The sequence below is a fragment of the Loxodonta africana genome, chromosome 6 (assembly GCF_030014295.1).
Source record: "Loxodonta africana isolate mLoxAfr1 chromosome 6, mLoxAfr1.hap2, whole genome shotgun sequence".
Classification (NCBI taxonomy): domain Eukaryota; kingdom Metazoa; phylum Chordata; class Mammalia; order Proboscidea; family Elephantidae; genus Loxodonta; species Loxodonta africana.
The window spans coordinates 85,288,202-85,819,047 of NC_087347.1; the positions used below are offsets into that span (position 1 = coordinate 85,288,202).

The 530,846-nt window shown below is 37.0% G+C and overlaps 1 protein-coding gene, 1 long non-coding RNA gene and 1 pseudogene across 2 annotated transcripts; 2 read left to right on the plus strand and 1 right to left on the minus strand.

Annotated features, from left to right (window-relative positions):
- The first annotated feature begins 1,274 nt into the window (after positions 1–1,274).
- Positions 1,275–23,836, plus strand: LOC111749445 (uncharacterized). Its single transcript, XR_002784583.2, has 3 exons — positions 1,275–3,059; positions 11,070–11,178; positions 23,488–23,836. It is a non-coding gene; the product is annotated as an uncharacterized LOC111749445 (long non-coding RNA).
- On the minus strand, positions 7,737–243,054 carry SLC4A10 (solute carrier family 4 member 10). The gene is made up of 25 exons (XM_023542892.2): positions 242,974–243,054; positions 197,707–197,788; positions 175,810–175,956; positions 133,249–133,387; positions 122,220–122,380; positions 110,315–110,503; positions 100,449–100,540; positions 99,386–99,475; positions 94,530–94,687; positions 91,078–91,165; positions 81,207–81,353; positions 78,021–78,121; positions 74,209–74,383; positions 73,544–73,677; positions 72,894–73,139; positions 44,225–44,330; positions 35,484–35,645; positions 33,685–33,798; positions 32,805–32,966; positions 25,785–26,036; positions 24,843–24,911; positions 19,840–20,013; positions 18,966–19,088; positions 10,481–10,548; positions 7,737–7,903 (listed from the first exon to the last, which is right to left on the minus strand). Exons 1-25 carry the CDS (start codon positions 243,052–243,054, stop codon positions 7,774–7,776), a joined length of 3,390 nt encoding a protein of 1,129 aa, XP_023398660.2. The 3' UTR covers positions 7,737–7,773.
- A 19,782-nt stretch (positions 243,055–262,836) lies between these two features.
- Positions 262,837–263,822, plus strand: LOC100663778 (GTP-binding protein 10-like; annotated as a pseudogene).
- Positions 263,823–530,846: the final 267,024 nt, after the last annotated feature.

The following is a 530,846-nucleotide window of genomic DNA, read 5'->3' on the forward strand; positions in this document are numbered from 1 at the left end:
CAGAAATACAGAATTTCATTGGAAATGATTGCTTATATTCAAATAGGTGATCACGTGAAGCTTTTAATTCACTATGATCATTTTTAACAGAACAGCTTTTATTAAAACACTAGGGGGCTGCTTTGGGGACTGACTGGCATGTACAGCTAGTCTAAATCATATAACAATGAAAACGCTTCCAATGTAGTATCTGTATTATAAAATACACAAAGGCAACGTATTTGGAATGGAAAGTTTCTCTATTTTACCTTGGCATTTATAAATACAATCTTTATTAATGCAAATTGTTCTTCCCCTATTTTTTAGGCTTATGTTTCATAAAAAAATGACTCCTGAAAAGATTGTGAGGGGAATATTTCAGAAGGTATCAAAATGTTGAATCAAATGGAGGCTTTCCTTCCCCCTCCCCACCCCTTTTTAGCTTAATCACAAGAAGATTTTTTTTTTTTTTCACTTATGGTGTGCACTACACTCAGAGTAGTAATTAATTATATGGAAAAGCCACATGGCCTTGAATTATTGTAAAATTGGACATTGAAGAGTTATAAGATTGATGATCACTGGTCATTCTTAGGAACCAAGAGCACTATGAGATTTAGTCTTTATTAACTTCACATTTATCTAAAATGAAATATACATTTTTAGTAATGCTCAGAAATTCTTAACTTTCCTTTTCCATATATGAGCTTAGTAAAGATGGATTACTTCATATGGACTGAAATAGCTATAGAACCTTCTCAAACAGAAGCCAAAATTTTCATTTAAAAGATTATTTTTCCACAACATGCATTTAATTAAAAAGTGGAACAAGGCTTTGCAGAAAAAAAAAAAAATCACAATTGGAGAGCTGTCAGTCTAACATTAGAACATGACTCAGAACCAGCATGAAGCAGTACATGGTCATTAGCAGCAGAGTAACTTACAGGAGTGGAATTTCATGTACAATGATCGATCACCGTGTGTGTTCCATGGATATGTATATAATAAGTTTCTTTGGAAAACATTTGTTGTTGATGGGAGAGAAATTTAACAGCAAATTCTTGATAAAGGTTTGTATTGAAAATCCCACAAAACTGTTACAAAGTTTTTCTAAAGCATTTCGTACAAGCCTAGTATTTGATCACGTAACCAAACTTGAATTTTAAGCAAATACTACTTGACTTTTTGCATTAGCATCTTTGATTCTTTTTAACAAGTTGTGAATAGGTTTCTATATATTTTTTCAAATGACTTTAAGTTTTAGTTACATATAAATTCTTAGGTATTAAATGCATCATATTAAATCAAGGAAATGCATAAATACAATTATTAAAAAAAGCTTTCAAACTAACTTTTTTGATCTGGGACTTTTGAAATAAGTCACTAATGCTAAGCTATAAAAAATAAAAAGAAGTAAGACTACCTTTCAAAATTCTTCTGAATGAAATTATCAGGCATTTTCAGGTCACTAAAGTAGGAAAATACAAACTAGGTAAATATGACTTATCTTTTCAAGAAAGCTGTTGCTCTCGTGAAACCGATGATGAGAATCCAGTGTTTGCAAATGTCGAGCACAGAGCAAGGAAGACAAAGGTCCTTACATTAGCTATGCATATGCTCCCAAGGGTGTCTCACTGCTCAGAAGTTTAAACACAGAAATGAAACAAGTATCGCACTACTTACAGTATGAAGGTGGATTTGAGATGGGAGACAGAATTTACAATATATGATCAAAGCAGTTTTATTAATAATTAATTGTGGCACTCTTCTCATATATTTTAAAAAATAAATTGAAGATCAAGTCATAGACAAGTCTCCCTGTCAACACCTTTCCCTGAGTCAGCTTTCTTCTCTTTTCGGCTTTCATTGCTATGGAGGAAAAAGGAGAAATTCATTACTGCAACCCTGCATGGCAACTGTGAGATCTGCTTGCTCAGACACCAAACCTATCAACCCCCAAACACCACCAGAGCCCTTAGGCGTTGCTCTCTCATGCTGCGGAGCAGAGATCGGCAGCAACAATTAAAATCCTCTGCACTCAGTAGGATAGAAACCAAGAACTGCAGAGAGGGGGAAATTCAAAAAACAGAAACAAAAGAAACAAAAAACAGACGTTTTTTGAACGGTTCCAAAAGCATGCAAGATTAGTACCACGGTCCTCATTTGGGCAAATGAATCACTGATGATTGTTGAAAATGCTAGTCATGCCCCCATCTGAAGACAGCACCAACACTAGTAAACGACACAAACAAGACGTCACAGTAGGCATTTCTGGGCTCTGCTGCAAGTGGCTCATTTTTATGCATGCACAGATCCTGATCTTTGAGGGGGATTGTGTCTTGGACTCCACTGGTCTAGAGGAGGGATTCACATTGCACACTGCACTCCAGACACCGGTACTTCTCTTCACAGATAAACGCTTACCCTGTATATCAGGGGAACAGTGTTTCATCTCAGTCTTTCCAGAATAAACTCATTTCAAAGTGGCTTCCGTTTTTTCTCACTCCCCAGTTAAATTCACCAACAGGACACTTGGCACTGTGGCTGTATCATTTTTATCTATTTTCCCCCCAATATTCTTCCAATTTACATTTTTCCTATTCTCATGCTAGCAGTGTTCGTGAAAAATTCAGATAATGTGCTCAAATGCATGGACCTCACATCGAATGTAAGCTTTCAGAGGGGCAGGATTGCTGGCTTCCCAGGTACTTCCAGCCCGTGGCAAAGTCCCTACATCCTCTGCCTCTCTGGGCCCCTCCCTGCCTCTGACAGGAAAGGCAACCAACAGTCAACCTGTGAGGCCCTGCACTGGAAGAACCCCCGCATTGTTACCGTTAACTTCGGCTTTAAATGTAAATTTATGAAATAACGGATGGTGGGGAAACCCTTGGTTTCATAACTTTTCCAAGTAATAAAGTGACAGTTAAAAACCACTTTTTTGTATGGGCCTCCTGTGCAGCTGATTCCTCAGTGGTCAATAACTTAGACACATTCTAAGAGTGTGCTTTTTAAATTGTTTTTCCTCTGATTCAAGCTAGAAACAGCCCTTCTCAGTTGTCACCACCACCCGGCACCATCAGGTAAGAAGTGCCGGAGCTTCTGCCATCTGTGGCACGCTGCCAGCGCTGAGAGCTGGTGTGAGCGAGTGTCTATGGCACCCGGGTTTATGCCTGCCACACTTCTCAGCACATACTACTCACAGGTCAGAGCAAAGCCACTTTTTTCCCTTTTCTTTTCTCCTTCCATGAGAAGAGATGACAGTGTGCACATGATGTGTTGAGAGCCTTAACTCTGTATTTTTAACTCCTCTATCTGCATGACTCACTTTCTTCTACTTAAAGTTCCTTTCATATGACAAGTGACGGCTACTCTGCTTTCCAAATTAACTTTTCCTTGGACTCTACCTGGCTCCCAGTCTCTTCTGCCAAACAAAGCCAATGAAAGAGGGCAGCCTGGTGTACTGGAGGACCCCTGGGCTTGGTGTTAGAAAATCTGGGTTTAGTTCCCAGAAGCTAAGAATGAGTTGGATGTCCTTGGACTAGTTATTTAATCTTTGGACTTGGTTTTCCCATCTGTAAAATTAGGTTTGGACTTGATGGCCTCTAGGTTCTCTTCTAGTTTGAATTTCCGAACTCTGAAGTCTCTATTCCCAGTTCCAGTGAGTTCTACCTTTTGAAAGATAGAATAACAGATCCTTATATTTAAGACTATCTGGAGGAGACTGTGGGGGCAGTGACAAACTTGTGTCTACATGTGCACAATTCCTATGTGTATAATACTTTGGGGCATAGGAAGTGCCCCATAACCTTTTGATAAATCAGTGAATTCCCAATGGCTTCATCCACAGACGTGCTTCCTCCTGATGCCTTGTTTTGGTCATACTGGTTGTTTGGTTACAAAATAACAACTGGTTAAATGTCCAGGTATTTCTTCTCATGCTTTAAAACCAGTGGATTTGGTATCAGATTAGATTTCAGCAAACTAGAAAACAGAAATTTTATAACCAGCTCAAGATTGCTGTGAAAAATATTAACAACTCATATCTTCTTACTATAGCTATTAACCTATTTCTTGTTACATTCATGTTTCTGGATGCCTATCAAATCTAAACTCTCATTATAACAAACACACACTGCATATCCACTTTGTGCCATTGTAATAAACATGTATTGCATATCTAATATTATGTGCCAGGTGCTCTGCAAGGATAGGGATACAAGATGAATAAGACAGTACTTCAGTCCTTCAGGAGTTAAAAATTTAAATATAAGAAGTCATATTTCATGAAAGGGCAAAAAGTACTTGGGTACTTCCAAGCTGCTAAGTGATTTACGATGCTTACTTTTCAGTGGCAACGAAATGGTTGTTATCAGCAACATCGACCAGGAAGTCTTAGGTAATCAGACAAAAGAAGAATCCAGGATAAGAGAGGGACAGAGACAGAAGGGTGAGGAGGGTGGCCTCAGAGCCTAGTATCTGCCACCAAGGCAAAACTAAGTGCTGCTTTTCTTAGCAACATAGCAGTTGCTCACCTATTCTGATGCACTGTAATTTTTTCTTTTCTGGCTGTATGATAATCTTTATCCTTTGTGAATTTTTTTTTTTATAATTTATTTTATTTTTTGTTGTTGTTAAGAATGTACTCTGCAGACCATACACCAATTCAACAATTTCTACACGTAAAATTCAGCGACATTGATTATATTCAAGTTGTGCAACCATTCTCACCCTCCTTTTCTGGATTGTTCCTTCCCATTAACATAAACTCACTGCCCTATAGGGTCGCTATGAGTTGGAATTGACTCGATGGCACTGGATTTGGTTTTTGGTTTTCCCTAGGTTTTTAATGAGACCTATTTCTACCAATCTACTCAGTAAATTACAAGAGAAGCTTATCACTTATACTTCTAGCACTGTTAAACTAGGATCAAAATTAGACATCCTACAGAAGTGGCGGAATTTGTGTTTAGTTCTTAGATCCTCCTTTTTCTTACATTAGACAAAATATTTTTCACAAAGAAAAGTGAATGAAATAGTTGAGAAAATACAGCTACTATTCTAAACTTCACTAAGAAACGGTAGCTAGGCTTCTCTGATAGGCACATATGGCTTGTAGCGAAGGGTGGTAGGGTGGAGAACAGCCAGGTGGGTGTCAAAGGCTGCATGGAAGCCAGCTAAGTTCTCAGTAGACACAGACCCTGGTAACCTGGTCTTTAGGCCTTTTCGCCCAACAGCTACTCCAACACATACTAAGTTTTCACAGTTCCTGGTCAACATCCATGTCATATTTTAGTGCCCTCAACAGATACCAAGAGAAAGCAGTGGCTTTGGAAGGTAATCATTGTTATCAGTATTGGTAGCTTTAGGATTCTAGGAGCTACACCCTTTCTGTCAGTTACCAGTTATGAGGATGAAAGACATTAACTACTTAGAGATATTTTTTCACGTGGAAAGCTACAGATTTTATCACATTGCTAGGTAAAGAAAGCTGGGTAAACTTTCACTCCAGCAATATTTTGGACCTCACATCAGTGAGAACATATGTTCAAACAAGAAACAAATGGTTATATCAAAAGATAAAAGATAGTCTGTTTAAAATTGGACTTGCTTAAAGTAGCCTACATTGTTCACTAGAATCAATGTATCGTCTGAAGACTAAATATGTATTTTTTAATCTAGACACATATTTTTAAAATAACTAGGTTTTTCTCATGAAAGCCATCATTTGGCATTATTATTTCATTTGGGGATTATCTAAAATATCATATCATAAAAACTTTTGCTTGAACCAAAGAAAAACTATGAGTCTATATAGTACAGGAAACAAGCAATCTACAAGTCTGATTGCCTCAATTCTCTACATATTTGCCTTGGCCAGCATTTTATTTTGAGCCCACAAACCTGCATTTCACATTTTCGAATATCAGAAAGCCATATTTTTAATGTGAAAGGGTCCACAAGCACATATTTCAGTGGGCTTGAGAAATCACCCATCTCATAATGCTCTGATTTTCTTCCAAGAGCTCTAACAAAACACAGAATTACTGCGAGGATGATTCTATCCAACTGTAACAGGGAACTTTGAGAAAGGACATAAAGTATATTTTAGCACAAAATGTTATTTCTGCTTGAACCAAGCAAGGAAATACATGAAGATTTTAAAGCTCTGTTTAAAGAAAGCAAATATTAACCAAAAGACTTTAAGACAGTCTATTGAGTCATATATATTAATCTCCTTTGGAGTAAGTGTTAGACGTAGTTGAGAGAAAGAAAGAGACAAAGAGAAAGAGAGAGAAGAAAGGCTGAAAGAGACAGAAATAGAGAGAATAGGGGCTAATCCCTAGCTTCTGAAGTGAATATTCTCTATACATTCACTGTTGGACTTGTTTATGCTGTTTGGGACAGAGATGACACTGAAGCAGCATGCTATTTTGGGGTGACAAAAACATGCTCTAGTCTAATGTAGCCTCTTTCTCTGGCCTCTGTTTCCAAGTATTTCCCATAAAGCCAGACAAAGCTTGCAGGTTTGGATGCATGACGGTGCATAAATGGAAGCTCCCAGCTTTGCAATGTCTTGATTTAAGGAATGAACTTTCTTTTTCCAATCTAGAAATTTGATGCCATTACCAAATACAGTTTTGCAGGATTTATTGATTTATGCATGATTCATTTGTATAAATCTTGTAGGGAAAAAAGTTTACTCAAATTTCAAACTCTTATAGAGTTGAGTAGTTACAGGAAAACCATAAACACTCAGAGTGATACAGGATCTGAGTCCAGGGCTCTCCATACTTTTTGCCTCCCCAAAACACACACAGAGGACATAGTCTGACCAGGTTTCTAGAGGACACCATTTAACAGAAGGAAATGCAACCAAGGAACAGATTTGAGGGAGAGGCTCTTACCTTTGGGGAATCAGCTTCTAGAGTGATTAGGAAGGGGAGCTTATGAAAAAAATGTAATATAAAAATTAAGTAGAAAATGTTAATTTAAGGTTATGAAAATAAAGGAACTTGATAATTACAGTACACACTGTCCCAAATCCCTCAATCACTCTCTAACATGAAGAGATTTTAGCACAACACAGGAAATCCTTTTTCTGCAGATCAGCACTGAAGAAGATTGGATGGTTTAAACGCTTATTTATAAATTCTGGAAATCCCATGATGACTCTTGATGTTTAAAGATAAACTCCTCCCCCAGCATGCTTTTAAAATATCATTTGCAAGTACAAGAGTTGTTTGTATCTTTATATACAAAGAGATAAGAATGGATAGAACTTTTTTGAGTTAAGCTTTTGGGTAAGGGGTGAGGATAGATTTTCAAGGGGTTGGAATAGGGGATCAGAAACTTACTATTTTTTTTTTTCAGAAACTTATTAAAGATAAAATCACCAATGTATGTGCCATATGAGTTTTAAAAAAAGATGGGGTTCTGGAGGGTTGCGAAATATGGTTGGACTTCTAGGAGAATTCTGGGCCAAGGGTGATGCAGGAATACAATAAAACTGTACTGTAAAAGAATAGGCCAAAATGAATGTCCAAAATGTCACCCACTGGGGACTTATTTAGAGCACCATTTCCCCTCCACCATAATAGTTTGGAATGAGCTCCCAATTTGAAAGGGGGATATTGAAAAAACATTTAAACATTTGTGATAAATACAATTTCCACCCACTTTAAAAAAGAATCGTCTGAAAGACTAGATCTAAATTTGATGGAAACCAGTATTTATTCTTTTGCTGAAGGTTTCATGTCATAAATATGATTGGTATTAGCATACAATCTCATTATTTTAAAATTCAAACCTTTTAGAAGGAAAGCTTGACTCCTTATCTTTTGAATTATCGGCAGTAATCAGAAGATTTCTCCACAAAGCAGTCTTTGACATTTCGTCAGAAATATTGATCACAGATGGATCATCTCTAGATAGTTTACCCAAAATGAAATAATAAACATTAAATAAGTAACAGCAGTTATCCCATAATAGAAACTAAATATATACCTTTGTAGAGTATTTTTATAATTAAAAATTGAGAAATATTAAATAGTTCTCTCAACTATAAAAAAAAAAACTCTGAAAAGTAAAAATCTAAAAGAAAGATTCTAGTTGTATGAAAACTGATTTGGCCACAACTTTCACAATTTATTTCAAATTAAAGAGATCAGTTTCTGCATGGTGATTGCTTAGCCGGTTGCCCCTCACACACGCAGCACAGCAGTCTTTTAAAACTCAGATGGGATCACATCACTACTCTGCTCAGAAGGCTGCAGTGGTTCCCAGGACTGAGAATAAAAGCCGAGGTCCTTACAAAAGCCTATGAGTCTCTAGTGCTCTGATGTGATCCTCACCCTCTGACCTCATCTCCTGCTGCTTGCACCCTGCTCACTCCTCTCCAGCCACAGTGGCCTTGGCTGTTCTGGAACATGGCAAGCTTGCTGTTGCCTCAAAGCCTTAGTCCTTGCTCTTCCTTCTGCCAGAATGCTCCCTGCCATGGTACAATCTGTCTCAAATGTCTCCTTCTCATAGAGGCCTTCTCTGACTACTCTATTTAAAACTGCAGTTTCAATCCCCATCCTGGTACTCCTGTCCTGGTGCTCCTGTCCTGGTACTCCTATCCTGTCCCTCTTTTTTGCTTTTATTGCACTTTTCACCATGCAAAAAAACATACTATATATTTTATGTGTTTAGTTTCTGCCCCTCCCACCCCAATTCCACTAGAATATAAGCTTCATGAGGACAGAGGTTCTTGACTAGTGTGTTCACTGGTATTCCCTCAAGACCTAGAACAGAGCCAGGCACTTAGTACCCAGTCAATAAATATTTCTTGAATAAATGAATACAGACTGTGCTTTAGACAAAAGTCTTTCTAAATGGCTGGGGAACCAGCAATATCAGGTGCTTTCTTTCTTTTTTTTTTTTATACTTTAAAATGGCACCAATTACAGGTGGCATTCAGGATACTCCAAAACATCCCCTGGCTAGAAATACAGCCAAATGTCAGCAACAATAAATCAGAGCCCAAGTCAAAGAAAGTGTCAGTGGGTGAGTAAACAGCATCCTTTTCACGACATGGAGGAAAAAAGATTTGCTGGGAAAAAAATCATGGTGTACAGAGACCCTAGGCTGACCCCATTGGTGACTGTCCACAACACAGCAACAAATTCAACCTTTAAGAGGGACACGTAAGGGTTCTGAGAAAAGCTTTGGGTCTCCCATGTTCCCCTCATTTGCCCTGTCTGGAACTGTGTTCTTCAATTCTGCTAATCCTTCCAGCCCTTGGTCTGCCTAGAAAAGTAGTTTCCTGGAAACTGAGATCAACGAATTTCCCAAAGAGTGTCATGTGGGATATTAAGTTTTTCATGATGTTTGTGACAAAGAGTCCTGTGAGCAAATTTAATTTTTTTTTAATTGCAGGATGACTTAGATTTTTTAGTAAGCCAATGTGCATTGTGACTTTCTAAACTGGAATGTTGTATGGAACATTTTCCAAACTTATTTAATCACAAAACTCTTTTGAGAGTCTCATTGGTACCACATGAGACTAGTTTTCTACAGAATACATTTGGGAATATGCTGGGTTCAACTAAACAACCAATAGGATTTTAAAATTTAAATATTATAATAAATAAATAAAATGTACTAACCCTAAGTGGTAGATAATTATAACAACAACAAAAAAAATTTCTTAGGGATACAATTTTAAAGTCAGGACCTGAAGATCCTCTTCTATTTTGATATTTTAATGTTATGAAAAATTCACTCCTCAGAGAAAGCTCTTTCCCACTTTTTATTGGCATGGCCTTAAATTATCCTTGAGCACTTTGAGATCATAAATTGGGTACTAGCTGGTGCATAAAACAGAATTCAATACTTGTACAAGAAAAAATATTGAAATTAAACCATAAAGATGTAATTTTTGGTCAAATACTTGGAAAAGTTTTATTTTAACTTATAGGAGTTTGCTTTCTTTTGCTATGTCTTTGTGCACAAAGAAGATAAGCATATTTTTGAGAGTTACATCAATATTTCCTAAAATGGCTGGTATGGCTGAATTCTGCAACTCAGGAATCAGACTGTCTCTTTGGATGTGCCTTTCCTTGAGCAAATTCCCAGAGTTAAAACATTGACCTGTGATCAGTTTAGTAAATACCTAGCTCATTTATCTCAGAAGTGAATCTTGGCCTGTCTTCATGGAGCGGTCTACTTTCTGAGGGTATGAAAGGGAGATTTCATATGTATTATGAAATGAGAAGAAAAAGCTTTGGTTCACAGCTCCCTGCCCTGCCTTCATTTTACCCAGCTTGGCAATAGTCATACAGATATTAGTGACCAAACTTAGTACTTAGACCTTGGTAATCTAATTCCTACTCTCGGTTCTTTCTGCTCTATCACAACTTCAACAAATCTCTACAGGAACCCACACAGTAGCAAATTCCTAAACAGAGTACATAACAAGTGCCATTACTCAAAGCAGTGTGCTTTTAAATTTACGTTTTACCTATAGTGCCCTTCCAACGGGAGCTGTACTGTGCCCTCATCTTCCATTGCGAGCATACTTTGTTCTTCCTGGAAAGACAAATGTAAAGGATAAATAATGAACCTGATCAGTCCTCATTTTACAGTAAAGGAGAAACAGATTAATGTTTCATTATCTCATTAACCTCGGGACCTTACACTTTGTTTGCATTTATTAATGTTAGCACAGGTCCTTTCAATAAAGCATCAGCTACCAAGAACATGAGTAATTAACGAGAGACTCATACCACAAAGTAATTTAAATGCTAACAACAATCTCCTTCATGTCACTCAACGTAAAACATCGTTAATTTCTAAGCAGATTAAAAAAAACTTAATCTAAGATTTATAAGGACAAAAGTATGAGTCACATCATTATTACAAAGTCGAAATTACATTCCCAGGATGCTGTACTAGAAGGGTATGAGGGCTGTGTTTAGGCTAGTGGTTCTCAAACTTAGTTTACATCAGAATCACCTGGAGGGCTTGTTAAAACACAGATTGCTCAGCCTCACCCCCAGAGTTTCCAGTTCAATATTACATAGGACACAATAATTTGCATTTCTAACAAGTTTCCAGGTGATGTAGATTCTGTTGATCTGAAAGCCACACTTTGAGAACAACTGCTCAAGAGGTTTGGAGTGAAATAGAAGCTGTCTTCCTGTATGGATCAAAACACAGGTGAGCCTGCATGGGGTAGGAGATGGAATAGTTGACTCCACTTTGACGCATCTTAGACTTTTGTTTTATGGTTCAGATTTCTTCCTACAATGACAATATTCCACCCTTCCTCAAAGGGTGGAAATTATTCAGATATTCATTTCTTTATATATAACATTTTTAAATTATACCTTTTGGATGAAAATAATCCTATGGCTACCATACTAAAACGTTCTGGTTTAACTTTTTTCAAACCCCCCAAAAAGAAATTTTGTTACCTGTAATTAGAGCTCCTATTGAATGAATTTATTTTAAAATGGGTCACTGCTCAAGTTCAGAGAACTATTTAGGGCCATTTAAAAATGTTAGAATTATTAGCTCTAACTTTAGAAATGGAATTTAAAGATATATAAAGATGAAGAACTACCTGACCTCCTTCCCAAATGGAAAGCAAAATGTAATTCCTTGCTTAGCTGTCCATTCAAGGGTAAGCCTTATATACAATATCTTTTCTGTCCAACTCAGAATAAAATGTCAAGAGGCAGACAGACATTTTTAATAGAGTTAAACCAAAGCAACTGAAGGGAATAACAGTGCCTTCAATGGTTAGGTTACCTTGTAGCCAAAGACCAAAGCTCAAGATTCAATCTACCAGGAAAAAAAAAAAAAAATGAGACCAATGCTTGGTGAACAATTTTGTTTTTTCCTCAGATGATTTTCCACTTTTCTCTCAAATTGCTTTCAATAATTATTTTGCACTCCGTGGCTTGTTAGCATGTGTGGGCTTTACACTAGTCATAATTCTATCCAAACAAAAACTCATCACCTCTAAAGATAGCATTTCCAAGCCATGCTTATCTGAAGAAAAGGGTGGCAGAGCAGCCGCTGCCTTTAGTGCCAGAAGGAAAGCTGGGTGGGCCCCAGAGCGCGGGGATGGACGGCCTGCTGCAGCCCAGGCAGCACTGTGAGGAAGCCAAAAACTGAGGCTTTCTGGGGAGGAGCAGAGTCAAATCAGGCACGAGTGGTCACGACGAGCACGACCTAGTTTATCTCAATCACATAGGAAAAGAGAGATCGTGAGAACATAAAGCTAACCTGTATCCACTACTTTATAAGTCAGAAGCACCTTAAAATGAGTTCCACTGAGCATTTCACTTACAGAGTCCCTCAAAAGTATGCTGAGTTCTACGGCTCGGTGAATATGTTGTAGGGATGGTGATTGACGTTTACCCAAGGACATCTGAGGGGCTCTGACAATTAGACCAGAGGGATATCATGCTGCGATTGAAGTGCCATTGTATAATAAAGATATTCAAAACATTTTTCAGATACTAAATACATGAAGGACAGCTACTGCTAACAAAAGGCAGGAAACTTGAGGCTTGGAAAAACCAATCTACTTAAACAAAAAAGCAAAAACCCAATTTTGATTCCTACTCAGCACCCAAATATTTACTGAGCATGTACTATGTGCTAGGTATACAAAGAATAATCCAGAAACTATTCACTGATTCATTCAATAAGTATGTATGAACATGATCTACCTGATAGGTGGCCTGCTAGGAACTGGAGATACAAGAAAAGATGGATATAAACCCTACCCTTAGAGGCTAAGAAGATCACCGTGGAGGGTAGGTGGGGTGGGGGGGGAAGTACAGGAACAGAGGAGGAAGTGGTATCTGAGCCAGTCTTATTTGATCAGTTTGGACGTAGAAAGGAAGAAATTCTGATGGGAAGAAACAATGTGGATAGAATAAATAAGATGTGGCTGTATGACAATGAACAACTAGCCTGTCTGGAGCCCAGGGACTGTGCTAAGCACAAGTGGAAAATAAAATTGAAGTCAAACTGTGGTCTGTTTTGATAAATAGGATGTTATATATCAAATTACATCATGAATTAGAATTGTGTTCTGTGATAGCATAAAGAATACAATTCAGATATCATGATACCTAAAAAATGCTATATCCTTGTAACTAGCTTTAGTGAACTAGGTATCATCTGTTACTATATTCATTTTTCAGGCAAAGTCTGTATCTAAATAGGAGCTCCCCCAAAAGCTCAAAGTATAAACAACAACAACAGAGAGTCAGTGTTCACAAAGCTACTTACAGAATTAGAGAAAATATTCACCAATTTTAGAATTCATAGAAGCATAAGAAATGCAAAGGACCTCAGAATTCCAGTTCAGCTCTTTTATATTACCAAAAAAGAAAATGAGGCCTGCAAATATAAGAAGCATCTCACCATCCCCTTCCCTAACTGCTAATAGAATTAAAAAAAAAAAAAAAAACACTGCTCTCAAGTCAGAGTAGAACTGTCCCATAGGATTTCCAAGGCTGTAGTCTTTACAGAAGCAGACTGCCACATCTTTCTCCCATGGAGTGGCTGGTGGGTTCAAACCCCCGATCTTTCAGTTCGTAGTCAAGCATTTAAACACTGCCCCGAGGGCTTCTCTAGCAATAGAATAGATAGTGCTATAAACACACATACCACTTGGCAGTTGAGTTGATTCCAACTCATGGCAACCCTATGTGTGTCAGAATAAAACTGCTCCATAGGGTTTTCAAGACTGTGACCTTTTGGAATCAGAACACCGGGCTTATCTTCCATGGTACCTCTGAGTGGGTTTGAACTGCCAACTTTTCAGACAGTATTTGAGAGCTTAACTGTTTGTGCCACCCCCCAAAAATTATATATATATAAGTAATTTGAAGACCATAAAATGTTTTATTGTATTTTTATGATTTCCAACAGAAGAGATAATACATTAAACTACTGTCTCAATAAAATTTGAAAAATAGGGGCCCATTTAAAATCCATATAAATAGATAATGCAACATATATTTTTCCCCTGGATATTTGATTCAGTATCTCTAAGTGACTTATCTAAATTATTATAAAATACACAAATCCTGATATAGTAACCTCAGATTTAGAATATTAAATTCTAGAGATATAGATCCTGTGATTTTAGGGAAGATCTTATCCCAAATTTTACCATTTTTTTTTTTTTATCAGAGTCACCTAGAGGTCTTGTTAAAACATAGATTGCTGAGCCCCACTCCTAGATTTTGATTCAGTGGGTTCGAGGTGGGACCTAAGAATATGAATTTCTAACAAGTTGCCAGGTGTTGGCTAACACAGCAGAGGTCCTGGGACCACAGTTGGAGAACCACTGCTCTAGGAAGGAGAATACGCTTGCCCCACCATAAGATTCAATTGCAAGGGACATTTTGCCTGTGTAATAATAAAGCCATGCTTCCCAAAAACACAACCAAGTGTGATCATTCTTAGCAGTAAGACAGTCTCTGTTATCTTTTAATTGCACTTCCTTTTAGACTGCTTTTGTGTTTTTTTAGCCTTTCTCATGATTGTGCTTTGTACAAGATCACAAAGTCCTACGTGTTTCCTTTTTGTTTTCTCCTATAGTGTATGTTTAGAGCGAACCCCCAGTAAAGCAAGAGGTGTCAATATCATGATTACTTCCACAGAGCTGAATTTCTAGAATTTATCTAACATTCTCGCCTGTCCATGAGCAAATGTTTTGCTGGAGTTTTCTGTTTTAACAGTAGCCCTTTTGTTAAATGTGTACAGTGTCCTAGAGAATATTTAAGTAGGAAGGAAGGCGTGTTGGTACTCTGAACACATTTGGACATCCAGAATTTGATTCTTCGGTCTTCTCTTTACACAGAGCAATGTGCAAAATGCCAGGGTTCCAATATTCATTTCTACCCTGATTATAATCCTTTCTTCCTAAAAACTGAAACATATGCATATGCATATGCATGAAGTACATGAAAATTTGGAACAGAAGCTCTGCGACCTTGGACTGGCCTGTGTAGCTATTTATTCTGCTTAGTGCATTATTGAATTTTAAGGTCAAACTAATGTTTTCTCAATGCCATAAGACCAGAAGTGGGTTACTGATCGAGAAACCCTGGAGGATAAAGGTACAAGATTGTAACTATCATCAAAAGGATGAGAGGTGAGCCTAGTTTAAATTCAAGTCTCAGGGAGCTGAGACATTTCTGCTATTTACCATCTTGCCAGATCACGATCAAAGTTACTCAATTAATTTGAGCAATTCCAGAAATGCAACATTTCTGGAGAACTTGTCTGTTTATAACCATAATGCACAATACCCTGGAAGACTGGGCGTTGGTATAAGATGCTCCAGTAAGATCACATCTTTCACTGGAATCTGTAAGCCTCAAGAGGATGGAATACTGAGATCTGGGGACCAAGCAGAAAAATCAACCACTGATTGAAGTTTTAGCTTAAACCTTCTTAAATCTTCCTATTCTCTGTACTAATCATACGCTTTTAATACTAATTCCAAGCTAGAATGTCAGCATTTTAAAACTTCTTTTCCTTTCTCCAGTCACTGGATGGAGAACTATCTTTCTTTGCACTGCCCAGAAATATATTTTAATGTTTGAAGTATGGATTATTTCTTCACCGTATTACTGGCTCACTTTTTTCTTTCCATGTACTGAGGATCACATGAAAGTGTCATCATATCAATCTATTTGAAGTTTTAAGGCTCTGTAAACCTGCCTGGTTTTATTGTAAGGCATTTTCCCTCACTTTTTCTCAAACACAGGTCTGGGGGATACAGCTGTAAATTTGCCCCCAATTAATCTTTAAACTAGTTTTGTATCCTTTCAGAAAATTTGAGTTCTAGGAAATTTAATGATACTCAGTTACTTCTAAAATCTTCATCGCCATAATCAGAAAACACTTCAACAGCCATTGGAATAAAATGGGTAGACAATGTAAAAAAGGTGAGAAGTTCATTAAGTAGAGTCTCTGTCTATCCAAGATAAACTCCAAAATGGACATATGCATACAGAAAAGCACCATACATACAGTTACGGGAGTGGTTCTAGGCAATGGAAATAGCAAATTCTAATAAACTTAGATTATCATCAAACTTGTTCTTTCCTATTTCATAGACAAATAAAGGGAGAATGTGAAATTGTCTTTGAATGATAGAAGAGAAGGATCTTAAATACATTGTTTTTCATTTTACAAAGTTCTAACGGTAAGAATGTTCTGTAGGATGGGTATGGCCTAAGAGAATGCTTATGGAAGGAATGATTATATGGCTGGGGTTGTTGCTAGCTTATTCCAACAGACAGACTAAAGACGTGATGGAAAATCAAAACAGGAAAATAAAAACTACAAGTTACTGCTTTAGTATGCTTAATAGCAGTATAATTATCAGAAAGACTGGGAGAATCATGGTCAATAAGTTTCGTATTCAAACTTGTCTTCCTTAGAATTTAAATTTTCTTGGAAATTGTTTTCAGCCTGAATGATTTTAATTACTTTAAGTACGGATCATTTAAGTCTTTAGAATGCCTGTACTCTGGCCTCCATCTTATTTGAATTTACTTTGTGCCAAATTCTGTCATATTTCTCTCAATAGTGTCTGAGGATGAAAAGAAACACTTGCTAAAACTGTTGTTGTTTAGGTGCCATGGAGTTGCTTCTGATTCATAGTGACCCTGTGTACAACAGAACAAAGCACTGCCCAGTCCAGTACCATTCCCACAATCATTGCTGTGATTGAGCCTATTGTTGCAGCCACTGTGTCAGTCCATCTCGTTGACGGTCCTCTTTTTGCTGACCCTCTACTTTATCAAGCATGATGTCCTTCTCCAGGGACTGGTCCCTCCTCGTAACATGTCTGAAATATGTGAGATGAAGTCTTGCCATCCTTGCTTCTAAGGAGCATTCTGGCTGTACTTCTTCCAAGACAGATTTGTTCATTCTTCTGGCAGTCCATGGTATGGTCAATATTCTTGACCAACACCATAATTCAAAGGCATCAATTCTTCTTCGGTCTTCCTTATTCATTGTCCAGTTTTCGCATGCATATAAGGCGATTGAAAACACCATGCCTTGGGTCAGGTGCACCTTAGTCCTTAAAGTGACATCTTTGCTTTTTAACATTTTAAAGAGGTCTTGCAGAAGATTTGCCCAAAGAAATACGTCGTTTGATTTCTTGACTGCTGCTTACATGGGCATTGATTTGGGGACTATCAAAATATTTCAAAGCCTTATTTTTAAAATATCTCAAATACTTATATCATTTCTATATCAAGCTTGTAGCTCTGGTGGCACAGTGATTAAATGCTACAGTTGCTAACCAAAAGGTCAGCAGTTTGAATTCACCATCTGCTCCTTGGAAACCCTCTGGGGCCGTTCTACTCTGTCCTATAGGATCGCTATGAGTCGGAAGTGACTCTACAGCATCTAACAACAACAATATATCAAGCTTAGAAAAAGTAACTAACGACAGTATTATACTATGGTGTTTTAAATTTACTTTAATATTAATAGAAACATGATTCTAAGCATGCCTTCTTCATCGTTTGGAAAATTGAACTATTCAGATGGAATTAAGATACATCATCATGATAGATGTAAATGTAAGAATCCATTGTCCATGATGGTATACCATGAAGACATGAAGGATTGGTAGAATTAGAGAAGCCATATTTCCAGAGAAGCCCAGCTGGTGCAGTGGTTAATAGCTCGGCTGCTAACCGAAAGTTCTGCAGTTCGTGTCCACCAGCTGCTCCTTGGAAATCCTATGGAACAGTTCTACTCTGTCCTATAGAGTCACTATGAGTCAGAATTGACTGGAAAGGAATGGGCTTGGTTTCAGTTTTTATATTTGGAGAAATATCTGAGCAGAAACCTCATTGGACCTTGTGGCTTAATCTGCACTCACTAGAAGACTGAGCAAAGTCTAATACCCCTGAAAATGTCTGCAAATGAATCTCCCAAGGAAGAGAAGAATATATCCTTGAATTGGGAAATATTCTGTAAATAGGAAACTAAATATATTTGCTGACCACCTTGTAGAAGAAGAAAAAATGGAAAGGATGATGTACAATTCCACCCAAATACTTTCTTTTAACTTCATTTTTATTCACATTGAAGTTTTTGTTTTTGTTTTTATTTTTACACTCTATTGGATCAATTGTTCTGCTAAATGTATTGGTTAAATTTTTTCATTTATAGTCTATGTAGTTTTTATATACTTGAGAAATGTTTTTGATTACTAGCCTTAAAAACAGACCCAAACTTACATATGAACTTTAATAATGTCGTAAAATTTAAAGCAAATTGTTTTAACATATGAAACAAAAAAAAAACAAATTAGAAGTCCATAAAAGTAATTAAGTCCCCAAAGTTTCTCAAGTAACATTTACTCATTAATCACTTTGAAAGCAACTTAGAGCAATATTTCTTCCTCTGAACCATTTCATCTATTTTAAGAATAACTAATTTTTATTAGAATCTTTTTATTAAAACCTTTCCCATAGAAAAATGCCAACAATAATATCTCCTTTTTTCTTTTCACATATTCAACCAAAATGCAGTCATTATATGACCATAAATTTGGAAATAGTTAAACATCAGTATGTTTCTATCATCCACAGGGCACATATGAAAAAAATCAAACCCTAATGACATAGGCAAATACTTCATTATCTGTTGAATAAGCAGAAAAAGAAACCTTAAAATTCAAAGGGTAATTAAGTACAAATATTTGCATATTTTATCAGACTTTGATTTCCTCATGTAAGATCTTCACTCCCTGTCTCTGTTAAAATCCCAAGTTTCTGATTTTAAACATTAAACTCCCAAACTAGTTAATCTGTGATTGTTAGTAATCACTAACTCTTTGAAGAAAAAATGCAATAATTTTGTTTTGCAAAAAGCCATTACTGTGCAAGTGTCCTTTTTTTTTTTTTTTTTTAAGAATAAGATGGTGATTTTTCTCTTACTTCTTTTTCAGCATCTTCTAACTTCTTTTTCTTACTCTCAGGCATTAAATCATCCAACCAGCTGAGTTCCCGCTTGGTAAATAACAAGTCCATCAGTTTTCTTACAAATACCAGAGCTAACACCTGAAGCAAATAATAAAAGAGTTTAAAACAGAGGAAAAAATAGAAATTGGAGATATAGGGATTTTTTTTTTTTTTTTGGCAGAGGGGAGTGTGGGGGGCTAACCCATTTAGATTAGGGCTGTGATTAAAGCAAAGATTAAAGATGTATGTGCATAGAGCATAGCTAAAAGACTTTTGCTATTCTCATTTTCTTTTCTCATCGCCTCCTTATAATCAAGGCTATGATTTTACCTATTACAGGAGTCATTTGAAGAAGCTTAAAAAAAAAAAACTGTAAAATGCATTTGAATATTCCTTACAACATGCAGTTAATATTTTGTTATTTTAAATGAACATTAGCCCATTCTTACCTATGCTGATGTATTTAATTATTCATAGTCTTTCAAATTAACTGTACTTATGAAGTATTTGAAATGAAACATTTAATAAAATTAATTTTAAAAATCACCCTAACTTTTCAGATTTGTTAGTATATCTTTAATATTAAATTTTGAAAGTTTACACTTTTCCATCCAACTTCAATTAATTTACACTACTACTAATATTTAGAATTCTAGAGCAATAAAACTAATATGCATCACTGAAATTCATAGAAAATCTCAAACCCTATCTTACTAGTTTTAGTTGCCAAAATTTGTATCAAGTTTCCAATAATTGTTCAGAATGACTCTATCGTTCCAATTTCAGTTCACACGTTTCCAAAAAGAATAGAAAATCACAAGAGAAAAGAGTTAACTTAGAAGTTTCATACCATCATGGGAAAGACGATAGCAGCTCTTGAAACTTTTATTATCCACAAAAGTCCCAGGCAACTCATCTGAATAATTGTGAAGAGATGGACTTTTCGAAGAGGTACATGCCTCAGGTATATAAAATCTGGTTGATGTTTTGCAGGCATCCAAAAGAGCCTTATTCTATCAAACAACTGCAAGATAAATAGACTAAATTACCTTTCAGAATAAACAATGAAAGCAGGAAAATTTTTAGGTTCACATGACACATGTGAATCACACTTCAGTTGACATCTGGGTATTAGGACAATGGGATTATTATGCTTACACTCCGAAATACTATGATTTCAATTTAATAATACCCCACATTTTCTTGAATATGGAGACAGGTTGTAATCTAGAAGAGTTTAAAAATTATGAAATCTACTGCTAATGGAGAGTCCTGAGAGATAAAAAGTAATGATCCTCCTCTTTTTGTCACTTCATGTGGTCTTCCTTTATCTGCCCATTAAGTATCAGGGCTTCTGGACTTCCATTCTATATCTTCTCTCCAGGAATAACTCATCCACACCCATGGCTTCAACTTCCACAGACCTAGATTTCTACCTCAGGTTTCCATCTCTGGGGTTCTAGGCCTAGAATCAGCTGCTGCGTAGGGTGTTTTGACCTCCTTATTTTGACTTTGCTGTTTTGACCTTGCCACCTGACTTTTGCTTTTTTCACTTCCAACAGTTTTTGGTGCTGTCTTTACAAATACAAGCATCTTAACCATAAGAATTTAACCTAGATGAATTTTTTTAAAAGAGTATTTTCCAGAGCAAACTTTGTTAAATCAATTTAATTTCTTGATCAATGACTGTACAGTCAAACCATTTACATATTTTTCAATTATATTTTATTAAAATTATTTTCATGTGGATCCATGATGTTTCTGTTTGAATTTTACCATAAAGATAGTTCAATTATTCTTAGATGATATAATATTATTGTTACAGCTTTGGCTTTGAGGACATTTTTATCTCTCAAACCAAATTTTATAGATTAAATTCAGATTTTATAAACCAAAATTTCACCAGAAGCTTTAATTCTTCTATTACATATTAGTTACTAAAATTTGTACTGCATGGTAGTTTCATTTTATGTGGATCATTTCATTTAATTTTTTTTAGGCCAATTTTTATAATTTTCAATGTTTCTAACATAAAGCAATTATTTAGACAATGATGATTTAAATAACTGTCAGTTCTATTTCATGCTATTTCTAGAGTAATATCAATTATGCATTTTTAAAAGAGTAATATTAGATTTTATTTCTTAGATAATCTATGAGAAAATTATGAGCAATTTTCATCAAATATTTCAAAATATTCTATAACAGAGGAGTCAAAATGTTAGGGTCAAAACATCCTGTTTTACCAAAATCTGCTTGTATGTATACACTAGGAATCTCAAACTCAGATTATCATAAACCCATCTTTTCTTCTCTGTTCCCTGTCTTAGGACATGGTATGGCCTTTATTCACTCATCATCTAAACAAGAATCATACACATGTTAATTCATTCCCTCATTCATGTATTTATTCATATGTATTCATACATTCTAAAAACATTAATTGAAAACCTCCCATGCAGAGTTGTTGTTGTGTGCCCTCAAGTTGATTTCGACTAATAGAAACCCTATAGGACAGAGCAGAACTCCCCCATAGGGTTTCCCATAGGGTTTCCAAGACTGTAGTCTTTACAGAAGCAGATTGTCAGGGCATAAATTGTCATTGGTTAACCTCTCTCCAGACAACACACATATATGTTATTAAGTCTTCTCATTTCTATCTCCTAAATATCTCACAATTAGAAGTCATTGAACAAAGAAATAAATAAACCAAACTTGGTGCAGGGTAGAAGTAGGACTTCGGGGAAAAAATAAAATTTCCTGGCTTACAACTGAATATTTCAGTTTCTATAGAACTGATTTTTTTCCCAGCCACCATCTCTCCATTTGTGGAGCTATGTCATTGCATAAGTGTACTTCAGTGTGTGGGTGCTTCAATTGTTGTTGTTTAAATGGCACATTTGCTTTACTTTAGATTCCCGAAGTGTTGGAATGAATATAGATGTGGTTATATATCTGAATAAGGAAACAGCGTTCGTGAGAACATTGTGATCTGTTTTTTTTTTTTCCTGCCATACTTCACAGTAAGAAGCCTAGATAATAAGCTTTTTTTTTAATATTTCCAAACAACCAGGTAACATACAGATTCCTTCAACACAGAGGGTTACAAATTAACGTGTTCCTTGAACTGTTGATATTCAACACATTTAGTTATTACTACTCAAGTAATAACAGCCATGAGAAACGTATTCTGAGTTTTACACTATGACTTTTATCTTGTCCTGATATCAACATCCCATTTCCCTCATCCAATTAGCCACAATTCCAAATAGGAATTTCAGCTGCTTGCCTTCATTTTTACTAACTGATTTCTCAATGAGAGACCCTGTTTCTCAATGTGTGATCCTGTTTGCCGTTTCATTTGTTACTATTTAAAACTCATTATACTTATCTCATGGGTCTTTGATAATGTTTTCCTCAATTTTCATTTGAAAGATTCACACCCCAAATAATTCCAAAACTTGACATTTTTGTTCAATTCTAAACCTCATGGGTATAAAATTATGTGAGTGGAATTAGGGAGAGAAATCTGTTGAGATCTATCAAAATGATATTACTTTGTTTCTTAAACTTCTGCTGCTGTATTTATGTGAGCCTGGGGCCTAATAATAAATACTTTTCACTTAGAGATGAAATTAATAGTTGTGGAACTTTTGCCAATGGCAAAAAAACAAAAACTCCAGCAAAACAGAAATCTCTTCAGCATTCTTCCTTATTTGCCCTACCAACCCACTTTTATGAAAATATACTTTCATACCTGTAATTTTAAATGAGCAAATTAAATATGATTTAAGTAAAATTTAAACATGTAACACCTTTAAGCATCTTCCTCTCCCAAGCTAATTTTACCCAATGTCAGGACGAATAGTTATCCTATTAGTTTGGGTGTTCAGTAACCTTACGATGACTTCATATTGCAGTTTTGCCTCATCCAGCATTGTCCTAAAGCCTGAGCTCTTTCTCTTCTCCCAAACTCAGAAGCTGGTTAGTCATTTATTCAGGAAAAGAGGTCCCGTGCTGCCTGACCCTTAGTCAGTTGACTTTTATATATTTTTAAATAGCAATGAGTTTAGCTGTGGCATAAAAAAGCTGTGATTTATAATTTCCTTCTAGTCAACAAAAAACAAACTATACAATAAATAAGCCTCAAAATTAGTCTCCTACTCAAGACAGTTTAAGCTTTTTTACTAAATAATGTTAATTTATAAAATAAGATTATTCCAAGGCAAATTTAAGTAGATAGTATCTAAGAAATAAGCAGTAAGGATTTACCATCAGCCTCTATAAAAAATTTTTTTTTCTATAAAAATTTAGAACATACTTGTGGTGGTTTTAAAATGTGTCCAAAAATTCTTTGATATTCCCTCCCTTTGAATTCAAGGTGAACTTAGTGACTCATTCCTAACATTTAAAAAAAAGTACAGGTGATGGTGTGTGACTTTGGAGACTAGTTTGAAAGGCCTTGTGACTTTATCCTCTCTCTCTCTCTCTTCCTCAGATTACTCACTCTGGGGGAAGTTTGTTGCCATGTTGTAAGGATACTCAAATACCATACGGAGAAATCCCTGTAGCGAAAAAATCCCAAGGCTTCATACCAACAGCCATAGAGAAGCTGAGGTTTCCTGTCCGTAGCCATGGGAGTGTGCCATCTTTGAAGTAGATCTTCCAGACCCAGTCAAGCCTTCAGATGACTGCAGCCCCCATAGACATCCTGATGCCAACTACATGAGACAACTTGAGCTAGAACCACCTGACTAAGCTGTTCTCAAACTCGTGACTGACAGAAACTGTGATATAATAAATGTTTCTTGTTTTAAGCCATTAAGTTTTGGAGAAATTTCTTATGCGGCTATAGAAAACTAATATAACACCTATATCTATTTAACCTACACTTATTTAAACAATGCCATTAGGCTTCTCTTACACTTTGAAACTGCTTTACCCTATGGTTTTGTTTTTAATTTTATAAATAATTCTATAAGTATAATTGTAATAATAATAGAAAATAAACATTAAAAAAATTACCCAGAGTCTTATTAACATATTGTTTCCTTATCTCCACCTTCTCTTCTAATCTAGCCCATACTCATAGCTTCATAAAACTTGGAAGGTACAACTTGTTTTCCTACTTTTTCACTTTATATTATGTCATAAGCATTTTTACCACGTTACTTTTTTTTTTTTATTGTACTTTAGATTAAGGTTTGCATAGCAAATTACTTTCTCATTAAACAATACATATACTGTTTTGTGACATTGGTTGCCAATGCCATGTCAAGTCAACACTCTCCCCTTCTCAGTGTTGGGTTCTCCATTACCAGCTTTCCTGTCCCCTTCTGCCTTCTCAGCCTTGGCCCTGGGCTGGTGTGCCCATATTACCAGTTACTTCTATTGTCATAATTATCAACTTTTAGGGAATATACCATAATTACTGCTGTTGGATAAGTGGGTTGTTTCCAATATTTTGATAGTATATATTACAATGAACATTTTTGTGCCTAAAGCTTTCTCATTCTCATGGATAAATGTCCATAAACATAATAACAGTATCAAAGATAATTATTTGAATATATTTTTAAGTGTACTGCTATTTCTAACAGGGCAGTAAAAATCCAAGTCTCATATAGCTTTAATATAATTATGGTAAACAAAACCCTACAATTATGAATCCTTGTGGCTAGAGTGCACCCTGTCTCAGCCTTCTTTAACTTTTATAAATCTGACCATTAAATTTAATTGTGGTCTGAAAGCTGCTCCCCTCAGATGATGTCATTTTCTTAGCTGTCACATGACTTAACTTCTATAGACCTTAAGATACACCATCACAGATGTGCCTGTATTACTGTAATTTACCTGGATTCCCTTTAGAGATGAAGCACCCATATAGAGAAACACTCCATATAGCACTGGCATGGGGATAAACTGTAAAAGAACGATTAGAGAAAAGGCACAAATTATTTTCACATATAATGTTATCATGTAATTTTCACTTACCAAAATAAAAACAGAAACCAAAATAATATATTTTAGAGTCAGTAATAAAGCAGAGCCAAAAGACCTGAGTTCAAATCCCAGCTCTAGCACGTTTTAGACATGTAAGCTTAGGTAAATTACTTAAACACTCTGTGTCTTAGCTTCCCAGTCTCTAAAAAGGGATGATAATAGGGTTGTTATGAGTATTAAATAGGTCAAAACTTATTTTAAAGAACACTCAATACATAATAAACAATAAATATTAACTATTACATAACAAAAATAATTACTCTTCAATGTTCTTTAAAATGAGTTCAATTATTTGAAGGGCGAAAAAGTGAGTGTATGTGATAATGTTGTCCATGTAAACTGAACAGGTGACCATGGATATGACTGTTCTCATCTCTGCACCTTTGTCTTACACTATTAACATTAATTCCAGATACGTCTGTCACTGACAAGAAAATAGGAACTTTACTTTGTGTAAGACTGCAGTGAATTCAGATCACAAGTCTGTCAGAAATAATGAATGACTTTTTCCCGCAGTTTGATCACCGATTCAAAATTATGGTAATAATTTATACATATAAATTTTACTTTGTCAGGCCAAATTTTTATATATTTAAAGATGGTAAAATATAGGCCATATCTCCCCTCCTTAGGTTAAAAAGAATTACATAAACATGGTTAAAAAAAAAATCACTTTCATCATGTGCCACACAATTTATTTGTTAATTTATTGCTTAGATTAAAATGAAATTCCTTAAACAATGATAAATATATACCACCTTCTCCCAAGTTCATGAAGGCAAATTTCATTACCTTTAGAATACTGGTCATAAAAACCGATGAACCCATAAGAACAAAAATCATGAGCCCAGTAACCCTTTGCTCCCGAATGCCAAGAAATTTGGGTTGTTCTCCTGGAGCTGAACATTCCGATTCCAGTTTTAGGCTGTTGACATGAGTGATGGAGAGGACAGTGGCAGCCACAAACCATGGCAGGCCCATGATGGAGCACACACCAAGCATGACAGCCACCATTAATAAATCCAGATGGTACCCACAACCTTTCTGTTAAAAAAAGAAAGAAAAGAGGATTCTCAGAGGACCTGAATTTAGTATAGAGACTAATGACACCACTACCATGGAGCAGTAAGGATAGAAAAGAGATACCATCTTGAGTCTTACACAACTGGTTCTAAAATGAAACAAGTTAAAGGCAAAGAGGTAATAGTCTCAAAATATATAATCCACTTAAAAGTTGCAAAGACAGATGTTGCTACTGCAGTTACATTACATTGCTGTTGTTAGGTGCCATCAAGTCAGTTCTGACCCATAACAACCCTGTAGGACAGAGTAGGCCTGCCTCATAGGGTTCAAAGGAACGGGTGGTAGATTTGAATTGCCATCCTTTTGGTTGGTAGCTGAATTTATAGTCCACTTAAAAGTTGCAAAGACAGATGTTGTTATTGAATCATAAAAAAAACCCACTGCCATAGTAACTATTAAACACTTCAATAGGTTTAATGTATTTCTGAGTTAAAGTTGTATTTGTTTTCATTCTATTTCCATTACATAGGTAAAGTCTTCATCAAATAGTTACTTGTCATGGTTTCCTTAAATGGGCAACTTAATTCACAGCTGATTCATTCATTCATGCAAAAAATATTTAATGTTTTAAAAATATGATCCAAACGTAAAGAATGGGAGCCTGAATTACAGGAAGTAGACAAGATAATGTTTTCAGAAGTAATCATTTCCTGTCTAAAGTTAGAAAGCTAGCTTTGAAAAGTACAAATATACACTAAAAACCAAAAAATACCATTTCTCTCTGATTGTGTTGTGTAACAACGAAGCATCCTGACTCAACGCAAATCAAAGAAAATAAAGCACTTCTGGCAATTCCACTAATTAATCAGCACCCTTCCTCTTGCCTTTCATTTAAATGTCTTTAAAAACTTTGTAACCAAATTAGTAGCTGATATGCATGGCACCCAAAGGGAAGTATCCCTTTGTCAGAGAGAGAACTCTGTACCTTTTAACATATTTTTGTAGATTTTTTTTCTCAAATAAAGACAGAACCAGAGCTTTTATTCTCACATTCATCCATGAATCACGGGAAATGGACATATGGGAGGAAAAAGGAGCATAGCAACAGGTGATGCTACACCAGACCCCACTAAAACCAACATGCAGCAAGGCAAGAGGCCAGCCAAGAGGACCATCTGATACCCAGATGCCACTGCTGAAAAAATTCATTTCAGAGCTTGGCAGCAATTTCCTGCATCTGTCAAGTTAACCACATAAAAGACTATAGATTGACATGAAGAACCAGGCTGACAAAGAGGGCAAAAAAGAACATATCAAATGCCATAATCATCAAGGGAATGTGTTGCCAAATGAATGTTGCAAATGCATTCATTTACTCAAGTGATCTGAGATTGTATTGCTGTTTATTAAAAATGATGTCAAAAGAAGCCTGAACTGTCTACAGAAACATGTAGAAAAACCCATAGTTATATTTTAACAGAAACTTTTTTTTCTGTAAGATAATCTTTCTTTTCATTCTTGGATATTGTGCTTAAAAGAAAAACAGATATTTTTAATGTTTTTCAAAGGGATTCACTTAGTCTATACCTACCCTACTTCCCTAGGGAAGAAATAAAAAATGCTGGAGAGAATATGAATGTATATTTATATTTTCATCTACATCTATATATGTTATATACGACACTTGCCATTCTCAAATCTTTTAATTTGCGGCTTTTATCACTCTTGAGACTCCCAAAGGTCATAAGGTACAGTAAGTTTTGCTAGTTTCGAATTCTTTCATTCTGAGTCTGGGGTGTAGAAGTAATTCACTTAGCTAGTGAATTTAGATATTTTCATTTTCTCTTCACTTCCACATCAAGTTGCCATGAATTGGAATCTATGGCAACTAACAAGAACAACAGTAGTACCAGAACTATTAACTGATTTTATTTCAGGGAATGAGTTTCATGCTAATAATTTTTTTTTTTTGTCATTTAATGATTACTACTACAAAAAAAATTATTATCATTTTTTTTACTACATACACAATGAAGCTTTGTTGAGTGCAGCTTTGTTGAGTGCAGATCCTGTTGAGTGCAGCTCAACAAAGCTTCATTGTGTATGTAGTAAAAAAAACGATAATAATTTTTTTTGTAGTAGTAATCATTAAATGACAAAAAAAAAAAAATTATTAGCATGAAACTCATTCCCTGAAATAAAATCAGTTAATAGTTCTGGTACTACTGTTGTTCTTGTTAGTTGCCATAGATTCCAATTCATGGCAACTTGATGTGGAAGTGAAGAGAAAATGAAAATATCTAAAATATAAGTTTAGCAGAAATAACGAAATCGGGGCATTCTGAGATGACTTGGATATATGATGTGGACTTAGATACATGATGTAGAGTCTACCAGATGCTTGGTACAGAAACCAGAAAACATGATTCATCAAACCATTTCAGGGAATGCTCCAAACAAGGCAAAAATGGTTTTCAAGCAAAGAAAAAATAATTAGTAAAAGCTAAAAATGTGGTTAACTTGTGGTCTGGGGATATGTTCCAGAAACATGTATCTCATGGTGAAAATGTGGTTCAAGTTAAAGCGAGGAGACTTTACAAACATTTCAGTGAAGCAATAGGAACAAATGGAACAAACTGTTCCTCTGAGTAAAGAATGTTCTGAGAAGGTAATTTTTTGTTGTTGTTATTGTTGCTGTTAACAGGAAAACTAGCATCAGTAGACCACACTATCCTGAAGATTATAGAAGGCAAGAGTCAGAGGACAAAAACATGTGTTCAGCATAGATAAAATATGTCTTTAGTGGAAGGAACTTGCTTTAAAAACACACATATCTAAGGAGGAAGATGGAGTGTTAAGATTCATAGGGGCCAAGAACAGTGGCATCACTAGAGTTGGTATCACCCAGTGCAGTAACTCATGGTGTCACCCCTCCACGCTAATTACCACAATATTGTAGCTAAAACCCCAGAAAATTTGACAAAATCAGCAACTATAAAAACACCAGCAGCAACAAAAACAATAGCACATGCTTGTCACAGCTGCAGACAAAACCAAGTGATTTGAATCATCATTGTAACTGGGTAATAAAGATGGCTCTGACCAGAGCACCTGAAAAGGTTCAAAAAAGTAAATTAGCATAGAGTTTTAGTCTTGTAGGTATATTGATACACAAGCAGGGCTTATGAAAAACAAATATTTTTACTATAAATAACTACAGGAATATTTTTATAAAAAAAAATAAATTTCTGCCAAAGCACTGCAGAAAAATTTTATAGATGGTCCTTTTGGTGTTACCCCTCTGACAGTGTCACCTAGTGTGATCCACAACCCCTGCACCCTGCTAGATGCCACTGGTCAAGAACAGAAGGATTCTTCCACTTTGCAGCAATATAGTTTACGATTAAGCCAGGAGTCTGTGAGTGGTGCAAACAGTTAACATGCTCGGGTGCTAATGGAAAGGTTAGAGGTTCAAGTACACCCAGAGTGGACCTGGAGATCCACTTGCAGAAAATCAGCCACTGAAAACCCTTTGGAGCACAGTTTACCCTGACACACATGGGCTCGCCATGAGTCAGAGGCAACTTGACAGCAACTGGTGTTTTTGGTTTCTGAGTAAGCCATATTTAATCTATTGTTTACTAAACCCCAGGGAGTTAAGGGGCAAAAATATGAAACTTTTGACTACATAGTGATTTATTTGTATAATAAAAAAAGTTAAATAAGTAGTCTCAAGTTATTTTTTTTTATTGTTGTAAATAACACATTTGCCAGTTCAACTTTTCTTCAGGTATATTTCAAGTTATTTTTAATGACAAAAATATCAAATGGCTTAGTTCTGCATTTAATTCTATAAATATAAGTACTTGAAAGGATCACTTAAAGAATGCTTTATTATATTTTAGTTACACATAAAGGGATAAACATAGTATATTTGTTCATTTGGAGCTCTGGTGACGCAGTGGTTAAGAGCTCAGCTGTTAACCAAAAGGTCAGCTGTTAACCAAAAGGTAGATTTGAACTAATCTACCAGCTGCTCCCTGGAAACCCTATGTGGCATTCTACTCTGTCCTATAGGGTCACTATGAGTCAGAATTGACCTGACAGCGAGTTTGGTTTTTGGTCCATTTGAACAAATTTAGAAATGTGTCCTTTGGAAGGGCTGTGAATTTCAAAGGCCTGCTGTAGGCTCATGAAGAACAAGGAGCAAATGCTATGTGATTTATAAGGTTGAAAGATCTGGAAAGAACACAGAAACAGAATGGCCAAAAATGTAGTGACACTCTCAGCAAATCTTCACTTACTTACAGGTTATAGTACTTTTTTTTTTTTTATTTTGTTATTGTTGTTGGGAATATACACAGCAAAACATATTACCAATTCAACAGTTTCTATATGTGCAATTTAGTGACACTGATTACATTCTTTGATTTGTGAAACCATTCTCATCCTACTTTTCTGAGTTGTTCTTCTCCCATTAACATAAACTCACTGCCCCCTAAGTTTCCTACCTAATCTTTTGAGCTGCTGTTGTCAATTTGATCCTATATATAGATAGTTCTTAAAAAAACAAAATGCTCAAGGCAGACATTTTTTACTAGTTAAGCTAAACTATTGTTTGGTTTTAGGAAGACTTCAGGGGACATTTTTGGTTTAAGGTTTAAAGATTATCTCAGGACAATAGTTTCAGGGGTTAATGCACTCTCCATGGCTCTAGGAAGTCTGGAGTTCACGAGACTTTGAAATTCTGTTCTGCATTTTTCCCCTTTAGATCAGGATTCTTCCCTGGAATCTTAGATCAAAATGCTTAGACATGGTGGCCGGACACCATCCAGTTCTTCTGATCTCATGGCAAAGGAGGCAGTTGTTCATGGAGGCAATTAGCCCACATTTCATATCTTCCTCCTATTCCTGACTCTCTTTCTTCCTCTGTTGCTCCCGGTGAACAGGGACCAATTATTGCGCCTTAGATTGCCACTTGTAAGCTGTCAAGACCCCAGGCACTACACAATGAACTAGGAGGTAGAACAGAAGCACTGAATACATTATTAGGCCAGTTAACTGGGATGTCCCATGAAATCACGACCCTAAACCTCCAAGCCAAGGAACCAAATCCCATGAGGTGTTTGGTTACATATAAGCAGCCTCAGCAGGTACTCTTTTTTTTTTTTGGTGGTAAATATGTCTATCACAGCTTCTGCCAGTTCAACTTTTTACAGGTGTACAACTTACTGACAGCAATTAAAATAGGTCAGCTGTGCAATCCTACCCTTAATCAATGTGATTTTTCCATCACCTTTAACTAGACTCTTTTAATATGATTCCATTAATAATCAGAAAATATAAAAAAAAAAAAATTTTTTTTTCGAGTCAGTTTAACAGATAGCCTTTATACAGACCAATTTTTTCAATAAAATCAGTGGGATTTCTGCCTAATTTACAGGCTAAAAAAATTCCTTTGAACAGTAAACAATGATTATAAGGCTTACTTTCTTCATAAAACAGGAGACATTTTAAAAACATGTATCGAGAGCTAGTTGTTAAACATTTACTAGTATACCACTGACCTAGTTCCTAAGACATCATGAGATGTTATAGTAAAATACACCTTGACTTTATGAGATATTATCATAAAATATATCTTTATTAATTAAAAATGTATTTGGCAAAAGCCACAGTGAATTGAATGAACTTTAAAAAAAAAAGGTTTTGGTCCACTAATTTACTGTCTTGAGAAAAAATGAAGACTGCCCCTAGTTTTAAGATAGACACACACCCAAAATATACACAAAATCCCTTCTTAGTAAGATTTGTTACAAATAATAATGCTTTCTTAAATTTATGTCATTAGTATATTCCATCAGATAATTTAATCAGATTTTTTTTAACCTTCCTAATGCACGTATAAAATCCTGTAAGGTGTGATTTCTATTGCTCTATTCATTTTTTCCTAGAGTTCAAGGGGTATGTGAAGATAGCTGGCAATTCTCCCATGGCACCACAACAAAACAAGATAGTGTATATTCTTTTTCTACAAGGTTTGATCTAGCTTATTCTTAACTATTCAATAATTTTATTGATTTTATTTAACATATCCTTGAAAGTGATAGTGCTCACATTACATATCTCAGACAAATTGCATAGCAGTGAACAACTGATTATTCATAGTTGTAAAATGGCAGGGTCAGAATATAAAATATATCCTTATTTAGTTACCACATTTTGTAAAAAAAAAAAAAAAAAAAAGGCAGTGAAATGTGCAATAAAATTCAGTAAAGATGTCACTTACAAACTCTAACATTTATGGCTGGGCCTCATTGTTACAGGCAATGTAAACTGAAGAATAATTGAAGAAAATGAGAAACATCTTAAGAAGTTATTTGTTCCAATAGTGAAGGCAACTTAACAGGTATACTTAGAATCAAATGAATAGAGGAATCCCAGATCTAAGAAAAGTTTTGAAGAGTGTACGTCATAAGAATATATTGTCATTTCACTAAAATATGTTAAACATGGTAAAGAAAGTTAGAATTTTGGCAATGTTTGTTTACTTTAGGCCCTAAAGGTAAGGTCTCAGCCTTTAGAGTTCAGTTGAGATCTACAAACAAATAATTTTTAAGCTCATTGTAAGAAAGTACCTTGAGTAGACAATAGAAATTATGAACCTGAAAATATTATTTTAATATTTCACTGTATGAATGAATACAGAATACAGGCAAAGTCGAATGAATATGAATTGGTATCAGGTAAATCAGAATGGTTTACATGAAAATAGATGTTAAAATATACCTTTAGTTTATGTTCTTTTCTGTTGATGATGACAGCTGTAATCTGTTGGTCCATAAAAATTAGAATAGTGCACAGCAAAGCTGGAATAATAGCAGCTATTACTGTCCACCATGGATTTGGACCTAACGGTGTCACAAACCAGCCACGATCATCTCTTGTGGGCTGTTAAAAAACAAATGTACGTTAATTATTAGCTGAATTAATGAATACCTAATTAAATTAAATCTTATGGAAACTATAAGAAAGTCCTAATTATAAACTAATATGCTGAGTGGGCTATACTGTATTTCATAATAATAACTAATACAAAGCATTTATAAGGTACCAGGCACCATTCTAAGTCATTTAAATATTTTAAACTCATTTTATCTTTACTATATCCTAAAGAAGGTGATACAGATAAGAAAATGAAGTTGGAAAAGGATAAGTAACAGGCCCAATGTCACATACCTTGTTACTAACATGGTCAGAATTGTATTCTAAACCTATTTATATCTGTATTTCAAGCCCTATCCACCATGTAATTCTGTCCCGTTATAAAATGAATCAACATAATACATTTCCCTTGGTTTCAAAGTGCTTCCTTATCTTTCAGGAACATTGTATACAGATATTCCAACTGGAAAAGCTGACAGAAAAATTTTTCTAGCATTCTCTAGGTTTCTATTTCTTTGATTCTTATTTTTTTTTAATGTTAGTTCAAAATTTTAGTCATGCTGTAGACATTTTATTTACTGCTTTGTTGATCTGTATTCTTTACATTTTCAATAAGATCTCTCTAGGTCTAATCTTCATTTAGATGGTGTCACAGACATTTACAGAAGATTAGACCTAGACAGGTAGGCAGTTGGACGAGTAATAGATGCTATGATAACTTCACCTTGAAGACACTCGGCACTTGCAGTTTGGGAGATGGAATCCCAATGGCATAGTCAATTAAAACCATACACAGAATTGTAAGAAAGACAGCAAAGTCACTCACTATCGATCGAACCTAGAAATAATGAAAACATTTGTCACTCAAAGGAGCTATAAATAGTGATGAATACTCACGAACATAATCTAGAGTCACACTTTATAAACACTTTCTGATGTAATATCATAATATTATTTTTTTATGCATACTGTAATATTACCATTAGCTCTGTCAGAAGCTAAATATATATTTATATATCTATGTCATTAAGACCGATACACACTCAACCTTTCCAGGATTAAGCATTACTAAAGAGTTACAATGGTGATTGTATTGTTTTAAGTATTTGTTTAGAACCTAAGTGTATTATGAACCCAAGACTGTGAAACTTTAGAGCACAGAACAATGTTGCATGGTCAGAACTTGGCTGAATTTTAGGACTCTTTTTCACATATTTATTTATTTTTGTAGCTGGTGTGCAGTTTATTGGCTACAAAACAGACGTCAGCATACCATGTCCATTGCCGGCGAGTCAATTCCAACTCATAGCATCCCTATAGGTCAGAGTAGAAGTGCCCCATAGGGTTTCCAATGAGCCTGCTGGTGGATTCGAACTGCCAACCTTTTGGTTAGCAGCCGTAACTCTTAATCACTACGCCACCAGGGTTTCCAAAACAAATGTACAACAACGAAAATCAGAAGACGGTCACATAGTTAATATGATAAACCCAAAGCACCATAAAATTATTTATGTTAAAGAAACACAAAGTTTTAGTTTATCTGGGATGTAAGTATGGCAGCAGAGAATATGCATAACAGAGTGGGCAAACTTAAAAGTTATTCTAGGTAAGGCAGTTTTTAAAGCCATTTCTCATTTACAATGCTATCTTTGAGCAAATATCCTTACACAATTATCAACAAGATCTGGTTTCTCTTAAGATGCTTTTGTGACACACGCACAAACACACACCAAATGCTCACAATTAGTGTTTCAATTTCTAAAAAAAAAAAAAAAAATTGTATTAATCAAATTAAGCATTCAGCCAAAGACATGAATCTTCCACCTTAGTCAGGGAAGGAGAGGAAAAAAATAAAAGCCCTCTGTGGTGGAAACAACTCCTGAAACATTTTCCCAGAGTGAAATTTTAATTAAAATCTTTAGACTCATCCCTAAAGAGCTGGTTATCATTCTTTTTTTCTTTGCTCCCCACTGAATGCAACTTTATAGGTGTTACTTTGCAGTGCTAAACGTTGAACTGAGCTGCTTTTCTGTTTATTATCCTTTTCAAATATGCAGAGGCAAAAGGGATGGGTTAGGGGAAGGACTGACACTAAAAACGAAGAAGGAGAATAGCATACCAGTGGGTCCTGCAGGGGCTTTCCCAATTAGTGAGTATGAGAGTGGTGTCTATGAGGTATCTGTCAGGCTGGAATACTACCCAGTCGCACTGTCCGCTGGGCAAGAGAGCGGCAGTCAGGAACAGCATGTGCTCTCCGTTTCCAAAACGTAAATGGGAAACTGAGAGTTCACTTTTGGGATTTGTAGTTAAGGGGAAAGCCTGGAGGGTGTGTGTGCTTTACATTTGTTTCCTAAAATGCTTACTCTTCACCTCCCTCACCCCATCCCACCTCAAACCCAAAAACTTTTTAGTGGGTCCTTTTATCACATCAATTGCTCTTTCTTTTGTCGTAAAACACGTATGACTCCATAACCTGCTTTATGTTATTTTACAATCTGACCAGGAAAATTATAGTCTAAGTACCTTTGTTGGAAAATATCGGCTGGTTTTGAACTGCTTCAGAGTGGCTGACATGGTAACTGTGGAAAAGAACAGGATCACTGACCAAAATAGAACATCTGGGACATATGGGTGTTCATGGCCACAGGCTCGTCCAACATACTCTCCGTGGAGTGATTTGCATTCCTGCAACAGGAAGTAAAAGAAATGGGTTATTAAGAAAAAACATGGAACCCATTTCCTTCAGAAAACTAACATCTTAAGATCAACTGCAGTTGAGACAGTGAAGCTTTTCATCTATGTCTCTCATAAATGCTTTAATAGACATGACATTTTTTGTTTTTATTTGGATGGGTAGTCAGAAAAGTAAAAGATATATATTATGTAAAATTTAGACATGAACCACTTTGTAAATTTTTACCATTTTCAAATTCAATTCAAGTATAAGTCTATAAAATAAATTCCTTTACCTTTCAGTGTATATTTAACCTAATATCTCTAAGTTTCTGACACTAGATTTATTGAAAATATGATACACTTGATAGTGAGTGATTACTAGGGCTAGATGCTATGTGAAGCCCTTTAATTCATTATTTCAATTAACTTTCACATTAACCCTATAAAATTGGTTGATGTTACTATTTTTATTTCATGTCTGAGGAAGTAGAGTGTAGAGAGGTTAAGTAATTTGCTATCGTCTCACTGCTGCTGGGGGGAGCAGAGCTGCGGTGGGAATATCAATGCGTATTAAAGAAGAACAATGGTTTTGTAGAATTATCTAGTCTGAAAGCTACAGAAAACTGGGATGCATAATTACAGAAACAAAATTTTGAGTTAAAGACGGGGCTCTTGAATTTAGGTTGAAGAACAAATGAGAAAGTGTTACTACATGAGCAAGGCAACACTCACACTTACTCTGACTTCGCCATGATTTTTTTTTTTTTTTTCTTCTTTTCTGGTACTGTATTTCTAAAAGTCCTTGAAAGACCATACCTAATTACTGCCTTAGCCATAAGGTGGCAGCAAAGTCAAAAAAATTTTCTTTCTCCAAGAAAAACTGAGAGCTTTTTAAACATTAAGTATTTTGAAAGGAAAAAAAAATTTTTTTTTCTTTTAAACTCATTTTAGTTTCTCTTATTTTATTTAGAAAAAATTAGATTCCAAAAGAATTCAATTTTTATTTCAAAAAGGAAAAGAATGGTTTAAATGATTCAGTGACCTCATTAGCCCTTGAGGTTCTCTGGCCCTGAACAGAAATTGAATTGGGCCACGGTATAGAGAGATCTTAGAGGAAAATATGGACAGGTGGATTGATTGTTAAAATAGAGGCCACACAATGAATCCAACCTCAGGCCCCAGACCCCTTGAAGAGCAGAAAATAAATTACTTCAAAAGATTCTATAGTAAATCAAAAATAACCCCATTATCATCAGAAAACAAACAAATAACCAGCAAAATCTACTTGGGTCAGCTATCCTAAGCCCAGAACTCCTGGGAAATAATGTTAGACACCTTACAATTGTCTGAAAGAATTCTGACCCCTTTTTTAATCTAACTGCTGGCTAAAGTGGAATTCCAATTATCCATGCTAAGTTAATACAGAGTACAATAACTCAGCTAATTAAAAAAGAAAAAAAAAACTCAGAAACATTCACCAGGTCTTAACTATAGGTTTAAGTTTCTTTCTCTCAAAACTCTAAAAATAAAGTAGCAAAAATGAGTCCTTTGCATTTTTCAGTTTCTTCTCCTCCCCTGTCCAGAGATGCTACTAGTGCAATTACTCAACAATGTAATAGGTAAACAGAATGGCTAAATACAAAGAAGAGATAAAAGTCTACGATAAACATATTACCTATAGATTTGTGACCATCTTTTTTTCAGTATAAAAGTCTTTTAAATATTCTTTAGGCTTGGCTAGGTCTTGCTCTCAATTCTTAAAAATATAGATGCCATTTAAAGGATCATTTAACTGTCATAACCTATAATAAATTGCCTGTAGCTTGCCTAGTTACTTTAATTCAAAGCAAATAAGAAAATAACATTTTTATTTTTTCTTCCTTTTGAGGGTACAGTATACTAACTTAAAAAGAAAAATGAAAAGTTTTGACTTACTAAATTCTACATTTTCAGGTTTATCCTACTTTATACTGTACTAATTGTATCCTCCAATACACACTCGCTCACATACACACAACAGTAGCAAGTCCTGAGATTTGGAAGTGAAACTAAATCCAAATACTGGCCTCTTATTTTGAGTCTAACATACGGTTTCACTTACAATGGGTACACAAAAATTCTTGTTGACAAGTTGATTTCTACTAAATATTATTCCAACAAGGTCTAAGTTTCAACAATTTTATAAGTTGGCAAAAATTAAGTTTCATAAAAAACTTAAATAACCTTGGCATTAATCTTCTCCTTATATAGAAGCTAAATATGTAATTCAGGCACTGAAATAATTCTTAACCCATTGCTAGTTAATTGCTTGTGAATATTTTAAACATTGCCACATTGCCTAAGAATTCCTTATAATGGCTGATTTTGAGATATTTCTAAAAACATATCTAAAATAGAAACCTAAGTATTCTACCTTACCATAAAAGGTTTGCATTAAGTATTAAATTTGTGAGGTAGCACCACTTTTCAAAGAAATCACTAAATATTACTGTACACTTACTATGCATATAGCAGTTTGGGAGAATCAAAGAGAGCTAAAGTTCTTTGCCCTTGCTGAGTTAACAAGGTAAAAATTATAATTCATGAGATATGAAACAATTCAACAAAACAATACAGGACCTGCCAAATAAATAATACATAAAATACATGTTTTATGACTGTTTTTACACAACTAGTATAATACCCATTAGCACAGTGCTTTATTTAGAAAAATATGTTTGATAATACTGATGATTATACTGAGAAAAAAAACAGCATAACATTAAGATGAAAAATTTTAGTGGTTTTCATTGATATAAAAATTACAAGATTTTTTTATTATGTAACATTTTCTTGGTGATAAAGGCTATTTCTGGTCAAGATTAGCAATTATCCATTGCAAAAACTGCTTTTAACTAATGAAAAATAATATGCAAATTTCTGCCAGAACGTTCACACCTAGTATAGAACTTAAAAAAAAAAAAAAATACAGTGCTAGATTTGCTTTGATTGCAAAATATTATTCACTATACTCTGCTTGACCCCAAAACTTACAGTATCTAAAATTAACTCATGGCTAGCTAGATGAATTTCACTGTGGTCTGTCTCTTAAAAAAAACTCTTAGACGGTCGTTATTCAGGTTTTGCTATACATAGAATAAATATTATTACTCAGCATTAAATTACTCGGAACATATAAAGTACAGAGTATATTAGCATGGTCATATATGACTATATGAAGAAAAACATGGCATCAGGATTGGTTGAAGACTCATTAACAACCTGCAAAATATGCAGATGACACAACATTGCTTGTTGAGAGTAAAGAGGACTTGAAGCACTTACTGATAAAGATCAAAGACTACAGCCTTCAGTATGGATTACACTTCAACATAAAGAAAACAAAAATCCTCACAACTCGACCAATAAACAACATCATGATCAACAGAGAAAATATTGAAGTTGTCAAGGATTTCATTTTACTTGGATCCATAATCAACGCCCATGGAAGCAGCAATCAAGAAATCAACGGACACATTGCATTGGGTAAATCTGCTGCAAAAGACCTCTTTGAGGAGCTGAAAAGCAAAAATGTCACTTTAAGGACTAAAGGTACACCTGACCCAAGACATGGTGTTTTCAATCGCTTCATATGCATGTGAAGGCAGGACAATGAATAAGGAAGACTGAAGAAGAATTGATGCCTTTGGATTATGGTGCTGGAGAAGAATATCTAATATACCACAGACTGCCAGAAGAATGAACAAGTCCATCTTGGAAGAAGTACAGCTAGAATGCTTCTTAGAAGTGAAGATTGTGAGACTTTTCTCACCTACTTTGGGCATGTTATCAGGAGGGACCAGTCCTTGGAGAAGGACAGCATGCTTAGTAAAAGTAGAGGGTCAGCAGAAAAAGAGGAAGACCCTCAACAAAATGGATTGACACAGTGGTTGCCACAATGGTCTCAAGCATAGCACCAATTGTGATGATGGAGCAGGACCAGGCAGTGTTTGGTTCTGTTGTACAAAGGATTGCTATGAGTCAGAATTGACTCAACAGCACCTAACAACAACAACATTAGCATGTTAAATAATTTAGAGTTTGGATTATTTGAGTCTGGAGTGAAGAGGACTTTTAAAGCGAGGGACATAAGCCAGGGGCTCTTTTTATTCATTATTGTTATAATATATATAGCCTAACATTTGCCAATTTAACATTTTACATGTGTATGATTCAGTGGCACCAATCGTATTAATCATGCTGTGCAACCATCACCAATATATGTTACCAGATTTTTCATCACCATAAACAGAAACTCAATGTTTCCTGAACAGTGACTCACCATTTCACTTTCCCTCCCACCTCTGGTATCCACTAATAAACTTTGGTTTCTATACATTGCCTATTCTAGGTTATTTCACTTAAGTGAGATCATATAATATTTATCCTTTTGTGATTGACTTACTTTGTTCAGCATGTTTTCAAGGTTCACCCCTGTTGTAGCATGTATCAGGAGCAAAGGGCTCTTTTGACATAACATCTTTAAAGTTTAGAAAAAGGCAATATAGATGGAGACCCACAACTAAATGGATCTACCATTATGCCATGTTTAACTTTTTAATAACCATAGCATAATTTCTTGTTCAACTCATCATTTCTTCTACTGGTCAATTTAAATGGCTCTCTGAGAGGAAGCAGACTGGAAATATTATTTTTCTAGGGGAAAATAAATGGAACAGAAGAAATGGTAACTATAACAGAAGAAAACAATGAAAGTAAGTGAAGACTCATCCTAGAGAAAATGCTTAAAGTTAAGAATAAAGGTGGTAAAATGTAAGTCAAGACAGAATTTTAAACAGATGGTGTCTCAGTTATCTAGTGCTGCTATAACAGAAAAACCACAAGTGGGTGGCTTTAACAAACAGAAATTTATTTTCTCACAGTTTAGGATGCTAGAAGTCTGAATTCAGGGTGCTGGCTTTAGCAGAAGGCTTTCTCTTTCTTGGCTCTGGAGTAAGGTCCTTGCCTTTTTGAGCTCCTACTCCTGGGCAATCTTTGTGTGGTTTGGCATTTCTCTTCCCACATCTCTGCTTCTTTTGCTTGTTTGCTTAATCTCTTTTACATCTCAAAAGAGATTAACTCAAGATACACTCTAATCCTGCCTCATTAACATAATAAGTATAAAGCTAATCCTTATTGACATAACCTATGCCAATGTTAATCCTGCCTCATTAACACAACAAACGCAACTCATTTCCAAGTGGGATTATAACCACAGGCAGAAGTTAGGATTTACAACACATATTTTGGGGGCACACAATTCAATCTATAGCATTCCACCCTTTGGCCTCCAAAAACTTATGTCCTTGTCACATGTAAAACACATTCACCACATCACCCAAAACTTGTCTTTGAGTCAATTTCGAGTCATAGTGACTCCAGGACAGAGGAGAACTGCCCCATGGGTCTTCCAAGGAGCAGCTGGGTGAATTCAAACTGGTGACCTTTGGGTTAACAGCTGAGCTCTTAACCACTGTGCCACCAGGGCTCTCACCACACCATATCATCCCAAAAGTCTTAAATCAACTCCAAGTCCAAAATCTCATACTCTGAATCATCTAAATCAAATATGGGTGAGACTTTAGACAATTTCATCCTGGGGCAAACTTCTCTTCATCTGTGAACCTGTGAAATCTTGACTACAAGTTATCTGTTTGCAAAGTCCAATGGCAGAATAGGTACAAGGTAGACATTACAAATGGGAGAAACTGGAGGGAAAGAAGGAATAACAGGCATCAAGCAAGTCCAAAACCCAGCAGAACAAATAACATTACCTCTCAAGGCTTGAAAACAATCTTCTCTTCTCTGAGGCCATCTAGGCTATGGCTCTGCCCTCCAGACTCTTGGTGTTGGTCACACCCTCTAGATTCTGGGTGGAACCCCATTGGCCCTGGGCTTCAGCTCTGCCTTCCAGGCCCACTGGGATGGCAACTCTGCTCCCTTGACTTTGGGCGGCCCCATTGTCCTAGTCCATCTGAATAGCAGCCCCACTCCCTTGGTCCTGGTAGGCTCTGTTTTTCTGGCCCTTGGGCATGGCAGTCCCACCCCCTCAGCTTTAAGATGCAGCCCATACCCCTGGCATACCTTAAACGGCAGCCTCACACTCCAGAATTGAGTTGGCAAAGATCGGACTCTCTGAAACCTAGGAGGCTGTGGTCCCACCTTTTGAGATTCAGGAGATTGTGGCCCCACTGTTTGAAACTGAGAAGGCCCTGCTTCCTTTGCTCCTTCTAACAGCTCTGCTGATCTCGAAACTGCTCCAGGGATGGTTCTTTTCTTTTCTTGGAGGACAATAGATATAGCTCCTTTGGCCTGTTTACTGTCTAAAATTCCAAGAGGCAGACAGCTTTGTTTCCTTTGTTCTTTCTCTGTCCCCTTCAGTCTAAGCTGATGGGTTTTCTGCTGTGGTAGTTGGTTAGATCCATCAGTCACAGGCTTAATCTCTTTAACAAAAGGTTGTGTAGCCACATGCTTGGGGAAAATTGTATTACACGTGTTCTTAGTTTATATAGCAGAATTTTCCAAATCTTTAAGCTCTGTTTCCATTTTGCACAGTTTATTTTTAAGTCCATCTCTCTCCTCTTGGATTTTACTATAAGCAACAAGGAGAAACCACACAGTCCCTTTAAGATCTTGGTTAGAAATCTCATCAGCCAGATAGCCTAGTTCATCACTTACAAGTTCTACCTTCCACCAAATATTTGAACATAATTCAATCGAGTTCTTGACCACTGCATAAAAAGCATCACCCTTCCTCCATTGTCCAATCACACATTATTTTCTTTTAAAGTCTCACCAGAAGCACACTTAATGTCCACATTTCTAGCAACATTCTGTTGCTTGTGCTGTGTGTATTCTCTAAGACGATAGAGACTTTCTGTAAAGCTCTCCTCATTTCCTTCTGAGCCCTCATCAGAATCTCCTTTGACGTCCATAATTCTATTAAGAGTCTCTTCAAGGCAATATAGGCTTTTACTATTAGGTACCTTAAAGCTTTTCCAGCCTCTACCCATTATCCAATTCCAAAACCACTCCTACATTTTAGGTGTCTCTACTCGGTAGCAATTTTTTTTAGTTATCTAGCGCTGCTATAACAGAAATACCACAAGTGGATGCCTTTAACAAACAGAAAATTATTTTCTCACGATTTAGGAGGCTGCAAGTCCAAATTCAGGGTGCCAGCTTTAGGGGAAGACTTTCTTTCTCTCGGCTCTGAGTTTCTGCTCCAGAGAGATCGTCATGTGGCTTGGCATCTCTCTTCCCACATCTCTTCTTCTTTTGCTTGCTTGTTCAATCTCTTTGATATCTCAAAAGGGATTGATTCAAGATACACCCTAATCCTGCCTCATTAACATAACAAATACAACCCATTCACAAATGGGATTATAACGAAAGGCAAAGGTTAGGATTTATAGTACATATTTTGAGGGGCCACAAGTCAATCTATACCAGAGGACAAATAATTTGATTTTGATTCTGAAAGAAAACAAATTTAATGGGAAAACTGAGAAAATAGACAATAGGTCAAATGCTATCACAAGAATCATATTTAGAGTTTTATAATATCTGTATGATCCATGTTCCACTAGCTGGTCTACTTACTAAAATATAAAATTTTCGTATTTGATAAAATAAACTAGAATTCATGTAATCTTGTGTTGATGGTTGCACTGGAATTTAAGTTTATACAGACAGGTAAAGTGCCAGAAGCTTTGGATTATAGTATTTGTAACTGGGACGAGAAAAAAATAAATGAAGAATATTTCCATTTTAATATTTGTTAACAGGAGGACACATTTAGATTTTCAAATTAAATATTTGATTGAACAGAAGAAAATGATGCTAATACAGAGGTACACAAACATTATAATAGATTAAGAAAAATTGAGAAGCGTGTCCACGGGAAAAATAAAAATCACAAAGTAAAGAAAAGCCAAAAGAAATTAAATAAAGGCATAGGATTTAACTGTGATAAATAGAAAATATATTTCCATCCCCCTTCTTGAGTGGAAGATAAGAAAAAAAAATGGAAGTAAGAAAGCCCTTGCTGAGAGAGCTGCCAGAATTTTGTTAAGAAAAATGACTTCTGCTCCTTCCAAAGGCTTTATTATTTACACTAAAATATTAACAAACATCCCCTCCCCCTCAGCATATTCTGAACAGCTGGAACATTATTACAGAGCAAAGTAAAAGTGTTACGAGTTCGTTACACGGAAGGCAGATTTAATTCTGCCATATGGTTTCATTTAGGTCAACACCACTCTTATTTAATGTACTTTCTGTTCATCTCAGTTCTATTATTCTGTGTATGTATGCTTTTGGAGTAAAACAGGCCTACTGACTATTAGAAAAACTTGAACTTAATAATGAAAGGAAACGTCAGCTTCTGGATGAACGTCTGATACTGCTCAAATTAAAATTAAAGCAAAACTCTCACTTTTATAATAATATGCATTCAAAAAATTCATCTTAGTGGCAATAATGCAAAATGTCAACAAAAGCCCTTAATAAGACTCAAGACATGACTAATCTTTCAATGTTTCACTTACCGACACAGTTAAATTCTCCCAAATTATTTCAGAGGCAGATATATTGGAGTCCCTCCACGCCTTCAATGTATCATTGCTGGGATTATGGGGTTCTACACAGTTACACCTGAAAACGCAAAATAGTGCCTTTTGTGAAATAAGTAGCTTTCTGTTACTGTACCTAAAACAAATGAGTAATGGGTCCTTCTTTCCCAGGCAGAGCTTTTTTCCATCTGAGGGACAAGTAGTTAGGTCATCCTAAACTACTCCAGCACAGGCTATTTCCATAAAGCAGGATAGACATACTGCTAGGATTCTAGACCACACTACATTGTTTACTAGAATGAGGTCATTCCCTACCAGTCTCAGTCACAGAAATTATTTAAAAGTAGTACACAGGTCTTTTGGAACCTTTCAAAACTTGAACATCTTATAGACTTTACAACTACCATTTGCCCCTAAATTATAAGTGGAAAAATTATAAATATCCAAATATATTAGTATAATTTACCTAATTAATATTGTACGACCATATCAATTATTTAATCTGAAAGAGTTAACTCATTCTAAAGAGAATTTATAACCTTTTTTTTATATAATTCAAAATTAAAGCTAGGTTAAAAGGAGAATCCTAGCCATCTCAAGATATACTATGTGCTGAGTGATAGTCCTATTAAAAATAAAAAATCAATATACCGTGCAAATCCAAGCTGACTGCTGGATGTGGGCAGGAACAGATAGAAGAAAGAGTTGGACATAGCGGCATTATTATGCTATAGAAAACATGGTCTGTGATCTCACATTATTATAACTTCATAATTCAGTGACGAGAAGATGACATAAACAAAGATAACCAACAAATTAATGCCTTAGAAGTTAGTTTCAATTTATGAATGATTTCCTTTCCAAAAGCCCATTTGTAAACCTTCTATTTGCCATTCAGAAAGTATTTTTTTTACAAAAGCACTTTAAAAATGGTGGTGGGGCTCCTGGACTAACCCACATACGCTGCATAACTTGAAAGTTAGACTAACTTTAGTTAGTGATATTATTAGAACTGTAGAATCTAACTGCCTTTTCTAACATTATTTCTATAGGAAAATACCTTACAGTTTATACTGGATAAATACCTCTGCCTAAGCAACAGTCTCTCTACTCTTTTCTACATCAAGAATTTAATCTATTTCTCTTTCCCACCACTCATTCCTTTTTCAAAGAGTTAAAAAAAATGTCTACTATTGCAAGAAACTCTCCTAGACTTGAGCAGTAAGGACAGGCATGGTTCCCACTCACACTAAAGTAGGTAAGAAGATTCACCCTCTGGGCTCACTTAGGGCTGGACCTCTACGAGAGTAGAGGGTTCCAACGGGAAAGTTGGTGGCAAGGGTTCTAAGGGAATGTGACATGCAAGCAGTGGCTCTTATGGGCAGATTCAGTGATCTCCATTGTAGCAGAAGGAGGAGCTCCAGCAAAGGGAAAACAAAGACATCAGAGATGCAGCGGTAGACATTCACTAATACAGGTTGCTCAAAGCTATGGGTTGATTGTACATGGTCATAGAACACAGGCTTTGCGTCAGACAACTCTGTTTTGTACAGGCTGTGTGACCATGAACAAATTATTTAACCATTCTAAATCTTGGTTTCCTCATACGTAAAATGGGGATAAAAGTGTTTACCAATAAAGCAATTGTGAAGCATAAATAATATAATGTATATTATGTAAATAGAGCCCAGGTGGTGCAGCGGTTAAGCACTCAGCTGCTAACTGAAAGGTTGGTAGTTCGCACCCACCAGCCGCTTTGTGGGAAAAAGATGTGGCAGTTTGTTTCCGTAAAGATTACAGCCGTGGAAACTCTATGGATCAACTCTACTTGTCCCATTGGGTTGCTATGAGTCAGAATGAACTCAATGGCAATGGATTTGTTTGGTTTATATATGTAAAGTACAAGATACATAATTCAATATGTATGAATATAATTATATATGAGTTTATCATACTTAAGGTAAAGAAAAATAAAAAATGTTCATACTTCACAGATTTCAGAAAGTTATTGTGTTTTTTTTTGCATGCATCCTTAATTAGGAAGCAACTTGATAAGTAGAAAGGAAGGTATGCGACAAAGGAAAGAATGGTTCCAACCTACGGAAGAAGTAAAAGAATGATTGTGAGGACAACTGTATGGCAGAGCTCAAGAATGGATCAGAAACAGTATAGTCTCCATGAGAGAGATCGCCAGGAAAAAAGAAAGAGTCAGTAGAAGGGTATGATTAAAGGTTAGTAAAAGCTTGAGGGCATTCCAACATAGAAGACAAACGGGAAAAGGTACTCATCAATTCCAGGGAGAATAAATATCTACATAAGGAAGGCATGACCCAAAAAAGAAAGAAAACTAAAACATGGCATGATTTGGAGCAGTCCATGAACTGTTCAGAAGAATTCATTTGAACATGATGTTAAGAAGGTTGTGTTTGTTTATTATGTTTGAATTATCTTCTTAGCTGTTGCTCTAAAGTTTACTATGTACATGTTAACATCAGAATCTACTTTAGATTCACACTAACTTAATTCCAGTGAGATATAAAAAATGTTATACCTATACGGGTATCCTCTGCTTTTTGGAAATACGCTTTGTGCCGCTTCACTTTTACAAAAGACCTACATTTGTACCTGTTTTTGACAACCAAAAGAAATCTGAAGAGGATTTTCACTTTTATGAAAAAAGGTGAAAAACAGAAATAGCTTTCAGCGTTTGTTTTGCAGAGAACCATTAAAGAGGCAGTGCACACCCCAAGCAGCAAAAGTGGAGTTGCCAAGCTCCTTCCCTGGGAACTAAGCATCTCAGCTTTTACTATATGTTAGTATTATTTTAGGTTTTATATGTTATTTGGTCGGTTACATTTTGCATTTGGGAACATTCAAAAATTTTTCCCATATAAATTAATGGTAATTGCTCCTTTGCTGTATGCCATTTCAGCTTAGGAAATGTTTCATAGGAATGCTCCATTTTCAGATAATGGGGGAAACCTTTAGAGCTATTCACTCTTCCCCCTTTTGGTGCTATTATAGTAATATATGTTACAACTATATATGTTACAAACCCAACAATATATTGCTATAATTATTACTTTATATAATTTTATATCTCTTAAAAAAGCTGAGAAAAAAGGAGACCAAGACTTATAATTACACAATTACTTTTACTGGTGCTTTTTGTTTTTTTATGTGCATTCGATTACTGTCTGAGGGAATTTTGCCTGAAGAACTTCCTTTAATTTTTCTTGTATAGTATGTCTGCTACCAACAAATTCTCTCAGTTTTTCATAGTCTGGGGATGTTATTTTACCTTCTTTTTGTTGTTGTTGTAAAAAATACAGTTAACATAATATTTTCCAGTTCAATTTTTGTTGTACAATTAAGTGAAACCAATTACATAGTTCATGTTGTGCAATTATCACCAATATCTTTTGCCATATTTTCCAGCCCAATAACCAAAAACTTAATGCTAGCTAGAAAGGTAGTTTTGCTGGATATAAAATTCTTTTTCATACAACTGCCTTCTGGCTCCATTGTTTCTAATGAGAAGTCAGCTGTTAATCTTTTGGGGGCTTGCTTTTACATTATGAGTCATTTTTCTCATGCTGCTTTCAGGTTTTCTCTTTCAACATTTTTACCATGATGTGTCTGTGTACATGTATCTCTTTGTATTTATCTGACATGGCATTTGTTAAGTTTCTGGGATGTGTAGATTAATGTTTTTCATCAAATTTGGGTTTTTTTCAGCCATTATTTCTTTGCATATTTTTTGTGCTCCTTTGCCTCCCTCCTCTCCACCTGAAACCCTGATTGAGCATATGTTTGTATGCTTAATGGTGTCCCATGTTTCTATAGACTATTCATTTTTCTTCATTTTTTTTTTCCTCTGTTCTTTGGGTTGCATGATCTCTATTGATCTATCTTTAAGTTTGTTGATTCTCTCTTCTGCAAGTCCAAATCTACTGTTGACCCACTCTAGTGAATTGTTCCCTTCAGTTATTGTACTTTTCAAATCCAACATTTTCATTTGGTTCTTTTTATAATTTTTTATCTCTTTATTGATATCTCTATTTGATGACACATTGTCCACGAAACCAACCTTTACTTTTTTTTTTAATACTGATCTCTTTTAGTTCTTCCAACGTATTTATAATAACTGCTTTGAACATGAAATTTCTGCTAAATCTGACATCTGAGCCCTCACATGGGTGGTTTACGTTGTCTTTTTTCCTGTGTATGGATTACACTTTCCTGTTTCTTTGTCTCATAGTGTCTCACATCTTTGATAATATATTGTAGCAACTCTGGGTACTGATCTCCCCCTCTCTCTCTTCCAGGGCCTGTTGTTTGCTTGTTTATTGGTTTAGCAACTTGGCTTTATTAGTATAGTGAAGTCTATTTTGCCTACAACATAAAACCTCTAATGTCGCTCCTCAGAGGGCACAGCTTTGGGCATGTGCAGAGTCATCCTGGAATGACACTGATTTTAGCAGGTCTCTCTTTGGACTGTCTCTTTTCCTGATATCTCTGTTAAGATGTCTGCTATGTTGGTATCATACCCAGCTGTTAAGCTGTTAGGCTCCAATAATTGTTGGCTGATTGTTCTATTGTTTTTGATAATGCCCTGGGCATAAATTGTTCTGTAGTGTGATCCAATTAAGTTTGGGATCCTTTGCAGGGATAGATTTTGAGGTCAGTATTTGAGGTTTGTTCTCACCCCAGGAGGGTGAGAGTCTTACCATCTCTTTCTCTAGTTCTCTCTAGTAAACTAGTTGACCTATGGTATACCTTGTCTCTATCATGAAGCTATCAGCCTCCTCTTAATTGCCACTAAAACCTCCATTATTTTAAAGAGCAGGTACATTCTGTTTTAAATGAAGCTAGATCCTTTGGAGAGAACTTCAGAGCTCCCCATGAACAAAATCTCTGAGCCATGGCTCTAGAGCTGGGAGCAGGAACAGTGGTGTGCTTCTCTCTGATTGACACCCCTGCTTTATGTGTAGGGAGCTGGGCAAGGGTGGTGTCATGGATTGAATTATGTCCCCCAAAAATGTGTGTATCAATTTGGCCGGGCCATGATTCCCAGTATTGTGTGATTTTCCTATATGTTATAAATCCTGCCTCTATAATGTTAATGAGGGAGGATGGGTGGCAGTTGCGTTAGTGAGGCAGGACTCAATCTACAAGACTGGATTATGTCTTGAGGCAACCTCTTGAGATATAAAAGAGAGAAGTGAGCAGAGAGACAGGGGAACCTCATACCACCAAGAAAGCAGTGCTGGGAGCAGAGCATGTCCTTTGGACCTGGGGTTCTTGTGTGGAGAAGCTCCTAGTCTGAGGGAAGATTGATGAGAAGGCCCACAGAGAGAGAAAGCCTTCCCCTGGAACGGAATTTGGACTTGTAGGCTACTAGACTGTGAGAAAATAAATTTCCACTTGTGGTATTTCTATTATAGCAGCACTAGGTGACTAAGACAGATGACAGCCTCTAGTCTTCTTGACAATCAGAGCTCAAGTATTCTCAGTATTCTGAGTGGGGGCTGGGTGGAAGAAGGGAGCCCCAACCACTCAGGTGCACCGTCTTGAAATTTAGCTTCTGCAACATATCCCTGGGCAAAAGATGAGAAATGCTGGAAGCCTGTCTCTCCTAGAAACATGTAGTTGCCCTCAATTTGGAGCTATGGTAAGAGAAAACCCTGTGTTCTTGGACACACCCACCCAGAGTGAAGTTTCTGTCATGCTGAGCTGAAAGAGAATGAGGGAGGAAGTAAGTCATAGTTCAAATGCCACAGACTCTCACTGTTCTTACCAAGCGTTAGTAGATTTTCTTGAATAAATATTTATTTGTTGTATGCCATTAAGATAATTTCCAGAGATTGTCCATTATTGCTTTTTAAAATAATTTTCACCAGTATTGTTTTATCAGGAAGAGGGTCCACAGAGCTCCTCACACCACCATTCCAGAAGTCTATCCTTAGAACATTGGTTTCTGAATGGCATAGGGATCATGATACTGGAACCATGGAGAAGCAAATGCAATCATTGCATACTATTTGACTCTAGAGTGAACAATGATATTTATATAGCTATAATTATGTACAAGTTTTTAAAATGACTTTTGGTTTTTAGAATCTACCTATAAGCAAAATTTTAACACTTAATGATGGTTACAGAATAGAAGATATGTATGATTCTACAATAGTAGAAGGAAGAACAGAGAGTTAGAGAGAAAGGTGAGAAAGTTATTAATATCTTCTTACAAGGTAAAGAGTAAAGAGAACCATATACAGCTGAAGGAAGAATAAATGGAGGTTTATATGTGTTATTTGTGGTTATTTATTTATTTATGGTTACAGAGGTTAGAGAGATGATGGAATTTAGAATTTGATAATTATGTTGGAAAGGAAGACTACAATGAAAAGGAAGGTTGGGGATGGGAATAACAAATGAGCTAAATCCATATTTATTAGACCAAAAAGTAAATCAGTCACACTTAACAATACTAAAATAAGAAATAGTATTATAAGCATATTATTTACTATTATTCTAAACAAAAAATCTTTGCTAAAAATGTTTGCCTTTGAGTGAATTGGTGCTTTTAATTCTAATCTTTGTATAATACATTTTTTCAGGATATGTATAGATTATTTTGATAACAATAAAATGTACTTTAAAACTTGGTTTTCCTTGTGACAATTCTGATTTTACTTTCTCATATCAGTATGTACAAATTATCTCAAAGTTCCTCATATCTAGCTCTTTTTTTTTTTTTTTTCTAAAAAAAACAACAAACAAAAGGTTGGTAATCATGGGGAAACCATTCCAGTATTTCTCATGTTCTGCTAACTTAGAATCATATACTTAGCATATTTGGCTTACCTTCAACAGTAAACAGCAACTTATAATCAACTAAAGTTCAAAAAATGATCATCTTTGGCAATATCTGTCTCTAGCAGCTTTTTTTTAATACTTTATATTTTGTTGTTGTTGTTGAGAATATACACACCAAACACATATACCAATTCAACAGTTTCTGCACGTACAGTTTAGTGACATTGATTACATTCTTCAGTTTATGCAACCATTCTTGCCCTCCTTTTCTGAGTTGTTCCTTCTCGATTGACATAAACTCACTGAATCCTAAGATTCCTTTCTAATTTTTCAAGTTGCTGTTGTCAGTTTGTTCTCATATAGGTAGATCTTAAAAGAGCATAATGCTCAAATCAGACTTTCTTTACTAGTGAAACTATGGTTTGGTTTTAAGAAGACTTCAGCGGATATTTTGGTTTAAGGTTCAAAGGTTATCTTGGGGTAATAGTTTCAGAGGTTCATCCAGCCTCTAGGGCTCCAGAAAGTCTAGATTCCATGATCATTTGAAATTCTATTCTGCATTTTTCCCCTTTTGATCAGGATTCTTCTACAGAACCTTTGACCAAAATGTTCAATAATAGTAGATGGGCACCGTCCAGTCCTTCCAGTCTCATGGCAAAGGAGGCAGTTGTTCATAGAGCTAGCAGCTTTTAAAACTGGTTATTTCCCAATATAATTTTCACTATAGTTCAAGATTTACCTTGTCTGTGACCAGGGAACATGCAAAACTTGCTTTTTGGTTATTAGCTCAGGGTATCCATCCTGTATAGATTCTGACATTAACAATACTAAAGTAGTAATAGTTATCATTTCTTTTGGCATCTTAAAAATGCTGTACAAGGTTCTATTCAGAGACATCACTAAAACAATGTTAGAGTCAGCATTTACCTGAACATGTAATTATTTTTTCACTTCAGTTTACAAAAACTATCTCTTTTATTTTTCCATATAGAATAAATACTACAAAAATGGAATCTTAAAAAATATTTTTTTAAATCATTTTATAAGATTAATTACTTATGGATGTTAAATCCGTGATGATTTTGTGGTTGTCAGACAGTTTTATACCACTTCAAATCCATCAGCCCCACCTCTTACTCCAGCCTTTACTGCAATGACTAGTTCTGCATAGGCGTCAATCAGTCTTATGCAGGTGCAACCCCTCGGTGTCTTGCTTCAACCTGCACCGTTTATCTCTTGCTTGTTGCCACTCAACTCTTGGAGGATAGGAGCTAATGAATATATGTTTCCCCCTTTAATCCCCAGGGCAAACAGCTGTGAGCTGCATTTCATAAGCTTTCTTAAAGATCTCATCAAATTAAACATCAGTCACCTGCACTGATGGCAACCTGGATAATATACAGTGAAAACTGTGAGAGCCAGAACTGAATGGTACTGCCTTGTTTTTCCGCGTCTCACAAGTTTTCCACCTTTTACAGGGTTCAGGCTTACCACTTTTCTATCAGTCTCTACTAGTGGAAAAAATTTGAATTTTCCTTCTCTGACAAGTTTCTGCCTTACACTGATTCCGGTTTTCGTAGGTTTTACATAATTTATTATTGGTTTTGTTTTCTTTCCTACATCTCTTTCCCTGTGTTCATTCCTGCTTCTTATGATCAATTAACCTTCAAATAAGCTTCTGTCTTGGGCTATGCTTTCAGGGGAACTCAGGTTACAGTATATTTTGTGTATATTTGGCAACACAGAGAAAGTGATCTATTGAAAACTTAGTCATCAAAGCATTGTGCACGATCCTTAATTAACTCACTGAAAAGTGAATGCTGTGTGTAAGACACCATGCTAGGTGTGGTTCTGAATAAGATAGACATGATCCTGGGGCTTTTCTTTAAGTATAAGAGAGAAACATTAAGAGCCAATTTGTACAATTACCTCTGTGAAATGTACTACAAAGAAGTATAGGCTGCTAAGAGGGTAGATAGAACGGAACCACATCTTGAGTCTGGGAGATCAAGGGAAACTTGAAGAAAATGAGACTTAAACTGAGAGCTAAAGGATATAGAGAATTTAGTAAGCCACAGTGTGAGAATGGCGGGGGTAATGGGACTAGAGAAAGCAAATCATAGGTGCCAAAGGCCTGAGGCATGAAGTACACATGCGCAGAAAGGTCAGTGTGGCTGTAGCAGAGGGGGTGAGGGAAGAGATGGGAGATGAGACTGTGAGATAGGCAGGTCCCAGATTGTGCTGAGCCTTGCAGGCCTTAGTAAGTATTCTGAATGTCAGAATAAGAACACTAGGAAGGCTTTGAAGGATCCCAGGTTGGGCTCCAGGGACAAATGCTTATAGGAATATCCTTTTCATACTCAATGAAGATACCCAGGCCCTGGTTTACGGACTAAGAATTAATAGTAGAGCACCTGGTAGCATATCGGTAGTCTGAAATAAGACAACTATTTATTGAAAAGGTAGAAGCTAAATATAGGCGTTAGTCTTGGATTTTCCTGCATATGAAGGTTAGAGACTGCACCTATGGTATCCCCCAAAACACTATCAATTGTGTCTTGTCCTGAATATCTTGCTCCAATTTTAGAGTTTTGCCAGTACTGGGTGAAAAAGTAAGAATCACAGGCCTTCAAAAAACCTGCCAACCTTTGTCCATAAGCCAGTTCGCTAATAAGGGGTAGTATTTTCCATTGACAGAGAAATTTCCCCAAATTGACCTGTTATTTTGCTTCAAGGAAAAAAAAAAAAAAAAAAAAGCTCAACCTATAGTAATTTGAGAAACATTTTCATTTTCAGAAAATTTGATAAAATTTGATAAAAGTAAATTTATTAATGATAAAAGGTAATTAAAATGCAAAAATAGAAAAAAAATGTATTCTTCCAGGAGAAACATAATAGAAAGAATTAGCATTATGGTAGTTCAATCAAATGGAGCTGTGGTGGCACAGTGGTTAAGACTTTGGCTGCTAACCAAAAGGTCAGCCATTTGAACCACCAACCACTCCCCGGGAACCCTATGGGGCAGTTCTACTCTGTCTTATAGGGTCACTATGACTTGGAACTGACTCAACGGCAACGGGTTTTATACATCAAATATGGTTCTGTAAATATATATGTGGTTGTGTGTATATACACACGTGTGTATTTACACACACATACGCATACTATACACATACATCACAGAATTTTACTTGAAAAGGAAGTTGGTTAAAAAAAATTAATTAGGTCTTTGATCCTATTTTTATTACTACCAAAGGTCATATCGATGGAGATTTGGGGTTATTCAATTTGCATATTTTAGCAAAATTGCCAATTAAGCCAGCTCTTCTCATTTATCTTACCCACTCAAGAAACAAAAACAAAGCAAACTGCTTGTTCTGACTCATTTGAGTAATAGGCATAAGTAATAAGACATAACAGATTCTAAAATAAATTCTTGAAAGCTCCACGTCATGCCTTTACTCTCATCTACACTAGGAAAAATTATTCCTTGTTTGAGAAGAAAATATAGTCACTGCTTAAAGATTAAAGTACTAACACATCTACATTTCATAGCTAGGAAAAACTAGGTGTTTGATAACTTATCCAAGGCCATACTGCCAGAATTAGATTTGAACCCATGTCTTTTTTATCCTAAAACCCCCTTCTCTTTCAGCTATAATATGTTGCCTCTAGATGTTACTCAAGAAGCCTTGGTGGTGCAAAGGTTAAATGCTCAGCTGCTAACCAAAAGGTTGGGGGTTTGAACCTATCCAGCACCTCCACAGGAGAAAGGCCGGGCCATCTGCTTCTGTAAAGATTACAGCCAAGAAAATCCTATGGGACAGTTTTACTCTGTCACATGGGGTTGCTATGAGTCAAAAATCAACTCAATGGCACCTGACAACAATAAGAAGAAGAAAGATGTCACTCTAAGGAGCCCTGGTGGTGCAAAGGTTAAGCTCTTGGCAGTAAACCAAAAGGTTGGCAGTTTGAACCCATCCAGCAGTTTCACAGGAGAAAGGCTTGGTGATCTGCTCCTGTAAAGATTACAGACTAGAAAATTCTATGGGACAGTTCTACCCTGTCGCATGAGTCATTACGTGTCAAAAATCAACTCAGTGGCACCTAACAACAACAAAAAGAAAGATGTCACTCTAAAGGAGCCCTGGTGGCACAGAATTTAAGTTCTTGGGTGCTGACTGAAATGTTGGTGGTCTGAGCCCATCCAGCGGCTCCACAGGAGAAAGACACGGTGATTTGCTCCTGTAAAGTCTACAGCCTAGAAAACCCTATGAGGCAGTTCTACTCTATCACATGTAGTCGCAATGAGCAGAAATTGACTTGATCGCACCGAACAAAAACACCAGATGTCACTCAATGCCATTTCTATCATCATAGCTAAAAGGGCAGAATGGGCAGAGATGGCTCCAGACCAAATTAAGTAGTTTAAGTTTCACTGTGTGGTTCTTCCTAGCTTCGCCTTTCAGTGTCCCTCTCCATTAATATATTTCCCAAAACACCCTGCAGTCCTGCCCTCCTCTCATGAAAACTATACCATCATACCTGTCCTCCATCCAACTGTCCAGATTCTTACCTCCCATAAAAAAAAAAAAAAAAAAAAAACATCAAAACCTAGCCACCAGGGTGATTTCGCTTCCTTCATATACCCTTCCCTCTGGGCAGTCATAGCTGCTTTCCAAAGAGATTATACTGTGAGTACAATAGAATAAATATGTTATCCCATTCCTGGTAACTTGTTTACATTTTAATAGTGGCTTTGAAAGTATTAAGAGAAATTTGGGGATAAAAATGGCAAGCTTATAGGAGAGGCATTTTTTGGAGAAACTTCAGTCATGTATGCCTCCTTGTTAGGCTTATCTCTAGCTAACAGCATTGCTCATCAATAAATCCAAGTGAAAATAATACGTTTTTGTCTAAAATAGTTATTTCGTACATCACAGAGATTATGTATAGCCAAGCAAATTATTGTTCTTTCCTTCGTCTGTATCTCTGATATTTGGAATCTTAGCAGATAATTCTCAAAGTCCTCATGCTTGTACTGGAAGTTTGGGGGAAATCTCTCTACCAACCCATAGTGGCTCAGAGAAAGTCTCTGGCTCTTGAAATTTTACATTCTTAAACCTCTAAAGCAGATATTATAAATCAATCAATCAGGAAAAAAGAAAAAGAAGAGTGATCTAACTTTCCTGTTTTGCCTCCATACTGATGAATTTAGTCCAAAGAATTCCAACCCAAAACTACAAAAAAAAAAAAAAAGAAGAGAGTGAGAGAAGGAAAGAGGAGAGGAGAGGAGTGGAGAAGAGGGGAAAAAAGACAGAAGAGAGGAGAAGGCGGAAGAAAACATAGAAACAGCCCTGTGAGGAGGTGGATTATGAGTTTGAAAAAAAAATCAAGTACAGAATATAGTTGAGGGCTTAGAATTCTGGACTCTCGAACCAGATTTCCTACACTCATTCAGATCTAAATCCAATCCCTTAGCTGAGCAACCTTGGACAAGTTACTTGAAGCATTCTATGTTTCAGTAAAATGGTGACCATGATAATAATCAATTTGACAGCTTTATTATGACAGTAAAATGTGTTAATATAGATGAAAGCACCTAGAACAGTATGTAGCATGTAAACACTATTAAGGTGTTAAATATCATCGATATACTTATTACCATTGTTACTACCACAAGCTCATGGACTGGAAAGTGGAAGAATGGGCAGTATGTGCGCTTCTCTACATTTTTTAAATTCCAATATAAAATGCCAATAATTTGAATTTGTGGTGCTTGGTTGTTTAGCTTAAAATACATGCTTTAACAGACACATCCTCTACTACTCTTCACTGCCCAAAGAGTGTGCTGTAAGCCATCTTGTTTATATAAATGGCTACGGAGTGATTAGATAAACATTATAATTAAATGCCCTCATCCAGAAGTCTTTGCTTTTGTTTCAAGGCCTAATGGAGGTGATCAGTCTCTCTTATACAAGAAGGGCCTCTGGCTGTCTTCTGGAAAACATAATTTGGTAGAAATTCCTCCAACATTACCACTAATTTTGGTCCCTGGGTCACAGATGCTCTCTTTTTGCCTTTGTGGTTATTAATAGTACCTTCCTGGGTACACTGAACAGTAATGTTTTCTGATTCACCTTTTTCAAGCCTCTTTATTGACTAAATTAGCCCCCAGAGTGCTGTGTAGCAAGTTAGATATTAATAAAAGACAAAATCAGAGAATCATAATCTAGCTGTAGAAGCCAAACATGTCTTTTATGCCTATTCTTTTTCTATTTCAAAAAGTATTTTGAATTATAAAAATAATATAACCACACTGAAGAACATTTATAAAATAGAAAAGAAAAAGTAATATCTCATAGTCTTTCCACCACAACTATTATAATTTTTTGGTATACTTCTTTCAATAATTTTTCTTATGCATATTTCTACATAGTTTTATAAGCAATGTTTTTAATTTTTTTAATATAGCAGTATAATGTAAACATTTTCTATGTTGCTACATTACCCTTTATAACCGTTAGTTTTAATGAATGGAATATAGCTTGTACACTCATTCTTTTGTTATTAAACATTTAATTTGTTTCTATTAAGATGACTAAGTAATATAATGACAAACTTTTATAAATACGTCTACTTGAATATTTTGTATTTTATTCTTAGAACAGGTGTTCTAAGTACTTATACTTTTCTCTATCATGTAAACTTACAGCTATACCATATTATGAGAAAAAGTAGCTTTTAAAAACTACGCAACATAAAACACTACTACCACTAACACTAAAAACATAAATACTCTCTTCATTAAATTCTTCCATAAAGTTTTCCTCTTGTGAATTTCATCTCCATATCATCACCTTGGCCTCTAGATATACAGCTTTGGAAGTATTCCACATTCTCATGGAACCCTGTACCTTTACATGATAGCACTTAAATCCAAAATACCCAAACCCAGTGCCATTGAGTTGATTCCAACTCATAGTGACCCTCTAGGACAGAGTAGAACTGCCCCAAGGAATTTCCAAGGAGCTCCTGGTGGATTCGAACTGCCGACCCTTTGGTTAGCAGCCGTAGCACTTAACCACTAAGCCACCAGAGTTTCCAGCACTTAAGTAAACTGTAATTAAATACTTACTTGTGTAATATTTAATGTCTAATTCTCTCAATAGATAATAAGCTCCATTAGGGCAGTGGCCCTGTCTATGCTGTAATTTTTGTACCTATGTACCTGTCACATATCAAGCAGTCTTGCTCATTCATTCATTGATTTAAAAATTTAAAATTATTTTTTACAGAGTACTGTGCTAAGTTTTTTCAGGGACACATCGAAATATAAGACAGTCCCTGTCTTTAGGGAGTTATAATAATAATAACCCTTTACTACTATGTTTTTACTATGTTTACTGTGTAGTAGGAGAAAGTTCATAGGCTTTAGAACCAAAGGAACTTGGGTTTTAACCCCATTTGCCATGCATTGGCTATGTGATATTGGGAGAATTATTTAATTTGTTGGAGCCTCAGATTGATCATATAAATAAATCATACAAAAGAGGGCTCCAACAAGTTAAATAATTCTCCCAATATCACATAGTCAATGCATGGCAAATGAGGTTATTTGGGGTTTAAATGAAGCCATGTATGCAAAGTTTTTGTTATACCTCCTAGAAATTAGAAGGCACCCTTGTTGAACTTTTGTATAAAGCCTTGCCAATTTTTGCTGCCTTTTTCCCCCCCAGATTGCTGGCTCTCTTCCACTTACCATTGTCTCAGACAATAGGATTTAAACATTCCACGTCTAGGCCATTGCTCCTTGCTCCGCTTCCTGTGATCACCTTCTAATCTCATCACATAATTCTTCCCAGGGCCTTGTCATTATCCCCAAGTAAAGTAAACTCAAGTGACAGGTAAAACGGAGCTGGAGGGATAAGGTAGGGTTTATTTTTCCTGTGAATGAGACCCAGCTCCTCAGGGTAGTTTGTCACTTCTTCTCCTGGGCCATTATACATACAACTAAACCAAGAAAAACAACGAACAAACAAAAAAACCAAACCCATTGTTGTTGAGTCAATTTGACTCATAGTGACCCTATAGGACAGAGTAGAACCACCCCACAGGGTTTCCAAGCAGTGACTGGTGGATTCAAACTACTGTCCTTTTGGTTAGCAGCATAGCTCTTAACCACTAAGTCACCAGGGCTCCGTACATACAACTAGTAAGGTATAATACTTATTTTACCACATAGCAATTACTTGACTCTGTGCTGTCTCTAGTATCCCCCCTCATTTACTGACTTAGCAAATATTATTGAGCAGCCAGGATGTATGCCTGATAATCACTGAGCTCCTTAAGAGCAGGAAACATATCATATTCATTGTCATACTATCAATGAAGGTCATCAGAAGCTATCAGCAGAGTGACATGATCTGATCAGGGTTTTAAATGAATACTTGTGGATGCTTTGAAGAGAACAATCTATGGAAGTTGTTGTTGTTGTTAGGTGTGGTGGAGTCAGTTCTGACTCATAGCAACCCTATGTACAACAAAATGAAACACTGCCCCGTCCTGCACCATCCTCACAATCGTTATGCTTGAGTCCATTGTTGCAGCCACAGTGTCAGCCCAACTCATTGAGGGTCTTTCCATTTTTCATTGATGCTCTGCTTTATCAAGCATGATGTCCTTCTCCAGGGACTGAGCCCTCCTGATAACATGTTCAAAGTATGCATGATGTAGTCTAGCCATCCTTGCTTCTAGGGAGCATTCTGGTAGTACTTCTTCCAAGACAGGTTTTTTCATTCTTTTCACAGTCCATGGTATATTCAATATTCTTCACCAACACCACAATTTAAAGGCATCAATTCTTCTTCGATCTTCCTTATTCACTGTCCAGCTTTCGTATGCATATGACGCGATTGAAAACACCACATCTTAGTCCTTAATGTGATACTTAAGTGCTTTTTGACACTTCAAAGAGTTTTTTTGCAGCAGATATGCCCAATGCAATGCGTCATTTGATTTCTTGACTGCTACTTCCATGGGTGTTGATTGTGGATCCAAGTAGAAGATTTCAAAGGGTGGCTCAAGAAGACAAAGTAAAGTATTATAATGATATGTGCAAAGGCCTGGCCTGGAGTTAGAAAATCAAAAGGGAAGAACACGCGGCATCTGTGGAAGAGCAAGTGTAAAATCAGGGACACCAGTTAGAAGGCAATCGTAATAATCTAGACAAGAGACTATAGAAGCAGAGGTAGGAGTGAGAACTGTTTGAATCCTTTATGTGGTTTGAAGATAGAGTCAATAGAATTTTCTGGGAAATTTGGAAGTGTAAAAGAGAGAGAAGTCAAGAATAAATTCATGGTTTTCAGTATGAACAGGTGAAAAGATGAAATTGTCATTAATTGAGAAAGAAAAATACTTGTGCACATTTGCTCTTACAACTTCAAACATAAATAGGACTAAACTATAAGCATTTGTCCAAGTGATGTGATTTCAGCATAGGTAGAAACATCCCTGCTAGCTCTTAAAAATTTGCTTTAACCAGACTTAATGGTCTGACTGAGACTAGAAGGACCCTGGTGGTCATGGCCTCCAGACCTTCTGTTGGCCCAGGACAGGAACCATTCCCAAAGCCAACTCTTCAGACAGGGATTGGACTGGACATTGGGTCGGAGAGGGATGCTGGTGAGGAGTGAGCTTCTTGGATCAGGTGGACACTTGAGACTATGTCGGCATCTCCTCCCTGGAGGGGAGATGAGAGGGTAGAGGGGGTTAGAAGTCGGTGAAATGGACACGAAAAGAGAGAGTGGAGGGAGACAGTGGGTTGTCTCATTAGGAGGAGAGCAATTCGGAGTATGTAGCAAGGTGTATGTAAGTTTTTGTGTGAGAGACTGACTTGATTTGTAAACTTGTACTTAAAGCACAATAAAAATTAAAAAAAAAATTTTTTGCTTTAATGATTGAAAATTCTACCATGGGTGCTTCATTCTTTTAGGTATTAAAATGCAAAAAAAAAAAAAAAAAAAATGGAAGAAATAAAATTAGATTCCTACTAACCACCCCATGAGTCAAAATCCACTCGACAGCAACAGTGTTTCTGGTTTTTGCTAACCATCCTGGGTGGCACAAATGGTCAAGCACTGTACTACTAGCCGAAAGGTTGGCAGTTTGAACACATCCAGAGGTACCTCAAAAGACAGACCTGGTAATCTGCTTCCAAAAGGTCACAGCCTTGAAAATTCTGTGCACACGGGGTTGCCATGAGTCTGAATCTACTCAACGACAACTAACAACAACAACAACTAACCATCTTGAAAGCAAATTCTCATAGACCATAAAGGTATCTGTGAAATGAAAGAATGGGCGATATAGTAGGGTGAGTGGAAACAGCAGAACTGGCCTGGACACAAAGCTCATTGAGACAGGCAATGAATAGCCACCTATAAAACATATTTTATGACCTTTCACATAAAATTTGAACAGTCTGGTAGACAAAGTACTTGTAAATATAGTTTGATGAGTGATACATATACTGTTTTTCCTGCAACTAAAAGTTATGTCCATCAAATGTTTTTACAAAGTAAATGTCTTTCTTTTCCAGAGTTGTATGTGTACTTTCTCACTTGAAGTGTTCTTGTTTCTTAAATAATAAATACAATATGTATAAGCGGAACACCTTAACATTTTCAAGAATTGAATTTATAAATAGAAAAATATGCTAATCTAATTGCGTATGGTTAGTTCTATGAGTATCTAGTAAGAATAGTCCTCAAAGTAATTAATATATTAATTTTCATAGTTAAATGGGTCTGTTTCATCCTCTAGGACAAATTATTAATAATATCTCTAGGCATTCATTTAGCATGACTAATACTACAAACGATCCAGCCCTGATGGCGCAGTGGTAAAGAGCTTGGCTGCTAACCAAAAGGTCAGCAGTTCAAATCCACCAGCCACTCCTTTGAAACCCTATGGGACAATTCTACTTTGCTCTGTGGGGTCGCTATGAGTTGGAGTTGACTCAATAGCAATGCGTTTGTTTGGTTTTTGGTTTTAATACAACAAAAAGGTAGCCCTGGTGGCACAGTGGTTAAGTGTTCAGCTGCTAGCAGAAAGGTCAGCAGTTTGAGCCCACCAGCCACTCTGTGGGAGAAAGATGTGGCAGTCTGCTTCCATAAAGGTAACAGTCTAGGAAACCCTATGGGGCAGTTCTATTCTGCCCTATAGGGTCACCATGAGTTGGAATCCACTCGAGGGCATATAACCACAATAATACTACAAAAATTATGCAGCTGTGTCACTTAAAACATCCAACAAGGTAGAGATGAATGAATAATCTATCAATATTTTCCATAAATAGGAACAATTTGCTCAAACTTCCCAGTAGGAATGGCAGAAACTGTGAGTAAAGCCATCAAATCATATACAAAGTGCCAATACTGGTTTTACATTGATCACATCAAGAATCCATAACAAGGTGTCCAACAGGTGAGATAAAGTTGAGCAGTAAAAGAGATCACACTATTTAATAGAAAAACAAACATTATACTGAGAAAAGTGGGTTCTACTCTTCACTTGCTATTGATTTAATTATATGATATATCATTGGTGGAAACCCTGGTGGCATAGTGGTTAAGTGCTATGGCTGCTAACCAAAGGGTCGGCAGTTCGAATCCACCAGGCGCTCCTTGGAAACTCTATGGGGCAGTTCTACCCTGTCCTATAGGGTCGCTATGAGTCGGAATCGACTTGACTGCACTGGGTTTGTTTTTTTTGGTTTTGGTATATCATTGGTAAGTCATAAGTCATAAACTTGTTTTATAAAACAAATCATTCTTATCTACTCTACAGGAATTCAATGAATGTAAAGTGAAATCTTCAGGTCTTTGAAAGAAAAAGTGCCAGATTCCACAGAGTTAAAATTTTAGTGAGGTCGTAACTGATGTTGTAGAAATTGAAATTGCTAGATATTTACTAGAGCAATGGTTCACATCTTATAGCTTATCTATTTTTATTTGCTTTGTTAAGAACATCTACATACTTTTATTATTCATTATATTTGTCATTTACAATGGGTTTTTTAAAATAATATTTTATTGTGTTTTTGTTGAAAGTTTACACACCAAGTTAGGTTCACATTTGACAATTTTCGCACAAATTGTTCAGTGACATTAGTTACATTTTTCACAATGCGTCAACATTCTCTTTAATTGTGTTTTGCTTGTACCATGCCCAGTACTCTAGTTTCCCTGCTCCATTACCTTCTCATCTTTGCTTTACAGTAATTGTTGACCTTTTGGTCTCATACAGATTTTTTTTAGTAGAGCACTGTTCTTATGCATGATATCATTTATTTTGTGTGCCACTCTATTATTTTGCTAAAAGATGATCTCAGGGGATAGTTCTGGTTCATATAATGGGTTCATACAATGAGTTTTAGTGACATAAAAATCCAGTGGAATTTTTGGAAGAACATTTTATAATGAATACTTGATAAACAAAAACTGTGTTGCCTTTAAGTTTCTTATGGTTCCCTCTCATGGTATGTGTATCAGAAACAGTGTGTTAAAGCTATTTTAAAGTCCCTTCAGTTGGAAGAAATATTAAGAAGCTGTATTACATCCCAGATTGTGGAAAAATTATGCCCAATATGTCTCAGAAATGAAAAGGTGAGGAGTACTATGTTTTCAATTACACATGCAGATCATATATAAATATATATACACATACATACACATATATCTTGCCTATATACACATATGTGTATAAAATATATATATATATATATTTTTTATACACATATGTATGTCTATATATCTTGCATGAAAGATTCACTCAAGCATGATCAGTATTCCCTAAGTAGGATTCTAGTACTGTTGGCACCTTATTTAAGAATTAAGCCTCAAGTGCTATCTCTAGGAGCTGACGTTATCTCTTGCTAAGTTCTTATATCCTCTTTATGCAAGTAAAGCTATTCATATATCTTTTATTTATTTTTTATTGTGGTAAGTATATAGACAACAGAGCTTGCCCTTTCTACAATGTTCCCAGGTACAGTTCAGTGACATTAATTAAATTCATCATGTTATTTAACCATCACCATTAACCATTCCCAAATTTTTCCATCACCTTTAAGAGAAGCTCAGTGTCCCCTCAGCATTGTGTCTTCCTTTATCTCCATGTACTTTTATTACTTTTAATTTGACCAATACAATCCATTATGCCGATTAACAAGCCAGTAATTTCTCTGGTGATAATCTATTTCTGACATTCAGTAAGGACTGAGATATGACTAACACATGGGTTTGTGGTAGCTGCTTCAGGAGTGCATCTCTCTGCTTTAATGTTAGTTGACCCCTCCAGAAGTGTGAACTCCTGATTATAATATGAGCTGCCCATGGTTGTAAGTTAACCTAACTTATACCTATTACCACAATGTCCAGGCTGAGGCATTTTGATGTAAATTAAGTCATCATTATATTTCATTCTAAATATTTCAGAATATACCTTTAAATCTATGTCAGTTTAGCACAAGAAGTGAAATGGGGTAAGCACTTCAAAGATTGGGAATTTTCTGAGAACAGGCATCACATCTAACCAAGGTGAGGTATTGTGTCCTTAAAATACCGTCACATGATTTGTGGCCATTCAATGCACCTTTAAGGAAGAAGCCATCAATTTCTGCTTAGCACTTTCCCCTCAATATTGGATGCCCATGGAAATTGTTGTCTTTTCATAGCTATTTGACAAGAAAGTGTGAAAGAGAATTCTATTTCAGGTCTTCAAAACTATACTCAAGATGAAGAGTGAGCTAATTAAATCAGGTGGACACTGGAGAGTGTGTTGGCAACTCTTGACTGGAGCGGGGATGGGAAGACAGAGAGAGAGGGAAGCTGGCAAAATTGTCACGAAACGAGAGACTGTAAGGGCTGACTCAATAGGGGGAGAGCAAGTGGGAGAAGGGAGTAAGATGTATGTAAACTTACATGTGACAGACTGATTGGAATGGTAAATGTTCACTTGAAGCTTAATAAAAATTAATTAAAAAAAAAAAAACTATAGTCAAATAAATGGAGAACAGTAGCTGAAAGTGGATCTGAGGAGTAGGAAAGACTTAACAAAATGAAACTGCTATCTACTAACCCCTTAGGCTTTCCGGAGGCAGAAAGATTAAGAGACACTAATCTTGTTCAGGGAAACGCTCATAATCCATTAGAAACAGTGAAAATAAAACAGGTACATAATCAACTATTACACTGAAGACTATTGCTATTGGGGACAAGACTTTATCATTAAAATAATAATTTGGTTCAAAAGTAAAAAAGAGAAAACAAGGATAACAAGTGCTTGGATTAAGAACCAAGAATGAGGTGGGTTGTTAGAAGTCCATTTATTGAATAATCACTTACTGAGTGCCTATTATTATATTTATTTGATTCTAAGGTACTAGATGATCCATTCCTTTAATACCAGCTTTTTGATGGGGGAAAAATCTATGTTAAATGTGTATACCAACTGTAAGAAGCATTTTCGGAAATGCAGAAATACGAACAAATGTATACTTTGCTAGGTATGTTGGGTACAAAAGTGTGCCTAATAATCATGGACCTACCATTAGTTCTACCATTATGGAGATTAACCTAGTGGAGGTACACAAACATTGTCCAAAAAAACACAAAATAAATATAAATATAAACATATATATATGTTTACAAAATCATATTGCAAGCAATGCTGGCTAAATTAAGTCAATTGTGTATGTAGTAAAAATTCTGATTTAAAAATAGTTGAAACACGAGGGTTTATCTAAACCTGAGTTTTATTCTTTATTTTTGATGAGTGAATGCTCCAAGGTCCATGAACTATGTATGATAACTTCTCTTTCATTTTCTTTTCTCCCAGGTCTCTGATCAACTTTTGCAGGTCTGCTGTAGGTTGCAGTCCTGTCTCTCTCTTCGTTCTTTCAGAAGATTTCTCTACTTTGCTGGCACCCTGTGTAAATTTTCACTCAGAACTAGTTTTGATTTCAGATTTGTACATCTTTATCCCACATTAAGATTCTCATAATGTATAAAGTTTATTCAAAACATTGAGTTGAAATCTTTAAGAGTAATGTTAAAGATCATGTAAGATTGGTCAGATGATGTCAATTATTTTGCAACATGTTCAGTTAATCAATATGCATTAAGGTATCACTTACTATGTCTAGAGTACTATGTTAGGACTCGGGGATAACATTGTTTTCTACTTTAAAAGAAGGTTTACATCTAGTTTGAGGAGACGACAAAGGGGGTGTTCTTCTATGAGTATAATGTTAGTGAAAAAATAGCATTTATTCAGAACAAATTACTCTTCTGGGTTGTACAGAGGAATGGGTGTTGGAGAAAACCAACAAAGAGATGAAAAGCAAAAAGGAAAACAACAAAACACTTTCACAGCCTTGTTGTAAGATAACTTCTTCAAACAGCTTGGTAATTGTTGGATTTTATTTAACTCTTGTTGTTGTTAGGTGCCATCGAGTCAATTCCTACTCATAGCGACCGAGTAGAACTATCCTGTAGGGTTTTCTAGGCTGTAATCTTTACAAGAGTATATTATCAAGTCTTTGTTCCAGAGCCTCTGGGTGAGTTCAAACTGTCAACCTTTTGGTTAGCAGCTGAGTTCTTAAGCTTTTGTGCCACCAGGGCTCCTTTATTCAACTCTAGTCTGCTAATATATGGACCACTGAGGGCACAGTGGTTAAGAGCTATGGCTGCTAACGAAAAAAGTTGGCAGTTCGAATTCTCCAGCCGCTCCTTGGAAACATTATGGAGGAGTTCTACTCTGTCCTATAGGGTCACTGTGAGTCAGAATCGACTCAATGCCAATGGATTTTTTGTCTGCTAATATATTGGAAACCAGGCTGATGTTCAGACCTTACTCTCTGCTTTGACCTCAACAACTTCAAAGGGTTAATCAACCCCAATCTTTCTTGAGCTAGTCTTCTTTGAGAACTTTGTATAATCACTATATATTGAAGGAACATTTCATCTTAACATGCAGAATGCTTTATTCTATTTTTGCAGTTTCTTAAAATCAAAGTAACTGAGAAAGAATTATCCTCACAAACTCATTACTTATTGCTAACTTGACATATTCAGTTTGATCGTCTGGTGTAATGAATATATTCTCAAAGCTAAATTGATTATCTTGACACTTGCTCTTGGCACAATACAAAGAAAGTTTCTAACTTCAAATATAAGGTCTACATATTACATTATAGGGTTCAAAAGCTAGAGGATCTAAGATGTGTCTTAAAAAAATCAAAGACATTCTGTTATTTAGTTGGTGAAACTATGAATTTAAGGCAATCTGAATACAGGAGGCCCAAATATAAAGAATATCTGAAATGTAGATTACAAATATGATGCCTTTCCCCAGTATCTTACACTTGAACAAAATAGGTGGCAGTATAGGCATATTCAGTTTGCAAAGATGGCAATCTCAGATATACAATGTTCTATTTATAACATTTTCTAGGAATTTTTCTCTTTAAACTTCAGTGAATGCATGTGGCCAGCAGCAGCTGAACTGGAAAACTTTAGGTGGGCATTATCATAATGACATCGAGAAACTGCTTAGAGTGAAAAGGTCACAATAGCAAAAACAAGAAAGCAACTGTCACGTGGACTCCATGAAACAGAGTAATTTAAGTTTGAGATTATACAATACATTAAAATAGCTGTTATTGTTGGTAATAACTGCTATTTACTTTCTTTAATGCACATGGCTAAATGCACATTGATATACGCATTTTATGCATAGCAAAAACATTGGTTTTGTTTCTTCAAAGACCAAGTAATAACAGTACCTGATCAGATGCACACATGAAATGTGCGTGGCACTGGAAGCCTGGGAATCACGGTATAAAAACAGAGGTGAAAAACCATTGTAGTGACGGTCTCTGGTCAGTACCATATTCCCCAGGGAGACTCTTACTCTGTTTCTGTTACACCCATTTCTGATGCCACACTGCTGTAAAACCTCGCTGCCCGTTAGGATGAGCCAGTCTTTCCATTCCTTCTACATCCCTAACTTTGGTTGAGACAGGCATTCAGCCAATAGAACACAGTGATCAGCACGTGATTGTGCTCAGCCATCAAATAATTAGGCTTTGGATACACAGAGATCAAAGCAATTACACTTGTGGGTATCACTTTTTCAAAAGCAGAGATCTAAGCATGAAGAAAGTCAGGACCTGTGCTGCTCTCTTCGTGCTCACCATGAAACGCAGGAATCACAGGCACATAAAGCTATTTTTGCTCTCAAATTATCCTCTCAACATTTGTCTGAGAACAGCTGTTCCTTTAATTAACCCACTGTTTGTCTTGATCTCATCACTTTCTGACTCTGGGGACACTGCAATCCCATGTTTATCCACTCTCTCTCCATCATCACCAATCTCTCTCTGTCCCCTGGCTCTATGTTCTCATTTTCAAACATGCATGGCTCTTTTCTAACACAGATTACCCTCCTTTGATCCCATTCCCCTCTCCAGCAGCCATTCTATTTTTTCACCTCTTTGACATACTTTCTCCAACTCCTTACCACCTATGTCTTCATAATTTTTTTCTTTTAAATTGGCTTCTAGTCCTGCCTTCCCTCCCCGAGCAAGCCATTTCTTAATATTAACAATTATCTATTTTTAAATCCTTTTCCTTATTCTGTTTGCTCTCTATAACGTTTTCCTCTCTAAAGAGTTTGTAATACATTTTTGTCCCTTGCCTTCTACTTCTGATGCCTCTTTCTCAGGTTTTATCTATTGGTTGCATTTCTTTATTCTTCTACCTTCAAACTGTGAACATTATGCAGAGTTCAGTTACTGTTCCTCTGATCTTTTTTCCTACATAGACTAAGGATTTTTAAGCTGCGATCCTCAATCTGAGATGCCTAAGGAACTGTTACTTAGGGTCAGGAATCAGCTGGAACAGTGGGCTTAAGTGCTTTCCTGCCATTTCTAAAAGAATAATTCTGGTTTTACCTGTTTTATACCATTTCTTTTGGAGAGCTTATTTGTGTTTACCAGCGTAAAGAAAATTACATCAGAGGCATAAAAACTAGGTTTAATTTTTTGTTTCACCACTAACTATATGAACCACAAATCTGGGTTAGATGCTCTTCTGATATGGTACAATAGCACTCTGTACCTAGCACCCTAGTACAGTGCCTGGCATGTAGCAGGTTCGAAAATCCAAATACCAGTGATGGTTATGTGTCCCAGCAAGGATATCCAGTGATACTGCTCTCTTTTCAAGTAAAGATAATGGGAGAAGGCATGTATTAATACTATCTCTCATTCTGATCAAACTGCTTTTCCCACCTGCACACTTCCTAAGTGACCCTGACACCCACACTCATGCCCTTCTTATTCCTTGTGATGGTTAAGATTGTGCGTTAACTTGGTTGGGTCATGATTCTCAGTGTTTATATGTGATCACCCCCATAATGGGATCTGCTGTGAGTACCATCAGTTGAAAGGGAGTTTCCTTGGGCACATAGCCTGCATCTGAATATAAGTGAACGTTCTGGGTTTTGCCTGCTCTGGATCCTGCAGCTGGCTTCTGCTCTCCAACCTGCCAATCTTGGGTTTGCCAGCACCTGCAGCTACATGAATCAGGAGAAGCCTTTTAGTCTTGCCTGCTGATTTTGGGATTTGCTGATCTTCACAGCCTATGAGCAAGAGCCCTTTTCTCCAAAAGGCTGATCTTGGGTTCACCAGCCCCTGTGGCTACGTGAATCAGGAGAAGCCTCTATCCTGATCCACGGACTTGGGATGTTCCAGCTTCTACAATTGTGTGAGCTGTTTCCTTGATATAAATCTTTATGTATACATATATTTATATGCTTTACTGGTTTTGCTTCTTTACAGAACCCAGCCTCTGCCTGTAGTTAATGAGGCAAGATTAGACTATGTTAAAGAGGATTAGGGTAGGATGTAACACCCTGGCTCAGGTTACATCCCTGATCCAATGTAAAGGGAGTTTCCCCGAGGTATGGCCTATACCACCTTTTATCTTATAAGAGATAAAAGGAAAGAGAAGGGAGCAGAGAGTGAGGACTTCATACCACCAAGAAGGCAATGCCAGGAGCAGAGCATATCCTTTGGACTCAGGGTTCTGATGTAGAGAAGCTCCTAGTCCAGGGGAAGATTGATGACAAGGACCTTCCTCCAGAGCTGACAGAGAGAAAGACCTCCCCTGGAGCTGACACCCTGAATTTGGACTTCTATCCTAAAATGTAGAAGTAGTTTTGAAACTGTGAATGGATAGAGGACTTAGAAGGAAGTGAGGAGAACAATTAGCACCTGAGAAGGCACAGATGATGAGAAGCAGCAGCAGAGAACCAGCAGCAGCAAAGAACCAGCAGCAGCAGAACCAGGAGACCAGCACCAGACCGCTGGAGCCAACCCAATGAGCAAGACAGCTGAGTGCCTTCTGGCTAAAGTTTACTCGAAGAGTGGGGTGCCTCCAGGCACTTATCGGTGGAGCTACAGAGCCTTGTAACACTTGCCCCAACAGGGCAGGTCCAGGCATGAGGTCTGGGGGGCCGAGAAACCAAGGAACCAGGAAGCAGAAGCTGAAGAGACAAGGAACACAGGAAGCAGAGTTGCCTCAGTCTCAAAAGGTATGGCTATGATCTCTGAGGTTTCAAAGGGTGGAGCCATGACCTCTGGTGTTTCTAAGGATGGAGTCACTACTCAGATGGACTAGGAGAATGGGGCCACCCAAAGCTGATGAAGCACAGTTGCTGTCCCAGTAGGCCTAGAAAGTGGAGCTGAAGCCCAGGGCCAAGGGGCCTCCACTCAGAATGGGGAGAGTGTGTCCAATACCTAGAGTGTGAAGGGCAGGGCCATTGTGTAAATGGTCTCAGAGAACAGAGGATTATTTTCAAAGCCTTGGGGGCTAATGTAATGTGTTCTGCTAACTTGCTTGGTGCCTGTTATCCCTTCTTTCCTTCCAATTTCTCTCATTTTTAATGGAAATGTCTAGCTTGTGCCTGTTCCACCATTGTGCTTTGGAAGCAGATACCTTGTATTCTGGATTTCACAGACGAAGAGGAATTTTTGGATTTTGGACTTAAAGTTGAATTAAGACTTTTGCTCTGATATAGTGGAGTGAGTGTGTTTTACATGTGACAAGGACAGAATTTGGGGGGTCAAAGGGTGGAATATCATGGATTGAACTGTCTCCCCAAAAAATATTAGTATCAATTTGGTTAGGCCATGATTCCCAGTTTATATGGTTGTCTACCATTTTGTCATCTGATGTGGTTTCCCTATGTGTTGTAAATCCTATCCCTATGATGTTAATGAGATGGATTAGTGGCAGTTATGTTGATGAGATCTACAAGATTAGATTGTGTCTTAAGATAATCTCTTTTGAGATATAAAAGACAGAAGGGAGCAGAGAGACAGTGGGACCTCATACCACTAAGAAAGCAGCACTGGGAGCAAAGCATATCCTTTAGACCTGAGGTTTCTGCGCTGAGATGCTCCCAGACCAAGGGAAGACTGACCACAAGAACTTTCCTCTAGAGCCAACAGAGAAAGCCTTCCCCTGGAGCTGAAACCCTGAATTTGGACTTCTAGCCTACTAGACTGTAAGAGAATAAACTTCTGTTTGTTAAAGTCATCCACTTGTGGTATTTCTGTTATAGCAGCACTAGATAACTAAGACAATCCTGTTCACAACACCCTCACTATTTGCTTTTATTGGGAAAGCTATTTTGTATTTCCACTTTGATTGTTCTTGTCCAAAAATAGGAAAGCTCTGTTTAAAACTGTCTCTAAAGACCAAGAAAATTTAAAAAATCAAAGTACTAAAAGCTATGTTATTTTCAACATTATAGCATTTAAACATTCTTCACAAAATGATAACATAGCATTATTTTGGTTTAATTTCAACAACTTCAACGTCTTCTAATAGTAAATAAGGATACCAAATCTCCAAAGGGCTTAAGGCCCTATCTCAGCAATTTAAAGAAAGAACGTTGGTAGCTGATGCAGCAGTTATAACTGATCCTTAAAGGACATATTACTTCAAATATTTGCTGTATAAGAATCTATACATAAATGCAACAAACAAGTCTTAAAATTAAATCAAAGGAAAGAGTCATTTAATGGCCACAGATACGCCACAGACACAGTCTTAGAGAAATTCCAAATTGCTGGCATACCAAATCTAGACAGAGCAAGTAGTCAATCTCATCTTTAATCCTAAACTTTAATATCACCTTCAACAGGTAATATCTGAGTACCTCTATCATAAAGGTCATAACTTCTAAAAGCAAAATTAAATTGCAATTCAGTGATTTTTTAATTCATATTTTCAAACATCAAAATAGTGTAATTTAGACCCAATGAGTTTCTTTTACCTCATTGTTCTAAATCTGAAAACTTTAATTTCTACCACTAAATTTCTTTGGATTAGTTGTAAATTGAAAAGGCCCTACTGGAAAACCAAAATAATCAAACTTTTGCAAGACAAAATTTCTGTATAGTAAAATTGACCTTGGTTCACTATCTACTTCTTTTAGGGAATACTTAGAAAACTGAACTTCAGAAAGGTATTCTTGGCAGAGATGCTATAATGAGAACTCAAGTATCACATGAGTGGCTGATTAGATGACTTTTAAAATTCTGTTCAACTCTGAGAGTCCGCGATTTAGGTCATGAATCAATTTAAGGCACTCTTTATCTGCTGAGTAAGTTCCTCATATTTCCTACAACAATAGCCATATTTATAAAAAGAAAAGCCCAACAGCCAACAGGGGAAATGGTACTTACGAGTATTGTGTCAGCAGTTCCAAGTCATTATGCATGTTGATTGGATACACTTCACTGAGTTCAAACAACTTCTCCAGGGCTTCATAAATGAAAATGATGCAAATAAGAGAAGCAAAAGCTTCTTCAGTAAACCGGGTGATATAGCAGACAAGGGAGCTTGCATCAGTGGCCACAAGTATGATACACAGGGTGGCAGTCCAAAGTCCAATACTAGCCCTTAAAGATAGGTATGACAACCCATACTCTCTATGAGGAGGACAAGGAAAGAACAGATGAAAAAATGTCATTTAAGAGCCTGCCACTATTTTAAGTAAATGGAAATAAACCTAATTCAGGAAGTAGAAGTGAAAAAACTTCATATCCCATGAGTCACTAAACTCAAGACTTTGTCTAAAGGAAACATCTAAGGGGAAAAAAATCAAAAGGAGTTTCTCAGTGCCTAGAACCGAATACCATTTTTTATAAATATTATATAACAACATGCAGAAATTTTTTACTTTTTCTCTATTTCCATGGAGAGAAAAATGTCAAGCTGAATCAAATCAGCCACCTCCTCCTCTCCCAGCAGTCTTCCAAAGGCCATGTCAGAAGAATGTAAACACAGTAGAGAAATAGAAAGGGGCTAAGGGCCAAGAGTATATAACACTTACTTGCAAAACTTAAACAAAATCTTTTCAAACACCAAAACTGGTCCTGTACTGCCTAATATGGTAAGAGGCTGTCCACCAAAGAGAGAATAGGCTATCCCGGTCATGGAAGCTCCGAAGAGAGATTCGATTGCACTCTGTGTAGAGATATAAACGGTTCCATTACCTAAGCTGTACAGGCAGCCGTTATAACTAGGGAGAAAATGTTTAATATGTACGAATATATGCTTTCCCCTTCACCATGAAAAGCCTAGCAATCTTTAGGGGTAGGAAGATGAGAGAAGGAGCGAGCAATAGGCAGAAAATTAATGGTAGTAAATGAGGGCGTGTCCTCTCCACCTTCCTTCTCGTACTTCTCTGTTGCCTTATTAAAAGTTTAAATAGATTCAGGATAAGTATCTGGACAGAAGCGTGGCCTGGATACATGTGAAATAGCTGGGAATGAGATCAGAACCCTGTGTAATACTCAAAGCAATTTGTTCTGAGATATTCTGCTCCTAGGTTACCAGTTTCACTAGCTATCCAGGAAATTCATATGAAGTTTATCTGACAGACCATACATCGAATTTCTCCTCAAAAAGGAGTCCAAAATTAAATGCTAACTTATCTAACTATGAATCTCAAAAAGTGCTTAAGTTTCAAAGTTCAGAGAAAAGCACAATACATACTATACGACCTTCAGTTGCTTCTCCCAGCAGTCCTCCAAACGTGATGACGGGAGACATACACGCACAGTAGAGAAATAGAAAAGACGCTAAACACTGCAGGCTGAAAGCATCTCTGAAGTCACTCCAGAAGTATGGAGCTTTTCTTTTGATATCTAAAATAAGTCCCCCAAAAATCCTAAGACAGGGGGAAAAACACAATAGTAAAGCTCAAATATAAAAAGCACACAAATCAAAAAGCTCATTCGCTGTGTTGCCAGGTCACAGAGTATGTTTTCCATCAGAAGAGAGTCATATTAACCTGCTACACTGTATTATGACCTACAGCAACAGCTTTGCACCATGTGTTACCTCAGTTCCTAACAAAATATTGTATCGATAACCAAAAAGGCCCAGGTTCTCTCAAACAAGGCTCAGAGCTCTTCCTCAATCAAAATTCAAATAATGAGATTCAAGGATTACTTGACTCTCTGTGACACTTCTGTATCAGCCTATTCCTCCAAAACTCAGGCCTACCACTCTCAACTTTTGGCAGGGTTTTCTAATTGTTTACATTCCATTTAGCATTGCAAAAAGGGAGGGAGGGAAGGTAAACTGGCTTTTGTACACTGCAATAGTGAAGATCACCCTAGAGAGAAAAAGCAGTGTTTTAACCATGGTTCCTACTCTCTCTGCCAGAAAACTTTCTCACCAGATACTGTTCCAGGCAGATATCTTAAATGGCTTTGTAGGTGACGGCAATATTTAGTATAGAGAGATAGGTTCCAGAGTCTTTTTCATTTTTAGGGTACTAAGACGGGACCTGGTGACGTAGTGGTTAAGAGCTATGTCTGCTAACCAAAAGGTCGGCAGTTCGAATTCACCAGACGCTCCTTGGAAACTCTATGGGGTAGCTCTACTCTGTGCTATAGGTTCACTATGAGTCGGAATTGACTCAATGGCAGCTAGTTTTTAAGAGGGGGCCTTATAATAACCTAGATAAATGTAATTTTGATCCGCTATCCCCTAAATATTTCCCAATGTCTATCATTCATAAGACAATAACGGCCTTACCAAGCCCAAACCAAATGCATTGCCATCGAGTTGATTCTGACCCAAAGCAACCCTGTAAGAACACAGTAGAACTGCCTCATCGTGTTTCCAAGGCTGTAAATCCTTATGGAAGTAGACTGCTACATCTGTCTCCAATGGAGAGGTTGGTGGGTTCAAACCACCGACCTTTCAGCTAGCAGCTGAGTGCTTCAACCACTGTGCCACCAGGGCTCCTTAATAATGGCCTTAAATACCAAAAAACCCACTGCCGTCGATTCTGACTCATAGGGACCCTATAGGACAGAGTAGAACTGCCCCATAGAGTTTCCAAGGAGCGCCTGGCAGATTTGAACTGCCAACCTTTTGGTTAGCAGCCGTAGCACTTAACCTCTAAGCCACCAGGGTTTCCAATAATGGCCTTACTTGGTATAAATTCATTTACTCCAAACATAACCAAAAAACCACACAGAAACATTTGAAAGAGGATTGTTTGGGGGGCAAATTATTAAATTGTGAAATGCTGCTTAAAATTTGAAGTCTAAAAATTTTCTATTAGGAACAAGAGCTTTAAAAAAACAGGTATTCTCATTCTTTGAACATTTAATAATAATATGCAAGCTTAACACTTGACTACTGGAAGTTCTTTGTGTTCGTGGAATAAAGACGCTATACTGAAATGAATAAGGCTATGATTAAGTTCCTACATGAAGGTTACTGCCAATAGGAATATACTTGGATTATATGAAAATATTAAACTTTTGTTATTTTAATCATTTGGAAGTCTTAGAATCATATCAAAAATGATTGTTTCCTTGAGAAAGAAATTTTGGTAGGCCTTGAAAATGTACATATTCAGAATAACTGAAATTTTTGCCTATAATTTGCCTGACCTAACCTAAACGTGGAAACCCTGGTGGCATAGTGGTTAAGTGCTACAGGTGCTAACCAAAGGGTTGGCAGTTCAAATCCACGAAGCACTCCTTGGAAATTCTATGAGGCAGTTCTACTCTGCCCTATAGGGTTGCTATGAGTCGGAATTGACTCGACGGCACTGGGTTTGGTTTTGGTTAACCTAGACATAACAGTAACATATAAGTATCTTACTATGATGTGAGTGATCAAATCACTATGTTTTCCTAGCGGTTGCTTCCCTGGGATGTGTAGTAGGAGAGGGTTGAAAAGAATGAAATTTTAATTGAAAAAAAAAGGACATTTAAAATGCAGAGAGGCTTGAAGAGAACCTGTAAAATTCACATACACACAAAGATTATCTTAGGTTCCTATACCTATTTTGTTTTCAAAAAATGCATATTTTTTTTATTTGGGGGATCATTTCTGAATGACTTCTTAACTTGTCAAAGTCACAATTCAAAAGAGTTAATCTGTTAGTTTATTTATCCATTCATTTTTCTTTATACCCCACCTAATCCCAAAAACAATTAGAGATGGTTATTAACTATTAATTTGTAATTAACATTTACAGTTTTGATAACACTATTAGACCACTGCTTTCTAATTAATTACTTATTAGAACATACATCAGTTTAGATAGCTGTTGACTGCGTAATAACTGTGCTTTTAGCAGCAAGAATCTAAATCCAGAAGTGGGAGTTCATTACAGGGAACAGTTTAAGAGCAGCCCAGATGTACACCAGCAACTCCAGGAGAGCAGATGAGTAATGGACACTTCAGGTCATGTCAGCCAGAAAATCTGTGGAAGAACTCTGGAGAAATGAAGAGGCTGGACATTGTGACCTGAGAGGATTTAGGAAGCAGTAAGAAAAAGTGAACTTCACAAAAAATCCAAGCTATGTGGCGTAGTTAACACCTCAGAAGGAAAGAGAGATAGAGAGAGAAACCACCCAAAATAAAAAAGGCAGCATTTGAAAATATGAAAGCAAACAATGAGTAACAAAGCTTCCAGTGGAGGGAAAAGGATATAATTATTTGTACCATCTCAGATTAGGTATGGAGCCTGAGGAAGACATTAAAGGACATTTCCTCAGGGACAAAGCATAGATAAGGAAAGAACATAGGAGAATTAAAATGCACAGAGTTGTCAGGAACTGGAAAGTCAGCTTAGAGGACACAATGCAAGCGGGATGGAAAACAGCCTTGTGGGGAGGGGAGCACCAATCTGCAATGCCTTTGCAATTGCCTTCAATTATAATGGAGGCTGTACACACATATTCCCTGAAGAGAGACCCACCCAAGAGTTTCTGATTTTCTGCTTACACATTGCTTGTAGAGAGACAAGCTGTCAAAAAAACATAAAGAACCATTTTAAGAAATAAATCGAAGCTTTCATCTCTTCGAAGACGTGTGATTAGAAAAATAAATCATAAAGCTCTTCCAAATTACAGCTGTATTAACAAAAAATACCATTATATACATTCCTACTTGTATTTAATGACATAGAATCTACAAGGCTGAGTTCTTGCTATTTATGTTTATTTCCATCTTGAATTTGAAGCTTTCAACTGGCTTTTTTAGAAGAGTCAGCAGACAGTTTCCTTATTCATTCTAAAATCTGTGAGTATATTTTACACAAAGCAAAATGAAAGACTAGGTAAGATAAAATGGAATGGTGAATCCACAAATCTGGTTTAACAATAATGACAATCATTAGCAACTCCAGAGCAATCAAATTATTGGCATTTTCACTCTCAAAGTGTAGATATTGAAAATACAAAATAAATTAGATTTCAAAACATCAATTGCTTATGGATAAGAACTGTATGTCATTTGTTCTGTAAAGTCCCTTAAAAGTATTTTTTACAAACCTTCCTGTTCGCTGGAGTTCAGGTCCACTGTGTCCTCCATGGGGCTCTGCTTCCCCATGAGCTGCTGTCCCATTTGGAACAGCAGGAATCTTCCTCTTCTCCTGTGGGAAGTTTTTAAAATTTCAAGGGCTAAGTGGTAAATAACAAAATCAACTTCTTCTCCTTAAGGCAATATGCCCAGTGGCTAATTTTTACTTATTTGTTCCATCACCTCTGAGAAGTCAGTTAGCTTTCTAAAGCGTCACTTCCTTTCTCCATTTACCTGAGGTAATAACAGTACCTGTCTCCTAGTATGGTTGAGAACTAAATTATTAAATTAACTAATATTTATTGAGTGCCTAGTGTGTGCCATTCATTGTTATAGATGTTGGAAATAAAAGTTAAGCAAAAAAGGCATTCTATTAGTGAGACAGACAATAAACTTATAATGTCAGGTAGAGACAGGAGCCACGAAGAAAGACAAAGAAAGGCAACGGGACAGAGAGAGAACATGTTGGAGGTAAGGTGGGGTGAGAAGGTGTCAGTTACGGTGGCGTTATAGTTTAACTGTTTTAAGATTGGAGACTTAAAAGCATGTTGTCTGCTAATAAAGATGACATAATACAGAACAAAAGGACTGATGACAGGCATGAAGAGGTAAGATCTGGTGTACAAGTAGAAGGTGACTTCAGATCACCAATAGTAATAGATAGGAAGGCAGAGTATATGAGTGTAGATGCTAGCAGGTAGGTAGATGTGGAAGTTTCCTTCTGATCATTTCACATTTCTCAGGGGAAGTAGGGAGCAAGTCAACATCTGAGAGTGACAGTCAGGAAGGATATACTGAAGGTTTGAGAGAAAAGGTGTGACATAGTCATCTAGAGAGAATCAATGGACTAACTAAGAAGTATGATTACCCAGCAGAAAAGGCCCACTTGAGGTATGTGATCATGAATTTAAGTGAGACAAGTTAGTGTGGTTATATGTTTTCCTTCAGCCACATTCAGTCGCATCAATGGATGTTCAGAGTGAAGAGTTGAATTTACACAGGGTTGTGGTTTTGACGGAGCTCTGGTGGCGCTCAGTAGTTTGAATCTACCAGCTGCTCCTTAGAAACCCTATAGGGCAGTTCTACTCTGTCCTATCCCCTTGGAAACCCTATGGGGTAGTTCTACTGTATCTTATAAGGTCACTATGAGTCATAATTGACATGAAGGCAATACGATTTTTGGTTTGGTGGTTTTGACAAGCAAATATGTGGCATGAAAGAGGGGCAAAGAAGTTGAGGCTGTAAACAAGTTGTGAACATAACATACACAAAGTTCTTAAATGAATACTTTCAGGGTTTTCCCTTTTGAGGCAACAGATTATTCTCTTAAAGGAAAATAATTTAAGATGTTGTGTTTTATACACTCAGAAGACTAAAAACCATAGAAATTATCCCACGGAGAAAAATATTTTTTGAATGAATATGGGGTCACGGTGCTTCATATATTTAAATTCATTTTATTCCATCTAATAAAAGAAAACAGTTTTATAATATATATTATTCAATTACAGCATACATCTTTTAAAATATTAATATTGTAAGGAAGCATAGAGCTTATCTGTAATTCAAACTCATTATAAAGAGCTGTGCTGTCTAATATAGTAGCTACTACATGTTGTCTAAATTTAAATTTTTTAATTTATCCTATTAAGTAAAATTAAAAATTCAGTTGCTTAGTTGCAGTAGCCACATTTCAAGTGCTCAATAGTGGCTTGGCTTATTGGACAGCACAGACTTCAATTTTAATGTTTGAGGAACTAATTGGTATTTACAGTAACTTTTAAAGTTTCACTCTCAATGTATTAATATTTCTACTGAATTTCTCTAAAAACCATTTATTAATGATTTTCTTTCTTCTTATTATTTTGTGTAGGATTATATTACCTTTTCTAATATCCTAAGTACAAAGATGTATTCCCATTGCCATTGAGTTGATTCCAACTCATAGCAACCCCATAGGACAGAGTAGAACTGCCCCATACGGTTTCCAAGAAGTGACTGGTGCATTCAAACTGCCGACCTTTTTGTTAGCAGGCGAGCTCTTAACCATTGTGCCACCAGGGCTACACAAAGATCTACACAAGTACAGAAATGAGACAATCTACAACTTTTAAAATATTTTCTTAAGCAACTGCTTTCATTTTAGTAGTAGATCAACTGAAAATATGTGACTAGTTATAGAATCACGAAGTGATAATTGTTGAGAAAAGGAAAGAAAATACTCTTGAATAATTATGAGATGACTTCAAAGTGTATTTTCTTTAAATTGATCATGGAATGGAGATGGCCTTTTTAAGTATTTACGGTTGAGTGAGTGGTGCATTTGTTCATTTGCCACTCTAGCTAACCAGAAAAACTTCTAAGCCCAATGCTCAGTCCACTAAACCTCCTGTCACTTCAACTGGGAAAGTAGAGTCAGACCAGGCTAGACTCCACAGGGGCAAGTGCCAAAGGCAAAGCTGAATAAATGACAACAGAAGGGCTGTGGGGACAGAATCAGTAGGACTAGTGGTGTCGATATGAACTGTGGGTTGATAAACATTTGGCCACCACTTTCACAAAAGTCATGCCTACCACAAGAATACGACCCCAAACAATAGCAACAGTCTTTATTTCTATCTTTCTGGAATGTGTGATTGGTACAATACACACTGGATTTTTATAGGCAGAATCTTCACTATTTTTTTAATTGTATATCCACACAAAGGTAACACAAATGTAAGAATTATGATTAAAAATTCTTTCCAATCATAAATGTGATTGGCAGTAAATGATGGCTTGCCAATTCAAAGTTCTGTAGTGTGTCACACAATGTGATAGGAGGACAGTAATGAGCTTTTTCTCGAGCCATATTTTACATTTTTATTAAAATTTAAAATTTCCTCCAGTATATCTTTTTAAGTTGGGTCTAAAATTCTTTCCAGGGACATATAACTGTTTGATTACCATTGATTTAAATAGTTTATAGTCAAAATGCCAAATTGCTCAGTGAGGTGTGCTGGATAGGATCAATGAAGGTCATAAATTCAGGCCCCTGCTTTCTGAAAGTTATAATTTAAATCATTTGAATTTTTTTGGTGAGTTATACTATTTTAAGATGCATATTTAAAAGAGAACAAGAAAATGGAATTTTTAAGAGTGTTTTCAAATATACACACCTGAGAAGGAACATTTTTTGGAGGCTCTATTCGAATGCTTGGGTCCCATTCTCCAGGAGGGAGAACAGTAACCTGATCTAGAAATTCATCAATTCCTGATACCAAGTCATTCCGATCTTTAGCTTTGTAAGCGACATCATGAAATACCTGTAGAAGGAAAAGAAACAGTATTTATACATAAAATGAAATTATAAAATTCTTATGTGTTCAGTGTTTTCATTTCCCAGTTTTCTCATGTAAGATTATTATAACAATTTGAGGAAATAGGCAGCTCTGACCCTAAAGAAGTTTGTGATACAAAATATTATAACTTTAGTTTATTCTATGAATCCACACAGATATGTGTTTTTCTCAGGATACTAGAATGAATGTTGAAATTCTGAAGCAAGAAGTAAAAGGAAGGAAGAGGAGGATGAAAAGAACCTCATGAAGCTACAATTCATGATTCAAACTAGGCAAAGGTTATTTTTTTATAGGTAAATCAACCACTTCGGAGAAAGCACTTGCTTAAGCATAGACAAGAAATTTATAAAATATATTTGAAATTTTAGCAATATTTAACCCTGAAATACATGAACTAATCAAAAGATTAATTTTGTTTCCATTTTGGAAATAATGCTATAAATTGGTATTTTCTGGATATATATCATATCTGAACACATGCAGAAAGTATATTTTCATTCAAAGCATGAGTTACATTTTAAACCTACACACACACACACTAACACTCACACAAACACACTGTGATAGTCATTGGAGCTGCTGACAGACACTTCAGACCCCCTTCTGGCCACATGGTAAGATTGTACTTCCTCGCCATCTTTGAAATTGGGTGTGGCCTACTAAGTGTACATATCACTTCCAAATGAAAGTTACAAGAGCTGGTATGTGACTTATCATGTTACCTTTTGTCTGCCTAGATGGAGATACTATCAGCCTCGGTGCCTAAGTAACTCTAATGACCAGAGCCCTGCTGCCAGCTAGTGATAGACAAACAACACGATAGAAATAAACCCTGGTTGTTTTAAGCCACTTAGATTTTAGTTGGTTATTCCTCCCACATAAACTAACCTCTCCTGACCAACATACATAGAAGTGATACACCTAATATTAAAGTGGTAAAAGTAAAAATAAGGATAAACAGGAAAAAGTAATTTACACTAAACATAATATAAACATTTCTGATGCTTTTTGTATTCCACATTATATGAAATGAGACAGAGAGATATTTGAGGTCAGGGACTTACGTATTATTCTTTATGCTGGCCTATATTACAATATTACAGTGACCAAATTTTCCAGGAAGTGTCTGCTTTCAAATATCTGGTCCCACTTTTAGGCCATTTCTTTCAGTTTCTGGTCTGATACGCAGTCTAAACTGCTGGGGAAGTGATAATAATGATTTTAAGACTTTTTCTTGACCTTCCAACTAAGAACATTTCACAAAAGGTCATTGGTGTGATGAATATAGTCTTTGCTTAAAGACATCAAAAATATAGTAATAGTACAGTTGCATTTTGAGAAAGAAAATTTTAAAATATTGAAAACACAGATGTCCCTGCTTCAAGCTTAGATTTTATGGTCCAGAAAACTTTCTTCCAAAGATCTTTACCTGGCCATGAGACCTAATCTGAACATTTAATAATTACAAATGTCCTTAAACACTAATCGATGTTCAGTTATTCTTCTCCTGCTAGTAGCAACTTTTTTTTTACTCTTTCTTGTTTTTATATCAGTTAATTAAAAAATTTCATTAAGAGATCACATGATTATATAGCTTGTTTTAGGTAGAGGAATGTCTAAATTCATCCAGGACAGCTGATTTTTTATTATTTTAAAGCTCCTCAAAGATACAGACCCCACAATTTTTAAATTATAAACAGCATTTACTATTGTTTTCCTATAGCAACTTCCCCAATAAATTAATTAGCCATTGCCTTAAATAGCTCTCCTCCTTTCTCTTTGCCTAGCTAACCCAAATTCTGATTTCAATGTAAATTTGATTTTCTCAGAGAGGCTTCCCTAACTCCTTCTCAAGTAATATTAGAAAAATCTTAAACAAGGTTAGTTAATAATTTCCTAACATCTTGTTCTTCCTCATGATAGCTTTTGCTATAATTACATTAATTATTATAATTAATAGTTAATTGTACAATTCGTTGTTCGATGTGTTTTCCCCGCTAAAACATTCATTCATTCAATAAATATTTAATGAATTATTTAGGTCCTAGGAATACAGCAGTGAACAAAACTAACAAAAATCCGTAACTTCACGGAGCTTATACAGTGGCAGAATGAGATAGAAAACAAGCAAAATTAATGGAGTATATGTTCTGTTGGATGGTGGAAAGTGCTACGGAGAAAAATAAAGCAGGAAAGGAAAAGAGGAGTACAACTAGAGGATGCTGGAATTTTAAATAGAGTGATTAGAAAAAAAGGTGATCCGATAGAATGCAGATTATTGAATAATATCTTTAATATCATATTCAAGTAAAATTATGCTGAGATCATTCAAAAATGGCTTCAACCAGAAAAACTAGACAGTGTCCAGCTGCCACCAATGACTGCCCTGACAGGGAACACAACAGAGAGTCCCGGAGAGAGCAGGAGAAAAATATAGAGCAGAACACAAATTCACATAAAAAGACCAGACTGAATGGTCTGACAGACTGGAGGAACCCCTGAAACTATGGCCCCCTGACACACTGTTAACCCAGAACTGAAACCATTCCCCAAGCACACTCTTCAGACAAAGATTACATAGGCCTATAAAATAAGAAATAATACACGTGAGGAATGTGCTTCTTAGTTCAATCAGGTACATGAGACCAAACAGGCAGCTCCGGTCCAAAAGCAGGATGAGAAAACAGGAAGTGACGGGAACTGGTCAAAAGGGCACAGGGAACCTGGTTGGGGGATGGGGGGGCCAAGGTGGAAGAGTGTGCTGTCACATTTTGGGGTTTTGCAACTAATTCATAAAACAATGTGTGTATAAATTTTTGCATGAGAAATTAACTTGAGCTGTAAACGTTCACTTAAAGCACAATTAAAAAGTAAAAAAGGTTGCAGTAGTACATTGACAGGGAACTGCCAGAAATTCAGCCCAGATTCAGAAGAGAACATGGAAACAGGGATATCATTGCTGATGTCAGATGGATCTTGTCTGAAAGCAGAGAACACCAGAAAGATAATTTACCTGTGTTTTATTGACTATTCAAAGGCATTCAACTGTGTGGATCAGAACAAATTATGGATAACATTGCAAAGAATGGGAATTCTAGAACACTTAATTGTGCTCATGCAGAATCTATACATAGACCAAGAGGCAGTTGTTTGAACAGACCAAGGGGATACTGCATGGTTTAAAATCAGGAAAGGTATACAACAGGGTTGTATCTTTTCACCATACCTATTCAATCTGTATGTTGAGCAAATACTCTGAGACGCTAGATTGCATCATCAGGATTGGAGGACGACTCATTAACAACCTGACATATGCGGATGACACAACCTTGCTTGCTGAAAGCAATGAGGACTTGAAGCACTTACTGATAAAGACCAAAGACTACAGTCTTCAATATGGATTACACCTTAACATAAAGAAACTAAAAGTCCTCATAACTGGACCAATAAGCTATATCATGATTAATGGAGAAAAGACTGAAGTTGTCAAGGATTTCATTTTGCTTGGATCCACAATCAAGACCCATGGAAGCAGCAGTCAAGAAATCAAAGGACACATTGCATTGGGCAAATCTGCAGCAAAAGAATTCTTTAAAGTTTTAAAAAGCAAAGATGTCACCTTGAGGACTAAGGTGTGCCTGACCCAAGCCGTGGTATTTCCACTAGCCTCAAATGCATGTGAAAGCCAGAAAATGAATAAGGAAGACTGAAGAAGAATTGATGCCTTTGAATTACAGTGTTGGCGAAGAGTATTAAATACACCATGGACTGCCAGAAGAATGAACAAATCTGCCTTGAAAGAAGTATAGCCAGAATGCTCCTTGGAAGCGAGAATGGTGAGACTTTGTCTCACATACTTTGGACATGTTATCAGGAGGAACCAGTTCCTGGAGAAGGACATCATGCTTGGTAAAGTAGACAGTCATTAAAAAAGAGGAAGACCCTCAACAAGATGGATTTACAGTGGCTATATGGGTTCAAACATAGCAACAACTGTGACAATGGTGCAGGACAGGGCAGTGTTTTGTTACATTGTACATGAGGTCACCATGAGTTGGAACCATCTCAATAGCACCTAACAAAAACAACACATTCTGTTGGATGGTGCAAAGTGCTATAGAGAAAAATAAAGCAGGAAAGGGAAATAGGAGTATGACTGGGGGGTATTGTGATTTTAAATAGAATGATTAGAAAAAGCATTAATGAAGTGAGATTTCCACAAAGGCCTGAAGGAGACAAGGAGGCAAGCCATGCAGATATCAGGAGCAAGAGATTTCCAGGCAGAGGGAATAGCCAATATAGAGATCCTCAGGAGAGAGCTTGCATGGCATGTTTGAGAAGCAGCAAGGAGGCCAATTTCTAGAAAGGAGAGAGCAAGAGGGAGAGTAACAAGAGATGATGTCTAAGAGTTATGGTGGAGAAGGCAGAAGGACATCATGTAGGGCTTTACAGGCCATCATAAGAACTTTGACTTTACTCTGAATGGGATGGGAAGCCATTAGAGGGTTTTTACCAGAGGAATAGTTAATGTAATTGTTGGGTTGAGAATGGAGTGAAAGGGGACAAGGACAAAAAGAACAACTAGGAGGCTGTTACAATAATAGAATAATAATGGTGACACGCAGGGATGGATTACTCAAAAAGCAAGGTAGGCCCAGGCTTACTTGTGCTTGCTTACTAATCACCCATGTGTACTACAAATTAGTAAATAAACAAAATTAAGCCTGTACGTACCTTGCTTATTGATTAATACATCTCTTGTGACATCTAAAAAGTGATAACGTGAAAATAGTACAGAAGATGAGAAGTAATAAGAATCTGCATATATTCTGAAACTAGAGCCAAGAAAATACTGACAGATTCAATTTGGATTGTGAAAGAAATAGAAGAGTCAAGGACGACTACAGGGTTTTTCCATTAGGCTAATGACCATGTCTTTAATTTCTACCACTTTATCTCCAACATATACCAAAACCAAAGCAAACCCATTGCCATAGAGTCAATTCCGGCTCATAGCGACCCTACAGGACATAGTAGAACTGCCCCATAGAGTTTCCAAGGAGCGCCTGGTAGATTCGAACTGCTGACCTTTTGATTAGCAGCCGTAGCTGTCAACCACTACGCCCACCAGGGTTCCCTCTCCAACATATAGGAGGAGGCACTAAATATACATCCACCACAATAACAACATGAAATTGAAATAAGTACTATTAGTATCATTTACTAAAAAGTGCTATTAGTTTACAGATGAGGAAACTGAGGCAGAGAGAGTGATCTTTGATTAGCAAAACCTCAAGTGGCTATCAGATGTAAAGGCAAATTATATATGGAGGAGCTCAATGAATACCTGTAGATAAAGTACCAAGAAAAGTGACAAATTCACAGTTGAAAATTCCAAGTATTCTGGAAACAAAGTAGTATATGAGAACCAATTAAGACAACGAACAGGAGAAAAATGTCAATGAACATTTCGGTTATTGACATTAGAAAATATAGAACACAAAGTAATTATTTTAAAAATGAGCTTTAAAAATATCAGCAGAAAACAAGAGATCAGAAAGCATAACCAAGCAGATATGAAAAACAACTATTTATAACTCCTAGAAATAAAAATGTATATAACTAATTATAACTGATTAGGAGCCTCAGTGGTGCAGTGATTCAGCACTCAGCTGCTAACCAAAAGGGCAGCAGTTCGAATCCACTAGACGCTCCTTGGGGCAGTTCTACTCTGTCTTATCGGGTTGCTATGAGTAGGAATCGACTGGACATTAACTTTTTTTTATATAACTGATTAAAAAGTAGATTAGACAGAATTGAAAAGACGATTAGAGAATCGGAAGACAGACTAAAGAAAATTTGCAGAATGCAGTCCCCAGACACTAAGAAAAGGAAAATATGAAAGATTGGTTAAGAAACATGGAGGGCAAAGTGATAGGTCTAATGCACCTTTAACCAAAATTCTAAAAGAAAATAAAAAAGAGAATGGAGAAGAGGCTATATTTGAAGAAATAATGGTTGAAATTTTTTCCAGGATTATTAAAAGACACCAATCCTCAATAAAAAGTTCAACAGATTCTAAGCAGGATAAACAAAAAGAAAGCTACATATAGACATAAAAAAAAAAATTTTTTTTTATGTCTATAGCATTTTTTTTTAGCATAGTAAAACTACAGATCAAACACAAAGTGAAGATTTTAAAAACAACCAAACAAAAACATTACCCACAAAAAAATAGCAATTAGAACCAGAGTTGACTTTGTAGTGACAAGAAAATAGTGAAAATAATTAGAATTAAAAAGAAATAAACAGATTGACTATACATAAAATGCAAAAAAATACAATTTTTTGGAATTACATTTGTCATATTCTAAAAGAATATCTAAAAATTATTTGCACATATCCACTAGAACAATCAGAAAATATAATGTAAAAAAAGAGATAGTATTTATTGCTGTAACAAAAACATAATATATTTGGTGGGATGATATAACCTGTAACCAAACCTGTTACCATCGAGTCAATTCCGACTCATAGTGACCCTATAGGACAGAGCAGAACTGCTCCATAGAGTTTTCAAGGAGCGGCTGGTGAATTCGAACTGCCAACCTTTTGGTTAACAGCCAAACTCATAACCACTGTGCTACCAGGGCTCCATATATGATCTATATGTATTAAATACATGTATATAAATATGCGTAGCTGAGAGATTCATGATAGTTCTTCCTCATTCTAGTGCTGGTTGGCAGCACTTACCAAAAATGATACCCCCTTCAATGATAAAATTATAAAACTTCTCGCTTTCACGTCCCATTTCCAATTAGCCAGCAGAATCTAAACACCATTTAAAGTGCTAGATAGAACAAAGGATTTTAATATAACAGAGTACGAAAAGTTAATTTATATGGTTTCAGATTCTACTTTACAGCTAACTTTTAGAAACTATCACATGACGAGTTTTGCTATCAAGGAATAATATCTACAATTACCTGAAAAAGCTATTAAAATACTCTTTTTAACTACATATCTGAATCGCAACAGACTGAACGCAGAAGCAGATCTTCTATTCAGTCAGGCATTAAAGAGATTTGTAAAAATATGAGACAATGCCACTCTTCTCACTGTTTTGGAGTTTTTTTGTTTTTGTTTTCATAAAACAATGTTACTTCTGTTAATTTATGAAATGTCATTCATGTTAATATATGTAGTGAATTTATTATTACTTTTAAATGAATTAATAAATACATTTAATTTCTATTATGGTAAATATCATTATATATTTTGCCTATATAAACAAAAGATCTTTGGGGTAGTCAATAATTTTTGAGAACATAAAGGAGTCCATATATTTGAAGGAGTGCCAATAAGCCCAATCAGATGATTTTTCTCTGGTAATGCTCAACAGAAATGGAGAAAATAGATTATTAGATTGATTCAGAGTAGAGTATTGGTAGGATAGTTGGCATACTCAGTCATTAGTTGATTTAAAAAAAAAAAAACAAACATTTATTGAACCCTGATTTAGGCCCAGGCACTATGTTAAATCTGAAGATAAAAAGGAAAAGACGGGCTACCTACAAGGAGTTCCCAGTACAGGGGGGAAATAGGCAAATAGAACTCAGTTCAACAGATATTGATCTGAGCACCTGGCAAGTGATTTTTCCAGGGCACAAAAATAAATACAATGTGGTAACTGCTCTCATAGAATTTACAGTTTGATAATACAATTCGATTCACCATGTTCTTAATCAAAGTAAACTCTATGAATCTACATATTAAATTTTGTTTTTAAAGCATAGTTAACTATTCAATAGCCGTCAAAGCCATTAGATAAATGGATCAACTATTCCTCCTATGCTTTGAACAATAACAATAACAATAAAAACTTCAATTTTAAAAAGTATTTATACACTCTTCAATGTTCAATCAATGCCCTAACATTTCCCATCTTTTAAATCAGCTTTCTGGTTGGGTTTCTGTTTCTTTATCTCACTGCCCACCAAGAGTTACAAGTTGCCCTAAAACTAAGTTCTAAACTTTCAAGTCTAAAGAATTCATGTTTGAGTCTTCACATGGCTGATGCTTGTTGTCAAAGTAGGTAGTTCTCATCTAATTAAGGAAATTGATGGAAGTCCCTTCTCTGCTTTCTTCAGAAATTTAAAATTTGTAAGCAATGACTGTTTTTCTGTTGTTCTGTGCTCATTTCATTAGTCAGAAGGACCTGGTAACTGGAATTTTTCTGTTGAAAAAAAATCTTGACTCCCAACTGAGAAAGGGGAGGATAGGAGAGATACTTTGAATTGTAAGCACCTCCCATAACATTATGTGCCTTCCTCACATTTTAGCATACTCCCTGCCCCACAGACGTCTTAATGTAATGTCCTGATGTCTAAGATGAGGAAATATTTTGTATCTAACATATGATGTAAAAATAAACACAAACATGCACGAAAATAGTGACAATACATAATTTATGGACCACAAATCACAGTTTTGGTTATTTTGTGATACGAAAAATGGCAAAGTATTAATCAATACGGAGACACTAAAAGCAAAGATACTATTAGTGCCTTCCTACAGAGAGCTCTATTAGATCTGCTTTTGGTCCTCAAAAAAGAAAAATCAACGAGCCCTTTTTTCACTCTAGTCTCTTCTCCCAAATTTCCTAAATATAATGAGTTACATTTTTGAAAACTGTTGGAAAATGTTTTTCTTCTAGCTTTTTGTTTCCATGTATATCAATAATTAATTCAACAAAAAACAAAATTTGAACAGATATAATAGAAGAATTTATAATGTAGGATTCCAAATACAAATATATACTTTCAGATTTCATAAACCAAGGAAAACAGAAAAATACTCATTGGCTAATTTTTTTTGTGCAGAGTTTTCAAGTATCACAGCCATGTATTTCAGTAAATACATTAGTAAACTAGATTCCAGAAAATACACAATGCCATTTGTTCATTTACTACAGAATTTTGAATTAATGTCTCTTTTGTGGTTTTTTTGCGGTCAAAAAAGTTAAATGATGCTAATTTTCACTTTCTTATTTTTATGATCTTTGGTTTTTGAAACATATACTTCTTTGAGAAGCTGATGAAAGCTTACCCAGCCCACTCCCTGAAAATCCACACAGACACTTTTTACATAGAACAATTTGTGTCCTATACCAAGGAGAAGACAGACCACCTGACATCATCCATAATTCCTCCAATGGTCCAATGACTCCCAGGTTAAAAACATCTACATTCAGGCAGTTGTAAAGAAAGTTAATAGATGTTACCTAGCACTTTGATGTCATGTATACTATTCAGATAGACTACAATTGTTTTTTCTTTAGACCTTAAAATCATTTTCCCCAAAATAAGCTTTGCAATGATATTAATAGTGGTGCTCACTTTGGCGGTACACATGCTGAAAGCGGAATGTTAAAATATGTATTTTAAATGTCACTAAATAACAAGGTTTCTTTAGAATATGTGGTTTTAAAATATTATATTCATATGTGTGAATTGATAACCTCTTTGAAATGAATTTTTCCAAGGGAAATTTTATAGTGGAAACATGGGAAAATGGGATTCGATCAGTGAAATCTGATCCACACAAAATTATCATGAATACAGGAACTCTAAAAACCAGGTGCAGCTAGTGGGGAAAAATGTTCCCAATGAACTTCAATAAATACCTCATCTGTCATTAGGGTTGCAATTGATCTGCCAATCTCATGGTACTGTTGACCCTTTCCCAGGGGTCCCAGAAGAATGAACAAAAATCTGTAATTAAGAAGGAAAAAAAAAATAAATGTTTCAAGGCAGAAAATAAAAATAATTTTAGTAGTACAGAATCACTCATCTCAAATGAATTACTGAAGATCGGGGATTCTAGTGTGAAATACTTCCATAGTTTATTACTATTTTGAAATATTTTACAATGACTGATTCTCATCTGTTAAGATCCTTGAACAATGGGAATGAGTGGCTACTTTGCACAATAGGAATCTCAGTGTTTCCCCATTTTGTTACCCTGTAGAGCCTACACACAGTTGTTGGGAATTTCAGAGATTTTGTGATCTTTAGAAGGGAAAAGTGGTGGGGGTGGGGGTGGGGGGAAGAAGTAAAGCCTAATTAAACTCTTCTGAATAGAAAGGAAAGGAATTCACAAACATGCAAAATGAAGAATTAGTTGGAAGAGGGAAAAAAGCTAATACAGTAGTACAAATAGATGGAGAAAATGTGGTTGCATAAACAGTAGGAATATATGCAATTTATGTTAAATAGAAAAATTGTTGTCAGGAATCAAAGATTAGTTAGGCAGGAAAAATGGGGAGTTAATGATCTATTAATTCCAATGCTAGAGCAGAAAAAATATCAGCTGCATTGTAATACTCCATCAAATTAGGTTGAAAGTCTGGCTAACTCATTGTCACAAGTGGAACTTTTAAAGAAATCAATGTGTGGCCTAACTTTGGAGGTCTAGTAACTGTCCTGTCTCTGAAAGGGCCACTGCTTCAGGGAAACTGTGAAAATTAAAGAATACCCTATATCCTACAAGATAATTCTATGGTGGTAATTTCTTAAACAGTGTATGCTATTAAAAAATTATGGCTTTATAAGGTGGGCTGAAAGAAGTGCTATAATTCTACCCTTCATTTAGTTGTAAACTTTAGAGATTATACATGTTTTTACAGGGTCTAAATTATTCATTTTTTTATGTCAGTTTTAACTGAATACAAGTCAATTTCTACTATCCAGAAGTGTCCACCATACATTAAAAACAGAAATAATTGAATGGGGTACAGATGCTTTATCAACTATAATTCTATTATGAAATTTTCATTCCATGGGCTATTTACAAAGCCCTAAAATATTATTTTCTGATATTTTTACTATGTGTTGCCATTATATTCACGGTCTTCCCTTTTGTCCTCCTAAGAAAGTATAATTAGGAAACCCGAATGGCTTTCTTTATTCTATTTGTCTAACTAATCTTTTTCCATTTTTCACCTTTCCTAACTAACTAGTCTTTTGAATCTCTCCTCATAAAGTGGCTTTATAGTGCCTCTCATTTTTTCTCCATTGTTCTCTCACATATTTTGCTATACCAGTATGAAATGAGGTCACCTAAACCTGATAGTTTTCAAAGTGAAAAGTATATAACCCCAATATGGCTTTTCTTTACTCCTGGGAATTTTCCTTTTTTCTCCTTTGAAATATAGGAACTTGTCATAAATAGCTGTCACTCAGAGTTCACCAGGCATCTTCCCAAACGATAGAAAGAAATGCACTGCTTAGAAGACTGTAAAGAACTCTGCTAAAATAATACCTCTAAACTTAGTAAAAAGGGGCCCCACTGGCTCAGTGCTAAAATGCTGGGTTGCTAACCAAGAGGTCAGCATTTCAAACCCATCAGCCTCTCCACAGGAGAAATATGTGGCAGCCTCCTTCCGTAAATATTACAGCCTTGGAAACCCTATAGGGTAGTTCTACTCTGTCCTATAGGGTCACTATGAGTTGGAATCAACTCGACTGCAATGGGTTCGTACACTTAATAAATTTGACATCTTAAATCTGAATCCCAGATTCCCAGCAACTTTGGATTGGATAGAGGTTGTGGATAGAAAACAACAGCCTTAATCATACAGTCAGATGCTACTTTAAACTGCTTAGTTCATACTTCTTTTTAAATTTGGTATGTATCAGAATTCTCAATAGCCCTCAAACAGGATAGACAGAAGCTTCTTTCTATAATGTGAATGGTGATCAGGTTCCTGCTCAAACCACAGAGTCCAGCATAGGACTAAACACTGAATTCCATTCCAGTCAGCTGAACTTTTACAAAATGAGGTCTCTCCTGCCTTCATTATTTCATATTTTTGGACTATTTTATTCATAACCAAAGCAGGGAGTGATGTAACCTGCTGTATCTAAGTTAATGCCAATAGCCCATAAGAAAAAAAAAAAAACTGGTTGCCATGGAGTTGATTCCGACTCATAGCGACCCTATAAGACAGAGTACAACTGCCCCATATGGTATCCAAGGAGCGCCTGGTGGATTTGAACTGCCAACCTTTGGGTTAGCAAGCAGCCTTAGCTCTTAACCACTATGCCACCAGGGTTGCCAATAGCCCATAGAGGAAACATATTCCACAAATCTAGTTGCCACGCCACCTGAATTTTTCATTTTAATGTGGCTAAGTCATTTGGTATTTGGAAGAGGATGTATACTGATAGCACCTGAGACAGTTGCCGCATTGAACAAAGGGCACCGGTCATATAGGAAATAGGGCACTAGACAGATATGCTTGGTGTGACTAATGAGATCAGAGTGCAAGGCTGTATGTATATAGGAATGATATTTGATGATCAGAAAAGGGAAGAAAACGAGGGTCCCAGAGGGAATTGCTAGGGGCCTAAAGTGCCGAAGTCAATACCAGGCTTGTTGCTGTTGAATCAATTCCAACACATAGCAGTCCCATAGGATACAGTAGAACTGCCCCATAGGGTTTCCAAGGAGCACCTGGTGGATTCAAACTGTCAGCCTTTTGGTTAGCAGGCGAGCTTTTAACCACTGCACTCCACTTAAGTCTGTATTCATTTTTTGCCCCAGAGTTTTGCCCATAAAAAAAAAAGGGATAAATGATAAACAATATTATTCCTAAATTATTAGATTTTGTGTATAGTGAAATGAAAAACAAGTTCAGCTAACCAAATCAAATTTGTACTTTTGACACAGATTCAACCACAGTGCCATGATGTAACTATCAGTGACTACCAAAACCCCATGAATGGGAGGTGGTCTGTGCCCACAGCACATCTGATAGGGCAGGGGCTAGCTTAACGACAGCACTTAAGGTCTACTGATCCAAGCATACGACAACCCTTGAAAACTTTGATCTTTTTCAGTTTGACCACATCCATATATACACAGGATCCTCTCTTTAGCACACAATCTAATACAATCTTTGAAAAAAGCCTAACATTTTATCACTTTTTCCCTTCTTTCACAACAAGAAGAAACAATAGTTTTATGGATTATGCATTATTTTCTAGACAAAACTCTAACGAGGAAATTCTATTTGATTCTTTTTTCAAAAAAACAGTTGAAGAAAAATGTAAAAGATACTCTTACAATTTTTACCTGGTTGGGATTGGGACTTCAGCCAGCCCTTGAAGCAATACAGCTGGAGACAACCTGACAAATGCAACTACAGTTCGATCCAAAAACTCTAGTTCCCCAACTAGGATGTTCGAAGCTTCAGCGCCTGGAGGAATCTTTTTCATAAAATGTAGATCAACCTGAGAGCATCACAAAGTAAAATAAGATAAATCAAAACTGAGATAATTTTTAAATCATATTCTCTAGCACAGTGCTTCGCATATGGTAATCCATCAATGATGTAGTTTAAATAAATACCCATGGTTATTATTTTTAAAGAAATCTTCAGCATGAGCAAACTTAAAATTTTAGGGGAGAAAAAATGTATACACTCAATTAAATAAATAAACTTTAACCATAATTTAATTTGCATTTGCCTACAGATTTACATATAATTTTACACTACCTTACATTTATTTTTGTACACATTACCATTAATATTCAAAATATGTCAATTACAAAAGAAATATAATCAAGTTTCTTCTTACAGTATGCATTATGACTTTAGCCTTCATATTTATTCTAGTTGTTCTGTATTCTTCACATTCTATACTTGATCTGACAATTCTTCAATTTTAGTTTTTCAGCAGAGAATTTTTAAAAAATTGGCAGATTAGAGAAAACAAGAATAAAATTATTAACATTTGGAGTTGTTAAAAAGCCACAATTGAATTTGACATGAGATGTCTATGATTCAAATGAATGCACACAAAAGAAAAGCAATCATAAACAAGAAGAAATGCTAAGTAAACAGTAAAAGGCAAGGTCTGAAAAATGGATGTAAAAGATCTGTATGAATAAATATCAATTTTTATGCACAGGGCCTCAGTGGAAATCAAGCAGTGACTTTAAAATCAACTTACAAAGCCTACCTCCTTTTTAAATTTATTTGAGTTGCTTTTTATGGAAATCTGTTTGTAGGGGGAATGAAAGTTTATCTGCTCTAGTAATTGGTTTTATGTCCCATGTTAATGAGATGGGGGCCAAACATCAAAGTGGAAATACCCAAGAAAGAAGGAAGAGTTCTGTCAAACATGGATAAGGCAGAGATTTTTTAGGCCACCTAGTTCTTTTGCAGGCTTAATGATTTGAGGACATTTTTTCGAAAAGTTAAAAATGAAACCGTTTAAAACTCTTTGGAGGAGTCCTTTAGAGAGTCCATAGCTACATTGTAGTGACTAGATTAAATATGTTGCTTTCTGAAACCAAGATCTCATTACTGCTGTTTGGAAGGTTTATAACTACTTAATTTTTTCTGTAAATAGTAAGGGCTTCAGTATAAGAAGTAAATATTTGATCACACAAGTAATCTGCAGTATTGCTTTGAAAATATCAAATAGATATTTAAAGGAAAAGAAACATTATTTAATGGAGCAAAACTGCCTTTAACAAGAAATACATGACAAATATTAGAAATTACAAAGTTTTTAACCTATAAATATAAATTGAAAATAATTCATAAAGTATACATACAGGATATTATATAATATATACTTTTGTAGAATCTAACATATTAATTTACAGATGCAAAAGGTTAAATTTCATGGGATTTATTATGGTGTTTTTGCATTTAGTCTTCTAGCTAAGAGAATATATACATTACAGAATGCTTTAAATTAGTAATGTTTTACTGTAATGCATAAATTCCCAAGAAGAGATTAAGAGATTTTCCATGCACTATTAGGCCTTGTGGAAACCCTGGTGGCATAGTGGTTAAAAGCTATGTCTGCTAACCAAAAAATCAGAGTTCAAATCCACCAGGCACTCCTTGGAAACTCTATGGGGTAGTTCTACTCTGTCCTATAGGGCTGCCAGGAGTTGGAATTGACTTGATGGCAATGGGTTTGATTTTTTTTTTTTAACTAGGCCTTCTGAGAAAAAAATAAATCTTTGTATGTCCTTATGAGCCTAAAAGAGTAAATAATTCAGTTTTTTCCTCCAATGGAAAGAATAATCATAAAATGTTAATACATTGGAACAAAATTTAAAATGAGAAAATAGCTTTTTAAGCAAATCTGTAATTAGCAATTTGAGTTATTTTAATAGTAATTGTTATAACTTCAAAGAAAATTTTAAGTTTCACCTGGAAAACTTTCTCCAAACTCATGTATTACTTGGAAGTTACCATAGTCTTAACTAGTGCAGATACCAATTTTGGAAATAACTGCTCTAAGATGTAATTTAATTAAATAAAGGATTATATAGTATGCTAAAATAATTTAATTTTATAAAAGGAAATACATGATCCTATATATATTGACAGCAATGGTATATATTGTTCTATTATATAATACCTAATACATCACAGATATCAGCTATTCAGGAAAAAAACCATTGAAATATACAGAATTCAATTTCTAAATTAACAAATTTATCTTTTGACTCTAGTATATAATATAAATCTGAGATAGCCATTTTATTTATTATATTACATTATTCCTGGGTTATCCATGTATTTGGGGTAACATATTATCTGATTATATTATTATATTTTATATGCAATTATATGTTACAGCATGCCTGCAATAGCCCTATAATTCTACATTTGTGTTAATATACAATTAATAAAGAACCTTGATTGACAATCTAACTACCTTTTAATATAACAACAACAACAAAAAAAACACATTTAAGGACAATTTAGTCTTGTATAAAACTACAATTCTCTAAGACAACTCTGATGATGTAGGTTGAATTACATTCCTAAAACAATCCTCAAGTGGGCTGAAACACTTGGAACGGACATAAAGTTTCTGGTCCTCTGAACAGGACCTTGAAGTAATCAAACCATATATAATCTAGATCTGGATTTACACTCATGCTTCTAGTCTCTCCATATCCAACCTTAATGCTAAGAGGGAAAAGGTGTTTTATTCTGAGAATTTGGTACTTAAGCTATTGGTGAGGAGTATTTACATCTCTAGATAAAAAGATTATCAGAAGAACATGATGGAACTGGAAGTGTCTGGGCAAGCTACATACTGAGATGTGGTGAAGAAAATTCAGATGGAACTTTAGAAGAAAGTTTCAGTCTTAAGAGCATTCCAGAAATAAGAGAAAGTTAACAGGAAGTCTTAGGGGAGAAACAACTTTTGACACTAACATGGCCTTCAGCATCTCTCTGAATCTCTGTGGGATTCAGCTTTCTCACCTATTAAATGAGAAGAAGCCTAATGTTCCTAGAGTTTAGGATTCTATAATCTAACTCTTTGTAATATGTTTCACACACTTAAGATAAATGGAGAAGAAAGTTCTTTCTACAAATACTAAAATAGCCATCTTCTATATGCCTGTTTATAAAACAAAAAGCATATAGTGTTTTGACACATCTGCTTTTTAAATGCATTACCGAAAGCTAAAAACCGACAATTTAGATTATATTCTAAAATACTTCTGAAATTAACAAGTCTGATGGGCCTACCCCTTGGAAGGGTAAAAATATGCAGATAGAATGTAGACAGAACATAGGATCAACTTGCATGAAATAAACACCTTTTTTAAATTTTTTGATAACATCTCAAAGTTCTACTGGAGTTTTGAATCTACATGCTAAGACTTAAAATGTTTAAATAGAGAAAATAACCTGGAGACAAGTTGTGCTTTGATAAATTTACTATCAAACTGAAATCATGAGGCTAAAATATCTTAATTCATGTACCTGCAAAATCTGGCACTAAATTTGTTTCCATGGTGATTGTTCATGACTACCCTTCTCAATGCCCTACTCCTTTGCCCTCCCAGGTTAGAAAACAAGAAATATTAATTTTTTCTTTTTAATTCCAAAATTAAATGCCCAAATTATTTTAAATCTCACAGGATTCATTCAGCAAATACATCCCAGCATTGTTCAAGGCATTAGACACCCAGTGGAAACAAAAACATATTAAATTCTGCTCTAGTATTTATTTTGGATGCTGCTACTTCCACTAATATGAAAAATAACACTAATAATAACCACCCTTTATTGAGCACGTATAATATACCCAGCACCCTGCCAGGTTCTCACTACATATTATCTTGCTTAATTTTTATAACAAATCTGTGAATAGGTATTATTATTCTCATTTTACAAATGAGAAAACTGAAGTTTAGAGAATTTATCCAAGATCAGAGAGCTTATACATGCTTTTTGAGTTAGAATTCAAGGCCTCATGCTTTTTCTCAAAAGTCATGTTCTTCCCCATGTGCTATGCTAGAGATAAGAGACTGAGAAATACAGATGGCTCGCATGGCCAGAGAGCTCTAGAAGTTTAAATTGTCTGTGAAAAGACAGAACGGGTCAGTGAACAGAAATGCAATAGAAAAAAAAAAAGGTAAAGGAAATGAAGTCTATTTTTTACTCTCCTGTAGTTCTCATTGTTTTGGAGGACCTGAAGATAAGACTGTCTCCAGTTGGCAATTTTCATTTTCTTTCAAATGTGATGAAATGTTTTGGAAGTCTGCAAAGACAGGTCTCACAACTATAAGCAAAATGATATGGCAGTAAAAAGTTCAGTGTCAAAGGATGACCTACGTAGTGTATTATCATTGTTTCTGAGAATTTAAAAATGCTCTTGTTATACTGTTAATGCCTGCATTAATAAGTAAGCAGCTTCTTATGTCATTGCTTTTAAGATATTATTTTGAGCTAAGAATATCAGAAATTAAAATGTATGGCAGTTGGAGACAAAAATCTTATTCCAACTTACAGATGAATGAGGATGTAATGCTTTACGAAGATTTTTGGGGGGTGGCAGATGGAAGACATTTGAACTGGCTTTAACATCTGAATCACACGCCTCCATACAGTGAAATGAGCTTTGAACCACTGTAGAAACAGAGCCCGAGTATGCCCTCACCTCTCTCTCTTGCTGGTGTGGAGGTCCTTTCTCATGCCTTTGTTTCATCCCACATGGACTAGTATGCCCCTTTTGTTGGCCTCCCAGTCCCTGCACGCATAATTAACAGACTTAAGCCAGTACACTATGCTCCCGCAGAGACTCCGCCAGGCACCAGAGGGGAGAGCATGCACAGAACTAGACCTAGGTCATTCAGGCATTGGCTGAGGGATTCTGAAACAGCACCAAGGAGCTGACCACTATTAATCTTTTCAGAACTTGGATTTAGGATACTTCCTCTACAGCTTCCTCCCATTCCCACCTCCTCCCAAGGTTACGATTATTGCCAGTGCTAAAAACTTTATTAATATATCTCTCTCAGTTACTAATGTTTCAGCCACTCAGATAAAGAGAAGTTGTTTTCTGTCAATGTTGAAACTCCTCTTTCCTCTTTCATGACGCCTACAATGACATATACACAATGTCAGGAATTTGCTGATCAAAATCACACAGTTTTAATAGACTTATTATTTTCTAACAGAATACACTCAAGAAAATGGTTTCATCTTAAATTGTCTCCAATTAGATGCATACTTCAACACAGTCAGTCCTTATTATGTTTTTATTCAAAACTCAGCTCAGTCGTAGTATGTTCTCCAAGTGCTTCTTTACACGAATGCCTTTCTCTGAATTGCAACGACAGCAGAGCTTTATATGATTTGCTTTTCCAAAAACACAGGAAATGTGATTTTGGAAAAAAAAAATGGCAAAAGTTTTTAAACAATGAAATTAAACTTCGTTAAATTGCCTGTAAAATCCAGTTATTCTTTCTTACTGGAGGTGATGCATTATACCAAGTGGCTGAAACCTGAAAACTATGCATAAAACTTAAACATTTGGTTTTCTGAATAAGCAAAACTTCACATGTAGACTTAAATGCCAACATTATCTATAAAAATATTAAGCTTTAGCTAAGAAAAAAAAAATAGGCATGCAAAAATTGTGTCCACACCTCTTAAAAAATGGGTAGTAATTTCTAATAGCAATTCAACAGCTTACTTAGATGGGAGGTAAAAAAGCTTACCTTGCTAAAATCAACAGTGCTGTTTTCTCTGCTCACATCATTTTTATTTTCAACACAGGCTGGAGCAGACTGAGGAGAAACAACCTGACCTGCTAAAAGAGATTATCATTACAGAATACAAACAATTACTTACATAATTCTAGACATATTGAGGGAAATATAAATTTCTGTTAAACTAAACTAACATGTTTCTTAACGAGTTTATGATGTAAGCATGAAGGGTCAATATAAATAGATTCATATCAGTGCAAAAATTCTTACTGATCAGTTACAGATAGAAATGGGAGAGTTCAGTCAAGAAAATTTAAACCAATTTTCTGGATTAAAACTCAGACTACAATGTTATTCTCTACTAAAAAAGATCATCTAAAAGAAATAAATAAATCTAATCATAGTTTTGAAACACCATTGATTTCTAAATTTCAACCAAAGTTAATGATGTATTTTTAAAAAAGAGATGACAGAAACCTATTAAGATTTAAGCTCAGACTAAAGAATTTAAAATGTAAAGGTTTAAAAAAAGGATGGATATTTATTCTGGAAGTTTACAGTATATTTCTATCTTCTACTGTAACTAAAAAACAAACCTGTAAGAAAAATTCTTTGAAAATAGCTTTTAGAGATGGTTCAAAGAGTCCCTGAGTGGCTCAAATGATTAAACACTTGACTGTTAATCTAAAAGTTGGAGCTTCAAACCCACCTAGAGGCACCTCGGAAGTAAGCCTTGGCGATCTCTTTCTAAAAGCCCACAGCCTTGAAAACACCTATGGAACAGTTCTACAGCAACCACCACCAACAACAACATATGGGAGATTCAGAGTCTCTGGGTGGCACAACTGGTTAAGTGCTCCACTGTTAACTGATAGGTCAGCAGTTCAAGTCCACCCAGAGGTGCCTGGCAAGAAAGGATCTACTTTTGAAAAATTAGCCATTGAAAATCCTACAGAGCCACAGTTCTATTCTGACACACATGGTGTCACCATAAGTCAGAATCGACTCCACAGAAACTTTTTTTTTTTTTTAATTTGAGTGGTTCAGTTAGAAATACCTCTGTCTCACGCAATGCAAACACTGTGAATGATTTTATGCCTGTCGTTATTCAATAAGATAAACATACTGATATGGGTCTGTATGAGAAAAGATGAATAAACTTGAATTGTATTAGTTTTCTATTAACAATAATAAGCAACATAATTATTTTGTAGTCTTTTCTCCATTATAGAGAGGATAATGATATTAGTTAAGTGGACAGTACAGTTATGAATGGGACAACAGCTAGTAAAGGCTAATGAAATTCCATCATTCACTAAATTTGAAACATTTTTGCAATCACAAGTCATCTGCAATCTGTCTGTATTTAGCAAATAACTGATAAAAATTAACAGGGTTTACTTAATTTCGTGTGTATACCTCTTCGTCCCTAACCTCTTCTCATCCTCACTTGTTATTTTTGCTGGGAAATGAGCTGCTAACTGACAACCTAATTTTGAAGTCTCAACAGTATTCATGATCATAACTCAGTGGCTCCAACGTTCTGCTCTTGATTCCCATCAGTCTAGGCAGAGAGAAGAGGGTGTTACTCTCTCTGCCTAGCTCTTCTCCCTACCTAAGTCCCAACTTCGAAGTTCACCTTTAGTCTTATCTCCAACTACTGGCCATCTGGACATCTCTAAACTTTTATCATAGAAGCAAATAAAACATTTCCTTTGAATTCTTTATAGAAAACCCACTCATTCTTTGCTACCTAGAAATGACCACCTATGATTAATAATACTAATTATTTATTTTCAGATATAACTATAATTTTGATTCTTAGACTAACAGTTCTCTCAAATAGGGATCATATATGAATAGGTACAATTTTTCATGATTTAAAATTTTTCTATTGCTAGAAAGTAAGAGGCTTAAGACTCCTTCAGAACTTAAATATTTGTCTTTTTTAACTAGGCAAAGTAAACGAATACATTTGGTGGAGATAAAAATGAAATGACTTTTTACAGCTAATTCACCTCAAACCATGCACAAAATTTCTTACTTTAGCATATTCCAGGGAAATATACAAACTTCACAGAAATGTCAGACTTAAGCTGCATAAATTACTTTCATTCTCCCATTTCTAACTGCATGTGCGGCTATGACTGTGAACTGTTCATTAGCAGCCATTCAATTTACCATTCTCAAAATAATAACTGTAATTAAAAAAAAAACCTTTTACATAATGCATTTGTGCTACTAACAGATGTCTTCAATCACCAGTTTCACATCATTTCTCCATATTTCCATGAGTTAGAACAGTAGATATATTTAAACCTAAATTTACTGAATGTTCTGTAAAACTGAGTGATGAAATTCCAGGCATGGAAAAATTAAATAAGTATATATCTGCTTTTTTACAATAATTTATTTCATGTGGTATAAAACAACATGGAAGAACAAATATTTAATTCCATCAGCAAACACACAAAAAAGAGAGTCAACCCAATGCAAAATCATCAACTCTGAATATATTCAACTGGATGGAAAATATGCTGTAACTTGAAATTTTAAGTAATTGAATAGCTTATGTTTTCATTTATATACTTTAAGCAGAACATTTCATAAATTACTTTCAGCTCTTGCAATACATTTAAGACATTAGCACTTGTATTTCCTCTTATGAATATTAATATATTTTGATATTTATTATTCTATGCTACTCTTATTTTAAGATTATGAAAATTTATAAAGTATTACATCACAAAGTTGATAATCAGGAAGGGATCTGGGTATTTTTATGAATATTTTAAGTGATATTGATAATGACCTCACTAAGATGGTTTAACTAGTAAGAGACATTCTAGATGACAACAAATTCCTGGTTAGTTCTAGATTGTAGATATATGCATGGTATATATGTTAATGCTGGGGGAAAAAAGGATGAAAACTACGAGCCTGTGATACGGTAATATAAACCACAAATTTAGAATCTTTTATATTCCTGAGATAGGAGTTAAGTATTAGCAGTATATATTAGTAGTTAAATGTATTTAGTCACAGCAAAAAGTCCTATAAAGTTTGGAAAGCATTCCAAATCTTGATATTATTTCTAAAATATACACTAATTTGTTAAAATGAAACAATGCATATTAAATGTGTATATCTCCAAGGTAGTATCTGAAAACTTGACAAAACAGAGAAAAATGATAGGTATTAATATTTAAAAATTAACAAGTGTGGCTTAGGTTATTCAAAAAACAAAATGTTTTTGTGTGCTGTCCAGTCGATTTCTGGCTCATAGGAGCCCTGGTGGCACAATGAACCCACCAGCAGCCCCATGGGAGAAAAGACCTGGCAGCCTGTTTCTGTAAACATTAAAAAAAAACAGGCTAGAAAACCCTTGGGGAAGTTCTACTCTGTCCTATAAGGTCATTATGAATGAAAAAAAGTAAGAAGCCTTTAAATAAAACTTGAAATTTTATGTGCTATGTCTATAAAGCTAAAATCCACATATGGATTATAATCCATACAACTACTGGAAACCTCATAAATTAATTTTTCAGGTCTGTTATCAGTTATAATCTTTATCTGTTAAAAGACTGATTAGTTTATTCCAATTATTAATGCCTTTAAGAAGAAGATGATGGGCTTGGATTTCACAATGAATTCCATTAACTTAAATATGCAGTACTGCATAAGAAAAGTCAATAAATTTGAGTTTTGAAAAGGCATCCCTTATTTTCTAGCTGATGTCTAGTCTAAAGCAGTAGAAGTCCACTGAATAATAATTTTTAGGTACAGGACTTTACTTTCAGATAAAAGTGAATATGTTTCCTAATAGAACAACAAAGAATTTTTCCCTCCAAGACAAAAGAGTGTAAAGGTAGGATTTAGCACTCACGTATATGTGTGGAAAATTTATAGAGGCTAATTCTTTATGGTAATTTTTCTAATCACTATGCCACAATGCTTGCAAACAGAAATGCTTTTTGTCTGTTTCTTTATATAACCTTCACTTTGCCCACTAATCATTGTCCATATCAATATTTCCTGTAAGTGAATGTCATTGCAATATTTAATACATCTGTTATTACAATATCTAAATAATTTAGAGGCATGAAGATGACTACTCACAAACTGGCAAAAAAGAATTAAAAGCTTTATGTTAACTCAGTAACATTATTACACTCAGGGTAATTATTCAAAAACTGATGAAAAGTTGGTATTAATTGGTAAGTGTCCATGACTATTAAATGTAAATGTTTGAGAAACTTAACATCATCCTCTATTTCCCACATACATTTTATTCTCTGGCCTGTTAAATTCAGAGTTCTTCATCCTAAATCCGAAATTCTAATATTTATTATCCATCTTACCAATTAAACTACACATTATTCAGTATTTGTAGTAATGCCTATTTGAATTAATTTTCTTTGAGACATGAACTCATTTTTCCTCTAGATAACCAGTAGGGATCATATATCAATCAGGTAAAAGGTTACTATAGACCACACATGTTTCTAGGACAAATCACGAAAGAAATTCGAGCAACTACTAACTAGAAAAAGGAAGCTTTGCTTTTTTGTTTGTTACACCATAAAATTTTCAGTAAATACATCATGAGACTGGCAAAGTCACTTCCTTCTTCACAAAGTTGGGAGGAGGAATCTGAGATTATATCAAATATACTATTCCATGACTTTAAGTAATTAAAAGTCTTTAAAAAGCTATCATTAAAGCATCTCATTATTCAAACCAAATGTAAATGTGTCCTCAAAAAAAAAAAATCTGCTGTGTTAATTTAAGTTTCTACCTATAGTTCTCTTTTTAAAATTAAATTATTTACATAAACATCATAAAACAACAGCTTTTTAATTTCTATTTGGCCAAATTTAAAACAATAAGAGAATAATATATTGCTTAAAGCATCAATATTTGATACTGCTTAACCCATTGAAAATAGTATGTGTTAGAAGGAAACTGGGATGAAGACATGGAGGTACATTACTATTAACCTGGAGACCAAACTGGTTTACACTACCTCAGAAACCTTCAACGCATTTAGGGTACCCAAAGGGTAGGAGATGAGGGAGGTACAGAGATGAGATGAGCCTGTTAGAGACAGACACAAGACAGAGCAAAATAAAGAAATATAAAGATGAATGACAAAGTTACATACATGTGTAACAATACATTTATTCATGGGAATAGAAAACATGAAGAAAGAAAGACTAAATATTCAGAAAATGTTGATAAGGTGAGCTACACTTCAAAAACATGCAAAGTATTTACATAATTAACTTGAAGAAAAGTTAGTATGCCTGAAAATACTTAATGTAATAGAAGAAATAACAAACTTAAACACATCATACCAGAAATATTTTTGCCATTAAGATCTAGTCTGACATAGAAAAGCTTGACACTCAAAAACTCAATAACAATACAACCTCTGAATAGGCCCATCGGTTGGGTCAACAATGTCATCTTGATTTTTTTGGACAAGTGAAAAATACTGTCTTCATAAAAAAATGTTTAATTCTGTCTTCTACATGAATCTTTTAATATGTTTTCTCTCCAGTGATTCTGAGAACTATTATTCTCACTATTTTTTTCTTCAGAGGTAAAACATTATAAGAGATAACGTTTTAAATTTTGACATCTTATTTATGAGACCACTGTGTTTAAAAACAAGAATGTGTATAAATACGTGAACAAATAAAAACATTGTCCATCTGAAAATAAAAAGTATAGCATTTATAGAAGTCATTATGAAGCAACAAGACTGATTTCCAAATCTTTAAATAAAAATCATTCACAATACATATGTGTACATTGCTTTAAGAGCTGGAATTTACCCAGACTTAAAATATCAACTCATATCCCGTCCCTCCAAATCTAAACGTTTTCCAGTAACTTATGGCTTTGAACAGAGTCAGAGACCTTCTACTCCGTAAATCCCTTTGAAATTATAAATAAAAAATACACCTGGGAAGTATTCAGGTTAGGAGGGAGTAAAGATATGTGGAGTAAAAGGGTCAAAGTTAGAAATTACTAGTAAAGAAGGACAGAGTGGAGTGAAGACACCCTGTACCTAAGGAAATTAAGAGCACTAAGTTATTTTTAAAAAGATATTTTATAATAGATTTATAATCCAAATGTCTAAAATATAATTGAATGCATAACCTAAATGATAAATGCATATATGGGTATATTTTGATTTCTAGATCATTTAACATAAAGGACTTGTTTTTAATCTTAGAAAAGCTTTCTAGTTTCAAAGGAATGATCAGGATATTATTGAAATATTTACTGTGAATACTTTCCATCCGTATCCTTTCCAGAGTCTTAATGTCAAAGTAGATATTATTTTTCTATTATTTTTACTGTTGTTTTGCCAAATGTAACTGTCACTTTTTATTGAAACATCAGAATCAGGCATTTAATTCTCACAGTTTTGATGCTTAATGAAAAGTGAAAGTTAAACACAGCATGGTGGCATTAAAAATGCATGGTGAACCCATAGCATCCTGCATCTCAGCTCTGAAGAGAATGTGTAGAACACCAAGAAGAAAAAAATATGTATACGACAAGTAAAGTAAGTGTATTTGGAGGTGAGATTGACAAATTATCACAAATCACTAAAACGGTATAAACAGAAGAGTGCAGACTTGGACTTGGGGAGGAGAGGAGCAAGTAAACACACCGTTTTGTTAATCTAATCTATAAAACAAGGAAGAGCCACACCTGAAATACAGTATCTGAATGTTTAACCCTTGGGAGAACTACAAAGGTAGCATGCTCAAGTAAATTAAAGAAGTAGAAATCTTACTATACATGACTCTTTTAGACTTTTTTTATAAGCATCAGTTCATTTTTAAAGAATTTCAATTGCTTTCCCTCCAAAGTAAAAGCACATTAAACAAGAAGAGGGAATTCATTTCTATCTCTGTGCTTGGGAAGGAAAATGTGTTATGTTTTAAAGTTTCTAGAAAATCTTCACTCTATTCAATGCCTATTCTATAATCTCAAAAGACAAAAGTCAATCTTTTTCCATGAAATGTTCTTCTGAGGATATTTTTTAATTCTAACAATGCTATTTTTACTCTTTTGGATGTTTTGAAACCCTTTTGTATCTCTCCATAGTACTGCACAGAAAATTTTATCTCTATTGCACATTTTAAAACAGAATGTCAAATCTACATTTATGGCTATGAATTTCTATTTGTTTACCTAGAGTTTGTCAGTTTTTAGAGTTTGTAAGTAGATTGAGAACCTTAGTAATAAAGGTCCTTCACACTTTTTTCACTTCTGGGTAGGAGATTTATTTCTAAATTGGTAAAATCTATACATATTTTCAGAATTCTCAACACATATAATTATGCAAAGTGTGCGAGGAAGCAAAACAGAGTCACAAGGAGGTGTTATAAGCCTGGGCTTAGAAAACCATTTTTGACAGCATACTCTACAACAATACTTAATTGGGTATATGAATCTTATTAGAAATATTTCCAAGTTATTATTACCCTAACATTTGCCTCAAAAAGATTTATATGTGTTCAGATAAAGGCTGATTGTACAGATGGTGACAGAATCAGTCAGAATCTAGTTTTCAGAAAAACTGAGCAGTTGCCTGATTAAGGCAAATAGGCTCTCAGAGGACCTTGTATTTATATGAATCTATATGTAGACTCTTTTAGACTTTTTTATAAGCATCAGTTCATTTTTAAAGAATTTCAATTGCTTTCCCTCCAAAGTAAAAGCACATTAAATAGGAAGAGGGAATTCATTTCTATCTCTATGCTTGGGAAGGAAAATGTGTTATGTTTTAAAGTTTCTAGAAAATCTTCACTCCTTTCAATCCGTATTCTATAATCTTAAAAGACAAAAGTCAATCTTTTTTTTTTTTTTTTTATGTAGACTTGTAATTCATGGCTATAATTCTATCACCTCATCTTGTGCTTAACAGAAGTTTATAGCAGTAACAAACAATATCTAGGACTACATAAAATTACAAAAAATGTTTGATTGAGTAAGTTAGTACCATATTTCCCCAAAAAAACAAAATATTATAAACTTGTTTGTGTAGTAAACAGTATCCCCAATGAAACTGGGGGTATAAATGATAACTAATTCTCAATCCAAGATCCTTCGCTCTGAATAAACATATATCCTTCCTACAGACATATATTTTATTGTCTGATTTCCAGGAAAAGTGATGAAATAGCAAACATTTAGAAATACGCTTACATTAATAGCTACTTCAAAAGTATATTTTAATAAGTTTTTTGCAACCTTGTAGACATAAGCCTGTTTCCAAAATTAGTAAATACATGTGTCTGTTTTCTTATCATTGCCATATCAAATAAATAAATACTAGCATCTAAGCATAAAAAAGCACTACGATTATAAGGTCTCTCAGAAAATAGAAGCTTCAAGTTGTCATTTTTATGTATCATATTTTTAATGCAAATTGGAATTTAGAATATGAATATATTTTAAAGATATGATGTGATTCAAAGCAAGTTAGACATCCTCAAAATGTTTAGTGCAAGTCTACAAATACAAATTGGTATATATCATAAAGTAATCTTAACACTTTTAGTGAACCTTATACTAGGCGCTCTTCTATCTAACAACAATGGCTTGCATTGAGGCTTTGCAAGGACTTTAAAAATCAAATGAGTATTTCAAAAATCTTTTTTTCCATTAAGAACTTGTTCTATATTCTGAGAAAAAGTATACCTAATTATCTTTATCTAGTTATTAAAGCATTTCTTCTATATGTTTGTGTGTATTGGTTCAGAGGTCTGAAAATTGGTAGTAATTCCCAAATAAAGCAAATCTGCAGCAAATTCATTTTCACACATTTGTATTTAAGGCATCTGTGAAGCTTTTGAAAATGGGAATGAAATGATATAACCTATGCTATGTTGTCAATACATGTGCTTGAGGCCAGTGGTGAAAATCAGAGTCTTTCTAGTAAAGTATCAGAAAAGACTTTCCATTAATTTTTATCTTTTTGAACTGAGAACTTTTATAGCTGATGGAAAGTTTAACAAATTCATACCATCTTCATGGTAACTTTGTCTTCCTGGGTGGGACTAATGAAAAGGATGGGTGTCAGCACATTTCTAAGCACCTCCCTTAGAGTGAATTGTGAAGGGCCAAATGGATACAAGAAAAGAATGAAAAATACAGGAAGGATAAAAACAATTTGAGCACCAACCATAGGGAGTAAGTCATGACTGCTAGAAAACCATGGTGGTCTTCTGCATTGGCAGGTGAAAATGGTGAGTGGGGTGGCTCCATGGATGCTTAAGATGTCGCACTGCAAAAAGCAATGGGCCCATGTACTGGAATTTAGGCTTAATGTACGTAAGGCCAGAAGAAATGCACTGGCTAAGCTTTTTGAGTTATTATCACTAATGGAGTTATCTGACTATGAACAACATGAAACCAGTATCTTTTCCCTACAAAAACTAAATGGTGATTCTTATTCATTTTAGCCCAAGTACAATCAATGACACAAATGAAATAATTGCATTGTATTCTCAAGCTATGGAAAGAGACTAGGACCTTGTTTTGGATGCAATAGATGATGAGCTATGTTTGCTGAATTTGAATCTGTAAGTTCTTAGTAGTTATAAGTTCCTTTTGCATTCTTTCAGGAGCCTTTCAGGAAACTTAAATTCATTGTTAAATTTTCTACAATTTGATGTTTAGAAATAAAACTATATATGCATTTTTTATGCATATAAAATAAGCAATTCCACTACAAAAATCAGAATTTCAATAAATTATTTTCAAATAATGTTTTAAAGAATTGAGAAGCACAATCATATTTGAGTGACCTATAATGGACATAAAGAGCACAGTAAAGAAACATTTACCATTTTTATCCATGGAGTTCGGTTCTGACTGTTTCTTGCCGATATCAGCAAATGAACGAACAATGGGAATTCTGTTGGTGAGTTTTTTCTGATTCTGGTGGTGATGCTGTTTCATCAGTGCTTCATGGACTCTGTGGCGTACATCTTCGTTGAGCTGACCCGAGCTAACTTGTTGGTCAAGGACCATATCTGAAAAGGGAAGACAAGAAGAAGATAAACACACCTTTCCTGCCATATGTGTGCAGGCAGTGAACCACTGAGTCCAAATATGCTTAAATAATATTCATATGCCTAAATAACATTATTCATCTGAAAACTGGAATGAATTCCTTTAAAGTCTTCAAGTGCGGTCTTACAAGCAGAAATTTATCTTCCTTTGAAGAAATATTACACAAGTAAGAGTTGGACAAATTCTCATTGCAAACCATTCAACTTCAAATATGTAATGATCTTATGAAGTATTATTTTTCAGATGGACATAGTTCTATCAAGAAAAAAGTGCTTTATATTCTTCATTATTCATAGTAATGGGAGAGAACAGAGATAGGGATAATATCAAAATAATGAATGTTTGAAATTGGAAAGTGGTTTTACACTTATAGTTTTATATGATTTTCTCCCCCATTTTCTAGTAGAGACTAATTTCCTCACGTCCTCTTCAAATTAATAGAAGTTCACCTGAAAATCTGACGCAAGCAGAGCTAGGCAGCTCTCTGGTTCCCTGAATTTGGAAAGTAAACAATTCTTTTACATTAATATAAAGTCAGCCCTTTCTGAAACCTCCCTTGAAAACATACTTAGATTAAAAAGGTCCTCTATAACTGAAAACCAAAGAATAAAAGGTAAGATTTTAGAAGGCTAAGGTAAAGTAGATTGATATTTACCATATATAATGTCAGAGATGCCAATAAAATAAGTAGACGAGTTAAGACATTTTAAATTTCTTATGAAGATTTGCCTTGATAAAGTCAGTGTAATTAATCTGTTTCGAGATTATGAAATATTAACTCTATTTGGTTTTTCAAGACACTGATTCTTTAGGTCAAGCTGATCACAATGAACGTATATTTCTTCCATTTCTGTATTTAGTACACTGAAAGTTTCAAAATTAACAGACTGCTCCCTTATAAACAATGTTTTCCTACAGTGTAAAAGGGAAATGAGTTTGGGAGATAGTATTGGGTCTACATTCTACTGTGTGGCCTTGTAAAGCTGAATAACCTCACTATCCTTGTTTATAAAATGGAAATAGTAATATCTATCTCATACGTTGTTGCCAGGAGTAATGACATAAGACACCTGACACACTGATGGAAATATTGAGGCCCTCAGTAAATGTTTCTGAATACTAAGATTTTCTTTGAAATTTCCATTAAATATGTTATTGGTCCCTGGTTTGAAACTTGTGGCTTATTTTATAATAGAATAACAAGTGGAGGCAAAGCTGGGCTTATCAATAACGGAAAAACCATATCAAACTAGCTAAAGTGATCAATTTTACTGGCACACATAGCAGAAAGACCAAAGTTAAGGCTGGTTCTAAATTCATTTCTCTGTGATTCTCAGCTTCCCCCTCCACCATGTGTAATTTTTAAACTCAGGCTGATATTCCCTATGGTCATAAGGTGGCAACAGCAGCAACCAGGAAATATATATTTTTATTCATATTCAGTAAGAAATAGATATTTTTGTGTGACTTTTACTTAAAAAGTTCTCTTTTCCCCTGCCCAGAAAAAATTCTCCAAAGTCCAACTGACATAGCCCCACCCATTCTGAAACAATCACTGACATAGCCCTGCCCATCCTTCCTCTGACTGGCTGAGTCTAATCAGGCCTTTCACCCCTGGGGTCAATTTTCTGTCAGAGGTAGGCAAACTTTCTCTGTAAAGGGTCAGATAATAAATATTTTAGGCTTTGTAGGCCATATGGTCTTTGTCAAAACTACTCAACTGCACCTTTGTAGCATGAAAGCAGCCACAGAAAACATGTACAAAAATTAGCTTGGCTGTGTTCCAATAAAACTTTATTTATAGACACTGAAACTTGAATTCCATATAATTTTCACATGACACAAATTAATTAATATTTTTTCCAACCATTTAAAAATGTAAAAACTATTTGTAGCTCACAAACCCTTCAAAAACAGGCAGAGAGCCATATTTAGGCCACAGGGTGTAGTTTGCTGACCTCTCCTCTATTACTTTGCTTTTTACTATGGGAGGCATGAAGGTTTGGAAATTAGGCAAAATGTCTACTATAATCACCTCCAAAGTCCCTTCCAATCCCAAAAATGTATGATTTTTTAGAATGATATTTAAATCTATATGTCAGTTAATGGGGATTAGTAGTTATAATACCCCTGGATTAATCTGAGTTAAAGGAAATGGTAAATTGTCAGTATATGTGACATTACACTGAAACCTTACTAAAAAAGATGGGAAAAATACATAAAATATGCATTACATACTTTGTAATGAATGTTATGAAGTAGGTTATTAAAATACCAGTATTAAGGCAGTTTTATCTATAAACCACAACATGCATCCCTAGTTCAGTGTTCTAATCACAATCCAAGTTAATCATAATAAACCATGGCAAATGATCTTAATTTCTACCAAAGCACAATCTTTTCAGGTTTGACCACTATGAAACCCATAGTCAATAGCTTAACAGTTTCTCAGAGAAAAAGTCTTTATTTGAAATAGTTATATGAGAAAAAGTAAATAAGAAAAAAAAAAAACTCATCTCTTCATCAGTCACACAGAAATATCAAACTCCCCAGTCCTCTTAAGTAGGACTGTGCCAAATAGTATCCTAATGAACTAGAAAAGTTCATCACCTTGCTAAGAACATAACTTACACTAGAGTGACATTTAAGTACCAAAGGAAATCTGGTTCACTAATCACATTGTTCTCTTCCTCACTATAATGTATATTAATATGAACCTTGGAAAGTAGGAAAGGATAATGGACCATAATGGCTTTGGGGGCAGAGTCAAGTCCTACAATCTCAGCAGGCTGTGATGCCTAAATAATACAATCTAGCCTGTCAAAGAACAAAGCCAAAATGTGGATCATATGAGAAGAAACAAGAAGAAAAAGAAAAAAAAAAAAGGATAAATGCATCACACTCCTCTAACACTAAGTAGGCTGTAGAAAAGATGGTTAAGCGCTGGGCTGCTAACCAAAAGGTCGGCAGTTCAAATCCACCAGCCGCTCTGTGGGAGAAAGATGTGGCAGTCTGCTTCCATAAGGATTTACAGCCTAGGAAACCCTATGGGGCAGCTGTACTCTGCCCTACAGGGTCTCTATGAGTCAGAATCGATTCAACTGTGATAGGTATTTGTGTAAAAAATACCTCAGAAAATGAAAGATTATCTTCTTCCTAATCATGTAATTATTTTATCATGATCAATCCATCTTGACTACTGAATGAAAATCCCTAGAGGCTCTGAGATTTCGAAGATTCTATACAAATCTCTGTTTCTTTACAGATTACCATGTAAATGATGTGAAAACCCATTGTCTTTATTTTAAGAGACGCTTGGGGGGGAGGAGTGTGGACTATGAGGAGTCTAAATTCTGTACTTTGATTACCAGCACTAACAGGAGTGCGTGTGTACTAAAAATGTAAACGGCCAAAAGAATACTTTCTTTCCAGGCCAAGGATTGTAAAAATGTAGGCCTGTTAAAAAATATATATGGCTATTTTCATATCGCCAAATCAGCAGGTTATATTCAGTGGAACGAACTGAGTTTTTCCTTCAATAAAAGATTTTAAATAACAAAGCTTGTTTTAATGAGTGCAGAGCCACAGAACTAACTTTGGTTTGGTTTTAATTTCTTCTAACTCTTACTGACAGAATTAGGTTAAAGTATAAACACTGCAGAGAGGATGTTTTTATAATTAATCTTCATAATGCTGAACTTCAAAGAGATTAACATAGACTAAAATTGCCTGGAATTTATATGAATATAATTAAGAAGCATTTTTAATGCAATTGATCTCTGTATCAGAATGAATTGTAGTAAGAAAATGTATATGGAGTATTCTGGGTTTGAAAAGACTAATATTTCGAAGGAAAAAGTTTAAATTTATTCTGAGTTCCCTAAAACATTGGGAAATAGATACACTTTGAATTAACTTTATCCAAAAGAAAATTCTACTTTAGTTAACACTAGAAATTCTTGATAGCCCTTCTAGATACAAGTGGGATTTCTGCTACTAAGTCCATGAAAATTTCCTGAATTATCTAACAGTCTGTTAAAAGCATATCAGAACATTGATATAAAAATCCCTGATTATTCTAAAACAAAACCTGAGTCATATCCCTTTAGTAATAAATGTCTATAAAACATTAATACTACAGAACCTGTGTATTCTCTAAATACCAGGATTCAGAGTCCTTAAAGATAAACCGTTAGATCTAGCTTTTGGAAAAGTGAAACTAATGACTGCCTGACATATAGAAAAATAATGATAAATCGGAGGTTAAAAAAAAAGAGTTCCAAGTCTCATTGTTAATCACTATGGTCACAAATTATCATGAAATAAAAGAAAACAAAATTTAGATCTGTCTCTGCAAAGGTCACCTTTGCTATGTTGCTTTCTCTTTACCTGTTTCTAAAACGGGGAGAGAGCCTCATTCCTACCTAATAAGGTTTCTGTGAAAATAAAATATACTAATGGGCATGAAAATACTTTGTAAAATTAAAAATGCAAAGCACACTTATTTATTACACACTTGTACTACTGCAAAATCATCATTAAGTAAAAAAGCAAAAGTAATAGGTGAAAAATAAAATAATTATGAGCTATAGGGAGAAAATGTTTTAATGAGATTTCATTGAGGACAGAAATTAATATTTTTGGACCAAATAAGTCAAATTACAACTACTCAATGAGAGAGAATTCTTCTCATTAATGATTAAAAAAGAATCTAAGGTAATAATCACAAGCACAAGTATTTGTAATCATATTTTTCCACATGATTTTAGTTCTAAGCTGCTGTGTATTCTTTTTTTTTTTAAATTGTACTTCAGATGAAGATTTACAGACCAAATTAGTTTCTCTTTAAACAACTGATAAACACATTGTTTTGTGATATTGGTTGCCAACACCACGACATGTCAACACTCTCCCCTTCTCAACCTTCGGTTCCTTGTTACGAGCTTTCCTGTCTTCTCCTGTCTTCTTGTCCTTGCCCCTGGACTGGTGTGCCCATTTAGTCTGGTTTTGTTTTATGGACCTGTTTAATCTTTGGATGAAGGGTGAACCTCAGGAGTGACATCAGTACTGAGTTAAAAGAGTGTCCAGAGGCCTTATTCTCTAGTCTCTGTCAGACCAATAAGTTTGCTCTTCTTTTGTGAGTTAGGATTTTGTTCTACATTTTTCTTCAGCTCTCTCCGGGACTATCTATTGTGATCCCCATCAGAGCAGTCAGTGGTGGTAGCCAGGTGCCATCTAGTTGTGCTGGACTCAATCTGGTAGAAGCTGTGGTAGTATGGTCTATTAGACCTTTGGACTAATCTTTCCCTTATGTCTTTGGTTTTCTTCATTCTCCCTTGCATCAGATGGGGTAGGACCAATGGAGTATCTTAGACAGCTGCTTGCAAGCTTTTAAGACCCCAGATGCTACTCACCAAAGTAGGATGTAGAACACTTTCTTTATGAACTATATAATGCCAATTGAGCTAGATGTCCCCTAAGACCATGGTCCCCAGCCCTCAGCCCAGTACTTCAGTCCTTCAGAGAGTTTGGATGTGTCTATGAAGTTTCCATGACCTTGCCTTGCTCAAGGTGTGCTGGCCTCCCCCAGCATTGTATACTGTCCTTAACCTTCACCAAAGTTACCACTTATCTACTGACTGCTGGTATATTCTGAATGGCATTTTACAGATTGTATGACAGGGAAAATGGGACATTCAAGTTGGGCTACTTCAGAATCAGAGTGTTACAGACTAATTAGAAGAGCAGAAAAGAATACCAACAGCTATTTGGATAATTCACTTCACTGAACTACCTTCATTCGTAAGGATAGACTTAGAGAATGTAATTTGCTTGGAAATTTTGGTTTAACGCAGCTAACAACTTTCACATATTCTACAAAATTGGGCTTGGGAAAGCAGAGCGAAGTTAGGGAAAGGAAGCATAATTTTAGAGAATAAAACTGAGCTAAGGTGATAAAATGAACAAGACTGTTAGTCAAATTACTGGGAGAAAATTTCCTGTTAGGAACAACTTCTTTAAAAAAGCATTAGAAGTTACATGATATGAGAAAGTTAAAGCCTGGAAAAACTATGAACAGTATTTCTTGAGGTTAATTTTGCCAGGATAAGGAATTTGACAGCTTCATTATATATTGTTCTTATTGTTGTTGTTAGGTGCCATCAAGTTGGTTCCAACTGATAGTGACCCTATGGACAACAGAAAGAAACACTGCCAAGTCCTCCACCTTCCAAATAATCATTGTTATGTTGAGGCCATTGTTGCAGCCTCTGTGTCAATCCATCTCATTGAGGGTCTTCCTCTTTCTCTCTGACCGTCTACTTTACCAAGCATGAGTCTTTCTCCAGGGAATGGTCCCTCCTGATAGCATGCCCAAAGTATGTGATATGAAGTCTCACAGTCCTCACTTCCAAGGAGAGCTCTAGTTGTATTCTTCCCAGACAGACTTGTTCATTCTTCTGGCAGTCCATGGTATATTCAATATTCTTTGCAGTCATCATAATTCAAAGTCATCAATTTTTCTTTGGTCTTCCATATTCATTGTCCAGGTTTCATATGCATATGAGATGAATGAAAATACCATGGCTTGGGTCAGGTACACCTTAGTCCTCAAAGTGACATCTTTGCTTTTGAACACTTTAAAGAGATCTTTTGCAGATTTGCCCAATGCAATACGTTGTTTGATTTCCTGACCACTGCTTCCATGGGTGTTGACTGTGGATCCAAGTAAAATGAAATCCTTGGCAATGTCATTCTTATCTCCATTTACCGTGATGTTGCCTATTCATCCAGTTGTGGGAATTTTTGTCTTCCTTATGTTGAGGTGTAATTCATACCAAAGGCTATATTCTTTGATGTTCACCAGTAAGTGCTTTAAGTCCTCTTATCTTTCAGCAAGCAAGGTTGTGTCATCTGCATATAACAGGTTGTTATTCTTCCACCAGTCTTGATGTCACATTCTTCTTCATATAGTCTAACTTCTCAGATTATTTGCTCAGCATACAGATTGAATAAGTATGGTGAAAGAATACAACCCTGATGCATACCCTTCTTGATTTTAAACCACGCAGTATCTCCTTACTCTGTTCTAACAACTAGCTCTTGATCTATGTACAGGTTCCTCATGAGTACAATTAAGTGTTCTGGAATTCCCATTCTTCATAATGTTATCCATAATTTGTTATGATCCACACAGTTGAATGCCTTTGCATAGTCAATAAAACACAGGTAAACATCCTTCTGGTATTCTCTGCTTTCAGTTAGGATCCATCTGACAGCAATGATATCCCTCGTTCCACATCCTCTTTTGAACCAGGCTTGAATTTCTGGCAGTTCCCTGTCCATGTACTGCTGCAAATGCTTTTGAATGATCTTCAGCAAAATTTTACTTGTGTGTGATATTAATGATATTGTTTGATAATTTCTGCATTCTGTTGGAGCACCTTTCTTTGAAATGGACACAAATATGGATCTTTTCTAGTTGGTTGGCCAGGGAGCTGTTCTCCAAATTTCTTGGCATAGACAAGTGAGCGCCTCCAGAGCCTCATTCCTTTGTTGAAACATCTCAATTGGTATTCCCTTAATTCCTGTAGTCTTGTTTTTTAACAATGCCTTCAGTGTAGCTTCGACTTCTTCCTTTCAGTACCATCAGTTCTTGACCATGTGCTACCTTCTGAAATGGGTGAATGTCGACCAATTCTTTTTGGTGCAGTGATCCTGTGTATTTGTTTCATCTGCTTTTGATTCTTCCTATGTCATTCAATATTCTGCCCTTAGAATCCTTCCAAATTGCAAATGGAGGCTGTAATTTTTTCTTCAGTTCAGCCTAAGAAATGCTTAGCGTATTCTTCTCTTTTGCTTTTCTAACTCCAAGTCTTTGTACTTCATTATATTTTACTTTGTCTTCTTGAGCTGCTCTTTGAAACCTTCTGTTCAGCTCTCTTCATCATTTCTTCCATTTGCTTTAGCAACTCAATGTTCAAGGGCAAGTTTCAGAGTCTCTTCTGACATCCACTTTGGTCTTTTCTTTTTCCCTGTCTTTTAAATGACCTTTTGCATTCTTCATGTATCGTATCTTCCACAACTCGTCTGGTCTTTGGTCATTAGTGTTCAATGAGTCAAATTTAAATTCTAAATTCAGGTGGGATATACTCAAGGTCATATTTTGGCTCTCGTGGACTTGTTTTAATTTTCTTCTGCTTCAGCTTGAACTCGTATATGAGCAGTTGAAGGTCTCTTCCACAGTCGGCCTCTGGCCTTGCTCTGACTGATGATACTGAAGTTTTCCACTGTCTCTTTTCACAGATGTTTCGATTTGATTCCTGTGTTTTACATCTGGTGAGGTCCACATGTAAAGTTGCAGTTCATCTTGTTGAAAAAGGTATTTTCAAAGAATAAGTCACTGTCTTAAAAAATTCTATCATGGGATGTCTGGTGCTGCTTCTATCACCAAATCCATATTTTCTAACTACTGATCCTTCTTCTTTTCCAACTTTTGCACTCCAATCACCAGTAATTACCAACACTTCTTCATTGCATGTTTGATCAATTTCAGACTGTAGAAGTTGGTAAAAATCCTCAATTTCCTTATCTTTATCATTAGTGGTTGGTGCATAAATTGAATAATAGTCATATTAACTGGTCTTCCTTGTAGGCATATGGATATTATCCTATCACTGACAGTGTTGTACTTCAGGATAGATGGTGAAATGTTCTTTTTGATAATGAACATGATGCCATTCCTCTTCAATCTGTCATTCCTGGCATAGTAAAAAAATATAGTAGGCTATATGATTTCTGATTCAAAATGGCCAATACCAATCCATTTCAGGTCACTAATGCCTAGGATATCAATCTTTATGTGTTCCATTTCATTTTTGACAACCTTCAGTTTTCCTAAATTCATACTTTGTACATTCCATATTCTGATTATTAGTGGATGTTTGCAGCTGTTTCTTATCATTTTGAGTTATGCCACATCAGCAAATGAAGGTCCCGAAAGCTTGGCTCCATCCACGTCATTAAGTTCCACTCCAATTTGAGGAGGCACCTCTTCCCCAGTCATATTTTGAGCGCCTTCCAACCCGAGGGGCTCATCTTCCAGCACTATGTCAGTGCTCTGCTGCTGTTCATAAGGTTTTCACTGGCCAATTATTTCAGAAGTATACTGCCAGGTCCTTCTTCCTAGCCTGTCTAGTCTGGAAACTCCACTGAAACCTGTTCACCAAGGGTGACCCTGCTGGTATTTGAAATACCAGTGGCAAAGCTTCCAGTATCACAGCAACATGCAAGCCACCATAGTATGACAAACTGACAGACACGTGGTAGTCATTATACATAGCCAATTCAAAACTCTTTTGGATTGACCAGTTTTCAAAGGTAATGCCATCACTGAGTTAAGCAGCAGAAATAAACTCCTTATTTTGGGCCAGACATTTAACCTGTTGGATATCAGTTTCTTCATTTATGAAGTAGGGATAATAATTATAATACCAAGCCCCAAAAGTATCAAAAAGTGAAAAGCTTCCTAAACTGCAAAATTCTATGAAAATTTCAGCTATTTCATTCCTAACTAGAATACAAAAGTGTTTATTAGATATTAGCAAAAGCCTACAACATAAACCTAAGAAATTGAGCTGGAGGGCTACTATTCCATCATTCTCATGAGGTTTGTTGATTTCTAATTTAGCCATTTTCTCTAAATCTTGGTTTAGGGTGAACTATTATTGTACCCTATGTCCTTCTGAAAATTATATTGTACTTTATACAGTCTCTTTTTATACAGTCTTTTAGGCTTAGTTGTATATTTTAAAGGATAACCTCTGTAAAAGTGTATGAAACTCAGGGGAGAAAGGCTCATCTTTCTTTACTTTTTGTTTAATATTGTGAGTCGAAATATTTTCTATACTTACTTTTCACATATATTGCAATGTATGCCTACCTACCACCACCCTTAATAGGATAAATAATTTTTTAATTCATCAAACTGTCATTAAAACTTGGGTGACATCTACCTCCAGTTCTTTTTTTCTTCATATAGTAGTTGCAGAGTGATAGAAGGAACACTGGGCTTACCGTCAGAGGATCTAAGAAAAATTCTGGGCTATGACATTTTTAGTTTCTGTTTTCTCATCAAAAAATGGGAATGTCATCTACTTCACGTGGCTGCTCTGAAGATAACTCCATACATTATTTTTCTAATAATGTTCTATGTTATCCTAATTTCTCTGAATCTTTCAAATTTTCTTTGTAAGAATAAAGCTACAAATTTCATCACTGGCAGAACCTTAAAACACACACGTGGGGTTTTGGGTTAGTTGGTTTTTCCATCTCTAAAATATAATTAAGTTATTGAAGTATCCCTTAAGTCCTTGAATCCTATACTTCTCTCAATAAATTTCATATGTAATTGCTTTTATTTTTTCCAAACTAATAATTTTAAAAACTGCCTGAGTCCTTTTTTGTTTTTGTTTTTATTTTAAAAACGTCCATCAATAGTTTTATTTATGCTCTTTCAAAGTGCATTCCTGTGAGTTTGTTTTTGTTTTGTATTTTTTTTTTTTTTACCAAAATGTGCTTGTCATACAGACCAAAAGATACAAGAGTTCTTTGACTCTATTTCTTGATATTGTTAATATACCATAAGTAATATTCCATAGTTCTTGGTGTTTGGTAAATACAATTCCTGGTGTTACATAGCTATAACAGAATTCTAATCCAAATCATTCATTCCAGGGGCTAATAACCCAACCCAGTACTGTGGAGTCGATTCCGACTCATAGCGACCCTATAGCAGCCCTATAGCGATCCTATAGGACAGAGCAGAACTGCCCCATAGAGTTTCCGAGGAGCACCTGGCAGATTCGAACTGCCGACCCTTTGGTTAGCAGCTTTAGCACTTAACCACTACGCCACCAGGGTTTCCCAGAAGCTAATAATAGTATTAAATTACAAAACTAATCTCACTGCATCACTAGGCTTCCTCTGGAATTCAGGAATTTTGATTCAGTTTTAAAAATGGCCATGCCTTCCTATGTCCATTTAAACCAACATTTTTCCTGTTTACTGAATTTTTTTTTCATTTGGTTATTTCACGCGTTTCAATATTGAAAGTCATTCTCTAGATTTAAGTGTTTTGTTTTATTTTGTTTTCCTTTAATTATCTAATGGTGACCATCTAACTAATTACGACAGCGAAAAACAAGAAATACTGAATGGGAATCAGGGTCTATAGAAATTCCAGTTTTATTCTAGACCTGCCACTAAACAGCTAGGCCATATTTCTCTGAGATTCTGCTTCCTTTTATCTAAAATTGAGGGCTAGGCAAAATTACTTTTAAGGCCCCATAAGGTCATCCTGTTTGGTAAAGTAGGGGGTCAGCAAAAAATGATGGAAACCCTCAATGAGATTAATTAACAAAATAGCTACAATAATGGGCTCAAACATATCAAAGACCATGGAGATGGCACTGGACCAGGCAGTGTTTTGTTCTGTGATATTTAAGGTCGTCATGAGTCAGAGTGGTCTTGATAGCAACTAACAACAACAACAACACAGGACAGCGATCATGAGAATTCATTTTTCAAAGTTCACACACGTATAGAATTATAAGTAAAAGAGAGTACTCATAAAAGTTGTCATAACCGTAAAAGAGACTGAGTGAAAAAAAGATATACCTGCAATTTCTTCTAAAGTGTTCGCATGCATGTCCAACAGCACAGTTCCATTCAGAATACAACTTCTCAACTCAAACAAGCTATGCAATGAAAGAGTTGCTACATAAGGCTTACTCCACCTTTCTCCTCCGTCTTCTACATCTTCTTCAAACTTCAACCACCTATGCAAAGAAATATTATTGTCAGCACATTGAATATCATTATATTATAGATGAATGATTATTTACCACAATCATAAAAAGTAGAAATAGAAAGATAATCATATTGCTTCTTGGTTTCATGGGTTTTGGAAGTATGTAAAAGCTAGCCCAAGCCACTTGGTCTACTTTATTTTAATTCCATTTAATGAGCATTGTTTTTGTAATCAAAAGATACATTGAAAACAAAGCGAAACTCATATGTCATTTCTGTTAAGTTTTCTAGCTCTGAAAGAAACATTTGAATATAAAAGTTTAATCAGTGGTCACTGTAAAGCTGTTGTATAACGAATAGAGTATATTTTTTCATGGAAATACAATGATAACTGAAATAGATACAAGAGAAAATGAAAGAATACTCATTTTTCTTTGGTCAGACATCTTAAACCAGAATATTTCAGCTTCTTGATGATTGCCCTGTTGAATTTTTAGGAAGGCTAGTATAATTTGGGGATATTTGATAGGGAAAAATCCTTACTAGGCCTGTTTGGATGAAATCTAGTGATCGTGGTCACTTCCTAGTAACTGAATATATGAGAACTGAACTTATCCCCTATTCCCTGGGAGCTTCTGCCAGGGATGGAGTATAGGAGAAGAAACTTGATACCATGGTGCTAAGTGAGAGACCACTGCCTTGTAGGAAAGAAATGAATAGTAAGCATGAGTTGGAATTGACTTGACAGCAACTAACAACAACAGCACCCAGTTTTGCTTCTGAACAAGATCAGTGGAAGGGATAGAAAGAAGCCAATGATTTGGCTGCTCTGGCACTAGCCACTCAATCTCTTCTCCCTTTAGGTACTTGCTCTCAATTCTCAATAAAGGACCAATTTAATTTCACCATTTCTAATGAACCTTAGCCTAAATTGACTTTCTCACCCCTTCTATCCCTATGATATCCTTCACTCCTTCTCCCCTTAGCCATTTTTAACCCTAGCTTCCTCTGTCTTTGCAATATCACTCAAATTCCCTATATGGCTATATTATTCTTTTTATGTAATCAAATGACCCAACTCCACCAGAGGACAAAGATGTGGGAGTAATTAGTTAGGGAATCAGGTGGATCAGCCAAAAATAACTAACTAAAAAGGTTAATTGGAATGATTAACGTGCCAAAACCCAAACTCATTGCTGTCCAGTCGATTCCAACTCATACCAACCCTATACAATGAAGTAGAATAGAACTTCCCCCATAGGGTTCCAAAGGCTTCATGGAAGCGGACTGCTACATCTTTTTTCCATGGAGCACCTGGTGGGTTCAAACCGCCAACTTTTCAGTTAGCAGCTGAATGATTAACCACTGTGCCACCAGGGCTCCTTGATTGATGTACGGAGTGGAAAAATAGATCAAGAAGGCTATGGCTCTGTCCCCAGTGTCAGGAAGTGAAAAGGAAACCAGTAGTTTACAGAAAGGGAAGAATAGCTGTGCTTATCATAACTTTATAGAACACATAGGGGTTAAAAAAAACTTACATTTAAGCCCCAAATCACTGATGGTATTTCTTCAGTTCTGGAGATTGTACAGGACATTTTTGTCTACACAGTTACAGTTAGGAATTTTGCATATTGGTGATTCTTAAAGTTTTTCAGCCCTTAACAGGTTCATAACACCTCACAAATCATGTGATGGTCAATAGTGGTGTTCATCAACTGCAATTGGTTCTCTACTTCTTCTAGTAAAGAGTAGGATATCACTAGCTGGCCCCCTTTTAATTGGATGAGGCTTTGTAACTAGTTCTGGCCAATTAGTTGTGAGCAGAGATTACATGCTTCGCTTTCAGGTTAGAGTATTTAATTGTAGGGATTAGAACCTCTGGAGCTCTCCTTTTCCATGGCATAGCAACCAGCAATGTTTAGGATAGAGGCTGTTCCATCAGCTAGGGCTCCTGAGTAACTACAATGAACAGATAAGCAGAGAGCCTCTGTTGACCCATTTACCATGAGCCATAAATAAACCATTGTGGTTTTAAGCCACTGAGATCGCAGGGTGTTTATTATAGCATAATTTAGCCTATACCAACCAATACAGATCGCCATTTTAGCTATTCATACCAAAATAAAAATCCTAGTTAGAATTAATGGTGAGAGTGAATATGATTTTGATAAATATAATAAATCAATATTTCTTACCAGAAATAAAAGTAAGGCCATAGTCACATTATAAACATCAATATCACAAAAGATCAACTTCTTGGTGGACATTGGGAGGTTAAGATAGTATTGTGGAAAGTGTCTTGAATTGGTTAGGACTAAAAAGAGATCTAGGTTTTTGTCCCTACTCTAGCTACAAATAGTCATGTGACCAAGGGAAATTCTTTCAATTTCTCTGGGCTGCAGTTTTCTTATCTGTAAAATTTGACACATTAAATAGCTTACTCAAGGTCACCTATCCAGTGACCTTGTCAAACCTGGATTGAACTCCAAGTCTTTTTTGCTTTTCTCCAGAGTTTGTACCCATTTTCCACCATATTACAATCACTTCATTTGAATTTATGTTCCCTTTCTGTTCTAATATCTTATGCTAATGTCTGTAGTGGAAATAATCAATTCAGTGTTTCGTTTTCTTCCTGGTCTGGAACAATGTCAAGTTGAAAAATGTTCTTTGTTCTCTCCCTCTCTCTTTAAGTGATCCGTATTTGTTTTCTTCATTATCTCCTGTGCTGGACAAAAATGTGTGTTTTTCCTCTGTCAGTAAGATTCAAACTTTGTAGTTTGTGGAATGGACTGTAATGCAACTTTCTACAAACAAAGTGGCACCAAGGGAGTGGATACAACTTTTATTTCCTATCACCTTGTATACTTTTGACATAGAATGTAGTTTTCAGACAAAAAGAGCAAAAGAAAGGGAGACTGTAATAGCACTTATGCTGATTGCTATTTTGACTAAAGAACCTTGTTAGATTTGAAATCTAGTTTCCAGTCCAAAGGGTGGTAAAGAATACTTACGATTATGAAAGGCTGAACAGTGTTTGGGGGAATACAGATTTCTCTCTCTGTGTGAAAAATGTCCTTGATTAAGGTTGCTGGAGCTACAGTACTCTCTGTCATCCCTATACATAAAATTGCTTCTAAAAATGTTGTCCAAAATTTTAGTCAGTTAAAAAATACTGAAAACGGTGTGTGTACATTACTAAAAAAAAAAAATCATATTGTCTCTTAATTACTTAAGTGTAACTCTGTGAACTGGTCAATGCAATAATATTGTTTGCAAGTTGTAATAACTATAATAATATATTCATTTTAAATATTATTTTATATAATATAAGTATATATATGTTTACATTATAAATATACATTTTAAATGCATTCATTTTAAAATTTAAATTTTTTTCAACTATATAAAATGATCAAACTTTCCTAAATGGAGATTTATAATTAAATGTTCCTCCCAAATATTAGTGAAGATGATTAAATAAGTGACAAAGCATCTACATTATTTTATCTTGGCTTTTTGAAATAAACATCAAAATTATTTAAAACTCTTAAGAAGAGAATGTGTGCATGCGTGTGTGTATGTGTGTGTGTGTGTGTGTGTAGTTCCATGCATTTTTATCCCACTTATAGATTCATGAGACCAACACCACGATCAAAATACAGAACAGTTCATCACCGCAAAGGAACTCCCTCATGCTACACCTTTATATTCCCACCCTCCACACTGTCTGTTCCTACGCCCTCATGATCACTAATCTGTTCTCCAGCACAGTAGTTTTGCCATATTCAATCTGCTTCCATAATATGGATATAGCAGAGTTTGTTTAACCATTCACCCCACTGAAGGACATTTGGGTTGTCTAAAGGCTTTTGCTATTTCGAATAAAGTGTCTATGAAAATCCATGTAGAAGTTTTGGTATTAACATAAGCTTTCATTGATCTGGGATACAAAAATGCCCAAGAATGTGTTTGCTGTGTTGTATAGAACATGCATGTTTAGTTTTATAAGAAATTGCCAAACGGTTTTTCGGAGTGGTTCTACCATTTTACATTCCTGGGTATTAGCAATCCATGAGAGATCAAGTTTCTCCACATCCTTGCTCAAAAACTAAACCCCCTTGCTAGCATTTATTATGATCAGTTTTTTAAGCTATCCTTTTAGCAGTGATATCTCATGGTGGTATTAATTTGCATTTCCTAATGATTAATGGGTTGAACATCTCTTCGAGTATTTGTTTGCCCTATGTATCTCTTTTTTGGTGAAAAGTCTGTTCATGTCTTTTGTCCATTTTTCAAATTTGTTTCTTTTCATACTATTGAGCTTTAAGAGTTTATTATATATTCTATATATATGACTTTTGTCTGACATATAAAAATCAAAAACCAAACCCATTGCCATCAAGTCCATTCCATCTCATAGTAGCCCTATAGGACAGAGTAGAACTGCCCCACAGAGTTTTCAAGGAGCAGCTGATAGATTTGAACTGCCAACCTTTTGATTAGCAGTAAAGCTCCTAACCACTGTGCTACCAGGGTTCCTTGTTTGATACACAGTTTGCAAATATTTCCATCACATAGCCCAATATATCAACATTTTGTTTTATGAATTGTGCTTTCGGTGTCACGCCTAAAACCTTACCTCATAGCCCTAGGTCCCAAAGATTTTTATCCTATGCTTTCTTCCAAAGGTTTCATAGCTTTTTGTTTCACATTTATTTTCATGAGTCATCTTGAATTAATTTTTATATACACTGTGAGGTTTACATCAAGTTTCATTTTATCACCTATGGATGTTCAACTTTTTCCAGCACATTTATTGAAAATATTATCCTTCCTTCATTGCATAGTTTTTTCCCCTTTGTCAAAAATCAGCTGGTCTATTTCTGGATCCTCTATTCTGTTCCATTGATCTATATGTGTATCTGAAAAGACATTTTAAAAGCAAGGGGATTGCTTTCTTTAGAAGGAAAAATCCTTCCTTTAGAATAATGCCTTTTAAACTGGGGGCCTGGTTCCCTTAGAAAAAAAGTGTGGAGTCTCTGAGAGTTCCAAGCAGTTTGGTAGTTAAGATGGGCAAATATATGCTATATGCATAGATGGTTTGCTATAGCCATAGGTTTTATAAGTATTACAAAAGGACAAAGAATGTATTTTCCATAAAAAGGAATCCATAAATTACAAAAATCAATTTACTAAGAACATTAAACACCTCAAGATTCAGTGCTTTATGCCAGCTCCAGAATGATGCCAAAGCTTTAAGAGAGATTGAAATGAATTTTTTAAAGAGACTATATTAAAAAATAATATATATATACACATAAATATGTAAGTATATATCTCTTTCCTTTTTTTTTTTTTCATTCCATTTCATACTTCAAAGACAGAAATTAACAGGTCTGGGAACACACCAAATTTTGTTTCAAGATTTTTAGTCACTGAAAATACTGTCAGTTGCAAGATGCCTGATTGCAGTTAACAACCTGAAGGGTTGCAATTTGTTCCAGTTTTCAAATAAACTCAGCTAACATTTATTTGAATAGCAAATCAAAGCAAACAAGAATTTCAAAGTCATGAGAGAGATGTGATGGACGATGAAAAATAAATAAATAAATAAAAATTGTAGGCCAATCGTATGACATTTTGTATGGGGAGACGGATTTAAGCTCTTCAGTATGTCTGGATCTGTTTTTACCCATGATCAGCGCATTGCAATCTCTTTATACAAAACAACACCATAACATGGGTGTTTCATCAATTCCTTGAGGATTAGGTTGATGATAAACTCTTATACAATACACATATTATTAGAAATAGATGTTTCCCATAAAACTTAACTCCTTTTGTTCACTCTATTTCCATTATTTCAGGTTAACTTTTCTAAGAATATTTAATCTCTGATTCTACCCAAACAGAAAGTAATTTCTAGCCTTGGGGAAAGAGAAGAATGTTCGAAGAAAAAACACTCTCTTTTGAGGCATTTTTGGGTAGAGGCAGTGATACGGAGGATGGGGAGAGGGAGCATACTGTGGGTGGGAGCTGGAGAAAAGCATATATAGTCATGGAGTGCCTATCATCAATTTTACAGGGAAATGAAATATATCTAAGCCTAGAGTCTATGCACATTATCTATTCTTAATCGATGTTATCGTCACACCCCACATTCTACTGAAAAATCTCGATCACTGGAACATTACTAATTTTGAATATCAAATGCCTTCCCAGTAGCAATAAAATTGCTTTGATGTAATAATCCTTTTCCACACTACCATGTAGGTACCAGAACCTAACTGCTACCCTTGCTTCATCTCTTCTGAGTTCATTTGTGGAAAGCACTTTTAAAAGGCAACCACAGTGAATCAACCATGTTGTTTCCACAACTGCACAGCTGTGTTATCTTTACGCACATTTCTATTAATAACACTATATGTTATTTATAAGCAGGACATTGTAATTATGTTGATTTCATTAGTCTTGTCATCTGCCTTCTTTTAGGGTTTTTAAAAGTGAACAGCTGGTTTTCACAAAAATTTATTAAATTATCATGATTCAAAAATTTAGCTTAAAATCTAAAACTTTACTTCAGTTTTACTTGGCAATGACAGTGGACATGAATTATTCAAGATGTGATATGTGACAGGTGCAATGTGCTGATAAAATATCCTTTTCATTTCCACACTTACAGTAGAAAATTGTTAATCCCACCTGAATACTAACAAAAGAAAGAAATGCTTCAGATGGTTATGCTAATGAGTTTATTAGATTTAGATTGCATTTGAAAAATCAGGAGGAGTCATGAATTAGTTAAAATTAGCTTTTTTAGATGAACAAGGGTAGCCAGAGCAAAATTACTTCTGCCACTGTAAAACTTACTACATTTCTAAGTCCTTAATAAATACGTTCTTTTCTTCCCCAAAGCATTGTCTTTCAGCCAAAATTTATCTGTCCTCCTCTTCAATGTCTGTTACCATTTTGATTGCTCATCAGATGTCTCTCTGAACCTCAAAGAGCTGCGCAATGCAAAAGGTTTCAGAAGCGTGGCTAAGAACACATGTCCTATCTAATAACATTAGAGAAAGCTACTAATTAACTAGATCATCTCTTTTATTCTTTATAAATAACCAGCAATACATTTTGGTGGTTTGAGATAAACATATAGCTCACATTGCTCAAATCAATCTACTAGAGCATTATAAAATCCTACTTGCTCACCTGTGACAGGGTGAAGAGGACTAAAGTCCAGTATTGCTTCTGTTGGAAACCCGGGTGGTGTAGTGCTTAAGAGTTACGGCTGCTAATCAAAAGGTCAGCAGTTCAAATCCACCAGATGCTCCTTGGGAACTCTAGGGGCAGTTCTACCCTGTCCTATAGGGTTGTTATGAATCGGAATCAACTTGACAGCAACAGGTTTTATTGCGTCTGCTACTTTCTCACTATGGGCAGTTCTACTCTGGCCTATAGGGTCGCTATGAGTCGGAATCGAATTGACGGCATTGGGTTTTTTACCTCCTCACTTTATAAGAGTGGACAAGTTACACAAGGAAGTTACTAGCTGAAAGTAACAGGTCACTGATTTGGAAGATGAAAAATCACCAACCATTTTAAGAATAAGAAAGTTACTCATGCCAAAATGTATAGTCCAATCTTACTTCTTAGCTCTTTTGTGTATGAGAGTAAAAAAAGGAACCAAAGGGAAGTGCTTCCAAAAACTGCTTCTTACCAAAAAATGAAGGGACCCTAACTAGAGCAGATCTGTCTAGTACCTAACTAACCAGACCTGTCTAGCACCATAACCACAGAACTTCTTTCAAGTCATCCAGGAAAAATATGTTTCTTGTTTCTATGCTTCTAGCCTTAAACAGGGGGATGTACACTTCAACTTTTTTATCAACAACTCCTTAATTATAAAAGAGCAAAACTGCATTACTAATTTGTAAAGATTATCATATGTTGTTTTTCTTTCTCCTAATAAAGATAAGCACATATGCTGTGATTTTAAATGCCCCCAAGTACTTAGTTTTCAATGCAGTTAGAAGAAAAAAATAAGACAGAGGGTTTTACCAGGTTAAAAAAAATTATTTTAAATTGAGTTCCATATATACAAAATCTTGCCATAGAAAGCAAGTATCATGGGGAAAACTGATAAATTTATATAAATTTTCCATAAAACAGCAATTGGCATACAATAACATACCACCAAATTAAGGTATTCAAAAAGGAAAATAAAGAAAATTATGATTTGACGCAAAACATATAAAAGAAATAAACAAGTATTTCACAGGAAAAGAGGTAAAAACATGAAAAGATGCTCAACCTCACTAATAAAGACATGCAAATTAAAACAATGAGATTTTTTTTTCATCTGTCAACTTAGCAAAAATTTTTAAAGGTTGGTGGCAAGTGTTTGGGGGACATAAGCACTCTCACATTGTTGGTGGAAATGTCAATTACCAAAACATTTTATGAAAGCAATTTTGTAATATATATCAAAGTAAAAAAAAAAAAAAATCTGTTCTCTTTGATACATAAATTCCACTGTTAGAAATTCACCTTGCATAAATAATGTGAACCATACATGTGTAAATGATCATTGTAGCAATGTTTACAGCAAAAAGTCAAACAACCTAAATGTCTATTAAGACTGGCTAAACAAAAGAAAGTTCATTCATATAATTGAATGCAATGTAGTAATTTGAAAGGTTGAATAAATCTGTATTGCTGATGAGGAAAATACCCCAAATATATTATGAAGTAAAAAAAAATTAAGTTGTGAACACTGTATATTAAATAATCCCTAGGGTGTAAATAAAAAAGAATGTACACTTACATGCAGATCTAAACTTTAAAGTTTTTCTGGAAAGATGCACAAGAAACTCTTTACGTTGGTCATTTTAAAGAGAGGGGCTGTAAATAAGGGTGCAGAGATATTTTTGATTTTTTATCTTTTCATATTTCTTGAATTTTAACTATTGGCAGTTAGTAGTTTTAATATTTAAGTTTATAATGATAATAGCCATTTTGTTTTTTTCTATTTTCTTTTAATTAAAGGAGAGCTGTAAAAACCACTAAGAATATATCAAATAAGAATTAACTGGCCCAGTATTATTCATAATATTTATTTTCATGATTGAACATTTAGTTCCATACTAAGTCTGGGTAGATAGAGTTATGGCAACTATTAAATGCAACCATAAATTTAACATAATCCAGGGAGTACTACAACCTGAAGGCCACTAACAGATATGTCAAAAAAGAATTTCCTAACAATTAGAGCTCTCCAACCATGGAATGGATAAACCCATTGCCTTTGAGTTGATTCCAAATCACAGAAACATTATAGGACAGAGTAGAACTGCCCCATAGGGTTTCCAAGGCTGTAATCTTTATGGAAGCAGACTGCCACATCTTCCTCCTGTGGAGCGGCTGATAGGTTCAAACCACTGACCTTTTGGTTAGCAGCTGAGCACTTAACCACTGTGCCACCAGGGCTTCTAGATGGAAAGGATAGCCTAAGAAAACAGTCAAACCTGGGTCAATGCTCCTTCTGCCTGGAATACAACCCCCTATCCCCACATCTATGTCTAGCTAAATCCTAATCAGGAGTCCTTGGGTGGTACAGACAGTTAACATGCTTGGCTGCTAACCAAAAGGCGGGAGGTGCTAGTCGACATAGAGGTGCCTGAGGAGAAACACCTGAAGATATACTTCTTGAAAAATCAGCCATCGAAAACAGTATGGAGCAGTTCTACTCTGACATACATGGGTTGGATATGAGTCAGAAAAAACTTGACAGCACCTGGTTAAGTCATACTCAAACCTCCAAGAGTTAGCGCAGGGATCGTCTCCTCCAGGGAGACTACCCAGATCCCCTCCCCTTCACCCATGTGGTTTAGATCCTTGCTACTCAAAGTGTGATCATCAAACTAAAAATATTGACACGACACTACATAGGTGCTTGTTAGAAATGCAGAATCTCAGGCCCTATTCCCAAGGCCTACTGAATCTGCATTTTAAGAAGACCCCAGGTGATTCATATTTACATTAAAATTTTGTAAGCAATGGGGAAATGATGTGTGTCCACAGTTCCTAGTGAACACCTGCACCATAGCACTCCCACAACATTGTCTACTCATCCAAATCCTCCATTAGGCTGTTTATCTAAAGGTAGGATCTAAGATTTTTTGTTTCGTTCTATATCCATTGCACCTGGCACATGATAGTACTCCATAAGTGTCTGTTAAATAAATGAGCAAGTGAGCAAAAAATGAATAAAGAGTAAACCCAAAATTTAGTTCATTTTTATAGCAATTCATCAATCAGTCAGAATCAACTCAACATCCCCTACCAACTTAGTAATATAGAAATATCAATTAAAAATGAGAAATAAAAGTAATTAAAGATTATTTTGAAAACCCACCATGTTTAAGTATATACATACCTTAGAAACATATTAGGAAATATTTTTACCCTCATTGAAAAAAAAAAAAAAACAGTACATGAAATTCAGGACCGTACCTCAGGCCTGTTTTTGGTGTTTGTCCTTTCTTTATAAAATCTTACGCTCAAGTTATATACAGCATTACTAGTTTGGACATCGGCCAGCAGCCAAAAAGATGGAAATAAATTACTTTTAAATTTCTATTGTTTTGCTGATGACACACAAATTATGTTACTGTTTATCTTTAAGACTGCAGCTGTTGCTGGCTCTGTGTCACTGTTTACTATAATTACTGCCTTCAGATTTCATTCTGACCCACATCCCATTATAGGATATGCCCAGACCAGATGAGCTACTTCAGAAATCAGCAGCTCTCATAGATGTTTAAAGTGTTGCATTAGGAATCTGTAAGTAGGAGGAAAATTCTTTCAGTATACCTTAACTCAGACAAACAATTCTCACCTGGCTGTTTCTCGCCACTCAGCATCCTCGCCTTCACGCCAGCAAATCTCATCCAGTTCTGTGAAAAGATCATGAGGAATGTGTTCCTCATCATCATCTTCAGTTCCAAGAATAAACTGTACCCGCTGAGATGGGGTGTCTGTGGCAAACCAGAGACGTGAACACACATTACCATAACTTCAAGCTTAAAATGCTCCAATCACCACCTTCAATACCACCCCTAAACTCACACCTTCCCTGATCCCCACAGCAACATTCACCCAAAGTAGGCTCAGGAAATTAAAGCTAAATTTAGCATTACATTCAGTCTAGCATTGTTTAGGAGCCTAAGCTTGTAAAAGGTGAATATGTAACGTGTATATATTATAAATAAATAAATATGATGATTGTTTTGGATTACTTGTGTCACTCATCATGGAAACTATTTCTACTTCTCACACACACATACACACATTTTCTCTCATCGTGTGTGCTATCTTTTCTGTATTACAGTCAGAAGAGTATGATAAAATTCACTTATACCAAAACCAGGCTGAATACAATTTTATTTTCTTATCATTTTATTATATTTAATTTTAAATTAACATAAATTGACTTTTCTGTGGTATACAGTTCTATAAATTTTGACATATGTATAAATTTGTGTAACCACCACCACAATCAGGAAACAGAACAGTTCCATCACCAAAAAAAAAAAAAAAACCCTTTTGTGAAGTCATACCCTCATGCAGACCTTAACCCCCAGGAACCACTGATAACAGTCTTCTTGTCGTAGTTTTGCCTTTTCCAGAATGTCATATAAATGAAAATATATGGTATATAACCTTTGATACTGACTTTATTCACTTAGCATAATGCCTTTGAGATTTGAAGGTTTATCTGTGTTATTACTGGTACCAATAATTCATTACTTTTATTGCTGAGTTATATTCCATTGTAGGAATGCACCACGGTTGGCCCATCTATTCACCTATCAAAGGACATTTGGGGTTTTTCCAATTATTGGCAATTATGAATAGAGCTGCTATAAGTGTTCTTATACTGGTTTTTGTGTGAACATAAATTTTCACTTCTCTCAGGTAAGTACCTAGACGCGGGATTACTAGGTTATATATTAAAAAAATAAACCAAATCCATTACCCTCAAGTCGATTCCAGTTCATGACAACACCCTGTGTTAGAGTATAGCTGTCCCACAGGGTTTTCTTGCCTGTAACCTTTACAGAAGCAGATTACCAGGCCTTTCTTCCTTGGTGTTGCTGGGTGGGTTCGAATAACCAACCTTTAGGTTAGTAGTCAATCGCAAACTGTCTGCGTCACACAGGGACCTAGGTAATATGTACGTTTAACTTGAAAAAAAATCTGCCACATTGTTTTTGAGAGTGAATTTACTATTTTGCATCTCTGGAAGCAATGTATGAGAGTTGCTGTTGCTCTGCATCCTCGTCAGCACTTGGCAGTATCAGTTATTTTTAGCCAATCTCCGTGGTGATATCTCATTGTGGTGTTAATTTGCATTTCCCTAATGACTATTGTTGAACATTTTTCATGTGTTTTTTTGCCATCCATACATTTTCTTCGGTGAGGTGTCTATTGAAATAATTTGCCCATTTTTACTTGGGTTTTTCTTACTGTTGAGTTTTGAGAGTCTTTATGTATTTTAGATACAAGTTTTGTTGTTGTTATTGAACATTTGACTTGCAAATATTTTCTCTTCTCCCAGTCTATATCTTGTCTTTACATTCTTTTAATAGTGTCTTTCATTGAGCAAAAGTCTTTAGTTTTGATTAAGTTCAATTTTTTTGTTACAGATTATGCTTTTGGAGTCATATTTAAGAACTCTTTGTCTAACCCCAGGTAACATAGATTTTCTTATATGGGTTTCTTCTAAAAGTTTAATGGGTTTATATTTTACATCTTGATCTATGATCTATTTTGAGCTAATTTGGTATAAGGCATAAAGTTTGGTTTGAGGTTCATTTTTTTCTCATATAGATGTCCAATTGCTCCAACACCATGTGTTGAAAAAAACTATACTTTCTCCATTAAATCGTCTTTTCACCATTTTTGAAAATCAATTAGCCGTATATGCTCGGACTCTATTTTTCTGGGTTCTCTAGTCTTTTCCGTTGATCTATCCCTTTGCCAATACCACACTCCTTTGATTCTTATACAAAAAAAAAAATGCCATCAAGTCAATTCTGATTCATGGTGACCCCATGTATTGCAGAGTGGAACTGTGCTCATAAGGTTTTCAAGGCTGTGACCTCTCAGAAGCAGGTTTACCAGGCCTGTCTTCCAAGGTGCCTCTGCATGGGTTCAAACCACCAACTTTTGGTTAATAGTCAAATATTTAATCAATTGGACCACCCAGGGACTCCTTTGATTTCTACAGCTTCATGAAGATACATACAGTGTTCCTGGATTCAGAGATTCATTATATGTAAGATACCAAATTGATCTAAAGAGCTAATGTAATTACAATCAAAATCTCAGCAGGATTTTTTGCACCGATAAATTGATCCTAAAATTTACATGAAAAGCAAAAGAAGTAGATTAGCCAAGCAGTTTTGAAAAAAGCCAGGCTTTACAGTAATTCTTAAAATCCAATAGTATGAGTCCTCCTATATTGTTCTTTTTCTGAATACGGTGGAGTGACAAAATGTATCTGGTCAATATGTCAACTTGGGTATTTTTTAAATCCTTCTAAAGGGGAAATAAACTTGCTCAAATTTTTCAAGGTCTTAGTCTGTAAAATATGATTAATTAAAAAAAAATCCTATTTGCTTGAGCGAAGCAGCTAGAAGTTCACAGCAACTAAAATCAATAGGAAAAGTACCTTGGTCTATTAGGCTAAATATAACATAGGCATTGAATGAAAAGGGATGGGAAGATAAAGAAAAGATATGTTTTCTTTAATATTCAAGACTGCCATTGTGTAAGAAAGAGTATTAGGTCCCGAACTGTATTGAAAAAGAAAGCGAAAAAATCTTCAAATATATCAGATAAGAGTAGATGTAGTAATTCAAATTTGGGAGGTGTGGTGGATTTCTTTTGTGCGTGGCCTTTCTAGCCATGGTCTTGTAACTTCCACCCAGGCAACTGGGTGGGACTGTGTGATAGGCTAAATGTGGCCTACCAAGGGGATTGGTCAGTTAAGGGAGCCAATTCCAGAGCAGAGAGGAAGATCCTACCACCACCAAGGTAGAACAACTAGGAGTGGAGCGTGTGTCCTTTGAACCCGGGATCCCTGTGCTGAGAAGCTCCTTGAAACAAGAAACAGAGAAAGAGAGAGAGAGCAAGCTGTAACCCTGAAGATGGTGAGAAGTGGTGGCAGGAGACCCAGCAGCAGGAGACAACACTGTGGGCTTCCCAGAACACAGAGAAAGCTGAGTGCCTTTGGGGAGAGACCTAGGGCCAGGCAGAGGCGTGCCTGCTAGCATGGCTCGGAAGAGGCTGTCCTGAGGAAAGAACTGTATCCTGAATGTTCGTGAGCCTGAATTGTAACTATTACTTCCCTGACAAACCTCATAATCATGAGTATGGTCTTTTAGTTCTGCATGGCCATTGCAATGAACTATTGAACCCGGCAGAGAAGTAGAGAGTGCTATGTGAGGGACGGTTGGTGTCAGAATTAGTAAAAATGGTGGGAAGAGGAGGCTTGCGTGGCCTCCGCCTCACGGGAATCAGCCTTGGGCTGTTGATCTTGGTTCTCCTTTCACCTTGTGAAGTTAGAGGAGGTCAGACACTGCCCCCATGCCATTTTTTTTTTTAATTAATTTTTATTAAGCTTCAAGTGAACATTTACCATTCCAATCAGTCTGTCACATGTAGGTTTACATACATCTTACTCCCTTCTCCCACTTGCTCTCCCCCTATTGAGTCAGCCCTTTCAGTCTCTTGTTTCGTGCCAATTTTGCCAGCTTCCCTCTCTCTCTATCTTCCCATCCCCCCTCCAGTCAAGAGCTGCCAACACACTCTCCAGTGTCCACCTGATTTAATTAGCTCACTCTTCATCAGCATCTCTCTCCCCCCCACTGACCAGTCCTTTTCATGCCTGATGATTTGTCTTCGGGGATGGTTCCTCTCCTGTGCCATCAGAAGTTCTGGGGAGCATTGTCCCTGGGATTCCTCTAGTCGCAGTCATACCATCAGGTATGGTCTTTCTATGAGAATCTGGGGTCCGCATCCCACTGGTCTCCCGCTCCCTCTGGAGTTGTCTGCTGTGCTCCCTGACAGGGCAGACATCGATCGCGGCCAGGCACCAACCAGCTCTTCTGGTCTCAGGATAATGTAGGTCTCTGGTTCATGTGGCCCTTTCTGTCTCTTGGGTTCTTAGTTGTCGTGTGACCTTGGTGTTCTTCCTTTGCCTTTGCTCCAGGTGGGTTCAGACCAATTGATGTATCTTAGATGGCCGCTTGTTGGCATTTAGGACCCCAGGCGCCACAATTCAAAGTGGGATGCAGAATGTTTTCATAATAGAATTATTTTGCCCATTGACTTAGAAGTCCCCTCAAACCAAGTTCCCCAGACCCCAGCCCCTGCTCCGCTGACCTTTGAAGGTTTCATTTTATCCCGGAAACTTCTTTGCTTTTAGTCCAGTCCAATTAGGCTGACCTTCCTTGTATTGAGTGTTGTCTTTCCCTTCACCCAAAGCAGTTCTTATCTACTGATTGATCAATATCAATAAAAAGCCCTCTCCCTCCCTCCCTCCCCCCTTTGTAACCACAAAAGTATGTGTTCTTCTCAGTTTTTTCTATTTCTCAAGATCTTATAATAGTGGTCTTATACAATATTTGTCCCTTTGCCTCTGACTCATTTCACTCTGCATAATGCCTTCCAGATTCCTCCATGTTATGAAATGTTTCAGAGATTCGTCACTGTTCTTTATCGATGCGTAGTATTCCATTGTGTGAATATACCACAATTTATTTACCCATTCATCCGTTGACGGACATCTTGGTTGCTTCCAGCTTTTTGCTATTGTAAACAGAGCTGCAATAAACATGGGTGTGCATAGATCTGTTTGTGTGAAGGCTCTTGTATCTCTAGGGTATATTCCGAGGAGTGGGATTTCTGGGTTGTATGGTAGTTCTATTTCTAACTGTTTAAGATAACGCCAGATGGATTTCCAAAGTGGTTGTACCATTTTACAATCCCACCAGCAGTGTATGAGAGTTCCAATCTCTCCGCAGCCTCTCCAACATTTATTATTTTGTGTTTTTTGGATTAATGCCAGTCTAGTTGGTGTGAGATGGAATCTCATCGTAGTTTTAATTTGCATTTCTCTAATGGCTCATGATCGAGAGCATTTTCTCATGTATCTATTGGCTGCCTGAATATCTTCTTTAGTGAAATGTGTGTTCATATCCTTTGCCCACTTCTTGATTGGGTTGTTTGTCTTTTTGTGGTTGAGTTTTGACAGAATCATGTAGATTTTAGAGATCAGGCGCTGGTCTGAGATGTCATAGCTGAATATTCTTTCCCAGTCTGTAGGTGGTCTTTTTACTCTTTTGGTGAAGCCTTTAGATGAGCATAGGTGTTTGATTTTTAGGAGCTCCCAGTTATCTGGTTTCTGTTCATCATTTTTGGTAATGTTTTGTATTCTGTTTATGCCCTGTATTAGGGCTCCTAGGGTTGTCCCTATTTTTTCTTCCATGATCTTTATCGTTTTAGTCTTTATGTTTAGGTCTTTGATCCACTTGGAGTTAGTTTTTGTGCATGGTGTGAGGTATGGGTCCTGTTTCATTCTTTGGCAAATGGATATCTAGTTATGCCAGCACCATTTGTTAAAAAGACTATCATTTCCCCAATTGACTGACACTGGTCCTTTGTCAAATATCAGCTGCTCATATGTGGATGGATTTATATCTGGGTTCTCAATTCTGTTCCACTGGTCTATGTGCCTGTTGTTGTACCAGTACCAGGCTGTTTTGACTGCTGTAGCTGTATAATAGGTTCTGAAATCAGGTAGAGTGAGGCCTCCCACTTTCTTCTTCTTTTTCAGTAATGCTTTGCTTATCCGGGGGTTCTTTCCCTTCCATATGAAATTAGTGATTTGTTTCTCTATCCCCTTAAAATATGACATTGGTATTTGGATTGGAAGTGCGTTATATGTATAGATGGCTTTTGGTAGAATAGACATTTTTACTATGTTAAGTCTTCCTATCCATGAGCAGGGTATGTTTTTCCACTTAAGTATGTCCTTTTGAATTTCTTGTAGCAGAGTTTTATAGTTTTCTTTGTATAGGTCTTTTACATCCTTGGTAAGATTTATTCCTAAGTATTTTATCTTCTTGGGGGTTACTGTGAATGGTATTGATTTGGTTATTTCCTCTTCGGTGTTCTTTTTGTTGATGTAGAGGAATCCAAGTGATTTTTGTATGTTTATTTTATAACCTGAGACTCTGCCAAACTCTTCTATTAGTTTCAGTAGTTTTCTGGAGGATTCCTTAGGGTTTTCCATGTATACGATCATGTCATCTGCAAATAGTGATAGCTTTACTTCCTCCTTGCCAATCTGGATACCCTTTATTTCTTTGTCTAGCATAATTGCCCTGGCTAGGACTTCAAGTACGATGTTGAATAAGAGCAGTGATAAAGGGCATCCTTGTCTGGTTCCCGTTCTCAAGGGAAATGCTTTCAGGTTCTCTCCATTTAGAGTGATATTGGCTGTTGGCTTTGCATAGATACCCTTTATTATGTTGAGGAATTTTCCTTCAATTCCTATTTTGGTAAGAGTTTTTATCATAAATGGGTGTTGGACTTTGTCAAATGCCTTTTCTGCATCAATTGATAAGATCATGTGGTTTTTGTCTTTTCTTTTATTTATGTGATGGATTACATTAATGGTTTTTCTGATATTAAACCAGCCTTGCATACCTGGTATGAATCCCACTTGATCAGGGTGAATTATTTTTTTGATGTGTTGTTGGATTCTATTGGCTAGAATTTTGTTGAGGATTTTTGCATCTATGTTCATGAGGGATATAGGTCTAAAATTTTCTTTTTTTGTAATGTCTTTACCTGGTTTTGGTATCAGGGAGATGGTAGCTTCATAGAATGAGTTGGGTAGTATTCTGTCTTTTTCTGTGCTTTGAAATACCTTCAGTAGTAATGGTGTTAAGTCTTCTCTGAAGGTTGGGTAGAACTCTGCAGTGAAGCCGTCTGGGCCAGGACTTTTTTTTGTTGGAAGTTTTTTGATTACCGTTTCAATCTCTTTTTTTGTTATGGGTCTATTCAGTTGTTCTACTTCTGAATGTGTTAGTTTAGGTAGGTAGTATTTTTCCAAGAATTTATCCATTTCTTCTAGGTTTTCAAATTTGTTAGAGTACAATTTTACGTAGTAATCTGAAATGATTCTTTTAATTTCATTTGGCTCTGTTGTGATGTGGTCCTTCTCATTTCTTATTCGGGTTATTTGTTTCCTTTCCTGTTTTTCTTCAGTCAGTCTAGCCAATGGTTTATCAATTTTGTTAATTTTTTCAAAGAACCAGCTTTTGGCTTTGTTAATTCTTTCAATTGTTTTTCTGTTCTCTAATTCATTTAGTTCCGCTCTAATTTTTATTATTTGTTTTCTTCTGGTGCCTGATGGGTTCTTTTGTTGCTCTCTTTCTATTTGTTCAAGTTGTTGGGACAGTTCTCTGATTTTGGCTCTTTCTTCTTTTTGTATGTGTGCATTTATCGATATAAATTGGCCTCTGAGCACTGCTTTTGCTGTGTCCCAGAGGTTTTGATAGGAAGTATTTTCATTCTCGTTGCATTCTATGAATTTCCTTATTCCCTCCTTGATGTCTTCTATAACCCAGTCTTTTTTCAGGAGGGTATTGTTTAGTTTCCAAGTATTTGATTTCTTTTCCCTAGTTTTTCTGTTATTGATCTCTAGCTTCATTGCCTTGTGGTCTGAGAAGATGCTTTGTTATATTTCGATGTTTTGGATTCTGCAAAGGTTTGTTTTATGACCTAATATGTGGTCTATCCTAGAGAATGTTCCATGTGCACTAGAAAAGAAAGTATATTTTGCAGCAGTTGGGTGGAGAGTTCTATATAAGTCAATGAGGTCAAGTTGGTTGATTGTTGTAAGTAGGTCTTCCGTGTCTCTATTGAGCTTCTTACTGGATGTCCTGTCCTTCTCCGAAAGTGGTGTGTTGAAGTCTCCTACTATAAATGTGGAGGTGTCTATCTCACTTTTCAATTCTGTTAAAATTTGATTTATGTATCTTGCAGCCCTGTCATTGGGTGCATAAATATTTAATATGGTTATGTCTTCCTGATCAATTGTCCCTTTTATCATTATATAGTGTCCTTCTTTATCCTTTGTGGTGGATTTAAGTCTAAAGTCTATTTTGTCAGAAATTAATATTGCTACTCCTCTTCTTTTTTGCTTATTATTTGCTTGATATATTTTTTTCCATCCTTTGAGTTTTAGTTTGTTTGTGTCCCTAAGTCTAATGTGTGTCTCTTGTAGGCAGCATATAGATGGCTCGTGTTTCTTTATCCAGACCGTGACTCTCTGTCTCTTTATTGGTGCATTTAGTCCATTTACATTCAGCGTAATTATAGATAAATAAGTTTTTAGTGCTGTCATTTTGATGCCTTTTCATGTGCGTTGTTGGTCATTTCATTTTTCCACATGCTTTTTTGTGCTGAGACGTTTTTCTTAGTAGCTTGTGAGATCCTCATTTTCATAATGGTTAACTTTATGTTTGTTGAGTCGTTACTTTTTTTGGCTTTTTTCTTGAGTTATGGAATTGATACTCCTTTTTGTGGTTACCTTATTATTTACCCCTATTTTTCTAAATAAAAACCTAACTTGTATCGTTCTATATCGCCTTGTATCACTCTCCATCTGGCAGTTCAATGCCTCATATATTTAGTCCCTCTTTTTGATTATTGTGATTGTGTATCTACTGATTTCCATGATTTCCTGTTATGTGTATTATTTTGTTTATTTATTTATTTTTTAGAATTAATCTTAATTTGTTTGTTTTTGTGCTTTCTTTATTTGAGTTGCGTTGATATCAGGACATTCTGTTTTGTGACCTTGTATTGTGCTGGTACCTGATATTATTGGTCATCCGGCCAAACAATCTCCTTTAGCATTTCTTGCAGTCTTGGTTTAGTTTTTGCAAATTCTCTAAACTTGTGTTTATCTGTAAATATCTTAATTTCTCCTTCATATTTCAGAGAGAGTTTTGCTGGATATATGATCCTTGGTTGGCAGTTTTTCTCCTTCAGTGCTCTGTATACGTCGTCCCATTCCCTTCTTGCCTGCATGGTTTCTGCTGAGTAGTCTGAACTTATTCTTATTGATTCTCCCTTGAAGGAAACCTTTCTTTTCTCCCTGGCTGCTTTTAAAATTTTCTGTTTGTCTTTGGTTTTGGCAAGTTTGATGATAATATGTCTTGGTGTTTTTCTTTTTGGATCAATCTTAAATGGGGTTCGATGAGCATCTTGGATAGATATCCTTTCGTCTTTCATGATGTCAGGGAAGTTTTCTGTCAGGAGTTCTTCAACTATTTTCTCTGTGTTTTCTGTCCCCCCTCCCTGTTCTGGGATTCCAATCACTCGCAAGTTATCCTTCTTGAGAGAGTCCCACATGATTCTTAGGGTTTCTTCTTTTTTTTTTTAATTCTTTTATCTGATTTTTTTTCAGCTATGTTGGTGTTGATTCCCTGGTCCTCCAGAAGTCCCAGGCTACATTCTAATTGCTTGAGTCTGCTCCTCTGACTTTCTATTGCATTGTCTAATTCTGTAATTTTATTGTTAATCTTTTGGATTTCTACATGCTGTCTCTCTATGGATTCTTGCAACTTATTAATTTTTCCACTATGTTCTTGAATAATCTTTTTGAGTTCTTCAACAGTTTTATCAGTGTGTTCCTTGGCTTTTTCTGCATTTACCCTAATTTCATTTGTGATATCTTTAAGCATTCTGTAAATTAGTTTTTTATATTCTGTATCTGATAATTCCAGGATTGTATCTTCATTTGGGAAAGATTTTGATTCTTTTGTTTGGGGGGTTGGAGAAGCTGTCATGGTCTGTTTCTTTATGTGGTTTGATATGGACTGCTGTCTCCAAGCCATCACTGGGAAAGTAGATTTTCCAGGTAATCCGCTAAAAAAAAATGCCGTCAGATCCCTATCTGAATTCTCCCTCTGGCTCAGGGTATTCGGATGTTAATGGAGCCCCCTGGGGACGGTGGGGGAGGGATCAGAGAGCTAGGAGTGTAGCACCACAGAATATAGAGCTGATCCGCACGTTCACGGTCCGCCCCTGTCCGCCAAAATCCCGCGGGACGGCTCCCCAGCTGGGACGCTACTCTCCCCGCTCTGAGACCAGTCACTTCCTCCCGGGGACTTCTCCCTCCGGTGCGCCGCACCACTCGTGCGAACTGGGTGGGCGTCTCCTGCACGAACGGGTGGGCCCGCCCCCGGGGTCTATGCAGGGGAATATAATTGGACCCCGCACTCACGCCCCGCCCATGCGTGCCCAAATCCCAGTGGGACAGCTCCCCGGCTGGGACGCTGCTCTCCCGGCTCCAAGACCAGTCACTTCCTCCCGGGGACTTCTCCTTCCAGTGCGCCGCGCCGCATGCGCGAACTGGGTGGGTGTCCCCCGCACGAATGTGTGGGCCCCGCCCCGGGGTCACTTTAGGGAAATATAGCTGATCCCCCTGCTCGTGCCACGCCCGCTTCCCGCCAAACTCCCGGCGGGACGGCTCCCCGGCTGGGACGCTGCTCTCCCCGCTCCAAGATCAGTCACTGCCTCCCGGGTGCTTCTCCCTCCGGCTGCGCCGCTACGCCGCCCGCGCCAACCAGCTAGACTCCCTCCCGGGATGGGTTCGGGGGGGTAGGGCTGCGCCCCTTGTCTGTGCCGTCTGCCCCCCTGGGCTCTGCCCCAGATCGGGCTCCGAAGGTCACCTGCCTGGTACGCTGGCTCCTAGTTCTGAAAACGGTCGCTGTCTGCCCGTATTTGTTCGTTTTCCATCTCTAAGTCTGTGTTTGTTGTTCAGAGTTCGTAGATTGTTATGTATGTGATCGATTCACTTGTTTTTTTGAGTCTTTGTTGCAAGAGGGATCCGCAGTAGCGTCCACCTAGTCCGCCATCTTGGCCCCGCCTCCCCCCCATGCCATTTTTACAGGAAGAAATATTCTTCACTTACCTCAAGAAAACTATTCTAGGTTTTTGTTGTTGTTTCGTTTTGTTTTGGTATAAGGTGTGAGGTTTAGTTTGAGGTTCACTGTGTTCTTATAATATGCATTCCTTGAGAGTAGAAACTTGCAGAGCACTTAACACACTTATGCCAATGTTTAATGCATATGTTACATATAGAAAACAAGCAAAATATCCTCAAATAACATCTTTTGAAAAATGAAAAACAAATCACTAATTATTATTCAAGTAGAGTGAAATCACTGTAGATAGTACAGAAAACAAAGTGGCATAATTTATACAAATTAGAAGCTCATTTCCAGTGATCTTGACTAGGGTCCATGACAACTTTGCTGTCTTATTAGCCAATCAAAAGAGTCCTGTGCTGGGCATTGGATTAAAAGGCAGAAAACAAAGAAACTGCAGTTAAAAAAAAAAAAAAAAGAAAAGGTGAGCTTGATTTCTTATTTGATGTATTGCATAAATAACGCAGCAGCTTAAAAAATTGCATACTCCAGTCTTCAGCCTAGTTGTATTTTAATCACTTGGTCACTTCATTAATTGTTAATACTAAGTGCCTATTTTAGTTTATTTAAACACTAAAGCATGGTTAACCCGTTGCCATCAAGGGATTCTGACTCAGCGATCCTATACCATCTGAACCACTGTGCCAAAAGCATGATTACTAAAACCAAACTAAACCTGTTGCTGTCGAATGGATTCCGACTTATAGCAACCCTATAGAACAGAGTAAATCTACCCTATAGGGTTTCCAAGGAGTGGCTGGTGGATTCAAACTGCTGGCCTTTTGGTTAACAGCCTAGCAGTGGTACCTCACTGCATCTCTTAACCCCTGCGGCACCACCAAGGCTCCAAAAGCACAACTGCTATTCTTAAATTGCTTATAATATGGTTGAAGAGATAAAACAAATATATAATAGCAGATAATATGACAATAATAATTAAGCACCAACTTTTCTGTTACTTAGTGCTATAAGAGGAATAAAAAAATAAATGAAGGCTACAATGGTCAAGGGTAGTTTCACAACAGCAGGTGGGAATTAATCTAGGCCATAACAGCATTGTTGTTGTTAGGTGCCGTCGAATTGGTTCCAATTCATAGCAACCCTATAGGACATGGTAGAACTGCCCCATACGGTTTCCAAGGAGCAGCTGGTGGACTTGAACTGCTCACTTTTGGTTAGCAGCCGAGCTCTTAACCACTATGCCACCAAGGCTCTATATCAGCATTTGAAAGATTATATTTGTGACTATGAGGTAAAGAACAAGGCCTAGGCTTACTGAGACAAACCAGTGTTTTGGTTTAGGCAATAGATTTAGGAATAGGATAATAAAAGAAAACATCTCTAGAAGCTAAAATTCAAGGCAAAATCTAGGGTCTGAAGTTAGTTGCATAATCTGTTGAAGAATCTCAGGCAGATAATGTATATAGCAGGACCAGGAGTCAGAACCAGAGCAACAACCCAGAATGTGGCCAAACTTGAAGCATAAAAGTCAGGGTAAGTAGTAAGACAACAGCTAGGTTCCCTGAATCAAATTAGGAAAATTAAAAAATACCAGAAAGAAGAAAAGTAATAAGTTCAATGATAGGGAACTAGAAAAAATAATTTCCTATGCATCTATATATACTACATGGGTTACAATAATATATTTTATATATATTGAGGTTTGTGCTTTTTATAATTAGTGATTGGTTCAAAGTAGGATAGATCAAGCTGGAAGTAGTCAATACGGGCAGTTCATGAGTTCAAGGAAATATCAGTACTTTAAACATGTAAGCAAAATTGAGATCGGTATAATAAGGATCAAAGTCCAAGAAGTAGATCTGCAACTAGGAGGTAAGTTCGTAGGTTGAAAGGAACAGGTGAGACTCATACACCATTTTCTAAGAAATAAATATCAGGCCAGGTTTGTAACAAGTAATCAGCACAATTTCAAATAAGCAGACCTTCTGAAGCAAAGTTATTCCATCACAGAAAATCTGGAGTGCAATAGAATATCTCACTAAAGAGAAACTGGATTGTAAGGTAGAAACACAGTTACCAGAAAGAGGCAAAGAAGTAAGTCACTGGAAACTTGGGGCATCAAAGCCTGAGTGGGAACAGGAGTAAGACTCATGTAATGATGAATAGGCAAACTACTGATACTGGGCTCTTTGTATTTCCTGCCAGAATTAGTACCCTGGAAGGAGATAGGACCAAGCCGCCAGAGAAGAAAGGATGGATGCAAAAATACATTTCAAACTATAAAGCATTACATAAATATTATTGATGATGATAGATGCTGATATTGGTAGTGGTGATAAGTATAATAATGATATTGGCCTAGCTGCCAGAAATAGATGTGGAATTTGAAGCAGGAAGAATAACAATAGTGCCATTAATTAAAATAGCATTGTCATAATGAGGAGTCAGTGTTGTAGGCTGAGAGTTTGAAAGCCAACTGATATCCTGAGTTTCGGTGCCTCTGGAACAAACATGTGGAGATGTCATGGGCAGGTAGGAATTTGAGAGAGGATCTTGAATACAGGGCACGGCTGGAGACAGAAACATGGGTGGCATTCAATTAGAGATGGTCATATGATTACAATGGATGAGGACTCAAAAATGAAAGAGAAGACAACTTGGGACTAGGAGAATAATCAGGTTTAAAATTGGGGAGGAAGAAGAGGAGTTAACAAAAGAGTCAAAAGAGGAATAGACACATACAAAAGGATTCGTACATTAAAAAAAATTTAACGAGCACCTTCAATTTGCCAGGTACAATTCTAAGCAGTGAACAAGACATATATAAACAGACAAAAATCTTTGCCCTCACGGAGTTTATATCTAATGGATAAAGCAGTATAACAGGCGCCAAGGTATAGAAGTCCCCGTGCTAATTAGATCACAAATGAATTAAAAAATGACGGCCTACTATTAAAAGAACTGGAGACATAGTTTAAACAGAGAAGAAAATATTCTTTTATGGTTACGAGCGGGGGGAGGGAGAGAGAGGGGTTTTCACTGACTAGATAGTAGATAAGTATTATTTTAGGTGAAGGGAAAGACACACAATACAGGAGAGGTCAGCACAACTGGACTAAACCAAAAGCAGTTTCCTGAATAAACTGAATGCTTGGAAGGCCAGCATAGTAGGGGCGAGGGGTTGGGGACCATGGTTTCAGGGGACATCTAAGTCAATTGGCATAGTAAAATCTATTAAGAAAACATTCTGCATCCTACTTTAGAGAGCGGCTTCTGGGGTCTTAAATGCTAGCAAGGGGCCATCTAAGATGCATCAATTGGTCTCAACCCCACTTGAAGAAAAGGAGAATGAAGAACACCAAAGACACAAAGGATATTAGACCTATGTTGTCTGTAACTGTAGCCACTAATCACATGTAGTTATAAAGTACTTTAAATGTGGCTAGGCCGAATTGAGATGTCCTGTAAGTGTAAAATGGAAACCCTGGTGCTGTAGTGGTTAAGTGCTACAGCTGCTAACCAAAATGTTGGCAGTTCAGATCCACCAGGCTCTCCTTGGAAACTCAGTGGGGCAGTTCTACGCTGTCCCATAGGGTCTCTATGAGTTGGAATTGACTCAATAGCAATGGGTTTTGGGTAAGTGTAAAATAGACACTTATTGCACTAAGTATAAACAGATTTAATACAATAAAAGAACATAAAAGATCTCATTAATATTTTTATATTGATTACATGTTGAAATGATAAAATTTTCGATATATCCAGCTAAATAAAATATATTCTTAAAATTAATTTTACCTATTTCTTTTTACCTTTTTAATGGAACTACTAGAAAAATTTTAATTACATATGTGGCTTGCATTATATTTCTTTTTGACAGTTCTGCTCTAGAAGCTTGAGTTTATGTAAAATTTCTCCTCAGTTATTTATTGTCGTCTGTACAAAACACTGTACTACAAAAGTAAAATAAGACACAGGTCCTGCCCTTCAGGAACTTACAATATAGCTGGGAATAATGCTGATACATAGAAAATAATTGAGCGATGATACAAATTAAGTACAATTGTGTAGTCGGAGCAGGCTCTAGATTCACTTACAAATAATATTCAGCAAAAGTCATGTGTTCCATAATAATACTTATCTCATAAAGTTATTGTGATGATTGAGTAAGTAAAAGACTTTAGATTATTGCCTACCATAGAGTAAACACTCAATGAATGTTAGCTTTTATCAAAATTAAAAAAGCCCACTGCTATCAAGTTGCTTCTGACCCACAGAGACCCTATAGGATAGAGCAGAACTGCCCCGTAGGGTTTCCAAGGCTGTAATCGTCAGGGAAGCAGGCTGCCACATCTTTCTCCCGTGGAGGAGCTGGTGGATTCAAACAGCCAACCTTTTGGTTAGGAGTGGAGCACTTAACTACTGTGCCACATTGCACACAGTAAATGCTGTAAAAATTCAGATTTGCTTGTCCAGGGAAAACACAGTATAGTATCATTCCCTATTTTTAATTTAATTAAAGTTGAGGAGAACGTGAATTTGTTTCTCTTCCAGTGAGACAGACTTATAATTCTATTATGCTTAAAATTATAAACTCCTTGCAATCATAATCCTGCTGTGTTTTTATAGCTCACTTATATTTCAAAAGTACACCGTAAGAAAATTAACGAGTCTGATTCTCCCACCCTAATAAAATTTTTGAAAGTTCTTCCCTTCAGCCTACATTTCTATCTAGCTCTTGAGCAAGTTCCTGTCTTTTCCACTAAGTTTCTTGAAAGAGTCCATTCCTTCAATTACTCAACAAATATTTTTTGAGCACTTGCTATGAGGAGGTAGAGAGATTGACAAGGTAAATAAGGTCCAGGCCCTCCTGGAAATTGTACTCTAGTCAGTAGACATACTAACAAGATGAATATTAGAAAAAGGAGTTCAGGATGCTAGATGTCTCTACATTCTCAAATTGCCATTTACTTTTCATATCGTAGGAAATGTGGATTCTTCTAATACTACACTAAAAATGCTCTGGAGAATATCACCAATGACTCATAACAGTAAATCCAATGGGCAATTGTCAGTGTTTATTTCATTGTACTTCTCTAGCACATTTTAAAATGTTGATCAGTTACTCTGAAACTCTGTATTTTCTTTGCTTTCCATGAAAATACATCCATCTTATTCTTCTGACATTCTGACTTTTCCTTCTGAGTCTCCTTTATTAGATTCTGTTTCCTCCTCTTCCTGACTTTATATCATCTGAGTTTCCAAGGGTTTCAACTTTGAATCACTGAGCTTCTCACTCGATGTTTTCCCTTTGGCGTATTTCAACTATGTTCTTGGTTTTAAATTCTATCTATAGGCAATGACAACTAAACCTAAGCTTCAGTGTCCTATAAGCATTCGTTTATTTAACAAATATTTATTGAGCACTGTCTTAGTCATCTAGTGCTGCTATAACAGAAATACCACAAGTGGATAGCTTTAACAAAGAGAAATTTATTCTTTCACTGTCTAGTAGGCTCCAAGTCCAAATTCAGGGTGTCAGCTCCAGGGGAAGGCCTTCTCTCTGTCGGCTCTGGAGGAAGGTCCCTGTCATCAGTCTTCCCTTGGTCTGGGAGCATCTCAGTGCAGGAACCTCAGGTCCAAAGGACAAGCTCTGCTCCTGGCACTACGTTCCTGGTGGTATGAAGTCCTCAACTCTCTGCTTGCTTCCCTTTCCTTTTATCTCTTGTAAGATAAAAGGTGGTGCAGGCCACACCCCAGGAAAGCTCACTTTACATTGGATCAGGGATGTGACCTAAGCAAGGGTGTTATGACCCACCCTAAGCCTCTTTAACCAAAGGCAGTAGGAAAATCACAAAATGGAGGACAACCAAACATGGCCTAACCAAGTTGACACATATTTTGGGGGGGTCACAATTCAATCCATTACAAGAACCTACTATGTGCTCGATACATTTATAAAGAAGTTACTAAGACAGATAAGTTTCTTCCTTTTTAACATCTTTGTTGTTTTTGGAAAACAGATAATAAATCAGTAAAAATATTACTTACTATAGTGAGACTTAGACTTCCACTTGGGATGTAGAATGTTGGAAAGAGCATGGCTTTCACCCCGCACACACAAACACACACAGTCTGTAAATTCGCAGCTTTTCTAAGCCCATCGGTGATGGTTAAGGTTGTGTGTCATCTTGGCTGGGCCATGATTCTCCATGGTTTGGCAGTTGTATGATGTTATGATCACTTCCATTATGAGATCTGATATAATGTAATCATCTCCATGATGGGATCTACTGTGAGTAGCCGTTCAGTTGAAAGGGAGTTTCCTTGGGGCATGTGGCCTGCATCGAATATAAGTGGAAATTCTGGCAAGGCTCAGGGGCTTTTGCTTGCTCTGGATCCTGCAGTTGGCTCCTGTTCATCTGACCTGCAGTTCTTGGGACTTCAGCTAGCAGCTTACCTCTGGTCTTGCCTGCTGATCTTGAGATTCAACTATCTTTGCAGCCTGTGAGCAAGAGCCCTGCTCTCTGACCCCCTGATCTTGGGTTCACCAGCCCCTGTGGCTACATAAATCAGGAGAAGCCTCTATCTTGGACCATGGACTTGGGGTGTTCTACAACCTCGTGAGCCATTTCCTTGATTTTATATATATATATATATATATATATATATAGGCTTTACTGGTTTTGCTTCTCTAGAGCACCCAGCCTAGGACATTTGGTACCAGGAGTGGGATGCTGCTCTAATAGATATCCAAAATGTGGAAGTGGTTTTGAAACTGTGAATGGATAGAGGCTGGAAAAGTTTTAAAGTGCCTAATAGTAAAAGCCTAGATTGCCTTGAAGAGACTGTTAATGGATTTATGGATGTCAGACAATTCTGGTGAGGACTCAGAAGGAAGCAAGGAGAGAAATGGCAGCAGCAGAGAAATGGCAGCAGCAGAACATGAAGGCCCGTGCAAGGCGGCACTGGAACCGACCCACAGAGCAAGAGAGCTGAGTGCCATTGGCAGGAGGCTTCCTGGCAAAGTGAGGTGGCTCCAGGCACTTACTGGTAGAGCTAGGCTTGCTGACCTACAGAGCAAGAGAGCTGAGTGCCTTCTGACCAAAGCTTATTGGTGGAGTGGGGTACCCCCAGGCACTTATCAGTGGAGCTAAAGAGAATTAGAACACTTGCCCCAGCAGGGCAGACACAGACAGAGAGGCCCCTTGGGCCAAGAAACCAAGAGGCAGAGCTTGAAGAAACAAGAAAGACTCTCAAAGGGTGAAGTCACCACTCATATGGACTAGGAGAATGGGGCCGCCCAAAGTCGAGGAAGCAGAGTTGCCCTGCCAGTGGACTTGGAAGGCAGAGCTGATGCCTATGGCTGAGGGGCCTCCACTCAGAATCCGGAAAGTGTGGCCAGTACTACAGTCTGGAGGGCAGCGCCACTGTCTAAATGGTCTTAGAGAACAGAGGATTATTTTCAAGCCTTGAGGGCTAATGTATTGTGTTCAGCTGACTTACTTGGTGCCTGTTATACCTTCTTTCCTTCCAGTTTCTCTCATTTGTAATGGAAATGTCTACGTTATGCCTGTTCCACCATTGTATTTTGGAAGCAGGTAACTTTTATTCTGGATTTCACAGATAAAGAGGAATTTTTGGATTTTGGACTTGGGTTGAATTGAGACTTTTGCTATGATGTGACAGGGTGAATGTGTTTTGCATGTGGCAGGGACACAAATTTTAGGGGAACAAAGGGTGGAATGTCATGGATTGAATTGTGTCCCCCAAAAATGTGTGTCAACCTTGTCAGGCCATGATTCTCAGTATTGTGTGATTGTCTGCCATTTTGTCATCGGATGTGATTCTCCTATGTGTTGTAAATCCTACCTCTATGATGTTAATGAGGAAGGATTAGAGGCAGTTATGTTAATGAGGCAAGACTCAATCTACAAGATTAGGTTGTGTCTTAAGCCAAACTCCTTTGAGATACAAAAGAGAGAAGCAAGCAGAGACAGGAGGATCTCATACCACCAATAAACAATAGCCAGGAGAACAGTGCATCTTTTGGACCCAGGGTCCCTGTGCCGAGAAGCTCCTCAACCAGAGAAGATTGAGGATAAGGACCTTTCCCCAGAGCCAAGAGAGAAAGACTCCCCCTGAGCTGGCATGCTGAATACGAACTTCTAGCTGTCTGGGCTGTGAGAGAATAAATTTCTCTTTGTTAAAGCCATTCACTTGTGATATTCCTGTTATAGCAGCACTAAATATCTAAGACACCATCTGTGACCTGAAGCCACAAGGCAACCAACTAACATGAAATTTAATGAAAGAGACATATCTATAAGGACAGACAGCACACCACCACTTAGCTGGAACAGATGGCCCTGAACACTAGCTACAAGTGTCAAATAATAAGTAGCACTGGTATAATGCCAGAAGAGCAGCAAGTGCATAAACAGAGAACTTCTCAGAGACACAACAGAAAAGAAATATTTAAAACTGAGGATGAAGCAGATATTGAGGAAAAAACATATGGAAACAAGCCCACATCTTAACACATGGTAATAGTAGAGAAAGTTGAAGACTGTGGTGCACTAAGGATAACCACAACAAGAACAGGGAGAAATAGAAAAAAAATACAATTTTTTTTTATTGTACTTTAGAGGAAGGTTTACAGAGCAAATTAATTTCCCATTAAACAATGAACACACGTATCGTTTTGTGACATTGGTTGCCAACTCCACAACATGTCAACACTCTCCCCTTCTTGACCTTGGGTTCTCCAATACCAGCTTTCCTGTCTCCTCCCACCTTCTCATCCTTGCCCCTGGGCTGATGTGCCTATTTAGTCTTGTTTTGTTTTACGAACCTTTCTGATCTTTGGCTGAAGGGTGAACCTCAGGAGTGACTTCAGTGCTGAGTTAAAAGTGTTCCTGGGGTCTACACTTTCAGTCTCTATCTGACCAGTAAGTCTGGCCTTTTTATGTGAGTTAGAATTTTGTTCTGCATCTTTCTCCAGCTCTGTCCAAGACCCTTTATTGTGATCCCTGTCAGAGCTGTCAGTGGTGGTAGCCAGGCACCATCCAGGTGTGTTGGACTCAGTCTGGTGGAGGCTGTGGTAGTTTTGGTCCATTAGTCCTTTGGATGAATCTTTCCCTTGTGTCTTGGGTTTTCTTCATTCTCCTTTGCTCCACATGGGGTGGGACCAGTGGAGTATCTTAGATGGCCACTCACAAGCTTTTAAGACCCCAGATGCTACTCACCAAAGTAGCATGTAGAAGATTTTCTTTATAAACTATTTTATGCCAATTGAGCTAGATGTCCCCTAGCATGGCCCTCAGCCCTCAGCCCTCAGCCCTCAGCCCTCAGCCCTCAGCCCTCAGCCCCTAGCCCTCAGCCCTCAGCCCAGTAATTTGGTCCCTCAAGGAGTTTGGATGTGTCTGTGAATCTTCTATGACCTTGCCTTGGTCAAGTTGTGCTGACTTCCCCAGTATTGTTTTCTGTCTTACCCTTCACCAAAGTTATCACTTACCTATTGTCTTAAATATACCAATTGAGTTGGAGACTTCAACACTTCCTCTCAGTTATTAATGCAACAAATAGAAAATTAGTAACCCAACAGAAGACATGAACAGCACTATCAACCTATTTGACCTAACTGATATACATAGAACAATCTACCCAACAGTAGTAGTATACACATTCTCTTCAAGTGCACATGGAACAATTACTAAGGCAAGCCATATTCTACACCATATAACAAACCTTAACACATTTAAAAGAATAGAAATCATGCAAGGTATATTCTCAACTTTAAAGGAATTAAACTAGAAATCAGTAACAGAAAGATAATTAGAAATAGCTAAATATTTGGAAATTAAGCAACACACTTCTGAATAGTCCATGATTCAATGAGGAAATTTAAATACATTTTGAAGTAAATGAAAATTAAAATACAACATATCAAAATTTGAAGGATTCAGCTAAAGCAGTGCTTAAAATTAAAGTTACAGCATTAATGCTTGATTAGAAATGAAGAAAGGTCTAATTGAGCAATGTAAGTTTCATTTTAAGAAATCACAAAAGGAAGAGCAAACTAAAATCAAAGCAAGCAGAAAGGAGCAATAAAGTTAAGAGCAGATATCAATAAAATTAAAAAAAGGAAAAATAGACAAAATGAAAACCAACAACTGATTCTTGGAAAATATCAATAAAATTAATAAATCTCTAGCCAGACTAACAACAACAACAAACAAACAAAAAAGAGAGAGAGAGAGAAGATACAAATTATCAGTTCAGGGATGAAATGGTGGCATCACTATAGATCCCACAGATATTTAAAGTATAATCAGGGAATGCTATACACATGGGGTTTCCCTGAGACACGTACTGACTCGATAGCAGCAAACAAAAGCATAAACAACTTCATGCTTTTAATTTTGACAACTTAGATATTTTTTTTTAATTTCTTAAAAGACATAAACCTCCAATATTGACTCAAGAAGAAACAGATAGTCTGAATAGTCCTATAGCTATTAAAGAAATTAAATTCATAGTTTAAAATTTCCCCCCAAAAGAAAACTCAAAGCACAGATGGTATCACTAGAAAATTCTAGCAAACATTTAAGGAAGAAATAATACTAATTCCACACAATCTCTTCCAGAAAATATAAGGAGAGGGAGCACTTCACAAAACATTCCAAAGATACTACAATAAAACTACATACTAATATTCTTCATGAATATAAATTTAAATACTCTCAAGAAAATGTTAGCAAATCAAAATCAGGAAGGATTTATATAAATGTTTTTTTTAAATATATAAGGGAGATAAAACAAGTCCAAGTGCAGTTTATCTGAGAAAGGAAGGCTGATTAAAAGTTGGAAAATAATCAATATAACTCACCATATTAACGTCCTAAAGGAAAAAAAAATACCATACGATCATCTCAAAAATGTAGCAAAAGCATTTCACAAAATACAACATGCATTTTGGATTCAAAAAAAGAGTCTTATCAAACGAAGAATAGAGGAAAACTTCCTTAACCTAATAAATGGCCATCTTCAAAAAAACCTAGAGATGACATTTAACTTATTAATGAAACACTGAATGCTTAACCCCTAAGATCATGAACAAGGTAATGAAGTCCTTGTCAGTGCAATAAGGTAAGAAAAATAAATAAAAAGTATACAGATTGGAAATGAAGAAATAAAATTGTCTGTGTTCACAGATGACATGATGGTCTACTTAGAAAACCTCAAAGAAACTCCAAAAATGCATCAGTAAAGGTTAAAAGATACAATATAAAAGTCAATTATATTTCTATATACCAGGAATGAAAAATCAAAATTTGTCATTTAAAATACAGCACCATTTATAATTGTTGTTGTTAGTTGCCTTCTAGTCAATTCCAACGCATGGTGACCTCATTTATAATAGCCCCTCACAAAATGAAGTATTTAGGTAGAAATCTTTTTTAGAAAATATATGTGAAGTCTATATGCTAAATACTATAAAATACCCTTCAGAAAAAAATCAAAGAAGATCTAAACAAATTTATATGTGAAGTCTATATGCTAAATACTATAAAATACCCTTCAGAAAAAAATCAAAGAAGATCTAAACAAATAGAGATATACATTGTTGGAAGCCTCAGTATTGTTAAGATGTCAATGCTCTCTAAATTGATCTATGGATTCAACCCAACCCCAATCAGAATTCTAGCAGATTATTTTTGTAGCTATATAAAAGTTGATTCCATATGGCAAGGCAAAGGAACTAAAATGACCAGAACAATTTTGAAAAATACAAAGAAATTTGGAAAACTGACACCGGATTTCAAGACACACTATAAAGCTACAGTAATTAAGACAATTAGGTATTGTTGGAAAGACATATAACAATGGAAGAAAATAGAGTCCAGAACAACAGAGTCAATACAAATATGGCCAATTGATTTTTTACAAAAGTGAAAAAACAACTCAATGTAGAGAGGATAGTTCTTCCTATCCTTCTAAATAATTCTGAAACAACTGGATGTTCATGTGCAAAAAATAAATTAAAATAAAATAAATACACAAACCTGAACCTTGACCCATACCTCATACCTTCATACAAAAATGGATACAAAATGTATCATAAGCCTAAATGTAATGCATAAACTATAAAATTTTTAGGAGAAAATCTTTGTTACTTGGGTTAAGCAATGCATTCTTAGATACAAAAGTTATAAATTGGATTTTATTAAATTTTTTTATCTTACTTTAGATGAAGGTTTACAGAAAAAACTAGTTTATCATTGAACAGTTAGTACACACATTGTTTTATGACATTGGTTAACAACCCCACAACATGTCAACACTCTCCCTTCTGAACCTTGGGTTCCCTATTACCAACTTTCCTGTCCCCTCCTGCCTTCTAGTCCTTGCCCCAGGGTTGGTGTGCTCCTTTAGTCTCATTTTGTTTTATGGGCCTGTCCAATCTTGGGCTGAAGGATGAAACTCAGGAGTGACTTCATTACTGAGCTGAAAGGGCGTCTGGGGCCCATACTCTCAGGGTTTCTCCAGTCTCTGTCAGGCCAGCAAGTCTGGTTTTTCTTTTTCAGTTCAAATTTTCTTCTACATTTTTCTCCAGCTCCGTCTGAGAACTTCTATTGTGACCCCCGTCAGGGAAGTCAGTTGCGGTAGCCAGGCACCGTCTAGTTGTATTGGTCTCAGTCTGGTGGAGGCCATGGTAGATGTGGTCCATTAGTCCTTTGGACTAATCTTTCCTTTGTATCTTTAGTTTTCTCCATCCTTCCTTGCTCCCGAAGTGGTGAGACCTGTGGAGTACCCTAGATGGTCGCTCACAGGCTTTTAAGACCCAGACTCATCAAAGTAGAACGTAGAACATTTTCTTTATGAACTATGTTATGCCAATTGAACTAGATGTTCCCCGAGACCATGATCCCCATAGCCCTCAGCCCAGCAACTCTGTCCCTAAGGGAGTTTGGGTGTGTCTATGAAGCTTCCATGACCTTGCCTTGTACAAGTTGTGCTGGCTTCTGCAGTATTGTGTACTGTCTTACACTTCACCAAAGTCACCACTTGTATATTTAATGTTTTTCCATCCCCACCCCTCCCCTCCCTCATAATCATCAAAGACTGTTTCTTTATGTGTGTAAACATTTTCAGTACAGTAGTGGTCTCATACAATATTTGTCCTTTTGTGATTGACATTTCACTCAGAATAATGCCCTCCAGAGTCATCCATGTTATAAGATGCTTCACAGATTCATCGTTGTTCTTTATCATTGCATAATACTCCATTGTGTGTATTTACCACAGTTTGTTTATCCATTCATCTGTTGATGGGCATCTAGGTTGTTTCCATCTTTTTGCTATCGTGAACAATGCTGCAATGAACATGGGTGTGCATATGTCTATTCGTGTGACGACTCTTATTTCTCTAGTATATATTCCTAGCAGTGGGATTGATGGTATTTCTATTTCTAGTGTTCTAAGGAAACACCATATCATTTTCCAAAATGGTTGTATCATTTTGCATTCCCACCAGCAGTGCCATAAATGTTCAGATCTCCCTGCAGCCTCTCCAACATTTGTTATTTCCTGTTTTTTTTTATTCCTACCAGTAATGCTGGAGTGAGATGGTATCTCACTGTGGTTTTGATTCGCATTTCTCTAATGGCTAGAGATAGTGAGCATTTCCTCATGTGTCTGTTGGCTGCTTAAATGTCTTCTTTGGTGAAGTGTCTGTTCATTTCTTTTGTCCATTTTTTAGTTGGCCTATTTGTCTTTTTGTTATAGAAGTGTTGGATTTTCTTGTAGATTTTAGAGACTAGACCTTTGTCTGATTTGTAATAGCCAATTTTTTTTTCCCAGCCTGTAAGTTCTCTTTTTACTCTTTTGGTGAAGATGAGCATAAGTGTTTAATTTTTAGAAGATCCCAGTCATCTAGTTTATATTCTAGAGTTTGCGTGTTGTTGGCTGTGGTTTGTATCCTGTTAATGCTGTGTATTAGGGCTTATTAAAATTTTTAAATATTTTCTGTGAAAGATAGGTAAGAGACTGTAAAGGCAAGTTATAGACTAGGAAAAATGATTTGCAAATTCTATTTCTGAAAAAAGACTTGTAATCAGAATATTTAAAGAACTCTCAAAACTCAGCAGTATATTTTTTAAGAAGGACTAAGTATCTAAATGGACATCTCAACAAAGAAGATACATGGATGGCAAATAAGCAAATAAAAAAATGCTCAACATCACCAGTTACTAGGAAAATATAAATTAAAACCACATGAGATACCATTACACGCCTATCAGAATGGCTTTTTCTTTAAGGAAAAAAGAAAAACTGATAATACCAAGGGCTGATAAGATGTTGAGCAATTGTGATTGTAATTATCATGCATTGCTAGTGACAGTAAAAAATGGTACAGACACACTGAAAACAATTAGGCAGTTTCTTATAAAACCAAATATTCACTTATCATATGATCCAGTGATCCTATTCTTGGTATTTACCCAAGAGAAATGAAAACTTATATTCACAGAAAACCAGCATGCTAATGTTGTGCTTGTTAGGTGCTGTCTAGTCTGTTCTGATTCACAGCGACCTTACGTACAAAGAATGAAACACTGCCTGGTCCTTCACCATCCTCACAATTGTTGTAAGGTTTGAGCCCATTGTTGCAACCACTGTGTCAGTCATCTCGTTGAGGGTCTTCCTCTTTTTCGCTGACTCTCTACTTTACCAAGCATGATGTCCTTCTCCAGGGACTGATCCCTCCTAATAACATGCCCAAAGTATGTGAGACGTTATCTCATCATCCTTGCTTCTAAGGAGCACTCTGGTTGTACTTTTTCCAAGACAGATTTGCTCATTCTTTTGACGGTCCATGGTATATATCAATATTTTTTGCCAGCACTACAATTCAAAGGCATCAGTTCTTCTTTGGTATTCCTTATTTGTTGTCCAGCTTTCACAAGCATACGAGAAAATTGAAAACACCAAGGCTTGGGCCAGGCATGCCTTAGTCTTCAAGGTGATATCTTTGCTTTTTTAATACTTTAAAGAGGTCTTTTGCAGCAGATTTACCCAATGTAATACTTCTCTTGATTTTTTGACTGTTGTTTCCATGGGTGTTGATTGTGTATCCAAGTAAAATGAAATCCTCGACAACTTCAATCTTCTCCTCATTTAATAGAAGCTTTATCACTAATTGCCCCAAACTGGAAACAACTCCAGTTCTAACAAATATACTATTTAATACTTCTCAGCAAGGGATTGATCAGCAAAACAACATGGATGCATCTTAAGTGCATTTTGCTAAGTGAAAGAAACCAGATTCAAAAGGCTATACACAGTAACCCAAAAAAAAAAAAAAAAACAGGGCTCTCGAGTCGATTCTGACTCATAGCGACCCTATAGAACAGAGTAGAACTGCCATATAGAGTTTCCAAGGTTTCCATGCTATACACAGTATGATTCCCTAATATGACATTCTGTAAAAAAGCAAAACTATATGGGCAGAAAACAAATATATAGTTGCCGGGAGTAGAGAGAGGACGATGAAGGAGCTCTGGACGTTATATAGATATTCTGTGTTATAACTCTAGAGGTAAATACACCACCCTGTGCATTTGTCAAAACCATAGAAATGAACACCACAGAGTGAATTTTAAAGTAAAAAAAAAAGCACTGATAAGTGCTATAAAAAAATAAAGCTCATCACCCACAGATATACATTTGAATATTTTATAGTGTCCTTAAAATCAGCACATTCAAGCCTAAATATATTTTATTATCTCCAAATTCTGCTTCTCTTATTGCCATTTTCTTAGTCAATGTACCATTCATACCAGTCATCAAAATAAAATCTAAGAACTTACCATAGATTTCTTCCTCTTCTCACTCCCCATATCCAATAAATCACCAATGTCTGCTGATAATTTTACTTCCTAAATATTTTGAATTCAGTCCCCTCCTCTCTATTCCTAAAATTATTAACTTAGTTCAGCATTTCATTATTTTTTACCTGGTCTTTGCAATAGCATCTTAACTCTTGCCTTCCCTCTCTCAAATCTTTTTTCTGCACTAAATTGACAGTGATTTATCTAAAAGGTAATTCTAATCATATTTGTCCCTTGTTTAAAACCCTGCAGTTGATCCCTGATGCTTATAGAATAAAGGCTAAATTTTTAAGTAACATGGCACATACAGGTCTTTATGATCACAATCTGTACAATTATGTTAAAGCGTGTATGTTTCATTTTGATGAATATTATTTGAACTACATTAAATATCTTTCTACTGATATTTATTAATTCAATATTTTATGTAAAGACAAGCTTTTCTGTTGTAATATACACGAGTCCCTGAGACTAAGAAGTCACCAAATCGTCAGACACTAAATCACTTATTGAATGCACAAAATAAGATGCATACTAATAGACACAAGGAAAAAAATAGTCTTATTTGTGAAAACAAAATTGTATACTTTCAACCAAATCCATCAAGTTGGTATTACCTGCAAATAACCCAAAACATGTTAACCTAGATTTGCATATGCAATTATGGAAAATCTGATTCCTCCCAGATACCTTTTATTCCCAGAACGATTTTCTTTTTTCATCTTTGGCTCTTTACTAGTCAAGCCAAATTATTTTGATTGAGCGAAAACTCAGTTCTGAATATTAAGAGATTTAGATCAAGTAACTGAGCAATATATATTTTGCCCGTATAAATTAACATGTTTTTAATTTGAACTTTTAATTAGATTTTATGATTTTAAAGTATATATTCATGCCAATGTTCAACATAGTTTCTAAGAAATTTTAAGTAATTTTCATGTTTAAAATGGCATTTGAAAATTCAATGAGGAGTGCCAATTAAAATATAAGTGCAATTGTTTTAAGGAGCAAAATTTTCTACAAATGGAGAATTTTTTTCTGAGGCTTATATAAGACTTTAAAGATTAAATTCAAGTAATATTTTAATTCTATTATAACCTGAAAAGTCAATAAAATGAGGAAGAAACACAACACCTAAATATAAAAAACTAAGATAATATAAAACCATTACTAATTACTGTCAGTACAGTCATGAAGAGTTATAGGATTTTGTATTTCCACTAATTGGAGTGTTATATACTACTTAAAATTCTTTAAAGTGTTAAATATCTCCTTATCAGCCACACTGTCTGGGCACTGATGACAAAAGACATTCTCATCACAATAAAAATAACTTATTGGGAAAGTCTTTTTGTTTTTTCACATTTCACTATAATTTTTATAGTAAATGCCAGATTCTTAATAACATAATTTTCTATCCACTCCAAAATCATATTGGATAAACAAAAAAAACTAAACCCGTTGCCACTATATCGATTCCAACTTATAGCAACCCTATAGGACAGAGTAGAACTGCCCCATAGTGTTTCCAAGGAGCACCTAGAGGATCTGAACTGCTGACCTCTTGGTTAGCAAACGTAGCTCTTAACAACTACACCACCAGGGCTGGAAGACTACTTTCTCTATTTCCTATCAATCATTGATATACTTTACTATTAAAGATACTAGGTCTTTAGAAAATCTTATTCCTAGTGGGGGAAATCAAAATTTCCCAAACACTTCATTTAAAATTCAATCTATATTGAACTTACTTGTGGGTAGGAAAAGTTTTTGTTTTATTTTGTTTATTTCCTGTAATGAAAACATCACCTCCACCACTACCACCCACTCATAAAACTGTGCATATCTTTTAACTTACCTAGTAATCACATTCTATCCATCTGATCTGGTGGACTAGACCCACCCATTGCAGGTTGCTGACATAAGCATCATCCCTTTTGGCTATAGTAAAGACCTGTTCAGTTTTACCTGAATGTAGCACTAATACAACCAGGTTTCTATCAATACTGACTTACCTAATTGAGTGATAGAATAAAGTGGGATTCTGCTGATATTGCTTGTACATTACAGTGACAAAACATTTTAAGAATATCGAAACTCAAACTTTTTCTCCAAAAATCTTTTAGTTAAATTGATGCTTACTCCAGAAAGATGGGTACAAGTTAATCCATGCCTTCACAGATCCATACTCCAATTTACAACATAAAAGCTTCAAGTTCCCATCAGAGGGACCCCATGTCTCTTACATTCTCCTCTTTGTACACTGAATTCTGAAGAATTTCAGGGCATCTTTAGAAATGTCTTCAAAGGATTTCCTTTGAAACCCTTCCAAGTAAAAGAAATATTTCTTAAGTAGTCGAAGTCTTCTTTGAAGTCTTCAGTATAGAAATTTCATATATCCTCACTATGCAGAATATCAAGACCCAAATAAAGTGGGATGGTGTTTGTGACATGGTTTCAGTCTCAGCTTGTGACTGGGTGCTTCATTATCAAGGCAACTGAGCTGAGTGTGGAATAGAGATAAAGACAGATGATTAGTCCGGAAAAAATTGCAAGAAAAAAAAGAAGAAATCTAGGAAGTTCTGGTGCTTAGAGACTACCAGGGTGCCAAATATTTGTCCCTGATAAAACCGGTCTTAGGTCTAAAAGTCAATAAAGATGCTCAGATGGTTGGGAGAGGAGGGAGGCAGGTGGCCATCCATAAATAGTGCCTGACACATCAGATGAAGAATCTGGGCTGCCTGGGTTCTTTCCAAGTTTCACCAAATAAAGAAACAGAAGATTCTTAGGATCAATGGTTCTTGATCATAGCTGCACATTAAACCATGTGGGGTGCTTTTTAAAAATACCAGTATCTAGGGAAACACCCTAAAAACAATTTTTAAGCTAAGTACAACAGATAATCCACGCCCAGAGCCTTAAAGTCTCTACTAACTATAAGCAGATGGAGCTCAAGTAAGAAAATGCTAACCAATAGCCCTCTCTCATTATACTTCCAGACTCCACATTTGTGGGAAGCACTTAAAATATCATCTACTCTCCCCATTGACTCAGAAACAACTATCCTTGTATCATGCTAGTGAAGGATGCCAAGAGTACTGTTCTTTGCTTTACATTCCCCTCACCAACAACCACTCCACCTCTGGAAGAAGAACATGGTATCTGGGGAGGTTTAGCCCCCATAACTACACACAATAGGCAGTTATAGACAAGAAGCACACTGGTAGTGGCGCCTCTCTAAGCTCTCTTAGGATATAGCTGGATATACATAGTCTAGTTATAGCTTCCCTAGCTTAAAAATGAGTAAAAGGAAAATTGGGGTCTTTAAAAATGTTACAAATTAATGGATGTAAAATAATCTTGTTGGCCCAGAGGAAGATCATATCTCTGAAAATTATCTACTTCAGAATCCAAAGAAAATTTCCAGAAATAGCTGAGCATCCTTACTAGACTATAACAATATAGACTCTATCAAGTAGAAGAACAAAGACTAATTAAGAAAGAAAAGGGTGAGATGTGAAGAAAACAGGAAGAGATAAGAAAAAAATCTCAAGAAAACAAAAAATGCAAAGACAAAATAAAAATCTATAATAGACATAGTAAACTACGAACTGATACTTCAGATAATCAAATGAGTAATATGAAGAGACTAAATTGAAAGTATAAAGGAAAAGGACAAAACTGAGAAAATAAATTTCTGTTTCTTAAAGCCACCCACTTGTGGTGTTTCTGTTACAACAGCACTAGATAACTAAGACAGGTACTTCAACACACCATTTTCAATTACAGACAGAATATTTAAAAAGAAGATCATCAAGGATATTGAGAACTTAAATAAAACCATAAGCCATTAGTACCTAATGGACATATATAGAACAATCCACCCAACATCAGAGCAGTACATATTCTTCTCCAGCACACATGGATCATTTTCCAGAATAAACCATATACTAGGACACAAAAAAGTCTCAACTAATTTAAAAAGATTGAAATCATACAAACCATCTTCTCTGACCACAATTGTATGGCGTTAGAAATCAACAACAGGAAAAATAACGGGGGGGGGAATCTTGAAACTAAATAACATACTACTAAAAAAAAAAACTATAGGTTTAAGCATAACAATGATTGTGAGGATGGTGCAGGACCAGGCAGTGTTTCATTCTGTTGTACATGGGGTCACTATGAGTTGGAACTGACTCAATGGCATCTAACAACAACAAAAACTATTGAGTCATAGAAAAAATCAAAAGTGAAATAAAAAAAATTCCTAGGATCAAACAAAAATGAAAACAGTATATGAAAACCTTTGAGACACAGCAAAAGCAGTACTCAGAGGGAAATTCATGGCAATAAATGCCTGCATTTAAAAAGAAGAAAGATCCAAAATCATAAACTTAAACTGACAGCTTGAACAAATAGAAAATGAAGAGTGAAAGAAGCCAAAAGGTACCAGAAGAATGGAAATATAAAGATCAGGGCAGATATAAATAAAATAGAAAAACAACAGAATCAGCAAAACCAGAAGCTCATTCTTTGAAAGGATCAATAAGATAGAGAAAACACTAGCTGGACTGATAAAGGAAAAAAACAGAAAAGGCAAATAACCAATTTAAAAAATGAAATTGTGACATTGCTATCAATCCAACAGAGATAAAGAAGATCATAACTCATAACTAATTACTATGAAAAATTGCACTCCCACAAATTTGAAAACCTAGATGAAATGGACCTAGAAACTCATTACCTACCCAAACTAACACAAACAGAGATAGAAAATTTAAACAGACCCATTACAAGAGACTGAAGATGTCATTAAAAAAAAAAAAAAAGCTGAGGATCAGATGGCTACACTGGAGAATTCTACCAAACACTCAGAGAAGTGTTGACACCCATTCTACTTAATCTCTTCAAAAACATAGAAGAGAACAAACACTACCGAAATCTTTCTATGAAGTCAGCCTAACTCTGATACCTAAGCCAGGCAAAGTCCTCACATAAAAAGAAAATTACAAACCAATGTTCCTTATGAACATAGATGCAAAAATTTTCAACAAAATCCTAGCCAACAGGAGGCAGAGCCAGCACGGTGCTATAGACAGAAGCACCACGCTGTCCCTCCACAGCAAAGACCTGGAACACTAAGTAAAACAGAGACAAATGTTGATCCTGGAACCCTAAGCGTCAAATGAAGAGATAATGAATTCAACCAAGCACCAAATGGAGTAAGAAATGGACAGAGAACAGACAGCAAGGAGAGATACAGAGTGGAGATCCCCTATCAGCTAACACAGCATGGATTTGCCATCTTGGACTCTTGTCAGAGATCAGCAGACAGGGAGTACTGGAAGGCAGCTTCATGGAGCTGTCAGCAGGAGACAGAGCACCTGGTAACCAGCGATATATGCCTTCACCCCCACCCTTCTTTCCCCTGCTCAGCCTCCGCTGCTTCCCAGCAGGCTGTGGTCACTTGGTCGGGGAAGTGCAGCCTCTGTGCCACTTGGATTCACCCCACCCACACCGGCCAGCTCCTTCAGTGCCATTTCTTTATTGCTGCTGGGTTTTTTTTTCAGCTTCTTTTGGTTTCTTCTCTCTCTCTCACCTTCTTCCCTTCCTTTCTCTCAATACCTGGCTCCATGTGCCACCTCTGCTTCTTCTTTACAGCTGTGAAGCACTGCTAGGCTGGGGAATAGCTTCTCCAGTCTGTACTACCACGCCAGATGTATCTCTCAGGCCAGTTTTTTTTTTTCTTTTCATTTTCTTTTTTCCTTTTTGTTTCTCTTCATTTCCCAGTTTTTTGTGTCTCTTTACTTACCTTCTTTTCTGGTCTCCTGAATACCTGGTGCTGTGTGCTATCTTCACCCTTTCTAGATGGGCTGTACCACATGGCTCGGGAGCCAGTTCCCTAGTATGCGTCACTGTGTTGGTGGGATCCCTGGGGACATTTCTTTTTTTTCTTCTTTTTTCCTTTTTGTTTTTCTTCATTTCTCGGTTTCTTGTCCCTCTCTCTTTCCTTCTTTTCCCACCTCCTGAATACCTGGTGCTGTATGCCATCTCTGCCTCTTCTAGACAGGCTGTGCCTGAAGGACTGGAGGCACTTCCTGGTCACCAGTGAGATCTCTGGGGACATTTCTTTTCTTTTTTCTTTTTGTTTTTCATTTCTCAATTTCTTGTCTCTCTCTACTTTCCTTTCTCCTGAAAACCTGGTACTGTAGGGCATTTCTACCCCCTCTAGAGGGGTTGTGCAATGCCTAGCAGCTTGGGAAACTCTTCCCCGGCCTGCACCGCCAAGCTAGTGGGCTCCTTTGGGGATTTTGTTTTGTTTTGTTTTCTTAATTTCCTCTCTCTCTACCATCCTTCCCTAGTTTTCTCCTGAACTTTTGGTGCCATGCATCATCTCTGCTCCTTCAAGATGGGCTATGCAGTACTGAGCCACTGGGGAGCCACTTCCCTGGTCTGCACCACCACACCAGTGGACTCCCTTGGGGATTTTTTTTTTTTCTTTGCTCGGTTCCTTGTCTCTCACTATCATTCTTCCCTTCTTTTCTCCTGAACACCTGGCAATGTGTGCCATCTCTGCTCCTTCTAGACGGACAGTGCAGTGCTGCACAGCTGAGGAGCCACATTCCCAGTCCACACCACCACATCAGTAGGCTCCCTCATGGCATATCTTTTTCTCTCTCTCTCTCTTTCTCTTCTTTTCTTGATTTCTTGTCTCTCTCTGCCTTCCTTCTTTACCCTTCTCCTGAACACCTGGCACCGTGTGCCATCTCTGTTCCTTCTTGACTGGCTTACAGTGGCACTCAGCTGGGGATCCACTTCCAGTGGGCTCCCTTGGGGCATTTTGTTTTTTCTTCTTTCTTTCTTCTTTTTTTGTCAGTGTCTCATCTTTCTCTACCTCCCTTCCTTACCCTTCTCCTGAACACCTGGCACGAGGTGCCATATCTGCTTCTTCTTGACATGCTGTGCAGCACTGCTTATCTGGGGACTCACTTCCAGTGGGCTCCCTTGGGGCATTTTTCTTTTCCCTCAGTTTCTTGTCTCTCTCTACCTCTCTTCCTTACATTTCCTCTGAATACCTGGCACCATGTGCCATATCCACTCCTTCTGGAGGAGCTTTGAAGCACTATTCATCTGGGGACTAACTTCTGTTGGGCTCCTTTGGGCATTTTTTTTCTTTTTCTTCCTTTCCTTTTTCTCTTTTTTTCGCAGTTTCTTGTCTCTCTCAACTGTTTCCTTACTCCCAAGTACCTGGCACCTTTTCTTTTTCCTCTTGGTTTCTTGTATCTCTCTACAGTCCTTCCATTTCTTTCCCCCAAATGCCTAATCACATGTGCCTGTCTCTCTACTTAAAAAAAAAAAATCTAGTTTATCTCTCTTTCCCTTCCTCTCCTTTCTCCTACCAATCTAGCTGCATTGTACCATATCTGTCCCTTCTTGACAGGCTATGCCTGACTGCCTGGCTAGAAAGCCACAGGCACATGGCTTCACCAGATCTGTGCCACTCCAATGGTGGGCTCCCACAGCACTTTTTTCTTTCTTTCTTTTTTTTTTGGCCCCTATTTCTCTCACCTCTTTCTCTTCTTTTCCATACTCACTTAGCTCCACATATCAGGACCTCTCCTTGCCCCTTCCTCCTGAATATCTGCACTGTGTGCTGAACATCACACCCCCAAGCAGTACAGGTATGGTCTACCAGAACCTGCCCTGCACTGACCCCCTGCCCTGCCCTGTTGGCTCCAGTAAGTGCCACAAAAGCCCATCCCAGCCCATTCCCTTCAGCTGGACCTGCCCTGCTGCACCATAGCTGAGTGACTAGCCCTGCCCATTGGACAAGGTGATGAGAAGTATGGTGCTCACAGACAAGCAAACAACAAATAACACACAGCCCACCTGCTCTACATAACCAAATAAAATAAAACAGCAAGGTGAAACAAACAAATCTACAGTCAATAAATGAAGAAAATAACTACTGCATGTCCCAAAGACAGCAGACAATATCAAAACATAAAAAAAAAAAAAAAGGACAGGACGGTTTCAGTAGGCATACAAAATAAAACATCAGGTGACTTTCCAGTAGAAGAAAAGGCATTGGAACTATCTGATAGGGAATTCAAATCTCTAATATTCAGAGCTTTCCAACAGTTGAAGCAAAAAAGCTGACAAAAACGAGGAAAAATACACAAATTCATGGAAAATGCAGACAATGGAAAAATTCAGGAAAATAGTACAGGAACGTAATATCAAAATAAAGTCACAACTAGAAATCATACAAAAACAATTAGAAATCCAAATGATAAACAACAAGATTTCAGAAATGGATAGTGTCATAGAAGGTGTGAGGAGCAGGTTTGAAAGAATGGAAGACAGTATCAATGAAATTGAAGACAAACACTTAGATACCACTTTGTTTGGGGGAAAATAAGAAAAATGAATGAAGAAAAATGAAGAAACCCTGAGAATGATGTGGGATACAATCAAAAGCAAAAATGTGCAAGTGATTGGAGTTCCAGAACAGGGGAAGAAAATGGAAAACACAGAGAGGATAATGGAGGAATTGCTGACAGAAAACTCCCCTAATATCATGAAAGATGAAAAGCTGACCATCCAAGAAACTCAACAAGCCCCACATAGGATAACCCTAAATGAAAATCACCAAGGCATATCATAATCACACTCTCTAAAACCAAAGACAAAGAAAGAATCCTGAGAGCAGCTTGAGAGAAATGAAGTCACATACAGAGGGGAAACAATAAGACTAAGCTCTGATTATTCAGCAGAAACCATGCAGGCAAGAAAGGAATAAGATGACATATATAAAACCTTGAAAGAAAAAAATTGCCAACCAAAAATACTATATCCTGCAAAACTCTAGTTCAAATATGATGGTGAAATTAGGACATTTCCACATAAACAGAAATTAAGGGAATATGTAAAAAGCAAACCAAAGTTACAGGAATTATTAAAGGGAGTCCTTCATTTGAGAACAAACAAAATCAGATGACAGCCTGAATCTAGGATGCAAGACCATACCAGCCAGATACCAACCTAGGAAATGAACTCTTAAGGACTAGCTAAAACCAAAAGAATCACAATAGGGAACCAGGGAGGTTAATCTGTAAATGGCAACAACATCAGAACAATAAAAGAGGAAATAAACAGTGTAGTTACAGAACTTTCTATTGGAGAGGAAAGCAAGGCAATGCCAAGTAATAAAAGACTGGCTCAAGAAAAGGGTAAATTTCAAGGTAACCACCAACAAAGTTAAACCTACTAATCAAAATAAAGAAGGAAAACATAAAGTCTCAGTAAACACAAAATCTACAAAAACAAAAGAAATTAAAAAAAAAAAAAACTACAAATGAAAGGAATTCACCACAGGAGAGTTCCAAGAATAAAGAAAACGTCAGTATCACAAAACAAAGCACTACAAAGTGACCGCAATAAACTCACACCTATGAAAAATTACACTGAGTGAAAATGGCCTATATGCACCCATAAGAGATAGACAGTGACAGAATGAATAAAAAAACAGGATCTATCAATACGGTGTCTATGAGAGACACACCTTAGAAACAAAGATATAAATTTATTACAAATCAAAGGATGGAAAAAAATACATCAAGCAAACAGCTACCAAAAAATAGCAGGAGTGGCAATACTAATCTCGGATAAAATAGACTTTAAAACAAAATCCACCATAAAAGACAAAGAAGGGCACTATATAATGATTAAAGGAAAAATCCATCACGAAGACACAACCATAATAAATATCTATGCATCCAAAATACATAAAGCAAATTCTAACAACACTGGAAAGAGAAATTGACAGTTCCACAACAATAGTAGGAGATTTCAACACACCACTCTCAGTAAAGGACAGAACATCTAGAAAGAAACTCAGAAAAGATACAGAAGATCTAAAGGCCACAATCAGCCAACTTGACATCATAGACAAATATAGAACACTCCACCCAACGGCTGGAAAGTACACATTCTTTTCTAACTAGCAAAAAAAAAATGGAAACAACCTAGATGCCCATCAACAGATGAATGAATAAACAAACTATGGTACATACACACAATGGAGTACTATGCAACGATAAAGAACAATGATGCATCTGAGAATCATCTCACAACATGGATGAATCTGGAGGGTATTAGGCTGAGTGAAATAAGTCAGTCACAAAAGGACAAACACTGTATGAGACCACCATTATAAAAACTAGTGAAAATGTTTACGCACATAAAGAAAAAATCTTTAATGGTTATGAGGGAGGGGAGGAGTGGGGTAGGGATGAAAAAACACTAAATAGACAATAGATTAGTGGTAACTTTGGTGAAGAGTAAGACTGTACATAATACTGTGGGAGCCAGCACAACCTGTATAAGGCAAGGTCATGGAAGCTCCACAGATACATCCAAACTCCCTGAGGGACCAAATTACTGAGCTAAGGGTTGAGGGAACCAATGATATCGGGGAACATCTAGCTCAATTGGCATAATATAGTTTTTTAAAGAAAATATTTTACATTCTACTTTGGAGAGTAGCATCTGGGGTCTTAAAAGCTTGTGAATGGCCATCTAAGACATACCGCTGGCCTCATGCCATTGGGAGAAAGGGACAACGAGGAAAACTAAAGACACAAGGGAAAAATTAGTCCAAAGGACTAATGAATGACAACCACCACAGCCTCCACTAGACTGAGCCCAGTACAACTAGATGGTACCTGGCTAACACCACCAACTGCTCTGACAGGGATCACAATGGATGGTCCCAGACAGAGCTGGAGAAAAATGTAGAACAAAATTCTAACTCACAAAAAAAGACCAGACTTACTGGTCTGACAGAGACTGGAGAAACCCCAAGAGTATGGCCACCGGACACCCTTTTAACTCAGTAATGAAGTCACTCCTGAGGTTCACCCTTTAGCCAAAGATTACACAGGCCCATAAAATAAAACGAGACTAAAAGGGCACAACAGCACAGGGGCAAGGACTAGAAGGCAGAAGGGGACAGGAAAGCTGAAAATAGGGAACCCAAGTTCAAGAAGGGAGAGTGTTGACATGTCGTGGGGTTGTTAAGCAGTGTCATAAAACAATATGTGTACTAACTGTTTAATGAGAAACTAGTTTGTTCTGTAAACCTTCATCTAAAGGGCAATAAAAAAAGGGAGAGTGTTGACATGTCATGGGGTTGGTAACCAATGTCTCAATATGTGTACTAACTGTTTAATGAGAAGCTAGTTTGTTCTGCAAACCTTCATCTAAAGTACAATAACAAAAAAATTTTTTTTTTAATTTAAAAAAAGAAAGAAAATGAAAAGAGAATCTACAGAATTGGAGAATGAATATATTTATAAATCATATATCTGATAAAGGCCTAATATCCATAACATATGAAGAACTCTTATAAGTCAACAACAAAAAGACAAAAACCCAATTAACAAATGGGAAAAGGATTTGAAGAGAAATTTCTCCAAAGAAGATATATAAATAGATAATAAGCACACAAAAAGATTCTCAGCATCATTAGTTATTAGTGAAATGCAAATCTAAACCACAATGAGATGCCACTTCACACCCACTAGGATGGTAAGATTCAAAAAGACAGACAGTAACAAAGACAATAACAAGTGTTGAAAAAGATGTGTAGAAACCTCACACTCACTAGTGGGGATGTAAAATGGTGCAGCCACTTGGAAAAGAATTTGGCACTTCCTCAAATGTTAAACAAAAGTTACCATGTGACCCAGCAATTCCACTGCTAGGTAAATATCCAAGACAGTTAAGAACATATGTTCACAGAAAATTTTGTACACAAGTGTTCATAGAAGCATTATTCATAATAGTCAAAATGTACAAAGAAACTAAATGTTCATCAGCTGGTGAATGGAGAAACAAAAAGTGGTATATCCATGAAATGAAACATTATTCAGCCATAAAAGAAATGAAATTCTGATACACACTATAACATGGATGAACCTTGAAAACATGATGCTAAGTGAAAGAAGCCAAACACAAAAGGCCACATATTGCATGATTCCACTTACATGAAATATTCACAATAGGACATCCATAGAGACAGAAATCAGATTAATGGTTGCTTGGAGTTGGGGAGATGGGAAAATGGAGAGTAACTACTTAGTAGGCATGGGGTTTCCTTTTGGGGTGATGAAAATGTTCTGGAATTAGACGGTGGTGATCATTAAACAACATCTTGCATGTAATAAAAGCCACTGAACTATATACTTTAAAAACTAATTCTAGCCAACAGACTTGAACAACATATCAAAAAAAATTATACACCATGATCAACTGAGATTCATACCAGGATTACAGTGGTGGTTCAACATTAGAAAATCAATCACAATAATCTACCACATAAATAAAACAAATGAAAAGAACAATATGATTATATCAATTTTTGCAGAAAAGGCATTAGATAAAAATCAATACACTTTCCTCATAAAAACTTTCAGCAAAATAGCAATAGAAGGGAAATTTCTCAACATAATTGAGGGCATATCAGCAAAACCAACAGCCAACACTATATTCAGTGAAGAAAGGCTGAGAGCATTCCCTTTGAGAATGGGAATGGGACAAAGATGTCATTATCATCACTTTTATTCAACATTGTACTAGAAGTTCTAGCCACAGCAATAAGAAAGAGAAACAAAAGATATCCAAATTGGAAAGGAAGAAGTGAAACTATCTCTATTTGCAGATGACATGATCTTATACACAGAAGACCCCAAAGATTCCATAAGAAAACTGCTGGAACTAATAGAAGAATTTAGCAATGTTGCAGAGTACAAGATCAACACATGAAAATTACTTGACTTCCTCTACATTTACAATGAGTACTCCAAAAAAAGAAATCAAGAAAACAATACCACTTACAATAGCTCCCAAATCAATAAAATACCTAGGAATTAACCTAATCAGAGACATAAAACACTTACACAATGAAAATTATAAAACACTACCAAGAGACTAAAAACCCAAACCAAACCCAAGAGACTAATAGAGACCTACAGAAATGAAAAGACATCCTATTCTCATGGATTGAAAGATTTAATAGAGTGAAAATGTCAATTCTCCCTAATGCGATCTACAGATACAACGCAATCCTGATACAAATTCCAACACCATTCTTTACTGAAATGGGAAAACTAATGACCAACTTCACATGGAAAGGAAAGAAACCCCAAATAGCCAAAGTAATATTGAAAAAAAAGGAACAAAGCAGGAGGCCTCGTGCTCCTTGATATCAAAACATACTGTCAGGCTGGGTTCTCTAGAGAAGCAAAACCAGTAAAGCATATAAATGTATATGCCCAATAGAGAGAGAGATTTTTATCAAGGAAACAGCTCACGTGATTGTAGAGGCTGAAACTTCCCAAGTCTGTGGATCAGGATAGAGTCTTCTCTTGATTCACATTTCCTCAGGGGCTGGTGAACCCAAGATTGGCAGATCAGACAGCAGGGCTCTTGCTCACAGGCTGTGAAGATCGATGGATCCCGAAACTGGCAGATAAGCTGATAGCTCAAGTCCCAAGAACCGGAGGTCAGATGAACAGGAGACAGCCGCAGGATCCAAAGTGAGCAAAAAAGCCAAAAGTCTGCCTATATTTGGATGCAGGCCACACCCCCCAAGGAGACTCCCTTTCAAGTGATTGGCTACTCAGAGCAGACTGAGTCATGAGCTTGCCCACATGTAGACACTGAGAATCATAGCCCAGCCAAGTTGACACACAGTCTTAACCATCACACATACTATACAGCCACTGTAATCAAAACAGCCTGGTATTAGTTCAATGATAGACACAAACATCAGTGGAATAGAATTGAGAACTCAGAATTAAACCCAGCAATCTATGGATAACTGATTTTTGACAGTCCATTCAGTGGGGCAGAAACAGTCTCCTTAATAAATAGTGCTGGCAAACTAGATATCCACTTGCAGAAAAATGAAACAGGATCCATACCTCACACCATACACAAACTAACTCAAAATGGATCAAAGACCTAAATGTTAAATCCCAAACCATAAAATTCCTGGAAGAAAACAGAGAGAAAAAACCATGGAACCTAACTTTTTGTGAAAATTAGATATAAACATAACAACAAATGCACAAATAGAAGAAGACAAAATAGATAAACAGAACATCAAACAAATGTAACTAATGTCACTGAAAATTTTGTGCAGAAATTGCCAAATGGGAACCTAACTTGCTGTGTAAACTTTCACCAAAAACTCAATAAAATACTAGGTTGAAAAAAAGAGCTAAGGGAGAATGGTTGCAGATGTAGGCATGTAAGTCTGTATGTTTAATTACAGGAAGTTGAGTGAATTCTTTCTGATGACATATGCTTTTCCTCTGAAGTAGAAAGCAGGAATATCTGCTAAGTGATGGAAGAAAATGGGATGTTAAAGAATGGTAAAGAAATACGGAAAATTTTTTCAAAAATCAAAAAAATGCAATATAATTGCCAGATGGTGTTAAGGGTTCACTCAAGTCATGAACTTACAGTGGTTACAATCTAGCCTATCGAACAATGATTTTCAGTAGAGCTTGCCTACTTGGGGAGGCAGGGACAAAACAGGGACCTGGAGGAACTTCAACATAAGTATGATTTTTAAAAGACAGGATGGAAGTATGAATAAAACCAAAACAGGGGACCAAAAGCATCTAGAAAATCAGCAAAAAATACTAGTAAAGTTATAGGTTATGGGCTCCAAGAAGGACAAGGAAAAGAGGAAAGAAGGACGAAAGGAAGGAATTACGTAGTTTAAAAATAGGAAAACAAAGCAAAGGTGTCAATGAGCTGAAGATTTTGATGAGGCAGAAAAATAATCATAGTTGCAGTAGTTGCACAAGCAAGCAAGGAGAGAATCAGTGATCAGAAAGCAGGGTGCTCGAATCAGCGACCAGAGGTGGAATAATTATGGATAAGTAGGTGATTTAGGTGCAGTGAAGGAGGTCTTAGGCAATAGGGAGATCAAGAAACTGAAAGTCAGGTTCTTAGTTATATTATGGACATGAGCTTTTGTGGAACTCAGGAATTCTTAACAAGTACTATGTCAATATATTTTGATATTCTGTTTATAATTTAAAATGAAGAATATTAAAAATAGTAGAACTTTCACAAAAGTCCCCAAAGCATATAATAGGGAAACAAAGATCAAGCTTTCTCCCTTCTACTTCTCCCCAACAGTGCCCAACATCTTTCATAAAAGTATAGACCATTTTATGAATATGAGGCACCACTGCTAATTATGAAGTCTCTCAGTCTCCTCTCCTGCTTTGTTAATTTCACATTAGTTGCTTTTATTGGTTCTTCTTCTATTTACTCCTTCAAGGTTGGAAATTCCCAGGATTCTATCCTTTACCCAGCCTCTTCTCACTGTCATGATTCCTGTGTATACATATATTGATATCGCAATCATACTGCAGGCTCTGAGACATAGTACAATATTACAATCATGAATTTAATAAAAACAAGAAGAAAGATTCTTACCAAAGGAGGGTGACTCTCTTCCATCCTCTAAACCTGAATCTCTCTCTCTGTCTCTCTTTCTGTGTTTATGACCACGATGCCTGTGACGTCGATGACTTTTTCTTCCTCCCAGGGGCACATGAACACCAATGAACAGAGTCCTATGACCTGATTTAAGAAGTAAAAACACAAAATTAAACTCAAAGTTATTCCAGGACATAGAAGATGATGATTACATGTTAATGGAAACACAATTCAGTTTAATCCAGCAAAGAGTTTTTCAGTGTTTATGAAGCTCAGGGCTTGGGACTGTAATTTGTGATTATATCTAACTAAGTATACCACTTAAAAAAAAAACTTATCTACCATAAAAGTGTAAAATACTAATTATTTGGTTATATATTTTGAAATCTTCATTAACTCATTAACTGTATTATATTTATCTTTTTTCTGTATCCCATAATTTAAATTATGCTCTTCTCATTAAAAAAAAAAAAAAAATCTGTTCTACCCTCTCCCATCCCTCAACTAACTTTCCTCCTTTCACCAATTTCCTTCTTCAATAGTTAAATTTGTGAAAAATTAGTCTACAATCACTATCTCCAATAAAACAGATTTCACTAAGGCCCCTAGTAATGTCAAATCCTATGAAATTTTTTCAGTTTTACTGTCTCTATCTATGGCACTTGATATTGTTGACCACTCTCTTCTCTGTAACATCATTGTCTCAGTCTCCTCTCCTTTGTTCCTTTCATATTAGTTACTTTTACTGGTTCTTCTTCTATTTACCACTTCAAGGTTGGAAATTTCCAGGATTCTATATAATTTCAGTGTATACATATATTTATATGTCAATCATACTGCAGGCTCTGAGACCTATATCTCCCTCCTGACCTTTCTATCCTGGACTTGTATCCATCCACCTATGAGACATATTCACCTCTACATCCTTTTCACAGGCATATCAAACTCAACCTGTCATGGAACTCATCCTTTTCTCTGTCCCTCAGGTATCAACTATCACCTATCTCAGTAAATACACCATCATCTATTCAGTCATCTCAAAGTCCATTCAACTTATCACCAGGTCCTGACTTGATTTTATTCCCTCTTCAACATCTCTATTGCTACTGTCTTAGCTTGGTACCTCACCAAGACTATTATAACATTCTCTTTACTGTTTTTTGTAACTCCAGTCTTTCTCTACTTCTTATCCATTGTGAGGGCTGATATCTTTTTTTTTTTCCAAAAATGCAAATCAGACATTACTTCCCCTGCTTGATCGATCTCTCCCTAACACCTATAGGGTAATGTTTTTAGTACTCTATAAGGCCAAACAATATCTGGCCTCTACACACACTCTGCTTCACACACTGCAAGCCAGATTTATCTAAATGCTCCCTCATCCCTGAAGAGCCAGATGGCCTCAAGTCTTTCTGTTTTTATTTAACGCTACTCGCATTGTTCCAACTGTATAAAATTTCTTTGTCTCTCCTGTCTGATGAATACCTACTCTTCTTCTCAAATCTCAGTTCAAGGATTATCTATGAAAGTTTTCATTCTAAATATGGTTGATCACTACTACTCTTAGGACCCTTTAGTGGCCTAATTATACATATCACAGCACAATAACTCGTGATTGTAATTATTTATTTATTAAAAAAAAAAAAAAAACGTTGCCATTGAGTCAATTTCGAGTAGAACTGCCCCACAGGGTTTCCAAGGAATGGCTGGTGGATTCGTACTGCCAACCTTTCGGTTAGCAGCCAAACTCTAAACCCCCATGCCACCAGGGCTCCATTTATTTATAGGTCTTTTTAATGAATTTTCTTTAAGGAAGAATCATGCCTTTGTCATTGTATCCCCGTCATCTGACACAGTGCCTGGCATATAGCAGATGCCTACCAAATATTTACTGAAATCATGCACAAATTATTGAGTTATAAATAAGGCATGATTTTATTCCTACAATCCTCCCTGACTTTTATTTTAAAAAAAAAAAGTCAATTTGCAAATGCTATACATTGCCATAAGGAGAAGATGTAACCCGTTTCCCCAAATAAAGACATATTAATATATACATTAAACACACCTTCAAATTCTCAACAATATTTTTAATGGAACTTAAAAAAAAAAATCCAACATGTATAAGGAAAATGAGAAACGATAATAACCAATAAAATTTTGAGGAAGTTCCAGGAGGGGGGATTTACCTTACCAGAGATTAAGACATACCATAAAGTTGAATACTTAAAACATTGACAAACTTCGGCATCTTCCCCTGAAACTATGGCCCCCAGACACCCTGTTAACCCAGAGCTAAAACCATTCCTGAAGCCCACTCTTTAGGCAAACATTTGACGGGACTATAAAACAAAAAATAATACATGTGAGGAACGTGCTTCATAGTTCAACCAGATATATGAGTCCAAATGAGCAGCTCCTGTCTAAAAGCGGGATGAGAAAGCAGGAAGGGACAGGAATTGGTTGAATGGACACAGGGAACCCAAAATAGAAAGAGACAGTGCACTGTCACATTGTGGGGATTGCAACAAATGTCACAAAACAATACGTGTATAAATTTTTGAATGAGAAATTAACTTGAGCTGTAAACTTTCACCTAAAGCACACACATACAAAAAAGCTTTGGCATCTTAAACTGTAATAATTTCAAATTACCTGGGCCATCACTATATTGTAAATAAGACCTTCTACTATAATAAGTTGAAGGCATACAAGGCTATCAATCAGGGAGAACGTGTGGAGCAAAACAGAGAACTAAAAATGGAGCCTTATCACCTCACAGGCAGAAGAAAAAGCAGTCACTAAAAAAGAATAAAAAATAAAGTAAAAGGCTTCCAATTAAATATGGAAGATTAAACACATGATATTTATCTCTGATCTCTCTGGAAACTGCCTTTTTAAGGCCAAGTTATGAAAAGTTTCCTTAAATGGCACTCACAATAAAGGAAGTGATTGATAAGCTTATTACATTAAAATTAGGAAAATATTGAAAGAGAGTGAAAAAAAAAAAGCCACAAACCATGAAAGTACATTTGTAACATGTATAACTGACAAAGGGCCAATAAACAGTATATACAAAGAAACTCTACAAATTCTAGGAAAAATATGATAGCCCAATGGGAAAATAAAGAAAAGACTGAAACAGGCACTTAATAAAAAGGAAAATACACCTGGTTAACAAACAGGAAAAAGCGCTTGGCTCCATTAGTTGTCAGAGAAACGCAACTTTAAATCAAAAATTGAGATGTCTGACAATTCCATGTCTTGGTGTGATGTGTAGTGGTGGTTATATAGTAGTATAGTGTAGTACAGTATAGTACAGTACAGTACAGTATTGTATAGTATATAGTATTGGTGGACAACTTTGAAACAGTTTTGCATTTTCCATTAAAATTGAAGATACCCAGTAATTTCCCTGGGCTCTAGAGAAATGCACTCAGGTGTATCCACGCATAAGAGATATGTATATGAATGCCTATAGCAGCACTGTTTATGAAGACCAAACACTAGAAACAAGCCAAACATCCACCAGCAAAATGTATAAATGAACTGGGTTGTATTCAGACAATGTCAATGGTGAACAAACTACAGGTATGCACGACAACGTGGATAAATCTTACAAACATGCTGTTGAGCCAAAAAAAATTAACAGAGGAAAAAAAGCCAGTATGATTTCCATGATGAAAAATTTAAAACAGCAATACTAAAATATATTATTTAAAGATACGTAAGAGGAAAGGAAGCCCTGGCAGAGTAGTGGTTAAGAGCTGCTCTGCTAACCAAAAGGTCAGCAGTTCAAATCCACCAGGCGCTCCTTGGAAACCCTATGGGGCAGTTCTACTCTGTCCTTTAGGGTTGCTATGGGTTACACAGGAAAAGATAAATATTACAATCAGAATGGTTGTAAGCTCTGGTACAAAGAAGGGTAGGAGTTGTAATCGGGGAGAAGCACATGATGAGCTTCTGGGGTGCTTCCAATGTTCTGTTCCTTGACACAAATATTTGTATTAAAATTATCCATTAAACTTTATATATAAGCATTCTGCATTTTTTTTCTGTACGTATGCCTCATCTCACATTAAAAAAATAAAAGATAAATAAACCAAAGGAGGAGAAAATCTTAAGGGGGAATTTAACCATTTACATGCTATAGAAGAGTCAGACAAGATTAAGAATGAAAATAATCCACTACAGTTGGAAATTAAATGTTTATTTGTAATTTTCTAGAAAGCATTTCCAGTGGTTGGAGAAATGAGTTTGAACTGAGTAAGCATAGACAGTAATATTGCCTACTGTTGCAAAAAAAAGTCTTGGCAGAGGTGGTACTGAGCTGAGCCTTAAAGATTGCAAAGGTTCCTAACAACCACAGATTAAGACAACCATTCCCAGATGGACGAAGATAAAGGACACCATGAGTTTGGCTGCCAGGTATAGAGGGCCTGGCTGGGATTAGCGAAAGGGAACTTACTACCTTTGTGGAATGTGGACTTGACAGGGCAATTGCCAGAAGTAACATCCTAAAATGTTGCCAAATGAAGGATAAAATAAATAATCTGAAGCCATATCCAAATATGATCAGATAAAAAGAGGAAGCCAAGACACACAGCTGGGCTGGTGTCCTGAGGACATTAAACATAGAAATGGGGAAGACCAGGCTGAAAGAATTTCCTGAGGCAGAATCTCACAGGGCTAGTTAAAAACTGTTCCACTGAAAAGCTACAGAGAAAAGCATGTTATAAGGAAGCAAAAATATAGGCAAATAATGGGGTATTTGGGTTAGCAAGCAGCCTAGTTTTTGCAGACATGTAGAACACACGTAACAAAGTACTATATGGGCGGGGAGGTGGGAACTCCTAAGAAAACATTGTTTGTACATTAGGTTTTAAAAAATTTTACTTTCTCAAGTGTCAAATAGTACAAAATCCTATAATGACCAGGAAGGCCTAAATCAAAATCCTTGCAGCAATACTAAGCTTCAGAAGGGATGTTGCGAGATTTCTAAAATATTCAATGCCCATTATTTAGGCTGATGGTGTTTCTCTGAAAGGGATAACTGAATTCTACTAAAATTAATATGCTTGTTTTGGAGGCTATATTTGTACTTAAACTATGTCACTTTGCTTTTTGGGAAAAACAGAAAATGCTATTTTTTTTGAGACAGGGTTAAAATACTTCCAAATTCTAGCAGGACTAAAGGTGTGGTGGGTAGAAAACTAAAAAATTGGTCATTTCTTCATTTCTGGAAGAAAGTCTGATATTATAAATATTTTAATAAGGGATATTAATATCTTGTGATTCTAATAATAATTATAGATTAGTACTCCAAAAAATTGCAAGCTGAAAAATCTTTTCTATATTTAGGTGTTTGTCCTCTGTGTATCCATGCAGGCCAGTGGAAAATGTTCATTGGTTCAGATAACTGATTATAAACAATTAAAATGTGCAATGGTTTCTTTCTTAATTAAGAAAGGCAAAATTTTGGACAAAAGAAATGAAGGAAATTAATATTTGTGTACACCCTATTATTATTTCATTTAATGCATTATCAAGTTACATTATGTGGGAAACACTGCAGAGTAGGACACCCTCTCCTCACTTATCGACTATCGCATTATCTGACATTTCGCATTTAAAAGAAAAAAAAATTTTTTTTCTTTTAATAGTAAAAATCTACTATCCAACTACTTTGCCCATTAATGATGTAGGTCTAGCAGTAACAAATGCCAAGGAGTGAGGTGAGAATGTTGGCTTTGATAGTTAAGGTTATGTGTCATGGCTTTTCTCCAAATTTTATGATTTTGTGTTGTTTATCAGCTTCCTAAAGTTAATTCGAATTTTTCTCATTCTAAATAAATACTCACCTTTGCACTTAGTTTGCATTCAAATTTTGAATTGTTTTTCTTAGAAAGAACCCTCAAAATTGAGCTTTAGGCCCCATAAAACCTGAATCTTCCCCAATACTATCTATTTGTGGGCACCTCCCACTTTTATATCTCCAGCCCAGATTAACACATCCAACTGCTTACTCAACACCCCCACTGCATGACTAATAGAAATCCTAGACTAAACTTCCAATCCTTCCCCTTTGATCTCCCTCCAAAAAAGTGCTCTACCCACAGCCTCGTCCATCTCAGCTGATAATAAAACATTTTTAGTGGCTCATACCAGAAACCTTGAGATCATTTTAAACTCCTCTCTTTCTCTTAAGCCTACAACCAATCCCTGAGGAAATCTGTTGGAACTACTTTCAACATACATCCAGATTTGGCCACTTCTCACTTTTTCACTACACAGCTCTGGTAAAAGTCACAATCATGCCAAACCTAGATTACTCCAACAACCTCCTAACAGGTCTTTCATGCTTCTTACCTTTACCCCCTACCATTGGCTCTAAACACAACAACCAGTGTAGCTCTTTTAGATCATATCATTCCTCCACTAAAACTTCTAACGTTACCCCATCTCACTCTGAGAAAGACCGAAATTTTCGTAATGCTCTACAATGCCCTCTATGATCTGCACACTCCCACCCCCTGTTAGCTCTCTGGTCTCCTCCCCTGCTAATCTCCCCCTTACTCTACTCCACTCCAGGGACACTGGCCTCCTTGCTGTTCTCGCTTCCACTTTGGTGGACTTCCTTTTCTCACTGTCTGAAATACTCTTCCCACGTGGCTAATTCCCTCACCTCCTTCAAGTCTTTGTTCATATTTCACCTTCTCAGGGAAGCATATCCTGGCTTCCTTATTTGATATTATACCTTGTCATTTCCAAACCCTTCATGTCCCTCATTATCCTCTACTTTTTCTTTTCTATAGCAAATGATCAAATTCTAACATCCCTTATGATTTGCTTATTATGTTTAGCATTTATTTTTTAATTTCACCAAAAAGTTTATAAATTGCAGGAGGGCAGGTACATGTATCCCAAGTACCTAGAACAGCATTTGATAGTTTTTGGTGAGCAATAAATATTTATCAATTGAATAATATTTTGCATAAATAGGATTTTTTTAAGTAAAATATGTAGATGGCAACATAATAATGCATTAAGAAACTTAGGCATAGAAACAAAGCTAATGCCCAAAATTTCATAGCAACGATACCGAAACTGCCTCTATTTATGGCTGTGGAACTGTAGAGAAAATATTTTCATGTTTCTGGATGATTAAGGCTTTCTCAGCAAAGAAAACTGGAACCTGGGTTAAACGACAAGCTTTGGAAGTTAAAGGTTGACTGAATAGATAAAGACCTCCAGAGAGAAATGGAGTTTTATTTCCCAGAGCTTTGTGTTTACACTGCAAAGATTATAAACTCCGGAGCCAGGAGTTTACATTCCAAAGAGTTTAAATTAGGGACTGTTCCCTTTCCTTTCCAAACATTTGTTTACATACAGAAAATAAAATTTCTCTTCCTCTCTCAGGAGAGGAGGAGGCAGATGTATAGCAGTTCCTATATGAGTGCCCAGATTCAGGATTTCAGGGTTCCCCTCCTGGGGGCATAACCATCTGGCTCTCATCTCATTACCCTGAAGGGGAAGAATGGAGCAGGGGGTACCAATGTGGTTCTTGCTGTAATCAATAATAATAGTTCTGACCCTGATCCAGGAGCCACATTTTTCCTTTTAGGGCTAAATAAATATAGGTATAAAAACTCATCAATGGCTTTAGAAGATTTTCTACAGAGATTACATGAGATAATTTGTTGTTGTTGTTGTTAATTGCCAGAGTCGATTTTGACTCACAGTGGCCTTGTATGTGCAGAGTAGAACAGCTCCATAGGGCTTTCAAGCTGTGAGTTTTTGGAAGCAGATTGCTAGGCCTGTCTTCCCAGGCACCTCTAGGTAGGTTTGAACCACGAACCTTTCAGCTAGTGATCGAGATTTTAACTGTTTGCATCATCCAAGTTGTTATTGTTGTTGAGTGCCATTCAGTGAATTCTGACTCATAGCAACCCCATGTGACAGAGTAGAGCTGCCCCATAAGGTTTTCTAGGCTATAATCTTTAGGAGATAAAATTGCCAGGTCTTTCTCCCATGGAGCCACTGTGTGGGTTAGAACCATCAGTCTTTCAGTTAGCAGCCCAGTGCATAACCGTTGTGCTACCAGGACTCCTTTGAGATGATATAGGTTATAAAACATTGAACACAATGCCTATTACACAGTAGACAGCTATACATGCTATTTCCCTTTCCCCTTAACATTGCCTCTGTCGGCTGCTTATAGGTGTAAAGGAATGGGAAGGGGTAATAAAATTTCCTATCCCATTTCACTGTCTTCTTTTTTCTCTCCATTTTGCCAACTTTTCGAGTCTCAATTATAATGACACTGACCTAAGGAAATAGAGAAACACGTCAGATTCTGGGGAAAACAGTATGAAGATCACACATCTGTATTAATACTACAATAAATTTTTGCTATTATATTGTATCCAAAATTTATTTTTCCATCCTGGTAGACATGACTTAAAAAGACACAAGGTTCAAGAAACTTAATGACAAATATCATAGTTCCGAAATGACTTAACAAGTACTCAACCTAATCTGAATTTTTTTCAAAATTATAGTTAATACTTTTTATTTTGGACACCCTGGTGGCGTAGTGGTTAAAAGCTATGGCTGCACCCAAAAGGGTGGCAGTTCAGATCCACCAGGAGCTCCTTGGAAAACCTATGGGGCACTTCTATTCTGTACTATAAGGTCTCTGTGAGTCGGAATTGACTCGATGGGAACAGGTTTGGCCTGTTTTTTTTGGGTTAATTTTTATTTTATGATAAGACTCAAAATTTAGTTAAAAGAGGGAATCCTTGAGAATGAACATTTCTTATATTAATGAAAACGGTCCATAGGAATTTGCTTTATATTATGTTAAAAACCTAAAAATGAATAAATATACAGAATCACTTTGATATGAATATATTTTGAAAACAGAACAGGACAGTGCCATTAAAAGATTCTTCTTGAGATCTGTGCAGAATATTAGGATTTATTCTGAAAGTACTTGTAATTAGAACCATCCCCACAATTCAGGCATAGAACTAAAAATCAGATAATCCCTTTCTTCGCTTATAAAATCCCATCTTCTTGAAGAAAAGTGTCTTCTTCAAGTAACTCTTTGAACAGTTAATCAAGACTTCTCCATGCAGAGTCTTAGCTGAAAAGAAAAATCTGGATTCCAGAATCCTGTATACAATTCATAATGAAGTCTGAGAAAATTACATGTAGTTAGAATACAGCAGGATGGAAAAAGAGTGACAGAAAAACCAAAGGCTTTTGTTGTGGTGGTGGTGGTAGTGGCGTGGGGGTGCTTAAAGATGAACATTTTTAGTTGACAGAAAATACAATTTCCCTATATAGAAAAACAAAGTGTTCATTAAAGGTAACATGGCCTTTCTCAGTTCAACCCCTGGTAATAAATCATGGCTTTTTGACACTTAAACTGTGTGGATATTGTGTTGCGAGCCAGGTCCAGAATGGCCAAAATATTTTAATTATATAACAGGTTACAGTACTGAAACAACTCTGAAAGTGGCTGAGGTCATGGTATAACTGGATGTTTACAAAATGCAGTGAGGAAAGAGATGAATTTGGATGGAGAGGAATCTTACTATAATTAATAATAATAGTAATAAACTGCTCTCCTTTATTTAGCTGGCAGGGAGGGGGGTCCAGCTTTCTACTCTTGAAGAGAACTGTGTGTTTTTTTCCGTGAAATGAATATAACACAGCTGGTGCATAATTACTGAGTCACTATAGCCACTTAGATGTGTCAATCAAGGGAAAAGGTCAAATACATTAAGTTGAATAAGCATGTGATCTTTAATTCCATGGAGACTAGCAGAGTCAGAAAACACAACAAGGTATCATTTGTCATAATATATCAAAGCATTCTAAATTCAACAGAAATTCTCTGCTGAGGGAAAGAGAAAAAGAGACCAAGAGGGTGTGAGTGTGTGTGCATATGTAGAGCAAACAGATACTATTAGGCTACTGCACTGTAGCCTAATATCACATAGAGTCACTATGAGTTGGTCACTATGAATAGTACATAGGGTTGCTATGAGTCAAAACCAACTTGACCGCACCTAACAACAACACAACGCTGCACTGTTGTTGTTGTGTATGTTGTTTTGCTAAAATTAGAACACTGAATCACGCTCATGCAGGACCAGTACATAGACGAAAAGGCAGTTGTTTGAAAAGAACAAGGGAAGACTGTATGGTTTAAAATTAGGAAAGTGGTGTGTCAGGGCGTATCCTTTCACCATGCTTATTTAATCTGTATGCGGAGCAAATAATCTGAGAAGGTGGAGATGGACTACATGAAGAAGAACGTGGCATCAGGATTGGTGGAAGACTCATTAACAACCTGCACTGTACAGATGACACTACCTTGCTTGCTGAAAGCAAAGATGACTTAAAGGACTTAATGATGAAAACCAATGACTACAGCCTTCGGTGTGGATTACACCTCAACATAAAGAAAACAAAAATGCCCACAGCTGGACCAATAAGAAACATTATGATAAATGGAGAAAATATTGAAGTTGTTAAGGATTTCATTTTACTTGAATCCACAATCAACATCCATGGAAGCTGCAGTCAAGAAATCAAATGACGTGTTGCATTGGGGAAATCTGCAGCAAAAGATCTCTTTAAAGTATTCAAAAGGAAAGACGTCACTTTGAGGACTAAGGTATGCCTGACCCAAGCCATGGTATTTTCAATCAGCTCATATGCATATGAAAGCTGGACAATGAGTAAGAAAGACCAAAGAAGAATTGATTCCTTTGGTGAAGACTACTGAATGGACTGCCAGAAGAATAAACAAGACTGTCTTGGAAGAAGTACAGCTAGAGTGCTCCTTGGAATCAAGGATGGTGAGACTTCGTCTCTGTACTTTGGACATGTTATCCGAGGGGCCAGTTCCTAGAGAAGAACATCATGCTTGGTAAGGTAAAGGGTCGGCAAAAAACAGGAAGACCCTCAACAAGATGGATTGACACACAGTGACTGGAACAGTGGGCTCAAACATGGCAACGACTATGGCGCAGGAGCAGGCAATGTTTCACTCTTTTGTACATAGGGTCGCTATGGCACCTAACAGCAACACAACACTGCACTTCTGTTGTTGTTGTTGTGTGTGTGTTGTTTTGCTAAAAGAAAGAGGAGTGTTACCTGAACCTGAGACCGCATAGTCACCTGTCCCTGGGTCTCCTTTTGCAATCATTCCAAAACTAAGTGTCACATGACTATGACTATTCTTTACGGAAAGTAGAAATCTTAGAAATCCTAAGGTTGTTCATCAAACAGCCATGGTATGAGATTTACTAGTTTAGAAGGTTCTGTGATATATTTTCAAAAATACCATTTCTTACATTTTTATAACACTGTCTTAAGCAAAACACAGCAACTGAAATACTTTGTATCTTGAGACAGCAGTGTTATTTTTCAACCTGGAACATGCTAAGCATGCAACATTTCTTAAATAAATGAATGAATTCTAATATGTATTTCCTAAGGAAAGAAAAAAAGAACTGGGAATTCCCAATTTGGATAGGATATAAAACAGAGCTTAAAGAGAAATACTGGAATTCAAGTCAGATAAGAAGTTATGGATATGATCTATGAACTTAAAAAAAAAAAAAAATCCAGCTGTTGAGGAGTCAAGTCCAACAAAGAAAACAGCAGTAAACTATATAAACTAGAATTCAAGTAAAAAGCAGTAAACAATCCCAACCTGTATTAAAGTAAATGTTCTTGTGTGGTACTAAACAACGGGCACTAGCCATTAAAGGCTGTAGGAGTTCACAATACAGTGAAATTAAGAGTAATTTAGGCATTCAGGAAAAGTCTCATGGAGACGTTGGAACTTGAATTGGGTTTTAATAAGTAGTTTCGGATTAGCAGAAGAGGGGCAGTCTTGAAAAAGGAGATAATGTGAGCAAAAGCAGAAGAGCAATTTTGAGGGATAATTGTAAAACACATGTTAGAGCAGGAAAAAAAATGAGATAGAATATATGTTATTATAATCACAAAAGCTTATAATCTCACTATTTTAAGATATTTATGTTTTGTTTTATTTCATAAAGAAGAAGGAGAAAATTGATCAATATATGTTCTGAGAAAGTTAAAAGATATGAATGCTAAAAAGAAGATGGTGCTCCTCACTCCAGCCCCAAAAAAACTAGTGCCCAAGTTTAATTAAATTAAATTAAGATTTCTGAATAGCCCTACCACTTGCATCCAGGAAAAAGTTAGGAAAAGAGCAAAAACATTAAACAGTAATAACCCTTGTACCATTTATTATTTTTTTCAGATTATATTTTCCATTGTATTTAATTCAAAAGAAATGTGCACTAGAACTTGGGAGTACACATACAAATATTGGCTTTTTCTGGGATTTAAGGTAGTCAAAGACAAAAAGGCTTGCTTAGAAAATATGAAGAGTTGTTGAGAGAAACAGACAATCCCTATGGGGAAAGTTTATGGAATTCTTAAGTGATAAAATTAATTAATTAATTAATTAATTAAAACACCTAAAACAGCCTTGGTATTTCTGTATTATTGTTATTGTAGTGGTTAGGTCCCTTCAAGTCAGTTTCGACTCATAGCAAGCGACCCTATATGTACAACAGAACAAACACTGCCCGGTCCTGTGCCATCCTCACAATCTTTGCTATGTTTGAGCCCATTGTTGCAGCCACTGTGTCAATCTATTTTGTTGAGGGTCTTCCTCTTTTCATTGACCCTTTACTTTATCAAGCATGATGTCCTTCTCCAGGGACTAGCCCTTTCTGAAACATGTCCAAATTACGAGAGAGGAAGCCTTACCATCATCGCTTTTAAGGAGCATTGTGGCTGTACTTCTTCCAAGACAGATTTCTTCATTCTTCTGGAAGTCCGTGGTATATTCAATATTCTTCACCAACGCCAACATTCAAAGGCATCAATTCTTTCATCTTCCTTATTCATTGTCCAGTGTTTGCATGCATATGAGGCAACTGAAAATACCATGGCTTGGGCTAGGTGCACCTTAGTCCTCAAAGCGACATCTTTGCTTTTTAAGATTTTAAAGAGTTTTTAAGCAGCAGATTTGCCCAGTGCTTTTTACAAATGAGAAATAGATATTTTGGTAGAATTTTTAATGTCCATAATGTTTTACAGCTTCTCCCATCAAGAAGTAGAATCAATTCTTCCAACCCTTCAATCTGGGCTTGGCTGTGTGACTTGTTTTCACCAGTGGGTCATTAGCAAATGTGACATAAGCACAGGATTGAAGGGTGCTTGTGCATTAGTTCTTGGGCTTCAGTGCTCTAATGCCTCTGGGAACTCCTTTGCCACTGCATAAACACACCCAGGCTATCCTGTTGGATGATGAGAAACTATGTAGAGAGAAGCTCTAGTCCACAGCCATCCCATCTGAAACTTTCGTAAACTTGCCGGTTTCAACTACCAAATCACCAGTTGACTGTGGATGCAGGAGCCAGCTGAGTCAGATTAGAACTAACCTAATTAAGCCGAGTTCATTCCAAACTGACAACCTATAGAATCATGACCTAAATAAAATTGCTACTGTCTTAAGCCATCAAATTTGGAGATGGTTTGTTACACACCAATAGCTAACTGATGAAAATGATCTGCAAGAAAAATTAAGGAATTACAATGGATGAATTTGACAGGATATAAAATACTGTTACATACCAGTAGGTAACAGAGGAGAGCTATTCAGGTTAGAAAACAATTGGAAAATGTTAATTAATGAAAGACATCTCAAACAGAAGACAAGTTAACAGGGATCATGGATTAATAGTATTGATCTTGAAATGCGACTAGTGTTGATAGGGATAAAAAATACTTATAAGAACTTGCTTAAGGGTATAAGCTGAAAATACCAGAAAAGCTCAAGAGAATTCAAGGCAGAATATAAATAAGTGTCAAATCATTCAGTACTTCAGATAGTTTTAAGAGTTTAGAGCTAAAAAATAAACTTTTTAAAATGGAGAACCTACAATGTGCCACGTACTATGCTAAATGCATTACTTATATTTTCTCATTAAACTTCATAAAATTCCTCTAAGTTGTGAGCTATTTTTCCCAACTTACAGATAAGGTCTAAAATCAAAAAGTAAGAAACAGAGTAAAGAGTCAAAATCAGATCTATCACGTCTGTCTAATTTTGTCACATATAACCTCTGGTGTACGTTCTCTTAGCACCTTACACTTCCTAACATAACTTTTCCAGTTTCAATTCAATAATTAATTGTATAATGCCTAAGATGGTCTTTATAGACAGTAGTAGGGTCTGTGTAATCATTTTTATACTTTCAGTACCTGGCATATTAAACATGCAATGATTATTTCTTGTATAAACAAATGAAGGACTCCAAATCTAAAGCATTTCACCACATTATATGCTGAAGTAGGCTGGGATATTGAAAAATGGCTCACAGAATGAGAGAAGATCTTTAGGAAGATAAGACTTGTATTGGCAGATGAAAAATAGATGGCATATTTTATGAAAGAAGGCACAGGAACAGAGGGCCCAGAGACGCATTTAAGGATACTTTTAACTGTTTTTACCAGGAAGCAAACAGAATTTTTATTTCTTTAAACATCTATTGCAATAAACATGGCCTTAGACTGACATATGGAAACTGTTTCTTGTTTTTCAATAATTTTTACAGAAAATTTTAGATGAAAACAATGACTTTGCGCTTTACCATACATATCCTGGTAGCAGTGGCATGATGGGGCTGGCTTACACCAGCTCACCAGAGCCAATTGTGCACATATCTTTTCAGCTTTTAGTGAAAACATATCTGCGGCTTGAAGTCAGCCATACAGGGAATATTTAACCATGGAAATTGGCAAATACTACAAATCAAGGCGATGTGACTTAAGGGGGTGGGGAGCATTACCTGGTAGGAACATAAAGACAGAACTTCCTTTTGGTTGTTATTTAAAGTTGTTGACAGTTTTGTATACCCAGAAGTGGCCTGATCAATTTACCTTAATAAAACTGGCTCTGTTTTCTAGAAATAATCACTTGAGCAGTTTCATAATTCCATAATTATGTGGATACTAAGTACCCACCTTTGTGTGAAAAGATAAATTACTTTAACGGATGCAAAAACATAGAGCTAAGATGATGCTGAAAAAGTGAAACTGGGTGTTATCCTCCCGCTTGTATCCATTTTCATCCTCAGAGTCACATATGACCCAAAAAGCCTTTTAGGAAGAAGTGAAGCTGAAGCAAAATCCCTTTGCTTTGAGATTTAAAGTCATTAATGCATTTCTGAAGACCTTTTGGTTAGCCTAAGGAGCCCTGGGGGCACAATGGTTAAGCACTCATCAGCTAACCAAAAGTTCATCAGTTCAAACCCACCAGCGGCTCTGTGGGAGAAAAGACCTGGTGATCATCTTCTATGTGTGGCGCGGGGGGGGGGGGGCACTTTTCTATATTTCTTGGATTTTCTATTTGAATTTATATTATTTTTATAATTCAAAAAACAATAAAAGTATTTTAATTTTGGGAAAAATATAGACATTCAGTCAGGGTAAGGGAGACCAGTGGATAAAAGAGGGAAGTGCCAAGGAAGACGTGGTTTAAGAAGTAAGAATAAAGGCATAGTCAAAAATTTTTAAAAACCACAGAAAATTCAGAAGGGCTGTGGGCAGAGGGCCACTGTAGTTGGCAATTGAGAGCACTGTTTTAATAGGTAAAATGTAGGTTAATCAATAAACCTTAAGAGTGAATTAGAATTGGATGGCATGAGAGAAATACACCATTCACATAACAAGTCAATATCTCAACGTAGTTCATTTTCATGATCAATACCACTATTAACTGGATTGGTATTGCTTACACTACAGTTTTCTATTAATCACTATGATGCCATAAAATGCTCTCCTGCTATATTTTCATTTAGTTAAATCATGGCAATTTATCACTACAAGAAACAAATTAACTTATGAAAAGAAAAAAAATAAGGATGATTTAAAATAATTTAGTTGAAAATTGGAAATCCTTTTACTAATAAGGCTGTAATACTTTTATTACAAATCCACCTAAGGTAATTTAGAAGCAGTTTTGAAAATAGTCAAATAGAATATTCATAATTTTCTTGCCCTAGAGACCAGACAAAAGCTTATTTTATTGGTAGAAAATTAAAATTTCATTTTATTCTAACACGATTTAAATCATTTTTACTTCCTTTATTATCTCCCCACCTGAAGCTCATTAACAGGGAGAAACAAGAGAGAAAGGGAAAAAATAGAATGACACACTAGGGGAAGTAGGAGCAAGTTTGTGGCCAAGAAAAAGGGAAGACAGAATGGGGGAGTAAACAAAGTCACTAGCAGAAAATACAAAAAAGAACACTCAGAAGGTAACCTCAGAATACCCCGAAATGGAATTAATTCTAATGTGGTTTTAGGGACCCTATATTGTTAAAATTAAAAGTTTGTATTATCCAAAATATCAAGAGCAACATCTTTTTCAATTATTATTAAATACTTTTTTATTATCATCATTTCTATCAACCACTATTTTAAATGTATACATGTATGTGCAAAGTAGCTACAGTATTTTTTTTTTTTTTCCGAAAGGAATCTAGAACTCAAGTGTTCTGTTGACAGCACCGCTATCTAAACCTCCTTGGAGAACAAAGAGCATAAAATAGAGACTTGGTTCAGTGCTCGTACCCTATTAGTAATTAATAAATATTGGTGAATGATGATGACTTCCTGAGAAATTTCCTAATTCACTGGTAACCTACCCCGACTTATATTGTGGGGGATCCTGTAGATGGGGAATAACCTGTGGAGGTTATGTATCACAAGCATTTGAGGAGCTGTAAAGTATAGCCCTATTGGAAAAGATAAGCAGCCAAAATACAGATTTAAGAATTTAATCAAGTAGACTGTTAATCTCCTTCACAATGTCACCTTCACAGTACTACCCCTACATTGTTAAACTGTGTAACTAAATAATGAACACACTTAATCAAGTCACAGAGGTCTAAAAAATGAAAAACAAAAGTATATTGTTAATATAAACGTATGTAGTAAATACTAAGAGGCTTTGATCATTTCTGGTTATTAGTCTTCAAAGTATTTTTCGAGAAAAATATTAAAGGATTAAAGGAATTTCCTTACCTTGAAATTCCCTCTTTTAATATTTATAGGATTATATTTAATATAATGAAAGGGAATTTCTTTTCATCTACTGTATCTCTGAAATAGTGATTGAATTAAAATGTTATGTATACACACACAAACACACAGTTCTCCTCTTTCAAAGAGGATATGTCATAAGTCACTTTCAATAGCAAATAACCCCAAATATTGCACTGTGCTTTTGATAGATAGTAATACTACAACAGATTTGATTAGTAAGGAACAATGAAAGAAGAATAAAAAACATGGGCTCTTGTTATAAAGTTATTGCCTAAAAACTGACATCCTAAGCTAAAAAAAAAAAAGCTAGGGATATAAAAATGGAACCCCCAAATTATGAAACCACAAACTTGAAGAGTTTCTTAGCCATACATACACATTAGAGTATATGTTACTATCCTCTTGCAAACACATGTCTATGACTACTTGCCAATGGTCTAATAAACAATTACTCAATTTAGAGAAATACTTTAGGTCTTTCAAATTTACCTGGGATTATAATAGACTGTAAAAGCAGACTATACAACTATCAAGTGACCTATCACTTCAAATAAACAAAACTCCCACGAATAAATTGTATATCAAAATAAACTGATGTGGATCACATACACAAATTACGTGGAGCAATTACAGTGAAGAAACGTGGAATACAGTGTACAGTTCACCTTAGAGTTAATTTTACAAAAACAAAAAAGTAAATTCCTTTATGAAAGACTTTAAAAGTATATTTATTCTCTTTTTGGTTCTTATTCTTAGTATAGAAAACATGGGAAAATAGAAGAAAGCGCTCATCATGAAATATGCATAGGTGTTCAAAGTTAAGTCCCTTAGCTCAATAATGGAATGAAATTTACTATTGGCTGTTTTTTTCTGAAGTATCCAGTATCAGCCTCTCTGCCTAACTCCTATCTTCAAATATCCAAAGTGTTTGGCAGGCAAATGTACACTTTCAAATAGATGTTTATAATTAATTAACTTCAGTAGTTATTATCAATGGACCAAATACCATTTAGAATTGCCCCTTCAATTGGCGTTGAGTCTATATGAACCATACTAAATTATACAAAAGTTAATCAACCAACAACAGTAGGAAAAAAGTCTTTTTCAAAGAGAAAGACACTTGGAATAAGGCAACAATAAGATTATTCACTTTGTGGTATGGGAGAGAAAAGAATTTAAAATAAGAGAACATGAGGTTATAATAAAACTAATCTCTATTAGGAGAGTTGGCTTTCCTGCTTATGAAACTCCCAGGCTAATGGGAATTTGCTAACTGTAAGATTTTACAAATGTTTTCAAAATCATTTGGTTTGCACTCGACTACTAAGTGAAAGGTTGGCAGTTCAATCCCCCACCGCCCCCCCCCCCCCAGTAGCACTGCAGAAGAATGGCCTAGAGATCTACTTCTGCAAAGAGTACAGCCAAGAAAACCCCATGGAGCAGCTCTACTGTGTAACACATGGGGTCGCCATGATTCAGAATCAACTCAACAGCTTTGCTTATGTTATTTCATTGGACTTTAGATTTATAACACATTATTGTTGTCAGATACCATGAAATCGATTCCGACTTATGGCGACCCCGTGTGTACAGAGCAGAGCGGCCTCAAAAGAAAATAAGCTAATAAGCCAATATTTTCTCAAATGGAGTGAATAAAAGAATAAGAAGATATTAAATCCTTGACTAGAGATTATTTTAATATCTGATAAAAACCATACTTTGGGTTAAAAAAAATTTTAATTCGCAGGCCAAGTTTAGTGATTAGTTTAACTTTTCCATTTCTGTTTTAAATTTATAAATTCCTGTATATCAGCTTAAAATGTAACTAGATTGATTTATCTTAATATAGGAAAAAGTAGAGATTCCTGTATTTATATTTTAAATGTTTGAAAAGTAATTAAATTTCTGACAAGCATTAATTATACATTATTAGTGACACGTTATTGAATTACATGAGTGAGATTCAATATAACACATTTCTTTAGCACCTATCTAGTTTAAGAGAAAGTGCTGGATACCATGGGAGAATGCAAAGATGTATAAAACAAAAATTTGTCCCTCAAAGAGCTTATAATCAAATAAGGAAGATAATATATGTATATACAGTATCCACTGTAGATATCAGCAAACAGAGCAAAAGCTAGATTACCCAATTGTGTTTCACCAATCAGAAAGCTTATTTACTAAAAGAATTGAAGGCCTCTGTGTGGTGCAAACAGTTTGCATTCAGACTACCAACTGAAAGGTTGATGGTACAAACTCACCAAGCAGTGCCTTGGGAGAAAGACCTGGCAATCTATTTCCATAAAGATTACAGCCAAGAAAACCCTATGGAGTTCAGCTCTACTCTGTGACACATGGGGTTGCCATGAGTCAGAATCAACTTAGTGGATACAGGTTTGGTTTTGGTACACTACCACATGTATTTCCTAACCATGCCTAGGTAAAGAAAATGTATGTATTATATGCAGGTATAGTAATTAAATTAACCTTATAAATCTTATCATTGTAGTATGTATTTTCCATCCTAAGGACCATTAAGTGTTTTATTGTAATTATAAATGATTAATCATTGTCAACTTCCAATTTTCTGTGTATGGATTATCCATCACAATCTTCAAACCCAAAATGGCTTTATCTTGGCATTCAGTATATTTCTAGACTAACTTTCTCCTCATTAGGCTTTTCTGTATTTAGTGAATATGAGCTTAGCTTAAGTCATGGCACAACAAAAGTAGGAAGGTAAATCTGATGCCAAAAATGTGACATAATGGCATATCAAGTTTTAACATATATTTTATATTAACCATTAGTTTAAATATTTCAAGTTTTTTGCTCCTGTAAATTTGCGCGAGGAAAGTGGATAGCGTATCAAGTCACTGTTTTTGTTAGGTACCCATCGAGTCGGTTCCAACTCATAGCGACCCTATGTACTACAGAACGAAACACTGCCCAGTCCTACGTCATCCTCACAAATGTAATGCTTGAGCCCATCGTTGCAGCCACTGTGTCAATCCATCTTGTTATGGGTCTTCCACTTTTCCACTGAACCCTCTATTTACCAAGCATGATGTCCTTCTCCAGGGACAGGTCCCACCTGATAACTAGTAATAATTTCTGGGTAAAAAATGAACTAATGGTGTGTGTGTACATTAAAATGTAGTATAATAATAATTGTAAATAGTCATATAACTTATGCCAGGTGCTAAGTATTTTTCCTTTAATTCATATAAAAACATTTGAAAATATATTCCATTACTACCCTTATTTTAACAGTTGAGAAAACTAAAGTGCAGTTAGCTAACTGGCTTAAAGTTAAGTAAAATAAGTGGCAGAATTGCTATTTGAACCCAGTGCAGTTTCAGAGCCTATACGAAACCACTAAGCCATACCACCTCCCTGCTGAATTATCTGGCCTTTTTCCTACTGAGGAGAGTATACACATATGATGTCTCCACTTCCATACTATATATCTGGGAAAGACTAGAAGGGATCGTTGTTGGGTGCTATTGAATTGATTCTGACTTATAGTGACTCTACAGGACAAAGTATAACTGCCCCATAGGTTTTCCTCAGTTGTAATCTTTACGGGAGCAGATCACTAGGTGTTTTCTCCCACAAAGCGGGAGATGGGTTCAAACCACCAACCTTTAGGCTAGCAACCAAGTGCTTTAAACATTGTCCTACCAGGGCTCCTCTAGAAGGAATTAGAAGGCCAACTATCCTTCACTGTATTCCAGTGATATCCCATTCTAATAACTTAGACTGGGGTCAGGTGCCTTTCCTGTGAGCACCCTCTACTTGCGTCTCTCATAACTCTTGATATACTGATTTGTCATCAATTTTTCTTTTCATTTCCCAATTGATAGTAAATCTTAAAGCAAGGATTATTGAATTAATGACATAGTGCCTGGAATACAGTAGAGGCTCAATAAATTGTCTGTTGAATAAGCGAATACTTCTTATTGATTGTGAGCCCTGGTAGTGTGGTGGTTAAAGTACTTGGCTGCTAACCAAAAGGTCGGAGGTTTGAACAGTGGGAGAAAGATGTTGTAGTCTGCTTTTGTAAAGATTTATAGCCTTGAACTTACTGGTCTAACAGAGACTAGAGAAACCCTACGAGTATGGCTGCCAGACACTCTTTTAGTTCAGTAATGAAGTCACCCCTGAGGTTCACCCTTCAGCCAAAGATTAGACAGACCCATAAAAAAAAAATGAGACTCAGTGGGCACACCAGTCTACGGGCAAGGATGAGAAGGCAGGAGAGGACAGGAAAGCTGGTAACAGGGAACCCAAGGTTGAGAAGTGGAGAGTGTTGACGTGTCATGGGTTGGCAATCGATGTCATAAACCAATACGCGTATTAATTGTTTATCAAGAAGCTGGTTTGCTCTGTAAACCTTCATCTACAGTGCAAGAAAAAAAAAAAGGTTTACAGCCTTGGAAACCCTATGGGGCAGTTCCACTCTGTTCTATAAGGTTGCATTGAGTTAGAATCAACTTAACAGCAGTGGGTTTGGTTTTGGTTTTTGGCTCTCATTGTTTGCAGGTCTGCCTATTGAAATTCCAGGCTGCACCAAAACAATGGTCTCTCCCTCCCTCCTCCTCTCCTCACTCCTGTGACACCAGCTCCTGCAATTCTCCTCAACAGGACAAGCTTCTCTTTAAAAAGCTTTAGAAAAACATACCAATAGCTATCCCAAGAAGGAGAGCTTCTTACCTTCTAAATCCTCTTTCTCAAAGTGTGTTTTGAGAATAGAACGAGTTCCACCTCTATCCACAACTGCTTCTTCATCATTTCTCTGTAGAACGGGAAGAAAGAAGGTTAAACGTAGTATATATATTTAATGTTCAGAAAATAAACTTCAATACGATCAAATATTTTAAGACTTTAATTCACTTAAGTCCGCTTGTAAGCAAACATTCTATTTGATTATCAAGTGTTGGTTCAAAAAGGAGAAGACTCAAATAAGTTTGACCACATAGTCAGAGAAGGAACATCATTTGATTTTCCATGAAACTGAAGGAAGGCAGTCAAACATTCCAGTTGGCATCATTTGTTAGTGAGATGAAAAACAGAAAACAAACAATTATCCTGTCAATTTAGTAACATTCATTTTTATCTCTGATAATGAATTATTCTAAACAAACTGATACTTTGAACTACACAAGGAAAATATGAAAATCATTAGAATTGATGCCACTAAAGGTATGGCAGGGTGAAATAATTCTACTGCCATTAAAAATAGGGTTGGGAATCTAATCCCTTGAAAACGAGTAGTAGCAAGTATTAAGTAAACTACAACTCTAACTACTTTGCTTCAGTATAATGCATTTTATTCAAAAGCTAAGCTGTACATTAAACCTCCATTTAGTTTCTCTATGTATTTTTACCTTATTCAGAACGGCTGAACAGAGGCTATGTCTTTTGAACACTGTATGCAATGTTCAAAACAATACACTCACTCATTTGGTCCCAATAAAATAATTGGGTGAAGAGTATGATCCATTAGACCATGCAGGAATGGACAAAACACAAAATACTGAATGACGTAAAATACAAACTATTTTCAACATTCATATGGTTATAAACACTGAGCGCAGAAGGAGAAATGAAAAACTGAACTACAGACGAATAAAGTTTCCAAGATGTATTTCTAAGCATATCCTAGAGTATGACTATTAGATAAGTTTTTTTTTTTCTCCTTTGAAACCCAAAGAGTTTGCTGAAGAAGGGAAAAAATACAACATTTTTTTCTATTCATCGATTATATCAAGTATGCTGAAGAAGGGAAAAAATACATTTTCTTCTATTCATCAATTATATCAAAACATCAGACACCGGGACCCTGTCCTTCTTTCATTAAGGAAGCAGTCTTTCACTAAGTGCCATAATAAGTACTAATGAAAACAAGAGTATGAGAATCCATACAATTAAATCACTGTTTCATTTAGGAGGCTGAACTCACATTGTTCCTCAGGAGTTGAATAGGCTTTCCAGGAAGGGGAAATAACAGATGTGGAAATGTATACACAGGCAGTCCCCAAGTTAGAAACGAGATCAGTTCCTAAGTCTGTCTTGAAGTCGAATTTGTAACTAAGTCGGAACAGGTAAATACCATTCTTACTTAGCATCAGTTATCAACATCTCAGGAAAATCACTGGCAGCACTTGCAAGGCACTCATTGCTTCACTTTGCACTTTAATGTTATACAAATTTGCCCTCACTTTGAAATGATAGAGCCAACCCCTACTCACAACAAATCCTTCATCACGATCACCTTCACTTGCTGCATGTGCAGCTTTCAAATCATGGACAAGCCTTGGAGCTTTTTCTTTCACTGATAGGCTTTATGGCAGTCCATTCTTAAATATAATTTGTCCGTTAGATGGACCTGGTGACTTACTGTAGTTAGAGAATTTGAGAGGAGTTTAGACGAGCTGAATCCAAGAGTTTGATGGAAAAATACCTAAGGGTTAAATCATGGAGTTTCTCAAACGAAAAGCCTGAGAATTTGTACTTTGAAACATAAACAAAGGGGTATTGCTGTGCAGAACAGTGTTATGAGTCAAGTTTTTGTTTTTTGTTTTAAGTAGATTTAATGTGTTATCATGTGTAAGATGAATTTGAAAAGAGAAAGTGACTGAAAGGAGAATAAACTAAGAAGATAACAGCAACATATTGATGGGACAAAAAGATAACTTAAGATGTTAAGCCCAGATGCCCAAGAATATGAAGATATCACTGGAAGAAGTAACTCAGTAACAGAGTCGGTTTAGTTGTGAAAAGAAAATTGACTCCATTTTGGAGTTGTTGGGCTTGAAAAAATAGTAAGATTTCCAAGTTGAAATTCACAGCAGACAACTGAAGATGTGGAATTGAGCACAAATAAGAGGTGGGAGTTGGAATGTGGATTTATGTCTCAGAAAATAAGAATTTAAAGGTTAAATTTGGTCTGAGTATCATCCAGTACACCAACTCTTAATGTTTGAACCACCTCTATAATTTTCTTTTCAAGGGGTTGTCCAGGCTATACTTAAAGTTCTCAGCAAAACGGGAACTCTCCGTCTCAAAAAGAGCTCATTATGTTTTCACATAGATCTGCCTTTGTAAAGTTCCATTTATATTGAGATAAAATCTATTTCCCTCTGATTTTTACCCATCAATGCAAATTCTGCTCTTTGGGCCATATAAAAACCTCCTCCCTCTTCTCCAAGGCAGTCCTTCAGAAAACTGAAGGCAATAATCACGCTTTCCTCCCTTATCTTACCCCTATTTTCTTTCTGGAGTAAATTTTTCCAGTTACTTATTCTGCTACTTATATAAAATACTATTCATGTGAATGAGTTGTCTGAGGTACAGAATAGAGAGAAGTAAAAAAAAAAAAAAGGCCAAAAAGGCCTTAAAGAATATTTATAAATAAGGTAAATAAGGAATCAGAGTAAGGAGAAGAGAAATAAAACAACAATCAAAGATGTCAAACTACAGAGAGATGTTTAAAATAATGCGTAATTGTTTTCTAATGCTGTTGAACTTGAACTACATCATTATTGTTAACCATAAGAGGAGGAGCATATGAAGAAAATGCCAAAGAAAAAATCTAATGAAGGAGAACTAATGAGGTAATCTATGGTGAAGAAATGGGGAGGGTTGATATAGCTCAATCAAGAAGATAAGTTAACAGAAAAATTAAATAGAGATATGTTATAATAAGAGGGGGCTGGAAAGTTAAAACGTGGTAGTGCTTTTCTTTGCAAGTCAGCTAAACCCAAAAAACTAAACCCAGGGCTGTCGAGTCGATTCCGACCCATAGTGACCCTATTGCAAGTCAGCTAGACCTCTGCATATCTGAAAGCTAAAGGAAGGTGCCAATACAGAAGAAAAGATCTGAGATGCTAGGAAAGAAGTAAATAAAAAGGCCCCCAGGATTCAGGAAAGAATATGATACTGACTTTAGCTACTAGCCTTAGAGATAGGTACCTTCTTTTTCCAAGATTTGGAGGAAAGGCTAAGGGCATTGTTACATAAGTCAGAGATATTCTAAAGAAATAAAGAGAACGGTAGGTGAGAACGTTGTTGGTATTTTAGACAAAGTCAGAGGTGATATCATCTTCCAAAAGTGACAGAGTACGTACATGAAGGAACTGACCCACTGAGAAGAGTAAAATGTTCAAATCGCTCCTGAACATGATATTTTGGTTGACATTCTCAGGATTTTTTTATTATTATTATTATTCTCAGGATCTTTTCATGGATAATCAGGACAGACAACTACCCCCATGTAGTTTGAGATGGCCAAGGCAAAGGATGCTAAGAGAAAAATATCACAGTACATTCTAATTCCCTTGAATAGGTATTAAAGACAATTAAAAACCCCTGTAAGAGCAAGAGTATAACAAACTGCACCCTTCCAGGACATTAACAACTTGCTTCAAATTAGCTTTTCTGATAAATTTGCTAATCTCTTAAAAATGTCTTCAAGGAATTAGCTGCGGGACTAGTAAATGAGGTGGGAGGTATATGGCTAATAGAATTAGCATAGAATTAGTAGTAGTGTTAAAACAGCAAAGAGATATTAGAGTGAGCTGCCTAAAGTGTTCCTAATACACATTCTGCTTTATCCCAAATTAAAAAAAAAAAAAAATTCCAGTGTCTGTGAAAAAAACCTGAGTTACTTACACATATAAATGCTTTTTAATTCCTGAACACATAATATTGGTAGAGATTTGGCCCTCATGTTTTATCAATCAATACTTTGAGATGATATTATAGACAGATTTCAGCATAATGAAGCACAGTTCTCATGTGTACATACACATGAAAATACACAGTGGAAGGACACGTTTCATAGCCTGTGTCTTTCTGATGGCATGTGCTGACACAGGTCAGGGCAAACGGCTGGATATCAGAGTCAAAGAAACCTACACTATTAAAAAAATGGGAGTAAAAACAAAAATGAAGATAGAATTCAGGGCTCATTGCTCTTCTCATTGTCAAAGTTTAAAAAAATCTCGCTGTTGGTTTCAGCGATAATGGCAATAGAGAAAAATAAAGGCAAGAATTTAAATAATTTTCCTGAACCAGAAAAATGCAAGTTTCAGCCTATTTAGAATCTGTTCTTGATACATTTACAAATCAAATTTATCCTCTGTGGAAGGCCTATTCAAATATATGTCACATTGGAATGCATCTCTCCCCACTGGGGCTTTGTTAGGCAGGAAGCCAAAAGCTAAGTCATGCATCCATGTTCAAAGGTCAGAAGGAACACTGTTTCACTACATCTCAAAATGGCAATCTTTAAAACAATTACAAAATGGAAAGCTCTATATGGAAAACAAACAAACAAAAAATTTCCCCTGTACAATAATATATTTAATTATGATTTCAAGGACTGGAACCAATTTTTCAACTTATACAAAAAGTATGTGTCCTTATTTATATAAAGCCTATGTATGCTGTCAGCATACAAAAGATAATGCCATTGAATAGCTAATGTAAAAAAAAAAAAAATGTAAAAGATACTGATATTTACCACAAAAGAAAAAATGAAGAAAAAAAGTACATTGAAATAAAGGGAAATTTTTCAGCAACAGCAGAAGTGCAATTCTAAAAATAGCTAATTATGTAATTACTATCTAAATTGCTGGTAGAAGTGACCTAATTTTAATACATTTATTTGAAAAAGAGAAGAACCAAACCCTAGAATGTCTCATTTTGAAGCATCATATATATTAACCCCTTTACATATTTTTTTTTTTTTTTACATACTCTCTGGAGGTTCCACGGGAACGTCAAATGTATAACCTTTTAGGCTAAAAACTTTCAGGATACAAATTAGTATTTATTATACAGAAATTTCCTACTTTAGCTATATTTCAAAAAATCATTTACATATTTTCAAGAATTTTATAAAGAGTATTTCTCTTCCCCCTTGTTACTAAGAGATAGTAAACAAGGGGTATGACAAGGGGAATACAAAGGGACATACGGCACTGTGTGCCTGACTGTGGTTACTGCAAATATACCCATAAGATAAATATTTCATTTTGTACTGAGTTATACTCCTTAGATTTGTTGAATATAAAACACATTAATATACTCTAATTTCCATATTTAGTAATTTAGAAATAAATTTTAGCACTGTATAGGTAGAGAGCACATAAATATATTACATTCCCCTCAAATGCAATTTATCCTGGCTACGCCATTTGTTTTAACATTTGTCTGTCAGTGTAATACTGTGGTGGCTTGCTTGTTGCTGTGATGCTGAAAGCTATGCCATCAGTATTTCAAATACTAGCAGGGTCATTCATGGTAGACAGGTTTCAGCAGAACTTCCAGACTAAGACAGACTAGGAAGAAGGACCTGGTTATCTATTTCTAAAAAAAAAAAAAAGTCAGCAAAAACCTTATGAATAGCAGTGGAACACTGTCTGATACAGTGCCAGAAGCCGAGCCCCTCAGGTTGAAAGGCACTCAAAGTATGACTGGGGAAGACTTGATGTGGATGGAGTCAAGCTTTCGGGACCTTCATTTGCTGACATGGCATGACTCAAAATGAGAAGAAACAGCTGCAAACATCCATTAATAACTGGAACATGGAACATATGAAGTATGAATCTGGGAAAACTGGAAGTTGTCAAAAATGAAATGGAACACTTGAAGTTCAATATTCTAGGCATTAGTGAGCTAAAATGGACTGGTATTGGCCATTTTGAATTGGACAATCATGGTCTACAATACTGGGAATGACAAATTGTAGAGGAATGGTGTTGCACTCATTGTCAAAAACAACAGCTATATCCTGAAGTACAATGCTGTTAGTGATAGGATAATATCCATATGTTTACAAGGAAGATGAGTTAATATGACTATTATTCAAATTTACATACCAAACACTAATGCCAAAGATGAAGAAATTAAAGATTTTTACCAACTTCTGCAGTCTGAAATTAATCAAACATACAATCAAGATGCACTAATACTTACTGGTGATGAGGATGCAAAAGTTGGAAACGAAGGATCAGTAGTTGGACAATAATGGCCTCGGTGATAGAAACAAAGCTGAAGATCACATTTTGCAAGATGAATGACCTATTCGTTTGAAATACCTTTTTTCAACAACATAAACAGCAACAATACACATGGACCTCACCAGAAGGAATACACAGAAATAAACTGACTACATCTGTGGAAAGAAATGATGGAGATACTCGATGTCATCAGTCGGAAAAAAGCTAGGGGCCAACTGCAGAACAGACCATCAACTCCTCATATGCAAGTTCGAGTCGAAGCTAAAGAAAATTAAAACAAGTCCAGGAAAGCCAAAGTGCAACCCTGAGTATCCCAGTGCCATCAAGTCGATTCCGACTCCTAGTGACCCTATAGGACAGAGTAGAACTGCCCCATAGAGTTTCCAAGGAGCGCCTGGCGGATTCAAACTGCCAACCCTTTGGATAGTAGCTGTAGCACTTAACCACTACGCCACCAGGGTTTCCTATAACCTTGAGTATATCCTGCCTGAATTTAGAGACCATCTAAAGAATAGACTTGTTGCATTGAACACTAATGACCAAAGACTAGAGGAGTTGTGGAATCGTCAAGGACATCATACATGCAGAAAGCAAAAGATCATTTAAAAGACAGAAAGAAAGAACAGACCAAAATGCATGTAAGAAGAAACTCTGAAACTTGCTTTTGAATGTAGAGTAGCTAAAGCAAATGGAAGAAATGAAGCAAAAAAGCTGAGCAGAAGATTTCAAAGGGGAGCTTTAGAAGACAAAGTATTGAAATGTGCAAAGACCTGGAGTTAGAAAATCAAAAGGGAAGGACACGCTCAGCATTTGTCAAGCTGAAAGAACTGAAGAAAAAATTCAAGCCTCAAGTTGCAATATAGAAGGATTCTTTCAGTGGATTCCAACTACTGGAGATGCCCACATGTAACAGTAATACACATGGAAATCACATTTAAGTCTATTTGTATAGGCCTCTAACCAAATGAACAAACTACAATTCATTGCTTTTCAAATGAATATTTTTCAATTTGTATAATATCAGTCATATTAAGTTTGTTGTTGTTGTTGTTGTTGTTGTTAGGTGCTGTCAAATAAGTTTGGACTCATACAGACCCTGTATACAACAGAATGAAACACTGCCCGGTCCTGCTTTATCCTACCAATCATTGCTATGTTTGAGCCCATTGTTGCTGCCACGCTGTTAATCCGTCTCGTCAAGGATCTTCCTCTTTTTTCACTGACCCTCTACCTTACCGTGCGTGATGTCCTTCTCTAGGGACTGGTCCCTTCTGAAAACATGTCCAAAGTATGTGAGACAAAGTCTTGCTATCCTTATTTCCAAGAAGCACTCTGGCTGTGCTTCGTCCAATACAAAAAAAAAAAAAAAAAACCCAGTGCCGTTGAGTCGATTCCGACTCATAGCGACCCTATAGGACAGAGTAGAACTGCCCGATAGAGTTCCCAAGAAGTGCCTGGCGGATTCGAACTGCCAACCCTTTGGTCAGCAGCCATAGCACTTAACCACTATGCCACCAGGGTTTCCTTCTTCCAGTACAGACCCGTTATTTCTTTTGGTAGTTCATGATACATTCAATATTCTTCACTAACACCATAATTCAAACGCATCAGTTCTTCTTTGGTCTTCCTTATTCATTGTCCAGTTTTCTCACACACATGAGGTGATTGAAAATACCATGGCTTGGGTCAGGCACATGTTGGTCATCAGAGTGACATCTTTGCTTTTTAACACTTTAGAGAGGTCTTTTGCAGCAGATTTGCCCAAAACAATGCGTCCTTTGATTTCTTCACTGCTGCTTCTGTGGATTTTGATTGTGGATACAAGTTAAATGAAATCCTTGACAACTTCAATATTTTCTCTGTTTGTCATGATGTTTCTTATTGGTCCAGTTGTAAGGATTTTTTTTTTTTTTTATGTTGAGGTGGAAGCCATGTTGAAGGCTGTGGTCTTGGATCTTCATCAGTAACTGCCTCAAGTCCTCTTGGCTTTCAGCAAGCAAGGTTGTGTCACATGCATATCACAGGTTGTTAATGTGTCTTCCTTCAATCTTGATGCCACATTCTCCTTCATATAGTCCAGCTTCTCCAATTATTTGCTCAGCATACAACTGAATAAGAATGGTGAAAGGATACAATTCTGAGGCACACCCTTCTTGATTTTAAGCCACTCAGTATCCCCTTGTTCTGTATGAATGGCTGCCTCTTGGACTATGTACAGGTTTCTCATGAGTACAATTGAGAGTTCTAGAATTCCCATTCTTTGCATGCTATCCATAATTTGTTATGATCCACATAGTCAAATGCCTTTGCATAGTCAAAAAAACACAGGTAAACATCTTTCTGGTATTCTCTACTTTCCGCCAAGATCCATCTGACATCAGCAATGACATCCCTCATTCCATGTCCTCTTCTGAATCTAGCTTGAATTTCTGGAAACTCCCTATCAACGTACTGCTGCAACCGTTTTTTAATTATCTTGTATGTGATACTAATTATCTTGTATGTGATATTAATGACATTGTTCAATAATTTCTGCATTCTGTTGGATCACCTTTCTTTGAAATAGGGACAAATAGGGATCTCTTCCAGTCGGTTGGCCAGGTAGCTGTCTTCCAAATTTCTTGGTATAGGCGAGCGAAGGCTTCCAGCGTTGCATTTGTTTGTTGAAACATCTCAACTGATATTTCATTAATTCCTGGAACCTTGTTTTTCACCAATGCCTCAGTTGCAACATGGACTTCTTTCTTCCTTCAGTACCATTGGTTCTTGATCATATGCTATCTCCCGAAATGGCTGAATGTTGGCCAATACTTTTTGGTATAGTAACTCTCTGTATTCCTTTCATCCTTCCACGCTCGGCATTTCTCAAGCTGAAAGAACTGGAGAAAAAAAATCAAGCCTCGAGTTGCAATATTGAAGGATTCTATGGGCAAAATATTAAACAACACAGGAAGCACCAAAAGAAGATAGAAAGAAGATATTAAGCATAGTCACGTATTATTCAAATTGCATAAATCATATATCTTTTGTTGAAATTTTTGCCTTTTTTCTTCCTTTTACCAAGAGCGTAATGGTTTCCTCTTCCCAGTTTCACTGAAGTATATATCCCAATGCTTTCCCAAGGAAGAGCAAACAGTATTATCTATGACCCTGTTCCAGTTAAAGCCCACCTACAACTAAACTGGACATATATTCAACAATTTTAAAGCCAAACTTCATGTAACTGATAACTCAAATGCTTTCTACGATTTTCTGTAATTTGATTCCTTCTAAACATTAACGCATTTGTGGTTTGGATCTAAGTGAACACAAATGTAGATTGGGAATATATCTACCTCTTTTTTTTTTTAAGGGAAGGTTTTTATTGTTTTTATTTTTACCGAAAAATATTAGAGAACAGTAGCAGAGAAAAGAGCTTTCCAGCTCAGTGTTCATGTATGAAGTGTCGTTGAACCATTATATATCCTCATCAAAGAGCATCTAACATGGGCTGGTACAATTAAGTGCTAAAATTATCAAATAAAAATATCAGTAATTTCTTCTAGAATTGTTCGTGGCTATCACTAAGCCTTCTAAGAATGTATTTTTAAAAAGCATTATTCTGATTTACCATAACTCTTATCTACAGTCTTTCATAAAATACAATTTTTCTAGTTTTACAAACTAAAATCTAACAGTAATCCCTGGGCAGAAAAATACAATTTTTTTTCACCTCCATTACATAATACTTGCGATAATTCTCATCCTATTCTAGAATGGAGTAATAAAGGAGAAAGCAGTTCATTTTCATTCAGAATATTTTTTCCCCCAAAACTATTTATCATATCAGTGTTTAAAAATTGACCACCTTGCCTGCTTCTTTCTTTGGTATTAGGGTAATATAATGTGCTGTATATTCTCCACTAACCCTTAAGAATTCACTTTCCACTCTTCTCCATGTTCTATGTCTCCACGGCCTGCATCACCAGCTTCCCTTGTCCTCTTACTTCTGATTGAGTTGAGCCAACAAGAGAAAATGGCAGGGCTGGAGGGTGGGGGGAGAGAATGGGCCCTGTTGAGCCACAGTTTGACAATGGCTGCATTCCTCTGTCAAAACCATAGGTCTTGTCAGGTGACTTTCTTCTACACTTACAGCTCTTGCAAGTTTGTTAACCTTGTTCCTTTAGACTTAGGGGTAGTAACAGTTTCCTGATGTTGCAGGTCCCTAGAATTTCACTATCCCTAATGGAAACTCTATGGGGCAGTTCTACTCTGTCCTCTAGGGTCGCTATGAGTTGGAATCGACTCGACGGTGCTGGGTTTGGAGTTGATTTCCCTTTATCCTGCCCACATCTTTGTAAATAATCCTTTCACTAAACACTTTAGTCACACTTTTGAGTAAATATCCGTCTCAAAGTGTGAATCTGGCCTGTCATATGTATCACAATTTATATTAGTGACTAAATTCCATGACATCAAATTTTGTGGAGAAAGGCATGTAATCAAAATGGTAGTTTACATACATGACTTTCACTTAAAAATATCTATTGAAAAAAAACACTGCTGAATGAAGAGTAAAGGAAAAAAATGTGGAGACCAAACTCTGGCTCACCAAAAGAACTCTTTATCAGAATGATTAATTCAAGAATGCTTAATTTCTGTCAGAAATTAAAAAGACAGTGTTGAGTAAACTTCCAGATGTATAAATGGGAATGAAAAGGAGTAATCAAATATAAGAATGGCACACTTGCAAAGAAGATGCCTTATAACTCCAGGAATGTATGCATATATTTCTACCCATGGGACTCCATGCAGAAATGATCTGTTAATAGAGTTTATTGGGTCTCTTTCAACCTATGGATACATATCTTAGTTGAGTTGAATAAAACATTTTCCAGTATTGATTTAAATAGAAGTAGACACACGTATTTTATAAACAGGAACTGAGAGGTAGTTTCATAAATGTTTACTACTTCCAAAGGCTCCAACCTTGTCAATTCTTATTAATGTTAAAATACTTGGCAGAAAACTCAGGTTGATTTTATCATTTCACTGATGTTAAAACAAGCATTTTCTAGACATGTAACATCTCACATGCCACATTATTTTTGAACTCTTTTAAAAATATGTTGCTGTTATTTCATTAAATAACAATTACAGTGATTTATCTTCATAGAGTTTTGCTCATTTCCTCATTATCTTTTATTTTAAACTATGAAATGGAGAAAATTGAATATTGACATTCAGATTAAATGTTAATATTCAACATATGAATCAATTATTTATAGGAGTTCCACTTTTTTCACTACCATTGTCAAAGTATAACATAAGTATAAACACTCAATTATTTAACTTCTAATTGTATTATGCTATATTAAATAGGACAATGTAGGAAAAAGCATGAGCTCAGAGTCTGACATATCCTAAGAGTTCAATAAATTCTAGCTGAACTAGAAGGTAAGCATAAGTCAAGCCTAATTTTTCATTTAACTGAACATAATATATCTCCATAAAATAAATGAACTCATCTTTTTATCAGCATATTACTTTTAAATTTAGTATCTATGATATAAAATAAACTATCATAAAAAAAATAAAATAAATTTTTTTTTATCATATGGGTAACATGAGTTATACTGCATTAATTAAATCATGTAAAATATATTTTCTCTGTAGTAATCCAACAATTCACTGTTTCTCCTTCCCAGTGTATTTTTATTAAGGAAACATTTGAGTTCCTTTCTAAAGTATCTAATTGGGAAAGTGGCATAATGACAAAATTAGGTTCATTTACTTATGCATAGTAAATGTGTTATTTCATCTTTACACATACAAGAAAAAATAGAACTGGGAATAAGAACCAAAGAGTAAAATCCTCTGTTGTAGAAATAATGTTAAGAAAGTATGAACTAAAATATTATGTAAAAATTTCAAGATTTTTCTCATCTCACTTACTTAGAAAACATCTCCACCCATGCAAACTTTAAAAACTAGTTTGGGTACTATACAATTAGGTCAGGGAAGCTCATGTGTTGAACTGAAATAGTCCAGAGCCAGGTTTGGGGTTGAAGGGCTCTAAAGTAAAAACTCCCAATGCTGGAGCTATTCTGACTCAGGATTAATTTTATCACAACATAAACAGTATTGTCTTATCACTGCCACTAAAGAATACTATCTTTCCTAGTAGGCCTAACATCAGATAGTTTAAGAATAAAAATGTTTTGAGAAGTTAAGAATAGTTTTAGTTAGCCAAATTTATTTCAAAAGGATACACGATTAAGTTTCTGCCTTATTTGCCTACCTGATCCTCCAGGTGTTTTGCTTGCTTGTTCAATTTTTTGTTTTTAATTCTGGGGTTGATTCTTGCCATGTTCTTAACAGTCTTTCTGGAATGTCAATTTTTCCTATGAACCCAATTTTGTACCCAGAAAACAATATTTACTGCTGCTGAATTTCCTTGCTGCTGCCTGGTGCTGTCTTTACTCTCTTCGTTTTGCTTGCTTGTAAATGGCATATCACAAAGGCTCCATCTGTCTTGCAGGTCTTCTCTTTCTTTGTCCTCCTAGGTCCTTCCCTGAATCTGCCACATGGGCTTCTTTGGTGCACCAGCCCAAGTTCTTGCCGATATGACCTATCTTTCTGCTAGCAATGCTCCCATTCTGGAAGGCATCAGAAAGGCAGTATTGGATAGTGGCTAAGAGTTTGAATGTGGGGCCACATACCATCTGAATTCAAGTTTCGTTTCAATTAATTCCTAGCTGTGCAACTTCAGGCATTTTATGTAATCTCTCCAAACCTCAAGTGATTTACTAATCCATGTAAAGTGCTTGAATTAGCCTGGCATGTAGCAATTTCTCAATAAATGCTATTCATTACTATTGAATTACTGCAGTCACAAAAATTAATAAGGCATGGTTCCTTCCCTCAGAGAGTTTACTGATTTCATGTAAGTACAATTGAACAATAAAGTGTTTTTGATACTTTGAAAGGAATACATACAGGTGACATTCAACCATAAAGGTTATTATTTTTCTCTGAGAAGTCAGTAAAGACTGCATTAAAAGAGACACGTGAGCTGATTTTTCTAAGACCAACAGATCTTTGCCAGGCTGACAAGGAGGTACAAGTGGTAATGTGGTCATAACATTAAGACAAGAGCCCAGTTATTTGAGTAAGGGTGGAAGACATGAATGGGACCCAGAGCAGATTTGATTCGATATTGAACTGATAAACTACGATTTGGTTTTCCTTATAATCTCAATACCTGGGAATAAAACTGCTCCCAAAACCCAGGAGAGAATTAGGTATAAAGATGCACACTAGGAAGGTTTGCTTCTAGGCACTAAGGAATGTGAAAGTGAGCCAGATAGATCATTACAGTGCAGATTATAAGCAATGTTTTTATTATAAAAACGCATTTAGAAAAGCAATTTAGGCAGTTGGAAGTAATAATCTTAAACATAGTAATAATTATAATAAAAATAACGAGTTTGACTATCACTTGAGCAGAAATAGGAGAGATCCTACTGCTCCCACTTTCTACCTTTCTCTTCCTTCTTCCTGATTCTGGCCCTCTTCCCCTTCTTTTTCTGCCTGTCTTTCCCCATACCTACTTTTTCCTTTCTTTCCTTTAACCATTCTTGCCCTTTATGGCCTACTATATAAAGTTTAGGAGCCCTGGTGGTGCAGTGGTTAGATGATTGGCTATTAACCCCCAGGTTGGCAATTCAAAACTACCAGCTGCTCCACAGAAGAAAGATGTGGTAGTCTGCTTCTGTAAAGATTACAGCCTTGGAAACCCTATGGGGCAGTTCTACTCTGCCCTACAGGGTTACTATGAGTCTGAGCAGACTTGATGACACACACCAACAACATATAAAGTTTATTTGCAGTGTTGTTTTTTTTTTTTAATTTATTAAAATTGTTTTCTTTCTTATATATCAATCGGGTATCAGTTTCCAGCAAGAACAACAAAAAAGATGTCCAGAAGAGTCTTCTTGCTGTGAAATAGAGGAAACGTTGAATATAACAAGTCTTTTAGATCCACCCAAAAAGCTGGGAACCCTTGTGCTAAGCTGATGTTAAAACTGTGGCTCTCCTTAGAGCTTTTGCCAATCTCCATGACCTAGAGGCTTGAATTTTAATGACCATACAGATGAGAGAAGGCAAAACTGGCAGACAATGGGGTATTGAAATTGAAACCTCTTGATAAACGTGGAACTTTCAAAGTCTATATATACCCAGTGAAAATTTGAACAAAAATATCTGTTCACCAGCAGAGGGAAATAACAATAAAACTTGTCTGTCTCATCCTGGACACTGACTGGAAATAAAATTTTTGTTACTATTAGTTTCCATCGAGTTGACCCCTGATCATGATGGCCTGATGGACAACAGAACAAAACGCTGTCCAGTCTTGCACCATCCCCATGATGGGTTGTAGATTGGACTGCTGTGAGCCATAGGGTTTTCATTTATCAGAAGTAGATCACCAGGCCTTTCTTCCTAGTCCGTCTTAGTCTTTCTTGAGAATTCACAACCACAGGACCCCTTCACTTAGGTTTAGAGTATGGCTTTACACTACATGGAAACACAAAATTGAGAAACTAACAAAGTGGTCCAAGGATGGTATCTATCTGGGGCATCTTGCAGAAACAGAATCATATCCTTTCACTAAAGCTCCCAAGCTTTCTATAGATAGGCCCAGATGAACATGAGCCAGTAATCCAAAATTACAAAACACATAAAAAAGCAAGTCACCAAAATCAAGAGCCAGAAGAAACAATAAAAAGAAAATTTGATCCCCCATGTTACTAGAATTATTGGATACATAACAAAATAACTAAACGTTTAAATATAAAATGTCAAAAAAAAATGTTTAAAATTTATTTATCAATCAAGATCCCAGCAGAAAACAGAAGGCACACTCAAACTGAGAATTCAAGGAGAGTTTATTAAAGGGTCTATTTACACGGTGGAGCCCTGGTGCTGTAGTGGTTAAGAGCTTGGCTGTTAACCATAAAGTCTGCAGTTCAAATCCACCAGCCACTCCTTGGAAACTCTATGGGGCGGTTCTGCTCTGTCCTGTAGGGTCACTATGAGTTGGAACCGACTCGAAGGCACCTAACATCAACAACATTTACAAAGGTGGAGACAATATGCAGAGAAACCACATAACCCAGAGTTAGTAACAGCCTATAATATCCCTAAGTCTGAAGGGTGAAAACTATTACTAAAATCAGAGGCAGTGCAGGGATAGAAGCCGTCCAGTTGAGGAATGCAGCCAGTCTGCAGAAACACAGGGAAGAGGCAGGAGGATAAATACCCTGGCCTTGGTCTGGCAGCCAGAGGGCAAGGAAGCTAATTAACGTGATGCATTCAGAGCAGAGAGTGTATCTAGAGAAATAAATAGAAGATATCCTGAGTGATGTTTAGTGAATTAAACGGGGTAAATAAAAAACACGAACAAGGAACAAGATAGTATCAAAATTTGCCATTCAAATATTTAACAAGTAGACTATTTGGAAATTTAAAAATATATATATAATTATTAAAATTAAAAACTCCATGGTTTGGTAAAACAGTAGATTGGACAGAATGATGTAATAATTAGGGAACAAAGAGAAAGATTTAAAAAAACACAGAATATAGCATAGAATGACAAAGAAATGAAAAATATAAAATAGATATTTAAAAAGATGGAGGATAACATGAGAATGTTTAACATACATAATTGGAGTTCTAGAAGATAAGAATAGAGAAACTGAGGAAGAAGTACTATTTGAAAATAATAGGTGAAAATTTTCCACAACTGATAGAAGACATGAATCCTCAGATTCAGCAATCACAAGGAAGATAAAAGAAAATTCACACCTATACATATCATGTGAAACTACAGAACAGCGCATGCAACAAGAGAAAAAAAAAAAAAAAGATTACCTAAAAAGGAATGACAAACTAACAAAAATAGAAGACGCAAGACACTAAAATAATATCTTCAGGATACTAACGAAAAATAATTGTTAATCTAGGACTACATACCCAGATAAGCTATCATTCAAGAATGACACTTCATACAAACAGAAATTGAATTTATCACCAAGACATACTTGCTAAAGGAATTTCTAAGTACATACTTCGGGAAGAAAAAAATAATCTTAGAAGGAAATTCTGAGATGCAAAAAGGAATGCTAAGCCAAGAAATTGGTGGACATAAGCAAATACGAATAAAATAAGATGGGTTTAAAAATAAACTTCATGAGAAGTCTTTGGGTAGCACAAAAGGTTAAGTGCTCGACTACTAGCTAAAAGGTTGGCAATTCGAATCCACCCTGAGTCATCTCAGAAGACATACCTGGCTATCTATTGCCAAAAGATCACCTTGAAAATTCTATGAAAGAGCTCTATTCTGCACACATGGGGTCTCTATCAGTTGGAATTGAGGGTAACTAGTTTTTTTTTTTTTTTTAGCAACAAAAAAAAAAAAAATTTTTTTTTTTTTTTTTTTAGCAACAAAAGTATGACTGTTAAAAGTACAATAAAAAATAAACTTCACAATCTCCAGGATACATTCTAACTGTAAAATAACTGTCATTTTCTTGTATTAAGTTGTTTTCTGCTTCAATTTTGATCTATATTCAAATACTTATCTGTGCTTTAACCTAAGGTAATAGCAAGGAAGACCAGTTAATACAACTATTATTAAAATTTAGGCATCAACCACTTATGCCAAAGGTGAAGGAATTGAAGATTTTTACCAACTTGTGCAGTCTGAAATTGATCAAACATACAATGAATATGCATTGATAATTACTGATGACTGGAATGTGAAAGTTGGAAATGAAGAAGGATTAGTAGTTGAAAATATGGCCTCTGTGACAGAAATGACACCGGAGATTGCATGACAGAATTTTGCAAGACCAACAACTTCTTCATTTCAAATACCTTTCTTTAACAACATTAACAGCAACTATACACGTGGACCTCACCAGACGGAATACACAGGAATCAAATCGGCCACCTTTATGGAAAGAGGTGATGGAGAAGCTGAATATCATCGGTCAGAGTAAGGCCAGTGGCTGACTGCAGAACAGACCATCAATTTCACATACGCAGATTCAATCTGAAGCTGAAGAAAATTTTAAAAAGTCCACGACAGTAAAAACATGACCTGAGTATATACCACCTGAATTTGGAGACCATCTGAAGAATAGATTTGACACGTTGAACACTAATGACCAAAGACCAGAGGAGTTGTGGAATGACATCATACATGAAGAAAGCAAGAGGTCACTAAAATGAGAGGCAAGAAAGAAAAGACTTAAATGGATGTCAGAAGAGACTCTGAAACTTGCTCTTGAATGAGGAGTAGCTAAAGCAAATGGAAGGAATGATGAAGTAAAAGATCTAAACAGAAGATTTGAAAGGGCAGCTGGAGAAGACAAAGTGACGTATTATAATAAAATGTACAAAGACCTGGAGTTACATAACCAAAAGGGAAGGACACGCTTGGCCTTTCTCAAGCTGAAAGAACTGAAGAAAAAATTCAAGCCTCGAGTTGCAATATTGAATGATTCTACAGGCAAAATATTGAAAGACGCATCTTCAAAGAAGAAAGAAGGAATACAGAGTTACTATACCAAAAAGAATTGGCCAACGTTCAAACATTTCAGGAGGTAAGGTTCCGAAAGAAGTCAAGCGGCACTGAAGGCATTGGTGAAAAACAAGGCTTCAGGAATTGACAGAATACTAATTGAGATGTTTCAACAAATGGATGCAGTGCTGGGGTGTTTGCTCATCTATGCCAAGAAATTTGGAAGACAGCTGCCTGGCCAACAGACTGGAAGAGATCCATATCTGTGAACATACCAAAGAAGGTGATCCAACAGAATGCAGAAATTATTTAACAATATCACTAATATCACACACAAGTAAAATTTTGCCGAAGATCATTCAAAAACATTTGCAGCAGTACATCAACAGGGAACTGCTGGAAATTCAAGCTGGATTCAGAAGAGGACATGGGACAAGGGATATCACTGCAGATATCAGATGGATCTTGACTGAAAGCAGAGAATACCAGAAATATGTTTACAGAAAGATGTTTACCTGTGTTTTATTGACTATGCAAAGGCATTCAACTGTGTGGGTCAGAACAAATTATGGATAACATTGCAAAGAATGGGCATTCCAAAACACTCAACTGTGCTCATACAGAACCTGTACATAGACCAAGAGGCAGCTGTTCAAACAGAACAAAGGGATACTGCGTGTTTATAAACAGAAAAGGTGTGCGTCAGGGCGGTATCCTTTCACTGTATTTATCCAGTCTGTATGCTGAGCAAATAATCTGCGAAGCTGAACTATATAATGAATGGGGTATCAGAATTTGAGGAAGACTCATTAACAACCTGTAATATGCAGATGACACAACCTTGCCTGCTGAGAGTGAAGAGGACTTTAAGCACTTACTGATGAAGATCAAAGATTACAGCCTTCAGTACGGATTACATCTCAACATAAAGAAAAAAAAAAACTTCACAAATGAACCAATAAGCAACATCATGATAAACAGAAAAAAATACTGAAGTTATCAAGGATTTCATTTTACTTGGATCCACAATCAACACCCATGGAAGCAGCAATCAAGAAATCAAACAATGCATTGCATTGGTCAAATCTGCTGCAAAAGACCTCTTTAGAGTGTTAAAAAGCAAAGATGTCACTTTAAGGGCTAAAGTGCGCCTGACACAAGCCATAGTATTTTCAGTCACCTCATATGCATGTGAAAGCTCGACAATGAATAAGGATAACAGAAGAAGAATTGATGCCTTTGAATTATGGTGCTGGCAAAGAATATTGAATATACCATGGGCTGCCAGAAGGAACCAGTCTGTCTTGGAAGAAGTACATAGTGCTCCTCGGAAGTGAAAAATGGCAAGACAATCTCGTGTACTGTGGACATGTTATCAGGAGGGACCATGCTTGATAAAGTAGAGGGTCGGTGAAAGAAAGGAAGAACCTCAATGAAATTGACTGACAACAGTGGCTGCAAAGATGGGCTTAAGCATAGCAACGACTGAGAGGATGGCGCAGGACTGTGCTGTGTTTCGTTATGTTGTATATAGGGTCGCTGTGAGTCAGAACCAATTCCAAGGCATGTAGCAACAACAGCAATAACATAATCCTCCCAAATATCAATACCCTGCTCCATTCTCGCCACACAAAGTGCTGATATTTTTACTAATATACTATGGACTTGGAGAAGATAATTGCAGGAAGGGGATAAAGCAAACACATAGATGTTAAAATGCATTTAGCAATTTCTACCCCTCAATGGTGAATAAGGGCTTGTTCTTTAAAACTTTATAAAAAATAATCTGCAAAATCAGAGTAGTACACAAGTATTCAGCCTTCTTAGCATAAATTAGGGCATTTCTAAGTTGTCCTGCTTACACAATAGTCAATTATGTGAATTGCTTAAACTGAAATACACCCAAAGTATCTGTAGTTTTTAACGATTTATAGGTAAGTTGGACTTGAACAGACAATAATTTGAAAACTGAAGGTGGGTTAAAGTTCCTTGATATAAATAAAATCAACAACAGAGTGGAAGTAATAAAATCATATTTGCAATGCATTCTGGATTAAATAAATGGAATTTTCACAATATTTTTAGAGAACTAAAATAGTACTGTGGCGGGAGGTAAATAAAACACTAGAAGATTAACTTCAAGATAGTAAAGCAAGCACTGCAGAGAGATACTTCAGGTATAAGCATGAATTATAAATGCATCCAAACCAAACCCACTGCCATCAAGTCAATTCCGACTAACAGTGACCCTACAGGACAGAGTAGAACTGCCCCACAGGGTTTCCAAGGAGTGGCTGGTGGATTTGAACTGCTGACCTCTTGGTTATCAGCCGATCTCTGCACCACTGAACCACCAAAAAAAGAAAAAGGCTCCTATAAAAGCATGGTGCTTCAGTAAATAATTTGCAAAATAAAGTAAGCGACTCTAGCCAGCTCTGTGATTTTTTTGTTTAACCTTAATGATTGTTTATTAGTATTAGGTTTTATCATATAACTAATAAACCAAAAAAAATCCAAACTTACTGCCATCAAGTCGATTCAACTCATAGCGACCCTATAGGATGGCATAGAGCTGCCCCACAGGGTTTCCAAGGCTGTCAATCTTTACGGAAACAGATTGCCACATCTTTCTACCATGGAGGGGCTGGTGGGTTCAAGCCCCCAACTTTACAGTTAGCAGCCATCAGGGCTCTGTGTGTATCTCCCTCTTTCCAGTCATATTCAGCATACAGTTACATATTTTAATTCTTTTAATTTTAAATTGTGGTTGATAATATGAGTGTTCACAATATCACGTGCACTTTCTCTTCCTGGACTACAGGAAGTGTATTATACATTTCCCAGGCCCTTGCCGTGACTAGTGTTGTCCAAAGGGGTACAGGTATAAGTGAGTGTGGAAGCGAGGTCCTCAACCTAACTTTTGACTTGTGAGCAAGAAATAAAATTCTATTGTATTAAGCCACTGAGATTTTGGAGTTTTTTTTTATTGCAGTATAACTTAGCCAATCCTAAGAAAACAAATATTTTGCATGTTATTTCATACTTCTCAAAATTATACTTTACAATTATTGCATAATATTTCATCAGGCTAATGTCCTAGAGTTTGCTTAACTTTTCCTTTAGTATTCATCATTTAGATTTTTATTTAATTTCTAACTAATAGGAATAATTCTATAATGTGCATATTTGGACAGATTAAGTGTTGGAAAAATTAACAGAAGTATACAGAAGCTAAATAAATCAATATCTTCGCTGCCTACTGCATCTAAACAATGGACACAATTGAGTACTTATTTGGAAATGATAATAGGATGAAATAAGGAGCTCACTATCAAAATAAAATAGAATGGTAAGGCATACTTTTTAATGACATGAAAAAAAGTCTTACAGGAAGGCATTAAGACAACAGAAAATAAAGAAGATATTGTTTGGTATAAGGGACAAAGACATTGGAGCTGTGAGAAAAACAAATAAAAGATGTCTAAAGGGACAGAGTCAACATTATAAAGAAAGAAGGAACTAAAAAAAAAAAAAACAGATGCTCCCAATAAATGTGTGTGAGTATGTGGGAAAAAAAAAAGGGTGATGTTGGCTTGATATGAAAAATAGAAATATCATAACTATAGGCTTAGATTAAGGCTACTGGAAGGGCCCTTAGAAATCACCTAATCCATGAACCTTATTGTAAAAATGAGAAAACTCAAGTCCCGAAAAGATTAAGCCAAAATCTCAGTCACACACAACACAGCTTTTGTTTCTTCTCTACTTCAGATTCCTCTATCTTCTGTATTAGTGAAAAAAATCAGTCTGTTTGGAACACCTACACTAAATCAATAAAACTAATTAATATATCATTGAAGACAAACTTTACTCACTTTAGGCGAATAATCAGCTTTCAGAAATCCATGATGGCAACAAAAATAAAACATCATAAGTATGAAAAGGGGAATGAGGGAGAAATTTAGGGAAAAAAATTCATACCGATCAAACAAAATCCCTTGTGGCAAAAGTTTTGTTCAACGAGTCTGATGTCTAATTTATTCTCTTGCATATGTTATTTCTTTGTTTTAAAATAAGAATTTTGGATATCTGCTTAACACTAAAAAGAATAAGTTCAGAAAACATGATAATTTTGTCAGCTATATTATTTTTTGTCTGCGCTCAAGTTTTTGCCTGCCTCTGATAATGCTAAAATGCTTTCTATTGAGATGTTACTTTCCTTAACGTTGAGCATGTAATAGTTGCATTTGTAATTAAACATATGAAACATTTAAAAATAAGTCTAGTTACTAATGAACTGATCTGATCAATCTCCAATGAATAAAAGTACTTTTAATAGATAAAATGTTAATTTATATCAAAGTGTATATATTTCTTTATTATCTTAAATAGTAGTAACTCAGAAAATATACCTGAAAATGCATTATATATGTATCTATGTATATGCAGCCTTCAGTATGGATTACACCTCAACATAAAAAAAAAAAATCCTTACAACTGGACTAAGAAGCAACATCATGATAAACAGGAAAATACTGATGTTGTCAAGAATTTCATTTTACTTGGATCCACAATCAATGCCCATGGAAGCAGCAGTGAAGAATTCAAATGACATATTGCATTGGGCAAATCTGCTTCCAAGAGACCTCTTTAAAGTTTTGAAAAGCCAAGAGGTCGCTTTGAGGATAAAGTGCTCCTGATCCAAGCCATGATATTTCCAATCACCTCATATGCATGCAGAAGTTGGACAGTGAATAAGAAAAAGCAAAGAAGAATTGATGCCTTTGAATTATGGTGTTTATAGCATGGACTGCCAGAAAAACAAACAAATCTGTTTTGGAAGAAATACAACCAGAATGCTCCTTAGAAGCGAGATGACGAGGCTTTGTCTCACATACTTTGGACAAGTTAACAGGAGGGACCAGTCCCTGGAGGACATCATGTTTAGTAAAGTAGAGGGTCGGTGAAAAGAGGAAAACCCTCAACATGATGGTTTGAAACAGTGGCTGCAACAATGGGCTCAAACCTAGGAACTATTGTGAGGGTGGTGTATAACCAGGCAGTGTTTCCTTCTAGTGTACACAGGGTGCCCTATGAGTCAGAATAGACTCGATAGCACCTAACAACAGCAACATGTATCTATTTTATTCCTAAATTTCTAGAGAATTTTCAAGAGAAGAATAGGAAGAACAAAGAAAGGCACACAACTACAAATTCTCCAGATATATTACATGTCTGTGATTTAGTCAGTCACACAATTGGCATGTTGCCAAATCCAATTAGCTATCACCATCCTAACAATAAGTAACTATGAAGAAATTTTTATTTCCCTTGTGTTTTGAAGACAGATTTTAAGGCAAAAAGCCAATACTTAGATGTGAAACAATGTGTTGTAGCCATACATTTAGTGTTCCTTTCAAGGCCCTTTACCCTAGCTTAATTTTACTTGTGCATGGTTCTTGATTTTGTCACAGAGCTGTTTTATAGGATGATCTCAATTTTATAATTAAAAAAAAGGCATGCTCAGCCTCTCATTCAGAGCTGATTCTGTTTACAGGCCTATGTCATAGCTCCTGAGATTGAACCAGAAGGTTCACAACTTAAGAGCAGACGGTGTAACTCAAGAGGTCAGCAAAGTGAACATGCTTTTAAAAATTAAAGTGCTTTCCTTAGAATTTCATGGTACGGCAAGTTTTACAAAAAGCTTGAGAGTTTTATGAAGGAACAAACCTCTGCCTGCAGTTTATACATTTAAGTAGTTTTTAGGAAAAAAAAAAATAACCATTAAAATTCAATCATTCTTTCATTAATCATTCCTTCATCAAAAGTTAAGACTACTATTACCACTAATAAGAATAATAACCCGTTGCCATCAAGGCAATTCTGACTCATAGAAACCCTGTAGGACAGAGTAGAACTGCCCCATAGGGTTTCCAAAGAGCACCTGGTGGATTGAAATTGCTGACCTTTTGTTTAGCACCAAACTCTTAGCCACTGTGCCACCAGGGTTTCCTATAAGGATAAGAATAATAGCCATGACAATATTAGGTGTTTTGCAAATATCATCTCACTAAACCCTATGACATATTACCCCTACTTTACAAATGGGGAAGTAGGAGCTCAGAGGAGGTAAGTAACTTGCCCAATGTTATAAGACACATTCAAGGTTTTCAGTAAGCCAATGGTGGAACGAAAAATTTTGGTTTTCTGGTTGACATCTGAATGTAGCAATCATTAAACAATCCTAACTCTACCTTCTGATACTGTCAGTCCCTCAGCTATCTGGTTTTTCTCAACGCTGCTAACCAAAAAGTTGGTGGTTTGAACCCACCCAGCAGTTCTGCAGGAATAAAGACTTAGTGATAAAGATTACACCCTAGGAAACCCTACAGGGCAGTTCTGCTCTGTCACATGGGGTCACTCGGAGTCAAAATCCACTCGAAGCCAACTAATAACAATGACAACATGTTTGAGGCACTATATTAGTGTTGGCTTTAAAGAAATAAAAGGCACTGCCTTTGCCCTTAACTAATTTCATAGTCAAACAGAGGAAAATCAATGACTGCAATACAGCATGTATTATACTTCAATCAAGGTAAATAACTGAACCCAGAAGAACATAAGAAAAAGTATTTAATTCACTCAAGGAATTGGGGAATCTTCCAAAGAAGTGAGGCTTAATCTAAATAAACCATGAGGCATTAGAAAAAGTTAGCCAGGCAAAAACAAGGAGAAATGAGGGGCATTACAGGCAGGGGAAACAGCATTCAAGGCAGTTAGAAAGAGCCTATATCTACCTAACTAGTAAAATTTAGACTAAGTTTAGCTAAAAAAAAAACTAAAGATGACTAAATTTAAATGTTACTTCCTCAGGGAAGCTTTTATTGACAACCCCAAATCTGACAAGTTGCCTCTGTTTCAGACTCTCATGGCAGGCACCTCTGCTTTCATCTCCCTTTAGTTAAACTCTTCACACTTTCGATTAATATTTCACTGACTGTTTTCTCAGTAAGCACAAAAAGGTTCTGTCTATCTTGTCCACTGCTGAATCTCCAACATTTAGCAAAGAATAGATATTTAATAAGACATTGACTAAATGAATGAGTGATGAATATACATGTAGGGAAACTACAAAGGTTCAGTGCAGATGGAATAAGTAAAGGATGTATGCTGGAATGTGGCAGGAGATAAGACTGATATGCAATAAGGGTCTTATTTGCCGTGGTAAGAACTCTGACAAATATCTTGAAGGTAATGGAGACACTTTGAATGGTTTGCAGTAGGCAAGTGCCTGGTTCTGGTCTACATTTCAGAAAGAGTACTCTGGCAGCGGGGTGGTTGATCAATTGGCTTGAGAATGGGTGGGTGGAAGAAAAAGAAAGAGCAGTAAAGATATGATTACAATAGTCCAAGTGAGAAATAAATGTGAACCACACTAAGGCCAAGACAATGGGAAATGAAGATTTTGGACTCAAGAGAAAGAATCTACCTATCTTGGTGAGTAATTTGTTCTGAGATTGTGGTAAAGGTGTTGAAGATGGTCCTCAGGTCATCATGATAGAAAAGACAAAAGTGTTTTGAGGAGAAAATTGTGAATTTAATTTGAGACCTACGAAGTCTGAGATGTTTATAGAACAAATGAGCAAAGATGTCTAACAGGATGCAATGTCTAGAGCACAAGAGAGAGCTGTGCCATAGATCTGAAGTCATCAGCATATAAAGTAGCAGTTCTCAATCCTGGCTGCCCATCAGATTCACTTGGAAAATTATTTGAAAATATGAAGGCCTGGGTTCTATCTTCAGATACTTTATTTATTAATTCTGAGATAAGCTTGACCATCAACATTATTAAAAAAGATACACATGTGAATCTGGTAGTCACAACTGAGAAGCACTGATGGGTAATTTAAGTCATGGATAAGGATTAGACTAGTGTTTTTTAAATAGTGGTTGGCAACCCATTAAGGGAGACTGAGAAGAAATTATCAGAGAGATTATGATAATAATAATATTGTAGTTTATTGTGCACCTATGTCAAGAACTGTGCTAGTACTTTACATACATTATTGATAGGGTAAGGAAAACCAGACAGAAGAAGTATAATAAAAGTAGTCATAACTCTTCCATGAATTCGCCTACAGTAATTTCAGTTTACATTGATGTCTCTCTTCTCAATTTGGCATTTAAACCCACACACTGGTGTCCAGCCAATTCTGAGTCATAGAGACCCTAAAGGGCAGAGTAGAACTGCCCCATAAGGTTTCCAAGGCTATAAATCTTTAGAGAAGCAGTCTGACACACCTTTCTCCCGCAGAACAGCTGGTGGATCCAAACCACTGACCTTTTGTTTAGAAGAAGAGCACTTTAACCACTGTGCCACCAAGGATCCCTTATTTGGCATTCAGAACATACTAATTTTTAAGGAGCCCTGGTGGCAGTAACAGTCAAGAGCTTGGCTAGCAACCAAAATGTTGGTGGTTCAGAGAAAGACATGGCAATCTGCTTCTATAAAGATTACAGCCTAGGAAACCCTACCGGCAGTTCTGCTCTATCACGTAGGGTTGCTATGAGTCAAAAATTGACTCAAAGTCCCCTAACAACAACTTATATATAGCTGTATAATTCAGGTGTATATAACCTGAAGCATTATAAAACAGCAGTTAACAGCAAGAGCTTTAGAGAGAGGTTTCCAGTTTTGAGTACGATGTTGTCCTATTCTTTGCTGGCAATTTTGATTTTAGGCAAGTTACTTAATCTCTCTTTTAAAAACCCATTGCCCGTGGGGTGGATTTCAACTCATAGCAACCATATAGGACAGAGTGTAACTGCCCAGTAGAGCTTCCAGGGAGCGGCTGGTGCATTCGAACTGCCGACCTTTTGGTTAGCACCCCAGCTCTTAACCATGACATCAGGGCTCCAATCTCTCTTTGGGTATATGATACATACTTAAAGTATAACGTGTATATATACACACACATGTTATAGTTTATACATGTATATACATATACGTGTTTTTTTTTTAATATATATACACATACACAAACATGTGTGTAGGTATATGTATCTGGATTTGAATTGCCGACCTTTTGGTTAGCAGCTGAACTCTTAACCACTGCACTAGCAGGGCTCCATAGTATATTGGAGTTCCAACGCACCAGCTGCTCCACAGGAGAAAGATGTGGCAATGTGCTTCCATAAAAACCACAGCCTTGAAAACTCTATGGGGCAGTTCTACTCTGTCCTAGAGGGTCACTATGATTCAAAATCAACTTGACAGCAATGAGTTTGCTTTTTGTTTTGTTGCTGTTGTTATATATATAAATATATACATGGAAACCTGTAAACCTATCTGTCAGTTTGTCGTACTGTGGGGGCTTGTGTGTTGCTGTGATGCTGGAAGCTATGCCACCAGTATTCAAATAAAAGCAGGATCACCCATGGCGAACAAATTTCAGCTGAGCTTCCAGACTAAGACAGAGTAGGTAGAAAGGACCTGGCAGTGTACTTCTGAAAGGAATTAGCCAGTGAAAACTTTATGAATAGCAGTGAAACACTGTCTAATATAGTGCCAGAAGATGAGCCCCTCAAGTTGGAAGGCACTCAAAATACGACTGGGGAAGAGCTGCCTCCTCAAAGTAGAATTGGCCTTCATGATGTGGATGCAGTCAAGCTTCTGGGACCTTTATTTGCTGATGTAGCATGACTCAAAATGACAAGAACCAACTGCAAACATCCATTAATAATTGGAGCCTAGAATGTATGAAATATGAATCTAGGAAAATTGGAAATCATCAAAAATGAAACGGGGAGGCGGGGCCAAGATGGCGGACTAGGTGGATGCTACTGCGGATCCCTCTTGCAACAAAGACTCGGAAAAACAAGTGAATCTATCACATACATAACAATCTACAAAGTCTGAACAACAAACACAGATTTAGAGATGGAGAACGAACAAATACGGGGAGACAGCGATTGTTTTCAGAGCCAGGAGCCAGCGTACCAGTCAGGTGACCTTCGGAGCCCAATTTGGGGCAGAGCCCAGGGTGGCAGACGGCACAGACAAGGGGCCCAGCCCTAGCCCCCGAACTCATCCCGGGGGGGGGCGCAGCCGGTTCGCACGGGCGACGTGGTGGCGCAGCCGGTGGGAGAAGTCCACGGGAGGCAGTGACTGATCTTGGAGCGGGGAGAGCAGCGTCCCAGCCGGGGAGCCGTCCCGCCGGGATTTTGGCGGGCGCTGGCAGGGCGTGAGCCCGGGGTACAGCTCCATCACCCTGAATTGACCCCGGGGCGGTCCCAGCCAGTTCGTGTGGGCGGCGTGGCAGCACAGCCGATGGGAGAAGTCCCCGGGAGGCAGTGGCTGGTCTTGGAGCGGGGAGAGCGGCGTCCCAGCTGGGACGCCCAGTCGCGGCGCAGGCGCGGGGAGCTGCTCTGCTCTCCTGAGCTGACCCGGTGGGGGAGCCCACCCGGTTCGCGGGGGCGGCGCGCGACACAGCTGGCGGGACGGGGAGTCCCCAGGAGGCAGGGACTGATTTTGGAGTCGGGAGTGCACCATCCCAGTAGGGGAGCCTTAACCTTGGGGGTGGGGCTGACAACGGAGGATCTGACTGTGACGTCAGCGGGCCAGACCCCCCGGGGGCAATCTCCACACAGCCAGTACATATAGGCGATGTGCCCCGCGGAAATCTCAGATATAATAGTCATTCCAAGTAAGACAAGCAACTCTGGCTATATTCTGAGGTGCTACTCTCCTAGCTCTCTGATCCCTCCCCCACCCTCCCCAGGCTGCTCCATTAACATCCGAATAGCCTGAGCCAGAGGGAGAACTCTGATAGGGATCTGACTGCATTTTTTTTTAGCGGATTTTCTGGAAAAACTAGTTTCCCAGTGATGGCTCGGAGACAGCAGTCCATATCAAACCACATAAAGAAGCAGACCATGACAGCTTCTCCAACCCCTCAAACAAAAGAATCAAAATTTTTCCCAAATGAAGATACAATCCTGGAATTATCAGATACAGGATATAAAAAACTAATTTACAGAATGCTTAAAGACATCACAAATGAAATAAGGCAAACTGCAGAAAAAGCCAAGGAACACACTGATAAAACTGTTGAAGAACTCAAAAAGATTACTCAAGAACATAGTGGAAAAATTAATAAGTTGCAAGAATCCATAGAGAGACAGCATGTAGAAATCCAAAAGATTAACAATAAAATTACAGAATTAGACAACGCAATATGAAGTCAGAGGAGCAGACTCGAGCAATTAGAATGCAGACTGGGACATCTGGAGGACCAGGGAATCAACACCAACATAGCTGAAAAAAAATCAGGTAAAAGAATTTAAAAAAATGAAGAAACCCTAAGAATCATGTGGGACTCTATCTAGAAGGATAACCTGCGAGTGATTGGAGTCCCAGAACAGGGAGGGGGGACAGAAAACACAGACAAAATAGTTGAAGAACTCCTGACACAAAACTTCCCTGACATCATGAAAGACGAAAGGATATCTATCCAAGATGCTCATTGAACCCCATTTAAGATTGATCCAAAAAGAAAAACACCAAGACATATTATCATCAAACTTGCCAAAACCAAAGATAAACAGAAAATTTTAAAAGCAGCCAAGGAGAAAAGAAAGGTTTCCTTCAAGGGAGAATCAATAAGAATATGTTCAGACTACTCAGCAGAAACCATGCAGGCAAGAAGGGAATGGGACGACATATACAGAGCACTGAAGGAGAAAAACCGCCAACCAAGGATCATATATCCAGCAAAACTCTCTCTGAAATATGAAGGAGAAATTAAGATATTTACAGATAAACACAAGTTTAGAGAATTTGCAAAAACCAAACCAAAGCTACAAGAAATGCTAAAGGAGATTGGTCAGATAACCAATAATATCAGGTACCAGCACAATACAAGGTCACAAAACAGAACGTCCTGATATCAACTCAAATAGGGAAAGCACAAAAACAAACAAATTAAGAATAATTCTAAAAAATAAATAAATAAATAAAATAATACACATAACAGGGAATCATGGAAATCAATAGGTAAAAGATCACAATAATCAAAAAGAGGGACTAAATACAGGAGGCATTGAACTGCCAGATGGAGAGTGATACAAGGCGATATAGAACGATACAAGTTAGGTTTTTACTTAGAAAAATAAGGGTAAATAATAAGGTAACCACAAAAAGGAATATCAACTCCATAACTCAAGATAAAAGCCGAGAAAAACGTAACGACTCAACTAACATAAAGTCAAACACTATGAAAATGAGGATCTCACAATTTACTAAGAAAAACGTCTCAGCACAAAAAAGTATGTGGAAAAATGAAATGGCCAACAACACACATGAAAAGGCATCAAAATGACAGCACTAAAAACTTATTTATCTATAATTACGCTGAATGTAAATGGACTAAATGCACCAATAAAGAGACAGAGAGTCACGGACTGGATAAAGAAACATGAGCCATCTATATGCTGCCTACAAGAGACACACCTTAGACTTAGAGACACAAACAAACTAAAACTCAAAGGATGGAAAAAAATATATCAAGCAAACAATAAGCAAAAAAGAAGAGGAGTAGCAATATTAATTTCTGACAAAATAGACTTTAGACTTAAATCCACCACAAAGGATAAAGAAGGACACTATATAATGATAAAAGGGACAATTGACCAGGAAGACATAACCATATTAAATATTTATGCACCCAATGACAGGGCTACAAGATACATAAATCAAATTTTAACAGAATTGAAAAGTGAGATAGACACCTCCACAATTATAGTAGGACACTTCAACACACCACTTTCAGAGAAGGACAGGACATCCAGTAAGAAGCTCAATAGAGACACGGAAGACCTACTTACAACAATCAACCGACTTGACCTCATTGACTTATACAGAACTCTCCACCCAACTGCTGCAAAATATACTTTTTCTTCTAGTGCACATGGAACATTCTCTAGAATAGACCACATATTAGGTCATAAAACAAACCTTTGCAGAGTCCAAAACCTCGAAATATTACAAAGCATCTTCGCAGACCACAAGGCAATAAAAGTTTTCAATAACAGAAAAACAAGGGAAAAGAAATCAAATACTTGGAAACTGAACAATACTTGGAAACTGAAAAAAGACTGGGTTATAGAAGACATCAAGGAGGGAATAAGGAAATTCATAGAATGCAACGAGAATGAAAATACTTCCTATCAAAACCTCTGGGACACAGCAAAAGCAGTGCTCAGAGGCCAAGTTATATCGATAAATGCACACATACAAAAAGAAGAAAGAGCCAAAATCAGAGAACTGTCCCGACAACTTGAACAAATAGAAAGTGAGCAACAAAAGAACCCATCAGGCACCAGAAGAAAACAAATAATAAAAATTAGAGCGGAACTAAATGAATTAGAGAACAGAAAAACAATTGAAAGAATTAACAAAGCCAAAAGCTGGTTCTTTGAAAAAATTAACAAAATTGATAAACCATTGGCTAGACTGACTAAAGAAATACAGGAAAGGAAACAAATAACCCGAATAAGAAACGAGAAGGACCACATCACAACAGAACCAAATTAAATTAAAAGAATCATTTCAGATTACTACGAAAAATTGTACTCTAACAAATTTGAAAACCTAGAAGAAATGGATGAATTCCTGGAAAAACAGTACCTACCTAAACTAACACATTCAGAAGTAGAACAAGTAAATAGACCCATAACAAAAAAAGAGATTGAAACGGTAATCAAAAAACTTCCAACAAAAAAAAGCCCTGGCCCGGACGGCTTCACTGCAGAGTTCTACCAAACCTTCAGAGAAGACTTAACACCACTACTACTGAAGGTATTTCAAAGCATAGAAAAAGACGGAATACCACCCAAATCATTCTATGAAGCTACCATCACCCTGATACCAAAACCAGGTAAAGACATTACAAAAAAAGAAAATTATAGACCTATATCCCTCATGAACATAGATGCAAAAATCCTCAACAAAATTCTAGCCAATAGAATCCAACAACACATCAAAAAAATAATTCACCCTGATCAAGTGGGATTTATACCAGGTATGCAAAGCTGGTTTAATATCAGAAAAACCATTAATGTAATCCATCACATAAATAAAACAAAAGACAAAAACCACATGATCTTATCAATTGATGCAGAAAAGGCATTTGACAAAGTTCAACACCCATTTATGATAAAAACTCTTACCAAAATAGGAATTGAAGGAAAATTCCTCAACATAATAAAGGGCATCTATGCAAAGCCAACAGCCAATATCACTCTAAATGGAGAGAACCTGAAAGCATTTCCCTTGAGAACGGGAACCAGAGAAGGATGCCCTTTATCACCGCTGTTATTCAACATCGTACTTGAAGTCCTAGCCAGGGCAATTATGCTAGACAAAGAAATAAAGGGTATCCGGATGGGCAAGGAGGAAGTATAGCTATCACTATTTGCAGATGACATGATCTTATACACAGAAAACCCTAAGGAATCCTCCAGAAAACCACTGAAACTAATAGAAGAGTTTGGCAGAGTCTCAGGTTATAAAATAAACATACAAAAATCACTTGGATTCCTCTACATCAACAAAAAGAACACCGAAGAGGAAATAACCAAATCAATAACATTCACAGTAACTCCCAAGAAGATAAAATACTTAGGAATAAATCTTACCAAGGATGTAAAAGACCTATACAAAGAAAACTACAAAGCTCTACTACAAGAAATTCAAAAGGACATACTTAAGTGGAAAAACATACCCTGCTCATGGGTAGGAAGACTTAACATAGTAAAAATGTCTATTCTACCAAAAGCCATCTATACATATAACCCACTTCCGATCCAAATTCCAATGTCATATTTTAAGGGGATAGAGAAACAAATCACCAATTTCATATGGAAGGGAAAGAACCCCCGGATAAGCAAAGCATTACTGAAAAAGAAGAAGAAAGTGGGAGGCCTCACTCTACCTGACTTCAGAACCTATTATACAGCCACAGTAGTCAAAACAGCCTAGTACTGGTACAACAACAGGCACATAGACCAATGGAACAGAATTGAGAATCCAGATATAAATCCATCCATGTATGAGCAGCTGATATTTGACAAAGGACCAGTGTCAGTTAATTGGGGAAAAGATAGTCTTTTTAACAAATGGTGCTGGCATAACTGGATATCCATTTGCAAAAAAATGAAACAGGACCCATACCTCACACCATGCACAAAAACTAACTCCAAGTGGATCAAAGACCTAAACATAAAGACTAAAACGATAAAGATCATGGAAGAAAAAATACGGACAACCCTAGGAGCCCTAATACAAGGCATAAACAGAATACAAAACATTACCAAAAATGACGAAGAGAAACCAGATAACTGGGAGCTCCTAAAAATCAAACACCTATGCTCATCTAAAGACTTCACCAAAAGAGTAAAAAGACCACCTACAGACTGGGAAAGAATTTTCAGCTATGACATCTCCGACCAGCACCTGATCTCTAAAATCTACATGATTCTGTCAAAACTCAACCACAAAAAGACAAACAACCCAATCAAGAAGTGGGCAAAGGATATGAACACACATTTCACTAAAGAAGATATTCAGGCAGCCAACAGATACATGAGAAAATGCTCCCGATCATTAGTCATTAGAGAAATGCAAATTAAAACTACGATGAGATTCCATCTCACACCAACTAGACTGGCATTAATCCAAAAAACACAAAATAATAAATGTTGGAGAGGCTGCGGAGAGATTGGAACTCTCATACACTGCTGGTGGGAATGTAAAATGGTACAACCACTTTGGAAATCCATCTGGCGTTATCTTAAACAGTTAGAAATAGAACTACCATACAACCCAGAAATCCCACTCCTGGGAATATACCCTAGAGATACAAGAGCCTTCACACAAACAGATATATGCACACCCATGTTTATTGCAGCTCTGTTTACAATAGCAAAAAGCTGGAAGCAACCAAGGTGTCCATCAACAGGTGAATGGGTAAATAAATTGTGGTACATTCACACAATGGAATACTATGCATCGATGAAGAACAGTGACGAATCTCTGAAACATTTCATAACATGGAGGAACCTGGAAGGCATTATGCTGAGTGAAATGAGTCAGAGGCAAAAGGACAAATATTGTATAAGACCACTATTATAAGATCTTGAGAAATAGTATAAACTGAGAAGAACACATACTTTTGTGGTTACGAAGGGGGGAGGGAGGGAGGGAGAGAGAGGGTTTTTTATTGATTAATTAGTAGATAAGAACTGCTTTGGGTGAAGGGAAAGACAACTCTCAATACATGGAAGGTCAGCCCAATTGGACTGGACTAAAAGCAAAGAGGTTTCCGGGATAAAATGAATGCTTCAAAGGTCAGCGGAGCAGAGGCGGGGGTCTGGGGAACATGGTTTGAGGGGACTTCTAAGTCAATTGGCAAAATAATTCTATTATGAAAACATTCTGCATCCCACTTTGAAATGTGGCGTCTGGGGTCTTAAATGCAAACAAGCGGCCATCTAAGATGCATCAATTGGTCTCAACCCACCTGGAGCAAAGGAAAATGAAGAACACCAAGGTCACACGACAACTAAGAGCCCAAGAGACAGAAAGGGCCACATGAACCAGAGACCTACATCATCCTGAGACCAGAAGAACTAGTTGGTGCCCGGCCACAATCGATGACTGCCCTGTCAGGGAGCACAACAGAGAACTCCTGAGGGACCAGGAGATCAGTGGGATGTAGACCCCAAATTCTCATAAAAAGACCATACTTAATGGTCTGACTGAGACTAGAGAAATCCCGGCGGCAATGCTCCCCAGACCTTGTGTTGGCACAGGACAGGAACCATCCCCGAAGACAACTCATCAGACATGGAAGGGACTGGACAGTGGGTGGGAGAGAGCTGCTGATGAAGAGTGAGCTAATTAAATCAGGTGGACACTGGAGAGTGTGTGGGCAACTCTTGACTGGAGGGGGGATGGGAAGATAGAGAGAGAGGGAAGCTGGCAAAATTGGCACGAAACGAGGGACTGAAAGGGCTGACTCAATAGGGGGAGAGCAAGTGGGAGAAGGGAGTAAGATGTATGTAAACTTACATGTGACAGACTGATTGGATTTGTAAATGTTCACTTGAAGCTTAATAAAAGTTAATTAAAAAAAATGAAATGGAATGCATAAACATCAATATCCTAGGCATTAGTGAGCTGAAATGTACTGGTATTGGCCATTGCAAATCAGACAATCATATGGTCTACTATGCTGGGAATGACAACTTGAAGAGGAATGGCATCACATCCATTGTCAAAAAGAACATGTCAAGATCTATCCTGAAGTACAATGCTGTCAGTGACAGAATGATGTCCATATACCTACAAGGAAGACCAGTTAATACAACTATTATTCAAATTTACACACCAACCACTGAAGCCAAAAATGAAGAAATCAAAGATTTTTACCAACTTCTGCAGTGTGAAATTGATCAAACATGCAATCAGGATGCACTGGTAATTACTGGTGACTGGACTGCAAAAGTTGGAAACAAAGAAGAAGGATCCATAGTTGGAAAATATGGCCTTGGTGATAGAAACGATACAGGAGATTGAACGACGGAATTTTGCAAGACCAATGACTTCTTCATTGCAAATACCTTTTTCCACCGATATAAATGGTGGCTATACACTCGAACCTCACCAGATGGAATACACAGGAATCAAATCAACTACATCTGTGGAAAGAGATGATAGAAAAGCTCAACATCATCAGTCAGAACAAGGCCAGGGGCTGACTGCGGATCAGACCACCAGTTACTCCTATGCAAGTTCAAGCGGAAACTGAAGAAAATTAGAAAAAGTCGACGAGAGCCAAAGTACAACCTGGAGTATATCCCACCTGAATTTAGAGACCATCTCAAGAATAGACTTGACACGTTGAACACTAATGACATAAGACCAGACGAGTTGTGGAATGCCATCAAGGACATCATTCATGAAGAAAACAAGAGGTCATTAAAAAGACAGGAAAGAAAGAAAAGACCAAAACTGATGTCAAACAGACTCTGAAACTTGCTCTTGAATTTTGAGTAGCTAAAGCAAAAGGAAAAAATTATGAAGTAAAAGAGCTGAACAGAAGATTTCAAAGGGCAACTCAAGAAGGCAAAGTAAATTATTACGAAGACATGTGAAAAGACCTGGAAACAGAAAACCAAAAGGGAAGAACACACTCAGCATTTCTCAAGCTGAAAGAACTGAAGAAAAAATCAAGCCTTGAGTTCCTATACTGAAGGATTCTACAGGGAAAATATTAAAAGACTCAGGAAGCATCAAAAGAAGATGGAAGGAATACACAGAGTCACTGTACCAAAAAGAATTGGTCAACGTTCAACCATTTCAGTAAGTAACATATGATCAGGAACCAATGGTACTGAAGGAGTTCAAACTGCACTGAAAGCACTGACGTAAAACAAGGCTCCAGGAATTGACAGAATACCAGTTGAGATGTTTCAACAAATGGATGCAGCATTGGAAGTGCTGACTCATTTATGCCAAGAAATTTGGAAGACAGATACCTGGCCAACCGACTGGAAGAGATCCACATTTATGCCTATTCCCAAGAAAGGTGATCCACCCAAATGGAGAAACTAAGGAATAATATCACTAATATCACAAGCAAGCAAAATTTTGCTGGAGATCATTCAAAAGCAGCTGCAGCAGTATATCGACAGGGTACAGCCAGAAATTCAAGCCAGATTTAGAAGAGTACGTGGAACCAGGGATATCATTGCTGATGTCAGATGGATCCTGGCTGAAAGCAGAGAATACCAAAAAGATGTTTACCTGTGTTTTATGGACTATGCTAAGGCATTGGACTGTGTGGATCATAACAAATTATGGATAATTGTGGAGAATGAGAATTACAGTACACTTAATTGCGCTCATGAGGAATCTGTACGTGAATCAAGAGGCAGTAGTTCGAACAGAACAAGGGGATACTGCATGGTTTAAAATCAGGAAAGGTGTACATCAGGGTTGTATCTTTTCACCATACCTATTCAATCTGTGTGCTGAGCAAATAACCTGAGAAACTGGACTATAAGAAGAAGAACGGTGCATCAGGATTGGAGAAAAACTCATTAACAACCTGCGTTATGCAGATGACACAACCTTACTTGCTGAAAGTGAAGAGGACTTGAAGCACTTACTAACGATGATCAAATACCACATCCTTCATTATGGATTACACCTCAAACTTAAAGAAAACGAAAATCCTGACAACTGGACCAATAAGCAACATCATGATAAACAGAGAAGAGATTGAGTTTGCCAAGGATTTCATTTTACTTGGATTCACAATCAACATCCATGGAAGCAGCAGTCAAGAAATCAAAAGACACATTGCATTGGGCAAATTGGCTACAAGAGATCTCTTTAAAGTGTTAAAACAAAGATGTCACCTTGAAAACTAAGGTACGCCTGACCCAAGCCATGGTGTTTTTGATGGCCTCATATGCATGCAAAAGCTGGACAATAAATAAGGGAGACCGAAGAAGAATTCATGCCTTTGAATTGTGGTGTTGGCAAAGAATACTAAATATACTATGGACTGCCAAAAGAATGTACAAATCTGTCTTAGGAGAAGTGCAACTAGAGTGCTCCTTAGAAGCAAGGATGGTGAGACTTCTCATGTGCTTTGGACATGTTATCAGGAGGGATCAGTCCCTGGAGAAGGACATCATGCTTGGTAAAGTAGAGGGTCAGTGAAAAAGAGGAAGACCCTCAACGAGATGGACTGACACAGTGCCTATAACAATGGGCTGAAGCATAGCAACAATTGTGAGGATGGCGCAGGACTGGGCAGTGTTTTGTTCTGTTGTACACAGGGTCACTATGAGTTAGAACCAACTCGATGCCACCTAACTACAACAACAACAGGGAAACCCTGGTGGTGTAGTGGTTAAGAACTATGGGTGCTAACCAGAAAGTCGGCAGTTCGAATCCACCAGGGGCTCCTTGGAAACCCTATTCTGTCCTATAGGGTCACTGTGTGTCGGATTCGATTCAAGGACAACGGATTTTTTGGTATATATATATACATATATACCAAAAATCTCCTTGGAAACTCTATGGGGCAGTTCTACTCTGTCTTATAGGGTCGCTATGAGTCGGAATCGACTCGACAGCACTGGGTTTATACATATATATACAAATACTTTAAGCATATTATATTGAAGTTACTTGAGGGAATGTTTTATATCTTTTATAGCTTTTCTCCTCAACTTTGTTTAATACAGTATGGCAGAATAATAATACCAAAAAACCAAATCCATGGCTGTCGAGTCTATTCCAACTCAAGGCGACCCTATAGGAATAATAATAGTTAACATTTATTAAGCTAGGCACTGTTGCAAGCACTTTCCAGTTTCGGTTGCTGTTGAGCCGATTCCAACTCATTACCCCATGTGTGTCAGAGTAGAACTATGCTCCACAGGGTTTTCAGTCAGTTAGCACCACCCAGGAACTCTGCAAGCGCTTTACTTGTATTGATGCATTAAATTCTCATAACAGCTACAGAGGTTAGTATATTAGTATCCTTAGTTTACAGATGATAAAACTGAGGAAAAGAGAGATTAAGTAACTATCCTAAGATAAAAGTTGCCATTAAAGGGGAAGATGTAGAACCCAAACCAGGGGATCCAGTTCTAAAGCCCTAACTCTTAAATACCATTATACTACCTCTGCCATATTTGATGAGACACTCAATAAATTTTTATGAGATTGAATTGAATTTTAAATATAAAAAAATGGGTAAGAATAGATGGCATACATTTATATGCAGCACATTTTTCAATATACGCCCATCCCTCACTTATCAGAATGGTTAGGCTCCAAAGACCAAGTCATTATGCAAAAATTGGTGTTACGTGAAAATGGTGGATGACAACATCAGATCACAAAATGTAGGATGACTACATCATCACAAAACTGCCAAATTACATCATTACATAAATGCCAAATTACATCATTATATAACTTCCAAACCACTGAGAATCACAGCCCAGCCAAGTTGACACATAACCTTAACCTTCATAGCCACTGTTACTCTTGCCTCACACCTCAGTGTTCATTACTGCCAGATGTAAGTAGTTAATGCGTAAAATGGCTATTTCGCACATTAATGACATATGTCTAGCAGTAACGGGAGTAGATTTTTTACTGTTGTCATAAATGCAAAACGTCAGATAAAGAGATGGTAAATAAGTGAGAAGTAGGGATACTTCACTGGAGCCAGGTTCTATATTGCTTTTTAGAAAGAAGAGTTTGGTGAAGGAATATTCAGTTATCTTTTTAACATATTCCTCTTATAGTCCTGGACCATCATTTTTAAAAGGCTGCAAGTGAAGAAAGAATCACTTTTCCCTAAACATCTTTTATCTGCTTTTTTGAGAAATAAAACAATAAAAAGAAAGGAAATGTTTAAAAGTTTTAAAGCAACTCAAGGCTCAATGCTCTCCAAGTTTTCTCCCAGAAATGGATCTTTGATTCTAAAATAAGTTCTGAAAATATGTTAAACCCCTACCACAGGCATGACTCTTTCCCAGGCATTGTGACATCACAATTACTAATAAGAACAATCTCACAAGCATTTTTGGAAAATAGGGCTTTCAAATAATTGCAGACTTCTACAGGAAGAAGCAAATCATTTTCAATTATATGAGCCTTCTATTGGTCCAAAAGTAGAGTCAGAAGTGCACCTGTGTCTGGTTTCATTTTAACTTTCCCTTGTGGAATTCTAAGAGTTTTACTTGTGACACACTTTATAGGGATCATGTACTAAATGAGAGTACTAGGCTCCAATGTTTTCACAATTCCCATGCACGAATGACATCTTCCTGGGTCTGATGCCAAAAGTCACATCCCAGCTGTCATATCTAAAGGAAATCTGCTCTTGGATGTTACCCAGCTTTTTTACTAACCCCAGGCAATACTGAAATGCCTCTAGTGTATGGATAGAAGATTTAAAAGTGGTGTTAAAGGTATTAAGCAATGACAGCTACTTTATCATTTCTAAATGAACAAAGAGCAAGCTAAAACATCCAAGTGACTTCCATGATTAGAAATAACAATTTCTATTTCCAATTTTCTCTAAGGTAAAATCCTTTTCATCCAAAACTTCACCATAGTGACAGGAGTATTCATTGTCTTAAAATGACCCACTAGATTGTCCTTGGTCTAGGAAATGTCAAAAGCAAAGCCAAAGCTAAATCAGATTACCAACCAATAAAATAGAGTTTACATCAGGGACAAGCAGGAGGTCTCTTAGGATCTGAAATCTAGGACTTTCAAGTGGTTGGGGATAGGCTGAGAAATGCTCTCACATGCAATTTTGATAGGGAATTTTATTAAAATCTTTCATTTGTTTCTACCCCCTACTTGTCTACTAACTACTAAATCTACTCAGGAATTTAATTTCATTTTCAAAGTCTCAAGAGGGTTAGAGCTCTGAAAATGACTTCAAAATATAGGTACTGCTCTTTTGTTTTTTCTTTTAACTTTCCCCAGGAATAAGTAGAAATATTCACAGTTTAGAAATCGTAATCTAACATTTAAGACTCTACACTGTGTGGTCCCCACAAATCTTTCCGCTAGGCTATACTATTTGCTTTTTGTCTCCCTACCTTTACTCATGTTGTTTCCTCTCCTGAAACGGCCTTTCCCCATCTTGTCAGTCTTCAAGGCCTACCTCATATGTTAACTTTTTCATGCTTCCCTGATTTCCCAACTAGCCTGCCCTCTCATCTCCCCACTCAGCTTGAAGTATTCTGTCCACTAAACCTCAACAAAATAATTTGTACCTCTTTCATTTCTTTTTTAAAGCTCTGCGATGCTTACTTGTATTTAATGTTCGTGATCCACTATCTGCAACGTTCTACAGGCAGGGATCTACATTGGCTTTCGTACCCTTGGTCCGTACTGTACTTACTACCACGTTGTAGGTAGTTGTGTAGTTTGTTTGTTTTAGCAAATTTCATCATCCGGAAGTTCAGCTGGCCCTGTACTAATGTCTGGGAAAGAGCTCCAGGTTGAGAAAATTGCTCAAGAGAAGAGAATTGAATTTCAGAGATGTCACAAAATGTAACACTTAAGCATTTACATTTCATCCAAATATCAAATTACTCATTTGCACTTAGAATTTACTGACAATTTTTAAGCAGACAGATTTTTTTACATTTATAATCACCAGGGATTCAAAATTTTATATCCTATCAAATAGGGACTTGAATTGTTCTAGTCATATATACAGTATTGCATTCATAACCTATTTCATTTTAGTCCTTCATCTAGAATAAAAATACTAATTAAAACAGAATTTGTGTCAGTGAAATTTTTTGTCCTGGACATTTCTGACGCTTAATAAAATAGATCAGACCATTAAATCTAAACTATGTGACCTGCCCCTATTATTTTCTTTATATCTTGATTTTTACCCCTTAACTTTAATCTTAAACCATAACCAAGAAAGGCTTGACACTGCTAATAAAATTTGTCCAAACTTATAATAATCTTTCTGTCATGAATGAAGTTGTTTGTATAATATAGAAAAGCAAAGGACCTATACACATAGAATCCGAATACAGTAGACCTTTAAATCAGGCAAGTAAGCAGATGCAAAAAAAACTTTCAACGTAAAATGTTTTCATCAAGTCCCAATTCTTATTGTCAGCAAATTTAAAAATTTAATCAGAGGTAACACATTTTTCTTTGTATTTTTGTCACCAGCTTTATTTAAGTATAGCACATGCTTTTGGTTCCATTTCTTATTTAATAAGAGGAGTGAGGAAGAGGAACAAAACTAAACTGCATGACAACCCATATCAAAGCCTGCATAACATAGCCCATTCTAGCTCTTAGAATGTATATAATAATGTCTGTCAATAAATACCAACCAAACGAAACCTTCTGCCATTGAGTTGATTCCGACTCATGGTGAACCTATGGGACACAGTAGAACTGCCCCATAGGGTTTCTAAGGAGTGCCCAGTGAATCTGAACTGCTGACCTTTTGGTTAGCAGCTGTAGCTCTTAACCACTATGCCACCAGAGTTTCCGTCCATAAATACGGTGCTTGCTATATGCTAGGGACTCTTGTAAATGTTTTATAGACATTAACTCATTTAATTTTTACAACTCTTTGAGGTAGATAATATTGTTATCCCTATATTAATGAGGAAACTGAACCCCAGAATGGTTAAGTAACTTGCCCAAGATCATAAGGCTAGTAAGTGGTATAGCCAAGGTTTGAACCCAGTCACTAGGGCTCTAAACTCCATATGCTTAAAGACCATACTATAAGCCTCTTAGTTCAGCCAGCTGTTACAAACCTGAAGAAATTGCAAATCAACTTTCTATTGCTCTAATGAGATACCAGGTATGTTGGAGGCACTATTGGGCAACATCCCCCAGGTTGGGATTCTGGGAAAACAAGGACTTTGTATCTGCTCGACCCATCCCCCTGTGGCTTCAACCAGCATACTGGTGCGAAAAGAGTAGATAATAGTGCCTGGCTCTTAAGCAGCCAGCTAGCTAAGGCTACTTCCATAACTCCTCCCAGTCCCTTTTTTCAGAGCCTGAGGTGAATCCTATTTCCCTCATTTTATTCAAAAGACTCTCCTAAATAACCTAGTTAGCATCAGACAATCCCACACTCGCTACTCTTTATTTCCAAATGTAATCCCTATGAGATCAAAACCCCCTTCCCCAATATTTATCCAGGTCACCATGAGTGGGAATTGATTGGACTGCAGCTAACAAGAAGAAGCCTAGAATTAGAGTAGCTTGGCTGTCCCTATTTCGAGCTGATTTTTGTGGTCCCTGTTTTTGCCTCCTGACAGTGGAGTAGGTCCTCCTTCACTCTCAAAATAAACTGACAACTCTGTCTTATAAAACATCCAAAGCTATTTTCTTGATTCATAGTTTATAATGCCTTGGCACAACAAATTGGGTATACTAGGAGAATTTAATGCAGTTGTAATAAAAGTATGAAATGGTTTATCATATAATTTGCTCCGGCCTCTTATTTCTGTAATACTAAGAAACTTACATAAGAAAAAAAGAGTTGTATGTAACTCATTCCAGGCTTGAACATCAGTTTATAGATGGTTGTAGCACATCATCTTAGAAAAATCAGTTCAAAATGTAAGCATACCTCACTGTGCACATTTGCTCATAAGCTTACTGAGAGCAGGAAATATCTTTTCATTTTTCTGTATTCTCACAACATCAAATACTGTATCTTGCAAATGGTCACCTTTCATATAATGTTTATCAAATTGAAGAATTACTCAAACACTTTCTTATGGATAGCTTATCTTTAGAAACCTTTATGATGTGTAACGAAACGCAGGTATAAAATAGTACAACTGAGGCAACCATTGTAAAAAGGTGACCAGCCGTTACTGGAAAGGTTTACAACCAGTTTCACCACTCACAAGGTCAAGATCAGCTTGCAGCACAGGAACAAATGTTCACATTACATTTAAATGTCTGCTACAATCAACCAGTCTTTACTTTTTAATGTAATGTATTTTGATATGGAAACAAGAGAAATTTCTCTCCAATTTGTAACTGAAATGACAAGTCTAAGACAGTAGTTTTTTTCACCTTACAAAAATTATCTTCATTTAATTGACACTAAAAGAAATTAATCAAAAATCCTTATGGTTTATTTTTTTCTTTTGAAAAGGTCATAAATACAGTGAAAAATAACAAAATGCTGTGAAACCAATATCTAGAGGAATCCCAAAGCAATGCCAAGAAACAGAATGTACTCATGGTGACTAATACATGCAAATACTGGAAATAAATTCTAACAGATTAAACAGGTTTTGTAGGAACTGAAAGGTATATTCAAATCATTCCAAAGCTAATCAAGCTTAATAATATGGCAATCTTCCCTACTAATAAGAATATAAGCTGGCTAAGTAGCCTGAACAACATATAAATTGAAGCCAATATCAGTAGGTAGAATTCTTTCAATGTGTTTTTAATTAAAAAGGAGAACTGACCCCTTAACTGAATCAATTTACTGTTGCAGACTTTTACTTCAGTTCTTTGTTAGTATATTCATTTTTACTACCACATCATTTCACCCTGATGAGGCATTAAATTCTAATCATGCTACATAATCATGAAGACAAAACGATCTTTCTGTCGAGAAATGCAGAAACATTTTATCTCTTTTTGCTCATTTAATAGAGAGTATCTGGCCAAGTATCTGGCAAGTTCTCTAAAATTGGGGCAATGGTATGTGCAGTATAAAAAATATATATATTTCCTTCAAAATCTGAATGGCAAACACAGGTACAGTTTCCTGTTCAAGTACGTAATTCTGAGGACATGCTATAACAAACTGAAGTTAAGTGCATTATAACATGACAGGTAAACATATTTTAAAATAAACGGCAGAGTTTCAGGAGAAAATGGATATATACATTCAAATCCTTTGCTGTGATGATTCTCTACTCTTTGTAGTTAGCCTGTTTAATGTGGTCAGGTCTTTTCACTCTGAAAATGAAAGTAAGCAAATACCAAATCTCTCTGGGTCAAAAAATCTTAAACAAGCCTAAATGTCACACACTTTCTTTGTGCGAAACAGATTTATAGTCTGCTTTCATTTATAAGCAATGACTTAGCAGCTATCTATATTAAGAGCACCAAGACATTAATATTTCAATGTATTGGAGAAAGGATTTAAACCAGTGCCTTTTAAAACGACTCAGATACTGCGATATAAATTTCAGTAAATTAGCTTATATCCTCGGTACTGATAGACATAATTCTACTTATCAAACTTTTATAGCTATGTTACTGCACGTTGCGAAGGAAGCAACATCTATTTCCAGGCAGAAGAAATTCCAGGTAAAAAAAAAAAATTGCAATATGTCACAATCTATAAGCAGCTAGTTATGATATATCCTTATCAGTTTGATCAATGTATTCCACTTTCATCATTCTAAATAAAAGATAAAATAAAAGATGCAGTTCGAGTTTAGTCAGGCTTACTCTGGGAAAACCTGCAACATCCAAAGCCTTGCTTTTAATCATACACAAAGACTCTCTTCCCTTACTCTCCATGTCCCAAAAAAAGCTAAACACACACATACACACACACACTTCTAAAATTCATATTGTTTAGCTAGTGACGATTACTATAAATATTACTTGTTCAAATATCCTAAGGAAAATCTGACAATAAACAAGTACATTGATTAATATATTCTAAATGACTAATAACCAGAAAAAATCAACAACCCTACATTCTAAAATTATTATCATAATGCATGAGGTCATACCTGATGACTTAGAGATTGAAAAGGCTCACAGGTTCCAGACTGCATGACCTCTCTATTTCCAGAAACCCCCAAAGATTGCATTTCCTGTCTTACAAAAGATTGTCACAGCCATCTCTCTCAGCATCTTCAGGACTAGTGAAGAAAACATCAAACAGCAGATCTGTCCATCAGTATCTGTTTAAGCCATCATCAAGATATCAGATCTTATATACTGTTTATCGTTTCCCCTGTGCAGTTACTAACGCCCTGTAGTAAGGGAGGCTGACACAGTTGTATTTGCTGATGCTGCTAACGCTGTCTGAAAACAGTAAGCTTACTGCTCCGAGCAATTCTGCATCATCCAGGCAAAGAGGGAACCACATCCTTTAGGTTTCCCACTTCTGTTACTATAAAGATTCCACTTGCCAAGAACAGGTTGGTTTGTGTGTGTGAAGGGGAGGGAGAGGTTCTTTAAAAGTAAGCAATGTTCTATTTAATTAAGTATCTAACATATCTGTTACAAAGTCCATGTTAAAAGGTCAATTCTTAATTATTAGGCAGTTTTCTCCATATATGACTAAGCTTTAGTACAATGATTTTCAAGCAAAACTGTACTCTGATTTAAAGGAATCTCTCCTCCAAACCACGTGTATCATTACTCATCCAACCCATTAAATTAGAAGTGCCTAAAAATAAGGAATTTTTATTCTGGCTACCTTTGATAATTGTCTATAATATATAGGTAGATAAATAGTTTGGTAAGCCACATATTTACTTTTGAATTTTCAGGGGCTCCATTTTTATTTCATATCAGATCAACATGATCCAAATCAAAATAACCCTTTAAATTTTTAGTTAATATCTTCTTTAAAGAGCTTAACATGCAAAAGAGACAACATGCAATTATCAGATTCAAATGCTGCCTGGTTAAACCTAAGAATGAGACCTATGTAAGTAATTGGCATTTTTATTGTGAAATTTCATTGTGTCTTTGACTCATGCTCATCAAGTTTCTTATAATGCTTTCTTTTACCACAACATAGCACAATCAGGAATTTTTCAATTAATAAAGTAGTCTGCTGATAGAGAACCAATATCCTCTAAAATTATAATTGGAAATGCTTTCTCTTTACAATGTGACAAAAGGTTGTACTTTAGAAATAAAACAAAAACCAAAAAATGGCCAAAATTTTAGTCAATTTAATTCAATTCAAAATTAGGACAGGGAAGTACAACATATCACCCTAAACAGCTATCATATTATGTACATCTTAAATTAATGATGCTATATTTTTTATGAACACTTTATTTATATACCTGTGAAATACACTGAGACTTAATGACAGCTTTTTTTTAATGTGCTGTATAAATAAATAAATAAATATTTTATTTTTTTAATGTGCTGTATAGAAAATGTTTTAGATAAATGTAGACTAATAATAAATCAGTATAATTTCCCTTCTCCTACTCACAATTTTTTTTCCCTCACAAAATCTGATAAGCATAATATGTATTATCATGGAAACTAGTCAAAATTAGTGTTAAGAAATTAGCATTTTTAATAACCTAATCCACACTATCCTCTTAGAGAAGTCACTACCCCTAATTCCACAAGTTCAGACATAGACCTTAGTATTTTGGCTATATGTATACAAGTCTTGGTGGTGTAGTGGTCAAGAGTTTGGCTGCTAACCAAAAGGTTGGCAGTTGAATCTACCTGCTGCTCCTTGGAAATCCTACAGGATAGTTCTACTCTGTCCTACAGGGTCACTGTGAGTTGGAATTGGCTCAGAGGCAATGGTTTGTTTTTTTTGTTTTGTTCGTTTTTGTTTTATACAATGACATACGCCTGGATGAAGAACCATACGTAGACAAATACGGTTTATCTATGCAGTATTTATCCTCTTATTGTAATCAAAACAGGTGTTCATCCTTTAAGATTTATCTTCGCAATAAGGTCTTCCTAAGCTACAGCAGCTGTCTTTCTCTACATTCATCCATTCTTTCATATAGAAAGTATTCAGCACCCTCAATGTGCCAGGTACTACATAGGTGCTAGGAATTCTGTGACAAACAACACAGAACTTGCTATCACAGAAAGCAGAGTAATTTAACAAGTACGTTTTGTTACGACAGAGAATTTTTAAAGAGATATGAAAATGATCACAGGGTATCCTAGTGTAATGGATTGAATTGTGTCCCCCAAAACCATGTGTCAACTTGATTAGGCCATGATTCCCAGTACTGTGTGGTTGTCCTCCATTTTGTGATTTTCCTATGTGTTATAAATCATAATCTCTGCCTGTGGTTAAAGAGGATTAGGGTGGGATAAAACACCCTCGCACAGGTCACATCCCTGATCCACTGTAAATTGAGTTTCCCTGGGGTGTAGCCTCTACCGCCTTTCATCTTACAAGAGATCAAAGGAAAGGGAAGCAAGGAGAGAGTGGGGGACCTCATACCACCAAGAAAGCAGTGCCGGGAGCACAGTGTATCTTTGGACCTGAGGTTCCTGTGCTAAGATGCTCCCAGATCAAGGGAAGACTGATGACAAGGACCTTCCTCCAGAGCCAAGAGAGAGAGAAAGACTTCCCCTGGAGCTTGTGCCCTGAATTTGGACTTGTAGCCTACTAGACTGTGAGAGAATAAATTTCTCTTCGTTAAAGCATTCCACTTGTGGTATTTCTGCTACAGCAGCACTAGACGACTAAGACACTTATCCTAATCTAGGGATCAGAAAGGCTATTCCTAAGGAAGTACTGTTAAAAATTAAGAAGATCCTGAACAAATCATATTCAAAGAATAGTAAATACAGCATGGTTAGACCATAAAGTGCAAGAAAGACAGTGGGGAGAAATGAGCTGAAAAGGTAGACTACGGCCCAATAATGGGAACACTCAGGAGCCATTTAAAGAGTTTGAGCTTTATCCTGAGGTGAATAAGAAGTGACCAATATAACCAGTTTTGTAGTTTTAGATTATCCTGGCTACATTGTGAAGAATCAATTGAGTGAAACAAAACTAGAGGAAGAGAAACAGGAAGCTGTTATATATAAATACAGAGCTGATGATGGCCTGAACCAAAGTGGTAGTGGTAGGAATGAAGAGAACTATATACACATACCAGATATGTACATACATATATATACAAATATATATGTATACCAGATATACTTCTTAGTTAAAAGTGAGAGGATTTGGAGATTGAAAGTGAAAGATGAGGGCAAGAGAAAAGTCAAGGTTGATTCCTACTCTCCTATATTATTACAGGCTTCATTTTGGCTATCAGTACACTTTCATTGCATGTCTGATGTATTATTTATCCATTTCATGTGCATATGTTTAGTTTTTATAAATGAGTCAGAAAATTCTGAGAAGACTCACATCTTACATTCTGTGTCCTTTCATAATATGCGTATCTTAAATAATCAAACTTGTTAAATCAATAAATGTGAAATAAAGAGAAAATTGAACTTCTATTTCAGATATTTTGTCATAACATGGTTAAAACCTTGTGTTCATCAGTCTCTGGACATTAATAAGTACAGTTGTCCTCAGTATCCACAAGTGATTGGTTCCACAACCCCCACTGATACTAAAATCCAAGGCTGTCTGAGTCCCTTATATAAAATGGCATAGTATCTGCATATAACCTACACACATTCTCCCATATACTTTAAATCATGGTTAGATTACTTATAATACCTAATGTAATACAAATGCTATGTAAATAGTTGTTATACTGTATTGTTTAGGAAATAATGGCACAGAAAAAAAAGATCTTTTCTTTTCTGTGAATATTTTTCGATCTGTGGTTGGTTGAATCGCCCAATGCGAACCCACAGATACAAAGTGCAGACTGTACAGGCTCTATAGATATATAAACATACATATATTTTCTAAATTTTCTCAGTGTTTTCTTGCAGCATAATTAATTGTTATGAGCCGGAATCGACTCAATGGTACTGGGTCCCTTTTTTTTTGGTTTTCACAATAAAAGTACCAAACATGGAATGAAAAGAAGTTCTTAATCTCTCTACCATCAAGGTGACAAAATCAACTTAAACCATAAAATTACACATTTATAATCTATTTCTTTGCTGGGTGGCCTATTTCATAGTAATTTAGCATGGACTAACCAATTAAAACTACCAATTAAAACCAATTTTAGATAACTATTGCTCTGTAAAGTATTTATTCTTAAAAATACTACTCACAGCAGTGTTATTAAGATGTGCCCCTAATAGTAAAGCAAGATGCCTCTACAATTCCCCTAACAAGTCTATATAACAAAAGTTTTGTAGAGAGCGTTGAAAAGCAGCCAAAATAGCAAAAGGAGCACAAATTTAAAGTAACTTCATCTATTTAATTATTTGCTGAACATCAGAACATTCCAAATAATAAAGAATTAGTATCTTAAAAACAACAAGAGCTTTACAATAATTATCACATGTTTAAGGTCTCTGGGTGGTGCAGATGGTTTGCGCTCAACTATCATGTCACTTGGAGGACAAAGGTGCGCCTGACCCAAGCCATGGTATTTTCAATCACCTCCTATGCCTGCGATGGCTGGCCAATAAATAAGGAAGACCAAAGAGGAATCAATGCATTTGAATTATGGTGTTGGTGAAGAATAGTGACTAAACCATGGACTGCTAGAAGAACAAACAAATCTGTCTTGGAAGAAGTACTGCCAGAATGTTCCTTAGAATCGAGGATGGGAAGACTTCTTCTCTCGTACTTTGGACACGTCATCAGGAGGGACCAGTCCCTGGAGAAGAACATCAAGTTACGTAAAGTAGAGGGTCAGCAAAAAAAACAAAGACCCGTAACAAGATGGACTGACAGAGTGGTTGCAACAGTGGGCTCAGGCATGGCAGTGATTGTGAGGATGGTGCAAGACTAGGCAGTGTTTTGCTCTGTTGTACATGGAGTCACTATGAGTCAGAATCAGCTTGACAGCACCTAACAACAACAACAAAAACCCTAACTGAAAGGTTAGTGGTTTGAACCCAATGAGTGGTACCACAGAAGAAAGGCCTGGCAATCTGCTTCCATGAAGAGTACAGCCAAGAAAACCCTAAGAAGCAGTTCTACTCTGTAACACATGGGGTTGCCTTGAGTCAGAGTTGACTCCACGGCAACATCTTTTTTTTTTTTTTAAACCACATCTTTAACTTTTGTTTTTCATCTCTTAGGGAGTATGTGATCCAATACCCTCATTTTATAGATAGGTCACTGAAGTTTAAAGAAGTTAAGTGACTTGTCCAGGGTTAGTTAGTTGCAAAGCCAAGGCCAGAATTCAAAATTCCTGTCTCCTAGTTTCAAAGTTTCCCCCAATACAAATCACTGGGTCTTTCAATTTTATCTTTGTAATATGCTTTATCTTCAGTAATTAAAATAACTTCCTTTTTAATATTGTTTCCTATATTTTTGTTAGGTTGAGAAACATTGTAAATACTTCACAAAAATAATACTATAAGAATTACTAGTTTTTTATATTAAAGTTTATGTTTATCATAAATAGTTATTTTTATTTAAAGGTGACATTTCAGAGAACTCCTCTGAAAACCTAAGTAATTCATTTTATTTTATATACTACTTATAGAAATGCAAGTTAGTTCAATTTTCAAAGCAGTTTGTAATATGTATTAAGATCCTAAAAATGTTTCATCCTTTGCCTCAGTATTTCCAGTTTGGAGAATCTGTCCAAAGGAAATCATCTAAAGTGCAGATTAAAGTTTATGCACAAAGATGTTCAATGCTATATTATTTACAAGAGGAAAAATAGAAGCAACGATTAGAGAAAGATTAATTAAATTATGGTATGCCAAAAATGGAATGCCACATAACCTCCTAATATTGTGAATTAAAGGTATTAAGGACAAAGGAAAATGTGTTATCATGATAGAATATTATGTGAAATATGAAAAAATGAAATGAAATGAAAAAAAGATTATTTATTTATGCAGCACAATCTCAGCTACGTAAAATATACACTGTCATGGATTGAATTGTGTCCCACAAAAATGTGTCAACTTGGCAAGGCCATAATTCCCAATATTGTGTGCTTGTCCCCCATTTTGTTATCTGATTAGTCTCCATTTTGTGATGTGTTATAAATCCTAGATTCTATGCCTGTGGTTGTGGTACCATTTGGCAGTGAGCTGTCCCTTATGTCAATGAGGCAGGATTAGGTCATGTTAATGAGGATTAGGTTGGGAAGCAACCCCCTTAGTCAGGTCACAGCCTTGATCTGTTGTAAGGGGAGTTTCCTTGGGGTGTGGCCTACATTACCTTTTATCATATGAGAGATAAAAGGAGAGAAACGGGAGCAGACAGAGAGGGACCTTCTACCACTAAGAACAGCCAGAAGCAGAGCACGGCCTTTGGACCAGGAGTCCTTGTGCTGAGAAACTTGCAGACTCAGGGGAAGATTGATGACAAGGACCTTCCCCTAGAACTAACAGAGAGAGAAAGCCTTTCCTTGGAGCTGGTGCCCTGAATTAGGACTTCTAGCCTCCTAAACCATAAACCAAAAAAACCAAACCCACTGCCGAACAGTTGATTCTGACTCATAGCGACCCTATAGACAGAGTAGAACTGCCCTGTAGAGTTTCCAAGGAGCGCCTGGAGGATTTGAACTACCGACCTTTTGGTTAGCAGTGTAGCACTTAACCACTGCACCACCAGGGGTTCCTAAACCATAAAAGAACAAATTCCTGTTTGTTAAAGCCATCCACTTTTCATTCTTGGTGGTAGGAGGTTCCTCTCTTTTCTGCTCGATTCTTTCTTTTATATCTTAAGAGACTGACTCAAAATACAACCTAATCCTGTAGAATGAGTCCTACCTTCTTAACAGAACTGCCTCTAATCCTGCCTTATTAACATCATAGAGGTTAGGATTTACAACAGATAGGATAATCACATTAGCTCACAAAATGGATGATGACCACACAATACTGGGAATCATGGTCTAGCCAAGTTAGTACACATTTTTGGGGTACACAATTCAATCCATAACACTGGTTATCATCACTTAGATTTTATGTTTTTATTTAAGTTAATATGAAAACAAAAAAGAAATGATACATACATTAAGACAACAGCATAATTAAGTGCAATTTAACCAAATAGTTACTTTATAAGTTTCTAACCACAATTTTAAAAACCTAGAATAAATAAACATTCCTTGTTTCTATGCTTATAGACAAAGATATAATGCTGCTTCCTAAGAAACATAAACCAAAACAACAACCTTTTGAATAGTACTTACTAAAAGATGGCAAAGAAGACAAGTCAAAAATGAATGTGATTGTAAATGTGAATCTAATCTTCATTTTTCTTCTGTGACATCTGTGGAATGAATGCAACTAAAGTGGAGGTCATTCGTTAGCCTATTTTACTCATATGAAAAGAAAGATTTTTGTAGCCTTGGGAAACTTTTCACACCGCATCAGACCTTTCCAGTCTTTGTAACCACGTCCTTTATTCGTCTGATACTCCACACAACCAATAGCTCACCGTTCCCCATAATCATTATGTACTTCAAATGGCTATCAAATATACCTTCTACCAATGAATCCCTCAGGAGAACCACCAAGCCTCCAAAATACCATGTGTAAAGAAAATATTTTTTGTTTATTCTTATCCTGAACACCATTCCAGAGCTAAGCAAATTGGGGAAGGGATGAATCCAAAAATAAAAATTCAGAATGTCTTTAATCTTTAAAATTTTCATTGTTAAAAAAAAATCAATAAAACAATGCTCTTTTGACTGAATTTTTCTGTTATATTTAGCTATCATTAAAACCCAATCTTGACAATACTAAAATCGTATTTACAGTGATAAAACAGTTATAGAAAATTGAAGGCAGGTTTGTCCTTTTTAATTTTAATGTAGACTCGGCTACAGATAATAAATAAATATAATTTCTAAGGAAAAAAATCACTAAAAACATTAAAACACCTCACAACCTGCCCAGTATCAATTACTCAAAACAACTCATAGGTCTGCAGTTAAAAGCATAAGGAAACAGATTACTGAGTTCAAATCCTGGCTCTGTTACCTTGGGATGGCTATGGATTCTCTCTGCCTCCTTTCCTCAAACATAAAATCATGATAATTCCAGTAGAGTTGTTGCAAGGATTAAATGCAATTAATACATGTGAAGCAGTTAAAGCTGTGCCTCACACAGAGTAGTTGGTGGATGTTTGCCATTATCTCAAAAACTTCGGTTTGTTCAAAAAAACAAACCAAACCCATTGCCATTGAGTTGATTTCGACTCACAGTGACCCTATAGGCAGAGTAGAACTGCCCCATAGGGCTTCCAAGGAGCACCTAGTGGATTCGAACTGCCAACCTTTTGGTTAGCAACCGTAGCTCTTAACCACTATACCACCAGGGTTTCCATTAAAAACAAAGAAGAGAAAAAAAAAAAAAAAATGAAAGAAAAAAAACCACTGAATAAAATAAGATTATGAAATAATCTAAGTACATACATTTTGAGTGGCAGTTTCTGATATCTGAGAATGGTAATGTAGACACTCCACACCTAGTTGAGCAGAATATGTCAAAAAAAAAAAAAAATTGAAGGATGTGGCACAACTTTCATACTATAGTGGCTTTGGAGCCAAACAAACTTAGATTAAATCTTGGATTTACCAATTAGTAACCACAAGCAAGTTGCTTAAAATCCTAACCTCAGTTTCCTCATTTGTAAAATAAAATTATGTTATCTACCTTATAAAGTTGTTTTGAAGGTTAAATAAGATGAAATATATGAGGCAATCCACACAGTCTAGCTCATATAAGCTCAATAAATTATTATCAGTATTAACTCCAGTATTAAGAGAAGAATCAATGGATCATTTAAAAATTGATAAGCTAGGGAGCCAAGGTGGCGGAATAGAAAGACGCTTCCGTCGAGCCCTCTTTACAACAAAGACCCGAAAAACAAGTGAAACAAGTATATTTGTGACAAGGTGGGAGCCCTGAGCATCAAAGGCAAGCTTAGACAATGAACTGAGGGGCAGGGGGAGGAAAAGATCGTTCAGAAGTGGAGAGGAGCTACCGGACCTGAATCCTGCGGAGCCCTCAGGCACCATTCCTGGAGCGGCTGCAGCAGTGGCAGCGGCAGGCTGGTACTAGCGTTCCGCAGCAGTTTTCTCAGGGAGAAGCAGCCAGCCGCACAGCCTACTCACACCTCCGGAACCTGAGGAGAAAGGTACTCTCGGCAAAAGCTAAGTACTTGCGTATATTTTACCGAGCCCCCCGCACCCCCAAGCCGGCTTCAGCAGCTGAATCCCTGGGCCTGAGATAGACCCTGATGAGCACCTAGAGCCATTCTCCCGGTCTCGGAGAAGGAAAAAATTTGCAACTGGGGGAAAAGATAATTTGCTAGCTCCATCAACTGGGGGAGCTCAGGACAGAAGCAGCTCCTGTCCAGACATAAACCGTCTGTGGACCTTGAGCACCTTTCCCTTCTGCATGGACCTGTCTGGGCCTATTTCGGGAAAACAGGCCCTTGTTGGCAAACTCCAACCATTTCAGCTGTGCAGTGGAGAGGTGGGTGTTTGACGTCTGACATTGCTTTGCCTATTAAACAAGGTCCTCACCTACACACATGAGGGACCTAAGGACTGGTAGCTCCACTCAGGTCACCCAGCCACCCACAACACAGTTCCAAAGATAACTGGTACCTCCCAGTCCATACAACTGAAAACTTTGGGTGCCCATGATCCCTCTGCAGAACCCACCCACCTGCACGCTCTAGGGAACAGAGACGTGTTTTCCTCAGAGACACTTGGGGGTAGGTTTTCAACCCCCTGCCTTGTTCAGAGCATGACCCCCTGCTGCAATCAGATACCAGTATATATGCCAATTACCCCTGCCCCTCTAAGACTGTACAACAGAGCTTGTACACACACTTGATATCAGCTACCTGGAAACCTGAGCTGAATTCATATAAGAAAACTGAACGGAGTCCTAGACTGATATACCTGATAACAGCTCTAGCCAGCTGGGGACAGGACACCAAAACTCCAAAGGTGAAAATAATCAAGCTAGCTCACTCAAGCAACCCATAGGGGTATGTCAAAACAAAACAAAGCAAGCAGGTACGACACAGTAAGAAAGCATAAACTAAATACAATAACTTATAGATGGCTCGGAGACAACAGTCAATATCAAGTCACATAAAGAAACAGACCATGATCACCTCAACAGGCTCTCAAAACAAAGAATCCAGGGATCTTCTAGATGAAACTGCATTCCTGGAATTACCAGATGCAAAATACAAAAGTTTAATATACAGAACCCTTCGAGACATCAGGAAGGAAATGAGGCAATACGCAGAATAAGCCAAAGAACACACAGATAAAGCAATGGAAGAAATTAGAAAGATTATTCAGGAACATAATTAAAAGTTCAAAAAGTTGGAAAAATCCATAGACAGACAGCAATCAGAAATTCAGAAGATTAACAATAAAATTAAAAAATTAGTTAACTCAATAGAAAGTCAGAGGAGCAGAATTGAGCAAGTAGAAGCTAGAATTTCTGAATTCGAAGATAAATCACTTGGCACTAATATATTTGAATAAAAATCAGAAAAAATAATTTTAAAAAATGAAGAAACCTTAAGAATCATGTGGGACTTTATTAACAGAAATAACCTATGAGTGATTGGAGAACCAGAACAGGGAGGGATAACAGAAAATACAGAGGAAATTGTTGAAGATTTGTTGGCAGAAAACTTCCCTGATATTGTGAAAGGTGAGAAGATATCTATCCAAGATGCTCATCGAACTATACATAAGGTAGACCTTAAAAGAAAGTCACCAAGACGTATTATAATCAAACTTGCCAAAACCAAAGATAAAGGGAGAATTATAAGAGCAGTGAAGGATAAAAGAAAAGTCACCTACAAAGGAGAGCCAATAAGAATAAGCTCGGACTGCTCGGCAGAAACCATGCAGACAAGAAGGCAATGGGACAACATATTTAAAAAATTGAAAGGAAAAAAATTGCCTTCCAAGAATCATATATCCATCAAAACTGTCTCTTAAATATGAAGGTGAAATTAAGACATTTCCAGATAAACACCAGTTGAGGGAATTCATAAAAACCAAACCAAAACTACAAGAAATACTAAAGGGAGTTCTTTGGTTAGAAAATCAATAATATCAGGTATCAACCCAAGACTAGAACACTGGGCAGAGCAACCAGAAGTCAACCCAGATAGGGAAATCCAAAAAAACAAAGCAAGATTATTAAAAAAAAAAAAAAAGCCCAACACAGGGTAACAGCGATGTTATTATATAAAAGAAGACAACATTAAAGTAATAAAGAGGGACTAAGAAATGTAATCATACACCTTCCAGATGGAGAGAAAGATATGGAAATACAAAGAAATAAAAGTTAGTTTTAAATTTAGAAAAATAGGGGTAAATAATAAGGTAACCACAAAGGAGACAAACTAACCTACTCATTAAAATAAAATATAAGAAAAAATACAGACTCAGCAGAAACAAAATCAACAACAATGAATATGAGGAAAGGACAATATATAAAGAAAATCTACTCAGTACATAAAATCAAGTGGGAAAAAGAAACTGTCAACATACGAAAAAAGACATCAACATGATAGCACTAAATTCATACCTATCTGTAATTACCCTGAGTGTAAATGGACTAAATGCACCAATAAACAGACAGAGAGTGGCAGAATGGATTAAAAAACAAGATCCATCTATATGCTGCCTACAAGAGACACACCTTAGACTTAGAGACACAAACAAACTAAAACTCAAAGGACGGAAAAAAATAAATCAAGCAAAAAATAATCAAAACAGAGCAGGAGTGCCAATATCAATTTCTGACAAAATAGATTTTAAAGCTAAATCCATCAGGAAGCATAAGGAAGGACACTATATACTGATTAAAGGGACAATACACCATGAAGATATAACCATATTAAATATTTATACACCCAATGACAGGGCTGCAAGATACATAAACTCTATCAGCATTGAAAAGTGAGATAGACAGCTCCACAATAATAGTAGAAGACTTCAACACACCACTTTCGGTGAAGGACAGGACATCCAGAAAGAAGCTCAATAAAGACAAGGAAGATCTAAATGCCACAATCATCCAACTTGACCTCATAGACATATACAGAACACTCCACCCAACAGTAGCCAGATATACTTTCTTTTCTAGTGCACATGGAACATTCTCTAAAATACAGCATATATTAGGTCATAAAGCAAGCCTTAGCAGAGTCCAAAATGTTGAAATATGACAAAGCATCTTCTCTGACCATAAGACCATAAAAGTGGAAATCAATAACAGGAAAAGCAGGGAAAAGAAATCAAACACTTGGAAACTGAACAATACCCTGCTCAAAAAAGACTGGATTATAGAAGACATTAAGGATGGAATAAAGAAATTCAGAGAATCCAATGAAAATGAAAACACTTCCTAGCAGAACCTTTGGGACACAGCAAAAGTGGTGCTCAGAGGCCAATTTATATCAATAAATGCACACACACAAAAAGAAGAAGGGGCCAAAATCAAAGAATTATCCCTACAACTTGAACAAATAGAAAGAGAGCAACAAAAGAAACCCACAGGCACCAGAAGAAAACAAATAATAAAAATTAGAGCTGAACTAAATGAAATAGAAAACAGAAAATCAATTGAAAGAATTAACCAGACCAAAAGTTGGTTTTTTGAAAAACTCAACAAAATTGATAAACCACTGGCCAAACTGACAAAAGAAACACAGGAGAGGAAGCAAATAACCCGAATAAGAAACGAGATGGGCGATATTACAACAGAAAAAAATTACAACAGACCCAACTGAAATTAAAAGAATCATATCAGATTACTATGAAAAACTATACTCAAACAAATTTGAAAACCTAGAAGAAATGGATGAATTCCTAGAAACACACTACCTACCTAAGCTAATACAAACAGAGGTAGAACAAGTAAACAGACCCATAAAAAAAAAAGAGAGATTTAAAAGTTAATCAAAAAACTCCCAATTAAAAAAAGCACTGGTCTGGACGGCTTCACTGCAGAGTTCTACCAAACTTTCAGAGAAGAGTTAACACCACTACTACTAAAGGTATTTCAGAGCATAGAAAAGAACGGAGTACTACCAAACTCATTCTATGAAACCACCATATCCCTGATACCAAAACCAGGTAAAGACACCACAAGAAAAGAAAAGTATAGACCTATATCCCTCATGAATGTAGATGCAAAAATCCTTAACAAAATTCTAGCCAATAGAATTCAACAACATATCAAAAAAATAATTCACCATGACCAAGTGGGATTCATGGGGTTGGGTTTGGGGATGCAGGGATGGTTCAACATTAGAAAAACAGTTAATGTAACCCACCACATAAATAAAACAAAAGACAAGAATCACATGATTTTATCAATTGATGCAGAAAAAGCATTTGACAAAGTTCAACACTCATTCATGATAAAAAACTCTCAGCAAAATAGGAATAGAAGGAAAATTCCTCAACATAATAAAGGGCATTTAAACAAAGCCAACAGCCAACATCATCCTAAATGGAGAGAGCCTGATAACATTCCCACTGAGATCGGGAACCAGACAAGGATGCCCTTTATCACCACTTGTATTCAACATTGTGCTGGAAGTCCTAGCCAGAGCAATCAGGCTAGATAAAGAAATAAAGGGCATCCAGATTGGCAAGGAAGAAGTAAAAGTTTCTCTATTTGAAGATGACATGATCTTATACACAGAAATCCCTAAGGAATCTTCCAGAAAACTAATGAAACTAATAGAAGAGTTCAGCAGATTGTCAGGATAAAAGATAAACATAAAAAAATCGGTTGGATTCCTCTACACCAACAAAAAGAACATCGAAGAGGAAATCACCAAATCAGTGCCATTTACAGTAGCCCCCAAGAGGATAAAATACTTAGGAATAAATCTTACCAGACATGTAAAAGACTTATACAAAGAAAACTACAGTACACTTCTGCAAGAAACCAAAAGAGACTTACACAAGTGGAAGAACATACCTTGCTCGTGGGTAGGAAGACTTAACATTATAAAAATGTCTATTCTACCAAAAACGATCTACACATTTAATGCAATTTCCGATCCAAATCCCAAGGACATTCTTTAATGAGATGGAGAAAGAAATCACCAATTTCATACGGAAGGGAAAGAGGACACGGATAAATAAGGCATTACTGAAAAAGAAGAATAAAGTGGGAGGCCTTACTTTACCTGATTTTGGAACATATTATACTGCCACAGTAGTCAAAACAGCCTGGTACTGGTACAACAACAGATACATGGACCAATGGAACAGAACTGAGAATCCAAACATAAATCCATCCACATATGAGCAGTTGATATTTGACAAAGGCTCAAAGTCAGTTAAATGGGGGAAAAGACAGTCTTTTTAACAAATCATGCTGGCATAACTGGATATCCATCTGCAAAATAATGAAACAAGACCCATACCTCACACCATGCACAAAAACTAACTCCAAATGGACCGAAGACCTAAACATAAAATCTAAAACAATAAAGACCATGGAAGAAAAAATAGGGACAATGTTAGGAGCCCTAATATATGGCATAAACAGTATACAAACATTATAAAGAATGGAGAAGAAAAACTAGATAACTGGGAGCTCCTAAAAATCAAACACCTATTCTCATCCAAAGACTTCCCCAAAAGAGTAAAAAGACTACCTACAAAAAACAAGTCTGGGAAAAAGTTTTTAGCTATGTCATTTCTGATCAGCGCCTGATTTCTAAAATCTACATGATACTGCAAAAACTCAACTGCAAAAAGACAAATAACCCAATTAAAAAATGGGCAAAAGATATGAATAGACACTTCACTAAAGAAGACATTCAGGTAGCAAACAGATATATGAGGAAATGCTCACGATCATTAGTCATTAGAGAAATGCAGATCAAAACTACAATGAGATTTCGTCTCACTCCAACAAGGCTGGCATTAATCCCAAAACACAAAATAATAAATGTTGGAGAGGCTGTGGAGAGATTGGAACACTTATACACTGTTGGTGGGAATGTCAAATGGTACAACCACTTTGGAAATCAATTTGGCACTTCCTCAAAAAGCTAGAAATAGAACTACCATATGATCCAGCAATCCCACTCCTTGGAATATACCCTAGAGAAACAAGAGCCTTTACACAAACAGATATATGCACACCTATGTTTATTGCAGCACTGTTTACAATTGAAAAAAGATGGAAACAACCAAGGTGCCCATCAACGGATGAATGGATAAATAAATTATGGTATATTCACACAACGGAATATTATGCATCAATAAAGAACGGTAAGGAATCTGTGAAACATTTTATAACATGGAGGAACCTGGAAGGCATTATGCTGAGTGAAATTAGTCCGTTGCAAAAGGACGAATATTGTATAAGACCGCTATTATAAGAACTTGAGAAACAGTTTAAACTGAGAAGAAAACATTCTTTTGTGGTTGCCAGAGCGGGGAGGAAGGAAGGGTGGGAGAGGGGCATTCACTAATTGGATAGTAGATAAGAACTACTTTAGGTGAAGGGAAAGACAGCGCACAATACAGGGGAGGTAAGCACAATTGGACTAAACCAAAAGCAAAGAAGTTTCCTGAATAAACCGAATGCTTTGAAGGTCAGCATAGTAGGGGCAGGGGTCTGGGGACCACGGTTTCAGGGGACATCTAAGTCAATTGGCATAATAAAATCTATTAAGAAAACATTCTGCATCCCACTTTGAAGAGTGGCATCTGAGGTCTTAAATGCTAGCAAGCAGCCATCTAAGATGCATCAATTGGTCTCAACCCACCTGGATCAAAGGAGAATGAAGAAAACCAAGGACACAAGGCAATTACAAGCCCAAGAGACAGAAAGGGCCACATGAATCAAAGACTACATCATCCTGAAACCAGAAGAACTAGATGGTGCCTGGCTACAACCGATGACTGCCCTGAGAGGGAACACAACAGAGAACCCCTGAGGAAGCAGGACAGCAGTGGGATGCAGACCCCAAATTCTCATAAGACCAGACTTAATGGTCTGACTGAGACTAGAAGGATCCTGGTGGTCATGGCCCCCAGACCTTCTGTTGGCCCAGGACAGGAACCATTCCCGAAGCCAACTCTTTAGACATGGATTGGACTGGACAATGGGTTGGAGAGGGATGCTGGTGAGGAGCAAGGTTCTTGGATCAGGTGGACACTTGAGACTATGTTGACATCTCCTGCGTGAAGGGGAGATGAGAGGGTGGAGGGGGTTAGAAGCTGGTGAAACGGACACGAAGAGAGAGAGTGGAGGGAGAAAGCGGGCTGTCTCCTTAGGGGGAGAGTAATTGGGAGTGTGTAGCAAGGTGTGTATAGGGGTTTTTGTGTGAGAGACTGACTTGATTTTTAAACTTTCACTTCAAGCACAATAAAAATTATTTTAAAAAATTGATAAGCTAAAAGTAGGTGGGAAAGTATGGAATGGAAGATTATTCATTCTTTCCCCTTACCACATCCAGTGGTCATTTCTCTGTCCTCATTATTCTCAACCTTGTCAGCCTTGACTCATAATCTTGGCACAGAATAATTACTGAATGAACAAGGTTGCTACATTGATGGCCAAATTCAGCAATCCTTTTCTAGTCTATATTCTTTCCAGTTTGTCTGAAACTACCATGTCACTACCTAGTCCAAAACACTCTACAAATGTCCTGTCCTATCATTTGATGACCTCCATGGTCTGACCCCATCAGACCTTTTCAATCTTTGTAACCACATTCTTTATTTTTCTGATACTCCACCTAACCCAATAGCTCACCATTCCCCATAATCATTATGTACTTTAGGGCTCTCATTTTGTTCATGGTATTACATCTGGATCTTAATTCAGATCCATTTATTAACCATGGGACATTTCACAAATTACCAGACTTCTATGGACTTCAGTTTCCCTATCCATAAAGTAGAGATAATAACAGTACCTTTTATCTACATAGTGTTCCTTGAGAATTAGATGGAATAAAAATATAAATTGCATACTGGGAAAGTCTGCACAACTTGACAAAGGCAAGGTCATGGAAGCTTCATAGTTACATCCAAACTCCCTGAGGGACCAAATTACTGGGTGGAGGGCTGGGAACCATGGTCTCGGGGGACAGCTAGCTCAATTGGTATATTTTATAAAGAAAATGTTCTACGTCCTCCTATGGTGAGTAGCTTCTGGGTTTTTTTAAGTTTGTGAGAGGCCATCTAAGATTACTCCATTGGGCCCACCCCATCTGAAGCAAGGGAGAATGAAGAAAACCAAAGACACAAGGAAAAGATTAGTCCAAAGGACTAATGGACCACAGCTACCACAGCCTGCACCAGACTAAATCCAGCACAACTAGATGGTGCCCAGCTACTACTATCAACTGCTCTGACAGGGACCACAATAGAGGGTCCTGGACAGAGCTGGAGAAAAATGGAGGACAAAATTCTAACTCACAAAACAGACCAGACTTACAGGTCTGACAGAGACTGAAGAAACCCCAAGAGTATGACCCCCAGACACTCTTTCAGCTCAGCAATGAGGCCACTCCTGAGGTTCACCCTTTAGCCAAAGATTAGGCAGGCCTAAAAAAATAAAATAAGATGAGACTAAATGGGCACACCAGCTCAGGAGCAAGGATAAGAAGGCAGGAGGGGACAGAAAGCTGGTACCAGGGAACCCAAGGTCGAGAAGAGAAGAGTGTTGACATGTCATGGGGTTGGCAACCAATGTCACAAAATAATGTGTATTGTTTAATGAGAAACTAATTCGCTCTGCAAAATTTCATCTAAGTACAATAAAAAAAACAAACAAAAAAATATATAAAGTACTTAATTCACACAATGTCTCCCTAAAACATAGTAAGAACTTAACAAATGTCATTATTGCTGTTGTTAGAATTGGGTACCTTTCTCCCTCATTTGTGTAGGCCTAAATCCTCACTATCCACGAAAGCCTAACAAAACATACCTTCTGTGAAACGTTCCCTGATCAAAAGCTTTTGGTCTCGCTTGCCTCTAACTCACAGCTCTTTAGTTAATACTCAGCTTTCCTCCTTGACTTCTCTGAAACATTTGTGCTTTATTTTAGAGTTACATGTGGTCTTATCTTATCTCTCATTCTCAATGATTAAGCTCCTTAAGGCAAAATCCATGTATGATTCATTTTCATATCCCACATACCATCTAATACAGCTCCCTGAACTTCATATGTACTTGAAAATATTAATTGAATCAGTAAAATAATAAAGTTTAATTACCTTTTTCCAGGTTACTAAAATACATTTTTCTATGGTGGGATGGTTATTTTGAAACTGGTACTCTTCTGGTTAATAGGTCAGTCTCAAAGGTGACTCAAACAAGGGTAATATGGCAAATGTCAGCTAGTCATGTAATTTGTTTTCACCAAATATGTGCTGTATTTAATACTTGTTCTCTTTTAGTGCTTATGGTGTAGAACAAGGAATTAGTCTATCAAGACGCTCTTAAATTTATGGATAGAGAGTTTCTTAAGGCTGATCGTAAGTAGAGCTACAGCATTTAAATTTTTTTAACTCTTGGGACTGTATTATATAAAAATATTCTAATAAGCAAGAGCACAAACATGTAAGTACAATGATATTTATGGCAAATATATTTAAATATAAAATATTAAGAAAATCTTAAATGACAATCAATAAATGTTTTATTATATAAGTAGATAGAAATCTTAAAGTATCCACATTAAATTGCTAACAGTTGTTATCACTGGAATTTTAGATTGAGGGGAATGATCAGGGAAGATTTATTTCCAAAATCCTACCTTGTGAAGGAAGACATGAAGAAAACAAAGCTTAAAAATCACCAACACTACTCTTCTCTCTTTTACAAGAGGGCTCATTTTTGGGTATGTAAGCACACATTAAGTGATATAAGTGAAATCAGCAACAAGAGTTGATTTGTAAATAATAATCAAAATAAATGCCGATTACAGATGTGCTAAATATCAGTTTCAGTCAGTGTCACAAGACAAAGACTTCAAAAACAGAAATAAGGGAAGGAAGAATAACCTCTTCCCTATTCAGTTGACCTTAGTATTATTAGTTTCTCTGTAACTGAAAGTTATAATATTTATTTATTTTATTGAACTCCAGATATCACACTATTATTACTTTGAGGGCAAAAAATAACTCTTACGTCATATGCAGTTACACAAATATATTTGCTTAGTTACAGTTTCATATTCAGTCTCTTTTGTGTATAGATACATGGAGAATTAAATGGATTATTGAATTTTTCCCTAAAGATCTTAATTCCTTTGATGACAGAACATGGTGATAAAAGAAATTACTTGATGCTGACACACTAAAATTTTTTCAATAATCTATCTCAATATCAATTACATCCAGCAGAAATTTGAAGCTAAAATAATTATCTGTATCAGAAGCATAGAATACTGACAGAATGGGATGTGTTAATATTCTTTCCAAAGATAAATTATACGTTGTTTTTTTCTATTGACTGATGATCATCTTTCAGGTTTTTAATTGGGTTATGAAAATTTAAAAATTTGTTTTAAATTAATTAGGTCAACTAGCAAACATATCAGATACGCTCTTTCACTTTACATATATTAAATAAGAATCGGAATTAGTCCGGCCATTAGCCACTGACAGAATAGTCTGTTATACCTCCACATTTCTCCATGAAAGCCTTGGTCCTCCCCACGTTGTTGGATTTTGTTGTTTTGTTTTGTTTTTCTTTTCTTTCTAATACAAAGCCCTTTCTTAAAAGAAGTATACACAGAGATGGCCTAGCACTGCGATGGTGCACTGCAGCCGTGTGTTATTCGGAAAGTATGGAAACTTCATTGATAACCTAAGACTCTTCGGCAAGGGAGGAAGTAGTGAAATGTGTTGTCCTCAATTAGGTGGAGAAGGTGGAAAAGGTGATGATGTGTGGATTGTAGCTGAAAACAAGATGACTTTTAAAAAACTTAAAGACAAATATCCTCAGAAATGATTCGTGGCTGGAGGAGGAGCAAACAGTCGGGTTAGTGCACTAAAAGGCTCCAAAGGAAAAGACTGTGAAATTCCTGTACCTGTGAGCATTTCAGTAACTAATGAAAATGATAAAATTATAGATTCTCAAATGCTGGAAAATCCTCTTTACTAAGTCAGGTTTCTTATGCAAAACCTGTGATTGCAGATTATGCATTTTCAATATTAAAGCCTGAACTGGGAAAGATTATGTACAATGATTTCAAACAGATTCAGTAGACGATCTTCCAGGCTTAATAGAAGGAACACATATAAACTAAGGAATGGGTCAAAAATTCCTGAAGCATATAGAAAGAACTAAACAACTACTTTTTGATGTTGATATTCCTGGATTTCAGCTTTTTTCCCAAACAATACAGAACTGCCTTTGAACCCATATACTGCTTACAAAAGAGTTGGGTTTGTACAAAGAGAAATTTCAAACAAAACCTGCACCTCTGGCAGTTAATAAAATGGATTTGCCAGAGCCCAAGGTAAATTCCATGAACTGATGAACCAACTCCAGAATCCTAAAGATTTTTTGCACTTGTTTGAAAAAAAAACATGATTCCAGAGAGGACTATGGAGTTACACCTTATCATTCCCATCTCTTCAATTAGTGGAGAAGGAATTGAAGAATTAAAGAACTGTTTAAGAAAATCACTGGATGAACAAACCAACCAGGAAAATAATGCATACCATAAGAAACAGTTGCTTGATATTCTTAAATATTTTACACTAAGCCAAAAAAAAAAAAAAAAAACCCACTAAGCCATCATCAAATCATGCTATTACTAGTTCCTCAATGGATGTAATTTAAATCTATTCAAAATGGTAAGAATTTGTTAGTGTTATTTTAAACATTTTTTGTAAACATGCATTTTTTTGAGCATCATTGTCAATCTTCAGATATATGCACCACCATTTAAGAATGACACCTTTTTAAGCCTGTTCTATTGTAGTTTTTTTTTTCAATAATAAAAACAAATGACAGTTAAAAAAAAAATTAGACGTAGAAACAGAAGGGCTCTATTCCTTTTTTTTTTTTTTTTTTAACAACCTGCTGTAATTTCTGGATTTCATTCACTAAACAATTTTATGTTGTTCTACTTTATCATTATGAAGTCTAAATAAAGTAAAATACAGTCCCTGGCCTCAGGAAACTTGAATTGTATTTGGGAAAATAAGACCAGTGCACAAAAATAAGAATAGCACAAACCACATATGAGTTGTACATACAAGTACAATGGGAGCTTAGGGGTCTGAACCTTGTGGAGGTCTTCCATGGTTAATTCTGAAGTCTGAATAATTTGTTCCTCTGAACTCACAACCTGGATTTGTTTATTTATACTTACCAACTATGATACCAGGTAATATGTAATAAATGATATGTCTCAAAGTCACACGTGCCTTAAACAAAATTATTGGAGATTGTAGGTAAAGTGACTCATAAAAGAAAAGGGGCTGCCACCCAGAAGAGCCAGCTGTGTCTCAAGAGTCCTCAAAGATCTGCATTACCTTAGTGACTGTGCCACATTTGAGTATTCTCCTAAACTTGCACACTAGAAAATATAAAAGAAAATATAATCTTGTTAATTCACCAAGATTTATTAATTTATAATACATGACTTCTGAGGCTACTAACTTGTCTCCAGTACACCACACCATGGACAGTCAAATTTTAATCAGAATTTTGTTTAGCAAGTGTAGCATCAAACTTGGATAAGTTTTAAGATTCAAATTTTTCAAAATATTTAACTGTATTGAGTATCCCATCTATATCAAGATAGGTCATAGAAGGCTGCAATACTCAGTTCCCTACACAGGACTTGATGGGAATCATGTGTCTGTATTTGCCTGGTGACCTTCCTTTGCCCATGCTCTCCTGGCTACCAACAATTCTGCCCTGCCAGGTGAACAGACTTTCTTCAGCAACAAAAACTGTGAATACTAAAAATGGTTTTAATAAACTGTTGCAGGCTTGGGAGTCTTTGAAGAATATTTCATGCCTTTAAGTGTCAAATGTTGGTTTTAAAGTTTAATTCTCATAAGATACTCTTACTACCTCATTTTCGAATACTTGGGGTACGACTCACTGCAACAAAACTATATTATAATGCAGAACAAGGAATCTTTTTCTCACAATGAAATAAATCAAATATGTTCCACATTCCAGATTTCATCCCATGGGAAAATGGTACATTATTCCTATATATTTTTCTTTGAGTATTATCTAATTTTTTATTTGTATATATCTACATAAAAATTTCAAAAGTCTCTGAAAAATGCTAATTATGAAAAGGCACAAGGATCATACAGTGTTTCAAATGTGTGGAAACGCATGATTAGAAGTACCTAGGAAATGTAGGCCTGTGGCCTCTCCATGGGCTCTACTTAGCCTTCTTTTCTTTTTTTTTTTTTTCTTTTTCTTAAATGGAAAATTTAAATCTTATCTCCTAAATGAAATTTTCTCTAACTGCCCTTGACCTAGGTAATCACTCCTTCCTCTAAAGCTCTGTATTATCAACCTCACTTGTTTGGCATTTATCCTGTTTTCTTTTACACTGTGCACTGACATCTTTGTTTTTATGCATGTAGCCCCCAGATGGGCAACATTTTATCTGAACTTCCAGTATACCATTTTACCATTTTCAAACTTACATTATAATATTTATCTACATGTTTTAGCTCCTCCTTATTCTGTAAACTCCTCAAGAGCAGTCATTTTAATTTGCATATATAAATATTCAATAAATGTTTGCTGAACAAAAGAATGGAAGGTCTATCTCCTCAATGAAATTTTAAACCTCCTTGAAGCAGGAAGCATATTTTGTGATTCTTTAAAAATCATAAGATTGAACACATAATAAGTGCTGAGTAACTTTTTTTAATAATTATAGTATTAATTTTATCCATATGAATGCAGTCTTTATTTTTTTTTTTAATTCAATTCAAAACTTCTCTGCTTTTTAAGGTAATAAACTGTTGGCTAAATTTGTATAAATGTATTTTTATTTTCTGGATGTAAAATGAAAGTTTATTTTGTATCTCAATGCATCATATCTGACTGCAGAAATTAAAGCACCATTTGAAAGGAATATATATATATACGGAGCCCTGGTGGTGCAATGGTTAAGAGCTTGGCAGCTAGCTGAAAGGTTGGTGGTTCAGTCCTGTCCAGTGACTCCACAGGCGTAGGACCTGACACTCTGCTCCCATAAAGATTACGGCTTAGAAAACACTATAGGGCAGTTCTACTCTGTCACATGGGGTTGCTATGAGTTAAAATCAACTCGATGGCATTGAACAATGACATATATTTATAATGAAAATCAAATTAATATCTATATTACAGACCATAATGTGGTCATCACCTCTTTCAAATTTCAATCTAAGAACTATGTGTTGATTCCAGAGCTATTATAGTATACAAATGGTACCTGCCATATCACAAAAGGACACCAAATAAACAAGGTTCTGTATAAGTGGACTTTGGGAACAGGGCAGATGGATCGGGCAGGCTCACATGCTGTGATTTGAAAAGATGCATGCAGGACAGATGCCACCAATGCCTGAAATCCTCAGTATCAGCTGTCATTCCTCACAGGCCTTAAATGATTTTACTGGATTAAGAAAGTATGTCCCATAGATGGAATTTTAATTGATTTTGAAGATTAGTATATGCCATGTACATTCTTTAAAGAAAAAGAAAGTTTTTAAAATTCTGTGGGAACATGGGACACTCGGGGTAAAGCATGTCAAAAAAAAATCTGAATAAAAATGTACCAAAAGAAAAGGTGAAAGGTCCAAAGATATATTTGGTTTGCTTCATAATTTTGCCCAGGGCCTGCCATACTTGCCACACAGTTACCTTGCTTATTGAAGTGTGGCCAAAAGCATTACTAAGAGATGGACTGAAAAAATGGAAAGATCTTATTTTTAAGGCACTATGATTTGTATGTCTTGGAAGAATTACAGCCAGAATGCCCCTTAAAAGCAAGGATGGCAAGGCTATGTCTCACATACTTTGGACATGTTATCAGGAGGCATCAGTCCCCAGAGAGGGACATCATGTTTGGTAAAGTAGAGGGTCAGCGAAAAAGAGGAAGACCCTCAACAAGATGGACTGACACAGTGGCTGTAACAATGGGCTCAAGCGTAGCAACAATTGTGAGGCTGGCACAGGGTCAGGCAGTGTTTCATTCTGTTGCGCAAAGGGAAATTGACTTGACAGCACCTAACAACAACATGATTTGTAAGGAGCCCTGATGGCGTAGTGGTTAAGATCTCAGCTGCTAACCAAAAGATTGGCAGTTCAAATCCACCAGCAATGACCTGTAAATTTTAATCACTGAAAAAAATCGATAATTAGTGTAGGATAGTTGTCTTAGGCAGGGTTCTCTAAAAAACAAAAACAGAAAAAAAAAAGTTGTCTTAGGCTGGGTTCTCTAGAGAAGCAAAATCAGTAAGCGTATAAATATATAGAAAAAAAAAAAAAAACTAATAGAGAAAGGTTTATATCAAGGAAATGGCTCACATGGTATTAGAGGCCAAAATGTCCTAAGTCCATTGGTCAGGATAGAGGCTTCTCCTGATTCACGTAGCCACAGGGGCTGGAGAACCCAAGATCGACAAGTCAAAAAGCAGGGCTCTTGTTCACAGGCTGTGAAGATGGATGAATCCCAAGATCGGCAGGCAAGACCACAGGTAAACTGCTAGCTCAAGTCCCAAGAACCAGAGGTCAGATGAATAGGAGCCAGCTGCAGGATCCAGCACAAACAAAAAGCCCTCAAGCCTTGACTGAGTGTCCACTTATATTCGATGCAGGCCACATGCCAAGGACACTCCCTTCCAACTAATTAGCTATTCACAGCAAATCCCATCATGGACGTGATCACATATCAGATCTCACCAGGGAAGTGATCACAACATTATACCACTGCCAAAACACTAAGAATCACGGCCGAGCCAAATTGACACACAATCTTAACAATCACAATAGTCCTTTTTACTTATTTTTATAGCTTTTCCTTCATTTTTTCCAATTAATGAAGATAACCACTAAATTACATTAATAAAACCGTGATAACAAATTACTCATTAATTGGGAATGGGAGATTAAGAAAAGGCATAAAAGCACAAAAAGAGATACTATAGTCAGTTCCTACCCAACAGATAAATTATTTTCATTAACATTAAAACAAAAAGTTCTAAAACATAATCATTTGAAATACAGAAATGATTATGAAACTTTTATCTAATAAATTTACTGAAATAATGTAATAGTTGTGTTCCCAACTGTCAAACCTCAGTGGGTGCTAATACATTTCAGACATTACACAAAAGATGTAATTAGAGATTCCATTTGAGTCAATAACTTTATACACATTATACCATGAAATATTTGTCTTTATTCTAGATACCAAAAAGATAAATAAAACATTCCTTTTTCAAGCTATAAAATCGCAAAATTATAAGAGATAACTAGAGGTCGTTAAATCAAATAATTCTACCTCAGTGAATATTAACAGCTAAACCTCCTAAAACAGATGATTTTCTGTCCTATTTTTAGACAAGCTAGAGAACAGCTTTTCCTTGGTAACACTAGTGTTTATTTATTTTGAAAATTAAAAAAGGAAAAAAAGCTTCTTTCTTTCTAAATAATTCTCTTACTATAAATTAAACCCATTTCTTTTTATTCTGATCACTGAATAAAAAATAAATACATTTATTTTTAATGAGGAATAAAAAGGAGTCACCATTGAAAGACAAACATTATTACCATGTGTCTTAACATGCAGACTTTTCTTAACGAATGTCTACAAGACATTTTCTTTGATAAAAGTATAAAGTAGAAAGAAAAATCAGTGAAATCAGGGAAGGTAATAATAAAGTTTTAAATTATGATAGCTAACTTAATTACATGAATTAAAATGAAGGACCCTTGCTGAATGGGCTCATATGATTATCCCAATGTGTAAATCCAAAATATTACTTTAAAATAACATTTATTTCTGATTTCTAACTACTAAAATAATACTTGTTAATACAGAAAATTGGAATGCACAAGAGCACAAAGAAGAAAAAAACTCACCTGCAGTTTTAACACACTGAGAAAGCCACTGCAAACATTTTGATGTATGCTCTTCCAATATTCAGAAACACACACAGAATCATAATTTATATATTTTTATAATCTTTTTGCACTTAGAAAATTATCGTGCACGTTTTCTGATATCTTAAAAGTCTTCTACAATTTATCGTCTAACAGCAGGACATCAATCTATCATAAGAACATATATAATTACTTAACCAACATGATTTCCAGTATTTTGCTACTGTAATCAGTGATACTGCTCCTACATAGAGTTTTGCCCAAAATTTTGATTTCTTTCATTTTAATGCATTACTGCAAGTAAAATCGCTCTGGCAGAAGAAATTAAAGCTCCTGATACATATTATCAAACTGTCCTCTAAGAAAGATAAAGCTAATCTGTACCTGTAGTGAATACTCATGTCCCTTTCCTTTATTCTTGCCTTATTGGTGCTGGGTGTTATCAATCTTTTAATCTTTAGCAAATTGATATTTGAAAAAATAAACCTCAATGTTATTACTACTGAGGCCCCCTGTAATTCTTTCAAGAATTGCTTGTTGTCCTCTTTCACAAGGTCATTGACCAGGTGCTTTGAGAGCTTCCTCTCTCAAATCCCAGCCCAAGGCACTTGATTTTAAGATTATTTGTTTACAAAAGTGGTTTATGTACAAAAAATATCAACCTCTTGAGTATCATATGTGCTGCAAATCTTTTTCCAAGTTTTTCATTTTGTTTTTAATTTTATTTATTCTTTTTTCAATAGGCAGATATTTCCTTTTTTTTTTTTAAATCACATCTATCAGTCATTTTCTGTATGGTTTTTGTCTTTATTATTATGCTTAGAAAGACCTTTCCTATCCTGAAATCATATCATCATCATTAGATATGTTACGCAGAACTGTATTTTGACCTTGAATTATTTTGATGTGTAGTAGTACTCATCTTTACAGCAATTTGTGGAATTCTACATATTAGTTTTCCTAATCACGGAGAAAATTAATATTAACGAAAATAAAAGTTCTCTCTTCATTTTAACCTTCCCAATTACACTTTTTATTGGGAAACTTCATGGTAAAACCTGTCTGAACATAATTGGAATTAAGTCAAATCACTTTGAATGATAGTGATCAGGATATGAAAAGAAAGGAGAAATTCATTTTTGCACAGTTAAATCAAAATGTTTAGGCTCAAATACCACTTCACCACTTACTGACTGTGTAATCTGTGGCACGTTACTTAGTCTCTCTAAACTTGAATTTCCTCATCGGTAAAGTGAGATTGGTAATGGCACATACCGCACAGACTGATTGTGAGCATTACATGAAATGACATATGCAATGCATGTTGCAACAGTCTGGAAATAGTAAACCCTCAAGAAATGGTAGCTATTATTAGTTTTTAACTGACCTACCAAGTCTGTGATACTTGGAAGAATCATCAACCATAACTGAATAAATAAGTCCCTGCTGCTTTTTTTTTTTTTTTTTTAAATCATCCCGGATCTAGCAAAATAGAGTTGTCCAGGTGATAAGCAGTTCAACTGCAAGTCAATGCCTACAGTTAGGCTGTCTAGTCTTATGCTTCTCTACGGGGTCCATATGAGAACCTGTTGCTTGTCTTCTCATCCTACAACATCTTAACATGCACAGCATGTGAGACCCTGAGGGCTGATTTTTGTGCCTCAGAACCAGCAATTCTGGAAGATGGCTGCATGTTTCCAGTTATACTTTCCCCAGCCTGGTACACCATAAAACTATATTTTAAGTTACGTCATCACAAGCATTCACCCTAAATTTGTGAAAATCCACCTAGCCATTTTTCTATGATGCAAGAACAAAAAGACACACACAGCAACTTCATTTTATTTATTAACCACCTATGAACCAAGTGCTTTCATTTAATCCCTGCAACAAGCCTGTGAGATGGATATTATTTATGTACTAACCGTCGAGGAAACTGAGGCTCAGATAGATCAAGCGTGTTGCCCAAGGTTGCACTGCCACCTTACTGGCAAAATTCTTTCCCTTTTCTTTTATTAAAACCGTCCCCAGACAAATACCTCTTCTTTCAAATCCTAGTCAAGTCTTTCTCCAACCATGAGAGAAGCATGGCCCTGCTTTTTACTTACAGCTGGGAATATATCTTTAATTGATCTCACTATTTTTTTTTTTTTATGGTGCTCTTCTGAATGAGTGTGACTAGAAAAAGAAATACAGAGAATTTGAATAGACTATAAGGAGGTAAAAAATAAAAATAAAAAAAACACAGAATTACCATCCCATGCAGCCAAAGAAAATAAAATTGAATGTGGTTTCTACTTCTGATTGTAACTCTAGAATTCATTGTCTTTTCTGATCTTACTAGTTTTTAAACAAAATGTTCAAAAGTTACATGCCAAGCATTATTCCTCTTCCAATTCAATGACCATAATACAGATTCACTGAGGCCATTACATTTTAAAGTGCTTACATCAAAAAATTAGGTTAGAAAAAAAGGGGATTTTAAAAACTGAGAAATCTCTAAAAACAGTTTCGACCAAATAGTAAAGGGATATAGAATAAAGAATGACATTTGCAACTTCATGAAATGCTAATAAAAGCCAGTGGGATTTTCTCTACCCTATTCTCCTTGATTTTTCTGCTACAATTAATACTATCATCATCCACCATCCTTTCTCATGGAACTCTTCCTTTGACTGTTATGATTACTCAGTCCTGTTTCTCTGACTATTGTCTAAACACCCCCTCCTGCGAATCATTTCTGAAGATTGAGTCCTTAACCTCTGCTCTTCTCTTTACATACACTCATTTATTAAACAAAAGTTTACTGAATCCCTCCTAAGGACCTCGTACCGTCCTAAGGGTTAGAAATACAATAGTAGAGCAAATACAGTCCCTGCCTCAATGCCGTAATGTGGGAAACAGACAACTAAATAGGAAATTTAAAAACCTCTTCTTCAAGCTGATCTATTCTCATTTGCTATATGGCATCTGTGGTAATCTGCTGAATGGTGGCCCCAATGAATCATTCCATCCTGCAATTCACACCATTTTGCAGTTACCTCCCCTGGCATTTGAGCTAGGCCTATGACTTATTTTAAAACGATGAAATGTAGCTGAAATTATGCTGCGCCAATTCTGAGCCTAAGTCTTTAGGAGGCCTGGAAGCTTTTGGAAATTTTTTTCTCTGTTGGGAACTATGAGCTGCCATGTACAAGTCTGTCTACCCTATGAGAGAGAACATGTGGAGAGACTACATGGAGGAGGAGAGGTTCTGAGACTACATAAAAAGAGAAAGAAAAAACCCAGCCATCTAGTATTTTAGCTAAGCCTAGCCCTCAGCCAAGTTCAAGATGACTGCAGCCATACGAGTGACAACTCTCAAGAACAACCACAGAAACATCCAGATGAGCTCAGCACAGATTGCAGAATAATGAGCAAATATAATGATTGTTGTTTTGAGCCAGTACTCTTGAGGTAGTTTGTTATTCAGCAATAGAGAAACAAAACATTTCGCTGAACCTAAACATCATAACTTCTACCTATATATCACCACTTCAATCTTAACACCTAAAAACTGAAATCATTTGTTTTTTTCCCCCCATCCAAGTACCATCTAACCAACTTACTTTTCCTTGTAGTACCATCCTCACATAGTTGAGCACTTGACTACTAGTAGAAAGGCTGGCAGTTCAAACCCACTCAGAAGCACCTCAGAAGACGGGCTTGGCCATCTGCTTCTGGAAGGTCACAGTGTTGAAAACCCTATGGAGCACTCTTGTACTCTGCAACACATGGGGTCACCATAAGTTGTAATCGACGGCACCTAACAACAACCATTCTCACAAGCATAGAGCTCTAAAAACATACAGGAATCAATCATCTGTACTCACTCACACATTTTACAAATATTCATTTAGAAATAGAGAAATTGTAGAACAGGAGAAGGATCTATAAACTTTGAAATTAGATAGATCAATGTTTTAACTTCAGCTTTGCTGCTTTCTAGCAGTGTGATCCTGAGCAAGTTGTTTAACCTTTCTAAGGCTTAGCTTCCTTATCTACAAGATAGACATAGCAATACTTTTCTCATAGGATTATTGTAAAACCGAAATGACATATATAAAATATGTAGTGTGGTGTCGGTGTCTGCAGCTTAATAAGCACTCAATAACTATTTTATCAGGGATTATGCATACAAAGCTATAAGATGTGTTCACCATCATCAAGGAGTTCATAATTAATGAGAAAGATCTGTACATAATAATTATAAGGTAGTATATAATCGGCTAAACCACTGCTATATGAGTGGAACAGAAAATACGTGCTATATTATATCAAAGGTGAGAAACAATTCTGACCGCAGTGATCCAGAAAACTTCATGGAGTGAAAGCATTTGAAGAGCACTCTGAAAGATCTTTAGGTTTCAAAAGATGAAAATCAGAATAAGGGAAGGCTGATCGTTCCAAGAGTGAAAAATAATGAGAAAAACCAAAGAGATAGTAAAATATAATGCATCTTTGGCAGCAACTTACAGATCAATTTTACCAAAGCAAAGATTTATATACTAAAGAATAAGACTTGATGGTAGTTAGAGGACTATACTGTAGTAGATATTGAAGGCCAGCCTGGGAGATTGGATTTTATTTTGTAGAGTTTTGGCCAGGAGAGCAGCATGGTAAAGAGGTGTTTCAGGTAAACTAGATGGACAGCCACTAAATTTGGCTAATAAGAATTCAATGTTGTAAAAGTAAGGCATATTGAAAATCACACTTCCGTGCCCATCAAATCTGTGCTAAGATCCTGGCACTGCCACTCACTAGCTCTGTGTATTTGGGAAAGCTGTCTGTTATGTGTTCCTATTTCCTCATTTCCAAAAAAAAAGGGCAATTGTAATACCTACTTTTAACGGTTATTGTGAAAATTACATAAGATGATATATGTGGAATCACCTAGCATGGTACCTAAGCAAAGCACAAACTTAGTTTACTATATTTATATTAGTTTTCCTCTTTCAGCTTGATTCCTCATTGGATTGTTTGGAAGAAATCAAATTACAGAAAAACAATACCAGCATGACAATTAAGAAAGCAGAGGTAACAGGTATACTTTTCCTGTTTGAGAAATCTGTTGCTAGAAAACAGTGAGAAATTACATGCAAGTTAGAGAGAGCAAGAACAAGCATTGCCATTTTCAAGATAATTTGACAATATAGAAAGGAGAGGTAGGAAATGAAGATGTCAAAGAAGGAAGGAATAATTAAGTTTAACAAAAACCCATAAGAGAAAGAAAATGATAAAGGGTCAAGACCAAAGATAGATGGGGTTTGAAGAAGGAAGAATAACTTTTCCTTGGAATTAAAAAAAAAAATAGACCAGCGTTTCAGAAAATACATGACACTTGTACTGAAAGATACTAATGGACTTTAGGTACAAAAATGGTCCCACAGACAAGTTGGTTTATAAAACACTGGATTAAATAAACTTATAAAAACTTCTTTATTATTAGATTTCTTGGGGACTTCGCTACTGAACTTGTTAAACCTAAGAGGGGGATATAAAACAAACAATTCCCAAACATCTGACATGGAATTCTGTTTTCCACAAAGTATTTGGTGGGACTTGATTTTTACAAAACACATGCTGGGAAAATGGATAGAGTGATACATTAAGGTCAAAAAAAAAAAAAAGAGGAAAAGTTTGATTACTTATAAAAGCCTTTTTCTGTATGTATACTAATAAAATATTTTTTAAATAAAAAGTAGGGAAAAAGAGAAACATCGGCTCAAAGTAGTGATAGGGATAATCAAAAAAAAAACACCCAAACCCAGTGCCGTCAAGCCGATTCTGACTCATAGCAACCCTATAGGACAGAGTAGAACTGCCCCAGAGTTTCGAAGGAGCGCCTGGCAGATTCAAACTGCCGACCCTTTGGCTAGCAGCCGTAGCACTTAACCACTACGCCGTGATAGTGATAGACAAGACAATATCAAGAACCATGTGTAAGACAAATAGCATGAAACCATCATACTTCATGTCAGCATAATTTCATGATTTTTTTTCTCAATCAGGGTCCGCATTTTTGGAGCAGTGTTTCAGTTTCCTAGGTCTGCTAGAATAAATTACCACAAAGTGGATGGCACAAAACAAGAGAAATTTATTTTCTCAAAGTTCTGGCAGTCTGAATTCAGGGTCTCAGCAAGGCCTGCTGTCTCTGAAGGCTTAAGGGGAGGATGCTTCCTTGTCTATTTTAGCTTCTGGTAGCCCCAAGTATTCCTTGGCTTGTGACAGGATATCTCCAATCCCTACCTCTGTCTTCAGGTGGTTGTCTTCCCTGTGTTTGTCTCTCTGTCTCTCTCCTTTTTTTTTTAATAAGGACAACAGTTATATTGGATTAGGGCCTACTTTACTCCAGTATGACATCATTTCAACTTAACTAATTACATCTGCAAAGACTATTTCTAAATAAGGTCCCATTCATAGGTACTAGGGACTAGGGCTTGAACATATCTTTTGGGGAGACGTAAGCCAACCCATAATATGCAGGAATATAGAAACTGAAAAGGAAATAAAGAGCCATAGTGATCACAGTATAAGATTTAAAATATGAGAAAACTCAGTATATTAGCAAGGTGAGTATTAAAATGACTATAAATGTTCTACAGTAGACAAAGAGTCATATGTGATCAGAAGGTATTTAATGGAGTAAAGTAAGCTCCTAAAGATAGGAGTCCTGGTAAGGATGAGGTGCTTATTCAGCAAGCATGCAAATACAAGGAGCAAAGTCACTAAGTTTTTTGTAAGAAAAAGCTAGCCACATTTTGGAACATATAATTTTAAGATTAGAAAATACAGGATGATATTATAATTAATAAAAACCATACTGGAGAAGACTCCAGGACACTTAGAACTAACTAGCTGTGTTACTTTAGGTAAGTCATTTAATTTTTCCGGTCTCAGATGCTCATCTCCAAAATTGGTATGATCTGTATGATCCTTTCTGGTTCCAGAATTCGGTGAGCCTCTAATTCTAGCTGGATCAATGCATGTTATGATATTATGTCTTTAACAGTGCATGGCTGATGCGAAATTGTTACAGTAGGGAGTTCTATGAGTCATAAGCATGAACGTCGGCAGCCAGCTGCACAGAAAGGAATATTGTGAGTCCATTATGTTCTCTATGACAGTTATAAATGGATTCGGGTACATATCAAATAATAGTGGAATCTACTTCAAACAATATGAAGAAGAGAAAAGGCTGCAATGTGACATTCTCTAGGTAAAATTGGGCAAATCAATACCTTCTGGCTTCTTACTAAACTGAGGAGATGAAAAAATAAGGATATATCCCATTCTACTCCTAAAAAATGTAAATTTGTCCTTTAATATATTGCTTGTATCTCTCTTCTTCTCTTACTCTTGTCTCAGTTCTCATGTTTGGTTTGGAATCTTTGGTGGTGCAATGGTTAAGCACTCAGCTGCTAACTAAAATGCTGGTGGTTCGAACCCAACAGCCAATCCGCAGAAGAAAAGACCTGGCGATCTGTTCCCATGACGATTACAGCCTAGAAACTCTATGGGGCAGTTCTACTCTGTCACATAGGGTAGCTATGAATCAGAATGGACTCAATGGCACACAACAATCTCTCTACTAAAATTCATTCTACACACTGCTATTAAAATAACATGCTTTAAAACTTGTTTCATCACATTACTCCCCTGCTCAAAAACCTATAGTGACTCCTTCTTGCCATCCACATCAAGCCTAAACCTTTCTAACTTTGAAGACCCACCATAATCTGACCTTATTCAATCTTTTCAGCCTTTACTCCCATACCTTCAACATAATTTATTCACTCTAGTAAAGTACCTCCAAAACAAGCCACACCTCTCATTCTCTCCTCCATTTCTCTCTCCTATTCCTCCTAAACCCAATGCTAATTCCCACCTCCATGCTTTTGCTATATGTACTACCCTACCTCTTAGGACTATTTTATCCAATCTCATTCATCTGTAAAAATCCTACACATGGCTAGAATTCAGCTTAGCTACATATTTAATGACACTGGGAAACCCTTGTGGCTTATTTTTTAGGTGCTACAGCTTCTAACCAAAATGTTGGCAGTTTGAATCCGCCAGGCACACCTTGGAAACTCTATGGGGCAATTCTACTCTGTCCTATACGGTAGCTATGAGTCAGAATCAATTCAAAGGCAACAGGTTTGGTTTTTTGGGGGGGTTGGTGTTATATATTAATGACAACACCCTTGCCCTCAAAAAGGCAATACTATACTAGAAAAAATGAGTAAATGAACCACAATCACAATACTCTATGAGCAGAATGCAAAGTTCTCTGAGAGCACAGAAAAGGGGCATTTAAACCAGACATAGATGATGAGTCAGAAAAGTCTACCTAGAGGAAATAAACCTTCATACAAGCCTTTAAGGAAGAGAAACAGAAAGGGAAATACCATATGCAAAGGCATGAGACATCCTAGAGGGTTCAGGAAAACGGAAATAATTCATGATATATGGAACATTATATGCCTGTGACAGGTAGAAAGGGAAGAGGCTAGAGAGAAAGGCCAGACTAGAATACGATGAAACATTATGTCACATGCTGAAGTTCTGATTTTGCCCCAAAGACAATGGGAAACGAATGAAGAAATTTAAGTAGGAAAGACACTACACGTGATGAGACTTAGCTTTTAGGAGACACATTTTGGTAAGATAAAAGGGTACTCAAAATGAAGGAAAAGACCACTTACAGGCAATTTTAATGCACTACACATATACACACACAGAAAATGTTGACCTAAACTAAGGCAGTGGTAGTAGGAGAAGTGAAAAGATTCCAGAGATACTTAGAAAGCATAACTGACAGCACTTAGTGATTGATTCAATATGGGAAAATGAGGAAGAAGAGAGCTTCTAAAGGTAACCTGAGGAACACCAATATCAATTCCTTCTTCCAGTGCTACTTACAGTCTACCACATGCAATTCAAAACTTACATGCCACCATGCTACTTTGAGTTGTTTGTTTTATGTACAATTGATTTTACCTTCCTAGATAGGGGACACTGAGTGGTTTAAAATCAGAAAAGTTATGCATCAAGGTAGTATTCTTTCATCATACTTATTCAATCTGTATGTTTAGCAGATAATACGAGAAGCCAGGCTACGCGAAGAAATACCCAGCATCAGGACTGAAGGCTCATTAACAACCTGTGATATGCAGATGACACAAATTTGCTTGCTTAAAGTGAAGAGAACTTGAAGCACTTACTGATGAAGATCAAACGCTACAGCTTGCAATATGGATTACACCTTAACATAAAGAAAGCAAAAATCCTCACAACTGAACCAATAAGGAACATTATGATAAATGGAGAAAATACTGAAGTTGTCAAGGACTTCATTTAGCTTGAAACCACAATCAACGCCTATTGAAGCAGCAGTCAAGAAATCAAACAACATATTGCATTGGGCAAAACTGCTGCAAAAGACCTCTTTAAAGTGTTAAACAGCAAGAGATCAGTTTAATTCAGTTTAAGAGAAGGCAAGAACTTCTACTTTAACTTTTTGTATACTTCCCAGCACTGAGCACATTGCTGAGTCACTTTGAGAACTAAAGTGCACCTGATCCAAGCCATGGTATTTTTCAAATGCCTCATGTGCATGCGATAGCTGGACAATGAATAAGGAAGCCTGGAGAAGAAATGATGCCTTTGAAATTATGGTGTTGGTGAAGAATATTGAATATGCCATGGATTGCCAGAAGAATGAACAAATCTGTCTTGGAAAAAGTAGCCAGACTGCTCCTTGGAAGCAAGAATGATGAGCCTTCATCTCACGTACTCACTTGTATCAGGAGGGACCAGTCTCAGGAGAAGGACATTACGCTTAGTAAACTAGAGGGTCAGGGAAAAGGAGGAACACTCAATGACATGGATTGACACAGTGGCTGTAACAACAGGCTCAAACGTAGCAACAATTGTGAGAATGGTGCAGGACCGAGCAGTGTTTCCTTCTGTTGTATGCAGGGTCACTATGAGTCGGAAACAATTCGAAGGCACCTAACAACAACAAACACAGACTATACAATCACTGAGAGCAAGAACTTCTACTTTAACTTTTTGTATGCTTCCCAGCACTGAGCACATTGCTGAGTACTTAGCAAGTGTCAGTAAATATTTACTGAATATACAATTTTATGCTCTGTTAAGCAAAATATGATTTACTTTAGACTATAAGCCTAAACTAAGTACACTTGAGCACCTTGAACACTATGAGCTCGAAATAAATATTTGTTCAACTGAAAAACAAACTAAAGATACACAAGTCTTGAATCTCTTCCTGTGCCGAAAATATCTATCACTCAAAAATAACCAGAATGGCTAAAATTTAAGACTGACAATACCAGGGGTTAGCAAAGATGTAGAGCAACTAGAACTCTCATATATTACTGGTGAAAACATAAATTGATAAAACCACATTGGAAAATATTTAGCAATAGGTACTAAAGCTAAATGTATGTCTACCCTATGACCCAACAATTCTACTCCTAGGTATTTACCCAAAAGAAAGGAGCTCATATATCTATAAAAAAGACAAGTATAGGAATGTTCATATCAGTTCAATTCATAATAGCCAAAAATGAAAATAATCCAAAGTCCATCAATAGTAAAATGGATAAATAAATAAACTGTGGTATATTCATATAATGAAAACTACAAAAAAAAAAAAAAAGAATGAACTACTGCTATATGCAAGAACATGGATGAATCTCATAGACATAATAAAAGCAAAAGAAGTCGGACACTAATGAGTTCATGCTCCATGATTCTATTTAAATGAAACTCAAGAAAGTCTAAAACTAATCTATCGTGATAAATGTTGGAATGATGGCTGTGTCTGGATGGGAGATGGCACTGATTGAAAAGGAGCATATGGGAGCTTTTGGGGATGTTGGAAACGTTCTATATCTTGATTAGAGCGGTGGTTTCATAGGCATATGTACATGTAAAAATTCCCTATTGTACACCTAAATAAATGTACGTTATTCTATGTTTATTATACCACAATAAAAGTTTTTAAATATCTGTGCCATTCCTCATTTCAGCATTAATAAGAAACACTTTTTTCTATATTGACTTAAAGTCATTTTTGAGGGGAACTCATGAGTGCCTGGCTTCATGTGTACTGTATTTCCTGTCTATAAATGACAACAATAAGCAGCACAGGGGTTCAGAGCTACAGCTGCTAACCAAAAGGTTGACAGTTTGAATCTACCAAGTGCTCTGTGGAAACTCTATAGGGCAGTTCTACTCTGTCCTATAGGCTCGCTATGAATCGGAACCAACTCAACGGCAACGAGTTTTGGGTTACTGCTTTCTCTATCTCTTAGGGAATATTCAGAGGTCTTCGGAGGTTTAATGCAATGCCCTATTCCCCTTTTGTACTTAGTCACTGGCCAACTCCCTCAAACTCATTATCTGAAACATTCATCCAAATTGGAACAAATTTGGGTCCTCCAAGGAATTCAGCTGGGTCTATAGGAAGTCAGATGAAAGCTTCATCTATGTAAAGTTAACATTTTAAAGTGCACAGTGAAAAAGGGAAAATCAAGAAAATGTGATGGATGAAATAATGGACAGAAAGTCTTCCCATCTAAATCTTTGAAAGCTGAGAGACCCCAGGAGCAGGACAAGTGGTGAAAAGGAAGACCATGGGATTTCAAGACATGCTCCTTGCCCACCCTGCATCCATGACCTCTTGTAAAAGAAGCATTGTATTGCCATGATAAGAATAAAAGATTTGGAGGCAAGACAAATGGATTATGCCCCATAGACAATAATGAAACTGTCCAGGTTCAATGTCTGGCTCTACCTTTGCTTAGCTGTTTCAAATCTTAGCAAGCCACTTGATTGCTCTATGTGTCTGCTTTCTCATATATAAAACAAAGATAGTAATAGCTCCTATAATAGAAATTATGTGAAGATCAAATGCGAAAACTGACACAAAGCACTAGGAGAGTGACTTGTAAATAACAAGTATTGGATGAAATTTACCTGCCAGTACTTGACCAAAATTTTACAGTAGTGATTCTGGGGGAAATTATATTAGTACCTGCTGAATCCATGACCCAACAATTATACTTTTAAGGTGTGGAAAATTCTGTATCTCAAGAATATCTCATCAAATGCTGAATCCATGACCCAACAATTATACTTTTAAGGTGTGGAAAATTCTGTATCTCAAGAATATCTCATCAAATCCAGTTGTAATCATTTCCCAGAGTTTTGCAGAGTATTAACTTGTTACATGTAATTATTTCCAAATCTTAATAGATGTCATATTAAAAAAGAAAAAAGTTATGTGGTCAAATAAACAAAATTAACACCGTCAGTGTAGGGTTTCTCAGAGCCTTTTTTACTCAGGGTCACCATACAACACAACCCCAGAGGACACCATTTACCTAGACCTACAAACATGGGTGCAGAACACATATGGCAGTACATGGAAGCCCTGTATTTACCAGCCATAGCTAAATCTTGTTCTCTGAAGCAACTCAAGGTATAAGTCAACCTCAGAAATTCTGAATTAAAGTCAATTTCTGATATTAATATTTATCAACACTTAAATATGTAAAATATAAAACTATCCAAAGTACAAGCGCAGCCCATTCCATTTTTCGATATACGATTGCACTTGATTTATTTCAATATAGTTCTTTTTAAAACTTAAATGCCTTAGTCTCTGGAATAAACAACGGAATTTAATTTATAATATGATTTTAAAAATCTGCACTGGTCACAAAGTCAAGTTTCTTAGCTAGGTAACCAAATACTGTCAAAGGCAGAAGGTAAGGGTGAGCAGGGGGACGAGAAATTTTACACACAAACACCAACAAAACAGCCACAACAAAGGCAGGGAATAATCAATTATTTTAATGGCATTTCAGCATTTGCCTCCATGACCCATGGCAGAGGACACACGCACAGAGGGACATCGGCTGGTCATTCCCATCCACCCCGATCCCTTGGTTATATTCTAAAGAATCCCTTAAAGTCATACCTTTCTGCTGACCTAACTGATGCAGAAGTTCATAACTTCTGAGGGGATTACAGGCTCCTTTGATAATCTGTAACAACTCTCTACCTATATAAGTATATGAGGAATATTCATAAAGAGTTGTGCCTACAATTTCAAGTAATTCATGGGACCCTTGACACCTATCTGTGGCTGGTGGTTCTCAGGTTCTAGTCTCAAGGTTTAGCTTAGGGCTTTCCCGGCCTACCTAAATAAAAAACAGAATTTTAATTTTGAATAAAAATCCAAAAGAAAATAAGAAACATTGTTTCACCTAAGAATTCAAATGCCTGTGACACAAATAAAAAGATAGGTGTGAAAGAGCAAGAAATATAGTGTTTATTTCGAAATAATTTTAAGTGAACAGCATATGGTTTACGTATTTTTCATGGGTTTTTTTGGTAAAATTGAATTGGAGCAGAAAAATACTATTTTATATTAAATAAGCAAAATATAAAGTTATGTAAAAGAAATATGAGAAAAAAAGTTCATGTAATTACAGAATTGTAGAATTTGGATGGGCAGTTAGAGAAGCACTAAGAAATGAGGAAAAAGGAAACTCCAAAAGGTTATAAGCCTTATCTAAAGTCATATAGCTAATAAGTGGAGCATATATTATGGCTTCTTTACTTTATAGTCTTAGGTTAAAGAATTCTATAGTTGTATTCCAAAATAAAAACAAAATTATTCTTTGAAAAAACTACTAGAGTTGCATCATTGAAGAATTCTGTGAGCAAAATATTAAACAACACAGGAAGCATCAAAAGAAGATGGAAGGAATACACAAAGTCAATGTACCAAAAACAATTGGTTGACATTCAACCATTTCAGGGGGTATCATATGATCAAGAGCCAATGGTATTGAAAGAAGTCCACTCTGCACTGAAGGTGTTGAAGAAAAACAAGCGTCCAGGAATCGACAGAATAGCAGATGTTTTAACAAATGTATGTAACCCTGGGAGCACTCGTCTATGCCAAGAAATTTGGAAGGCAGCTACCTGGCCAACCAACTGGAAAAGATCCAAATTTGTCCCCATTCCAAAGAAAGGTGATTCAACTGGACGCAGACTTTATCGAAAAATATCATTAATATCACATGCAAGTAAAATTTTGCTGAAGATATTTCAAAAATGGTTGCATCAGTACATGAACAGGGAACTGCCAGAAATTCAAGCCAGATTCAGTAGAGAACGTGGAACAAGGGGTAAAAATGTTACTTTGAAGACTAAGGTACAACTGACCCAAGCCACGGTATTTTCAAATGCCTCACGTGCATGCGAAATCTGGGCAATGAATAAGGAAGCCTGAAGGAGAAATGATGCCTTTGAATTATGATGCTGGTAAAGAATACTGAATATACCACTGATTGCCAGAAGAATGAACAAATCTGTCTTGGAAGAAGTACAGCCACAATGCCCCTTAGAAGCAAGGATGGCGAGACTTCATCACACATACTTTGGACATGTTATCAGGAGGAACCAGTAGCTAGAGAAGGACATCATGCTTGGTAAAGTAGAGGGTCAACAAAAAGAGGAAGACCCTTAACTAGATGAACCGACACAGTAGCTGCGACAATGGACTCAAACATAGCAATGATTGTGAGGATGGCATAGGATTGGACTGTGTTTCATTCTGTGGTACATAGGGTTGCAGAGTTAGAAGCAACTTGATGGCACTTAACAAGAGCACCACCAGCAGGGTGAAGACATGGGTCCTGGGAACCCTTGGGTGTCATTTCTGTACTGTTTGATATTCAGAGCCCTCCAAACTGTGTAGGCACTGTGTGAGCGGGCTTCAGGTCCATCCTCCCTCCATCAGAAACATACTCACCAAGATGAAGGTCATCTGTGGTATATGGAAAAGGAAATGAAATACTACAAAAATAGAAAAAGATGAAATTCATGAGGTTTTAAGAGGGCCTCAAGGGCACAGTTAAGTGATTGCTATGAGTTGCCCCCTCATCATGTAAAATCTGGCCGTACAGGCCACCGTCACAGAAAATTAATTATAGCTACTGTGAGCTGGCCCAATGCAACTTCACAATTCTAATCTTGAATGGATTTCATTTTCTTAAGATCAGTAAAATGGGATAGGTCAGCTGTGTTAAGAAGTTTTTATTAAAAGTCCCATTAAGCTGCTATAACTTGGAAGGAGAAACAAGTACTAGATGCTTGCCCATTTTGAGAAAAGTCACGCTTAAGAATGTTGGGGATTGTTTTGGTTTTTTATGCTTGGAAGAACTTAACAAAGTTAGTTCCCTTAGTTCTTTATGTCTGTCTTTCTCGCTAAAAGTAAGCTCTTTAATAGCAGGCATTATTTCTGTCTTATTCACAGTTGTATCCCCAGGACATAACACAGTGACTTGTAGCAAGTAAGTGCTCAATAAAAGTATTCGCATATTTGTGGAACAGAGGAAGAGAGTGAGGGAGAAAGAAAATTTATTTTCTTTCCAAATCGAGGTATATATCAACAGGCTATGTACTTATTTCTTCTCTTGACCACAATGCTATCTATTTCTAACCATATCATGAAAAAAAAACACTTTGTGATATAATTTTAGGTTGCCAATCAGATATCTCCCTTTTCATTAGAACAATGCTATCAAAAAGGAAAGAAAACCCTTTTCTTTTGCTGTGGAACGATTTTTATTCTCAGCTGCTAACCCAGTGCTTAGCAGCAGCAGCAGTAGCAATAACAGTAGTAGAAATGGTTATAATAGCTAACCAAAACCCTGTGCCATCAAGTCGATTCTGACTCATAGACCATCTATTAAATACCTGCTATAATACGCCACTCATTTAGTACCTACCAGGTAGGCACTTTAAATGCACTATCAAAAATCTTCACAATTCTGTAAAGTAGGAATTTTGACCTCATGTTATGGAAAAAGACACTAACACTCAAGAAGATTAAGCTATTTTTCTAAAGTCATGCATCCGGGAGAAGTAGATCTGGGATTCTGATCTGCTTAAAGTAATTAAATAAAATTAAATGAAGTGATTCCACACCATTTCAGTATACAACACTCCCTCCTTAAGACTTTATTAGTATTTATCCAGTTAATGATTCTTACAAGCATGTTTTTAACCATTTCAGCTGATAATATAATTTTGTTGAAATATATTTTAAATATAGATTTTATTTTTTCAAGCATATAGGATAAACAATGAACTTCTAACCTTTATTTGAAAACCCATTGCTACCTGAATGCTTCATACCCAAGATTCTCATATTTCAAGACAAACTTTTTAATTTTTATGTGCCATTTCAGTGAAATAGAGAAGAAAAAGTGGGCTGTTTGTTTAATCTGTCAAACTATATCACATTCATAACTACTAAGAAAATCTTACCAGATCTTACCAGGATACACTTTTATGGCATTTTGAAAACCATTTCACTTTTCCCTCCGTTGCCCCACTCCAGCCATTTATTAAATATTAACACTAATTTCTCCTTTTTAAAGTACTACCAATATTGAGAACAGAAATTAAAATTTCACCAAGGTATTTCTAACAAATATTTCAAAGTACACCTTGACCTAATGAAACAGACCCTCATAACAAATCCATCATAAACTGGAACCGTTTTTTAAATGATTTTAAAGTCAGAGAAACTAAAATTTCAGGGTTACATAGTAAGTATCGCTCTGGGTTGAAAATTGACTCAATGGCACCTAACAACAACATAGTGAGTTAGAGGAAGAGCCCAGATACATTCTCAGACTCTTTAAACATCCATCCAAAAATGTTATAGCTAATTCCATGCTACCAATTTCATTCTTACTTATGCCACTAATTCATCAAAAGTGTTAGATGGGCTGTTTTGTATGTCATTTAGTATACTGTTTGTTCCTCAGCTCCCGGCCCAAGACAGTTTCCCAGTCTAGTAACACTGCCTTCACATACTTATCAGCACTGATCTGAGACTCTGAAAGCTCCAGCATGGTTTGACCTTTATTCAATAACTTAAAATAACTGTCCTCATTTCCAGATCTGCGCTATCTCAAGATACTTTTCCTTTATCTTGTACCTCTAAACACATATATTAAAAAATAGCCAAAATAACTACAATAAAGTGAAAAACTATCAAAAATAGGTATATAGGATAAGTGAAAGAAATATAAAATTATATACACAGTTTGGTATAATTTAGCATTGGGATTTAATACTGAGAATTATATCAATAATTCGGACCATGAGGTTAACGTGTGAGACACAAGTTGTTGAATTGTGAATTGCTTGTTTATAGATAAACTTGAAAGAACGAACCTCTATATGCAAAAAAGGTAAATAATGCTGCATAATATGTTTCCGTGTTTGTAACACCCCTCAAAGTAAAAGACAATGCAGAAAATCGGGAAGACAGAGTGAACGCAATGTCTATCAGTTAGACTGCTCATTCTAATTTGGAAAAAAAAAAGATATTTTGTCACTTCATTTCTTTTTTTTTTTTTTTATAATAACTTTTATTAAGCTTCAAGTGAACGTTTACAAATCCAATCAGTCTGTCACATATAAGTTTACATACATCTCACTCCCTACTCCCACTTACTCTCCCCGTCTTGAGTCAGCCCTTTCAGTCTCTCCTTTCTTGACAATTTTGCCGGGTTCCCTCTCTCTCTATCCTCCCATCCCCCCTCCAGACAAGAGTTGCCAACACAATCTCAAGTGTCCACCTGATATAATTAGCTCACTCTTCATCAGCATCTCTCTCCCACCCGCTGACCAGTCCCTTTCATTTCTGATGAGTTGTCTTCGGGGATGGTTCCTGTCCTGTGTCAACTGAAGGTCTGGGGAGCATGGCCGCCGGGATTCCTCCAGTCTCAGTCAGACCATTAAGTTTGGTCTTCTTATGAGAATTTGGGGTCTGCATCCCACTGATCTCCTGCTCCCTCAGGGGTCCTCTGCTGAGCTCCCTGTCAGGGCAGTCATCGATTGTGGCTGGGCACCAACTAGTTCTTCTGGTCTCAGGATGATGTAGGTCTCTGGTTCATGTGGCCCTTTCTGTCTCTTGGGCTCTTAGTTGTCATGTGGGCTTGGTGTTCTTCATTTTCCTTTGCTCCAGGTGGGTTGAGACCAATTGCTGCATCTTAGATGGCTACTTGTTAGCATTTAAGACCCCAGACACCACATTTCAAAGTGGGGTGCAGAATGATTTCATAATAGAATTATTTTGCCAATTGACTTAGAAGTCCCTGCAAACCATGTTCCCCAGACCCCCGCCCTTGCTCCACTGACCTTTGAAGCATTCATTTTATCCCGGAAACTTCTTTGCTTTTGGTCCAGTCCAATTGAGCTGACCTTCTATGTATTGAGTGTTGTCTTTCCCTTCACCCAAAGCAGTTCTTATCTACTGATTAATCAATAAAAAAAAACCCTCTCCCACTCTCCCTCCCTCCCCCCCTCGTAACCACAAAAGTATGTGTTCTTCTCAGGTTTACTATTTCTCAAGATCTTATAATAGTGGTCTTATACAATATTTGTCCTTTTGCCTCTGACTAATTTCGCTCAGCATAATGCCTTCCAGGTTCCTCCATGTTATGAAATGTTTCAGAGATTCGTCACTGTTCTTTATCGATGCGTAGTATTCCATTGTGTGTCACTTCATTTCTTATCAGAAATTTTGCTTTTTTTTTAACACCATTAAATTTTGAAAGGCATTTTTCAGCTATTTCTCAAGTTTTCAAAAATGCATAAAGCAGAAGATCCTTGTCATCAGTTTTCCCTTGGTCTGGGAACATCTCAGTGCAGGAATCTCAGGTCCAAAGGACCCACTCTGCTGCTGGCACTGCTTTCTTGGTGGTATGAGGTCCCCATGTTTCTCTGCTCACTTCTCTCCTTTATGTCTCAAAAGAGACAGGCTTAAGACGCTATCTAATCTTGTAGACCTCGTCAATGTAACTGCCACTAATCCATCTCATTACATCACAGTGATAGGATTTACAACACAGAGGGAAACCACATCAGATGACTAAATGGTAAACAATCATACAATACTGGGAATCAAGACCTAGCCAAGTTGACAGATATTTTGGGGGGACACAATTCAATCCATGACACTTCACTTCTCAGAAGCCACCAGGTCTTTAATGAACTGCTCCCAAACTCATTCATCAGCCTCATTTCTCAGTACATCTCACCATGTACCCTACCTTCCTACGGTGCCAGCTTGCCCATACCCCTCTTCTCTTTCTACCAAATTGCTTCTCAGGAGTCAAAACTCAGCTCAAATACCACTTTCTTAGTAAAGCATTCTCATATTTACACAATCTAAATTAAATAGTCTTTTTCCTACACCCCAAAACACATTACCTGCCATTCCTTAACAACTTGTTTCCTTCCGCCTTGATTTACACTTTTCTCCGCTTTCTGAATTGCAAGTTCCTTGAGGTCAGAGACAATCTCTATGAGTTGGAATCAGCTCTACAGCAAAGGGTTTGGTTTTTTTTTTTTTTACATGTCCCCCTCCCCTGAATACCTAGCACTCTGACTATAACTTAAAAACCATAAATTACCTAAACTCTGAAATGCTTATGAAAAGATTTAACAAAGTGGAATTATTTTCAAACAACTTTTTAATATACATCATATTTAACACTAAGATATGTAATACAAAAAAAAATTATGCCCCTTGTATCATCAAATCAAATCAACCAATATTGACTGACGATCTATTATTAAAATTATTGTACCTTTTCAGAACCATAAATTGGTAGGAAGGATACAAAGAAGTGATTAAAATGATCCCTGCGTTTACAAGACACTCAGAAAGGGTCATAGAAATACGGCCTCAGACAAATAGGCTCTCAGAGGAGGAAAAGACATCTCACGCATAGAATGATCTGAGAATCTTCATAGAGGAGTGAGGTTTGATCTGGACTCTGGCGAATTTAATTTTCTGCCTGTAGGAAATGGTATATCCCAAGAGAAGGAACTATGCATGTGGATGCAGATAGGCTCGAGAGAAATAAATTTTTTCAAAACTGTAGAAGAGAAAACGACATTGAACCAGAGTGTAAAAACCCTTGCAGACAGAGTTAATCTTCCGATCTTGGTTATTATCTGAAACCAAGGTTAACAAGGAAGTAAATTATGTGGACATAAAACCTAGGCAAGAGCATAAAGGATTCAAAAGGAGAGATAGAAAGTTGGAGGATCAAGGATTTCAATACCTTTGCCTCATTCATTCTGAAATGGCTAAACAGAGACCCTGGGTGACTCAAACGGTTAATTGCTTGACTACTAGCTGAACGGCTGGTGATTCAATCCCACCTAGAGGTGCCTTGAGAGACAGGCCTGGTGATCTGCTTCAGAAACATCACAGTCTGAAAACCCAGTTCCGCACACTTCTACTATGCGCGTGAGTCAGAATCGACTCAATGGCTCTAGCTGAAGGCCCTGTACATAGAAACACACACTCAGGAAATTAGCTTCTCTTCACGCCTTCTAACCACTAACCCCCACCTATATCTGAAATGGCTAAATAACTCAAAGCAAGTTGCTTTTTAGGCCAGCAGATAATTCATACCTACAGAAAAGGAAAATAAAAATATTCTCCCCTCATATCCAAATCCTACAGCATAGTAAGTGTTCAATAAATGCTTGCAGAAGGAAAGAAGGAAGAGAGGGAGGGAGGGAGGGAGGGAGAGAGGGAGGGAGGGAGGGAGGAAAACTTTGTGAATAGTAACAAGTTAAAAGGTCCCTTCGCAGACACCTAGGTGCCAGGAAAGACCCTAAAGACTGAAATAATAATGATAATATTATTTATTACTGTGTGCCAGGCACTCTTCAAAGCACTTTACATGTATTAATTTATTTAATACATGTACTATGTACTAGGAGTAGGTACAATTATTACCACAAATTTATAGAAATGAAAACTGAGGCTCAGAGAGACAGCAAGGTCACACAGACAGTAAATGAAGACCCATTTGACTCCAGACTCTGCACTCATAGTCCTAAAAAGGAAGTCATATTTTTCCTTTGCCTTTGGAGAATAAATCAAACCATGGCTGAATATATCAAACTAGGACCTCAGAATGAGTGCAGTCCATTGCACCGAGTCAACTTTTTGGAGCTCTGGATAAGTAATTTAAATTATGACCATTTTACAGTACTATTTTACAGAGTGACAGCACCAATGAGCCTCTTTTGTCTCATCTCTAAAATAAAAATAACATACTTTCCTCTGTGCTAAATGAATAAAAAAAAAATTATGAATAGTCAGGGTTAATCATATTTTAAAATATCAACTGTGCCCTATGTTTATATACTGATGACATTCTTATTACTAAGTTAATACTACAACAGGTTGCTTTTAACTATAAAATGATCTTACATCCAAGTGTTATTCACATTACTCATGTTAGCATCACATATAACAATATCTCTATGCCAAATTAATTGCCCCAAAAGTAACCATGGTACATTTAATTACCAAATTAATCTGCTTAGACTTGATAAGACGCAATCCAAGAAAAAGACTAATCTGTTTTGGTTTTTTTTTTAATATTTAACCTTAAATAAACGAAACAGACCAAGTGACTTTACACCTAGATACATCCTTCAGTGCTCCTGAATAAGAAATGTTTGTCCACAAAGGCCACAAATCCTACAGGGCCCATAATCTCAACTTCATAGCAAAGATATTTAATTTAGCTTGCTTCTTCACAAAAATAAAAGACAGTCAACCTGGGGCTTTTAGTGAGCTAAAGCAAATTGTTTCATCTGATATAATGGAAATTGTTTCATAGTCATATAGTTTATTTCCAGCATTTCAAAGAATATCCAGAAGCTAGTTTATCACAAATACTGACAGAAGGCAAGCTATAACATGAGGCAGATGCAAACTAATTCATTTAAAAAGGGGGAAAGACCTTCTATACTAAATTCTTAGCATAGAGCATGAAAAGCTCGAACTTGATAGACATGACACAATGCTTACTTAATAAGGAAAGATGGCATCTTGTAGATTACTCAAAGTGAAATAAATTGAAAGATGAAAATGCAGCCTCAGTTCTGAGCAAAAAAGAAATGTAGCCTTTTGTTGAACACAATAGAACCAGGAATAAGTAAATTAATTCATTTGGAAGTCTCTTTTAAAAGACTCCTCTAAAAAAAGAAAAACTGTACATATCCACATTCTCTGCGAATAAAAAAAGAAATCAAGTAATGTATTCCCAAACATTATAACCTGAATATATTCTGAGATATGAGAACTGAACTGTAGGTAGAGAGAGTTATGATTCCCTGCCCCAGTAAAACCTATTTTGGGAAGAAAAATCTTCACCTGTCAGAGTCATAGGGTTGATGGAACACTGTCATCTGGTATTTTAATTCCCTCCTATAATCAGCAAGTGAGCACGTGTTCTCTACAGAATCGACTTGAGGGAAACTGATGGTGGCGGTGGCGGTGGTGGTGATGGCAGTGGTGGCAGTGATGGCGGTGGTGGTGGTGATGGCGGTGGCGGTGGTGGTGGTGATGGTGGCGGTGGCGGTGGTGGTGATGGCGGTGGCGGTGGTGGTGATGGCGGTGGTGGCAGTGATGGCGGTGGCGGTGGTAGTGGTGATGGCGGTGGCGGTGGTGGTGGTGGTGGTGGCGGTGGTCGTGATGGTGGTGGCGGCGGTGGCGGCGGCGGCGGCGGCGGTGGCGGCGGCGGTGGCGGTGGCGGCGGTGGCGGTGGCGGCGGTGGCGGTGGCGGTGGTGGTGGTGGCGGTGGCGGTGATGGCGGCGGTGGCAGTGATGGCGGTGGCGGTGGTGGTGATGGCGGTGGCGGTGGTGGTGATGGCGGTGGTGGCAGTGATGGCGGTGGCGGCGGTAGTGGTGATGGCGGTGGTGGTGGTGATGGTGGCGGTGGTGGTGATGGCGGTGGCGGTGGTGGTGGCGGTGGCGGTGGTGGTGGTGGTGGCGGTGGCGGTGGCGGTGGTGGTGGCGGTGGTGGTGATGGCGGTGGCGGCGGTGGCAGTGGCGGTGGTGAAGAACTCAGCTGCTTCTGAAGCTGCCTGTTTCATTTTAGAATAAACTGTTCCTCTGTGTCATCCATTCACTGCCTTTAGTTTTGCCCTCTTGTGACACAGCCTAATTCTCTGCATGAAAGCCCTTCAGATAATTTCAAACGGCGATCACATCCTTCGTAGACTCTCTCTTCTCCAGGCCAAATTTTCTTGATTCCTTCACCCATTCCTTAGTGACACGTTCAAGTTTCTTTCCCAATCCCTCCCCCACCACACGCAGCTGCACTGCCCTACAGTGCAAACCTCTAGGTGTATAATCAGACCCAGGTCAGGGTTCATGTAATTCTGACATTCCTTCCTCTACCCAGTGCAGGTATTTTAAAGTTTTATAGTCAGGGTTATGTATTCGTCAGCTAACATATATATGCTGCGACTGTAAAGTTCCTGAAACCACATATACCAACATTGCTGCTACTGTGCAAAATATTTTGATTTTGTTTTTTGAAACTGCCTTTAGAATCAGTTCATGGGTATAGAAGAAAATTTGTTTCATTGCCTTATAGCCACATTCTTGTGTGATTATTGTATCTGTTGTTCTATTACTATTTTTGAACAACAGAAATAGTTTTGCCGTTATTCAGCTACCTTGTTTGCCATATTTGGTTCGAGATAATTTCTGGTTTCTTTTAAAAACTAAATCCACCCCCCAAAGCATGAAAAGCCAAGTCAAATAGTATGTCATAGGCCCTTAATAAATCCAAGAGAAGAAGAGCAAAAATAGTATGAACTATGGCAGTATTACTTGAATATATATGTATATGCACATATACATTCAATATATATATTTTCTCAAACTAATTGATACAACTCATTGTGCTATGTTACAAATCTATAACATTAGCTTATGGTTATAGGTCATGCTAAACATTAGGCTGAAACAGTAAGTAGGGATGTCACAATGTCTCCTTACTCCATCTTTCTCAATGTCAAATTAAAGCCGCCTTCTCGTTTTTTTTTTTTTTTTTTTCTCGTTGCTGAGTCACAAATGATTAAACACGCTTGATAACCTCTTTCACAAGTCTTGGCACACCGTACTGCAATTATTAGTTAATTTGTCTTCCCTATTAAAGTCTAAACACTCTGAGGGCAGAGATGTTGGATCTCATCTCTGATTCATCAGCTCCTAGCACAGAACCTGGAACACAGTGATTAATATTTGCTGAAATAACATAATAAAATTAAGAAAATTTATCCATTTTCCTCCCCCTGCCTTATTTCAGAAGGATAAAGACAATGGGGGAAAAATAGACCCTAACACTCAGACATTGCTTTAAGACAGGACACTCGAATTTCTCAGATCTATTATTTAAAAAAAAAAAAACCTATTGCCATCAAGTCGATTCCAACTCAGATAGATCTATTATACCCCCAGGATAATGGTAAATGCAATGCTGCACACAAATGTGAACACACAAACTGCACAGCTATATATGTACACACGCACCATAGAATATCACACAGCAATTAACAGCATTATGAATTCAAATTTCAAAACTTCAAAAAGTCGATTTTTCCCCATGAAAGAAATATTTACTATCTACATCAGAGACCTAAAAAAAGACTTTGTACCCCAACCCAATATAACATAGTGCCAAAGTAACAAGGCCTATTTATAGAATATAACTTATAAGCAGTGGGTTTTACTATTACATGGATCACTGCACTTAAAAATCATTAGCATGAATAGAAATATATATTTACATAAATTACATTGTTTCTTTCAAACTATTATTAACTAGAAAATGTATTTCAATAGGTTGCTGGAAAGAATTATACTATGTTCAAGTAAGTGTAACAAATCTTTAAGAACTTCCATATTAAATTTTCATACCCTTTATTATTTGTTATATGAGAAATACTAGCTCATGAATTATTCATAATTCATAGATCTGTTACATCAGGTGTCAGATTAATCTAGGAGATAGAAAGTGCTGAGTTTTACATGAAGTATTCATTAAACTTGGTGATCTCATTAAAGTATGTTAATTAGGTAATAGACAAAGGAACTTGGTATTTGGTAGAGATTGGGCACTGTTAATACCTTGCTTTGTGCTAATACCTTGGCTGCAGTTTTTTTCCCCCTTAATGAGCACAGGGAAAAGCTGATTATTCCAAACGCAGGAAAAAAAAAAAAATACATCACATGTGTTACGTGTTGGAAAAATTGCCCCAGGTGACAAAAGGAAACACATACCAAAGGAACTGGCACTCTAACAAAGAGAGTATCATTTCAAAGCTTCTAAAATTTCTTTGGAACAATATTCTGTCATGAGAAAACTACATGTTAATTTTGATATTATCAAAAATATTTCATTGTTAGTAATTACTCTATGACTAATATAGCTTTTTTTAATCTCAATTCAGATCTGCCTAAATCACCCGTATATGATAATTGTCATTTTATTATTTTGTTTCTTTTTTTTTTTTGCACTAAAATTTTACATACTTGAGAGCTTTGATGTTCATTTGTAGGTGAGGCAAAATAAATCACAAATAGTCTCATTCCAATAAAATGATTTTCTTTTAAATGACAGTTTTTCAAAAGCTATATTAAGAATTTTCCACAGAAAGATTTGAATTTGATCATAGAAAGAACAAACATTCGGATGCTTATGATACGCCAACACACAAACCGCACTGAAGAGATGGACTCTAGGCTCTTTCTCGTTTCATCTAGCTGCCTCAAATAAGCCCCTTGCCATAGAGTCAATTCTGCCTCATAGCGACTCTGCAGCAGAGTAAGGGGGAACTGCTCCACAGGGTTTCCAAGGAATGGCTGGTGGGTTCGAACTGCCAACATTCTGGTTAGCAGCCTGAGCTCTTAAATTACACACACGAATTTTCTATGACTCACTGTTATTTGCGAAGGCTTGCTTATGCAAAATCTTTAATTTTTATATAAAATGGAATTCATTCTTAAGAATAAAAATAAATGTTTCTTTCCCTCTGTCAAATACCTTAACATTTGCTGCTTTTTTGAGAGTTAAGTGGTCCAAAGTATCCACTGCTATATCTTCAGTCTTTAGTTGAAAACCCCAAAGTCCAACATAAATGGTAAAAACAATATTCAAACATGCTTTCTTTTTCATAGGACTTCACCTGTCTTGTTTTCTTTTATTTCTTCTTCCTGTGAAAACAATTGCCACCTTTACATGTAAAATTTAACTACATAAACAAAATGATTCAACCAAGATTAGATCATACATGTCATATTTAATTAGTAATACAGAACGGTGGGCTCCATTCAAAACATGACTCCATCCATGCCACAGTCCAGGCTAAAATATTCATCACCCACCCTTCTCACCATTACGCTACACGGCTTCTCAGATGTACAGTCTTGAAAACTCAAATCAAATAACCTCTTTTGAAAAGTTAAAGTGCATCATTATTTCATTAATCATCAACCCCAAGGGGAAAATGTACTCACGCTAACAACCGAGCAACAACAGGATTTATCAAAAACTGCTACTATTTTTGGATTGAACCTGTTCAACAAAGGGTTATTTCAAACAGACTCCTGCAATTCTCCCAACAGAAACACATTTTTTTCGATTTGTAGAATAAATTCTTATATTAAATGTCATACAAGATTTTTCTAGGAATATATTTCAAATTTTAATTGTACCTTTTTCATTAAAGTGAAATAAAAGTCAAAATATTAAATAGAATATTTTGGTGTTGCCTCTGTTTCTTAGGCTTTTTGTCAAAGTTTCAAAAACTCGCACAAAAATGTGTTCACTAAGAAAGCCATGTATATATGGAAATACAGTACATAAAATGCCGGCAAGCTAAAGGAGCTAACTTTGCCCATAAAAGTAACTATAGTACTCTATACTTCTCAAGCAACTCAAACCCCTAACAAAGACCAAAGAATAAATATTCCTAAATTTAAAAAATAAGAAATCAATATTTTCCATTTATATTTTCAACCTCTTTTTAAATTCTTAATGTTCTACTCACAGCATTTTTTAAAAAGAGCGATATTATAGACAAAGACTGTTTTCAAATACAAACTAATCATCTAAGTGATCTAATTTGGTCTAGCAATGAATATCATTGCCTCTAAATATACTGTTGTTGTTGTTCTTAGATGCCATCAAGTCAGTTCCGACTCATAGCCACCCTATGTACAACAGAATGAAACACTGCCCAGTCTAGCACCATCCTCTTAATGGGTTGCTATGCTTGAGCCCATCATTGCAGCCACTGTGTCAATCCATCTTGCTGAGGGCCTTCCTCTCTTTCGCTGACCCTCTACTTTACCAAGCATGATGTCCTTCTGTAGGGACTATTCTCTCCTTATAACACGTCCAAAGTACGTGAGACATAGTCTTGCCATCCTCCCTTCCAAGGAATATTGTAGTTGTACTTCTTCCAAGACAGATTTGATTGTTCTTCTGGCAGCCCATGGTATATTCAATATTTTTCACCAACACCATAATTCAAAAGTATCAATTTTTATTTGGTCTTCCTTATTCATTGTCCAGCTTTCACATGCGTATGAGGCGATTGAAAATACCATGGCTTGGGTCAGGCACACTTTAGTCCTCAGAGTGACATCTTTGCTTTTTAACACTTCAAAGAGATCTTTTGCAGCAGATTTGCCCAATGCAATACGTTGTTTGATTTTTGACTGCTCCTGCAGTGGGTGTTGATTGTGGATGCAAGTAAAATGGAATCCTTGACAACTTCAATATTTTCTCCATTTGTCATGATGTTTCTTATTGGTCCAGTTGTGGGGGGTGGGGGGGCAGTTATTTACAAGAAGCCACAGTAATGGAATCCATAATAGCTACTATATGGGTCACTATCTCTGGTTACAAATTCTAAAAATTCTTTCTCATTGATCCATTTGTTAGGTCTCAAATATTCAATTTTATATCTATGAAAATTCTACAATTTACCAAGTTTAAACACAAATGCTGCTGTGTGTATTTGTTAATCAGAGTGGCTTTTAGATATTATTTCAATGATAGCGCTGAACAAGAACACCCAATTTGTCCACTGCTTCATACTAACTTATGTGATAATAAGTTAACTCATGCTCACAGAGATAGCTGAGTTTCCCATCCATCTTTTTAAGAAAACAGTGTTACATGCAAGATCAAAAAGAAAGAATCAGAGTTGGAATCCCAAAGCTTCTTGTATCTAGTTTTTATATGTCCAAAAGACCACAGTTGCTATTAAAAATATTTCCTAAATGAAGCCTAATATTTCACCAGTGCAATAAAGCAATTCTCACTGAGAAGTACTCCTTGAGATAATGTTCCATTACCCCAGAAAATTTCTTGGCAGGTAGGAAACAAATGCTATGAATATCTATAAACAAATTATATATATATATTCAAAACGAAATATACAGACTCTGCATTTCTACATAAATATCAAGGTAGACCAGAAGCTGTTTTTAAAAAATTCATGTTACAGTATAGCATTAATTTGCCAAGATCTTATTGTGTTATCAACATCTCTGGAAACAAAATAAACAAGAAAAAGTAGAGATAAAACATATTTTTTATTACTGCTCCAACTTCATAAAATGCTGCAACATGAATAATGCAACTATTAACACAGAGTTTTCTGCTTCCTTTCCCGTATCTGTACCCCTACCTCAGTTTCTTGGTCTCTACCACCTTTATGTAGTTTTTTAACTTATATTTTCCTCCACTTTATATCTTTTTTTCTTTAGTCAATTATAAATAAGTCTAGATTCAAATACATTAAATGGGAGTGTTAGCTATTATTACATTATAATGGGGTATAATAATCACAACTTAACACATGGTCTTTAAGAGATAAAGCAAGAACCTAGAAAGGATAAAGATAGCGGGATATAAAAAACCATACCCCATTGCCACAGAGTCAACTCAGACTCACAGCGACACTACAGGGCAGAGTAGTACTGCTGGATTCGAACTGCCAACCTTTTGGCTAGCAGCCGTAGCTCTTAACCACTATGCCACCAGGGTTTCCAGTGGGATATAGTCACCTAAAACAATTATGTAGGGAATATATATATATCTAACACCAAGCCGTCAGAGAAAAAGATGAGCGAAGATAAGCAAAAAATTAGAGAAACTTCTCGTTCACTACCTCAGTTTTTTTTTGGTCTGTTTTTGTTTTTGTTTTTGTTTCTGATGGATTCGTATTTCTATGAAACTGATTTGCTAAGAGGCTGCTTTCCTCTGGAAAACTTAGTTCTGGCATTTTAAGAATTTTCGCTGTCCCTTCGGAAACGAACCTGGATCTGAATAGTTAAAACTAACTGTTACAGATTCCTTAGAAATCGTCTAAAAGGCAAGTGAGATACTGTGAGCGGTGGCATCGTTTTGTAGGCCCTATCTAATATGACATAGCAAATTACCACATTAGCTTAGGGGTACCCCAAACGGGCACTTAGCTGAGCAGGAGGAACACATTCACTACCAAAACTGCCAGGTTCACACCTATCTTTCCACTCAACTGGAAGTTAAAGTCAAAGGTGTTGACAACCTAACAATCAATCTCTTCAACCAGCTACTCTTTCATTAATAAAAATAAATTTAAAAAACATAGTGACCTTACAGGACAGAGTAGAGCTGCCCTATAGTGTTTCCAAGGAGCAAGTGGCTGGTGGATTCAAATGGCCAACCTTTTGGTTAGCAGCCCAGCTGTTAACCACTGTACCCCCAGGGCTCCCTTTCATTAACAAACAACAACAAAAAAAAAAACCCAGTGCCGTGGAGTCGATTCCAACTCATTGCGACCCTATACGACAGAGTAGAACTGCCCCCCATACAGTTTCCAAGGAGCGCCTGGCGGATTTGAACTGCCAGCCCTTTGGTTAGCAGCAGTACCACTGAACCACTACCCACCAAATAGCCACTTCAAAATACAATAGACACTTCTAAGAGGCTTTATTTAAGACTTAGAGATAGTAATGGTTTGTCAGCTTAACAGGTAACAGTTGTTAGTTCAATTTTTGAGGGTATATTTGCTGGTTTAATTCTTGGGCAAAGCAACTCTGAAATATGGATCTACTAAGGCCTAGAGCTAAATTTTGAAGTACGCATTTGGCTTTGAAAGACCCTGCTGTGGCCAGGGCTGAAATATACTCTAAAAGCATGCACCTGACTAGCAAATCAAATGGAAATTTGATGTCCCATGAGTCAAGATGTATGAGGGGGACATCACAACACATGTAGTCAACAAGGAGGTTAGAAACAAGTGGAAAAGAATTGGTTTTTATTACTTACATTGTTATATTATGTTTGTAATACAGCCTACCTATTTTGTCAGGCTAGAAAAATTTCTAGTCACAGGGATTATTGCACGTATTGTAAAAATCTGCATCTCCCTAGAGAGAAAACCAAAAAAATCAAACCCACTGTCATTGAGTTGATTCCAACTCACAGTGACCCTATAGGACAGAGTACAACTGCCTCACAGTGTTTCCAAGATTGCAATCTTTATGGAAGCAGATTGCCAAAGCAGAGTGGCTGGTAGGTTCTAACTCCTGACTTTTGGTTAGCAGCAGAGTGTTTTAACCACTGCACTACCAGGGTTCCACCCTTAGAGAGAAGGTCTTTTAAATATGAATTAATTATAATAAATTATAATTTTAAGGAAGAGAGAGCCACTCTGTATTTGTCTCTCAGAACAATGAACAAGGAGATTACTTTGGATACAGTTGCTTTGTTTTTTAATTAAACACTTAAGCAATGTGTTTTTTACTACAGAAAGAACAAGATAAAATCTAACTTGGAGTAAGAGCCTAGATGACCTCTTAGTGTCTCTTTAGCAATTGCTTATGATATCAAGAATGTATATACCACTTATACCACTCATATTAGGTCATAGCTTTAGAAAGAAATTTAAAATTCTGTAGAGTCAGGATATTATTCACTAAAAATAATTATTTAGCAGTAGAATTTCTCCACAAAGCATTTTTCTTAAAACTATTTTTACCTTTAAGAAGTACCAGATATGAAATCCCATGTTTAGCTTATGAATATCACTTTTTTAACTATAATTACATTGCCTGAAGTATCTTAATGTACTAAAAAAAAAATCACTTATAGTGAAAAACCATAATTTGTTGCTGAAAGCATAACTTTCAACACTTCGACTGCCTACCTGATTTGGACAAAACATGCTAGCTATGCAGTTAAAGTTATTAAATCTACAAAATTGGAAGGAAACCAGAAAATAGCCTAAAAAGTATTAATTTGTCAAAAATCTATAAACACCAAAAACCAAAACCAAGCCTACTGCCGTCGGATCAATTCCAACTCATAGCAGTCCTGTAGGATAGAGTAGAACTGCCCCATAGATTTGCCAAGGAGCACCTGGTGGATTCGAACTGCTGACCTTTTGGTTAGCAGCCATAGCACTTAACCACTACACCACCCACCAGGGTTTCCAATCTACAAATAAGCAGTGATAAAAGGCAAAGCAGTACATTTCCAGAAGCATTCTAAGAAAATCTCAAGGTAAAATTTCATTCTATTTTCAAACAGAAGCTAAGTACCAGACTGCTGAGGACACTTCTACTCTGAACCTAGTCAGAAAGAAGACTTCCACCCATTCTGTTTTATCAAAATTGTCATAAATACTCTAACTGGCCTTCCTGTAATGTGAACATAACACTGGAAGGGAAACAAATTGAATTAAAAGACTCCAGCAAATACCAGTGAAAAAAGTATACACAATAGAAATTTAAAAAAATTTTTTTAATTGACCACATGTAATCTGGGGTGTTCCTGAAATCTTATTCATATAATCAGAGTTTATATCTAAATTTAATTTAATAGAAATAGGGACTGAAGTATTTAGTGAATACACAAACTGTACTTTTGTCCTTTAGTGTCATCCAAAAGGATTGTATGCTTATTTTGGCTAAATGTGGTAGAAGTTCTGGACAACAATAATGCTCTCACATACTTCTATTGGCGTTTATTGAAAACTCATCAATACAAAATCACAGTTTTCAATTTTGGACATTCATACCTTAGCAGACTGAACATGCCATGTAACAAAAATGCTTAAAACAAAGTCAGGAGAGGTAAGGAGCACAGTAAATAATTTGGCTGAATCAAGATGCTAGGTGTCCAGAGATGGAATCAAAAAATTCCTAAAATCAAAACACTAAATAGACAATAGATAAATGGTAACTTTGGTGAAGGGTAAGACAGTACACAATAGTGGGGAAGCCAGTACAACTTGTACAAGGTAAGGTCTGGAAGCTCCGTAGACACATCCAAACTCCCTGAGGGACCGAATTGCTGGGCCGAGGGCTGTGGAGACCATGGTCTCAGGGAACACCTAGCTAAACTGTCATAACATAGTTTATAAAGAAAATGTTATGCATTCTACTTTGATGAGTAGCGTCTGGGATCTTAAAAGCCTGTGAGTGGCCATCTAGGATACTCCACTGGTCTCACCACTTTGGAAGCAAGGGGGAATGAAGAAAACTAAAGATACAAGGCAAAGATTAGTCCAAAGGACTAACGGACCACATCTAACACAGCCTCCACCAGAGTGAGTCCAGAACAACTAGATGGTGCCTGGCTACCACGACTGACTGCTCTGACATGGATCACAACAGAGAGTACTGGACAGAGCTGGAGAAAAATGTAGAACAAAATTATAACTCAAAAAGAAAGACCAGATTTGCTGGCCTGACAGAGACTGGAGAAATGCTGAGAGTATGGCCTCCGGACACCCTTTCAGCTCAGTGATGAAGTCACTCCTGAGGTTCAGCCTTCAGCCAAAGATTGGACAGGCCCATAAAACAAAAAGAGACTAAAGGGGCACAACAGCCCAGGGTCAAGGACTAGAAGGCACGAGGGAACAGGAAAGCTGGTAATAGGGAACCCAAGGTTTAGAAGGGAGAGTGCTAACAGGTCGTGGGGTAGTTAACCAATATCATAAAACAATGTGTGTATTAACTGTTTAAGGAGAAACTAGTTTGTTCTGTAAATCTTCATCCAAAGTGTAACAAAAAAAAAAAAAATTCCTAAAATCAAACAAGAAGGAAAACATGTCATACCAAATGCATAGCAAACGCAGTCCTCAGGGGTCAATTTATAGCAATAGATTCACCCATCAAAAAAGAAGAAAGGGATAAAATCAAACCATTAGCTATACAACTCAAACAAATAGAAAGAGAACAGCAAAAAAAAAAAAAAAAAAGCCCACAGCCACCAGAAGAAAGGAAATAATAAAGATCAGAGCAGAAATAAATGAAATAGAGATAGAAAAACATTAGAAAGAACCAACAAAACCAACAGTTCTTTCTTTGAAAGGATCAACAAAATTGACAAACCACTGGCTAAATTTTCAAAAAAAAAAAAAATTGGAGAGGACACAATAACCCAAATAAGAAATGAAATGGGGGATGTTACAACAGACTCAACTGAATTAAAAAGGATCATAAGAGAGTATTATGAAAAACTGTACTCCCAACAAATTTGAAAACCTAGAGGAAATGGACAAATTTCTAAAAATACACTACCAACCCAAACTAATGCAAAACGATGTTGAAAATCTAAACAGGCTCATAACAAGAGAAGAGATTGAAAAGGTAATTAAAAAAAAGAAAAAAAGCTGTAGCCAAAATGGCATCACTGGAGAATTCTACCAAACATTTAGAGAAGAGCTTACACCAGTACTACTCAAACTATTTCAGAACATGGAAAAGGAAATGATACTTCCAAATTCATTTCATGAAGCCAGCATAACCCTGATACCAAAACCAGGCAAAGACACCACAAAAAAAGAAAATTACAGACCAATATCTCTTCTGAATATAGATGCAAAAATTCTCAACAAAATTCTAGCCAATAAAATTTAGCATCATATCAAAAAGAAAAAATACATCACGACCAAAGAGGATTCATAACAGGTATGCAAGGATGCTTCAACATTAGAAAATCAATCAATGTAATAAACCACATAAATAAAAGGAAATAAAAGAATCACACGATCATCTCAATCAACACAGAAAAGGCATTCAACAAAGTCCAACACCCATTCCTGATAAAAACTCTCAATAAAATAGGTACAGAAGGAAAATTTCTCAACATAATAAAGGGCATCTATGCAAAACCAATAGCCAGCATCATTCTTAATGAAGAGAGGCTGAAAACATTCCCCTTGAGAACAGGAATAAGACAAGGATGCCCTTTATGACCACTCCTATTTAACATCGTGTTGGAAATCCTAGATAGAGCATTAAGGCAAGAAGAAGAAATAAAAGGCATCCAAACTGGTAATGAAGAAGTAAAACTTTCCCCATTTGTGGATGATATGATACTATACATAGAAAACCCCAAAGACTCCACAAGAAAATTATTGGAACTAATAGAAAGATTAAGCAGATTAGCAGGATAAAAGATAAACATACAAAAATCAGTTGGATTCCTATGCACCAATTAAAAAAAAGATGAAAGGAAATCAGGAAAACAATATCATTTATAATAGCCCCTTAAAAAATAAAATACTCAGGAATAAATCTAACCAGGGATGTAAGAGACCTATACAAAGAAAACTTCAAAACACTACTGCAAGAAACCAAAACAGATTTATATAAATGGAAACACATACCGTGCTCATGGATAGGCAGACTCAACATTGTGAAAACAACAATTCTACCCAAAGCGATTTACAAATACAATGCAATCCCAATCCAAATACCAACAACATTCTTTAAAAAGATGCAAAAACTAATCAATAACTTTATATGGAAAGGGAAGAGACCCCAGATAAGTAAAGCGAGGACTCACACTACCTGACCCCAGAACCTACTATACAACTACAGTAGTCAAAACAGCCTGGTACTGGTACAAGGAGAGGTACATTGACCAATGGAACAGAATTGAGAACCGAGAAGTAAACCCATCCACCTACGGTCACCTGATCTTCAACAAGCACCCAAAGTCCATCAAATGAGGAAAAGACAGTCTTTTTAACAAATGGTGTTGGCAAAATTGGATGTCCATCTGCAAAAAATGAAACAGACCCATACCTCACACCATACACAAAAATTAATTCAAAATAGATCAAAGACCTAAATATAAATCCAAAACTATAAAATTCATAGAAGAAAAATAGGATCAACACTAGAGACGCTGAAACATGGCATTAATAGGATACAAACCATAACCAAGAAAGCACAACCTCCAGAAGATAAACTGAATAACTGGGATCTTCTAAAAATTAAACTCTTAAGTTCATCAAAAGACTTCACCAAAAGAGTAAAAAGAAAACCTATAGACTGGGAAAAAAAAAAAAAAAATTGGCTACTACAAATCAGACAAAGGTCTAATCTCTAAAATCTACAGGAAAATCTAGCACTTTTATAATAAAAAGACAAATAATCCAATTTAAAAATGGGCAAAGGAAATGAACAAATAGAATAGGCTAACAGACACATGAGGAAATGCTTGAGATCACTAGCAATTAGAAAAATGCAAATCAAAACCACAATGAGATACCATCTCACCTGGCATTACTGACACGAATGAAAAAAACAGAAAATAACAAATGCTGGAGAGGATGTGGGGAGATCAGAACTCTTATGCACTGCTGGTGGAAATGCAAAATGATACAACCATTCTGGAAAATGATATGGCACTTCCTTAGAAAGCTACAAAAAGAAATACCATATGATCCAGCAATCCCACTCCTAGGAATATATCCTGGAGAAATAAGTGTCATCACATGAATAGATATGTGCACACCCATATTCATTGCTGCATTGTTCACAATAGCAAAAAGATGGAAACAACCTAGATGCCCATCAACGGGTGAATGGATAAACAAACCATGGTACATACACAAAATGGAGTATTATGCAACAATAAAGAACCATGATGAATCAGCAAAACATCTCATGGATGAATCTGGAGGGCATTATTCTAAGTGAGATAAGTCAATCACAAAAGGACAAATGTTGTATGAGACCCTTACTGTAAAAACTCATGAAAAGGTTTACACACAAAAAGAAACAATCTTTGATGGTTATGAGGGAAGGGAGGGGTAGGGATGGGAAAACACTAAATAAGACAATAGATAAGTGGTAACTTTGGTGAAGGGTAAGACAGTACACAATTCTGGGAAAACCGAACAACTTGTACAAGGCAAGGTCATGGAAGTTCTACAGACACATCCAAACTCCCTGAGGGACAAAATTACTGGGCTGAGGGCTGTGGGGACCATGGTCTCAGGGAACATCTAGCTCAATTGCCATAACATAGTTTATAAAGAAAATGTTCTACATTCTACATTGGGGAGTAGTGTCTGGGGCTTAAAAGCCTGTGTGCAGACATCTAAGATATTCCCCTGGTCTCACCCCTTCAGGAGCAAAGGAGAATGAAGAAAAATGAATACACAGGGCAAAGATTAGTCCAAAGGACTAATGGACCACAACTACCATGGCATTCACCAGACTGAGTCCAGTATAACAAGATGGTGCCCGGCCACCACTACTGGCTATTCTGACAGGGATCACCATAGAGGGCCCTGGACAGAGCTAGAAAAAAATGTAGAACAAAACTCTAACTCACACACACACATACACAAAACAGACTTGCTGGCCTGACAGAGACTGGAGAAACCCCGAGAGTATGGCCCCTAAACATCCTTTTAGATCAGTAATGAAGTCACTCCTGAGGTTCAGCCCTCAGCCAAAGATTAGACAGGCCCATAAAACAAGACGAGACTAAAGGGGCACAATAGCCGAAGGACAATGACTAGAAGGCAGGAGGGGACAGGAAAGCTGGTAATAGGGAACCAAAGCTGAGAAGGGAGAGTGTTGACATGTCCTGGAGTTGTTAACCAATGTCATAAAACAATATCTGTACTAACTGCTTAATGAGAAGCTAGTTTGTCCTGTAAACCTTCATCTAAAGTACAATAGAAAAGGAAAAAAATGCTAGGTGTCATGCAATTTCTTTTTTTTTTTTCTAGAGGCATATTGATATATAAATTCATATACCATACAATTCACCATTTTAAAGTATACAATCCAAAGGTCTTTAGTATGTTCACAAAGTTGTGCAACTATCACCACAATCAATTTTGGAACATTTTGATCACCTCAAAGGGAAACACTATGCTCTTTAGCAGTCACTCCCCCTTCCTCCAAACTTCCTCCCCTCATCAGTCCTAGGTAACCACTATCTTCTGTCTCTATGGATTTGTCTCATCAATTTTGCCCTCATATAAATGTAATCACACAATACTTGGCTTTTCGTGTCTGGCTTCTTTTACTCAGCATAATGTTTTCAAGGTTCATCCATGATGTCCCCTGTATCCGTTCTTCATTCCTTTTTATTGCCAAATAATACTCAATTGTATGGATATGCTACATTTTATTTATTTAGCCTTCAATAAGAATTTGTTGAATTAGAAATTCTGTTCTGCATTTTCCCCTCTTGATCAGGATTCTTCTATAGGCTCTTAATTCAAAATGTTGAGTAATGGTAGCCAGGCACCATCCAGTTCTTCTGTTCTCATGGCAAAAGAGCCACTTAAAGATTAGATAGGAAGATTAGGGGGCAGTGAGTTTATGTCAACGGAGGAGGAACAATTTGGTAAAGGAGTATGAGAATGGTTATATAACTTGAAGAATGTAATCAGTGTCACTGAATTCTACATGTAGAAATTGTTAAATGGGTATATGTCCTTGCTGCATATATTTTCAATAACAAAAAATAAATTTTAAAAAAGAATTTATTGGATCAGTTAACAGTATATGAATGAATAAAAGCAAAATTATCTCTGCCCTGCCTGCACAAGTCTCAGTACCATGCACATACCAAAAAGTAGCTTTTTTTAAGAAGGACTGATAAGAGTAACATTAAAAAGACACCCAGCACCTACCTGAGTGCCTGTAGAATATATTGCTTACATACATCTGCATGGGGACAAAATCGGGCAATAGATAAATAAATAAATTTCTTTAAATTACTATCTATTATGCTGTTATCTGCCATCAAGTCGTCACAACTCATGGTGACCCCATTAACAATGGAATCAGGCCATTGTGATCCATAGGGTTTTCACTAATTGATTTTTTATAGTAGATTACCAAGCCTTTCTTCCTAGTCTGTCTTAGTCTGGAAGCTCCACTGAAACCTGTTCAGCATCATGGAAATATACAAGCCTGCACTGACAGATGGGTGGTAGCTGTGCGTGAGGTGTATTGGCTGGGAACTGAACTCAGGTTTCCTGTGTAGAAGGCAAGAATTCTACCACTGAACCACCATTGTCCCCCATGACCATCCATTATACAATATGGACGTTAATCATTCTTTAGAATCAAACTGAAGTCACTGCCAGGCAGAGAAGCTTCATTCAGAAAGTAATTGGTGACTCTTCTAATATTGTGAACAATTATTGACAAGCTGCCTGTTTAGTCATGGTGAAGACTATAAAATGAACAAGATGGGTTCCCAGCCTTCAGCAGTGTGGCACTTATTGACAGAGACAGAAATACACAGATAGCTATAGTACACGGCATATAAGCTACAAGAGACATAAAACAGCATACATTTTATAATCCCTCCAAGCAATGGATGACAGTTTGATTTCACATCCTAACTTTTGTTATTTTCTTTTTTTTTTTAATCACAGTCATCTTAAAGTGAGGGTTAAGTAATAACTTATTATGATTTTGATTTGCATTTCCCTAATGACTAAATCAATTTTTTAATTGATTTAGTCATTAGGGAAATGCAAATCAAAATCCCTAGTGACTAAATCAATTTTTTTAATGACTAAATCAAACAACCTATTGCATTGGGCGAATCTGCTGCAAAAGACCTCTTTAAAGTTAACACTTTAAGAAAGGACGTCACTTTGAGGATTAAGGTGTGCCTGACCCAACCCATGATATTCCCAATTGTCTCATATGCATGCGAAAGCTGGACAATAAATGAGGAAGACCAAAGAATTGATGCCTTTGAATTACGGTGCTGGTGAAGAATATTGAATATACCATGGATTGCCAGAAGAATGAACAAGTCTGTCTTGGAAGAAGCGTGGCCTTGGAAGCGAGGATGGCAAGACTTTGTCTCACGTCTTCTGTACATGTTATCAAGAGGTACCAGTCCCTGGAGAAGGACATCATGCTTGGTAAGGTAGACGGTCAGCCAAAAGGAGGAAGACCTTGATGAGATGGATTGACACAGTGTCTGTAACAATTGTTGTAAGGATGGAGCAGAACTGGGTAGTGTTTTGTTCTGTTGTACAGGGGGTCGCTATGAGTCAGAGTCAGAGTCAACTCAATGGCACCTAACAACAACACAGTGACTAATGACATTGAGCATGAGCTTACTGGCCATTAGTATTTCTCCTTTGGTGAACGTCTATTCATGTCCTTTGCCCATTTTTTTGATTGGGTTGTTTGTCTTTTTAAGTTGTAGGAATTCTTTGCATTTTGTAAATATTAACCCTTATCAGATATATGGTTCCCAAAAATTTTCGCCCCATCTGTAGGTTGTCTCTTGTTAATAAAGTTCTTTGATGAACAAAAGTTTTTAATTTTTATGAAGTCCAGTTCATCTATTTTGTCTTTTATTGCTGGTGGTTTTGGTGTCCTATCTAAAAATCCATTATTAAAAACTAGGTCCTGAAGCATAACTCCTGCTTTCTTCTAAAAGTTTTATGATTTTATTTCTTATATTTACCATATTTTTACACTAATAATGCATGCCCTCTGCATTTGTTTGCCAGCCGTGCTCTCCCACCAGGAGACACCCTCACAAGCACTGCCTTGCCAATTCTCTTCCACATGTTTCTGTAAAAAAAAAATTAGCATTACGTGCTTACAAAAGGACCTTGCGGGGGAAGGGCATGGCCAGAGAACAAATGCAGAAGGTGCATGTTATTTGTGAAAAAGGATTGACACAGTGGCTGCAACATTAGTTTTAAGTATAACAATGATTGTGAGGATGAGGCAGGACCAAGCGTTGTTTCATTTTGTTGTACATAGGGTCAATATGAGTCGGAATCGGCTTGACAACACCTAACAACAACAACAATTTGTGTAGAAATACCCTAGGTCCTTGATCGACTTTAAGTTAATTTTCATATGTGGTGTGAGGTATGGGTCTCGCTTCATTCTTTGCCTGTGAAAATCCAGTTGTCCCATCGCCATTTATTAAAGAGGTTATTCTTTACCCATTAAATAGACTTATCAACCTAGTTGACAATAAATTGACCAGGGATGTTTGGGTTTATTTCTGGACTCTCAATTCTATTCTATTGGTCTATATGTCTACCGTTATAGCAGTACAAGACTGTTTTGATTACTGTAGCTTTATAGTATGTTTTGAAATCAGGAAGTGTTAGTTTCCAACTTTCACATTCCAATCACCAGTAATTATCAATGCATCTTTACTGTATGTTGACCAATTTCAGATTGCAAAAGTTGGTAAAAATCTTGAGTTTCCTCATCTTTGGCATTAGTGGTTGGTGCATAAATTTAAATAATCATCGTATTAGCTGGTCTCCCTTATAGGCATATGGATATTATCCTATCACTGACAGTGATGTATTTCAGGGTAGATCTTGAAATACTCTTTTTGACAATGAATGTGATGCAGTTCCTCTTCAGGTGTCATTCTGGGCACAGTAAACCATATGATTGTCCAATTCAAGATGGCCAACATCAGTCCATTTCAGCTCACTAATGCCTAGGATATCAATCTTCAAGTATTCCATTTCATTTCTGACAACTTCCAATTTTCCTGGATTCACACTTCATACATTCCATGTTTCGATTATTAATGGATGTCTGCAGCTATATCTTCTCATTTTGAGTCATGCCACATCGGCAAATGAAGGTCCCAAAAGCTTGACTCCATCCACATCATAGCTCAACTGTACTTTGAGAAAGCAGCTCTTCCCCAGTCATATTTTGAATGCCTTCCAAAACAAGGGTCTCAGCTTCTGGCACTATATTAGGCAATGTTCAGCTGCTATTCATAAGGTTTTTGCTATAAATTTTTTTTAGAAGTAAATCTCCAAATCCTTCTTCCTGGTCTGTCTTAGTCTGGAAGCTCTGCTGAAACCTGTCCACCATGGGTGACCCTGCTGATATTTGAAATACCAGTGGACTGGCTTCCAGCATCACAGCAATACACAAACCACCACAGCACAACAAACTGACAGATGAGTGGTGGATAAGAAATAGAACCAACCAAAAAGCAAACCCAGTGCCGTCGAGTCCACTGGGACTCATAGACATTTTAAAAAGCCATATTTGTAAAGATAAGATAGCTGAGAATTTCCAAAACTAATAAAAAGCATTGAGCAACAGATTAAAGAAGCCCAAAGAGATAATGAGTAAGAAAAAAAGATCAAAAAATAAGAACATCAAATCTTTGCCGAGACAAAAAAAAATCTGGAAAAATATGTTGAGGAGAATGACTCTCTCCTAAATTAACAACTCAGTTAACTTCTAACAGCCAGACATTACTTACAGGGGAAGAAAATAAATAAATAAGAATTATGGCATGTGCTCGCTAGAAATAGAAAAAAACGCCATGTTTTTAACAAGTAAAAGTCTGTCATTTACTACCATTGCCCTAAAGATCACATCTTGGCTCCCACGTCTAATTTTCCATTTTAATTTTTAAGACCATCTCTTTAATTTCATAGAAAGATCTTATTTGCTTCCCTCATAGTCTCCAAATAATAGAAACTGGTTTAACAAAGGTATCAAATCTATCATCAATATCTATATTCATATCACATATGATAAAAGCTGGTGTTGTTATAATTTCTTGATAAAACATGTTCCCAGCCAATTATGAACATGTGCCCCATTGTGAAAAATAGCTGATGGAGTTTTTGTGTTTCTACTCATTCTTCATAGCGATTCATAGTGATCTAAGTGGATCAAAGATGAGGATTAGGTTATAACTTTGCTCAAAATAGCTTAACTATAGAAAAAAAAAACTAATTAAACAATGAAGCACTTTTTTTTTCTTACAAAATGTATCTGGATATAGCAGAAAAGGAGGAAATTAACATTTGTGGATCCATTTTTACGAGCTAGGCTTTAGGCTAGATGCCTCATACATTATCTCAATTAATCTCCACAAAAAACACGCAAGATAGGTATTATTATAACTATTTTTCAGACAGAAACAGAGGTTCTTTTACTAGGGAATAAGCTAGTAAATGATCCCGTAGTTTTATGATTAACACCCAGGTCCCTTCATCTTCCACCCTGCATCCATATAGATTAACTTGATGCTAATAGTGAAATACATACATATACATACATGCAGAGAGGAATATCATTTACTATATAATGCTGCAAATTTGTTGTTATTATAATAGCTTGCTACACTTATTAAGCAACGTTTAATGATGATAGATTTACTGTTTGAAGTAGAACAAGAAATCATTAAATATCCTTCAAATATCATCTGAAATATCACACCTTAGAATCTATCAAATTATAAATCTTTGCAAACGTGACCATATCGTATTTATTTTTCATGTTCAGCCCACCATCTTTTTTGAAATCTAAATGAGTCTTGGTTTTCATGACAAACGAAATCCACTGCCGTCGAGTTAATTCTGACTCATAGCAACCCTAAAGAACAGTGTAGAACTGCCCTATAGGGTTTCCAAGGAGCTCCTGGTGATTTGAACTGCCAACCTTTTGGTTAGCAGATGTAGCTGTCAACCACTACACCACCAGGGTTTCCATGGTTTTCATGATGTGAAACTAAATAAAATAAACACCTACGTTAACACCTATATTAACAGAGAACACATATTCATTTCACAATATAGCTACATTTTTATAAATTAAAACACATTTTTAAAAAATTCTAACAAAAAAATTTTCTAAACTAATTTTTAGGCAAAACCATAACACTCGATGCTACATACTGTATATCTTTGATAAATATTTAAATGGATGAGTACATGAGTGAGTGAATGAGTGAGGAAGTAATTACATATTTATTTTGGAATATTAATTACATATTAATCTTCTCAACTGAGAAAATTATAAGGAAACTCTGCCATTTCACAAAGTTACAGAAAAAAAGGTGACCAAATTAAGATGGAAGATACCTGAGTTCTACTCCAAGTTTTGCCACTAACTTATTGCACAATGGTCAAATCACTTAGCCCAACTGAGCCTGAAGTCATCACTTTTTTCTCAAAAGAATACAGTTTGCCCTGCCTGCTTCATGGAGATATGGGGGGAGGAGGAAGAAATAAGATAATAGGTAGTATAATATTTTGAAAAATGTATGGATACTATATCAATAAAAGAACTTTTGAAGAGCTTTTAAAAACCAGCCATGTGCTGTTTATTTGCTCTGCCCCAAGTACAAGTCGTGAAGAAAGGGTCAGTGATGCTGGACCCACCCTTCTAACCTGATTTTATCTTGTTTACGTGACATCTAAGGAGCCCTGGTGGCACAATGGTTAAGCACTCAGCTGTTAACCAAAAGGTTGGGCAATTCAAACCTATCAGCTGCTCTGTAGGAGGAAGGACCTGGCAATCTGCTCCCGTAAAGGTTACTTCCCTGTGGGGAAGTTCTACTCTGTCATATAGGATCTCTATGAGTCAGAAATGACTCAAGGGTACCTAACAACAACGTGTGACATCTGGATGATGAAAAGAAGTTTTATAATGTATAAAATAAAGAAATAAAAATCACTCAGATTCAAATTTTAAGGAAACTGATTCTAGAGAGAGAACAATTTGAAAGAGAATTGCTATACACGTCAATAATGTCGTGCTAATACTTTTATTTTCTCCATCAATCTAGATTTCCCTTGTTTCTCTTAAAAGAACACAAAAGATAACTAATCACTTCATACCTGTGTTGTGCTTGCATCTTTTTCCTGGAGCTCTTATCTTAGGCAAAGTAATTTGTACTTTTCGTGTAAGTTAGCTTTGAAGTTAATTTCACATTTTGGTTACTGTCTATATTAGTTTAAAAATACAAGTTATTTTATATTAGATATTCTAAAACATTGATCAAATGTAATATCAAAAAATTACTTCTTTCACTACAGTTAGATGCCTAAATATTGAAGCTTGTACATCGATTAGGACATATCATTTTGATTATCAATTAATATTTCAAATTTTACATGATTTAATCACTGCCTCTAATTTGGACATGAAAATAAACATGTTCCTTGACAATAACGCTGACAAATGTTGAAATACCTGAAATTTGCCTGCTTAATTATTTGACAAATTACAGTATTAAACATGATAGGCATGTAAATGTTGCTGACTCCGTGGTGTGACTCTTCAGGGACATTCAAGGAACCACCTGGTATCAAAGCTAAATCAGGGTAATCTGATGTCTTTAAATCATGCACTAACCACAATCAATTCTGGTAACAGTCTTCAGTAAAGAAGATCCTCTAAAATTATTCCAGAAAAAGAAAACACCGATTTTTAAGCAGCCTGCTCTAAAATCTCCGAGCATGAAAGATACGAGAAAAAAAAGAAAAAATTATAATAGCAAGAATATTTCAGGTATGAATGGTCCCTCCCTATCTTCTCTGCTACAGGAATAGCACCTATTTTAGAATTGTGAACAAATGAAGGAAAGGTTAGAAATTATGCTGTCATACCCTTGCTACCCAAGATAATGAAAATTCCAGTAACAATACATACCAAAAGTAGGTAAAAAGGAGGACTTCAACAAAGGTGGGATGCTTTTATAGTAAAGTATTAGCTAGGATTTCCATAAGCTTTTGGAAATATATCAAGTATAAAAACATACATGAAATTGGTTATGTCTAATTTTGAAGCAACAACTTTAAGTTGAGAACTCTCCTGCTAGTTAAAATTGTGGAACACTATCAGCAGTGCTGACTATAAGTATATATATTTTTTATGTTTATTTAGACTTTCGAAAACACGACCTCAAGTCTCTCAAATTCACACGTAAGAGTTCTAAATCAGTTAATGGACTATTCCCTATGCAAGGCTGAATTCGAGGTCCAATACATAGCTATAAAGGCTTCAACACTACCTGGAAATAATAGTGTGAAAATTATTCACTTAGTCTAATGCTTTCTGTTTCGCAGCATCAAAATATTTTTCATATATTTGTGATGCATAATTCAAACTGGTAAAAACAAGTTGGACAGAAATTTTTGCAATGTTTTGTTTTTAGCATCCTATGCAAGTTCAAGTGGAAACTGAAGAAAACTAGAGCAAGTCCACTAGAGGCAAAATACAACCTTGAGTATATCCCACCTGAATTTAGAGACCATCTCAGGAATAGATTTGATTCGTTGAACAGTAATGACCAAACGCCAGACAAGTTGTGCAATGACATCATACATGAAGAAACCAAGAGGTCATTAAAAAACAGGAAAGAAAGAAAAGACCAAGATGGATGTCAGAGGAAACTCTGAAACTTGTTCTCAAATTTCAAGCAGCTAAAGCAAAAGGAAGAAATGATGAAGTAAAAGAGCTGAACAGAAGATTTCAAAGTACAGCTCAAGAAGACAAAGTATTATAATGACATGTGCAAAGAGCTAGAGATAGAAAACCAAAAGGGAAGAACACACTGGGTGCTTCTGAAGCTGAAAGAATTGAAGAAAAAATTCAAGCCTCAAGTTGCAACAGTGAAGGATTCTATAAGGAAAATATTAAACGACACAGGAAGCATCAAAAGAAGATGGAAGGAATACCCGGAGTCATTATACCAAAAAGAATTTTCAAGAGGTAGCATATGATCAGGAACCAATGGCACTGAAGAAGAAACTCCAAGCTGCACTGAAGGCACTGGCAAAAAAAACAAGGCTCCAGGAATTGACGGAATATCAATTGAGATGTTTCAACAAATGGAGGCAGTGCTGGAAATGCTCACTCACCTATGCCAAGAAATTTAGAAGATAGCTACCTGGCCAAACAACTGGAAGAGATCCACATATATGCCTATTCCCAAGGAAGGTTATCGAACCAAATGAGGAAATTATTGAACAATATCATTAATATGACATGCAAGCAAAATCTTGCTGAAGATCATTCAAAAAAGCAGCTGAAGCAGCATTTCGGCAGGGAGCTGCCAGAAATTCAGGATGGATTCAGAAGAGGATGTGGAACTAGGGATATCATTGCTGATGTCAGATGGATCTTGGCTGAAAGCAGAGAATACCAGAAGGATGTTTACCTGTGTTTTATTGACTATGCAAAGGCATTCCACTCTGTGGATCATAACAAATTATGGATAATGTTGTGAAGAATGGGAATTCCAGAACACTTAATTGTGCTCAGGAGGTACCCGCATATAGATCAAGAGGCAGTTGCTCGTACAGAACAAGAGGATACTGCCTGGTTTAAAGTCAGGAAAGGTGTGTGTCAGGGATGTATCTTTCACCATACCTATTTGATCTGTACGCTGAGCAAATAATCCAAGAAGCTGGATTATAGAAGAAGAATGGGGCATCAGGTTTGGATGGAGACTCATTAACAATCTGCATTATGCAGATGACACAACCTGGCTTGCTGAAAGTGAAGAGAAATTGAAGAACTTACTTATGAAGATCAAAGACCACAGCCTTCAGTATGGATTACACCTCAACATAAAGAAAACAAAAATCCTTACAACTGGACCAATAAGCCACATCATGATAAATGTAGAAAAGATTGAAGTTGTCAAGGATTTCAATTTACCTGGATTCACAATCACACCCATGGAAGCAGCAATCAAGAAATCAAAAGACACATTGCATTGGGCAAATCTGCTGCAAAAGGCCTCTTTAAAGTGTTGAAAAGCAGAGATGTTGCCTTGAAGACTAAGGTGCGCCTGACCCAAGCCATGGTATTTTCAATCACATCATATGCATGTGAAAGCTGGACAATGAATAAGGAAGACTGAAGAAGAACTGATGCCTTTGAATTGTGGTGTTGGTGAAGAATGTTAAATACACAATGGACTGCCAAAAGAACGAACAAATCTGTCTTGGAAGAAGTACAACCAGGATGCTCCTTAGAAGCAAGGATGGCGAGACTGCATCTTACATACTTTGGACATGTTGTCAGGAGGGATCAGTCCCTGGAGAAGGACATCATGCTTGGTAAAGTACAGGGTCAGTGGAAAAGAGGAAGACCCTCAAAGTGATGGACTGACACAGTGGCTGCAACAATGGGCTCAAGCATAACAATGATGGTAAGGATGGCACAGGACCAGGCAGTGTTTCCTTCTGTGGTACATAGGGTCTCTATGAGTTGGAACCAACTCAACGGCAACTAACAATACGAGTCAATTTAATTTAAAGGGATGGTCTAACAAATTTGAGCTGTTAAAACTGAAGAACATCACGAAGAAACCTAGCTGATCTTTCACAGGCTTCAGCCAAGGGGCCTAAATAGGCGCGCACTCTAAATTTTCATTATGAGCCACAACTATACTTTTATGTATCTCTAGCTTAATTCTAGCTTGATTCTAACTTGACCTTTATAGAAATATAACCAGTTTATCTGCTTAGTTGTATTTTAAATAAATAGATCACAAAATATCAGACTTTCCAAAAAAGCCATTTGCACTGGAAGCTATAAACTTCTGTTGCAATAGATAAATTTTGCACGTAGTTCACTATTAAATTCAGCGGAAATTTAAGCTCTGTCACACTTTTTAAAACCATGATTTATTTCATGGGAAAGTCATGTGGATGAACAGAATTTATCTATATTAAATTATTGAATTATCACCTTTTATTCAGGCTGCATTGAAGGCATTGCTGAAAAAGAAGGCTCCAGGAATTGACAGAATACCAACTGGGATGTTTCAACAAACAGATGCAATGCTGGAAGCACTCACTCGCCTATGCCAAGAAATTTGGAAGACAGCTGCATTGCCAAGCAACTGGAAGAGATCCATATTCCTGCCCATTCCAAAGAAAGGTGATCCAATGGAATGCAGAAACTATCAAACAATATCATTAATACTGCACACAAGTAAAATTTTGCTGAAGATAATTCAAAAATGGTTGTAGCAGTACATCAACAAGGAACTGCAAGGAATTCAAGCCTGATTCAGAAGCAGATGTGGAACAAGGAATATCATTGCTGATGTCATAGGGATCTTGTCTGAAAGCAGAGAATACCAGAAAGGTGTTTACCTGTGTTTTATTGACTACGCAAAGGTATTCAACTCCATGAATCCTAGCAAATTTTGGACGACATTGCAAAGAATGGGAATTCTTGACCATTCAGTTGTGCTCAGGCAGAACCTGTACACAGACCAATAGCCAGATGTTCAAACAGAACGAGAGGATACTGCATGGTTTAAAGTCAGGAAAGGTGTGTGTCAGAGTTGTGGCCTCTCACCATATTTATTTAATCTGTATGCTCAGCAAATAATCTGAGAAGCTCGACTACATGAAGAAGGATACAGCATCAAGAATGGAGGAAGACTCAGTAACAACCTGCAATGCACAGATGACTCAACCTTGCTTATGAAAGTTAAGGAGACTTGAAGAACTTACCAATATCCTTCGGTATGGATTATACCTCAATATAAAGAAAACATAAATCCTCACAAGTGAGCCAACCAATGAGCAACATCATGATAAATGGAGAAAAGATTGAAGTTGTCAAGGATTCATTTTACTTGGATCCATAATCAACGCCCATGGACGCAGCCGTCATGAAATCAAACGACGTATTGCGTTGGACAAATCTGCTACAAAAGACCTCTTTAAAATATTAAAAAGCAAAGATGTCACCTTGAGGACTAAGGTACACCTAACCCAAGCCATGATATTTTCAATTGCCTCATATGCACATGAAAGCTGGACAATGAATAAGGAAGACCAAAGAAGACTTCATGCCTTTGAATTACCGTGTTGGTGAAAAATGTTGAAGAATACCATGGACTGCCAGAAGAACAAACAAATCTTGGAAGTCTTTGAAGACGTACAGCCAGAATGCGCCTTAGAAGTGAGGATGATTTCACATACTTCAGACATGTTATCAGGAGGCATTAGTCCCTGGAGAAGGACATCATGCTTGGTAATGTCAAGGGTCAGTGAAAAAGAAGACCCTCAAGGAAATGGATTGACAAATTGGCTGCAACAATGGGCTCAAGTACAGCAACAATTGTGAGGATGGCTAATAACCAGGCAGTATTTCATTCTGTTGTACATAAGGTCACTAGGAGTCAGAACTGACTTGATGGCACCTAACAACAACTCAAGCTGTTTCCTTTCTCCCATCCATGGTTAGAATACTTACTAATATTAAAAGGAGTTTTATATATACTACAGTTCAAAAAAATAAACAAGATTTAGATGAAGTTTCCAAACACACCCTTAGCATTTGATAAACATTTATTGCTCTATATTTTGACTGGCTCTCATATTTATGTAAAATTACTTCACTTGGTTTTCAATTCAAATATTCAGCCAACGCTAAATTCTTTGGGAATACTGTATTTTTAAAAAAGCATAGTTTCTTAAAAATACAACAAAATCCAAACAGTATAGTGTGTTTTCTTGTGCAGGCTTTATCCAAGATAACCAAAGATGAACTCTTGTATCTTTATTCACATAATATAAAACCACTGTAATGGATTATGGAAGAAATGTGTAGTAAGAAAGTCAGAACAACATGAAATAATCACTAATTCATATGAGGAAAGCTAAAAAGAAAATCAGGGTGAGACTAGTGAGAATAATATGTTATCTTTCCTGTGCATTTCTATTTATTGAGTTTCTTTGTTATAACCTGTATATGTAAGTCTACCAAAAAACCAAAACCAAATCCATTGCCATCGTGTTGATTCTGACTCACAGCGACCCTATAGGACAGAGTAGAACTGCCCCATAAGGTTTCCAAGGCTGTAAATCTTTATGGAAGCAGACTGCCACATCTTTCTCCCTCAAAGTGGCTACTGGGTTCGAACCAAGAAACTTTTAGTTAGCAGCTTTAACCACTGCACCACCAGGGTTCCTCTATGTAAGTATAACCTGACTATATTAATTATGGGAAAATATTATCATAACAGTTTGTGTAGTGTGAGAAATATTACTTGTGTGTGTGAAATTTTTAAATAAAAATCCATCAAAGCCCACAGTTTTATAGAAGCATATAAAATCAAGAAAAAAAAAACTGGGATTTCTCAGAATCATTCCCACACAATGTCAATAGATAAAATGAAATGTTGTTCACACCTGGCCTGACAGGTATTTTTCATTATGAGTTCATTTTAAGGATAATTTATGAATTGACACAGGATATCCACTCTATTTTTACAGATCAGAGGTAGTTCCCTCCAATTCTCAATTACTTCTGATTATTAAATTATTGCTTCTGATAATTAGATGATCTCTAAGTCTTGCATCCCTCATCCCTTATCATGTAAAGATGGGTTAAGATCCATTCTTTCCTGTCTTATTTTAATTTTATTATCATTTCAGATTGTACTTGATAAAGTACTCAAAATATGTTAATAACTTTTGTTTTGTTTCATTTGTGTGTGTGTGTGTTTACTTTTTCTTTGAAGAATAGTAGATAGGAATAGAAATTTCAATGAAAACTTCTGACTTAAAGCAAAAAGTTCTGGGTGTCTACCAGATGTCCCCAGAAGAAACAGTAAGGTTATCAATAATATTGGTAAAGGTTTTTAGTATCTCAGTTCTAGTAAGGCATAAATTAATTACTGGTAGGGTTCTCAAGGCTGTAATTTTATGGAAGCAGACTGTCACATCTTTCTCATGTGCAGCAGCTGGTGGGTTTGAACCACCAACCTTTTGGTTAGTAGCCAAGTGCTTAACCACTGCACCACTAGGGCTCCTTTTAAGATCTTGCTACAAAACAAAAATTGTATAAAATCAAATGTTTTTATTTATTCAACTCCATTAATGGGGTTAATTTTTTTTAAATGAGAGATTTCATAAGAGATGTGAAATCATTTTAATTCATTAATTTACTTGTTATCATTCTCTGTGGTTCATAATCCTCTATTCAGTCTTCGATGCATTCTGTGTTCCCATAATTCTAAAAACTCTTGAGATCTTTAACTCACTGTGTACATCACAAGTCAGGGTCTAATAATTGCTGATAGTAAAAAGGAAAAGATTAGAGATCAAAAGGAAAGGAACGACTGTCTTTGTATAGCATACATAAACCAGGACATAAAAGAAAGGCAAGCAGACAGGCAAAGCAACTTATGATGCCATCACAAACATGAATTATACTACCTTAAGTCCTCCAATACATTAGGTCCAAACACAGATGTTCTACTTGAATCAATTCACTTTATCTTAGCAATGAATCAAATTGTTCCTTCAATGATTTTTTTAATGATTTTATTACAGGATAGAGTACAGATAGTAAACATATGAAAAATATATAAAATGGAGAAATGATGAAAAAATACTCAAATGTCTTGCCTCATGCAGACCATATCAGTCACAAATATAAGAACCAAATATAGTTACCACCTGGTCTCTTAGTAGCCTCAGCCTGATAAACTGTTTTCTTTCATATGAAACAGCTAGCTCTTCTACCATATATGGGATGTATAACATTTCTTTGTAAGAAGTAGTTTTTAAACAACTTATATGAGGATGCAGCTTTTCTTCAAAGTCTAATTGAACTAAAAATGGGCCAAAGGCAGTATTTAGGTGGTATGAATGATCCAAATCAAAGTTAACTTATTTTCAAATTATTCAGAAGAAATTTATGCTCATTCAGAATCAATGTTCAATAAACTATTGATTTTTCAAATGCTAACCATTCAAACTACAGCAAGAAATGAAGGCCTTTTGCTCTTTGCCTTCCTCAAGCTGGTTATCTCTAGTCATTTCATAGCTCAACAGCATATACTTTACTATTAAATTCAGTGGAAATTTAAGCTTCTATCAAACCAACTAGAGGGTCAGCAAAAAAGAGGAAGACTCTCAATGAGATGGATTGACACAGCGGCTGCAACAATGGGCTCAGGACTGGGCAGTGTTTCATTCTGTTGTACATAAGGTCGCTATAAGTCAGAACTGACTGAATGGCACCTAACAACAACAACATCAAACTTTCAAGGAAATATGATTTAATTCGTAGAATATTCAGGTGCATTAATAAAATTTATCTATGTTGAATTACATTATCACCTTTTTCTCAGGCTGTTTCCTTTCTCCCATTCATAGTTAGAATACTTACAAATATTAAAGGGAGTTTGCTGTAAAATACAGATTCACAAAACTGGATGAGAATTGACACCAAATTTTTATAAGAAAATGTCACAACTCAAGAGCAGCTATAATCTAATGTGGGCTGGAGAAAGGAAACAAAACTTGAACCAAAGGATTTTGCCTTCTCTGTAATAATCCTAGTTAAAGGTTTAAAAAACAAGAGGCTAAATTATTATTGATTTAACAAGAAAATCTTGATTATCTTTGAGTCTTACTGAAAAAGGTACTGACCTTATTCACCCTTTGTCACGGATCATCTGCACAAAGATATTATGCTCAATGCAGTGTAAAGTGTTTCTCACGCGCATCATTGGAACGCTTCACTGTACTTCCCTAAGAAAGTTGAATTCCTGCTCCATATCACATAAAACAAGAAAGCCACTTCTTTATCTCTCTTCCATTCTTACTCAATAGACAGGCAAACAGGTAATTAGCATAAAGAAATTAATTAGTATTTCAGATTTACTAAATTATATGAGCCATTCATATATTAATGTTTGTTTTAAATTCCAACTTAATTTTGCTGAATACTCTAGCTTGTTTTCTAAATATAGAGTTACTTTTTAGGAGAAAAGTAAATGTGGGTTTATAAATTTTTGACACATAATCATCAACTCCTTGTTTTATGGATCAGAGGTTCACTTAACTTTTAAAACCTCTTCACTCTCTTATCAAGGTATTTTCTGGGCCAAGAAAATATCAGGAAAGTGTATTCTTCCAAGAAAAACTGATTTTAATGTCAAAAGTTTCAATGTAACCTGGAAAGGTAGGTGGTAGAATTCATTCTGAAATATTTGGTCTATCCACAATCAACATCCATGGGAGCAGCAGTCCAGAAATCAAAAGACGCATTGCATTTGGACAAATTTGCTATGAAAGACTTCTTTAAAGTGTTAAAAAGCAAAGATGTCCCCTTGAAAACTAAGGTGCACCTGACCCAAGTCACGGTGTTTTCAATTGCTTCATATGCATACAAAAGCTGGGCAATGAATAAGGAAGACCAAAGAAGAACTGACCCCTTTGAATTACGGTGTTGGTGAAGAATATTGAATATACCATGGACTGCCAGAGGAATGAATAAATCTGTCTTGGAAGAGGTACAGCAGGATGCCCCTCGGAAACAAGGATGGTGAAACTTTGTCTCACATATTTTGGACATGTTATCTGGAAGGAACAGTCCCTGGAGAAGGACATCATGCTTGGTAAAGTAGAGGGTCAAAGAAAAAGAGGAAGATCCTCAATGAGATGGACTGCTAACAGTGGCTGCAACAATGGGCTTAAGCACAATTGTGAGGATAGCGCAGGACTGGGCAGCGTTTCATTCTGTTTTACATAGTGTCGCTCTGAGTTGGAACCAACTTGATGGCACCTAACAGCAACAAAATTGACCTCACTAGTTAGCATTGAGATACATCACTATCCTAGGGAACCAAAGATGTAAGTATCTCTTCTTTGTCTGAAACCAAACATCATGCAGCCATCTGCAAAGATGGGGAGAAACCTGTTTAGATAAGAAAGAACAGGAATGCTGAATTTAATTGCTACGAGAGATGGTGAGGATTGAGTACATGGAAGGAGGTGGAATAATGTTTTTAAATCATAAAAGGGAACAGATAAAAAATACGAGCTGCTAAAAGCAATTTTGTGAAAGGTTGATCTTTTTGAAACTGGGTTCAAGGCTGGGTGAATATGTTTTAAATGAATATACTATAGTTAGAATTTTCTGAATTATGAGGCAGCTTCATGGATTTTTTAACGGACAAAGTGAACATTACCTTCACCATTTCTGTATTTTTGCTCTCATAAAAATTTTGCAAATATATTATCTTACATTGCATAAATGGCCTGTACTTGAGATTCTGACTCCTTTATTAAACTGGCACTACTATCTAAGCAGCCTTTAATGTCAGGTTAAGAGGATTGATGTTGGAGATTTATTTAGTTTTTATAGTAGCCATTTATAAAGAATATTTATGTTAAGACCTAAATAGAAAATATTATCATATTTGCAAAACCAAGAAGAATATGAAACAATTGTGGTATTACTGTTACCAAATTACTTAAAATAAATTACTCCTAATTCCATGAATTAAGAACTAATTACTTTTTTCAAACCAGATAAAGATAAAAATCAGAATTATTAAATCAGAGAATTATGAGCAGAGTATAAATCATGTTTTATTTAAGTAACAACTACAGGGAAGCCTAGCGATTTTACTTTCCTCAAGTTTGTCAGGTAGGTCTTCAACATGGTATGATGACATGGAAGTTACTGGGTAGTTCAAGTAAAAATGACAGTCTTAATAAGAAGTGATTTTTATTAAAGTACTATATATACAAATCATCTTAGCCCAAAATGAATATTATAAACAAATTAAATCTGACTGTCTATATCTGGTCTATCACAGACTAATAAGCAATAAGGCTGAGGAAAAGAATAAGACACTGAAACACCCTGTTAATTGGACCTCTCTCAGTCTCATTTAAAAAAAAATAAATGGATAAATAAAATGTGACTTTTGACAAAGTGGAGGAAATTTCATCATTCAAAACAACGGATAATTTTCATGACCAAAATGACATAATGGTATCTAGTGAGAGCCTGTAATGATAGGGTTGGAGGTTCATACCTTTCACATCAAAAAAGGAATAAGTTAGTAATCATCTCATGCTGCATTTTTGTAAAACTTCTGATAAGGTGAACTAAACTAAGAAATTTTTCAAAGAGGTACTATAGTTCAAAGTTTTTTCTGAACTGTGATTTAAAAAAAAATAAAACCTATTTCATAGTGAAAGACTATTTGATAGCAAAGCTGGAAATGAAATACAAAACAAAGGGTTAGTAAAAAATATTTGCCAGGACAATTGGCAAAGTTTTTAAAATATCAGTGCAAGTGAAAACTAGCATGCGATATTTCTGGAAGAAATGTTGGCAACAATTATAAGTAGCCTAAAGAATTAGTCTAGTAGCTCCTTGAAGAAGTGGTTAATTCCAAGGCTGCAGCAGGGAAAACACAAGATGAGCCTGGAAAATAGTGTGGTGCAAGAAAAAAAAAAAAAAAAAGGAAACGCTTAAAAAGAATGACCACCACCTCTAGATATTCTAAGCCTAGAGCCTGGCGTAAGGCCCAGAACCTGAACCATCCTGATGGTTCTGATATAGACGGTCCTTGAGTTTAATATTTTTAATAATTCCTTTGTTTAGGAGTAAGACAATACTATTTTTGTGCACTCTAGAAGTATTCTTAAAACCAAACCATTGGTTTAAAGTCAGGAAAGGTGTGTGTCAGGGCTGTATTCTTTCACCATACCTATTTAATCTGCATGCTGAGCAAATAATACGAGAAGCTGGACTATATGAAGAAGAACAGGGCATCGGGTTTAGAGGAACGCTCATTAACAACCTGCGTTATGCAGATGACACAACCTTGCTTGCTGAAAGTGAAGAGGACTTGAAGCACTTACTAATGAAGATCAAAGACCACAGCCTTTGGTACGGGTTGCACAGCAACATAAAGAAAACAAAAATCCTCACAACTGCACCAATAAGCAACATCATAATAAACAGAGAAAAGATTGAAGTTGTCAAGGATTTCATTTTACTTGGATCCACAATCAACAGCCACGGAAGCAGCAGTCAAGAAATCAAAAGACGTGTTGCACTGGGTAAATCTGCTGCAAAGGACTTTTTTAAAGTGTTGAAGAGCAAAGATGTAACCTTGAAGACTAAGGTGCGCCTGACCCAAGCCATGGTATTTTCAATCACATTATATGCATGTGAAAGCTGGACAATGAATAAGGAAGACTGAAGAAGAACTGACGGCTTTGAATTGTGGTGTTGGCGAAGAATATTGAATATACCATAAAAAAAAAAAAAATAGACTGCCAAAAAAAGAAAAAAAGACTTTTTTTTTTTTTCTTTTTTGGTAGAATGAACAAATCTGTCTTAGAAGGAGGGCAATCAGAATGCTCCTTAGAAGCAAGGATGGCGAGACTGCATCTTACATACTTTGGACATGTTGTCAGGAGGGATCAGTCCCTGGAGAAGGACATCATGCTTGACAGAGTACAGGGTCAGAGGAAAAGAGGAAAACCCTCAGCGAGGTGGATTGACACAGTGGCTGCAACAATGAGCTCAAGCATAACAATGATTGTAAGGATGGCTTGGGACCGGGCAGTGTTTCGTCCTGTTGTGCATAGGGTCGCTATGAGTCGGAACCGACTCAACAGCACCTAACAACAAGAAGTGGTCTGTCAATTATATAATATCAGATGCTTTAGACAAACACTTATATTATAAAGTTATGTGTTAATAAAACATAAAGTACATGGTAAAACCAAACCCATTGCTGTCAAGTCGGCTCCAATTCATAGCGACCCTGCAGAACAGAATAGAACTGCCCCGTGGGGTTTCCAAGTAGATTCAGACTGCAGACCTTTTGGTTAGCAGCCTTAGCTTTTAACTACCACAACACCAGGGCTCTGAAGTACATGATACACAGTCAAATAACATGTATTTCCCCATTTTATAATCATATTTTTGTTTATGAGCAACTCAGAAGAGTCTGAATTAGCTTATTCCCAGAGCAGCTTAAATATCAACAGACATTAAACATTTTATCCAGGAAAAAAGCAGCATTGATCTAACAATGATAAGGAAATATGCTTCATTAGCAGAGCTATATTTCAAACCCATCCAGTAGTTTTTATGTACCTAACTACTTTTTGTGACATTTGCTTTCTGGAATTTGACTAGGTCAACATCTTTAATACCAATGCCTCATTCGTCAAAAAAAAAAAAAAAAAGTCATTGAAAAAGAAATAACCTTCTCTAAATACTTTTGGATTCTCAGAATTAGCAAGAACAATTAAATGTTGGGGGCAAGCCAACAACCTAACACATTAAATATGCAATGGGAAAATTCTCCTTAAAAAACTTGCTTATGAGATCCTTAGAGCATAATTTTCATGATAAATGAGCAGCTCTTGCTGACACTAGTACAGGGACTTTATCAGTAAATCAAAACCATACAACAAGGTCTTTGGTTACTATACATGCTCATTCTATGCCACTGAATCTTTAGGTTAATCTCAATTTTCATCCTCTGAGATGACCTTTGGAGTTCTGAACTGTTTGGACACACCTAAGCTTAATGTAGGAACTACTATACAAACGGCATCCAGAAATTTTTGTGTTCTCTCTAAATATTGCAAAGAAGTCCTTGTTAAAACAAATAAAACTAGAAAACATCATCCAGAGAAATTAAAGAAAATTTAAATAAATGGAGACACATTGCACATTCATGTTTTGGAAGACCCAGTGTTGTCAAGGTGGCAATTCTCCCAAAATTGACCTACAAATTCAAAGCAATTCCTATCACAATCCCTGAAGGCTTTTTGTAGAAATTGACAAAGTGTTTTCAAAATCGATATGGAAATAAAAAGGACCTAGAATAGCCAAAATAATCTTGAGAAAGATGAACAAAATTGAAAGACTCACACTACTTGATTTCAAAATTTACTATAAAGCCACAGTAATTGGGATAGTGGGGTAACTGGAGTGAGGTTAGGCATATAGATCAACAGAAGAGAATGGAGAGTCCAGAAATAAACTTTTATATATTTATAAACAATTGATTTTCAACAAAGCTAACAACAAAATCCAATCATGCTGGAACAACTAGATATCTACATGAAGAAAAAATAAATAAACCTAGACCCTTACCTCACAACGCACACAAAAATTTCCTGAAAATGGATCATAGATCTAAACATAAGAGGTGAAATTATAAAAACTTCTGGAACAAAATTTTTATGGCTTTGGTTTAGGCAGAATTCTTAGATTTGACACTAACAGCACAATCCATAAAAGAAAAAAAAAGATAAATTGAACTTATTAAATTAAAAACTTTTGTGCTTCAAAAGTCACCATCAAAAAAGTGAAAAAAAAAAAAGCCCAGACAGGGAGAAAATATTTGCATCGTATATCTTATAAGGGACTCATATCCAATATGTATACGTCAATAAGAAGACAAATAACCCATTTGATAAATGGGCGAAAGATTTGAAGAGACATTTCATCAGAGAAGATATACAAACGGCCAATAAGCACATGGAAAATGCTCAATATCATTAGTTATTGTTGTACGCTGTTGAGTCGATTCTTCCTCATGGTGATCCTATGGGACTAGCAGAAATGCCTCATAGAGTTTCTAGGCTATAATTCTTGAAGATAGCAGATCACCAGGTCTTTTCTCCCAAAGAGCAGCTGGTGGGTTTGAACTGCCAACTTTCTGGTTAGCAGTTGAGTGCTTAATCATTGTGCCACCAGGGCTCTGCACTAGTCATTAGGAAAATGCAAATCAAAACCAAAATGGCATATTGCGTCACACACTAAGATAGGTATAATAAAAAAGACAATAGCAAGCATTGGCAAAAATGTGGAGAAACTGAAACCCTCATAAATTTCTGGTACAAGCTGTTCCATGTAAAATGGCACAACCTCACTGGAAACAAGTTTGACAATTTCTTCTAACGTGAAGTATAAACTTACTATAAATCCAGCAATCTCATTCATAGGACTCCACTCAAGAGAAATGTAAACATATATCCACATGGAGACATAAAATAGATATGAAAATTCACAGCAGCATTATTTATAATAGCTAAAAACCAAACATAATCTAAATGTCCATCAATTAGTGAATGGACAAACAAAATATTGTACATCCACATGATACTTTCAGCAATAAAAAGGAACTTCTGATACATGCTACAATATGGATAGACCTCAAAAACATTTTACTTAATTGAAAGATACCAAATGCAAAAGACTACTGTATAATTCCATTTATATGAAATATCCAGAAAATGCAAAATTATAGAAGAAGAAAGCAAATCAACAGAAAATAGATCAATGACACCCCATTCCCAACATCTAAAACAGGAACACAAATGAATAAGTATCCCAATTCCAATAGGCAATGAGAAATAATAAATCAATTTATCATGACCAAACAACTTACTAAAACCTTCACTGGTGCCCTTGGAACTATTAAAGTGTTAGAAATGACCCCAGGATGAAATGATTGCTGATTACCTCAAGTATCTAAAATAATATTCCCTGCAGAGTTAAACCTTTTTATTTATTTGTTTATTTTTTTGGAAGGAGGAGCAATCTTCATATATTTAATAAACTAAATGAAGTGAGCTTTTCCGTATATTTTCATTTTCACTTTGTTTTGTGACAGCACATGGAACAGCGACTTCTATTTAGTAGGTATTCAATAAAGTATTTGCTGAATTAATGAATGAATTGATGGATTTCCAACAATCTTCTGTGGATCAAATCATTTTAAAAAATAATTTCTATTTACAATACAGTTCAGAATATCTATAACTTATTCTTTAACAGGCTGACATGAAATATTACCAGTAATACTATCTTGGCTTCAACGTAGTTTAAAACATTTCCATTGCCTAAAAAAGTTCTGTCATGCCCTTTTGTAGTTAACATCAACCCACAGCCCTAGGACACTACTGTTTTCTGCTGATTTGTGGTTATCTTTCTTTTTTGTTTTTCCCCTGTAAAGTATTTGAAGGAGATACTATGTTATATAACATAAAGATTCTCTTTAAGCATCATAAAATCTTGGAAGAAACATAAATTAAAATCAATATAAAATGGTTAATAATTAATTGATGTCTTTTTTGGAGTTTGATTTACTATACCCTACAGTAAGATAATACTTTAAAAGACTAGGCTAATAATGATCTTATTTTAAATGCTGGTAACAAAAATCAAGGCTAATAAAGGCAACAATAAAACAAACAAAAAAATTAAATATTTAGTTGCTTTGAAGATGTCACTTTGAGGACTAAGGTGCACCTGACTCAAGCCATGGTGTTTTCAATCCCCTCTTATGCATGTAAAAGCTGGACGATGAATAAGGAAGACTGAAGAAGAATTGATGCCTTTGAATTATGGTGTTGGTGAAGAATACTAAATACATCAAGGACTGCTAAAAGGAAGAACAAGTCTGTCCTGGAAGAAGTACAGTGAGAATGCTCCTTGGAATCGAGAATGGTGAGACTTCATCTCAAGTACCTTGGACATGTTATCAGGAGGGACCAGTCCCTGGAGAAGGACATCATGCTTGGTAAAGTAGACAGTCAGTGAAAATGAGGAAGACACTCGATGAGATGGATTGACACAGTGGCTGCCACGATGGGCTGAAACATAGCAATGATTGTGAGGATGGTGCAGGACCTGGCAGTGCTTCATTCTGTTGTACATAGGGTCACTATGAGTCGGAACCCACTTGATGGCACCTAACAACAACAACAACATGAGACCAAAAAGTCAACAATTACTCTAAAGCGAAGATGAGAAGATAAGTGGGCAGGGAAACTGGAGTACTGGAAATGGAATAACCAAAACACAATCAAAGAGAATATTGACACATTGTGGAAAATGTAAGTAATGTCACTAAACAGTTCGTATAGAAATTGCCAAAAGGGAACCTAATTTACTGTGTAAACTTTCACTGAAAACACAATAAAATATTATTTAAAAAAAAAAAGCGCTATGGAGCACAGTTCTACTCTGACACACATGGGGTCACCATGAGTTGGAAATTGCAGAGAATTTTTTTTCAGTACATATGGATGTAATCCCAATTGGGAATAGGATTTTATTTGTTATGTTAATGAGGCCATATCAGTGGTGGTGTTGTTCTTTGCCATCCAGTATAGGGCGTGTCTTAAACCTAATCACTTCTGAGTTATAAGGAACACTAGATCCAGAGACAAGCAAGCACAAACGGGGCAAGTTAGATGCCATACCACATAAAGATCACCAAGGAACCTTCCAAGGAATGCTGGAAGAGACACAGATCTTACCTCAGAGCCGACAGAGAAAGAGTTTTTCCCTAGAGCCAGAGCTCTGAATTCGAACTTTTAGCCTTGTAAACTGTGAGAAAATAAATTTCTCTTTTTTGAAGGCAAAAAAAAAAAAATTTAGTTGCTTTGGATATTGGTGATGATTGCACAACAGGACTGATGTAATTGGTCTTATTGAATTGTACATACGACAATCCTTTGGGATGAGAGAAGAATATACTAGAACTTCAACTTACATTATTTTAACTAAAAATTAAAAATAAATCTTAACTGATATTTACTACATAGATTGGCAGTGGAATCCTCCCAGAAAGCCAAAAGATCAAGTGTCATGTATTCTATGAGATACGAAAGGGAGACGTGGAAATTTCTCTACACAAAAGGGTTAAGAGTGGCACCCACATTTCTCCATTGACTTGTAGCATGTTGCGTGCATCGCAGTTTCTGGATATATGCTATACACTTCTAAAACCATTATTCCAAGGTTAGGAAGAAGTGATTCATCAGAAGTGGGATTATATTTTCTCTCCGTGTTCTCTGACTCTATTTGAGCTCTGGCCCTCAGCTCAGATATTTGCTAACTCTCCATCACTTCCTAATCTGACCTCAATATTTTTTATTATAAACTTCATGCTTATAGCCTTTAGATTCTACCACCCATTCCCAAACTTAGTATCCTATACATATATTTTGTTTATAGGGTCACTCATCATTCTAAAGTAACAGCTCAAATCATGAAAGTGGAAATGAGAATTGATATACTACATCTCACTTCCTATGTACTATTATGTGTAGTGAGTATGTTTTCTTTAAATACAGATTATAATTTAAATGACAATTCAAATGAAACAGAAATGTCAATATTATTTAGTCACCTTATGTGTTTTTTGTTGTTGTTCTTCTTATTTTGACATTTTAGTCCCATTTTCCTTTCCCTAACTAACAATATAGAAGATTTTTTGAAACTTTTTTTCTACAAACAAAAACAATTCAATAAACTGGACAATTTGGAAATCTGGAATTAACATAACAGGCCATAAATTCCACCATCTACTCTGTACCATCAAATTGCCTTCAAAAGTGACCTTTCTTTATTCTGGTTCCATGCCCTAGGGGAGTTTTATGAGTAAGCTCAACTTAATAAGTTTCTTCACAGTGGTTAAGAGCTTGGCTGCTAACCAAAATGTTGGCAGTTCAAATCCACCAGCCGCTCCTTGGAAACCCTATGGGACAGTCCTACTCTGTCCTATAGGGTCGGTATGAGTCAGAATCAACTCGGTGCCAAAGGTTTGGTTGGTTGTGTGTGCGTGTGTATGTGTGTGCGTGTGTGTTTAGGATATAAGAATCTTGGAAGGAATCCAATGTGAACTCATTACATATCATTCAATATTAAATAGAACAGGATAGAAATATTCATTATAAAGATAGTCTCCTAGAAGCCTTTTCCATTACACAGCAACTTTAAAATTATCAGATTACTTCTAGAAACAAATTCAATAGTAGAAATGTCAGTAGAAAATTTTAAGTCATAATGTAATATCCTAACTTTCCAGCTTCATACTTTGAAAAGATTGATTCCATCCTTACTGCAGTGATATCACCATCATTACTGTTACATATATTTCAATATATATCATCTCAAAGAATTTATAACAATAATTAAATATTTGAAGAGAAAGTAGCAGTCTCTTTTAAAAGGTCAAATTGAGCCCTATTTGTAGACTAGCTAGATTCTGAATTCCATGTAGACAGAAGTTTTATTTCTCTTGTTGTATCCCAACACAAAGAATCAAAAGCCAATAGTAGACTACTAATAAGTCAATGAACTTTCTGCACATACCTTGTGTTATAGCTTCAAACATAACAGCCAGTGCTCTCAAAGCCAGATTCTGATAATAGCAGCTAACTTTTATTGAGTACTTACTAAATGCCAGGTACTTCATATTGATTATGTCATTTATTCTTCACAACAATCCAAGAGATATATACCAGTCCTTTCCCATTTTTCAGTTGAAGAAACTAAGTCTTATAATTTTTCCAAGATCACACAGCAAGTAAACACTGGTGCTGGGACCCACTACACCGTGTTCTTAAACATTCTACAGTGCCTCCCACATAATTATTTGTGAAGCCATCTGATTAATTTTTTAAAACAGAGCCCAACTCTATACAACCCTCTGTCTTCCAGGCATAAAAACTTCAGTCCAAGATTTGATCATGTGAAGCCAGGTTAATAGTGTCATGTAAAAAATACTGAATTTTTTTTTTTAGTTCTGAACTAGTTTTTAGGAGACCTATATTCTTGTCCTGGCTTCATCACTATGTGACCTTAAACATGTTATTCAGACCCTCTGTGCCTCAACTTCTCATCTTTAAAATAAGAAGATAAAAAATCTGCTTTACCTAACATGTTTTTATAAGAACTAAAACAAAAAAAAAATAGCCATTAAAGCAATCAGGGAAGTTGAAAACACTATACAAGTGTAAAACTGGGCCAGTAATTCAGCACCCTTTTTAGCCTCTCAGGCTTGTTGTTTTTTTTTTTTTTTTTTTTTTATAATGAACTGATGACATGACCTTCCCTTGCCATCAAGGTATGTAACTATTTTGTACTGGGCATCATCCACATGAAATGCAAACTTTAGACTCTGGTCTTTGAACATTTCCATCAAACTTATTGTAGACCTTCTTTTCTAGCCAAACTTATATTTCCCATACTTTTTTAAGCCATGAATTGATCATTCATCTAGCCCAGTAATGTCATCCTCTTCTAAATTCCTCCAGTTAATCTTCATTTGGTCCTAAACCCTTTAATTGTTCCCCACAAGTGACAATTCATACACCACATCTAACTGACTTTAGCCTGCTCCCCTACGATAGGTTTCAACCACTTTTCACCTCTGGAAAAAAAGGTGTTTTATTGCCCCAAACCTTAATCTCCCTAAATCTCCATTTCTTAATCTCTGTGTATAGTTCTTACCTCTCCTCCAAGGAACAATAGCTCTGCGACAGCCTTGATACTCTTTATTTATCCCAAGCAACCACAGAATCCTAATTTACGGATCTATTTAAGTTTGAGAAGGTGGACAAATCTTATATTCTCATTTAAGTAAAATAACTCCACTTTAATTCCACAAAAAAAAAAAAAAAAGTCCCTACTCTTAATCAAGCAGGCCACTTTCCATGCGTCCTTTTTCCCTCTCTAACGTTGTGTGTGTTGTAACGCTGTCCCTGCACTTTACTTAGGCTCCATTCTTGGTGGTGACTCCTGCATTCTTCCCATCTCTTTACTCCCTCCCTGCCCAAACCCGGCACCCTAAGGAGAATGGGGCATGCTCAGTAGCCACAGCAGATTCCAGGATCCGAACTGGAATCTTTTACAGATTTTGAGCCCTACAGGAGAACTACGGTCCTGAAAATACAGTGGCCCAGAATTTGCCCAATCCTCCTGAGGTACTTTTGGTGTAAAGGTGTGTTCAAAGCCTAGAAATGGACTCAAAAATGCAGCGCTTGCCACTAGTCTCTAGTCTGCAAGGTAGGTCACCAACCTGAGTACCAGAGAGCTGACAAACAGCACCTGGGTCTGGTTTGGTGCAAGGACGAGATTTCTGCTGTTCTGATCTGTGATAACGCTGATGGATGGCTGGAAGCTAGCTTTTGGCAGCTCCGTTGCGTCAAGAAAATGCTGGCTCCGTCCCCCACCCCCCCCACACCCGGAACACAGCAACATCAGCTGCCCCTGTATGAGAAAGAAGATCTCGCCTAAAGATCTCCAAAGTCTGTAAATCAGCCAGAGAGATGACGGAGAGGATGGGCAAATACAGTTTATTCAAGAATTAAATCCAGGGAGGCAGCTTAAGGACCCAGGAATAAACGGATGAGCTATTTCCAGATGACAATTCAGAAACATTTCAGATATTCAAATCTGAATTATGTGCCTATTTCCCCCCCCCAAAAAAAATCCACACCTTCTTAGTATGTAAACCATGACACACAGCACACACAGCACACACACACACACACACACACACGCCATCCTTCTGTTCTCCTTCCCCTGGTGTCCGCGGAGACTGAATCTCTCCAACAGCAGCAGCAGCAGATTCCCTCACCTCACTGCCCCCGAGATGAAGCAGTGGGAGGAAATTTATTAGGGGTGGAATATGATAAAAGGCAGCTTCTTCTTTGCAGGGGCTTGAGCCACCACTGCCCAGCCTGACAAACAGAGAGATCGGCAGTAACAGGCAGGGAGAGACACACAGCTGCCCCTGCTGCTAAAACCTAGCCATTTCTTCAAACAGCAGCAAACATGAGACATTTCATCACCGTATTGCATCCATATTGAGAAGGTGGGGAAAAAATCATATGCTTTGCTTTATCCATTTCAGTCACCCGAGATGGGAGGAGACCCCTGTCCATATGTCATGGGAGCTATCCACCACCCCAAAAGTACACTCGCTGCACCTAGCTAGCAGCCTGCTTGCCTGACAGGTTTTGCAGCGATTGAGGTTAATCTATGTGACAGCAGGTTGTCTCTTACCGTAGGCAGCAGCGGCTCCATTTGGGCTCCCTGGTCTTTAATCTCCATGTTTTGTAATGCCTCGGGAATAAGCACCTTTCTCTGCAGTGTCTTCAGTGTCTTACACTCAGCCCAGCACTCGCTCTGCTTAGTATTCGGATCAGGTAGCTCTGAAGCAGGAGGCAATTGCACACTCCAACTCACCAGAGTCACATGGCTCCTACTCACTCGGGCTGCTGGCCAGGTTTTGCACTGAATCCCTCGGATCCCTGGGCCAGTAAGAGAAATCCCCCAAGCCCTTTATCACTACCCACACCTGGCTACTGGTATAAAATACAGCCTGCAGTGCTGGAAATCAAATGGGCACCAGACACCTAACATAAGATGCAAACTTCTTATACAGACTAGTTCAAGCCGGCTTCCAACCAGCCCAGCCTGGATTCCGGCACTTTGAGACAACAGACTGCAGTCCCAGAACTCAATCCCCCCACCCACCCCATTGAACTCCCGTTGCCATCCAGTCGATTCCGACTCATAGCAACCCTATAGGACAGAGTAGAACTGCCCCAGAGGGTTTCCAAAGAGTGCCTGGTGGATTTGAACTGCTGACCTTTTGTTTAGCAGCCGTAGCTCTTAACCACTACGCCACCAGGGTTTCCAATAGGAGACATAATTCAAACAAGATAATATTAATAAAATGGATTATTAGGTGTCCTGCTCTTAATACTTGGGGTTTTTAAAAATATATAAGATGACCTTGAGATTGGTATGTCTTAATGAGATTGAACTATTCACTAACAGAAAAATCAGCCTTCTAAGTCATTGCTGACTTATCATTCAAATAAGAATTGAGCAGATAGGTACATGCAATATTTGAATTTTGAGAAACTTAGGTAAGTTACACACTATTAAAAATAAAGTGCATTTTTCCCTACAATTCTTCAACAAAAATGACAAGGAAATAAAATATTTTCCTAGGAGTTATCATCAAGACACTGGAGCACTTTGAAAAACAACAAATCTGACAAGAGTAGCCCAAGCATCTACCGCTTTGCCTTAAAACTAGTGCTTCAAACCTGTTTGAATTAGTTCAGTCGTGGCCAACAAAGTGAAATTGGAACAGACCTAAATTTTTTTAATTTGGGTGAAGTGGAACAGTAATCAAACGGGAAAAAATGGGAGACTCTGAAGAGGGCTAGTGAGCCCTTTCATGACCCTGATTTGGGATTTTGAGTTATTTGCCAGGACTGTGGAGCGCAACACACATTCAAAGTGGCACAATTGGCTGCCATCTTTGAGCAGGGCACCACTGTTTCTGACTCTGCTGGTCAAGAGATTTGGTTGCTGTGCAACATGCAAGCTGCTCTTGTTTCCTAAGAAGGAGATTAAATTTTTCCTGTTCTGGTTTGCTCACATCTTAAAAATTCAGGTCCTTTCAGGTTTCACTTTGACAGCCATGGCTGAACCAAGCAGAGCATGTTCAAAGTCCTGCTTAAAACTCTCAACAAAAGAGAAGTAGGGGTTCTCCAAATAATCCACAGAACAAAAGGGGTTAGTTAGATAAGCTCTTCTGAAGAAAAGTTGATGATGCTTGCTAAGTGGCTACATATGTTTTCCTAAAACTGATTATGAATCTAGAGTATTTTAGCTAATAAAACCCATACATCATTGGACTCCAGACTAAGTATGAAGGTTGTAAATGAAGAGAAGAAAAAGCTTTCAGGGTTTAAACAAGGATAATGGAAAATTATTAAAGTTTTTTATTTTAAATAATAAAACTTTCAGCAGATTTTAAAATCCTTTAGTTATCAATAATGAACATTAAATTATTTTCAGCAATATATCAAAATTTTCCATAATGCTCATCTCAGGTGGAATTATAGATAACTTTTATCTGTTTACCTCCTCAATACAATTCTCTACAATAAACTTCTACTAGTTTTATAATATGAAACATTTGTTTTTAAACCATAACGGTTAACATATTTAAGTGGCAACTTTGTGGACAGCATATTGAGAGGATACTAAGGACTTAAGTACAAAGATGCCTGACTAGGAATTTATTAATTTTAGGCTAAACTTGATTTTCCACCACAGACTGATGAATAAAAGCTCTTTTCCCATTTAAATAACGGTGGTGGGTAATCACAAATAATTTATTAGAATAATAATTACAGTTTCTCTTTAGAAAGATTATTTCTATCCCATTATGAAACCCTAAATCATTCAGTCTTTACTTCTTCAAAATGAATTTAAATATAGCTAGGAAAAAGTCTCTTTGTTCCAAGAGTCAAATAAAAATAAGATTTTATTTTAAATTACTTTTAATCAATATTTTCCTGCAATGCATATTATTAAATCATGCAGGTACTTTGCTGGAACAACCATTTCTTGAGTGTTTACTATATGCCAGAGTTATTATTTCTATCAGTATGTAGTAAGACTTGGTCAGAGTTTCAATGGCAGATATTCTACTTCTAAGATCAAAGAAAGTCCGTATCTCCAAAGTTCTCTGATTCAAGATGTTGAATGCTAGCCTAGCAAAGAGAAAGTGCAGAAAGAGAAAGTGTTCCTCATGTAATAAACTACCTCTATTGTATTTTTTTTTTTTTTTTTGTATACCTCTGGAAACCCTGGTAGTGTAGTAAAGAGCTATGACTGCTAACCAAAAAGTGGGCAGTTTAAATCTACCAGGAGCTCCTTGGAAACACTATCGGGCAGTTCTACTCTGTCCTATAGGGTTGCTATGAGTCGGAATCGACTCAACAGCAATGGTTTTTGTTTTGTTTTGTTTTTTGCTATTGTATACCTCTAGAGCCTTTAGAATTAAGGCCTATAATCTGAGAGAATACATCCACGTACTGAACAAGTCCCAAGGAAGAAGAAATTATACAGTTAATAGCTTCTTGGGAGAAAACCTTTATCACTAGGTAGTGGAATTTTCAGTAGCAAAATCATAGAATTTTACAGTTAGACCCTTGGAGATCAAATTCTCCAGTGATTTTCAAACTCAGGAGGTGAAGGGAAATAGGAGCTGGGGAAGTGAAAGGCACAAATTGCATGAGCAGCTTTTTTTCATCTACGTATTCTCTGTCTTGGAGATTCTGATATGTCCTGTGTAGGGACTAGTAGAGTAAGTAGTTGGGAATATACTTTTTGAAAAATACTCCCAGGTAATCTTTATATTTCTATCAGTTCAGAGCTCTTTCCACTACAGTAAAGTTGCCTTGGGTCCTAGATGATTAACAACGGGCTTCTGTTTAGCCTGTTCTTATCTAGAAATCCAATGAGGTTTCATTAGTACAATTTGACAGCCATAATTTCAAACATCATATTAAGTTTTGCAAGGCTGAATTTGTCCAAGGAACTGAATGTTCCAGACACCCTACTGGAACGAGACAATCACCTAATTTTCATTCACTCAGTCCTACTGTGTGTGAGGCACTGTGCTACTGATGGTATTTCCTGTCATATCAAGCAATATTAAAGTGGAATTTTCCAATGTTCAAGTAGAATGATATAAAAGTAGGGATCGGCTGCAAGCCAAACATACAGCTGGAGAAGAATTACAGAAAACACAACTAAACAGAAGAGTCACCTTCCTCTCCAGCTGCCAATGCCGTGGCCAGTAGGAAAGGCATATGGCCACCACGGTGTGCTTCCTTCCTCCATTCGTCCTGCATCCTGGGACTATTGCTGACCTCAATTTTTACTAATCCCCCAAGTATACTAGTCAGCATGAATCCAACGTACTTTCAGTTTCTACCTCCTTTTGCTGTTTTAAGCCCTGGGGGTTAAGATATGCACATTAATACAATGTTTATCTTAGAGAAGAGGCCATCTAATATTGATTGTATTTGAAGAAGACACTGCACTCTAAAGTTTATTGCCAACATTGGTATTTCAAGAAAACACTTTTCAGTCCTGGTAGTATTGGATTTCTGGTTTAGGTCTCAAAGACCTTAGCTTTTACTCTTTTTAATACAAAATAATTAAATTGTAGGTAAGCAATGAGTTCAGAAACATATTCTGAACATTAATACAATGTTAGTAATAATGTTATTATTTCAATATTAATATTTCAAAATATTACTTTTCACTCATGAAAAAATATCCTAGCACTGTTTGTATCATTTACTTATGTTTTATCCCTTTGTATCTCTATCCTTTGGGATTTATCCAAATGTTCTGAACACATTAAAGCATATTGTATAGATTTGGCAAGCTATATAAGTCCAAAAGTGTTTAGCTGAAATTGGGCAACTGAAGAGATACCAAAAATGCTCTATTTTGACAGATTAAAAAAATGACATTTCACCGCTAAGTAAAAGGGTAAGAATGCCCACTACAAAACCTAGCATACAATAAAAATGCCTGTTGTGTACTAGAGTTTAAAGGTGACAAATATGATTCCTTTTAACAGATGTTCTTGGGCCCCAATTCAATAGGCAGTGATTCAAAAAAGAAATATACAAAAGAAGAAATAATTAGAGTGCCTATTACAAAGCTGGGCTAATATTCAAGTTTAAGAGACCCTCCAAGTCTCACTTCTCTCAGTTCACAACTGATTATCCAATCCTGAAAATTGAGAAAAAGATTTGGTTTTCACTCTTTGCCCCAAATTACCATACAAGAAAATCCATGCAAGGCCTACTTACTAACTTGAGTTCTAGAGGTCACCATCTTAATCCAATTCAACTCAATTCAATAAATACTTGATACCTACCATGTGCTAGCAACTACACAGAAACAAACAAGCCATGAACCCTGTACTCAAAGAGGTCATAGCTTAGAAGGGTAGGCATCTAGAAGAGTCATATTATATTTGACAAGTATTAAGTAAAAGTATGTACAAAGAACAGAGGCTGACCAGACAACAAAATGGTTAATTTTTTTTTAATTGTACTTTAGATAAAGGTTTACAGAACAAACTGCTTTCTCATTAAACAGTACACATATTGTTTTATGACGTTGGCTAACAACCCCACGACATGTCAATACTCTCCCTTCTAGACTTTGGGTTCCCTATTACTAGCTTTCCTGTCCCCTCCTGCCTTCTAGTCCAGGCCCCTGGGCTGCTGTGCTTCTTTAGTCTCAATTTGCTTTATGTGCCTGTCTAATCTTTGGATGAAGGGTGAACCTCAGGAGTGAATTCATTACTGAGCTAAAAGGGCGCCCCAGGGACATTCTCTCAGGGTTCCTCCAGTCTCTGACAGGCCAGTAAGTTTGGTCTTTTTGTGTGAGTTAGAATTTTGTTCTACATTTTTCTCCAGCTCTGTCTGGGACCCTCCATTGTGATTCCTGTCAGAGCAGTCAGTGGCGGTAGCCCAGCACCATCTAGTTGTACTGGACTTAGTCTGGTGGAGTCCATGGTAGATGTGGCCCTTTAGTCCTTTGGGCTAATATTTCCTTTGTATCTTTAGTTTTCTTCATTCTCCCTTGCTCCCAAAGGAGTGAGACCAGTGGGGTCTCTTAGATGGCTGCTCACAGGCTTTTAAGACTCCAGATGCTACTCATCAAAGTAGAATGTAGAACATTTTCTTTATAAACTATTTTATGCCAATTGAGCTAGATATTGCCCAAGACCATGTTCCCCACAACCCTCAGCCCAGCAATTCTGTCCCTCAGGGAGTTCGGTTGTATCTATGGAGCTTTCATGACCTTGCCTTTTACAAGTTGTGCTGGCTTCCCCAGTATTGTGAAATGGTTAACTTTTAATAGAATTCTTCTCACTCTTACTGTAGAGATTTAAAATCCTTAGGGCACTTATTTTTGGAAAGAAAAATCTAATTTTCCTTTACTTGTTATGTAAACAAGAAGTATATGCGTGCCTTAACTTACTTCTCCCATTATCAGCCTTTAAGCCTAATTATCACTGTCTTTGTTAAATTGTCCTGAATGTATCATTTCTATTCCTAACTTGAAAATAATCAATATCACACTTATTACAGTTAATCTTGTAGCTAAATAATCCTTAACCTGCTCTTTTTCTATACCAAATTATGAAGAATTATACCAAAATTATCATTATTCAGTATCCCATGTATGAATTTTGCTATACATTGTAAAATGATGACAAATAAGAAAAATCTCTCAGCGTTTACTACCAAGTTTACACTCTGTCAAAGAAAGATGACAAATATCATTAAGTGGAAAAGGAAGAAAAAATTATTTCTTACAGTAATTTCTCAGCTTCATCACAAGCACCCAAAGTATTAGTGAACAAAGAGTATTTGGTACACTTTATATATGACTGAAAAGCATCACCATGGTCGTAATTACATTACCCAAGAACCTCAACTTTTGTTCTAAGTTTTACTGTAACTTTCAGAGAGTTCCACAGTTTGTATATCTTTCCATATTACTTATTTATAAACACTTTTTTTGTAATGAAAATAAAACCTTAAGGAAGCTGTAATTTGGGCAAGCCACAGAACAATTTATGTTGCCCTTTTTTTTTTTTTAGTTCAATTGAACTGAGATTTCCTAAGTGTCTATTTTGTGTTATGTGTGGGTGTAAATAATCTATGAACTGCTTCTCCAGAGGAGGAAACTAGTGATCATTTCCATATACCGCGGTAACAAGAGAGCAGGATGTCTAGAATGCTAAACCAAAAGCCCGTTGCCGACGGGTCGATTCCAACTCATAGCGACACTATAGGACAGAGTAGAACTGCCCCCTAGGATTTCCAAGGAGTGCCTGGTGAATTCAAACTGCTGACCTTTTGGTTAGTAGCCATAGTTCTTAACCACTATGCCACCAGGGTTTCCAGAATACTAAAGGAGCATTAAAACAAACAAAAAAAAAAACCTGACGTAGTCAAACTGATCCCAACTGGTAGGGACACTAAAGGGAAGAGTAGAACTGCCCCCATAGAGTTTCCAAGGGTCCCCTAGTGGATTCAAACTGCAGACCTTTTGGTTAGCAGCTGTAGCATTTGACCACTAAGCCACCAGGGTTTCTTAAAGGAGCAGGGAGTGAGGATAATCTGCACAACTACGGAGTGTCAAAAGGAGCAGATGAGACCTGAACTAAAGGATGAGCAATGTTTAGCCAGGCAAAATAAGGTGAAAAAGCCATTCCATTATAAAAATTTTCAAAAGTTGGAGGAGTATAAAGAAGAAAATGATAGTCATTCATAATCCCACTACCTAGAGATAATCATTTTAACATTTCGGCATGTTTTATTTATAAGTTCCCTTTGAAAACTCCTGTGAAGGGGGTTTTGCAATTTTTTGTTATTATTATTTTCATCACATTAAAAGATGGAATTATCTGTTATAAATATTAAATGGAAGTATTGATTAGAAAAACACAATATCCAAATTACTATTTTAAATTTGACCCTTTATCACTACAAAAATGTATCCTACTTTTTCCATGCTGCATTAGGAATGAGGGGAACTTTGGGTTCTCATCACTACTTGGAAATGAGACACAAGTTCTACTCTGAAATTCCACAAACTTATATGAATTATCTATCATTTCTCTCCTTCCCCAACCCCAAACTAGGGCTCAACTAATGGGGGAAGAACACAAGGCTTTTTCTCAAGGCTACAGACAGGCAATTAAAGTTCTTGCTTCCCTCCAACTCTTCCCAGCCTCCATTCCAGAGACTTGCTGTGGACAGCCTGGTTCTTCATCTTTTCTTACAATGCTTTGATTTGGAACTTGTGTTTATGTGGTTTTAGGCTTATGAAGCTTACAGCATGTTTTTCTACTGCATCATCCATTCCTGAGTCATTAAAGACCAGTGACTAAATAAAGCAATGCACTTAAGTAAATGTGGGAGGAAAACCAGGTTAATATAGAAAAATATTATCTCACTTCAATTTTTATAAAATATGACAAAACAGAACTGAAAATTGATCTTTTATTTCTAGTGAGAAAAGTAAGTGTTTGAATTTAGTGCCAGTTCTCAGGAACACAATCATCTCATAAATCAATATATATGTATGTATATATATTGACTTGTTCATTTAATATACATTTACTGGATGCCTTCCTATGTGTCTAATACTGCACTGAATCAAAACAAACAAACCCGTTGCTGTTGATTCCAACTCATAGCAACCCTACAGGACAGAGTAGAACTGCCTCATAGGGTTCTCAAGGAACGGCTGGTGGATTAAAACTGCCGACCTTTTGGTTAGCAACCGTAGCTCTTAACCACTGTGCCACAATATTGTGCTAGGCACTGGAAATGCAAAGATTCTACCCAGGAAGAGTTCACAGTCTGGAAGGGAAACAGATGTGCAATCAGACATTTCCAAAGACAGTGTGATAGGTGCATGAAAGAAAAAGAAAGGGCACTTAATCCAAACACAGGTAGGAGGAAGGGAATTAGGGAAGACTTTCCCCAGAAAAAAAATTCTGAAGCATACAAAAGGGTGTGCCATATAAAAAAGGAGTAAAGAGGACATTACTAGTTCTTTTAGAGAACAGTACTAGGGCAGCATGTACAAAAACATAGAAAGTATTACTATATTCGCCTTGTATGGATGTAAATACTGTTGCTAGTTGATGTTTGTTTGTTTTGCTTTTGTTTTTGTTTGGTATTCAGATAGGATAGTCTCCAACCCAAGATTAAATCATTAACACAGTCAAAGAAAATGAATATTTGATTTGAATTTGTTACAAATTTTATTTTAAATTGAAAATTAACCTATAATGAGAAGGATGTTTTTTACAAATAAGATTGAAAACAGAGTTAATAGAAGAATTGACGCAAACACATGATCTTGAAGATACTCACAAATTAAGAAGTTTTTCATTTAATACGTCATCAGTGGTTAGGGGCTGTCTTAGTCATCTAGTGCTGATGTAACAGTAATACCATAAGTGGATGGCTTTAATGGAAATTTATTCTATCTTCCCCTGGACTAGGAGATTCTCTGCACAGGAACCCCGGGTCCAAAGGACTCACTCTGCTTCCAGCGCTGCTTTCTTGGTGGTATAAGGTTCCCCGTCTCTCTGCTTACTTCTCTGTCTTATATCTTAAAAGAGACTGCCTCAAGACACAATCCAGTCTTGTAGATTGATTCCTGCCTCACTAACACAACTGCAGCCTATCCCACCTCATTAATGTCACAGCCATAGGATTTACAACACACAGGAAAATCACATCAGATGACAAAATGGCAGACAATCACACAATACTGGGAATCATGGCCTAGCCAAATTGATACACATATTTTTGGAGTACACAATTTAATCCATGACAGGGGCTAAGTAAAATTCATTAGAAATAACTTCATACAGAAATAAAATATTTAAATCAGTTAACAATTTTCAACAAGTACTTTGGAGATAAAAGTATTTCTCAAAGATTACCCAAGTAGAAATTTACATCAAAATAACTTCAAAGTGCATCTAAAAACTTTTGATTCCTTTGTCCCATCTCCAAAGATGCTAACCAGTAAATTACAGTGAAGACAAGGAATCTGTATTTTTAACAAGATTCTGATGCATATGGTCTGTGCATCATCTATTCCAAATTTGATTTCCATACTTTCTGTTAGTCTACTCATAGCCCTATTTTTCTTAAAAGAAGGCTTCTTAGCTTAAATATCTACAATTATTCAGTAGCTAGAGCATAACACTTTATCAGGCTATATCTTGAACTAACATGCCATCGTTGTTTTAAAAAAATAAAACCTACCATTTATTTACTGCTTACTTTACGTCAGGTACTAAGCCAAGTATTTTATATGATTATTGAATTTACTCCTCACATCAGCTCTGCGATGTATGTTTTTCATGTGAGAAAATGGAAGTTGAGAGAGGTTAAATAACTTGCTAAAATTCACACAGCTCTAAAGTGGCAGGGGCAGAATTCCAACCCAGGATCTCTGCCTCTAGAGCACTTACTTCGCATTATGCTATAACTGATGTCTAATTTGTTCAGGTTGCCAGATGAAATGTTTGCCCCAATTCTAATTACCACAGAGAAATATAGTAGCACCAGATCCAAACTCAGATTTGGTACTATGGTCAGAAAGTTTTAAAAGAATAAAACTGGTCAAGCTAAAAACAAAGTACTTCTATTCTTATCACTAATGATACATGGCAAATGCTGCTTCATATTTAGGCTTCTTCAAGTTCGTTCAGAAAAGAATACGTAGGAAGCATATGATCCTATATCTTGAGGGAAAATAATTAGGGTGATAACTCCTGTGTCAGGGTGAGAAATCCTGCAGTCGCAATGCCCTGAGCCAGGTGGCCTAAGATTTTCATTGGTCAAATAACACATGAGCATGCTTTCTCCATGCCTTCTACCCTGTTTCTTCTTTAAAAAAAAATTTAGCACGTGGTAATTCACAAATTTCCAGTGAATTCTGGTTTAGTTTCAAAGAGTGAAATATTTATCCAATTGTTACTTTTTCTAAAGATTCATTAATTTTTTTAAATACATATTAAATGCCTCTTATGTGCCAGATACTATGCTAGGTCCTTGACTAGGGCGTGATCTGTATCCTGAAAAAGCTCACAGCCTAGAGGGGGATACAGACATGAGAATAATGGCATCACAGTATGCAGGTCTTATAGTGTAGGCTGGGACAATACACAGTGGGAACAGAGTAGAGAAACACTACTATTGCATTTTTAATCAAAAAATGATGGATAACACAGTGAAACCTGTGAGAGCCAAAACTCAACAAGACTGTCTTGTTTTTCTGGATCGCCCAAGTTTTCCACCTTTGACAAGGTACAGTCTTATCACTTTTCTATCACTCTCTATTAGTGTGAAATATTTGAGTTTTCCTTCTCTGGTAGGTTTCTGCCTTACACAGTTTCCAGCTTTCACAGGTTTTGCTGTATCTACATAATGCTATGCCTGGCCCAAGCCATGGTGTTTTTCAATCACCTCATATGTTTGCAAAAGTTGGACAATGAATAAGGAAGACCACGGAAGAATCGATGCCTTTGAATTATGGTGTTGGCGAAGAATATTCAATATATCATGGACTGCCAAAAGAACAAACAAATCCGTCTTGGAAGAAGTACTGCCAGAACGCTCCCTAAAAGCAAGGATGTCAAGACTTTGTCTCATGTACTTTGGGCATGTTATTAGGAGAGACCAGTCCCTGGAAAAGGACATAATGCTTGGTAAAGTAGAGCGTCAACAAAAAAGAGGAAAACCCTCCACGAGATGGATCAACACTGTGACTACAACAATGGACTCAAGCATAACAACAATCATGAGGATGGTACAGGACTGGGCAGTGTTTTGTTCTGTTGTACATAGGGTCACTATGAGTTGAAAGCAACTCAATGGCACTAATAACAACAACAACATAATGCTTACTATGTGACAGCCTACCCATACCCATTGCCGTCGAGTCAATTCCAACTCATAGCGACCCTATAGGACAGAGTAGAACTGCCCCCATAGAGTTTCCTAGGAGCGCCTGGTGGATTTGAACTGCCGACCTTTTGGTTAGGAGCCATAGCACTTAACCACTACGCCACCAGGGTTTCCTGTGACAGCCTATTACGTTAAAATTATTTAACCTTCACATTAGCCCTATGATGCAGATGTTGCTGTTAGTTGCTGTTGAGTCAATTCTGGCTCAGGGTGACCCCATGTGTTACACAGTAGTACTACTCCATTGGGTTCTTGGCTATAATCTTAACAGAAGCAGATTGCCAGGCCTTTTCTTCCACAGCACTACTGGATGGGTTCAAACTGCTAACCTTTTTCCCATTTTACAAATAAGAAAACTGAATATCCCCAAATCACAGAGCTAATTAATGGCAGGGCTAGGATTCAAGTCCAGACAAGCTGACTTCATGCTGGCTTCTTGACCACTATGTTATACTGCTTTTCACAGTGGGGATTTGAAGTCTCTGTCACTAAGTAGCTCTTGGATCATGGACAGATTAATCACTCAAGGTCTTCATTTATTGGTTAAGTAAGAGAGTAGACTAAGTGAAATATTCTGTACCCACAGAACACTAAAATGGGTAAAATTGGGGGCTCTGGCTGAGACTCAATCCCTGTAACTAATTGACTGAAAAATCTTGAACAAGTCAGTCAACCACTCCAAGCCTCAGTATCCAAACCATTCTGCGTGTTATCATTAAACAAATGTCTAGGGTTCTTAAATATGACATACACCCATAAATCAGCAAACAACATCAAGAAGGAAAGTCTTCCTACTCCATGCCTCTGTGTTAACCAATTCAATCAAACAGCTAGCTGTCTCTCCTAGTTTCCTCAACTATTCTGTCTTTGAAGAGTGTCCCTTATTGGCAAAACCAACTATGAGCCTACAGATGTGGATTCAATCCATCCATCCATTGATTCAGGGCTTATGAATCAGTAGGTACATTATGTGCTAGGCACTGACAATATAAAGATAAATAAGACAAATCAAACCCTCAGGGAACTTATGGTGTACTTGTATTAAGTGGGGAAAGACAAACATTCATTTAATTCAGCATGATAAATACTATAATAAAAAAAAAAAAAACATTGCCATAGAGTTGATTCCGACTCATAGCAATGCTATAGGACAGAGCAAAACTGCTCCATAGGATTTCCAAGGAGCGCCTGGTGGATTCGAACTGCTGACCTTTTAGTTAGCAGTCAAACTCTTAACCACTATGCCACCAGGGTTTCTGAAACTATAATAAAGGGGTACTATATTTTTTTTATATAACAGGTTCTAGAGGAGAATTTTTTTTAGAGGAGAATAGAGGAAAAGTATTCCAGACAGGAGTAACAGCATGTATTCAAAAGTGCAAAGAAATTCATTATGGGTAAAACGTGGGAAATAAAAAAAAAAAAAGTGGCAGGAAACAAGGATGAAAATAAAGGCAAGGACCAGATTATGAAAGGCTTTGTTTGCCATACTAAGGAGATTGGACTTTATCCTATAGGTGATAAGAAGTACTTTAAGGATCTTAAGCAGAAGAGTGATAGCACAATACAGTAATTAGAAAGATCGCTTACACTAGAGCATGGAAGATGTTAGGGCAAGACTGGCGGCAGAGAAACCAATTAGTAAACTGACAAGAGATTATAAGAGCCTTACCCATTAGCTGCAGTAATGATGGGGAAACAGTTCCAAGAGATATAGAGGAGAAAAATAGATATTACTAACTAGCTGGATCCAGTAGACAACCTTAGAAAGAATAAAAGAAGATATCAGAGCTTCCTTGGGAAATATGATTCATTTTGGGCCTGAAACAAAGGCAATCACAAAGACCGGATTGATTGCCATCTTAAAAAAATAATGCTACATTCAACAAGTGAAACAATGAGAATGGTGAAAAAAGACTGAGGAACAGCTGGGTTAAACAAGTGAGTAGTTATATCCCAAAATGTCACTTCTCCAGTCAACTCTGATTACTGCTGAAGGTTTGTGAGATCAGGAGCTTGATTTGCGCTGTGTCATTCCGAAATAATTCTCACATTAATAAAAGAAAGATCTAAAAATTGAACTTGTGCTATTCCAAATCCAACTAAATTAAAACCACACAAAGTAAGAAAGAGTACTTTTAAGATTAATCATTTATTGTTTGAATACGTAGTTTTTATTTTAAAAACACAGCTGAGTATAACAGCATGATAGTCTCCCTATCAGTTAACCACACCTACAGAAAACAAACCTATTCAGACTATAAACCCACATCACTGTTCCAATAGAAAATTATCCTAATTACAGACAAAACTTATTCCTTTTCAACAAATTAGTATTTGAGCATTTTTTATCTGCCAGGTACATATTACTCACTGTTTTAGAAGCTGGAAATATATCAGGATATCAGGGAAATAAAACATTCAAATATGTCTGTTTTCATGAAACTTAACATACCAGTTAATGGAAAGTGAATGACGAAGACAAAGAATAAATAGGTATATGAGTAAACCATATAGTATGTGAGATGATAAATGCAATGAAGAAATAAAAAGCAGGAAAGGAAACTAAGGAACACTGGGATTTCGTATCTTAAATAGAGTGGCTAAAGAAGACCTCACCTCACGTACTCTGGACATGTTATTAAGAGGGACCAGTCCCTGGAAAAGGACATCATACTTGGTAAGGTAGAGGGATGGAAAAAAAGAGGAAGACCCTTGACAAGATGGATTGACACACTGGCTGCAACAATAGGATCAAACACAGCATCAATTGTAAGGATGGTGCAGGACTGGGCAGTGTTTAATTCTGTTGTAATAGGGTTGCTATGAATCAGAATCAACTCGACAGCACCTGACAACAACAACAAGAGAAGATCTCACTGAGTCTTGAAGGAAGTGAGGTAGCGGACCACAAAGCTATTTGGATGAATCAGTTTTCCAGCAAAGTATAAAGAACAGAAGGAAAGTGAGTAAGGAAGGAAACAGGGAAACCAAGTAAGAGGCTATTGCAATAAGCCAAGCAAGAAACAATAGTGGCTTGGACCAGGCGAACAAGAGAAAAATGTTGAACAAAATCTAAACTCATAAAAAAGACCAAACTTACTAGTCTGATAGAAACTACAGGAACTCCCAAGACTATGGCCCTTAGTCACCCTTCTATCTTGGATCTGAAGCCACTCCTGGAGATCATCTTTCAGCCAAATAATAGGCCTATAAAATAAACAATAACACCCATGAGGAAAGTGCTCCTTAGAACAATCAACTATACGAGACCAAAAGGGCAACATTTGCCCAAAAGCAAAGCTAAGAAGGTAGAAAGAGGCAGGAAAACCCCATAAATGGGAACGGGAACTCAGGGTAGAAACGAGGAACGGGCTAACACATTGTGGGGACTGCAGCAAATGTCTCAGAACACTTTATGTATAAATTATTGAATAGGAAACTAATTTGCTCTGTAAACTTTCACCTAAAGCACAATCTAAAAAAAAAAAATTACTACAGGGTAACAATAATGCCACAAACAAAGTATTTTCAGGAACATGTATAAAATAAACAGTAAATCTTTTTATTGGGGGTGGGGTGAAACATTCACTGGGAAAAGAGCTTCATGCTTTGATCAACAATAAACAAGAGTTATTTCCTTTATTAAAATCCCTGATTACATAAGAAAAGGGCACAAATATTTTTAAACTGTATCATGGTATCAGTTTTCTCACCATGAAACTAATTCCTGTGGTCTAGTAGACATGCATCTGCTGGAGGCAGGAAGCAAAGAATGCCATTCAGCTAAATGAATGAATGAATCATTAAGTTAAACCAAATATAATTTCCAGAGTCAGCTCAGGACATCTGGGATAACAACAATGCGGCTCTCTTCATAAGAGCATGGAAGTTTTTTTTTATCACCAAGAGTGAAAAAAGATACTGATTTGGGGCTTCATGCAAAAGATTCCATTAGAGTACGTTCCACGAGAGTATGGACTAAGTCCATCTTGTTTCCTGTTGTTTTCCCAGGGCCTATATAGGGTCACTATGAGTCAGAATCAACTCGACGGCACTGGGTTTGGTTTGGTTTTTTTTTTAATCATGCTGGTAAATGCATGAAAGGAATTCAATAATTTTTTTTTAAATAAATGAAGGAATGGATGAAACCATGCAAGAATTACTTTAGTGAATAAATGAATGAACAGTGCCATAACCCTATAAAATTATATTAGACAATGAATCACAAGAATACGCTCATGGGATGAAATGCTCCTACAATAAATAACCACCACAACTAACTCTACTTGTACCACATCTATAGAACATTTTAAAGCCTACAAGTTTCCTATCCATAAGTTATCTATTTTCATTATTCACACAAGGTATTATTACTAACCTCACTTGGGTGTCCAGTGAAGAAAAACTTAATTTGGCTTTGTTTTAGCAAAGCTAACGTTAGGGAGTTTCTAGCAGTGGCTGTTAAATCTACCTTTATTTTAAGAGAAGCATCACAATAAGCCATGAAGAAAACAGTGAAGTCACCATAAATATGAATCCTGGTGTTAAAGATTCAGATACATACTGTTTAAACAATGTAAATTGGATTAATCTTTAGCCTGACTGTGCCTTTCTAAAACAAGAGAGAGATTTCCTGCATATACTTTAATCCTCCCACATGGTGTTATTTAAGACAAGATAACACAGACTTTTAGAATTATACTGTTCAATATTTTGATTTTCTTGTCTGTGTATGGAAATTAGACCACACCTGTGGGTGGGGGTGAGAATTCCCTTACAGGAAACAGATGATTCCTTCTGTCAATTATCCTGGGCAAGGCCTTACACAGAGCATGAAAAGGAGCTTCTCTGAACTAGGAGTTGATGATTTAGGACCCTACGTGCAGGATTCCTGTAGATTTCTCTTTGTGGAGGTTGAGCTTTCCCAACCATATGATGTCACGTGAGAACAAATTGACAGGGGAAAAAAAGGTGTTGTGGTTGATAGGTACCATCAAGTTGGTTCCGACTCATAGCAACCCTACATACAACAGAACAAAACACTGCCTGGTCCTGCACCATCCTCACAATCATTATACTTGAACCCACTGTTGCAGTCACTGTGTTAATCCACCACATCATGGGTCTTCCTCTTTTTCGCTGACCCTCTACTTTACCAAGTATGATGTCCTTCTCCAGTGACTGATCCCTCCTGATAACATGTCCAAAGTATGTAAGACGAAGTCTCGCCATCCTGGCTTCCAAGGAGCACTCTTGCTATATGTCTTCCAAGACAGACTTGTTCTTCTGGCAGTTCATGGTATATTCGGTATTCTTTGCCAACACTACAATTCGAAGCCATCAATTCTTCTTCAGTGTTTTTTATTCATTGTCAGGCTTTTGCATGCATATGAGGTGACTGAAAATATTGAGGCTTGGGACAGGTACACCTTAGTCCTCAAAGTGACAACTTTGCTTTTGAACACTTTAAAGAGGTATTTTGCCCAATGAAATACATTGTCTGATTTTCTGACTGCTGCTTCCGTGGGTATTGATTGTGGGTCCAAGTAAAATGAAATCTTGACTACTTCAATCTTCTCTCTATCATGATGTTGATTATTGGTCCAGTTGTGAAGATTTTTGTTTTCTTTATGTTGAGGCGTAATCCAGGCTGAAGGCTATAGTCTTTGATCTTCATCAATAAGTGCTTCAAGTCCTCTTCACATTCAGAAAGCAAGGTTGGCTCATCTGCATATCACAGATTGTTAATTAGTCTTCCACCAATCCTGATGCCTGGTTCTTCTTCATATAACCCGCTTCTCAGATTATTTGTTCAGTGTACAGATTGAGTAAGTATGGTAAAAGATACAACCCTGATGCACACCTTTCTTGATTTTAAGCCATGCAGTATCTCCTTCTGCTCAAACAGCTGCTTCTTGGTCTATGAACAGGTTCCACATGAGCACAACTAAGTGTTCCAGAATTCTCATTCTTCGCAATGTTATCCATAATTTGTTATGATCCACACAGTAGAATGCCTTTGCATAGTCAATAAAACAGGTAAACAACTTTCTGGTATTATCTCTTTTCAGTTAAGATCTGTCTGACATGAGCAATGATATATACGTAGCCTTGTTCCGTGTCCTCTTCTGAATCAGGTTTGAATTTCTGGCAGTTCCCTGTTGATATACTGCTGCAACTGCTTTTGAACAATCTAAAGTAAAATTTTACTTGCTTGCGATATTAATGATATTGTTCAATAATTTCACATTCTGTTAGATCACCTTTCTTTGGAATGGGCACAAATATGGATCTAATCCAGTCAGTTGGCCAGGTAGCTGTCTTTCAAATTTCTTGGCATAGACAAGTGAGCACCTAGAGCACTGCATCTGATTGTGGAAACATCTCAGTCGGTATTCCTTGAATTCCTGGAGCTTTGTTTTTCAATGGTGCCTTCAGTGTAGCCTGGACTTCTTCCTTCAGTATCATCCGTTCTTGATCACATGCTACCCCCTGAAATGGGTGAACATTAACCAATTCTTTTTGGTATGGTGACTCTGTGAATTCCTTCCATCTTCTTTTGATGCTTTCTGCATCATTCAATATTTTGCCCAATAAAAAAACCCAGTGCCGTCAAGTCAATTCCAACTTATAACCCACAGAATCCTTCAAAACTGCAACTGAGGCTTGAATTTTCTCTTCAGTTCTTTCAGCTTGAGAAATGCTGAGCATGTTCTTCCCTTTTGGTTTTCTAATTTCAGGTCTTTGCACATTTCATTATAACACTTTGTCTTCTCAAGCTACCCTTTGAAATCTTTTGTTCAGCTCTTTTACTTCATTATTTCTTCCATTCACTTTACCTACTCTATGTTCAAGAACAAGTTTCAGAGTCTCTTCTGACATCCATTTTGGTCACTTCTTTCTTTCCTCTCTTTTGAGTGATCTCTTGTTTTCTTCATGTCTGATATCCTTGATGTCTTCCTACAACTTGTCTGGTCTTTGGTCATTTGTGTTCAATGCGCCAAATCTATTCTTGAGATGGTCTCCACATTCAAGGTTGTACTTTGCTTTTTGTGCATTTGTTTTAATTCTCTTCAGCTTCAACTTGAATTTGCATATGAGCAAATGATGGTCTGTTCCACAGTTGGCCCCTGGCCTTGTTCTGACTGATGATACTGACCTTTCCTAATGTTTCTTTACACAGATATAGTCAATTTGATTCCTGTGTTTTCCATCCTGTGAGGGCCACATGTATGACCCCCATTTATGTTGTTGAAAAAGATATTTGCAAAACATGTATTTATATATTGCAACACATATTTATATATTGATAAAAAGGTAAAACTCATTTCTCATACCACAAGAAAAGTAAAATTTACTTTCACTAGTGCCATTTTCCTTTTCTTTTGGTAGTAAATCACTAAAATAAATATTTTTTTTTTTAATTTATGTGCTCCTAGATATTCTGAAAAAACTATATGTAAAATTAGGAAATGATCACTTATATCTTGGTTGTAATAATATAATATAAATTTTTTGGACATTGTCATGGTACTAGTAAAAATCTAAATTCTAAAAAAAAAAGGTTTTTGCAATGAAGAAGTCTTTGGTCTTGCAAAATTCTATCATGCAATCTCCAGCATTGTTTCCATCACTGAGGCCATATTTTCCAACTACCCATCCTTCTTCTTTTTTCCAACTTTCACATTCCAACACCAGTAATTACCAATGCATATTGATTGGATGTTCGATCAATTTCGGACTGCAGAAGTTGGTAAAAATCTTCAATTTTCTTATCTTTGGCATTGGTGGTTGGTGCATAAATTTGAATAACAGTCATATTAATTGGTCTTCCTTGTAGCCCTATGGATATTATCCTATCACTGACAGTAGTGTTCTTCAGGATAGATGTTGAAATGTTCTTTTTGATGACAAAAACGATGCCATTCCTCTTCAATTTGTAATTGCCAGCATAGTAGACCATATGACTATCCAATTCAAAATGGTCAATCCCAGTCCATTTCAGCTCACTAATGCCTAGGATATTGATATTTATGCATTCCAATTTTGATGACTTCCAATTTTCCTAGATTCATATTTCATACATTCCATGTTCCAATTATTAATGGATGTTTACAGCTGTTTACTCTCATTTTGAGTCATGCCACATCAGCAAATGAAGGCCCCAAAAACTTAACTCCACCCATGTCATAAAAGTTGACCCTACTTTGAGGAGGCAGCTCTTCTCCAGTCATGTTTTGAGTGCCTTCCAACCCGGGGGGTTCATCTTCCAGCACTATATCAAAGTTCTGTTGCTATTCATAAGGTTTCCAGTGGCTGATTTTTTTCAGAAGTAGACTCCAGGTTCTTCTTAGTCTGTCTTAGTCTGAAAGTGCCACTGAAACCTGTCCATCAAGGGTTACCCTGCTGGTATTTGAAATACCAGTGGTAGGGTTTCCAGTATCACAGCAACACACAAGCAACCACAGTATGACAATCTCACACACACATGGTGCCGGGGAAAAAATAGCTAGGATCATCAGTGTTTGTTGTTGTTGTTAGGTGCCATCGAGTTGGTTCTGACTCTTAGCGACCCTATGCACAATAGAGCCAAACACTGCCCGGTCCTGAGCCATCCTTACGGTCGTTGTTATGCTTGAGCTCATTGTTGCAGCCACTGTGTCAATCCATGTCATTGAGGGTCTTCCTCTTTTCTGCTGACCCTGTACTCTGCCAAGCATGATGTCCTTCTCCAGGGACTGATCCCTCCTAATAACATGTCCAAAGTATGTAAGACACAGTCTCGCCATCCTTGCCTCTAAGGAGCATTCTGGCTGCACTTCTTCCAAGACAGATTTGTTTGTTCTTTTGGCAGTCCATGGTACATTCAACATTCTTCACCAACACTACAATTCAAAGGCGTCAACTCTTCTTCGGTCTTCTTTATTCATTGTCCAGCTTTCACATGCATATGATGTGATTGAAAATACCATGGCTTGGGTCAGGCGCACCTTAGTCTTCAGGGTGACATCTTTGCTCTTCAACACTTTGATGAGGTCCTTTGCAGCAGATTTGCCCAATGGAATGCGTCTTTTGATTTCTTGACTGCTGCTTCCATGGCTGTTCATTGTGGATCCCAGTAAAATGAAATCCTTGACACCTTCATTCTTTTCTCCATTTACCATGATGTTGCTCATTGGTCCAGTTGTGAGGATTTTTGTTATCTTTAGACTGAGGTGTAACCCATACTGAAGGCTGTGGTTTTTGATCTTCATTAGTAAGTGCTTCAAGTCCTCTTCACTTTCAGCAAGCAAGGTTGTGTCATCTGTATAGCGCAGGTTGTTCATGAGTCTTCCTCCAATCCTGATGCCCATTCTTCATATAGTCTAGCTTCTCAGATTATTTTTTCAGCATACAGGTTAAGCAGGTATGGTGAAAGAATACAACCCTGATGCACACCTTTACTGACTTTAAACCAATCAGTATCCCCTTGTTCTGTCCGAACAACTGCCTCTTGATCTATGTAAAGGTTCCTCATGAGCACAATTAAGTGTTCTGGAATTCCCATTCTTCACAGTGTTATCCATAGTTTGTTATGATCCACGCAGTCAAATGCCTTTGCATAGTCAATAAAACACAGGTAAACATCCTTCTGGTATTCTCTGCTTTCAGCCAGGATCCATCTGACATCAGCAATAACATCCCTGGTTCCACGTCTTCTTCTGAAACCGGCCTGAATTTCTGGCAGTTCCCTGTTGATATACTGCTGCAGCCATTTTTGAATGATCTTCAGCAAAATTTTGCTTCCATGTCATATTAATGATATTGTTCCATAATTTCCACATTCAGTTGGATCACCTTTCTTGGGAATAGGCATAAATATGGATCTCTTCCAATCAGTTGGCCAGGAAGCTGTCTTCCATATTTCTTGGCATAGACGAGTGAGCACCTCCAGCACTGCATCTGTTTCTTGAAACATCTCAATTGATATTCCATCAATTCCTGGAGCCTTGTTTTTCACCAATGCCTTCAGAGCAGCTTGAACTTCTTCCTTCAGTACCATCAGTTCCTGATCATAAGCCATCTCTTGAAATGGTTGAATATCGACTAATTCTTTTTGGTATGATGACTCTGTGTATTCCTTCCATCTTCTTTTGATGCTTCCTGCATCATTTAATATTTTCCCCCATGGAATCCTCCACTATTGCAACTCAAGGCTTGAATTTTTTCTTCAGTTCTTTCAGCCTGAGAAATGCTGAGCGTGTTCTTCCCTTTTGGTTTTCCATCTCCAGCTCTTTGCACATGTCATTATAATACTTCACTTTGTCTTCTCGAGAGGCCCTTTGCTCATATGCAAGTTCAAGCTGAAACTGAAGAAAATCAGGGCAAGTCCACGAGAGCCAAAATATGACCTTGAGTATATCCCACCTGAATTTAGAGACCATTTCAAGAATAGATTTGATGTATTGAACACTAGTGACGGAAGACCAGACAAGTTATGGAATGACATCAAGGACATCATCCATGAAGAAAGCAAGATGTCACTGAAAAGACAGGAAAGAAAGAAAAGACCAAGATGGATGTCAGCAGAGACTCTGAAACTTGCTCTTGAGCGTCGAGCAGCTAAAGGAAAAGGAAGAATTGATGAAGTAAAAGAACTGAACAGGATCATCAGTACATCTCTGAAATAAAAATGGTTCAGAGTGAAAAATTGCTAAAGGATATAAAAAACCAATAAGATAGATTAGTGGAATATATAAAAATTATAGTCTCAGATGTTTATTGGGTAGAGGAAACTAATAGAAAAATGTAACTACCCTACCTGTAGGATGAAAGTTCATAGTCATGGTGTTTTGGATATTATCTTAGGAATCACTTGTTTTGTTGTCACAACAAGCACTGCTCTCCTTCTTATGGAAAATGTCCATTCTAATCACTCAGCATATTAAGTGGCATTTATCCCAGGAATGCCAGAGTGGTTCACATGTGAAGATCAATCAAGTTAGTACAACATATTAAAAGAACAAAGGGGAAAAAAACACATGTACATCACATTTGATACACAAAGGCATTTGACAAAATTCAACATCCTTTCACAGCAAAAACACTCAGGAAAGTAGGAATAGAAGGGAAATTCCTCAGCATGATAAAAGGCATTATGATAAATGCTACTCAATGGTGAGAGGCAGAAAGCTTTTTCCCTAAGGTCAGAAACAAGACAAGGATGCCAACTCCCAACACTCATTCACCATTATACTGGAAGATCTAGCAAGAGCGGGGAAAAAGTAATCAAAGGACTTCAAATTGGAAAGGAAGAAGTAAAAACATCTTTATTCGCAAATTACATGATCCTATATGTCAATCCTGGTGGCATAGTCGTTAAGAGATAGGGCTGCTAACCAAAAGGTCAGCAGTTCAAATTCACCAGGTGTTCCTTGGAAACCCTATGGGGCAGTTCTACTCTGTCCTATAGGGCCGCTATGAGTCGGAATTCACTTGATGGCAATGGGATTTTGGTTTATATATAGAAAATGAATAAAAATGCACAAGAAGCCACTGAAGCTAATAATGAATTCAGCAAAGTGACAGGGTAGGTCAACACATAGAAATCAGTTGTGTTTCTATACACCAGTAATGAACAATGCGAAAAGGAAATCAAGAAAACAATCCCATTTATAATAACATCTAAAAGAATAAAATATCTATGAATAAATTGAACAGGAAGGTAGAAGACTTGTACACTGTTGTTGTTGTCAGGTGCCATTGAGTCGGTTCTGACTCATAGAGGACCTATGCACAACAGAACAAAATGCTGTCCGATCCTGCACCATCCTTACAATCGTTGTTATGCTTGAGCTCATTGTTGCAGCCACTGTGTCAATCCACCTCATTGAGGGTCTTCCTCTTTTCCACTGACCCTGCACTTTTCCAAGCATGATACCCTTCTCCAGAGACTGATCCCTCCTGACAACATGTCCAAAGTATGTAAGACACAGTCTCGCCGTCCTTCCTTCAATGAGCCTTCTGGCTGGACTTCTTCAGGTTTGTTTGTTCTTCTGGCAGTCCATGGTATATTCAATATTCTTCACCAACACCACAATTCAAAGGCATCAATTCTTCTTCCGTCCTCCTTATTCATTGTCCAGCGTTCACATGCATATGATGTGATTGAAAATACCATGGCTTGGGTCAGGCACACCTTAGTCTTCAAGATGACATCTTTGCTCTTCAACACTAAAAAGAGGTCCTTTGCAGCAGATTTACCCAATGCAATGCATCTTTTGACTTCTTGACTGCTGCTTCCATGGCTGTTGACACTAAGAACTATAAAACATTGCTGAAATAAGCTAAAGGACACATAAATAAATGGGAAGACATTTGTGATGGTTAAGGTTATTTGTCAACTTGGCTGGGCCATGATTCTCAGTGGTTTGGCAGTTATAAAATGATGTAGTTTGGCAATTATGTAATGATGTAATTTGGCAGTCATATGATGATGTAATTTGGCAGCTTTGTAGATGTAGTCATCCTCCATGATGGAATCTGATATGATCAGTTTATAACTTGTAAGGGGCGTTTCCTCAGGGGTGTGGCCTGCATCTTAAGCTCACTCACTTTCTCTGGACCCTGCGTCTGGCTCATCACCATCTGACCTCCAGTTCTTGAAACTTGAGCCAGCAACCTGCAGTATTGCTTGTCAGTCTTGGGAATTTTTCTCCACAGCTTGTGAGCCAGTAGCCTGGCATCTTTTCTGCCAGTCTTGGATTCATCAACCTCCACAGCTACATAAGTCAGGAGAAGAACTCTAGCCTAACACCTGACACAAGGACTTGTGACTTCCCAGCTTCCACAACCACATGAGCCATTTCCTTGAGATATATATATCTCATCTGAAGGAAATGGCTTGTTTGTATATACACATGCTATATATATATAGACATATATGTGTATGTGTGTGTGTGTGTGTGTGTGTGTGTATATATATATGCTTCACTGGTTTTGCTTATCTAGAGAACCAAGACTAAGGCATTTGGTACCAGTAGTGGTTCTAGAGAAACAAAATCGCAAGGACAAGTTTTCTAAATTGGTTCTCAAGTCTGACTAGTCTTAAGGCACTGATTACTCTGTGTCCAGTAGTAAAAAGGGCACTGCTAATCCATGGCATGAAGTGGCAATATTAATACTCAAAATATCACCACCAATAGATCAAGTATTGTTGAGAAGTGATGCTCTGGATGATCACAATTTTGATACTTTTCTACAGTTTTGTCAGAATGAGAAGTACAGGGAAGTTGGTTGGTTGGTCGTGCTTTCACTAGACAAAACGATAAAAGAAAGAGATGAGTTCAGGGCTTTAGAGTTACAGCTCAAGCACTGCATAAAAGAGCTCAAATTGTCACTTTTGCCTTGAAAGAAAGCCTTATTTCTTGTAGTAACAAAGCTGATATTGTCAAAAACAAAATCTGGAGTCTTTAGAATAGCCGAATTACAATGCCAACTAAATTCTCAACCTTGAATGGTGTCTGAAGTTAAAGTGAGGGAATTGATTGGGATAAAATGGGATCCCAGAATTTTGCATGGTAACAAATGGGCAGATAATCATGAAGCTAGGGACACTGAGCTCCTTAATTCTGTTGAATCACTCCTGCCAACAGAACCAGTCCTCTTACTCCCATCTAGAGAGACACTCCATCTTTGTCTGCTAAGCCACCCTCCCTAGTAAAACTGCTCATCCCTCCACCCTCATCTCGTGAGATTAACCCAGATGTGCCTGAAGAGCCTTTGTCTGAGATATCACCTGGGCCAGCATCTAAGTCATTGCCTGGGGTATCACCTGAGGTAGATGCCTTATAAGACATTGCTGAATGTTCCCAGGATCCAATCCCACCACCCACTTTTGCTTCTAGACCAATAACTAGACTTAAGTCCCAGAAAGCCCCAAAAGATAAAGTACAAAGTATGACTCAGGAGGAGGTACATTACACTCCAAAAGAACTGCTTGACTTTTCTAATATATACAAACAGGAACGTGGAGAATATGTGTGGGAATGGCTATTAAGGGTGTAGATAATGGTGCAAGAAACATAAAGTTGGGTCAGTCTGAGATTATTGACATGGGCCCACTAAGCACAGATTCTTCATTCAATGTTTCAGTTCTAGAGGTTAAGAGAGGAACTAATAGTTTACTTGATTGGTCTGCGGAAGCATGGATTACGCGGTGGCCTACACTAAATCAAATTGAAATACCAGATCTGCCTTGGTATGCTATAGAAGGATTCCAAATGCTTAGGGAAATTGACATGTTAGATGGATTTAGACCCACAGATCCACGCGTGGAGTGCCCAGAGGACACCTTTTACCACAATGGTGAGGAACGAATTTGTGAAAGGAGCCCCAGCATCCTTAAAGACTACAGTGATTGCTATTTTATGTAACTCAGACTTAACAGTGGGAACTATCCTAACTGAATTAAGACACCTAACTACAGAGGGGCTGATTATAACCCGTGGTGATAGGGGCCAAGTGGCAGCACTTAACAAAAACCATGTGGGCATGATTACTGCAATGGACAGCAGAGTCAAAGCAGTAATCAGAATAGTCTGACTCAGATGGCCTTATAGCATTGGCAACATAGACATGGTGTCCCTAGGAGGGAAATAGATGGGAAGTCTACTAAATATTTCCTTGATCTGTACAGCAGAAGGATTCTAGGTCATGTAAATGGCAGTCTAATTCAAATTGCCAAAATAGAGAATCATGGTCCCTCAATCAATTCCCAGACTTAAGCCAGTTTACAGACCCACAACTCCTTGAATGAAGGGGAGGCTGGGTCCCCTTGAGTAAGGACCTCATTACACTGCCAAAAAATTTATACTGTTAACCTTTCTCCCAGCCTTCCCCAAAGAGATCTATGGCTTTTTACAATGAATGTTCATTGGGGAAAAGGAAATAATCAGACTTTCGGGTATTACTGGATACCGGCTCTAAAGTCACATTAATTCCAGGAGACCCGAAATGTCACTATCGCCCACCAGTCAGAATGGTAAGGTTATTAATGGAATCTTAGCACAAGTTCATCTCCAAATCCATCCTGCAATGATTTCCCCAGTTCCAGAATGTATAATTGGAGTATATTCAGCAACTGGTAAAAGCCCCAAAGTGGATCCCTGACAAGTGGATCTACTTTTATCCTTAACCTGACAAGTGGCTATTATGGTAGGAAAAACCAGGTGGAAGCCATGAGAACTGCCCTTACCTAGGAGAATAGTAAACCAAAAGCAACACCACATTCCTGGAGGGATTGCAGAGATTACTGCCACTACCAAGGACTTAAAAGATGTAGGGGTGGTAATTCCCACCACATTCCCATTCAACTTGCCTATTTGGCCTGTGCACAAAACAGATGGATCTTGGAGAATGACAGTGAATTACCGTAAACTTAACCAGGTGGTGACTCCAGTTGCAGCTGATGTTCATAATATGGTTTCGCTGCTTGAGCTAATTAATACATCTTCTGGTACCTGGTATGCAGCTATTGATTTGGCCAATGCCTTTTTCCTGATCTTGGTTTCAAAGGAACACCAGAAGTAGTTTGCCTTCAGCTGTCAAGGCCAGCAATACACCTTCGCTGTCCTACCTCAAAAAATCCATTGCTGTCAAGTCGATTCCAACTCATTCCTACCTCAGGAGTATATCAATTCTCCAGCCCCATATCATATTTGATATGGGGATCTTGATCGCCTTTCCTTCCACAAGCTGTCACACTGGTATGTTATATTGATGACATTATGCTGATTGGACATAGTAAGGAAGAAGTGTCAGTAACTCTGGACTTATTGTTAAAACACTTGAATGCTGCAGGGTCAGCAATTAATTCCACAAAAATTTAGGTGCCTTTCTCTCGGTGGAATTTCTAGGAGTCCAGTGGTGTGGGGCATGTTGAGATACTCCTTCTAAAAAATAAAAAAAATAAAAAAATTTTTTTTTTAAAGTAAAGGATAAATTGTTACATCTGACCACTCCCACAACTAAAAAGGAGGCACAACACCTCAAGGGCCTCTTTGGATTCTGGAGGCAACATATCCCTCGTTTGGTTGTGCTACTCTGGCCTATTTATCAAGTGACTATAGAAAAGCTGCTAGTTTTGAGTGTGTCCCAGAACAAGAGAAAGCTCTGTAACAGGTTGAGGCTGCTGTACAAGATGTTCTGCCGCTTGGGGCATATAATCCAGCTGATCCAATGGTACTTGAGGTTTCAGTGACAGAGATGCTGTTTAGAGTCTTTGGCAGGCCTCTATTGGTGAATCACAGTGCAGACTCTTAGGATTTTGGAGCAGAGCTCTGCCATCCTCTGCAGATAACTACTCTCCTTTTGAGAAACAGCTTTTGCATTGTTACTGGGCCTTAGTACAGACTGAATGCTTAACTGTCTTAGGCTGGATTCTCTAGAGAAGCAAAACAAGTAAAGCATATAAATATATAGAGAGAGAGATTTATATCAAGGAATGGCTCATGTGATTGTACAGACTGGAACATCCCAAGTCTGTGGATCTGGCTGTAGGCTTCTCCTGATTCATGTAGCCACAGGGGCTGGCAAACACAAGATTGGTAGGTCAGAGAGCAGGGCTGTTGTTCACAGGCTGCAAAGATGGATGAATCCCAAGATCAACAGGCAAGACCACAGGTAAGTTGCTAACTCAAGTCACAAGAACCAGATGCCAGACAAACAGGAGCCAGCTGCAGAATCCAAAATGAGCAAAAGCCACAAGCCTTGCCAGAATGTCCACTTATATTTGATGCAGGCCACACACCCAAGGAAAATCTCTTTCAACTGATTGGCTACTCACAGCAGATCCCATCATGGGGGTGATCACAATATTATACAACTACCAAACCACTGAGAATCATGGCCCAGCCAAGTTGACACACGATCTTAACCACTGTACTTAACCATGGGCCACCAAGTCACCATGCAACCTGAGCTGCCTATCATGAACTGTGTGTTGTCTAACCCACAGCGTCATTAAGTCAGACATGCACAGTGTATACAACTTAGAGCCTGAGCAGGACCCGAAAGCACAAATAAGTTGCATGAGGAAGTGGCCCAAAAGCCCATGGTCTCCACTCTTGTCACATTGCTTGCCCTCTCCCAGTCTGCACCTATGGCCTCATAGGGAGTTTCTTATGATCACTTGACTGAGGAACAGAAACTCGTGTCTGGTTTACAGATGGTTCTGCGAGATATGCAGGCACCACTAAAAAGTGGACAGTGACAGCACTGCAGCCCTTTTCTGGGACCTCCCTGAAGGATAGTGGTGAGAGGAAATTCTCCTAATAGGCAGAACTTGGAGCAGTGCACCTACCTGTTCACTTTGCTTGGAAGGAGAAATGGCCAGATGTGTGACTGTACACTGATTCATGGGCTGTAGCTAATGGTTTCGCTAAATGGTCAGGGACTTGGAATGAACATGATTGGAAAATTGGTGACAAGGAGTTATGAGGAAGAGGTGTGTGGATTGGCTTCTCTGAATGGCTAAAGAAGTGAAGACATCGGTGTCTCCTGTGAATGCCCACCAAATAGTCACCTCGGCAGAGAAGGATTTTAACAATCAAGTAGATAGAATTACACGTTCTGTGGAAGTCAATCATCCTCTCCCCCAGCTACTCCTGTCATTGCTCGATGGGCTTATGAGCAAAGTGGCCATGGTGGCAGGGATGGGGGTTATGCATGGGCTCAGCAACATGGACTTCCACTTGCCAGGCCAACTTAGCTACAGCCACTGCTGAGTGCCCAATCTGCCAACAGCAGAGACTAACACTGAGTTCCCGATATAGCATCATTCCTTGAGGCAATCAGCCAGCAACCTAGTGTCAGGTTGATTACATTTGACTACTTCCATCATGGAAATGGCAGCATTTTGTTCTTACTAGGATAGGCACTTACTCGGGATATGAGTTTGCCTTCCCTGCACACAATGCTCCTGTCAAAACCACTATCCATGGACTCACGAAATGCCTTATCCACTATCATGGTATCCCACACATCATTACTTTGGATCAAGTGACTCACTTCACAGCAAATTATGTGCAACAATGGGCCTATGCTCATGGAATTCACTGGTCTTACCATGTTCCCCATCATCCTGAAGCAGCTGGCTTGACAGAATGATGGAACAGTCCCCTAAAGACACAATTATGGTGCCAACTAGGTGACAATACTTTGTAGGGTTGGAGCAGTGCTCTCCAGGAGGCTGTATATGTTCTAAACCAGCATCTAATACATGGCGTTTCTTCTCCCATAGCCAGGATTCACGGTTCCAGAAATCAAGGGGTGGAAAGGGAGTGGCACCTCTCACTGTTACCCTTAGTAACCCACTTGCAAAATTTTTGTTTGCTGTCCCCACAATCCTGTGCTTTGTGGGTCTAGAGGTTTTAGTTCCAAAGGAGGAATGCTCCCACCTGGAAACATAACACAGATTCCATTGAAACTGGAAGATACCACCCAGGCACTTTGAGCTACACATGACTCTGGAAGAACAGGCTAAGATGGGAGTTACCATACCGGTTGGTGTGATTGATCCTGACTACCAAGGCAAAATCAGATTGGTGTGGCATAATGGAGGTAAAGAAGATAATGTCTGGAATACAAGAGATCCTTTAGGCCATCTCTTAGTACTACCATGCTGTCTTAGTCATCTAGTGCTGCTATAACAGAAATACCACAGGTGGATGGCTTTAACAAAGAGAAGTTTATTCTCTCACAGTCCAGTAGGCTAGAAGTCTGAATTCAGGGCACCCGCTCCAGGAGAAGGCTTTCTGTCTCTGTTGGCTCTGGAGGAAGGTCCTTGTCATTAGTCTTCCCTTGGTCTGGGATCATCTCAGCACAGGAAACTCAGGTCCAAAGGACACGTTCTGCTCCCAGCACTGCTCTCTTGGCGGTATGAGGTCCCCATTTCTCTCTGCTTGCTTCTGTCTTTTATATCTCAAAAGAGATTGACTTAAGACACTATATAATCTCGTAGACCTCATCAATATAACTGCCACTAATCCATCTTATTACATCATAGTGATAGGATTTACAACACACAGGGAAATCACATCAGAAGATAAAATGGCAGACAATCATACAAGAGAATCATGATCTAGACAAGTTAACAGATATTTTTTGGGGACACAATTCAGTCCATGACACACGCCCTGTGATTAAAGTCAATGGAAAACTACAGCAACTCAAATCTGACATGACTACTGATGGCCCAGACCCATCAAAAACAAAGGTATGAGTCACCCCACCAGGCAAAGAACCACAACCAGCTGTGCTGCTTGCTGAGGGTAAAGGGAATACAGAATGGATGGGGGAAGAAGGTAGTTCCAAATACCAGTTACAACCACGTGACCAGTTACAGAAATGAAGTGTTGTAGTCATCTAGTGCTGGACAGCAGAAATACCACAAATGAATGGCTTTAACAAAAAGAAATTTATTCTCTCACAGTCTAGGAGGCTAGAAGTCTGAATTCATGGTGCCAGCTCCAGGCAAAGTCTTTCTCTCTCTGTCGGCTCTGGGAGAAGGTCCTTGTCATCATTCTTCTCCAGACAAGGAGATTCTCAGCACAGGCACCCTGGATCCAAAGGACACACTATTCTCCTGGCTCTTGTTTCTTGGTGGTATGAGGTCCTTCATGTTTCTCTCCTCACTGTTCTCTTTTATATTTCAAAAAAGATTGATCTAATCTTGTAAACTCAGTTCTGCCTCATTAACAGAATTGCCATAATCCTCCCTCACTAATACCACAGAGGTAGGATTTACAACACACAGGAAATCACAGCAGATGACAAAATCAAGGACAATAACACAATACTGGGAATGATAGCCTAGCCCAGTTGACACATATTTTGGGGGGACACAATTCAATCCATAACATGAAGACTGTAATTGTCATGAATATTTCTTCCTTGTATGTGTGCGTCAAATAATTTTTTTCTTCACTTATAAAAGGTAAGATGTAAACAGCCCTAGTGTGTTTTTAGTTGTATGCATGTTAGTTGTATAATGTTAGGCACAAGTATGACTCTTTAATTGTCTTTATTTAGAGGCTGTGTATGGTTTAAGGAGATGGGTACAGGTGTCAAGTTGACAAGGGGTGGACTGTGATGGTTAAAGCTGTTTGTCAACTTGGCTGCATCATGAGGCTCAGTGGTTTGGCAGTTATATAATGATGTAGTTTGGCAGTTATGTAATGACGTAGTTTGGCACTTATGCAATGATGTAGTCACCCTCCATTATGTGATTTGATGCCATCAGCCAATCAGTTGTGAGGGTAGTTTCCTCAAGGGTGTGGCCTGTATCCAATACATATATGGATGTTCTGGCAAAGCTCACTCAGTTGCTCTTAATTCTGCATCCAGTTCATCTTCATCTGGCCTCTGTTTCTTTGACTTAAGCCAGCTACCTGCCATATTGCCTGCTAATCTTAGGATTCATCAGCCTCCACAGGCTGTGAGCCAGCAATCTGCCATCTCACTTGCCAATCTTGGATTCAGCAGCCTCCACAGCCCAGGAGCCAGCAGCCTGCCATCTAACCTGCCAATCTTGGGTTCGTCAGTCTCTGCAGCTATGTGAGTCAGAAGAAGCCTCCAGCCTGACACTTTACCAATGGACTTTAGACTTGCCAGCCTCTATAGCCACGTGTGCCATTTCCTTAAGATACGTGTTTGTGTGTGTATGTATGCTTCAGTTTTTTGCTTGTTTAGAGAAACCAGCCTAAGACTTTATCCCATGCTCAGTAATTGAAAAGCTTAATATTGTTAAGATAGCAATACTGACTACAGTGATCTACAGACTCAACACAGTATCAAAATTCCAATAATCTTTTTTGCAGAAATGGAAAAACCGGTCCACAAATTCATATGGAATTGCAAGGTACCCTGAAAAGCCAAAAAAAAAAAAAAAAAAACTTGAAAAAGTAACAAGTTGAAAGACTCACACTTTCTGATTTCAAAACTTAATACAATGCTTCAGTAAACAAAACAGTATGGTACCAGTATAAGAAGAGACATATAGAGCAATGAAATAGACTTAAAAGTTCAGAAATAAATCCATCCAGCTATTGTCAATGTATTTTTGACAAGGGAGTCAAGTCTCTTCAATAGGGAAAGAACAATCTCTTCAGCAAATGGTGCTGAGACAAATGGATCTCCATATGCAAAATAATGAAGTTGTACTCCCTACCTCACACCATATATAAAAATTAACCCAGGGGGAGCCAAGATGGCGGACTAGGCAGACGCTACCTCGGATCCCTCTTACAACAAAGACATGGAAAAACAAATGAATCGATCACATACATAACAATCTACGAACCCTGAAAAACAAACACAGATTTAGAGAAGGAGAACGAACTAAAACGGGGAAGCAGCTATTGTTTTCAGAGCCTGGAGCCAGCGTACCAGTCAGGTACGGCACAAGCACAGAGAGCTGCTCCACCCCCCTGAACTAACCCCGGGAAGGGGCCCAGCCGGGTCGCGTGGGCGGAGTGGGACGCAGCCAGTAGGAGAAGTACCCGGGAGGCAGCGACTGGTATTGGAGAGGGGAGAACAGCATCCCAGCTGGGACACTCGGTCATGGCACAAGCACGGGGAGCTGCTCCACCCATCTGAACTAAACCCGGGAGGGGGCCCAACTGGTTCGCGGAGGCGGCACGGCCATGCGGCTGGAGGGACGAGAAGTCCCCAGGAGGCAGCGACTGATTTTGGAGTCGAGAGTGCACCGTCCCAGTAGGGGAGCCTTGACGCTGGGCGTGGGGCTGGAAGCGGAGGATCTGACCGTGACTCCAGCGGACCAGACCCCCCGGGGGCAATCTCCACACAGCCAGCACACATAGGCGACGCGCCCCACGGGAATCTCAGATATAATAGTCATTCCAAGCAAGACAAGCAACTCTGGCTATATTCTGAGGTGCTACTCTCCTATCTCTCTGTTCCCTCCCCCACCCTCCCCAGGCGGCTTCATTAACATCTGAATAGCCTGAGCCAGAGGGAGAACTCTGATAGGGATCTGACTGCATTTTTTTTTTAGTGGATTTTCTGGAAAAACTAGTTTCCCAGTGATGGCTCGGAGACAACAATCCATATCAAACCACTTAAAGAAGCAGACCATGACAGCTTCTCCAACCCCCCAAACAAAAGAATCAAAATCTTTCCCAAATGAAGATACAATCCTGGAATTATCAGGTACAGAATATAAAAAACTAATTTACACAATGCTTAAAGATATCACAAATGAAATTAGGATAACAGCAGAAAAAGCCAAGGAACACACTGATAAAACTGTTGAAGAACTCAAAAAGATTATTCAAGAACATAGTGGAAAAATTAATAAGTTGCAAGAATCCATAGAGAGACAGCATGTAGAAATCCAAAAGATTAACAATAAAATTACAGAATTAGACAACGCAATAGGAAGTCAGAGGAGCAGACTCGAGCAATTAGAATGCAGACTGGGACATCTGGAGGACCAGGGAATCAACACTAACATAGCTGAAAAAAAATCAGATAAAAGAATTAAAAAAAATGAAGAAACCCTAAGAATCATGTGGGACTCTATCAAGAAGGATAACTTGCGAGTGATTGGAGTCCCAGAACAGGGAGGGGGGACAGAAAACACAGAGAAAATAGTTGAAGAACTCCTGACACAAAACTTCCCTGACATCATGAAAGACGAAAGGATATCTATCCAAGATGCTCATCGAACCCCATTTAAGATTGATCCAAAAAGAAAAACACCAAGACATATTATCATCAAACTCGCCAAAACCAAAGATAAACAGAAAATTTTAAAAGCAGCCAGGGAGAAAAGAAAGGTCCCCTTCAAGGGAGAATCAATAAGAATAAGTTCAGACTACTCAGCAGAAACCATGCAGGCAAGAAGGGAATGGGACGACATATACAGAACACTGAAGGAGAAAAACTGCCAGCCAAGGATCATATATCCAGCAAAACTATCTCTGAAATACGAAGGTGAAATTAAGATATTTACAGATAAACACAAGTTTAGAGTATTTGCAAATACCAAACCAAAGCTACAAGAAACACTAAAGGATATTGTTTGGTCAGAGAACCAATAATATCAGATATCAGCACAACACAAGGTCACAACACAGAACGTCCTCATATCAACTCAAATAGGGAAAGCACAAAAACAAACAAATTAAGATTAATTAAAAAAAAAATACACATAACAGAATCATGGAAGTCAATAGGTAAAAGATCACAATAATCAAAAAGAGGGACTAAATACAGGAGGCACTGAACTGCCATATGGAGAGTGATACAAGGCGATATAGAACAATACAAGTTAGGTTTTTACTTAGAAAAATAGGGGTAAATAATAAGGTAACCACAAAAAGGTATAACAACTCTATACCTCAAGATAAAAGCCAAGAAAAACGTAACGACTCAACTAACATAAAGTCAAACACTATGAAAATGAGGATCTCACAATTTACTAAGAAAAACGCCTCAGCACAAAAAAGTATGTGGAAAAATGAAATTGTCAACAACACACATAAAAAGGCATCAAAATGACAGCACTAAAAACTTATTTATCTATAATTACGCTGAATGTAAATGGACTAAATGCACCAATAAAGAGACAGAGAGTCACAGACTGCATAAAGAAACACGATCATCTATATGCTGGCTACAAGAGACACACCTTAGACTTACAGACACAAACAAACTAAAACTCAAAGGATGGAAAAAAATATATCAAGCAAATAATAAGCAAAAAAGAACAGGAGCAGCAATATTAATTTCTGACAAAATAGACTTTAGACTTAAATCCACCACAAAGGATAAAGAAGGACACTATATAATGATAAAAGAGACAATTGATCAGGAAGACATAACCATATTAAATATTTATGCACCCAATGACAGGGCTGAAAGATACATAAATCAAATTTTAACAGAATTGAAAAGTGAGATAGATACCTCCACAATTATATTAGGCGACTTCAACACACCACTTTCGGAGAAGGACAGGACATCCAGTAAGAAGCTCAATAGAGACACGGAAGACCTACTTACAACAATCAACCAACTTGACCTCATTGACTTATACAGAACTCTCCACCCAATTGCTGCAAAATATACTTTTTTTTCTAGCGCACATGGAACATTCTCTAGAATAGACCACATATTAGGTCATAAAACAAACCTTTGCAGAGTCCAAAACATCGAAATATTACAAAGCATCTTCTCAGACCACAAGGCAATAAAACTAGAGATCAATGACAGAAAAACTAGGGAAAAGAAATCAAATATTTGGAAAATGAACAATACCCTCCTGAAAAAAGACTGGGTTATAGAAGACATCAAGGAGGGAATAAGGAAATTCATAGAAAGCAACGAGAATGAAAACACTTCCTATCAAAACCTCTGGGACACAGCAAAAGCAGTGCTCAGAGGCCAAGTTATATCGATAAATGCACACATACAGAAAGAAGAAAGAGCCAAAATCAGAGAACTGTCCCTACAACTTGAACAAATAGAAACTGAGCAACAAAAGAATCCATCAGGCACCAGAAGAAAACAAATAATAAAAATTAGAGCTGAACTAAATGAATTAGAGAACAGAAAAACAATTGAAAGAATTAACAAAGCCAAAAGCTGGTTCTTTGAAAAAATTAACAAAATTGATAAACCATTGGCTAGACTGACTAAAGAAATACAGGAAAGGAAACAAATAACCCGAATAAGAAACGAGAAGGACCACATCAAAACAGAACCAAATGAAATTAAAAGAATCATTTCAGATTATTATGAAAAATTGTACTCTAACAAATTTGAAAACCTAGAAGAAATGGATGAATTCCTGGAAAAACACTACCTACCTAAACTAACACATTCAGAAGTAGAACAACTAAATAGACCCATAACAAAAAAAGAGATTGAAACAGTAATCAAAAAACTCCCAACAAAAAAAAGCCCTGGCCCGGACAGCTTCACTGCAGAGTTCTACCAAACTTTCAGAGAAGAGTTAACACCACTACTTCTGAAGGTATTCCAAAGCATAGAAAATGACGGAATACTACCCAACTCATTCTATGAAGCCACCGTCTCCCTGATACCAAAACCAGGTAAAGACATTACAAAAAAAGAAAATTATAGACCTATATCCCTCATGAACATAGATGCAAAAATCCTCAACAAAATTCTAGCCAATAGAATTCAACAACACATCAAAAAAATAATTCACCCTGATCAAGTGGGATTTATACCAGGTATGCAAGGCTGGTTTAATATCAGAAAAACCATTAATGTAATCCATCACATAAATAAAACAAAGGACAAAAACCACATGATCTTATCAATTGATGCAGAAAAGGCATTTGACAAAGTCCAACACCCATTTATGATAAAAACTCTTACCAAAATAGGAATTGAAGGAAAATTCCTCAACATAATAAAGGGCATCTATGCAAAGCCAACAGCCAATATCACTCTAAATGGAGAGAACCTGAAAGCATTTCCCTTGAGAACGGGAACCAGACAAGGATGCCCTTTATCACCGCTCTTATTCAACATCGTGCTGGAAGTCCTAGCCAGGGCAATTAGGCTAGACAAAGAAATTAAAGGTATCCGGATTGGCAAGGAAGAAGTAAAGTTATCACTATTTGCAGATGACATGATCTTATACACAGAAAACCCTAAGGAATCCTCCAGAAAACTACTGAAACTAATAGAAGAGTTTGGCAGAGTCTCAGGTTATAAAATAAACATACAAAAATCACTTGGATTCCTCTACATCAACAAAAAGAACACCAAAGAAGAAATAACCAAATCAATACCATTCACAGTAGCCCCCAAGAAGATAAGATACTTAGGAATAAATCTTACCAAGGATGTAAAAGACCTATACAAAGAAAACTACAAAGCTCTACTACAAGAAATTCAAAAGGACATACTTAAGTGGAAAAACATACCTTGCTCATGGATAGGAAGACTTAACATAGTAAAAATGTCTATTCTACCAAAAGCCATCTATACATTTAACGCACTTCCAATCCAGATTCCAATGTCATATTTTAAGGGGATAGAGAAACAAATCACCAATTTCATATGGAAGGGAAAGAAGCCCCAGATAAGCAAAGCACTACTGAAAAAGAAGAAGAAAGTGGGAGGCCTCATTTTACCTGATTTCAGAACCTATTATACAGCCACAGTAGTCAAAACAGCCTGGTACTGGTAAAACAACAGGCACATAGACCAATGGAACAGAATTGAGAACCCAGACATAGATCCATCCACGTATGAGCAGCCGATATTTGACAAAGGACCAGTGTCAATTAATTGGGGAAAAGACAGCCTTTTTAACAAATGGTGCTGGCATAACTGGATATCCATTTGCAAAAAAATGAAACAGGACCCATACCTTACACCATGCACAAAAACTAACTCCAAGTGGATCAAAGACCTAAACATAAAGACTAAAACGATAAAGATCATGGAAGAAAAAATTGGGACAACCCTAGGAGCCCTAATACAAGGCATAAACAGAATACAAAACATTACCAAAAATGATGAAAAGAAACCAGATAACTGGGAGCTCCTAAAAATCAAACACCTATGCTCATCTAAAGACTTCACCAAAAGAGTAAAAAGACCACCTACAGACTGGGAAAGAATTTTCAGCTATGACATCTCCGACCAGCGCCTGATCTCTAAAATCTACATGATTCTGTCAAAACTCAACCACAAAAAGACAAACAACCCAATCAAAAAGTGGGCAAAGGATATGAACACACATTTCCCTAAAGAAGATATTCAGGCAGCCAACAGATACATGAGAAAATGCTCTCGATCATTAGCCATTAGAGAAATGCAAATTAAAACTACGATGAGATTCCATCTCACACCAGCAAGGCTGGCATTAATACAAAAAACACAAAATAGTAAATGTCGGAGAGGCTGCGGAGAGATTGGAACTCTTATACACTGCTGGTGGGAATGTAAAATGGTACAACCACTTTGGAAATCTATCTGGCGTTATCTTAAACAGTTAGAAATAGAACTACCATACAACCCAGAAATCCCACTCCTGGGAATATACCCTAGAGATACAAGAGCCTTCATACAAACAGATATATGCATACCCATGTTTATTGCAGCTCTGTTTACAATAGCAAAAAGCTGGAAGCAACCAAGGTGTCCAACAACGGATGAATGGGTAAATAAATTGTGGTATATTCACACAATGGAATACTACGTATCGATGAAGAACAGTGACGAATCTGTGAAACATTTCATAACATGGAGGAACCTGGAAGGCATTATGCTGAGCGAAATGAGTCAGAGGCAAAAGGACAAATATTGTATAAGACCACTATTATAAGATCTTGAGAAATAGTAAACCTGAGAAGAACACATACTTTTGTGGTTACGAGGCAGGGAGGGAGGGAGGGTGGGAGAGGGTTTTTTATTGATTAATCAGTAGATAAGAACTGCTTTAGGTGAAGGGAAAGACAACACTCAATACATGGAAGGTCAGCTCAACTGGACTGGACCAAAAGCAAAGAAGTTTCCGGGATAAAATGAATGCTTCAAAGGTCAGCGGAGCAAGGGCGGGGGTCTGGGGAACATGGTTTGCGGGGACTTCTAAGTCAATTGGCAATATAATTCTATTATGAAATCATTCTGCATCCCACTTTGAAATGTGGCATCTGGGGTCTTAAATGCTAACAAGCGGCCATCTAAGATGCATCAATTGGTCTCAACCCACCTGGAGCAAAGGAAAATGAAGAACACCAAGGTCACACGACAACTAAGAGCCCAAGAGACAGAAAGGGCCACATGAACCAGAGACCTACATCATCCTGAGACCAGAAGAACTAGTTGGTGCCCGGCCACAATCGATGACTGCCCTGTCAGGGAGCACAACAGAGAACTCCTGAGGGAGCAGGAGATCAGTGGGATACAGACCCCAAATTCTCATAAAAAGACCAAACTTAATGGTCTGACTGAGACTAGAGGAATCCCGGCGGCCATGGTCCCCAGACCTTCTGTTGGCACAGGACAGGAACCATCCCCGAAGACAACTCATCAGACATGAAAGGGACTGGTCAGCGGGTGGGAGAGAGACGCTGATGAAGAGTGAGCTAATTATATCAGGTGGACGCTTGAGATTGTGTTGGCAACTCTTGTCTGGAGGGGTGATGGGAGGATAGAGAGAGAGGGAAGCTGGCAAAATTGTCACGAAAGGAGAGACTGAAAGGGCTGACTCAGGAGGGGGAGAGCAAGTGGGAGTAGGGAGTGAGATGTATGTAAACTTATATGTGACAGACTGATTGGATTTGTAAACGTTCACTTGAAGCTTAATAAAAGTTAATAAAAAAAAATTAAAAAAAAAAAATTAACCCAAAGTGGATCAACAACCTAATTATAAGATCTAAAACTATAAAATTCTTATAAAAACCATAGGGGTAAATTTTCAGAAACTTGTATTTAGCCATGAATTATTAGATATGACACCAGAAGCACAAGAAACAAAAGAAAAAAAAAAAAAGGATAAATTGAACTTCATCAAAATTGAAAAAGTTAATAAAGACCATCCACATTGGAAGGAAGAAGTAAAACTATCCCTATTCGCAGATGATATGATTCTATACATAGAGAAGCTCAAAGATTCCAAAAGAAAACTACTGGAACAAATAGAAAGTTTCAGCACAGTAGAAAGATACAAGGTCAACACAGAAAAATCAGCTGGATTCCTATACACCAACAAAAAGAACTTTGAAAGGGCAATCAGGAAAACAATACCATCTACAATAGCCCATAAACAATTAAAGTACTTAGGAATAAATCTAACCAGGAACCTAAAAGACCTATACAAAGAAAACTACAAAACACTATTGCAAGAAACCAAAGGAGACCTACATAAATGGAAAAACATACCATGCTCATGGATAGGAACACTCAACATTGTGAAAATGTCAATTCTACCCAAAGCAACCTACAAATATGATACAATCCCAATCCAAATACCAAAAGTGTTCTTTAAGGAGATGGAAAAACCAACCACCAACTTTATATGGAAAGAGGCCCCATATAAGTAAAGTGCTACAGAAGAAAAATAATAAAGTAGGAGGACTCTCACTACCTGACCTCAGAACCTACTTATACAGCTATGGTAGTCAAAACAGCCTGATACTGGTACAACAGATGCATAGAACAATGGGAACAGAATCAAGAATGCAGACATAAATCCATCCACCTACGGTCATCTGATCTTTGACAAAGGACCAAATTCCATTAAATGGGAGAAAATGTAGTCTTTTTAACAAATGATGCTGGCAAAACTGGATGTCCATTTGTACAAAAAATGAAACAGGACACATACCATCCACCATGTACAAAATCTAACTGAAAATGGATCAAAGGCCTAAATATAAAACCTAAAACTATAAAGATCATGGAAGAAATAAGAGGGACAACACAGAGGACCCTAATACATGGCATAAATACAATACAAACCATAACTAACAATGCACAAACACCAGGAGATAAACTAGATAATGAGGAGCTCCTAAAAGATAAACACTTATGCTTATCAAAAGACTTCACTGAAAGAATAAAAAGAAAATCTACAGACTGGGAAAAAATTTTCGGCTATGACATATCCAACAAGGGTCTAATCTATAAAATCTGTAGAATGTCTCAATACCTAAGCAACAAAAAGACAAATGATCCAAATAAAAAATGAGCAGAGCATATGAATAGACACTGCACCAAAGATGACATTCGGGCTGCTAACAGGCACATGAGGAAATGCTCATGATCGTTAGCCATTAGAGAAAAGCAAATCAAAACTATAACGATAGCATTTCACCCTGACTTTACTGGCACAAATTCAAAAAAAATAATAATAATAATAACAAATATTGGAAAGGTTGCAGGGAGACTGGAACTCATATGGACTACTGGTGGGAATGTAAAACTGTACAACCACTATGGAGAACAATATGGCACATCCTTAAAAAGCTAGAAATAGAAGTGCCATCTAATCCAGCAATCCCGCTCCTAGGAATATACCCTAGAGAAATCAGAGCCATCACATGAATAAACATATGGACACCCATGTTCACCACAGCATTATTCACAATAGCAAAAAGATGGAAACAACCTAAGTGCCCATCAACATATGAATGGATACACAAATTATGGTACATACATACAATGCAATACTACCCAACGATAAAGAACAATGATGAATCTGGAGGGCATTATGATGACTGAAATAAGTCAATCACAAAAGGACAAATGTTGTATGAGACCACTTTTATAAAAACCCAAGAAAAGGTTTACACACAGAAAAAAAAACAATCTTTGATGGGTACAAGTGAGGGATGGGGGAGGATTTCCAACTAGGTAATAGATAACCATTAACTTTGGTGAAAGAAAAGACAACACACAATATAGGGGAAGTCAGCACAACTTGACTAAAGCAAAGACATAGAAGCTTCCTAAACACATTCAAACACCCTGAGGAACCGAGTTACAGAGACTGAGGGCTGGGGACCATGGTCTCAGGGGATACCTAGGTCATTTGGGGTCCTAAAATCTTACAGTCGTCCGTCTAAGATGCATTTATTGGCTCCAGCATGTTCAGAGCAAAGGAGAATGAAGAAAACCAAAGATACAAGGAAAATACTAGTCCAAAGCCCTAATGGACCACATAAACCACAGCCTCCAGTAGCCTGAGCCCAGAAGACCTAGATGGTGCCCAGCTACCACCATTGACCGCTCTAACAGGGATCACAATAGAGGGTTCCAGACATAGTGGGAGAAAAACATAAAACAAAATTCAAATTCACAAAAAAAGAACAGATTTACTGGTCTGACACAGACTGGAGGAACCTGAGCCTATGGCTCCCAACACCCTGCTAACTCAGAACTGAAGTCACTCCCAAAGTCTACCTTTCAGCCAAAGATTAGGCAGTCCTGTAAAACAAACAATAACACAGATGAGAAACATCCTTCTTAGTTCAATCAAGTAAACAAGACCAAATAGGCAACACCTGCCCAAAAGCAAAGATGTGAAGGCAGGAAGGGACAGGAAGCCTCAACAAATAGACACCGGGAATCTGGGGTGTAAAGGGAAAGAAAGAGAGTGCTGACACATTGCAGGGATTACAATCAATGTCACAGAAAAATTTGTGCATAAATTTTTGAATGAGAATCTAATTTGCACTGTAAACTTTCACCTAAAACACAAAACAATTTTCAAAAAAAAAAAAAAACCAGATAAAAGATAATCCTGGAGTTCCGACACCTGATTATTAGGCATTCCAGGAAAAGTCAAAAGGAAGTTTTAAAATTATCAAAAAAATAGTAGAAGAAAATCTCCTAAAGCTGAATGGAGATTTGAAACTTCAAACTAAAAGTTTCAAAAAAAATTCACTTAATAGACACTTCATTGTAAAATCTTACCTCATTGTGAAACCTTGAAACACCAAGGAAAAGAACCTAAAGCTTACTAGAAAGATAGAAAACAGTCGTCCATAGAAAGAGAATCAAAATATCGTTGAAACTCTCAACGAAAACTCCAGAAGTTACAAGACAAAGAAACAATGCCTTCAAATACAAGATCCGAGAAACACATCGATCTAACCAGGACAGCTGTGTAGGAAAGGCCAAGAATAGCAGCACTCGTCCATTTAGATTAGGAGGACAAAGGACTACAGGAAAAAAAAAAAAAGACATCACAAAAGACTTAACTATGGCTTCAGAATAGAATGAAAATGGTATCAACCTTGACAGTGGCAAAATAAAGGGAGACCTGAGAGACATTGAAAGGTGGGAATGTTGTTGTGGAGGGGTGATATAAAAGGAAGAAAGGACAGGTTTTCTAATACTCATATTACGAAGTCAAAAGATGCTCCCTATAAGAATGAAGAAAACTAAAGACACAAGGGAAAGATTAGTCCTAATGGACCACTACTACCACGGCCTGCACCAGACTGAGTCCAGTATAACTAGATGGTGCCCAGCCACCACTACTGACTGCTCTAACAGGGATCACAATAAAGCGCTCCAGACAGAGCTGGAGAAAAATATAGAACAAAATTCTAACTCACAAAAAGAAGACCAGACTTATTAGCCTGACAGAGACTGGAGAAACCCCGAGAGTATGGTCCCTGGATACCCTTTTGGCTCAGTAATGAAGTCACTCCTGAGGTTCACCCTTTAGCCAAAGATTACACAGGCCCATAAAACAAAACAAGACTAAAGGGGCACGATAGCACAGGCGCAAGGACTAGAAGGCAGGAGGGGACAGGAGAGCTGGTAATAGGGAACCCAAGGTTCAGAAGGGAGACTGCTGACATGTCGTGGGGTTGTGTGTACTAACTGTTTGATGAGAAACTAGTTTGTTCTGTAGACCTTCATCTAAAGTACAATAAAAAGATAAAGAAAACAAATAAAATTTGCATCTATTGAGAAAAATAAAATAAAATCAACAACTTCAAAAAAAAAAAGTTTGCAGAACTACTTTACCCAGCAAAATGGGTTAATTATGCATAACTGATTAAGCTTATATTCAATATCATTTGCTAATAAGGGACTTGTGGCACACATCATGCTTGGCCTGAAAGCTTTTTATTCACTCAATACTTACTTAGTGTGTAAACTCTGCAAAGAAAAATCACTAAACCAGTGCTGTGTGCATATGGATCACTTGAGAATCTTGCTAAAATCAAGTTCTGGTTAGTAAATCCTGGCTGGGGCCTGAGATTCTGCACTTCTCACAAGCTCCCATGTGATGCTGATGCAGCTAGTCTGTGAGCCACATTTTTAGTAGTCAAGCGCTAGATACTCCAGGAGATAAAACAATTAATGCGTGTTAACTATCCTTGAAGAACTTTTAATCTAGAATGGAATAAATATTGGTAAGTGATATATTGAAAAGAGAACCCGTTTCATTGTGGTCTAAAATAAAATTTTTATAACAACCAAAGAATGTGTGCAACACATATTTTATCCTATCTCTGAACCTAGCAAAACTTATTTATGAATTAATGTTCAATACTAAAGTAAGAGATTGGTTATGGGTCAGAAATTATATGGAAGCAAAGTAAATGATGACAAAAATCCAACTGGTTTCACATTACTTAAATTCTAAAAAGTATTTTTACAATATACCCACTGTTACGGATTGAATCATGTCCCCCAAAAATATGTGTCAATTTGGTTAGGCCATGATTCTTATTATTGTGTGGTTGTCCTCCATTTTGTGATTCTAATTTTATGTTAAAGAGGATTAGGGTGGGATTGTAACACCCTTACTAAGATCACATCCCTGATCCAATGTAAAGGGAATTTCCTTGCAGTGTGGTTAGCACATCCTTTTATCTTACAAGTGATAAAAGGAAAGGGAAGCAAGCAGAGAGTGGGGACCTCATACCACCAAGAAAGCAGCACCAGGAGCAGAGTTCGTCCGCCTTGGGCCTGGGGTTCCTAGTCCAGGGGAAGATTGAGGACAAGGACCTTCCACCAGAGCCAACAGAGAAGAGAAGGATTTCCCCTGGAGCTGATGTACTGAATTTAGACTTCTAGCCTACTAGACTGTGAGAAAATAAACTTTCTCTTTGTTAAAGACATCACTTCTGGTATTTCTGTTGTAGCAGCACTAGATAACTAAGACACCCACCCACTGTCATTGAGTCAAATCCGACTCATAGAGACCCCATAGGGTTTCTAAGGTTGTAGATCTCTATGGAAGTAGACTACCACATCTTTCTCCCTTGGAGCAGCTGGTGGCTTCGAACTGCTGACTTTTCAGTTAGCAGTCGATTGCTTAAACCACTGTGCCACGAGGATCCTTTTACAATATACAATCATCAAAATTCCCACTTCAAATTGTCTATATCAAATGTCCTGCTTCAAAGAAAGATATTCACACAAATAGGTATAATACAGAACATTTGTTCAAAAAGTATTTATTAATTTTCTGCTCTATGCAAGGCACTATTCTAGGCACTGAGGACAAGGAGTGAACAAAACGACCAAAAAATACAGTAAGTACCAAAATAATGGTTAAGGGTTTAGGATCCTGGGCACAAAAAAAAACTGTTACAGGAATTTAGGGGAAAAAAGATATCAGTTCCGAATGAAGTTATCAAGGACAACTCCATGAAGGAGATGGCCACTGGCCATAGCTAACAATGGGGCTGGATTTCCAGAAGCAGAAAGAGAAGAAAAAGACATTTTAAGTTGGAGGAATGGTATGAGGGGAGACAGAAACGAAGAAGTATAAATAGCAGATTGACAGGAGCTCAGATTGGCTGAATAACAAAGTTAATAATAGGATAATTACAAAAAGGGGGGTTAAAAGATAGGTTTGAGTCAAATCATTCTTTCCAGTTTTAGGGCATTTGCATTAGCCAGATTTCCCCTATGCCAGAATTCTCTTCCCCCAGATATTTGTATGGCTTGCTCCTTCTCATGATTCAGGTCTCAAGCTAAAAGTTGCATCCCCAGAGAGATCTTCCCTGAACAATCTTTCTACTAAAGAACCCACATCCAATTTATATTAAATATCTTTTTGCTAATTTATTTATCATCTGTTTCCTCATACCAAAATGTAAGCTCTATTTCCACTTCCAGCTATCATGGAATAACAAGGACCAGATTTATCCTCCTGCCTGAAAATACATAAAACCTAGACAAGATATATGAAACAATGGTTTTCAAACATTTCACTCAGGCAATGCAGGACAGTGATCCCTGAGAGGGATACAAAGTGAGCCCCCCGAATATCTTAGCTTACTGCCCAGAGAATGGATGAAGGACAAGAAGGAAAAAGCAGGCAATGCTCAGTGGTCTCCTTGAGTTGAAGAGATGGAGTTGAAAGTCCAGACAGGCCAAGGCGGTTAGAGTTAGAAGGCAGATACATAAAGAGGAGCAAGATGCACAGAGAGCTTTGGAGATGTGCAGAAGGCCCTCATCTTTAGCTGAATAGTGATTGGCACTAGTGGGAAGAAACTACCTGAGGCTGAGAAAAAAACCACCTGAAGGGAACAATCCTCAGAACTCATACAGAGCCAGAAGTACTACATGTTCCTATCAGCCACAGTAGAAAACTTTGTAATTCACAGGGCATTTAATAGAATACTCAGAAATGTATTGCTCCTCAAGTGGAGCAAAATTAGTGCTAGCTGAAAAACTGCTCTGTCCCTGCCTAACAAACCTTAAAAGCAAGGTTTCAAAGGATCAAACTATTTCCAAGCAACTTAACTGTGTGCTGAAAAAAAAAAAAGCTCAAAAAATTTTATAGGAGTAAAATAATATCCAGGACCCAACAAGGTAAAATTCACAGGCAAAAAAGCAAGATACTATAACCCATATGAGAAGAAAAATAAATCAAGAAAAAACAGACCTAGAAATAAAACAGGTAAATAAAATTAGTAGACAAAGATATTAAAACAAGTGTTATAAATCTATTCCATAGTTCAAGAAGATAGAAGAATGCCTAATTATTTTAGAGACATGAACCTATTACTGTCCTTCCATAAATTTAAAGAATCAAAACAGAATACTATGAACAACTATATGTCAACATATTAGGTGACTTAGATAAAACAGAAAAATTTCTAGAAAAACTCAAGAAGAACTGACTTAAGAAGAAACAAAATCTATACACAGCTATAACAAGGAAAAATATTAAATTAGTAATTTAAAATAATCCTACAAAATAAAGCCCAGACCTAGATGCCATTACTGATGAATTCTACAAAACTTTTAAAGAAGAATCAATACCAATACTTCACAAAATCTTCCAGAACATAGAAGAGTTGGGAACACTTCCAAACTCGTTACATAAGGCCACTATTACTCTGATACCAAAGCTGGACAAAGACTGCATAAGAAAAGAAAATTCAAGACTAATAACCCTCATGAATATAGATGGAAAAAGTCCCCCCCCCAAATATTATCAAACCAAAGCCATCAACATGTAAAAAAGTAAGTAGATTGTGGTTGCCTAATGCTGGGGATGGGAATGGAGAGTGGCTGCAAATGGACCTGAGGTTTCTTTGGGGAGCAACAGAAATGTTCCAAAATTAGAACGTTGTAATGGTTGCACAACTCTGTAAATATACCAAAAAATCACTGAACTGTATTCTTAAAACTGGTGAATTTTACAGTATGCAAATTTGAGGTATACCTCAATAAAGCTGTTTGATTTTTTTTAAGGCAAAATATAGAACAGCTCTGACATAACACAAAAGCTGAAAGAATTCAACACCAGTCAACCTAAAGTATTTCTTCAGTTGACTTGCATTGCTTGACATACTAGAAGAAATGTCAAAAGACGACACTCAGTCAGAAGGAAAAATAACAGATACAAACGTGGAGCTACAAAGGATTGAACTATGCTGAAAACAGTAAATATGTGGGAAAATGTAAAGCAAAATTTTTTGTATTTTTTAAATCTCTTGAAAAGCTAACTCTCTAAGGCAAAAATAATATAAGTGTACTATGGAGTTTATTTTTTTATGGAGTTTATGACATATGCAGTAATAGGACAACAATAGCACAAAAGACTATGAGGGAAATAGAGGTACAGGTAGTCCTTCACTTACAACGGGGTTCCTTTCAGACAACTATTCTGTCATAAGTCAGTTCTGACGTAAATTGAATACCTCATCTTTTTCTCTTTTTTTAGTTTTCATTATTATTACCTTTTATTATCAGTATCTTTATAAAATTGGATCTTTATTCGTCTTGGGGGTGACAACATTACATCTGAGAATGATAACATCAGCAAATTACAAGCTGGTAACATTGTTTGTAGTACATAATACTAACAATAAAATGTACCAAAAAAAAGGGATAGTCATAAATGCAGCTCATAGTAACTTCAGTACGTTGCAAACCGGGGACTACACTATTGTCAGGTTTTTATCCTATACATGAAGTAGAAAAATAATACTTGAAGGTAAACTGTGATGATAAGTTTTTAAAAATGTATTCTGTAAACTCTAAAGCAAACACTAAAAACAAAATCAAAAGGTCTATCCTAAAAGTCAGTAAAACAGAAAAAAATGGAATTATAAAAATTGCTCTATCCAAAGGAACACAGAAAAAGAAGGAAAAAGGAACAAAGAATAAATAGAACAAACAGGAAAACATAGCAAGATGGTTTACTCATACTCAAATATATCAATTGCACATTTATTATAGTTTTTTGTTATACTGTTGCATACAAATAATGCATTTGGAGCAAATTCATGATCTATTTGTAAACTTCATAGATTTTTTTCGGCATTCCATTTCTTTAAGTGTTTTGAAATTTCCATTTGTAAGGTCATTTCGAGTGAGATTTTTTTCCCCTTCATTTCTGATTTTTTGTTTTCTTCTTTTCCTCAATGTTCACCTTTCCCCTTCTCTTCTCATCCTTATTTCTAAACACCTAGTCCAAAACCAAGTCTTATACCGATGGTCTGAATTTGCTCCCCTGTGGCAATATTGAGTACATTATAGATCCAGTCAGAGTAAAGAAATGTCTCTGAGATCCACCTTTTTGTTGTTGAATTGTAGGAGTTTTTTAATATATTCTGAATATTACATACTTTTCAGATATATGATCTGCAAATAATTTTTCCCATTCTGTGAGCTCCTTATACTTTCTTGACAGTGTCCTTTGTCACACAAAATTTTTAATTTTCACGAAGTCAGATTTATCTATTTTTTTTGTTTGTTTTGATGGTCATGCTTTTGGTAACATATCCAGGAAACCATAGCAAAATCCAAGGTCATGAAGATTTACCGCTATGTTTTCTTCTAAGAGTTTATAGTTTACCCAAGCCATGGTATTTTCAATCACCTCATAAGCATGTAAAAGCTGGACAACGAATAGAGAACACTGAAGAATTGATGCCTTTGAATTATGGTGCTGGAGAAGAATATTGAATATACCATGGACTGCCAGAAGAATGAACAAATCTGTCTTGGGAAAAGTATAGCCAGAATGCTCCTTAGAAGCGAGGATGGCAAGACTTCGTCTCACTTACTTTGGATACATTATCAGGAGGGACCAGTCCCTGGAGAAGGACATCATGCTTGGTAAAGTAGAGGGTGACTGAAAAAGTGAAGACCCTCAAAGAGATGGATTGACACAGTGGCTGCAACAATGGGCTCAAACATAGCAATGAATGTGAGGATGGCACAAGACCAAGCAGTGTTTCGTTCTGTTATACGTAGGGTCGCTATGAGTCAGAACCAATTCAACAACACCTAACAACAACATAGTTTATCTCTTATATTCCTTGATCTATTTTGAGTTAATTTTTGTATATGGGTGAGGTAAAAGTCCTACTCCATATGGATAGCTAATTGTCTTAGCATGATTTGTTGGAGAGACTATGCTTTCCTACTGAACGGTCTTGGCACCTTTGCCAGAAATCAATTGACAATAGATGTGTGGATTTATTTCTAGGCACATCTTTTCTATTCAATTGCTCTATATGTCTATCCTTATACCAATACCACACAGATTGATTACTGTTGTTGTTAGGCGCTGTCAAGTTGGTTCCAACTCATAGCGACCCTATGAACCACAGAACAAAACACTGCCCGGTCCTGCGCCATGCTAACCTCATTGTTATGCTTCAGCCCATTGTTGCAGCCACCGTGTCAATCTATCTCTTTAAGGGTCTTCCTCTTTTCCGCTGCTGACCCAGTACTTTACCAAGCATGATGTCGTTCTCCAGGGAGTGGTCCCTCCTGACAACATGTCCAAAGTATATATAAGATGCAGTTTCACCATCTTGTGTTTTATTGCATTGCATTGGGCAAATCTGCTGCAAAGGACCTCTTTAAAGTGTTGAAAAGCAACGATGTTACCTTGAAGACTAAGGTGCGCCTGATCCAAGCCATGGTGTTTTCAATCACCTCGTATGCATGCAATGAATAAGGAAGAATGAAGAAGAATTGATGCCTTTGTTTACTGTAGCTTTGTATTAAGTTTTGAAATTGGAAAGTGTGGATCCTCCAACTTTGTTCTTCTTTGTCAAGATTGTTTTGGCTCTTCAGGGTACCTTGAAATTCCATATGAATTTAAGGACCAGCTTTTCCAATTCTCCAAAAAAAAAAAAAAAAAAATGCCATTGGGATTTTGATAGAGATTGCATTGAATCTGTAGATCACTTTGGAGAGTATTGCCATTTTAATAATATTAAATGTCCCAGTCCATGAATACGGGTAATTGTTCCATTTATTTCAATCTTCTTTAATTGCTTTTGGCAGTGTTTTGTAGTTTCAATTGTGAAAGTCTTGTAACTCCTTGCTCAAATTTATTCCAAAGTATTTTATTCTTTTTGATGCTATTGTAAATGGAAAAGTTTTCTCAATTTCCTTTTCATATTGTTCATTGATAGGGTATACAAATAAAATTGATTTTTTTCTGTCTTGATCTTGTATCTTTCAACTTTGCTGAATTCATTTATTAGCTAAATGTTTTTTTGTAGATTATTTAGAATTGTTTATATATAAAATCATGTCATCTGTGAATAGAGATAGTTATACTTCTTCCTTTCCGATTTGGGTGCCTTTTATTTCTTTTTCTTGACTAATTCTTTTGCTAGAACGTCAAGTACAATGTTGAATAAAAACTCATTGCCGCCAAGTTGACTCTGACTCATTTCAACCCTACAGGACAGAGTAGAACTGCCCCATAGGGTTTCCAAGAAGTAGATTGTGGATTTGAACTGCCGACATTTTGGTTAGCAGCCAAGCTCTTGACCACTGCACCACCAGGGCTCCACAATGTTGAACAGTAGTGGTGAGAGCGAGCATTCTTGCCTTGTTCCTGATCTTAGGGGGAAGGTTTTCTTTCTTTCACCATTGAATATGATGCTAACTATAGATTTTTCTTTAGTGCCATTTATTAGGTTGAAGGAATTCCCTTCTATTCCTAGTTTGTTGAGTGTTTTTATCATGAAATGGTGTTGGATTCTGTCAAATGGTTTTTCTGCATTAGTTGAGATGATCGTATGGTTCTTTCCTTCAACCTCTTAATGTGGTGCATTTCATTGATTAATTTTAATATGTGACCCACTCTTGCATTGTTCGGATAAACCCCACTTGATCATGGTATATAATCCTTTTTGTATACTGCTAGATTTCCTTTGTTAGTTATGTTTTTTGTTTTTTTCAAGGATTTTTTTTGCATTTACATTTATAAGCAATATTGGCCTGTAGTTCTCTTTTCTTGTAATTCCTTTGTCTGGCTTTGATACCAGGGCAATGCTGCCCTTATAGTATGAATTAGAAAATATTCCCTTCTGTTCTATTTTTTTAGAAGTATTTGTGAAGGATTGGTAATAATTATTGGTTGCTTATTTTTTTTTTTTAAGAGTGCATGGCTTAATTTCCACATATTCATAAATTTTCTAATTTTCCTTCTATCATTGATTTCTAGTTTTGTTCCACTGTGGTCAGAGAAGATACTTTGTATATTCAATCTTATTTACTGAGACTTGACTTATGGCCTAATATATGATCCATCCTGGAAAATGTTTTAGGTGTGCTTGAGAAGAATATGTATTCTGCCATTGTTACATGGAATGTGTTAGGTCTTGTTGGTTTATTTGTTGTTGTTATTAGATACCTCTGTGACTTCATGTTCATTTAACTGATAACATCTTCAAAGATCCTACATTCAAAATGTCATATTCACAGGTACTGGAGATTTGGACTTCAACGTATCTCTTTGGGTGACACAATTAAATCCATAATAGTATTTGGACCTCCTATACAATGACCCTCAATGAGATTCTGCACCATTTAAAAGAGAAGAATTATAACTTTTCCTTTAGGGTTCTGGAGTCAGATTATCTGGGATTTAATTTTGTCCACCAATTACTAACTTTGTGCCTTAGGTAGTTTATTTAAATTCTCTGTCTCATATTCCTTAATTTATAAAATGAGGGTAAGTAAATAAATGAAAAAAATTTAATTATCAAATACCTCATATAGCTTTTGAAAAGATTAAAAATATAAAACACTTAGAACAGTGCCTGAGAGTATTTAATAAATGTTAGCTAACATTATTTTTATTACATGAAAACTATATTCTTCCTCAAACAGAAGCTATCCTCAAATACCAAATAATAAAATTTATTAGATTTGTATGTGTTTACCTCTACTGTCTGGTATGAAAATATAACAACCAATTTCTCAAAGTTAAACAGCTTCAGTTATCTGAAAACATTCATTATGTTTATTCTCTGCTATAAGCAAAGGTCAAGGAAATATTTTGAAGGAAAAAAACTTATAAGCATTTCATAAATTCAGAACTCAGATTCATAACTGAGGAAGGATAAGTTCACAAACTTGATGGAGGAAAAAAGGAACTTATCTCCTAAGGAGGCTGAAATATATCCTCCCTTCTATGTAGAACTCTTAAGAGGATAGATTCACAAACTCACACATATACAAATAAAAATACACAAAACTGATATCTGCACACAGTATCAAAAATTTCTGTAGAAAGAAGATTTAAAAAAAAAAAAAAAACAGATGAAAACAGCATGTCATAGAAGAAATTAGTCTACAGGTCTAATAGCCTACATGAGCCATGGCCTTATCTACCCTGAGTCCAGAAGAATTAGATGGTGCCCAGCTACCAATATCAACCATTCTGCTCAGGGCCATAATAGACGGACCCTGATAGAATGGAAGAAAAACACAGACCAGAACTCAAATTCTTAAAAAGTCCAGACTTACTTGAACGGTTGAGACTAGAGGAATCCCTAAGACTATCACCTTGATACTCTTTAAACATTGAATCAAAACTACCTCCTGAGGTCACCTTCTAGTGAAGTAACAGGTAGGCACACAAAATAAAGGATATTATCCATGAGTATGGTGCTCCATTAAGAAACCATCTATATGAGACCAAAAGGTCAACAACTACTCTAAAACAAAGATGAGAACATACAGAGGCAGGGAAAGTAGAGTACTGGAAATGGAACAACCAGAACGTAATTAAAGAGAATGTTGAGACATTGTGAAAAATTTAACTAATGTTGCTGAACAATTTGTGTAGAAATTGTCAAATGGGAACCTAATTTGCTTTCACCAAAAACACAATAAAATATTAGTTTTTAAAAATATGTATTATTTTAGAAAAAATAAGATGGAAAGACATTTAAGGTGAATAAGATATTCTTATCTCAACTCTTGATCCTTTTTAATTCACTCTCTGACACATGTTGTAAAAATCAGATTTTTCAGTGGATGAATTATTCACAATAAACAGCCAACATCAGTCATATCTTCTAACAAATCTATCAGAAAGCTGAATAAACTAACAATTACAAATTGGCAATTGGCCTTTCAGGTTTAAAAAATAACAATTTGTCAAAATTGGTCATGCATACATGGTAGTACAAGATACTAAAATGCCAGCAGTGGCTGTTTCAAAATGTTTCTAAAGTCAGGAAGACACATTTAATACAAAGTATGTTTCTCCTTTGTAACTATGATAGGAGCAGTGGTTAAGCCCTCAGCTGCTAACTGAAAGGTTGGTGGTTGGAACCCACCAGGCACTACTTGGAAGAAATATGTGGCAGTCTGCTTCCATAGAGTTTACAGCCTTGGAAACCCTATAGGGCAGTTCTACGCTGTCCTATAGGATTGCTATGAGTCAGAATCGACTCAGCAGCAACAGACACAGGCGGAAGGGAGGGAAGACTGGAAGAAATTATTTTCACATGCTAACAATGGATATCCAATGATAGAATCATAGGTTTATCTTTATTTTCTACATTATACTTTTCATTTCATATATATTCAAAAAATGAACATTTATTTCTATTACACTTACATGCAATCCACTAACAAACACGACAAGGTACAACATAATTCCTGAACTACTTGGGGGGAAAAGTCTGTGCTTAAATTTTTTACTTATTGTAGCACCAAACTTTCTTGAACACATAAGTGCAAAAATAAAAGGCTAGAAAAACATAGAAATGATATTAATAGTTACCACTTCTATTAGCAGTGGAATAAGAGGTGCTTTTTAATTTTTTCTAAAGTTTCTTTAATAGATTGTTGTTGTTGTTGTTAGTTGCTATCAAGTCAATTCCAACTCATAGCTAGTGACCACATGTGTGCAGAGAACTGTTCCATAGGGTTTTCAAGGCTGTGAACTTTCAGAAGTAGATCGCCAGGGCTGTCTTTCAAGGCACCTTTAGGTGAGTTCAAACTGCCATCCTTTTGGTTAGTAGTCAAGTGCTTACCGTTTGCACCACCCAAGGACCCCTCTTTAATGGATACACATTTTTAATTTGAAAACTTTTCTAAATTTTTAACTATATGTTATTATAAGTAGCAATTCACAGGTGAATTTCAAGCAGTCTGTAAATGTCTAGAAATGGTGTGTAAATTCTACATGTGTATGTAATGTGCTTTTGTAAGAAATTAAACTATATTTTAACATTATTTACAATTTGTTTTGCATATGAAACATTTACTTTACTACATGCGAGTGGGTAGATTTAATAACTATCTCACTTTCCGACCCAAACTTTGGAGGATAAGGAATTTCAAATAATCTCCATGAATTCTTCCCTGTACTCACACTGAACTTTAAACCACTTGTCCATCTTGAAAAGTAACTTCAGACTTCTGGAGTAAGATGGCTAACTGAGCACCTGTATTTACCTTTTCTTCCTCCAAAAAAAATTCCATTAAAATGAGAGAAAATACATAAGAAAAAGAATGAATCCATAACGATACCAGAAAACAGGAAAGAAACCATCATGGATGAGAAATTTTGAGAATTTTCTGGAAGTTAAAAAGCTAATAGGATCAGATAAAGAGATAAATCAGAGCAACCACAACCAAATCAGGTGAAGCTCAGGGCTACTGATGAGGGAGTAATATCCTTAAAGAATTTCCAATCTCAAGGTTAATAATAGGGAACAAAAGTTGACTGTGGACAAACCAGGCTTCTCAAACTTTAATATTCACACAAATCGCCTTGGGTTGTTATTAAAATGCAAATTATGGGAGGACACCTGAAATCCTGCATGTCTAACAAGCTCCCAGATGACGTTAAAGCTGCTGGACCACGTGTAACCCTCTAAGTTATAAGGACTAATCCAGTGCACATGAAAATCAGCTGGGGAACCTCTTAAACTCCCTATGTACAAGTCACAGGGGCAGTGGTGGTTCAGTGGTAGAACTCTCACCTTTTATACAAGAGACCTGTGTTATAGTCTCAGCCAGTGAACCTCACACGCAGCCACTACCCATCTATCAGTGGAGGCTTGCGCGTAGCTATGATGCTGGACGGGTTTCAGCAGAGCTTCCAGGCTAAGACAGACCAGGAAGAAAGGCCTGGAGATCTACTTCTAAAAGTCAGCCAGCAAAAACCTATGGATCACAAAGGTCCAATCTGCAACTAATCATATGGATGGCTGGGACTGGGCAGGTTTCATTCAGTTATGCATGGGGTCACCATGAGTTGTGGCCAACTTTATAGCCGCTAACAACAACATGTACAGGTCACACTTCTTATAATTTAATCAGAATACATAGAAATGGGAACCAGTTATGAGTTTTTTGTTTTTGTTTTTTAAAGACCCCACGTGATTCCAAAGTGCAGCGAAGTTTGGGAGCCACTGGACTATCAACAATAAACTAAAAGACTGCCTCAAGTATGCTGAGTAAGATATGCTTTCCTCCCCTCTCTTACGTACACAGGGCAGCTGGTTGGGCCATTTTGATTGTGATAAAGCTATAATAGTTCTTTAAACAAAGTGGAGATCTGGTCGGGGTAGGAGAAGAGAGGAAGACATGGCTCCTAACATGTATATAAGGGCTGTGGGGAGAAGCAAAGCAGAAAATGAAGATGACTCCAGATCACCAAAACAGTTTGGGAGGAGGCGCTTAACCCAGAAATGAAAGACCTTAAAATGTTCCAATTCCAGAAAAAGAAAAAAAAATTGCCTTTACTAATACTTCTTTGCCTGCTCTTTGCAAGTATCCCTAAGTGTTCCAACTTCCTGTAGCTTTTCCCTTAATAGCCAGATAAAATGACTCCAGCTTCCATCTCATATAGCCACGGAAAGTCCCAGTACCATACCCCACAACCCCTGCAGCAATATTCTCCAGGATTTCCGGTGAGATATAAGAAAGCCTACCTCCTATCGTTAGTCACATTTTCCTCTGAATTTCTGCTTCTTTTGAATTCTCAATCCCATCTCTCCATCTTACCTCCTACAGCTGCTCTCTTTTCCCTCTGATTTGCACTAAGGATGGACATAACAATTATTCCTTTGTTCTTAAAAGAATTGCCAGCCATTGTAACAGACTTACATTGATGTCTTGGGTATAATAAAGAGTATTTGTCAAGGAATAACTTGAACTTGAATATTAGATACTACTATGGAGCCCTGGTGACGCAGTGGTTAAGAGCTCCAGCTGGTAATCCAAAGGTCAGCAGTTCAAATCCACCAGCCGCAACTTGGAAACCCTATGGGGCAGTTCTACCCTATCCTATAGGGTCACTGTGAGTCTTAATTGACTCCACAGCAATAGGTTTTTGGTTTTCATTCTTAAAACACCTTACCCATTCCAACTGCAGGCAACTTTTCACCATCTGCCTCCTCTTCGTGTCCTGATCTATCATTATTATGAAATTCATCCCCCTTCCCAAGACCTTAATTCATTTCTTCCCTCATCCAAATCCCAAATGAGTCCCTCATCCACTGTCTCCACTGCTCTGTTCACAATATATTTTAAAATTCCTGTTTTTATATTCAAATGACAAATTAACTCTTTTTTACCCTTATCTTTTTCTTCAGAGACCATGTCCAAAGACTGCGCCTTTAATGGTCAAAAACTCTTGTTTAAAAAAGAAAGCCTTGTCAAGCAGTTTTCTAATAAAAGAGCCATCCACCCTGTATCATAAGCAACAAAAAGAACCAGCAAAATCTCTGCCATTACACTTACGTTGGCGTAGTTGTTAGTGTTACTGATGCTGTTCGCTGTACCTGGTCTAATTATTAGGCAGGACTCTCTTGTTAATAATATCTGTTAGAAGATTTATTCTGTAAGCGGATAAATTCTTTTTTTTTTAGTTATGTAAGAATTATGTTTTTTAATTCTGCTTTAGATTTTTTTTTTAGATGAAGGTTTACAGAACAAATTAGTTTTGCCTTAAACAATTAATACACATATTGTTTTGTGACATTGCAACACTCTTCCCCTCTCAACCTTGGGTTCCCTGTTACCAGCTTTCCTGTCCCCTCCTGCCTTCTCATCCCTGCCGCTGAGCTGGTGTGCCCATTTAGTCTTGTTTGGTTGTATGGGCCTGTCTAATCTTTGGCTGGAGGGCGCATCTCAGGGGTGACTTCAGTACTCAGTTAAAAATGTCCGGGGGCCATACTCTCAGGATTTCTCCAGTCTCTGTCAGATCCGTAAGTCCGATCTTTTTTTGTGAGTTAGAATTTTGTTCTACATTTTTCTCCAGCTCTGTCCAGGATCCTCTACTATGATTCCTGTCAGAGCAATCAGTGATGGTAACCAAGCACCATCTAGTTGTGCTGAACTCAGTTTGGTAGAGGCTGTGGGAGTTGTGGTCCATAAGCCCTTTGGAATAATCTTTCCTTTATGACCATGGTTTTCTTCATTCTCCCTTGCTTCAGATGGGGTGGGACCAGTGGAATATCTTAGATGGCCGCACACAAGCTTTTAAGACTCCAGACGCTACTCACCAAGTAGAATGTAGAACATTTTCCTTATAAACTGTGTTATGCCAATTGAGCTAGATGTCCCCTGATACCATAGTCCCCAGTGTTCAGCCTAGCAATTCGGTCCCTCAGGGAATTTGGATGTGTCTGTGAAGCTTCCATGACTGTCCCTTGGTCAAATTGTGCTGATTTCCCCAGAATTGTGTACTGTCTTACCCTTCACCAAAGTTACCACTCATCTATTGTCTAGTGTTTTTCCCTCCCCACCCCTCCCCTTCCTCATAACCATCAAAGATTGTTTCTTTCTGTGTGTAAACTTTTTTATGAGTTTTTATAATAGTGATCTCATGTATTTCTTCTTTTGTGATTGACTTATTACACTCATCATAATGCCCTCCAGATTCATTCATGTTGTGAGATATTTAGCAGATTCATCATTGTTCTTTATGGTTGCACAGTATTCAATTGTGCATGTGTACCATAGTTTGTTTATCCATTCATCTATTGATGGGCAGTTAGGCTGTTTCCTTCTTTTTGCTATCGTGAATAATGCTGCAGCGAAAATGGGTGTGCACATGTCTATTTATGTGAGGGTTCTTATTTCTCTAGGATATATTCCTAGGAGTGGGGTTGCTGGATTATACGGTATTTCTATTTCCTATTTCTAGCTTTTTAAGGAAGCACCATTCATTTTCTTTGTATCATTTTACATTCCCACCAGCAGTGCATAAGAGTTCCAAGGTCCCAGCAGCCTCACCAGCATTTGTTATTTTGTTTTTGTTTTTGTTTTTGTTTTTTGATTCCTGCCAGTAATGTCAGGGTTAGATGGTATCTCATCGTAGTTTTGATTTCCATTTCTCTAATGGCTAGTGATCATGAGCATTTCCTCATGTGTCTGTTAGCTGTCTGAATGTCATCTTTGGTGAAGTGCCTGTGGTATCCTTTGCCCATTTTTTAATTGCATTATTTGTCTTTTTGTTGTAGAGATGCCGGATTTTTCTATAGATTTTAGAGATTAGACCTTTGTTGAATTTGTCATAGCCAAAAATATTTTCCCAGTCTGTAGGTTCTCTTTTTACTCTTTTGGTGAAGTCTTTCAATGAGCATAAATGTTTAACTTTTAGAAGATCCCAGTTGTCTAGTTTATCTTCTGTTCTTTGTGTATTGTTAGTCATGGTTTGAATGCTATTCATGCCATGTATTAGGGTCTCTAGTGTTGACTCTGTTTCTTCCTTCTGTGATCTTTATAGATCTTTGGTCCACTTTGAATTAGTTTTTGTGTATGGTATGACGTATGGGTCCTGTTTCATTTTTTTGCAGATGGACATCCAGTTTCACCAGCACCATTTGTTAAAAAAGACTGTCTTTTCCCCCATTTAATGGACTTTGGGCCTTTGTCGAAGGTCAGGTGACCTTAGGTGGATGGGTTTACACCTGGGTTCTTGATTCTATTCACTTGGTCAATGTGTCTGTCATTGTACCAGTACCAGGCCATTTTGACTACCATAGCTGTATAGTAGGTTCTGAGGTCAGGTAGCACAAGTCCTCCTACTTTACTCTTTTCCTTCAGTAGTACTTTACTTATCCAGGGCCTCTTGCCTTTCCATATAAAGTTAATGATTCGTTTTTCCATCTCTTTAAAGGATGCTGTTGGTATTTGGGTCAGGATTGCATTGTATTTGTAGGTTGTTTTGGGTAGAAGTGAGATTTTCACAATGTTGAGTCTACCTATCCATGAGCATGGTATGTTTTTCCATTTACGTAGATCTCTTTTGGTTTCTTGCAGTTGTGTTTTGCAGTTTTCTCTATGTTGGTCTTTTACATCCCTGGTTAGACTTATTCCTAAGTATTTTGATTTTTTAGGGGCTATTGTCACTTTCCTGATTTCCTTTTCATCATTCTCTTTATTGGTGTATAGGAGTCCAACTGATTTTCGTATGTTTATCTTGTACCCTATCAGCAGATAAATTCTTAAAGCTGCAGAAGAAAAAGGGAAGCAATACAATTTTTTTCTTCTCTTGAGTTTCTTAGAGATCTGTAAGAATCATAAGACTATTATATATTTTCTTCCTGTTATATATTTATTGAATTAAATATTTATAAGAACTGACTAAGCACTGCATTAACTACAGAGGATACAATGATTAAATAATGATAATAATAAAAGCGATACATGCCTTCATGCTGTTTAAAGTCTAATAGGAGATAGACATAAGTAAATGGTGGAATAAGTGCCATAATAGAAGAAGAGGTGCAGGTTGCTATGAAAACATATGTTGTTGTTGTCAGTTGCCACTAAGTTTATTCCAACAAATGATAACACCATACACAACAATTTTGCACACTACTGTAGAAAATCCAGACCACAAAACATTTAAAATTCAAGCACTATATTTAAAATTAAAGTTTGTCAACCCTAAAAAAAAAAAAAAAAAAAACTTAACTAAAAAAAATAAATAAATACTATAAATAAAATAGCACAATGTTAAAATAGAAAAATATAATGAAAACTAATGATGTCCTGTAGGTAGGTAAGAAAAAGTCCTAATATTTTAAGTATGAAACTTTATCAACTATAAAAGGTAACTTCAACTGCTCTCTCAATAATTTTACTCTCTTAAAAACAATTGTAGCATGAAAAACTTTGCCTAGATAAATCATACTATGAAAACTCAATATGTTGTACAAATTATACAAAAGCATTAAAAAGAATGTTATCTATATAATTACATATGAACTTTTTAATGTTTTTTTCTACCAAGATACCACTTTGCTATGTTACAAATATTAGAACTAGAAGTCAGAGCACAGTAAGACAGATAAAATTAGAAAATATATACACGGAAATCTCACTAGTTTTTTTCTTTTTTTAATTTAGTTCAAAATGTTAAATATGTCCCTTAATATATGTGAGGGAGCCCTGGTGGTGCAGTGTTTAAGAGTTTGGCTGCTAACAAAAAGGTTGGCAGTTCAAATCTACCAGCTGCTCCTTGGAAACCCTATCGGGCAGTTCTACTCTGTACTATAGGGTCGTCATGAGTTGGAATCAACTCAATGGCAATGGGTTTGTTTTTGTTTTTAGTTAATATATGCCAGACACTGTATCTGTTACAACTGTGAATCAGATGGGTGCTGAGTACAGTAGCACAAAATCCAGCTGGGCAGACAGACATATGCCACTAACTCTATAAATGTTACGATAAACAAATTACAATGGGAGCACAGACGAGGGAACACGATACTGAAAGGAAATGATATGTGAGCTGGCCCTTGAAGGATGAGTAAGAATTTGACTGGCAGACAGAAAGGGAAAATATATTCCAGGCATTTGAAACAACGAGAAAAAAGACACAAAGAACAGAAAATGCATGGTAGGTTCAGTCAATTTGAGTGTTTTGGGTTGTTGTTGCTGAATTATAGCATGCGTGAATTGGATATGGGACTAAGTACAGATAGAAGAATCATATAGCTGGAAAGATATAATCAGGATAATCAGGATCAATCACACCAGCCAGTATGGTAACTCCCTTCTCAACTTGTTCATCCAGAGGCATGAGTAGCTCAAAGTGGCCAGGTGACATTCTTAACTTCCAGTTCAATGGAATCCATGTTGTGTCTCCAGGTGGGAGCATTGGTCCCTTTGGAAAAAAGACCTCTAGACTCACAAAGCATAGGGTAGTGGAGACAGGAAGCAAAAATCTTGCGATTGGGTCACTAGTGATACTAGTGAATGGTGCCACTCCCATTTCCACCCCTCAATTCCTGGCTCTGTGAATTCTGACTAAGGGAGAAATAGCACCATATACTGGACACTGGTTTACAGCATACACAGCCTTCTGGAGAACATTGCCCCAACCCTGCAAGGTATTGCCACCTAATGGTGCTGTAACTGTGTCTTTAGAAGGCCACTCCATCATTCTATCAAGGCGGCTGCTTCAGGATGATGGGAAACATGGTAAGACCAGTGAATTCCTTAGGCATAGGCCCATTGCTGCATTTCATTTGCTGTGAAGTGAGTCCCTTAATCCGAGGTGATATTGTGTGGGATACCGTGATGGTGGATAAGGTATTCTGAAAGTCCACGGATGGTAGTTTTGGCAGAAGCATTGTGTGCAGGGAAGGCAAATTCATATACAGAGTGTCTAATCCAGTAAGAATAAAATGCTGCCCTTTCCACGATGTAAGAGGTCCAGTGTAATCAACCTGTCACCAAGTTGCTGGCTGATCACCTCGAGGAATGGTGCCATACTGAGGACTCAATGTTGGTCTTTGCTACTTGCAGGTTGGGCACTCAGCAGTTGCTATAGCCAAGTCGGCCTTGGTGAGTGGAAGTACATGTTGCTGAGCCCATGCATAACCTCCAACTCTGCCACCACAGCCACTTTGTTCATAAGCCCATTGGGCAATGACAGGAGTGGCTAGGGAAAGAGGATGACTGGTTTCCACAAAACAAGTCATCCTATCCACTTAATTGTTAAAATCCACCTCTGCTGAGGTCACCTTTTGGTGAGCATTCACATGAGACACAAATGTCTTCACTTCTTTGGCCCATTCAGAGATGTCTATCCACATACCCCTTCCCCATGCCTCCTTGTCTCCAACTTGCCAATCATGTTCCTTCTAAGTCCATGACCATGCAGCCAAACCATTAGCCACAACCCATGAATCAGTATACAATCACACATCTGTCCATTTCTCCTTCTACACAAAGTGAATAAGGACGTGAACTGCTCCCAGTTCTGCCCACTGGGAGGATTTCCCTTCACCATTATCCTTTAGGGAGGTCCCTGAGAGGGGCTGTCATGCTGCTGCTGTGATTCACCAATAGGGGCCTGCCAAAGACTCCAAACAGCATCTCTATCTGCCACTGACACTTCAAGTACCATAGGGTCAGCCAGATAATATGGCCCAAGTGACAGAGCCACTTGCATGGCAGCCTGAACCTATTGCAGAGCTTCCTCTTATTCTGTGCCCCACTCAAAACTAGCAGTTTTTCAAGTCACTTGATAAACAGACCAGGGTAGCACACCCAAATGAAACATATGTTGCCTCCAAAATCCAAAGACGCCCACTAGGTGCTGTGCCTCCTTTTTAACTGTGGGAGGGGACCAATGCAATAACTTATCCTTCACTTTAGAAGGAATATCTTGACATGCACCATACCACTGGACCCCTTAATATTCCACTAAGGTGGGAGGTGCCTAAATTTTTGTCAGACTAATTTCCCACCCTCTAGCATGTGAATATTTTACCAATAAGTCCAGAGTCATCGACACTTCTTCCCTACTATGTCCAATCAGCATAATCTAATCAATCTTAAGGTATTTTGTGGAAGGGAAAGGCAATCAAGGTCCCTCGGACTAAATTATAACATAAAACTGGAGAGTTGATATAGCTTCGAGGTAGGACACCGAAGGTGTATTGCTGACCTTGCCAGCTGAAGTCAAACAGCTTCTGGTGGTCCTTCAAAACAGGTATGCAGAAAAAGCCATTAGTCAGATCAATAGCTGCATACAGGTACCAGGAAATGTATTAATTTGCTCAAGCAATGAAACTACATCTGAAATAGTAGCTGCAACTGGAGTCACCACCTGGTTAAGTTTTCAATAATCCACTATCATTCTCCAAGATCCATCAGTTTTTTGCACAGGCCAAATAGGCAAGTTGAGTGGGGATGTGGTGGGAATCATCACCCCCACATTCTTCAAGTCCTTGATCGTGGCAGTAATCACTGTAATCCCTCCAGGAATACTTTTGTTTTTGTTGCTTTTGTTTACTATTTTCCTAGGTAAAGGCAGCTCTAATGGCTTCCACTTGATTTCCTACCATAATAGCCCTTACTCCACTTTTCAGAGATCCAATGTGGGGGTTCCATCAGTTGCTAAGTATATCTATTCCAATTTTGCATTCCTGAACAGGGAAAATCACTGCAGGAAGTGTTAGGGGACCCACTGAACCTATTGATGTGGACATGAGCTAAGATTCCATTAATACCCTGACCTTTGTATGCCCCCATTCTGACTGGTGGGCCACACTGATGTTTTGGGTCTCCTGGAATTAGTGTCAGTTCAGAGCCAGTATCCAGTAATCCCTGAAAAGTCTGATTATTTCCTTTTCCCCAACGAACAGTCACTCTAGCAAAAGGCTGTAGAGCCCTTTGGGAAAGGCTGGAAGAAAGATTAAGAGTATAAGTTTTTGGCAGTGTAGTGGAGTTCTTCCTCAGGAGACCTGGCCTCTCCTTCATTCTGGCCTCCCCTTCATTCAAGGGGTTGTGGGTCTGTAAGCTCACCAAAGTCTAGGAATTGATTCAGGGGCCATGACCCTGTACTCTGATGATTCAAGTTAGACTGCAGTTTACTTGACCTGGAATTCTTCCACTTGTACAGATCAAGTAAATACTTAGTAGATTTCCTGTCTATTTCACTCTTAGGAACACCATGATTAAGTAGCCAACACTGTAAGTCCATACGAGTCAGACTATTCTGATTACTGCTTTGACTTCACTGTCCATTACAGTAACTACACCCACCTTGTCTTTGTCAATTGAATGCCGCCACTTGGCCCCTACCACCACAGGCTACAATCAGCCCCATTGTGGTTAGGTGTCTTAATTCAGTTAGGGTACTTCCTACTGTCAAATCTGACTCATATAAAATAGCAATCACACCAGTCTTCAAGAACGCTGGGGCTCCCTTCACAAACTTGTTCCTCACCACTGTGGTAAAAGGTGTGTCCTCTGGGCATTCCATGGGTGGGTCTGTGGGTCTAACCTGATAAATCCATCTAACATGCCAATGTCCCTAAGCCTTTGGATACCTTCTTCTACAGTATACCAAGGCAAGTCTGGTACTTCAACTTTAGTGTAGGCCACAGTATAATGCATGCTTCAGCAACACCACCAAATAAACTATTAGATCATTTCCTAATCTCTAGAGCTGAAACATTGAATGCAGAATCTGTGCTTAGGGAGCCTATATCAATAAACTCAAACTGATCTTTGTGTTCCTCGCACCATTATCCCACATCCTTAATAGCCATCCCACACCCTTGCACCATTATCCCACACCCTTAATAGCCAAAAGTCAAGAAGTTCTTTGGAGTGTAGCATACCTTCACCTGGGTCATACTTTGTTCTTTACCTTTTGGGGCTTTCTGGGACTTAAGTCTAGTTATAGGCCTAAAAGCCAAAATGCGTGGTGGGGATGTGTTTCAAGAATATTCAGCATTGTCTTGTAAGGCATCTGCCTCAGGCAATGCCCCAGGCAATGACTCAGACAAAGGCTCTTCAAACACAGCTGGGTTAATCTCACCAGATGGAGGTTGGAGAGCTAATAGTTTTACTGGGGAGGGTGATTTAGTAGACAAAGATGGAGTAATCTCTTCACATGAGAGTAAGCAGGCTGGTTCTGTTGGCAGGAGTGATTCTGCGGAATTTAGGGGTTCAGTGTCCTCAGCTTCCTGATTATCTCCCCATGAGTCCCCATCCCAAGTTTCAGAATCCCATCTCTTCCCAATCAATGCCCTCACTTTAACTTCAGACGCCACTCAAAGTTGGGAATTCAGTTGGCATTGTAATTCAGCCACTCTTATGATATGACACTAGGTTTGGTTTTCTGCAATATCAGCTCTGTCACTACAAGAAATAAGGTTTTCTTTCGAAGGACAAGTAGAAAATTTCAGGTAATTTATGTGATGCCTGAGCTTTGACTCTGGCTCTCTGAACTCATCTCTTTCTTTCACCACTTTGTCTAGCAAAGGTAGGACCAACCAATCAGCTTCCTTATACTTCTCATTATGACAAAATTGTAGAAAGGTATCAAACATGCAATTGCCCAGAGCCTTGCCTCCCAACAATACCTGATATACCGGTGGTGAGATTTTGTGTATTTCTATTGCCACCTCACGCCATGGATTAGCAATGCCCTGTTTATTACTGGAAGCAGAGTCATCAACATCTTTAAGACTAACAAGACTTGAAAACCAATTTGGAAAACTCATACTTACAATTGTGTTTTTCTAGAACCACTCTCAGTACCAAAAGTCTTAGGCTTAGTTTAGAGAAGCAAAACCCATAAAGCATATACATATATAGAGAGAGAGATTTATATCAAGGAAATGGCTCACGCAATTGTAGAGGCTGAAAAATCTCAATCCATGGGTCAGACTGGAGGCTTCTTCTGAACCATGTAGCCTCAGGGGCTTGCAAATCCAAGATTGGCAGGTCGGATAGCAGGGCTCTGGCTCACAGGCTGCGGAGATAAATGAATTCCAAGATCAGCAGGCAAGACGACAGAACAGCTGCTAGCTCTAGTGCCAAGAACTGGAGGTCAGACAAACAGGAGCCAGCTGCAGAATTCAGAGCGAACAAAGGCCCACGAACCTTGCCAGAAAGTCCACCTATATTGATGAAGGCCACAACCCCAAGAAAATTAGCTCTCAACTGATTGGCTACTCACAGCAGATCCTATCAAGGAGGTGATCACCATACAACTGCCAAACTACATAATAACTGCCAAATTATTGAGAATCACGGCCCAGCCCAGTTGATACACAACCCTGATGATCACTAGATATGTATTTTTGTTCATATATATATATATACACACATGGAAACCCTGGTGGCATAGTGGTTAAGTGCTACGGCTGCTAACCAAAGGATCGGCAGTTCGATTCCACCAGGCACTCCTTGGAAACTCTATGGGGCAGTTCTACTCTGTCCTATAGGGTCGCCATGAGTTGGAATCAACTCGATGGCACTGGGTTTGGTTTTTTTTTTTTTTTTGGTTATATATACACACATATACATATATAAATGTATATATGTATTTATTACGTACATATAAATTTGTTGTTGCAATAAGGTCAGAAAATCCCAAACAATAAAATACAAAAAAAAACCTATACCTAAGCACATCGCAGTCGAAATGCTGAACAGCAAAAATAAAGAGAAAATCTTGAAAGCAGTTATAGAAAAATTACAAGGTACATACAGAGGGGAAAAAAAATCTACAAGAAAATCCAACACCTCTGCAATAAAAAGACAAATAATCCGATTTAAAATTAGGAAAGGAAATGAGCAGATACTTCACCAAAGAAGACATTCAAGCAGCCAACAGACACATGAGAAATTTCTCACGATCACTAGCCATTAGAGAAATGTGAATTAAAACCACAGTGAGATACCATCTTACCCTAGTATTACTTGCATGAATCAAAAAAAACAGGAAATAATAAATCTTGGAGAGGCTGTGGGAAGTTGGAACTCTTATGCTCTGCTGGTGGGACTGCAAAATGATACAACCATTTTGGAAAACGATATGTCCCTTCCTTGGAAAGCTAGAAATAGAAATACCATATGATCCAGCAATCCCACTGCTAAGGTTTTATCCTAGAGAGATAAGAGTCGTCAAAGGATAGACATAGGCACACTCATGTTCATTGCAGCATTGTTCACAATAACAAAAAATGGAAACAACCTGGATGCCCATCAACAGATAAATGGATAAACAAACTGTGGTACAGACACACAATGGAGTATTATGCAACGATAATCCATCTGATGGATTTTGGGCCCAAAGTAGAATGTAGAACATTTTCTTTATAAAATCTGTTATGTCAATTAAGCTAGATTTTCCCTGAGCCCATGGTTCCCACAGTCCTCAACCCTGCAATTCGACCCCTCAGGGAGTTTGCATGTGTCTATGAAGCTTACACGACCTTGCCTTGGACAAGTTGTGCTGGATTCCCCAGTATTATGTACTGTCTTGCCCTTCACCAAAGTTACCACTTACCTATTGTCTATTTAGTACTTTTCCATCCCCATCCCTCCCCTCCCTCGTAACCATCAAAGATCGTTTCTTTTTGTGTGTAAACATTTTCATGAGTTTTTACAGTAATGGACACGTACAATGTTTGTCCTTTTGTGATTGACTTATTTCACTCAGCATAATGCCATCCAGATTCATCCATAAACACTAGGGACCCTATTACACAACATTAACAGGGTACAAACCATAACCAACAACACACATACTCTACGAGATAAGCTAAGTGACTGAGATCCTCTAAAATTAAGCACTTATGCTCATCAAAAGACTTCATCAAAAGAGAAAAAGAGAACCTATATACTGGGGGGAAAAAATTGGCTATTATAAATCAGACAAATTTCTAATCTCTAAAAAAAAAAAGATCCATTGTCATCAAGTCTATTCTGACTGATGGCAAACCTATGTGTTATGGGGTAGAACTTCTCTATAGGGTTTTCTTGGCTATAATCTTTACAGAGGCAGATCACCAGGCCTTTCTTCCACAGCACCCCTGGGTAGGTTTGAACCATCAACTTTTAGGTTAGTAGTCAAGCACAGTTTGCATCACACAGCAACCATAACTGTGTGCCTTAGGCAGGTTTTTAACCTCTCTGTCTCAGATTCCTTATCTATAAAATGAGGGTAAGTATATAAATGAATAAGATAAGATAATTACATGCAGAGGAACAAGGACTCAAACAGACACTACCTTCTCATTAGAGATTACAGAGATCAAAAGACAGCGTAAAAATATATGAAAGTTATGAAAGAAAAAAAGTCATCCCAAATTTCCACACCCAGTGAAAATATTCTTTAAGAATGAAAGCAAAATAAAGACATTTTCAGATCAAAGAAAACTAGTAAAGTTCATTGTCAAAATAGCTGCACTACAAGAAATGTAAAAGGAAGATCTTCAGGTTGAAGGAAAAGAATGCCAGGGAGAAATTCAGATATTTGGAAAGAAATTAAGAGCATTAAAATGATAAAAATCTGTAAAAATATAAAGATACTATTTCCTCTTCTTTTTGTTTTTAATTGTACTTTAGATGAAGGTTTACAGAACAAACTAGTTTCTCATTAAACAGTACACATATTGTTTTATGACATCGGTTAACAACTCCACAACACGTCAATACTCTCCCTTCTCAACCTATTACCAGCTTTCATGTCCCCTCCTGCATTCTGGTCTTCCCCCTGGACTGGTGTGCCCCTATAGTCTCGTTTCATTTTATGTACCTGTCTAATCTTTGCCTGAAAGGGGAACCTCAGGAGTGACTTCATTACTAAGCTAAAAGGGTATCCAGGGGGTCATGCTCTCAGGGTTTCTCCAGTCTCTGTCAGGCCAGTAAGTCTGGTCTGTTTTTGTGAGTTAGAATTTTGTTCTACATTTTTTTCCAGCTCTGTTCTGGACCCTCTACTGTGATCCCTGTAAAAGCAGTTGGTAGTGGTAGCCGGGCACCATCTAGCTGTATTGGACTCGGCCTGGTGCAGGCCGTGGTAGTTGTGGTCTATCAGTCCTTTGGACTAATCTTTCCCTTGTATCATTAGTTTTCTTCATTCTCCCTTGCTCCTGAAGCAATGAGACCAGCAGAGTATCTTAAATGGCCACTCACAGGCATTTAAGACCCCAAACGCTACCTGCAAAACTGGATGTCCATCTGCAAAAAATTGAAACCGGACCCATACCTCACACCATATGCAAAAACTAATTCAAAGGGGATCAAACACATAAATATAAAGCCAAAAACTATAAAGTTCATAGAAGAAAAAATACGATAAACACTAGAGACCCGATTACACAACATTAACAGGGTACAAACCATAACCAACAACACACAAACTCTAGAAGATAAGCTAAGTAACTGAGATCCTCTAAAAATTAAGCACTTACGCTCATCAAAAGAGCAAAAAGAGAACCTGTATACTGGGGGAAAAAAATTTGGCTATTATAAATCAGACAAATTTCTAATCTCTAAAATCTACAAGAAAATCCAACACCTCTGCAATAAAAAGACAAATAATCCAATTAAAAATTAGGAAACGAAATGAACAGATACTTCACCAAAGAAGATCAGGTGACCATAGGTGGATGGATTTACATCTGGGTTCTCAATTCTATTCCATTGGTCAAGGTATCTGTCATTGTACCAATACCAGGCTGTTTTGAATACCGTAGCTGTAGAGTAGATTCTGACGTCACGTAGTGCAAGGCCTCCTACTTCATTCTTCTTCTTCAATAGTGCTTTACTTATCCAGGACTTCTTTCCTTTCCATATGAAGATCATGATTAGGTTTCCATCTCTTTAAACAATGTTGTTGGTATTTGGATTGGGATTGCACTGTACTTGTAAATTGCTTTGGGTAGAATTGTCATTTTCACAATGTTGAGTCTACCTATCCATGAGCATAGTACGTTTTCTCATTTATGTAGATATCTTTTGGTTTCTTGCAGTACTGTTTTGTAGTTTTCTTTGTATACGTCATTTACATTCCTGGTTAGATTTATTCCTAAGTATTTTACTTTTTTATTGTTGTTGTTAGGTGCCATTGAGTCAGTTCCAACTCATAGAACAGAAGGAAACACTGTCCAGTCCTGCACCATTCCCACAATCATTATTATGCTTAAGCCAATTGTTGCAGCCACTACATCAATCCATCTCATTGAGGGTCTTCCCTTTCTTCTCTGACCCTCTACTTAACCAAGCATGATGTCCTTCTCCAGGGACTGATCCCTCCTGACAACATGTCCAAAGTTATGTGAGATGCAGTCTCATCACCCTTGCTTCTAAGGAGCATTCTGGTTGTACTTCTTCCAAGACACGTTTGTTTGTTCTTTGGGCAGTGCATGGTATATTCAACATTCTTCGCCAACACCACAATTCAAAGGCATCAATTCTTCTTTAGTCTTCTTTATTCATTGTCCAGCTTTCACATGCATAGGAGGCGATTGAAAACACCATGGCTTGGGTCAGGCGCACCTTAGTCTTCAAGGTGGCATCTTTGCTTTTCGACACTTTAAAAAGAGGTCCTTTGCAAGTGATTTGCCCAATGCAATGCGTCTTTTGATTTCTTGACTGCTGCTTCTATGGGTGTTGATTGTGAATCTAAATAAAATCAAATCCTTGACAACTTCAGTCTTTTCTCCATTTATCATGATGTTCCTTATTGGTTCAATTGTGAGGATTTTTGTTTTCTTTATGTTGAGGTGCAATCCGTACTGAAGGCTCTCGTCTTTGATCTTCATCAGTAAGTGCTTCAAGTTCTTTTCACTTTCAGCAAGCAAAGTTGTGTCATCTGCATAATGCAGGTTGTTAATGAGTCTTCCTCCAATCCTGATGCCCCATTCTTCTTCATATAGTCCACCTTCTTGGATTATTTGTTCAGCGTACAGATTAAATAGATATTATGAAAGGATACAACCCTGACACACACTTTTCCTGAATTTAAACCACACAGTATCCCTTCATTCTGTTCAAACGACTGCCTCTTGATCTACACACAGGTTCCTCATAAGGACAATCAAGTGTTCTGGAATTCTCATTCTTCACAGCATTATTCATAATTTGTTATGATCCACACAGTCGAATGCCTTTGCTTAGTCAGTAAAACACAGGTAAACATCTTTCTGGTATATTCCCTGCTTTCAGCCAGGATCCATCTGCCATCAGCAATGATATTCCTTGTTTCATGTCCTCTTCCGAATCCAGCTTGAATTTCTAGCAGTCCCCTGTCAAAGTACTGCTGCAGCCACTTTTGAACGATCTTCAGGAAAATTTTACTTCTGTGTGATATTAATGATACTGTTCGTTAATTTTCACATTTGGTGGGATCATCTTTCTTGGGAATAGGCATAAATATGGATCTCTTCCAGTCGGTTGACCAGGTAGCTGTCTTCCAAATTTCTTGACATAGATGAGTGAGTACTTCCAGGGCTGCGTCTGTTTGTTGAAACATCTCAATTGGTTTTCCGTCAATTCCTGGAGACTTGTTTTTCGCCACTGCCTTCAGTGCAGCTTGGACTTCTTCCTTCAGTACCATTAGTTCCTGCTCATATGGTACCTCCTGAAACAGTTGAATGTCAACCAACTCTTTTTGGTATAGTGACTCTGTGTATTCTTTTCATCTTCTTTTGATGCTTCCTCAGTCATTTAATATTTTCTTCATAGAATCCTTCAATATTGCAACTATGCCTTGAATTTTTTCTTCAGTTCTTTCAGCTTGAGAAGTGCACAGAGTGTTTTTCCCTTTTGGTTTTCCATCTCCAGGTCTTTGTGCATGTCATCACAATACTTTGTCTTCTCGAGCCACCCATTTAAATCTTCTGTTCAATTCTTTTATTTCATCATTTCTTCCTTTCACTTTAGCCACTCGATGTTTAAGAGCAAGTCTTTTCTGACATTCATTTTGGTCTTTTTTTCTTTTCTATCTTTTTAATGACCTCTTGCTTTCTTCACGTATGATGTCCTTCCACAACTCATCTGGTCTTCAGTCATTAGTGTTCAACACGTCAAATTTATTCTTGAGATGGTCTCTAAATTCAGGTGGGATATACTCAAAGTCGTACTTTGGCTCTCATCAACTGGTTCTAATTTTCTTCAGTTTGAACTTGAACTTGCATATGAGCAATTAATGGTCTGTTCCGCAGTCAGCCCTTGGCTGCCTTCTGACTGATAATATTGAGGTTTTCCATCGTCTCTTCCCACAGATGTAGTTCATGTGATTCCTGTGATCCATTTGGCAAGCTCTACGTGTATAGTTGCCATTTATGTTGGTGAAAAGAAGGTATTTGCAATGAAGAAATCGTTAGTTTTGCAAAATTCTATCATGGGATCTCCAGCATCATTTCTATCACCACGGCCATATTTTCCAACTATCAACCCTTCTTTGTTTCCAACTTTCGTGTTCCACTCACCAGTAATTATCAATGCATATTGATTGTATGTTTGGTCAATTCCAGACTGAAGAAGTTGGTAAAAATCTTCAATTTCTCCATCTTCGGCCTTAGTGTTTGGTGCATAAATTTAATTAGTCGTATTAACTGATCTTCCTTGTAGACGTATGGATATTATCTGTCACTGACGGCATTGTACTTCAGGATAGATCTTGAAACGCTCTTTTTGACGAAGAAAGCAACACCATTCCTCTTCAAGTTGTCATTCTCAGCATAGTAGACCACATGATTGTCCTGTATTCAAAATGGACAATACCAGTCAATTTCAGCTCACTAGTGACTCGGATCTTTTCCAGTCAGTTGGCCAGGAAGCTGTCTTCCATATTTCTTGGAATAGACGAGTGAGCACCTCCTGCGCTGCATTTGTTTCTTGAAACATCTCAGTTGATATTCCATCAATTCCTGGAGCCTTGTTTTTTACCAATGCCTTCCGAGCAGCTTGGACTTCTTCCTTCAGTGCCATTGGTTCCTGATTATATGCCACCTCTTGAAATGTTTAAACATCGGCTAATTCTTTTTGGTATAATGACTCTGTGTATTCCTTCCATTTTCTTTTAATGCTTCCTGCATATTTTCCCCAAAGAATCCTTCACTATTGCAACTTGGGATTTGCATTTTTTCTTCAGTTCTTTCAGCTTGAGAAACGCCAGCGTGTTCTTCCCTTTTAGTATTCCATCTCCAGCTCTTTGCACATGTCATTATAATACTTTACTATGTCTTCTCAAGAGGCCCTTTGAAATCTTCTGTTCAGTTCTTTTACTTCATCAGTCCTTCCTTTTGCTTTAGCTGTTGGACTTCGGAGAGCAAGTTTCAGAGTCTCCTCTGACATCTATCTTGGTCTTTTCTTTCTTTCCTGTCTTTTCAATGACTTCTTGCTTTCTTCATGGATGATGTCCTTGATGTCATTCCACAACTCATCTGGTCTTCAGTCACTAGTGTTCAATGCATCAAATCTATTCTTGAGATGATCTCTAAATTCAGGTGAGATATACTCAGGGTCATATTTTGGCTCTCATGGACTTGCTCTGATTTTCTTCAATTTAAGCTTGAACTTGCATATGAGCAATTGATGGTCTGTTACACAGTCAGCCCCTGGCCTTGTTCTGACTGACAATATTGAGCTTTTCCATCATCTCCTTCCACAGATGTAGTCAATTTGATTTCTGTGTGTTCCATCTGGCGAGGTCCATGTCTATAGTCACCATTTATGGAAAAGATCCATATTTATGCCTATTCCCAAGAAAGAGGATCCAACCAAATGTGGAAATTATAGAATAATATCATTAATAGCACACGCAAGCAAAATTCTGCTGAAGATCATTCAAAAATGGCTGCAGCAGTATATCGACAGGGAACTGCCAGAAATTCAGGCTGGTTTTAGAAGAGGACATGGAACCAGGGATATCATTGCTGATGTCAGATGGAAGCAGAGAATACCAGAAGGATGTTTACCTGGCTGAAAGCAGAGAATACCAGAAGGATGTTTACCTGTGTTTTATTGACTATGCAAAGGCATTCGACTGTGTGGATCATAACAAATTATGGATAACATTGCAAAGAATGGGAATTCCTGAACACTTAATTGTGCTCATGATGAACCTTTACATAGATCAAGAGGCAGTTGTTCTGACAGAACAAGGGGATACTGGTTGGTTTAAAGTCAGGAAAGGTGTGTATCAGGGTTGTATTCTTTCATCATGCCTATTCAATCTGTATACTGAGCAAATAATACGAGGAGCTGGACTATATGAAGAAGAACGGGGCATCAGGATTGGAGGAAGACTCATTAACAACCTGCATTATGCAGATGACACAATCTTGCTTGGTGAAAGTGAAGAGGACTTGAAGCACTTACTAATGAACATCAAAGACCACAGCCTTCAGTATGGATTGCACCTCAACATAAAGAAAACAAAAAACCTCACAACTGGACCAATGAGCAACATCGTGATAAACAGAGAAAAGATTGAAGTTGTCAAGGATTTCCTTTTACTTGGATCCACAATCAACAGCCATGGAAGCAGCAGTCAAGAAATTAAAAAGATGCATTGCATTGGGTAAGTCTGCTGCAAAGGACTGCTTTAAAGTGTTGACGAGCAAAGACGTCACCTTGAAGACTAAGGTGTGCCTGACCCAAGCCATGGTATTTCCAGTCGCATCATAGGCACATGAAAGCTGGACAATGAATAAGGAAGACAGAAGAAGAACTGATGCCTTCGAATTGTGGTGTTAGCGAAGAATACTGAATATACCATGGACTGCCAAAAGAACAAACAAATCTGTCTTAGAAGTACAGCCAGAATGCTCCTTAGAGGCAAGGATGGCAAGATTGCGTCTTACATACTTTGGACATGTTATCAGGAGGGATCAGTCCCTGGAGAAGGACATCATGTTTGGCAGAGTACAGGGTCAGCGGAAAAGAGGAAGGCCCTCAGCGAGGTGGATTGACACAGCGGCTGCAACGATGAGCTCAAGCATAACAACCATTATAAGGATGGCTCAGGACCAGGCAGTGTTTTGTTCTGTCGTGCAGGGGCCGCTATGAGTCAGAACCAACTTGACAGCACCTAACAACAACAACAACAGTGACTAGGATATCAATGTATACGCATTCCATTTCATTTTTGACAACTTCCAATTTTCCTAGATTCATATTTTGTACGTTCCACGTTCCAATCATTAATGGATGTTTGCAGCTGTTTCTGCTCATTTTGAGTCGTGCCACATCAGCAAACGAAGGTCCCGAAAGCTTGACTCCATCCACATCATTAAGGTCGACTCTCTTTTGAGGAGGCAGCTCTTTCCCAGTCATCTTCTGAGTGCTTTCCAACCTGAGAGGCTCAGCTTCTGGCACTATATCAAACAGTGTTTCACTGCTACTCATAAGGTTTTTCCCTGGCTACTTCTTTTCAGAAGTAGACTGCTGGGTCCTTCTTCCTAGTCTGTGCTAGTCTGGAAGCTCACCTGAAACCTGCCCACCATGGGTGACCCTGCTGGTATTTGTATATTTGTGGCATAGCTTCCAGCATCATAGCAACATGCAAACTCCCACAGTATGACAAACTGACAGACACAGCAAAAGCAGTCCTCAGAGGTCAATTTATAGCAATAGATGCACACATCAAAAAAAAAGGGGGGGGGACAAAATCATAACATTAGCTAATCATCTTGAACAAATTTTTTTTAGGGGCTATTATAAATGGTATTGTTTTCTTGATTTTCTTTTCATCATTCTCTTTATCAGCGTATAGGAATCCAACTGATTTTTGTGTATTTATTTTGTACCCTGCTACTCTGCTGAATCTTTCTATTAGTTCCAGTAGTTTTCTTGTGGCATCTTTTGGGTTTTCTATGGATAGCATCATGTATCCCCAAATAGAGACAGTTTAACTTTTTCATTACCAATTTGGACGCCCTTTATTTTTCTTGCCTTATTGCTCTAGCTAGGACTTCCAGCACAATGTTAAACAGGAGTGGTAATACAGGGCATCATTGTCTTTTTCCTGTTGTCAAGGGGAATGTTTTCAGCCTGTCTCCATTAAGAATGATGTTGGCTGTTGGTTTTGCATAGATGTCCTTTATTATGTTAACAAATTTCCCTTCTATACCTATTTTATTGAGAGTTTTTATCAGGAATTGGTGTCGGACTTTTTTGAATGCCTTTTCTGCATCAATTGAGATGATCATGTGATTCTTTTATTTATGTGGTGGATTACATTGATTGATTTTCTTATGTTGAACCATCTTTGCATAACTGGTATGAATCCTATTTAGTCATGGTGTATTATTTTTTTGATATGATGCTGAATTCTATCGGCTAGAATTGTGTTGAGAATTTTGTATGTGTATTCATGAGAGATATTGGTCTGTAAATTTCTTTTTTTGTGGTATCTTTGCCCGGTTTTGGTGTCAGGGTTATGCTGGCTTCAGACAATGAATTTAGAAATATCCCTTCCTTTTCTACATTCTGAAATCTTTTGAGTAGTACTGGTGTAAACTCTTCTCTATATGTTTGGTAGAATTCTCCAGTGAAGCCATCTGGGCCAGGGCTTTTTTCTGTTAGTTTTTTAAAATTACCTTTTCAATCTCATCTCTTGCTATGAGTCTGTTCAGATTTTCAACATCTTTTTATATTAGTTTGGTGTAGGTAGTATGTTTCTTGAAATTTGTCCATTTCCTCTAGGTTATGATCCTATTTATTTCAGTTGGGCCTGTTATAATGTTCCCCATTTCATTTCTTATTTGTTTTATTTGCATACTCTCCTGTTTTTCTTTTGTCAACTTGGCCAGTGGTTTGTCAATTTTGTTGATCCTTTCAAAGAAACAACTTTTGGTTTTGTTGATTCTTTCTATTGTTTTTCTATTTTTTATTTCATTTATCTCTGCTCTGATCTTTATTATTTCCTTTCTTCTGGTGGCTGTGGGCTTTTTTTGCTGTTCTCATTCTATTAGTTTGAGTTGTATAGCTAATGTTTTGATTTTGTCCCTTTCTTCTTTTTTGATGTGTGCATCTATTGCTATAAATTGACTTCTGAGGACTGCCTTTGCTGTGTCCCAAAGGTTTTGGTATGATGGGTTTGCATTCTCTTTGATTCTAGGAATTTTTTTTATTCCATCTTTGATTTCTTCTATTGGCTATTGGTTTTTTCAAGCAGGGTGTTCTTCAGTTTCCATGTAATTTTTTTTTTCCATGCTCTTCCTGTTGTTAATTTCTATCTTAATGGCACTGTGGCCAGAGAAGATACTTCGTACTATCTCAATGTTTTGGATTTTGTTGAGGGTTGCTCTGTGGCCTAAGACGTGCTCCAATCTGGAAAATGTTCCATGTGCATTGGAAAAGAATGTGTAATTTGCAGCTGTTGGGTAGAGTGTTCTGTACACGTCTATATGGTCAAGTTGGCTGATTGTTCCCTTTAGCTCTTCTGTATCTTTGTTGAGTTTCTTTCTAGATGTTCTGTCCTTTACCAAGAGTGATGTGTTGAAGTCGCCTACTATGATTGTGGAACTGTCAATTTCTCTTTTCAGTGCAGTTAGAGTTTGTTTTATGTATTTTGGAGCCCTGTCATTGGGTGCTTAGATGTTTATTATGGTTATGTCTTATGATGGATTGTCCTTTTAATCATTATATAGTGCCCTTCCTTGTCTTTTATGGTGGGTTTTGTTTTAAAGTCTATTTTATCTGAGATTAGTATTGTCCCTCCTGCATTTTTTTGGTAACTGTTTGCTTGATATATTTTTTTTCCACCTTTTGATTTTTAATAAATTTACATCTTTGTTTCTAAGGTGTGTCTCTTGTAGACAGCATATTGATGGATCCTGTTTTTTATCCATTTGGCCACTCTGTGTCTCTTTATGGGTGCTTTAGGCCAGTTTACATTCAGTGTAATTATTGATAGGTGTGAGTTTACTGCTGTCATTTTGTAGCGCTTTTCTTGTGTGTGTGTGTGTGGTGTTGACGTTTTCTTTGTTCTTCTTACTCTCCTGTGCTGAGTTCCTTTTGTTTGTGGATTTTTTTTTCATTTCTTTTGTTTTCGTAGATTTTGTTTTTACTGAGACTTTATGTTTTTCTTTTTAGTTTTGATGAGTAGGTTTGTTAAATTTCTTTGTGGTTACCTTAAATTTTACCCTTATCTTCCTAGGTTTGAACCTGTCTATTATTACTTGGTATCAACTTCCTTCCTCTCCATTAGAAAATTCTGTACCTACATCGTTTATTCCCCCATTTGGTGTTCTGATGTTGTCATTTACAGATTAACGTCTCTGGTTCCCTGTTGTTATTCTTTTGGTTTTGGATAGTCCTTGAGAGTTCATCTCCTAGGTCTGTATCTGGCTGGTATGATTTTGCATCCTAGATTCAGGCTGTGGTTTGATGTAGTTTGTTCTCACACTGAAGGACTCCCTTCAATAATTCTTGTAAGTTTGATTTGGTTTTTGCATATTCCCTTTATTTCTGATTATCTGGAAATGTCCTTATTTCACTATCATATCTGAACAAGAGTTTTGCAGGATATATTACTCTTGACTGGCAATCTTTTTCTTTCAAAGCTTTATATATGTCATCCCATTGCCTTCCTGCCTGCATGGTTTCTGCCGAATAATCAGAGCTTCATCTTATTATTTCTCCTCTGTACATGACTTTTCATCTTTCTCAAGCTGCTCTCAGGATTCTTTGTCTTTGGTTTTAGCAAGTGTAATTATGATATGCCTTGGTGATTTTCTTTCAGGGGCTATCCTATATAGGGTTCACTGAGCTTCTTGGATTGTCAGCTTTCCACCTTTCATGATATTAGGGAAGTTTTCTGTCAGCAATTCTTCAGTGATCCTCTCTGTGTTTTCCATTTTCTTCCCCTGTTCTAGAACTCCGATCACTCACAAATTTTTTGCTTTTGATTGAATCCCACATCATTCTCAGGGTTTCTTCATTTTTCTTCATTCTTTTTTCTGATTTTTCCTCAAAGAGGAAGGAAAGAGAAATAGGAGCAAAAAAAAAAAAAAAAAAGGGAGTGCTAAGGGAGCTTGCCATTGGAGTAGAAAGACAAGAAACTGAGAAATGGAGAAAAACAAAAGGGAAAAGAGAAAACAATAAAATAAGTAAAGATTAGAAAAAAAATCAAATCCAGGGATCTCACCAGTATGACTGTGAAGAACACAGAAGTGGCCCTGCTAGAAGGGGCTCCCAAGCCATGAAAAGAAAACAAACAGAACAAAACTAAGCAAAAAGGCCCCAGGGATACCACCAGCGTGGCGGCACGACCAGGGAAGCAGTTCTCCTTGGAGCTTCACAGCTTTTCAAAAAGAAGCAAAGATGGCACAAGGAGCCAGGTGTTTGAGAAAAAGGAGGGGTAGGATGTGAGAGGGAGGGAAAAAAAACAAAAGAAGTGGAAAAAACAACACCAACAACAAAGAAATGGCACTGAGGGTGCCAGCACTGACCTGGAGCCAGTGCCTCCTGGTGAAGAGACTGTGGCCAGCAGGAAGCAGCAGAGGCTGAGCAAGGGGAAGAAGGGTGGGGGATGGGAAAGTGTCTATGGCTGGTTACCAGATGATCTGTCTCCTGCTGGGCACTCTGTGAAGCTGCTTTCCCTCTCTGTCCACCAATCTCCTATGTGGGTGGGACGAATCCAAATGGCATGAAGCCTGCACCTCTTGGCCGGCTGAGCAACTACAGCCAGCTAGGAAGTGACAGAGGCCAAGCAAGGGGGAGAAGATGGAAGAGAAGCATATATCACTGGTTACCGGGTGCTCTGTCTGCTGCTGGGAGCTCCATGATGCGGCTTTCTCATATTCCCTCTCCACCCATCTCCAACAGGAGTGCAATATGGTGAGTCCACCCTGCGTTAGCCCACAGGGGACCTATGCACATATCTCTCGTCATTCTCTGTTCTCTGTCAGTTTCTTATTCCATTCGGTGCTTGGCTGAGTTCTTTATCTCTTCATTTGACCCTTAGGGTTTCAGAATTGATGTTTGTCTCTGTTTTATTTAGTTTTTCGGGTCTTTGCTGTGGACGGACAACATGGTGCTTCTGTCTATAGCACTATGTTGGTTCCGCCTCTTATTTCCTCTTAATTTCTATAAAATATAAATGACAATTACAGCAATAAGGATAAGAGAAAAGTGCGTAGACCATTATGGTTGCAAAATTCTTATACTTTACGTAAAATAGTATAATATTAACTCTAAATAGACTGTTAAAAGGTAAGGATTTATCTAGCAATCTCTAGAGAAAAATAAATTGAAAATAACGAAAAGGGGTATCACCAAAAATCCAATAGATATATTAAAATGGAAATTTACAAAATATCCAAACAATCAAAACTGAAAATCCAGTCAAGACATAAACATAAAAGCTAAAACCATAAGGCTTCTAGGAGGCAACATAGGGGAATATATTCAGGACTTGGTGTAAAACAGCACCGGGGCAGTGTCCGACCTCCTCCAACCCCACAAGGGGGAAGAAGAACCAAGATCAACAGCACAAGGTTGACTCCCATGAAGTGGAGGCCATACAAGCCTCCTCTCTCTGCCGTCTTTCCTAATTCTGACAGCAACCTTCCCACCCACAGTATTCTCTAGTTCTCTCTGGGTTCAATAATCCATTGCAATTGCCACTCAGAACTCATAGGCCATACTCACAATTACGGGGGTTTATTAGGGAAGTAACAATTACAATTCAGGCTCAAGAACATTCAGGATACAATTATTCCACCAGGATAGCCTCTATCCAGCTGCGCTCGCAGGCATGCCTCTCCCTGGCTCTCAGTCTCTGCCCAAAGGCACTTAGCTTTCTCTCTCTGTGGGCCGGGAAGCCCACCACACCATCTCCTGATGTTGGGTCTCTGCTGCTGGGTCTCTCCGTCCTTGGTGGTGGTGGGCTCCTCCTCTCTGCTCTGGAATTGGCTTCCTTTTAAGGCAAAACTGGCCAATCCCCTTGGTAGGCCACAATTACCCTATCATCCATTCACTTGGGTGGGATGGTTAGAAAGGCCATACACAAAAGTAATTAATCCACTGCACTTGGGGATAGATAACGGTTCCTTAGCTAACAGAAAGCAACCATATAAAATAATTGGTAAATTAGACTTTCCCCCAAATAATAAGATTCTGCTCATCAAAAGACACCACTAAAAATGAACAGGCAAACATGAACAGATGGTAAGGAAACATTTGCAAAACATATATTGACAAAACTGATATTTAGGATACATAAAGAGGAGTTGGTGGTAATGGTGGTAGCGATGTTGTTGCTGTCAAGTCGATTCCCACTCAGGTGACCCCATGGTCCCTGCTCCATAGGGTTTTCAAGGCTGTGACCTTTCAGAAGCAGATTGCCAGGCCTGTCTTCTGAGGTGCCTCTGGGTGGGCTTGAACTGCCAATCTTTTGGTTAGTAGTCCAGCACACAACCATTTACTCAACCCAGGGACTGCGAAAGAGCTCCTACAACTCAATAATAAAAAGACAAACAGCCCAATTACAAAAATGAGTGAAAGATGTAAACAGACACCATACAAAAGAAGATATACGAATGGCAAATAAGCATATTAGAAAAGTTAGCTATTAGTTACCCAGAAAATGCCACTAAAATCACAATAACACTACACACACACACACCAGAATGTCTACAAATAAAAAGATTGGCAATGCCAGATGATGGTGAAGATGTGGACCAATCAAAACTTTCATACGTTGTTGGTGGGAATGGAATATGATAACACCAGTGTGGAAAAAATCTGGCAGTTTCTTATAAAACCAGATATGCACTGACTCCAGGACCAAGCAAATTCCACTCCTATGTATTTATCTAAAGAAATAAAAACAAGTGTTCACAAAAACATTCATAGAAGAATGTACATAGAAGCTTTTTCCATAATAGCCAAAACCTGTAAACCGTCCAGGAGTCCATCAATAGAACAATGAATAAACAAACTACCATATACTCGAACTAGGGAGTACTACTCACGAATTAAAAAAAAAAAAAAAAAACTACTGATGAATCTCAAGTACATTATTATGAGTGAAAAAAACCTTGCACAGAAGAGCACATACTGAACTGTTCTATTTATATGGAATTCTATAACAGGCAAAACTAATCTATTGGGGGGAGTGGTTAAATCAGGACCATGGTTGCTTCTAAATAGGGCCTGTGGTGGAAAATGATTGGGAAGAGCCATAAGAACACTTTCTGTGGTAATGGTAATGTTCTATGTTATTTCTTGATAGATGCTTGTGTTACAGTTGTACGCATTTTTTAAAACATCAAATGTACAGTGAGAATTTGCACATTTATTTGTACATACATTTTACATCAAAAGAAAATAAGTAGGCAAATATTGAAGTGTAGCTAATAACGTGCACACTGGCTGAATTATTTAGGGTGAAGTGTACTGATGTGTGCAATTTAATTTAAACATGAGATGGACCGATAGAGTGGTAAATAAGTGGACAGGTATGTGGCAACGCAGGTGCTGCCAAATGTAAATGGTAGACTCTAGGTGATGGATATATGGATGTTCACTACATAATTCTTTCAATTTTACTATATGCCTGAAAATTATAGTAAATAGTTGGGTAAAATTTTTAGTTTTAAAATAGTCTTTAAAAAACTGTTTTGATCAGATGTGTATCATGGTCTTTGGTTTCATTTTTAGACATATAATTTTTGGCATCATTTAAGAGGAGGACCAGAGAGGGGAAAGACCAGATGTGGAAATATTCCAAAGGCAAACTATATAAGACAAGTGACAAATATTGTGTGCAAGGTAGTAGGGGTAGGCAGTTAAATGAGCGGAAAAATCAAACATAACTTGAATTGCCTTGTTTTGGTGAATGGATCAATCTGGTGCTATTAGCTCAAGACAGAATATGCACGAAAAAGAGCAGTTGAGAGATGGGGAGATAATTTTGTTTTCGAGTGCCCAATCTGAGATGTCTAGGCAGTTAGCTACCAACATCTCATCTCAAGAAAGAACCCAGTGCTAGAGATAAATTTGGTATTCTGTACTTAGAGGAAACATGCTAGAAAAAATTTGGGAGATATAATAATATATCTTTCCTCAGTGAAGAGTATAAAACAACATTCATTGCTGTCAAGTCAGTTAGACTCACAGTGACCCTATAGGACAGAGTAGAACTGCCCCATAGGGTTTCCAAGGCTCCCATCATTACAGAAGCAGACTGTCACCTGGTGGGTTCAAATCCGCATCCTTTCTGTTATCAGCCAAGTGTTTAACCAGGGCTCCTAGGTACAAGTATACCAATGGAACATTAGCAGAGAAAAAAACTTTTTTTTTTTAATTTAAAGCACAGAGAAGCAACAAAATATTAGATTTTCTTCCTCCTTCTAAAATAACCAAATCTTGATTTGTTTTCAAACTGGAATGACACTGACACTTTCCAAATTCAGTCAGATGTATAAACATGTATTTCTAGGTATAACTAAATAATCTCTAATAATGCTTGGGTTCGGAAGTAACGTTAACTATGTGTATTCTCAACGATGGGTGCACAGGAGTTTAAGGATCAGCTTGGGTACGCTCTGTCTGCAAACCTTTTTCTAAGTACAGGTCCTCCCTCCCTGCAAAGAGAAAGGGAAGATACTCAAGAACAGGTTGTTGTGGAATGGATTTCAACTCAGCACAACCTTGTAAAACTGCCCCATAGGGCTTCCTAGGCTGTAAACTTTAGAAGAGCAGATCGCCAGGTTTTTCACCTGCAGAGCCCCTGGGTGGATTCCAACCGCTTACCTTTCGATTGCGGTAAGGTAAATCATCTCTGGTCCTTTTAACAGCAGTTTATTTCTTGCTTTCAAATAATTCGTAAATAAAAAGAGTTTGTTTAAACTCCCAGTTCCCAAAATTAACTGATCATCAAGCTAACTTTCCTTTTTTTTTTTTTGCCTCAGAATATCCTTTACTGATCCTTTTTGCACTTTCCCAAAGCCACTTACCCATCAATAGACCCCTGAATCTCCTCGATTCTGAATCGGCAATATTTTATCTGTGACCTAGGCTTTAGTGCCACTCAGCGTTCGAATGATAGAATTGCAGCAAATCTAACCACTGAATCTGTCATCGTTTTATAGTCTATTTTGCCCTCCAAATATTTCCTCAGGATTTAAGACATTAATGGGAGGTCTCTGATCCCTGCCTGCTTTACTTCTACCTAAGATATATGAGTAAGATGGGAAATTCCGCAAATACTAGAAACAGTGTTGTATCTTTGATCGGGGTAGAGTGGCTAAGAAGTGCCGGTGATTTGTTGTTATTCTCCCTCTGCTTGGATCATCCAGTGCTGTTCCATGTCTCCAAATAAAAATTGACATAGTGAAATCAGGCAGGAGCAGATCATTTGCTAGGAGGAAACAAAATTCCAGCCATTCAGGGATAAGACCTAAGTCATCCCACATTAATAAAAAACAAAACCATTGGTTGAAGCTTATGAACAAATGCTGAAATTAAACCATAATTATTGAGACTAGGTTGTATAATCTTTATTCTGCTAAGTAATATAAAATTGAATACCTAAGTAAGCATCTTCCATTCCTCACAACAAATTTCATGCTAATTCTGCAATATTTTCACTGAAGGGAGAAGACAGTTAAAAGATTAACATTGGAATATTATATCACAAAAGAATGAATATAAAAACAGTAGAGATATTTTAAAAAGAAGAAAATATGGAAAATACATTAGAAAGAATAAGGAACAGAAGGCAAGTATGAATGCGGAGAGGTTAAAAAAAGGGTTTTAAAAAATATTAAAATGAGACAAAGCAAAATTCACACTGAAATTATGAATGGAACATCATTCTAGTTTACCTGGGAGTAACATTGCTTATAAATATGTATTTTAAGGCCAAAATAATAATCCACCATGTGCTATTCATTAGAAATCAAAGAGGGATGGAAGGATCAAAATCTGCCTTTTGCAAATCTGTGATTATCCTTTTTAAAAATATTGCATGCAACAAGAGATAATCTAAAGGACACGTTATAGTAACATTTTTCCTTTTAAAAAATTAAGATGCCTTTATTGTGCAAAATTCAAAGTAAAAAAAATAAATAAATCTAGTCATAACCCCTGCTTGTATTTTGGTATAAACCGTTCCAGGCTTTTATCAGTGTAAAATTTCCCATGTTTTAAATAGGATCTTAATGATTGTATGACTTGATTTATTCTCTTAATACTATATATATATATATATAAAGTTGTCATTAAACAGTACTGTAAAATATAATTTCAAATGACTGCTGGAATTCCATTTCATAGATGCACCCTAATTTATTTAACCAATCCCCTATTGTTAGACATTTTGGCTGTCTCTAGTTTTTAGCTATTATTTTTAAAATATTGAGTTAACATCGTTGCAAATAAATCTCATATATACATAATTATTTTCTTAGGACAAATAACTAGAAATTTGACAGTAATGTTAAAAACTATGCAGAGTTTTTAAGGATTTTGAAAATAATTTCCCAATGAAGAAATTTATCAGTTGACTAGTTTTCCTGTACCTTGAAAATAATGAGCATCACAATCTTTTTTTAATCTGGGTCAATTTGATAGAAAAGCATGTTTTCTCATTATTTCAGTTTGCTTTTATTTGGGTTTTAAAAAAATTAATTTTTTTTTTTTTTTAGAGGGGATAAATCAATGTCATAGGTTTGCTGGCCATTGGAGGTCTTCCTTTGTGAATTGTCTGTTCATGTCTCTGGCCATCTACAGAAATGGAGGGCAGTATAGTACATAAAGGGCTTAAGAGCACAGGTTCTGGGGTCAGACCACCATGTTTGAAGCCTTAATCCAAATACTAAAACCTCTCCAGGCTTTATTTCTTCACCTGTAAAGTAAAGATAATAACATTATCTAGCTTTCCAGTGGAAATGGTGGCCTGGCATGTACTACGTGTTGTTTTATATTTTAAGAACTCTTTATAAGGATTTTTACTCTTTGTTCATCATAGATGTTACAGCCATTGTTTCTAGTTGTCAGTTGCCTTTCAGTCTTGCTTATTGTGGTTTTGGCAGATAGAAGGTTTCAACTTTTTATAGTAAAATCTATCGCTCTTTTCATCAGGGTTTTTGCCTTTGGTATCATGCTTAGAAAGGCAACAGATTTAGAGAAGGAGTAAAGATAGTACAACTTTTTCAGGAAAGCAAAATATATCTGGTATGTGTATTATGAATAAGATCAAAATCTAACATTTCTCTCCTCATGCACCTCTACAAAATAGTCACCATTTTTAAATAACTTCAGTGTGAAAGAGAAATGCCCCAAAATTGCAATGTTAGTTACCATGCACAGAACTTTCAATGATCGTGCCCTGTTAAGTTCCCTGGTTTGTCTGCATCCTGATCTTTGGCTTGATCGAGGTACATGAATATACATAAATACAGACATACCACAGTAAATTAAGTTCCTTCTTTTTTTAGCCAATTTCCCAGATGAAGTTGTGTGTGAAAGATTGTGTGTCAATTAATTATTCCACAAATCAAGGAGCTTACCAGAGTCACTCATATTTGAGAGAATCTGCCTTGCAAGTACCAGTTGCTTAACCCTACCCTGAGCAAATGTAATACAAAGACTTTCAAAGTCTAAAGAAAATAAATCACTATTAAAGTAGTGAGGCGCTACTCCTTCGAACCAAGATGACATCTTCCATCCAGCAGAAGACAGTACACACAAGCTGAAATACCAAACTATGAACTGGTTCTTAAATGTGTATAACACAACGGCATTATCTATCATGGACTCATTACAGAAACAGTATTTGGTAGATTAATATCTCTAAATTAGAACTGTAAGTAACAAAACGCATTTGAAATTTTATAATAGTTTTTTAATTTAGTTTAATACTCATTCTTTAATACCTAGATATTTTAATATCTAAAGAATTTTATGACAAGTGAAAGTTCAGTCCAATATTATAATTTCACTTACTATTCACACAGAAGTTCAAACCAAAAAGTTATCTCTGGATTTATAGAGGGCAAGTTTATAATCATTATGAGAAACTGAATTCAAGTGAGCCACTCCAGAAACATTAACAGTAGCAAAACATAATGCTATATTAACAAACCAAAGAACTATGCTTCAAATCTCAGTATTCCTATTATGCCTATTATGCAGATATTTGGGGCTTTTTTTTTCCCTTTTTATAACTATAAAAGTGAGGTTAAAAAAAATCAGGATCATAGAAAATGCTACTTATTTTCCCAAGGTCACAAACAAGTAAGTAATAGCGTGTCAGCGATAAATTTTTCTTAGTCTGCTACTCTATCCACCACAATATGTAATTTCTGCCATAAACATCTTAAAATATGTACAAAGTCATAAGAATTGCTAATACCACTTTTCAGCACTGTCATATTTTGTCCGCTGAGCCAAACATACCAGATGTCTTTAAATAAAAGATTTAGACAGCATAAAAATAAAGTGTTATTGTATATGGGCTTTTAAAAAATATACCAATACATTAGGGAAACCATAAGGTTTAAATAAATGCTATTACAGACAAGGGGAGGAGTTTGAAGATATTAATGGAATATGCCTGAAGACAAGGAGAAATAGTGACCATAGATGTAGATGAGGAAGAAGAAAACAAGGAAACATTAATGTAACAGTCTGCATGACAAAGAATATTTTATCTATTTTAACATAATAAGCTAGAATCATACATTCTCAGTCCTTGGGGAAAATACAGATTTCTCATTTCCTAAAACTAATATAGCTCCATCACTGCACAATTCTATTAGGTTCTATGAAAAGTTTCTCTGATAAATAGACTGAAATGACTGTAAGGGGGTAAAGGGACTGTAAGGTGACTATTAGGATTAACTTGGTGATACTATATTTAAACACACACATACATTCACAACTAGTGAAAATGGAACTGTCTGTGAGAACAGATTTGAAACAATAACTTCATCCTGAGCTTCACTTGTGCATCTGTTACATTTATACATTTCTATCTAGTAACTCTAGATGTTTAAGTGAACATTTTTCTCCCTCATTTATAGACACAGAAGGTCATATAGGAAAACGCAGAAGGTAAAAAGAGATGAGCCACTGTGGCAAGTCTTATACCCAGTCAGTACATGTAAAGGGTATTAAATGATACATATAGCCATAGATATAAAACATAATAAAAATAATTATTTTTAAATGCTCACTCAAATAGCTTCAAGATTACTCTCCATTGCAGAAAATATTAAACCTCCTTAGCACAATATAACATATTAAAGCCTTCCACATTCTGACCCCAATCTATATATTCAACCTAATCTCCCACCAGGGACAGATTATCCAATAGACAAGGTAAACACAGTGCTTACCTTGCTTACCAGATCATCTGTAGCGAACAATTTCACATTTTTTCACATCAGATTCTGCTTCTAGGTATGGCTGGCACCTGTCTCTCTCCCAACCCTACAACATCTTCCTAGAGAATCATAGCCTCTTTTCAAATTTACAGTACCTGACAAGGGCAGATGACCCAGTAAGCAAGGTAAGCACGAGCTTACTTGTGCTTACTTACTAATCTGTAGTGGACAATTTCACAACAGATGATCTGATAAGCAAGGTAAGCACCATGCTTACCTTGCCTATTGGCTAATCCATCCCTGGCTCCCACCATTCACTCCTATGAACCCCTTACTCTTTTCACACCAATGCTTGCCATTTCAGCCCACATAACTTTTATGCTTTTGTGCCTTCATGATCTAGACATTTCTTCTGCCTAGATTATCTTCTCCCAGTTGACCTAGAAAACTTGTATTCATTCCTCAGGATGCAATTCACTTACCATAAGGTGCTATAATTATTTTCTTATTTGTGTGTCAGCCCCCACTAGGCTGGATTTTTAGCTTCTCATGGGCAAAAATAAGCTTACTTACCCTTGTATTCCTAACACCAATCACACTGCCAGGCATACAGTGTTGAACTATAAATGTTTGCTGAATGAGTAAATGAAAAAAATGAACAGTCAGATTTTTCAGAAGTGGCAAAATATGTTTACTTTGCCTCTCTTTCTCTTCCTCCCTCTCTGCAACTACCTCATTCTTGTCCACAACTCCTAGCCTCAGAAACATATAAAATATCTTTTCTGATTTGTAACATTAAAAAACCACATTATTCCAGGAAGATGGAGTAGACACACATTCCCTGTTCTTCCCATCAAGCACAACTAAAAATAAAAAATATATATATATATTATATATAAAAAAAACATAAGACGCCGAAAGGCAAAGAGAAGAAGGCAGATCAACTAGGGTCATCAAAACCTGAGGAACGGCACAGTGGTGAGTTCATTTGGGTTTTCTTTTGGCCTCATATATCCCAGACTTGCAGCTGAAGAGCAGAGCAACCCAGAAACACCACTGGGCACAGACAAAAAAGCCCCCAAAAAGTTTGCTCTCTCTCTCACCAAAGAACCAGGAAAAGAGCAGCCTAACAAGACAAAAAGCCTTTAGACAGTAACTTCTCTACTCCAGTCAAACAACACAGAAAAAACCATAGCTGCACTCCCACTCATGTCAGCAAAAGCCAACTGGGGAGCCTAGATGTCCACCCTCATGAGACAGTTCAACACCCTCACCAGAGAAGTGTCAAAGAAGGCCAAGGAGGGAGCCTAGGCTTTCATCTCTGCCAACCAATAATGTGATCTCTCCCCAACTGTAGTGTCACCAGAGACCACATGGGAGCCTGAACGTCTGCCCCACCTAGCAGTAACGAAGCACCCTCTTTCTTACTATGATGATGTCAGGGGAGTCCTAGTAGAGAGTCAGGATTTTCATCATCACGCAGTGGTAACGAGGCCACCTTCACTGCAATGTCAGTGGAGACCATGTAGGGAGACAGAATTCCCGACACCAACAAGCAGTAATGAGAAGCCCCTGCCCTTGGGTGTCAACAAGGTTAAGTGGGGATCCTGAACTTCTACTTTACCTGAGATTATCAAGGGAACAAGCCCCACCTTTCCCTTGCCAAAGCAGTGTCAGAAAAAGTCAACTAAAGGACAAGGTTTAAGTAAGATTCAAAATTTAACATAATATGAAAATGTCTCAGTTTCAATCAAAACTCACACATCATACTAAGAACCAGGAAGGTCTCAAGCTGAATGAAAAAAAGACAATTAATAGATGCCAACAGCAAGATGACAGAGACGTTAAGAATTATCTGACAAAGATTTTAAACCAGATATTATCAAATTGCTGAAACAAATTGAAAAAAAAAAGAAAGCCTACACAAAGAGATAGAATGTCTAAGCAAAAAAAAAAGAAACAGAAAATAAAGAAATGAACAAAATGGAAAATCTGGAACTGAAAAATACAATAACCAAAATAAAAAACCTCAATGGATAGGCTTAACAGCAGAATGTAGGGGAAAGAATCAGTGAACTGGAAAACAGAACAAAAGAAATTACCCTATCTGAACATCACAGAGAAATACACTGGGGGGGGGGGGGAATGAATACTGCTTCAGGGATCTGTGGGACTATAATAAAATTTCTAACATTTGCATCATCAGACTCCTGGAAGGAGAGAAGAAAGATGAGAGAGCTGAAAAAGTACTTGAAGAAATAATGGCTGAAACATTCACAAATTTAGGAAGAGACATACACATACAGATTCAAGAAACTGAGTAAATTCCCCCCCCAAAAAAACCCATGGAGACACATCATAATTAAACTTATGAAAACTAAAGACAAAGAAAAAATCTTGAAAGCAGCCAAAGAAAAATAACACCTTACCCATTAAAAAAAAAAAAAAACCCACTGCCGTTGAGTCGATTCCGACTCATAGGGGAAAACAATTCAAATGACAGTGAATTTATTATCAGAAACCATGGACTTCAGAAGGAAATGGCACATTTTTCAAGTGCTGAAAAAAAACAACTGTCAGCTTATAAGCTATTTTTTTTGTTGTTATTGTTAGGTGCTGTGAAGTTGATATTTTTACTCATAATGGCCCCACATGGCAGAGCGAAACTGCTCTATACGGTGTTCTAGGTGTAATCTATAACCCCATACCCAGAGAAAATATTCTTCAGGAATAAAAGAAAAATTAGGACATTCTCAGATGAAGGGAAACAGAGACTTTGTCACCAGCAGAACTACCCTAAAAGAATAGCTAAAGGAAGTTCTCTAAATAGAAATGATAAAATAAGTAACCTTGGATCATGAGAAAGGAAGAAAGAACACAGTAAGCTAAAATATGAGTAAATACAATAGGCTTTCCTTCTTCTCTTGAGTTTTCTAAATTATGTTGGACAGTTTTAGCAAAAATTATAACACTGACAAAGTTTTAAATGTATGGAGAGGAAATATTTATGACAATTATATTGTAAACTAGGGAGAGTAAAGGAATGGAGAGGGAAATTAGGTTTCTATACTTCACTTAAATTGGTAAAATGGCAACACCAGTAGATTGTGATAAGATGTATATATATGTATATATATATGTATGTATAGTAACACTTAGAGGAGCCACTAAAAGTGCTATACAAACAGATACACTAAAAAACACTATAAATAATCAAAATAGAATTCTAAAAATTGTTCAAGTAATCCACTACAAGGCAAGAAAAGAAAACAGACAAAATAAAAAACAAAAAATAAATAGCAGGCTTAAGCCCTAACATATCAATAACCACATTAAATATAAATGGCCTAAATGTTCCAATTAAAGGATAGAGTTTTGCAGAGTGGGATAAAAGACGTGACCTAACATATTCTGTCTGCAATATACTCACTTCAAATAAAACAAGAGGAAAGGAGAAAGTTAAAGGATAAGAAAAGTATATTACAGAAACACTAAACAAAGGAAAGCAGGAGTTGTTATATTAACATAACATAGATTTCAGGCAAAGAAAATTACCAGAGACAGAGACATTATGTACTGATAAAAGGGTCAGTCCACCAAGAAGACACAGCAGTCTTAAACATGTATGCACCAAGCAACAGATTTGCAAAATATGTGAAGAAAAACATGATAGAATTGATCAGATAGATACAATTAGAGTTACAGACTTCAACAACCTCTATCAGCAAATGATAGAAGAAATACACAGGAAATCAGAAAGGCTATAGAACTCAATAACACTACCAACCAACAGAATCTAATCAGCATTTGTAGAACATCCCACACAACACCATCACAATATACTTCCTTTTTATTTTTATTTTTTTTTAAGGTTGCTATGGAATGGCTTGGCAGTTAAAATCCACCAGGTGCTCCTTGGAAACTCTATGGGGCAGTTCTACTCTGTCCTATAGGGTCGCTATGAGTCGGAATCAACTCGACGGCACTGGTTTTTGTTTTTTTTTTTTAAGGAATGGCTTCTTTTTTTTTTATTGAATGTTAGCTGAAGGTTTACAGAACAAACTAGTTTCTCATCAAACAGTTAGTACAAATACTGTTGTATGACGTTGGTTAACAACCCCACAACATGTCAACACTCTTCCTTCTCAACCCTGGGTTCCCTATTACCAGCTTTCCTGTTCCCTCCTATTTTCCAGGCCCCACCCCAGGGCTGGTGTGCCCCTTTAGTCTTGTTTTGTCCCATGGGCCTGTTCAATCTTTGGCTGAAGGGGGAACCTTAGGAGTGACCTCGTTACTGAGCTGAAAGAGTGTCTGGGGTCCATACTCCCAGGGTTTCTCCAGTCTGTCAGGCCAGCAAGTCTGGTCTTTCTTTTTGAGTTAGAATTTTGTTCTACATTTTTCTCCAGCTCTGTCCAGGACCCTCTACTGTGATCTCTGTCAGAGTAGTCAGTGGTGGTAGCTGGGCACCATCTCATTGCACTGAACTCAGTCTGGTGGAGGCCATGGTAGATGTGGTCCACTAGTCCTTTGGACTAATTTTTCCCTTGTGTCTTTAGTTTTCTTCACTCTTCCTTGCTCCCAAAGGGGTGAGACAAGTGGAGTGTCTTAGATGGCCACTCACAGACCTTTAAGACCTCAGATGCTACTCACCAAAGTAGAATGTAGAACATTTTCTTTATAAACTCTGTTATACCAGTTGAGCTAGATGTTCCCTGAAACCATGGTCTCCACGGCCCTTAGCCCAGCAATTCGGTCCCTCAGGGAGTTTGGATGTGTCTATGGAGCTACAATGACCTTGCCTTGTACAGGCTGTGCTGGCTTCCCTAGTATTGTGTACTGTATTACCCTTCACCAAAGTTACCACTTATCTATTGTCTTTTTCCATCCCAATCTCTCCCCACCCTTGTAACCATCAAAGATTGTTTCTTTTTGTATGTAAACTTTTTCATGAGTTTTTACAGTAGTGGTCTCATACAATATTTGTCCTTTTGTGAATGACTTATTCCACTCAGTATAATGTCTTCCAGATGCATCCATGTTATGTGATGCTTCACAGATTCATCATTGTTCTTTAGCATTGTGTAATACTCCATTGTGTGTATGTACCACTGTTTGTTTATCCATTCTTCTGTTGATGGGCATCCAGGCTGTTCCCATCTTTTTGCTATTGTGAATAATGCTGCAATGAACATGGGTGTATGTATATCTACTCATGTCTTATCACTCTAGGATATATTCCTAGCAGTGGGATTGCTGGCTCATATGGTATTTCTATTTCTAGTTTTCTATGGAAGCACCATATTATTTTCCAAAATGGTTGTATCATTTTGCATTCTTACCAGCAGTGCATAAGAGTTTTGATCTCCTCACAGCTTCTCCAATGTTTGTTATTTTCAGTTTTATTGATTCATGCCAGTAATGCTGGGGTGAGATGGCATCTCATTGTGGTTTTGATTTGCATTTCTCTGATGGCTAGAGATTGTGACCATTCCCTCATGTGTCTGTTGGCCACATGAATGTCTTCTTCAGTGAAGTGTCTGTTCATATTGTTTGCCCATTTTTAAATTGGATTATTTGTCTTTTTGTTGTAGAGGTGTTGGATTTTCTTGTAGATTTTAGAGATTAGACCTTTGTCTGATTTGTAACAGCCAAAAATTTTTTCTCAGTCCGTAGGCTCTCTTTTCACTCTTTTGGTGAAGTCTTTTGATGAGCATAACTGTTTAATTTTTAGAAGATCCCAGTTATGTAGCTTATTCTCTGGAGCTTGTGTGTTGTTGGTCGTGATCTGTATTATACATCCTTTTTAAATGCCCAAGGAATATACATCAAGAGAGACAATATAATGGACCATAAAACAAACCTCAACAAATGTAAATGCACTGAAATTACAGAGTGTGCTCTATGATCACAATAGAATCAAATTAGAAATCAAAAACAGAAAGATAAGAGGAAAAGATCCAAAAACTTGGAAATTAAACAACACACTTCTAAATAACCCATATATCTTTACATAAAAATGAATAAAAAATAAATATAAAACAGCTCAAAATTTGTGGGACACAGCTAAAGCAATGCTGAAGGGAAATTTTATAGCACTAAATACATACATTAGAAAAGAGGGAAAGTCTCAGATAAATCATATAAGCTCCCACCTCAGAACCTAGAAAATGAAGAGCATTTTAACCTGAAACAAGGAGAAGGAAGAAATAATAACTGAAATCAGTGAAATTGAAAACAGAAAAACAATAAAGAAAATCAATGTAAAAAAAACAGCTGGTTCTTTGAAAACATCAATGAAATTGGCAAACTTCTAACATGACCAACAACAAAAGAGAGAGAGGACTCAATTACCAGTATCAGGAATAAAAGGGGGTATATCACTACAGACCCTCAAACATCACAATGTTAACAAAGGAATACTATAAACAACTCCACACACATAAATTTGACAAAATAAAATGAACCAATTCCTCAAAAAAACATGAACTACCACAACACACCAAATATGGAGTAAATAGTTTGAGTAGCTCTCTAACTATAAAATAACTTGAATTTGTAATTTTAAAATTCCTAAAAATTAAATCTCCAGTCCCAGATGGTTTCAGCAGGGAATTCTACAGAGTATTTAAAGAATTAACACCAATACTACACAAGCTTTTCCAGAAAATAGAAGAGGGTTAAATATTTCCCATTTCATTTTGTGAAGTTAGTATTAGGCTGATATGAAAACCAGACGAAGACAGAACAAAAATAAAAACTACAGACCAATTCCCTCATGAATTAGACACAAGGACCCTTAAGAAAATATTAGTTAATAAAATTCAGCAATATATAAAAAGAGTTATGTACCACAACCAACTGGAGTTTCTTCCAAGGATACAACGCTAGTTCAATATTCAAAATATAAATCAATACAATCCACTGTATTTACAAGTTAAATGAAAATCACATGATCATATCAATCTATGCAGAAAAAGCATTTGACAAAATTCAACACCCATTCGTGATAAAAACTCTCAGAAAAATAGGAAGAGAGGGGATTTCCTCAATTTGATAAAAAGCATCTATAAAAAAACCTACAGCTAACTAGCATTATACTTAATGTTGACTTTTCCCCCAAATTTGGAAACAAGGCAAAAGTATCTTCTGTCATCACTTTTATTCAACATAGTGCCAGAAAGAGAAATAAAAGACATACAAACTGGAAACAAAGAAATAAAACTCTCCTTATTTGCAAATGACATGATAGCCTACATAAAGAATCTCAAGAAATATAAAAAAAAATACACCTCCTGGAACTAATAAGTGGCTTCTACAAGGCCACAGGGTATAAGATTAACATAAAAATCAATTATATTTCTATATAGTAGCAATACACACATAAACACTAAAATCGAAAATACAATGTGATTTATAATCACTCAAAAAATGGAATACTTAAATGTAAACCTACCAAAACATGTACAGGATGCACACTGAAAACTACACAATGGTGATGAAAAAATCAAAAAATATATAAATAAGTAGAGAGATATACCATGTTTAAGGATAGGAAGACTAAATATATCAAAGTGGTCAGTTCTCCTCTAACTGATATATAGATTTAAAGTAATTCCTATCAAAATCCCAGCAAGATTTTTTTACATACAGACAAAATTATTCTAAAATTTACATGAAAGGTAAAGGACTAGAAAAGCTGAAAACGGTTTCAAAAAAGAAGAATGAAATGGGATGAATCAGTCTGCCTGATTTCAGGACTTACTATATAGCAACAGTAACAAAATTTTGTGATATTGGTGGAGGGACAGACACACAGATCAATGGAATGGAACAGAGAACTCCTAAGTAAAAAAAAAAAAGGAGACCCACATAAATCCACCCAACTGATTTTTGACAAGGTGCAAAAGCAACTTAATGGAGGAAAGATAGCCTTTTCAGCAAATGGTGCTGGACCAATTGGACACTCATAGGCAATAAAATGAACTTCTACCTGTCTTATGCAAAAATTAACTCAAAATGCCTCACGAACTTAAACATAAACCTGTAAAACTTATAGAAAAAAAAGAGAATCTTCAGGATCTACAACAAGGCAAAGAGTTCTTAGACTTGACACCAAAAGCATGATCTATAAGAGAAAAAATTGATAAACTGGACTTCATCGAAATTAAAAACTATTATTCTGCAAAAGACCTTGGTAAAAAGATGAAAAGACAAGTTACAGACTAGGAGAAAATATTTGCAAACCACATACTCAACAAAGGACTAGTATCTAGAATATATAAAGAACTTTCAAAACTCAACAGTTAAAAAAAAAAAAAATCTAATTAGAAAATGAGCAAAGGACATTTCACCAAAGAGGACAAGCACATGAAAAGAGTTTCAACATCATTAGCCAATGTCGTGTTGTTCTTAGATGCCATTGAGTCAGTTCTGATTTATAGCAAAACATGTACAACAGAACGAAACACTACCCAGTCCTGCACCATCCTCACAATCATTGCTATGCTTGAGCCCATTGTTGCAGCCACTGTGTCAATCCATCTCATTGAGGATCTTCCTTTTTTTCACTGACCCTGCACTTTAAAAGCATGATGTCCTTCTCCAGAGACTGATCCCTCCTGATAACATGTCCAATGCACGTGAGATGAAGTCTCTCCATCCTTGCTCCTAAGGAGCATTCTGGCTGTATTTCTACGGAAACAGATTTGTTCGTTCTTCTGGCAGTCCATGGTATATTCGATATTCTTTATCAACACCATAATTCAAAGGCATCAGTTGTCCAGATTTCACATGCATATAAGGCAACCGAAAACACCATGGCTTGGGTCAGATGCACCTTAGTCCTCAAAGTGACATCCTTGTTTTTCAACACTTTAAAGAGGTTTTTTGCAGCAGATTTTCCCAAAGCAATATGCCATCTGACTTTTTGACTGCTGCTTCCATGGGCATTGATTGTGGATCCAACTAAAATGAAATCCTTGACAACTTCAATATTTTCACCATTTATCATAACGTTGCTTATTGGTCCAGTTGTGAGGATGTTTGTTTTCTTTATGTTGAGGTGTAATCCAGACTGAGGGCTGTGGTCTTTGATCTTCATCAATAAGTGCTTCAAGTCCTCTTCGCTTTCAGCAAGCAACGTTGTGTCATCTGCAGATCACAGGTTGTTAATGTATCTTCCTCCGATCCTTCATATAGACCAGCTTCTTGGATTCTTTGCTCAGCATACAGATTGAGTAAGTATGGTGAAGGGACACAACTCTGACTCACACCTTTTCTGACTTTAAACCACTCAGTATCCCCTTGTTCTGTTCGAACAACTTCCTCTTGGTCTATGTACAGATTCCTCATGAGCACAATCAAGTGTTCTGGAATTCCCATTCTTCACAATGTTATCCACAATTTTTTATGATCCACACAGTCAAATGCCTTTGCATAGTCAATAAAACATAAGTAAACATATTTCTGGTATTCTCTGCTTTCAGCCAAGATTCATCTGACATCAGCAATGATACCCCTTATTTCACGTCCTCTTCTGAATCCAGCTTGAATGTCTTGAATTTCCTGTCGATGTACTGCTGCAACTGCTTTTAAATGATCTTCACCAAATTTTACCTGTGTGATATTAATGATATCGCACAATAATTTCCACAAAGGAGCTCTGCTGGCACAGTGGTTAAGCATTTGGCTACTAACCAAAAGTTCGTCAGTTCAAATTCACCAGCCGCTCCTGGAAACCCTACGGGGCAGTTCTACTCTGTCCTATAAGGTCGCTATGGGCAGTTCTACTATGCCCTATAGGGTCACTATGAGTCGGAATATAAGGTCGCCATGAGTAGGAATCGACTCACCAGCAGCGTGGTTTGATTTGGTGTGACATGGTATTATAAACTAGAGACAGTGAATATGATACATAATCCCAAATCTCAAGGAGTTTAACGGCAGTGTAAAACAGACAATTACAGGGAATTACAACACAATATGTTAAAGGTTAACAGTACACCCATAGTACTCTGAGAGCACAAAAAGGGTGCCACCCCCTGCTGGGCAGGGAGGGAAGGGGGTATAACTGGGAGGGAAGAAAAAAGGGGTAACAGTTCAATATAACTGGAGAGGGGAGAATTAAGTAAATTGGTTACTCAATTGGGAAAGTACCTAGAAAAAACAATTATTTTGGATGTTTTGGGAGGTACATGGTTTATTCTGAAGATTCTTTGGTAAACCCTTCTATAAACCTCATGATCGGATTCTGATTATCTGTTTGAAATTCAGCTTTTTACATACTGGATTTACTTAAGAGAGATTATTACTACACTTGTAAAAGACTGCTATGTCCTTTCCCACCGCCCACTTCCTAATTAAGTTCCCTTAAAAAAAAAATTATTGTATTTGTTTTGGTACTTAAGAAACCAATATGAAAGTCAAACAACAGGGTTTACATTTATTTCCATGACTTCCTTGCCATGTTTTGTCACACCCATTAATCAGATATTTTCCACTCATTTCTCTGTCATATATGAAGCTGGCAGAAGACAACATTCTAAATTGCTTTCCAATCAGAGCATCTCAAGAGATTTAAAAATATATTAACCTCAAGCAAGATAGCATGTTTTCATTTTGCAGGAAAATAAAACACGAATTATTGTCCCAAAACCTTCCATAAAGGTCAAAAATAAATCAACAAATGCAATAAAATTGAGAGAAAACTTAACTTAGACCTTGAAGGAATAAACTTTTGATCTTGGAGTCAAGATTTTAAAATCTCACTATAATCTAACTTCTTAAGGGCCATAGTACAAACACAAAAGGGTTAATTAAGGACACAGTAATCTTGTGTCTTTTTTTTTTAATACTCTCACAGGTATAAGTGTAAATGACTTGTCTAGCTTAAGATACTGGTTCATATTTCAGGTCAATAGATATCCATTTAGAAAACAGCAGACACTTTGAATAGTACTCTTAATTAATACCATCTTTGCTGTATTATTATATATTCTTCAGTGAAACTGAAATCAACAGCAAAACCTCGTTTATTTCAGCAGGACTGAAGAAAATTAAAAATTTTATGTAGTAAAAACAATATGTGTGAGCCACCTGTTTGCTTTATAACTAAATGAATTGGTATGAAATGACAGCTGCTGCAGAACCAACAACACTTCCAATACTATATATTACTTTGCCAAGAAGACTAAATTTTGGTATCATTTACTTTATTACCATGGGATGTGTTAATGGGGATTCTTACAGAGGATCACTGTAATGAATATTTCTAGCCACTAAGTGTCACTGTTCATTTAAAATTTTTAAAACTGCACTGATGGGGCCTAGTGACTCAGTAGAATCTTTTGAATCGGGTCAATCAGAAGAAAACGTTAGATTATATAACAAACACTTAAAGCACAGCTCAGGCACTGCATAAGAGGAATTCCTAGAGATAGAGGTGTTGCTCTCATTGGAATGCCAACTGATCAAATCAGACATTTTGCAAGCTTGAATAAGGTTTGAGCTACACTAAACCTTATAATCTGCTTTTACCTATATAAATGCCAAAACTGAATTGCCACTATAAAGTCTGCCAAGTTTCTTTACATTGTATGTCAGTATGCTGTTTTCTTTGATGGTGTCATCAATAAACAAGTCTGGGGATCAACTCTTGTGATCAGATATGGTACTTGCATTGTTTCAGGTTGAGCAGCACCATATGAAAAGTCACTGTCAGAGAGGTTCCATTCAGGTTTGAACATTTGAAGGTAAGAGATAAGGCAAACTTCCCTCAACTGTGTAAATAAAGATTTAGGTTAATGTTAGAATTCCTTCCAATGCTCACAAGTTTCCTAGACATGCATAAATTTTAGACAGCAGCATACTCCCTCTTACAGGTACTTTCTAAATAAGTCAAGAGGTATATACTTAGAGTTTAAAAGAACAAGATTTTCAGCCACACCACTCACCATATATAACAGTCTTGTTACCAGATGAAAGCAACATTACTCTATACTCTTCTGGTTATGCTATGCCACCATTACAGAATAACAATGTTCATTGTTGCAGGGGTTCCACTGCAATTCCTTTTGTTAGCTGCCAACTCAGGTGACCTCATGAAAAATGGAACGAAATACTGCCTTTTCCTGAACCATTCCCATGATGGGTTTCGGATCAGACCGTTGTGATCCATAGGGTTTTCATTAGCTGATTTTGAGAAGGAGATCCTCAGACCTTTCTTACTATACACTGCAAGTAAAGAATCCTTTGAAATGTTTTTTCCCTAAAACAGTACTTCACACAGAGTTGCTCTAATCTCTATCTCTTCTCGTTAGACAGACCTGCCTCCATTTTGGACTAACAGTTTTTCTAGTTTCTACTAGTCCCATCAAGGAAGGTTTGTTGGTGGGGGGAGGGAGTTGTTTGTTTCTTTGGGTTATTTTGTTTTGTTTCCTCAATCTTCAGCATTTCATCCTGGGCAATCTTTTATACTTACAATTAAAAAAAAAGGTTGCCTTCAAGTCAATTCCAACTCATAACAACCCTATAGGACAGACTAGAACTGCCCCATAGAATTTCCTGGGAGCAGCTGGTACATTTGAACAGCTGACCTTTGGGTTAGCAGCCTTAGCTCTTAACCACTGCACCACACTTACAAAACAAGGCAGGACATAAATGAAAATTTAAAAATAAAAAAAGAAATACTTTAGAAGTTCAAAGCTAAGAGAAATAAATTTGCACAGGGCAGGATTGGGCAAGTAAAATTTTAAAATAGTATATCCTTGAAAAATACACCTTGATCTGCAAAAAAAATAAACAGACCCATACCTCACACCATGCACAAAAACTAACTCAAAATGGATCAAAGACCTAAATATAAAATCTAAAATGATAAAGATCATGGAAGAAAAGATAGGAACAACATTAGGAGCCCTAATATATGGCATAAACAGTATATAAAACATTACTAAAAATGCACAAACACCAGAAGCTCCTAAAAATTAGATACATATGCTCCTCCAACAACTTCACCAAAAGAGTACAAAGATTACCTACACACTGGGAAAAAGTTTTTAGCTATGACATCTCCAATTAGCATCTGATCTCTAAAATCTACATGATATGGCAAAAATTCAACAACAAAAAGACAAAAAACCCAATTAAAAAATGGGCAAATTATATGAACAGGCACTTCAACAAAGAAGATATTCAGGCAGTGAACAGATACAGGAGGAAATGCTTACGATCATTAGCCATTAGAGAAATGCAAATCAAAACTCAAGGAGATACCATCTCACTTCAACAAGGTTGGCATTAATCCAAAAAACACAAAATAATAAATGTCAGAGAGGTTGTGCAGAGACTGGAACACTTATACACTGCTGGTGGGAATGTAAAATGGTACAACCACTTTGGAAATCAATTTGGTGCTTCATTAAAATGCTAGAAATAGAACTATCATATGATCCAGCAATCCCATTCCTTGGAATATATCCTAGAGAAATAAGAGCCTTTACATAAACAGATATATGCACACCCATGTTCATTGCAGCACTGTTTACATTAACAAAAAGATGGAAGCAACCAAGGTGCCAATCAACAGATGAACAGATAGATAAATTATGGTATATTCACACAATGGAATATTATGCATCGATAAAGAACAATGATGAATCCATGAAACATTTCATAACATGGAGGAATCTGAAGGCACTATGCTGAGTGAAATTAGTCAGCTGCAAAAGGACAAATATTGTATCAGACCACTATTATAAGAACTCAAGAAATAGTTTAAACACAAAAGAAAATATTCTTTGATGGTTACGAGGGTGGGGAGGGAGGGAGGGAGAGGGTTATTCACTAATTAGATAGTAGACAAGAACTATTTTAGGTGAAGGGAAAGACAACACACAATACAGGAGAGGTCAGCACAACTAGACTAAACCAAAAGCAAAGAAGTTACCCGAGTACAGCTGAATGCTTCGAAGGCCAGAATAGCAAGGGTAGAGTCTGGGGACCATGGTTTGAGGGGACATCTAGGTCAATCGGCATAATAAAATCTATTAAGAAAGCATTCTGCCTCCCACTTTGGTGAGTAGCGTCTGGGGTCTTAAATGCTAGCAAGCGGCCATCTAAGGTACATCAATTTGTCTCAACCCTCCTGGAGCAAAGGAGAATGAAGAACACCAAAGACACGAGGTAAATATGAGCCCAAGAGACAGAAAGGGCCACATGAACCAGAGACTACTTCAGCCCAAGAACAGAAGAACTAGATGGTCCCTGGCTACAACTGATAACTGCTCTGACAGGGAACACGACAGAGAATCCCTGATGGAGCAGGGGAGCAGTAGGATGCAGACCTCAAATTCTTGTAAAAAAAAGACCAGACTTAATGGTCTGACTGAGTCTAGAAGGACCCTGGAGGTCATGGTTCCCAGACATTCTGTTAGCCCAAGACTGGAACCATTCCAAAAGCCAACTCTTCAGACAGGCATTGGACTAGACTATAAGAGAGAAAATGATACTGGTGAGGAGTGAGCTTCTTGGATCAAATAGACACATGAGACTATGTGGGCAGCTCCTGTCTGGAGGGGAGATGAGAAGGCAGAGGGGGACAGAAGCTGGCTGAATGGACATGGAAACACAGGGTGGAGGGAAGGAATGTGCTGTCTCGTTAGGGGGAGAGCAACTGGGAGTATAAAGCAAGGAGTATACAAGGTTTTGTATGAGGGACTGACTTGATTTGTAAACCTTCACTGAAAGCACAATAAAAATAAAAAGTACACCTTGAGAGTACTGATGGCGAAGTGGGGCCAAGATGGCAGAATAGCCAGATGCTTCCAGCGATCCCTCTTACAATAAAGACCTGAAAAAAAAGTGAAACAATTATATTTATGACAAGCTAGGAGCCCTGAACATAAAAGGCAAAGTAAGAAAACAAATTGAGCAGCAAGGGAGGGAGAGGCGATTCAGAAGGCGAGAGGAATTGCCGGACATGAATCACTGGGATCCTTCAGGCACCATTCCTGGGGGCAGTTGCAGTGGGCTAGTAGTAGCATTCGGCCGCAGTTTCCTTGGGAGAAACAGCAAGCCGCACAGCCTACTCACACCTCCAGAAACAAAGAAGAATGGCGCTCTTGGCAAAAGCTAAGTACTTGCATATATTTTACTGTGCTCCTTGCCCCCAGGCCGGCTTCAGAGGCTGTTGATTTCCCTGGGCCTGAGATAGGCCCTGTTGAGTGCCTGGAGCCATTTTTCTGGCCTTGGAGAAGGAATAAATTTGCAACTGGGGGAAATGATAATTTGCCAGCTCCACTAGCCTGGGGAGCTCCAGATAGAAGCAGCTCCTGTCCAGGCATAAACGGTCCATGGACTTTGAATACCTTTCCTCCCTGCATGGACCTGTGGCCTATTTCATAAGAATGGCCCTTGTTGCCAGACTTCAACTGTTTCAACTGTGTAGTGGAGAGGTGGATGTTTGATGACTGACACCACTTTGCCTATTAAACACGGTCCTCACCTACCCACATCAGGGGCCTAAGGACTGGTGGCTCCACTCAGGTCACCCAGACACCTGTGACAGGGATCCAAGGATAACTGGTCCCACGTGTCTGTCAGTTTGTCATACTGTGGGGGTTTGCATGTTGCTGTGATGCTGGAAGCTGTGCCACCGGTATTCAGATACAAGCAGGGTCACCCATGGAGGATAAGATTCAGCTGAGCTTCCAGGCTAAGACAGACTAGAAAGAAGGACCCAGCAGTCTACTTCTGAAAAGCATTAGCCAGTGAAAACCTTATGAATAGCAGCGGAACATTAGAATGGGAATTCCAGAATACATAATTGTCCTCATAAGGAACCTTTACATAGATCAAGAGGCAGTTCTTCAGACAGAATAAGGGGATACTGATTGGTTTAAAGTCAGGAAAGGTGTGTGTAAGGGTTGTATTCTTTCACCATACCTATTCAATCTGTATGCTGAGCAAATAATCCGAGAAACTGGACTATATGAAGAAGAATGGGGCATCAGGATTGGAGGAAGACTCATTAACAACTTGCATTATGCAGATGATACAACCTTGCTTGCTGAAAGTGAAAAGGACTTGAAGCACTTACTAATGAAGATCAAAGACGAGAGCCTTCAGTATGGATTGCACTTCAACATAAAGAAAACAAAAATCCTCACAACTGGACCAATGAGCAACATCATGATAAACAGAGAAAAGATTGAAGTTGCCAAGGATTTCATTTTACTTGGATCCACAGTCAACAGCCATGGAAGCAGCAGCCCAGTCCTTACAACCAAAAGCATTGGGTCCCCATGGGCCATCTGCAGAACCCACCCACCTGTACGTTCTAGGAAAGAGGGATATGCTTTCCCCAGAGTCACCTGAGGGATGATTCTCAGCCCACTGCCTTGTTCAGAGCGTGACCCCTCTGCTGCAATCAGATACTGGCATCTACACCAATCACTCCTACCCCTCTAAGACTGTAGCACAGAGCTCGTACCACACACATGATAACCAGCTATCTGGACACCTGAGCTGAATCCATACAAGAAAAGTCAATGGACTCTTACACTGATATACCTGATAACAGCTCTAACCATCTGGTGACACAATGTCAGAGCTTCAAAGGAGAAAATAATCAAGCTAGCTCACTCAAGCAACTTGTTTGGGCAAATCAAAACAAAACTAAGCAAGAAGCTAGGATACAGTAAACAAACATAAAATAAACACAAGATAGCTCAGAGACAAGAGTCAATATCAAATCACATGAAGAAACAGACCACGATCACTTCAACAAGATCTCAAAACATAGAATCAAGGGATTGTCTAGATGAAAGTGCCTTCCTGGAATTACCAGGTGCAGAATACAAAAAGATTAATGTACAGAACCCTTCAAGATATCAGGAAGGAGATCAGGCAATACACAGAATAAGCCAAGGAACACACATATAAAACGGTTGAAGAAATTAAAAGGGTTATTCAATAACACAATGAAAAATTTAATAAGCTGCAAGAATCCATAGAGAGACAGCAATCAGAAATTCAGAAGATCAACAATAAAATTACAGAATTAGACAACTCAATAGAAACTCAGAAGAACAGAACTGAAGAAGTGGAAGGCAGAATTAGTGAGCTTGAAGATAGAACACTTGGCACCAATATATTTGAAGAAAAATCAGATGAAAGAACTTTTTTAAAATGACGAAACCTTAAGAATCATGTGGGACTCTATCAAGAGAAATAACTTACAAGTGATTGGAGTACCAGAACAGGGAGGGATAATAGGAAATACAGAGAGAATTGTTGAAGATTTCTTGGCAGAAAACTTGCCTGATATAGCGAAAGATGAGAAGATATCTATCCAAGCTGCTCATAGAACTCTACATACGGTAGATCTTAAAAGAAAGTCACCACGACATATTATAATCAAACTTGCCAAAACCAAAGATAAAGAGAGAATTTTAAGAGCAGCTAGAGATAAACGAAAAGTCACCTACAAAGGACAGTCGATAAGAATAAGCTTGGACTACTCAGTAGAAACCATGCAGGCAAGAAGGCAGTGGGATGACTTATATAAAGGACTGAAGGAAAAAAACTGCCAGCCAAAAATCATGTATCCAGCAAAACTGTCTCTCAAATATGAAGGTGCAATTAGGACATTTCCAGAATAACAGAAGTTTAGAGAATTCATAAAAACCAAACCAAAAATACAAGAAATACTAAAGGGAGCTCGCTGGTAGGATATCAATAATTATCAGGTATCAACCCAAGACTAAAACACTGGACAGAGCAATCAGAGGTCAATCCAGACATGGAAATCACAAAAATAAATCAAGATAAAAGAACACTCAAAACAGGGATGTTATTATGTAAAAGAAGACAACATTAAAATAAGAAAGAGGGACTAAAAAATGTAGTCATAGATCTTTGAAATGGAGAGGAAGACAAGGCAATATAAAGAAATAAAAGTGAGGTTTAAACTTAGAAAAATAGGGGTAAATATGAAGGTAACCACAAAGGAGACTAACTATCCTACTCATCAAAATAAAACACAAGAAAAAAATAGAGACTCAGCAGAAACAAAATCAATAACAACAAATAAGAGGAAAAGACAATATATAAACTACTCAGCACAAAAAAATGAAATGGAAAAAAGAAACTCTCAACAACACACAAAAAAACATCAAAACGACAGCACTAAACTCATACCTCTCCATAGTCACACTGAATGTAAATGTACTAAAGGCACCAAGAAGAAGATAAAGAGTGGCAGAATGGATAAAAAAAAAAAAAAAAAACATGATCCGTCTATATGCCACCTACAAGAAGCACACCTTAGACTTAGAGACACAAACTAAAACTCAAAGGATGGAAAAAAAGGTATCAAGCAAACAACAATCAAAAAAGAACAAGAGTGGCAATATTAATTCCTGACAAAATAGACTTTATAAATTAAATCTACCACGAAGGCTAAGGAAGGTCACTATATAATGATGAAAGGGACAATATACCAGGAGGTATAACCATATTAAATATTTATGCACCCAATGACAGGGCTGCAAGATACATAAAACCAACTCTAACAGCATTGAAAAATGAGATAAAAGCTCCACAATTATAGTAGGAGACTTCAACACACCACTTTCAGTGAAGGACAGGACACCCAGAAAGAAGCTCAATAAAGACATGGAAGATCTAAATGCCACAATCAACCAACCTGATGTCATAGGCATATACAGAATACTCCACCCAACAGCAGCCAAGTATACATTCTTTTCAAATGCACATGCAACATTCTCTAGAATAGACCACATATTAGGTCATAAAGCAAGCCTTAGCAGAATCGAAAACATCGAAGTATTACAAAGCATCTTCTTTGACCATAAGGCCGTAAAACTAGAAATCAATAACAGAAAGATCAGGGAAAAGAAATCAAACACTTGGAAACTGAACACTACCCTGCTCAAAAAAGACTGGGTTATAGAAGGCATTAAGGAGGGAATAAAGAAATTCATAGAATCCAATGAGGGTGAAAACACTTCCTATCAGAACCTTTGGGACACAGTGAGACCAGTGCTTAGAGGCCAATTTATATGAATAAATGGCACACACACAAAAAGAAGGGCCAAAATCAAAGAATTATCCCTACAACTTGAACAATTAGAAAGAAAGCAACAAAAGAAACCCTCAGGCCCAGAAAAAAGCAGATAAAAAAACTTAGGGCAGAATTAAATAAAACAAAAAATGGAAAAACAATTGAAAGAATTAACAAGAACAAAATCTGGTTCTTTGAAAAAATTAACAAAATTGATAAACCATTGGCCAAACTGACAAAAGAAAAACAGGAGTTAAAGCAAACAGCCTGAATAAGAAATGAGATGGGCGATATTACAACAGACCCAATTAAAATTAAAAGAATCATATCAGATTACTATGTAAAATTGTACACTAACAAATTTGACAACCTAGAAGAAATGGATGAATTCCTAGAAACATACTACCTACCTAAACTAGCACAAACAGAGGTAGAACAACTAAATAGACCCATAACAAAAGAAGAGATTGAAAAGGTAATCAAAAAACTCCCAAAAAAAAAAAACCCTGTCCTGGACGGCTTCACCACAGAGCTCTACCATACTTTCAGAGAATAGTTAACGCCACTACTACTAAAGGTATTTTGAAGCATAGAAAAGGACGGAATACTTCCAAACTCATTCTATGAAGCTACCATATCCCTGATACCAAAACCAAGTAAAGACACCACAAAAAAATAAAATTACAAACCTACATCCCTCATGAACTTAGATGCAAAAATCCTCAAAAAATCCTAGCCAGTAGAATTCAACAACATATCAAAGAAATAATTCACCATGACCAAGTGGGATTCATATCAGGTATGCAGGGATGGTTCAACATTAGAAAAACAATTAATGTAATCCATCACATAAATAAAACAAAAGACAAGAATCACACAATTTTATCAATTGATGCAGAAAAGGCATTTGACAAAGTTCAACACCCCTTCATGATAAAAACTCTCAGCAAAATTGGAATAGAAGAAAAATTCCTCAACATAATAAAGGGCATTTATACAAAGCCAACAGCCAACATCACTCTAAATGGAGAGAGTCTGAAAGCATTCCCCTTGAGATCAGGAACAAGACAACTATGCCCTTTATCATCACTCTTATTCAACAGGATGCTGGAGGTCCTAGCCAGAGCAATTAGGCTAGATAAAGGAATAAAGGGCATCCAGATTGGTAACCACGTGTCTGTCAGTTTGTCGTACTGTGGGGGCTTGTATGTTGCTGTGATGCTGGAAACTATGCCACCAGTATTCAGATACCAGCATGGTCACCCATGGAGGACAGGTTTCAGCTGAGCTTCCAGACTAAGACAGACTAGGAAGAAGGACCCGGCAGTCTACTTCTGAAAAGTATTAGCCAGTGAAAACCTTATGAATAGCGGAACATTTTGTTTCATTCTGTTGTGCATAGGGTCGCTATAAGTCAGAACCGACTCAACGGCACCTAACAACAACAACAAAGATTGGTAAGAAAGAAGTAAACGTATCTCTATTTGCAGATGACATGATCTTATACACAGAAAACCCTAAGGAATCCTCCAGAAAACTACTGAAACTAATAGAAGAGTTCAGCAGAGTGTCAGGATAAAAGATAAACATTAAAAAACGACTTGGATTCCCCTACACCAACAAAAAGAACATTGAAGAGGAAGTCACCAAATCAATACTATTTACAGTAGCCCCCAAGAAGATAAAATACTTAGGAATAAATATTACCAGAGACGTAAAAGACCTATACAAAGAAAACTACAAGACACTACCACAAGAAACCAAAAGAGACCTACGTAAGTGGAAAAACATACCTTGCTAATGGATAGGAAGACTTAACATTGTAAAAATGTCTATTCTACCAAAAATGATCTATAGACAATGCAATTCTGATCCAAATTCCAATGACATTCTTTAATAAGATGGAGAAACAAATCACCAACTTCATACGGAAGGGAAAGAGACCCTGGATAAGTAAAGCATTACTGAAAAAGAAGAACAAAGTGGGAGGCCTTACTTTACCTGATTTTAGAACCTATTATACTGCCACAGTAGTCAAAACAGCCTGGTACTGGTACAACAACAGATACATAGGCCAACAGAACAGAATTGAGAATCCAGACATAAATCCATCCACATATGAGCAGTTGATATTTGACAAAGGCTCAAAGTCAGTTAAATGGGGGAAAAGACAGTCTTTTTAACAAATGGTGCTGGCATAACTGGATATCCATCTGCAAAAAAATGAAACAAGACCCGTACCTCACACCATGCACAAAAACTAACTCCAAATGGACCAAAGACCTAAATATAAAATCTGAAACAATAAAGATCATGGAAGAAAAAATAGGGACAGCACTAGGAGCCCTAATACATGGCATAAACAGTATACAAAACATTACTAACAATGTAGAAGAGAAACTAGACAACTGGGAGCTCCTAAAAATCAAACACCTATGCTCATCCAAAGACTTCCCCAAAGGGTAAAAAGACTACCTACAGCCTGGGAAAAAGTTTTTAGCTATGACATTTCCGATCGGCGTCTGATCTCTAAAATCTACATGATACTGCAAAAACTCAATTACAAAAAGACAAATAACCCAATTAAAAAATGGGCAAAAGATATGAACAGGCATTTCACTAAAGAAGACATTCAGGTGGTGAACAGATACATGAGGAAATGTTCACTATCATTAGCCATTAGAGAAATGCAAACCAAAACTACAATGAGATTCCATCTCACTCCAACAAGGCTGGCATTAATCCAAAAAACACAAAATAATAAATGTTAGAGAGGTTGTAGAGAGACTGGAAGACATACACTGCCAGTGGGAATATGAAATGGTACAACCACTTCAGAAATCGATTTGGCGCTTCTTTAAAAAGCTAGAAACAGAACTACCATACGATTCAGCAATCCCACTCCTTGGAATATATCCTAGAGAAATAAGAGCCTTTACATGAACAGATATATGTACACCCATGTTCATTGCAGCACTGTTTACAATACCAAAAGCATGGAAGCAAACAAGGTCCCCATCAACAGATGAATGGATAAATAAATTATGGTATATTCACACAATGGAGTGCTACACATAAATGAAGAACAATGAAAAATCCATGAAACATTCATAACATGGAAGAATCTGGAAGGCACAATGCTGAGTGAAATTAGTCTGTTGCAAAAGGACAAATATTATATAAGACCACTATTATGAGAACTCAAGAAATAGTTTATACAGAGAAGAAAATATTCTTTGATGATTACAAGAGGGGCGAGGGAGGGAGAGAGGAAGGAGGGAGGGTGATTATCTATCACTAATTAGATAATGATAGATAATTAGATAGTGATAATCACTAGTTAGAGTGACTATCACTAATTAGATAGTAGATAAGAACTATTTTAGGTGAAGAGAAAGACAACTCACAATACAGGAGAGGTCAGCACAACTGGACTAAACCAAAAGCAAAGAAGGTTCCTGAATAAACTGAACGTTTTGAAGGCCAGCATAGCAGGGATCATAGTTTCAAGGGACATCTAAGTCAAGGTGGCAAGATAAAATCTACTAAGATAACATTCTGCATCCCACTTTGGAGAGTGGCCATCTAAGATGCATCAATTGGTCTCAACCCACCTGGAGCAAAGGAGAATGAAGAACGCCAAAGACACAAGGTAAATATGAGCCCAAGAGACAGAAAGGGCCACATAAACCAGAGTCTACATCTGCCTGAGACCAGAAGAACTAGATGGTGCCCGGCTACAACCGATGACTGCTCTGACAGGGAACACAACAGTGAACCCCTGAGGGAGCAGGAGAGCAGTAGGATGCAGACCCCAAATTCTCGTAAAAAGACCAGACTTAATGGTCTGACTGAAACTAGAAGAACCCCGGTGGTCATGGTCCCTGGACTTTCTGTTAGCCCAAGACTGGAACCATTCCCAAAGACAACTCTTCAGACAGGGATTGGACTGGACAATGGGATAGAAAATGGTACTGGTGAAGAGTGAGCTTCTTAGATCAAGTAGACACATGAGACTATGTTGTAATCTCCTGTCTGGAGGGCCAATGGGATGGCAGAGGGGGTCAGAAGCTGGCCAAATGGACACGAAAAGAGAGAGTGGAGGGAAGGAGTATACTGTCTCATTAGGGGGAGAGCAATTAGAAGTATACAGCAAGGAGTACATAAATGTTAGTATGAGAGGCTGACTTGATTTGTAAATTTTCACTTAAAGCACAATAAAAATTTTTTTAAAAAGCTCTTATGGAATTTCCTTAGCCCTAGAAGAGGAGAGAGGACATTCCGTGTAGATGGAATGGCATGAGCAAAGATGTTGAAGCAGTGTATTCATGAGACAATGAGTACAGCAATTGGGCTGGAACAAGGGTTCACATAAGGAAGTAACTGGTGATAAGGTTTAACAGAACTTTTGAAACCAGACTGGAATGAAAAACTTAAGGTCAACATGTTTGTTTGTTTTTGGTTTTGTTTTAACTAACTCACCTGGGTTTATTAACCACTACCTCACCGTGTTGATTGAGTGTCTTACATAGCTTTTTACTTTTATTATTTGTGTGTGAGCGTGTATGCTTTAGGTGCAAGTTTACAGAGCAAATTGGTTTCTCATTAAACAGTTAATACACAAATTGCTTTGTGACACTGGTTGCCAGCCCCACAATGTGTGAGTGCTTTCCCATTCTCCACCCTGGGTTCCCTTTTTCCATTCCTCCAGTTTTCCTGTCCCTTCCTGCCCTCCTGTCTTTGCTTTTGGGCTGGCATGCCTATTCGTCTCGGGTACACAACTGAACTATGAAGTACGTTCCTCACATGTGTTGTTTGCCCTATAGACCTGTCTAATCTTTGGCTGAAGGGTGAACCTCAGGAGTGACTTCACCACTGAGTTAAAAGCGTGTCTGGGGACCATACTCTCAGGGTTTCTTCAGTCTCTGTCAGACCAGCAAGCCTGGTCCTTTTTTTTTTTTTTTTTTTTGGTGAATTTGATTTTTGTTCTACATTTTTCTCCAGCTCTGACCAGGATCCTCTATTGTGATCCCTGGCAGAGCAGTTGGTAGTGGTAACAGGGCACCAACAAGTTTTAACTCAAACAAATTAAGCAATAATGAAAGACATTACAAGTTTTGAACACAAGAATGACATGGAAAAAAAAAGTGTACTCAGATGATTAATCTGACAGAGAGGTGTTGGATTATTTTGAGGTGGTAAAATCATATATTTTATTATTTTCTAATATACTGCAGATATATTTCAAGATTTTTAAGACTGTCTAAATTTTTATAGCCAGTGATTCCTTCTACTGAACAAATAATCCACAAAGGAAAATAATAGGTACATACAAAAATATAATGACATTTTCAGTAGGAAAAAGAAAAAAAAAACTTCAATGTCCAAACTTGGGGAAAGTGTGACACATATTCTTGATAAAATATTTTAAGTAGTTCAATAATTATGAAGACTATGTAAATTACATGGAAAAAAATGATGATATATAAGCAGGATATCACTTAAACCCAGTTTGGAGTGCAAAAACATCCTTCAGTCAATCCCCAAAGGGCAATGATTATTTGTCTAAACCACCACAAGCTAGTAATAAGGAAATTGAGAAGTCAGTCTACCCCACATCCCAAGCTGAAAAATCTCTTCCTCTTTGAACACAGAGTCCTACCTCTTTTTGGAAAGAGTCTAGGGAGGTTACCCCATCTCAGTAGACTGTGACGGGGAAGTAGTATTGCTGGGTAAAAGTTGGCCTTGGCGGGTATGGACTGAAGTTAAAAACTGAGGCAAGGGCTCCTGCTCCTGTAATAACCATGGGTACTGAAGCAACACCTTGAACTAGTGGTAAAAATCCTTCTAGAATCTCAGGCTTACTGCTCTAGTCAAGGAAGAAGGCTCCCAGTCAAGTTGAGCCAGACCTACTAGGTTACAGTTCCTTTCATTCCCTCCCTTAGCCACTTTCACATAGTGCTGCAGGTGAAGATGGAAAAGGCTCTGGTGACAATCAACATGTAGGCATGAATCAAAAGAGGTTTTAGCTTTTATGGAACAGTGGCTTTTAGAAAACAAAGAAGGCTAGGCAGCTCAGGTGTGCAGAACAGTCTGAACAAAGATTAAAGGGTTTCATAGTTCTCCAATCACTGCCATCAGCTGTGATAGGTACAGTCTCCGTTTCCTAACCTTTAATGACACCTCGGAAAAACTGAAGAACTTTCCGGAGCATTTTCAAGTACTACAAAAGCCCAGTCTGATATGAAACCTCCAACTTAGAGCTCATCTCCTCCTCTTCCCTGCAGGCTGCCAGGCCTTATCCTGAAAGATTTAAAGGTAGAGAAAGTAGTGTGGTCTGGTTTCAAGCTTCCTCCCAAGCCCCTTTTCTGGGCTCCATTCTCCAGCTCCTTTGTTATGGTGAGGAGAAAGCAGATGGAAAGGGACAAGTGGCTCTTTCTTATCTTATCCCTGTTGTTATTGTTTTTTGGAGCCCTGATGGCATAGTAGTTAAGAGCTCAGCTGCTAACCAAAATGCTGGCAGTTCAAATCCACCAGCAGCTCCTTGGAAACCCTATGGGGCAGTTCTACACTGTCCTACAGGGTCACTATGAGTCAGAATCCACCTGATGGCACACAACAACAACCCTGTTTCTTGGCTAAGACTGGGTATTGATGAGCTCTGTGTGGCAGGCATCCAAATGCAGGGTCTTCCATTAGCCAAACATGGTTCCATGAAGTGGAAAAATCTGCCTTCCAGCTTGTCCTCTTCCAGTCCCCTGCAGTTTGCGCTCATGGAGATCCTTCACTTCACATAGTCTTTCTGCCTGGATACAATTGTCTGATGGCACAAGCTCTGGAGTAGGCTCTATCAAGATGGCTAAGGCCCAGCTACTTTTCCCCTTGACCCTTGGGAAACTCACACATCCTTTCTACACCTAATGAAGGCGTGCAAGTGGCTCCACGTTGTCCCTCACTCCACTGCACATTCTTTCTCCAATTTTCTTCTCTTCTGCTCCATTAGGCACCAGGCAAATTAGCAAGTCTAAAGTATAAGCAGACACCAAACCAGGAGAACTCAAAAATCTTTACAAGTAAACCCCCCTCATTTGCTTAGGAGCAAGGCTTTGAATAGGAACAGAGCTGAACACTGAAACTGAAAAAAAAAAAGATGAAATTTTTGCCAGAAACTGAAACATGAATCAAAAAACTGTTTTTCTGAACCTGAACTGAAATCAAAGCCATTATTTTATTTATTTATTTATTTTGCTCCTCTATTTTCGGTTCAACAATAATTCTTAAGTTGTAAGCGGGACCATTGGACCACTTATGTTTTATTTCCGTCTGGCGCCCATGTATGCCAAATGCTTCTCTGGCACATGCCTGGCAAGGGCACAGTTCATTGCTTCGGCAAAGGATGTCGCAGCAGCAGCTATAAGTGATAAGCTGTTACAGAGACAGTTCACAGGCCAGAGCTCCCATTTCCTCTCTCACAGTAACGTGAGCTGAACCTACCCAAGACTGAGGAACGCTTGGTGATGGGGCACACTTGCAGTCAGAAATCTGAAAAAGCAGGTTAAAGGGCATCGACTTCTGAACAAGAGATTCATGTGAAGAGAATTTGTCAGGTGCATGTAAATATTTTAAACACACAATATTCACATTTTTAAGTGTGATATGTAAGTACAACAAATAGAAAATGGCATATAATTTTTTGATGATTCCGTTCTTGTATTCAATCTCCATTTAAATGTACTATCACACATTATGTGTACTTACATGTTTAAATTTGATATTTATGTCACAAATCAAAATGTTAACAAACATCAGCAACTAGTGGGAAGAAAAATTAATGTTTCAATTGCGATATAACATTATTTCAGTGAAAACAACTTGATGGCATCACTATGAAGTGAGATTTTTCTTCAAAAGGTGCTGGATAAATGTACTAGAATGCTGTAAAGTGGGGCTTTGAATGGAAGAAATCGGCAAACCCTGCAAATGTAAATTTGAAGTTATTCCCATTTTTCTAACATACTGATGATACACGACTAGAAGCATTTTAATACGTACTGGCTCTAATTCCTTTCTACACATGTATTTATACATTCTATTCTCTTTATTTTATTTTATTGACTATGCAAAAGCATTTGACTGTGTGATCATAACAAACTATGGATAACATGCGAAGAATGAGAATTCCAGAACACTTGATTGTGCTCATGAGGAACCTTTACATAGATCAAGAGCCACTTGTTCGGACAGAATAAAGGGATACTGATTGGTTTAAAGTCAGGAAAGGTGTGCATCAGGGCTGTATTCTTTCACCATACCTATTCAATCTGTATGCTGAGCAAATAATACAGGAAGCTGGACTATACGAAGAAGAACAGGGCATTAGGATTGGAGGAAGACTCATTAACAACCTGCGTTATGCAGATCACACAACTTTGCTTGCTGAAAGTGAAGATGACCTGAAGCACTTACTAATGAAGATAAGAGGCCACAGCCTTCAGTTTGGATTGCACCTCAACATAAGGAACACAAAAATCCTCACAACTGGACCAATGAGCGACATCATGATAAACAGAGAAAAGAATGAAGTTGTCAAGGATTTCATTTTACTTGGATCCACAATCAACAGCCATGGAAGCAGCAGTCAAGAAATCAAAAGACGCGTTGCATTGGGTAAATCTGCTGCAAAGAACCTCTTTAAAGTTTTGAGAAGCAAAGATGTCACCTTGAAGACTAAGGTGCGCCTGACCCAAGCAATAGTATTTTCAATTGCATCATATGCATGTGAAAGCTGGACAATCAATAAGGAAGACCGAAGAAGAATTGATGCCTTTGAATTGTGGTGTTGGCGAAGAATATTGAATAAACCATGGACTGTCAAAAGAACGAACAAATCTGTCTTAGAAGAAGTACAACCAGAACGTTCCTTAGAAGCAAGGATGGCGAGACTGCATCTTACACACTTTGGACATGTTGTCAGGAGGGATCAGTCCCTGGAGAAGGTCATCATGCAGAGTAAAGGGTCAGCGGAAAAGAGGAAGATCCTCAACGAGGTGGATTGACACAGTGGCTGCTCAAGCATAACGATTGTGAGGATGGCGCAGGACCGGGCAGTGTTTCGTTCTGTTGTGCATAGGGTCGCTATGAGTTGGGACAGACTCAACGGCACCTAACAACAACAACATTCTCTTTATGAAGACTCTGGTGGCGTAGTGGCTAAGTACTACAGCTGCTAACCAAAGGGTCGGCAGTTTGAATCCGCCAGGCGCTCCTTGGAGACTCTGTGGGGCAGTTCTGCTCTGTCCTATAGGGTCACTATGAGTTGGAATCAACTCAAAGGCACCGGGTTTTTGGTATTCTCTTTATGTTATCAAAGTCTAAGACTTGTTTTTACTGCAGTGTAATATGCTGTTGTTGTTAGGTGCCATCAAGTCGGTTCCAGCTCATAGCAACCCTATGCACAACGGAATGAAACACTGCCCGGTCCTGAGCCATCCTTACAATCGTTGTTATGCTTGAGCTCATTGTTGCAGCCACTGTGTCAATCCACCTTGTTGAGAGTCTTCCTCTTTTCCGCTGACCCTGTACTCTGCCAAGCATGATGTCCTTCTCCAGGGACTGATCCCTCCTGACAACATGTCCAAAGTATATAAGACGCAGTCTCGCCATCCTTGCTTCTATGGAGCATTCTGGCCGCACTTCTTCCAAGACAGATTTGTTCGTTCTTTTGGCAGTCCATGGTATATTCAATATTCTTCACCAACACCACAATTCAAAGGCATCAGCTCTTCTTCGGTCTTCTTTATTCATTGTCCAGCTTTCCCATGCATATGATGCAATTGAAAATACCATGGCCTGGGTCAGGCGCACCTTAGTCTTCAGGGTGACGTCTTTGCTCTTCAACACTTTGAAGAGGTCCTTTGCAGCAGATTTGCCCAAGGCAATGCGTCGTTTGATTTCTTGACTGCTGCTTCCACGGCTGTTGATTGTGGATCCAAGTAAAATGAAATCCTTGGCAACTTCAATCTTTTCTCTGTTTATCATGATGTTGCTCATTGGTCCAGTTGTGAGGATTTTTGTTTTCTTTATGTTGAAGTGCAATCCATACTGAAGGCTCTCGTCTTTGATCTTCATTAGTAAGTGCTTCAAGTCCTCTTCACTTTCAGCAAGCAAGGTTGTGTGATCTGCATAACGCAGGTTGTTAATGAGTCTTCCTCCAATCCTGATGCCCCATTCTTCTTCATATAGTCCAGCTTCTCGGATTATTTGCTCAGCATACAGATTGAATAGGTATGGTGAAAGAATACAAACCTGACGCACACCTTTCCTGACTTTAAACCAATCAGTATCCCCTTGTTCTGTCTGAACAAGTGGCTCTTGATCTATGTAAAGGTTCCTCATGAGCTGCAGCAGTATATTGACAGGGAACTGCCAGAAACTCAGGCTGGTTTCAGAAGAGGATGTGGAACCAGGGATATCATTGCTGATGTCAGATGGATCCTGGCTGAAAGCAGAGAATACCAGAAGGATGTTTACCTGTGTTTTATTGACTGTGCAAAGGCATTTGACTGTGTGGATCATAACAAACTATGGATAACATTGCAAAGAATGGGAATTCTAGAACACTTAATTGAGCTCATGAGGAACCTTTACATAGATCAAGAGGCAGTGTAATATAGTGACTATAAAATATGCCCTAATGTTAATATTATTTCTTATCTCTTGAATTCTAGTATGGGACAAACCAGAGAAAACTCATGTTGAGAATTTCTGAAGTACAAAAAGACTGAAAATAGAAGCATGTGTACAATTTGCAAAATAGATACCCTTGGAAACCATGCAGCAGACTTAGAGAGGCACCTGAAGCGTCACCATATGGATGAATACAATGCAGTCCAAAGCAAGAAGACAAAGAAGATTGAAGAAAGTATCAGAAGTGTCCCAAATAAGCCACAAAAAATTAGACGAGTTTGCAGTTCCAGAATGCCTTAAAGTGAAATTAGATAAACAATTGCCAGTGCATGTGTTGAATTAGTTTTGTGAAGTGTTTAGTTGTTTATTTGAGTTAACTGAATATTCAGGATCCCATAAAATTTTAAATCCAATTATTGCTTCAATTGGTCACAATTTTTCAGTCAATTCAGAAAATATTAGAGAAATGATACCTCACTTGTCCTTAAAATTTATCTCCAAAATTAGTGGTAGTCTAGAAAAATGATTTGAAGTGAATGCTACCAGTAGATTGAGTCGGTCAATTCTAGGAATTAAGCTCAGTTCACACAAAATGGTAAAATACACCTGTTGACAGTTGGAATGAAAGAATTAAAAGAAAGACACACAGGTCTGTACATAAAAAACACTGTGTATCAGTTTTTAGAAAAGTACAATATTGATTCACAACAGATTCATTCTGTAACCACAGATGATGGCTCTAATATGATTAAATTTGTTGATTTGCTCAGAAATCATAGTGAAATCAAATGGTAAATTTCAGGGCAAAATGAGAATTTTGAAGACTGGCTTAGTTCACTCTGACCTACAGACTTTAACCATTGCAGACTGTAATGAAAGCAACAAAGTTTACAAGAAAAGATTAATTTGTATAAAGTGTGCTGCACCCATGCACTTTAATTAGTTACTAAAGATGCCATAAAGGATGGTGAACTAGAAGAATTTTAAGGAGAATGTTGTGAATTCGTTTGAATACTTCATATTGTGACACTGTCTACCAAATTTTCAGAAAATAACGTAAGGGATTGCCCAACAAGATGTAACAGTACATAAGCCATGTTAGAAACTTTATTAGGCTGCAAAAATCTCTGCAATGTATTTGCTGAGAATAATATGAAATACTACTTTTCTAATGACAAATACGCATGTGTCAAAATCATTTTGGAAACTTTAAAACCTTTAAAGAAAGTTACAGTAAGATTGCAAAGTGAACAGTTAACCATGAGTGTTGTTTTTGGTATGATGGTGGAAACTAAGCTAAAATTAAGAACAATACATTTGGAAACCACTGACAAAATTTTAATGTCAAAGAAAAAGTTATCATTGAAAATGATAGCATATTAAGAGCAGTTTTTCTAGATTGTTGTTAACAAATTCTAATTAGTTCTGAACTTTAACTGAAGGCCAGGTTACAATTAGAATGTATTTGGGAAATAACAGAAAATCTGAAAAGGAGCAATACTGAAAGTGTAATAAAGGAAAAGTATTCAGGAACTACTCATTTAAAATGATGTTGATGAGATGGAATTATTTCTCAAAATGAAAAAAAAAAGATAAATTGAGCTCAAATGACTGTACTGTTAATATTGACTCTCTACTAACAAGTTTGGATGGTACACAGAGAGTTGAGAGAGAAAAAAATATTCTTCAATTTTGGGAAGAAAACTGTTCACAATATCCCCAGTTACATGATATTGCCATGGTAGTTTTTGGTACACCAGCTACTCAAGTCAGTGCTGAGAGAGCTTTCTCAAGTTTGAAATTCATCTTGTGAGGCAACCCAAAAATACCCATTGCCATCAAGTTGATTCCCACTCATAGCGACCTTATAGGACAGAGTACAACTGCCCCATAGAGTTTCCAAGGAGCGCCTGGTGGATTTGAACTGCCGACTTTTTGGTTAGCAGCTATAGCTCTTAACCACTACGCCACCAGGGTTTTCATGTGAGGCAACAGGAATAGCTAAATGACAAAATATTATTAGAGGACATTCTTTTAATTTGGTGTAATTATGGTTTATGGCAATGATATTTTCTTAATGAACTGTATAACTGTATGAATTAAATCTATATTTGTAATCAAATATTTATTTTATGTAATGTTATGGAAATTCTTCAGCTTAGAACTGGGATGAATATTAAAGTATTAAATATTTTATTGCACTTTGCCTTTATGTTTGATGTATTAGGTATGATAGCACACTTTGTATTTCTGGAATTTCATGAATAAATTCTTACCAATTTTATGTGATTATTGTTAATAGTGAAATGATGCCTACATCAAAATTAAGTTTGTTTTCAGTGTATTTTATAGTATTGAAAATTTCCTACTGAAAAAGTATTTTGAATCTTCAATTTCATATTTATACAGTATGTTAGGAATATTTTTTTTTTAATTTTTAAGTTGTGCTGACTTCCCCTATATTGTGCATTGTCTTTCCCTTCACTAAAGTTAACACTTGTCTAATACCTAGTTAGTGATTTCCCCTTCCCATCCCTCTCCCTCGTATAACCATCAAAGATTGTTTCTTTCTGTGTGTACTTGTTTTCTTGAGTTTTTATCATAATGGTCTCATACTACATTCATCCTTTTATGACTGATTATTTCACTCAGCATAATGCCCTCCAGATTCATCCATGTTATGAGATGTTTTGCAGATTCATAATTTTTCTTTATCATTTCGTAGTATTACATTGTGTGTGCGTACTATAATTTGTACATCCATTCATTGTTCATGAGCACTTAGGTTGTTTCCATCTTTTTGTTATTGTGAATACTATGAACATGGGTGTGGATATGTCTGTTCATGTGCTGGGTCTTATTTCTCTACAATATATTTCTAGGAGTGGGATTGCTGGATCATATGGTATTTCTATTTCAAGCTTTTTAAGGAAACGCCATATTATTTTCCATAGTAGTTGTACCACTTTACATTCCCACCGTCAGTGTATGAAAGTTCCATTCTCTCCACAACCTGGTCATCGTTTATTGTTTTCTGAATTTTTGATCAGTTCCATTCTTGTAGGCAGGGATAAGATGGCATCTCATTGTGGTTTTGTTTTGTGTCTCTCTAATGGCTAATGATAGCAAGCATCTTTACATATACTTGTTGGCTGCCTGAATGTCCTCTATGGTGAAGTGTCTGTTCATGTCCTTTGCCCATTTTGTGATTGAGTTGCTTATCTTTTTATCGTTGAGTTGTTGAAGTTTTCAATAAGTTTTAGAGATTAAAACTATATCATATATGTTGTTGCCAAAGATTTTTTCCCAGTCTGTAGGTTCTCTTTTTACTTTCTTGGTAAAGTCTTTTGATGAGCATAAGTATTTAATTTTTAGGAGGTCCCAAATATCTAGTTTATTTTCTGGAGTTTGGGCATTTTTAGTTATGATTGATATTCTATTTATGCCAGATATTAGGGCACCTACTGTTGTTCCAGAGCCCTGGTGACTCAGTGGTTAAGAGTCTGGCTGCTAACCAAAAGGTAGGCAGTTCAAATCCACCAGCCACTCCTTGGAAACCCTATGGGGCAGTTCTACCCTGTCCTATAGGGTCACTATGAGTCAGAATTGACTCAACAGCAATGGGTTTAGTTTTTGCTTTTTTGGTCTTAGCTACTTGGTGCCTCCTTATCCGCAACTCTGAGTCCTAGTCAACAGGACAAATTCAACTCAATGGCCTATTACAAGAAAAAGGCTGTAAGAAGTCCCTTAACTGAGAAACAATTTTCAAGAAAGCAAAATGCTACTTAAACCCAGAAAATGTTGCCTGAAGTTAAAAAGCTATCCCCGAAGGACAGAAATGGAACACAGAATTGCAGCTTGAGTCTTCTTCCTCTCTAGCCTGCCCTAGTCCCCAAAAGAGAGAATCCTTGCCCATCCCTTAAAGATTTCCCTTACTTCAAATCTCAGGGGAAAATGTTGGGATCTCTTTTTCTCATCCCCTCCTTGAAACATTGCCAAGGGTCTTCAGATGTACAGCAGATGCAATCCCAGTACAATATAGTCTTCTCAAATAAAAGTTCTCCTTTGCTCACCTCCCACCTCAAAACTCAGAAATAGCAAATTTTTTAATTAAAACCTTTGTTTTTGTTTTGTTTTATCTCCCTACATAACCACAAAATATCTTCCTAGTCAAAATGAAACTATTTGTAAATCTCCGCAGTTCTATATAGAAGGACCGTTAACCACCAAAGCCATATCGGTGGATTCGGCCCCAATGGTAAATGCCATACAAAATAATTATTTTCCTTTTGGAAAAGTTGTCACCATAATCACTTTATGCTAAATAGCTTCTATGACGTGCCCCATAATTCATATAGGGATCACAGAAGTGAAGTGAATTTGAAACCTGCTGCGTTTCCCTTACCTTTCCCCAAAACTGATCAAATGAAAGGCCAAAAACAAAACAAAATCAAACCCAGTGCCGTCAAGTCGATTCCGACTCATAGCGACCCTATAGGACATAATAGAACTGCCCCATAGAGTTTCCAAGGAGCACCTGGTGGATTTGAACTGCTGACTCTTTGGTTAGCAGCTGTAGCACTTAACCATTACGCCACCAGGGTTTTCAAATGAAAGACCAGAAAGTATTATTTGTGAAATGTTTAGAGCGTTGCGACTAAAAATTGCTGTGAAAATTAATAGTATGCATTTACTATAAATTTGCAGTAATGGAATCAGCTTTTGTTTTCCAGGGTTGAGTACAACAGAATTTCAGAAACGTAGAGGTTTATAGGAAGAAAAACCTTGGTAGTGTAGTTCCCAGTAAAATGGGGAAAGGAAACATCTTTAGTAAGCATCGCAGTCCTGTTTGGATAACATCCTGAGCCCAATTCACAGACTAACAGCACACATCGTTAGACACTAATTTTAACAGCACAGTCCCATGGAACATATGTGCTATATGCATCGGAGGTCTGAGGGCTAAAGTTACAGAGCATGCAGCAAAAATGTGTGAAAAAACGGAACGTCAGCTCAACTGGACTGGACCAAAAGCAAAGAAGTTTCCGGGATAAAATGAATGCTTCAAACGTCAGCGGGGCAAGGGCGGGGTTTGGGGACTATGGCTTAAGGGGACTTCTAAGTCAATTGGCAAAATAATTCTATTATGAAAACATTCTGCATCCCACTTTGAAATGTGGCGTCTGGGGTCTTAAATGCTAACAAGCGGCCATCTAAGATGCATCAATTGGTCTCAACCCACCTGGATCAAAGGAGAATGAAGAACACCAAGGTCACACGATAACTAAGAGCCCAAGAGACAGAAAGGGCCACATGAACCAGAGACTTACATCATCCTGAGACCAGAAGAACTAGCTGGTGCCCGGCCACAACCGATGACTGCCCTGACAGGGAGCACAACAGAGAACCCCTGAGGGAGCAGGAGATCAGTGGGATGCAGACTCCAAATTCTCATAAAAAGACCAGACTTAATGGTCTGACTGAGACTAGAGGAATCCCGGCGGTCATGGTCCCCAAACCTTCTGTTGGCCCAGGACAGGAACCATTCCCGAAGACAACTCATCAGACATGGAAGGGACTGGACAATGGGTAGAAGAGAGAAGCTGATGAAAAGTGAGCTACCTGTATCAGGGGGACACTTGAGACTGTGTTGGCATCTCCTGTCTGGAGGGGAGATAGGAGGGTAGAGAGGGTTAGAAACTGGCAAAATTGTCGTGAAAGGAGAGATTGGAAGGGCTGACTCATTAGGGGGAGAGTAAGTGTGAGTATGGAGTAAGGTGTATATAAGCTTATATGTGACAGACTGACTTGATTTGTAAACGTTCACTTAAAGCTCAATAAAAATTATTTCAAAAAAATTTTTAAAAAAGGTGTGAAAAGCAGTGCACTTCCGAAATATTTTACTGAATATTAAGATCCATTAAAAACTTTCTTTGTGTTGAACACAACTCATAACCTTTATCAATGTCTCCCCTCCCTCACTCTGTGGTATCTGTATTTTAAACAATTGAGATAACTAAATACTTCTCAGAGTAGTCACTAAAAATAAGGCTAAACACAATTCTTTAATAAGATGTATTCTAAGTATGTGTGCATTAGTGAGGCTTCCCCCAAGAACCTGGAAATAAGGTAAATAAGATTGCCTTGTGAGTGTAAAACTCTAAATGCCTAATGGACCAGAGCAGAGATGCAAAGTCACCTTAAAAGAAAAATGGAACTCAGGCCTAAAAGACTTGGCTACCATTTGATTAACTAAGTAGTCAATTAATTTAATTGATTAATTAATTAAAATGCTTTATTAAATATGTCAGTAAAAAGGGGAATTGGCCAATCAGTTGCATATAGATAAAGGAGCCTCAGAAAGCTGCCATTTGGCAATGTTCCTCCAAGCACTATACATGGAAAAATCAGTTTAGGCCAAAACCAAACCTACTATAAAGACCACTCTTAGATTCAATTAATCTAACTCCTCATGTTCTGATTAAGAATCATCAAAGAACATTATGATTTAACTTCTCATATAGGTATACCTACAAGGATAACATGGGCCAGTCATATAAATTTTGAGTTTTCTAGCTCCAATGGCAGTTATATTCCTTATTATAAATCAACGACTTGACATTTGGACTAAGATTTGGCTTCCCATGTAATCTGACTACAAGTAAGTATGAGCTGATCAGGCTGACTAGAGTTTTTCAGTCCCTGTTCCAGTTAAAGTTCTCAGTACGTATTAACAAATACACTTATGAGCTTTAATGGGTTATTGTGAGTCCATCCATGACACATAGATCAGATTTAATGACAAAACTAAGTTTCCAAGCCTGTTAGCTCAGGGCCTGATCCCGAGGTAATGAACGCCACAATCTGTGTAGGCTTTGAGTGACAGCTCCATCATTCCCACCTGACAAAGATCAACTACATTATCTTCCATACGCGTGAGTTCTGGAACATCAACAAAGTGTTCTATAATAGTTCATTAATTTTCATGCTTAAACCCTGAGAAAAGATAGCCCTTAGAAATCCAGACCTAGACACAGGAAAATACATTTGAAATTTCTTTTCTGACAATAAAGATATTTTTAAACTTAAAGAAAAAGGCTGCTTCTAAAACATAGAAAATATAGCTCATAAATGCCCTTCCCATATATTGAAGGTTTTTAATTATAGGTGAGATGTTTCAAAAAGGCATTTCTGCCACTATTTTTCTATCCGTGCCCTTGGCAGACATCACAACACTTTCTTCTGAACCCAGATGTAGCCTTAGAATTATCCTTAACATAATCCCCTAAGCAGCCAGTCAGCTAGAGTTGAACATGAGATGAGACTTATTTGCCATCTCTGGTACAGACTTTAGGTTGCTTGGTATTGATATTTCGTATTATTTTCATACATCAAAAGGGTCATTTTGAGTTAATCATATATTAGAATAGTGATGAAATATATTTTGTTCATAAAACTTGGTAAGGGATAAAGATGTTATGATAGTTGCATTAGGCTTGAGGCTAAACATTTAAAAAAGAAAATTAAACCTTGATCTTAAATTATTTGAGTCCCTTGATATTAAGACTCATCTTCTCACTTTCTTCATCTTTGTAATATTTTTCCCATAGTTTTGGATCTCTAAATCCTAAAGAAGTTCACATCAGTGGTACAGTGTGGTCACTTAGAGATTAAAGGCACATAGCCAGCTGGCATACAGCTTAGAACAAAACAGAAGAGAGTGAGAAAAGCTCAGCCAAGAACCTTGAGACAAAGTAATCCTGCTTTATTAATTGCATCTTAATTGCTCATAAAAAAAACAACATATATTATCTTACTATAAGGTTAGGCAGGAACAGAGTGGTATTTTTACCAGTAGTCTTAAAACATGGGGAAAGTTTTCATGCTTTTAAAAAGGCTTCCTTTATCACTTGTACTCAAAAACTAACAATAAGAATTGGTTTTAAGCTGCCTGATGAGGGAATGAAACTAAATATAATAAAGGAATTTTACTCATTTTAGAAATAGCATATCAGAAGGGAAAACAGGGTCATGAAATTGTGCCCCCCAAAAAGTATATTTTGATTGGAATGAAGGCTAAGAAAGGCCTGGTAGAAGCAAAGAGGCTGTCCAGGTCTGGGGGGCATAAAAGAACCCTTGGAGAAACTCAAAATAAAAGATGCATACATTCTAACCAAAGTCAGGAATAAAGCTCCACTACTGCATGAATTGTGTTGGCAATATTAGCCAATGCAATCAGATAAGAAAAAAACAATGAAAATTAGAAAGGAAGAGAAAAACTATATTCAGATGATATGGTGATTAAAAAAAAAAAAAAAAAACCCTGGATAATTAACAGAAAAACTACAATAAAATAAGTCAATAAGGCAACAGCATAGAAAATTAACCCACAGACAATAGCTTTCATATGCAAATGATAATCAATTAGATGAGAAAATAGAAGACTGCTGAAGTGAAATATGCAAACCTATACGTGGGCAACTACAAAACCATCATTAACTATATAAAAGTAGGAGTCCCTGAGTGGCACAAACGATTAAGTACTTGACTAAGGTGATGGCTTGAATGCTCCCAGAGGCACCTTGGAAGAAAGGCATGGCTATCTGCTTCCAAAAGGTACATATTTAGCCTTGAAAACCCTCTGGAACAGTTCTACTCTGCACACACGGAGTCACCATACGTTGGAATCCAATGGACAGCAATTGATTTGGTTTTTTGGTTTGGAACTGAACAATGGAAAGCTATTTCATGCTCTTGAGATATCAATTCTCCCAATCTCAACTACCAAGAAGTTCTTGTATCTAGATATTTTGATTCTAAAGTTTATATGTAAACATAGCCAGAAAACAAACCACAGGTAAATTAAAAAGAGTAATGGGGGTGGGAGTGGCTAGCCTTATCAGATACTATGACATGCTACCAAGCTACTATAATTTACCAACCCATAAACAGACCAGAATACAACCCCAACAGACCAGAATATAAAATCTAGAAATAGACATATGTGCATAACAAAATTTAGTATATCTTAAAATTGGTATCTCAAATCATTGGGGAAAAAAAGAACTTTTAATAAATGATGCTGGGACAATTAGATAACCACTTGGATAAAGATAAAATTGAATCAATACTTCACATCACATGCTAAAATAAACTCAAAATGTATCAGAGGTCTAAATACAAAAACTGAAACTATATAAGTACTAGAAAAAAATATAATCAAAAACCTTTATAACCTGTGAGTGGGAAAGCCTTTCTAAACTATGACTCAAAACCTAAACGCCATAAAACAAAAGATTGATAAGTTTGACTATATAAACACAAAATAAATTTGCATGGCAAAATACATACATATGTATGTGTGTATCTCTATATTTATATGTATATACACACACATATAGAGATATATACAAAGAGATCCTAGAACTGAAGAATAAAATAACCAAAAATCTAACACAAAAATAGATAACTAAATTAACAGATAGGTCACAAAAAAAAAAATGCTAACTACTTTTAAACAAATTAAAATATGCTCAACCTCTCTCAAAAGAGAAATGCAAATTAAACTGCACCAAGATCTCTATTTTTACCTATCAGATTGGAAAAATCCCTAAAGATTGACAATACACTGTGTTGTCAAAGCTGTAGAGAAACAAGTACTCTCAAACACACGTGGTTGGAGTACAAAACAGTGTAATCAATCCTATTGAGAAGAATTTGGCAATATAGAACAAAATTACAGACGTATTTACCCTTGACCCAGAAATCCCACTTGTAGCAATCTTCTTTGAAGATACACTTCAAGAAATATGAAAAATGATATGCACGTTACTCACTGCAGCATTATCTATCATAGCAAACAAATAAAAACAACTCAAATATGCTTCAAGGAAACAGGTTGACTGAACTATGGGACATCCACAAAATGGTTAAATACCATCGAACCATAGAAAAAAACAAGGAACATCTCTGCGTACTGTACTAATCTGGAGTGATCTCCAGGATATATTATATATAAAAAAAAAAAAAAAAAAAAACAGGACAGAAAACATGCTATCCTTTTTGTAAGAAAGAAAAGATGCAAAAGTGTGTGTGTCAATGGAATACTACGCATCGATAAAGAACAGTAATCTGTGAAACATTACACAACGTGGAGGAACCTGGAAGGCATTATGCTGACTGAAATTAGTCAGTTGCAAAAGGACAAATATTGTATAAGACCACTATTATAAGAACTTGAGAAATAGTTTAAACTGAGACGAAAACGCTCTTTTGTGGTTACGAGATGCGGGGAGGGAGGGAGGGTAGGAGGGGGTAGCCACTAATTAGATAGTAGATAAGAACTACTTTAGGTGAAGGGAAGACAGCACACAATACAGGGGAGGTCAGCACAATTGGACTAAACCAAAAGCAAAGAAGTTTCCTGAATAAACTGAATGTTTCAAAGGCCAGCGTAGCAGGGGTAGGGGTCTGGGGACCATGGTTTCAGGGGACATCTAAGTCAATTGGCATGATAAAATCTATTAAGAAAACATTCTGCATCCCACTTTGAAGAGTGGCGTCTGGAGTCTTAGGCGCTAGCAAGCAGCCATCTAAGATGCATCAATTGGTCTCAACCCACCTGGATCAAAAGAGAATGAAGAACACCAAGGACACAAGGTGATTACGAGCCCAAGAGACAGAAAGGGCCACATGAACCAGCGACTACATCTTCCTGAGACCAGAAGAACTAGATGGTGCCTGGCTACAACCGATGACTGCCCTGACAGGGAACACAACAGAGAACTCCTGAGGGAGCAGGACAGCAGTGGGATGCAGACCCCAAATTCTCATAAGACCAGACTTAATGGTCTGACTGAGACTGGAAGAACCCCGGTGGTCATGGCCCCCAGACCTTCTGTTGCCCCAGGACAGGAACCATTCCCGAAGCCAACTCTTCAGACATGGATTGAACTGGACAATGGGTTGGAGAGGGATGCTGGTGAGGAGTGAGCTTCTTGGATCAGGTGGACACTTGAGACTATGTTGGCATCTCCTGCCTGGAAGGGAGATGAGAGGGTGGAGGGGGTTAGAAGCTGGCGAAAAGGACGCGAAAAGAGAGAGTGGAGGGAGAGAGCAGACTGTCTCATTAAAAAAAAAAAAAATTTTTTTTTTTTTTTGGGGGGGAGAGTAATTGGGAGTGTGTAGCAAGGTGTATATGGGTTTTTGTGTGAGAGACTGACTTGATTTGTAAACTTTCACTTAAAGCACAATAAAAATTATTAAAAAAAAAAAAAAGTGTGTGTGTGTTTATGTATTTACCTGGTTTACAAAAGAAACCCTGGGAGGATAAACCAGGAACTAGCACAAACTGTAAACAAACTTTAAAGATATATGGGGGGTGAGAATCATGTAACACTAAAGACAAATTTTGCTCTTTTCACAATTTTGCCTAGAGCCAACACACATGCATATGTGCACACAAACACACACACACACACGCACACTCTCTCACTCTCTTTTCTTTTTGGCTAATCTTACATTCTGCAGTACCCTGACACAATTAGAAACTGAGAGCCAATATAAAGTCTAAATTACCTTTTTCAGAGATCCTTAGGAACAAACTTGGTTCATATTTTAGGGTAACACATTACTCACAACTTAGTTATAAAGAAAAGCACTGGCACCATGTAAGAATACGGTGGTTGATTTTCTGACCTATGCCTTATATTAAATCAACAGAGAACTTACATTTTTATATAATGCCTGGGTTGATTCCACGTGTAAAAAAGTGAAGAAAAAAATTTGTGGTGATGCCAGTCTGCATATTAAAGAAAAAGATACAAACTTCTTTATCACATTATTATCTGGAGATTTTATTCACAGAATTTGTAAAACTAACTCATTTCTAAAATATAAGTGAATTGTAAAAATTTTTACAATTTACAAACAAGTCTTTATGAAACTAGTTAATAAAAGACCAAAAAATAGAGTTACCTTCCCTGTTACCTCCTACAAAAATTTTATTCTGATTAATTCTAAAGTACTATTTGAAATGAAATAAAAACTGTATCAAGGCTCACTTCGATAACTATTAAAAGATTATATTTAAACCAGGTTTGGTCTCTCAGAGACGGTGCCGTTTTAGATGGCATAGAGAATAAGAGTTAGGAAATGCACATTAGGCTATCCAGATGGAGAAACAGAACTAACACCTTTTTTTTCCCCCCAATGCAAGACCTATTAAAAATAGAGCCATCTCAGAGATTTAGTTGGCTATTAAATTAAATTACTTTCAACATCAAAGAAAAGCAATTCAGTGATAGGAATATACTGTAATTTTTCATTCTCATTAGTGAATAAATATTCATCCAGAAGAATGCAATCTAGTGAAACCTTAATAAAGACTTTATCATAATTTTTATTATGAAATATTTTATGCATACAAAAAATATCTGAACCCACTACTTTTTAAGAATGAGAATATTAACCAACAGCATTGAACCTGCCTCTGTGTTCTCTGTGATTCTATTCCTCTCCCTCCCTCAGGGAAACCCTGGTGGCGGAGTGGTTAAGAGCTACGGCTGCTAACCAAAAGGTTGGCAGTTCAAATCTACCAGGCACTCCTTGGAAACTCTATGGGACGGGACTACTCTGTCTTATAGGGTTGCCATGAGTCGGAATCAACTCAACAGCAATGGGTTTTTTTTTTTACATCCCTCAGAGTAACCACTATACTGAATGCTATCACTTCCTTGCTTTAAAAAAAAAAAGTTTTATCCACATGTATGTGGATCCCTTAAAAAATGCATTCTTCAGTTTTGCCCTCTTTTAAGCATTATAAAAATGATATCATACCCTAAGTAGTCTTCTAGGACTTGATTTCTTCACTCAACATCATGTTTCGAAGATCCATCCATATTATTATGTGAAGCTGTCTTATATTAATTCTTGCTGCGTAAAATATTACAACGATTTTTCAGGAAATTCAGGGGATAGATAATAAACTAAATAGTGCCACAAAAAAGCAATCAGACAAATCAAGAAGGTGAGACATTCTGTGGGGCAGCTGTCCCAATTACTTCAACAAGTTGGTGTCATGAAAAAGTGACATGGTTGAAGAAACTTAAGGAGCTGAAAAACCTGATGCAATGTGTGAGCCTGAGTTGGATCCCATTTTGTACAAACCAACTGTAAGACATTTTGAGAGCAATTAGGGGGAATTTTGTGAACTGAATACTAAATGATACTAAGGAATTTCAATTATATTTGAGAAAATGTTATCTTGGCTATATATAGAAAAATCAAATTGCATTAAGACAGCGTGGTATTAGCACAGAGATAGACAAATTGAGGTAATAGACTAGGGAATACAGAAACAGACTGAAGCATAATGGAAACTTGATATAGGGCTCATATGGCACTGCAGATCATTGATAAAAATTGGTGTATTTAATAAATGGTCCTGAAACAACTGATTAACTATAAAGGAAAAATGAAACTGAATCTTTATTTCACATCAAATATAAAAATCACTTTTAAAACAAGATAAAAGAGAATTTTTATGTCTTGAGGTAGAGAAAGATTTCTGAAACTTAATTTTAAAATGTTAACCATAAATAAAATAAAATATTAATAAAGAGTATTACATTAAAATAAAGAATAAATGAAAGATTAATAAATTATATTACATTAAAATAAAGAATAAAAGATTAATTTCATTACACTAAAAGAATAAACAAAAGATTGATAAACCCCATTACATTAAAAATAAAAAAAAAAAGAGAAGTTGGACTATATGAAGAAGAATGGGGCATCAGTATTGGAGGAAGAATTATTAACAACCTGCGTTACACAGATGACCCAACCTTGCTTGCTGAAAATGAAGAGGATTTGAAGCACTTACTGATGAAGATCAAAGACCACAGGCTTCAGTATGGATTACACCTCAACATAAAGAAAATGAAAATCCTTACAATTGGACCAATAAGCAACATCATGATAAATGGAGAAAAACCTGAAGTTGCCAAGGATTTCATTTTACTTGGATCCACGATCAACACCCATGAAAGCAGCAGTCAGGAAATCAAAAGACACACAGCATTGGGCAAATCTGCTGCAAAAGATCTCTTCAAAGTGTTAAAAAGCAAAGATGTCACCTTGAAGACTAAGGTGCGCCTCACCCAGGCCATGGTGTTTTCAATTACCTCATATGCATGCGAAAGCTGGACAACGAATATGGAAGGCCGAAGAACTGATGCCTGTCATGGATTGAATTATGTCCCCCAAAAATATCTGTCAACTTGGCTAGATCATGATTCCCCATATTGTATGAGTGTCTACCATTTTGTCATCTGATGTGATTTCCCTATGTATTATAAATCCTATCACTATGATACTAGTGAGATGGATTAGAGGCAGCTATGCTGATGAGATCTACAAGATTAGATAGTGTCTTAAGCCAAGATATAAAAGACAGAAGCAAAGAGACATGGAGACCCATACCGCCAAGAAAGCAGTGCTAGGGGCACAGTGCATCCTTTAGACTGGGGGCTCCTGCATGCAGAAGCTCCTAGACCAAGGGAAGATTGATGACTAGGAAGCCTTTCCCTGAAGCTGGTGCCCTGAATTTGGACTTCTAGCCTACTACACTGTGAGAAAATTAATTTCTCTTTGTTAAAGCTATCTACTTGTGGTATTTCTGTTATAGCAGCACTATATGACTGAGACAATACCTTTGAATTATGGTGTTAGTGAAGAATATTGAATATACCATGGACTGCCAAAAGAACGAACAAACCTGTCTCGGAGGAAGTACAGCCAGAATGTTCCTTAGAAGCAAGGATGGCAAGACTACGTCTCACATACTTTGGACATGTTATCAGGAGGGTTCTATCCTTGGAGAAGGATATCATGCTTGGTAGAGGGTCAGAGAAAAAGAGGAAGACCCCCAATGAGATAGATTGACACAGCGGCTGCAACAACGGGCTCAGGCATAACAATGTTTGTGAGAATGGCACAGGACCGGGCAGTGTTTCATTCCGTTGTACATAGGGTCACTATGAGTTGGAACCAAGTCAACAGCATCTAAAAACAACAACAACATTAAAATTAAGAGCATTAAAAGAAACTGAAAAGACAAACCAAGTCCTGGAAGAAAACAGTCACAGGATATGAAACTGGCATAATGTTAGTTCTCCCCATATGTAAAGAATTTCTATAATGAAATAAGAAAAAATAAGCTATTTGTAAAAGATGCTAAATCTTATTAGTAATATATCATTGGTTTCAATGATGTATCATTGTAGTTAGACATAAAGATTCAAGCAAAAGGCTTTTGGCTAAAATACATCCTAAGTGATGTTGTATGGTTTGTAGTGTATCACAGCTGGAGGTACGTAATATCTGGTTTCCCACCATTGATCACTTTTTTAGGATGGTAACAGTGTGACCCCTTTTGTAAAGGGGGAATCTGTGTGATAGTACTTGGGCACCATTCAAGTGTCCAGTTCTCTTTCAACTATTCATCTAACAATGGTTTTAACACCAATTAATACTCATTACCTGAAAGGATCATTTCATTAGGGTTGTAAAGTGGCAATTTTCTGATTTTTGATTTTTCTATATTTATGGCATTATTTTGTTAAATAAATAACGATTTTCCTTCTAAGCGTGCTGTTAGTTTGTAAAATAGAGCTTTCCTTTTAATTTGGTCACCTGGAAATATACTCCCTACTAGAAAAAACAGGATAAATGTTTCCCTTCATTTAACAATTTTCAAAGTAATTATTTGGTTTAACATCCATCTCAAATAGTGACAACTGAGTTTTTTTGGCTTTATCATTTATGATTAAGAACTCACAGATTTTCACAGATTCAATATGCTTCAATTAATATTGAATAATAATTTTTTATGATGCTCAAATTGTCACAACTTTGATCAATGGGAGTCCCTTGAAGCTGGCTCCTGTGTCCTTTTGAAACACCCTCATTAACTTTAAAAGCTTTCTTCCTCTCTGGCATAAGAGTCCCAGGCTCTGTTTTAGAATTCCTTTCCCAGACCAGGAATCAATCATTTCTACAAGTAGCTCTGGTTGCTTTTTGAGGGGAAAGGTATTAGAGATCAAGATGTGAGCTGCTCATTATAACTTGTATCATACTGCTTCTAGATCATTTGAATGGACTACGCTAGGAAATATTTTCTTAACTAAGATTATATTGATATTTTTTATTTGACAATATCATAGTGCTTAAACTTTCTCTACTTGTATGCTTTTCTTTCTTTTCTCTTACACTAAAAATGTTGATTGCTAATAACATTAATATATTTGCTTGATCTTAAAATATAAAGAAAATTATTTTGAAAATAATAATCAAATATTGTGTACACAATGAAACTGCTCAAAGTTTTAAAATTTCTTTGTAGCTCTTTTTTTATTCACAATGCCTTCCTCTAAGGAATTACAGTCCATGTTATGTGTTTTAAAGTCTTTTGAAATAATCCTTTATCTTTGGGGTTGTGATATTAATTTTACATACATTTTTGTTCATTTGTTCTCCATTTTAAAGGTTTTTTTTTTTTTTTTGAGTAGGTTATGTGTTTCCAAAAACCCAGTGCCGTCGAGTCAATTCCGACTCATAGCGACCCGATAGGACAGAGTAGAACTGCCCCATAGAGTTTCCAAGGAGCGCCTGGTGGATTCGAACTGCCATCCCTTCGGTTAGCAGCTGTAGCACTTAACCACTACGCCACCAGGGTTTCCAGTTATGTGTGTGTTTACATTACTCAAAAATCAAAACTACATGGGAAGGTATATCAAAAGTCTTCTACTCTTTTCCCTCTCCAATAACTCCTACGATGCAGGGACCATGGTTTAATATTCAAGAAAGTATGTTTCATATTCAACAATTAAGATTGTTCTGAAGGCTTCTGGGCTTACATATTATGTTGAACTTCTAATTGGTACACAAAGATAGTGTATTTATTTTTTGTTATATAAACACTTTCAAGTCTTACTCTCTCTCATATTTTAGACTCTTTATCTGAATATTTTTGCCAAAGGTACTTCATTCTGCACGTAAAGGGTTAACAGCTGGTCTGAACTCTGACCCAGACTCAGTCTAGTTTATGACCCTGGATTTATCTTTTTGGAATACAGCAATCTGGAATATAGTAAATTAAGATAATTGTGTAATATAAGTAGTCAGATTGTTCCTGGTTGTCAGAATTATTCATTTTAAAATCCTGATTAATGAGTTGCAGCTGCATCAGGATGGACGCTACATGGCAGGCATTTCCAGGGAGACTATGTGACAGGTACAGAATAATAATGTGGCTTTCTACTGCCTCGTAACAAATTACCCCTAATTTATCAGCTTAAAACACCACCCATGTATAAGCTCACAGCTCGGTAAGTCAGAAGTTCAGTTTGGCTCAACTCGGTTCTCTGCTTAGAATCTTACAGGCCAGAACTAAGGTATCTGCCAAACTGTGTTCTTATATGGAAAATCTGGAAAAGAATCTGCTTCCAAGCTCATTCAGATGTTAGTAAAAGTCAGTTCATTGCAACTGCAGAACTAAAGACCCCATGTTCTTGCTGAGTATAGGCCAAGGACTACTCTCAGGTTCTAGAGGCCACTCTCAGGTCCTTGCTCAGTGGCCCCAGCAATCTCAGAGCTAGCAAAGGTACTTTGAACACTTTCTCACACTTGGAGTTTCTCTGACTTCTTCTTCTGCTTATGAACAATCTCCGTTTTTAAACAGCTCATGTGATTAGGTTGGTTCCACCTGATTGTCTACCTGTATTAAGGTCAACTGATTAATAACTTTAATTACATCTGCAAAATGCCTTTTACCATGTAATGTTACATAGTCACAGTAGTAATACCAATGACAAAGGACGTGGGGACCATCTTAGGGTTCTGCCTACCACAATTAGACAGGAATGGAAGGGGTAACATACTTAAGGTAAAATGAAATGTTCCTGCTTCAGCCTCATTTCTTGCAACAGCATCCACATCATTCAACTAAGGGCCTGGAAACTGCACCTGAGGTGTTATAAAACCCTGAATGCTAATATTGTTTTGTTGGTTGGGTAAAGGAAACACACTGTGTTATACGAGTTTTTTCATAAGTAGCAAACCTTGGAACTAAGTGATACTAAGTCCATAGTCATGCAGACATACAACTTCCACTCGTCACCATGCCAAATTTAATTATAGCCACTTTTTCGAGACACTTCAGTATTTAATGTCTTCACCCTCTCAGAAGTTTTACAAGATAAGCTTCTAAATAAACATAACCAATGACTCCTACATTAAATGAGGTATACTTTATTAAGGGATAACAACAATGACCATCAATAGCAGAAATATAAGCTATTTAACAATCTATCATAAAACACATACGCTTCAAGCTGACATATGGTGTTTCATATATAGATCAGATATTATACACATTATACATTAATTCACCTGTATCTGCCTCACACTACCAGATACAGCTAACTTACTTATTTACTTTCTGACAGTAGCTAATAATTCAATTTATTTAAATAAAGTATCATGCCAACTAATCCAATGGCCTACTGTCCACACTGGTTTAAACAAAGTTTGCGAGGTATGCCATTGTTGATAAAAAGGAACCAGAAAAAAAAAAAAAAAGACTTTTGGATGATGAAATTTTCACCACTACTAGGATTAAAGTTCAAGGACCAGAGTGATGTCACCAAAAATGGCAGTATATGGACTCCAAAACACTATCCCTCCAGTAAAGCAACAATTAAGCTGGCAAAACTGTCAAATCAGCTTTTCCATAGCTCTGGAATCTAATAAAAAACTTACAACAAGGTGCATGCTTAATGAAGAGAGAAGCTGTTAAATTTCAGTAAAAGCATTGTGGTGTTTTAAATTACCCACTTACCACCCCCGACTCCCTAGCTTGGTGGTGGCTGTGAAGATAGCTGTCCACATTCCTGGTGCATCTCACTGGTGCCAAGGAGGCAGTATGGACCTTGTTCTCAAATAATTATGGTTGTGTGTTTTGACTTGTCTGGCCTGAAGGATAGGCTCAGGGCCTTGTTTGCCTTTGATTCACCTACCTCAGACCTTTCTCAGGGCTGGAGTACCTCTCAGACAGCACTGATGGAAAACATTTAAAGCAAATGTTCTGGCTACCGTGGCCTGAGACAAAGGATAACAGACTGGGCAAGTAGCAGACAAACAGAAAAGCCTGGGAAGGAAGAGGCTGAGAAAAGAAATCCATAGGGGTAATAAGGGCTTCGAAAAACTCCCACGTGTAAGAGGTAAGCTATGAGGCCATACATATGCCCAGGGCTAGACACATCCTCAGAAAAGACCAAAGAACATCCTAAACTTTCACCTCTGAGTGACCTTTATGCTCTGCACAAGCAGGAAGTGAAGGCAAAGCAGAGTTGTAAACAGCCTGGCTAAGCATTGATGGGGTGCCCCAAAACAGAGCAAATCTACAAAGACTGGGAGAGATTTTTGCTGTTGTTGTTCCAGGCATTTAAGGAAATCTCCATCACACACTGACTGACCACACCCTAATGGAACACAGACTTCAGTGACCACACATGATGAACAATAAAGCCTTTACAAAAATAATTTTAAAAAATTACTACACAAAAACAATTACAACCCACAACAAGCAACAATAATAAACCCTGAGGAAGGAGAGAATTTGATCTCCAGAGTTACCACATTTTAATAGTCAAAACGTCCAGATTTCAACAAAAAATTATGAGGCATGCAATGAAACAAGAAAGCTTGCCCATTCACAGGAAAGAAATTAATAGAACCTGTCTCCGAGAAACCCCAGGGTAAATTTTCATGATGTTAGAATTGGCAATGATTTTTAAGATATGGTAAGAAAAGCACAAGAAGTCAAAAGAAAAAATACATAAATTGGGCTTCACGAAACTTATTATCTTTTGTTCGTCAAAGACCATAATCAAGAAAGTAAAAAGACATCCTATAGGATGAGAGAATATATTTTAAATCATTTACCTGATAAAGATTTAGGACCTAGAATATATATAGAACTCTTAAAACTCAATCACAAAAAGACAAATAACCCAATTAAAAAATAGGCAAAGAATTTGGTTAGACATTTCTCCATAGAAGATACAGGCATACCTTGGAGATATTGTATGTTTGGTCAGAGACCGCCACAATAAAACAAATATCACAATAAAATGAGTCACATGACAAATTTTTTGCTTTCCCAATACATATAAAAATTATGTTCACACTATACTGTAGTCTATTAAGTGTGCAATAGCATTGTCTTTAAAAAATATGTGCATACCTTAATTTAAAAGTATTTTATTATTAGAAAATGTTAACCATCATCTGAGCCTTCAGTGAGATGTAATCTTTTCTGCCTCAGTGTTGATGGAATCTGTCTGATCAGGGTGGTGGTTGCTGAAGTTTGGGGTGACCGTGGCAATTTCTTAAAATAAGGCAACAATGAAGTTTGCCATCTCGATTAACTCTTCCTTTCACAAAAGAATTCTCTGTAGTATGCGATGCTTTTTGATAGCATTTTACCCACAGTAGAACGTCTTTCAAAATTGGAGTCAATCTTCTCAAACTTTGTCACTGCTTTATCAACTAAGTTTATATAATACTCTAAATCCTTTGTTGTCATTTCAACAATGTTCACAGCATCTTTACCAGGAGTAGATTCCATCTCAAGAAACCACTTTCTTTGCTCACCCATAATAAACAACTCCTGAGCCATTAAAATCTAATCATGAGATTGCAGCAATTCAGTCACATCTTCGGGTTCCACTTCTAATTCTAGTTCTCTTGCTATTTCTACCACATCCGCAGTTAATTCCTTCACAGAAGTCTTGAACCCTTCAAAGTCACCCGTGAGGGTTAGAATCATCTTCTTCCAAACTCCTGTTAATGTTGATATTTTGACTTCCTGTCATGAATCACAAATGTTCTTAATGGCATCCAGAATGGTGAAACATTTCCAAAAGATTTTCAACTAACTTCGCCCAGATCCATCAGAGGAATCACAATCTATGACAGCTATAGCCTTACAAAATGTATTTCTTAAATAAAAGTCAAAATTACTCCTTTATCCATGGGCTGCAGAATGGATGTTGTGTTAGCAGGCATGAAAACAACATTAACCTCCTTCTACATCTCCATCAGAGCTCTTGGGTGACCAGACACATTGTCAGTGAGCAGCAGTAATATTCTGAAAATAATCTTTTTTTCTGAGCAGTAGGTCTCAACAGCGGTCTTAAAATATTCAGTAAAACCATGCTCTAAACAGATATGCTCGCATCCAAGCTTTGTTGTTCCATTTATAGAGCACAGGCAGAGTAGATTTTGCGTAATTCTTAAAGGCACTACGATTTTCGGGATGGTAAGTGAGCACTGGCTTCAACTTAAGGTCACCAGCTGCATTAGCCCCTAACAAGAAGTCAGCCTGTCCTTTGCAGCTTTGAAGCCAGGCATTGACTTCTCCCCTCTATGAAGAGTCTTAGATGGCATCTTTTTCCAATATAAGGCTGTTTTGTCTACATTCAAAATCTATTGGTCAGTGTAGCCACCTTCATTAATTATCTTAGCTAGATCTTCTAGACAACTTGCTGCAGCTGCTACACCAGCGCTGCTACTTCACCTTGCACTTTTGTTATGGAGACAGCTTCTTTTCTTATGAACCAACCTCTGCTAGCTTCCAACTTTTCTTCTGCAGCGTCCTCACTTCTCTCAGCCTTCATAGAATCGAAGAGAGTTTGGGCCTTGCTCTGGATTAGACTTTGGCTTAAGGGGACTTTGTGCCTGGTTTGATCTTCTATCCAGACCACTAAAACTTTCTTCATATCAGCAATAATGCTGTTTTGCTCTCTTATCATTCGTGGAGTAGCACTTTTAATTTCCTTCAAGAACTTTTCCTTTACATTCACAACTTGGCTGTTTGGCACAAAATGCCTAGCTTTTGGCATATCTCAGCTTTCGACATGCCTTCCTCACTAAGCTTAATCATTTCTAGCTTTTGATTTAGAGACATGTGACTCTCCCTTTCACTTAGAGGCCATTGTAGGGTTATTAATTGGCCTAATTTCAATATCGTTAAGTCTCAGGGAATAGGAAGACCTGAGGAGAGGGAGAAAGACAGGGAAATAGCTGGTCAGTGGAGCAGGCAGAACACACATACGTGTATCAGTTGTTTGCCATCTTATATAAGCACGGTTCGTGGTGCTCCAAAACGATTATAACAGTAACATCAAAGATCACTGATCGTAGATCACCGTAACAGATATGATAATGATGAAAAAGTTTGAAATATTGCAAGGAATACCAAAATGTGACACAGAGACAGGAAGTGAGCACATGCTGTTGGAAAAACGGCGCCGATAGAATTGCTGGCTGTAGGGTTGCCACACACCTTAAATTTGTAAAAAACGTAGTATCTGAGAAGCAATAAAACAAAGTATGCCTGTATTCAAATGGCCAGCAAGCACATGAAAAGATACTCAATACCATTAGACATTAGGGAAATGCAAATAAAAACCTCAGTGAGATAGCACTTCACACCAACTAAGATGTCTATAATCAAAAAACAAGACAAATAATAAGGGTTGACAAGGGTGTTGGATGTATGATGGTGCAGCTGCTGTGGAAAACAGTTTGACATGTTCTCAAAAAGCTAAACACAGAATTACCATATGACCCAGCAATACCACTCCTCAGTCTTCACCATAAAGAATTACAAACAGGTGTTCAAGCAAAATCTTGTACATGAACATGCACGATAGCACTATTCACAATACCCACAAGGCAGAAAACAACCCAACTGTCCATCAATGCATGAATGGATAAAGACAAATTATGGTATATACTTACAATGGAATATTATTCAGTCATAAAAAAGAAATGGAATTGGCACAAAACGAGAGACTGAAAGGGCTGACTCAATAGGGGGAGAGCAAGTGGGAGAAGGGAGTAAGATGTATGTAAACTTACATGTGACAGACTGACTGGAATGGTAAATGTTCACTTGAAGCTTAATAAAAATTAATTTAAAAAAAAAAGAAATGGAGTACTGATACATGCTACAATATGGATGAACCTTGAAACATTATGCTAAGTAAAAGAATCTAAAACAAAAGGCCATGTATCGTATGACTCCATTTATACGAAATATCCAGAATAGGCAAACACACAGAGACAGAAAGCAGATTTGTGATTGCCTGGGGCTGGGGGAGGGAGTGAAGCACAACTAGCTAGTAGGTATGGGTTTTCCTTTTGGGATGATCAAAATATTCTGGAACTAGAGAGTGATGATGGTTGCACAACATTGTGAACATACTGGATGTCACTGAATTGTACACTTTAAAAGAGTAAAAGTAGTAAATTTTATGTTACATTATACTGTGATGGTTTATGTATGGCTGTGATGCTGGAAGCTATGCTACCACTATTTCAAATACCAGCAGGCTCTCACTGTGGCTGGGTTCCAGCAGAGCTTCCAGACTTGGAAGAAAGACCTGGAGATCTACTTCTGAAAATAAGCCAATGAAAACCCTCTGGATCACAGAATATTGTCCAAGACTTTGACTCTTACTTTGGACACATGATTGGACGGACCTATCACTGGAGAAAAACATCATGTTTCATAAAACAGAGGGTCAGGGAAGGTGAAGGAAACCCTCACTGAGATGGATTGACACAATAGCTACAACAATGGGCTCAAACATACTAATGATCATGTAGGACCGGACAATGTTTCGTACTCTTACACAAGGGGGTCACCAGTAGGTGGAGACAACTCGATGACAACTAACAACAATTTTTTTTTCAATGACCGTATTCAAGTGATAAGTCAGTAATGCCAAGTTTGCTTATGATAAGCAGATTTCCAGAAATAAGAGAAGTGGTAATCCATCCAAAAAAGAATTCAGAGTTACTACAAAGTACTAAACTTACTGACAAGACTGCAAAGTACAAGAAAATATTGAACTTGTCAAGGATTTCACTTTTACTTGGATCCACAGTCAATGCCCATAGAAGCAGCAATCAAAAAATCAAACGACATACTGCATTGGGCAAATCTGCTGCAAAAGATCTCTCTAAAGTGTTAAAGAGCAAAGATGTCACTTTGAAGTCCAAAGTGTACCTGACCCAAGCCCTGGTGTTGTCGATAGCCTCATACGCATCCAAAAGCTGGACGATGAATAAGAAAGACTGAAGAATTGATGCCTTTGAATTACGGCGTTGAGGAAGAATATTGAATATACCACGAACTGCCAGAAGAACGAACAAATCTGTCTTGGAAGAAGAGCCAGAATGCTCCTTAGAAACGAGGATGGTGAGACTTCGTCTCATGCAGTCTGGACATGTTAACAGGAGGGACCAGTCCCTGGAGAAGGACATTATGCTTGGTAAAGTAGAGGGTCAGCAAAAAAGAGGAACGCTCTCAACAGATGGACTGACAAATCTTTTGCAACAATGGGCTCAAACATAGCAACCACTGCGAGGATGGCACAGGACTTGGCAGCATTTTGTGCTATTGTACATAGGGTCTTATCAGTTGGAATCAGCTTGACGGCGCCTAACAACAACTTTTCTTTCATGACAACAATGTATAATTAATAAAAGAGTATTACAATAGTCCAAAAAAGCCCACTACTGTCAAGTTGATTCCAACTCTTAGTGACCCTATAGGACAGAGTAGAACTGCCCCATAGGGTTTCCAAGGCTGTAAATTACGGAAGCAGACTGCCACATCCTTCTCCAGCGGAACGGCTGATGCGATCCAATCGCCAACCTTCTGATTAGCAGCAGAGCACTAGCCACTGCACCACCAGAGGTAGTAAATACGTGGATTTCATTACTCCAAAGAAAGTGCAAACTAATGATATAAATATCTTCAAAATTATTTAAAGTGAAATGTAATAGTCACAACGACTTAATAATGAAATTGAGAAAGTTTTAGTATATTTTAAACCAAACCTCTTTTAGGCTGATATGAGGAAGACAAACTCTTCCCTCCTAAAACATAATGCTTAGTTCTAGAGGTAGAAATTAAATATTGGGCAAGAAAAACTGTGGACCAACTCCACGCAGTTTTTATATTCTTAATTCACTGTACTTCTACAGGTTCAATCTGAGTCCTCACAACCTACTTTATTCCAAGTCAGTCTATAAAATGTTTCATTGACAGATGTGGCTGGTGGTAGGTTTCCATTTTTAACAAAAGTTAGTTTCTTGTCTTGAGGATCGACTTTGCTTGAAAATTTTTCTGTATTTTTTTTCTAATTATGTTGGTGCATCCAGTAAAACTTTGTTTTCATAACAACTACTATTCATGGATGTCTATTTTTGTTTTCCATGAAAGGAAAACTAATTTAGAAACACAATGGCACATTTTTAAAATATTCATTTATAAATGGGCTAGCTTTGGACCAATGAGCTAGCTTTGGAGAGAAAATGTTTACATTGTTTTTTCTTTTTTAGATTATACTAAAATTATTCAAAAACGCTTATTTACTGTTAGGTTCAGAAAGCTTGCATCTGCTGGTGATACAGGTATCATGCCAATGATTAAGCTCATGGATTGGCAGTGTTAATAATAATTTGTACACAGATGTTACAAAAAATAACCCCTTCTTATTCTAATTATGCTTATTTTTTATGAAAAACACAAAATTGTTTTTCATAAATGACATCTACATCTTAAGCCCAGATAAGTTTCTGGCTCAACTTCTGCAAGTTAAAATTTACTCTCTGTGGTTGTACCTCCTTTTTAAATCAATATACTGAGTGTAAAGTTTATACCAAAACATTAAACCTGTCAGGGAACCAGGAAAGAAAATCATAAGCTATATATAATTAAACAGTACAACTATAGTGTTAGCATACATCAGTTCATTAATTCCTTAAGATAAAATCTACTGTACATCTCCTGCCTGTCAGGAACCAGACAAAGCATTACTGAAATAGCAGAGAACAAATACAGTTCTTTTGTCCCAAGGAGGTTACCCTGTTGTAGGCTATTGAATATATTTTAGAAGAACTAAATTTTAGAAAAGGTCATGGCATGCTTCTCTAAAGGTTTTCTTTTTTTTTTTTTAATTCTAAACACTTTTAAATGAGCTTTGAAAAAAATATTATTAAGACTTGAAATATTAGGATTAAACTGAGTTACGAGTTTTTATAAGATTAAAACCTATGTTTGACAATGCTGCCAAGCCACTGGCTTAGCATTATAAACATCAGTAATATTTATGTGAATCTGGAGAGGGCTCAGCAAAACTGATTGGTTAAGCTCTTTCATGTTACCAGGAATAGAGATGCCCTGGTAGCACAGTGGTTAAAAGCTTGGCTGCTAACCAAAAAGTCGGCAGTTTGAATCCACTAGCTGCTCCTTGGAAACCTTATGAGGCAGTTCTACTCTGTCTTATAGGGTCACTATGAGTTGGAGTCAACTCAACAGCAATGGGTTTGGTTTGGGTTTTTTTTTTAAGATGATGCAGGAAACTAACTCAGTAGTTCAAAATATATCCTGCATCCAACCACTTGTCATGACCTCCACAGTAATATCCTATTCCAACCCACATCATCTCTCCAAGGGCGTTCCAATCCGCTCCTAACTAACCCATCTTCCTACTGCCGCTCTTTCCCCCTCAGGCAGTTCTCCACACAGCAAGAATTTTTTTCCTTTTTTTATTCTTGTAAATATATATATAAATAAAACACAACTTTTGCCAATTCAACATTTTTCATGTATACAATTCAGTAACACCAATTACATCAGTCATGTGTGCAAACATCACTAATACCTGTTGCCAAATTTCCATTGCCATAAACAGAAACTCAATACTTCCTAAAGTGACTTGCCCTTTTTCCTTCCCTCGCATCCCTGTAACCACTATTAAACTTTGACCTCCAAGAAATTGTTTTAAAGCGGACATCATACATCAGCTCCCTGTTCAAAACCCTCCAGTGGCTTCCCATCATATTTAAAATAAAACATAAGTTCGACCACTTCACTGAGGCTTTCATCAATCTCCATTATGTCTATTCATTTTAATGTTAATTTAGTCAAAATATATTTTACTACATAATTAGATCAACCATTTCTGATTTAGTTTAAAAGGTAATATCTGTTCTTTATAAAGATTTTTAAAGTGTTAATCTTCACCAGCTTTAAAATCATCTTTTTAGCCAGTTTTTTTTTATAATATAGCCACAATACATTCCCATCTGCACCAAATGCTATCCTCCCACTCTGCCTTGTTATTCTTACACCTAATCCTCTTTGTAACCCTTACCCCTCCCACACTATCTATCCTAACTTCATAATTGTCAAAAAAGAAATGATCATTTCATCTCACACACCGTCATTTTCAGCAATTTTTCTCATCCTAGTGATGTGGCCTTTAATTCCATCCAGCTGACTGTATAAGACCTTTTTTCTCATGCCATCAATGGGATGACACTGATAAACTCTGTACCTCTGCCACTCCAAATAAATTATTGCTATATTTTCCTTTGACTCTTAGACATATTGAACACATATACAACATTCTGATGTCCTCATATTCACAGACTTTTTAATATCTCCACTGCATTTTTATCTTCAAAGACCAAATATCTCAGCCACTTAAACTCAATATAGAAACATTATGCCAATTAAACCAAGGGTGTGGGTTCAAGTGCCTTATTGACCAATTAGCTGAACAAAAAGCAAAATTCTGCTCTAGGGTCACAGACTATATTAGTTTCCTAGAGCTGCCAAAACAAATTACCACATACTTGGTGGGTTAAAACAATACAAATTTATTTTCTCACAGTACAGGAGGCTAGAAGTCAAAATCAAGCTGTTGGCAGGGCCATGCTCCCTCTGAAGGCTCTGGGGAGGATCTTTCCTTGCCTCCTTCTAACTTCTGGCATCTCCCAGTAATCCTTGGCATCTTACAGCTGCATCACTCCAATCTCTGCCTCAGTCTTCATAAGATGTTCTTCTCTGTGTCTCTTGGTGTCCACTCCTCTTTTTATAAGAACACTAGTCATTGGATTAGGGCCGACCCTAATTTAATTACATCTGCAAAGATGCTATTTCCAAATAAGGTCACATGCTGAGGTTCCAGATGGACATGAATTACCAAAAATTAACAGGTACAGAAAGATGCAAATCAAAGCCACAATGGGATACCATTTCATTCCCATTAGGGTGGCTAAGATAAAAAAAAGAAAATAATAAATTTTGACAAAGATCTTGGGAAATTGGACCCATTATCCATTACTGGTGGCAACGCAAAAAGGTACAGCCATTATAGGAAAGACTGTGGCAGTTCCTCAAAAAATTACAAATAGAACTACCATGTTGTTGTTAGGTGTTGTCCAGTCAGTTCCAATTCACAGTGACTGTACGAACAACAGAACAAAATACTGCCTGTTCTTGCACCATCCTCACAATTGTTACTATATTTGAGCCCATTGTTAAACCCAATGTGTCAATCCATTTTGTTGAAGGTCTTCCTTTCTACTGCTGACCCTCCACTTTACCAAGCATGATGTCCATCTCCAAGGACTGGTCCCTACTAATAACATGTCTAAAGTACATAAGATGAAGTCTCCCCATCCTCTCTTCTAAGCAGCATTCTGGCTGTACTTCTTCCAAGGCACATTTGTTCATTCTTCTGGCAGTCCATGGTATATTCAGTATTCTTTGCCAACACTATAATTCAAAGGCATTGATTCTTTAATCATCCTTATTCATTGTCCAGCTTTCCCATGCATATGAGTTGATTGAAAATACCATGGCTTGGGTCAGGCACACCTTAGTCATCAAAGTGGAATCTTTGCTTTTTATTTAACACTTTAAAGAGGCCTTTGCAACAGATTTTCCCAGTGTTTGATTTCTTAACTGCTGTTTCCATGGGCGTTGATTGTGGATCAAAGTAAAATGAAATCCTTGACAACTTCAATCTTTTCTCCATTTATCCTGATGTTGTTTACTGGTCCAGTTGTGAGGATTTTTGTTTTCCTTATGTTGAGGTATAATTCACACTGAAGTGTGAAAGACTATAGTCTTTGATCTTCATCAGTTAAGTGTTTGAAGTCCTTTTCACTTTTGGCAAGCAAAGTTGTGTCACCTGCGTGTTGCAGGTGGTAATGAGTCTTCCTCCAATCCTAATGCCTTGTTCTTCTTCATATAGTCCAGCTCCTTAGATTATGTGCTCAGCACACAGACTGAATAACCATGTGAAAGGACACAACATGGCACACACCTTTTCCAACTTTAAACCACACGGTAACACCTTATTCTGTTCAAATGGCTGCCTCTTGGTCTATGTACAGGTTCCTCATGAACACAATTAAGTGTTCTGGAATTCCCATTCTTCACAATGTTATCTGTAATTTGTTACAATCCACACAGTCAAATGTCTTAGCATAATCAATAAAACACAGGTAAACATCTTTCTGGTATTCTCTGCTTTCAGCAAAATCCACCTGACATCAGCAATGATATTCCTCATTCCACGTCCTCTTCTGAATCCAGCTTGAATTTCTGGCACTTCTCTATTAATGTACTGCTGCAACCGTTTTTGAATTATCTTCAGCAAAATTTTATTTGTGTGTGATATTAATGACATCGTTTGATAATTTCTGCATTCTTTTGGATCATTATTCTTTGGAATGAATACAATTATGAATCTCTTCCAGTAGTTGGCCAGGTAGCTGTCTTCCAAACTTTTTGGCATAGAAGAGTGAGCACGTGCAACGTTGCATTCATTTGTTGAAACATCTCAACTGGTATTCCTTGGATTCCTGGAGCCTTGTTTTTTGCCAGTGCCTTCAGCACACCTTGGACTTCTTCCTTCAGTACCATCAGTTCTTGATCATATGCTACCTCTTGAAATGTTTGAATATCAACCAATTCTTTTTGGTACAGTGTGTGTATTCCTTCCATCTTCTTTTGATGCTTTCTGCATCATTCAATATTTTTCCCACAGAATTCTTCGATAGTGCAACTCAAGGCTTAAATTTTTTCTTCAGTTCTTTCAGCTTGAGAAATGCTGAGCTTGTTTTTCCCTTCTGGTTTTCTAACTCCAGGTCTTTGCACATGTCATTATAATACTTTGTCTTCTAGAGCCACCCTTTGAAATCTTCTGTTCAGCTCTTTTACTTCATCATTTCTTCTATTTGTTTTAGCTACTGTACGCTGAAGAGCAAGTTTCAGAGTCTATTCTGTTATCCACTTTGGTCTTTTCCTTATTTACTGTCTTTTTAAGGAACTTTTGCTTTCCTCACGCATTATGTCCTTGATGTCATTTCACAACTCGTTTAGTCTTCGGTCATTAGCGTTCAATGCCTCAAATCTATTCTTGGTCTCTAAATTCAGGTGGGATACACTCAAGGTCGTACTTTGGCTCTCATGGACTTGTTTTAATTTTCTTCAGCTTCGACTTGAACTTGCATATGAGCAATTAATGATCTGTTCCACAGTTAGCCCCTGGCCTTGTTCTGACTCATGATATTGAGCTTTTCCATCATCTCTTTCCACAGAGTAGTCAATTTGATCCCTGTGTATTCCATCCAATGAGGTCCATGTGTATCATGGCTGTTCATGTTGTTGAAAAAAGATATTTCTAATGAATAGGTCATTGGTCTTGCAAAATTCTAGCACGCGATCTCCAGTGTTGTTTCTATGACTAAGGCCATATTTTCCAACTACTGATCCTTCTTCTTTGTTTCCAGCTTTCATATTTCAATCAACAGTAATTTTCAATGCATCTTGATTGCATGGTTGATCAATTTCAGACTGCAGAGCTTAGTAAAAATCTTCAATATCTTCATCTTTGGCATTAATAGTTGGTGCATAAATTTGAATAATGGTAATATTAACTGATCTTCCTTGTAAGTGTATGTATATTATCCTATCATCAACAGAGTTGTACGTCAGGATACATCTTGAAATGTTCTTTTTGACAATGAATGCAATGCCATTCCTCTTCAATTTGTCGTTCTCAGCATAGTATGCTATAAGATTGCTCAATTCGAAATGGCCAATACCAATCCATGTCAGCTCACTAATGCCTAGGATATCTATCTTCAAATGTTCTATTTCACTTTTGATGCTTTCCAGTTTCCCTAGATTCATACTTCCTACATTCCATGTTCCAATTATTAATGAATGTTTGCAGCTGTTTATTCTCATTTTGAATCATGTCTTATCAGCAAATGAACGTTCTGAAAGCTTTACTCCATTCATCTGATTGAGATCAACTCTACTTTGAGGAAGCAGCTCTTCCCCAGTCACATTCTGAGTGCCTTCCAACCTGAGGGGCTCAGCTTCTGACACTATATCAGACAAAGTTTCACTGCTCTTCATAAGGTTTTCACTGACAATTTTTTTAGAAGTAGATTGCCAGGTCCTTCTTCCTAGTTTGTCTTCATCTGGATGCTCCACTGAAACCTGTCCACCATGAGTGATCCTGCTGGTATGTGAAACACCAGTGGCATAGCTTCGAGCATCACAGCAACATGCAAGCAACCACAGTATGGCAAACTGACATATGAATGGTGGAGAACTACCATATGACCCAGCAACTTCACTCTTAGGTATATACCAAAAGAATTGAAAGCAGAGACTCAAAAAGAGACTTGTACACCAATGTTCATTGTAGTACAATTGACAATAGCAAAAGGGTAGAAACAACCTAAATGCCCATCAACAGACGAATGCATAAATAAAACTTGGTACATATATACAATGGACTACTACTCAGCCAGTAGGAGAAACGAAGTCTTGATACATGCTGAATGGATGTATGGTGGAGCTTTAAGATATTATACTGAACAAAATAAGCCATTTGTAAAAGGGCAAATACTGTATGACCTCACTTATACAAAAAAAAAACAAGAAATGGCAAATGTATAGAGACTAAAGCTTATTAGTAGTTACCAGAGGCAGGAGGGAGGGGGAAATGGAATGTTAACGGTGATGGGAAAATCGCACTGATTAAGGGTAGTGTTGCACAGCCTATTACTGTAATTGCTGTCAGTAAGCTGTACACCTGTAACAAGCTGAATTGGCAAAAGTTGTGCAATAGTTATATATACAAAAAAAAAAAAAAGAGTAGTTGTGAGGCTGCTTATGTACAACCAAAAACCTCATGGAATTTGGTTCCTTGGTTTGGAGGTTTAGGATCATGATTTCATGGGACATCCCAGTTAACTGGCCTAATAACGTGTTTAGTGGTTCTGCTATACCTCATAGTTTTTTGCATAGTTACTAGGGCCTTAAAAGCTTGCAAGAGGCCACCCGGGCACAACAATTGATCTCTATTCACCTGGAACAACAGAGGAAGGAGAGTCAGGAATAGGAGGGGGATAATGAATGTGTGGCTAATTGTATCCATGAACAACTGCCTCCTTTGCCCTGAGACCAGAAAAACTGGATGCTGCCTGGCTACCATACCTGAACATTTTGATCAAAGATGCAGAACCAAATTTCAAATTTTCATGGACTCTAGACTTTCTGGAGTCATGGAGGGTGGATGAACCCCTGAAACTATTGTTCTGTAATAATCTTTAAACTTTAAACAAAAATATCCCCTGAAGTCATCTTAAAACCGAACAGCAGTTTTGCGTAACTAGTTAAAAAGGTCTGCCTTGAGCATTATGCTCTTTTCAGAACTGTCTATATAGGATCAAATTGACAACAGCAACTCAAAAGATTAGATAGGAACCTTAGGCGGTAGAGAGTTTATGTTGATGAGGGAGGAACAGCTTAGAAATGGAGGGTGAGAATGCTTGTACAACTCGAAGAATGTAATCAATGTCACTAAATGGTACCTGAAGAAAACGTTGAATTGTATTTTTTGCTTTGTATATTCTCAATAAAAAAACCAATAAAATTTAGGAAAAAAAATAAACTGAGGAAAAAAATTAACAAGTGGCAATATCTCTCATTTCCAGTGGATCTTTTATCCACGCATAATTTTTTAATATCAAACATTGGTCATTTGGAATAGATTGGTTCAATGAGTAATGCGGATTTTCCACATGTTGCCACATTTCATTAAAAATATTTTTAAGAAATATTTTTAATATCGCCACCCATTTTACCGGAAAACTCTTTAAGTATTGGGAAGCTGTCAAGCTCACAGTAGAAGATCCAAGTTTTCCAAACTCAAATTTGCACATGAAAACTTGAATTATATCATTGGCAACAAACATTGTCAGTTCTTTTCCTTGAAGTGACAGACTCACTTTATTCATTTATGAGAAAATGCTTGCCACATAACCAAGTCTGAATAACCACAGTTTGTGTCAGTTAAAATGGTGTTTCATGGCAAAAGCAGCAAGTTCAGCTCACAACTAAAACAACCACTTGTATGAGACAGGTATTGTGTTTTACGGAAACTTCCCCTTCTGTCATACAAAGTTGTAAGAAAAATGTACTGAAAGGTTGAGATTTAATGAAATAATTGTTATTCCTTATTCAAGAATAAGTTTTTGTTTTTTTTTAAGTGACTGCTTGCTAGCTTTTACAATACTTCAATAATTTAGCTCGGCTGTTAATCAAAAGATCGGCAGTTAAGCATTTGGCTGCTGACCAAAGGTTGGCAGTTTGAATCCACCAGCAGCTCCTTGGAAGCTCTACGGGGCAGTTCTACGCTGTCCTATAGGGTTGCTACGAGTCAGAATTGACTTGACAGCAATGGGTTTGGTTTGGTTTTCTAGCAATAGTGCTTAAATAGACAAACATATCAATGAAATAGAATAAAAAATCCATACATAAATCCAAAAACACAGAAAAATTTACTATATTTTAAATGTGGCATCTCAAGCTAGAAGAGACTATTCATTAAGTAGACTTGGGAAAACTGATGACAAGATAGAAATAATGGATCCATTTCACACCAAACACTAGAATAAGTCTGAAATTGAACAAATATTTTAAACCATAAGCCACAACAGTATTATGACTCAAAATCCAGAAGCCACAAGAAAAATTAAAATAAAAATTAATCTTCCAAGTGGTGTAAAAAACACCATAAACAAAGTCATTAGACAATGACAAACTGGGAAAAAATATTTGCAACTGATATCATAAACAAAGGGTTAATCTCACAAATGCATAAAGAGCTCAGACAAAAAGAAAAAGACCAATATCAATGCGCAAAAGATCAGAACAGGCTAGTTCCAGGAAAGGAATTACAAATGGCTTTTAATATATGAAAACATTCCCAACCTTTCACTCAAAGCAGGATTAACTTATTAAACAAATTAACACTCCAATACCATTTTTACCCATGTGATATGAAAAAAAAAAAATCAAAATTGCAAAAAAAAAAAAAAAAAAACACTGTTGGAGAGACTGGGGGGAAATAGGGGCTCTCATATAATACTACTGGAAGGGTAAAGTAATATAACCTCATAGGAGGTAATTAGCAATATTTTTCAAAATTAAAAATGCATACACCCTTTGGTCTAACAAAGGATAAACAAGACTACACACACACATTTGTTTGTATTTGCATAAATGTACCTCTGGAAGAAAATACAAAAACCAATTGAAGCTGCTAACTATGGTATTGTATAGGACAGATAGGATAGAGAATATTTCTCACTCTGTACCATTTCTGAACCATGTGTCCATATTATCTATTCAAAATAAAATATTCACGTAATTTTTTAAAAGACAATAAATCTCATGAAAGTTTCCACTTTTAGTTATCCTGGAGTATATTTCTCAAATACCTTCTATTGATATGTATGCCAGATACTGCCATTGAGCCACTCAGAAAGAGCCAGGTGGTGCATGCTTAAGTACTTGGCTTCTAATCGAAAGTTCGGGGATTGGAACCCATCAGCTATGCCACGAGAGAAAAAACCTGGAGATCTGCTCCCATAAAGATTACAGCCTAAGAAACTCTGTGGGGAAGTTCTACTCTGTCCTATAAAGTCGCTATTAAAAAAAAAAAAAAAAAAAAAAGTCGCTATTAGTCAGAATCAATTCGATGGCACACAACAGCAGCTATACTCAGTAGCAATTCTCAAAGCTAGGTGTACTATTCTACGGGAGCGTCCTTGATTTTTTTTTTTTAAGAAGGCATCAGTTATAATACCAATCTTAAATTTTTCCAGGCTAATATTTTTATGGTTTTGCTAGATGGAGCATAAATGTTGCCTTTGTCTGTACATTAGAATAAATTCATAACCATTTTTTTAAAGTGGACTCTTGGCCATGCCTATGGGTGCTTCCACAGCTTGCCTAGCACCGGGGGTGGCCTTCTAGTCAGCTGTGTGTCTATATTGGGCAACTCAATTTTCACAAGAGGATATCAGTCCTATTCCCAATTCAACTGTCTGTTAAAGCATATGGGTCCTTATTTAATTGGCAACATAGAATAGCAGCACTCCAGGTACTTGTCAGCAAATACAATCTTGAACTCATGCTGTCCAATACCGATCAAAATCTTGGCCAAGATAAACAACGTTTAGGGAGGACTGTTTGAAGGATAGAGTGGACATTTGCTTTTTTGGCAGCTCAACACCCAGAGACCCTTCTTATTTGGGGGAAATCCCAAAATAGGTGGGACGTAGCGTCCTGCTTCTCCCTACAAACACCAAAGAGTAGATATTCCCTCTGCCCACTCCCTAAAAGCTAGAGATATAAACGTGATCTAGGCTTGATCAACTGGATGATCTATTATCTTGGAACTCTGTATCATGAGAGAAAAGCAAAACTTCAGAGAAAATCAGAGATCACTTGCCACATCAGTAGTAGCAGAACTGAGAATTAGTAGAATGGGCAAGTGTCTATCTGGGGCAGCAGCACAAAAAGCGTCCTTAGCCGACCATTTCTATGATGTTTCCTAGACCTTGCCTCCCTTGATTCTCACCCATTTTCCAAGCCTGGTCCTCCAGACTTCTGAGAATTCTGCAAACTACCCAATATTCTTCCAACAAATTCTTTTCTTGTTGTTGTTGCAAAGTTAGCCAGTTGCTTTTCTCTTGTTCACAACTAAGGACCCTGAATTATACAAAGATTTTCCATGAAATAAAGTAAATTGGCTATTCTAATGTGCCTAAATCATATCATGCAGATCTACTAAAATTGTCTTCATAGAGGTAAACTTTAATGTGATGTCATTGTTGATATGTTGTGACACAGCTCTAAAATATTCATTATTTTGTCTGCAGTATGTTAAATACATTATGTGTTATTCTTTTTATGTGAAATTTGGGAGCAATTTTTGTCTGGTCTTAGTATCATGGAGACTTGGGGTCCCCTAAGGAATTGGTTGGGTTTATATTATGAATAAAAATAAGCATGTGTTACTATTATTAATTATAACAGTATGTATATTTTTATTATTTTAATACTAATTTCATGGTTGTGATTATTTTTTCCAGAATTCCATACGTTGGAATAGAGAAGACAAGTTGTGGGACTGGTCCTGATTCGAAACTGTGAAGACTGAAATAGTTAAATTAGAAATGGTAGGAAAGTTGATAGTAGTGACAAGACAGCAGTTGAATTTACAGACCCTGCTGTCTAACCTAGATAATAATACAACTAGCAGGTGCCGTCACTTTGAAAAAAGATGGGGCATCAAGGACTCTGAGTATCATTGAGAACGAAAAGAAATATAATGAGTAGAGATGTGTAAGAACTAATAAGATAGGAAAGTATTTTAAAATAATAATAAATTTTGAAGTTTAAAACTTCATATCTGGGCAGTTCAAGTGTCATGTATGGCCAGGAGAAGAGTTTTTGGATCTGCAGGACAGATGAACATCATTGAAACTGAGAACATTTGGATGGACATGGACCCTAAATTTTCCTGGATGATGACAAGACTTGAAATACTGAGAAAGACTCTGAAAATCAAGAAATTCAAAATCAAGAAGTGAATGTAATGAAGGGAATCAGAACTGTAGGAGAACCATTTCCTTTCATGGAACTTCTGGCCTCTCAGAAGTATCGAGAAAAAACTCTGCCTTTTTCTCTATCTCTCCGCAGTATTTATCAGGAAAGATGGTAATAAACTGACATCCAGTGGTCCATATTTCTCTTCTGATCATGATTAATGAGCTGTGCATACATAACACAGACATTAATTGGCTCTCTACACCTCAGAATTACCTTGCCACTGGACGTTTTCCTCTTTGATCATGCTTCATCCATGTGATCAGCCCACAGAAAGATGTCCTACTCCTCTTAAAGTGAAAGTCCTATCCCACTGAATATTAAAGTACGAATAAGAAAGAATGCATTAGGAGAAGAGGAGTAGAGGGAAGTGTACCAGACACGAGAAGCAGTTACAAAAGAACAAATGCTTAAAAAAAAAAATGGGTTGGTTGCGTGTGAAATCACACATAGAATGTCTTGAACACAGGATGCATTTGGGAAGGTGGCAAGAAAAGGCAGTTTGAGAAATGACAGGGACATTATATATGATGCTAAAAATTAAGGACTTTAGGTTAGCAGGATAAAAGGCTGACAGATTACCAGCTGGTACATCACCAATTACAGCAGTAAACACTGTTGTTTCTCCTTCTGTACATGGGTTTGCTACTACCCAAGGTATCTCAAAAGTTGGCTAACTCTGACAATGAATATGAGTAAATTTTTTAAACATATTTATGGGGACCCAAACACCTCAGCAAGAAAAAAACTCAGAAAATAACCCAGAATAAAACAGAAGCTACTAATAAAATAGAAATGCCAAAAAAGACAGATTACAACTTTAACTCAAAAATAAATACGTGAGATTCAATTACAGCAAAAACAGGGCTTTCTGGAATTAATCATGATTTCCTGATTCCAAAATTCCTTAGCTGAATTGAAAATAATCACTACTGAAAATCAAATTAGAAGCCCAAGTGAAAGAAATATCTCAAATCACAGCAAAGTCACAAAGAGATAGACTTCGGCTTCTATCCACAAAGGATTAGCTGCTCTGGGACTTACCCTCTTACTATAAACAATAAAAGACAGAACAAAATATACGAAAAAAAAAAAAACACTAATTTTAGACACTATACAACAAGCAGTGCAGGACTATGATCGCTGAGAGAAGGAAAACAAACAAGGCACCTTCAGGAGGCATCCCTGTGGCTCGGGAAGGTGGAACTAAAACAGACTCTGGCAACGTCACTGAGTTGAGGAAGCAGAGATTGGAGTTCAGGTAAGTGATTTGCAAACATTTCTTCCCATTTTGTGAGTTGTCTTTTCGTTCTTCTGATAGTGTCCTTTGCTGCCCAAAATATCTAAATAAGAAAACACACACAACATTGTGAATGTAATATACTTAATTCCACTGACCTGTACACTTATAAATGGTTAAAGCAGTAAATGTCATATATAATTTTATCAGAATAAAACAGGTCAAAATGAAAAAAGAAAAAACTAATTTCAAACATTATACTACAAGCAGTGCTGGGCTATGATCTATTGTTTGTCATCAGCAACACCGGAAAATAGAGTAGAGGACTGACAGAATACTGACAGGACTGCAACTCAAAAATCCTGTACTTAACCAAGGTATCATTCAAAAAATAAGTTATTTACAATGGAGAAAAATGTATCACTCACTTGCCAGTGCATAATAAAAATGTTTTCAGATAGAAAAGAATACAAAGAATCTATCACCAACATAAGCCATCTGAGAAATATTCAAGATAGTACTCTAACAAAAGAACACATGCATCAGAACAACAACCCTAAGATATGAGAAAATAAAGAGGCACAGAAGTAAGCAATAAATCATAATGCATGTAGCTCAGAGTTTCTTAACCTCAGCTCATTCTTTGTTATAGGGAGGCTGTCCTGCAAACTGTGGGATGTTTAGCAGCATCCCGGGCTTCTATCCACTAGATGCCCAGCAGTATCCCCCTCTCTAGTTATGACAATCAAAAATGCACCCAGACATTGCCAAATGTCCCCTGGGCAAGAATCACTGATATAGTTTATAACTATCCATTTAGAAAACAACAGACAAAAATGTGTAATATATAGTGCTATATACTACTATGAAAAATCTAACAACAATCTGGAGCTAAAATAATACAATGTTTCAGCAAAGCCTAGGTATTGGGTACAGACTGTGAGTACAATAAGAGAATAAATGAATAAGATAATTGGTAAGGAAAAGATAAAACCATCTTTTAGCTGATGATATAATTGTATACCTAGAATAAGAGAGTCTAGTGGAAAAAATCTAGAATTAATAATTATATGTGGCACGGCTTTTTAACACAAGAGAAACATACAAAAATATGTTACTTTTCTCTATACCACCATAACCTTCTAGAAATGGAAATAGGAAAAAAACTATTCATAATTGTGGCAAAATAAGAAAATATTTAAAAGCACATATAACAAGGGACCACATAGGGCCTATATGAAGAAAACTTTAAAATCTTACTGAATAACAGAGACAGATTTGCTGTGAAACTAAAGAAACTTCCTTAGCCTCAGGGCTCCACACTGGCGTGAATTCTGTCATTGGCTGAATAATGGCCCTGAAAGATGTCCATGCCCTAGTCCCCAGAACCTGTGAGTGTTACCTAACATATAAAGGGGACTTCGCAGATAGGATTCAGTTAAGGATCTTGAGATGGGAAGATTATCCTGGGACCTAATGTAATCACACAGGTTTCTACAGACTAACTAGAAAGACTGACAGCCCAATAGAAAAATGGGCAAACCGTATGATTAGATAGTTCACAGAAAAGTAAATCCAACTGGCCAGTAACATGTGAATAGTCCAATTATCTAATAACTTTTATTCCTATAAATATAACTAACAAGAGAGAAATATTTTAATGGGTTTATGTTGAGTTTCTTCCCTTGCAAGAAGTCTGAAACAAAATGTTGACACATGCTAATATCTAAATTGTTTGAAAAAGTTTGGGTCCCCCCTCCCCCACTTTTGGCACAGTTTGCATGGAGGGAGACTCAAAATATGTTTTTAAATTTTAATTATCTGTGAAATTTAAAGTCAGGGAACCACATCTCTAGAATAAGACACATGGAATCCTTCTGCTGAGGTCTTTGAAAATGCCCTGACTCCTAACCTTTCTAAGAATTTGTTATTCAATTCCTTTTTGCATTTCAAGAGGTAGTCTTTTTTTTTTTTTTCTTTTTAATAGCTATCATTGGCTTCTATTACTTGACACTAGAAGAAACTGGCACATGGTGTGTACTTAACAAATATTTGTTGAACAAATTAATAAATTTTAATTAATATGAAAATCGATACAAAGTAACATACTGTGGGGTAAAGGATCTAGTTTTACTCTAAGTAAAGTGGCCTTTGTCCTTAACTCCAGAGAAATAACCCATGGATTAACTGGGGTGCCTAGGTCTGAGACTTCTAGGCTACACCTGAGAATTTGTGCTGGCAAGTAGGGGCTGACCAAGCCAGACAAGTATCACCTGGGAGGCCAGTATCAACCAGCCTCATGAGGCATGATTGAGCCTATCATGCAGGACTGGCCAATAAAAGCCCAGAACACTGAGTCTCAGAGCTTTCTGGTCGGAAAAGGAAGGGTGACATGCCCTCTCTGAGACATGGAAGTTCCTAATAGAGAACTTTCCAAATTTGCCCATGCGTCTCTTCCTTACAATGATCCTGATTTATGTCCTTTTACTATAATAAAACTGGTAATCGTAAGTACAACATCTTCTGTGAGTTCTGTGAGTCATTACAGAGAATTAACGAACCCAAAGATGGTCCTCTTAATTTCTATGGTCTGACCTAGCCTTGAATGGCTAGGGAAGGAGAGCTAGAAAGAGTGCCACATGGGTGGCTGGTGTCAGAAATGATGGAGGAGTGGGTAAGTGGGGATATGATTGATCTCCAGCTTCTGGGAATTAGATTTATGCCGATTCTCATCTACAAAGCTATCATCGTACACATCATCTAAGGAAATGTATAGTATTTGCCATTGGCTGGAGGATGGAGGTAGGATATAAGGCAATGAGACTTCCCTGTCTACATTCTGGGATGGAAAGTAGTAACCCTTGATGCCCAATCAAGTTATTTTCAGTAATCACTTGGAAACACATCTCCACAGAGGGCAAGGCCCTGCATGACTTCAGCAAAACATTTTAAAGGGAAAAAATATTTAGTGAAGAAAACCCCGGGTGGAAAGGGGGAGTGTGCCATGACATTGTAGGGATTGCAACTAGGGTCACGTAACAGTATGGGTATAAATTTTTGTACAGGAAATTGGCTTGAGCTGTGAACTTTCACCTAAATCACAATTTAAAAAAAAATTAGTGAAGAAAGAGTCAGATGGCTGTTTCTGATGAACCATCCTCCCTTGGTACCTGGAATTATAAGCATGGTTAGTAAAATTTTTACAAATGGATCATTGTGTGCAACCAAGGGCACAACGAGGGTAATGCGTGCCCAGAGGCAATCTCTAAGTGGTGCCCTCCCCAATTCGAGCACCCAAGGGCAATCTCTAACTGCTGCCTCTCCCCAATTTCAAAATGAATAGACATTGATAGGGCAACATGTCAGCAGAAATACTCTCCCCTCTCTCATCCTTCACATTTATGGTGCCTCAGGATGTCATTCCACACCTCATCTGGTGCCCCTTCGGACTTGTGCATGGGGACAAGTGCCTCCCTCTGCCCCGCCCCCTACTATGCCTCTGACAGAAACAAACACAAGGCTCTCCTTCAAACCCTTGGTTACCAGACCTGTGTACTCTAGCTATGGAAAAACAACACCATATATTGTCACTTTCCCCCTTCATCTTCAAAGGCAGCAATAGGGGTTATGTCCTTCTCACATTGCAGAACTCCCATCTCTGATTCTTCCCTTTTCAAGGACCCTTGTGATTATATTAGGCCCAACCGGATAATTCAGGAAACTTTCCCTATCTCAAAGTACTTAAATTAATCACATGTGCAAAGTCTTTTTTGCCATGTAGGGTGACATATTCACAAGTTCCAAGAATTAGGACATGGATCTCTCAGGGAGGTCATTATTCTGCTTATCAAACCAGTTGAATGGCACAATCATAAAGAAAGGAACAATCTACATGTCTTTAAAACAAAGTGAATTGCCTATACATACTTAATGAAATATATCCTAAGGATTAAAAGAACTGTAAAGAAATCATAAACTGTTTCGGTGATCATATTGTTGGTAATATTACTGATACGGTTATTCTGAGGCCATTGTGAGTACATCATGGGGTAAGACAAATAACTAATTAGATTGCTGAGGTAAGAAATAGGGATTTTCAGCATGACAGAAAGGAGGTACAAATGTAAGATTCACGATGGCTCAATGAAACACTACACCCCTGCACTGGACTTAGAATATTAAGATGAACCTATGATGTATTTTATCTTATAATTATTGTGTGAGTGTATATGTGTGTAAAATTTCCTAGCACAATCCCTTGGAAGGACCAATCCAGTAGTAATGAACACCCTTAACATGCAAATTGTGGGTTCTAATTTCCCACTAAAATGAACTAGAGCTCCTTAGAAAACCGATTAATTCCATGTAATGAGTGAGAAATGGAATTTAGATGAGCCATTTAGAATTCATGTTGAAGCTGAAATACCTTGCTATATAAGAAAGTAAAAGATGCTACTGGATTCCCATCAAAAGGGCTCAAGAGTTACACTGGGCCAGAATGGAACGATTTGATATACAGTGGATTGAAATATATCAAATATGTTTAATCCATGAATTCATGAGGATAAAAAACTTCATGGGTCACTTTTGGAAGATACTGGGAACCAACTCATTATTTTGAAAATTGTTAAATAAAGGGAAAGAATTAATTTACCTTCTTGTAACCAAATAGGGGAGGGTAATACAGCCAATCCTCCTTGTTCGTGGATTCTGTATTTGCTAATTCACCCACTCGCTAGAATGTATTACAACTCCAAAATCAATACTCGTGGTGCCTTTGTGGTCATTCATGGACATGCACGTATGCAAAGGAATGAAAAAGTTGAGCTACCTGACATACACATTCCCAGATGAGCCAAACAAGGAGATGCTCTGCCTTCTTGTTTCAACTCTCATACAGTGTCGCTTTCATGCTGTATTTACTGCCACATTTTTATGCTTTTTATTGGCAATTTTGATGTTTAAAATGGTCTCCAACTGTACTGCCGAACTGCTGTCTAGTATTCCTAAGCACAAGTAGGCTGTGATGTACCTTACAGAGAAACATACAAAAGGTCAGCAGTTTCAATCCACCAGCTGCTCCTTGGAAACCCTATGGGGCAGTTCTACTCTGTCCTACAGGGTTGCTATGAGTCAGAATCGACTGGCTGGCAATGAGTTTGGTTTTGGTTTAGGTAACCTTTGCTCAGCCATAAGTTACAGAGTGCTGTTGGCCTTGAGTTCAATGTTAATGAATCAACAATACATACCAAATAAGGTGTCTTTAAACAGAAACACATAAAGCAGTTATGTGTTGACTGGTTGAAGAAAATGTATTGATGAAAATGTTCTGACCAAAGGCTTATAGGGACTTAATTCTGTATCTCCCCCAGGAGCAGTGGTTCAGTATTTGGTAATTGACTGTTCTTGGTGATCTTAGAATATATCTGCCATAAATAAGGAGAATCAACTATACATTATATAAGTAGTCTAGGTAATGTATGAAAGAATATCAGAATTTTAAAATTTCTTTTTGCAAACCCTAATGAACTGATGGATCTAGGCAATAATCATCTTGGCTGATAAAAAAAGGAGACATAATCAGATATTATAGAAGTATACCACATCACCTATAGTCTTGCCACAAAAATGAACCCTCTAAATTTATCAATGGATGGATAAATGTGAGTCTATTACAGCATTAACATCTATAATATTTGAAAATGTTTACAATAAAAAGCTTTTTAAATTTTTAGATTTTTTTTTTAAATAAAAGGAGGGAGAAGAAGGCAAAATAGTCCAAATCCATTAATATGGACTTCCTTCTTTTCAAACCTTTTGAGGCTGTTTAAAATATATTTTTTAATTATCTGAGAACAGTTCCCACAAGTTCTCCAACATAAGTATTGCCACACAGAATCAAAACAGAACACCATAGCATGTACTGTACTGGAGCAGCCTCCGAATTCCACCATAAAATTACGCGAGTTCAAAACAGGACCTTTGTTTTCAGTTGTTCATTACGATTCTCATACTACATCCATCTTTAAGATGAAAAAAGAAAAATGTGTATTTTAATGGGTGGGCTAGGAGGTAGAGCTGACTATAGTTAAAGAAGTAAAACAGTAGATACAGAAGAATACAGAAAACTTTCTTTGCAGTTTATAACCCTTCCCTATAACTAACTCAAATATATGAGAACTAGGGTATCTAGCTCTTCTGATACAATGTCTGGACAAAAGTTGTCCTTGCACCCGTAGGTCTCTGCAGTGCTGCTTTAATTTACAAAAAAGTAAGGTGGTGTAACAGAAAAGGGATGAAATAATGATGAACTCTCTCGAGTTTCTTAAAAACATAAGAGGTAAGCAGCTAAGATGCAGTGAAAGGCTATGAGTGGGAAGTTTGTGACCCATGAAGTTGATACTGCTGGAAGCTTAAATAAAAAGTTGAAAGGCTTTATGATTAGGCCAGACTAGGTAGATAGTGAGGCAATTAGAATCATGCATTGCTGCCAAGGCATTAGGCCAACATGAATTACAACCCAAACTGAATGAAGCAGAATAGAAAATGGAAAAGCCTTTAATGAAAATGTTGGAGAACTCACAAGGGATGGGGAAAGTGCCAAATAACTGGAAGATGGCTAAGTAAACTAAAAGGTCTATTCTCCCATCAATACATAAGGGATTTACAAGTTTAACTCTCATTGCTGTTAATAGGAGTTCTATGTGTGATCCAAGGGTGTATTCATGGAGAAAATGCATCTATTAGTGTCTCGATTGGCCTCTCTTGAGCCAACACTGGCAAGTGCTCCAAATTGTGTGGTAGTTTGATGACAGAGACTAACAGGGACTAGAATGAAAACCACCAGCTCAGCTTCACCTTGTAATCCTCTGACAGCACAAGATCCCTTATCAGCAAAGAGTAAAATATATTCTATGAAGTCTTTCACAATTTGGAAATTAACTTTCACCAAATTAAAAGATAAAGTGAAAAGGCAGAGATCCCTATTCAATTGAAACGTCTGTCTTTGAACATAAAAGCATATTTTTAAATCATTCTCTACCCAAAAAGAATTATTTTGTTAACATATCTAATCATAGCTATCATAGCCCCTACTATGTGCCAGACATTATATCAGATGCTTTACTAAGAATTCTACATAATCAGTACAACTAGTCTATGAGATAGGTAGTACTACGCCTATTTCACACATAAGGAAATTGAAACTTAAAACACTCAGAAACTTGCCTGGGATCACACAGCTTGACAGTGGCAGACTAAATCCAGGTCTGTGTAGCTCCACAGCCCTTGATCTTTCCTCAACATCTCACTGCTTACCTACTATAAAACAGCAATCTTAGTCTTCTCCTAGGTCACTCTGACTTAACATAATTTGCTTCTCAATCCAATGCAAGTTTTCAGAGGCACTGAATCTCCTCTTAAATTTACGTTTGCATACTTTCAGGGAGAGAGTAAAGTCACATTTTGCTAATATATCCCCTACAAAAAAGAAAAAAGGTGATGTCATTTTTGTAATTAAGTTAATAATTTCATCCTACTTACATAAATTACGTTCATTTAGTAAACATTTGTTCAACCTATTATGTGCGACAGTCTGTATCAGACTCACTACAAAGACAAAACAGACCCTGTTCTCAAGAAGATCAGTCAGGTACAGTAGGAGAAATAGACATAAACAACTCATTAAGATAAGTCTGCTACATGACACAGAAAAGGTAAGCACAAAGCTCTGTGGGGGCACATTATGCCATTTGTGCCTGTTGATTCCTTAACATATTAGCAATATTTTATCGCTCTAATTCACTACCTTTACAACACATTTTATCAAAGTATTTCAGTAAAGTTCTACCAACACTCAGCAATATTTTAATTTATTTACACCAAAATGTTCCTTCTCCAAATCCCTCTAAAGTGGGCACATGGCAAGCACCATTATACCCAAATTGTTGGTGGAGAAATAGTGACTTACAAAATTAAAGTGGCTCCTGGTGCCACACTCCACTTCCCCCACTAGAAAATTAATTCTTCCACAAAAATCTTACTTAATACAAAATAATATAAGTTTCACAGGCTCTTCAAATGAGCTTAATTCCTCCAGAACCAGTTTGAACAAGTCCTGTCAAATAGCCTGAACTACCTTAGTTCAGACAGCAAAACAATTTCTGAAACCATAGGTAGGTGCTGGATACTGCTTTTATTTGAGTTAATTAAAAGTATTTGATCCATTATGGTGCTTCTCAGTGTAAGATCTTTAAAAGAAATGAATCAATTAATCCATGCAAGTTTCAGATAACACCTCATCTAAATGCTAGAGCTACTGACCAGATTTAATCAAGTTCTGGCTATTATTTATTGGCCAATTCAAATTTTTTTTGTTTGTTTTTATTTTCTTTTACAAAAGTGCTTGAATAATGGATAAGCTAAGTATCAATTCCCATTATACAATCTATTGAGATTTTTCTGAATACTAGGTAGGAATAGGCAAAGTCAGAATGACTTATGTTATTCAAAATATCAAATATTAAGAGAATTAGCAACACAGGTTCTTGAGAGGGGGGACAGATAAATCTGACCTTTTGTTTACTTAATGCCACCTATATGGGAATGATAAACACAAAAAAAGCAAATCTTACAGGCTTCTACTCAGTTTCTCCTCACTTGGTTAAGAGCAATAACATGGCTAGCCTTATGAATAAGCTAAGGAGGCAAAATCTATGCAACATGAGCTCAGGAATGCCAGAAAGATTCCAAGACCAAAATATCCTCCCACCCTGTCTACTGATTCCTGAAGTGAGCAATTCATCCTTTTAGCTCAGTAATTCTCAACCATGGCTAACCATTAGAATAGCTGGGGTGCTTCTTAAAAACACTGATGCCCTAGATCCAGCCCTAAAGTTTTTATTTTAGCCTGCACATATGGTCAAGAAACACTCATAGGTAACGCACAACTCAATTATCAACATGGTTAGGTTCCAAAGACCAGGTCGTTATGCAAAAATCAGCATTATGCAAAAATGGAGGGTGACTACAACAGACCACAAAATGGAGAATGATTACATCATTTTATAACTGCCAAATTACATAATGGCCAAACCACTGAGAACCATGGCCTAGGCAAGTTGACACATAACCTTAACCATCACAGCCAGGGTTACTCTCGCCTCACACTTCAGCATTCATTACTGCCACACATATGTCATTAATGCACAAAACAGTCAGGTAGTATTTTTTTTAATATTGTCACAAATGTGAAATGTTGGATAACAAGATAGCCAATAAGTTAGGAGTAGGCACCGGCAAATTTGAATAGGTACAGAGAGAAAGCAAGAGGATATGAGGTCACTGACAAATGATTAAACAATATATGAAAGAGAGACACAGTTTTGAGACACGTGTTGTTATTAGGTGCCATCGAGTCAGTTCTGACTCATAGCAACCCTATGTACCACAGAATGAAATGTTGCCTGGTCCTGCGCTATCCTTACAATTGTTGTTATGCTTGAGCCCATTGTTGCAGCCACTGTGTCAATCCATCTTCTTGAGGGTCTTCCTCTTTTCCACTGACCCTGTACTTTACCAAGCATGATGTCCCAAGACTGGTCCCTCTTGACAACACATCCAAAGAATGTAAGACACAGTCTCGCCATCCTTGCTTCGAAGGAGCATTCTGGTTGTACTTCTTCCAAGACAGATTTATTCATTCTTTTGACAGTCCATGGTATATTCAATATTCTTAGCCAACAAAAGGCATCAATTCTTCTTCAGTCTTCCTTATTCATTATCCAGCTTTCACATGCATGCAATGCGATTGAAAATACCATGGCTTGGATCAGGAGCATCTTATTCTTCAAGGTGACATCTTTGCTTTTCAACACTTTAAAGGAGTCCTTTGCAGCAGATTTACCCAATGCAAGGCATCTTTTGATTTCTTGACTGCTGCTTCCATGGGTATTGATTGTGGATGCAAGTAAATTGAAATCCTTGACAATTTCAATCTTTTCTCCGTTTGTCATGATGTTGCTTATTGGTCCAGTTGTGAGGATTTCTGTTTTCTTTATGTTGAGGTGTAATCCATACTGAAGGCTGTGGTCTTTGATCTTCATCAGTAAGTGCCTCAAGTCCTCTTCACTTTCAGCAAGCAAGGCTGTGTCATCTGCATAACACAGGTTATTAATGAGTCTTCCTCCAATCCTGATAAACCGTTCTTCTTCATATAGTCCAGCTTTTCGGATTATTTGCTCAGCATAGATTGAATAGGTATGGTGAAAGAATACAACCCTGACGCACACCTTTCCTGACTTTAAACCACTCTGTATCCCCTTGTTCTGTCCAAACAACTGCCTCTTGATCTATGCACAGGCTCCTCATGAGCACAATTAAGCATTCTGGAATTCCCATTCTTCACAATGTTATCCATAATTTGTTATGATCCACTCAGTCGAATGCCTTTGTGTAGTCAATAATACACAGGTAAACATCCTTCTGGTAGTCTCTGCTTTCAACCAGGATCCATCTGACATCAGCAATAACATCCCTGGTTCCACATCCTATTCTGAATCCGGCCTGAATTTCTGGCAGTTCCCTGTCAATATACTGCTGCAGCCACTTTTGAATGATCTTCAGCAAAGTTTTGCTTGCATGTGCTATTAATGATATTGTTCAATAATTTCTGCATTTGGTTGGATCACCTTTCTTGGGAATAGGCATAAATATGGATCTCTTCCAGTTGGTAAGCCAGGTAGCTGCCTTCCAAATTTCTTGACACAGGCAAATGAGCACTTCCAGCGCTGTATCCGTTTGTTGAAACATCTCAATTGATATTACGTCGATTCCTGAAGCCTTGTTTTTTGCCAATGCCTTTGGTGCAGCTTGGACTACTCCCTTCAGTACCATTGGTTCCTGATCCTATGCTACCTCTTGAAGTGGTAGAACGTCGATCAATTCTTTTTGGTATAATGACTCTGTGTATTCCTTCCATTTTCTTTTGATGCTTCTTGCATCATTTAATATTTTCCCCATAGAATCCTTCACTATTGCAACTCGAGACTTGAATTTTTCTTCAATTCTTTCAGCTTGAGAAACGCCAAGCGAGTTCTTCTCTTTGTTTTATATCTCCAACTCTTTGCACATATTATAATACTTTGTCTTCTCAAGCTGCCCTTTGAAATCTTCTGTTAAGTTCTTTCACTTCATCGTGTCTTCCGTTTGCTTTAGCTGCTTGACGTTCGAGAGCAAGTTCCAGAGTCTCCTCTGACATCCACCTTGGTCTTTTGTTTCTTCCCTGTCTTTTCAATGGCCTCTTGCTTCCTTCATGTATGATGTCCTTGATGTCATTCCACAACTCATCTGGTCTTAGGTCATCAGTGTTCAACACATCAAATCTATTCTGGAGGTGGTCTCTAAATTCAGGTGGGGATATACTCAAGGTTATACTTTGGTTTTCGTGGACTTGCTCTGATTTTCTTCAGTTTCAACTTGAACTTGCATATGAGAAATTGGTGGTCTGTTCCACAGTCAGCCCCTGGCCTTATTCTGACTGATGATATTGAGCTTTTCTATCGTCTCTTTCCACAGATGTAGTCAATTTGATTTCTGTCTATTCCATCTGGCAAGGTCCACATGTATAGTTACCATCTATGTTGGTAAAAAAGGTGCTTGCAATGAAGAAGTTGCTGGTCTTGCAAAATTCTATCACTTGATCTCCGGCATTATTTCTATCATCAAGGCCGTATTTTCCAGTTACCGATCCTTCTTCTTTGTTTCCAACTTTCGCATTTGAGATGCTAGGGCAGTCAAAATCAAGGGTTACAATTTTGCTTTTGGCCAACAACATAAATCTACAACTTGTTCAGAGGAACACTGTTTGGGTGGGAGAAGAGGGAGTAGTGCTACTAGAAGAAATGCGTAAAGATCTAGTTTCAGATCTCATTGTACCACCATGGACTTAGAAATTAGTTTTGTAGAGTTTGTCTTCACAAGCAAAGCTCAATGAGTTTTTCCATAATAAGGTATTAACTTTTAAAAATAACTATTAATGCAGAAGTAATCACTCTCTCTACAGCCTTCTTATTCAAAAGTTTAGACCACAAAATAAAAAGCAATTCATAAAAAGACATAAATATTTTTAAAAATGGGGAAATTTTTTCTCAACTTTCACACAGACATATTTAAATGAAACTCTAAAATAAGTCATACATGTAAAAAAATAAATACTATCATTACTGTTTTTTTCACACGTCCTATTTGTTTCCCTTTTTGTAGAAATTGCTCCCTTTTTTTTGAGAAAAAGAAATACAAACAACAATATAAAGCATGTAAAATTAGAGAATGTCCAACCTTAGAGCAAAAACTATTAAAACACAAACTTGATCTCTAAGCTTAATGCTTTTGAATTATGTTGGCAACCCAGCCACCCAGTGCCGTCAAGTCGATTCCGACTCATAGTGACCAAAGGAATATTGAATATACCATGGACTGTCAGAAGAACAAACAAATCTGTCCTGGAAGAGGTACAGCCAGAATGCTCCTTAGAAGCGAGGATGGTGAGACTTTGTCTCACATACTTTGGACATGTTATCAGGGGGGCTAGTCCCTGAAAAAGAACATCACTCTTGGTAAAGTAGAAGGTCAGCAAAAAAGAGGAAGACCCTCAACAAGATGAACTGACACAGTGGCTTTAACAATGGGCTCAAGCATAGCAAGTACTGTGAGAATGGTGCAGGACCAGGCCAAGTTTCACTCTGTTTGTACATAGAGTCGATATGAGTTGCCACCTAACAACAACAAGCTTAAATACCTAATGTTTAGACCTATCACGAGTTCTTTATAAGTATTTTTGTTGTCCTTGTGTGTCAATACGGATCCCTGGTACCACAGTGGTTAAGTGCTTGGCAGCTAACAGAAAGATCAGCAGTTTGAACCCACCAGCTTCTGACGGAGAGAAACATGAAGGAATCTGCTTCCATAAAGATTACCAAAACCACCATACCTCACACCATGCACAAAAACTAACTCAAAATGGATCAAAGACCTAAATATAAAATCTAAAATGATAAAGATCATGGAAGAAATAATAGAGACAATGCTAGGAGCCCTAATACATGGCATAAAAAGTATATAAAACATTACTAACAAACTAGATAACTGGGAGCTCCTAAAAATCAAACACCTGTGCTCATCCAAAGACTTTAACAAAAGAGTAAAAAGATTACCTACAGACTAGAGAAAAGTTTTTAGCTATGACATTTCCGATCAATATCTGATCTCTAAAATCTACATGATACTACAAAAAGACAAATAACTCAATTAAAAAATGGGCAAAGGACATAAACAGGCACTTCACTAAAGAAGACATTCAGGTAGCTAACAGATACACGAGGAAATGGTCAAGATTATTAGCCATTAGAGAAATGTAAATTAAGACTACAATGAGATTTCATCTCACCCCAAGAAGGCTGGCATTAATCCAAAAAATACAAAATAATAAATGTTGGAGAGTCTGTGGAGAGACTGGAGCACTTCTACACTGCTGGTGGAAATGTAACCACTTTGGAAATCAATTTGGCACTTCCTTAAAAAACTAGAAACAGAACTATCATACGATCCAGCAATCCCATTCCATGGAATATATCCTAGAGAAATAAGAGCCTTTACATGAACAGATATATGCACACCCATGTTCATTGCGACACTGTCTACAATAGCAAAAAATGGAAGCAACCAAGGTGCTCATCAACAGATGAATGGATAAATAAATTATGGTATATTCACACAATGCGTAGTATTCACAATACTACGCATTGATAAAGAACAATGATGTATCTGTGAAACATTTCATAACATGGAGGAATCTGGAAGGCAGGATGCTGAGTGAAATTAGTCAGTTGCAAAAGGACAAATATTGTATGAGACCACTATTTTAAGAACTCAAGAAATAGTTTAAACAGAGAAGAAAATATTCTTTGATGGTTATGAGAGTGGGGAGGGAAGGAGGGAAAGGGATTTTCACTAATTAGATAGCAGGTAAGAACTATTTTAGGTGAAGGGAAAGACAACTCAAAATACAGAAGAGGTCAGCACAACTGGACTAAACCAAAAGCACAGAAGCCTCCTGAATAAACTGAACCCTTTGAAGACCAGTGTAGCAGGTGCAGGGGTTTGGGGGCCATGGCTTCAGGGGACATCTAAGTCAATTGGCATAATAAAATTTATCAAGAAAATGTTCTGCATCCCACTTTGGAGAGTGGTGTCTGGGGTCTTAATCTCTAGCAAGCGGCCATCTAAGATGCATCAACTGGTCTCAACCCACCTGGAGCAAAAGAGAATGAAGAATACCAAAGACACAAGTTAATTATGAGCCCAAGAGACAGAAAGGGCCACATAAGCCAGAGACTGTATCAGCCTGAGACCAGAAGAACTAGATGGTGCCCAGCTACAATCAATGACTGCCCTGACAGGTAACACAACAGAGAACCCCGAGGGAGCAGGAGAGCAGTGGGATGCATACCTCAAATTCTCGTAAAAAGACCAGACTTAATGATCTGAGACTAGAAGGACCCCAGAGGTCATGGTCCCCATACCTTCTGTTAGCCCAAGACAGGAACCATTCCCAAAGCTAACTCTTCAGACAGGGATTGGACTGGACTATGGCATAGAGAATGATGCTGGTGAAGAGTGAGCTTCTTGCATCAAGTAAACACATGAGACTATATGGGCATCTCCTTTATGGAGGGGAGATGAGAGGGCAGAGGAGGCCAGAAGCTGGCCGAATGGACATGAAAAGAGAGAGTAGAGGGAAGGAGTGTGCTGTCTCATTAGGGGGAGAGCAACTAGGAGTATATAGCAAGGTGTATATAAGTTTTTGTATGAGAGACTGACTTGATTTGTAAACTTTCACTTAAAGCACAATAAAAAATTTTTTAAAAAAAGGGTTACCAAAACCAAACCAAACCCATTGTCATTGAGTCAATTCTGACTCATAGAATGGAGTAAAACTGCCCCATAGAGTTTCCAAGCTGTAGCTCTTAACCACTACACCACCAGGGTTTTCCATAAAGATTAAAAAAATTACAGCCTAGGAAACCCTATGGGACAGTTCTACTCTGTCTTATAGGATCGTTGTGAGTCAGAATCCACTTGATAGCAATAGGTTTGTATTTCAATAAAAAATATCAAAAAACTACAAAAATTTTCATTTTAGCAATCTCAAATCATATAATTAACATTCAGAGATCCTGACTATTGTTATTGGCCAAATGAAGGACTAGATGATTCCACAGGCATTTAACAAAGGTTCTGATTAATTCTACAAATACTTTCCTTTCTTTCAAAAATGTACAATTTTATTGTTAAAAATGCTTTTCTCTAATTGAAAATAATAACTCTATTTTACAAACTATCTTTTATTTCTGTTATACAAAGGGAGTTGTATGACAAAAATATTACTGAGGCATTGATAATTCTGAACAAATGCTGAAATATTTCAGTTCATTATAAAACAAGCTTGCATGGATTAAACTGTTTTTAATTCTGAAATCGTTCCACTTATTGGAAACGGTAAAGAATTATGAGAGACCAATAAAGAGGAAAAGTTTGGCAGATTCAGAAACAACAATCGTATTCCATTTGGAAGAAATAATGAATATTATAAATATGAAATAAAGTCTAATTTTTTTTGAAAATGCAAAGCAAGTTATTCATTTATTTTTCTCATATTCACATCATTAAACTAAAGTTCTAAAGAATCCATTGCAGATTTTCTTTGAGTTCTTAACTGCTCTTTGATCCAATTTTTTTCTTCAAACTGCTTTCGTAGTCAAACCAAAAACCAAAAGCACTGCCGTTGAGCCGATTCCAACTCTTAAGTAGCTCTAAAAAAGAGGTTATTTACCATCTCATTTATCTTACTGTTTTATTTATCTTACTGCTACTAAGAGTCATTACTCTGAAACCAGATTCCGTGAGTTCAAATGCTTTTCAACTACTACGTACTATGAGTTCTTAGGCAAATTACTTAACCGCTCTCTATTTCAGTTCTTTCATTTGTACAATGGGAATAATAGTAGTATCCATCTCACAGGATTGTTTTAAGAATTACATTAGTTAATACATGTTTTTTAAAAACCCTTCAAACGTGGATAAAATAAACATTTGATAAGTGTTTATTATTATCACTATAATAGTTTTGGTATTCAAAAAAAAATACCAGCTTTCTTCCAGAGTTGCCATGGTGCCTAAGATACTATTTTTTGCTTGTTTTTTTTTTTTAAATCTGAATATTAATTAATTCTGATTTACATGGTTTGAATTTTTAATCTACTTTATGACAAACTAAACCCAAGTGCATTATTTTGAGGTAGGGGTTGGGTGAATGATCATAATAGTTGGAACAGAGGCAGATTTTAGAACTATAAATTCAAATGCCAGCGTGATTCCAGAAGGTCATCTCCATTTTTTCCTTCCCTTCCCTGGTGACACAGTGGTTAAAGCATTTGGCTGCTAACCGAAAGGTTGGCAGTTTGACCCCACCAGCCACTCTGTGCACAAGAAAGCTGTGACGGTCTGCTTCCATAAAGATTACAGCTTTGGAAACCCTATGGGGCAGTTCTACTCAGTCCTATAGGGTTGCTATGAGTCAGAATCAACTCAGTGGTTGTGGGTTTGGTTTGGGTTTTTCCTTGTCTGCACCCCACTCTATCCATATCAGGTGGCTATAAACTTAACCCTTCCAAGACTAAATGACACTACGTGGAACTTTTAATTGCTTCAATAAAAGTAGACTCCACGTTCTCCTGATTAGAAATTTGAGGTGCTAGTGTATTTTTTTTTTTTTTTTTAGTGTATTGAAGAGAACATAGTTTCAGGCAAAATAAATCTGGTGTTAAATTATTGCTCTAACATTTACTAGTTATATAACATTTGCCAGGGGCCTATCTACGGAAAATAGCATCTATGGCAATTAGTTTTAAATTGCTGAATGATCTCTCACAGCTGCTGATAGAAACTGTGATGGCCAACAGAAACTGCTCATCAGTGCCCCTCCTGAAGAAATGACCAGGGCACACACCCTGCTTGCCATACCTTGGTCACACCTCTGCCATGGCAAAGTTAACTTAAACTTTCTGTGCCTCAACCTCTTTACCTATGTAATGGATTGAACTGTGTCCTCCCAAAATGTGTGTCAACTTGGCTAGGCCATGATTCCCAGTATTGTGCGGTTGTCCACCATTTTGTGATTTGATGTAATTTTCCTGTGTGTTGTAAATCCTATCTCTGCCTGTGGTTAATGAGGCTGGATTAGGTTATGTTAAAAAGGATTAGGGTGGGAGGCAACACCCTTACTCGGGTCACAGCTCTGATCCAAGGTAAGGGAAGTTTCCCTGAGGTGTGGCCCGCATCACCTTTTATCTTACAAGAGATAAAAGGAGAGAGAAGCAAGCAGACAGATAGGGACCTCCTACCACCAAGAAAGGAGCACTGGGAGTGGAGCACATCCTTTGGGCCCAGGGTCCCTGAGGTGAGAAACTCCTAGACCAGGTGAAGATTGATGACAAGGACCTTCCCACAGAACCAAAAGAGAGAGAAAGCATTGCCCAGGAGCTGACACCCTGAATTCGGACTTCTATCCTCCTAGACTGTGGGAGAATAAATTGCTGTTTGTTAAAGCCAACCACGTGTGGTGTTTCTGTTATAGCAGCACTAGATAACTAAGACAATCTGTAAACGAAGTTGCAGGGTTGTTCTGGGGAGTAGACTATAAGGTATACTAAGCAGCAGGAATAATAGCTCAACATCACAGATTTAGATAAAGATGTACACAGACAATATTTCTCAGAATTATGCTATATGGTCAAAACAGTGAAATACGCATTCTATAAGAAAAACAAATACAGAGAATTAATTGAGGTGTTTCTCATTTCTATTAAGAATAAAAATGTAATTCATGATATGATCCATTTAACAATAATAAAATACTTTCAAGATACACCTGTACTTTGATTTCTGAATCTTTTAGATAAAAACGTGGTTGTAACTTTTTTTTAAGCCAACATTTGCAATTTGCTTATCAAACCTCTTCATTATAGATAGAGAGATGAGGCAGATGGCAATTAGTATGTAGAGGTAGTCCATGAAATTTAACAAAGACTCTTAGATTATTATCAGCTAAGAAAGTATACATTAAAACAAAACTGAATAGGGAATTACCTGTTTGCTTGTTTTGTGTAAGTTCCTGAGATTTATTCCAGTGAGACCAATAAGCAGAGAGAATGAAATAAAAAAGGCAGAAGGCCAAAGTGTCATAAATGCTGTTAAAGTATTCGATAAAAGCTATCCACTTGAGGCTCCTTGCAACACATTGGAAAAAATAATCTTCCCATATTTAGACACAAGCTATAGCAAGCCAAACCCTCTGGAAAAAAAATGTGATAGTGTTATACAACAACACAGAGAACCATATTTATTTGATCACTGCTACCTACGTGGCCCACAGTGTTAGTAGGAAACCTGATTTGATGTACATGATATAATGTTTGGAAGCTGCTCTGATTATTCTACCCTAATTAGCAGGATGTCTGGTAAAAGTCGGCAAACAACGAAATCCCTCAGTTTGGTACTAAAAACTAAGTCTTAAATCTCCATAATATTTTTAAAACAAACAAACTAGGACATGAATTTTTTTTTTCCTGGATTCATCTTTTTCAGAAATTTCCAAGATTCTTCCAGTCGATACATAACATAGGGCACATATTGTCAAGAATAAGTTGTTAAAGTGAATCTGAAATGTGCTTCTCAAAATATCGTTTACACATTTACCAGATGGTAAAATAAACATGTAAATTATTATCAAGTATACACCAAGTTTGTATTAAAATTTTATGCAATCTAGGAAGGGTGTAAAAATTATCACATATTGTATTACTTGTTCACTTAATAGTTTATTAGCATTTCATAAATATTTTCTTTAAGAAAAATGATATTTAAATGGTCAGAGGATTCACATGCTGCTGCTCAGAATTAAAGAAGTCATGAACCTCATTAGCAAACACAGAATAACAAATTTTCTCTTATACATTCATTAGTCAAAGGTGGAAAGAACAGTAAAAAAATTTTTTTTCAATTAAATCCATAATTTCATTCAGTAAACTTAATAGCTTTGCAAAATATGGCATTAATAAAGCTGCTTGGCTAGGCAGGCACACTTTTATACTGGGGATTATTCAGAGCATTCCAAGCTACATAGGGCCCTCTGCTCATCACTGTCAACAACTACTATAATAAGTTAAAGTATTTATTAAAGAATGTTTAAAAAATTAAAAGAAAACTAAATCTCTCTAGAGTTTCTATCTTTTCAATTAGATCTGGGTCCACACTACATGAACAATTTTTTTTTTTATATGGATAGGAGCACTTTATGGCACCTCCAATCTCCCTTTGGATTGAGTCATAAATTTTAAAGCACAGTGCTGGCAATTGTGGCTTTAGTCATCTGCCACAGGCCATTGCTCTCCTACTGTGTGACCAGATCTATCTGCAGCGTGCTCATAAAGATTGGTATTATTATAACACAACATTTAAGGCAGAATTTCTAGAATACATTTACCTTTAAAATGAATCAACTTATTTAACATACCCCCAAAACACCTATTATAACAATGTTATTATAAAATTTAATGTGTTATTTTTTAGCTTTTCCATGAGAATAACTATTTTGACTTAGGAGATTCCAAGAAGTCTGAAGCAGAGCCCAAAGAATCTGGCCCAAGTATAAAATAGCTTTTAAGTCTCATATTTTAAAATGAAATCCATAGAGAAAAAATTAATGAATCACAACAGAAAAGTTGAGGACCGACAATCTGGGTTTTAATGTACCTTCATTTATTATATAATGCTTATCCAGCTCATGGAAATCAATAAATAATATGAAAAAATGAAATACAAAGACTTGTCTGCTTCAGCCAAGAATCTTGGAACCTAAAACTTTGGGCCTTTAGAATTTCAGTTATCAAATTCAGGACTTACTGTCTCCCTAGAATAAAGTAGTATATGAATTAATCCATTGATCAACCCAGGGTTTTTCACCCAGTGTCTCCTGAAAAGCAGGAGCACCAGATCGCATAGGAGAGTAATTCTCATGCATTGTGTTCCCAGCAACCTTAGTATTGTTGCAGGAAGCTCAGAGGTCACTGGAGGAACTGAAGGAGCGAAACTCTGTGACCAGAATTCCAGGTACCTCACCCTGTTTCAACACAGCAGCTCCACATTTACCTGCTTTATAGTCTGCATATCAGTATATTTTGAAAATACTTCTACTTCTAAAATTTATAAAGTCTGAGCCCTAAACAGATTAAAAATTCATGAACTTTTGTCAGTGGTTCTTTCTATTGAATGTGCCATCTTAAATATTAATTAGCCTGTGTTCCCTTCAGTTCATCCACCAGTCAAGGGAGCAGTATAGATCATGTGGTAGCAGAAAAAAAATTATTTGATACCTGTAAGTTAGAAAAAATTACTTTTCAAAATTGAAAGCAAAATGTATAAGAAGCAAATATGCTTGCAACCTGAAAAGGAAAAAAGGGGGGGGGAAGTGGGTGTTAACTAAATTCTACTCTATGATGCATTTTGGATTGTGTATGGAACGATTCTATCAGAACATTTGAATAAGTAAATGATTTGCATTTATTTTTCTTATATATTGACAGTTTGGTTGAGCAGTAAGGAGACTTTATGTCCTTGTGGGGTAAAGGACCTAGATTACCCAAAGAGGGGTGGCCTTTGTCTTCAGTTTATGTGAAATAACTCCTGGTATAACTGGGGTGCCTTGGTCTACTACTTCCAGGCCACACCAGAGTATTTGTGCTGACAAATGGGGGCTGGCCAGACCAGAAAAGGCTCACCTGGGAGACCAATATCAACTAGCCACAGAAGGCATGATTTGGCCTATCATGCAGGTCTAGCCCATAAAATCCTAGAACCCTAAGGCTCAGAGAGCTTCCTGGTCAGCAAAGGGAAGATAAGGTGCCCTCTCTGAAACATGTCGGCTCCACATTGGTAACCTGCCTTGCCCACACACTCTTCCTTATGATGACTCTGATTTACATCCATTTAGTATAATAAAACCAGCACTTGTAAGCATATCTTCTGTGAGGTTTATGAGCGCTTCCAGTGAATTAATGAAACCAAGGACAGCGTCCTTTTAACTTGTGAGCTTGGATCTAGCTCCGCGTAGCTAGGGCTGAGGGAGAGTGCTATATGGGCAGCTGGTGTCAGAAAAGATGGTGAAGTGAATATGCACACCCATGTTCATTGTAGCATGTTCACAATAGCAAAAAGATGGAAAGAGCCTAGATGCCCATCAATAGAATAATGGATGAACTGTGGTACATAAACACAATGGAGTAGTATGTGCCAATAAAGAACAATGATGAACCTGCAAAGCATCTCTCAACATGGATGAATCTGGAGGGCATTATGCTGAGTGAAATCAGCCAATCACAAAAGGACAAATACTGTATGAGACCACTACTATAAAAACTCATGAAAAGGTTTACATACAAAAATCTTTGATGGTTACAAGTGAGAGAAGTGGATGGGGATGGGAAAACACAAAATAGACAAGTGCTAACTTTGCTGAAAGATAAGACAGTACATAATACAGGGTAAGCCAGCACAATTTATCCGAGACAAGGTCGTGGAAGCTCCATAGACACATCCAAGCTCCCTGAGGGAATGAACCACTGAACTGAGGGCTGTGGGGACCATGGTCTCAGGGAATATCTAGCTCAATTGGCATAACATAGTTTATAAAGAAAATGTTCTACATTCTACTTTGGGGAGTAGCATCTGGGGTCTTAAAATCTTGTGAGTGACCATCTAAGATACTCCACTGGTCTCAGCCCATCGGGAGCAATGGAGAATGAAGAAAGCTAAAGACACAAGGGAAAGATTAGTCCAAAGGACTAATGAACCACAACTACCACAGCCTCTACCAGACTGAGTCTAGTACAACTAGATGGTAACTGGCTACCACAACCAACTGCTCTGACAGGGATCACAACAGAGGGTCCTGGACAGAGCTAGAGAAAAATGTAGAACAAAATTCTAACTCACAAAAACAGACCAGACTTACCGGCCTGACAGAGACTGGAGAAACCCTGAGAGTACAACCCCTGGAGACCCTTTAATCTCACTAATAAAGTCACTCCTGAAGCTCACCCTTTAGCCAGGGACGGGACAAGCCCACAATGCAAATGAGACTAAGGGGGCACACCAGCCCAGGGGCCGAGACCGGAAGTCGGGAGTGGACAGGAAAGCTGGTAATAGGGAACCCAAGGTTAAGAAGGGAGCGTCTTTACATGCTGTGGGGTTGGTGACCAATGTCACAAAATAATATGTATATTGTTTAACAAGAAGCTAGTTTGTTCTGTAAACCTTCATTTAAAGTACAATAATTTTTTAAGTTAAAAAGTACAATTATAAAAAAATTTTTTTGAAAAGAAATGATGGTGAATTGGAAAAGCAAGGTTATATTTGATCTCAGCCTTACGGGAATCAGCTTTATACTGATTCTCATTGCAGTGCAATGGATCGCTTTTGTGTGTCCTTTCTCGCCATGGTCTTATAACTCCTACCCAAGTGATTGGGTGGGAGTGTGCAAATGAGGTAATTGTGGCCCAGTTTTGCCATCCTGCTAGGCTTAAAAGAGAGCCAATCCCTGAGCAGGCAGAAAATTTCATCACCACCAAGGAAGAAGAGCCAGGAGCGGAGTGCATCATTTGGACCCGGGGTCCCTGTGCTGAGCACCAGGAGGCCGAGAGAAAGAGAGAGAGAGAGAGAGCTGTAACACTGGGAACGGCAAGAGGCAGTGGCAGAGAAATGGTAGCAGAAGAGACCAGCAGGAGATGGTCTGTTGGGTTTCCTGGCCCACAGAATGAGAAGGCTAAGTGCCTTCAGGCAGGAGGCTTGCTGGCAGAGTAGGGTGCCTTCAGGCACTTAGTGGGGCTAGGTTTGCCAACCTACGGAGCTAGAGAGCTGAGCACCTTCTGGCTAAGGCTTACTGGTGGAGTAGGGTACCTCACAGAGCTAAAAGAGCTTTGTAACACTTGCCCAAGCAGGGCAGAGGCCAAGGGCCAGAGAGAGGTGTGCCTGTGGGCACAGCTGAGAACAGGCTGTCCTGATGAAGAACTGTACCCTGAGTGTTCCTGAATCTGAATCGTGAGCTGTTTCTTCCCTAATCAACCTGATCAATAATCACGAGTATTACCTGTGAGTTCTGTGTAGCCACTGCCATGAATTAGTGGAGTCCACGGAGAAGTAGAGAGTGCTGTCAGAACTGGTAAAGACAGAGGAGACAGAAGGCATATCTAACCTCCGCCTTATAGGAATCAGCCTTGGGTTATTGACCTTCACTCTCCCTCCCCCTTGTGAAGTTAGAGGAGGTAATTTTCATACTCATCCATGAACTTATTTTAGTCCTGTAATAGGTTGTTGGCTAATACAGCAATAAAATTTGCATAGTACCTCTCAATATGCAAAGTGTTATACACATTATTTAAAAATAAAATAGAATGTTCACTTTTATTAATAAGATAAGAAATCATATAAATTCTACATTCAATCTTCAAATTTTTCAGGTTATTTTAAAATAAAAATTGTATGTTTTTTCTCCCAAATTAACAATCTAGAAAGTTATGTCACACTGTTTCTATAAAGTTTCTCTTCTACTGGCACACCATCCCATACCCTAGGATTACACATTCCCCAGAGTTATGTTCTCTAGTTAGTGGTTACCTTCCTGTTTTAGATGACAAGTTCTAATTTTACCAATATGATCAAAAATTTAATTACGTCAGCACTGACATTGTTGTACCTGGTGAGATGCCGGGGAAACAAACTCTCAAATATTTATGGCATAACAAAATTAGTATCACCTTTAACCCAAAAATTCCATTTTTAGGAACTCATAGATATCTAATACAAGTATACAAAGATAAATATACGATGTAGCATTTTTTTACAATAGCAAAAACCTAGAAACAATGAAAAGTACATCAGTAAGGGACTAGTTAAGTTAGGTATGGTTTATCCATACAACATAATATTAAAAATGTCAAAAAGAATGAGATCAGTATGTACTGAGCTAGAAATATAGCCTAAGCATATTCTTAAATTAAAAATATAAGTTGCACAACAGGATAAGTGATTTTGCCTAACGAAATTCACAGTAAAGTCAATTGAATTTAATTACATGCATTTATTTCCATTTAATAGAGGTACAATTTGTCTTAATCTAATATTCAAGGTGTTCCATTATATGACACTGAGTCTTTCTAAGCTTACCTTCCTATTAGCTCCTCTACATAGCAATAAACTTACTGATTTCCAAAAAAAAAAAAAGCCTTTGCTTCCCTACCTCCTAGACTTTGTTAATTATTTTTCCATCCAGAACACCTTTTTTATCCCCATTTCTCCAAGTCCAGGCTCAACAATTATTACCTCCAAAAAGCCTTCCTTGATTCTTTCAGCTAGGCATAATCACACCCTCCCTATGCTCTCAAAGGATTTTTACCTGTGCTTCTCTTCTAGAACTCACCACTTTGTGTCTTGTAGTAGTATGTGGTCTTTTCACAAATCATGAAGACAGAATCCATATTGAATTCATCCTACAATCTCTATGGTCCCTTGTATAATGCTTCAATCATACTCAACAATCAACAAATACAAGCAAAATTAAAATAACCAGATCAATACTGAAATTTGTTGTTGTATCAGTTAACTTTAAAGGATCCCTAACCTTTCTGTGAACAGAAGGTACTTTTCATTTCTCAACAGAGAGGCAGAATGAGAGAAGGGAAGTTCATGTAAAACTACAACAATCTGAAGCAGAGGCATGAAAGGGGTGTACCACTGTCAGTTACTACTTTTCTCTCAACTGGAAATGCACAGAGGGGATAAGGAATGGCAGGACAACCAGTTTAGAGATCCATCAGGGAAGCTTTTGAACTAATGGCAGAGAAATCCTGAGGTTTGGTTTAGGTATTACTACTATTCTAGACAGTTCACCTTGGTAAGTACATATTAACTAGTATTTCTATGAAATGAACTATTACGATGTTGCTTTCAGTTTGCAATAAAAATAAACTAAAACCTTTTAACTTAATTGTAGTTTAAGACTGCAAAAAGAGCAAGGATAAATAAAACTATTAGTCTGAAGATAGCATTTTAGAAATATTTGTATTCTCCTTCTTGCCAAATCACATTCACTGATAAACAGATTTCATTTTTAACATTAACTTGCCTTTTTTGTTATCTAATAAAATAAGGAGTAAAAGTAATCAAAAGTGGCAGATGGAAGCAAGTGAGAAGCAACGTACTCAGATAATTCAGAAACAGGAAAACTCCTGAATACTAAAAAATTGACCATATATTATTTCTAGAAAGTATGTTAACTGACAAACAAAATTAGTATAATTTATACTAATAAAACTTGGGAATCTCAAAAAAATTCTAACACAATCTTACTTTACCCTCTTAAAAGGTTTGATACAGTATGATTAGGAAAATGAAATCTAGTATCAAAAAATATATAAAATCTAAAACAATTAAACTAAAAACTGTGCATTTGTTCTCTATTCCCTTTACCATTTTTCAATCTGGGAACACTTCTAAATTTAGGAGTGAGCTAAAATAAGCCATGGTCATATGACTGCCTAGTTTCTTGAACATTAATAAATACTTAATTCCAGCACAGATGAAACGCTGCATTTGGAGAGGTGGTGGTAGGGAGTGTAAGGAACAAGCAGAATCAATAACTTTAACTTTTCTTCTTATTCGTTCTTTTATTTTTAAATCTCTGAACCTGCAGATTTCTAAAGGTCAAACTGAATTGTTTGTATGTAACAAAAACTCTGACTTTTCAAATATTTTAAGTTTAGCAAATCCCAAAACATATTTAACCAAACTTTTTCCTTTAAACTTTTACATCATTTTGAGGATGCTGGTCAATTTTCATATTCTAAATCGTACTTCTTGGCAAATAAGCAGATATGCATTTCATCCTACCCTACAGTTATGATTAAAATGCTTCAACATATAATTATAATGTAAGACATAAAGATCAATTAATAATAATTTACTTATTATTCCTAGGAATAGTAGTAGCAAGTAATAATCCTTCACACTTCAGTGGATTTTTAATTTGAATGAAATAAAAACGCAAATTTCCTATGACATTTCATTTGCAATATACTAAATACAACTTTTCAAGTATGTAAATTAATGACTCAGTTTGCTGGGTGATGTTCACATTATGACTCAAATGGATGCAACCACTTAAAAATGAATGACTTGGGAGGTTGCCATGGACTATGAAGCTATCTGAGTAAGTAAGCTGCTTGTAACTGGCCTATATTGAGGGAAAGAAAATTTTCCATCTCACGTATTTAAAGGTAATCCCTCTATAACCGAATTGAAATAGGTATACCACTGGCATTGCTATACTCACTTCCCACCTTTAGAACTCTGTTATTTGTTCCACGGATTAGGACTATTCTGGATAGTCTCGCATTTATTCTTTTGAGAATGACATCAGATGTCAAACATGCATACTTCCAGACAACCTTCCAATTCCAGACTATCCAGATAAAGGCTACCTTATGGATGACTGTGGAGTTTCCAAAGACAGCACTAATCATCACGTTTAATCATGATGAGCTGGAGGAGGAGCACAAATGCTTCTAATATACAGAAAGTGAGAAGGCAATGTTCTTCGGGATGCTCTCCTTGTATAGTCAAGGGGATAGACTTCCTGTTCTAAAATGGGACCATGCTGCCACAATGTTTAAAAAAAAAAAAATAGAAAGTTATATGAAAATGGCTATTTTTAAAATCTATGTACTTGTTTTTATTTTTAAGAAAGTTGTTATTACCAGAGTCCCTAGACATGAAATTATAATGGACAGGTTCAGCTTGCCACCATGTTTAACACCTGCTAAAATCAAAAACAAAAAAAAAAAATCTACCTTTACTTTCATTATAAAAAATTTAAACAAACAAAAAACCTAGAGGAGTGGTTCCAGACTTTGTGCATATTAGAATAGCCTGGGAATTTCTAAAAAGTACTGAGGCCTGGTCTAACCGTCAGACATTCTGATTTAATTGGTATGGGGTGCAAATCCAAACATAAGAATTTTTAAAAGCTCCCCTGGTGATTCTAATGTGAAGTCACTGACCTAGAAAATATGAAGACATTGCTGTTATTCTCTTCTCCCCATCCAGCTGTGCCTTAGTGTCAAGAAAGGGAGGGAAGCAGTTCATGCAAAGAGCCACACCAGCAAGAACGAACCTGCTTATCCCCAAGGCTAGAATGCCCTTGATTTTCAATAAATCAATATGATTGAAGTAAGTATGTGTCCGTACATCAGAGAGATCAAAAGCCTACAAAGTTATATATATATATATACACATACACGCACACATATATCCACTTCAAAGAAAGGTACCTTAAGGATTTTTTTTTTTTAATTGCAGGTCATAATGGAAAGAATACTGTAAAAAACAGTCTCTCAATTTTCACACCCAAATGCCATAAACTCAGGATGATTTTTAAAGAAGCAATTCCCTTTCTTTTGTTAATATGTATGTTCTACCACTCTAGAAAAAAAAATACTAAAGCATAGATGTAGGAGGAAACTAAGGACTTTCCATGATAGTCAAGATAACTACCTCTATGAAAATGTTTTTCAAATTTTGAGTCATTGTCCATTAGAGAATCATAAAATAAATTTACTGGGTCATAATCAGAATTTTCTTTTCAATAAAATTGAACATAAAAGCATACTAGTATAGAACAACGTCCACCATCCATCTGTTTGTCATGCTATGATGGCTAGCGTGTTGCTATGATTCTGGAAGTTATGCCACCAGTATTACAAATATCAGAAGGATCGCACACAGTGGACAGGTTTCAGCAGAGCTTCTAGACTAAGACAGGCTAGGAAGAAAGGCCTGGTCATCTATTTATATAAATTAGCCAATAAAAAACCCTATGGATCACAATAGAATATTATCAGATATAGTGCTAAAAGATGAGCCCTCTAGGCTGGAAGGCACTCAAATACACAGTGGCCACAACAATGGGCATGCCCATACCAACAAAGATGGCACAGGACCAGGCAGTGTTTTCTTCTGTTGTAGATTGGGTCGCCATGAGTCAGAGCCAACTCAATGACAACTAACTACTACTATAGAATATACCAAAAAAACAAAACAAAACCTTTGCCATCGAGTTGATTCCAACTCATAGTGACCCTATAGGACAGAGTAGAACCACCCCATAGGGTTTCCAAGGCGCACCTGGTGAATTCAAACTCCCGAATTCGAATTCGGGAGTTAACAGCCATAGCTGTTAACAGCCGTAGCACTTAACCACTACGCCACCAGGGCTTCCACTATAGGATATGGTAGTTAAATATTATTTTGTGAAACTTTTATTTGTATGTGTGTGTGCACTACTGAGTTCCGGGTTTAAAAATGAGAAAGCCACTACTCTACAAGTAGTTCTGCCCCAGGTCAGAACATTTTACTTCAAACTAAAAAGGAAGTCAGAAGCCCATATAAAGCACAGTTCTTTGGAGCTGGAAGGTATTTGAACGATTTAATTATAATTTCATTTTACAAATAATGATAATGAAAATCAGAGAAATATTGTATCTTATTTGTGTCCACCATATTTTCTACTATAACAGCAGGTGTCTTTGAGACCTATATATTTTTTTTAATTTTTATTGAGCTTCAAGTGAACGTTTACAAATCAAGTCAGTCTGTCACATATAAGTTTATATACACCTTACTCCATACTCCCACTTTCTCTCCCCCTAATGAGTCAGCCCTTCCAGTCTCTCATTTCGTAACAATTTTGCCAGCTTCCAACCCTCTCTACTGTCCCATCCCCTCTCCAGACAGGAGATGCCAACACAGTCTCAAGTGTCCACCTGATACAAATAGCTCACTCTTCATCAGCATCTCTCGCCTACCCACTGTCCAGTCCCTTCCATGTCTGATGAGTTATCTTTGGGAATGGTTCCTGTCCTGGGCCAACAGAAGGTTTGGGGACCATGACCGCCGGGATTCCTCTAGTGAGACCTATATTTTCAAAACAAATTTAATGCAGGTATCTTCCATATCTGAGCCCTGTTGGCGCAGAGGTTAAGAGCTATGGCTACTAACCAAAGGGTCAGCAATTTGAATCCACCAGCCACTCCTTGGAAACCCTATGGGGCAGTTCTGCTCTGCCCTATAGGGTTGCTATGAGTCAGAATCAACTCGATGGCAACAGGTTTTGTCTCAGTAATATTATAGAAACATTTCTTTGATATGGTAGCATTTTCACCAACTTCTTACTCAAATGGAAATTATACTAAGTGCAAGTTAAGTAATAATAAGTTTAAAGGCTTTTGATCTTACTACTAGGAAGGAGAGAATTATTTTCATAGATAAGAAACTGGTAAAAGAGTATTCTTCAGGCCCAATAGGAGGTTCTCAAAGGTCCCAGTCATGATAGTACCTAAGGTAGCACAATGCGGGGAGTGCCAAAAATTCCCCACTTTCTTTTCTTGATTTTAGTTTCTTGTTTTCCAAATTCATCATGCTGTTTTACACACACAGACACAGAAAAAAAAAAAACTCACAAACACACATATATTTGAAAGATGACTGTAGAACAAAAAGAATTGAAAATAAAACTAAAATGCTGGGTAGCTTTCAGTTTAAAACCAAGAGCAAAGAGTTTTCTAAATAAGTGGTGATGCAAGTAGAAGTTGTTCTCGTGATCTGCAAGACATGAATCTCTTAGGTTTGCAGGGTTCCAACTCATAGCAATTCTAGGGACAACAGAAAGAAACAATGCCCAGTCCTGCACCATGCTCACAATCATTGCTATGTTTGAGCCCATTGTTGCAGCCGCTGTGTCAATTCACCTGGTTGAGGGTCTACCTCTTTTTTGCTGACCCTCCACTTACTGAGCATGATGTCCTTTTCCAGGGACTGGTCCTTCCTGATAACATGTCCAAAATATGTGAGATGAAGTCTCGCCATCCTCACTTCTAAAGACCATTCTGGCTGCACTACTTCCAAGACAGATTTGTCGTCCTTCTGACAGTCCACAGTATATTCAATATTCTTCACCAACACCATAATTCAAAGGTATCAATTCTTCTTCGGTCTTCCTCATCTATTGTCCAGCTTTTGCATGCATATGAGGTGACTGAAAATATCATGGCTTGAGTCAGGCTCACCTTAGTCCTCAAACTGACATCTTTTTTTCCAACACTTTCAAAAGGTCTTTTGCAGCATATTTGCCCAAGGCAATGCGTCTTTTGATTTCTTGACTGCTACTTCCATAGGCATTGGTCATGAATCCAAGTAAAATGAAATCTTTGACAGCTTCAATATTTTCTCTGTTTATCATGATGTTGCTTATTGGCCAGTTGTGACGATTTTTGTTTTCTTTACGTTGAAGTGTAATCCATACTACAGGCTGTAGTCTTTGATCTTCATCAGTGTTTCAAGTCCTCTTTGCTTTCAGCAAGCAAGGTTGTGTCATCTGCATATCAAAGGTTGTTAATGAGTCTTCCTCCAATTCTGATGCCGTGTTCTTCATGTAGTCCAGTTTCTTGCATCATTTGCTCAGCATACAGACTGAATAAGTATGGTGAAAGGATTCAACCCGGATGCACACCCTTCCTGATTTTAAACCATGCAGTATCCCCTTATTCTGTTCAAATTACTGCCTCTTGGTCTGTGTACGGAGCCCTGGTGGCAGAGTAGTTAACCGTTCAGCCGCTATTCCAAAGGTGGGCAGTTTGAATCCACCAGCTGCTCCTTGGAAATCCTATGGGGTAGTTCTGCTCTGTCCTAGGGTTGCTGAGTCAGAATTGACTCAATGGCAATGAGTTTGTTTTTTTGTTGTTTTTTGGTTTTGGTCTATGTACAGGTTCTGCATAAGCACAATTAAATGCTCTAGAATTCCCATTCTTTACAATGTTATCCATAATTTCTTATGATCCACACAGTCAGATACCTTTGCATAGTCAATAAAACACATGTAAACATCTTTCTGGTATTCTCTCCATTCAGCCGAGATCCATCTGACAACAGCAATGATATCTCTCGTTCCACTTACTCTTCTGAAGCTGGCTTGCATTTCTGCTAGTTCCCTGTGAATGTAGTGCTGCAACCATTTTTTTTTAAATTATCTTCAGCAAAATTTTACTTGTGTGTAATATTAATGATATTGTTCAATAATTTCTGTGTTGTTAGATCACCTTTCTTCGGAATGGGCACAAATATGGATCTCTTCCAGTTGGCTGACAGGTAGCTGTCTTCCATTTGTTGAAACATCTCGATTGGTATTCTGCCAATTCTTGGAACCTTGTTTTTCACCAATGCCTTCAGTGGAGCTTGGACTTCTTCCTTCAATACCATCGGCTCTTGATCATATGCTACATCCTGAACTGGCTGAACGTCAACAATTCTTTTTGGTATAGTGACTCTGTGTATTCCTCCCATCTTCTTTTGATGTTTCCTGCATCATCCAATATTTTGCCCATAGAATTCTTCATTATTGCAACTTGAGGCTTTAACTTTTTCTTCAGTTCTTTCACTTGAGAAATGCCGAGCGTGTTCTTCCCTTTGGTTTTCTAACTCCAGGTCTTTGCCTATTTCATTATTTTACTTTGTCTTCTTGAGCCACCCTTTCAAATCTTCTGTTCAACTCTTTTACTTCATCATTTCTTCCATTTGCTGTAGCTGCTCTATGTTCAAAAGCAAGTTTCAGAGTCTTTCTGACATCTATTTTGGTCTTTTCTTTCATTCCTGTCTTTTTAAAGACTTTTTGCTTCCTTCATGTATGATGTCATTACACAACTTGTCTGGTCTTTGGTCGTTGGTGTTCAATGCATCAAATCTATTCTTAAGATGCTCTCTAAATTCAAGTGCAATATACTCAAGGTCATACTTTGACTTTCATGGACTTGTTTTAACTTTCTTTAGCTACAGCTTTAACTTGCATATGAGCAATTGATGGTCTGTTCCACAGTTGGCCCCTGGCCTTGTTCTGACTGATGATATTCAGCTTTGTCATCATCTCTTTCCACAGATGTAGTCGATCTGCATTCCATCTGGTGAGGTCCATGTGTATAGTCGCTGCTTATGTTGCTGAAAAAAGGTAATTTTAATGAGTAGGTCATTGGTCTTCCAAAATTCTATTATGTGATCTCCAGCATCCTTTCTAGCACCAAGGCCTAGATCCAACTACCGATCCTTCTTTTTTGTTTCCGACTTTCGCATTCCAATCACCAGTACTTATCAATGCATCTTGATTGCATGTTTGATCAATTTCAGACTGCAGAAGCTGGTAAAAATCTTCCATTTCTTCATCTTTGGCATTAGTGGTTGGTGCATAAATTTGCATAATAGTCATTTTAACTGGTCTTTCTTGTAGGTATATGGATATTATCCTATATCACAGAGTTGTATCTCAGGATAGATCTTGAAATGTTCTTTTTGACAAGGCAATGCTGCTCCTCTTCAATTTGTCATTCTCGGCATAGTAGACCCTGTGATAGCCAATATCAGTCCACTTCAGCTCACTAATCCATAGGATAGCTATCTTCAAGCATTCTATTTATCTTTGACAACTTCCAATTTTCCTGAATTCATACTACATACATTCCATATTCCAATTAATGGATGTTTGCAGCTGCTGCTTCTCATTTTGAGTCATGCCATATCAGCCAACGAAGGTCTCGAAAGTTTTATCCCATCCACCTCATTAAGGTTGACTCTACTTTGAAGAGGCATCTCTTCTGCAGTCATATTTTGAATGCATTCAAACCTGAGGGGCTCAGCTTCCAGCACTCTATCAGGCAATGTTTCCCTGCTATTCATAACATTTTCACTGGTCAGTTTTTTTAGAAGTAGATGGCCAGGTCGTTGTTCCCAGTCTGGCTTAGTCTTGAACCTCTGCTGTAGCCTGCCCACCATGGGTGACCCTCCTGATATCTGAAATACTGTTGGCATAGCTTACAGCATCAAAACAACAGGCAAGCCACTACGATACGACAAGCTGACAGATGAGTGGTGGCAATGAGATACAAACGTGTTGCCATCAAGACAATTCTGACTCATAGCGACCCTATAGCTATAGTACACACAATTTTATAGCCATAAATAACCTTTGCTTTTTAATGGTGTTGGTGTGTGTAATTCTATAGCACTCTCCCTAAGGATTTTAATTAACGCTGATATTGTTGCTGTTGTTAGTTGCCATGTAGTCAGTTCCAACTCTTGGCAATCCCATGTGACCAGGAAAATTTTAATTTCTAATAATTCATTTAAATTTTCTTCCTGTTAAACTTCAGTTAACGGTAAGGAGAACATGAGTTGGCATCAGGCAGTGTAAGGAAGGATAGATAGAAGAATCCAGAATGTCAATCTAAATGTATAAGGCTGTAAGAAACAGAAAAGTAAAGGCTATTAGGGAATGGGTCAAGTTATTTATTAAGAAAAGTAGTACCAGATCTTTTTTCTCTCACCCCGCTCTTCCATATCACAGGCCTAGTAAGTTTTCTTAGGAGCAGTATATACGAGGACATCCTATGAAAAGCAAACCTACAGAAATATATAAGCTGTGAAAATAAATAAGCAAGCAAGTGGAGTGACCCATGAAAGCAAAGCTGGAAGAAGGAAGGGGAAGGAGTTGAAGATTTTGTGACTCTGAATCACGCAACAGGCTAATTATGATTTAAAATAGCTAAGAGAATAAAGATTAGTTTGTAATAAGGCCATTCTATTTGATCAAGAGTACACTGGTGAACTTAGTAGGAAAGATTTTAATGTCCATGCAAATGGGGAAGCTGAATTGAAAAGGATCAAAGAAAGCATTGAAAGATGGGTCCTAAATACAAAGGACAGCAGGCATAAATGAAGTGCCTCACATAGTTAAGGACGTCATGTGTAAAAAAAAAAAAAAAACAGAATACCATAAGAGATAAAAATATTAAGTTGTCCTTCCACAAATACGAAAAGAAGATAATAAAATAAAGCAAATATTGAGGGATGAAGTGATTATAGAGGTATACAGTGAAAAAGCACAAAGTTTAAAAAAAAGGTAGGAGGGGCCAAATAATAATAAAAAAATAAAGACACATTATATCTAATGTTTGTCCTGAAAATTTTATGATTGCTTTTAAAGAAAGCATAAAATGTCTGACCTGAAATAAACTGATGAATCAGCCATAGTTTTATAAAGATTCAGATTCAGGGTGGTACCATGAGAAAAAAAAAAGTAGCTTAAAAAGAAGTTGTTGCCAAGAGAGTCAACAAGGGCAAAAATGAGTGTCAAGAGAGACAGCAGAGTTGGAGGAGGAAAGAACAAATTTTTGAGAAGGAAGTCAGTATGTTTGACTTTTTCCACAGGAACAAGGCAGAATGTGAGCAAAAATTAAGGAAGTCAATTCCAAAGGTGAGTGCACTCTAAGAATTATTAAGAACAAAGTGTTTTTTTAAAAATAGCAAATGAAAACAGAGGTAGAAAAAAAGACTTTATTTGAACAAAACATATAACATTCAATAGTAAGTAACCTGTGAAAGAATCTGTCCTCATTATAGCTTCTATTTTCTCAAAGGAAGGTGCTGAGTAGTAAACATTGCTATTATTTGGTAAAATTTACCAAAATTATAAATTTTTCATTCAAAAATATGCCAGATCATAAAAGTATTAGCCACCTTTGAAGCATTTTTAATTAGAAATACTGCTTTGCCTTCAGTAAATTCCCAATTGAGCAAGTGATTCAGTATAATAGAAACCTATATGATAACTGAAAAGTTCTCATGTCAGTGCTGACTGCAGATGGCCTAAACAGAAATGTATGTAACACACACGTTTATTTTATTCATTGAAGTTTAAGAATATTAAACTTCATATATATATTTGTGTAGCTTAATTCAAATATTGTAAATGAAAGATTACACTAATTAAGAAAGCTATAATTCCACAAAGTAGCCTATAATTTAACTACCTTATACAGAAAATGAGGTGGTTTTGTATAATTCATATTTTAAATACAAAGAAAATATAATCCCCTAATGCATATGGAGAAAAACAAATCCTAGAGCTCTAAAAAGAATAACCTTTTGTTGATGAAGATGGCAAATGTTTGAGTGTTCATGGGTGTGCATAACACTATTACAAAGAGGATATGTAAAACACACATACAGTTCACATATATATCTGAAATAGTAGTACCTTCAATCAGCTTTCAAGGAGAGCTCTACACGTGCCCACAAATGGTAGCCCAATAGACACTGACATCAGACCTAGAAATGATGTGGCCTGTATAGTGTGCAATGCTCTACTTGTTTGCAATGGTTTTATTTTTCGACTAGTTTTTATCACACTTGGCATGAACAAGGGAACATGTGCTTTGCTAAATTTGAACTTTTAAGATGAAACTGAATTAACTGAAAACTAAAAAATTGCTTCTGAATTTTCCTAAGATTGAAAAATGCCTTCCCTTTCATACTAAGATAATGACAAAATAAATCACAAATACATCTTGAAAGTTGAAATGCGAGCTAGGAAGATCCTGTGGCTTGAGAACAACATTCTTGATTTTTTTTTTTTCTTTTTTTAGGCACTTGAAATGATAAGATTGTAATAAAAAAGCTTTTTCCCATACAGTACCCTTTCTGCTAACAGGAAGAGAGGTACTAAACCTAAACCTAAGTAAGCACAATATAAACACTAAACCTAATATAAGCAAGATTTCTATTTTTCAACCAGGAAGTTCAATTTATTTTCCACTTCCTAAAACTTACTATAACCACAAAATATAGGGCCAATCCTTAACCCGGAACTTCACGTAAGTCACACAAATCCTTTTTTTTTTCTTATTAGTATTGGAATGAAATAACTGTATCAGCTAAAACAACCACAGGCCTAGTCCCTAAAGATGGTCTCCCCTCCCAACCACCTTCTTCATCCTCATGAAAAGTGTGTCACAGTACCCAACTATAAATACCCTGTATATAAAATGAGTGCCCTACCACGCAGATCACGGGAGAAAGATGCGGCGATCTGCTTTCATAAAGATTTACAGCTTTGGAAACCCTATGGGGCAGTTCTGCTCTGCCCTACTCTGTCAACAGCAGTGGGTTTTTGGTTTTGGTCATGTAGATACCAGTTTTAAAGAACTGAAACCAGAAATAATTTTTATATAAAATACAAGTTATAAATTGCAGGATATGTTTACAAAGAATCTAGTGATAAGTAATAGGTCAAACAACCTGAAAGAATCAACTTGTGGTACGAACTTCATTGCATTAATAATGTCACACTTAGTATGTTTATTAAATTAAATATAACCAGCAAGGGTCTTCTAAATGCCATGTTCCTAATAATAGATTACATATTTATTTCAGAGTTAGCATAGTAAGAGAGGGAGCTATCAGTAGAAGGACTATTAAGCCATGGTTTTTTTTTTTTTTTCATTGCTTTAATGGAACTATTCAAATCAAATTTTTCACGCCATGCCTTGAACACCGCTGCAAACCATACTGTGGGTGTAAAATACATGCAAGGCAGAAATAATCTGCTCAGATGAGACCAGTGACTTGTACAGCATCAAGTTTACTTTATTGTGAAAGCTGTGGGGTTTTCTTTCAAGTGAATATATTTTTTAATGTGTTGTAGCCTAACATAAAAGCTCAAGATGGGACCCGGAAAGACACACAAATCCCAAAGCAACTGAATTAAACCAAGTTTAACACAATACCTAAAATCTTGCCTAGCTTATCTCTGTCTTCCCTGGCTCATTTGTTGTTCTGGCAAAAGGAAATCTGATTGTCCAAAAGTGGATCTTGCACTCGAATTGCAACTTCAATAATCACAAAAATTCAACTTGCTTAAAAAGTTTCAACTACTTTTTAAAACTGATTTACTGATATTAGGCTAAAACATTAGTCTTTCAATTAGCCAAGTAAGTGCCAACCTACCAGAGTAAATAAAATATTTTTTAAATTGAATGCTTATCACCGACTGGACTTTAAGTTGCTAACTTATTCATAACTAGGTTTGTCTAACAATAATAATAATTGCTGCTGTTTCTTTGGGGGGAGTCTAGATTGGTTGTTTTCACACAGAATAAAGGGTTTTACTTGTTTGTTTGTTTTTTTATTTCCTATCCCCATGGCTAAAATGCTTCCACGATAAAACAGTTCACCTACCCATAAAAAAGGCGCTGTGCCCGAGGACAGGTTGAACATTTTATAAAATCGCACATGAACACAAACGTGTTGCCCAAGTATCATTACACTGCCTTTTAAATTCTCCAGGAATATAAATGACCTCTGTTTAACAAAGGCTTTTGTTCCTAGCCTGCACACTTAACAGAAAGTAGAACATCCTTTAAAGTTTCAGTGCTAAAAAGATCAATACTTAACATCACAAAAAAGGGTGGGCCACAAAGAATTTTAGCAATGAGAATTTTTTTAATATAAATGCAGGAGCTATTGGAATTCAAAAAGTTCTCTATAGACCTTAAAATGAAAATGTTCCGGTGATTTAAGTGGGTCCTAAAGACACGGCAGGAGCCCTGGTGGCGCACTGGTTAAGAGCTCAGCTACTAACCAAAAGGTTGGGAGTTCGAATCCACCAGCCACTCCTTGGAAACGCTACAGGGCAGTTCCCTTCCGTCCTATAGGGTCGCTATGAGTCAGTTCAACGGCAATAGGTTTAAAGAGACAGAAACACCTAATTCTTCAAACAAACATGCTAAGTTTCTGCTAGTCTTCCGGAGCCTTAGCCGATTGCTGGGCCTGGCTCTGCGTGCATTGAGGCCGCGCCCTCATGCCTGGGTAAAGGCTGCGGGCCGCTCTTCATCAGGCTCTGGGGCTTGGAGAACGGCTTGGACTCCTGGTCTGGACTCCAGTCTGGACTCGCGCCTAGACTCCGGATCTGGACACCGACCTGGAGGCCGGCCTGCACCTGCGGCCAGGACAGCCAGGACGACGCCGCCGCCCACCCGACGACGAAGCAAGAGAGCCTGAGCCCAGGCTCAGCGGCGGGGACCAGGCCTCCGCAACGCCCTTCCTTAGCTCCCGGCCGAGCTCCTGGGTACGCGGGGCTCGGTCGCTGCGCGGGCGGCGCCAGGCCTTACCCTTAGCTCGGTCCCAGCCAAGCTGCGGCCTCGCTTGCCGGGGCTGACGAACCCGCCTCCCCCGCTGCAGCCCCGCATCGCAGCTCACTCTGTTCCCCCTCCTCTCTGCACCGACGGACGGCGATCTATTCGTGGGTTAAGAACCGAGGGCGCAGCGTCTCCCAGCCGGAGTGTCGCCCGCCGGCTGCCACTCTCAGGCCCGAGCGGGTGGTTCAAAATGAGTTAAAATGGCGCGGATTACGAGTGGCGGAAAGGCACAAGCAAAAATTGATGGCTAGCCGCACGCTCGCCTTTTTTTTTCCCCTTCCTTCCTTTCTGCCTTTTTGAAAATACATTGTTGAAAATTATTTGACGAAATTTACAGTTTACGGCGAGGATTCGCCATCCCTCTCTGTCTTTAGCCCGGCCCGTACCCTCACGCATCCTCAAGGAGATAAAACGCAATTCGAATTCTAACCGGGGGCACGAACTTTGATTCCCACAGGCCCTCTCAAATCCAAACTCTGAGCTCCTTTGAGCAGCAGCAGCTTCTGAGACACATTAACAGCATCAATTCACTAGATGCTCAAGACTTCTTGGAAGCGAGGAGAAATGATCATGCTTTAAAGGGACAGCAAAGCACACTGCCTCCGAGAAGAGCGTGTAGCTGCAAATTTACCTCATGCTGACTCAGTCCACACAGCAGATGGTAGTAGAGCTGCAAGGGAAACGACCTCCCCAAATTTTTTAAGTACTTCCTAATATGAGCTAAAGCGCGTCTTTCAGTACAAGGCACTGCGTTCCTGTGAAATCTATCCACGGCTTCTAAGAGCTTCGGTTACTTCGGTGACACTGTTTTATTCACGGTGGCTCTGCGCGGAGGGCTGCAGGCTGGGCCCGGCCAAGCAACGCGCGCCCCCGCTGCCAGGCCTCAGGTCGGAGAGAACGAGGCGCGGCCCCCTCGGCCCCGGCGCCCTGGAGCCTCCACGGCCCAGGGCCCTCCCCTAGGCCCTAAGGACCTGCGCCCTCCAGCACCTAGTGCCCTAACGCCCTGGAGCAGGCGTGCCCCTGCGCCCTCCCAACTACATGTGCGCCTCCTCCTCGGCGGGACTAGGTGATGGGATTGTAGGGAACGCAGAACCGGTGGGTGATTACATAAATTCTCTGCTCGACTTCA

Coding starts and splice junctions, on each gene's coding strand:
- SLC4A10 (XM_023542892.2), bottom strand. CDS start 243,054: ATGCAATCTTTGGGGGTTTCTGGAAATAGAGAGGTCATGCAGTCTGGA. Junction 175,957..197,706: donor TGAGAAAGAGGATTTAGAAG/GTAAGAAGCTCT, acceptor TTCTTAAATCAG/GTCATAGGACTCTGTTCATT. Junction 81,354..91,077: donor CAACCCTAATGACAGATGAG/GTATTTATTGAA, acceptor TTCCTTCTACAG/GTATTTCATGATGTCGCTTA.